Below are 576,716 nucleotides of genomic sequence, written 5' to 3'. Positions count from 1 at the left end.
TACATGTGAAAGGGATCTGAAAGTCTTAATAGACCACAAATTGAACATGAGTGTGATGAAGTAGCCAAGGAAGCGAATGTAATTCTTGACTCTGGCTGGGGAGCAAGTTGGGGCCGCTCGCACAATAGTGTTTGAACGGCCTCTGAGCCTCCACTGGCACAATTCATGGAGGTTGGAGGGCAGCATGGGCAGGTCCCTGCAGCCCTCCAGAGTGATGCTGGACAGGAAGGTAAGTGGAGGGGGCCGACCCAGAGGAATAAGAAATATTCACTCATCTCTTGCAACAAGCACAGAGCCCGCCACTGGGTTGGAGGATCTGAGACATATGTTAGAAAGAGGTGTGATGCGTTTATTGAAATTATACAGATGTAGTAATTTTTAAATTCATTAACTGCAATATCTACATTTCAAGGTTCATCAGACAATATAATTAAATATTTCTCTACAAGTGTTAATTAAACTAGTCAATTAAAGTACAAATTAATATACTGCAGTAACACATTGCCTATTATTACAAGAAAAACACATAAAATAAGAATTGATCACATTAGCTACATTTTGGAAGTTATCACTTTTGTAATGTTCCTTTTAGATCTGAATGTAAATCAGCATTGCCACTGCAAAGCAGAAAGCATACACACATAAAGCTCCTCAGATCAGCACCATCAATTTTAATACACTTGTTATGCAAAAGGTCAATCCATTATGTAACGTTATGTATGATATAAATACAGTGTTACTTGCCAGTACAGTCTCCAACATTCCTTAGAGGACCTTGCCTCCTCTTGAACATTTTGCCCTATCTTACTCATGTTGTTCAACCTCCCGTCTGTATGCGGTTTCATGGTCTCATTCGAGACAACGATGAAACCGCATACAGACGGGAGGTTGAACAACTAGCCTCGTGGTGCCACTGGAACAATCTAGAACTGAACACACTTAAAACCGTAGAAATGGTGGTAGATTTCAGGAGAAACCCTCCCATCCTACCTCCTCTCACAATACTAGACAACACAGTATCAATAGTAGAGACCTTTAAATTTCTAGGCTCCATCATATCTCATGACCTAAAATGGTCACCTAATATCAAAAATGTCATCAAAAAAGCACAACAAAGAATGTTCTTTCTGCGCCAACTCAGGAAGCTCAAACTGCCCAAGGAGCTGCTGATACAGTTCTACAGAGGAATCATTGAGTCTGTCATCTGCACCTCTATAACTGTGTGGTTTGGTTCTGCAACCCAACAAGATCGACACAGACTTCAGAGAATAATCAGAACTGCAGAAAAAACAATTGCTGCTAACCTGCCTTCCATTGAGGACCTGTATACTGCACGGGTCAAAAAAAGGGCTGTGGAAATATTTACTGACCCCTCGCATCCTGGACATAAACTGTTTCAACTCTTACCCTCTAAACGTCGCTACAAAGCACTGCACACCAAGACAACTAGACATAAGAACAGTTTTTTCCCGAATGCCATCACTCTGTTAAACAAATAATTCCCTCGATAATGTTAAACTATTTATTATATACTTATTATATAATTACTGCACTACTTTTTTTATCATTCCTATTACCCATCTCCTCCCACTTATGACTGTATGACTATAGCCTGTGCTGACATTTTATTTTATTTTATTTTATTTTATGATTTTACATTTTATGTTTTCATTACTACTGATTGTTTCCTGATTGCTTACTAGACCTATATGACAATCATTAAGTGCTGTACCTTATGATTCTTGACAAATGTATTTTTCTTTTATGTACACTGAGAGCATATGCACCGGAGACAAATTCCTTGTGTGTCCAATCACACTTGGCCAATAAAGATTCTATTCTATTCTATTCTATTCTCTAAAAGTAGATTGAATCAAGTTGCCTGTTATTCTCAAATGTATGACTTCCATTTGAGCGCATCGGCTATTCTTTCATATCCAATTTGAGATGCTCATACAGAGTTCACTTTTATTGAATTCCTCTGCAGACTGTGTAGTCCTAAGCAGAGCTGCACTCTTCTAAGTCATTTATTTCAATGGTGTTTGAATGGTATAACTCTACTTAGGGCTGCACAGTTTGACTTTCAGTATCTTGGCTATTATCATATCAAGCAGTATGGGTTATGCTCAGTCACCTGAGCATCCAAGCAAACTAGCAAATGTCATGGTGAACATATATCATTTCAGTAAACTAAATTTCAAAACCATTTTTTAGAAAAAAAAATCAAGTTCCTGTTAATTTTTTAAATGACAAAGTAAATTAAGGACTTGGCTTTGAAGGTAAGCTATCAAATTTGAAAACAATACAAAAACTTTGGGGCTGTTTCCACACGGGTGGAAAACAGCACCCTAGGGACAGTAAAAACACATCCCTGGGGTGCTGTTCGCACAGCAGGAGCTGCTGCATCACAGCAGCGCCATGCTGGGCCCACCCAAAGACGCTACTTCCAAACCACACTCCCCGAGCAAGGTTTTTCAAAAGTAGCGTCTTCATGCCAGCATGAGGGTCGGAGGACAGCATGGGTGTGTCTTTCCAGCCACTCAGAGCTGCACAGGAAGGCAAGGTAAGTCCCTCGCACACACCCTGGGCGGCTCCATGTGGAGTCATCCCTGCAGGCAGCGTCAGTGTTGGGACTGCCCACACAAGATCATGCGAATGGTCTTGACGCTCCACCATTTTTATGTAAGCAGGTGGGAAGCCACTGCCTCTGGCCATGGAGAAATGGCCTGTATGTAAGATAAAAGCAAGGCATGACTGCCTGCTTCCTTGAGTGTTTCAGAGAAGGTTAAACATTTTTAATCCCTTAGTCACTTTGTTCTCTTCCCCCAGGCTTTTAGCTTTGTTTATTTGAGAGAATGCTCCTTATTTGTCCTGCTATGAATACAGATGAAAGATCATTGTAAAGTTTTTCATAGTGCAAGCAAGAGAATGAACATGAATTTAGGAAAGGAATAATCAAGGATTTAAACTAAAATGAAAAAAAAAACTATTGTTAACTGTGGGTGTAACCTGCATTATAACAGAACAATATAAATTTAAATGCAAAATCAATTAAGGAAAAGCTGAAAACAACACTGCCCCTTCTCCTGTGAAAGTTGCCTATGCAGTTCAATGGGCTGTGCCACTGATTTTGCTGGGGGAAAGTCTATGTCTGCAAATGGGAGCCTTCCTGGGCCAAAAGGGTTCAGGTAGTTAACTAAAGCTGGTCCCACCCTTGGAAATGTCCCCTTTGGTGCTGGTGAGAGCTCCTGTGTCAGACAAGTGCCAGCGCTGCAGCGTTGCTGGTGCCTGGGCATCTTGCTGCCATCCCCACTATTGGCATAATTGCCTCTGAACCAGGAAAATTGCCCCTTACACCAATGCAAGTGGCATTTGTGCTCAGGCTCACTGCCTTTTGAACAGTTTTGCTCCCATCCTCAGGATTGCACTGTTAGAGGCCCCTATAAAGGCATGAAGTGATGGTGTCTTCAACATCTAATCTAGTAGGCTATTTTAGGAGAATGAACCTACTTCAGAAAAAGCTTGGGACCAAACTATTCAGTCTTACCACGAGAAGGTTGTCTGAAGAGCAGAATAGGTCCTTATACTATTTCAATACGTGGTTTAAGTATGCAATTTGATGATGGAACTTTCTTATAACTAAGACAAAGCAGAGTTATACCATTGTAATGGACTTTGAAGCATGTAACTGTGTTTAGGTCACAACATATTAGACATACTCTGGTGCATGAAAAATAATTGTAACCCATACTTGAAAACTGGTTCTGGAGGGTTTTCCAGGCTGTGTGGCCGTGGTCTGGTGGATTGTGTTCCTAACGTTTCACCTGCATCTGTGGCTGGCATCTTCAGAGGTGTATCACAGAGAAAAGGTGTATCACAGTGAAAAGACTTTTCTCTGTGATACACCTCTGAAGATGCCAGCCACAGATGCAGGTGAAACGTTAGGAACAAAATCCACCAGATCATGGCCACACAGCCCAGAAAACCCTCCAGAACCAGTTGAATCCAGCCATGAAAGCCTTTGACAATACATCATACTTGAAAAGTCAGCATGGTGCTGTGGTTAAGAACAGCAGGCTGCAAGACGGAGAACTGGGTTCAATTTCCCACTCCTTAACAAGCCTGCTGGGTTTCTTGGGCCAGTCAAAGTTCTCTTAGCACTCCCTGAGCCCATGCTGAGGCAGGCAATGGCAGAACACATCTGAACATCTCTTGCCTTGAAAGCCTTATGGGATTGCCATAATTCAGCTGTGACTTAGTGGCACATGCACACATCTTTTGAAAGCACACAGAACACACACATAAATAAGTCCAGAATATAATAGGAACCAAAAAAATTTTTTTTCAGGATTTATTTGCCTTCATTGGCTGCAAAAAGCTGAATGGGATGAAAAAAATAATAGAGACCTATGATGGCTTTCATAGGCTTTCATAGCAGGAATCAACTGAATGCTGTGTGTCTTTCGAGCTGTGTGGCCATGGTCTGGTAGTTTTTGCTCTTAATCTTTTGCTTACATCTATAATTGGCATCTTCAGAGACATGTCACTGTGAGATGTGCCATGGAGAGAAACAAATCTCACCACGACATGTCTCTGAAGATGCAAGCTGTAGATGTGGGCAAACTTTAGGAGCAAAAAAATCAGACCATGGCCATACAGCCCAGAAAACCCACAACAGTATGATGTTTGATTTAGTCATTGAGGTGTAACACAACTTCACTGTATGTCATATGCCTACAAAACAAACCAGTCTGGAATTTAGTGTTCATGACATAACTCAACTTTATCCAAGTATATATCATGTGCATAAATTATTAGGGAAAACACCATAATGTCAGATTATAAATATTCATAATTAATTTGTACATAGCATATGGATCCACTTCTTGTCATTTTGCTTCTAAGTTCTGGTGCTTCATCTTTATCTTTGCCTAGAGAGTACAGAAAAAGGACAGATTTGGCATTCAAACACAGGAGTAATGTTGAGGAGATATGAATGTTGCCCCCCCCCCAAAAAAATGCATATCACTCCCTGAATCTTCCTATGATTTTATAATCCTTTCAGACTATTCAAAGAGGGGATGGGGGCAGGAATTTTAACAATAAAATGGTGGCAAATGCACAAAATACATTGATGAAACATGTCTATCTTAAATTTTACAGAGTTTTCAAAACAGACTCCCTCTCCCCTTTCTGCATCTAAAATAGTATTCTGGTTTCTTAGTTATTGAGATTGTTTATATTTGCCCATCTTTTTTTTCCTCTTGAAGACTCTTGCTTTTACAATAATCTCCGCTCATATGTTACATGTAATTCTTCAGAAGGAGTTCAGGCCACCTAAAAGGAAGGTCCAGGCAAAAGAAGCCTTTGACAGACAGGTTGGGTTCCACCTCTCTCTAAAAGCAGCCAATGCAGCTAATGGAATGTTAGTGAGAAAACATTTGAAAACAGCAGTTAAGAGAATTGAAGAGAGTAGTTACGGAGTTGACAGTGTGTCTGGTTGAGTGAAGCTGTGGCAAAGAACAGCTAGAAGCTGTCTGAAAAAGGTCAATTAGTAACAGAAGATCCCAATTGCTGGAATAAGAAAACAGTTCAAAAGTTCATTGGAAAAAAAGGTAACCTCTGTCTTTCTTCAGTGCTATGTTCAAACCATAAATAAAAGTTGATTCTTTATTTAACCTTGTGGACTGGTAGCCTCAGAGAAAGAAATACATGTATACATAGAAACAGTATTTTGAGTTTCCAGCCCCAATAGTACAGTGTCTGAGTAAAGGGGAATTAGTAAACAGTGATGAGCTACTCTGACTGGTGATGTCTGTGAGTGCAAGAGAAAACTTGGGATGTGAAAGGTCATGGCTTTCTCCCTATATTTTAAGAGGCAAGAAGTGTAATGACATGTGACAGCCTGACCTACTTGTAACCCTGAACTTTTGGAAGATAATTTGTGAAGGGTGGTTGTGTGAGGGAAGAATGTGAGAATCACAGCTCTGTAGCTTCAAAAAACACTTCATTGGGGGAAAAAAAGGAAAAGATGACATGTGTGCATCATTAGTACAGAAAACTAAGTTTATTAATGTGCTTTACAAGCTGAAATAGTGACTGCCTGCAATGCAAGTAGGGGAAATAGTCCTGAGAACAATTCAGCTAATGGCAAAAAGCATGGTGAATCCCTGGAGCAGCAGAAAATGGTGGGCGTGAGCTGCGTAGAAACCAAAAGAGAACTTTAAACTTGAGAAGCAATTTCCTGCTTTCTGGTGGGCCAGCTCTATGCTTCTATTTGTTCCATAGTGACAACTCACACTTCCTGAAGATGCACATTCAAGTATAAAAGATTGATTGGCATGGAATCAATCTACACAAGGAGGTAAGTGTGAGCAGAAGCATAGGGGGGAATGGTGCCCAGGATAAAATGATGACCACCCCCTGCCCCCCACGAGACCCCCACCCACTTACCTTAGTTCAGCTGGCTGAAAAGCTTCTGCTGGGCCTGATGGGGTGGGAGGAGGGGAAGGGGTGTGGGGAGCACCCTCCCCTGTGGCATCCCGCCCCCTGTCCCCCACCTATTTATCTTAGTTCAGGCGGCTGCTCTTTGCAGACGGCTGTAAAGCCTCCAGTGGGCCTGGCAGGATGGGGGAGGAGTGTGGGGTGATTTTCCTCCCCATGTGACTCACCGGGGGGGCACCCGGGACATTTGTCCCCAGATGTTTCCATTATAATTACACCACTGAGTGTGAGGACAAAGAGGCAAGCAATAAAAATGAAAGTGAAACCTTTTTAGCAGAATACCTCAGAAGTTTTGGGATCTTTCTGTGTGTGACCTGAGGTTTAACATATTCTTTCCTTGAAGGGGAAAAATCTATAATGACAGCAGGCTATAAATGAGACACAATTTGAGTATATGAAGTTCTTCTACCTATGGTGTGTGTGCAAAATGCAACAGAGGTGTGTGTGTAAAATGCAAACACTGCAGCAAAGAAATGCAAGAATGAAACTGGAGGTAGTTAACCACACAATAATTTCAAAACTGAAACCAGTATAAAATGCAGCCACAAAGCTCCTTGTTGGGGCATCAGTGAGGGAGCATATCACCCGCATCCTCCGCGAACTGCATTGGTTACCAGTAGAATTCCAGATCAGGTTCAAGGTATTGGTTTTGACCTTTAAGGCCATGAGTCTGCATACCTCCGAAGTCACATTACCCCATATTTCCCGCAGAGAAGTTTGAGATCAGCAGATGCAAACTTCCTGGTGGTTCTCAGCCCTTCTACTGTTAGATTTGCCTCAACCAGGGCTTTTTTGGCCCTGGCCCCTTCCTGGTGGAATGCTCTAACATCAAGGCTCTGTGGGATTTGATACAACTCTGTGGGGTCTATACGGCAGAGTTTTTCCTCCAGGCTTTTGGTCGAGGCCTATACAATTACATCTGTTGCTGACCCAATCCTGATGTTTAAGCTTTAAGTTTTAAGTAGATTCTAATTTTAGTTGTATCTTAACTAGTTTTGTATTTGATTTTAATTATTAACAGTAGTTTTAGTTGCTTATTAAACTGAGTTTTATTATGTTATGTTTTATTACTGTAACCTACCCTGAGACCTTTCGGGAAGGGCAGCATATAAATTGAATCTAATAAATAAATAATATCTATGTATTTCTAATAATTTAACTAGATTTAACTAAGGGCTTGGGATGGGACCGAACACATGTGGTACCCTTGCCAGAATTTTGTAGTTTCCATCTACCATGGAATGCAGACATTTCTCTATGCTTTCAGATACTCCTAAACTAGAAATGTAAGTGGGATGAGAGTTATGATTGGGTAGGCTGAGAAGGAGTTGTAATGAATCTATCTATAGTCATGCGAACCTCTGAAAGAATATGTGTGAGTGTTCAATTTGTTCAGAGAGTGCCCTGAACATATTTTGGTTTTGGAGGCATATTACACTTGTGGGAAGATTGAATGAGTTTGACAGAAAAGAGCATAACCCTCTGTAGAAGTGGCTGGACAGTTTTTTAAAAAATCAGAAAACTCTCTTCCTTCAGGCACTTTTCTAATTGGTACTAACCTTCTGCCCCCCTTTCAAGGAACAAAATGCAGAAACCTCAACCATGCGTTTAGGCAGTGGAGTTTCCCTTTTTAAAATAAAAACTTTCCTGCTTTTTTCCTTTTTTAAAACAAGAAGCAAATAGGTGAAAATATTTTTAGATAAGAAGAACCATCTCAAAGAAAAGAATGAAGGAGCACAGCTAGTAAAGTTGTTCTTATGATGTATTGTCAGTATCAGGAATATGAGGAACAGACAGCACCAACACCACCATATGTGTAACAAGCCTTTCTTTCTCTCTTCAATGGTTTGTTTTTGGAAGGTGAACCAACCATTCCTGTTTTTGGATAGGTGATCTCCATTATAGCACTTTTTGTGCTGGTGGAATGGGTGACTAACAAAGAGAAACTCATTTTTCTTCAAGGTACATTAGTGAAGAACTAGAAACAGTTTGTTACTGAAATTAGTCTGGTCTGTTCCCCTTTAGTTTGGGGAATTAGCAGGAAACACACCAGGGAACAGGATGTAAGGTATTTGCATGTTCTTTGTGAGATCAAGGGCAGGTGTGCCCACTGAAGACTATGTTGTTGTTATCCAGATTCAAGTTGCTGAGCTTTTAGGGAAGGTATTATCTACTGCTATGCATACTTGAGATGTCAGGCAGCAATCTTACACCAATTTATATGGAGTCTCCAGATCCCCTTAGAAATCTTCACAAGAATCAGAATTTAGAAGATTTCCATTTTTTATTAAAGAATCAAAAAATAATAAAAATACACATGCACTTCCACAAAACACACGCATAAAGAGTTTTAAGGATCCTGGGATGTAGAAAGAGGTGAAGAATAGATGGGAAATGGAAGAGGGTGTTGAGGGAAGGTGATATGTACCATTCCAGAAGTGAAGAGGTCTAAGGAGAATGAGAGACAGTTGCCAGCACTGCTTATGGGCACAAGGTGGACATTCAAGTACAAAGATACGAGGATTTGGGGGGGGGGTCTATGTAGGAAAAGTTAACCCTCTGGCTATGATAAGAGGGGCTACTTTCCAGAAATAAATCAGGGTTCCATTCCCAGGCAGTAGCAAGGCTGTGGAAAAAGGCTTGATTGTGTTAAAACCTGGGTGCACCCACTTCTGGTTAGATCTAGCCAGCATGGATGATATTGGAACCAGGAGCATTCTAACTCAGAATGAGCCTGGAAGGCTAAACAAATAAACTTTTATGGAACACTGATGGTTCTTTGATAGTTGGACAGGAAGTTTAAGATTAAATTAATGCTGGGAAAGAAGGGTTCAGGATGAGCTAACTGAAATCAAGATGTGAGGCATTTGCATTCTCTTTGTGAGATCAAGGGCAGGTGTGCCCACTCAAGGCGATGCTGTTATCCAGATTCAAGTTGCTGAGCCTCTAGGGAAGGTATTGTCTACTGCTATGCATACTTGATTGGGGGGGGGGGAAATATATGTCAAGCTAGCCTCTCTTAGTATCAAAGTCCATGAGTCAAGATAGGTCTCCATCTTAATCTGGATTGGCTATGATACCAAGACATAATTGGTAGGGCATTTTAAAATGCCCTCCCCCCTTGCTATGGGCCTGCATGACAATAAATTAGGATAATTTATTTATTTATAAGTTTGCACTTCTCACTGAGCCTCAAGTCAGATTACATGGTGTAAATCAGTGCCATCAACAGAATAAGACATCTAATGAGCATAGTAATCTGACTAGGATTGCAGAAATCCAGAAACAGTAATTAGCAATGAAATTGCAGATTAGCAAAAGGCATATTGTTGTACTGTTCATTAAAAAATTGTTCAATTGGAAATATGGAAACATGCACAACTCAGTTGAATATTGGAATATATAGACGATGAAAACCAAGGCTTTGTGTTACCAATAATACTCCACATAGTCAGAATACTGGCCATGTATTTAGACATTGCTATTATATTCCACAAATAACCAAACCATGTTTCCTGTGTTGTGTTCTAAGGTAGTTTTTTTAGTTATAAAATTATAATAATAAAATAGAAGCGTGAGTATATGAAATGGTTGATGCTGATGATTCGGGAGAATTAATATATTGCTAATATACAAGTTAAAAATATTAGACAGGAGAAAAAAGAAAATAGTAAATCTATTTAGTATAAATGGCAGGGAGCCAAGGCTAGCCTTAGGAATAGTGTGTTGGTAATTCACTAGTCCCATCAGGCTTCATTAAAACTCCTGGAGAGATATTTAATTTTACTCATATGTAGCATAGCTGTCATGGAGAACCAATAAAATATATCTACTGACTTGTCACAAGAAACATGTCATCAATTTCAATCTGAAGTTAAGCCCAAAAGCAGAGAAAACATCTATAAAATATATGCTTGCTTACCATTAAGTCTATTCATTAACTTGCTAGGGGTAACAGAATGTTTCTTTGGTCTTAAATTTAAAATATATTGTAACTCTGAGGTTTCTGTAATGAACAGATTGTTTCCTCGGATTTCGATTGCCTGGAATCAGGAAGAAGTAGAAAGAGAATGAGCACTGCCTACCCCCAAAAAACCCCCACCATGACTAGGAGGAATATTTTATTCCTAATGAATATTGGTTACATGACAACTTCCCTGCTTTAATTTAATCAGGAAATGTCAACAAAATACAATGAAAATCCATGGCTGATATAATGGCTGATATAGTGGTTCAGGTCCCACTGCTGAGGAACATGTCAGGGATAGGGGGATAGGGTGTCCAGCCAGAGGGTGTCCAAAGGTGCCAGAACCACAGCTATGACACTATGCAAATGTGCAGTGATTGAATGAATAGCAGAATATGGCAGGGCCACAGGTGATGACATTGCTTGCCAAATGCTTCTGTCCATTCAGTAGCTGTGCAACAACACACCGCTACAGCTTGTAACTCCACTGCCATCCCCTGATGTAGCCCAGTAAGCAAGCCACTTATCTCTCCCTATGCAATGGTTATATAATCCCCTTTGCAATCCACCACATGAATCACGGCTTGGGTTAGGGTTGTTAATTCTCTTTATCCCTTTTTGATCAGTTTCTCTGTAAAATTCAACTACGGTTGCATTCATCCACTGGAGGCAGGAGATCTTCTGCCCCCAGCACGGCCTTTCCACTGCTGCTCAACTGGATGATGGCAGAAAAATAGGATGGGAGAAATGATCAAAATCCCAATGCACTGACATCACTTCCAGTCATGTCATAAGTAACGTCAGCAAGTTGCCAGTGACATCACTGATTAGCTCCTCACCCCACCCCATCCATGTTTGTTTCCTGCCGGTTACCAGTCTTATGCCGGCAGTCCTAGATCTTTTCATCTTTTTGGTATTTTGGAGTCAGTTTCTAATCAGTTCTGTTGATTAGAACAGAGATATTTGAGAAGAGGAAGATTTCACTCTAGATGCTCAGAGGCAGGTAATATCTTCCCAGTCCTTCTTGCACTTCTATAAGAGCACCACTCCTCAGCAAGGGGTGAAGTTATAAGAGGGCACTGATTTCTCTTTAAGGAGAAATAAATAAAGGTTTCTTTAGAAAAAAAGGTTTCTTAAAAAGGGGGGGGGGTCGTTTAAAAAAGTTAATATGAAGAATCAGTGGTTGTATCTAAAACCATAGATTTCAGAGGAAGAAATTCCCTTCACCATTACAGTGTTACTTTTAGTGAGCAAGTAGCTTTGCTGAGATGGAAGTTACCCAGTTCTAGAGAAAGGAACATAACTCCAGTTGAAACCATTTGGTCTGTTAGAGGAAAGCTCTTTTACCCAACCCCCTAGACAGATTATTCCATCAACTGATCACTGTTAATAATTTATTATCATTTAATTTTGGTTAATCTCACAGCTGCCAGTTCTTTAGCTGGTTGTTGTCCTTCATTACAATTAGAGCCTACAATTTCATTGGCTTCTTTGCCCAATCTATACTTTGTATCATCTGTCTGTACTAGATGATTCTTGTTTCATATCTTTCGGTTTATCTTGCTCTGGCTGTTTTTTTAAAAAAATTGTTCGTTTATATGGCAATTTAGTAAAATTTGGATTTATTCGGGCATAACATTATTTATATGCCCAAATAAGATAAATTACATATTTGGATATACCCGAATATTCGGGTCCATTGGAAAAATTTGGGTCCATTTTAATTCTTTTGTATTTTTTGGTGTTTTTTAATGTTCTGTCCTGCAGGGGCGCTTTTTTAATGCTAACACCACCAAAATGTCAGGATATGATTCAGGGACAGTCCTGATGATGCCCTCTGAGTTTGGTGAAATTTGGTTCAGGGGGGCCAAGGTTATGGACCCCCAAAGTGGGTGCCTCATCCCCCATTGTCACCAATGGGAGCTAACAGAAGAGAGGGGCTACCCCTTTGGCCTCCCTGAGCCAAACTTCACCAAACTTGGGGGATATTATAAGGACAGTCTCTGGATGAGACCCTGAAATTTTGGTGTTAGAAAGGCAGTGAAAGAGGGTGAAGATTTTTTTTAATGAAAGCTTGGAATTCATAAAAACTGATACAAAGGTTGTTATATTGATGCACCAACTATGTGGCTCTTCAAAGTGGGTAGCACTGTATTTTTTAAAATGTTGATTCCAAGCTTACAGTGGGTATACACATATGTAGCCTTCCCCCAGCCCTAAAGACTTTGCTTCTGCTGCGCTCAGTCTAAGCATCAGTAACCCATGTAGCTTTGGATCGCTTCTAATGCCGCCACCACAACATATCTAACTGCATTTGAAATAAATGCAATTTCAGTGTATGCTGCTGACCATTTAAAATAGCATTCTTTCTCTGCCGTCTGGAGTCCCTCATTTGGTTACTGCACAGATGGTACATAAAAAGAATATGATGACACCTTTGCTATTTGTTAAAAAGTGAAGCTAAAGAGTTCCCTGTTTCATTCAATCACATATGTAATTGTGATCTTAGGGCAAATTCAAAAGACAGAGTATTTTGGATCTGCAATGAGTATTAATAGACATTCTAAATTCTGAGCTTTCATTTCACTAACTATGGCCTAAGGCAGAAAGAAATCATTTTCAAAGAGGGCTCTGAATAAAAGATAAGTACAAATATCACCAGGATCAATAGCCTGGAGTTTTATCATTGTACTATAATTACCAACATAATTTAGCTCTAATGTTATCTAAAATTGAGTTTAATTACCTAAAGGGAACTGAACAATGGGATAGAGTACATAAGCTAAAAGGGTGTGTGTGTTTTTGACAAAATAGACCCACAGCTGGAAATATTTGCTAACTAGTTTAGGCATTTCAATAGCCACTTGAACACTTAGTGCCATTTTGCAAAGCACAGATGCCACGAAAGGGAAGTAATTGGTCTTTTCACTTCTAAATATTTGTAGAAAAATAATATTTGTCATGCCTATTAATGTCTCTTCCTTCTGCAATTGTCTCATTTTAATGCTAGCTATTCAGGGTATAAAAATCCACAATGAATTTTGTTAGCCAAGAGGGGAAAGGGTAGGGGAGAGAAGCAACACTTCAATTATTCCATTAGATCTGCCTTGTTCTGCATCATCGCACCACAATCCAGATTTGAAAAGACTATCTTTTTGAGGAATAACCAAGTGATAGAGTCCCTATATTCCTCTAGGCAAGGAAAGAAGACTGTGCCAAGGAGAGGGGGGAATGTTGATCCATATACTACATGCAGAAATGGCAAAGGAGTCCTTACTGCTTCGTTCAAAATTTTACACAAGCGGAGTGCTTTTAAAACAATGGCATCAGACTTGTTCTTTTCAGTGGTTGTTAAAAAAAACCCTGAGATTTTCCTACAATGCACATCATATTTTTTATAACAGAAGTTGCTCTATGTATTACTTTAGCAGCATATTCAGTGCTTTGCATAAAATCTATATTCCCTTTGTACAATTACTTCTCTTTGTACAATTTTCAGCAGATGTGCTTTTATGCAGAGAATCACATCAGTCTCAGCATGAGGAAAGTTATTGTGTTCTTGGATACTCAACTTCTGAATCATTGCACTGTGGTTTTGCTATTATTATATGGTTTAATATAGTAGGAATGAAAGCACTGGAGCACATCCTGTTTTACATTAGGGTAAGTTTTGCCTGAACTTTAATGCAGCTGTGCTTTAGAGAGCAACTTGGACTGTTGGGTTTAAGATTTGTTTCCATTACAGTGAGTGCATGTTAAGTTGTCTCGGGGCCAAATTAGCCATAAGGAAAGAGACCAATAATAACGTTCACCTACATTTTTTAAAATTAACAGCTTTATGCAACTGGTTTGGAAATAAAATACATTGCATGGGCAGGTGCTTAACCCTCTCCTTCCATGTCATTTCTGAAATGCCTATAGACTTGTCCATTTCAAAGTTGTGTAAAAAGATAACAAGAATGGCACCTTTCATTGTTCCTTGTAGGGCTAATTGTAGCTTGGTATTTACATACCAGAAATAGCTGGGAAATAGTTAAATTACTCCTGCCTCTTACCATTCTTCTGTTTTCAAAGAAAGTGCAACTGGTTGCTAACTACTAAAAAAGCTACCCCAAAAAAGCAGAGAGTTCTAATTATAGATATGCAGTGTCACACCTAAATAATTTATTATTTCCAACCTTGGAGTAAAGCCTAAGCTAAATTAACTTTATAAATTAACTTCCAGGAATTTAACTTTAAATTAACTTTATAAATTAACTTCCAGGAATTTCCTAACCTACAACTGGTAATATTTTCATGGATATTTTTTTCTACAGGGGCAGTTGCTTCTATTTTATTACACATGCTTAGCTGCGGTTACTGTTGCATCATTTGCTTCCAAGACAGTTATCTCTGTGAATGAAAATAAATAATAAATACTATGCCAATAATAAATACTGGAAATCTCTTTCAAGAACAACAGAATTTGACATTTTAGAAAGTAGCATAGTACCGATTCTTCTATATTTTAAACTTCACATCATATTCTTTGAAACCTAAGTCCATTTCATGAAAGATATTACATGTACTGTATATACTCGAGTATAAGCCGACTTTTTTCAGCACATTTTTAATGCTGAAAAAGTCTCCCTCGGCGTATACTCGTATATTTGGTAATTCCAAGATGGCGGCCAGAGCTGGGCCTGCTGTAAGCATGTTGGGTAAGCATGTTGCTGCTTTTTTCTAACTCATCAGAGAACCATAAAAACAAGCTGTAAGGACAGCCTGCATAGCATTACAACTAGGGTGTGTGTGTGTGTGTGTGTGTGTGTGTGTGTGTGTGTGTGTGTGTGTGTGTGTGTGTGTGTGTGTGTGTGTGTGTGTGAAAAGAAACCGAGGCATTTCTCGCCTAAGGGTTATTGGTGCATTGCATTCTAGATGAATACAATTCTTCATACAGTATTTACTGCCAAGTACTGATGTTTCTGAAGACAAAGCTTTCTTTGGAGCAAAGGCTATGAATCCCAGAATTATTCTACATTTGGAGGAAAACAGTGGTTCATTTGTGTTCCTAAAGTGCTGGAAAGCTGCTTATCCCTAATGCAAACTCCGTTAAGCAACTCTATTTCATCTTGTTCCCAAATCTTCTGTTTTTAGCTGCTACTGAGTCAAGTTTGAAGGCTTATACTCAAGTCAATAAGTTTCCCAGTTTTTTGTGGTAAAATTAGGAGTGTGGGCTTATATTAGGGTCATTTTATACTCAAGTATATACGGTAATAAATGTTTCTATTCTGGTATAAATCTGATTGTTGAGTTGAACTTGTGTACAACCTTACATATCCTTGTGAGAGCGCTTTCCAACAATGCCTCGATATTTCTGCTGCTAAAAGTGCAATCTGGAGGGGTATGTGTGTGTGGCTCAGGATGCAATGTGATCCCTGAACCTGTATAGATGCCACTTGCAGTGCAGTCACAGAAATTTAAGAGGGTTTTTTTTTGCTCCCCATGCAATTTGAATCCTTTTTAGAGACAGCAGAGCTGCATCGTGGCCAGTTGCCATCCATCTACCCCTCTTCAGGAATGCCTATTACTAAAATTTATAAGGGTAGGATACCATCCAGGAGACTTTGTGAAGGCGCTCAGCTTCAACATAAAGAGTAGTAATAGCAGTCATCTACATATATTCTCTTAAAAAAACCTACATGGTTCCTACCAGTATTACTATGTCACCTATAGTTAAAGGAAGAAAATGGCTTCAGGCAATGTACATAGCAGACAAAGATTTTTTACTGGAGCATACCATGTCAAACTGCTGCTGATCAGCAAGATCACAGGGAGAATGCTGTCCTGCACTGATTGAATTTAGAGTCATTACGATCACATGGCCTCAGTTTAGGCATAAAGTCTGCTTTTTGTAGTTCCTAAAAGTTCTTTTAAACCATTGCTCATTTAAGTAGTATCACTTTATAGACTCCAAAAGGTTACATTTCTCATATTAGACAGAGATATTTGCACACAGAAAAATAGCTTGTCAATGAGAAGGTTATGCTAGAATGCTTCTTCCTAAAGCAGCTGTTTTCATTTTTAAAAAACATTTTTAAAAAACAAGATTTATTCATTTGATTCTCCCATTTGCCATTTGAAGTGGAATAATCCATAAACTTTTATTATATAACCTTTTAGTACAGATTATGACAGTTCTAGTGTATAATTTAAAACACCTTCTGAGACTTTCTTCCACTTAGGGGTGCCATGTCCCACCTGGCTATTGGCAAGAAGGGGCTGGTTGGAGGAATCTTATCAGGCTTAAAATGAGGCTTAGGCCTTGAGATCAGATGTATGAAGAGAATCCTTAGACTACAGATACCCTCAGCCTCTGGGTCAACAGGGGCAGAATTGTGAACAGAATAAGTTCTAAAAAGTAATGAAATATAAGAGATGTAGTTTGTGACATTTCTTTGCAAGCCTTGAAAGTATTCAAGATAAACACAGTAACTGTTCACACCAGGTGTAACAAGTTAAAATAAAATTTTCCTAGATATGTTAAGTACTTTAAAATCAGTAGAGGATGAGATATGTGTGGTCTCTGTTGAAGTGCTAATTAATAAAATTATGTCTATCAATAAATTGTAGTCCAATGTATGCTATGGTAAATCTGTTATGGGTTGTGGTACATATGGTACAGATGTAGCCTGACCTCAGCTGATCTTGGAAGCTAAGCAGGATTGGAGCTGGCACTTGGATGGGAGACTTTGTAGATGAAGGCAATGGCAAATGACCTCTGCTTTATCTCTTCCCTTGAAAACCCTGTGGGGTCTACATAAGTCAATTGCACCTTGATTGCATTTTATTGTTACCAGACAGACCTGAGGTAGAAGGGGGAGGCTGTTTTTAGGAAGCAATGTCTCCACCTGTCCTTGGAGGGTGCTCTAGCAGTACAGCCCAAAGATGGAAGTCATTTCCTTATTGGCATAGGTACCAATAGGGAAAAAATCTGCCTGGACAAGTCTGCCTGCCACTCATTGGAATGTGCACCTTTCCTGAAGGCACTGTTATGCTAGCTTAACGGTATGAGAACTTTTAAACATTTAGCACTGGGGGAAATAACTCGACTTGGCAGCAAGAGGTAGGCTAGCGGTGGGATCTTTTTTACAGCTATACCAGAAACGGCTTTTGAAAGGCTCTACAGAGAATACAAAGGATATCATAAGAACATAAGAACATAAGAACTAGCCTGCTGGATCAGACCAGAGTCCATCTAGTCCAGCATTCTGCTACTCGCAGTGGCCCACCAGGTGCCTATGGGAGCTCACATGCAGGATATGAAAGCAATGGCCTTCTGCTGCTGCTGCTCCTGAGCACCTGGTCTGCTAAGGCATTAGCAATCTGAGATCAAGGAGGATCAAGATTGGTAGCCATAGATTGACTTCTCCTCCATAAATCTGTCCAAGCCCTTTTTAAAGCTATCCAGGTTAGTGGCCATCACCACCTCCTGTGGCAGCATATTCCAAACACCAATCACACGTTGCGTGAAGAAGTGTTTCCTTTTATTAGTCCTAATTCTTCCCCCCAGCATTTTCAATGAATGCCCCCTTGTTCTAGTATTGTGAGAGAGAGAAAAATTTCTCTCTGTCAACATTTTCTACCCCATGCATAATTTTGTAGACTTCAATCATATCCCCCCTCAGCTGTCTCCTCTCCAAACTAAAGAGTCCCAAACGCTGCAGCCTCTCCTCATAAGGAAGGTGCTCCAATCCTTCAATCATCCTCGTTGCCCTTTTCTGCACTTTTTCTATCTCTTCGATATCCTTTTTGAGATGTGGCGACCAGAACTGAACACAGTACTCCAAGTGCGGTCGCACCACGGCTTTATATAAGGGCATGACAATCTTTGCAGTTTTATTCTCAATTCCTTTCCTAATTATCCCCAGCATAGAGTTTGCCTTTTTCACAGCTGCCATGCATTGAGTTGACATTCCCATGGAACTATCAACTAAGACGCCCAAATCCCTCTTCCTGGTCTGTGACTGATAAAGCACTGACCCCTGTAGCGCAGGTATGTGAAGTTTGGATTTTTTGCCCCTACGCAGCATCACTTTTTACATTTCGCTACATTGAACTGTGCATTTGCCATTTCTTAGCCCACTCACCTAATTCTATCAAGGCTGGTCCGCCTTTGGAGCTCTTCGCAATCCTTTGTGGCTCTTTACCACCCTATGCATAATTTGGTATCATCTGCAAACTTGGCCACCACACTCACACCCACCTCCCTACTTCCAGGTCATTTATGAATCAAGTTAAAGAGCACTGGGTCCCAAAACGGATCCTTGGGGACACCTCACTCCCCTACATCTCTCCATTGTGAGAACTTCCCATTTACACCCACTCTTTGTTTCCTGTTCCTCAACCAGTTTTTAATCCATAGGAGGACTTCCCCTCTTATTCCTCTTCATTGCTGAGTTTTCTCTAACAGTCTCTGGTGAGGAACTTTGTCAAAAAAGCCTTTTGGAAATCCAAGTAGACAATGTCCACTGGTTCCCCCCTTTATCCACATGTCCTGTTTACACCCCTCAAAGAACTCTCTAGTAAGTTTGTAAGACAGGATTCTGTGCTCTGGCTTTACAAAAGCCATGCTGACTCTTTCCTCAGCAGGTCTTGCTTTTCTACATGTTTAATAATTTTATCTTTTAATGATAGATTCTACTAATTTACCAGGAACAGATGTGTCAAACTGACTGGCCTCTGTAATTTCCCTCGGGTCCCCCCCTAGACCCTCTTTCTTAAAAGATTGGTGTGACATTGGCCATCTTCCAGTCTTCAGGGATGGAGCCTGATATCAGGGATAAGTTGCATATTAATGTGGAGAAACATCAGCAATTTCCCATGCTTGAGCTCTTTAAGAACTCTTGGATGAATGCAATCTGGGCCAGGGGATTTGGTAGCATTTAGTTTATCAATGGCTGCCATAGAACTTCTTCCTTGTCTACCACTTAACTTATGTCTAGTTCCTCGGATTCACCTCCTAAGAAGCTTGGTTCAGGTGCAGGAATGTTCCTCACTCCTCCTTCTTTGGGGTGAAGACAGATGCAAAGAATTCATTCAGCTTCTCTGCAATCTCCCTGTCACCTTTTAGCACACCTTTTGTTCCTTCATCATCTAACTGGACTCTACCGCTTCCCTTAGCTGGCTTTCCTGCTTTCTTTGATGTAATTTGAAGAAACTGTTTGTTGCTAGTCTTGATGTTCTGCAGCCATAGGCTCCTCATAATCCTTTTTTGCCTCCCTTACAGCTAACTTGCTTCTCTTTTGCCACCATTTGTGTTCTCTCTGGTATCTCTTCATCAGTTAAGTTGGACTTCCATTTTCTAAAAGACATCTTTTTACTAATAATTACCTCAACCTCCCTTTGTTAACCATGGTGGCTTTCTTTGACTGGGCTGCCTTTCCTAACCTGCGGAACACATTCCAGCTGAGCTTTTAAGACTGTGTTTTTAAATAACCTCCAAGCACCTTGGACATTTTGACTCTCTTTGATTTTCCCTTTCAGCTTCCCAAGACTATCCCCCTCATCTTTGAGAAATTTCCCCTTCTGAAGGCAAATGTAATTACATTAGTAGTTGTCACTTGTTCGCATGCAGAGATACCGAATCTGGCTGCATTGTAGTCTCTGTTCCCTATCAGCTCAACAACACTGACTTCCCATACCAGGTCCTGGGTCCCACATAGAATTAGATCTAGGATCACATCTCCCCTGGTTGGTTCTACAACCATCTGCTCTAAGCCACAGTCATTTAGCATATCCAGGAATGTTCTCTCCTTACTATGACCTGAACATGCATTTTTCCAGTTTATGTGGGGATAGTTAAAATCGCCCATTACTACTATGTTTGCTTTTGTTGGCCTCTCTAATTTCTTTTTCCATCTCAAAATCCTCTTGTGCACTTTGGTCAGGGGGACGATAATATATTCCTAATGTTAAACTTTGCTTCACCCCTGGTATTGATATCCACAGTGCTTCTGTAGAGGAATCAGCTCCCCCTGCATTGTCTATTTTATGTGACACTATGCTCTCTTTGATGTAGAGGGCCACCCCACCCCCCAATACGCCCTGTCCTATCCTTCCTGTAGAGCCTGTAACCTGGGATAACAGCATCCCACTGGTTCTCCTCATTCCACCATGTCTCTGTGATGCCCACTATATCAATGTCCTCCTTCAAAACTCTGTACTCCAGCTCCCCCATTTTAGGTCGAATGCTTCTACTATTAGCATAGAGACACTTGTATACTCTGTCTCTGTCCTTAACCTGGGATTTATGTGTTTTGCCCTCTAGCCTTTGTAGACACTATCACTTATCACATTGCTATGCTCCTCGCTTGTATGTGGTTGATTTAGAAAAACCTCTCTCTGTGTCTGCATCCCCATGGACTCTGTATTCCTCGAACCAGAAGTCACCTCAGCTTCTGTCGGCTTTCCCCCAAGGATCAGTTTAAAAGCTGTTCTGCCACCTTTTTTAACGCTGGGCGCCAGCAGCCTCGTTCCGCTTTGGTTAAGATGAAGCCCGTCCCTTTGTACAGGCCTGCCTTATCCCAAAAGGTTCCCCAGTTCCTGACAAAGCTGAAACCCTCTGCCTTACACCACCTTCTCATCCACGCATTGAGACCCTGTATCTCCGCTTGCCTAGCTCTCCCTCTGCGGTGGAACAGGTAGCATTTCTCGAGAATGCCACCTTGGGGGTCCTGGATTTTAACCTTTTTCCTAGCAGCCTAAATTTCGCTTCCAGAACCTCCCCGGCTACATTTCCCAATGTCATTGGTACCAATGTGGACCACAACTGCTGACTCCACCCCAGCACTGTCTAACAGCCTATCTAGGATGAAGCGTGACATCCAAGCAACCTTCGCACTTCAGGCAGGCAAGTCACCATGCGGTCATCACGCCTGTCACAACCACAACTCCCTATATTCCTAATGATCGAATCACCCACTACAAGGGAGCCCCCCCCCTCCCCGAGGGTATCCTCAGTGCGAGAGGATATCTGACCACCAGCTAAGGAAGGGGTCCCATCTAAGGGAGCATCTTCCACCACCTCAGACTGGCACCCTCCGGGCTCACCCAGACTCTCATTCTCCATGAAATCTGAAGAGATGTCACCTTGGGAGTGGGACCTCGGCTGCTAGGTCCCCGAAAGCCTCGCTTTGTTGCCCTCTCTGCCTCTCTCAGCTTCTCCAGGTCTGCCACCTTGGCTTCAAGAGAACGCACATGTTCCTTGAGTGCCAGGAACTCATTGCAGCGAGGGCACACCCACGACTTCTGCCCTAGTGGCAGATAGTCATACATGCGACACTCAGTGCAAAACACTGGAAAGCCCCCATCCCCCCTGCTGGCTTCCTGTCTTCATATCTAATTTTGTTTAGATATTCAAATACTAATTTTAATTAGTGCCTCCCTCTTAAGGTTTCTATACCTTCTACTATCCCTTAAAATATGTTTTTATTTAGTAAAAGCCCTCTGTCAAGCTCCTCAGCCCTTTCTGGCCCACTGCTGTTCTCCACTGCTCCTCTTCTCTGCTGGTTCCAGAGACTAACTGAAAAAGATTTAAAATGTGAGAAGCCCCACCCCTTCAGCACTAACTGAAAAGATTTACAAATGTGAGAAGCTCCCACCCTTCAGCAGCTTCCCACCAATCAGCAGCCCTAGGACAAGGAGAAAAAGAGAAACCCCTGTTTAAAAATACACTGTTTAAAAGATGTGGCTTTGAGAAAAGCCCTCTGTCAAGCTCCTCAGCCCTTTCTGGCCCACTGCTGTTCTCCACTGCTCCTCTTCTCTGCTGGTTCCAGAGACTAACTGAAAAGATTTAAAAATGTGAGAAGCCCCACCCCTTCAGCACTAACTGAAAAGATTTCACAAATGTGAGAAGCCCCACCCTTCAGCAGCTTCCACCAATCAGCAGCCCTAGGACAAGGAGAAAAAAAGAGAAACCCCCTGTTTAAAATACACTGTCTCACTGCCGTGCTATTGAGAAAAGCCCTCTGTCAAGCTCCTCAGCCCTTTCTGGCCCACTGCTGTCCTCCACTGCTCCTCTTCTCTGCTGGTTCCAGAGACTAACTGAAAAGATTTGTATTTTAAATATTTTATAAGTTTTGGCTGTAAACATACATACAGTGAGACATAAGGAAGCATACACACAGTTCCTATGAGATATAAAAAGGGTGGAAAGTAGGTTTGGATGATAGATAGGGAAGGGAAGCAGAGGACTTATATGTTACCTATGTTCTGCAGAGAAGTTCTTGGAGAAGGCAAGGATTCAAATGGCCAGCATGTGAATCCAAGCGAAGGACGATATCGTGTCTCAAACCAACTTGGCCAAGAGAGGTTCAAGCTAGTAAAGAGTGCTGAGTCTGGGGTGAACGGTACTGTTATATATACCCCATTACACAGTTTGGGGCGGGAGAAAGTCGGTTTCGTTTCCTGAATCTTTTGGGATTACCATGCTGGGATCGCTGGGCTGAGCTAATCAATAGCTCATCTATTATTTCTAAGTGTTGGGACAGTAGAGTCAATTGTTTCTTGATAGTATCAGGGGAGTCTTTAATGACTTATGCTGAGTTACTTTTTGAAGTCTTTGCCCATGTATTCAAATTTGGCTGAGGCTTCAATAGATCAGGGAGGGAACAATTGTTAAGGAAATGGTTATAAAAGGCAGAGGAAATGCATGATCTGGTATCAGGGAGTTCTCTAGGTTCTTTGTGTTAGTGAACTTCTTTGGAGGGGTGTGGTAATCAAGATGCATGTCCATGGGGCTTCCAGTCTCAGCTGACTGCATTAACCCTTTTTAATGATCTCATTTTGCTAACAGACCTTTTTGCACATTTGGGCCTGTATTAATATCTGTACATTCTGCTACACACACACACGTATATGGCAGTTGGCATTTGCCAGTACATATTGCAGGAAAATCATGTGAAATCTATATTTCAACAATGTCAGGGTATGAAGTGTAGGGCAACGGCATGTTGAAGTTCTGTTATAATGAACTATAAAACAAAGAGGCTTCATGACAACGTGTGATCCAAATGTAAGCAAGCTTAAGTCTCTGCTGAGTATTTCATACAACATTAAAATAGGCTCATCACCAAAGTACGTCTACATGTTTCATCTGAGCAAAAAGACAACATGCAATATCTGTGATACGATAGATTAATAGTTTATAAGGATTTTTTTAAATCCACCAAATGATATATTCTTAGAAGAACCATTTTTTAAACTGGATAAATTTTACCAAGGGAAGACAACAAACTCATATTCAAATGTGGTTCTGTGTGCAGCTCCCTTGTGAAAAATACCCATTTACTGCATTCCTCCTGAGGGGGAAAAAGATTCCTGTGGCTGAAAGTTTTATGTATATCGCTAAACACACACTAAAGCCTAGTTAATGGTCTGTGTCAGGAGATTTGGAGCTGTCAGATGCTACAATGCCATAATAACTTTCCAGTCATAGATGATAACAGTTGCATACAGAAATGTACCTAGATTGAAGATGGTACAGTTGCCAGCTGTATCTTGTTCCCGTTCCCATTCTGTGTTGCCTGCCGTCGCACTGAAATGTAGTGGGAGGAAAATGGGGAGGAACTTTGCTGCTGACATTTTTATGTCATTTTCAAGTGAAGACCCAGAAAGCTTCATTGCCTCTTCCCCCTCCCTGTGATGCTATAGAAACTGAATAAATCTTTGTGTTATTTAACAGAGATTTGGGGATTTGTAGGTGTAATGTGTGTGTGGTGGGAGGGGGTCACATTGGTTCCCAGAGAACATGACATGGGCTTAGCACTCTTAATTGACTGTCATATTGCTTCCACAGAACCAATAACTGTGGCTCATATTGACGGAAAGTAACTTTCAGATTATGTAGAAGCTTTTCTCAGGCTGGATAATTACTGAAAATGAACCAAAGATTTGCATGCCAAATTGTGGCTGTATATCCAGTTCTGTTTTCCAAAATCGAGAAATGAGTTGAAGCAATACAGCAGCTTGTCAGCACAGTCTGTTTTTAACTTGCCAAAGGCTTGGTTAATATACATGGCTTATGGCTATTTCAACCACAGTATTCAGAAGATGAGGTGCCTACAGTTGTGCATTATTCATAGTTAAATTATTGTGGGGGAAGCTACTGGGATACATATAAGTATGCATCAATCCGCTAGGGTCTGGAGATTGTTCAGAATTGTTATTGATCTCTGAACTACAGAGATCAATTCCTCTGGAAAAAAATTCTATTTTGGAGGTATACAGTATGGCATTCCACCCTACTGAGGTCGTTCCCCTCCCCTCCTCCAAACCCCACCTTTTCCAGGCTCAACTCCCAGATCTCCAGGAATGTCTCAGTCCTAAGTTGGCAGTCCTCGAATCAGACCACATTTGCTGGTTCGTGGGTTAAAGTCTGCTATCATAGTAAAATATATGGAAATGCCTATAACTTAGCAACATATCTTAGGATATGAGATATATTATACATAAGAACAGTTTTTTCCCGAATGCCATCACTCTGTTAAACAAATAATTCCCTCGATAATGTTAAACTATTTATTATATACTTATTATATAATTACTGCACTACTTTTTTCATCATTCCTATTACCCATCTCCTCCCACTTATGACTGTATGACTATAGCCTGTGCTGACATTTTATTTTATTTTATTTTATTTTATGATTTTACATTTTATGTTTTCATTACTACTGATTGTTTCCTGATTGCTTACTAGACCTATATGACAATCATTAAGTGCTGTACCTTATGATTAAGTGCTGTACCTTATGATTCTTGACAAATGTATTTTTCTTTTATGTACACTGAGAGCATATGCACCGGAGACAAATTCCTTGTGTGTCCAATCACACTTGGCCAATAAAGATTCTATTCTATTCTATTCTATTCTATTCTATTCTAGGAGGAATTCATCTTCATGGAAGCAAGAATGTGTACCTTCTCTGGACCTAAATGAAAATATAGTGGCCAGATACAATATACCCTCTAGTATGAAAATTACTTGCAATTGTTGATTTTTAATGTGCTGTGCTTTCGGTTGTCACTAATCTGTCTTGTTGTTTTTTAATTACTGTGTTGACCTTTCTCCTTTTACCTTTTAAAAAGACTTACAGTATCAGGTTTCTAATCATTAACTTACATCCTTCAAAGAAGAACTTTGTCTTTTAGAAGAATTATTTCTGTGCAAAAGTCAGGTGATTTGTTGATGTCATAGATCATCTTCTTTCTGGCCGCTAACTAGTTACTTTTTTGCCTGTCTTGGATTCATAAAGTAGCATTTTAAAAGGTTTCCATTTAGCTTTGGATTTTTGATGACCTTTTCCATTATGTGCTTCATATTGGTACTCTAAATGATGTCTCAGTTTTTCCTGCAGAGGCATTGTTATTACTTTAAAATAATGGGTGTATTGTTAACAAAGTCATGCTTTTTAACAAGTTGATTATTGGGTCAGTAGTAACTACATTCTATCCTGATGTGATGTCACTCCATGGCTCAGTAATGCCATAGGGCTTGCATGGGAGGGACTATCTTTAACTACATTATGTACATATTAATTAAATTCAATGTACATAATGGCCTTTTCTGCACAAATTGCTTACAATGAAACTTGCCATCAATTACTATGGGTTTTTTTCTTTAAATCCTGTAAGTTTTCCCCTCCATTTGCTTTCAGAAACATTCCCCCTTTATTTTTCCTCCATGGCTTTCCTAAGCATTTTAACTACATTTTTTCCGAAGGCTTTCATGGCTGAATTTAACTGGTTCTGGTGGGTTTTCCGGGCTGTGTGGCTGTGGTCTGGTGGATCTTGTTCCTAACGTTTCACCTGCATCTGTGGCTGGCATCTTCAGAGGTGTATCACAGAGGGAAGTCTGTTACACACTGTGTCCAGAGAGAAGGAAATGTTTGGGGTATATATTGTCCATGTCCCAGGGTAGGGAACCAATCAGTAAGTGTTTGGGTGGAACTTGTTATGCAAATATGTGGTTGATAATATGAAACTGATGAAGAAACATAACCTACAAACCATCTTCAAACCTACCAGGAAAATACAACAGATGCTACACTGAGCAAAGGACACTTCTGCAGGAGTCTATCGCATACCCTACAGCTGTAGAAAGGTCTTCATGGGAACCACAAAATGTAGCATTCAAACTCGAATTAAGGAGCACGAAAGACACTGTCGGCTTAACCATCCTGAAAAATCTGCAGTTGGGTTTACTGTATTTAAGTTCATAATCTGTATTTTACCACTCTTTATATGCCATTAAAGGTTTTGTATTTGTATTTGTATTTGTTGTATTTAAGTTGGAATGTATTTTATTGTGGGTTTTGATGTATGCTGCCCTGAGCCCCTTTGGGAATTGGCAGCATAGAAATCAAAAATAAATAAATAAATAAAATATAGAAATGTAGCATATAGCTTGGCAATTTTTGAGAGAATGCAAATGGGGCGGAAGTTGGCTGGGTCATTGTGGGTCCCCTTTTTATATATAGGGACCACAGTGGCTTTCCACCACATTTCTGGAACAATGTTTGTACTATTTATTTGGGTGAACAGAGTTGAGCCCACCAATCTGGGTTTACTTTGAGAATTTCTGCGATATTAATATTTGGGCCCAGGACCTTTCTAGATTTTAGACACCCAGTCAAATCAGCAATTTCCTGATGCATGACTGGTGGCCAAGATGGCCATTTGGATATGTTCCTTGGAGGCTCAGTTCTGTCAGCTATGCTCCCATGATAGAAATTTAAGAAATATGAGAACCAGTTATTTGCTGGAATGACTGACATAGTGGGATTACAGGAATGACATGTTCTATTTACTAAGACCATAACTGTTTGGCATTATTGGAGATTGTTGCTTGATAGAGAAGCTCCCATTCAGTCTCAATATACTTCTGGTGTTTTTGTCTCTTGAGGGTGTGGAAAGGTTTTTTTTCAAATCAAGAAGTTTAGAAAGAGTAAGATTGTTTCTTAGTTGATGGTGGATCCTGGAAAGAGTCCAGATTTGATTGTTGAACTTGATGCACTCTCTATCAAACCATCCACTGGTCTTTGGACTTTTGTTATTCCTAGCATCAGCATCATTACTAAGGGTGTTTACAATTAAAGTTAGTAGACTTTCAAAGAGGGGTATTCCCTCCTCTGGTGCCTTTGTATTGATTATCAGATTTTTAAGTTCAACTACTGGTGCTGACTCCAACAAAGCAATGGTGGCCCGCTCCAAGCACGGGACCATCTTATTTTAGGTAAAAGGTCTTGTTTAAAGGTTGTCTCTGTGTTGTCCCCATGTAGATCATTAGAATTCAGTCTGAACATAAGGGGAAGATGGTCACACAAAAATAATCATCAATATTGAAAGTTTCTAAAAAAATCCATAGGTAAGGGGAAATCAAAATGTAGTCGATCACACTTCTGCCATATGCAGATACAAATATGTAATACTAGCATTTTTAAAAAGATACAATCTGTTTAGCCAAAACTTATTAAACTGGATTATAAACTTAATTAGCAAGGTGCCAGCATAGTTTAAAACTGAATCTTTAGATTCACGTTGGGGTGGGGTAAAAGTTGAATGATGGTGGAAAAAGAAGCAACGGGTGAGAAATATCCAGAAAAACAACAAAGGATTGGCCAAATCCAAAAACTCGCCACACAACAAGGAAATAGTATAGTGCTATGTGATTATTAGATAACTACAAATTAGGCAGAATATCTTAAAGTCATTAATACAAACGTCCATTCATAAATACATCAACATCCATTAGTGACAGTATCATATCAACAGCATGGATTTACTATCACTTCATAATCATACAGGTAAATCAGGTCGGATGGAATATATTGAAAATACAGTCCTTTTAACACAAACACCACAGCAACACGGAAGCAACGCGGAAGCCTGCGTGCTGAGAGTACGTTTTCGAGCCGTGAATCTTCTTCAGTGCGTGTGTTCATTCATTGTAATCACTGTTATGCAAATGCTTATTTCCAAAATTCTCATTCAAATATTGTTATACTGCCTGTGATATATAAAATCATAAAATTAATAGTGCTTGCTATTTTATCAACATAGGTCATTAACTTTATACATACTTTGATAGACAATAAATATTGCAATAATAAATATTCTATAAATATTATCAATAAATAAATCATCAATAAATAGTACATCGTTCTAAAAACACCAGGAATTATACATTACATGTAAATACAAATGATAGTAGACAATGTCTTCTTATCAGACTGTAATAGAGGTAATTCACAAGATGACCCTTCTCTAATTCTTTATAGCTGAATGAATGTGTGAAACATGAGTTGCAGTTATAATTGCAAGTATAAATTGGTCACAACTGAGGATAATCATATCACCTGTGAGCATCTAAAGATAGCAACTATAATCGATGTCCCTATTCAAACCTTTTTTCAAGCTGTTAAGTAAATATGTCCAGCATGATTCCTGCTGTAATAAAATTCTTTTGACATTCACTTTTTCATATTCTCAAAACTGTGCAACATATAGGACTACAAATTTAAATTCCCTAGGAGAATGATTGTGTGTTAAAAAAATGCTCTGTTAAAGGGGCCTCAACGCGCCGAGTCTTAATTGAGCTGATATGCTCAGACAGTCTTTCCCTCAATGAGCAAGTGGTCATGCCCATGTATGCCATCTGGCACAGGCACTCCAACATATAGACACATTGTCTCGTGTTACATGAAGAGAAATGACGAATTTCCCAACTGCGAAGTCTATCAGATGGATTGACTATTCTTCTAGTGTTATAAGTTAAGCTGTAAAACTTACAACGACCACATTTAAAGTGTCCCTTAATGGAACCAGATGGATCAGTCCGTGGTCTAATGTCTGTTCTCACTAATTGATTTCTAATATTTTCAGTCCGTTTAAAGGCTATTCTCGGTGGTAAACTACAATCTGAGGTATGGGACACTATATGCCAGTGCCGTAAAACTATAGACTTAATAGCTGTCACATTAGGGGAAATGTTGAGAGCCCAGTGGATCCTATTATCCCTATTTTTCTCTTTATACTGCAACAACTGTTGTCGCGGTATATTATCGGCTCTTTTAATTATACTATTGTAAGGAACCTCAAAGGACTCGAAACAAAGTAACTGAGTTCAGTTCGTTTATTTCATAAACTTCAACGATCGCAATACACGGAATGCGGATTCTGGCTTTCCCGGGCTTAAGGTGTCGCTTTTACGGACAATCCAGGCCCCTCCCCAAACTCCCAAGCAGAATTCCCATGACAGGGTGAAAACAAGCTTCAAACACACAAGATAAACGTAGCAATGCTAAGGCAGAAACCATTCCGGGCACGAAGCCCAGACTGTGGAATGCGCCAAGGACAAGACGAAGGAACCGAAACTAACCCCCAACCTTACACTCCGCCTCTCCTACGAACGCCCCCTCCCCACCCGGCTTATGAGGGAAAGCCTTATGAAAAGCAGAAATCAGGGGGGCATCAATATTTTCCACATACACCCATTGATTATAGCCCGAGGGGTAGCCCACCCAGGAAACCAAATATTGCAAACGTTTGCGAATGTAACGAGAGTCCAAAATAGCATTGATCTCGTAACGTTTGTGGCCATCAACAATCACCGGCGGGGGAACCTCCGTTGGGTCATGCCAGGCATCTGAATCTGGAGCCCGCTTGAGTAAGCTAGAATGAAACACAGGGTGAATGTTACTGAGTGAATTGGGCAATTCCAAACGAGCCGTCACATTGTGAGTGATCCGAAATGGGCCTATGAATTTCTTGCCTAGCTTGGAATATTTATGCACATCTCTAAGGTTTTTGGTGGACAAGTAAACAAAAGCCCCCACTTGCAGGGGAAAATCCATTCTATGTTTGTCCGCTTGGGTTTTTTGAGCTTCCTGCGCTTGTGAAAGTGAAGAAGAAACGTTTTTCCAGCCTTCTGCCAGAGACTAGATCCAGTCACCAAAGTCAGGGAGTTGGAGCGCATGATCGGGGAGTTGGGGTAACGGGGGGAACGAATGACCCAACACCACCTCAAACGGAGTTTTTTTGGTACTACTATGAACTGCATTGTTATAGGCGTACTCAGCGAAGGGAAGAAGTTCCACCCAGTTATCTTGATGATAGTTGGTGTAGCAACGTAGATACTGCTCTACTGTTCTGTTGGTCCGTTCGGTCTGGCCGGCGCTTTGCACGTGGTACGGAGCAGCAACAGCCGAGGCTGTTCCCAACATCTCCAGGAATGCCTTCCAAAACTTAGATATGAACTGTGGCCCCCGGTCGGAGATCACTCTCTCCGGCGACGAGTGCAGATGGTAGACATGTTGGATAAATAATTTGGCTAACTTAGGCGCCAAGGGGATAGTGGGACACGGAACAAAGTGCGCCTGCTTGGAAAAAAGGTCTACCACCACCCATAAAACTGTATTCCCGTGGGGCTCGGGGAGATCTGTGATGAAATCCATAGAAATCACTTGCCAAGGTTTGGCAGCCAGGGGAATGGGGTGTAGCAGTCCGTGGGGCTTACCAGGGATGGCTTTAGCCGAATTCTGGCGCATGTCGGGCACCCTTCATGGTATGTATGGTTCTTAACGTCCTTGGCGCATGGTGCACCAATTACCTCAAAATTGCGCTCCCTGAGCAAGGGGAGTGTTTTCAAGAATCCAAAATGTCCCGCTTTGTCGAAAGGCTTCATAGTCAAGGCTTAAGAGAACCTGCTTTGCTAATACAGGGGTCAGCCGGGGAACGCATACCAGCAGTCACCCCGCCTCCAAACTCCCCTGCAAAATTGTAAGGGGGTCTGATTCCTCCTTCGGAACCTCCCTGTCGTCTCCGGCCTCCTCGGCAAAATTTCCGCGCACAGAAAGCGGGCGATACAAATGTCCGGGAAGATAACGTTCATAGGGGTGTCGGGGATGCAAGCTGGTTCTGGGATCGGGTTACCACCAAGTTTCCAATTGAGAGGGTGCTAGGGATGGTCTGCGGGCATGGCTGCGTAGAGGTATCCGCCTCTTTAGGCAGGCGGGACAAGGCGATCCGGCCAGCTTCTTGTTGCATGGCATTACCAGGGAAAAATGGACCATAAAAGTTAAATCTGGAGAAGAAAGTCAGCCCACCTTAATTGCTTGGTTTACCGGAGCATTTTGAGCGGAGTTATGACGAAAGCCGCCAGGTTTTTATCGGCGATCCGTGGAACCAAACTTGGAAGGCGTGCGGCGTAACCTTCCAACCAATGTTTCGGTAACGCCTTTCACGTGACTTAAGGGCTTCCTTTGATGGCTTGCTGTTTCTTTTTTTATCCCTCAAACTGTCCAGTTGAGTTCAGGGCCTGACAGTTTTTTCGACAAATAAGCACACGGCACAAGTTTGTTATCTTTATTTTTCTGCAAGAGAGCTGCCCCTCAAGGCTTTTATCCGGCGTCGACATTACGAACGATGGAATCCCAGGCAGAGTGGGGTCTGGGTGTTTCAAAATGGGCTCTGTGGTGAAAGCAGTTTTAAGAGCTTGAAACGAATTTTGGCATTCTGGGGACCAGGAGAGGGAAGCCCCGGGTTTTGATGCCTGGGGTCCCTTTCCCTTGGTGCGGAGTAAGTCTGTGAGTGGTAGGGCGAGTTTGGCAAACTGGGGAATAAAGTCTCGATAGAAGTTAGCAAAGCCTAAAAAGGATTGAAGTTCTTTGCGGGTGGTGGGAACCGGCCAATTCACCACTGCTGCCACTTTTGCCGGATGCATTGAGAAGGTCCTTAATTAGGGGTAAGGGATATTTATTCGAAAGAGAGACAGCGTTGAGACCACGATAATCAGTGCACAGATGAAGGGTCCCATCTTTCTTTTTCACAAACAAACTGGGGGCTGCGTGAGTGCTCTTGGTGGCCCGGCGAATAAAACCGCGAGCCAGATTCTTATCGAGGAAGGCACGAAGCTCCTTCTCCTCGAGTCGGAGCCATCTATCCTGTATATTCTACCACTTAAGTTAAGTTAAGCTCCGGGACCAAGAGAGGATTTTACAGTGTCTGTGTCCCTATGGGGAAGTTGGTCACACTCCTGTTCCTCTTTCAAAGACTTTGGCTAAATCCTAGGCAACTCGTTTGGGGAACCCCGGCCAGTTCCGGCTTGGGTTTAAGCGTAGTGTGTCACGAGAGCCATTGGCTGGAGCTCAATCAAGGGCGTTCTCCTTTGGAGTTCTGCTGCTGGTGGCTCACCCTCGCGTGCATGTGGATCCCCACAAGGGGATCCTTGTGAATTGGACTACATGCGCTTTGCCCCCAGAAGATGGTGGGTTCATGGGGAGCAGAAGCCAGGGCATCCCCAAAAAATATGTAAAGGGATTGTTTGGCGAATCGGAGCCAAAAATGAAACTACGTCTCTCCCAGTGTTCAGCTTATCGCAGGAAAGCACTGGTTGGAGTTTTGAAACTTGAGCCGGATTTCTTAATTTCCACGGTTTACCTAATGGGCTGTCGTCCACATTTTGAGTGAAGGGGATGGTTTTGGCCAGTGCTATAATGGGGTTCAAGCCCTAATTGCTCTGCCAAGCAATTTACAGGTCTCCATAAGGCAGTGGGAGCAACCTGGAATCCACGAAAGTGCCTTTCGTGCTTATAATATGAAGTATGCGCTTGGACGCATTGGTCAGAGTGGTCATTGATAGCCATGGTGCTTCCACTCAACGCGAGATCTGGTGCAAGGGATTCTCCTCCGCCGGGCACAGATGAAAAGGTCACTCCCTTCTGGTTCGGCAGGTCATCGAGGCATTCTTCGGCCTCGTCTTCGTGCAGGTGGCTTGGCAGCAGCTCGCCTTGGAGTCCCTTCCCAAGGCGGCCAGGAAGGTTTAAGCTTGAAGGGGTTCTGTGCAAGGTCGGTGTAATTCCGCGGGAGTGGGGACTGGCGCCTTTTGTTTTTTCGGGCAATTGGCCACCATGTGGCCCAGGCCCCCATTACAAATATGTGGGCGAGACATAAGCCGAGACGGGCAGCTCCGGAAGCGATCGGAGGTGGATTCGGTTGTAGTCGGTCCTGCACCCGCCTTCTTTGGCGGGGCGGCGGCCGCCGCTGCAGGTTTGGCAGGAGGTTTGGCGGCTGCGGGTTTTCCCGTCTTGGAACGGGTGAGTCGGGCCGCGATGAGGTTGCCGGTTGTGATCCATTCAGCAATGGTTTGTGGTTCCCGCACCATATCTGCCCAGGTGCAGATTTCCGAATCGATAGCGTCGTGGAAGTATTCGCATTTCATGCGTTTGGGCCAGTCTGGGAGTTTGCTCGCGGCCAACCGGAACTCTCAGGAAAATTCTGCAAAGGTTTTATTGCCCTGCTTGAGTGTTTTGATAGTTTTAATGGCTTTGTTCACCTCGGGGTCCTGAAAGCGTAGTCTCAGACCTTGGAGTAAGGCCGCTACGTTCTGAAGTTCAGGGGCCCCTTCCAGTTCGTGTAATTCCACAAACCATTACGCCGCATCCCCGTCCAGCACGGAGCCGATGTCTCGCACTTTCTCAGCCTCGGATCTATAGAGATCGTCAAATTCGAGCATGTGGGCGTCCAGTTGTAGGATGAAATATGGCAGTCTGGAAGCCGTCCCATCGAAACGTGCGGGAATGTGAGGGCGAGGATAGCCCCTTCCTGCTATCGGCACCCCTCGTGGAGCCGGGGCAGGAACCTGTTCAGGTGGTAGTTGTGCCACTGGAATCGGCGGCGGAGGTTGCACCGCGACCAGCGGCGGAGGTTGCACTGGGAGTAGGACTCTACGTTGCAACAATGGAGCCTCCGTTCGTGGAGCGGGGCGATTAGGGACACTGGGCGGGCGAGCCGCGCCGCCAGTGCTGGGTAGGGTCGCTTGCGGCGCTCCGAGATCCCTCTGGAGCAACGCTTCCCTTGCCGCCAACTCCCTCTCCCGACGCGTGAGAGCTTCCCGGTCGCGTTGCAGTCTATCGCGTTCCCTGCGTTGCAATGCCGCTTTGATTTCACCTTGACTCTCCAGTGCTTTAAGGCACTCGCGTTGGCGCTGGAGCTCGAGCCGGGAGTGTTCCAGGACATGGTCCCGGGAAGTGAGGTCTTTGAGGAATTGGTCTCTAAGAACACCCTTCTCCCGTGATAATTCCGCTTCCACGGCTCAACGCTGCTGTTCACGTTCCAGTTCGAAAGCAAGCCGCTCATTTTCGAAGGCTTCCCGCTCCTGCTCACGTTCCAGTTCTAGGGCCTCGCGCTCTCTCTCAAGGGCCTCCCGTTCCTGTTCCCAGTCACGTTTGGTCCTCTCAAGGGCTTCGAGCTGTTCCCAAAGATCCGAAACGGGGGGACGCCGCTCATCCGCGGTCGACAGGGTAATCGCCCCCCCAGGTTCATGCTGGTCCGAAGGATCCCGGCCCCGAGCACCCCCAAGAGGCATGGCAGTTGCCCCCTCAAGTTCTGCTAAGTCCGGGGGTTCGTGGGCGCGGGCATCCTCCGCGAATGTAAGCCTGACTCGGGAACGTGTAGGTAGTTCCAACACTTCACCCTCAGAGTCCCGGGATGTGAGAGGACGCGAACCCTTAGGGCGCGCTCCGGTGCTTTGCCAGTGATCTTCGGGAGGGGGGTCTTCGAGGTATTGATCCAGAAATCTTGCCAGGGATTCCTGGGTGTCCCCATGGATGGTCGACACCCCGATTTCCTCCTCCACCCTTCGCATCACTGGTTTGTAATCCATATGTTGCCGGGTGGTGAAGTGCCGCTCCAGGGGAGCACGATCCATCGACACCCCGCCACCAGGATCGTAGAAATCCTGACGCACTTCCAGGCGTCCGGTTGAGACCGTGCGCCGAGCCATCAGGGGGGCTTCTTCCACCTGCTCCTGCAGTTGGAGGAAGGAAGACAGGGAACCCTCTTTGGGGGCTACCACAGTCTTTTCGCCTTCCATTTGCGACGAAGTCTCGGGGTTCAATCCCTGCATGTTGGTAGACATCAGGAATCCACAAAACGGATGAAAGATGGTATTTGACCAAAATCAATCCGAAGATAGAATAGGGAGAATCCGCATAATGTAAGGAACCTCAAAGGACTCGAAACAAAGTAACTGAGTTCAGTTCATTTATTTCATAAACTTCAACGATCGCAATACACGGAATGCGGTTCTGGCTTTCCCGGGCTTAAGGTGCCGCTTTTACGGACAATCCAGGCCCCTCCCCAAACTCCCAAGCAGAATTCCCATGACAGGGTGAAAACAAGCTTCAAACACACAAGATAAACATAGCAATGCTAAGGCAGAAACCATTCCGGGCACGAAGCCCAGACTGTGGAATGCGCCAAGGACAAGACGAAGGAGCCGAAACTAACCCCCAACCTTACAACTATCTGGATAACCCCGTTTCTTGAATTTCTGCACAGTTCTACTAATTTCTTCATGAAAAGTTCCTTGTCTAGAAGAATTCTGTTTTTGACGTAACAAACGACTATAGGGTAAATTATTCACTAAATGGGAAGGATGATAAGAAGTGTAAAATAATGCTCTAGTCTTTTCTACTGGCTTATGGAAAGGGAAAAAACGATCTTATTATCTTCATCGAACTGTATATTTAAATCTAGGAAATTGATAGATGTTCCACTTACACTGTCCAGTGAAGGCTAAGGCAGGGTGCAAACCGTTCAGCCATTCTAAAAAAGTAGAAAATTCACATCCAGGTTTCATTAAGAATAAAAGATCGTCAATGTACATTTTGTAAAACAACATATATTGGCTGTATGGATTATTACAATAAATATGTTTAGTTTCAAAAAATTGCATATACAAATTTGCACAGCTAGGTCCTAATGGTGACCCCATGTTTAATCCGGATGTTTGTATATATAAGTCATTTTCAAAACGAAAGAAGCTATTTTCAAAAATGATATCAATAAGGGAAACCAAAAAGTGTGTAGGAGGGTTCAAATCAGCTCTCGTTTCCAGCATATCAAATAAGATTTTTCTAGTTTCGTCCAGTTTCGTCCAATGGAACATTGGTATAAAGGGCAGCAACATCCACTGTAATAAGGCAGGAACCAGAGGGGCAAGCCAAACCTTCCAACAATAAGGTGGACTGAATCTTGAATAAATGAATTCATATTTTTAACAAAAGGTTGCAGGTGAAAATCAATATATGTTCAAAAATAGAATATGAGGCAGAAACAATGGGTCATCCAGGAGGAGGAAAACCAGGCTTATGTACTTTGGGAAGCATATAAAAATGGGAATGCGTGGAAATTCATTAACTAAGTATGTGCCAACTTGTGGTGTGATCCATCCCATTTTCACATTGGGATGGGGTAAAAGTTGAATGACGTCATCTTCCAGACCTTTATTACTTAGAAATGCACTTAAATTGGAGCCTAACCTAGTGTTAAAAAACTCCCGCCAAAATAATTTCTGTGACCGGGTATTTATGCGCTAACTCCACTATAAACATAGATAGATTGGTCCAGACCATAGATAGGGATAAGTAGTCTAGCCCTGAGGGCATATAAATGTTAACTATCAGCTTCAGTGTCTCTATGCTCAGCAAAGTTGTCTGAGCTATCAGTGGGCAGCCCTGAAGGGCTTCTGATACTACTTTGGTAGACACCAGGGTGGCTAAACCACGAAGAAGTGGCCCAAGTTTTTGGATTTAACAACTGGGAGACAATATGAACAAAAACCATCCAAGATAACATCTGAATTGGCCCAGGTTTCTTGCAAAAATATTACTGTGAACCATGTGCTGCAGCAGCAGTAGTAAGCTCCTAGAAATGTCCTGAAAAAAGCATCCTTAAGATCCTTAGAGCAGGACTGAACACCATGGGTATAGCCTGGGATAGGCCAGCACCCCTGCTCCATTCGCACTCACCTTTTCACAGTGAAAAGTGCTCTGTAACTGAGGCTGATTCCGCATGGGCCAAAAACAGCAGTGTGAAAACGGTGTGAAAACAGTATAAACTCTTTTACACCGTTTTAAACCCTTTTACACCCTTTTCACACTGTTTTCACACTACTGTTTTTGGCCCATGCAGAATCAGCCTGAGGCTACATAGATGCAAAGCCCATTGGAGCAGGCAGTGGGCAGTGGGCTGTCCCTCTTCTGTCCTGGAGGGGAAGAAACCACCCCCACATTGCTTTCATACTGCTGGAAGCCACCAATAGGCCAAGGGCAGGCCCCTCTCCAGCTCCTGTAAAACTGAGCAGGAGCCTGGGCACTTTTGCCAGAGCTTTTCTGCTCAGTGTTGGGGTTGCCCTTTTTGACCCCACCACCACCCATGCTGTCAGACTTCGTCGAGAGCCCCCAGGCTGTGTCCCTGCACTCTCCACAAAGGCTGCCACTGCAGCTCCTCAAATAGACACTCCCTAGCAACTGGCTTTTTGCATTGCTGCCTAGCTACCTTCTTCTGGACCTTGGGAGGCATCCTTCCCCCAACCCAAGTCCCAAATTCCAGTGACACTTGCTGATGTAAGCCCTGAGAAAAGCCAGTCCTGGCCCAAATAGGCACCCAAGGCTGTATCCTTCCCACCACAGCTTGAAATGGCTGGCTGCCATGAAGCTGCAGCCCTATCACCACTATCTGCAGGGGCCTCAAGGGAGAGCAATGCCACCTCTGCTGCCTGCCCCTGGAAGGCTCAAAGTCACTGCCAAGGCCCAGCCACATGTTTGCAGCAAGCAAAAGCCCCATGAGCTCTGATAGCTGGCAATAGCCACACCAGAAGGGAAAAGGCATGCCTCACCTGGCCCTTTAAGGCTGCTGGTCTGCCCTCCAGCCACATCATGCAGCTGCACTGGCTGGGCCTCTGATAACCTTGTGCACAGAACAAGAAGCAGCCATAGCAGCCCTTGGCCTTCCACACCCCTGGATGACAATGGAGGGCCCTTAAGTAAGTTCTTGACCACTCCTTCTAGAAGATAATTTCTACTGCAAAAGAACTGGGATAATCTCTAGTTAGAATGCCTAATGTACAATTCTATGCAGGGCTATTCAAATTTAAGCCTATTGACTTCAATAAATTTAGACCGGAATAACTGCATAGTTTTCTTGGGAACAGGTTGCTCTACCTTTATGTCTTTGACTAAAAAGATTTTTGAGTACCGAAACAGGCTGTGATTTCAGCTGCCTAGTTTTAGCAAACTTCTAGGATAAAACAAAACACGTAACATCTGTTGAGGCCATGCACAACATAAAAATATATTCAAACTGTGCAAGCTTTTGCAATTGGCAACATTGCAAATGCTTGCATCTCTACATAGTATTGCTAAACTCCAGCAGGTATTTTATCTCCAACCTTTCCAATTCTCATTGACAACAGAAGTAGTAATTAAAAATGAAGAGGTAGCTTCTGTTCACAGCATAGTTTATTATTATGTGTGTGGGGGAGGGTGTTCACTCAAGTGTTGGAGAGCTGTACATCATAAAAGTTTTATAATATGCATGTAAAAATGTGAATTAGGTTGGTATGTATATTCTGCTACAATTCATATGGTTTAGAAAGAATCCTTTCCTTAATTTTACTTATCTGGAGGCGCCAATATCAAGTGTTCATTACTTCACACTGAAGTCCTGCTACTCACCCTGGCTCAACAGTACTTCCATTATTATTAGCTACCCGTCTCAGTTTCTCAAAACATTAAAGAGATGCTTTGTGATTTATTCCGTTGTTGCCAGGCACTTGGGCCCAAGTCACTAATTGGCTGATGTGTAAGTATGACCAGACACTTGGCTCTGGAAAGTTCCACTCAAATTTGGCTCTAATTGGTTAAATTAGATTCACCTGACCATGATTGATGAATCCTTACTAAAACTTACTATGGGGCTAGAGTTGCTATTCTATTTGGAACCTACCTGAAATGCTGTAACTTCTCTTTGACTTATGCTTGCTGGAAGAAATTAAGGCCGATGCTAAATGCACTTCAAGGACTGTGTTAATATTTGCATATTTGTGAGTGCCTTATCCTGGAGCCTCAGTGGCGAAGAGGTTAAGAGCTTGTGTATCTAATCTGTAGGAACCGGGTTTGATTCTCCACTCTGCCACCTGAGCTGTGGAGGCTTCTCTGGGGAATTCAGATTAGCCTTTACACTCCCACACATGCCAGCTGGGTGACCTTGGGCTAGTCACAGCTTCTTGGAGCTCTCTCAGCCCCACCTACCTCACAGGGTGTTTGTTGTGAGTGGGGAAGGGCAAGGAGATTGTAAGCCCCTTTGAGTCTCCTACAGAAGAGAAAGGGGGGATATAAATCCAAACTCTTCTTCTTCTTCCTCTTCTTCTTCTTCTTCCTCTTCCTCTTCCTCTTCCTCTTCCTCTTCTTCAGCTAACATTATGCTGTTTATGCAGATGCTATTATTCATGTTGAAGGAGTTTTCATGCTGACTTTTTAATTTTCTTTAAAAAAAAATAAAACTTAAAAAAATTATTTGGTCTGCTGTGTGTCCACTTACTCTCAAGGACCCATGTGAGCTGGGTGGCAAAAGCCTAGGCTGCTTTTTTTGACACTCAGATTCTTATAATGTTCTGGTTATGTGGATAGCAAATGACAATGAAGTAATCCTACAGTTAGCTGCAAATGACCATATAAATGTATTACAGAGTCTGCACAAACATGGATAGTTTTAATTAGACATGGTTTCAAGAACTGGTTTTAAATACATTTCCTTCTTTCCCTAAACACCTTGTTCATTATTTTTTCATTATGCAGTTCAAGTTCTCCTACACATAAACACTGAAATGTTGCATCTGTTTACCTCACTTTAGTTTTGCCAGCCTGGTATTTTTCAGTGTAAACTCACAAAGACCCAATTAAAGAAAAGAATGAGTATTAGAAAAGCTATTTCTTTTATTTCCATTACCAAATCTTGTAGCCAAGTACTTACAGAGACTGATAATAAAGGTATTTTGTATTTAACATTAATTACTGTAAAATACATTTATTATGTTTTACAATTCTGAAATTATGCACAATAACTATGTTAGTTAGAGTTGCCAAACTCCATGTGGGGCCTCAAGATTCCCTGGAATTACAATTTATTTCCAGATTACAGAACTACCCTGGAGAAAATGGATGGACTGCATAGTAAAATGAAGGTTTAAAGTGCCAGTCAGTCAGTGGAACAAGGTGCTATCACTTCCTAGGAATGGGAAAATACCCTGATTGAGTAAGCTGATCTGCACTCTGATTGGTGGAGCAACCAGCTGACTCAGAGAGGGAGGAGGTATCTCTCTGAGAGGAAAAGTTTTGTAAACTTTTGAATTTGGATACCTGCAAATTAGCATCAAGTCCCTTAACTGTGTGTGTTAAATATCTACTTTGAGGAAATTTCAGTCAGGAAGTGGACATGTCTTGAAATATACTGAGTTCAGTGTGTGCTGACAGCAGACAATGCACAGTCAAGAGAACTGGGAGTTTTATTTAATGGTTCTTCTAAAGTGTACTGTTACCAGTCCATTAGAGCCCAAAGTCATGTGAATCCATTAGCCAGTAACATCTAACTGAACCGTCTTAAAGAACCTCTCAAAACACCTAAGCAACTGTAAAACTTATAAAGCTTAAAGTGAAAAACTCTCATAACATCTAACCAACTGAAGAAACTTGAATTAAGAACTACAAAGCTTGAATTCAGAACTGTGCCTGTACCAAAATTATTTGTATATAGCCATCTCTTGCCTGATTTACATCCATTTGAAATATATCCCAGTTGGTTCAATAATTTTTACTTCTGTTTGGTGAACCTGCTTCAGTTCTCTGGTGCCCTGAAAAGGGGGATTTGTCATAGGGGAAAAAACTGGCTCCCTTTACCTTTCTGGAGTTCCAGACTGAGTTTTTAACACCTCATACACTACCATCAAAATAGTTCAGTCATAGAAAAGGTGTAAAAATCTGCCCAGTATAGGAGGCTGCCTGAACTTGCCACAAATAGTTAGGAGCATGAAAGGACCTGCCACATCATCATATTCATTATTTGAAGGACTAATACGTTTTTTATTCTTCTGTGGCATTCAGTTCTGGCTGCGGCATTCAGTTCTGACAAACCAATATGAACAGCCTCATCATGTCAGTACTTACTCCAGTGGAGGGTAGAAACACCAGTGCGTGGCCATTGCCCTGTCTTGTGGTGCCCAGTACCTCATCAGACTCCCACAGTGCTGCTAGCTACATTGGGACAGCAGAAGTGTGGCAGGAGTGGTCCCGGGGGTAGAGCTGATGTTAGTCAACTTCCACCCTGCATTTGTAGCAGTTACACTGGGGCCCCAGTTCTCATATTTACAGCACCCTTTTGAATGGTGTAAATCTATTAACCCCAGTGGAGGGTTCTCCAGCAGAGTGGGGAGGTTCTTCAGAGTGGACCAGAAAGTCCTCTTGGAGGCAGTGTGGCAGTGCTATTGCAGCACCACGAGGGTTTTGGAGAGGGCTGTAAGTGTAGCAAAAAAGACACATATGGGACAACAGCAGAGTCTGGGGTTACTTGTATAGCACAGATACATTTGGTGGAGTACCTGTCTGCAGCAGACTAGAAAGGCCACCTGACACTTCCAACATGTTCACATGATCAATTTTGTCTCTACAAATTGCGCTCTGTGTGTCCCTGGGTACCCATTCACCCTAAGAATTTGTCTTTTGATGAACTGAGCTCCCTGTGGCCATATTTATCATTCTTGAACAAGCTAATCCTATTATTGTTGCAGCAGCAATAATGGAAATTGCTCAGAAGCAGCAGCAGCTACAATACATGAATAAGTCCCTGAGGGTACTCATTGAACACTGAGTCAAGAGAAAATTGACTCTGTGAAGTCAAAAATAGATATTTTTGAGAGATCTCATTTTTTTAATTCATAAAGCAGGACAATGCTTTTAGAACCATCTTGTACTTATAAAGGTAATTTCTTACACTTAAAAGCAAATCTGGCATATGAAATCTATTCAGAGGTTTATTTACTGAATTTCTGGACCTGTCACAATGTCCACAGAAAGGGTAGAGGTTTCCTTTTATTGTGGTGCTTAAAGAAGAAGGCACTGGGGAAAAGGACAAGTTTCAGGCAGTATTGTATTTTTGCATGCAATGCAAACTCTGTCAAAAACATATTGTTATATAGTCAATATGAATTTTAGAATTCATAGAAGTCAGAAGAAAGTGAAAGCAAATGGTATGACTGATATGGAAATACCCGCGTTCATTACTTCATAGAACTAATTCTAGTGTTGGAGCATCATTAATCATTTCAGACCCCAAAGGACCAAATTGCCCAAAGTACATCAAGGCACCAGTTACTTAGGCTTGCACTGTTGGCCTCATCAGCAATATAGGGTTAATAATACTGAAATACTGAAGTAAACGTATTGAATACTCTAAACAGGAACACAAAAAAATGAAAAATATAAAATTACTCAGAGTTAAGTGATGTGAGACGCTTTTACTTAATGTTAGGGATAAGGAAAATCATGTAGGGTTACTTTGCAAGTAGGTCCTATAAAGTAAATATATTTAAGAAGAGAGTTCTACTTCAAATAGTTTGGGAACTACTGAGTTACAGCAAGTTGGAATTTTAACAGCGATGATTTTCTGCAGTTAATGTAGGGATGCAGCCCTTTTAAATTAATAAACACATTAACTGCAGCCTTGCTTTTCGGAATGAATCCCATAGCAATAACAGATAAACATTCAAAGTGGTAATGCCCTTTTAAAAATGGAATAGATAGTCTGGATAGTGGAATTCACAATGCAAAAAAGAAGACCGCTAATAAAGGAAATAAAATTTCCCACCAAATGCATACTGTTTTCAGTGCCCAGCAAATAGCCAGAATCTTAGAGGGAAGCTGCTCATTAAATAATAATCATCAAGTATGAGACTGAGCCACAATAGTAAAATGAGAGGATAAATATGAATCCAAGAAGTGTGCAGAGCAGGGAGTGAGAGATCATGAAAAATTTAAAGCCTGGTAAAGCTCACAAATGAGTACAATAAAAGCCTCTTTATTATTGTTTTCCATTTACAAAATAAAACCATGACAGATACACATAGAATAATCATATTTTTATCCCTAAACTTCAAACTATTAATGTTGATTTAATAGTAATTAACAGTAGTAGTAGTAGTAGTAGTAGTAGTAGTAGTAGTATCAATATAAATTATTTCTGACGTTTTTTGAAGCTTCCCAGATTTGTAAATTAGGAATTCATATTTGTTTTTACATAAACTCTATACTGTTTGCAAAGGCAAGGAGGCAAAAATACCAATGTATGAAATGGTGATTATGAAATGTTCAAAATATATTGCTTTAGTATGGTCTTCCTTATCCCTTGATGAAAATGCTTGGGGTGAGCAAGTATTTAACAACCCCAACTCATCTTGGGCTTTGATGAACCTAAAAAAGGAATCTCTAAAACCAAATTATTCCATATCCTGGAATAAAACAGTGAGATATAGAATTAGATTTAACAAAAAAAACCACAGTAATCAGGAGTATTCTTTCCACTAAAGCAAGAAGAGAAAAAAATAAGTTTCCTTCAGCGCACCTCGTTGGGACAATTCCATTCTAGCTGTACACATCATCATTCACATACCTGATAAGTACATAGAAGTGGTTTTGTCACTGTTGTTGATCCTGCTTGCAATCAATCTCCAATTGCCAATTTAGCACTAAGAGTAAAAAAAAATCCTGCTTAGCCTATTAGGCCAACTAATCCTGTGGGTGGATGGTGTTGATGCAACCAGGGCCAAGAATTCAGCTGCAGGAAAGGTTGTGGCCTGCTTAAATAAGCATCACGGAGTAGCAGGACACAGCATTAGGATCCTCCCCTGACACTGGCAGGGGTTGGGGAGAGTGTTGCCAGATTCATATTGGGAAACTCCAGGAGATTTGGGGAGGAATCCTGGGGAGGACAAGGGCTTCAGTGGGGTACAATGCCAGAGGCCACCCTCCAAAGAAGGGTACTCTGGACATGAACTGTAATTCTGAGGGATCCCCAGATCCTACCTGGAGGCTGGCATCCCTACACAACATGGTCATTCTTTCAAAAACTGGAGACAAATCTGTCCACACCCACATGGTTAGATGTTGTTGCCAAAAGAAACATGTGCCCCAGATACATCAAATATGAATATGATCCAGTTTTCATTTTGAGACCTTAATCCATACTGAAATCATAGTATGTATGTGGACAGACAAGGGCTTTCACTGCTTCTTGCTCTTGAACTAGAGGAATAGCAGGCTTAGATTGTAAACCTACTTTAAAACGTACCTCACTCTGTGCAGTAAGCTATCTTTGACCAAGCATCTTTGACCAAGTGATGAGATGCTTCCAGAAGCTTGAAATACTGAGACTTTCCAAACAGAGATAAAGTTAATTGAGGAGCATGCTACAGATGTTGATACTGAGAATCTCATCTAACAGTTGGTTACTCCAGACATCCAAACACTGCGAAAGTTACTCCACTGAAAAGAGGAAAGCAAAAGACCAAGGAGCTAAAGTGAGAGAGAAAACAGAGGGGGTTATAGTAACTTCTCTTGAAGGTCCAAAAAGAGGTCCAGACTTTGAAGCATGGATCCAAGCAGCTGGAGCAAAAGAATAATCCAAAAGGTAAAATCTATGTGATGTTGCAGTACAAGGAAACTTAAGCAGCTACAGACACATGTGCTATTGAACAAATCAAGAGGCCACACTGCTAAAATCTGAGGCAGTGGACGAAGTGGTAGTCCAAATAGAGATTTCAGATGAAAGGAAGGGGGATACATAATAAGTTTCAATAGTAAGCTTTTTATGAGATGAAACTAGCAGGAACTGTGAGGCAAATTTCAAGCTCCAGTTATATACATGTATGTGAAGATTAAAAACTAAAGATTAGTTTTTTCATAGAGTAGTCAATATTAAAGTTTGGTGATCATGCCTAATTTGACTGGTCAAAAGAAAGGAGTGGGTAGTTTAGTGTCCTGAGAAAATTGCCAGAAAAGTAAGGAGACAGGAAATATTTAGGATTTTTTGGTGGCAGACTTGGTCCAATTGGAAGATGGACATTTGCAGGAATTCAAAAAAGTTACACTGAATTATACAAAGTGTGAAAACCTTTTCTGTGTTTGTTTTGTTGTTGGCTAGCTTGGGGAAAGTTCTTTCTGTGGAAGTTGCTAATGTAGCAGGTTCTCTGTGTTGCTAAAGACACATTGATTAATAACTGAGAGATCTTGACTGACAAAACAGAAACTGGCAGGTGGTCCTGGCCTCCAGGTGGGAAGGGAAGATATAAATCAAAAGCAAATAAGGGGAAGATCCACAATCATCATCACCTTCCACTGATGGATCATTGAACACTATTCAGTGATCCATCAAACGAGTTGTCTAAACTATTCTTATATCTACCAGTGATTTAAAAAAAAACATTTTAAAATATGCATTAATGCCCTGATATCACAAAGTCAGTCTTGGACCAACGATAAAAATGATGGTACATCAAAGTTGTAAAGCACTGAACATTTTTAAAACTCTACCTTAAGAGTATCCTAGGAAGGTTTTAATCCTCTCATCCTTTGGAAGCTTAGCCTTTGAGTTCAGATTGAAAATGGCACCTTTGTCCCATCGCTCTTGAAAAAGTCTCTCTCTCTCTCTCTCCTCTCTCTCTCTCTCTCTCTCTCTCTCTCTCTCTCGTAAAGAACTAAATCAATGGCAAATTTCATCCACAAACCAAGAAAGAGCAAACCCTGGAGTGATGCAAATGAGCTGAACAGCTGGCAAGTACTTTATTATAACAATCCTAAAAGCCGTTGCATAGCTTGCTTTTCTCTGGGAAATTAGTATTTAAAGTACTGCAGGGAACAACTCAGAAATGCTCGATAGAAAATATCCTGATGCTGAAACATTCATAATTACCTGCAGTCTGGCTCTGTCAAAGAAAATGTGATGATGTTGTACATTATAACCAATGACCTTTCCTAACCACGAGGTCAGAGGAAAATGATACAACAAAGATATACATTATATAGTCAGTCAGTTTTATTACGGCCATTAGGCCAGCAAAGATATACATTATATAAAAAAGCAAAATAATTCAGCAGACTAAATAACTTCTGTCCATTAACTAATTTCCTATATGTGCCACCAGAAGCTCATCAGAAAAGTCACTCTTTCTGCATTAACTGTCCTGCACTATCCAGCAGCATTGTTTAAATAATAAATACATTTTGTCAGAACCAAATGCCTTTGTTTTTATTGAACAGGTAATAGCATCCACTATTTGCAGGGCACTATGGTCATTTCACAAATCCCTTTGCTCCAATCCAAATTTTTCCGTAAAATTATGGGCCTGCCAAATTGTGTACCGTATGCGGCCCTCTGTTTAGAACTGGGCCAAAATTCATTAGTTTATAGGGCTTGGTTGAGAGCTTTTAAATTTTGGCTTCCGGCCTCTTGCATTTCTCAAAAGCATGATGAGCACTTCAAGCTGGTTAGTTCATCTACTTCTTTTTGTCCTGATAATCACTCAGGCTAATCCAGCTGGATTTCTCTCCTGATCGAAAAGAAAAGATTGAATCACTTGGTATATCTCTCGACTCGCTTTTCCCGCTATCTAGTTCAGAATCCTACAACTTGTTAAAACAAAAATTGTTGGAAAGCGAATGGATTAATTTATTTAGGGCTGCTATGAAAACTTGTTCACTCCCTTGCTACATCTTTCTAATACCCCTATATCAAAACAGGATGGGTCCCTATTTGTATTTTTTGACTAATCCAATGCAGAGAAGAGCCCTCACACTTGCTCGCTTCAATGTTTTCCCCTCCGCTTTATTGCGTGGTAGATTTAACAACTTGGAAATGAGCGAAAGGGTATGCTCTTGTGGTGAACAACAAATTGAAACATTGGCACATCAACTGCTTTGCTGCCCTAAATCTGCTAATATCAGATCAAAATATTCCAATATTCTTTCTAGGATACCTAGTAGGGTTGGTCAATACTAAAAAAATTCGGTAAAATTCGGATTTGGGTATTTTGGGGCATAAAATGATTTGTATGCCCGAATCCGAATCATAGCCGATTCGGATATGCCCGAAAATTCTGGTAAATCCGAAAAATTCGGGTCCGTTGTATTATTTTTTTGAATTTTTGGTGTTTTTACGCGTTGTGGCCTGCAGGTGACGCAATTTTAAAGCTAGCAGCACTAAACTTTCAGGATATCGTCTGGAGACTGTCCTGATGATCCTCCCCAAGTTTGGTGCAGTTTGGTTCAGGGGGGGCAAAGTTATTGACCCTCAAAAGGGGTGACCCATCTCCCATTGTTTCCAATGGAAGCTAACAGGAGATGGGGGCTACACTTTTGAAGGTCCATAACTTTGGACCCCCTGAACCAAACTTCACCAAACTTGGGCCGTTTCCGCACGGGCGGAAAATGACAGCCTGGAGACGGTAAAAACGCCATCTCCAGGCTGCCATTCGCACGGGCGGCGCAGCTGCAGTGCCGCCGCGCTGCCGCCGTGCCGCCCGGCTGGCCCGCAGCCGGCGTATTCCGAGAACGCTAAGAAGCGTTCTTTTTGGAATACGCCGCCGTGAAGCTGCTGCCGAGCTAACGGCAGCAGCTTCACGGTGCCTCCCCGACCCGGCACTCACATTGTCCCTGGGCCTCCAGTGAGTCACTGAGGCCTGGGGACACGCCCCCCTGCCCTGCGCCACTCAAGCAGGCGTGCAAAATAACCCAAATTATTTCACTGACATCTTAAAACTAGTAAACTAACAACAACAAATCAAGTAATCAACCAATTGCCTCTAATCTGGCTAAATAGCTAAGTTCCAGAGAAAAGTCAGAAATGACTAAAAGAAACAACTTTTAAATAAGCACCAACGATCATCTCATCTCAGTGCTTTTTATGTGTATTTGTAGTCTTGTTGTTACATTGACTACAGTGTCTCCGACAAACAGTGAGAAAGTGGAAGGTAATTTGAGGGCTGTATTCGTACAGGATCTTTTAAGGTAAGTTATGTCTGTGAATCAATGTGAATCAAGAAGATGAGTCTAGCAACATGTTAGATAGCAACCAGTGCTGCTACGAGCAGCAATAACATAGATAACGGGAAGGCTCTTAGCACATAAACTGTTACATACTTAATATTCAACTAAGACATTAGGAATATAATTAACATAAAATAGAAAAGAGGAGCTGTCATGATGCAGCACAACAAAAGCAAGCTTTATGGCTCTTAAAGCTGAATAGACTTAATGTCTCATAAAATGCTTCAGAACAAGCATTCTTAGTTGGCAGAAAAAATTTGTGCCATAGTATTCTTGAAGCTTATTATGTATCATTGTAAAAATTGGACAATGAAGGCAGCTGGCAGAAAGAACATTGATTCATTTGAAATGTGGTTTTGGGGAAGAGTTTGATAGATACTGTGGACTTCCAAAAGTCAAATAAGTGCTAGGTCAATCATTACCGAATGTCTCTATGACCGAGGTTATCATAATGGAGTCACATTATGAGAATGTCACTGAAAAGACAATGATGCTAGAAAAGTTGAAGGAAGCCAAACCCCTCAATTTGCAAGACCTAAGAAAAGCAGGATTTGTATTAGCATCACTTGGTATTTTAGATGCCAATGAAGGCTTTGATTAGATTTCTTTGATCACTTGCATTTTGTAAAATAATACGTTCTGGGATCAGCAATGAATACCTTACATAAATGTATATAGTGTCTTCCTGTGCCATGCATATATATCTCAGGGTTGGGGTTGCCTATGATGTATCAACCCTGATCTGCTAATCAGAATAGTAAAAGAAATATGTGGGTTGTAATGAAACTTGTTGTGAAATATGGAAAGGAAAGAGAGTATTGATCATGTTTTGATGATGAAAAATAATCATATATCACCCTTTTATTTAGGAATGGCCATACTTGTATATAATTTGTTTTTTTACCCTGACCTGATAATCTAGAAGCAGCTAACTACATCAGATCTCAGAAACTAAGTGGCTGGCCCTAATAGTATTTGATGGGAGCTTACCATGGAAGTCCAGGGTGATCAGGCAGAACCATAATGCAAGCCACCTCTGAAGTTCCTTTGCCTTGAAAATCCTGTGGGGTCTCTACAAGTCAGCTGTGGCTTGACAGCAAAACAAAATGCAGATAAGGCAATGGCAAACCACTTCTATTAGTTTTTTGCGTTGATAACTCTGCTGGCTGCCATAGGGTCAAGTGTGTGACTCTGATGCAGCACTCTACACACCACATCTGACTTCTCAGATTTTGTGGCATCCCTTGTGCTTAAGCAGATGTTACAAGCTTCCTCTGCCTAACTTACACTGTAATTTAGATAAAATCTATCAAGTAAACATGATCATAATGAGACAGTGCTCATTTGCATCTCATAATTAGTGTTCATATGTTAAATATTGCTTTATGTCATTCTTTAATAAACTAGTTTTACTTGTAAATTATTTCTATGTATGCTAAATCCCACATGCATGCAGAAGTCTTTGTACTTGATAACAAAACATATTCCTCATAAATGAATCCCTCAGCACCACACATTTGGTGTCTTCATCAGTGATGGGAAATGCACAAAAACACAACTGAAGCAAGGTAACTGTGATTTGCAACACAGTTACTGTTGAATCTCGTTTGCAAGTCTCTCTGAATAGTGAAGACAGAGAAAAATTAATGTCTTCTACTCTGGAGTATCAAAGATATCTTAGAAAAATTGCTTTCATGTTAAAGGTTTCAATCAAATTTAATAATTACATTGCACTTTAACTTCATTCAATACTAATAGAGCAACTCTATCCAGAGCAATTTACACTCTTCTGAGCCCATTGAAGTCAATGTGATTTAACACTACTATACCAGAACTGTAAATGCATAATTGGTTGTTTATGTCATTATCAGAGTAATTCGTGAAAACAGTTCCAAAAACTATGCATGGCTATTTCACTAATATTTTTGTGATCACTTTGATACCGAATATATATAACGTGCTATCAAATCCTTCAACTGACCTCTGGGCCAAACCCCACAAGTGGCTTTCGCCATATTATCTCCATGTCCCTTTTGTTACTGAATATTACTGATTTTATACTTGCTTTTCATTGTAAAATGTTTCATACAGTGCTTTAGTTTGAATTCCTATACAGTAAGTTAGATTGCTTAGTTCTGCTGAAGTCAGGCAGCACTCTGTGGCTGCTAAGCTTGCTATTCACTCTGTCCCGCACTTGCTGGAGGAGCCCATTTGGGTGCTTTTTTGTCTTTAATACAGTATTCGCAATGGTTCTAAACATAGCTCTGTTAGACATAAACAACATTTGTTTTCTCCCATCCGTTTATGTTCAGTGCTCACTTTGTGTGCAGTTTTTTTAGGGTTTAGTCTGGAGAAAGGCTTTTTGGAGGATTGTTGGAGTCACACCAGTATCTAGTACCTGGATTTTATTTGCATAATATTATCTCCTCTTGACTTTCCGGTATGACTTGGTGGCGGGTGAACGTCCGAGAGCTCCCGAGTTTTCGAGTTCAACCTCCACCACCCTATTTCGTGGTGCCACACTCCTTTCTTCTGGCAGAGGAGTTTTATAACAAAGCTGTCGACTCACCTACTTCGCTTCATCAACCAGCTCTGTGAACAACGAACAGAGGCTCACAAAAGGTATTAGCCAGCTCTACTTTTAGCTGCGCTACCTACAAACAAAACTTAATTTAATTTAATAATAAAAGGTCCTTCAACTGAAACAAGAAAATAGCCAATAAAACAGTTAATTAAATCATTGGCAATTGGATTGGGACTTACAAAATTGGGCGAAAGATAGAAACGGAGAGAGGCTTGATAAAGACGGATTTCAAATAATTCTGTTTTAAAACCACAAAAGGCTCAGGAGGAGCAAGCCCAAACTGTTGTTAAGGCTAGACTTCAAAAAAGTCGGGAACAGTTGGTATAAAAAAAAGAAAAAGGGCGTAAAGCAGGGCAAGGTAAGAGAAGGTTTTGTGCAGAGATCTACAGACGCCTTTAAGTCCCCTCCCCTTGGTAACCCATACCCCATACAAGGAACTTAAAACTTAGTATACTAAAGACTCAAAAATACCCACCAACTTGCTTAGGGAATTGCTCCTTTTTAACTTTCTGCAATAGACCCAGAGTTGACGGGGAGCAAGGAGAGAAATAAACACAACGTAAAACATCACCCTAACACTTGGAGAACAGGAACGGAGGTTATGGCAACAAGAAGGAATGCGGCTGAGGGTAAAAACGCAAAACCAGGAATGAACCTGACAGCATCTACATCGGAGAAAGTCCAAAATGATTCAAAAATTGAGCAGATGTTAAACTCTGTCTTATCTTTACAGACTGAAACAAAGGATCAACTGAATAAATTTCAAATGGATACAAACAAAAAATTTGAGATAATTGAACAAGAGTTCCAATACATAAAGAAAGAACTGAAAGATAATTCAACACAATTTAAAAAGATAGAGGAGACACTCTCCCAAATGAACTTGGCTTTACATGAAAATGCTGAACATATTGAGGAATTGGAGGAAGCAGTAGGAAAAATCAAGGACCAACAAGGGAAGACACAGTCCAACTGGCTTTTATTGGAATTAAACAAAAGGAAACTTTTATTAGGAGCCAGGCCCTCTCTGAGGCAACCAATGAGAACCTTCTTAAAAGAATTCTCCCTCTTTTGAACGAAGCTTGGCAAATGGACAGTGATGGATCTGTAAAGGAAATAGACAGATTATATCATATTAATTCAAGGATTGCATGAGGTAAAAATATTCCAAGGGACATAGTTTTAATTGTGTCCTAAAAGAGCCTCGTATACCCTTTCGATATTGTCTCCACTAAACCACAATTGTATGCATGCTAACATTGATCCTCCTAAAGAGATTCTCCTTTTTAGGAAGAAGAGAAAGGACTACATTGAGCTTGCTGACATTTTAAGGACCAACGGAATTTCTTTTAGATGGAACATCCCAGAAGGCTTGGCTTTTCAATTTAATTCAAAAAATTATAACATAACATTTACGGCCAAAGCACAAGATTTTCTTGCAAAAAATAAGAAAAATCTGAGATTGAGCAAAGGCTAGGGGGTCAGATTTTATTAATGCAGTTCAGATCATGTTGAATGCTAATGGTTTAAATAACCCTGTTAAACAAAAAAAATGTCTTTAGCCAACTTAAAACAAAAAATTTAAATTTAATAGCTTTACAAACCTATATCATAACAGATGATGCTAAATATTTATTAAATCCTAAATTGGGTCACCTCTTCCATTCATCACTACAAAATAAAAAGAAATGTGGAGTGGCTTTATACATTCACGAAGAATTGAAACCTAAAGAAATATACATAGACACGGAAGTGAGGCTGATAGTGGCAGAGTTAGAATGGAATAACGAGAAAATCAATATAGTGGTGCTATATGCACCAAACACTGAAAAAGCAGGTTTTATGAAAAAGTTCATCAACAGCTACTCTCACTTAAACCTTACAAATGATAATTTGGGATATGAATGGGATTGTTGACCCAAGTAAAGATAGAAGCATTTCACAAAAGATTTCAAAACTCATAAGTTGGTTGAGACAATAAACTCCCTAACTCTTTAACATGATGAATGAATTTAACTTGATGGATATTTGGCGGAAAATCTGGGTCTTCTTTTAGAGTACTTTCTATTCAGGGACACTCAACCTAATAATTCAGAATAGATATGATATGGGCTCTCAAATCTGAGTTCTATACCATTAAGATAAATATAAGGAAAAATTTATCAGATCATAATCCTATCTGTTGGGAATTTGGAGGTGGTAGGAAAATTAAATTGGAATATTAAGGATTGATCCTTAGAAATTCCCAGGTGATGAAAAACCTAGAAAAAGAACTAAAACAATATTGGGACATAAATACTGACTCTATAAAAAATAACGGAACCATTTGGGATGCACATAAGGCCGTTATGAGAGGCTATATAAAATGGGAAGAAATAAGCTTCAAGAAAAAAACAAAAACAAAAAATGAATTTAGAACAGGAATTAAACAGTCTGGAAAAAGAACTGGAAGAAAAAGGGGACAATAAAAATTAAGAAAAAAGATACAACATGTAGAGATCAACTTATCTATTGAATAATTAGACGAACAACTAAAATAGAGATTTACATGAAGCAAAAATTCAATCTGCAGGGAAACAAACCGGGAAAATGGTTAGCTAAAAAGTTAAGAGATAGACAAGAACGCAACATCATAACACAACTCTCAAATAATTATCAAATCATAACTGATCCCTTTAAAATAAAGGAAGAGATAAGAACTTACTATAAAAAACTATACTCGGCTGAATCAAAATCATCTACTGAGATAGAGAATTATTTAAAAAACCAATCTCCCTTTGAAATTACGCAACAAGACTTGATAAGTCTAAATAAAGAAATAACACAAGAAGAAGTAGACAAAGCAATCGAGGGATAAAAACATAAATCACCTGGCCCTGACGGAACAAAATACTTTATATTATAAAAACATTAAAGACAGTCTTATAAAACCATTAATTTAATTTATTAAATGAAGTATTCACAACAAATTTGATCCCTGAATCTTGGACTAAAGCAACTATTTCTTTAATTCCTAAGTTGAAGGAGGGAATCCCCGACCCAAAAGATTTTAGACCGATTTCGGTATTAAATATAGATTATAAGATATACACCATAATATTAGCTAATAGACTAAAATTAAAATACACTATATAACTAATGATCAATCGATTCCTCTCCCGGCCTAAACATAACTAGAACATAATGCATTGTTTTAAATATTATTGAAATTCTAAACCACAAATTACATCTTCCTATGGCAATTATATGCCTTGATGCTGAGAACGCATTCGATAGAGTCGATTGGAAATTTTTAATACAGGCAATTAAGAAATCTGGGATTAATGGGAACTTTCTCAATGGAATATCAAATTTATATACAAAACAGGAGGCCCAATTAAAAAATAAATGAGTTAACTGAAAAATTTAAGATAGAAAGAGGGACGCCACAAGAATGTCCCCTCTCTCCCTTTTACTTTTTATTATGTCTGTCCCCTTTGCAAGATAATAAAGACACAACTATAGAAGGATTAAAACAAAAGGACTAATTACAGTTAAAAGCCTAATACTTATATTAGTCTGCTTTCTGGAAGAACCTTTTCGAAAATTCAAACACTTAATGAAATTAATTGAAGAATAATGCCTCCCCAGCAGGTTTAAAAAAAAATAAATAATAAAAAACAAAGATCTTAACAATTGTCATGTGAACTGCTGAGGAAAAGAAAATTAGAAGAATGCAATTCGATTTTAGTTAAAACCAAAAATATCTGGAAATCTGAACTTGAAATAACAGTACTATACAAAAATAATCATGAGAAATGCTGGAAAGACATAAGAAAGAAATTTAACAAATGGGAGAAACTGAATCTCTTTCTGTATGGTAAAAATTTCTACAATAAAAATGACAATCCTCCCAAAAATACTATTCTTGATGCAAAACCTACCAATAAGAAAATATTTAAAACTTGGGAGAAAGATATAAACAAATTCTTATGGGGGGGGGAACCCAGAGTAAAATTTAAATATCTAACAGAACATAAAAAAAAATAGAGGGTTTACCAGACCCTTCAAGTATATCATGATGCTGCATTGTGCTGGCTAAAAAATGGATTAATTCTAGTGGATTATGTATTTTCTTTTAATTCTAGAGGAGATTAATGATCAAGCAGGATGGCATAATTATTTATGGCCGCTAAAGAAGGAAGCAAAACCAGGATCTTAGACTTTGAATGCATTATTGTAAAAAAACTCTCTCCTAAGATCTGGATCAAAGAGCAAAAAGATTTTAGCAGCAGCACCTATGTGAAGACACGCATGGAGGATTTCATAACCAGATAAGAATGAAAAAAAGAACTGGTTAACATATAACGATCTTACGTATACATATCAAAATAGACGAATAATTAAACCCAGAGACCTAATCAAAATCCAAGGGAATAATTGCCAATGGTTTACTTACCTTCAACTTTAGAATAGCTGGTCATACGATGACAAAACTTGGGGAATAAATGACAAATATAATGAATTAGACAAAATACTCATAGGTGAAGATACAAGTTTGTGCTAAGTAAAGCATATCATTACTGGCCAACAGAAATTAGAAACAGAGGTAATCAAACCAAGTATGGTTAAATGGGCCGAAAACATAAATAGACCCATCATGTTGACTTCTTGGCAGAGATTCTGGACAGATATCTACAGATATACTCCCAACACAAATTACTGGGAACACTCTTTAAAACTTTTTAATAGGGATTATATAACACCACTAACCTTATCTAAAATCAACAACAAATACTCACCTGCATGCTGGAAGTGTGGCCAGGGAACAGGAACATTCTTTCACATTTGGTGGACCTGCTCAAAAATTTAAAAATATTGGTTATTTATACATATAGAAATTGAAAAAATAATGAAGTTGAAATTTAAAAAACCTTCAATAACATACTTGTTAGGTCCAAGCATGATGGAGAAACAAATAGGGAAATATCAAAAGCATTTATTGTTTCATCTTATCCTTGCAGCACGTCTAATCCTGGCCAAACTATGGCGAACAGACACAATACTCCCTCAGTAAAGACTGCGGTGAAAGTACAACAACTCTTTATTTTCACAAGGGTTTTCAATTAATCGAGGTTTCTTCCAGTGGAAACATATTTAGAGATCTGGCAGCCTTGGATATTATATTTAAAGGAAAACATTGATTTTTTTCCAATTGATTATTAATGATAAGTGGTTTATTTTCAAAAATTATAATAGGATTACCAAGGAATTAGTCATAATATAATTAATATTAGATAGTCTGATTAGACATAAAAACTGAACAATGGGTTCAGAGAATAACAATCTGCTAGCAATGTTACAATGTTCATTAAATAAATGTAATCTTTTGAAGGAGAAGTCGATCTTCATATAGTCAGATATTAGAATGAACTTATTCTATGTGTGCATCAATTTTTTGTATTTATTTAGATGTAAATTAGATTAAGTATCTTATTATATACGGTTTGTTGTTGATGCTATCACTTATGTATATATATATAAAAGGAAGACTAGGTTTTTAGGAAGACTAGAAGGCCTGAGACTGAATTTCATTTTATTGTTATTACAATGTAAAAAATGTCCGCTCAAATCTATGAAAAGAGCTGCTTTTGCCTCAGGGTTCCACCTATCCCTTTGAGGGTTTTTTTAAAAATAGAGACATCATAAGTATTTCATACCACTTGAGAGCTGCAGAGCCTCTTGCAAGAAGAGGTTTTTCTAACAGGAGAAGCTTCAAAGCTAGAAGAAAGTTCCCAACTTAGATGTGCATAGTGGTAGCACAGAACCAAGAATACATTCCTATCGCCAACTCAAGGAAGATGGTGCTTTGAACAAATGAGCCTTTGGGAGATCTCTGCCCCACATTACTGAAAGGAGCTACTGCTAGGCAATTGCTGGCATTACAGAGTCTGGTCCTAGCCTCTCACCAACAACTTTTGTAGACCTTAAATTCTACTGGTGAACTGGTTTGCAGAGGTGTAAGGCCTGACATGGGGGGGGGCGGGGCCGGGCATGCTTCATTATTATCAAACGGTGCTTCCAGCCACACACACTGCCGTCCTCCCACCCCCCCCCACCTTCCCTGTAGTGGCCATCTCCTCCCATCACCAGGCCTTGGGGACAGCAGAAGCCAGCCTGCAGGGAGGTGGGGGGTGGGACTCAGCAGTGGACGGCAATGGCACTCACCCAGGCCACCAGCTGCTGCCAAGTCCCTCACCCCACCCTCCATGCAGACCAGCTTTTGCCCTCCCAAGGCTCTGAGGATGTCAGGAGCCGGCTTGTATGGAGGCGGGAGCAGGACTCTGTGGCCTTGAGCCACACCCCCAAGTCCTGCCCCTGAGTGGGGGGGGGGCAGGGGGCACCCAGAGAATGTGTTGTCTTCTGTGGCACAACTCTCCATACTCTGCTGGTTTGATTCTTTTCTCTTTTTTTACCCACCATCTCTGGTACAAACCAGGATCAGTAACATGGGTATCACATGCCTTTCACTTTTTTGCTACTCCATTCTCCAAATTTATACTTTCACTTTTTCTGGATGCTCTTTTTCTTTGAGATTTCTGTATTATTCTCTTTCTTGTGTTCTTTTTCCCCCTTCTTTGTTGCTTTTTGTAAATCAAAATAAAAATACTGTTTTTGTAAATAAAATAAAAAATAGTGCTTTTGGTAAATGTACAAAAAATAGTAGTTTTAAAAAATTCAATGAAACAATCTGCTGATTATGTAGGTATTATTTCAGAGGTGAGCCTATGCATAATTACATTGGATCAAGTTTTCAGTGGGACTTATTTTAAGGATTGGGTACCATGAGCATTTCAAACTCCAAATCCTGAAAATATAATATGTAGTATTATGATTGTACACAAAGAGATATTCAAGTACTTTTTCAGGCCCACTTAAAATTTTCCTGCCAATAATAGCAAGACAGGATGGAAACAAACTGTGGCCCATTATCCATGGAACACTTACCTTGGGGTTCTTCACTGTGCAGTGTATTTGTAATAGGGTCTCCTCATATTTCTCCGTTTATTCATGAGGAGGCACTCACTAGTTGTTGCATAGTTTGTGTGCTGAACTCTCCCAGGTCTGCTTTTCCCAGTTCTCTTAGTTCTGTCCATCAATTCACTCTTAAAGGATTTAAAGGCCTTTAAATCACAGTTACATTGATACTGCTGTAATTGCAGCAATATTAATAATGTGGCGCCTTTCCAGAAGTAATCCCCCCAAATGAAAGAGGCAGCAATTCCTGGACCACATGGTGTGCTGAGGAATGGGACCATGTCCTAGAACTTATATTCTTCCCCATCCCTTCCACACACACTCACCTTCCTCTTCTGTTGCTGCCATTATATAGAATGTTATTTTGATATTCTGCATGATCTATACTTATTTCATAGATCTAGTATAGTTGAAGAGTTGAAGGAAATAAGTTTTTTAAAACTCTCCTGAGCATCGTGTGTGTGTGTGTGTGTGTGTGTGTGTGCTGGCAGTTCTGGCAGCTAAGAAAAAATTAAAGTCACACTAGAAGTGGTGTTGTTTACTGCAGAGAGAATGGAAAGAAAGCAGGACTCAAGGAAATACATCTGTATAAGAAATCTTTCAAGCACAGACATTTGCCCCTGCAGCACGGTAGACCTTCTGTGCATGATCAGCTCATGTCAAACCACACTGACTTCTGGTAATTCACCCAGAGTCTGTCTGCCTGTCTGTCTGTCTGTCTGTCTGTCTGTCTGTCTGTCTTTCTTTCTTCTTTCTTCTTTCTTTCTTTTCTTTCTCTTTCTTTCTTTCTTCTTTCTTCTTTTCTTTCTTTCTTTCTCTTTCTTTCTTTCTTCTTTCTTTCTTTCTTTCTTTCTTCTTTCTTCTTTCTTTCTCTTGCTTGCTTGCTGTTTGCTTCTTCTTTCTTTTTCTTTCTTTCTCTTATCTTCTTGTCTCACGCTCTTGTGAGTTATTCCATGTTCCATGTTTCTGAGGGAAAACTACGGCTGCATTTTTTTATGCATCTTCTTCATTTCTGATACAGGTTTCCTGAACTGTGCACAGGAAATCATTCAATCTGCTGTAACTTAAATCAATGAGAATTTGAGATCCCAGGGAGGAAAGGTTTTTTTTACCTAATCTGGGATGGGCACTAGTATATGGTTTTTCTGTATGTGTTGTAGACAATGTATCTTGCTATTAACTCATGGGTTTTTAACAAATTCAGCATGTTTTTTCTGTTTGGTTCCAGAACGCCTCTTCAGTTTTCCTCTGTTGTTTTCCCTGAATACTTTATTGTGATGTTTTAATCAGTTTCCAAACAGCTTCCTGAACATGATCATGTTGAAACAGTCTGTATTTCTCCACCTCATCAAGCACCTAGCCATTATCCACACCTCCGTGATAGTTGCCAACTTTACCCTTCAGCCATTTTCTCCTCTCCCTCATTCTCTGTTTTCAAAATGATTAAAACCTTTGTCATATCCTCATTAATGATCTATCGTTATATATCAGACAGCCAGGTTGATTGTCTCAGCTTTATCCATTTTATCTTGAATTAGTGAAGCAATGTTAAGGCAAGGATACAATGCATCCACAAAGTAGAGAGAATGAAATTGACAAGGAAATTGCTTTTTTGCTGGAAGAAATTGATAAGTGACTGTTGCAGTAATGTTTGTGTGTGTTTCATACCCTAATTTGGCCAAAAATGTGTGGTTCTTAGTTTGTGTGTGGTGACCGGACTGGCTGGATACTTATTTGTTCCTTTAGATAAACACACTTACCCAGTAGTGTTTTGACTTCCAGTTGGGGCAATCATCTGGGGCTTATCCACACACCCTCGTGTTGTTGCCTGATCTCCTCAGCCACTTTCTCCTTCTTCCCTCCCCTTCCATTTTCAAAAGGATTTAAAAAAATTCTCTATGCGTCATGTCAAACTAGTATAAATGTAATGTTGAGGCAGAGATACAAACTAGCATGGTCAATTGGATCAGATTTGTCAATTTAACGTAGAATCTTAACCTTTGAGGCAGAGATACAAATTAGATTACCTGATCAGTTTTGTCAATTTCATCCTGAAATACAAATGTAACGCTAGGGCAGAGAACAATTTTAGCTGAGGGTGACTGAAAAGAGTGCCAAGAATAATCGTTTGTATCCAGAGACTGCTGTAATTATTGTGCATTACTGCAGATAAAATTTGCTGGAAAATCGTGGCTCTTGTGGCTGCAGGCCATATTTCTGTTCCTCTGGTAATGGTGCCTACTCCAGGAGCCATTTTGGCCTCCACTCCAGGTTGGTAGAAGTTCTCTGTATTAAAAATGGAAGCCAATTCTTGAATTGTCATTTCATTTTTCAATTGCCATTTTATAATGTAACTGCAATAACACTAGAGTTTCTGCACACAAAAGAGGGGTCTTTGTTCTGCTACACAAAATGACATCACACCAATAATCAGGAATAATACATTTTCATATGTACATGTGGAATAAATGCAACTGAAGAGGTGGGGAGAGTGGACCCAAAATGAAAGGCAGGTAGGATGAGGAATGATTTCACAGAAACATTTCCAAGATACAGGGTTTGACCACTGGGAAAATCTGTGTATCATAGGAAAAGGCCTATATCTAGATGCATCCTAATAAGAGCACTCATATGATAGAATGTCTCCCCAGAGAGTTAGGATTAATTATTGGGAGAAAGCTGCATAGCTCAAATCAGGGAATAATTAACAAGAGATTTGTGTGGGGAGATGACTTGGGCAGGAAACTGCAGCATATGTAGACTGACTTCCCAGAAATCCATAAGGAATGGAAGAAATGGTTAGGACAGTATGAGTGCTACTTAAGTGTGCTTTTCTACACAACTCAAAGTAATGAACACCCTATCACTGGCAGACTCATATCATTGATTGCTTTGAGGAAACTGAATGGCAGACTTTCCAGTTTAAATCCCATTGATGTTCATTTTATAGCAGTAAATATATCATTCATGAAGAGGAGATTTTGTCCTGAAATAATTGGGAACATTGTGCGGAAATTCTCTGAGAATAGAATAGCTCCCTTCGCTATGTTCAAAGTGTCTGGATAATGTTGAAAATCAGCAAATCATTTTGAGAAACAGTGCAGGTTAGTTGGTTCTTCACATTTTAGCACTAACAGTACAATTCTAAAAAAACAGTTTTACCTCCTATATCAATTCAATGGACTGAAGAAGCTGCTTAGGATGGAAATCCGTAGAATTGTTGTACAGCATCAGGATTCTTAGACCTAAACATATTGAGGACAAGATCTTGAGTACTCAGTACCATTTTAATCCTATTTTTAGAACAGATATATATAGAATGTTAATTAGGAATGTTTTTTTGATATTTTTTCTTCAGCTTTATTCTAATGGTTGATACTTACAGTTCATGGCCCATATCACAATCAAATCCAGGTCTTGATTTAGCAGACAGAACAAAGAATTAAGAATAATCTTCAGCTTCTCGTGATTATGTAATGTATTTGATTTGGTTTCTGTGTTGGCTATCCATTGATGTCCATGAATACCGTTCGGTTGCCTGAAACGCAGGTTCACACTGAACAAAGTTGTCTTTACAGAATTTTATGACTTGCTCTCCTGCTTACTTCGCCTCAACCCACATTTCTTACAATGCTCTGGATTCTACTTTGTGTCCCATTTTTTGCATTTCCCAGTCACTTATGATTATTAGCACATCTTGTTTAGCATGTGATCAATTTTCAGGGCAGCCCAATCCAGAGGCCACCACGACTGGGAATGGTTTCTGCTGCTGTGTCACTACACTGCCTCCAGAGGGCTTTCAGATGCTGCAGAGGTGTAACCAAAGAAAAACTTGGCCGTCCAAAGCCCCCCCATAGGTTTGAGGATAGTGATCCCTGCCTCTAAAGGCTGGGTAGAAGTCACCCGCTGACTTATCCCCAGGAATAACACCTTCAGTCTGCCTCTACAGCTAATGGGGCTAGCTGTGGCGTGAGTACTGACACAGTAATTGGGGCCCTGTTTGGATCGCCCCAGAGAGCTGCAGTCTCCTTGCGTTCTATTCTCTGTTGAATAGTGTCAGGCAGAACGAACTACTGGCACAGTTCACACTGCATCCAGGAGGTGACTTGCACCCTCCTGGATTGGGCCATAGGACTTGCATCAAAGAATAGTGCAGTTTGTAGTTCCTCTCTTGGCCCCTACCCTACAGCTGGATTTCGAGTGCCATCTCTCATCTGGGGACCTGTCTGTCAGTGTATCAACAGAAAATGGTAGTCTGCTATGCAGTGAAATTGTGCCCTTCCAACATAATTGTGTAATTGGACAATTAGCAATAATTAACACCTCCCAAACAAGGACCAGTTAATAACCAATTTAGAATACCATCAGTTCAGTAAACAGCAAAACCCCAATTTAAGTAACAGAAGGTACGAATAAGAAAGGTAACAGTCTAATTTAAAGGAACCATCAACCTGCAGCTTCAATAAAGTTTTGATAGTCCCTATGTGTTTGGATTTATACCTCACTTTCTCTCCTTCCTGTAGTCATAGGTATAGACTCCTTTTCTCCATTGAGTCCCTTCTAACTGTTACTTGCTCAGTCTTCAGATATTCTATTAAACTGGGCTTGTTGAAGATCTCTAAGATATATTTCACTACTCCCACCTACTACTTTATCAAAGGCCATATTAGCACAAATATTTTGGTGCTGTTGAGTTGTGGTGGGGGTTGAAACACATTTTGTGTACATTTCATGCTGGAGAAAAATATCACGCTAACCCTCTGTGAGACAAATGGAAGGCTTCAGTTTTTATGGAGAAGATCTGTATTGTTTTAATGAGTTTACACTCATTCTGTTTGAATGAGCTTTCATTTTGGACATATAAGTGGATACTGATAATTTGGAAACTACTGCTATTCTTCTATGAGTTTCTTGCCTAATGTGGCATCATTCTTACTCAATTCTCTACGCGTTCATCTTTGCCAGTAGTTTTATTTAATTGTTGTTTTAGAGAAGTGCGCTTGGGTTTTATGACTGTACCTGGCCTAGGACCTTGGTATGTAAGTGATAACAAGTATATAATAAGTAACTAACAAACAAATAAAACATAACGGTAGTTAGAAAAAAAGATGCAATATTAATGAACTGTAAAGATGCATTTGGGGAACTGATAAACACACATGTTGAGGACATAAAATAAAAGGCTACCAGCTGCAAAATAAATAATAATGTATAACTAGTTGAGTTCTCCTCATGTACCTGCATAATTCTACTTTGTAGCCTGGATTTCTTAACATCAGAAACGGGTGTGGGGAGTATTTGTGTTTCTGGCACGGTTGTCACGATCTCGAGCTCTAGAGCACATTTCACCAGCAGACGAGTGAAAGCCAACTGAAGTGCTTTCACACCAAAGGTGGGGAAACAGCATTTAAAAAAAAAAACATTATCCAGGAAGAATAAAAGAGATCATGAAAAATATATAAACCAAGCTGCTTGAAAAGGAGTCACTAATAGAGTTCGTCACTGCACAAGCGCCAATTATAGAGAAAGAATGAGAATGCAGCTTCTTCCAGAATGTATGGTGTCTTCTTGACAACTCTCTCCTATAGAACTAAAGCGTGTTTATGTGATTTTGTTTTTATTGGTAGTAGACCGTACTCAAGCAATTCAAAAAAAGACTAAAAAGGGAAAGTTTATCCGAACTCCAAAGATCACGGTATTGGGGTCGAGTTTTCATTGCATCTTTTCCCAAGAGGGTGATCGGATTAAATTACTGCAAATTCAGCCCGAACAAGCCTCCCCTTTCTGACCCTCCCCTGCAGTATAAGGGGAAGGGAGCCCCCGCCAAGCAATTCAGGAGACAGCAAGGCACGGTACAAGAGGGAGGAGAAAAGGATCGACAGATTCAATGACGAGAAGGCAGCCAACTGGCTTCCAGGGTACTAGAGACAATTGATCTGCGGAGCTGGCGCTGGCTCCTGCTTCAACGTGATGCAGCCCCCAGCGCCTTAGCACTGCTACCGCCTTGCCAAGCCTCTTAAACAGTCTCGCTGTCGCCGCAGGAGTCGTGCTCGATTTCGGCCAGGCGAGCCTCAGTCCTCCGAGGTTTCTGCCCTTGCATGTTGGTTGCCTGAGAAGCAGACTGCTTCTGCAGTTCACAGTCGCTGTCGGGTCCCCACGTGGACTCGCGGGTGCTGGTCACATTGGCAGACTGGTGCTGCAGACTGAGAGTGGGGAGCACCCGCAAGCAGCCACGAGCAGCGGCAGCTGAGACCATCTTGCTCAACGCAGCTTCTTCGCGCCGCCGTGAGGCACCCCGGTTGCAGGCACAAGAAGAAGGCAGCCGTCCGCACTTTGCAGGGAAGCTCCGCGGCTGCTGCAGCAAAAGGATGCCGGCGGCTGCTGGCGACGTGCTCCTGAGCGAGCCCCCGGCGGCGAGCTTCGGCGGCAGTGGCGGGGAGCCCACCACGCCTCCCCTGGGCCCGAGGACTTCCTGGCGGCTCCGGGTCAACGCGGCGGCGTCCCGGAGCGGCTTCGCGAATTCCAGCAGCACATCAAGCGCGTCGGCAACCATCACCTGATCGGCAGGAAGTTGGGCGAAGGCCTTGCCAAAGTGCGCGGGAAGGGATGCATGTCGTGACCGGAGAAAAGGTAGTTATACCAACCCCCACCCCCGCCAGTATTTTTTCCTCCTAAAGTGAAACAGCTTCTGTGGCGCCCAGGCCGTCTTTCCATGAGGTGCGGGCTATCCTGACAACGTCTGATTTGCAGCCTTTGTCCCGCCAACAATCTCCGCAGTTTCTCGCCGCAGTCGGCGCTGCTGCAGCCCGGGACTAGCGCTCTCCTTCGCCGCTGGCTGTCGCCGTCCTCCCCGATGCAGCCGGTGGTCTGATCCGCAGGCCGCTGTTTACCGGCTTCCCACTCGTAAGACAACTTCTCCCGCATCAGCGCCAATTCTTTTCGCACCCGTTGCGACAGTTCTGACGGGCTGCAGCAGCGCGGACTTTTCGCCGCTGGGACAGCGTGCCGTCAACAACAACCCGCTTATGCCACAGGTTGGAAAGGAGGGTCGCATTAAAAAACAAAGTTGATACATCAGGCCATGCAGCCATGAAAATAAAGAACTTCAAGAAAGAGTACGTGTCGTCACCATGGCACATTAGATTCATAACTATTCGCTATGCCAGTCTGTACATTTTTTTTATCCAACCACCTCTGGCGAATGGTTGAGATGGGATACCTTAAGAGAGAGGAACTGACCAAGGTCACTTAATAAGGCTTGAGGGTTTTTGAACATGATGAATGGGGATTTGAACTCTGTCTCAGGCATATTTTCAAGTTTCGTTCCTGCTCCTCTCCCCTCTTAAATCCTTTAATTGGGGTACAATCAGCATTGTCCCCCAGGGTACAAACTTATTATATTTGTTATTTAATTTTGTTTAGCATCTCAGTTGCCAGTTCTTTAGCTGGTTATTGGCATTTCATTACAATTTGAGTCCCACCCAGAGGCCTAGGTCACTGTAATGTATCCAAGTGGTGGCTCATGCAGATCCCAACGGGCTGCCTTCTGAATCTGACAGATGTTGATTTTGTCAGTTTGAAGGTGTTCTGGCAGCCCTAGTGTTTTCAGAATTGCCCCTTGCAGGATGCTGGTTATCACGTGAGACCCTCAGGCCGGTTTTAGATTTTAATATCCCGGTTCCTTCCTTTGGACCCTGTTGAAATGCTGTGTAATGAATCACAAGTATTGAAATTGTGTGAATCCTTTGTTACAAAAGGTCAACAATTTACATTTAAAAACCTAACTGCTGCTCTTTGGGGAAGGCCTTTATTATGTTTGTACTGTACTGAGCATGCCTGAGTGAATAGCAAGGATGACTTATTTCTGCTTTTCCTTCCCATGCTTTTATTATTCTGTTTCAAAAAATGCAATGACAAATAATATATATCCAATAATTTTCAGCTGCTTTATTGTTTGACAACTGAAAATTGACTTTGTGTTTAGGAAGTTCTTGATAACAGCCAAAACAGAGTCTGTTTAGGCTTTGACATGGAACACTGAGGTATAAAATCTCTAGAATACTCTGTGAACTGATCTTTTTTCATTTTCACAACAGCAAGCACTAAAGTTTCACTCACCCCAAGCTAATATAGGTGTCTAAGGATAATGATGAAATAAGTGATTTTGTAGTCCAGTCCAGAGTGGTTTCGAGTGGCTGGGACAACACTCACTCTGGCTCTGCTGTGCCCTCCAAAGAGTTTCCCTGCAGGAAAGAAATGAAGTTCAAGACACTAACATGCACTTTCAAGCTGCTTTCACAACTGTTTTTGCCATTCAAGACAGCTTCAAAGAGCCCTGAGCAGCTTCTTGAGTGCATTGTTCTCAAGGTGCAGAATGAGCCCTAGAAAAGTAAAAAAAAGATCCAAAATTCCTCCCATGGGGTAGTGTGGTGATGGAATATCTCTGTAGCTGATGCCTACACCAGTGCATAGGACCTAGCTGGGTAGTGGAGGCCAATCCATATTCACCCTCCCCTGGCCATGCTGGCATTGTGCATTTTGTACCAGTGAGCCTGGGCACTGGCAGCTACTTCGGGAGGTCAGTGCTGTGGAGCTGCACAACACCCACCTGTCAAGGTAAGTGACACACACACACACACACACGTGTATTTGCCTTTGTTCTGGTGGGATGTAAGCACCCATGCCTGCTACAGTGCACCGACTTGGGGGATTCACCCTCCCTCTAGATTGGCTGTTGAAGATGACTAGTCTGAAACATTTTGCATAAACTGATTTCCGGCAGTTAGGGCATGTATGTTGTATATAAATGTGTTTTCCATCAAGTCACAGATGTGGTGGCTGAGACCCACACTCTGTCATCATTCTGTTGGAAAAAAGGATAAAGCTGCTTGTAATTGCCTTTAAATGAACTTATCACCAACATTGGTTGTTCTTTTGTGGCTTCAGTACAAATTCAGGGACTCTTTGGTTAACCAACTGAGTCACCTTTTAGGACTGGTTATTGCTTTATTTCCAGCTTTGGGGCAGAGCTGAGTTTTGGCAACTTAAGAGTTCCTGGAGCTTAGTAAAACCTCTGACGACACTGATTAGCATACTCAGGTTACAAGTGAACAGTTTAAGCTTTAGACTATACAAGTAAACAATTTTCTTAGTTTATTTCATTCTTGATTCTGAAATCTGAATCTTGGTTGTAGACAATGTGCTTTGGAAAAATGAGCCTTCATTATCATCAGTCCAGTTGTCAAAGTTTGTGTTTTAAGTGCTGTCATTGCCCGATTTTTTGAGTCGTATGAATTAATGACCTCCAGAATATCTGATTAATGACTTTTCTTGAAAGTTGAGGGCCTTGGCTTCCTGGATTAAACCAATTCAATTCACTTCTCTTTCCTGATACCCTCAACTTTTCTAGCATTATTGTCTTCTTTTCCATTGGAGTCTGGTCTTGTGTAATGTGACCAAAGTGTGATAACCTCAGCTGGTCATTTTAGCTATAGGAGAGTTCTAGATTGATTTGATCTAGAACCCAGTGATTTGGGATTTTTTTTGGCAGTCTATAGTACCTGTAAAACTTCTTTCTCCAACAGCACATTCCAAAAAAAAAATCTATCTTCTTCCTCTAGTCTGCTTTCTACACTGGTCCAACTTTCAAAACCCATACATGTTAATAGGGAAAACACTGTATTACGATTTATCTTGGTCTCCAAATGATATATACTACACTTAAGGATCTTCTACCTCCTCAATAATGGCTGCCCTTCCCAGTCATATTTTCTGCCAGTAATGTGGGACCATTGGCATATATCAAATAGTAAAAATTCCTTTCATAAATGCTTCATCTAAATTTAATCTAGCTTTCTTTATGATATGTTCTACATAGGATTGGCAAGATAGAGAAATAAATGCATCTTTTGTCTGACACTTTTTGCCCAATGGAAACCATTCTGTTTCTCAATTTTTTGGTCCTAGCAGTAGCCTTTTTGTCCAGAGCAATAAGTTGCCATCAAAACAATCCTCAGATGCTATGGCACATCCATTTTTAAAGACTAGATCACACAGTCAAAGCTTTACAGTTTCTATGAAATACAAGCTTAATTTTCTTGTATGTTCCAGTAACTCCATAAATTAGTATGATCTTTAATGCCCATTCCTTATCAGGTAGGGCGACCTGGCACTCCAGTTATAGGATCACACCTCTATCAGTCTGCCAGCATGGCCACCACATGCTAGTAAGGGCCGATGTGAGTTGTAGCACAATAACATCTGAGGCCAGTTCACACCGCTATTTTAATGCATAAGGAGAATATCTCATTTCTTTCATGTATGGTAATAGTGATTTACTTTTAAGATTTTTAGCCCCTCACTTTTACTTGTAATGTGATTCTTCATTTAATGTGATTCTTCATTTGTTGCTGCAATCTTGACACTTTTTTTGGGAATTAGAATGCCTGAGGTTTCAAGTCTGTTTTCTATTTGTTGGCATATTCTTTTGTTAAAGATTTTATTGGACAACATTTCTAGGCTTGAAATAGCTCTATTGGATATCCCATCAGTTCCTGATGATTTGTTTCTCCCAATTGTGCTGAGTGCAGCTTTCACATCACTTTCTAAAACTGGTGGTTCTTCAAAAGACTTTTCTTTTCATCTCTTCTGTACAGTTCTTCAGTATATTGTTCATATCTATTTCTCTATTTTGTCCTGTTTCACATTGATCTTCTAGTACCTAATCTTGCTTTTAAATTTTACCAGGATTTCTTGGATCTTTTGTAAACAGATCTCTGTGAGTGATCAAAAGTAGTTTACTATTGCTTTTCTTCACAGAAGAACCAGGGTTAGCCAAAGTGTTACAGCCATTGTCTGTGAGCAGATCCTCCATCAATGTCACCTTGACTACTTCAAGGATTCCTTTTGCCCATCACCATTCAGACAGTCTGTTATGTTGCTGTGTTGTTGATTCCTGAAGGGGTGGATGCATCTTAACTGCGCCTCCAAACTGTGGCCATTCCACCTTGAGTGACCCTACTGCTAAGCCTTGGACAATCTTAAACTCTACATTTACAGTTATTTATCTCAACTTTGTTGACACCTACACACATATCCTCACCTCATGTTAAATTGTACATCCAAGAGCTATCCAACTACTATATTAACGCGAAGCTAACTTCGTGAATGGTACTTTTAACAACTATATTGCTTTTGTTGTAGATTTTAACTTCAGACCATTTTTTAGACATTTACTTCATATCTGAGAATTTGCTTTAAGGGTTTGTGTAATCTGCAAGCATGCATTTTTTCAATTTTTAAAAAGCTAACAGCACAATTTTTACTGGAGGTGATGCACAATCAATAATTTATATTTTATCTTAAACCTTTGTATTTGTATACCTTTTATCTCAGGTTTTTTATTGTGTTATGATTATTGTTATGCCAAATAAAGGCTTATTATTATTATTATAAATCCCTTTGCAGATACAACCTCTCACATCCATCCTCTATATTACATCCTCACATCTACCTGGACTCTATATTAGTAGTGGGGTGATCAGATGGTCCCAGTGTGTCAATTTGTCCAATTGTATGGGATACCTTTCAGCTTGTTGTAGTAACACATTGCAGAAGATCGTTGTGAGATAGAGGAGTCAGTGGTGAACTACAGATTTCTCCATCTGTGCTGTGACAGAATCAGACCTGAAGATGCTACTGGTACTAATCATTTTTTCAAAAAAATATTTTTGTCTTCTCAATTACTTATTTTTTTAGCTAATGCACTTTATTTATTAGTTAGATTTACTGCCCATCCCCAGAGGGCTCTGGGCAGTGTAAAATACACATATTAAAACGTTACATATTAAAACCAATTACAAATAACATAAAATCATAAATAATACATTAATTAATAAGATGGCAAGAATAACATTCCATTTCATGTCATGAGGGTGATCAAGATGACATAACAGTATCAAAATTAAGAAACAGATTAAAATACAGGTTGGAATACAGGGATGGCATGCACTTTAGTGGCTATCCCACCCCAAAAGCCCGGTGGAATAATTCCATTTTGCAGGCCCCGTGGAATTGCTCAAAGTTCTGCAGGGCCCTAATGGATGATGGTAAAGAGTTCCACCAGGCAGGGGTCAAGACACTTAAGGCCCTGGCCTGGCTGGAGACTAGCTACATCACAGAGGTGCCAGGAACCACCAGTAAATTGGTGTCTGCAGAGCACAGAGGCCAAATGGGTAGAGGTGGTTCCTAAAGTATGAGGGCCCCAGGCCATGGAGTGCCTTACAGGTTGACACCAACCTGTGATTCAGGTGCATCTGGCGCAGCACAGGAGAGATATGGAATCTCCTGTGAGAAGCTGCACCACTGCATGCTGGACCAACTTCATAAAAGCCTTGCAGCTATGGGCCAATTGGATATTTTTGGAACCCTCATTCAATGAGGACAAGGACCAAATAATATGGAATAATTGTGCTGGGCGGGAGCTAGCAATGGGAGAGAAGACAAATTATTTGCTTTTCGCCTTCTTCATCACCACATAGGCTTTCATAAATAGGTCTCGGTGATGCATGCCAGGTCTACCCCTTGGGCTCTGAGATAATCTCGGAGCGTCGCAGTCTTCTTATTTATGGACCTGGCATTGATCAACACCAAGGATGAAGCAGAGTAAGCCCTGAGTCCACAGCCCTTATCCCTTTGGAGAGGACTGAGGTCAGACGAGGGCCGAGCATAGCAGTGGGATTGTTTGGGAGAGGATTGTTTATAGACTGGATTGTTTATAGACTGTTTTAGTATAAAATGTATCAATCCTTAGTAAACTGATTAAACAAGTGGTTTAACTGGACTGTTCTCATCTGGACAATTTCTGGGTTTCCTGAGTGAAGTGGACCATTTGGATCCACTCCAATCTGGTTTCAAGCTTGGTAATGGAACTGAAATGGACTTTGGTTGACCTGGTGGATGTCATGCACTGGGATATGTACAGGGGATGTGACCATGTTAATTCTCCTGGATATCTATATAATTTTGATGCTATCAATCATAGTATCCTTCTGGATTATCTTTCAGGACTGGGGCTAGGAGGCACTGTACACTGACAGTTGTGGTCCTACCTCAAATACATACTTCAGAGTATGGTGCTGGACAACTGCTGCTCTGCCCTTGGCTTCAGTCCTAGGAGGTTCTATGAGATTCCATCTTGTTCCCATTGCTTTTCCAATCTACATAAAGCTGCTGGGAGAGGTCTCCAGGGATCTGGCCTGAGTTATCACAGATATACAAATTACACATACTTACAGCAGATCCTAGGGAAGCTGTGGAAACCAAAAACTGGAGGCAGTTCTGGAACAGATGAGAACAGCGTCAACCTCTCATGAATATTTCTTCTTTGCCCTTTCTCATAGATTCACACAGATACTTGGCAACAAGAAGGCAAAATGAATACCTGCTGTTGAAAGCCATTTGGGAGGCTATAACCAATGAGGAATTCTCAGCATCAGGCAATCCAAGACAGAGGCACTGGTAACAGTGGCGGAGCGCCAAGGGGACAGGAGAGTGTGTTGTGCACTGGGTGCATGCCTGGGATGCAGAAAATCACCCCCTGGCCCCTCCCCCTTTCCCTGCACCCCCTGCAGCCCCCACATGATGCACTTACGCGGCACACACACACCCCGCCCCCCTTCCCACACTAACCTATGTTCCTTTTTTAAAAGTACTTTTTGCGACTGAAAAAAGCGGACTATTTACAGTTCGGGCTAAAAACTGCCTGAGGAACTACAGTTCCCAGGAAACCTTGGGGCTCACAGTTTGCCTCATGTATAGTTCGTCAGGCAGTTTTTCCCCTGAACTGTGAAGAGGCTGCTTTTTTCAGCCTTAAGAAGTACTAGAAATAGAATAGGTAAGTGAGGGAAGGGGTGGGGGGGGCGCTGTGGGGGGCCATGATGGGCGGAAAAAACACACTGCGAACCGGGCAGTTTGCCCCATCTACGCCTCTGACTGGTAAGGAGTAGTATGATATAAAGGTTAGCCTGAAGATCTACATAGCTGCAGTTCCTATGCTATGAGTGGAATTGGTAAGGGGAAGCTAATTTACCTACCACATTCCTGCAGCATTTCCCATCCTACTAATCATGAGTAGAAGGACTAGACATGAGGCAAACTGACTGGAAGAATCAATGCAGCAAAATTCTTGAGAGATTAATGGAACATTATGCAGGGGGGCAGTAGGAATTAGACTTTGATCTGAACTTTGAAAACCTGGCAAGATGTTTGCTCAACTCCGGGACTATGGTAGTGGAAAGCACAATCAAATTACAGTTGGCTTATAGTGACCTCATAGAATTTTCAAGGCAAGAAAGGGACAAATGCGGTTTGTCATTGCTTGCCTCATAGATGTACAATGTGTAAAATTCCTCAGCATTATTGCTAATAAATGCTGAGTTAATTAAAAAATATAGATATTTTGTTCAAAGACCTAATTGTTAAAGAATAAGCTGATTTGATGCAAATTTTATGAAAATTGTCTGGATGATGTACATGACAGTATTAAAGTAGTAGCCAGTGTGAATGGAATCTGGCATAGATCATGTATACATAATTCTGGCATCTAGAGAGAGAATGGGGATTGTGGATGACTCACAATTATACACAGTTCACCTTCCAGGTATATGCTCTGAGGTAATGTTTCTAATTTGTTCTCTTTCTACATACCTCTATGGTCTCCAATGCTCATGTCTGCAGCAGTTTCTATCCTTGTTTCTATCATCTAGCTATTGGAAAAGTGTAATCTATTTGTTCTGCTAGAAATGAAAGTAGACACCTATCAAACACTCCACAAATGGAACTTTGCCCCCGAGGCTTTCACTTCATTCTTTCAATCTGATTTTCCAGTAACTTGTACCAGTTTTAGTGCTGGTTTAATTTTCCATTGGACTGTGCAAATAACAGCCAGTGTTTAAATTGCAGGACTCCCATAAAATCATCAGCATTAGCCATCCTGCAACTATGTTTCACCTTTGCAAACAACCTGGTTCCTATTTCACACAAGCAATTGGTGTGTGTTGAATGAAACTTCACAAATGAAAGAAAAATCAAAGGTTGCTCTCCTCTGGACAGTGGAGAGTTGGGGGAAGGGTGAGCAGGAGAATGTGGTATTCATACTACTTCAGAAACAGCACATTCACAGAAAGAACATTTTAAAATGAAGCAGCTATGTGATTTACTATTTATTGCAAATATAATATAGATACATTATATTTTAATTAGAGTTTGAAATCTGACCAGTCAAAAAAGATTTGATCAGTTGAATGAATACATATTAGTCATGAACATTATTTAGAACAAAAGATTATTTAATGATTGATACATATCCTGATTTGATACATATCCTGATTACAAAACTAAATTAATTATTGTTCTGAGAAATAAAGTATCTTCAAAAATCATAATGCATTATAACTTCTTTTCCACATTAGGTAGGCTTTTTGTAAATGTGAAAAAAATATCCTTTTTGCCTCAAAAGAAGACTGGGTTTTTTTCACTTATCCTGGCAAGGAAAAAGAGGGTGCTGTCTTACATTTGCATGCAAGTTACAGTTTGGTACAGTGGTAAAAAGTGTCTTTTTGTGTGTGACTTTTAAAAGGAAGATTATTTATTAATTTATTTTATATTATGTTGCATTTCATGTCATCTTCTTTTCAGGTGAGAAATGCCAGCCTTCACGTAGCATCTGAGGATCCTCCAAAATTACAGCTCATCTCCAGACTACAGAGAACAGTTCCCTGGAAGAAAATGAATGCTTTGAAGGCATTGCATAAAATTCAAAGGAACCCTTCTTGTTCTTCACATCTAAAGTAATGCAAATTATCAGTGCTTGTTCCAGTCAGGTTGCCAATTGTATATGCCACCTCTGAACCAGCGTGGTGTAGTAGTTAAGATCAGGTCCACTCTGATCTGGAGAACTGGGTTTGACTCCCCACTCTGCCACTCAAGCTGTGGAGGCTTATCTGGTAAACCAGATTATCTTGTGCACTCCCAACACATGCCAGCTGGATGACCTTGGGCTAGTCACAGCTTCTTGGAGCTCTCTCAGCCCTACCCACTTCACAGGGAGTTTGTTGTCGGGGGAGGGTAGGAGCTTGTAAGTCCTTTCAGTCTCCTTACAGGAGAGAAAGGGGGGATATAAAATCATCATCTTCTTCTTCTTCTTCTTCTTCTTCTTCTTCTTCTTCTTCTTCTTCTTCTTCTTCTTCTTCTTCTTCTTCTTCTTCTTCTTCTTCTCCTTCTCCTTCTCCTCCTCCTCCTCCTCCGTCTTCTTCTTCTTCTTCTTCTTCTTCTTCTCCAGTCCATTCCTCTTCCACTGTATACCTCCTATGAGTTTTACTTTATTTTGTGTGGCAGCACTGTGTCTTAATCTTACCGACTCTTTTAATGTGACTATTCAGACCACAATTCTAACATTTTGCATTTTTGACTGTACAGATTGAGGAGGCATTGTAACACTGGTTTCTTTTCATTTTGGTTTTTTTTTTAATGTTTTTCAAAATATGTCCTGGTATCCCCTGCATGACATCCTTCTCCCCCGTAAAGCTGAAAATGCTGTACATTTTTACTTGCAGATTCCATAGCCGGAGCCAATATTAAAGCAGAATCAAACTATAAAGCAGATTCAGACAGTATTCACCTCTGTATTTTCCCATTGGTTATAGACTAACCAATCCCTTAACATCTGCATCATCAAAGTAGTAGCAAAACTGCAGTTCTTAGAGAGCTTTCTCTGTTTAGCTATGAACTCCCCTACAGACTTCATGACTTTCTGAATTGTGAATTAAATTTAAAATGCTCCATTATCTTACCTCGAATGGGGTTGAAATGATTCTGCAGTAGATTTACTAACTCTACAAGTTTACCACTGGGTTTTTTAGGTAGTAATCTCTATTAAACTTTAATTGGAAGGTCCTACACTGCTGGGCCAAATTGCTGAGTTTCTATCCTCAACTGTGACATCATTTGCAATGAAAAAAAGATGAGTGAGAATTTCATAGTATTCCTCATAAGTTGGGTTCTGAAACAGTCCCCGCACTGGCAGCCATTTTCTCCCAGCTTCCGGAATATGCACAAAGCAAAAGCACACTCTTCTGCATCTGCTTGTTAGCCAAGATGCCTTCAGTTTATCCTTGCTGCCGTATGTAGTATCATGAACAACAAGGCATGCCAGCTTCTATATAATTTAATAAGGATTTTTATTTATTTATTTAGCTCTCTGACTCTCTCTGTCTTGGCCTTCTTTAGTAGGCCTGTTGTTCAGCTACTTCAGTAACACATTTGCATGCAAGACACCTGAAGGACCAAGACTGAACAACATGCAAAGCTGAAACATGCCCTCTAGAGGCTTCTTGTGAAGATTACTACACTAACAAACACCATACTGAAGTAAAGAGGTAAGCTGTCAGATACTTTCCCTTTGTTCCATGGAATATTTGATTATTTTTGTTACCACAGTTTAATAGACATAGAGCCCCATCCAAATGGATGGGAACGGTGCACCCTCGCACTGGCACATTTACAAGGGCACTTACCCTGGTGGAGAGGTGAAACTGTGGGCATGTGACAACCTTCCCCCAGCACTGGAAAGGGATGCAGGATGTTGTGCCAGTGTCCCAGTGCCCTCGATGCTGCCATCCACAAAGGGGGGGGGCAGTCTGAGGTCATGACTAGGGAAGGAGTCTGCGTTAGTTAGCTTCCAGTCATTTGATGGCTACGCTGGCAGCATAAGTCTGTTCAGCCCCATAAAGGCTTCTTGGTGGTGGGAAGGCAGGTTTATTTTGCAAGTCTCCCCACACCACAGGGAAGCCTCTCAAAGAGTAAAGGGGTGCTGCAGTCATGCTGATCCATCACTTGGATGGGGCTGCCCAACAGTTGCTTGGTCAATTGGCAGTACACAGCCAGTAAACTAGAATGTCGTCCTAGTTTTAATATGATTTTAACCATGTTTTGATAACAGAAAATACACAATGAATGTATCATCCAATTTTATAGCACTGGCTAAAACCAAGACATTATTTGTTAGAATGAAATGAAAGAGATTGTTTCTTTAGTTTCTTTATGCAGCCTTCTTTTTTAATCTTTGAGGGTAGTAGTGATTGGTGTGAAGGTCATCCAGCTGGGAAAACTCATGCATGATTCTTTTTTTAAAACCATCTTAATTTAAATGTCACAAATGATAGCATTTGTGTTATAATGTGATTACATTTGTTTTAGGGGAAAAGCAGTAGGATGTTGTAATCATTTTTACCAACACTTTAAATAAAGTTAAAAGCAAAATATTCTCAGCCTGCACTTTATCCTCCTCATTGGCTACTCTAGTTCTGCTTTGCATTTAGGGTCTCAACAGAAATTTATTCAAAAGACCCACAGTTAGGATCCTCTGTGAGGTTTTTTCCAAGCCAATTAGTAACTATTGCAATTCTCTTTTTCTTCCCAAATGTATGAAATACATATAGATGTATTCTGACTCAGCCAAAGAGGCCGAGGATCTGAAAAAAAACTTGTTAATATATGTCTGAATATGGCACACAAGAAGCTGATTTGAATTCTCAACACATAAACTGTTTTATTTTTCACTTATGGTCAAGTCAGACTCAAGGAGGTTTCAAATTTAAACTTGGCAGGTGAAAAGGTAACAAGAATGAGGGAAACTATATATAATCTGTATGTAAAATAGATTTTTTTTGCAAAACTGTGATTTTTTTGTTTTATACACAAGTGTTTATAGCTGTTAAAGAGATAATTTTTCTGTCACTACTTAAATATACACAAAATTAGCTGACATGAAATGTCTCAAGCCTGTGGAGACAGGAATATCACTCTCTTTTCATTGGACCTATTTCCCTTAGGGAAGGACTACTGGCTTACTCAAGATCCATCTCTATCCTTTACTCTTCTCCTCCTTCTGCTACTTCTGCCAACATTTGACAGAAAGAGCAGTTAATGAATATTTGAAATAAATAAATAAAAATAAAATAAATGCTTTAGCTGCAAGGCTGAAAAAAATCACTGATAGCTTTCTGACATGCTTCTTTTGCACAGACCCAAGGAACTCATTCAAGCCAATTCTGATCTAAGCGACAGGTACAACCTTAAGAGCAACCCAATAGAATCATTAATCAAAAGCCAACACAGTCCCTTAAAATTGCCCAGAAATTGTTTTTTAAACAATCTTCTCATCTTGGGTACTTTTGCAATTACAGTGGGTCCTTTGACTGTACTCTTTTGCTGCATGTTTTAAAAACAGGAACTCAGGTTGGAACCAAGAAAATTTCAAACTGATGATCTCCAATTTGAACTACAAAGTGTTCAACATGTGCCCTATTATGGCACCTCAGACACCATGAAATGTTTGCTTTTAATGCCTAAAATATTTAAACTGCATCGTCAAGCAGTTAATATTAAACCTAAACAACTTCAAGTCATCCCTAGCATATAATTTAACCGGTGATGATAAATAATCCTGACTCTTATGACTGGAATGGAATGCAAAATAAAACAAAAACAACAAACAAGAGAATATAATAACTTCTTATGGAGAGAAAATACAAATCCATTAACTTGCTATGTTCAGATGGTGTTTTTTCCCTTATTAATGGATAATGAGTCCAGCTAGCTTCAAAAAACTGAATGATAAAAGCAGGTTGTCTGCAGCCTTCTTATAAAAATAAAACAGCTTCAATTGGTCATTTCTCAGAAATCAGAGAGCCATTTTCCACTAAGGATGTTCACTGTGCAGTATAGCTCAATGCAATTCCTTTTATAAATAACAAAAAGGGTCTGCAAGACCAATTTAACATCAATCATGAATGTGAAACTGCACTGAGAAAGGCAACCAGAAAGATTAAAGCAGTGTGTGCTTCAGAATACCAGAACACAAATTAAGGGTTTTATGCTTCTAGGAAATATCTACTAACATCCGTCCTTCATCACCTTTTGCTTTGTTTTTCCACCATGAAAATGAGGACTTAAAAAAAAAAACTTTGGAAATCATTTTGTCAAGCATTTCTAAAAGGCACAGCTTCTAGAAGAGAACATATAATAGCTAATAGGCTGTAGCAAGGCCAAACTTGGGGTGCTGTGTGATTTCCGGGCTGTATGGCCGTGTTCTAGCAGCATTCCCTCCTGACGTTTCACCTGCATTTGTGGCTGGCATCTTCAGAGGATCTGATAGTAGGAAACAAGTGGAGTATATATACCTGTTGGAGTATCCAGGGTGTGGGAAAGAACCATTGTCTGTTAACAAGTAAAGGGTGCAATTAGCAAGCTAAATTTACATTTGTTGAGTAGGATCCACCCATTAGCATGTGAGTAACAACTCCACTATCTATGAAAACTATTGCCCAGTTATGTGGTGATGGCTATTGGGCCAGGTGGCTAGGAACTTTCAAGGACTTGTAAAGAGTCACCTCAATTTGCCCTGCATCCTCTCTAGGTACTATTTCCTCTCCTCCAAGCTACTCCCATTTCTTTTCCCTGTTCCCTGCCTCATTCTTTTCTTCTCAGTCATTCACCAACATACCTTTTATCTGCCTCCCATCTTCAGTTATATTTATTATTTATGTACTTCATTTATTCCCCATCTTTCTCCATAATGGGGACCAAAGTAGCATATATTATTCTCCTCTCATCGTTTTTAGTCCTCACAACAACCCTGTGAAGTAGGTTAGGCTGAAAGTGTGTGACTAACCTAAAATCACCTAGTGACTTCCACAAGAAAATGGGAATTTAAACCTGGGTGTCCCAGACCCTACTCTGAAGCTCAAAGTGCTACACCACACTGGCTTTCACATGTTGACTGCTGTTAAACAGTAGCAAACCGCCAGACCTAGTTGAGTCGTACAAATTGGCTGGTTTCAAGGCACCTAGTGGTTGTCGCTGGAAGCCCAACCTTCCACGCAAAATATCCAAATGTTCTTGCCGGACATGAAACATGGTGACAAATGCTAATGAAAAGTCTTGCCGGCTAGGAGGTTTCCTGGCAGCGTGGAGAGGTTACAAACACAAAAAAGCCTCCCTGCCACCAGAAAGTCAGAATCTGGCTTAATGGGGGCAATGGCTAAGTGGAAACTATTGTCAGCTACTCTCTGGGCCATGCCTCCAGACTGCCCCAACTAAATCTGTCTGTTGAAGCTATAAGTACTCCTTTTATCATTTTGGAGTTTTTAACCCCCTTAGCGATTTTTTTAAAGATGTCACTTTTTTTCTGCAAACCTGGGACCCTTTTCATATACTATTCCTAAAGCTCCGACGAATCAGATTACCAAGTGGTCTCTGTGATCAATGGCCAACTTCATCACCGATTAGAAAGCGATATGACGGATTTCCGCTATTTAGTCTGTTCTTCTTCACTCGGAGTTTAATATGGGATTCATACGGAGCTGAGTATGAGACAACGCTTTTGCCACAAAGGAAGGGAAACGGTATGAAACCTATACGAATCGTCAATTGGACAGAATTATATTCCGAAGTTGGGCCTGATTCCATTATTCCTTTGCCGGAATTCCTGATCAGATGGAAGTAAAATTGCACCTATCATTCTGGAAGTCTTTTGTGGACTCAATGTAATCATAAAATACTTTTCTTTCTGGCACTTGGAAGAAACTTTTTTTGTCAGGAGGTGGGAAATAAGTTTCAAGTGGCTACTTATTCACTGGCAGATGTGTGGGGCCAGGCTAGTCTTTTTTTGTTTTTGTTTTGCTATGGTGAACACGTGAAGGTGTCTTATATTGAATTATATCAGACAGAAGTCTTTCACATCACCTTCTGCCTGATCATTTTAAATGGAGATGCTGATGGTTGAATATGAGAATTCCTGCATGTCAAGCTGATATTCTACCTCTGGACCATGACTCATCCTGTATCCAGGTCTCTTTTCCCCGATGCAATTTCGGAAGCATCCTGAGGATGCCTCTCAGCCGGTGGCAGTTTCCAGACTATCTTTTTTTCCTTTGCATTACCTCGAGGCAACGTAGTGGCGTGTCTGAATTCCCCAACCGGTCATGAATGAATTATCTTCATAGTGTGATGTCCCTAACATGTAGCAAATTGTACAAGATTTGAGCTTGATGGGTGTTCGATTGACAACCGATGCCATGCAGTCAGTGGTTCTCGGAAAGATGAGTACGTAAGTGGGAAATGTGGATTTCTTTTTAAAAATAATGGTACTGGAAAGCCAACACTTCGGAGACATGAAACTTTTTTCTTATTCCTGTGAATTCCGTGTCAAGTGCAGACACATATATTGCTCAAACAAGTTTGTGTGCACTGGTTGATCTCGGCGGGGATCGTGTAACCCACTTGTCTGTAATGTTCTGAAGCTGCCTTAGGTTGCCCGAACCTTGAAATGCAAATTTCAGGGTTATTGCATTTATTTGTTCTTACTACATGTGTTTGCCAGAATGAAATGCAATGCCTGACTAGGTGACCTTTACTTTCTTAACTCCAAATGAGTAAACAAACAGTCAGGAATTATTCATTGCTATTCCTGTTTAACCATCCAATCCATTTTGCATTACTTTTCAAAACAAAGGTCAAAAATAAATCAGGCACAGATTAAAGTAAAAAACCAATTCCTTCTCAGTTTTCCTTAGCTAGGCTGGAGAGAAGAAATTGCACTATTTGTATAGCTCTGTGAACATTTTATTGAGCCTAGCCTTGCTCCACTACCTTCTCTCCTGGGTAGATTTCCATCATTATTTGCACTAAACTCGTTAGGAGATCTATCTGGAGAGCACTATAGGTCATGCTCACCTAGGAGCAATATAAGTTACATTTAGGTCCAGAGGGTATAATGTTACTGATTAGATAAATCAAGCACAGCATGAACACTGTTAGGTCTGTATGTGAGTTGATTCAGACTTGGCTTTCCCCACCAAGCGTTCTGAGTCAAATCAGTGCTTTATAATGTGCCCTTTCCCTCTTTAATTGCTTTATAGACTGTTGTTTTTGTCCCAGGAAAGGTTGCAAGGAAAAAAAGTTCTTCTGATTGTTACACAAGCTGGGTTTCTTCTGATTGTGGCTTAATAGCATCATGACAGATTACTCTTCTTATTTATTATAAATATGCACAAGAACTTACATTTTGACAAATTTTGCAAACCCCTAAGAAATCCCTAAGCATCAACATATGCATGGATTTCTTCAGTTTTTTTGAGTTGGTACAGTGAATGCCCTTCCAGAAGTGTTTAAAGTCAGAATTACTCACTCATGTACTTTTTGGGAGTCAAAAGCAACCCAACAAGAATATAAAACCATGCCTATAGATCCTTTCTTTTAAAATGAAATTATCAGAATTTGAATTGTAAGCTTTTACAGAAAGGGCAGGATATAGATACGATTCTTTAAAAATTGATATATCACTTTACATAATCCTTTTGTTAAGCTGTCTAATAAAGTGATGGCCTTGGACTCATCCAGGGCCACTTTACAGCCCTGGGCAAGGGGGAGCATGGGAAGGCTGCTCACCTTTAGCTGTGCCATCAAACACCAAGCTCCTGTCCTGATAGGAGTTACTATGTAGGGAACCTTTTCAAGGAAGAGAGAGTGTGCTTCTGATGACAACCAGGCCATGGTATGGATGATCAACCATCAAGCCTCACCTTCTCAGAAGATCATGCATCTCATGTGCAGGTTTGTCCTTCTATGCTTGTCTACTAACATCTTTTCGGGGAAGAGAATGACCTGTGTCTGCCCCCACTGGGGCGGGGCACAGTTGAACAATGGCAAGCAGGGCTTGTCCCCATTTGCAGTCTCCATGTGGAGTGAGTGGGGCTCTCCCCATTCATAATCTCCATGCAGTGGCGTAACACCAATGGGAACATCCAGGGCTGATTGTCCCAGGCGCACCCATGCCAGGTCACGTGGGGGTGCAAAAACACCCCGCATGCATGGGCAGGAACCCCCCTCTGTCTGAGGGAGCAGGCTCCATTGGGCAGAGGGGGAATGGCGGCGGTGCCCTGCTCTGTGCAGCCGGCTCTCGCGCCGTGAGAAGTGGCACCTGGGGCTTGAGACACATTGCCAAAAACCAAGAAAAGCTCTATCAGAATATCTTGTTTTTGTTTGTTTTTTCATTTGTTTTCTAGATGAAAAAAGCTGAGAAAAACTGTAATTGCCTTTTCTGTTTTGTTTTCTTTTCTATTCTGGTTTACCCAAATGCTCAGCTCTAGTCAAAGGTCATACAAGGCACACATACCAAACAAAGAAGAAACTCTCTTTTAACTGCATGACCACAAGAAATATTTAAGCCATCATCATGAACTCATTCCCCATGACATGCAAGCCAAAACAAAAGAATGTATTTTCCAATGGACAATCAAATACCAACAGTAATATCTGTACATTCAAAATGCCACATTAAATGTAAGAGACCATAGTTTAGTGGTATAGCACATTCCATAATCAAAACGCTTCACATCACTCCATAGCATTTTCAGTTAAAAGAAGCTCAGGTTGAAGGAAAGACCTCTGCCTCAGAACTTGGCCACTACCAGAGTAGAAAAGGAGGAAAATTGAATAGAAAATACTGCACTAAATATTTGTACAAAGACCATCCTTGTACATATATGCATATATGGACTCTGCAGAAGCCCAAATTCTTGTAAACCCAAATGCAGAATTCCGATGAATGGAGCTAGTTGGAATCTAGTTGTTTCACCTGCAGAAAAAAGTAAAACTGTGATTTTGAAGTTTTTACAAATGTCTGAAAATGAGAAGAAGCATGCATAAAAAGTTTGGCTTTATACAGTCTATGCCCCCACTTTTGTTTATCAGATAAATAGCTGCTTCAAAGTGGCTCTTTGAAAATATTCTGTAGTGTGGAGATGGCTTTGTGCCAAATTCTTCTTCCTCACTGGATGCATCAAAATGTCAAAATACCTTGCCGGACAATTTCTTACAATTGCCAATCTGACCCCACAACTCCATACACGTACTTTGCCACATGATACTTTTGTTTTAGAGTTTTGAAGATTGAAAAGTTTGCCATCTCTATCATCACTCTAATTTAATCTGCCCTTTTGGCTCTTTGCATGAATTCTAATTTTTCAACAAGACAGAACAACAGTCTATTATAAAAGTTCTCAGTTGTACTGCAGTACTGGTCCCCCCTCCCCGCAGCTGCTACAAGTGTAAAGAGGTGGCAAACATTTATCAGTGAAGCATTAGTACCTTCCATTTGAAGACTGTGGATTTCATTATAACTTCTATATATAGTGGAACCTCAGTTATTGTTGACGTCAGTTTTCGTTGGCTTCGGTTTTTGTCGATTCTTTGGTCGGAAATTTTGTCTCGGTTTTCGTTGATCGCTTCGGGTTTTGTTGGTTTTCGTCAGTGTGCACACGCTAATTTTGCAATGAAAACCAGTGACCCCCTGCTGTTCCATTGCTTGCCAATGGGAGCCTCAGTTTTCATCAGTTTTGGTTTTCACCAAGGTTTCCCAGATGGATTACCAACAAAAACCAAGGTTCCATTAAACAAATATGGGAGCATATCTCCTGTTTCTGTTTCCATGTGTATAAATGAAAGAGTCAGAGATAGAAACGAGAAATTCCCATGCACCCCTTGTAGCCATGCAAACAGTTTTGATTCTATGGCACAAGAAATAATCTTTTTAACTTTCCACACTTCATCCTTGGCTTTTCAGAAAAAAAATTCAGAGACCAGCTTTACGAAACCTACATTAGAAGTGGAAAATTAAATGTAAATGTTGCTGTATTGATTGACTGTTAGCAAAAGAAAGGAAGGTTACAGGTACAGGCTTCTTTAAACTTTATGTGAAAACCCAAAGATTGCTCTGTTCCTATACTGGTTTTAATTTAGCTTAGCAGCTTGTTGTTTTTCCAAGCCAGACATTTGTACACTTGGTTTGGTCAGCCATAATTTATACTTCTCTGTGTTCAGAAAGTCCCAGAGCTTATAAAAGTTTAGATTCCTAGGTGACTAGCATCCTTGCATGTACTTGCATCTTTTAAATGTGATTTATTTTACCATATATACTCGTGTATAAGCTGACCCGCATATAAGCCGAGGCACCCAATTTTATCTCAAAAAACTGGGAATTTTTATTGACTCGTGTATAAGCTGAGGGTGGGAAAGATCCATCAGGAGGCAGGGTACTGAGCCGGCAAAAGAGCCACAGCTGGAGGAAAGGAGCACCCCAGAAGCCTTTAGGAGGCCTTTTAAGGAGGGGCGAGGCAGGCACGCACGGGTCTGGAGAGAGGGAAAGTGGCTGCAGGCAAAAGAAAGCGAAGCAGAGAATGCCTTGTCCCCCTCTCTAACTCACGCTTTCTTTGTTACAGGCTCTAAGTTTAAGGCGTGGTTTCAGGGAAGCTGCCGGCTTTCTTTCTTGCAGATTCTAAGTCTACAGGAAAGCTGTCGCTCGGGACAGCCTGTTCTATGGTTTTCTTAAAAGGGCAATGCAGCATGAGTTAGAGAGGGGGATGAGGCTTCGCGACTCATGAGTAAGCGCCGTGGCTCCACGCAGGGTGTGTGTGTGTGTGTGCTTGTGCGTGACTCTCGTATAAGCTGAGGGGGCATTTTTCAGCCTAAAAAAAGGCTGAAAAATTCAGCTTATATGTGAGTATATACGGTATATCAGTCAGCTATTATTAAACAATATCCTTTTTTAAAAAGGAAATATATTCTGTCATAATGAGGCATATCTAGGGCCCTTTCCCCACTTACCCTTTTCCGAGGGCAGTTCCCAGCGTGCGGCATCCCTGGCACGCGCCTGGGCGTCCCCACGACCCCGCGCTCTGCGCGGGGTCATCAAAAGGTGCCCTTTGAAAGAGTGCCAGGAATGCCTCGCGCTGAGGGGCGCGACAGCAGCAGCGTCGGGGCGGCTGTGCTGTCGCCGCCCCTCTCAGTGGGGAGTGCCGAGGGACCCCGCGCTACTCTTCCTCGAGTAGCGCGGGGCTTAAGGTAAGTGGGGAAAGGGCCTAGGGAAAATGTAGCCCAGTGCAAAATCTGAGTTTTCTGCCCCCTCTCCCCTGTATGGGTGGCTGCCTTCCCCCACCATGACCAAAAAAAACTTTTTTTGCATCAAGAGGAGGAGTGTGGGTGGTGATTTTCCATCGCCCACGTGACTAAATGGCCTCAGCCCAGGGACATTTGACCCCATATGTCTCCCAGCTGATATGTCCCTGCTTCAATGGCATATTTTCTAGGCAACAAGAAAAATATCAGCAGCTTTATGTTGTTAAACAGCATACATGGAGAACATTGCTATACAAGGATCCTATGGCCAGCATCAGTTTCTATGACTAGAAGCTGGGGAAATTGAAATTACCAGAGTAAAATTTCACTAATCTGTAATTGAGGATTCCCACTGAGCACGTAAGCATGCATGAACTGACTATCTGATAATCCCCCAATGTTCTATAATGGTTCTTTCAGATACCTGGCCCATTCATATGGGCATGCCCTACTGAAGTAGATGGGCAGTCACATCCAAGCAGCCAAATGGCCAGCAATGACACTGCAGCCATGCAGCCATGCCACTCCCAGAGAGGTTTCCTGGCAGAGTGAAGAGGCTTGCAAAGAGAAAAACCTCCCTACTGCCAAAAAGCTTCTATGGGACTCTTTATAGTTTTGATGTATAAGTCTAAACTAACCACCTCGGGAGTACATAAGAACATAAGAACATAAGAACTAGCCTGCTGGATCAGACCAGAGTCCATCTAGTCCAGCATTCTGCTACTCGCAGTGGCCCACCAGGTGCCTTTGGGAGCTCACATGCAGGATGTGAAAGCAATGGCCTTCTGCTGCTGCTGCTCCTGAGCACCTGGTCTGCTAAGGCATTAGCAATCTGAGATCAAGGAGGATCAAGATTGGTAGCCATAGATTGACTTCTCCTCCATAAATCTGTCCAAGCCCTTTTTAAAGCTATCCAGGTTAGTGGCCATCACCACCTCCTGTGGCAGCATATTCCAAACACCAATCACACGTTGCGTGAAGAGGTGTTTTCCCTTTTATTAGTCCTAATTCTTCCCCCCAGCATTTTCAATGAATGGGCCCTGGTTCTAAAGTATTGTGAGAAAGAGAGAAAAATTTCTCTCTGTCAACGTGCCTCTACCCCCATGCATAATTTTATAGACTTCAATCATATCCCCCCTCAGACGTCTCCTCTCCAAACTAAAGAGTCCCAAACGCTGCAGCCTCTCCTCATAAGGAAGGTGCTCCAATCCTTCAATCATCCTCGTTGCCCTTCTCTGCACTTTTTCTATCTCTTCGATATCCTTTTTGAGATGTGGCGACCAGAACTGAACACAGTACTCCAAGTGCGGTCGCACCACGGCTTTATATAAGGGCATGACAATCTTTGCAGTTTTATTCTCAATTCCTTTCCTAATTATCCCCAGCATAGAGTTTGCAAGAGTGAATGGTCAGGAGGGAGCTGACTAAAGTCAGCTTCTCTCCTAGTCTTGCCTCCAGACAACCCCTGCTGTGGCGGCACAGGGACACTGCCACAGCATCCTTCACCATGTCCCACCACTGGGTAGGCTGTACACTTGCAGATTTGCCCCTCTGCTGGGGTAAGTGCCCAGGGGAGTGCAAATCTGCCAGAATGGCTGCATGGCATTCCCACAGGCCATTTCCGCCCTCCTTTGGATGGAGTTGTAAGTCTGCTCTGAGTTTAATATGACTAATGATAGAAACTCACACCTATCACTAAAAAATGGCAATAGGGGCAAACTGGGATACTGAAACTACTCCAGGTTAATCTGAGGCAAGTAGTCCCTGCAAACCCAGGTCACAATGACACTAGTAGTTGTCAGGAAATCATCACCATAACCAAAGTCCAAGCTGAGCAGACCCTTTAGTGCTGCAAGACCCAATTGGCTCAGGATCTTCCTGGTTGTCTCAGCAACAGTTCACTGGGAACATTCCTGTAAGAGCCCATGACTTCAAACTATTGTCCAAAATTCCTGGTCTAAGAGAGTACTTCTAAGCAGGTTGGCTCAAAGTTTTACACAGTGAAGGTGTTCGTGGGGTTGCACTGTAAATTATTATAACTGCTGTTAACAGATCAAACTTTCACCTTGGCATTTGTAAAACCCCTGAAAATGCTTCAGTTTTTCCTCAAGTAACTCATGGATGTTTTAATAAATGCCTACACATGACTGCAATCTTTAGGACTCTATGTTTTGATTTATGGCAGCTTACATCTAATAAGGAATCATATTTTTTACATTTAGTTTAACTGCTTGTCACATCAAGACTCTCATCTTTTCCAATGGGTTAGAAGAGTATTTTCTGAAAGCTAAATATTATAGAATTGATCTGCAGTCCTAGCCATGGAATTAATTTGTTTCAGGCAAAGGAGAGGAGAACCTTACCCAAGTAGTCACAAAGCTGAGACTTTAACAGTTCTGAATTTATTAGCAAACAGCTTTAATTTTGGGTGCTGTGTGGTTTCCGGGCTGTATGGCCGTGTTCTAGCAGCATTTTCTCCTGACGTTTCGCCTGCGTCTGTGGCTGGCATCTTCAGAGGATCTGATGTTGGGAAAGCAAGTGGAGTATATATCTGTTGGAGTGTCCAGGGTGGGTGGGGAAACAGCATCTGTAATTAACAAAGAAGGCGGCAACCAGGTTAATGGTTGAGACATCCTGAATAGAAATTGCTTGAGTAACAATGAAGACTATAATATAGGAGTAACCCTGTAAATAGCAAGGTCACTGGTGGGAGCATCTGAATAGAAGTATCAGCTACTGTTTCTTTTGTCTATAGTCAGTCTGTGTTTTGTGTGGAGCTGGTTTGACACCAGTCTTGACCTAATTATTTTTTCAACACTGGCAGCCAAGTTCTGTTCATTTTCATAGTTTCTTCCTTCCTGTTAAAATTGTCCATGTGCTTATGGATTTCAATTGCTTCTCTGTGTAGTCTGACGTGGTGAAACTTTCAGAGTGGTCCAGAATTTCTGTTTTTTTCAAATAATATTCTATGTCCAGGTTGGTTTATCATGTGTTCTGCTATTTTGCTGATTTTTCTGGCTGAAATGATTCTGCAGTGCCTTTAAATTGTTCTTTGATACGTGTCATGCACTGTGTTTGAGTAGTTCCTATGTAGACTTGTCCACAGCTGCATGGTATCACGATAGACTCCTGCAGTAGCTAAAGGATCCCTCATCATCCTTTGCTGGGCGTAGCATCTGTTGAATTTTCTTAGTGGAGTCTATGGGTTGTTTATGGAGTTGTGCTTCTTCATCAGTTTTCCCTATCACGATCCAGTGGATTATGATGCTTATAGTAATAACACCTTCCCTCTAGATGGCTCTTTATCTTTGTTCATGTGGCTTGTTCTTGGTCTTTCAGCCCTTCTGATTTCTGTATTAGAGTAACCATTAGCCTGTAGAGCCCTGTTTGGAGTGATTCAATTCATCTTAGCAGGAGGTGAGGAGTTCACAGATTCTGTTTGCAATGCGATGTACCAAAGTTTTTATGGTAACCCTTTTTTGCCCTGGATGGTGATTGGAGTTTTATTGTAGATATCTGTCTGTGTGTAGGTAGGTTTTTCTGTATACTGTGTGTCCACAATTGCTGGTTTTGGTTTCTTGGGATGAGCTAAGACATCCCTAAAAATGGCAGTTTTTCCTTCATTTTCTTTCTCCACCAAGTAAATTGGATGTTTGGGTGGATCTTGTTGATATGGTCCAGGAACTTGTTGGTTCTTCTTCTCCGTGAAAGCTCCAAATTGTTGAATGCATTATTAAATACATACTTGAACCATATGGTGGGCTTTTTTAGCGAATTGCTGTTTTTCCAGGGCTAGTTTCTCAAAATATTTCCATACATAAAAATTTGCTATTACAGGGCTAAGAGGGGCTACCCACTGGCTGCCCCATCTTTCTGTTCATAGTAATTCATTATCCCACTGGAAGTAGCTGGTAGTGAGACTGATGTTTGGAAACAGGGCTGTGATGTCTTTTGGGAATTTCTGGTTAATGAGTGCCATGAATTGTCTGCTATAGGGACCTTGGTGAATAGGGACACCACATCAAAACTGATCGGTTTGCATGCATTGGGGTTTGAGTTTAGAGTTTAGATTTTTTTTTTCAAGTGAAGTAGGTTGAGTCCTTAATGTAATGTGCTTAGTAAGTCCAATTATGGGTTTTACAGTTGTGTGGCCAGAAACTTACCGCCAGGAAATCCATATGGCAAAGGAGAGATCCAATTACACTCTATTAATGGAGTCACAGGTGGAGTGGAGTCCCTTATTAGTTTTGGGGAGTCCATATAGGAGTCTAGGAGGGTGAGCTTTGAGTTGCAGAGGCGTTTGTTTGTTTTTTTCCTTCTTCACTATCGAGCCTAATTTTCACAAGGATATAGAGGCAAAAGTAAAATTTGGCTAAAATAACTATCCATTTTTATTCTGGTTTTTTTTCTCAAGAGTTCAGGGCAGTATACATGATTTCCCCCCATTTTGTCCTTGGTACAGCCCAGTGAAGTACATTAGGCTGTGTGGGACTGAGTAATTTGAAGTCATGCAATGAGCCTCATGAGGTGAGAACCTCTTTTTCCTAGTCCTAGCTGAATACTCTGGCTACTACATTGCACTGGATCTCTGTTTTTAGATGAAATCACCAATTTTTTCCCCATTCAAGAAGCCTGGGGAATACTAGCATTCCAAGGAACAGTAAAAAAAACAAACAAAAACCAGTGCACTGTATGGTTATTACTTCACTCGAAATAAAATGGATGACTGCTAACAGAGTACTGAATGCTCAGTTAATTTTTATTTACAGATTGAAAAATTTACAGATAGCCAAATGCCCTATGTTATTTATAGCTGAGTAACATAAAAATTTAATTGTGGAATTACAGCATATATAACACAACAATTCGAATAAGATCATCTTAGGAAAGAAGGAGAAGGAAAAATAAAAAGCCCAGTTTTGTTAAAATTCAGGAAGCTTTGTTGCTGGTTAAAATCTTTACATATTTAATCTTTCAGCTTCCTTTTCTCCTCCTTTCCTTAGACATTGTTCTTCAAGCTGTTGCACTATGTATGCCAATTTTGCACAATTAAAAGCTGAGGCCTGCTCAGCTATAAACAACCATTTGCTGTGGGTGCTAACTCAGAAATACTAACTTTCCCAAATACCAAATGGTAGATATCAGCTTTCCCAAAGATCCTCTATGTTGATCTGCAAGTAACGGCTAACGCCTAAACTTAGAAAAGGCACCAAGGTTTGGGGGATCTGATCCAAATAACTTCCACTACCACCCCACTAAGCATACCCCCCAATTGCACTCATGTGTGCACATGCTCAATATTCCTTCCTGAAGAAAGTAGCAGAGTATGACTTTTTATGGTCCTTTTATCATCAGCAGGGCCAAAAGGGCTAAAAGGAGTATCTCGTAAGTAAATAAATAAGGGCCTTTCAACATTCAGGAAATCTGTGACTAGTCTCAGCCAGCAACCTAGCTGCCATGTTGAATACTGGCTATTTCCTCACAAAACATCTAAAACATTTGTAAAAAGTTTTCAAACCCTCCCTTTACCACAATGCTAGTCAGCACTCACCCCCTTGAAAGGATGTATGGTTCCCATTAAGTGTCTCTCTCCCCCCCTCCCCACTTTTTAATGGAGTTAGGTGTTAACTCTATTTTATTGGAGTTAGGTGTTGACTCTGGCGCCTCAAAGCTTCTTGCTGCAATTCTCATAGCTGGTATAATAAACACTTTGAGGATTTAACCCCCCTTGAGGATTTAACCTCCCCAACCCCCTAAAAAACAAAGAGAAATGATTAAAATAAACAGGCGAGGAGAAATAAAGTTAGCTCGGAAAATGGTGCCAAGAAGGAAGTTCAGGGAAGCAGAGAGGCATGGAAAATGTAGTAAATAGATTGCAATGCAACTGAAGACATTTTGAAAATGTTTTACCCAGAGAATAATTTTTTAATGGGGGATTCATTTAAAATGTTTTGAGACTGGAAATAAAATGTATGTTAAACGCTGGTTGATTTGCTTTTGTTTACAGTATTTGTTTATGAACATACAACATTAATAAGTTTGGGGAGTTATCCTAACATATGGACTTTTTTGCCATTTTTTTAGTGGAAACCTGGGATTTTTTCAAGTTTGTAGAACCTTCAATCATAATTGTGGCTGGCCCTGTTGTTCACATTTTACTATCTGCATGGGATCGAGCCATTCAGACACAAATGTTTGTTCCAGCCAATGGTGCATAGAAACAAGCTGTCTAAACAGGGTATAACTCTACTTAATACTGTTCTCCTAGTCGCTGTATTATCCAATGGATATAAACTATATAGCTTTGCTTGCTATCATTAATACCCTAACTTCTACCATAAACAGCCGTAACTTATGTATTGTCGAAGGCTTTCACAGCCAGATTCAACTGGTTCTGGTGGGTTTTATAGACTGTATGGCCATGGTCTGGTAGATCTTATTCCTAACGTTTTGCCTGAATCTGTAGCTGGCATCTGCGTGTAACAGACTTCCCTCTGTGATATACCTCTGAAGATGCCAGCCACAGATGCAGGCAAAACGTTAGGAACAAGATCCACCAGACCACGGCCACACAGCCCTGAAAACCCACCAGAACCAGCCGTAACATAGATTGCATTGTTCCACTAATTCGTATGACATTTACATGTCTGGAGCTTTAAACCTGGATATCAAATAAAATCTTTTTTTTAAAAAGAACATGTTGGACAAGTTATGCCAAGAGAGAGCAAAGGCAAATATGTGCTAGGGAATAAAAGTATCTGCTTGAAGAAAGTGCTTTTGGGAAAAAAGGATTTTAGTTCTAATGAATCTTTGTCTTGCACAGAGCATGTCAGAAATAAAGCTCTCTTGTAGGATTATGATGTTGGTCCCTCATTCCCCAATCAGCAGGGGCCAGGACTGACAGCTCACTTAGCTTCTTAAGGAGACAAAATGCATCTTGACTGGTGCGAATAAAAGAAAGCCCTCTGGCTGAATATAGGATCTAACAGGAGGCCATCCTAGGCCATTCCTCCTGGTCTTTCTGTGATGCAAAACTTCAAAGGTGGCAAGATGAAAATAAGGAAAAGAAAAGACTGTCTGCAGAGCCTTTAACCCCAGTAGAATGGACCCCAAGTTAAATACAAACTTTGATCCAGGTTTCTTCCTCAATGTAAAACAATTCACCATTACTACATGACATGCCAGTCTAAGAAAACCCAACATTTAAATCTAGTCCATCTATAATTATTGACAATGTCTGCAAGAAGAAACCCCCAAGTCCCTATAACGAATTTCAACTGAAAGTAGAAAATCAGGTCAACGGCATTAACATATAAATCACTTTTTACTAATATCTTCTCAGTAATAGAGAGTCTGTTCTTTCATTACAACATGTCTCTTTACATCGAGCAAGATTAGGAAGATCCCCAGTGGCACACGAAGAGCATTAGGAACTTTTTTAAAAAAAAGCATCAAAATTGCCATTAAAATGATGAAAGGAAAATTTGCTGTTTTATAGAAACCATTAGGAAGAAATAATTGCCAAACAGAGTAGTTTGACTAGAAGATACTTTATAAAACACCTTTCAAATCTCACCTGAACTATTTAGTCAGACCATAGGTTTTTCAGTCTTCTGCATTAATCTTATTGTTGATTTAAACCTGATGTTGGTGAGGCATTCCCTGGGTGGACTCAGAGTCTCATTTCAAATGTGCTGCAACTGTGCTTTGTGTGTTGTTTGCACTGCAGACAGCTGTCACCTGGCAGATAACTGTATTGGCATGCACACTTTGCACGTGTTACCCAATCTGGACCCAGAGAAGGGGAAATTAATTTTAAAAAGAGTTCCAGAGAAAAATAATGCAAAATCTTGTTGTCTATATGTATCAGGGTGGATCTTAGTAGGAACACCTTAAATTATGAAATGAGAAAGTGAGACAGAAATTGTAAACACAAACTGTGCCATTGAGAGAAATATCTCTTACTTTGACATGCCTCTGAAGCTACCTGTGCTGCTAGCAGGCAGAGGTGTGACCGGATCTGACCTTGCAGGGCAAAGCAGGCAGAGGCGTAACACCTATGAAGACATGGGGACATCCATATCTCTGGGCGCATGCCTGTGGGTCACATGGGGGGGTGCCTGGCAGGCTCCTGGCCCCTGGCTGCTGCCACTCTCCCCCTCCATCAATGAAATGCAAAGTGAATATACAAAGAACAAAATGCACAATACAAAATATAAGCACAGCCACAATGTCTTTAAAGTTTGCTGGGCAGGCAAACAGCCCTGTGAAAGTTCTGCATGTAACAAAGCTAGACTCTTGTGAAGACTTCACATATTTCTTAAAGGATCAATTCTCCAAAGATTGCTTAAAGGGGAAAGGACTTCAAACTGAGTTTCAGTACTTTAAAAGCTGGCAACCAAGATTCTGAGTTTACCCAACCTCTTGCTAAGTCTTGCTAAGCAAAGGTCTGCTTTTGCTAATCCTTCAACTCTAAATGGGACATAATGCCACCACTTAGGGTATTAGGATCAAAAACACAGCCACATAGCTTGGAAAACCCACAACAGCCAACAAACAAAAAACTTCATTGTACCCAAAATAAAATAATTTTAAAAATGTAAACTGAGAACTGATTCCCTAAGTACTCACACAGCCACTCACACCAACCAGAGGACATTCTTTACTAGAGGTAAAAGTGAGGAAATTGAAGAGTTTAGGGAAGAGGTGTACAACCGTTAATCTGTGGTTTGACATCTGGAGAGGTCATGGGATTGATGCAGCAGAGTGAGGAGCTGGCAAAGCAAGAAGAAAAAGCCTGCAGAGTGCATCAGGAGTTCTTGGAAGGAAATGTCTGATCAGCAAAGATCTGAACCAGAAATAGAAGGAGCAATTTGCTAGAACTTGGGATCCTTATTTTATGGACAGAAGGACCTGGGGCCCAGTGGAAGTTTGGTCATCCTGACTTTAGATGGGACTAAGATAAAAGCTTTGCCTTACTGGCAGGTTTAAAGTTAACTGCTGTCAAACTTTATCTGGAAAAACTGGGAAAATTACCTTGATTATTCTATTTTGAGACATTTGCATGGGCGCAAAAACCTGGGTGATACAGAAATGACTAACGGAATTAAAGGTGGAAAACAACGCTCTATTGTCCTCTCTCACTGAACAATGACTGAAGTATCTTTCTGGGCTGAGATCAACTTTGGGCTGGGCAGAAACCTCAAGGGTTGTTAGCAGTGGTGGCATTCAGCAGGTTCGCACCACTTTGGCAGAACCGGTTGTTAAAATGGTGCTTGTAAACAACCAGTTATTAAATTATTTTAATCCCACCACCGGAACTGGTTGTTCAATCATTTGAATCCCACCACTGGTTGTACGGACATTGAGTAATGTATTTAGCATAGAAAGGTACTTTATTCTTGAAATTACGCTGACTCAGTTTTAATTTCAGCAACACCTTTTCTCTTGCCCTGGGACTTTCTAGTATCATAGCTGAACCCAGGTGCCTTTCTGAGACTCCCCAGGTTTCAGATCCCCTGGCACTTAGGCACTTAGAAGTTGCCTATTAAAGCAACGAAGTCAAAAATAGATGTAGAACCCTATTATCTAAAGGATCCTGGATGGAGAAGGGTGAGGGATTCTCACAGCAGGTAGCAGGCCAGTTATTATATGAGTGCAAGCCCCACAGATGAGATATTTTGCCATGTCAAAATCACAATGAAAACTCAGACATAAATTTGGAAGACTATCCTAAGGGCTTCTTCAGAACTTATTTATTAGTGAATCTTACCAGTAACTTATTTTGCATCTTTTTCTACCCTTCAACGTCAGGTCTCAACTCTGATTTCCAGTATAAAAATCATAGCTGGTATTTCTTTCACCAGCCTCTGCACAACTTAGCTGTACCACTCAAGCACCATTTATGTAATTATGAGAATGGAGCAGGATCACTTTATGTTTTTTTGTACCCCATCAAATGTCTTATTTGGTTATATTGATATTTGCAAGCTGCTGAACAAAAACTAGTAGTGAGGAAGAAGTGAGAAGAGAAGAGCCGTTCTCTACCCACGATACCATTACACAATGGTGCCTTGGTCAGTCCCTATCATTACCATTCCTAATTCAGCAACAGAGGGATCATTACTTACTGATAAAGTACATCATCTGCATGGAAAAGAAGCTATGTTCAATGCTTGGTATCTCCAGAAAATTATCTCAAGTTATCAGTGTGAGGCAAAAGTCTGCTTCAGATCCACGAATAGCTCCCCCAATAATATCTTCTTCAATGCACTGTGTGCCTTCTCTTTCAGAAATTAGGTAGGTGGCTCCTGATAAAAGACTTTTTGATGGTGGCTCCATGACTTTGGAACTCCCTTCCCATAGGCTGCCTGTCTATTTAACTTTAGGCACCAGATGATAACATTTTTTCCCAGTTGAGATTTGGTTAATGTTGTCCAATTTTCTATTTCTTCCATCACTGCTCAGCTTGTAAGGAGAGGATTGTGTGTGTGTGCATGCTGTTTGCTGTTTTTAATGGGTTTTGCTGTACAGCAGAACTAAAAATGCTTTTTTTTGGAACTGTGAAACAATTGTCAAAGTAATAGTTGGAAATGTTCTACTCATGAAAAAAAATAAGCACTGAGAGAAATTATCAAAGTGATAGTTGGAGGTATTCCACTTGCCAAGAAAAAAAGGTTTTGAAAGGAAGGTAAGTTTCTTTTTTTCTTTTTTTCCTTTTTTAATTTAGAAAACAAAGAAATTAATCAAACAATAAAAGACAGAGAGAAAAAATAAAAAAGAAAACTTTCATCTATGGCAATAATTCCACCTACATTCTATTTTATACAAATTATATCCAAATTACTATTGTCAAGATGGGTGCTCAATATATTAAAGATATTTTCATTTCAGGAAATTCCATTAAATATATCACAAGATTATTCCAGATCTTCTTGAAGTCATATTTTTTCTTCCTTGTATCTTTCTAATGTTATTAGTTACTTTTTAGTCCCACAAAATTTCTGATTTTAACCCACCATCTCTCAAATGAAATATTATCTACATTTTCCAGTTTGTAGCAATGACCATCCAGGCCAATAGTAATTAAAAATTGATGAGTGCTTTCTCCTTACACTGTGCATCCCCATTAGAAAATAAGTTTAATAGGGCTAACTTGATCGTCGGTTCTAACTAATTTCAGGAAAAATAACTTTCCAAAACTTTCTTATCATGGGACAGATCCACCACATATGTATAAAAGTACCCAATTGCCCACAGCCCATCCAACACGTTTTATTTTCAACCATCATTATAGAATACATTCTAATTGGGGTATAATTTTTGAAGTACACTTAGCCCATGTTCTTGTACATTCTTAAAAATGACTTAAATAGGACTGGCTTAAATATTTTATACCAATCATTATCACTTATGATTGTACTTAATTCTAATTCCCAATTCTTTTTAATCAACTGAGAAGGCATTTGTTCTTGATTCTTTCTTTTCTATATTAAAACTAATTTGGGCCGTTTCCACATGGGCCTCTATCGCTTCTCCCTTGCAAGAATTCTGCCGACGGCCTGGGGGGTGGAAGCACCGACCGCACGCATATGGCGTCGCGAGGCGGGCTAGCAGACGCCCCGCCCAGCATGGAAGAAGCTGGACTCCGCAAGGAGCCGCCTCTTCCCCCTTCCCTCTCCCACTTACCTCGTTAAATGTCGTCCAGAGTCCTGCTGGCCTCCTAAGCCCCGCCCATGCATGCCCTCCAGCCTCCACGGGGTCGGAGGGACAGCTTTGAGCGAGGAAACTTAGGAGAACCAACAGGATGACGACAGTAACAAGTAACAGTGGGAAAAAGAAGGAAACAAGCGTGTTCCTAAGCCGGTGCTGTTGCGCACAGCGCCGCATCGGGCGAGCCTGTTCCCTCAAAAAGCAACCCTTTAAAGGGTTGTTTTTTAGAGATAACCTGACGCCGCCCATGTGAGGGAGGAGAGAAGGGCAGCAGCCAGGTTGGCGCTGCTGCATTTCCAGCAAGCACTGCCATACCTGCAATGTGAAGCTTATGGCTTGGCCCATTGGACCCACCTGGGCGGCGTTTTTACCTCCCTCAGGCACCCGTTTTTTGGCTGGCCCATGGCAGAGCCGGCTTGACCTTTGTGGGAGGATTCCAAGTTCATTTGATCTCTAACCTCACTCTCTCTCTTTTTAGAAAAGTTGCAATTTGATGTCTCTGCACCCAATTTTATCCTCCTGGAATATAACTTCAAGACCTTATTTGGTCCCCTTTCTCCAAAATTATTTTTGCATTTTTTTTTTAGAAAAGGTGCTTTTTAGAGTATAAACCATCATTTTTAATTAAAGAAAAGGTAAAATTCCTGGATATAAAATTCCCCCTTTTCTCTATATCAGAATTGGACTATAAAAAGTTTAGAATAAATTTGACTTCAAATTTTTTAAATGATCCTTATATAATATTTGATGTCTTCTTACTACTTCCAAATTACACTATGTCCTTTAAAAGAAAGTAAAGTTTCAACATTTTTATTAAGTTCTCAGCATCCAGTCTTGAAACAGATTCCATGTCATGTGACTACTGTTCCACAGGGTTAGGATAAGATAGAGGATCATAGGCCCACTCCACACAGTCCAAAAACAGCATCCCAGGCACAGTAAAAATACCGTTCCTGGGGTGCAGTTCGCATGGCTGCCATCTCCAAAATGAGGCAGTGCTGTGCTTGTTCCCTGCAACCAGTGGGGTAACACTGTTTTCAAAACTCGCTAAATGAGGAGGTTTTTGACAACAGAGATTTGCATCTTGTGCCGTACAAACGGCACTGGGTCGGAGGCGCCACTTTTAGGTGCCTCCTGTTTTTAAAAATGTACCTTCTCTCCCTGCAAGCTCTGAAGGGATGGGAAGGCACACCCACTCTGTCACCCAATCCCTGGGGCAATACTATTGTGTCCCCTCATCCCTGTGGAGCTCCAGAGGGAGAGAAGATAAAGGTTTTTTTTAGCAACAGGAGGTGCCTCAGCAGCTCCAGGCTGCCCACATGGGAGCATACGAATTGTCCCCGGGCTCCACTGGCATCAAGTATGCCAGTGTGCATCTACCTCCCTGGCCCAAGTGGAATGGGCCATAGTGTGGTAGCCATGGTGATACAGCATTTTGTTTAGAATGAGTTGATCCAGCCACTATCACCCAATGTCACCCACTAAGATGGTCTTCTCAGTCAAAATGTGCAGTAAGTTGTTCAACCTGTAATTACGACCACACAGTGCAGCTGTTACTTTCTGGCTGTTCTCAGAAACTTTCACTTGGTAATAGTAACATGTACGTTCATTTTTTGATAAGTACTAGTTGGTTTTCCTGTGTAAAATATACTTTTGAAAGAGTATAATTCAGTTTTCTTAGCTGCCTTTTCTATCTGAATACAGTTCAAAAGCTGGCAGTTTCTTGACTGTAGATTTTGCTTCTTGCTGTTAAAGATGTGCTCTTTAATCAAAATTTTAAAAAGAGCAGAGCATATAACCCAAAAAAGCCACAAGAAATCTTTTGGAATTATTCATTCCATCTGGGAAATTGAAATATATGCTATAGTTGTTCCCTCTCTTTCATAGAATAAAAAAGAGACTATCAATATTCTGTGGAGGAGACTGAGTGAACATTTTTACCATGAAACCCTAAATAGTTTCAATAGGATATATTTCAATACCAGCTATTCAGACTCTTTCAAGGGAAGAAACAAAATGAAAAGAAACCCAGATCTCTTTCTTCTCTGATTCCTGGCTGGAGGCAAGCTATTTTAAAGGAGAATTTTTAGCGTTTGTGGGAAAATGTGCTGCATTTTTAGCCCAAATGATCACCAGTCAACAACAACATAACCATCTCCATGGCCAACAAAAATAATGGACAACATTGTTTTTTCACAATAGGGTTGGGAAAGGAATCAACTGCTCTGAAGGGCCTTGGTGTAAAAACAAAGTTTTGCTTAGAAACTTAGTGAGTAAAATGGATTTTGGGAACACTGTATCAGGGAGCTGCTTCAAACACATTTTCATTTTCCAGTATGAAGATACTTTTCCTAACAGTTGCTTCTGTAAACTTATCCAGATCTGCAAAACAGATTTCTATTTCAGAAATCACCCTTGATAAATCGTGGTCTCTGCCCTAGCAGGTATTATGTGGACTTTTTTAAAACAGAAACTTCTAAAACTTAGCATAAAGCTCCACTTCTTACAGTGGGACTCAGTAATGATGACATTCTTGTCAAGTAGGTGAAAGCATAGCCCTGCTTCTCCAAGGAATCAGAGGCCATTTCCACACGGCCACGATTGGGGTTGGGTCGGTGTATACAATGCCGACCCAACCCCCCTGGGACCGTTCACATGAACGGTCCCAGAAACAGCCGGGAAGATGGCACCACGGAGCGCCGTCACCCAGCTGACCTGCCGTTTCTGTGGCTGTCTGGCACGTTGCAGAGGCCTGGGGACACGCCCCCCCTGCCCTGTGCGAATGCTCCAGTGTCTCAGGGCAGGGGGGCATGTCCCCAAGCCTCGGCGTGCACTGGACGGCCACAGACACGGTAGGTGGAGGGTGAAAGGGGGGAGGGCACCTTCGAGCCGCTGCCGTGCAAACGGCAGCAGCTCGAAGCTGCTGTTTTCAGGCGTTGTATACACCTTGCTTGGGGAGCAAGGTAGGAAAATGGCAGCTTAGCGCTGCTAGGGCAGAGCGAGAGCGGCTGCGAAGCAGCTGCGCCCCCTGTGCAAACGACTCCCTGGGGACAACGTTTTTGCCGTCCCCAGGGCACCGTATATGGCCCGTGCGGAAAGGGCCAGACTGATGGAGAGCATAACGTGCCTTTAAATTACTTGTGAAACTGCTCCAAGTAATGTTCCATCTGTTGGTTACGAACTATTTTTATTTATTTGATTTCTGTTGGATTTTTACCCTGTCCTTTCTTGACAAGTCAGCTCCGGCTTCCAATAAAAATGCAATACAACAATAAGACAAATATATAAATACATCAAAACTCCAAATAATAAAACCTCAAATAGATGAAACCTCAAATAATAAAATATAGTGGTGTCAACCACAGTTGGGGGCCCAATCATAAGGAAAGGATGAAATTGAAAGAAATAAGGATACTACAATAATAAATAAGGGGAGAGGGTGGAGGGAGGAAGACAAGCTAGAAATTGTCACTGCTCTCAACCATAGACCTGGCAGAACAACTTACAGGCCATGCAGAATTGAATTTTTGAAAGCTCCACAGAGATTTCTATTAAAGCAAATATACTTTTTATTTTTTCAGCATTTGTGGTGAATTGAATAAACCTCAGGGTTGCATTAAAGTTTGGGACCTTTCCTGTAGACTCAATTTGATCATTGCTAAATCCCAGCTTGCCTGAACTTGTCCTTTATGCTGCATGAGCACTGTTATTACCTTGAGAGGATTCTGAGTTTATGATTTTGTTCCCCTTGTCCAAATGGCAGGAAATTCAGATTGGCCTTCACAAAAGGATGCTTCCTTTGCAGAACAAACCCTATTGTGTCTTACTTTTAAAAAGATCTGATTTTAAAACCATTTGAGGCCAATTCTCCCAGCATGGCTGCATTTGCAGTATCGGTATTTGCTGGCCAGCAGAAGCTTCTGGAAATCAGAGAAGTTGCCATCACAATCCAGGGTGTTTCATCACTGCATCCCTGATCATCTTCATGAAGGCTTTCAGTTTTTCTAGCCACCTTCTCCTCCATTTGGAATTTATTGAAAAAGGGAATTTCTTCCCAAAACACTCCCTAATAATACATTTCACATGGTTCATGGCACACATGTTTCAGGCACACTGTTGCCTGAAAGTATAGATGCATGGGTTGTTTAAGAGGGTGCTTTTTGGGTGTGGAAACTGGGAGTCATGAAACACTGACCTTGAGTGCAGCTGCTGCTCCTGCAAGCCATATAACTGATGACCTCTCTGTGTTCTGTCACTAAATTGCAAAGGTGCAAACCTGCTATGGAGTGGAATACCTAACTAGCAGTGAATCCTAAGCAGAGTGACTCTCTTTTCAGTCCACTGAAGTCAGTGATTTGCAAGCTAAAGGTCTCAGATCTGCTTTGAATACAGAAGATTCCAGATTCAATCGATGACATGTCAGATTAAAGGGATCAGGTAGTAAGTGATATGGTGTGAAAAATCTTGACCTGAGATGATAGAAAGCCTCCAGCAATCAGAATAGACAATATTGGCCTTGATAAACCAATGAACTGACTTAGCTCCAAGTAGTTTCCTGGGTTGGGTGCAATTGTTACATAGGTATCAAAATGCGCAGAGAAATTGCATCCCAGGCTTCAGCCTGGTGATGCCATTGCGGCGGGGGAAGAAGGAGTGCAATGCCTCTTCCCTGCCAGCCGGCTGAGGCAGTCATGTGGCATGGAACTGCCACGTGACGAGGGCCTGACAGCCTATAAGGGGCTGCGCTGGCAGTGATCGGCGCATCCATGTGGCATCTAGTAACTTCCTGTCCCAGTTCCCTTGGGGGATGTGCCAGACAGGGGCTCTATCCGAAGGACCTAAGGGGTCAGCTGGGGCTGCCCTATAACCAGGTTCAGCGGTTCGCTGCCTGGGGGCCAGGATGTGCTCTGTTATGCTCGCCCAGCTTCAAGGTTATTGTTATATGATTAAATAAATTGTGCTGCGGCCGACTTCTTTTCCAACAAATATATGTTGCTGTTTCATTAATGGAACGAGTCTCCACATATCTGCATGCAAATTGCGTCCCAGGCTTCAGCCTAGTGACGCCATTGCGGCGGGAGGAGGAAGGAGTGCAATGCCTCTTCCCTGCCAGCCAGCTGAGGCAGTCATGTGGCATGGAACTGCCATGTGATGAGGGCCTGGCAGCCTATAAAGGGCTGCACTGGCAGTGATTGGCCTCTTTCAAGGCCGGCTTCAGAGAAGGCTCTCCCTTCCCTCCCTGGTAGTATGGTTATTGGGTTTTACTGTTATGCTTTGTCGTAGTTCACTGGGCTGTTTTGGGTATAAGAGCACATCCTATTTGGGAAGGCAGTAGCTTGCATGCCGGACCTTCCCACATCGGGGGCCTCCATATGAGGTCCGAGGTGATGCTAGAGCTCGTAAGGGCAAACCTTGGGGCCGCGCTGAGAGCTTGCTGCCCGGCAGGAAGGGGTGTCACAAATTGGGTTTGCGTCCATGTGGCATCTAGTAACTTCCTGTTCCTATATGCCATTAAAGGTTTTGTATTTGTATTTGTTTGTAACTTCCTGTTCCAGTTTCTTTGAGGGATGTGCCGGACAGGGGTTCTGTCCAAAGGGCATAAGGGGTCAGCTGGGGCTGCCCTATAACCAGGTTCAGCGGTTTGCTGCCTAGGGGCCAGGATGTGCTCTGTTATACTTGCCCAGCTTCAAGGTTATTGTTACATGGTTAAATAAATTGGGCTGCGGCCAACTTCTTTTCCAACAAATATATGTTGTTGTTTCATTAATGGAATGAGTCTCCACACATCTGCACGCAATATACACACAGAGAGAAACAGGTAGGTCTGTTTCAATGTATCATGCTAGTATGTGAACTGGTCAAATCTAGAAGAGAAATTCAGTAGCAGAGAATGTTGAGCATACCAACTATTTGCTCACAAGAGAAGAGCTTAACCAATAGGCAACTCCAAGCCCAGGCAGGCCCCATAGTTCAGAGCAAATGATAACACATCCCAAATTACTTCTCTAGCCTCATAACAAATGAAATAATTATGGATTGTACCATATTAACACCATAAACTGGTTGTTCATCCAGAATGAAATTGGCAAATATCACATTACTGTCTTTAAGCCTACTGCAAAAACTCTGGAGTTCATTTTTCACTTTTCCACTTGTGCAGTTATGTAGAACATTGCTTCCAGCAGCCAAGCTAGTTATAGCCAACTTGAAGAGCTAGGCTTCTCATGTGTTTTCCCTGGGCAAGAGGCACTTTTCACTCTCTTCATAAAATTCACTGGCCTACAGCTAGTGCAAAAGAAACCCATTTTAAGGCAGATGGAGGGAAATGGAAATTAGGATTAGGGGGCCAAAAATAGACTGCTCAGAATAGGAGACTAAAGCTGTGCCTATGAATGAGGAGGGGAGGCTATTACAAATGTCAGTCAAACCTGTTGCTTGAGAGACAGAAGAATAATCAGGGGGACAGATTTATAGCTTGAAATTACCAAGAGGCTTCTGTAGCCTGATAAATGATGTGAAAGGTTGGCTCAGTGTTGTTGTTTTTTCTGGCATCCAATGTTCTTTGAGAACTCTGGCAGCTTCTGTAAACAGACTGCCTTATCAACAGCACTGCACTGCATTTCTTCACCAGGTTTCTTTATTTCTGAATGCTGAAGATACTTGTTTGTCTTCTACTACAGAAATAAGAAACCACTGATTCTGATGCACTAGAGGGAGAAAATCAATAAGCTGAACAACAAAGAATAATTTTACAAAGAATAATTTTACACCCCCTTTGGGGGCAAGGCAGTCTATAAATATAATCAATCAAATCAATCAATCAATCAATATACCAGTGTATTTTCCATTTCAGAGTCTTATAATTCCTCTAGGGCTTTTGTTTGAGAAAACAACAAGAGTTTGATATAGCAGCTTTACAAATGCTTAACCGAGGTTTTTTCTGCCCAACAATGTCCTGAGGACATCTGAAACAAACCTGTTTCCTCATTTTTTGTCCACACAGCATGGACAACAATAAAGCATTTGAGGAGACAGACCCCTTTCTCCCAGTGCATGTTATTTTCCCCACCTAACTTAAATTTTGTTATTTTAATTTTTCCCCACCAGCAATTTGCCACTTGTTTGCTCCATTGTGCCCCCCCCCCCAATTTTGTGAAGATCTCCTGGGATATTTTCTCTGCAGGCATCAGCTCTTATTACCAATGTTGGTAATGTATGCTTTTGTCATTTTAAAGAAATTTTAGAGGGTGTGTCTTCAAAGTTTCACAGACTTGATATGAGAATCATTTTGGATTTTCATATTGAGTTTGTGAAGCTTCAAGACACACCTATTTTTTTTTAAAAAAGGCAAAACTATATATTGCCAAAATTGGCAAGAAGAACTGAGTTCAATCATGTGCTTTATTTAGTTCAAGGATAGGCTGCCACAATGCCTGCCAAGCAAATGTCCTAGGAAATCTTCACAAAATGGCAGGCCCAATGGAGCAGGCAAGCAGCAAATTGCCAGCAGGAGAAAATGAAAGTAACAAGATTTAAGTCAGGTGGGAAAAATAAACCAGGCTGCTCTCCACACAATATTGGGGAAAGCATCTTCAACCTGCTTTTGGGGGAAAAGATAATTAGTTTAGCAATTTTTGAAAAACCAGGCTGAGAGAAAAAAACTTGGCCTCAAGGCATCTTGAGGGAGAAAGCTGTGCAAAGTTTCTCCCCAAAACTCTTTTTTATAATATCTTCAAAACATTATATTTGTGCTGTATGAAAAAGACCAGAGTCCTCTATCTTAGTGGATATTTTGGCATTAGAAATTATAATTCATTCTTCATCTCTTCTGACAAGACTTTAGCCCTGCACAACTTCTTCCTGGACTTCTATCATTCTGTAAGGAAGATTAAATTAGCTGACTAAACACCACACACTAATCCACTAATGATCTCATGGCTCGATACTACTTGTATATTCCATGCTAAATCAGACCAATTCTCCAAGTGGCCAGCCAGTTGCTTTGGAGTGTCAAATAGACAGGGAATAGTGACTTTCCACTGATGATACCTTCTAGAACTGGTATATAGATTTGCTTTCTATGTACATGGATGTTCCCTTTGTACACCATGGTTAGTAGACTTGGATGGACCTTTCATCCATGAATCTGTCCTTTAAAGTCACCTATATTTGTGGCCATCAATTTGTGCCATCAATTTGCAAATTGTATCCAGGCACTCCCAATGTTATTGGACTCTTGTTCACAGTGTAATGGTAGGACCCATTCATGAAAATCATTCACTCATTCAAACCTTTGATGAAAACTGAAAAGACAGACATTACTGTTAGTCCTTTGTGATGTTGTTTGGCCAGTGGTAACTTTCTGAAAAGAAGACCATAATGAGGGAAATACTCAGAGATTATTTTTCCTTATTTCTTATGAACTATGGCATTAAGTCTAAGGTATTAAGGCTTGCATTACTAAGGAGTATTTATCAGTGGAATTTGCATCTCCAAAACTCCAACTGTTATTTTGAGGACAGCAAATGTTATGAAGTAATTTATGACATTGCTGCATGGACTTCTAAAAAATGTCTGAGCAAATAATCTAAACCAGAATAACTTTCAACAGGTAATAATAGTTACCTGAACTCACAGGACTCAGATGCAGAACATGCTAATGCCAAGCACTCAGAAGTGGCTCCTCTTGAGAAAATTCTAGCAGGAGAGTCAGCTACCACCCCTTCCTCACCTGATGATACCATGCCTCTGAGAGAACTTGCACAGTCCTCAAGCAAGTCCTGTGATGAGCCAGCTGTGCAAAGGAAGCAGAGACAGCAGCAGCTACAGAGCCAAAGGAGGAGTGCTCATTTCTCTGCCAGGTATGGCAGAAGGCTCTGCAAGATGGAGGCATATGTATCTGAGTAGGACTGAGCTCTTGCAGGATCTCAGCCTTAGTAACCAGAGCTTCCTATATAAACCTTGTCTTGGGCCTGGGTGCAATGAGTGTACTTCCTGCTGGGTTTTCCTGTGCTTGCTACAGCTCCCAGTCTGCCTGCCTGCTTGAATTCCTGTTCTCTGGACCTGGTGCTGTCTGTCCACACCTGCCTTGACCTTTTGGACTGTGACCTGGCCACACTTGTGCTTACTGCCCACATTGCTTTGTGAGCCTGGCCTTGATCACACCCTGCCTACCGGTAGCACAGAATGTCCACCTGAGAACCCACCACAATCTGAGAGTCCCTTCATCTGCCTGCACAGCATGGCAGCCACCTATGAGAGTACCCACTCTAATGGCAGCCACCTGCCATTAGAGGAATCTACCACAATGGTGGATGGAAGATTGATGGAGGAAATTAATGCTTCCTGCTTGCTATAGTTCACTCAGGCAAGCAGAAAGTGTTTGCAATCTGGGTTAAAGAAAAAATGTCACTAATTTAGCAATTTTCATTCTGGCCACTAAAACAGATTAGAAATGTTTGGGGGTTGAGTTCTGTGGGAACTCCCCCCCCCCAGTGTTTTTTAAAAGGGCCTCAACCCATTTTACTTGGATTTACATATTACTGTAACAGGATCACTTACATTCAAGGCGAGGGAGAGATATGATCCCACCACTAGCCACCAATTGTAACAGGATGTGTGGCTTACAATCAAGGTTCCCACTAAACTGACCAGTGGCGTTTCCTTTGCCACCCCAAAATGTCCCAGGCTAGTGTTCAGGGATCTTCTTTTTATTCTGCTGCCACCATTAAAGAGAAGGAACTAGCAATCCCAAACTGCTGCTGGCTGCCAAATATATAAAGGATCCCACCTCACATTCGCTCTTGGTCTGAGGGGGATGTCCTTCAGAGTCCCATATACAAAAATGGAGGGAACTCAAAATTGACTGGGATTCTAGTCTCTCAGACAGGCACTCTTCAACCTCTCACACACAAACGCAGGCTGGCACGAGGGTAACGTGAACACAACGAATGAAATTTATTTTGAAAACAAAAGAAAGGCTTCTTAAACTGGCCCAGACAGGTACTAACGTTTGATGGTTTCAGAGAGGTTCTTTTCACTTAAAAGTTACAAAGCTTCCGATGTTATGTAGGTTTCACACACAGAGACACACGCAGGTGTCTCTTCAGGAATGATTTTGGTTTAGATCTACTAACTTTCTTCACAGACAGACACTAGTCCTTTCTGATCCACAACCCACACACAGTACTGAGAGATTCTGGCATACACAGCCTCCCTCTCTCACATTAATCCCAAACTGGCCTCACTGCCACTGGATTGGGCCTTTCCCAGACTGGTGTTGTACAAGGGCAGGACAGACTCCTAGGTCTGGTCAGTGTCTACTGACAAGCCTCTGGCCAGCACTTCACTCTGCACCAAAAAGCCAGTGCCTTCCTTCCTCTCACAAGCTTCCTTTGCTTGAGGAGAGTCACTAGAATCCTGCCAGCTATCTGAGCTGGACCAGAATTCCTTTACACCAGAGACAGAGCTGAGAGACATCACTCCACAGTCTGCTCTCAACTGAACACAAGCTGTTCTCTTCAGAACTCTCCACAAAGAACTGTCTGGCAGGTTCTCTCTGTCTTTCTGTTTATCTAGCAGTGTTTTAGTGCCCCCTTACATTGGCCAGGGGCAACAGTGCCTTCCATCGACCAATCACCTTGCTTTTATTTAAATTAGGGCCTGCTGCCTTACTTTTACTGTCACCCAGGCCTCTTTAAGCAGGCCTGCTCCACACCAGCCCTTCAGGATGAGGCAAGTCCGTTACATTTACCATTAAAATGGACTCTTATTTTTCATCCATTGTATGCCAGTGGTATGAAAATGAAGAGTGGCATATGTCAAACTGGCATTAAAGTGTATAAAATAGCAAAAATATGGGAAGTGTGTCAAATAAAATAGGAAAAATGAAAGTGGTCATCCTGGCCAAGCATAAACAAACAAATAAATAATTTAAATACACATGTCAAATTGTTTTTCTTCCTCTTAGAAAAAACCGTGAACAATGTCTTGTAAAGGGAAATGTATCTGTGCATTTTTTTAAAAAAAGAAAGAAAGAAAATTCATAACTATCAGACTGGAAAAGAACAGACCATAAAGGTAAAGGATGGTGATAATAAAAGTTAGAAATATTTCCCCTGCAACAGCTTCTGGGGACTATCTGCATAAAAGCTTCTTGACTGAGCATTCAAATCTGGAGGCTAATAATTCCATTTTGAGAAAGTCATAAACAGCAATCTTCAGTTGATGATGGCATCTAGCATTGTTTGAGAGTATTCAAATAGCAAATATTTTATTATGACACCAGTTGCCAGATGATTGATTTTCTTTATGGTGAAAGGCATGGGAGAGACATATTTGCATTCAACAAAATAGGTATAGTACTTCAGGTCATCGAAAATGATCTCTTCATCTTGTCATGTTCTAAAAATACTGATTTAAAAAACCCATTATGACTGTCATTTCTCAGGTGTTACCAAGGATTTTAAGTGCCCAAAATCATAATACATCCAATATACTATGGACTTTAAATGCCATAAGTTTGTTTACATACCAGAATTAAAAAATCTTAGCATAGTGGTAGGAATAGCCTATAAAGGCACAGCTAGTGTTGATTAAAGTACAAAAAACAAATATCACCCTTATGTGTTCTGGTTTTAAAGAACAAAACAGTGGCCTTTTCTGTACAAGTCAATGAAAATGTTTGCAGAATGTTTGCGATCTCCCCCCCTTTTTGCTCACACACACCACTCAAACTATTTCTGACTGCCATTTTGTGATTGCTCCATCTTCTTTTTTTATTCCTCCATGGATCCAGTGCTTTGGTGCTTCAAAGTGTCGTGCTGCAGTTCTTCATAGGTTGTGCACTTGAAGTGTCAAAGATATCGCCCCTCCCCCCAAAATTAAAAAAAACCCTGACAAAAATAAACCTGTGAAATAATGGAGCGAGCTCAGAAAATGTCACCAAGGAAGAAATCTGGGGACTGAAGAAAGGTGTGGGAAATGTTTTAAAGAAATATGCATAGCAAGCCAAAATGTTTTGAAAACATTTTAACAAAAGAATCACTAGAAAAAAGGATGCATTTAAAATGTTTTTAGGCTGGAAATAAAATGGGCTAAAAACATCATGGAGCTCCTCAGAGCAAATTTGTGTGTAGATTTTTTTCCCCTGCCTCAAAATGTTTTATTTTGATTGTGTGGAAAAGACCAGTCTGTCAGTATTAACAACATTTCATGATGAGTTAAATTGCAAATCCAAACTTGTTGGGAGTTATTGAAATTTGAAAGATTTGTACCATTGATAATATTCATGATCAGATGCTGTTACATAACAAAGCAATAACCAAGGTATACCGGGTAAGACTTCCTTTCTATGAATATTTTTTCAAATAAACCACAGTTAACCCATTACTTTAGAAACAAGTGTTGGAAGGACTAGACCAAGTGCTGAGAAGATTTTGTTTCATGAAAGATACTGAAGATCTTTTTAGAGTGAGCTGATGAAGCCAGATTTTTTGGCAATGCATCCATCATGCACTAAAAGAGATAGGGATTAGAATGTTTATCTCAGATGATAAAAAGAATGGGTTTCATATATTATTTCCTTGAAATTTATATGCATAATCCTGAAGGGGAAATTGCATACATTTCATTTCAATGGCATATGACACCACATAATTCCTAAAGATCTATAACTTAGACAGTGAAAAGTGCTGATTGTGGGTCTTTTAAAAGTCAGCAACTGTATGATAATATAGTAATATTAAGGAATATTCAAACAGGGAGAAGCTACAGAAATAACTGAATATGTATTCAAATGAGCTTTGCCAAAGAAACAAACAGACATATTGCAGACAGACATGAAATAAGTGGTGCCAACACCAATAGTTGGAATAACAAAGAGCCAACTTTATTTTTTTAAATGTCTGTTACAGATTTGCAGCATTCAAGGACAAAAATTCACTCCTATAATCAAAGTGTAAGCAACTGATGGAATGTAGAAGAGTCAGGCCTCCTCAGTCTAGATATCCCTGTATTCTTGACAAGGCCAAATCCTGAGCTTTCAAATTGTATTCTGGCTGAGCTCCTCCCAAAGCATTAATTGTTGCTTGGGGGATATGTGGCATGTCCCTTCTGCCTATCGGTCTTTGGGTCAAATATAGTAGCATTCCTCAATGATTTTCTGTCTCTATTCCCATGAAAACAGTGTAGGCCCAGCTTAGATTCTATGTTGAAATGTACCTTCATCATTTAAGTGGTGCTGCAAAATACTCACCTAAGCTTGATACATGCAATTAAACCAATTTTTCCCAATTTGATACATCATAGGAGGACCAGCTTGTCTTTGCCTGGCCTCCCCTCATGTCATGTATTTGCATACACTGGTCCTGCAATGACTACCAACTCCACTCTTCAGGCCACCAGCAGACCATACCCATCCCTGAAGAATGAATGGTCAGAGTGACATTTTTAATTTTATGAAGGTCAGAAATTTAATTTTCTGAAAGTCAACTTTAGCTTGGGAAATTCCTGGAGATTTGGGGACAGTACTTGGGAGGAAAGCAGAGTTTGCTAGAAAGAAAGAGCCCAGTGGTAATACAATGTCACTCTAGGGGCCCCACTGTTCCAGACTTTGTGCTACACTATACAGTCTGCCCTATGAAGCTGCCATTTCCTCTAAGGCAGTGGTTCTCAACCTGGGGATCGGGACCCCTTTGGGGGTCGAACGACCCTTTCACAGGGGTTGCCTAAGATTCTCTGCATCAGTGTTCTACATCTGTAAAATGGATAAATGTTAGGGTTGGGGGTCACCACAACATGAGGAACTGTATTAAAGGGTTGCGGCATTAGAAAGGTTGAGAACCACTGCTCTAAGGGATCTGATTTCTATAATCCAAAGAGCAGTGGTAATTTTAAGAGAAGCAAACCTAGCTGAAGAATGGGGTTAGAAACATGATGGAGAATGTGTTACTCATGAACTTCAAGATTTTTAAGAGAAGCGAACTAAAAGGATTCTTTAATGAATGAATTCCTTAAACATTGACCCAGGTAAAGTTGATAAGCTATCTTAAATTAGGAAAATAGACAGCAGCGGGTAAAGTGCACACTTTTATTTAATATTGGAATGACAAACTCAGCAATCCTGAGTTTGTGAAGCCTGGATATAAGGTTGAGTAAAGCTGAGTACTGATTAGAATCAGGAAGGTGTTGGCAGAAAAGAGAACATAATGTTTGCTGTTGCTGAAACAGTATAACATTACATTGCTAGGCTGAGGTTGAATATATTATGTCCAGACATAAAAACCACATGCATTTTTCATGAAAGATGTATGAGGAGGTTTCACAAGTTACAAGTATACTTGTATAGTTGACTTCGGTTGTATACTTTACTTTGTGTAGAAATCAGGGTTAAGAATCTGAAAGACCTCTGTGGAAGCAATTAAGATTCTCCTGGGTGATTTAAAGTGAGAGTTGGAAGAAGCACTGAGAAGCACTGCAGCACTGAGAAGTCCGAAGAAGCACTGAGAAATGAGGAAGAATCATGAAACCTTGTCAGGTAGTAGTGCTTGGATATTTGAAAAGTTGAATTGCAAGTTTAAGAGAAGATTAAATTGTATGTTAGACTTTGTATGTCAATCCATGAAGGCAATGGATTAGTATGTTTTCTTGAGATAATAGTATTTGAAAGCTGTAATGTAAATTTGGGGAAAGACTCAATTAAGGACTTTACATGTCAATCCATGAAGCTAATGGTTAAGTATTTTTATTTGTAATATGTAAAAACAGTTTGGATTTGTATAGCGGTATTTTGTTTGTTACTTTTATATACTTCGGTACCACCTACCACCACCACTCCGTTGTATATTATTTTTTGATAGTAACTAGGCAGCAGAGTTCTGGACCAACTGGAGTTTCATAGTTGTATTTAATGCTGGGGGGAAGAATAAGGACTAATAAAAGTAAACAATTCTTCATGCAATGTGTGATTGGTATTTGGAATATGCTGCCACGGGGGGCGGGGGCGGTGTGATGGCCACTAACCTGGATAGCTTTAAAAAGGGCTTGGACAGATTTATGGAGGAAAAGTTGATCTATGGCTACCAATCTTGATCCTCTTTGATCTGAGATTGCAAATGCCTTCGCATACCAGGTGCTCGGGAGCAGCAGCAGCAGAAGGCCATTGCTTTCACATCCTGCATGTGAGCTCCCAAAGGCACCTGGTGGGCCACTGTGAGTAGCAGAGTGCTGGACTAGATGGACTTTGGTCTGATCCAGCTGGCTCTTTCTTATGTTCTTATGTTTTTATATGTAGCCCTGTTTCCTTCTTGTTTTTTACGAATGTGTAGATAGAACCAGTGAGTTGGCCCTAGACAGGTGTTCCTGAGGAATTATTGCACTGTTTTAAACCACATGAGAACAGCTCTTTCTCCACTTCTCTAAAAGTCATTCTGATTATCAGCAGTAAAGTAGAAGAATATAGGTCAGCCAGCTGGCAAAGAACTACATCCTTTGAGACAGAGTTTTGTCTGTTTGCAAGATTTCCATTCATTAAGCTTAGTCCATTAAGATAGTAAAAGTCGTTATAAACACCTTATCTAAAATTCTTCCAATTTTACAAAACAGAAAACACTGAGTAGTGTATTCCTGCAGCTCATGTGGAATTAGATTTTCAGTGAAAACTGGACAGCATGAATGCTGCAAAGCTAAATAAGATTGTTTTCCTGCCTGTAGGGTTTTGTTTAATCGGTTGTTTTTCATTTTTTACAGTGATGAGTCAAAAAGGAGAAGTGACCACATACCTTGACAAGCTGATAGAACTGCCTTATAATTTAAAGCAAAGAAAACATGCCATTCTGTTGCTGTTGGCAAGAAAGCTAATGCAAGACAATAACAGTTCTACTTTCTTTCATTTTAAAAAAAACATTGAAAACAGAAGTGAAAAAAATTATTGATCCTTCATAAATGAACTGTTTCCCAAATATCAACCATTTTCAATCAGTCTAAATCCTGATCTGATTTTGAAAGCTTGGCATGCTTTATATATAAGTTTACTGTGATTAAACTTAATTGCCATTTGTTGTGCTTGCTGTGCTTGAATTATTTGCACTGATGACACTCTGAATTTCTATCACAGCACTACAGGGGCATACCACCCATGAGGTATATCCCTGGGCACAAGCTGTTTTGTCATCCCGGGGGGGGCACCAAGCACCAGATGGGTCCCCATGATTGGCCTCTACCACAGTGCGGTGACCTGGTCTGTGCTGGGTGGCTCCCCCTATTCCAGGGTGCCACTCACTAGCTGAAATATTTGCTGTGGCTGCAGGCCGACTCCTGTCTCCTCCAGGGAGGACAGGGAGGACAGGTGCTCCCCGCACACCTGCCCTCTCTGGCACCCGCCCACTGTGCCCATCTGAGCCACTCACCGCTGAGCCCTGCCCCTGGCCTCCTGCAGGCAAACTCCACTGGGAGGGCATAAGCTAGCCTGCAGGGAGGCTGGGGGATGGGGCTTGGCAGTGGACAGCCCAGGTAGGTGTCATGGTTGACCCAGGAGCTGGCCTGCCACCATGGCACCCACCCGAGTCACCCACCTGAACTGCCCACCACTGAGCCCCACCCTCAGCCTCCCTATCCCATAAGTGGGGCGTGGGGGGCATGGGGAGCCAGGGGGTGGGGGGAGCCACTCATGCCCCCAGATGTCATTTGGGCCTGGTATGCCACTGCAGCAGTATCTTTCTGCCTATTTCTGTTGAACATTTTTTGCAAGGAAAGGAAAATGTGCCCATCCCAATGTTCTATTTGTAATGCTAGAGGTTCAAACACAGAAAATAATCCTAAACCGGTGTACTTAGATTCCTACTAAGGTCCATGAAATGGGGCTTACCCCCATGAAAGTGTTTTTAGAATGGCATTGACTAGCAAGTTTGGGACTTTTCTTGCAACAGCCTAAACATTTCTCCCGTTTCTGGAAGAAGAAGAATTTTGGAGGAATTCACTATAGCAAACTTTCTCATTTTATTAAGAAGTCCAGCATTCAGGAAGCATAAGGATGTTGTTCAAGGGATCTTAGTTCTGTGGGTTCTGTCATCTGCAGTCTTTCCATTTTCACAACACTATTCATGTCTGTATGCCTAAAGCAATCCAACTCTTTTATGTGAAAAACCCCCAACAGAAATATAAGAAATGAAACTTTTCAAATAGGTCTGGGAAAGTTGCGTGACTGGCACTGTGTCAGGTCTCTCATCAGACATTTCGTGGTCAGGAGTTCAAACTCACAGCTTAAAAAAAGGAACATTATATTGAGGCTAATGTGAACCTCCCACCACCCCATACAAACCGTTCACTATGGGTTGATCAAAGTGGCCTGATTTATTATTCATAATTTTTATTGATCATCCTTAGCTGCAAAGTTTTAGATGGGTAAGCTGTGTTGAGGGGTGAGCACTGAGAAAAACAAAATTATTCCACTTTTGGATCTGGGCTTCAGATGTCAAAAATAGGTCAGTAGGGCTTTGTCAGTAGGGCTTTGCCAGTTTGAGTTCACATATGTTCAAATATGCTGTGTTTTAATGCTAGGTTCTAGGTTTTCTGGGCCATTTTCTCTGTATGCACAGTGCAGATTCAATTCTGTTCTATGCATAGTCCAAGATTTATCTCTGAGTGCTGAGAAATGATGATGAAGCAATATTCCTGTTTCCTGAGCAGCGAGGAGAGATAGACTTCAACCACTGCTGAGGTTCTAGGAAGCAGCAGCAGGTAGCTGGATGATTTTGCTTCACCATGGCAGATAACATTACCAAACTGCATGAAACACAGTCCTCCTCCTCCGCTGCAGGTTGCACAAATCTCAGCCACATGCAGCAACACCGATTTTTCTGGGCCACCTAAAAGAAGCTCATTTCTGCACATACTCACACACTTTTCTATAGACTGATATGGGGGAAATGATGGACCACCATTTGCCATTTAACTAGTCCATGAAGCAAGCACATGATGTGTGCATGCTCACTGCATTTGCTTTCTACAGCTTGTCTGCAAAAGTGATTGGTTGGTAGGGCTAGACCAGGGGTAGGGAACCTGCGGCTCTCCAGATGTTCAGGAACTACAATTCCCATCAGCCCCTACCAGCATGGCCAATTGGCCATGCTGGTAGGGGCTGATGGGAATTGTAGTTCCTGAACATCTGGAGAGCCGCAGGTTCCCTACCCCTGGGCTAGACTCTCATCAGGATTCAGTTGGCAGTTAGAATGCCAATGCCCAGGGGAGAGGGAGAAGCACACTAAAGAACAACACAATGAATGCAGGCACATGGACCTACTAGTTTGGTAAGTAGTAGCGCCTGAACTTGAACACAACACAGATTTTGGGGGATGGTATTTTGATTTCAGTAAAAATCCTGGATGCCTAATATTATTATTATTATTATTATTATTATTATTATTATTATTATTATTATTATTATTATTATTATTATTATTATTATTATTATTATTATTATTAATTTATTTATTTATTTATTTATTTATTTATTTATTTATTTATTTAATTTGTATACCGCCCGATCCCGAAGGAATCCGGTGGTGAACAACTATTCACTACAACATCAACAGAGGCTGAATGCATTTGACAAATATAAACACATAGGCTCCAAAATCACCATGAAAATCCAAGCTTAAAACTCCATAAAACAGCAAAACCATAATACATAATAAAAAAAAGGTGTCCGACCCCCAATTTTAAAAAACCTACCTCATGGAGTGGCGGAGAACCCCTCAATATGAGGGGGGGACCTGAGTGTAACTGCCACCCTAAAGGGGGCAGGGGGAGCAGTAAGTAGGCACCCATGTCAGCAGCTGGACACTCCAAAGGCCCGGGTGGAACAACTTGCTTACTTACAGTCTTTACAGGCCCTGGCAGGAGACTCACCCAGGTCCCGCAGGGCCCGGACCAGCTGGAGGAAGCGGGTGTTCCACCAGGCCGGGGCCAGTGCCGTAAAGGTCCTGGCCAGCGTGGAGAGCCAGCCACCGCATTCATAGAGGCCGGCCGGGGACCCACCAGTAGGGAAGATTGGCCTCCCTGCAGAGTGCAGAGGCCGAAGTTGGGACATATGGGGTGATGCGGTCCGGCGATGTCTGAGGAGTCCCTGGCCGCATAAAGCCTTAAAGAGTCAAAACCCACACCTTGAGAAGATGATTCGAATTCAACGGGGAGCCAATGCAGCTGTATCGCAACACAGGCTGGATGTGTTCTCTGAAGAAGCCTCCCTGTGAGGCAGAAGCGTAAGCTTTGCCGCATGTTGGACCAGTTTTAACTTCAGAATCAAGCGCCAAGGGAAGGCCGGGCGTACAGCCGAAGAGTTACAATGAGTCCAGCCTGGAGGTGACCCGTTGCATGGATCACAGTGGCCAGATCCGCCTCGGGAGGAGGAAGGGAGCCAACCGCCGGGCCTCGGCGAAGATGGAAAAAAATGCAGTCCGGGTTGTATGGGCCCACCTGGAGTCTCCATTGAGAGAAGGCGAATCCAGGTGGACCCCCCAGACTCACCGAACAGAGGGGTCAGCGCCCAATGAGACCCCTCTCCACACCGGGCGGCTGGAAATCCCTAACCTCACCCCCAGTGCGGTCCTAGCCAGAGGATCTCCGTCTCTCGATGGATTCGAAGTTGCAACCTGCTCTGCCATGCAATCCAACCGAAGCTACCGCCTCCAAACAATGCTGGAGAGCCGCGAGGGCGGCAACGCTCCCCCCCCTCCATCAAGCAGAATGAGGCTGAGGTGTCATCAGCATATTGATGACCAAGATCAGGCCCAAAGCTCTGCACCAACTGAGCCAAGTGGTCGATATAGATATGTTAAATAGCCATAGCCGCAGATCCAAGATGGCTTATTAATTGGGAAAGACGCTTAGCTGTGCCAAGCAATAAAAAAACGTGAAATTTATCTTGATTCTGCTGCTGTTATATATGGTTTTAAAATTTTGTTAATAATAGCCAAGCGGGGATAGCAGGCGCTCCCCTCGCGGTGCCTACCGCTAAACTGAAGCAGGGGCACCTCCGGGAGAGCTTTCATCCCCGCGACCACACTTGCTGACTCCGGTCCGGGCTTGAGGCAATCCACTGGAAGGACAGTGCCCGGTACCCCGGAAGGCGGCCAGAAGCGGTGGAGTCAAAAGGTGCGTGATGCGACCATATCAAAGCGCTTCGCGGTAAAGATCTAACAAAACCAGCAGCGCCGATCCTGCCCCGGTCGAAGTTGCATACGGAGGCGTGTCTGTGATGGCGACAAGAGCGGTCTCCGTCCCATGCCCAGCACGCGGAAGCCCGGACTGGAAGGGGTCGAAAAGCCCGATGCGTCATCCAGGAAAACCCTGAAGTTGCTCCAACACCACTCCTCTCAATTACCTTCCCCAGAAGCGGTAAAGATTCGAGACGGCAGGCGGTAATTGGCCAGGGATCACCTGGATCTAACGATAGGTCTTTTCAAGAGTGGGTTGGACCACTGCCTCCTTCCAACCCACATCCGGAAAGACCCTTGCTCAAAGGGCGGTTTTCATTGATGATAGTTCAACAGATGGGGAGTGCGTAGCTCCGCCCGGCAAGCTTTATAAAGCCAGGAGGGAGACACCCGGATCCAGAAGGACAGGTAGTAGGTCTAACAGCAGCCAAAGGCCCTGTCAGCAGCAACTTTGGAGAGCAGGGAGAACTGGGCCAAACTTGGGCCCGAAGACGGCAAGGGAGCCTCCAGTTCACGCTAATTGGCGAAGTGATAGCGTGGCCGGGAAAGGTCCCGGCGAAGCAACGTGACTTTATCTGCAAAAAAGCTCATGAGATGCCTCACAGCTAATATGCCAATCGATGATTTGCTTAGACCCTTCCGATAAAGGAAGGTCAAAGGAGCCAGAATTATACCTGAAATAATAGTGCGCCCGGGCGGGAGACTAGCAGGCGCAAGAGAGGAGGAGAAGAAAGCCCTCTTACGCCTCCTTGGGTTTTGCCATCTCATAGAGCCTTCATAAGCGTCCTATAAGAATGTTCGCCTTGGCGAAACTCCGTCGCGAGATTTCCACCACACTTTCGCTCCTGAGTACCGTCTAAGCATCCGTTTCATATGGGCGCAGCTCCTCGGTATACCAAGGCCAGGCCTGCCGAACACGGGAAGCCGAAGAGGACGCTCAAGGGAAGGCTAACAATCTTACTTGATGGCAGTGTCCGGAGAGCCGGAGTTTCCAGTCCTCCACCTGCTCATCGAAAGGTGTGTCAGCCGAGGTTCAGGAGTCCCGCCAGAGCATTCCAGGAAACCAATCCCGGATCCATAATAAGCAAGTCTCCAGCGGGCGGGCATACAAATCAGCCCCTGCGCCTAGAGCCGGGTTTGGCGTGGCAGGGGAGCCATCCGAACCTTCAAAGAAGCGTAATAAAGGTCGAGAACCATGGCATTCTCTATCAGTGATAGAGGAGATATGACCATATTAACCCCCAAACCAAAGACCAAATCCAAGCGTGGTGGCCGGGCCTCATGAGTGGGGCCAGGAACTTACCAAGAGGGAGAGGCCTAAAGTGCATCAGCCATGGATGACGGTACTACAGGTCCGCAGCCACTGTACATGCGAGGCGGTAAGTAAACGGCATAGACATTAAAAGTCCCCCCAGGAACAATAAGACTGGGGAACCGCGAATGCCCCAGTCCGGCTGCACTCACCTCCAGCTTCAGCCGCGAGCAGGCTGTCCCCTACAGTCGCGGCTAGGCGACCTTAATCGGGTACACCAGGAGGACCGCCATCCCTCTCCACGGCCAACCACTCTAGGCCGAGCACACGCTCCATGCCGGCCAAAATCTCTGGGATGGGGGCTGCGCCCTGAAGCTGGAATGGAGATCATCAGGATGAACATCGCCACACCTCCCCCCCCGGCCCTGTGTGTTGCGTGGCTGGGTGGAGGCACCTTGAGCGAACCCGGGTGGCCGTGACTTCGCCTAAGGCTGACGGTTTCACCCTCCGCGCACTCCAGGTTTCCAGTGATACAAGCCAGGAGTCCATCTGTTGGGCTTCGAGATTAATCACCGAGGAGACACAAGCCGGGTTTTATTGTTGATGGACCTGGCATTGATCAGCACCAGCTGACGAAGCAGAGTAACCCCTGAACTCTGCCACCGTAAGTCTCTTTGGGATCAGGAAATTCCAGGGAGAGGTCAAGAAGGCTGAGCAGAAAGCATGACCGTGATCTTGTTCGTGCTTCCTATCATATGGCCGCCGGCTTCACAAAGCTGCTATATCTACCCGTCCCATCAATACCGGGATCCCCTGCCCCAAAAGTAGGTGCTCCCCCCATTGTTCAGCCGCTCTCCCCTAGAAAACCTATAGCCTGCAGCTAACTACTCACCACACCTCAAAGCAGGCAGACCAACTTGGGAGGGTCTGTCCCAGGCAGGGAAGACTGAACAGACTGGCTGCCTTGGAGCTGCTGGTGGAACTCCTATTTGTAGCTGCCAGGCCCCACCTGCAGGTGTTCCCAATGGGGTGGGTGGGGAAGGACTCTCACTCCTTCCCAGTGGCAGCAGGCTGACGCTTTCACCCGGTGGACTTCTGCTTGGCAGGCAGGCGAGGCAGGCAGACCAACAGGAGGGAGTCTGTCCCAGGCAGGGCTGGAACAGGCTGGCTGCCTTGGGCTGCTGGTGGGAAGCTCCTGTTGGGCCGCTGCGGCCCCCACCCCGCAGGTACTCCTACTGGGGTGGGTGGGGAAGGACTCTCACCTTCCCCAGTGGCAGCAGGCTGCAGCTCACCCGGGTGGACTTCTGCTCTGGCAGGCAGGCAGGCAGGCAGACCAACAGAGGGTCTGTCCTGCAGGCTGAGCAGGCTGGCTGCCTTGGGCTGCTGGTGAACTCCCAGCCAGCTGCCAGGCCCCACCTGCATAGGTGTTCCCAAATGGGGTGGGTGGGGAAGGACTCTCACTCTCTTCCCAGTGGCAGCGAGGCTGCAGGCTTGGCTCAGCTCACCTCGGGTGGGACTTCTTGCTTGGCGGAGGCAAGGCAGGCAAGGCAGGGCCAACAGGGGAGGGTCTGTCCCAAGGCAGGCTAAGGCCGAGGCTGCCTTGGAGCTGCTAGGTGGAACTCCTTGTGCTTCTCCAGGCCCCTGGAGTGTTCCAATGGGGTGGGTGGGGAAGGACTCTCACTCCTTCCCAGTGGCAGCAGGCGGCAGCTCACCCGGTGGACTTCTGCTTGGCAGGCAGGCAGGCAGGCAGACCAACTGGAGGGTCTGTCCCAGGCAGGGCTGAGCATTCTGGGAACCTGAAGTAACAACTTGGGCAACAATTTGTGTGTATGTTTTTGGTTTGGGACCTCCATTATGCACAACCCTGGCCATATTAAACTGTAATAGCAGAACAACATTTCTGTCCAGGGTATAAACTTTCATGAGCCAAAGCTCACTTTGTCTAATACAAATTGAATCTGATGAAGTGACCTTTGACTCATGAAAGCTTATACCCTGGACAAATGTGTTGGTCTTTTAGATGTTGCAGGACTCAGATTTTGTTTTCCTTACCTATAAAGCAACCAAGGTAATGCATGAGATTGTAAACCACAGATTATATGTGGTAGATTCAGTACTGACAAAAGAAAATGCTTCTTTACTCAATAAGTGATTAAAAGGTGGGATTCACTGCCAGTGGATGTAATTATGGATGGTTTTAAAAGGGGACAGATTTATGGAGGAGAGATCTATCAGTAGCCCCTAGCTAAGGTGACTGAGGGGAATCTCCACATTCAGAGGCAGTAAACTTCTGCATACCTGTGCCAGAGGCTATATGAGAAGTAGGTTTCAGCCTTTAAGGCCTGTTGTGGTCCCTCCAGAATAACTAACTGGCCACTGCATGAGACAGGATGCTGCACTAGATAAACTGTTAGTCTAATCCATCAGGACTCTTCCTACGATTCTATATTATTACTAGATTAGAATCAAATATGGTAAAACCAAAAATAATTAGTGAAAAAAAGATTTGAATCCAGTACCACCACAGGCACAGCCATCCACATATGGAGGGTCCCATAAAGTCCATTTACCCTTACACACAGGCAGCATGTATGTGTGCAGATAGTGCTATTAAGGGTAACTGGTGCTCTGAGAACAGCTGTCATATCCTTGTCTACCTCTTTGTCTTAGCACAGTGTAACTTCCATTATGGAAGTTTTAGCAAATGGGCAGCTAACAAGAGATTTGGAAAGCCTGAACAGATTTCACAGTTTCTTGTAATGACTGTTTGCTCTACACAGAACATGGTAAAGAATTGGGTTGCCAGCTTCAACTTGGGAAATTCCTTAAGATCTGGGAGATGAGCCTTAGGAGGGTGAATTTTGGGAAGGACAGAAAGTACAGCAGACATGTGATCCCATCGAATGGACCCTCAGAGGCTGCCAATTTCTACAGGAGAACTGATCTTCACAATCAGTTGTGATTCTGTGAAGACTGCAGGCCCCACCTGGAGACTGGCAACCCTATGAAATGGGCATGAAATGGGACTGTTTTGCATATGGGTGCCAAACCTTTGATGGGAGACTGGATTGGCCCTGTTAAATAGTAAATAGGAAAGTCAAAGGTTTTTAAGAAATATTTTGGGGGAAAATGGAAGCTGAAAATTTGAGAAAGCTCCTCATTCTACTTTGGCTCCCATACATCCACAGAACAACTCCATTTGCTCAATTTCTCAGGAGAATCGAGCTTGTTCCTCTCTACCTCTCCTTCACCTAGGTCACCTGATATCATCTGCTCTGCAAACTTGGGGTAGTGACCTGACTGTTTCACTCCTGATCTCAGTTTGCAGAACATAGTGCTCAGGCTCCTATGTGCGTAGCTAAGAAGAGCTTATGTGTGAAGAGAAATCTTGCCTTGGAGCTAAATATTTCTTATGCCTTTTATGTTTGTCAGTTTCTTGGATTAAGGTAACAAGCCAGAGAGACACTTCAGGCATGCCCAAGGGCTTGTGCAAGACTGGTAGTGTCTTGCTTTCTCCTATTTCTTTGGACTGCTAAATCTCCTTCCAGAACACAAATGGTTCCAAATGCCTTCACTTTTCTGAAGTGTCTTACCAGCAGCTGCTGTTTGAGAAGCACAAGACCAGACTTAGGCTGGCTGAAGAAAGCTCAAAATGTGTTTGCCGCCTGAGGAGGGGAGAATGAGCTTGAGGGTGTGAGTACCACCACTCCTCCTTCCCAAAATATGTGAGGTCTCCAGCTCAAAGGAGCTGATTAATTAAAAAGGGGCTATAACACATTTAGAACATTCTTATTTGAGATTAGAATATCAGCATTTTAGATTATTAAAATAGTCCTTGGAAAGTGAAAGTTCTACACACATTACTGAAAAGATAGTTTAAAAAACTGGAAATAGTTCTATGAATAGACAACTGGAGAAACATTCCAAATCTATATATATATAAAGCTAACAGTGTTTTTGTTGATGATAGTATAACTCAGTAACTGCTGGGCCAATTCCTCTGAAAATTCCCAGCCACTATAGTCAGCCAGGCGAGAGTGTTTTTAGATGTTCACATACCTGAAATTTCACACCTGGCCCAGGTAAAACGCCTTTTTCCTGGCGCTCCCTGGTGAAGGACATGCAGCTGCCTGTGTGTAACTGTCACCCTTAGAATGTTCGTGCTGCTTAGAATGTTCGCTCAGATGGCCAGATATGAGCAGTGGAAACAGTACATAGGCAGTAACTCGAGTGGATGTGAAACACATACACACACATACACACGAGAGGGAGGGGTGGCATGCAAGGGAAGAGAGGGAGGGAGAAGAAAGGGACGGAGGGGAGGCATGCAAGGGAAGAGAAGTGAGAGAGGGGAGAGAGTGAGGGGTGGCATGCAAGGGAGGGGAGGCAGGGGGCCCAGCATCTTGATATGACCCACCCACCCTAGTGGAGGGAAAGAGAAGGGAGGGAGGGGGAGGGGTGGCATGCAAGGGAAGAGAAGGGAGGGAGGGAAGAGAGTGAGGGGTGTCATGCAAGGGATGGGAGGGAGGGGCCAGGCACCCTAGATTCCCTGAATACTGCAGTTACAGTTAAGAAAACCAGGCACACATTACTCAGGAGTAAGCTCGGTACAGCAACCGTGACATACTTTGAATGGCTGTGTCGCGCCCCTCAGAGGGTTTCCTCAGAAGCGACACCCATTGCCACCAACCAAACTTACTCCCAGGTAAAGGATCATGACCAGCCAGCCTAGATGTGTGGGAGGGGTGCCTTTCCATTCCCCCCCCCCCAAGGAATGTGGGCACACACATCAATGACATCGCACAGTATCAGGCTGCGTGTTTGCATGAGCACGTACTGCTGGCCTCTGCAGTTGATTTGCTGCTACTGTTCCTTTTCCATTTCACCACAATAAGCCACAGCAACTTGTGGCCGGGCCCCACTAGTCATATATATTCAGAGTGGTGTAGACAACTCACATGCATATTCATTGTTTGAACAGTGTTTTACTACCAGCATGTTGTTAAATTTTCAAACTGTTCTTGTGAGACAGGTAGATTAAGATGTAAATTGGGAAACTGAGCTGTTTTCTGAACCATGTAACACCTTGGTAAAGAAATTATCTGGATCCAAACATTCCATTTCAGTGCTCTGTATATGCTGATAGTAAATGCCTGAATAAAAAAAAAAAACCTCTTGGATTTTTCAGATGCCTAAGAATTCCAATTACTTCTCTTTAAAACTTATTTTAATCATTTGGATTAACCTCTATTTGGATAACTCCTATTAATGAGTCTATAGATTGTCCTCTCAGAGAGGACCTCTCTTCAGTTTTTATGGAGGCTGTTAAATGCTCCTCAGTGCATAGCTGATGTTGTCCTTTCCTCTGAGTTTGGCCAAATTTCTCTTGCAGCTACAGTCTGGGGGTTGAGAGCCTTTATGCTACAATTTAGGCTATTTTTTTTTTTGCACAGAGGGATATCTAGATTTTGAGTTTTTTCTTTTTAAAAAAAACATGACTTATATAGACCCTTATGGCAAAAAAATGATGAGAAATTGTCATTGAAGGTCATATCATGAGATATGAACGAGATCTTGGGAAATCAGAGCCTTTCTCTGATATAAAAAAGCATATTGAAGAGATTGATTATGTTAGCATGTTGCTTCATGCTTCTCACATTTACTTTTGTTGTTTCTATGAAATCCCCCCCCCCCAATTTGCTTGCCTGTTTCTACCTATTTCTTAAAAACCTAAGAGCTTTTTTTTTGCTAGACTAAATGCCAACCTTATTATGGTTATGAACCTACCATATTTAGAAAGGACCTACCTATGTTCTTCTGGTTCTATTGATTTTCTAGCACACATGCTCCTGCAATGTCATTTTCATGAGAATTCAGTTTTATTGTATTTCTCTTCTATCAGATTGGACTAGTAGCTATGTGCTAATACCTTGTTTATTAAGTGATGATGATCCTAAGTTTACTTTGGCAGTGCCAAAATTTATTTTGATTCTTATACTCCTTAAAATAATAATTTAGAATTATGCTGCTCAAAATTCTATGAATGGAGGAGCTTAAAATAATAGATTTAGAATTTTGCTGCTCAAAATTCTATGAATCAAGGAGTTTCTGAGGGAGAAAGGAAGGAATTACTTTTTCCCATGATCTCTGTTTCCCCTTTTTCATATTTGGCCGTCTATAATGATAAATATTGTGCTCTTCCGTATCCACCACCAAATCTTTACCACTCCTAGTCAATTTTATATTTGCAGTTATTCTAACCAAACAGCTTTACATATGGGTCCTAAACTTTAGCTCTGTGCATATTTTTCCCAGGCACTGTGGAGGTGTCTTCTATGTGCAGCCCATTCCTCTTGTACAATGCACCTGCAATCTACTTGACAAACGTGGTGTGCCAGTAACAGGAGTGCATAGCTCCATGAGGGGAATCCTTCATGACAGAAGGCTTCCTTTGCAATGCCTTGAAATAAATTCATGTAAAGCAAAGGTATAGAACACAAATAATGTTTTTTTTCTGGATTTTTAATGTTATGGCAGAGGACATTGCTTATATGTTGCACCTACGATTGCATGGAATGTACAAAGTCTTGGTTACAACTTCTGAGAGAATTTCTTAATGAGCTTCACTTTATAATGCATGGAAGAGCAACAGATTAATTTTTGACTAGAATTAGTGAACCTGGAAATGAATATTCATCAGTTTTCATAAAGCAATACTTTAGAAGAAACTAGCTTGCAAGCATTCTTGTTGGAATATTATCATCCAAACCTTTGGAGGATATTTGGTGTTTCATCTTTCACAACTGCTTTGTATACCAATAAATTCCTAGGCCAGAATATCCCTCCCTTTAGCCAGCAAACCAACAATATCTAATTAAGTGGTATGAGTTTTAACAGGCTAACACCAGAGGAGTTCTCTGTGCTGGCTGATTTGGACATGACTATTTTTTCAGTTCACTGCACTGCAGTTTTATTGTGCTCAAGTCATTGCACTTATTGCCTAAGATTACAGTTAATTCCCTTTTGGTGGAGCAATTGGATTTTCATTTTGTAAAAAAAAAAAAAACATTCGCTCTCAAGGACCTTAAACAGAGAAATACATGGCTTTCCATTACACATTCAGTAGGCATTTAATTAAAAGGTAAAAAAATACTTGGGATTTAATTATGAAGGAAGAATTTAAAAGGAAGTAGCACCAACAATGAGAGATCTCTAGCCCATTCAGGCACACTAAGATGGAAGGAAGATATGGCCATCAAGAAGATTAAAAAAAGAGAGTAATATTAACAACCTAAAAGAAAACTTTTTACCCTGTCATCAGGAAGATTAAAATAAGAATTATTTTAATATTCATGAAGAAGACATGATTCTTCACACTCTAATTCTAAATATACAAAGATAATCTCAGTTCACTTCAGTCTTCTGTTAAGAACGAATTTGTCAGGCACTGTCAAGTATAGCTCAGTTGGAGGTGTTCATATGAGCATAATTTCAACCTATTTTTAAAAGCACTGAAGCAGTCAGGAGTGAGTATGGGAAATTTTACTAGTTGTATAGGTACTTTCAAAATAATAGGTGCATAGGAAGAACTGACTATGAGGCTGTTTCCGCACGGGCGGAAAACAGCACCCTAGAGACAGTAAAAACATTGTCCCTGGATCACTGTTTGAACAGCTGGCACTGCTCTGCTCACACACACACACAAATTGGGGTGAAGATGAGGTTTTTCAGGGAGCAAGGTTTTTCAAAAGCGGCATTTTCCTGCCGGCGTGGTGCGAAGCGCACCGGGGTGAGGGTGCTGCTTTTGGCCTCTCCGGTTTCCCGTTTGCTTACCTCTCCTCCCTGTGCAACTCTGGATAGCTGGATGGACACGTCTACGTTGCCCTCTGAGCCCCGGATGTTGGAGGGCAGTGTGGGTGTGTCCCTCCAGCCATCCAGGGAGGAGAGATAAGTAAACGCGACGACCTGTGGGTGGCTCTGTGTGGAACTGCCTCTTGTAGGTGACAGCAGCTTGGGGGCCACCCGCATGTTACCATGTGAATGGTCCCGAAACTCCACTCGCATGAATTATGCCAGTGGAGAGCCGTTTCCTGCTGCTGTGCAGAAATGGCCTGAGTTTTGTATCAGTGATGTATTATGAATTGGGGAACATGTTTTGCTTTTCAGTTCTTTCTTTACTAAGTAACAGGCAAATAACAAGTACTACTTACTTAAAATACTTTAAAACATGGAGCAGCAACTGGGAGGCCATTAGAACCATCCTAACCAGAATCTCAGCCTCCTACATCCAATGGACTTAACAGGATGTAACTCTGCTTATTGTGGTACTCTAAAGGGCTTAATCTACCCTGCCCTGGAATAACATCTAGGCTAATAAACTCAGAGGTAAGAGAAGTATGTAGAGGAATTAGTGGCTGATACTAGCTAGCAGGCAACTTTGTAGAATAGAGGGGGGGGGCACTATCCTCAAAACAGCTTTCAAACTATTTGTTGACACTAAGGAATATGCCATCTGGTAATCCTCATGGCCACTATTCTATCATTGTCATATATTTATGTACTTATTCTGTACTTTCTCTAAAAAGAGCTTTTAACACAGAGCACCCAACATAAAAGTTCTGCTAGTTCAGATCAATGGTCCATTTAGTCCAGCATTCTCAGAACTCAGTGGCCATGGTAGTTGCCCATAAATGCCAAGGCCCATCTCTGATGCTGTCTCCTGGCACTGGTATTCCAAGGTTTGCTGTCTTTGTATTCACCATGGTTAGTAGCCACTGAAATCTATCCTCAATGGATCTGCCTAACCCCGTTTTTAAAGCCATCCATGCTAACTGCTATCACTGGATCCACTGTCAGTGAATTCTATAGTTTATTTACTATTTCTTTTGTATTTTCTAAACTTATTGCACACAACTTAACTGGGTGCCCCCATGTTGTAGTATTAGAGGAGTTGGAGAAAAACCTTCTATTTTATCCATCTCATGCAACTTTTTTCTTAGACAGCCATCTTCTTTCCTAGCAGAAATGTCCCAGTCTGGGGTGCTGTGTGGTTGCTGGGCTGTATGGCCGTGTTCTAGCAGCACTCTCCTGACGTTTCGCCTGCATCTGTGGCTGGCATCTTCAGAGGATCTGATAGCAGGAAAGGAAAGCAAGTGGAGTATATATACCTGTGAGTAAAGGTCAATAGGTGAGGGCATCTGAATAAGAGTGGCCTGGCAAGTGAGTAACAATGGAGATATCAAGGACATTAGGTGAGGCATCTGAATAGCAGTAGTCTGGCCTTTGTTCCCTTTGATTGTCTATAGTCATCCTGTGTTTGTGTGGAGCTGATTAGTCACTGTCTTGACTCTAGTGTTTTTCAAAACTGACAGCCAAATTCTGTTCATTTTCATGGTTTCTTCCTTTCTGTTGAAATTGTCCATGTGCTTATGGATTTCAATGGCTTCTCTGTGTAGTCTGACGTAGTGTTTGTCAGAATGGTCCATAATTTCTGTGTCTTCAAATAATATTCTGTGTCCAGGTTGGTTTATTATGTATTCTGCTATTGCTGATTTTTCTGGCTGAAATAGTCTGCAGTGCCTTTCGTGTTCTTTGATTCCCAGTTCCAGTCTCTTTAGGATTTCCTCACAGGAAAGGTGTACCATCCCTTTAAGCATTTTAGTTGTCCTTGAATTAGTTGTCTCTTGAATTAGTTGTCTCTTCCCACAAATATGCTTTTATGATGGCCAGATTGAATTCCTTTCCATCACCTGTTCTTTCTGGAAGATTTCATGTTCCATATTCCAAATGACTCTGCTTTGTGTGGGGGAAATATGCCAGACTCTATCTTCCATATACTGTTGGATTGCTAGCTTCATACTGATCTGTGAGATAAACTTTTTCAAGTTAAAACCATCCAAGTAAAAAGAAGCAACTTTTCTTACTCTTATCAGATAAGGACCCAGATTCTACCAGTACTATGACTAAATTTCTTTCACTGATATTAAAAACCTAGGCTTGTCAAAAACTAGAACAAAGTGGTTGAACTGTACACTATTAATCCTCCTTTTATAATTTATTTATTTCACCGTTTAACAAATTTTAATTTATTTTTGTATGCCAATAAAAGAATCTGAATTCTGAATTCTAAAAGAATTCCTTGGTGAAGCAAACTGTTAAACTCTCAACCTTGCATTTTGCTCTTGTTTGTCTTTTCCATCTCCTGCATATGCCACCATTATTCTAACTCATCCCAATTTCTGTTTGCCATTCCTCATGTTCTCAAAAACCCACCCCTACTTTTCTACTCATTTTTTGTTTCTCAGTCTCCAGATTCAGCCTCCAGTATTGCTTACTCCCAGTGTCTCAACTTTCTTTCCTCCAACTCCTCTCTTGACTCTAGGGCTGTTTCCGCATGGGCCCCAGGGACAGCAAAACAGTGCCCCAGGGACGGCAAAAATGCTGTCCCTGGGGAGGCATTCGCACAGCAGGCACTGCTGCAACACAGCAGTGCCGTGCTCATGCCGTCCAAGCGGTGTGAACCTTGCTCCACAAGTGAAGTTTTTCAAAAGTGGCGCTTCCCTTCCGCCTTCCCCAACCAGTTTACCTGCTCCTGCTGGCTCCCGTCATGTTGGGGAGGCCAGGGGACACGGCTCCTGGCCTCCGTCTCCAGAGCTGTCGCTCTGGCTGGGGGGCATGTCCCCTGGCCTCCCCAATGCAACGGGAGCCTGCAGGAGCAGGTAAGCCGGTCCGGGATGCCACAGCCTGTGCAAAGGCTGCGCCGTTGTCTGCGTCCCTACCGGGACCATCTATGTGAACAGTCCCAAGGGGGTGCATTGGCATAGTTTATGCCAATGCGCCCCCACTCACTGGCCCTGTGGAAAGGGCCTAGGTTCCACCTTCTGTATTCCATTCAGATTACCCTAGCCAAAATAAGTTCCAAATCCTATTGTCTCTTCACTGCCCACTTAAATTCTCTGTGGCCTTTGATACAATTATTCATTTGCTCCTGCTTGACTTCCCTTTATCTGAGTTGCCTTGAGACTCTTTTCAACTGGCCCTCTTCCTACCTTATATCACCACTAATTCGGTGTTTTCTCTAGGAATTATTTTTCTTTTTTTCTGTTGGGATTCTCTGGAATTTTGTTACTGGATCTCTTCTATTCTCCCTCTGCACACTGTTAGCTGACCTCATCAAATCTCTTGGCTTACCGTAGCAACTATACAATGGAGGCATCACACACTATTTCTCTACTGAAAATATTCTTTCAATTAGTTCCACAGCTTCACTTGCCCATAATATTCTTCAACTATGAGTTTCATTCTTTCAACCCGACAACTCTGTAGTATGTAAAGGTCTATAGCTTCCTGAAACCTCTGCTTTTGCCTTATGCCTGAAAGCACATCTCACCTTGGTGATGCCACTTCTTTCACTCCCTTACTGAAATCCACAGTTGCTATTAAGCTTTTGGCATAGGCCCCCTCTCACTGTCTGAAATTAATGGAACTGTATGTAACTGCACCACACATGTAATTGGACATATTCCACTCAGTTTCTTTCCATTGCTATTTTCTTCTTTCTCCCTTGAGGTTCCTCTTCTGTTAATTTTTAAACTCCCCAGGACAGGGCTTGTTTTCTTGTACTCTGAAAAATACTGTGAACATGTATGATACTATGTAAACAAACTAATATCAACAATTGTAAAGAAGAGATAATCATAATGAAGTCTCAACAATATTAGAATACTGGAACCATAACACTAGGACCAATTCCATTATCATTCTCCCTCCTTTCCTTGTCAGGTAGGAATCTGGTAGACATGATCCATGTAATTAGAACCATGCATTCTCTTCTTGCTTTTCAAACATGATGGTGGCTATCTGGGATGAAACCACCGAGGTAATATATGGATGCACCCTAATCTGAGACATATGCAATTTAACATCTACAAGAGAAATGTATGCAGAGAATGGAGGGTGTCTCTCTGATTGAAGAAATCATGATTTCTCTTTCATATGTCTGGTTAGAAATTCAATCAATGCTTTCAAAAATTTTGCAGTTAAACAGTAAATGTGAGCGAAACTAAAAGCTGACTGGATGGTTACCCAATCAAATTTGTAAAGAACTACTGATATCCCATTTTGGGCATAGCAGCAAACTGGCCCAAAAACAATCCATACATTTTTTCTTCTTCTTGGAATAATGTTTTCCTTCTCACCATTTATTTGAATCTCCTACTGATTAGTTCTATTGAATTCAATAATGACATCTTTTTACCTAAATATTTATTACTAACCACCCTCAAAAATGAATAATGAAAATCAATAAACAAAATTAAAAGAGAAGGGGTGGATCAATGCTAGCTGAGAGATTTCCTCAGGAAAATGTCAGGAATTTTATGTGAGAATAATTGTATGTAAAGTCAGTAATAACATATTCTTTATTGAAACTAAACATACCAAGTTACCTTATACTAATCATCTCATAGACTACTGTCTGTTCTGCCTGGCAGTGGCTTTCCAAAGTCTTTGACTAATACATTTTTACCCAATATCTGCTGATTGAGGCTGTCTGGAGATGTCAGTGACTAAACATGGCACCATGTGCATGCAAAGCATATACTATGTCTATCAATCATATCCATTTCCTCCCCCAAATACATGCAGCAGCCTTGTATAGTCAGACCATAAGTCTATCATGCCCAGTACTTCAATTGGCAGAAGCTCTTTGGCATCTCCAGCTGTTTTCCAACTTTATCATCTGAAATTCATTTATTCCAAAGTTTCCAGGCTACCTTTCTTATATCAAAATGAATAACCAGCCCACAACTGTTACCGAGATCAGTATCTGAATTGGAGCAGAAGCTCTCCACGCTTTGGATCATGATCTTCACCTTTCACTGGAAGCCTGCCAGTTGATACATTTGAGCCATATTCATTATTGAAAAATTATTATTCCTTGGCGAGTTGTTGAACCTTGTTTGACAGCATCTACAAGCCAGTGAATGCATTGTTTCATGCTACAAACTTTTACAAAATGTAATATTTTCTTCACTGTGCAATCATATTTACTATGTTGTTGCTATTTTTATTGGATTCACTTACTTGCTTATGTAAATAAGTTGTTAACCAGCATCCATTACATTGAACAAGAATATTGCCATATTGGAATTGAATTTGTAACTTTGGACTAACAAGTTATTATATTAGCTGCATATAGGTGAGTGGAAACATAGCAAGGTTAACTATATGTATTTAAATTCCCCAATTCTTCATCTTCTTTGCTTTGTTTTTGTTTTCAGTGTAATAGGATATGTAGTAATTGTATTAAATGCTTTTACAAATACACATTACAGATCAAGGAAAAGTGAGTTTCACTAAAGGGATGTTTAAGCTGTACTCTGTTTCTTGTAAATTATTCTATACCTTTAAAATAATTAATGGGACAAAGAAAGTAGTACAGCTTATCCAAACCATAATGAAATGCTATGGGGAGTTTCAACATTGAATTTTGATTTGACAGGTAATGAATGACTGAAACTGCTGTTGGATTGTTGACAGTTGGAAAATACATTTGGATCACAGAATAATGCAAAGAATTATTGAACCAACATAGACTAAAGGTTAATGAAATAAGAAGACACCTGAATCTGCTAGCAAGAAAGTCAAATGTATCACTGTGTCTGCCTCCTGTACAAATTATGAAAGGCTCAATCCTGGGTTACTCGCAGATAACATACAGTCATCATACTTGAAGACTCCCTACATAGCAGAAAAATATGATACTTTAAATTAACTAAATAAAAGGGTTCTCAAAACACAGTCTGATAAGCAGTAAATATACTCTAGTGATGGAACAATGAAAGCAGTTTAGTGTCTGTTTAAAGAAAAAAAATGGGGAGAGAAGTTAGATTGCTCAGGTCCCTAAGAGCTTGTGTAATTCTGGAGAGACTGGAGAATGGGAATGGATTTTCAAATTCTTCTTTCCTCATTTAAATTTCCCTTCCCTAAGTACTACACAGAACCCCACTTTGCATTTTCTTTATTCCTTTTTAAAATTGCCATTTATATAAGAAGTTCACAAGCAAGAGAATATTATAATGATTGCATTTGGAATCTAACATTAACCATGGCTCATTCCGCACATGCAGAATAATGCACTTTCAAACTGCTTTCAGTGCTCTTTGAAGCTGTGCGGAATGGCAAAATCCACTTGCAAACAGTTGTGAAAGTGGTTTGAAAATGCATTATTTTGCATGTGCGGAAGGAGCCCATGATTCTGATAAAAGCATAATGAGGGCCTTGAACCGAAGAGGACATCTTATTCTACCAGTAGCCATGTATAGCACATGGCTTAACCACCAAGAGGACTTTCAAAAGAAGTGTTTGTTATGGCACAGGGGACTGCTGTTTCGTGGGGAGAAACAAGATCCTGCCCATTACTTAGGTCCTTGGATCCCGGCCACTATCAACTAAAGAGCAAAATTTGACATGTAGCTTTGTCAAATCCTGCTTTTTTTCCTAGATCAGACATTGTGAAGTACCAGTCGTGTAGTATGTTCTTTACTGCTCTAAAGCAAAGGAAGTAGAATGTACTAATCTACTTTAAATGAGTGTTGTAAGGATTACCAGATAAAGGCTTATATCCAACCATACCATTAAGAAAAATTAAGCACCCTTCTCTTGAGAGGAGTCAGCAGCAAACCTTTCTACTGATGCAGCCTACTGAGCCTTCCAAAATGTTTTTGCAGCAGGTTAATGAACCTTCAGGGAAAAGCCTAGTGGGGATCTGCCAAGAGAGTGGGGAACTGGTGGAAATCAATTGAAGCTTATATATGAGTACTGGCACTTTGTCCCAAAATAAGCACTCATATTGCATGAGGATTTCTTCTGCAAAGACCATCTAACTAATTTTGGTTCCATCTGACAAAACAACCACCATCTTCACTAGAGCAGGAGAAATAATATTCCCAGGATGTAAACAGCAGTCTGAGAATCTGTGGCTTGTCTAAGGCAGTGAGTTCAAACCAGTGGTGAGAGTGGATCTAGGGATCTCTATCACTAGTTGAGTGGAGCAAGAGGGAGAATGAACATCAGGGCTTGGGAGAGCCTCAGTTTAGGTGGTAGTACTCAGTACCAGTGAGTACCATCTCTCTATATAAAAATCTATCAGTGCGTTTTTCTGCTGACAGGTGATCTCCCAGACTACTACATCGATTGCTTTGAAATTTTCACACAACGTCGCATTTGCGTGCAGTCAGGTTTCTGTACTGTTTCCACACCTCCTGTTGTGTACATGTCACAACTGTGCCAATTATTGTGTACATGCCACACCTGTGACAGTTGGAACCACAGTTCTGTTCCGCAACAGCACCATCTGCTGGCCGTAAAAGCAACACACTCTGATACAAGGGAACCATCCATGCCTTCCTTGAAAACTACTGCCTTATGGAGTGAAAGGGATGGGGCGGGCCATCTGCACATGGCCCACCCACCCTAGCGGAGGAAGGTGAAGGTGAGGGAGGGTCCAGGGGTTTGCTGGACCAAATGCTCTGAAATTTGAAAGCAACGTAGCTCATGCCTCCCAGTGTGTTTTATGCTAGATAATTCACCTGCAAGGGAAGGGAGTGAAAGGGACAGGATCAGCCACCTGCACATGGGCTACCCAGCCTAGCAGAGGAAGGGGAATGTTAGGGAGGGACAGGCCGGGTTGTCATGCAAGGGAACAGGAGAGAGGAAGGGGAGCGAGGAGCCCCTTGCCCCTCCCCTCCCTTGCAATCATTGTGCAATGACACATGTTCAAACCGTTCGCTTCCCCTTTTCTTTCTTTTCCACTTCACCAGACTCAGCCACAGCAACGCGTGGCCAGGCCTGCTAGTTACAAATAAAGTTTTGTCTGCTAATGTACTGGAGTTAAAATATGTGCTCTGCTGCTACAGTTCTACAGAATTCTAAACACCAAAATCCCCAAGCCAGCATGTTGTGAAGACTGCCATTCCCAAGTGGCAAACACTTTTCTTGCCAATGGGGAAGTGGGCGGATATGTTATCCATAATAGAGTCTTTGATGAAAAGTCAACCTTTTTCTGCTTTCAGACTTTCATTAAAATCTTCTCCTCCATATTTCATAATAAAAACATTATCTGCATTGGCATATCAACTGTAGGCAACAGCTTTTAAAATGTAAGGGGTTTATTCTCCTTTTGTCAAGCATTTTCTACATATAGAACATCCACATGGTGTAGGATAGGGAGAAAAGTGTCAAGGAGATGGACTACTGTAAATCATTGACAGACATTTTACATGGTTCTCTGCTCACAATGGGGAAAATTGTTAAAAAGATTCAGTTGCTAGAAATGCAAGTCAATTAGTTTGCTGACTTCAATCTATCTGCCAGTTCGCTTAAGCTAAAGAGCGTTCTACGGTATCACAGCGCAGGATGCTAATTACACACAAGAAAATACAATGCTAGAAAATTTCAAATTTCTAAGCAGCTTTACATATTGGATTAAAATTAGATTAACATTTCTGATTGCACTGAATAAACAGAGGTCAGTTTAAATGCCGGGGTTTTTAATTAAAGAGACACAAATAAAAACAATAAGCCAAACCACTGATATTGTTACTGGAAATTTGAAGAAAAGTTGCACTGGAGTGCAGACATATATTTTTTTGTTCTATTGGCTACAGTGATTCTAAATTTTAGAATCTTTATCTACCTGATATAAGCAATGCCCAAACCCACAGCAATAAATTGTTAAAAGAAAGAATATAGAAAGTCCTTGTGATAATCTAATCAGCAGAGTGGGATAGAAAAATTGGCTTATCAAAAGTACTGAGAAAAGCAGATTTTTGAGATACAGTGTACATATAGAGGCATCTATTAAAATAGGGTGTCTGTTAATCTGACCCAAAACATATTAACTTTAAAGTCAGTCCCATTGATCTCAATAGAACCTATTTTTATTAAGGGACATAGGAGCATGGCCCAAACATCCATCTTTTTAGTGCCATTGTTATACAGATTCCTTAATAACTCATATATAGTATGAAATTGTTTGTTTTAAAAATAACAGTTTTCTTGCCAGTCTAAATGAAGTTTGTTGGTACAGATTGGACAAATTGTGTTTGTTCCTAAGCTTATGCATATGATGTTTCTCCTTTGAAGAGCAGCCTTTTTAACTGGTGGGTTCAAAGTTGTCTAGCTCTGCTATGAAAAAAGGATCAAACCGCAACGAGCAGCTAACAGACCTTCAACTGAAACGTGCAATTAAAGTCTCAAATTGTGATTAAAACAAGAAAACAGTAGATGTTTCAAACAGATGTTTCCCTTTTTCTTAAAAACATTTTACAACTGGATGGAAATAATTTTAAAAAAATGTTGAGATATCAAAAGCTTCTTTTCAGGGAAAATGAAAGCCTACAGTCAGAAGGGGGACAAAATTACACATTTCCTAGGCTTCTCTTCCTTGTGAGAGATTTCTCTTCAAGGCACAAAAAGATTAAATAGTGGACTGGACAGGTCAAGGTAGGACAGAATATTTCAGTTTAAGAAATCTGAGGTTATACATAATAACCTAACAATCTGATGAATCTGACTGAGTCAATATTATTTACTTTAAAAAAGACTTTCATTATAAAATGTTGCATCATTTGAACGTGTTGTGGCTCATTGATTGAGGGGACTTATCAATTTAATCTTTCCACCAACTAGCCAATCTGTCCGCAGGAGATCAGAGTTAGGAAACTGAATGTTTAATCACAATTTCAGCTTCTTTTATATCACCAAAATTGTATCTCAGTCAACCACATCACTTGTACAGAAGGGTCTAACAATAAAAAAGTGACTATTTAGAGGATGAAGTTAAGTGCAATGTACTGTAAAACTATTCACTCAGATGTCATCTAATGTGGTTCTTTATGCTTCTCCAACCCAAATAACTGTGTTTCCTCTTTTAACTTCAGTAATTTCACAATTCAGCTTGTTCAATCGTCCATCGAGAATAAACAGTGATTCCTTGGAAGGTGTCATCAGGTACTGTCCAAAGAGCCCACTGCCCTCAATTAACCGGTTCTTACTGCTCCAAGGCCATTCTTCTGACTTAAGAGGCTCCTTAAGACTCTTCACCATTTTCACCTTGCCAGAGGACAATTCTACAAACAGCACATCAGTTTGTGTGCTAGAGCTACCAAAGACATTATATTGATGGGCTTCGGTAAATGATGGTTGAAAAGCCACATCAGATATGTGCAAGTTGGTATGAATGTCAAAGGCATCCTGTATTTCTCCTCTGATTGTAATGATTTGGACTCTCATGAGACCTTTTACATCATCAATGCTGACTAGATAGTGACCATCTGGAGAGATATAAGGAGTTCCTGTTACATCACCATTATATCCAATAATGGAATCGGTAACACTGTCCACTATTAACTGTGGTAGAACAGCCCCAGTAGTATCAGGCTTACAGTTGATAAAATAATATCCTCCAAGGTGTGTGTAAGCCACAGATCGTGGAACACAACTGTAATCCTTTAAACTAATTGTCTTGATGTATGACATAGTTTCAAGGTCAATTTTCTGGAGTACTGGTTCATCTTTATGAAGAATAAATCCAAACCTAGAAGAAACAAAAGACAAAAAAGGTCATAATACTGATTATATTTAATGCATGTATCTACCACACTTTTCAAGAAAATTTTGTCCTGTTTTTTAAAAAACCCACCTCATAATAAAACAATCTGCAAAAGCATGATAAGCAAAGAAAGCGAAGTAGAATTATTGAAAAATGTGAGCATCAAAATTCGTGTAAAACAACAGAAGAATTATAAAACAAACTTATTTTCCAGAGCTTGAGAAAATTGGTGTTTTAGCCTGGCATGAAAAATAACACAGATCACAAAGGACATTTGCCGTCCGAGGGTGGAACTCATATGGGGCGAAGTCCCTGCCCAATAATTATACCATACATTTTGGCAGGGGTAAATCAATTGGCCATAGCCATTCTTTGTTAATCACATAGAAGTGTGAGGATGCAGCATGCAGCATCTGATCATATAAGCATCACAGCGAAGCTCCCTTGGGTGGATGCTTGGTACTGGAACTTCGCTCCACTGTGGAGCTCTGCCGGGTGGACGCTCCTGGTAAGAGGTGCTCCTCAGACGCCCTGTTAGCAGGGCGGTAGTCCCTTGCCACTGTCAGCCATTCCCGAGGGGAAGGGTTAGCTCACTAGCTCCCTTTCCCTGGCCCTTCCAGATCAATACCCATGCACCAAACCGCCGATGGCTATAACAATCTAGCAGGCATTAACAAAGCCAAACAAAGTAAGGGTGAGGTGGGCAAGCAAATCACTAGCCGGCCCAAGCACATGGCCAGCACAAAGGATGGCTTGGCCCTTTAAAGTCTCGGGCTGCCCTCCCCTTTCCTGATGTGGCCAGTGGCTGCTGGTGCACTGGCACTTGCCCTGGCCCAACATGGTCAACCACCTGCTTCTGCCCTCGTTGAGGTCAGAACAGGGAAACTCCACCTTGCCCACCCCGCTCAGTAACTTCAGCCTGTGGTAATTCACAGCCTTCTTCTCACATATGAAGCATCACAACAGAAAGGTGCCATCCTTCACAGCCACCATTTCAGAAGGTGGGGACAAGGCATTTGATGAAGATTTCAAATGTTCATGTGGAAGCAGGCAGTTTCAGGTTATGCTAATCCAGGATGACCTGATATAGCATCAAGTTATACATAAGTATATTTATCTGGAACCAGACTGTCACATGCATGCTTTTTTCCCCTGTCAAGTCACATCTGACTTATGGTGATTCCTGGTGGGATTTTCAAGGCAAGAGACATTCAGAGATAGTCTGTCATTGCCTGTCATGACCCTGGTATTCCTTGGAAGTTTCCCATCCAAATACTTGTCAGAGCTTCTGAGATATGTCAAGATCAGGCTATCCAGGTCAAGCCCACATTCATGAATACCACCAGAATATATTAGATATATACACTCTGGAAGATTGGCAGCAATATACAAAATAGCTCCACTAAAGAATGCCAATTTTAAGACAACAAAAGAGGATGTGGAAGCACTTTATGTGAAGCTAGAAATATGCTTGCTTATTTCTGCATACAACTTAAGACTGAATGTTGCAATCAAGTGAAGAACATCTGAGTAAAACAGGCCCAGGTCACAATTGCTTCCAATTTCAATTTGCTGATAAAAGTTAGATTTCCTATCAGCAGCTTAATACTGGAAACATCTGAAAGTTTTTTACAAATATATTTCAGTTTGCATACAATAACGTATTTCAAAACTTTATGTTAAGTTTAACTGGGGCATATTTTGCTATGAGAAGTTGGCAAGGGGAAGCGGAAAATGGCACAGCATCTTGGTTATTGAGAGATTTTATTTATGCTGTTATAAAATAAAATAGCTGTGCCTAACCAGAAGGGATAAGCAGCTTCAATTGGACTATACACCACATCTCACAGATTTCAGTTCGGTTCATTTCTTTCTCTTATTACCCCATGAACTTCAAATTAATCCAATGTTCATTGTTATTTAGATAATTATTTCAATACATATTTTAATTCAGATGGAATGAATATCATTATGTATTCCAACTATTCAGGCATCATTTGTTGTATTTTCTAGGTGCAGTTATGCATAACAATCAAACAATTACTTTTTGAAATTAACTATCTGAAGGTAGTCAGAAAACATGGGCTTAAAGAGTCTGAGCATAAAGAGTCGATGTGCATAGACCACAGTCACTGAACCTGACTGTGAGAGGCACATAGAATCCTCCAATCCAAATAGTGCCCCTACATTCGTTCATCTAATGCTGAGAGAAAGGTGTTAATGGGCACTGTGGAAACATACAGGGATCCATTCCATTGTGAAACTTGAGATTTCCATTATTAACATTGCCATTCTAAGCACTGAAGAGTGTAGCTATTCTTAGGGCAACAACGTCAATCTTTATTATGGTCACAGTCTAGCATAAGGTAAGCATGACATTGTAAATGAAAATGCTTGCTCATTAATTTTAACTTGGCACTATTCACTTCATCCTCAGAGCAACAGCTTGGCTGATCAGATTATTTTATTGTATGTATAATGCCCTCAATATTTTCAACAAGTCCAGAATGATATTACTGTAGTATGTTTGTGTGGGATACATGTGCATACACACTCACACACATTTTCATTAACATCTACCTTCTTAACAGAGGATTGGACAGGAGCCAAAGCAATTGCCAGGATCAGGACAGAGGGGAGCCAGAAAATGGCAGGTCAGTTAACCTAACATCTGTTCAAAGTGAACTGATAGAAAGTGTAATTTAAAACAGAATTAAGCATACAGAGGAAAAAGTCGAAAAAAAGCTGAATACAGCCAACTTCAGTGACATTTGATTGGGAGATGCAAATGCTATGGGCACCCAACAGGAGAGCCATCCATCCAGCTACTGTGTAGTAGTTTTAGTACTATCAGAGTAGTGTTAATGTGTCAATATATTGTTGAACATACTGTATTAAATATATTGATTTATTGTAAGGGTATTGACTGTTTAAATATTAATTGTTCACGTGCTAATACATTGTTATTGTTTTTGTATTATTGTTTATATATTTGTTTATATATTGCTATAATCGGGATTCTATAGTGATGTATTGTTCTAGTGCTGCTGTTGCTGTTGTTTAAGTTGCCTGAATATTTTGATTCTTAACTCTAGTTCTTAATCTATTTATTATTGCTATTATTGTTTATTCTATTATAATGTTGATTGTTTTATTATGTTGTTAGCTGCCCTGAGCCCTTGGGAATAGGGCAGGGTATAAATTAAAATTGAAATGAAAATGATCCGTATTATGGAAGCAATTCGTAGTCATTTTGAAACAAGCAAATATAGCAAAGTCAAAGACTCATGGCATGCAGGAAGTACAAAGTAAAATGCAGATGATGGGAAATTAAAATCAAATTAAACATTTGGGAACAGCAAATACTGTGCAAAGGTGGCTTGAGGTGTTTTAAATAAAACAAAATAAAGAAAATAATCATGGAAAAACAGAGACAATTTCCTAATTATGCTAAACAAGCTAACACCTTGTCTTGCCCTTGATAGACCCAGGTTCGCTTGATCTTGTCAGATCTCAGAAGCTAAGCAGGATCAGCCCTAGCTGGTATTTGGATGGGACACCTCCAAAGGAATTGCAGGATCCAAATGTGGAGTCAGACAATGGCAAACCACCTCTGAACATCTCTTCCCTTGAAAACCCCAGGAAGTTGCCATAGGGTTGCCATAGGTTGGATGGCAAAATAAATAATTAAATAGTAACACCTTGGTTTCAAACTGTACTGCTTTTGGGTTGAATGTTTTTGTCTCACTATTGCTCCCTTAATGAAACATATGATTACATGTGTTAACTAGCTTAGTTTATGTTGTGAATGGTCTCTTTATTTTTCCTGATTATATTTGAATTTTATATTATACTTCATTCCAAACTTTTAACATTTAGTGGCATCTTGACCACCAAAACACACCACTGCATGGTGATAGTACACCCATGGCATCAGAAAAAATGGACTCAAATCTCCAAACTCTTATGCAGGAATAAAATTTCAATAAAGGGCCTCAAGGATCCTTAGTTAAATTAGTACAGCAGTGATAGAACCAGGAGACCTTTCACTGTCCTTCACTGTTGACATTAATTTTTCTTCAGACAAAGTAAATCATTCTTGCAGTTTCTTGAGAACCTCTGTCTGGGACCGTTTATGATTCACGCAATGGTTTAAACAGAAAACTTTAAATTTTCAGAGTTATTACTGAAAGAGGGAACCTGCAGTCATTCATAATTGTGTTATAAAATTATGTCAGTGGCTTATGTACGACATGCTTGTTTTAGGAGTAGGCCTCTAGTAGGACAAGTGAAACATCAGAGTACCTTCAGTTTTCTTCAATTGATTTATATGTAACAAGTTGCATGTTTAATGAAAACTTCCTTTTCATGCAGACTGATGTGCACAGGTCTCCCACTGTTATTGATTTCCAATTAATATTTATGAGAATCCTTACCCTAGCAATAATATCACGCTTGGAATCACCAACATAATTTTGGTCACAGCACATCTGGGCCATTCCAGCCAGTCAACACAGCATGACATGAGATCTTTTCTTTAAAATGTCTTTAAGCTATAGCCAGTTAAAAACTGTAGCTTCTAAGCATCTAAAACCTTAAACTATTCAGAGAAAGTAGCGTTATATGGCTTTCCCCCTATATTGCCTCCCAAAGATCAAACAAAAATGTTATATATCAAGCAGCTAATTTAGAATGCAATGCTAGCCTGCTTAGAGAACAAATGGTACATTTACATTAAGCAACAGGCTGCACTGGATTACTATCAGACCCCATGGTGAGATTTGGGAGCAAAGACTGAGGATCACTGTCAGCAGTTTCTAGACATAGTCTTGTTGGGGCGGGGGGGACCAATTACAGTGTTTACCCATTTTTTGTAGCTATACCCAAGGCTTGAAATGAGCAGCCTGGGATAGATCCTGCACATGACCACATATACATCAGCCCTTCATGAGGAATATGAAAAGCGCTTTCTCCACCAGTGCTTCTCAAGTACTAGTGGGGGACAGATCCTGAATGCAGGACTGATCTACATGTTTTTGTACTCATCTGGCACTGGCTGAGCTGTTCAGAAAATGTGTGGGGCCACTGTAAGGCACAGCTAGTAGCTGAAATAGCAGCAGCAACTGGAGGATCAGGAAAACTGATAAGCATCAGGCTTTCATTTATGTTTGGTTCCCTTCAGGTTTTCGTTCTTTTTATTCTTCCATCTCTTCCTCCCTTTCTCTCAAGCTTTCCTTCATTTCTGTTTATTCTCTAATCTCTTTGTCTCTCCCTTCTTCTGGCTTTTCTGCCTTTCTTTTTATTCCCATTCTGTGATTCTTTAGTGAGAGTGTGGTATTGAATGTGGCTCCACCTCCCATGACAACCATTTTGGGGGTGGCTCTGCCTCCTGCAGCAGCCATTTTGAGATAGTGCTCAGCCTCCCCCTTTAAAATTTAAAAGGTTGTCATAGGTTTTGAAAGATTGTGGACCTCTGGATTTCAGCTAACCTTGGGGCAGTGACTTTGTCTCAGCCTGACCTACCTCACAGAGATGTTGTAAGGACAAAATATTCTAAAAAATAGTTCCAGACCTTTAAGTGGAAGCTGTCATGTCACAAATAATATAATATACACACACAACTTTTAAAAAGGTGGAAAGATATATATTTGAGATAAACTGATTATTTATTTAGAAAATTTATATACAGTATCTTCAGAGTCCAATGGCCCAGCTGGGTCATAAATGTGCTCAAATGCAGTTAGACTGCATAATTTCAGAAGTAAAAATACAATTACCACACTGTGCTTACGCAGCACTGGAGGACTTTAGGGCTGTTTCCACACAGCCACACTGGGGATTGGGTCGGCGTACATGACGCCGACCCAACCCCCCGGGACCGTTAGCACGAATGGTCCTGGTTGCGGGGGAAGATGGTGCAGCCTCTGAGCAGGCTGTGTCATCCCCCAAATGCCTTACCGTGTCCTCTGGCCTCTGGTGCACCACACAGGCCAGGGGACACGCCCCCCACCCTGCACAACAGCTCAGAAGTCGCAGGGCAGGGGGGGCATGTCCCCTGGCCTGTGCGACGTGCTGGAGGCCGGAGGACACGGTAAGGCGTTTGGGAAAGGGAGGGGGAATGGCGCCTTTCAGCCACTGCCATTCACACGGCAGCAGTTGGAAGCCGCTGTTTCCCAAAAACCTCGGGCTTCGGGGAGGCGAGGCGTTTCGGGAAACAGCTTCAAGGGCCGCTGGGCCAAGGAGCGAGGCTGAGAATGCGGCCAAGCGATGCGCAGCTGTGCCCCCCCCTGATGTAAAGCAGCTCCCCCCTAGGGATCGCAAGTGTTTTTGCCGTCCCTAGGGCGCTGTTATTGGCCCGTGTGGAAAGGGCCTAGGTCTGGTATCACTTCCAATGCATTGTGACTAGTCAATATTTTCATTTCTCAAAAAAAATTGTCTCCTGTTAACCTCATCTGACAAAAACCCCTCTCTCATCCATACCCAGTCCTATGTTCAGTAATACATAGCTCTGGTTCTATTATTGCCTGTTGGCCCTTATAAAAAGAAAGACAGAGTACTGTCTCATCAGAAAATCCTAAAAAATAGCTTTTTAGTTCTATGTCATGTGAAAGCAGGGTCAAAATAGATCATTGTGCAAATAGTAGCCATGTTCAGTTCGCAAAATGTACCAGGAAGCTCAAATGGGCATATTCATTACAGCGCTACAGATTAAATTGTAGTCAGTTCAAAGCAAATGAAGGGACTAGACTTTCCTTGAAAAACTGACAAGTACTTCAGGACACATGCTATCACTAGTGATACCAGGAAAAGTGCTAACTAAAGAACATACTGTGTTTGAGGTTAGAAAGGCAGACTTTGGGAAGTAAAATAAGCTAACTAAGAAGGCATGTTGGACTAGGGAACTTATGACCTGAAATGAGAAACAGTTGGAAATTTCTTTTAGTCAGGACAGTCAATTAAGAATAAAAGAAGAGTTTGCGGCTTGCAATTTTTGTTGAAGACACCAGGTGAGACATGCTGAAATTTCTGAGAAATCAAGAGACAAAACTTGTCGCTCTTCTCTCAGTGTGAATTTCAGCAGGATAGCTGAATTCTGCCCACGGCCTGAGTTTTATGTATTTTTTTCAACATTCTTATTCTGTCAAAACTCTGCAGGAAAAAGCTTCAGTTCCAACCTAACAGAATAAGCAACTCTTGGTCAACACCATCCTATGCTGTTTTACCTATGGCAGTAGCTTGTCCTCCGCATGCTTCCCAATGAAGCTAAGGGTGGCAATATGCAAGTGTTAGAGACGTTTTTCCTAAATCAAATCCTTCTTATCCAGATTGCTGATTGGGAGTGGAGCATACTGACAGCATTCTAACATATTCATCAAGTCTTGTGCTTGTGGTAATTACTAGCATTTACTACCTTACTTTTCCTTTTAGTTTGTTATATCCCACCACATGCAAAATGACTTACAGTTTGCTTTGGCTGAGCTGAACAACCATTAACTCTGCAGTGGCTCACGCTTTGATTCACTTTTATGCCCCAGGGAGATGGATTTTAAACCATTGCCTCAGGGTTGATTCTTTTAACACTACTCTGGATTCTATAATTAACTAATAATTTTCTCCCAGAAATTCTTCAAAACTATCTCAAGGTGATTAAAGATATTTCATGGTGTTTCTTTCATGTCTGTCCTACCTGGGACATTTATAAGACTGAATAAACACCAGTGACAGTTCATTGTGGAAACAAATCCTACCCACAGTTATTTTAGCAAGGGTAGCAATGGTATTGACTGCACTAAAACCTGGAAAGATAACTTTACCAGTACATGAAACTTGTATAAATAACTTGGGTCATGGATCAACAGACCACATGGGTGGATTGTGTAGCACCCCCCATTTCACATTGCTTTTACCATGCATGTCCAATAATCGCCAGCATAGCCTTTTTGGTGGCCAAAGAAACACTCTTCTTTTTCATCAGTGGAAATGCTGGCTGGATCACACCTAAGGCATGTAACCAACAGGTAGCCATATAGGACTTAAATTTTATCTTCTTTATCCATGGTTATCATAGATGATGGGAAAATGGGAAGGACATTCTCTTTTGATCTTTGGGTTCTATTCCTTGATGTCTCTGAGGTTGGACTCAAGATTGATAGAGCAAAACCCCTGGATTAAAGATGAGTTGAAGTCTAATCAGAATAGAGCTGGAAGAGTCTGTTTATTTCTATTTAAAACCCAATTATAAATTTCCATTGCCAAGCTCATACCCATATTAGAAATTGACTGCTGATGTCAGCACAGAGCTCAGTAGTGAAGATACAACTAAATTAGCATTTCTCAGAGTTGTAATTGAGTCAATGGGTGAAGCCTTAGAATGATGGCTGTTAAGACTGCCATTCATTGGTAGTTCTCCTAATTGCAGACTATTCTGCTTCAATTATATGAGAAAATGTGTTGAGTTTCAAGTCATGGAGACCAGGGATGCACTTATCTTCCTATCCTTCCTGTTTCTTTCCAGGTCAATTCAGTTTCAATATAAGATCGGGTTGAAAAGTACTAATAAGAAACAATAAAAACTGCCGAAAACTATACAAGATCAACAACAAAAAAGGTTTGCCATTATAATCCAACATTTCAGAATTCTCACACACAATAGCAAAGGCCAGTAATTTGGAGACTCAACCATCTGCTTTCATATTGTGCAGGCCATTATACAATCTTTTGTTACATTATTATTTCTTTAGAGAAGTCTGAAAGGAGCAGGGAAATGTAGAGTTGATTTGATCTTCCCAGGGAATTTATTAAAATTGGTGAAATATATTGGAAACTATATCATTATAGTAGGGACATTATATAAATATGCGATCAATTGATTAAATCTTTCCCATTTGACAACAGCAATTTCCTTCCAGGTCAACATCTTCCCTTATCGATAGTTCTGCTTTCTTGATCCAGTCATTCTCTTTTGTCCTGCTACCTTGTAAATTCCCCATGCTCCACTCCATACATAAAGTCCTTGATCTTTACTTGCAGCAGCATTTGAAGAACCGGGCACTAGGTCATGTGTGCTAAGGCCTGGGCTCCAGAAGGTTTTCCTTTAAGAAACTATGTTATAATAATTAAGGAGTGCCTACCTAATCTTCCTAGCTCCCTTCAATCTATGGAAGATTATGAAACAACGCTCACAACTTTTAGAACTAGGTTTATCCTAACTTGCCTTTCTCATAATGCTGTGGATAGAGCACTGTCAACCTGAACAAAATGAATTTAGTAAAGCAGTTTAACTTAAAATGTATTTAAAATTAAAAAGATTAAGATTCCCATTTGATCCCATGCAATTTTTTTCTGTTTGCTAAAGATTAAAAACAGCTTTATGTCTGATTATCCACTAACTAATGCATATACAAATAAAGGAATGATGCAGTGAGCAACAACAGCAGAAGTGTTGACAGTGTGAATCTCTTTGCCAAAACTGCAACTGAATTTGTTTGGTAAAAAATACCGCATTAGTTTTGCAGGACAACTTCAACATTTTCATGGACATTCTGCGATATATATTCCCCGCAGTTATAGTAATTGCTGTTTGGACACTTGGCAACATATACACAGATAACAGGATATGGAAATTTCCATACCCTTACAGAAGCTTTATTTGTGATATATCTGACATATCTAAGATTAGTTAGAACAATATTAAATGCAAGACACCTGCTGATTATGGAGTATATGGGCAATGTGCTGCCTGGTAAGTGTTAGTTCTGTGCCACACGTGAATGCATTCTGAAACTTAGCACACTATATTATTATTCTGGCATAATGCTGCTTTCCCAAACATAAGGCTTCAATGCACTTACTGCTTGCTTTGTAATGGGGCTTTTCCATGGTTTTCTGTTTACACAAGAGTAAGCACATGTTTCTCAGGTCCATTCAGCAGAGACAAGCTGGTCCATAACAACAGATTTTATTTATTACAACCATCAGCATTAGCTAAGGGAGAACTAGAAACTGAAACCAAGAACTCCACCCAGTAGGACCAAACTAAATCACACAGATATTAGGGGAGGATCAGAGTCTTCTATTCTATACATACATGTACAATAAATCGCGTCCCAGGCTTCAGCCTGGCGATGCCGTTGCGGCGGGGGAGGAAGGAGTGCAATGCCTGCTCCCTGCTGGCTGGCTGAGGCAGTCATGTGGCATGAAACTGCCATGTGATGAGGGCCTGGCAGCCTACAAAGGGCTGCACCGGCAGTGATCGGCCTCTTTCAAGGCTGGCTTCAGAGAAGGCTCTCCCTTCCCTCCCTGGTAGTATGGTTATTGGGTTTTACTGTTATGCTTTGTGGCAGTTCACTGGGCGGTTTTGGGCATAAGAGCACATCCTATTTGGGAAGGCAGTAGCTTGCATGCCAGACCTTCCCACATCAGGGACCTCCATATGAGGTCCGAGGTGGTGATAGAGCACATGAGGGCAAGCCTTGGGGCCGCACCGAGAGCTCGCTGCCTGGCAGGAAAGGGTGTCACAAATTGGGTTTGCGTCCATGTGGCATCTAGTAACTTCCTGTTCCAGTTCTCTTGGGGGATGTGCCAGACACGGGTTCTGTCTGAAGAGCCTGAGGAGTCAGCTGGGGCTGCCCTATAACCAGGTTCAGCAGTTCGCTGTCTGGGGGCCAGGATGTGCTCTGTTATGCTCGCCCAGCTTCAAGGTTATTGTTATATGGTTAAATAAATTGGGCTGCGGTCGACTTCTTTTCCAACAAATATATGTTGTTGTTTCATTAATGGAATGAGTCTCCACACATCCGTTCGCCAATCACCACCCTAGAATAGCTCTTTTTGCCTACACTATTTGATTTTTTGAAGTCTTTTTTTCTTATCTAAAGTACTCCTACCAGTCCAACAGGGGCAAAAGTTTAAATCCTGCATGCCTTGTTGTTTTCCTGAAAACTTCTCCCTCTCACCCCCTGTGTTCCAGTGTTAGACCAGCAGCATTAGACCAGCAGCAGTGTTAGACCAGCAGTTTTCTTCTTTTAACATACACACACACACATACAATCAAAACTCTTCTTATTGTGACCAGAAAAACTGCTGTTGGGTGAAATGGAAAAGGAAGGCGCAACAAAAACTGGATAAAGAATAATGTTTCCTGTTTAGCTGTTTTGCTTTGCAGGAGAAAGCAAAGCAACAGGAAATATTGCATTTTACCAGTATTTGGAAACTGTGCAACTTCTCTGCAATGCCCCATGGTGGCCTCAGAAAGGAGAAAAAATACATAAAGGAAAGTTTTCAGTGAGTGAAAGGTAAGCTGGCTGAGAACCAGAATGCAAGTGCGCAAATGGCCATAGAGAATCAAGGCAGGTGATGCATTTATTGATTTTGAACAATTGTAAACAGTACAATGATAGTGCATAAACATCTTTATTATATTAAGCTAATACTGCCACCAAGGTATTCTCAGAAACAATAATTGTATGACAGCATCTCTACTACTGACCTATACCTTTGGGATTCAAATAACACTTGAATTGGCAAGAGTGGCATTTAATTTTTGCTGAGCCAGAAAATGGTTTGGGATCTTCCTGTTTAAATAACAATTACAACTAGCAATCAATCTGAGGAATTTCTATCTAAGAGTTAAGTTTAGGCTGCAAGTATGTTCAACGTAGATACCAGCTGCAGACCTGGCCTACTGAACTTCATCTTAGAACTAGAATGTGTAAAAATAGAATTACAGTCATTTTCAGGTTGTGACTTTCAAGAAATAAGGAGCAACGGAGACTAACTTCCCTTACCAGCCCTACTTTCCATACAGTTAGACATTAGAACAGAAACAAAACTGCAGCGTTGGATCTAGGGGGATGAGGGGGGCAGCTGCCTGGGATGCAGGAAATGAGGGGCCAGTAACAGAGAGGGGTTGGCCACGTGGCAACAGCACTCACCAGTCAGAGGTTGTGGGCAGCTGCCTGCCTGGCTGCTGTGCAACTTTCCCACAGACTGCATTCAAGAAATAACTGCAAGCTTTTTCAGAAATGCCTACATATGTAAAAATGTCATGTGCCTCCAGTCAATTGAGCAACCCTCCTTCATCTCTTTCCACCACACTTTCCCTGTCTTTTCCCCCTTTCCCTGGGGCAAAGTCCTGCCCCTTTCTCCCCCTCTCATCTGATATAATTGACAAGGAGGCCCATCAGACAGCTTTTTAAAGTCTTATTTCCCAAGCCACATTTGGCTTAGATATCAGTGTCCACTGGCGTACCTGCCTAGGGACAGGGGGTACCCTATGTCCCCGGGCGCCCCACATTTGGTCACGTGGGGGGGCACCACCATTTCAGGGTCGTTTGTGTGTTTTTAACATTTTTAGGGTTTTTTACGTTTTGGCATGCAAGGGGCGCTTTTTTAAGGCTAGTGGCACCTAAATTTCAGGGGACAATCCAGAGACTGTCCTGATGATACCACCCAAGTTTGGTGATGTTTGGTTCAGGGGGAGCAAAGTTATGGACCCCCAAAGGGGTGCCCCATCCCCATTGTTTTCAATGGGAGCTAACAGGAGATGGGGGCTACCCATTTGAGGGACCATAACTTTGGTCCCCCTGAACCTAACTTCACCAAACTTGGGTGGAATCATAAGAATAGTTACCAGATGATACCCTGAAATTTTGGTGGCACTAGCTTTAAAAATACACGCCTTCCTGGCACCCCAAGAAAGTTGCCCAAGATTCTTTGTTTTGCAGTGACTTTGCTCCATTGTAGCCAATGGGGAATTTCCAAGTGTGTAGGCAGTCTGCACATTTTTGAAGATAGAGGCACCAGACTTTTAAGGTGGCTCCAGGAAGCCCTCCTGGTAATAGTATCCAGGTTTGGAGACCGTTGCTTCTGGGGGTTCAATTTTATGGCCCCCAAAAGGCTTATTTTGTTTCCCTGCTTCTGCACATGAAAGCCTGCGGGCTGAGTTCTCTCAGAACTCTCTCAACTCACCCCCTCCCCCCCACTCCAGAATCAAAGCTCACCAAGCTTGGATGCTATTACCCAAGACCTCTTGGAGCCACCTTGAAAGTCTGGTGCCTCTATCTTCAAAAATGTGCAGCCTGCCTCAGAAATTCCCCATTGGCTACAATGGAGCAAAGTCACTGCAAAACAAAGAATCTTGGGCAAACTTCTTGGGGTGCCTGGAAGGGGTGTATTTTTAAAGCTAGTGAGACCAAATTTTCAGGGTATCTTCTGGTAACTATTCTTATGATGCCACCCAAGTTTGGTGGAGTTAGGTTCAGGAGGACCAGAGTTATGGTCCCTCAGATGGGCAGCCCCCATCTCCTGTTAGCTCCCATTGAAAACAATGGGGATGGGGCATTCCATTTGGGCGTCCATAACTTTGCTTCCCCTGAACCAAACATCACCAAACTTGGGTGGTATCATCAGGGCAGTCTCTTGATGATGCCCGGAAATCATGGTGCTGCTAGCTTTAAAAATGCCCTCCCTGCAGGCCGAAAAACACCAAAGATACCCCCCACCCAAGCCCAAATACCTTGCATTCGCATTTGTTCATATTTGGGCAGGACATAATCGGACACTTTTTGTCCAAATGTGCCCAAATTTGCCCAGATTCTGGCTGAATCTGGTATTTGTTTCATCTGAGTCTCCAACCCTCAAAGGTGATGCTGTTTCGGGGGGGGGGGGGGGAATCCACCCTCAAACAGCACCACTTTCAATTTTGTTTTAACCGGGGACCCCAGATTCTCCCTTTAAGGTGGATTTAAAAGAAGAACCTAGTTTAAGCACAATTGAAAGTGATGCTGTTTGTGGGTGGATTCCACTGGAGGTGTTTTGTGAGAGATGATGCTGACATTTGTTTGGTAAATGTTTTGCTGGGGGTGATTTGTGAGAGATTTACATGCTTAATACCAACTTGCACTGGCTTGGAGTTGTTTCTCAGGCTTACAACCTACCTCAAAGGGTTGTTGTGATTAGGAAATTAAGAAAAGAGTTGGTGGGGAGAGAGCCATGTATGTTTTGCTGGGAGTGGGAGGTGTTTTGTGAGCTGGTGCAAAAAATCATTGTTTGTTCATGGTGGGGGAGGGTGGCCGCCCATTCGCAGGGGGGGGGGCGCCAAACTCAGGTTTTGTCCCCAGGCTCCAGTTTGCCTAGGAACACCCCTGTCAGTGTCTCTGCTGGCCCAGGACAAAAGCCTGCCTCCAAGGCTTTTCTGGGTCCCAGGCAGTGTGTTCCTCTCCCAGGCAGCGGTGGGGCAACTTAGGGAATGCCTGACAGTCCCTGCAACACAATTTCCTTCCATGACTCCAGTCTTGCACCTTTCCCCCAGGTTCTCAGAAAGCTCTTTGTGCCCCAGCTTTGCTGATTGGTGAGTACAGAGATGGCATGCTGGGAAAGTCTGGCAGACAGAAATAGCCAAAGTCTGACAGGCTAAGAAGCAAAGCATGGAAATAGGATGAGGGAGATGCAGTCAGAGGGTGAGCAGAGATGGCACGAGTGTTGGTGTGACACCAGGAAATTGCCACCCACCCACCTACTCATACAGGCAGGCAAGTTGAAAGGCAGTGAATGGATGGAGCCTTCTCTTGCTATTCCTGTCAGCAGCATGAACTGTATGCACCTAGACTATACCTCTTCTGACAGTGAAGAGCTGGATGAGCCCATCAAAATGGAAAAGGAAAGTGCAGACAAGAATGGGTGAGGGGACAGAAGCACATTACCTATGGCTGGCAAAATGGTGGATTCACCTGACCAGTGTGTGGGTTTTGTTCTGAGTGTGCTCAGAATCAGGTATGATGTGACAACACTGCCTGACACTCAACTCAGTGGTTTGTAACTTGGTATGAGCCCCACTCCGCACCCTTTGCACTTCTACAAAAATATTTATTGGATTATAAAGCAAAATATGATATACTGCCATCTGCCATGACTGCCTTAATATGATATTAACTGTGGTAATGGTCAAACCTTTAAAAAACCAGGAATGAACAGGGTTTTTTTAGTTACAGCTTCCTTACATTCAGCTTTCATCAGGAATGACAGAATTATAATAGTAAATCACATGTGGGAAGAGAGGAGGAACATTCATTTGCAACAAATGCCACAAATACATATCTTTTAAATATTGTTATGGCTCTGCTCTTTAAGCTGCCACGTGTGATAGATTGCACTGGATAGTTTACAAGCTTTAAATCATCTTGTGATTTAAACAGAACAAATAACAAGTGAAAAGATGTTCAAACACATGTAAATAATCTTTCCCACCAGTTATTAAACTTCTGTAGCTGTGATCTAAAGAGAAACATTCTCTGGCATTAATACTTACAGAAATTCCTGTAGCTGAAATTGGAGCACAGAGATTCATATATGGGAGATTAGATCCACCATTTTATGTGTTGTCTGCAAAGATAAAGGCCAAGGTGCTAGGGCTGCCAACTCTGGCTTGGAATATATCTGGAGATTTGTGAATGATGCCTGGAGAAGGCAGAGTCTGGGAGGAGGTGGGAGCTCACATAGATGTATTGCCATAGAATCCACCCTCTTTAAAATTAATATTTCCTTCAGGGAAACTGATCTCTGTACTCTGGAGAACAGTTATGATTCTGAAAGAACTCCAAATATCATGTGGACAGGGTTGCCAAGCTGCACTTACATTTGATGAAAATTCTGTAATGGTTCTGGGCCTGGAACACTTTGCTGTCTTCATGTGAAAATTGTGCAGTGATGAAAATTACTCTACAGTGCGAATTAAAAATGGATGAAAATGACCTAAATAGAGAGCTGATCCTAAGAACAACAGAATGAATACTATATTCTTTTGAACAGACCAGATAGTGTGACTGCAGTTCTAAGAGACTTCCTCTGTAAGCCCTATCAGCAAGTGTCAAAAACGTGATTAATATTAATCATAGATAATAATGTAAAGGTGTACATAGATAATGAAAAGGTGTAATTATACATTCACAATGCATAAACGTCAACAGAATTTATTCTATTGTTTTAAAAAGTTGTTGGATATAATATATGTCGATCTAAAGAAAAAATATGTATATAGTATATGGGGCACAGAATTTTGTATTCTTGTCCCCCTTTAACAAAATGTAGATTTAGCCTTGCAAAATGGGTGCAGCTGTATGCATCTTTGCTCTCTTTTCTTTAGAACAACTTCTACAGCACATATCATCATACTGTATGTCTTTCTGTCCTTTCCCAGCCAAGAATATAGAGGCAGAGAAATATGCATAATGAATATTTAGTCTTGCTTATGTTAGCAAACTTTAGAAGATATGGCCACAACCTTGCAAAAGTGGAGTTAGTAGCATGAGGATTTTGGACACTGGTGTGGAAAGGCAAATAGATTTCTCACACAAATGATGGCAGAAAATACTATAATCTGACAGTGACAGTGAAGCAGCATGAAGAAACATGCATAAAAAGTCAGCATGTCATGGCAGGTATAAACAAGGAGCAGAGGGATAAACAAAGAACATTATATGCATTGCCTCCAATCTCATTATCATAAAAGACAGCAGCCAGAAAGCTATCAGAATGCTGTATGAGAGAGAGAGATGTAGCAGGGTATCTTCCCACAGACAAATATGAATGTCTCTCTCCCATAACTCTCGAGCCTGAGGGATACAGGAAAGAAAGTGTACTGTGCCATCCCAAGAGGCTCCCTTTCTCTTCTGAGCCTTCTCTGTCATCCCCTAAGGCACAGACCTCAAGAACAAGCACAGCAGTCAAAAATAAAGGCATAAAAAGTCTTTGGAATTTTTTTATTTTCTAAGTTTTTTTTTCTTCAAATTGTATGAGAGAGTAAAAGAAACTATACTCTTACTTGGGCGACACTATCTTTAGTATGCCCCTCAAGGGATTGGTACAGTGTAGAACCACAGGACTTCAGAAAACTATTGATTTCAGAAACTATGGAAGACTCAATGGTAATATCTCACAACCAAACTGCAAGTAGCATGCCCATTTGGCAATGGAAAATGTGAATCTGTTTGCTAAGCCAGGGCTGCCAAGAATCAGGGCTTTACCACTAGTGTGGCCTATTAGGGACCTGATATACTATTTCTGCCTCCCAATAATTGTTTGCAAACATTTTAAATTTGTGATATCAGAGTTTTGAAAAAGTGAAAGTTTATTTTTGAAGAAGGAAAAATTCTGGTTAAAAAGTTAAAATGTTGATTTAAGAAAGGAATTCAGAACATAAAGATTTCTGAATGTAAGATAAAAGTTTTGCTCCAATGTATAAATTTCTGATAATGGACAATTTGTATTCACTGAAATACTAAAAAAACATTTGGGGCTTGGCAATAAGATGATAGAATTCTTTGCTAGTGAGAAGGAATTTCTAGTTTTGTTTTCTTTTGTTTGAAGCCTCTACTGGAGATGGGGCAAACGCTCCCAGAGAAGAAGGAGATTATGGTCTTGCTGTGAATATCCATGATTTGCTGCAAGGCCACACTACATATTTAGATTGTAATGTATCTCAAAGGAAACAAGTTTTAAAAATGGTGATTGAGTAGTCATAAAGAGAAGGAAAGTGTGTGGCAAACTGTGCAGTCTGCTTGGCAATTAAGAGCCTCATCCAAATGGGAGGCAAATGTGCCTGTGGGAGCATTGTACAGCCACAATGTGGATTTGCCCTCCCCTGGGGCACTTATCCCAATAGAAGGGGCTGTGCCCCAGCTGCCACGGTACTCCCAAGTGCTGGGACACAGCACCAGATACTGACAACAGCATCCCAGCACCCTTGCCAGCACCACTAGCATAGCAGGGGTGTTGCCGGGAGAGGAGACAACACTAGTCAGCTTCCTCCGGATATTTGATGTATTTTGCCGGAAAGTAAGGTCTCAGACTTATGGCACCAAAAAGATTGGTGAAAGTCTGTTATGGCCAATGAGAGTTTCTTGGAGGCTTTTTTGCCCTTCCAGGATGCAGCATCCCCACACCACCAGGAAGCCTCTTTGGGAATGGCAGCCCAGTGTGGCTGTAATGCCATGACTGAGCACACAGCCTCATGGATGGGGCTGTAAACCTACTGCACAAAGTTGATACCCAATAGTTGGATATGACCTTTCACATGACAAGGATGAGCATAGGAAGATAACTAAACTGAGTAAGAAACAAAGATAATATTTATTTATTTATACATACCCTGTTTTTCTTTCTAGTGAGGATTTTAGAAATGTTGATTACTTCCTATCATTTTACGTCATTAAGGTTTGCATCTTCATGCAATCATGTTTTCTATTCTGCTATCAGTAGAAGATTATCTCTGTTGTGAAGGTTTTGTTTAAATACATGGAATTTATTAAAATTTTGATAATAATAATAATCATTGGATGAAACATACTCAGATTACATCATGTTGAATAGTTTACTGATAGAACTATATCTGTCAGTGGAGCATGATTTTCTTACCTCCTCCTGCTGCTGAAGCCCAAATCATTGCCTGTCTAGGATAAGTATGATGTAGGGGAAGGGTTGTTTTTTTTTTTTTAGCAAGAATGGACAATCAGAGGCCCCTTCCGCACACACAAAATAATGCGTTTTCAAACCACTTTCACAACTGTTTGCAAGTGGATTTTGCTGTTCCGCACAGCTTCAAAGAGCACTGAAAGCAGTTTGAAAGAGCATTATTCTGCATGTGCGGAATGAGCCAGAGAGAATCAATCCTCCTTTAATTAGTGGAAATTTATTCTAGAACCTAAGTTACATTTTTTTATTATTATGTAACTCTTTTAGAATTAAAGGGGCAAGTAAGTGGTTGAAGAGTGGTGGATACCCCTTTTCAAGAACCTGAAAACAGTTAAATAGTTTTTATTTAACAGCAAATAAACCAGAGGAAGAAATTCTGAAAGCACCCAACCCACAAAATAAACAAACAGAAAAAGTGACTGTGAACAGTACCAAAGTCAGGGTAGGGTGAGAAAGAACTTTCTGGATCCAACTCGCATCGCACTGAAAAGATCTAGAAAAGTTTCCCTCCTTCATAATCTAGGAACAGTTTTCTTTTCCTTCACAGCAGAAGTCCCATGAACATAGTGAATCTGATGCCCCGGCCAATCATAAGAACATAAGAACATAAGAACTAGCCTGCTGGATCAGACCAGAGTCCATCTAGTCCAGCATTCTGCTACTCGCAGTGGCCCACCAGGTGCCTTTGGGAGCTCACATGCACGATGTGAAAGCAATGCCTTCTGCTGCTGCTGCTGCTCCTGCGCACCTGGTCTGCTAAGGCATTTGCAATCTGAGATCAAGGAGGATCAAGATTGGTAGCCATAAATTGACTTCTCCTCCATAAATCTGTCCAAGCCCTTTTTAAAGCTATCCAGGATTTGAGTGGCCATCACCACCACCTCCTGTGGCAGCATATTCCAAACACCAATCACACGTTAGCGTGACAGAAGTGTTTCAGCTCTTGCCATTAGTCCCTAATTCTTCCCCAGCATTTTCAAATGAATGCCCCCTGGTTCTAGTATTGTGAGAAAGAGAGAAAAATTTCTCTCTGTCAACATTTTCTACCCCATGCATAATTTTATAGACTTCAATCATATCCCCCCTCAGACGTCTCCTCTCCAAACTAAAGAGTCCCAAACGCTGCAGCCTCTACCTCCTATAAGGAAGGTGCTCCAATCCTTTCAATCATCCTGTCTTGCCCTTCTCTCTGCACTTTTTTTTCTATCTCTTCGGGATATCCTTTTTGAGCAGGATGTGGCGACCAGTAACTGAACTACGGCCTCCAAGTGTGGGTCGCACCACTGCTTTATATAAGGGCATGACAATCCTTGCAGTTTTATTATCAACTCCTTTCCTAATGATCCCCAGCATAGAGTTTGCCTTTTTTACAACTGCCATGCATTGAGTTGACATTCCCATGGAACTATCAACTAAGACGCCCAAATCCCTTTCCTGGTCTATGACTGATAGCACTGACCCCTGTAGCGTGTATGTGAAGTTTGGATTTTTTTGCCCCTATGTGCATCACTTTACATTTAGCTACATTGAACTGCATTTGCCATTTCTTAGCCCACTCACCTAATTTATCAAGGTCCACTTGGAGCTCTTCACAATCCTTTGTGGTTCTTACCACCCTACATAATTTGGTATCATCTGCAAACTTGGCCACCATACTACCCACCCCTACTTCCAGGTCATTTATGAATAAGTTAAAGAGCACTGGTCCCAAAACGGATCCTTGGGGGACACCACTCCTTACATCTCTCCATTGTGAGAACTTCCCATTTATACCCACCCTTTGTTTCCTGTTCCTCAACCAGTTTTTAATCCATAGGAGGACTTCCCCTCTTATTCCTTCATTGCTGAGTTTTCTCAACAGTCTCTGGTGAGGAACTTTGTCAAAAGCCTTTTGGAAATCCAAGTAGACAATGTCCACTGGTTCCCCCTTATCCACATGTCTGTTTACACCCTCAAAGAACTCTAGTAAGTTTGTAAGACAGGACTTGTCTCTACAAAAGCCATGCTGACTCTTCCTCAGCAGGTCTTGCTTTTCTACATGTTTAATAATTTTATCTTTAATGATAGATTCTACTAATTTACCAGGAACAGATGTCAAACTGACTGGCCTGTAATTTCCTGGGTCCCCCCCTAGACCCTTTCTTAAAGATTGGTGTGACATTGGCCATCTTCCAGTCTTCAGGGATGGAGCCTGATTTCAGGGATAAGTTGCATATTAATGTGAGAACATCAGCAATTTCATGCTTGAGCTCTTTAAGAACTTTTGGATGAATGCAATCTGGGCCAGGGGATTTGGTAGCATTTAATTTATCAATGGCTGCCAGAACGTCTTCCTTGTCTACCACTATCTTCGCTAGTTCCTCGGATTCACCTCCTAAGAAGCTTGGTTCAGGTGCAGGAATGTTCCTCACCTCCTCTTGGGTGAAGACAGATGCAAAGAATTCATTCAGCTTCTCTGCAATCTCCCTGTCATCTTTTAGCACACCTTTTGTTCTTTCATCATCTAACGGGCCTACCGCTTCCCTAGCTGGCTTCCTGCTTTTGATGTACTTGAAGAACTGTTTGTTGCTAGTCTTGATGTTCGCAGCCATGCGTTCCTCATAATTCTTTTTTGCCTCCCTTACAGCTAACTTGCTTCTCTTTTGCCACCATTTGTGTTCTCTCTGGTATTCTTCATCAGTTAAGTTGGACTTCCATTTTCTAAAAGTCATCTTTTTTTTTTCCTAATAATTTCCTCAACCTCCCTTGTTAACCATGGTGGCTTTCTTTTGGACTGGGCGCTGCGGTTCCTAACCTCACGGAACACATTCCAGCTGAGCTTTTAAGACTGTGTTTTTAAATAACCTCCAAGCACCTTGGACATTTTTGACTCTCTTGATTTTCCCTTTCAGCTTCCTGCGCACTATCCCCCTCATCTTTGAGAAATTTCCCTTTCTGAAGGCGAATGTAACTACATTAGTAGTTGTCACTTGTTCGCATGCAGAGATACTGAATCTGACAGCATTGTGGTGGCTGTTCCCTATCGGCTCAACAACACTGACTTCCCGCACCAGGTCCTGGGTCCCACATAGAATTAGATCTAGGATCACCTCTCCCCTGGTTGGTTCTACAACCATCTGCTCTAAGCCACAGTCATTTAGCATATCCAGGAATGTTCTCTCCTTACTATGACCTGAACATGCATTTTTTCCAGTTTATGTGGGGATAGTTAAAATCGCCCATTACCACGACATTTTTGCTTTTGTTGGCCTCTCTAATTTCTTTTTCCATCTCAGAATCCTCTTGTGCACTTTGGTCAGGGGGACGATAATATATTCCTACTGTTAAACTATGCTTCACCCCTGGTATTGATATCCACAGTGCTTCTGTAGAGGAATCAGCTCCCCCTGCATTGTCTATTTTATGTGACACTATGCTCTCTTTGATGTAGAGGGCCACCCCACCCCCAATACGCCCTGTCCTATCCTTCCTATACAGCCTGTAACCTGGGATAACAGCATCCCACTGGTTCTCCTCATTCCACCATGTCTCTGTGATGCCCACTATATCAATGTCCTCCTTCAAAACTCTGTACTCCAGCTCCCCCATTTTAGGTCGAATGCTTCTACTATTAGCATAGAGACACTTGTATACTCTGTCTCTGTCCCTAACCTGGGATTTATGTGTTTTGCCCTCTAGCCTTTTGTAGACACTATCACTTACCACATTGCTATGCTCCTCGCTTGTATGTGGTTGATTTAGAAAAACCTCCCTCTCTGTCTGCATCCCCATGGACTCTGTATTCCGAACCGAAGTCACCTCAGCTCCTGTCGGCTTTCCCCCAAGGATCAGTTTAAAAGCTGTTCTGCCACCTTTTTAACGTTGAGAGCCAGCAGCCTGGTTCTTCTGTGGTTAAGATGAAGCCCGTCTCTTTTGTACAGGCCTGCCTTATCCAAAAAGGTTCCCCAGTTCCTGACAAAGCTGAAACCCTCTGCCTTACACCACCTTCTCATCCACGCATTGAGACCCTGTATCTCCGCTTGCCTAGCTCGCCCTGTGCGTGGAACAGGTAGCATTTCGGAGAACGCCACCTTGGGGGTCCTGGATTTTAACCTTTTTCCTAGCAGCCTAAATTTAGCTTCCAGAACCTCCCGGCTACATTTCCCAATGTCATTGGTACCAATGTGGACCACAACTGCTGACTCCACCCCAGCACTGTCTAACAGCCTATCTAGACGAAGCGTGACATCCGCAACCTTCGCACCAGGCAGGCAAGTCACCATGCGGTCATCACGCCTCTCACAAACCCAACTCTCTATATTCCTAATGATCGAATCACCCACTACAAGGAGCCTCCCACCTCCCTGAGGGGTATCCTCAGTGCGAGAGGATATCTGACCACCAGCTAAGGAAGGGGTCCCATCTAAGGGAGCATCTTCCACCACCTCAGACTGGCACCCTCTGTCACCCAGACTCTCATTCTCCATGACATCTGAAGAGATGTCACCTTGGGAGTGGGACCCGGCTGCTAGGTCCCTGAAAGCCTCGTTTGTCGCCCTCTCTGCCTCTCTCAGCTTCGCCAGGTCTGCCACCTTGGCTTCAAGAGAACGCACACGTTCCTTGAGTGCCAGGAGCTCATTGCAGCGAGGGCACACCCATGACTTCTGCCCTAGTGGCAGATAGTCATACATGTGACACTCAGTGCAAAACACTGGAAAGCCCCCATCCCCCTGCTGGCTTCCTGCCTTCATATCTAATTTTGTTTAGATATTCAAATATTGATTTTAATTAGTGCCTCCCTGTTAAGGTTTCTATACCTTCTACTATACCTTAAAATATGTTCTTATTTAGTAAAACACCTGCGCGCCGTTAGGCGCGTGCCGCTGGTTCCAGAGACTAACTGAAAAGATTTAAAAATGTGAGAAGCCCCACCCCTTCAGCACTAACTGAAAAGATTTACAAATGTGAGAAGCCCCACCCCTTCAGCAGCCTCTCCCAATCAGCAGCCCTAGGACAAGGAGAAAAAAAGAGAAACCCCCTGTTTAAAATACACTGTTTAAAAGATGTGGCTTTGAGAAAAGCCCTCTGTAAAGAAAAATCAGAGCTCCTCAGCCCTTTCTGGCCCACTTCTCAGCCCTTTCTGGCCCACTGCTGTTCTCCACTGCTCCTCTTCTCTGCTGGTTCCAGAGACTAACTGAAAAGATTTGAATCAAGGGGTCCTTCTCTGCCACTACTCCTCTCCTTCTTCCTTAGGCTTTTCCTACCCTGTAATGCCTTCTTTCACAAATTCTCTGCTGTCTTCTGAGTAAATATATTTATGTCAGTGACATTCCATTAAAAAGTTTTTTAAAATGGATTTAACTACAAGAGTTGGAGGCTGAATTGGTACCAGAAACCTTGGACTTGAGTTTTTGAAGGTACAAGCAGATGTTTGGAGAACAGGTCTATCTCCAATTAAGAGGCATTGGGTAGACCTAGTCTCCACAGAATGTCTTCGTGTGAAAATGGTGTAAAAGGGTTTATACTGTTTTCACATCGTTTTCACACTGCTGTTTTTGGCTCATACGGAGTCAGCATTAGTTTGAAGAGTTGGATTTATATACCCTCTTTCTCCTGTAGGAGACTCAAAGGGGCTTACAAACTCCTTTCCCTTCCCTCCTTACAACAAACACCCTGTGAAGTGGGAGGGGCTGAGAGAGCTCCGTAGAGCTGTGACTAGCCCAAGGTCAACCAGCTGGCATGTGTTGGAGTGTACCGGCTAATCTGAATTCCCCAGATAAGACTCCACAGCTCAAGTGGCAGAGCGGGATTCAAACCCAGTTCCTCCAGATTACAGTACACCTGTTCTTAACCATTACTCCACTGCTGGTCCTTTGACACTTTGACACCACTGCTGTTTGACACTCTCACCACATGGGCTGTCTGCCAGTTGCACAGTGTAGCTACCTGGGGGAGAAAATAAAAGATTGTGGGCCCCACTTTATGCAGAAATGCTTTCTTTGCTTTAAATATTGAAACATAATGATTTTAAATTTTACGGTTGCTTTCTGATGTCCTTTGCATGCTTGTGCCACTGTTGAATATTTTCACTAATGACTGATGATAGCTTAACTAAAATAGACAGTTGTGTTCCATACAGTTTTTAATTTGATGGATTTCTCAGCTGCAGTTAATTTAAAGGGTTTCCTGCTACATTACTCAGATTGCTCATTTTTATTTAAATCAATTCTCAATGTTCCTAAAAGCAAAACACATGCTGGGGTAAAATAATTTTTAAATCAGTGAACTGGTACAAAAAATAACTGTAGAGAAAATTTAAACCTATAGCTGTACTACACATGTTCAAAATTTAATTCCCAGTTTAATTTAATATACAGACAAATGCTAGTAATTTTTTTTTCATTTAACCTTTCTCCTTCCAAAATTCTGTGCTATGCTCAAATAAGTTATTAGAGAGCTGAAAGTTTTGTGTAAAGGTGAGACCAGGGCCAGAAAATATCTGATGGAAAAGAGAGCCAAGAACTCTTGCATTTGATCTATTAGAATGTGAACAATAACTTTCAAGACAGAAAACTAGAAAAGCACAGTTCTTCACAGAAATCTTCTTCTTGAAATTAGATCACTCTAGGTTAACCATTCTGGCAGAATCTTTGAGATCTAAGGAGTACAGTACCCTTCACCCTAACTATTACAAACAATACATCTAGTAACAAAGAATATCTAGGAACTGGCCACTTAGTGCAATCCTAAACAGAGTTTCACGGACTTGGAATGTAACTATACAACACTATTATGCACCCACAGAAGATTACAGGCTCGCAAGACAGATCTTGCGTTAGGTTAGTTAGGCTAGGCTAGTTATCTACTTCTACTCTAAAGAAATGGCAGATCAAATTTTGGAAATGCACAGGAAATCAACAATCATTATAGAAGTCAAGGACATAATTGTGATGAGGCAGACTCCTTTAAGAGTCTGCCAGAAAAGGAAAGATTATGCATTTTTGGTGGACATTTTAAGAAAAAAACCCAGATAAGATTCTTGTGGCTAAGATGGAAAGGAGTTTTCTTTATGCACAAGGGACAACAGCAAAGAATTACTTCAATAATGAGTGCCAAAGGAAGAAGGAATCACAGAGGAAATATCAAATAAAAACAAACAAACAAAAAGTCTTTGTGTATTGGCAGAAGATGGCAACCAAAAGGAACAGACACATCTCCATGGGGAGGGTATTCTAGAGGTTTGGTGTCATGATCAAGAAGGCTCTCTTTTGGATTGCCATCATCCTAATCTCACAAGCTGGGGACACCTGAAGCAAGACCTCAAAGATACAGTGGTTGGGTAGGTTCACAAGGGAGTAGATGGTCCTTTAGGTATGTTGGTTCTGACCCATATGGGGCTTTAAAAGTCAACACCAGGACCTTGAATGGTGCCCTGAAACAGATTGGAAATGCTACAACCTCTACTGGAGTGATAAGGCCTCTGCATTCCATTCTAGTCAACATCTTGGTTGAAGCATTGTGTTAGCCTGCTGAGGCTTCCTCAGTTGAAGAGGAAATGAAGAGGCAGATGAGCAGCAGCAGGCAGAAGTATTTGCGAGAAGACAGGAACAGCCACAGGCAGAGGAGGCCTTACTGTGTCTGCAGCCTTCCAGCTTAGTGGTCCAGCAGGACCTGAGGCTCAGCTGCAGTCACTATCACCAGAGGGTACACCAAAGCTGCAGGAGCAGAGGACCAGAAGGCTCCAACTGGAAATAAATGACAGACAATGGAGTGCCAGACTACAAGCCCAGCGGCAATCACTAACTGACAGCAGTAATGAGGCTGGTGCACTCCACTGGGCTTGGAATGCCAGACATCCTAATGAGCAACACCTGGCTTTGCTATCCTAACAAGATAACAGCCTATTTGAACAATCAATGAGATGGACCCATTGTGGGAGCAACTCATCTTGTCCCTTCTGTGTATCAGCTGTGTGTTCTTAATGTTTTCTGGATTCCTACTACCCTGACTTTGAAATTTAACCTGACTCTGTAGTTGGATTGCCCCCTCTTGTACTGATGTATTGGACTTCGAGAAATATTGTTTGACCTGGCTGTGCTTCCTCCTCTAGCCTCATATCTACTTGCATTAAGATACATTCTGTACTCTCCAGACTCATGTACAGAAGTGGGAAGTGATTTTCCTGAGGAAATTTCACTCAGACCTTAAGGGTAAGGACCTGGTGGTCAGTGACCTGAATTTTAGGTAAATGTTTCTTAAGACCAGATATCATGTGATTATGGACAAATGGAACAACAGGATCTGAGGAGAAATATTATATGTTATTGGTGCAGCAGTTGTGGTATAGAAGAGTGTTGAATGTGGATCAGGAAGAACTTGACTTAAACTTTGATTCAACCCTAAAATATAATGAGGACCTGTTAGCCTAATTTCCCTCACAACATTTGTTATGACAATAAAAATGAGATAAGTACATGCATACCACACAAAGTAAATACATGCTAAGGTGGTCATATCTTTAGTTGCACAGCAGTATATAGTTGTTTGTAATCACTTACCTTATGTGATTGATGAGGAGTGTTGTAGATGGAATGAAAAAGTCATCCACTCTGTCAAATTGCTTGCCCACAGGTTGAGTATGAATAGTATGGTGAGAAATACTCCCACTGGCCTGGGTAATTACCTGGTGATCACAACGCAATTACTTACTTTTTTGACTTCTAATAATTTGGCTGAATAAATTGCAATCAATTACATTATGTTAATTAAGAGCATAACATGGCCAACATATTCTGACACTCTTACTTCAACCAAAGGTAGTGTAATGCATACAAACCTCCTTGTTTGTTTGCTTCAATTTGTAAAATGGATTTCACATCTTGTTTTTGTTCCTCTACAGCAGAAAAGTGCAATAGATAGAAGAAAGCAAGAATGGAATGAGTTTGAAAACATTCTGGGAGATCAACACACCTTGAGCCAGTCATACAATCTCAGCTTAACCTAACTGAGAAGGGGAGAATATTGTTCGCCAATCTGAATCCTTATCGGGATAAATAAAGAGAGATATGTGAAGTGAGCATGTGGAGACTGCTCACATAGTTCCCCAGAGAGGAAATCCTCAATCAGGATATCTGTGGATATCATATGTGGAAAAGGCTCACAAAACCCTCCACAGAGAGGTGTAAGTCACTTTTAGAATAACTGAATCATGAAAAAGGAAGTAAAAATCCACTGCTACTGTGAGAAAGAATTAATGGACCAAGAAACCTAAAAGGTTCTTCTACCTTAAAGTCTCTTGTGAGAAAATATTCCAGTCAGTTTTTTTACATGGAGAACAGTAACTTACCTCAAAGGCAAAAATTGTAGGTGGTAGACAACCATGTTCGACTATTAATTCAGATTCAAAAGTAGCAGAAATACTTTTTATTAGGACCAACCCAGAATGTCACTGAGTAGTGAACAAACTTTCAAGTTCTCCAGAACTCTTCATCAGGCTGGATGTTAAGCAAAGCAAAACAGAGAAAGGGAGAGGAGAAGAAAAAGAGGTCATCACGATATGAGACATCACGATATGAGAATCGATTCTCATATCATGGCGTCGTAATGTCAAATATATCTCATTTAAAACAAAAAAAGAAGAAAAATGACATGGATGGGACTGCTAGGAAAACTAACTGTATTAATGCACTTTATGCACTGAAAGAATGCATGGATGAGCTGCAAGTGAGAAAAGTCTGTGAGGACATTCTGCAAATGGTGGTAGCATATAGCCTCATTACAAGGGAAGAAAATGGTGGGTGCAAGCGGCTGAGAAACTAAAAGAGAAACTAAAAGAGATATTAAAACTCGGGCAAGAAAATACTGTAAATGCTGAATGACACCCCTATCAAACACACATCAAGACACACTCTACCTTCACTGCCCCTCCTCTGCCTGGTGAAATGAGATGATACTATCAAGGGTCAGTTAAATTCAGAAATCCCTAGAACCAATTGCTGTAAAGAAGTCATGGCTGTTCTGACTTGAAAACTACAAAAAAATCATGCATAATTAGAATAATTATATGTGGTCCCTTGTAATATATAGTAGAAGAAAACAGTAGTTATTCTTTGGATAAAAAATATGTACTGCTTTCTTCATTTTTCTTGGTTTCTGTTTCCCACCATTTTGGGTAACATTTGCATGATCTGATTAGTGCTAATGAAGGATTTGAATTATACCTTGTTTTTATATTCTCAAAGTTACAGTAGAGTTGCTTCTTTATCCCAGCAGCCATTGGTGCTGCCTGAAAAATTATTTGTACCTGGAATGGCTTAACCTAATACAATTGTAAAAACATTTCCTCTGTTTAATTTGTCACTGTAGAAAATTATAGACTGAGAAGCTTTCCCATAATGCTTTTTACTATCTTCTCTGTACCTCCATCTCTTGTGTTGTTTTTGCTTAACATCTAACCAGATAAAGCATTCTAGAGAAATCAGAAACTTGATCACTAGTCCCAGACATTTTGAGTTGGTCGTAATATTGTTGTTGGATTACCTCAGAAGGTCACTGTGATAGTAAACAAATTTTATGCAAACAATCAAAGTGTTAATCAAAGTGCACACCCATAAAAAAATTAAACCCATCATTTCCTACTGAAATCAGCAATACATTTTATTAACATGTAAAGGTATGGAGACTGGACAAAATATCAATAAGAAGATCCCTACAGTGAAATAAATGCAGAACTCCTGTTTCAGTTTCCAGATCATGGAGATATAATTTAATTCAATATGACATGTGAAGTTTTGTCAATTAGCCAATTACAGTACGTAGATTCCTTTGCACACTTCTCCACATCCATCCTCAGCACATTCCCTGTTCACCTATTTCTTTGCCACCAAGATCTTTGCCTACCATTGCCACATTTAAAAATAGTGTCTAATGTTGCAGTTTTAGATTAATTCAAGATACTAGTACAACACACACATTTCTGATGTTGCAAGAACACTGTAGTCATTGTACTTCCTCTTGCCTCATCTTTGCAGAGCACCACCAGAAGGTGATTTGAAATAAATTATGTGCCATTTTGAAGCACTCCATTAGCCATTTTTTCCACAAAGTGGATATGAATATTTTGAAATGTAGTTCAATAACAAGTTATCCAGTGCATTTAATATTCATTGGAAACTTCCTCTCCTACTAAGCTGTAATCAATGGAAGTATATTACAGCCTGCATTCGAAATTATGCTTCTGTATCTTAACATGTTGCTCTTTTCAACTCTATCCTATCAGGCTGATAGTTATCTTACATTTAGAAACAAATACATTCATGAACAATCTAAACCATTTCTAAGATATGATAAGGATGTGATGCAAAGCTTAGCACAACTATATTGAGGGAAATATAAATTTGGTTATTTTGTTATAACACCTAGAGATAAACAGCAGTTCCTTGCCATCAGGAATCACGTTGCCTCAGTTGGTTCTATAGGCCTCTTGAAGATAAATTACTTTTAGTACAACCGATTTTCACATACTATTGCTTATAGTAAGCCACACATACAATTGGCCATCTATTTGAAATGGTCAGATTTGGGATGTTAGCTCTTTAGAATAAAGGTGCCCTTTAGATGTTTCAGCAGTAGCGGAATCACATTTGATGGGATCATTCCAAACACTACTGTGTCACATTTCATGGGATCATTCCAAACACTACTGTGAAGCAGCCATGTGGAGCCAATTGTATATGATTGTTACTTATGATCCCAGATGGAGAAAAATTGAAATGGTGAAGACCAGTGTCATTGACCACTGCCTGAAGTGGACAAATGTTCTGATGTTACAGCAGTGTGATTAGAGAGTATGCAGGAAAGGGGATACCATGCTACGGTGGCAATATCTAAATGGTATCTAATTTGGCTGTGATTCATCTTTACAAGACAGTTTTATTGGGTTGATAAAAATAAACATGTGAAGCTCTTTTTTTTCTTTGCATCAGAGAATCAAAACAAAAGAAGCTGAGAGCAGACATGCAAACCACTTACAGAGTATTTTGATCAAAATATATTTGGGGCTAATTTTTTTAAAGTGTTGGTATACATAGGAAAACTACAACAGAATAAACATAGAGGGAGGTTTCACATTTTAAAAATCTATGTTAAAAGTTTCTTCTGTCTTGAAGGTCTGTATATTCAGAAGAAAATTTCTAACAACCATCTTCCTAACTGGAATGCTTCTGTTGTTCATAGACCTTTCAGTGTTGGGACACTTTCAGTGTTGGGATACTCCTCTGATGAGTTCCAGGATTGTACAATGAAGCTGGATTCACCAAATACACAAACCTAAGAATACTGACCTGCAATGTAGGAGAATTCTTATCAAAGCTTCCCCAACTGAGCACCCACACTTGATCATGTGATCGGTCGTAGTGAAGTTTCACTGGTACTGGGTCTGTACTTACAGCCTGTAACAGGTGAACAAGCAAGAAAATAATTAGCCTCAACTTGATTTTGTAGTTGCATAAATATCACACAAGAACTGGGTGGAAATTATGCCTAAATGTACTCTTCTTGCTGCTTCTTAAATTAGGCTGTCAATTGCTGGAGTCATTCTCTGATTAATTTGAAGCTGAAGCACTTCTGCTTAAACAGTGAACTTTGCTTATTATTTGAGCAATTTGACATGGATATATGTTCATTCTGATCAATTACATTGTATGCCATAACACAGCTATTAAAACACTGGAAACAACAGTGGTGAGTGGCCAAGTGTTTGTTTACATTTCTTAACTCACCACACTTTATCTTTTGTGATTCATGTGAAAACTTTTTGTGTGTGTTTGGATTGTATATTAAGTAGAGAAACAACGGGCGTTTTCCCACTCACCCTGATCCCCCCTATGCCGCACGCTGCTCCCAGTGTGCTGCATCCCAGGCGCACGCCCGGACGTCCCCACAACCCCGTGCTCTACGCGGGGTCATCAAAAGGCGCCCTTTGCAATAGCACCAGGGATGCCGCGCGCTGAGGGGGCGCGACAGCGGCAGCGTCAAGGCGGCTGCACTGTCACCGCTCCTCTCGTGGGGAGTGCCCGGGGGACCACGCGCTACTCTCCTCAAGTAGCGCGGGGCTTACGGTAAGTGGGGAAAGGCCCAACGACTGGATTGACCATGGATAAATCTGAAAAGACATGCATTACTTTGAAGCAAGAAATGTATGTGTTTGCTAAATCCTCCAGCCAGCATCACATTTCTCTAATACTACCCTGCAGTGAATGAATTAAATTAAAATATTGCTATCAACTGTGAAAGAAACATACACAGCATAGCTCATATTTTATCTCCTTGTTCTACATGTAGTGGTTAACAGTAGGTGGGCTCTAATCTGGAGAACTGGGTTGGACTCCCGACTCCTCCACATGACTAGTGAACTCTTAACTGATGGAACTGGATTTGTTTCCCCCCTCTTCCACATGAAGCTTGCTGGTTGACTCTGGGCTAGTCACAGTTCTCTCAGAACTCTCTCAGCCCCACCTACCTCACAAGGTATCTGTTGTGGGGAGAGGAAGGGAAAGGAGTTTGTAAATTGCCTTGAAACTCCTCACAGAATAGAAAGGCAGGGTGTAAATTCTTTGTTGGTGGAGAATGTGATTTTAAAATTGCTTTGAAGTTTATTAAATTGGAGGAGAAATGGTTGTAGTTCTTCTATACGATATCCTATAGCACATTCTTTTATAAGATATCCTATAGCACATTATAAGATATCATATAACACATAGTGTATTTGTCATGCAAAAAAAATACACTAAGGGATTTCATAGAGATGATAAGGGTTAGGATAGGCTTCAGTATCTCTGAATGCTATTGCTTGAGTACAAAGGAAATCTGAACAAGGTAACAAGTGATGTGAGAGTATATTACATGGATTTTACACAGCACAAATATAACATCTTTAAGACATTATAAATAGTGTTTTGGGAAGAACTTTGCACAGCTCTCTTCCCCAAAAAGAGTTTAGATCAGCATATTTCTCTGAACCTGGGTTTTTTAAATATCACTAAATTCTGCCATGGATTGAAGATGATTCCTGCCTTCTGAGTGAATGCCAGCAGGTAGGAAATGCTTTATTTCTCCCGCCCAACCTCTTACTTTTGTTTCTGCTGTTGCATCTGCCATTTTGTGGGCTGCAGGAGATTCTCCATGGAAATTCCCCATGGAGGTTTTCTCTGCTTGCAGCTCATCTGTGTGCTATTTTGCTGTCAAAAGTAGATGAGTAAAGTTTGTTCAGCTTACTAATCCTGTACATGTTTTTTTCCCTTTGGGGAAGGGCTGTCTGCAAAGCTACAGCAACTCAACTAGAGAATCTGCAACATGCACATATTTATATTAATGTAGCTTCACAGACAGCCCTCTCAAAACAAAAAAGGAAAAAGACACATTCACAGGATTGCTAGGCTAAACAGACCTTATTCATCTACTTTTGACAGCAAAATAGCACACAGATGAGCTGCAGAGTAAACTTCTCCTTGGAGAATACCCTGCAATACACGAAATGGTGGGCACCACTGTGAAACTGTTAAGAGCTCTGCAAAGATCCATTTTGGCAACAATCCTTGTGTTCTCCCATGCTGTGGGAATACAAAATCCCAAAATGGATCTTTTTATAATGTCCTACGGACTTTATATTTATGCTGTGCAGAATCCAACTCAGTGCTTTCCACTATTCTTACTGTTTTTGTGTTGTTAGAAAGGAAGAATATTCCAGAATTTAACCTATTTTAATGAGTATCTACCAGAAGGAGAGATGACAGAACGTTCATTAGTGGTTTTGATTTGGGGCTTTTTTTCTTGTTATTTGTTAGTGTCCCCTTGTACTTCTCCTATTATTCTCAACGAAGTTATTTAAGTGAAATAACTCACAGGACTATTTTCCTATCTTCATTAAAAACACACACACAGTCCACCTGTAATTTTTGGTCTCATCATTATGGAACTGTGAAGCACAGCTTGTTTATCAGTTTGATGAGAAGAGTACCAGCTGGCTAATTAAGTGAATCTAATTTAAAGTAATGACGTAGATTCTCAAGATGATGCGCTAATGGCTGGCTGAGACCACCGGCAATACTTAACTGTACTCTTGAGGTGATACCAAAAAAGCTTTGCTTGCTCTAAAGCACAACCTGTTTTTCTTCTTAAGTAAACATAACTCAGTTGCTTACTATCAGTTTCTTTGTTTAAAAAAGGCTGTTAGATAACACCTGCAGGATTTTTTGTGCTCAAATCAATTGTTTTGCCATTGCAAATTGCACAACATTTGAAATAATCACTTTTTACTGGAACACATTAAGCCATAAAATAATATTCTCATGCTACTGTTGAGGTGTGGTTGCTTTTGACTAGATGTTACATCTTTCAAAACAGGTGCCTGTCTGAACTTGATGATATAGAAGAAAGGGATATCTTATCAACAGTGCTCTATTCGGCTCCAATGCACTGCAAAAGGGGTGCCATTTTTGTGATGGAGCCAGAGAAAAGGGAAAACAGCTTCCAGTGGTTGTTTATGCTGCAAACATGATGCAGGCAAGAAGCCAGAAATCCCTCCCCACTTGTAGTTTTCCAGAGCCTAATCAGATCAAAGTCAAGTCCTGAGTCATATCATGAGTTTAATTTTTTGTTTTGTCAAAAGGCTGTCATGAGAAGAATAATCAGACTTCAGTGAAGTCTTTTAAAAGTTTTCCTTTGATATGTTAACTTCCACTTAAATAAAACAATAGGAGAGAAAAAACAGTAAAATCCAGTTATCCTTGGAAAGTGAATTTTAATGTATTTCACTGTATTTCATATACATATTGAATAGTGACAAGAATGGTGATAGTATAATAGTAATTCCAAGTGCTTGTCGTCATCCTCTTTTAGACCAACTGGGCATAACAACTACAAATAAAACGAGGTGCCTCATGAAACATTCCCTTGAACAAGAGAAAATGTTTTATACAAGTTTGGAATTATCCAGTCTTTGCTGGTAATTCTCTTTGGTAAGAGATACCTTTGCATTACAAGCAGAGTGCATGGAGGCAAAGCACAGCAGAGCTTCCCCAGGCATACGTGTGTGTGCTGGCAACAAAGAAAACTTGGCGTCAATTCATAATTTCTAACTAATAAGAGGAGTCTTCATTAGCCATCTCCACTCTGGATAGAAAAGTGAAGAGATAGGTTCTATATTCTAATCTGTCTAGCTCAGGGGTAGGGAACCTTTAACACTCAAAGAGCCATTTGGACCCGTTTTCCACGGGAAAAGAAAACACTTGGAGCCGCAAATAATTTTTTGACATTTAAAATAAAGATAAGACTGTATATATTGGGCTTTTAAAACCTTTTTTACCTTTTTTACCTGCAGGGCAGGCAAGGATGGGGCCAGCAGCTCGGCCTTGCCGGCCGCCAGGAAAGCACCCACCCCGCTCGAACAAGGCGGGCGAGAGGGGAAGCCCGCGGCGTGGCCCAGCCAGCCGCGGGCAATTGGTGCGCCCGCCCTGCTGCCTGCCCGGATGAAGCCGGTGGCACTCGTGGAGCCGCAGTGCAAGGGCAGAAGAGCCACATGCGGCTCTCGAGCCGCAGGTTCCCTACCCCTGGTCTAGCTGGATGGTGAGAGGTGCTGTCTGCATCTCTTTGCACACATGGTGAAGATGGAAGGTGTGTGTAAGAAAGGTGGAGAGAGGAGGAGAAGAAGGAGAAGAAGCAATCTACACATCAAAGGTATAGTGTCAAAGTGGTAGAGAAAGGTGTCTAGAGTCTTGACCCCCTCTAGCTATCTGACTCACTGATAAGTCCTCCTCTGTCCCTGAGGCAGGAAACAGCATACAGACTTTCACTTCCAACAGTCTTTCTGTGGTTTTGGGGGGTATTAGTGAGAAAATGGTATTTCTCAACATCTGGAATCTGAGATCCCTTAAGGTGAGATGGAGGAAAGTGCCATCAAGTCACAGCTGACTATAGGGTTTTCTAGGCAAGAGATTCAGGGGTGGTTTGCCATTGTCTTCCTCCGAGTAGCAACCCTAGTATTCTTTGGAGGTCTCCCTTCCAAATACTAACCAAGACCAACCCAGCATTTTGAGATAGCCTGAGCCATCTGGGTCAGGGAAAGTGACCTGGTGATACCAGGACTGAATCTTAGACTCACATGACACATTCTGGTCCACTATGCAGAGCACAAATAAAATGTCCTAGGAACATCTTTTAAAAAGTCATCTCATGTTTTGTCTGGACAGCACAGCCAAAAAAGGCATCAGAGAAGAAAGAGGCTTTTTCCATCCCTGCAACTATTTGCTGAAGGTTTCCTCAGGGTATTTGTTCTGCATGCTCCACTGCTGGGACCTTTTAAGCCCAAAAAGTATATGGTTGTACTCAGGTTGTACTGCTGATGCCAGCAATATATAACTTTGAGGAGCTGTCTTTGAAGACACACTCACACAACATGAAAATCTGCATGCATTCTGAAATTGTGTCTGTGTGTCTTCCATGTCAGCTCTTCAAAAAAAAAGGTGGGACTATATACTGCAGGAATCAGCAGGATGAGCTCAGTACAACATATACTTTTTGCGCTAAAAAGGTATCCAGCAGCAGAGTCTGCAGAGGGGAAACCTTCAGCAGTGCCATACAATGTCAGGGGCAAGCAGCATAGGAAACTGACCAGGCGGCTTTAATGGTCAGGCATGAAAAATAAAATATTTCATCAGGTCGTGAACTCTGCACAGCAAGAGAAGATAACTCATAGACAACTTAAAAGGTCGGTAGTTTTGTGTCCTCAAAATAGGACCACTCGAGCTGAAATAAGGCATCCCGAGGACGTCTTTGGGAAAAAAGTTCTGCAGAGTTCCTCCCCAAGATGCTTCCCCCCAATACTCAAGATGTATTATTTGTGCTGTGCAGAATGGACCAATGTTTATCACTTGAGCCTTAGACATTGCAAAACATCATAAAGGTCTGTGGGGTATATAGAAAATGTTAATTTCCCCCCTACAAAGTAATTTGTACAAGGAAGCGTCTTCTTTTTTGTCCTTTCTCAGCCTGAATAATCTTATGCCTACATTTTGCCTACAATGGACATTTAGTTCTAGGATACTTTCTGTGATAGTTTTGCTTTTCAAAGGTTTGCAATATTGGGCTAAGAACAATGTGAACCTGAAGTGGAGCCTCAAACACTCAAATTAAAAGCTAATTAATATGCACTAGAAAAATACACATTACTCTTCAGATAAAATAGTCATGACAGTTGTCTACTGTACTAGAACTGATATCATATGTATATTTTTCCTTCCTTCTTTAAACAAACTCTCTTCTTCTGGCTTTAGTGGTACTTATAGCTATCTCCCACTGTTACAACATTTTCTAGAGGCCATATGCTAGGTCCTGAGTTGTACTTGTAGATGCCATTCTGTAAATTTCAAGATATCAAGATATTATTTTTATGTGTAAAGTACCAAACATTCATTGAAGCTTATACTAGTATGATAGATTTATTCCTATACATTATTTATGAAAATGTCAAGTGCCTCAATTTTTGTTTTTGCTTAAGTTAAAACAAGGGATGTGTTAGAACACAATGCAACTACTTAAAATGTGACATTAAAACCAAATTTGCACTTAAAGTTTGGCAAGATAATTTCTTATTTTCAAGGCAAAGATGCAGTTGTGGGGGGGGGGGTAACAGAAAATAAAAGACATCAACCTTCTGAATAATGTACATATTTGACTTTTCTCTGCAGAGGCATTTCATTGATGTGGAAAGCAAAAATAAATAGTTTTCATGGTACTGGACTGGTATAGAATCTAAATACTTCATATTTAAGGCATACATATTTGAAGATTTATGTCTAAAGGCAAGAAAAACTCCTAGTGCTTGCAAAAAAGAGAATACAATAGCATATTATTATATGATAAAGAAAGTAGGAATGTTTCTATGATATTCCACATAATGCTGAGCCAACTCTTCCAGTCAAAGTGCCAAAGTGCTTTAAATTAGTTCTACCTCAATTGTGAGATTTCATCTGTAAAATGGCAGTGACTGCTATTTCTTCCATGGCTAACAATGCTCTTTGTCAAACTGTTCTACTATCTTTCCTAGTTTTAGCAAGCTGACAAATTATATGTACTTAACTATTTTCTCTATTCATCAAGAAATGTCATGAGAATCAGTATCACAGAAATGGTGGTGATGGAGCACTTTAAATAACAAAGAAGATGGTATTATTGTAACTGCCATCCAAAATAATTGTGCATATGGAGGATTAAGTCTGAAAGAGGACTTTATGGAGAAGATCAGGACCATTAGGTAAATAATTTGTTTGTTACCAAAGCAAGCCTTATAAATACTCCAAGAGTTTCTAACCCAAAGGTTGTTTTCAGTACAATGTAAATAGGGAATAAGATATGCACAGTACTTTCAACAATGGAGCTAATCTAAGTTCTGGTTTTGGAAAAATGATGATCAACATTTGGGAAGGGGAAAGGCAATTTAAACTGCAAGTCGAATCAAGCTAGGGAAGGAGTGGAGAAGATCACATTAATATGATTAAACACTGAATTCCAGGTGTACCCATTGGCATAGTGAGGGGGAACAAGAACTGTGGCCTGGACCCGTTTGGGATTGGAGCACAGTTAAAGGCCATCTACTCCCAAACTCCACTTGGAGCTTGGGAGCGGGCCAGCTGGTCAGATCCCACCCTCAAACTCCAAGTGTTCGATTGTGGGGCCAGACACCCAGTCCCAATCTCCATGAGAAGTTTGAAGCAGCCTCAGCTGACTCAATTGTTACAAATTTAAAATCTCCAATGTTATAAGGAAGTTTGAGAAAACCGGGAACATGGGTCACTGTGATGGACAGGAAGCTGTCCTGTCCTTGAAGAAAAAAGTCAGCCACTCAGATGAGCCCGTTGGAATGTTGCTATAGCATCAAATCACCTTTGAGAAGTGGGATGAAATGTTGGAGGGAATAATAAAGGAGATTATAAAAAACTGAGTTCTGCCTTAGAGAGAGAGCACTGACAGCTCAGGGCTTGGCTTGGGAAAAAGAACAACAAAGTGAAAAGTAGCTGCCTGATAATGTGACAGAGTGGTTTAGCTGTATTTCTGGGAGAGAACAGGATGCTTGGTTGTTAGGCCTTTCTCTGGGATGAGTAGACCTTGTACAATTTAGGCCTTTTCCGCACAAATCACAGTGTTTCCAGGATGATAATAAAATATTTTCTTCATAGAGTTCTGCGCTTTTCTTCCCCTAGTTGGTTTTGAAAATGTTTCCAAGCAGCTTTTTCTCCATTGCTTCAGAAAACACTTTTACCACATTGTTTTTTTGCTGAAACATTTTCAAGCTAGTTTTTCTCACAGCACAAACATTTTTGAAATGTTCTTTTTGCCCACCAAAATGGCAGACCACTATCCATACCCCCTGTGTAATCGACCAATTCCCCCTTCAGCACTTTCTTCACCATTTTTTTTGTCCCTCACCTTGCTGCTTCACCCCTCTCCTCTTAATTTCTAGTTTCTTGGCTTTTCCCTTTTTCGATTTTTGGGACCATCGAATCAGCAATGCTATGAATCATCACTGCAGCACATGCGTAAAAAACACAAAAACAAATTGCCATCAGGAAACAATGTTTGGAGGAGGAGAGTGTGGATGTACTTTGTTGTAAACGATGGGATCAAAACATTTTGGAAATGGGCTAAGAGTAGTGTGCGGAAAAGGCCTTCATCTGGTTCTGAAGAAAAGGAAGGAAGCTGTGTGTGGAATCCTGTGTGTGAAAGAAGATCCAGCTTAGTGTGGCTAGTCAATAAAAGTCTGTGCCTGAAAGAATTGGAGAAAAGTCTAACTACTCTCTGAAGTCATAACCAGCTTAAAGTTTTGTGTCTCAGCCAGGTTTTTACTATGCCTACCTGGAAACATGTGCTGTTGTTGTTGTTTTTTCCTTTAAAACCACCTTCTTAGTTGTTTATATATTAATCCAGTCTCATTAGTCCAGCCTCAGTGATCTCAATAATTTCCTTGTGCACCACAAAACTTACCTCACAGCAACCAACCCAGAGCTTATGCAACCCAAAGCTTATATATGTAGAACACCAGGAAACTGAGGGAAAAGTTTAAAGTTCAAAACAAATCTATATTCCAAAAATCTTAGGCAAATGCATGCATCCCCTCAGTAGATTTTCTTTAAAAAAAAGATTATCACAGTGATGATTAAAATTTTAATAGCAGCCATGTCTTTCAGTTTCTGATTTTCCTTCATTTTGTGAAGATGACAGCAGAATTTTTAGCAGCTGTGTAATGCCTATTCATGAAATAGAAGCACAGCTGCATGCAGAAAAGTTACATTTGTATTTTAGAACATGAAAAATACTCATCCCAAAATGATCCTAAGATGGTTCTTTGTGTTCTGAAATGTAATGCTAATGTACTTTTGTTCTCTGGAGAATGGAGACAATTTTTATCTTCATATCTGCAATTGGTAGAACATGCTCACAAGTGACAGGCATCTAAACTTCCTGGTCTAAAGTTACAAAGGCTGAAAATTGTTTACAATGATACCAAAAGCAAACTTAGACCATGCTCATCTGCCTGTACATATCTAGGACCATACATATGTACATTGCATGCACACATACAGAAATTCATAGACTATGAAGTGTAGGATCAGAGAAAACTCTTTTTTCCCCAACATTTTTGAAATTTAATATTTGCTTCTCGCTGTTTAGTCTGCATCTTATGTCTGATGTAATGTTTAAATGTTTTAACTATTTACTACGTATATTATATTATAACTGAAGTTCGTGTTAGCTGTATTGTCGAAGGCTTTGTGTTAGCTGCCTTAAGTCAGCTTTGGTCAGGGAAGACAGCATATCAAATTCAATGAATAAAAAACAAATACATTTATATTAAATATATTCTTCAACTCATAATCCCACAATCTACGTTTTGAGTTTATAATATGCATACATATTTTTTTGGCCATGGTTCTGAGTCTGCAGTTGCTGTCATGAAAAACAAGGATGAATTGCCCTTGGAAGAATTTCTAGGGAGATATGATAGATATATGCACCTGGGTACATAGGACTTATTTCTGGAGTTCTACTTGAGCACATTAAAGGTCCATAAGAGAGTGAGTTTCATTCCTTATCAGCATGTACATTGTGAAATGCTAGAATATGTGCATAGTATTTTCTCTTAGGTGTCCTCTCATTTCATACTACAAGACACTGCATTATCAATACAACATTTTAGGGGACTGGGTCTGTATGAACTGTAATCCTCCAAGCCAAGCACAGCCATCAACAATGTTTTGGAGCATATCCAAACCACAGCACAGTTCTTGCTTTTCTTGCTTTCCAGAGATTAAAAAAAATAGAAGAGAGTCAGCCCTCCCCCCTTACAAACACGCTATAATATAGAGTTAGTGGGCCACATTCATCTTGGATGGTTATATGCCATGAAGGTTTGTTGCAGGTATTACCTTTCCCAGTCTCTTTTCCCATGTTATTTTATCTCAATTGGGCCTAGAGTAAATACAGAAAATACAGAAAATGCTCTGTCCATTACAACAGAGTGTGTTCAATTGGGCTAAGTGTATGTTCATTCAGCTGACATGAATGGATCCTGCAGCATAACTTTGTTTGTAGCTCACAATTGATACAATAAAAACAAACAATATTAATATAGCACCTATTGTGAAGTTCTAATTGCATAGCATGTCATACTGGTTGAATCAATAAGCAAAGTAGGTCAATAAGCAAAGTTCTGTGCCTCACAATAATTAACATCAGATGCTATAGAGAGAGTTAAAATGATAAAGGGAATTTATTGGGTGATCAGTAGTTCCTGTCTAGTCATTCGGTGCTGAAGAGTAAATTAAGTTGAAAATGTATTCTAATGTTCCTAATGTTAGGAACAAAATCCACCAGACCATGGCCACACAGCCCGGAAAACCCTCCAGAATAAGTTGAAAATGATTTCCTGGCATCTTATCAGTTGTTAACAACATCTAGTTTTAGCAGCCTGACAACACATTCTGTACCATATGCTGGCATTGCCAAAGTGTAGAGCTTGTAATTGTTATTATAGGGTAATGTGGACTTAGTCTGCCTACAAATAACTTTTAGTGGATTTATGTAAAGAACCAGTGGAAGCCATCTTGAAAGAAAAAATGCAGTGTTATTCTTGATATCAGTTTGTAGCTCTTGATGGCTAGTAGATGACTAGTAGCTGCTGAGATACTTAGCTGCCTTTATTTTTGGGGTTACTTGATTTTCCTCTTTCAAACTTCATGTACTACAGTTGAAGCAATACCTAAGTAATTTTTTCAGTGCATTTTGAATTCAGCAAATGTGTGCTTTTTGAGGAAAATACATTTCATAAACCATAGTGTGTTCTTAATTTAGGAAAAAGCTAATCAGCATTTTGTTCTCACTTGCTGGGATGGTTTCAAATACTTTGTCTAGCAGAAACTTACCTGCACAACCTTTTGGGATTGCACATCTACAATCAGCACTCTGTCCAAGGTGGGTTGAGTTACGTATATGAATCTGTCTTTCACATTAACAGCAGATGCCCAGACACATTGCTGGACTTCATCCTCCTCAGCTTTAGGGCAAACTTCATCCTGGAAGAGGAAAGGTGGGGGAGGGAGAAGTATGAAAGAATGCAAATAACTTCAGGAAACAATAATTGTGAAGGATGTTTGTTACAAATGTGCTTTGTTTCTTCAATTCTAAAATACAAAGGGAACGAGAATAGTTCTGTCAGAAGAAAGGCAAAATCCAAACTATTTTAGGAGCTAACTGTGCTAGTTTGAAATTTCAAGTACAGTCTCATTCAAGAGTATTCATCTTTTGGAAATCTGAAGAATAGTTTGTCTCTAGAAGCTATTTACCACTACTCAGCTGTTTCCTTCATGGCTGAATTATGTCTTTCTAACAGAATAGCTTGTATTATATTTTTAGTAGTTCTTTGGTGCCCTAGCAATTATCATTTTTTAAAAAGCCCTCAAAAAGTTCAGTGGTGAAAGCCACTGCAAGGGGCTAACTGCAGACAAGCATGCCGAAAAAAAAAAGAACAGTTCTCAAAGGCCACCCCAAGTAATGTGCATCAGAATTATGCAACCTGGGTACATTCAGAGCATGGATCACCATGGCTAGATCACCATAGTTGCCATCTCTGCCAAAACTGATAAAAGATTTTGAATGCCACAGAAAAGGCCTGAACCTCCAGCCTTAGGCCAGGACCCATCAGCATCCCCAAGTTACCAGTTTGTTCCTTCTGGGGCATGCAATCTTTTTCAGGACAGGCTTGGTTCAGAAATGAGTTCTTTATGCCAAGAATTCACTTCATCTTTTCTTAATTGAGACAGTTCATAAAAAATTAGCACACGTCTGTGACTTGTTCCTGACCTAATATCTTTTGTTTGACACTTCGTAGCAGGCAGCTGTACTAGCAATCCTTATGGAGTGTCAGAGAAGGATGACTTTAAGTGAAGAATAGGTTTCAGTGATTGATGAGCTCTTAACCAAATATCTTGCTTCCTTGCACAGGAAATTCTTTGAAATGATGGAGATGGGTGGTGGGAAAAGCTTGTGACATGCAGAAGAAATTAATACTTGGAAATGTTCTTTTAAGAAATGAAAGATACAGGTTATTCTAGCATTCTGTGGCATTTGTGTTTGATGGTTTTGCTTCAGTACACACTTCAGGCTAAGGCTCAACTCCCCACATCAAAGTGAGACATAAATCAATTTCCAAGACCTGCTTAGAATGCACTTGCTTTTAAAAACAGTTAGCAGTCATTACTTGTTGCTTGACATTTCTTGACTCCTTGTATTTTTTTTTAGAAATCACTCTACATGATCACCCTTTGGAATATATTTAAAGATTCCTTGTAGACTAATGTTAGCAAAATACAAATAAAACAAATACAAACCTTTGTCAGTATTGTAATCAAAGCTGGATTCCTTCCCTTCTCAAGCAGGAAGGTTTTGATGATGAACCCCACCACTCATTTTTACTTCCCACCTTTCATGACTCCAAGGATACTCAGTCCAATGCTGCTGGTAGGAAACTAATTCACTTGGCCATCAAGCTCAACAAACTTTGGCTTAACTGCTTAAAGTGCTATGCCCACACTCAAGATTTCACCTTTGTTTCTCCTCATGAGTGTAGTTTCATTGACTATCTCCTCACTTTCCCGAAGTTGAGATCATCTGTTCTATTTTTCCAGATTGGAGATCTTCTGCTGGGTGATCATCTTCCCCTTAGACTTGTTTTATCACATCAAGAGGGCAGAAATGCAGCTTCCTCACCACCTAGTGAACTGCCCCCCAGATTAGTTTGGACACCCAAGCTGGTCTTAGCCACCCAAAACTTACTCAGTTCCCCTAGCTTAGCTAGCCTTAAATCCTCTGTCCTCTCTGCAGATTCCCCCCAGGAGACAATTACTAGGTTTGAAGACCTTCTTAAACAAATTGTGTATGGTTTTTGATGTCCACTGAGGGGAAACCCAGCAAAAACAGAAAGAGAACATCTTGGTTTGACAGAGAGTGCCTGGAGCACAATAGTCGAATTCACTCCTTATATCGGAACTTTAGGGCTTCTGGAGACCAGGATCTCCTTGTCCTGCTCATAAATTGTAGGAACAACTTTCACCAATTAATTAGGAAGATCCAAATGGAACATGTCAACACTCAAAGGGAACATTTCAACTCTGCAGTAACTTCCAACAACTCCAAGCTACTCTGGGCTATCCTAAATAATTTTCATCGAAGTAAGTCTCCTACCCCTACCTGTATTACCCCCGATATTTGGCATCACCATTTTAGCAAAATTTTTAATGATGATATTTTAAGCAATGGATCTCCTTCACCTATTCCTTTAGATTTGCCTAGTTGGCCTTCTGTCTCATCTCAAGAAGTAGTTGAGCTGTTAGAGGACTTAAAAGGAAGGAAAGTCCCTGGCCCTGATTTTATAATCCCAGTGATTCTGAAATTTCATACCAATTGGTGGGTCCCTATCCTGGCCACTCTTTTTACCTGAGTAAACAGCTCAGGTATGCTCTCCAAATCTTGTCTGTCTGCAACTGTGTTTACCATTCATAAAAAGGGAAGTCATTCAGAGCCTGCCTTCCGCCCCATCAACCTTCTCTCAGTGATAGGGAAGATTTATGCTAAATTGTTACTGAAGAAACTTCAGTCATGGCTCTCCCAGTCCGGTGCAGTGGGAGCTGAACAAATAGGCTTTTGTAAAGGGAAGTCTTCTCTGGACCATGGCATGGTGCTATTACACCTCAATCAATGCAGATAGCAAACTCTACACTGCCTTTATTGATTTAAAGACTGCCTTTGACTCTGTGCCGAGAGCACTTCTCTGGGCAAAACTGGCTGCCCTCAACATTGATGCCAGACTCCTGTTCTTAATTAGGCAACTGCACACTAATACCAGTTGCCGGATTAAGTGTTCCCATGAAGGCCTTTTGACAGATAGTATTTCAATTTCCAAAAGAATAAAACAGGGCTGTGTCCTGGCTCCCACTCTTTTCAATATTTTTTAAGTTACCTCCCCTCTGCTCTTTCAGCAATGAACAGCCATGCCCCAAAACTGGCAACATCCCATGTATCAATTCTGCTCTATGCAGATGACCCTGTCCTCTCTCGATCCAGAGTTGGCCTCAGACACTTAATGAAGCGCTATGTGGACTACTGTGAATCCAATAGACTGACAGTTAATTATGAAAAAACCAAGGCTTTGGTTTTCTCTAGGTGCTTTAAGAAGCTCATATGAGCAATGAACAGCACCCAAATTTAACAGGTTAAGTGCTCTAAGTACCTAATTCACATCCAACAGTATTTCAGCGTTACTACGCTTCTTCTACAACTGTGGCCATTCCTTAATTCCTCCTGCCCTCAAATTTTTCAATGCCAAAGTCCTTTCGAGATTGCTTTACAGTCCCAATTTGGATTCAAGCTGTTAACCACTCTTTGAATTCCCTTCAAATTTTTTCATAAGATAACTGGACTCTCAAATTGAGTGCCTTATGCAGCCCTTTGCCTGGAGTTAGGTCAAAACTCCTTGGACTCAGCCACTTGGCTGAGGGCTTTTAGATTCTGGCTGTGAATTCATTTTCTCTCAGGCCGTTTCATACGACGCCCTTTACGTTTTATGGCGCCCTGGGTGACGGCAAAAAACGCTATTCCCCAGGGAGAGCCATTGGCACGAGGCGCTGCTGCAACGCAGCAGCAGCCATTACCTGGCTTCGCTCCCCCTCCCCAAAGAGAGGCGAGACATCGGGCCGCTGGCTAAAAAAACAACCCTTTAAAGGGTTGTTTTTGCCCAACTTTCGCGATGATGCCCTGTGGCAGCTGGTGCTAACGAAACCGCCCGGGGAATGCGGCTGTTTACTTCCCTTTCCCACTCACTGCTTGTCCCCGTCGTCAGCCATTGCTGGCCTGCGAAGCCCCCCTCCCACTCACTGTCCTCCGACCCGTGATTGGAGGAACGGCGAGGGCCTTGCAGGCTCGAGGACGGGCCAACTGATTCCTGCAGCTGAATGAACAGGCAGTTTGAAAGCGGAGATGGCCTCCGCCCCCACGCCGGACAGAATTGCTTGCTGGCGTGCTACAAGAACCCTGGGGAACCGCGTCGCGGAGCTTGACCTAAGACTGTAATTCCCTGGTCCACTGCCTGCTCTCTGACACCCATTCCAACCCCTGGTTTTCCATAATCAAAGAAAAAATGGCTTCTATTGGACTGTCAGTGGATTCACTCTGCCTTTGTCCTATTCAGAAGCTTATACAAAATTAAAAGGTCAACTATTGGATAGAGAGTTCTCAACCCTAATCACTGCAGCCAAGAAAACTTGCTCCTCCCTGTATTTTTCTATCCCATTTTAACAGGGTCACTTGGCACACTACCTGTATTGCTTAATAAACCCTGTTCAAAGGAAAGCCATAATGCTCACCAGGTTTAATGTTATATCTTCCGCCTTGTTACATGCCAGATTTAACAAGCAAGAAAAGTCTCAAAGATTGTGACCGTGACTATGCATAGACTTCCACATGTCAGTTTTTTGAAAAGAATCTTCTCAAATATGGTAAACTTGTTTTTTTTTCATATCATATGAATGCTATTTTTTCCACATGATATAATTAACGTTGCGTATCCGCTACAAAGCAGTCACTAACAATCTCCGCTAAATTATATCTTACTTCCTAGCAAATTATTACTCCTCACATTTTGAATTGTTTCCAGTTCCCTTAATTTGACTGTTGCTGATGCCCAAAAATCGATGATAATACAAAGTACAATCAAAAGGGTTTTTTTGTTTTAAAGGAATTTTTAAAACAATCTGATAAAGTTGAGCTGAACAATCTCTTCTTATCATAGTCTCAAATGTGAGGCTTCATTAAAATGTCACAAGTGATTAGATAATGGGATCAAATAAGGTTCTCTTAAAATAAAGGAATGAAATCTCTTTTTTAATTAAAAAGTAATTGATACACCTTTTTCTAATTTAGTTTCTTTGTAAAAATAATTTCTGATGCTATCTAATAAAATATTAATCTATTTTCACTGCTTCATGACACTTTTTTAATCCAAAATTTTTTCAAGCCTAATACAAATTAGCAGAATCAACAAAGCAAAATATTCAGCATTTCTAGATATTACTATCTGAAGTTGAGGGAGATCTGCAGAGAATTGATTTACTAGATTCAGCTGATATGAACACCTTGGCAAGATTGCCTGATAACTCAATAGACTCTGAGCTGATGCATATATTATGAATTAGCTTGGATTCTTGTAATAATTCTGCATGTGATTAATTTACTTCCATGAGCAGTACTTTCACTGGAAAAGCATGCTTCTTAATATGTTACACTTAGGTGGGTAAGACTGAGGCTCAACTGAGATGAGATGTTGGAAGTTCTGAATGCTGAATTGAAGCAGTACCTTCTCAAGCTACTTGCTAATCCTCTTGCAAGTTTCCCTCAGACATCTAGTGTGGACAAGTGGGTAGAATGTTGAATTAGGATCAGAGAGAACTCAGAGTTTTCCCTCTGCCATTGAAGTTCACTGGGTGATCTTGGCCCAGCCGCTCTCTCTCTCAATCTAACCCAGGGGTAGGGAACCTGCGGCTCTCCAGATGTTCAGGAACTACAATTCCCAATTGGCCATGCTGAAAGGGGCTGATGGGAATTGTAGTTCCTGAACATCTGGAGAGCCGCAGGTTCCCTACCCCTGGTCTAACCTATGCCACAGGGAAGAATAATGTATGCTGCTTGGGTCCCTATCAGGGAGAAAAGTGGGGTAGATCAAGACAGAGATAACAACAACAAGTAGAACTGCTGGGATGACAAGATGTTGTGAAAGCAGTTGGGATGGGGTGACGTTAAATCCATTCTGCTTTCATACCATGATTCTGATGCATGGTTCTAAAAAAAAAGAGCATTCATGGATCTTGAACTGTGCCATCTAGTAAATCCTAGCAAATTGGTTAGTAAGCTTCAAATTTGAAAAAAAGACTGGCACTTTCATTTCATATATATACTACATATAAATTCATTTTTAAACCTCAGTTCTACTGAGTATGCTTAAACCTAAGTGTGCACATCTGTGAGACTAGAAATTCCATTTCTTTTTGCTACGAAGATAGTGTTTTCTTAAATCAGAAAGTCAATGTTCTTTAACAGCCAAGAACCTTTTAAGCATGGGATGCTATAAATACACTAGAAAAATGAATCTATAAGAATTTGGGACTCTGTCCAGCTTGAAAGAAAGTGAAAGGGTGAATACCTCTTAGTACTTGCATCTGAAGAAACTATTTGCCACTTCAAAGCACTGCATATCTAATGTGCTGTGTAGTGGTAGATGCTTAACTCAGAAACAGCTTGAAATCTGTTCCCAAGATTCAGCCTATGCATCAGAAATGTATGTATTAAAACAATGCATAATTCAAATAGTTGCAAATATGTTTTCATCCTCTGTGAAGGCCCTCCCATGAGAAAGATGTTTTGAAACAACATAGCATGAGTTGCCTAAAGGTGCATTGTATTCAAAACAGTGAGTAGAAAAAAACAGTTTTCCCCGCTTGTTAAGGGCTTCATGTGATGGAGCCTCAGATTATTTATAGGACCTTAGCCATTTTAAAAAAATCTTACCCAATAAAGCTGCCTTACAAAAAAAAGAGAAGGAATACCAATGTGATTTTGTTTCCACTATAAGGAAACATCTCATGATATGTAGCTGTGCATATCTGTATTGTATACTTTACTGTCATGCATCTGGCAAGCTTCACATTTGGAATTTATTTACAAAATCTCTTTAGAAAGGTTATATGATGAACTCATTAATTTTTCATATGTTTCATATTTACCTCAGTTGGCTTCTCTAAAAATTGAAAACTGTCATGAAGACTAGCCTTGAAGTGGCCTTTCGTGAATGCCCCTGCAACTGGTTCGAAGGAAAGTCATGATACAAGATTTTTTTCATCATCAATCACAGCTGACTTATGATGATACCATGGGGTTGTCAAGGCAAGTTCAAATGTGGTTTACCATTCCCTGCCTCTGCATTGTAATTCTGGACATATTTGGCAGTCTTCCATCCAAATACTAACCATGGTTGACCCTGATTAACTTGAGAGATTTGATGTGATCAGGCTAGCTGCAGCCATCCAAATCAGGACACTATGAGAATACCAGATTTTAATGTTGAATAAATAGTTTTCCATTATGTTTGTGAAAAGTCAGAATGTTAAACAGGAAAAAAAAGTTTGATGTGTTAATACATTATGAATTCTACTCCAAATAATCTGGCGGTTAGCAAATCTTGCTGTGGTTCCAGTAACATTTATTAAGATAAACTTTTACTTGAACAAGTATTATGCAGTATTCAAGTCATCTTTATTCTTATGACTGAAGTTATAGGTGCAAAAAAATAGTTTTAACAGTTTCACATTTAGTTAGTATTGAACTTTGCACATGCATCTACTCAGTGGGGCAATTCCCTTTTCCTGGGGACAGCTTTAGGATGGGAAAATAGTATTGGTAGAAGACAGAGACCCCTCTTCCTGTACCATGATCTTGATCCAAATTGGGCTCCTATAGCATTTCAAAATGGAGTTTCCATGGAGAACCTGAAGATGCTGTCTGACTGTAAGTCCCCATAGTAGTCACATTTTAAAAGTAAAATCTACTTTGGATTTGAAAACTTTGGAAATGCCAGGGATTGAACTCTGTGACCTTATACATGTAAAAACTGGGTGCTCAGCTGTTGAACCGAAGCTGCACCCCTCAAATATACTGAGACATGAACTTTTCTGAATTTTCATATTAATGCAATTAAGCAGAGAAAAATAACAATTTCTTTTTACAACATACTCGCAAATAATGTGACAACTAGCACAATATTTTGTCACAATGAGGCCTTTCAATTGCAATGAATTTTTGACAATGCTGAAGGAACAAATCAAGTTGCCTTAAATTCAAAAAGTAGAAGGAAATGATGAAAAATAATTGTTGACATACATGCATAATACACCCACACACAAACTTCATTACATGAATGAATCTTTTCTCTCTTTTTCTCTTTACAGTCTTGGAGAAGGGGTTTAAAGGCGATATGGAAAGGAAAAGAAATAAAATATGGCTTATATAAAATGTACTAATCGCAATAGTCATCATTCATCCTATCATTAATTCTTAACATCTAGACTGGATACTTTCAAACTTCACACTGTTCTCATTTTCAGCTGAGAAAATTCTCAGATACTTCTTAAATAATCAGGTTTTAAATTAGCTATCCAGAAGAAGAAAGGTCTGTGACTTATTTTTAGCTATGTCGAAGTACTTTCACTTAAGCTGCATAAATCAAAGCTTGATTAGCTACTGAAAGTATAATTAGGCACAGTAAAAATTATCTTGCTACTGAGTACTGCATGTATATGTATATTTTTAACTTGGGCAATGTCACAGCAGTAGTAAATCCAGCAAGAGGGGTATACCTTTATCTAACTAAAAGTTGGTTACAAGATTGTTAATAAATTAATGAAATAACTGTTAAATCTGAGCAAGAATATAGATGAACATCACAAATGAAGTCCAAAAAGAGAGCTGTAATGTAATGAAAACAACTGAGAGCTCGGTAACACTTTAAGCATGATTAAATTCATCTTAGTATACATTTCGATGGATTTAGAGCTCCACTTCAACAGATGAATAAAGTGTAATGTTGTTATGAAGAAAGAAATTTCCTTTTCCAAAATTCACTGATTTAGTCTCCCTCTTCCTTTTTTAAAAAATGACAGGTTTTCCTTTCATTTCTCTTTGTTACTTCAGCAACTGCACTTCTACTTTAACAAGCCCACTATAGTGTTCTAGCAGGAGGCTAAAAAGGTTTCAGAAGACATTGTCTACTTCCACAGAGCTCCATCAAAATGTAGAACATTTCATTTTCAAAGAAGATTCTTTGCTTTTAGCAATGTCAAGCATGAGGTAGGGACTATAACTGAATATATCAGAATACTTGCCTGGAATCCAAGGAGCTTTTCACTTGGTTTAATGTGTCTCTGGAATTCACATTCTACAGGTTGTATCACCTTGATTCCATCTTCATAAAACACATAGAACATATTCCCAATCCCCAGACCTTAGGAACAAAAACATATTTAAAAGAACAAAATTAAACCATCTGAGGGGGGAAAATGAACAAAACAAATATGTTTGGCCAGAAGTGCTTTAATTAATGTTGGTGAGGTTCATAAAGATAACTTGATGGGAATTTTTTGAGGGGCAGAAATGAAACCACAGAGTGGTCCACATATTATCATCCACTGGAGAAACTCAATGGCTTCATGAACATCAATCTGGAAATACAAGGCAATCTTTGAAAGTAACAGTGTGGAATTCTTTGTAATCCTGGAATAAAGCTAAAGTAATCCCTTATGCTTTCTCATTGGGTTACATGTTAGGGCTAAAATGAGCAATGACACAAGGATCTTTCCCACAAGCTACTCCTGATTTCCTTAGACTTTGATCCATAGGGATTTGAATTGGTTTGGTAAGGGTTCTTCTGCATGTCTGTCCCATGTGTATTTTTACAGTTGTGAAATCAGTTTAATTTCTTCTGCATGTGGCTTACATAATGAGGATTTTCAATGGAGGGTGCTGTTGTTATTTGTGGCATCAGAGCATTCCCATGTATTTTTAAAACAGCTCTAAAATATCAATATAATGCTGTGGTGTTTTATTGATAGTTTTCTGACTCTTCAGCTTTCATTTTTTTAAAGTAAGTCTCTTATCCCTTTCACTCACTGAAATAGGTGTTTTCCCTCTACATCTCTAGGAGGAAAAAAGATAGAAACTTACTTTTTTTAAAAAAAGAAAGAAAGAAAGCTGAGAATTCAGAGGACTTGCTTCAACTCTCTATACAACACTATAGCAAAGTGGTGGCGAACCTTTTCGAGACCTAGTGCCCAAACTGCAACTCAAAATCCACTTATTTATCGCAAAGTGCTAACACGGCAATTTAACCTGAATAGTGAGGTTTTAGTTTAGAAAAAATGGTTGGCTCCGAGGTGCGCCTTACTCGTGAGTAAGCTTGGCAGTAGTCAGTGGCTTTGCTTTGAAGTAACTGTGCAACTCTTCCAACAGGTAAATCATGACCCTAGGAGGGTTTACTCAGAAGCAAGTCCCATTGCCAGCAATCGAGCTTACTCCCAGGTAAACAATCGCGCTTTAGTTCTTCACATGAAAATCAGTGGGGTTTAACAGCGCTTAACAGGGTTACTTACACTGCTTCCCCAAAACTAGGGCTGATTCCGCATGTGCCAAAAACAGCGGTGTGAAAACGGTGTGAAAACAGTATAAACCCTTTTACACCGTTTTAAACCCTTTTACACCGTTTTCACACTGTTTTCACACTGCTGTTTTTGGCCCATGCAGAATCAGCCTAGGTCTCAGGTTTAATGCTAATAATTGAGCCCAGCAGCCCAGGCCAGCCTAGATGTGTGTATGGGGGGGGGGCGACTCTGCATGTGCCCCCAGAGAGGACTTTGAGTGCCACCTCTGGCACCTGTGCCATAGGTTCGCCACTACTGCTATAGCATTATACCAATATTTTAAAGTTTTTTTTAAAAAGACCCTGAACGAAAATTTTGGAAGAAAGTGGTTTAACGATGACAACAGCCCAGCAGAAAACGGACAGAAACATTACATTGTATGAAAAGGCCAACTCAAAATTAGCTTCTATTTTAAAAAGTATGGTAAATATGTCTCCAAAAAACTGGAAAAGCAGTTATGGGGCCAGAACCAATTGGGGGTGTGGAAGAAAACCATGGTTCTGTAGAAAAATACGACTTTTTCTAGAATCAACTAGGCTGTAATTGCGACAGGGGGCAGAGCACATGGTGAGCTCCGGAATAGTGAGCATGCGTGCCCTGGGCCAGCTGGGCAGCCAAGCCACACCCAGCCTGATTACATGATGCACACGAGTTCAAAGGGTGGAGCATGCTCCCTATATATTAGGCAGCACGCAGTTTCTCCGGCCTTCTTCGACGCCTGGAGCAAACTGACCCACTCACCCTCCCTATTTAGGCAGGGTTTGCTGCTTAATTTGTCGCAACCTTGGCGGTTTGGGCAGAGGAGCGCATCCTTATGGGGAGGCCGAGCTTGCGTGCTAGACTTGGGGTCAGGCGGACTCATGGCGCAGGCCGCGGAGGCCTCTACAATCGAGCCTGACACCCCAGCAGGAAGGAGGCCACAACGGGCACCCAGGTGGTCTAGTACCTCTCTGTCCCCTTCAATATGGATTGGGGTTGGTGCCGGGACAGCCAGGGATGCTGACTGGTTGCTCAGATGTGCTCACTTGCCCAGTTTCTGCCTCAATAAAAGGCTGTGGTCCATTTTAATTCCAAGATGTGTCCTGTGGTTATTCACCAGATGGAACCTCTGCACATCTGGGCGCAAAGAATGATGTATTTTATGATTATAATACAGAGATCTCAAATTAAAATATTGCTCCTAAAATCACTCTACTATAGCCATTGTGTACCTTTTGATGTTTTCCTTATATTTTTGTAATAATACATAGACTCTCATAGGTGGATTCCACAGAACATAAATATTAACATATTTAGGAGTTTCCCCATGGAGGTTTCTTCTGCTTGCAGCTCATTTACTTGCTATTTCACTGCACAAAGTAGATGAATTAAGTTTGTTTAGGCCAGAGATCCCTTGCATGTGTCTTTTTTGTTTGTTTGCTTGTTTTGAGGGGGCTGACTATGAAGCTACAGTGACATGACTAGAGTAGCTGCAATATGCACATATTTGTGTTGTCATAGTTTTGCAGACAGCCCCCTTAAAACAAAAACAAAAAAAAATAAAAAATGATATATGCATGGGATTGCTGGGCTAAACAAACTTTATTCATCTACTTTGTATGGTGAAATAGAGAATGGATGAACTGCAAGCGGAGGAGAATTCCCTGCAGCATATGCAATGGTGGGTGCACTGTGAAATTGGCAAGGGCTCCAAACAGCAGGTGGGGAAAAAAGATCCATCTTGGCTTACCACGCTTGTTTTCTTTTGTACTGTGGGAACAAAAAATTCCAAAATGGATTTTTTTAATTTATACCTTGTGGAATTCACCACAGAAATGGAAGGAACTGTTGATGTGGTGTACCAAGACAATTAGCATGACTTCTGGGACCACTGGAAGTAATTCAGTGGAGACAGACAGCGTCTGCCTAGGGCAGGTATAATTCTTTTCTAGGAGTGCTGTTCCAGTTTATCTAAGAACCCAAACAGTAGTGCAATCCATAGAAAAAATGTACAAGAATCTCTGCATTCTCATTCACCAAAGCGATGGTTGGCATTGTGTTTGAACAGAGTGTACCAGAATGTAGAATTTGATCTAATCTTAAATCAGTATTAAGAGGGACACATAACTACCGGTAGCATGATCCAGGCAAAGTTGAGTTTTCCCACTGATTCAAGAAGGAAAGATTTAGGATACAACAAGATGTGACACTGATTGTGCTAAATCTCTGTAAATCAAAGACTGTGGTGGAAAATGTAAAACTCAATCGTATGCCCATTTACTCAACAGTAAAACTACACATTATTGGGGGCATCATGTGCCAGGATTGCAGTCCTCATCTAAAGGCAAGAGCAGGGTTCTCCATTGCCTTTGATTTCTTTATAAAAACAAACATTAAAAATTATTTTCTTCAGGAGGAGGTATGTTAATCATGACTGTAAAGGAAAAATAGCTTAAAATTCGCTTGCGGCATGTTAAAACACAGGTCAGGGAAAGTTAAGTTTCCCTCTACCACTAGGGTTGCCTGGCCTGGCAACCGATAGGCAACTAAGTGGAGTGGGAACATGGGGGCAGTCATCAGTAATGGTGTGACATCTCTTCCAGGAAAACCCAAAAGCAATGCCAGGCCTTTCTAGGAATTACTGGAAATGCTATGGTTTTACCACAGAGTTTTCTGGGCAATTCCTAGAAAAGTGTTATGACATTTCTAAATTTTTTAGGAATTGATGTCACACCATTGCTGATAGCATTCCTTTAATATTTTGTTCCCTGCTAGCTGCTGGAGTGTTAGCAGGCGTGTGGCAACCCTATCTCCCACCCAATTATGCCGTGCTTTGAAGTTTTTTCTCTTCCATTTTGTAAAAAAGCGGAGGGATGAAATGAATTGAATGGTCTGCCACAATGTACATCAGGTTTCTCCTTTTTCATTCACAGCAACCAGGGAAACTTAAGCTGTTTCTGCATAGGCAGAAAACAGTGCCCTAGGGATGGTAAAAATACCATCCCTGGGGCATTGTTTGCAAAGCTGCCGCTGCTGCAGTGCAACAGTGCCATGCTCACACCCCCAAATGGTGTGAAAATGCTGCTTTCAAAACTCGCTCAATGAGCAAGTTTTTTGGAAAGCAGCATCTTCCACCCAGTGTAAAGTGAACGGCACCGGGTGGAAGGCAGCATTTTTCCCTGCACCGCTTTCCCCCCACTCTTACCTCTTCTTGGCTGCCATCACTGTACAGAAGCCAGGGAACACGCCTCCTGGCTTTCATCCCTGGATACATCAGCATGGCCACTGGGGCATGTCCCCTGGCCTCTGTACAGTGACAGCAGCTGAGAGGAGGTGAGAGCAGAAAAAAAGTGGTGGCCCTGTGTGTAGGCTGCCCCCTGGGCTGCTGGGGCACTGGGGCCATTGGCAGAATAGTGTACGAACGGCCCCGGGGGTGCACCGACTGCAACTATGTCAGTGCACCCCTGCTTGTCCGCCCATGCAGAAGGGGTCATAGTGGCTAACTCATGATTTAAAAGTTGCAAACAGCTGTATTAGCCCCCACAAAATAAGGAATCAAATACCTGTACAACATTTACTCAAATGTGAGACTAGAATTCTTTCCCCCCAGTCTGCCACAAAAATTGGGGGCATCTTAACTTTTCATATAATTTACAGTTGAATCCAGTATAACGTTGGAGAAGCTTCTTCCTTTTGAAGTATATATGATAATATCTTTTATTGGGGGCAATCAAATCAATACAAAAAATGTGCAAGCTTTCAAGTGTGACTCAAAGTCAGCTTCTAGATCAAACCAAGATTTGGATTAAGTCTCTTCAGTAAAAATCCAGTTTTTAGCCCCTTTACTACAGCTTCCAAACATCTTCTCTGATCACCTTGCAAACTCACCATTGCTTTTATATGCTTCACATTGCTAGCAGTATATTGTACTATACAAGTAGTGGGTACTACCAGCTTCTTTCTCCCACATAAATTTATTTATCGCTCCAAGTAATTAAACAGCCACAATTCTATGTTATTTTGGGAGTGACACAAGTCAACCCTGTTTGTAAACAGGAAGGGTCAATATTTCGGTCAATATTCTGACTGAAATTAAGCTGGTTGGCTGAATGATTCACAGCTACAGGCCAAGTTAACAGTGCTGGTCATTTGTTACACTGAACAAGAATACATCTGTTTGTAAGATGAAGCCCTGTGTTCACTTAATAATTCAAACCATTCCTATTCTTATGTACATTCATTGAATGTGACATGAGGAGTACTCAGCACTGTAACCACACAGTAGCCCTGTGCAGAAAATTTGTCCAAACACCCCTCCCTTTGATCAGCAACATTTGGAAAGCATTTGTCACAGGGAGGAGGCACACATGTGGACATTTCTTCTGTATGTCTGCACCATGCTTATGACTTGGCAATTACACAGAGACAGGGGCAGGGCACACTCTTCCAGCCTGTCAGTGAGACAATGTACTCATGGGCCATCTGCACTCAGCTAATATAAAGAAAAACAAATTACATGGTACACAGATTATACATAAGTGGTAATGGCAACTTGTAATAGAGGGTGCAAGGATAATAGTTCTTATATTTTGACAGTATATCTGAGCAGCATTTGGGCAGATACATTTGTAGAGCTTTTGTTAGGTAAAAGCAATAGGCAGGGGGGGAAGGGACCAAAATTTTAAAATCCTACAATCATGTTTTTTCCCCCACAAAATAAGGTTTTTGTTTTATTATTGACAACTGGTTATATGAGATAACTAGAAGTAAAAGGTTATTTACAAAGAATGGGAGAGAAAAAATACTATAATTCTCTAGTTATAGTCTGCTAGCTAGAGATTTAACATATACTATAGAACTATAATTCTCTAGTGATAGTCTGCTAGCTAGAGATTTAACATACACATACAAGACAATTATTACAGAATGGGAAAATATATATTAGTACCTTCCTCTCTCCACAGTATGTTTGCAACTGCAGCAGTAAAGAGAGAAAAGAAGACACAGATGAATATGAAAAAAATCACATGCAATGGCACATAAGTTTTTGCAGTAACAAATATGATACATTTGTCGTACAAAATAAATTCTAAAACTCATCATTTATTCAATCTAGTCAGACACAAGCTTGATATTCGCTATTTGAAATCAGCCATTTGGAGGCATTTTTCAAGGAGGAATATATTTTATGTAATTCAAAAAAATTACTTTCATTTACATTTTTTCCTAAAATATCAGCAATAGCTAGAGATGTTTGAGCTATGATTCTGATATCTATTGAGTGAACAACGGGATCCAAAGTATTTTAGCATTGAACAGAAGTACTTTAAAATACATCAGTTGTGCAATTAAATAACACCTGCATATTAGTACTGACCTAAATCGTTCCTTGGAAGCAATCCCTGGGTGTGCATCTTTTTAAATACATACGCATATATATTTGGAAAAACCTGAAAAAGGCTGAATTCTTCTGTTTTTTTATGTTTTTCAAAAATCTTTGAGTCTATTAAATCTGTGTATTTATTTATACTACCTCAAAACTTAACCTCATTTTTAAAAGTTGATTTGGCCTTTTTCTTTCCACATTGCTTCGTTTCTATATGAAAGCAAGAACTATTAAGTATATATGTTTTGTCAACATATGAGAAAGTGATAGAAACAGAGGTGAACCCAACCATATGGCCATGTAAATCAGATGTGTGCTGTAATTCTAACAAATTAGAACAAACTCCCAATTAGTTCAATGGAGCCTACTCATAACAAATTAGGAATATGCCATTGTGAAGTTGTTTCGAGATAAATGAGTGTCCAACGCAGCTGCATGACCTACAAGGATATGCCATAAAATGTTGTGAATGTCTTACGTGACCCATATGTCATACAACATTTAAATATTTATCCCAATAGTATTTCACAGGCTACAAAATTAGGCTGATCTATTGGCTTTGTGTTCTGTTTTGTACTGTGAATGAACAGATATCTGAACCAGGACATCAATGATAAGGCAGATCAAATGTATGATGCATTCTATTTAGGAAATGGGTTACTGTTCCAAACCATTCAGGAGTAATAAAACCCCTAACACTCAGCTCTGAGTTTTTAAAAGGGGAAATATTCATTCTTGAAGCTATTGTTACTGAGAGGGTGTGTGTAAATTCTTTTTTTTTTAATTATCTGGAAGTTTCTATAGACAGGTTTGTTACCTTAGGATAATAACTCTGAGATAAAATAAAATAATTCTGAATTATTTTGCACAAAGAAACCTGTGATAACCTACTGTGATATATAGGTCTAGGAACAAACACAGGGGACAAAGGTAAAATTAATATCCAGAAGTTGAGTATTTCTATCTGTGATATTTTCAAAATGTGTAACCTAGATTTACCAGGTTTCTACTAATGGCAGACAACTCTTGATAATTTTTTCTTATGCTCATTTGGTTAGCAGGTAGAAGCAAGCTGTTCAGAAGTGGTGACACTACACTGGGGCAACACTCTAGAGTGTTGACCCAGTGTTATGCCAGCTTCTGGGTCATGCCAGAACCGATGCTAACTTACAGCAATGACGATTGCTTGCCCCTCCCCCACCATACCACAGTAAACACCTGCCTCTGCTCATCTCCTGCTGGTTGTCCAGCCATGCCTAGCATTCTTTCCTTATGCCTATGCAGGTATAACTAAAAAAAAACAGCAAACTTAATTTCCGAAGAAATCAGGTAAACCAGTATTGTTGATTACAAGATGCAACAGAGAAGTTTAATTAAAGGTGCATATTGCCTTGTGGAAATAATTTAGATAATAAATCAGAATTACAAAAGATTTTGAATTTGTATTACATTCTATGAAAGTGTAGTTGCATATGGTGGCCATAAACCAGGAAAGTCAGTAGCATTCAGATCACATAACCCCTTCGAAGGTTGATAAGACTTTGACATGCAAAAAAGGCCCTGGTGTTAGAAATTGATCTGTTTAATGGTAAGGAAAAGGTACATTATTTTTTAAACACAGCCTCAAGACACATAATGCAGGAACCAGATAATTTTTAGCTTGCAGTGGGTGAACAGATGAAAGGATTTATAGAAGTCATTTCATAGAATGTGACAGCATAACAGCTGCTGAACTGTGTAACATGGAAAACTGTAACTGATGTTAAGGAATAAAAAATGCAGAATAAAATATTCATCAGGCATCAAATATTTAACTGATCTGAAAATTACTGAAAAATCATTGGGTGACAAACTTCTTTATCAGAAGATAAACAAGTAAATAATGAACTGAAGATCACCTGCAGTGGAACAAAGTATTCTGAAGGAAATTCTAATCTGGAGCAATCTCATAAATTAGATATTTACTGCTAAAGAAATAGGTTTTTGAACATTATCACACAAATACACATACATATAGATTTTTTTAAAAAAAAATGAAATGAATTACGTTTGTTTGTAAAACTGCTCTTTGCAATCTTTGAAAACAAGCCATGGGCCTGAGCCCTGATCGAGAACCAATTCTGCAACAGTGTTGACATTTCATCTTTGACCTGTAGATTGGCTGTGGATTGGATTGCCCACCTCTCTTGTGCCCTATTCAAGAAAGAGTTTTGGGTGGATCCCTCATCCATCAAATGTGGGGCATGAAAACAACAAGAGACAAAGTAAAATTGTCAGGCGTGATAGTGGTGGTTGGTGAGGAAAAATAACAAAAACGAGGAGCTCCATCATAGCAACACTCCAGTCAACATTCTAGGAATATCTGAAATCTCTACTGCAAAGAAAATAGAGATTTGGCAAATTAGAGCATTGCCTGGAAGTGGTATCATTTCCAGATTTGAATTAATTTCCCCCACTTTCTCTTGCTGCATGGGGGAAAGGGGAGCCAGCCAGCTGACACTGCTGCCTTAAGAACATGCGCGAGAACATGTGCACTCAAAATGTGAACTTGGGCCAAGGAGTTAAGAGTGCCAGAGGACAGTATTTTTAAAATTCCACAGAAGATTAAATATATAATATTTATGTCTAACATTTTCAGCATTGGAGACTCATCTGATCACACCACTGCTCTTCCATTACATAATTTGCAAGCTCAGGTGTCAAGATAATTCTTCGATTTTGGCTCTTGGAATCCACTAGAAAAATGACACTGTTTTTGTGAGCTATAATGGAATTTTAGTTTAAAACTAAATTTCCCTTCTGAATTAGTACCTATTCAAAACTGGATCATAACATCGAGGTTTCTTATGTGCAAAAATATATTGTTACTGAAACGATGCTAAAATATATAAAAACTAAATTTGTCTGCATTTGGGGGTATATCTGCTTCCTATTCTCATAAACTATATGTATACGGTAGACTGATAAATAAATATATTACAATGGAGATATATATATATATTCACTGTTCCATTCCTAACAGGAATGTCAAGAGGGCTTCTGATTATCATCTTTTTAAAAACTCTTACCAAGCTGTCAAAGAAGCTTAACTCATGACTTCACTGAGACATAAATGTAACAACTGCATGACAAAGTACTTTCACTGTGTTCTTCATTTACTTTAATCTTGAATTTCCATTTTGATGATGAATCATTATCATCTAGGAGTACTGGCTTCTCTTGGGAACAGGAATGTGCCAAGAGTGTGCTATCTGCAAGAAACTTTAAAATAAATTATTCCTTCCATTTTCTACCAAAGCTTCAACTCAGACTATTTATTTCCTTTTATTCTTGCCAACAGCAACAGGCATCACATGGCCCACTAAAGGTCTTATCCATCACTCTATTTTCTTGCCTGCTATGAAATGTGGTATATTAATCTCTCACATGAAACTCTGAAGGTTATTAAATCTCAGACATCTAATCTCAAATTTAAACTGTAAGTGTAACATAAATGCTTTGAAGATTTGTTTCATGTTAACAGTTTCATTCCAGTAAATTTCATCTTCTGGTTTTGTTGTTGGTGTAATTGAAGAAATCCAGGGAAAGAGAAATAGAACATACAGATCTTTTACTTCAGCACAGCTTTAGCAAGATATGAGAACCTTTATCATACTCAACAAAAACCTAGCCCTCCCAAGACCTTCTTTCAGGACAAATAAATGATTTATATGAAATAAACAGATACCTCTAGCTATCTGCTGGGAAGGTATGTCAATCCTGCAGTATTTGCTATAATAGCTTTTTCAGTGTGCATTGCTGTACATTTTGAAGTAGATGTAAGATTCTAAACACAGATGGTCAAAAATGGAATCACTGTAAGAATGAATTGCTAAAAGCTGTACAACTGTATGTCACAGCCTATAAAATAAACTTACCAAAGTATCCACATAGCATTCTGGTAAACTTCCTTTGACAGGCACAAGGTCCCCACCCCATTCAGCTCCAGACCTGAACCATAGCATGGACCTTTCCCCACTTACGGTTTGTGGCGCGCTACTCTCAGCACGAGCAATTTCCGCTGCGGGGCCATTTCTTCAGCGTCAGAAATGACACGCGCTGAGGGGACGTGAGAGCGCAGAGTCGGGGCGGCTGCATTGTCGCCACCTGGACTCGTGAGGAGCGCCGCTGGACCACGCGCTATTTTCTGGACCATGCGCTCTCACGTCCCCTCAGCACGTGTCATTTCTGACGCTGAAGAAATGGCCCCGCAGCGGAAATCGCTCGTGCTGAGAGTAGCGCGCAGCAAATGGTAAGTGGGAAAAGGGCCCATGTTTGCCACACAGAAGTGGAACAGGGGTAGCTGTAGAATTGGATGGAGCAGAAAAGCTAGGGGACTCATTGAGAAGCCAGTCAGGCACATTTGGCCCCACACCAACCATCCAGAGTGAGGTAGTTAGCAAAGGGAAACTTTCCAGGTGAAGACACTAATGGCATTGGGACAAAGCCACAGCTGAGGTAAGAAGGAGGTAAAAAAGTGCAAGAGGACTCACAGGGCATGCTGGGTTGGACTTAAGAAAATAAGGTGCAGTCTGGGACTGACAGATTGGAGACAGGGATACAGCTACTTCTCTCCCAGCTAAGATTCATGCAAGTTAGTTGCTGAAAGTGAAAATAAATAATCCTGTAGGGGAAAGTTCCTGCAACTGGCCAGGCTCATGTGTTTCATGCTTCAGCCTCTAAGATATGTACTAGTGTCTCTTCCCCAGACTGTTTTGGCCAGTCATGCTGATAATCAGTGGCCACTTTATGGGACTTGGTGACAGTGCTGGTTACAATCATCTTGAGAACCTTGATCCCCACCCCCCATACACACACACATTTTCTCCGCCTCAGCTAAAAGAAACCAGGGCATGAATATCCAATAAATATTTTGGGCACTGAGATATTGAGCATTCATAGTTGAGCATTTGACTAATGGAACTTGTTGACTAGGTATGTTGACTTAGGCCTCCTGTGCCCCCATCCAGACAATGCCTCCATAAATGGAACCAAGGGACTCAGAAGCTTTCTCTTGTTGCAAGAGAGAGAGAAGTTTATGTTGTTCCCTGAGACATGAGAATGAATCAAAGTTCAATGTTTTTAAGTTTCTTCATTTCATTTCAGCAGGGCAGAATTAAAAACATAATTATGCTTCCCGACGAAATAAATGGGAATGAGTTCAAAGTGTTTAACTTTGGCAGGACTGTATCCCATATATACAACAATATCCGAATGTCTGTTTTCTGGTTCAAAGAACACATTAGAGAAGTAGCTGTAGTGCTTGGCACATCTAACAGTCATGTTCTAGCACCTTTATGGTGGAGATCAATATAACTTTTAAGATTTACAAATCATGTTTTAATCTGTTTCCATGACCATCATTTCAGTTCTTGCTTCTGCAGGGCAAACCCCAGAAATCAACCAAATGTAAGGTTCGTGACAAGTGTCTGCTTGTTTCTTTTATGAACTGAAACACAGCTACAAGGGAAAAAACGTTAGAATTACTGGGACTGTACTTTATAGTAAAAGAGACCCACTCTGGGAGGTCCTTACAGGTGATTTATGTTCTTATGTGCTGGCTGTTGATGTTCTAAATTAGCTTGATATATAGAAAGGGACTGAGAGACGGAAGGATTTTTTTTCTGGTGTCTTGTCTGTCTTCTTTTGGCTTGGGCAAAAACAATGCTGTGGTTGCCTGATTTCTTACAGCATGTACTTGTTGAACACGTGCTAAATTCAGTTTTAATGCATATTTTCAAATAAACAAAACTGATTCAATCATATCACTTCTACTAGATTGTTCATTACCATCCAGACAGTTTCTGGAATTTGTTTCTAAAAGAACAATACTTTCTATTCCAATCATAAACATTACAAACACAATCACAGCACTCTTTACTTGTCTTTGTGATGGGACAATGCTTCAAAATGTTTGATTCTTCAGCCAAAATGACCAGATGAGACAGGTCAGGATCATTCTCATTTTGAATTTGAGATTATGATTATTTGTGCAAATGAGAGTAGCACGTGTCTTTCCAGTCTACCCAACTTTTTGCTTGCCAAAGAATATTTCACTGGATCACACAGACTGACTTTCAAGAGAACAGATTTTGAGTGACGATGCAAAAGGTCATATGCTTTGTCACTTTCACTTATTCTTTCATAAAGAAATAGGAAGAAATGGAGAGGAAGGGATCACAAAGCAAGAGATAAGGCTTCCACCCAGAGGTGGGATCCAACCAGTTCTCACCACTTCTCTAGAAGTGGTTACTAATTTTTTCTGAGTGCCGAGAAGGGGTTACTAAAGCAACCTCCCTGCCCAATAGGGACTGGAGATGCGTGTGTGCAGCGGCGCCACTGTTTGAATCCCACCACAATCGGAACCTGTTATTAAAATTTTTGGATCCCACCACTGCTTCCACCTAAGTTGTAAGGTGTGACAGGTAGCAAACATTTGGGGTGAAATGTTTAACAGATAATTCTTCCAGTTTGGGTTCTGATGAAGCCAGTCACTCCAGGTACCCGAACAAGCACATATCCCTGATAAAATAGATTATCAGGGCAAAAAAGCCTCGACTCTCCCTAGAAATGAGGAGAGGATGATGTAAGTTGTGGTCACCTGAAGACCGTTTAAAGTTAAGTAAAGTTTCCCCTTCAGTCGTGTTGGACCCTGGGGTACCACTGCAAGCAGTGATTTCATAGGCAAGCCGTTTTTGTGGGGTAGTTTGCCATTGCTTTCCCTGGCTACCCCTGTGGAATTAATTCCATTGCTTACCCCTTTTACCCCAGTGGAATTAATTCTCTGTGGGATGGTGAAGAGCTTGAAGAGGAAGCTGCTCATCTACTTCGAGTGACATGGCGGCAGTGGCTGTCTGGCAGAGAAACCCAAACTGCTTCCTAGAGTAAGATTACTTAGAAAAATAATTTTGAAACAAGAGTTACAGAACTGTCTTGGTGGATTTCTTGAAAGGTATTTTTTAGTCTCTATGGGTGATGTTAGAACAGAGACATAGATGCAACAGGGACATCTGGGGCGGCTCACCTCGGGTGTCGCCATTGCAGCCACATGGCAGGGCCAGGGCATTTTGAGGTAGGGGTGGGAGGGGGCATGAGGGCAGTTTATGCCCCGGGCACAGTTCTCCCTCCCTTAATCACTGTTTTAGAGATTGTAACTAACTGGAATTAAGAATGTGATGAATGTAGAAGCTTACCTAACTTGAAACAGGGAAATGGAGAGCTTCACTTTTTGAAGTTTTTGAATTCAAAAACAAGGAAAAAATAAACTTAGAGGGATAAGTGGAAATTGGAAGGAGAAACTTGGAGCGGAGCCTGCAGACCATAGATTTTGCTTACTAGATGGACTCAACCTAATCTGGAAGGAGAACGGAGACATGGAGCCAGACTCCATAGGAAAAAGGGAAACAGTCCTTTCTGATGGTATGTAAAAGCACTAAAATTAATGGAAGTGTAGACCTCCAGCAGGATAGGGCAGCAGAGTTGTGACTTGCCGAGAGCCTGACTGTGCTGGAGATAAAAACTCCAGACAAAAATGGTATAGACACCAATGTAAAGCTGGAGCAACCTTTAGAATTGATGACTTCATTACATGAAGAAAATAAAGATATTTATATATTTTAAAAATATATGTTCTGCCCTATCTCCTTGAACTCAAGGATAAATAATAAGGCAAAATCCTGTAAGAGAGGTAATAGAGATATTGGACAGAATATTGATACATAGGATAAGAGCTGTTGTAGAATTTCTGGATTTGGGCAGAGTGGGGTCAACATCAATTTATTTTTATTTATTAGAAGGTATGTTAATAAAGTATTGTTCTTGTGTAAAGCTTACAGTTACTGGGTAGCAATCCCCTTCATCAGGAACTATTAATGTCATTTCAACTTTGCTAACTGCATATTCTTGCCATTCAATGCCCAGATAACATGACAGAAAGACTGTCATCCAAAGAGAGATGGCAGCTATGATATCTAACTGGAGGAGGTTACTAAATATATAAAGTGGTATTTTATTCATCAACCTGATGTCATTTGTGATTATTTACTAGTATCCTATGTCATTAGAATCAATGCATCAGGAGATACTACTAATGTAACTGCCAGTCATCATGTTATATATATATATATAATGCATGACAAAGATAGCATGAACCTAGTAAACTTCATTTTTCCCTAGAAAAGGAAGAAAATATTTGACAGAAGGGAGAAGACGATAAATGATGTCTTAACCCAATGGTAAATAACTTGCTCAGTTTTGGGAATATCATAAATGTCCTCATATCTTTGAATTTATCTCTGTAGTCATCAAAGCTGAAAAAAACCCCTTCAGTTTAAAATGTTCTTGTCAAAGTGCAGATAAGAACCATTAGCCAAAGCCAATGGTAAAGGAAAGTTAATTTATACTAGTAGACAGCTATGATGTGACATCTACAAAGATGTACAGAGATTTCTAGGATTGGATGCATTTAATCATGTGACTTGAATAAATGCAATACTATTTCTGCTGTTTTTGAGAACTTTGACATAATCCTATTATTGTTTCTGCTTCAGTTAAAACTATCGAAGGCTCTCAAACATTTATAATTACTCCCTGCTATTGTTATTTGCTTGGTAAGAATGCTAGGAGAGGTTGGAGGCAGCAGGAAAAGAAGAAGACCCAAATGATATGGTTTGACTCTATAAAGGAAGCCATGGCTCACAGTTTGCTAGATATGAGCAAGACTGTGAAAAACAGGATTTGGAGGAAATATACTAATAGGGCTGCCATTAGTCACAAGTGATTTGACAGCATTTAACACACACCAACACATATAATTATTTGCAAATTCATTGTGTATTATCTGATTAATATTTATCTGGACTAGGATAACTAGTGATCCTTTCCTGGAAAATCTCTATTGATTTTTATCCAGTAACAAGTGGGGATTCACAAGAACCTTGAAGAAGCAGGTATTCCATTCCCCCTACATTTGCTTTCACGCCTCTCCCCCTTCTTCTCTTAGGTCTCTTGCTCTTTCTCTCACCTGCCACCAGTTTTATTACTTGTTCTCTCTTCTATGCCTGTCACTTTATCCTTCTGCTGTCCATCACAATTTCATCCTTCCGCATGCTTTCTCTCCCCATTCCACAGGAGCAACCAGAATACACATAATAATCTGGAAGACCAAGATGTCCACTTCCCTGCCACAAGAAGTTGGAGTGCTAAACATTTCCCCAAAGTAAATGACAAAATGCTTCTTATACAATAATCTACTACAATTTATTCAATTATCCTAGTTTTTTCTCCTTTAGCTGTAAATGACATAAAAAAATGCTACATACGGGTCTTACGAGCGGAATCCTCCACAAAAAGTGAAGAGATGTCTTCATCCACTCCTGCTTCATTCTTCGCAATGCAGGTATAAGCTCCTGTATCTTCATAACGCACATTGCTAATGTGAACTTCACTGCCATTGGCTGCCCACAGAAAAAGAAAGTAATACGTGAATGACTGTATTAATTTCATTCTTGTGCTTTTAAGATTACACATGTAGGCATCTGACTTAATTAACCAATTTAAACCATTTAGTATTTCTGGCAGTGTGTACTGGAGCATATCAAACTTGTCCACAGATATTTGGTTATTGGTGTAATATGTCACTTTTTCTGGTTTTATGATCCTCATAGCAATGCAATATTGCCTTCATTGCCAGCATAAGCATTGCACAACAGACCAGCATAAGCATTGCACAACTAGTACATCTCTGATCTCTGAGACAAAGTATTCACACATGGTGAGTGTTCTTTTGTGATGCAATCTATGAGAATGCTATTAAAGACATAGTGATTTGAAGCCTATAAAACTAGCAACTGAAACTTGCTGAGCAGAACCATTCACTTCCAGCCCAATCAGACGCACCACAAAATGTAGTTCTAGGAAGTGGCATAGCTGCCATGGGGACATCTGGGTACAAATCCTCCAGGCGCCCCCATGGGAGTCATGTGGGGGGCAGAAAATCACCCCCACACTGCTGCCCGAAAGGCAGGTCTCGGCCCACCCCTCAGGCAGCAGACAACCCAACTGTGGCTGCTCCACCAGGCACAGGGGTGGCCGTGGCACTGAGCAAGGCCACACCCCCTCTGCCTGACAAAGCAGCTGCAGCTGGCCAGAGGGGATGGCTGCACCAAGCAAGGCCACACACCCTCTGCCCAATTGAGCAGCTGCGACTGAGTAGAGGGGATGGCTGTACGGCGCAGCCAGCTCTTGCGCTGTGATAACCGGCTGTGTCGAGCGAGGCCACACAAACCACCTCTGCCCAATGGTGCAACTGCAGCTGGGCAGAGGGAATGCCCATGCAGTCGGCTCATTTTCCACTTCAACATAGGTCCCCACACCGCAGCCATCCCCATGCTGTGGCCACATTAGGTAAGTGGTGGCACAGGGAGGTGGGGGATGTGGCACGGGGGCCAATGGGGGCAGTAAAATATACAGAGTCCACCCCGGGTGCAGCTTTCCCCAGCTACGTCTCTGGTTCTAGGGGTCACAGACACTCATGAACAAGATAAGTGGTAAACCAAGGTCTGTTCTACAAAGCTGAAATAAGATATCATGAGGACAAAAAAAGGGGTCTTGAGAAGACACTCCACACAGCCTTTTTCCCAAAATGCCTTAGGATGTCTTATTTCTGCTCAAGATGTCTCTTTTTTTAAAAAAAAATGCTTCAAATTGCACTTTTTTCACCTAAGCCACCTGCAAGACATCTCCTGCCTAGCTGTGAGGAATGAAGAGCTCAGAAGGCATATTATGTTTCATGCCTGACCATTTTGCTCTCTGGTCAGTTTCACCCTCCACTTGTACCCAACATTTTGTGTGCAACTGAAGGGATTCTTCCTGCCTCCATTGGCTGAAGGTTGTCCAGAACATTTGCTTGGTTGGCTCCAGTCCTGGGTGCCTTTTTAGCCAAAAAGTGGATAGCTGTACGCAGCTGATCCTGCCGATTCCGGCAATATATAGTTTCCCTACCTCTATTGCAACACAGACACACAGAAAAGAATCTCAGAAGATGGGTCTGCTGCCCATTGAAAAGCATTGGGTTGACCTGCCTTCCACAGACCGACTTCTTTCTTACTGCACAGAAGTTGTTTTATGTTCTTTGCAGTCAGGAGAGTTATTGTATTGTGCTCCTGGTGATTTCAGTTGTTGGTTTGATTGTTGAGATTCTGGTCAGATTTTAAGTAGAAGATACTTTTAATAAGAATGTTAGGAACTGGTTAAAAAAGGCTTAACGTAAATTTTAACGTAGTCCTTCTGTTCCTCCCTAATTAGGCTATTGCTATGCAATTAAGAAGAGGCAGGTTTGTTTGTCAAACAGCAATTAGCATGGATTAATTGCAAAAAAATTAGTTGAAACCAGGCGATTTTAGAAAAAAAAATGCGCTTTAGGCTGTCCTATAGCTTCAGTTTTCACAAGGGAGCTGCTCATTCCAGGAGAGTAAGGAAAAGTTTAATACTGTTCATTTAAACTCTTTAAAAAGTTTTCTAATTCCATTTTAAGCATAGTTTCTTTGTCTATTTATCAAATTTTAATCTGGTCCTCAGACAATTGCAAATACATTATAAGAGGTTTGATAGCCAGTCTCCAATGTCCTAGAAATGCAGGTGCACCTTCTGCTTTAACAGCTCACTAAAGATAGTTAAGGCTGTCACCTGTAATTTGGTCTAGCCGCTATCACCTAAAAGTGGTGAAGGTCCCAAAAATTATTAAATGGGCTAAATTAATGATTATATGAGAGAATGTTTTCATTAGTGATATCAGTCAAGTAAGACCCTTTTGTCATTTAGCATTTAAGCTACATGCACTTCTAGATAAATGGTGATGTGTTTGAAGCCACTATATGGTGGATCTTGTCAGTTTGCTATTATGGCACTCATTTGCACATACACACAAGCACAGAATCCGAGATGCAGTCTACACCCTGCATGTTAAAATGACCATGCTTGTCTTGTATGAAGAATGAAGAATAACACTTGTATGAAGAATGAAGAATAAAAACAAAAGCCAAAAAGATGGATCATCATAAGGCCTAATCAAATTAGGCTAGCCTCCAGGTGTGGTTGTCCTGAAGTTGTCCTGGAATTACAACTGATCTCCAGACTAAAATGATCAGTTGACCTTCCCACATTCTGTATGGACCCAGGCACTGGCCCCAACTGTCCGTGAATTTCTGAAAAGCGGAGTTGACATCCCTAAAATTAAATAAACTACCATTTAGGATTTCAGATTATGAGAAATACCAAATTCCTATTTATATGATAATGATATGGGGCCTCTAAAATTTGATTTAGGACCTCATCATATTTTAATATTGCCCTGGCCAAATAAGAATTCCAGCTACACCTTGAGGAAATGCTATGAAAGTACCATAAAGAAGAAATAATTTAGGCTGATTTTTCATGGTCAAAATGCCCTGTGGTAGATTCAGGAGCATACCTATCGCAGCACCTTTTGCCCCGCTTTTGACTCTTCACTGTTCCCTGGTTCTTGCTAGGATTTGAGGCAGGGCTGGCGTGTTATGCCCCAACTGTTTCTTCATGAGCCCAGTGCTTCTCCATTTGCACATCAAGCTCTTCCGCAACGTCTTCCATGCATGTGCAGGAATCTCCGTTTCCTGCATTCTGATTGGCAGAATCTTCCCCTGTTCCCCCCACTCAGTTTTACTATTTTAATTTTAAATGACTCTGAACACAAAATGGGTACTGAGGATCGGCGCCCTCTCCCCCCTGTCTGCCTGTCTAAAATCCTTGTGTGTGTGAGGGAATCGCTGCCCTCCACACCCCCATCTAAAATCCTTCCATGTGCAAGGGAATCACCATCCTTCACCCCCTGTCTAAAATCCTTGCATGTGTGAGGGAATAGCCATCCTCCACCACCACCACCCCATCTAAAATCCTTGCTTGTGCAAGAGAATCGCCATCCTCCCGTTTGCAGTGCCTGCGCAAGCCACTTTTCTGCCCACAAACCAAGTTTTTTTTCTGTCTAAAAACAGTGGGGTTTTTTCCACTGCAAGGGGTGGCGGGGAGGGCACCAATTCTCAGTGCATGTTCATTGGAGAAGTGAGCCAGAGTGGCGAGGTGGGAAAAATGGCCCCGGTTTTGCTGCTGAGGAGTTTTTCATGGCAGAGGAAGCCACCAGGGCAATAAAGGGGCATTTCAAAAGAACTTCAACTTTGGCGGGTTTTGAAATTCACGGAGCAAAGCCAATGCTGCGGGGCGATGCTGGGGCAACAGCGTGACAGACACGCTGCAGGACCGGGAGCCATGAAGAATTCCCGGCTGCACTGGACTATTCTCCATGCTAACAACGGGGCATTATTATCATGAAAAATCAGCCTTAGTTGCCTCATGGTTTACAAAAAAATATTGTTTGTCATTGTGCACCATTTTAAGAGCATGAGGTTTTTTACTGCTTCAAATGTAAGATTCCAATATGAAGTCAGTTCCCAAGAGGGTATTTGTATACAGAGCATGCTAAGAGGAGACTTATGGCCAGGGAAACAAACAAAATAATTATATCAAAGTGTTGTAGACACCAACACTGCTAGATTGGCTTTCAAGATTGTGGAGCTAACATATCACACTTATTGCTTGAGTCTCTGCCTGAATCCATGATAAATAAATTATACCAGTTTAAAAGTTCACATTACTCTTTGAAGCATTTGTAGTGTAGATAAAAAGACAAGCCATACCTACAAAAATTATAAAAAAATTTTTACCTTGAAGAGTTAATTGTTTGGACAGCTTTGGAGTAATATCAATTCCATTCTTCAACCAGCCAAGCTGTGGGCTGGGAATACCTTCAGCATAGCATCGAAGGCTTGCAGTAACACCAGGCTCTCTGGCTTGGCTTTCGGGGAAGACTCTTATAACTGGGGGAACTGAAGACACAAAAGCATCATAAATCAACTGGAATGAAAACTGTTATAAATATGAACACCTTTCAAGGTCACAAATGGCACAACAAAAGAGAAAGGCTATATTTTACCTGTTTGTTTATTGAGGTATGACCTTAAACTCTGTTACACAATTTATGGAATACAACAATGTTATGGGAAGGGTGAGTATGTGCATTTGCTGATGGGTTGTTGCATGACCCTTCAGCCCAAGATGCTACAGACATCTCACAAACATAATTTGAAAGCACTATACATCAAGATCAATAAACAAATACTCTACAATCAAAGACCAGGAAAAAGCATATAACCTTTTCACTCCAATTGGTAAGATTTCACCATGCCATCAAGACATTTATAAAACACTGGGGATGACACATATGTTAGAAACTCAAGGAGAAAAAAATGAAGGTTTTTTTTGGGGGGGGGCAGGGAGTATTACCACACTAGAACAGCCACTAAGAAATCTTTTGTCACAGCTAAGTATATTTTGCCTTCCAAGTAATGCAAACTCAGGCATTGTTCCTTGTCCTATGCAAACTATGTGGAACTGATCCTGCCATAAAGTTTTTAACATTTAAAGCTGGACACACTGAAGATGGATTCCTCTGATCCACTAGAAATGTCCATTCAAAGGTGTAGCTACACATGTATTGTCGAAGGCTTTCACGGCCGGAATTACTTGGGTGCTGTGTGGTTTCCGGGCTGTATGGCTGTGTTCTAGCAGCATTCTCTCCTGACGTTTCACCTGCATCTGTGGCTGGCATCTTCAGAAGGATTGGATCCTCTGAAGATGCCAGCCACAGATGCAGGCGAAATGTCAGGAGAGAATGCTGCTAGAACACGGCCATACAGCCCGGAAACCACACAGCACCCATGTAGCTACACATTTTGAATACCAAATAATTTTTTTAAAAGAAAACAATTGTGAATGTGTTCCTGTACAAACATGGGTGAAATGGCACTCACAATCGCTGCCACATGATGAGCCCATGCTAGGGGACATTTAAGTACAATGGCAGGCTGTGAGAGAGTTCTTCACATCATTAATGGCAGCCAGTATTGCCTAGCAGTAGAAACAAAAACTTGAAATGATGGGGAGAGAAGGTGGGGAAACAGGTATGGAGAAAAAAAATAAAGTGTTTTACGCCCATGCTATTTCACTTTCGAGTGGGGTTTAACCCACGTTTGGATTCTTTAAAATTGCTAGGTCTAGCTATTTCTTTTTGAAACAAACCTTGGAATTGAGGGACATATAACAGAGCCTGAAATTTCAAAATGGGATATTTTCCTTCCTCAGCCCGTTATATTTCTATTCTGCGGAATCCACCAGAACTGTTTTACTCGTTCTCACAATTGTTAATTGTTGAGGGCTAGGGTGTCTATATCCCCAGATCTCTATTTAAGTTCTAGGTATGTGTGTGTGAGTGCTGTGTAAAGATCACGCTGAGGGAGTCGCTCTGATAACTCCGCAAGTAAGCGCTGTTTTAATTCTATGCAGTTTTTTCTTTGTTTGGTCAGGCATGTGGAGTTTGCTTTGCTCACTGTTGGGAATTTACAGTCAGACTGTTCTACCATTTATTTTAAGGATTACTTCACATATTTTGTTAACAATGTTAACGGACTCCCCCACCTGGGCTAATGGGACTTTTTTGGAGCTCAGCTGTACCCTTAGGCCCCTAAAGGGATTAGAGGGAGGGTAAATGTAGTTTCTTCCCTTTCTATGGAAGAGTGATTTTAAAAATTATTTATTACAAAGCTAAAGAGGTGAAGTTACCAAGAACCAATACTTAGCAGAAGCCAGGAGCTGATAGCAACGTCTTTGGCGGTATACATGTTTGGTCTACAGATATTCTTTTAGAAGTGAAAACTGGAAACTGCAAAGTTCTACTTGCTATGTTTTGGCATCAAAATCTAATTGAGCTCTGGAGTTTTTACACCTCAATTTGTTAGTGGGAAAGTGTAATAGCGACCCAAAGGGACCTCTGTAATATTATTTATATATATTTCTGCTTTAAAATCATATTGGCAAAAGCCAGTTGCCAAAAGCACTCCTATGGGTGTAGGTAGCCAGCATGATCACCTGACCACAAACCCAAAGGTCAAAACTTCACTTTTAACAGTGCTAAGATAATGAGTTACTCCAGCATAACCTGAGGTCTCATTTTGAGTCACTAGAAATGCTTGGATTACCCTCACCTTGCAAAGATACTCGTTAAAGACAAAGAATATCATGGAAAGCCAACTTGCTTTATCAGATACCTGTCATTTCCCTATCTCTCTCTGGGAAACCAAGTTAGCAACAAAGGGTTGCTTCTCTGCATCTCCTCTTTGTCATGACTCTCCTCAAATCACTCACCTTATCCCGATCTAAATGTCTCAGCTAAATCTGAATATCCTGGGCAAGTGTAAGCTCTCAAGAGCTTAACCCTGCAATGGAAGTCTTCAGCATTTCCCTCGCTTAGCCTAACAAAGCAATTTTGGCCCCATTGTCCCTGGTTTAGCAGTAGATGAGCTGACTAATTACCTCAGCACCCCCAAACCCAGCACAGGTGTGAAACTTAGTGAATGATTGGTTTCCCTTCCCATCAAGGAACGACCCACCTTTATAAAAGTTTCTAGTTCACCTGCAACAATTCTGCTCCATTGCCACATGTTCTCTCTGCTGTGTGGTGTTGAGACATGGATTCGCTCTTCATTTGGGTTTCTGTGCTGGCATGGAATCCCCTGCCTTCTACTTCTACATTCTTCTAAGAATCTAAAGCTTTAGGTAAACGACATTACCCCACAAGCAACCCCATTCCCTTTCTCTATCATCCAATCTATCTTTCAAACCTGTTTTATATCCTAGGGAAACTTGGAATGTATGTGTACCCTATGTCTCACTGTGTGTTTGTATTTTTTGAACAAATCTCTATATAAAACATTTTAAATTCAATTTGGACTCTTGGCTTCCTCTGTGGAATATCCATTGCCAGGAATTCCCTTCCTCGTATTATACAGTCTAAAAGATCTCCTCTTGGCCCCTCTCCTGATCTGTCAATGTGAGTTCATTCCCCTTTGCTACTTTTAATAACTATATGTGTGCTGTTACACTTTTAGAGGCTGGTGGAGAATCCCTTTAATAAAACCCTTGCCTCTGTTAAGGCCATAACAAAAGGCTACTCATATCGGTGGAAAAATTTGCTTTTAACCATAAATTAAAATTCCCCACAATAATTTACTTGGTTGCAGACCACTAATTTGGGTAACAGATGAAACTCAATGAAAATAAGGAAATGTTTGTCTTCTGCTGGTTTTAGAAGTGATTTTATAGTGATTTTACAGCAACACTGTACAGCATGTCTGTACAACTAAATTAAAACTAGAAGGCTCAAATTAGCAAGGAGAAAGGTTATATTTCCAGAGTGACTGGCAATCAGAGACTTATATTTAGTCATTTAAAATTCTGCTGTTATATCATCTGGGATTTATACAGTAAAACAAAGCTATTGTTTGATGTAACTGTGAAATGTATCTCTGAATTAATAGTAAAACCCTCTAATTAAATCCCTTTAATTAAAATGGATCACTTACTCCCATCTCTTTAAATTATTCACTCCCACTGTATCCTAATTAATTAAATTTTAATACTTGGATCATCTGATATTGTGCACACTTTCCATACAGAAAAAGATATAATGAGAGAACACAACTGCTATTCTAAGGCTGCATGCAACCATTAAAGTAAAATTTAGTTACCTTCAGTGCTACAGCTCATAATCTCGGGATTTCAGTTATCTTGTGCACAGAAGCTTTGCACACATGTGCAAGCCTCTACACTCATGGAATGCAGCCTAGCGATATGGAGTTAGCAAGAGGGAATCTCACATGCAGAAGAATAAGTGGGAAAAGGGAAGAATGCCGAAGGATTGAATCAAATTGTATCAGTACAATTGTTAAAAACGAATAAGAAAGATGTCAGAATATGTTCACCAAAAGCTGGCTGGGTAACCAAGAGGATCAAGGCATAGGCATCTTGGAAGTGGGTGGTGGGGGAAGGGGGCCTTTCCAGTCAGGTAAGGGGAAGTTGTGCCCCTGACAGAAGCCAGCAAGCAACAGGTAGGAGGGCACAATGTTTGTACAACTCAGCAGGAACAGGTGCTGGACTCTTCCAAGGACAGGACTGACATTAAGTCATTTTCCCACTTCATGAAGAGCTGGGAGAGAACTGTGACAAAAGCTTCACTCAGCCTAAAGATCACTGGATAATCTTCAGCTCATCCACTCCCTCTCTTAATTTAACCTACCCCACAAGGCTGTTGTGAAGCTCCTTGAAGGGTATTATTTAGGTAGTTGTATGGCACCCCTGCTCGTTTACACCCAGACTATCCTCCTATGGAGGAGTCCGGCTACTCCCTAGGGGAGAGTGGTTTTTAAGAGGCAAGGATTTTACCGGCAACCTTTATTATGACGCCACTTGCCGCTGTTTTACCAAAAATTTAGTATGTTTTAGTATGTTTTAAATGATGGAGCTCCTATGGTTTGTTGGTTGTTTTAGAATTATTGTAAACTCCCGCCTGGAATTCATTTGTATTAGTTCTGTTGTACACTGCCCAGAGCCCCTGGGGATGGGGCGGCATAAAAATTCAAATAATAAATAAATAAATAAATAAAATTGGACTGTGAAATTACTTTTAGCTTGGAAGGGTAAACTTTATTTTTTATTATGTACTCTTTAATCCATTGCAGTTTATAAAATATGTATTTTCATAAAAACTAAAGAAACATAAATATGTATAATATAAAGAAAATAATACATATACAAGAATTAGTGAAATAAATGTCCCAGTGTTCAATAAGCAACATCCAATTTACACAAATGTATTTGATCTTCCATCTTTTTGTAATAAGTTAATTTAGTTAGAACAGGCCACGTCACTGTATCGTCTTGCGCCAATCCAAAAGTCATCCATTGTACTGTTATACAAATTTGCATATGTATTTGCTATATATTTTTATAGTTTCTGTTTGCAGAAACAGCTTGTTTAGTTAGAAATGGTTCATTTCCCAAAGCTAATTTCAATCTGACTAAGGCGCGCTTCAGGAGATTGCAGCACGTTCTTACATAAGATGAGTGCTGCTTTACCTGCCTTGAAAGAGATGAATTGTATAAGGTATACCCCAAAAAAAAACACTACCATAATTGGATTCAGATGGGAATTGGCAACTTCCACACTGTTCCGTTAATGAGCATGTGGTGGTGATATAGCCTCTCCTGGATGATAGCTCAATCAATTGGGTTTTAAGTCCAAGTTTAGTATGGCGAATGCTTCTGAAGACAGATAGAAGAAGTATGAGTCTCTCCATAGCTTTTAATTCTATCAAGGTAGCTTTCTGAATCACTTTCCAAATTGGGGAGTTGAGTTTAACTTTCTGAAATGATTTTTGCTTGTTCCTACTTGATGGGTGGATTCCAGAAAAGAATTTCTGCTCCATTCCACAGCAACTACAATGTGGCATGTTACAAAGTTCTATTGCATCCTCAGCAGTGTGATGTTTTCAGAGGACTTGGAGTGAGGTGTTTAGAGTTGCCAACTCCATTGTGGGAAACTCCTGAAGATTTGGGCACACAGCAGAATATGGGAAGGAGAGGGAGCTTGGTGGGAATGTGAAGTCACTCTGAAATTTCTGTTTCTTGTAGACTCTTACTGGTGTTGTTTGGTTTTTAACATCGGCCATTTCCGGCATCGGCAGCCCCGTGAAAACGGCTGGGCTGGCTGCCCGCGTTACCGCGACTGAAGACGCTTCGGAGACCGCCCCGCATGGACGGTCCCGGGAAGAGGCGAGCAGCGGAAGGTGCCACGGAGCTACCGTGTTACTCAAGCGATAACCCGACACTTATCTTGAACAGAATGCCGGGCCTCCCGACGCGTGGCGGGGGCTGGGGACACCGCGCCCCTGGTCCCTGTGTGCCTGCTCAAGGGCTTAGGCAGGTAAGCGAGTGATGTCCCCAGGCCTCGGCGACGCGTTCAATAGAGGCCCAGGGACAAGGTGAGTGTGTAGGAAAGCGGCAGCTTTGCCGTTTAAACGCTCGGCAGCGGCTTCACCGACAGCGTATTTCCTCGCGAAAAGAACGGCTTCCACTGGCGCTGCTCTGGGAATACTGCGCTTCGGACTGGCTTGGGCCAGCCGGGCGGCGCGCGAGGGCAGCGCTAAGGCTAGCGCTAGCCAAGTACTGCGCCCATGCATAAGATCGATTTAGGGAATGGCGGCTTGGAGACGGTGTTTTTACCGTCTCCAGGCTGTCATTTTCTGCCCGTGCGGAAACGGCCAATGATTTGTTGATGATACCATGGTACCTGTTTTCTGTTATTAACTACAGATAGTGCTTTTAGTTTCTATTTTATCTGAAACTGCAAATTCTGTTTTTAGTCCCTTTTTTATGACTTTTTAGGATTATTCAGTATTTCTGCTTTTGTATTTTTTCCTATGTTACGATCATTGTATTTTAAAAAAGTTTTACTCTATGCTGTTCATGCTAATGGCTGAAAGCGTGCAATAGAAAGGGGAAAAATGGCATTAACAGCCAAATCCGGGGGGGGGGGAGGGATTCTCTTGAGAAGATGGAATAGGGCTGCACTAGTGTGTTTGCTCTCTCCACCAGTGAAAGGAGCCTCTGCACTAGCAGAGGGGCAGAGCTCCAGTCACCGGTTGCCCTTAAGCTCCACAGCAGCAAAAGGCAGAAATCTGGGTCACTGTGGAGCTGCACTGGTATGATGTCCTGATACGACGCCTCTGTGTGTGTGTGTGTGTGGGGGGGTCCTGGAGTGGAACCAACTTCCATCCAGGGTTTGTGGCGAGTAGTACTATGGCCAGGGTCATGGACTCACACCATCCTGTTGTGGATGTGAGGGCGATCTGGCTGCGACATCTGTCACCCCATTGATCGCCAGGGTTGATTCGGCTGATCTGGCTGGCTAGGCGGGTGTCCCCTACCTCCCTCACCGCTCCATGTGCGTCCCTCCCGAAGCTGCGCGCTCGGTGGAAGAGGACGACCATCCCAGATAGAAGGAGTGTACCATCCTGTTGTGTGGAATACATCCATTAAGCCCTAGGGAGAGCTTTTTGGCTATGGGAGAGAGGTTACCTTTTTTCTCTCTCCATGCATTGCCAGGAAGCCCTCTGGAGATTATGGGGTGGGCTGCTATGGCACTATCTCTGGCCACCAGGGTCTCTTGTTTGTGCTGTAAATAACCCAGCACTTTCTTCCAGTATAAACAGATCAGCTCTTCCCACATGTAACCAAGATGTTACATCATCAAAGCTGTATCAAAGCTGTTTGATGTACATCATCAAAGCTGTATCAATCTTATGGCTGTGGTTGAGAAGAGGGGGAAATATGTCTTACAGCTGAGCAATGAAACTAACAGTGCAATACTAACGAGAGTTACTCTAGTCTAAACTAATTCATTTTTGATGGGCTTAGACTGGAGTGACTCTCTTTAGGCTTGCACTGTAACTTTTCTGCTATAATTCCTATCGTCTTACAACCTGGACTCTCCTTTTCCCTTCTTTTAACTCCTCTGATTCTAGAGAAAATTCAAAGTCCCCTCCACTTTCCATTGCATTCTACAAGAGATTCCATTCTTCTGCAAAAATATCATGACAAATTCATGATAAGCTTCTATTCTGTGACCAGAAGAGATTCAGAGCTTGATTCAGCACTTTCTCCCACCACTGTTCTTGGATTGTAGCATATTAAATTATGATTACTATGACTTCTGTGTACTGCCATCTCCTTAACAAAAAGAGTAAATGTGGGTAATGGAGTGGCCCTGCAGGATGGCTGAGTGGCGTGGAGATGGTACAGCTTATTTTAGACATGCCCAAAGTAAAACAAATTAATTTGGCTCTGATTGTAATTTAGGGTTGTCAGCTCTAAGTTGGGAAACGCCTGAAATTTGGGGATACCCTCCATAGCAGCCATTTTTCTCCAGGTTAACTGATATTTGTAGACATTAGTTATAATTCCATAAGATCTCTGGGCCCTACTTGGGGATTGGTAACCTTACTGTATGCATATTCAATCATTTGAACTGAGCCCAATTTACATGTTACCCCATCACTACTTTTTGGCTGCCCTAGAGAGAAATTTCTTGACTTTTCTAGAAATTTCAATATTTCTGGAAATTTCAAACTTTCCAAAAGCAGATAAAATTGCAGAGAAAATCTCACAGACACTAATCAACATTTGGATTCTTTCCACCCATGACTTCTGTTATAATTATGTCTTTATTACTGCCTTTATATTTTGCCTCTGTTCTGTTAAGGCTGCTACTTGTTGAATAAATAATTAAAAGAAAGTCAAGGGCATCTTAGTAACAACATTAAGTCATGAACAGCATGAAAATTTAGAGCTTATTTGCACCTTGTACTTATCAACAACAAAGTAGTGTCAAAATGAAAAAAATGGAGTGAGTTTAATAAATTATGTACAGGCAAGAAAAGTAGACAATACCTCTTTGTCCATGACATTATTAAAAGCATCCATTGCTCCCTGTCACTATTCCTTCTGAGACATTCTGTTTCTACGCTGTTTTACATCAGCTCAAAATTCAGCCCCTGCCTACATTAAAAAAAGAAGAGTATAATGGTGGACATTTCCAACCCAATTCATAACAGGTAGCCCCATCCAAGGAACAGGTGGCCATCCACACTGCATCACCACTCCCAAAGAGGCTTCCTGGCAGCATGGAGAGGTTGAAAAGCAAAAAAGCCTCCCCACCTTCAAGAAGCCCCCATTGGCCTTAATAGACTTACACCACCCCTTTGGTGACATAAGTCTAAAGCCCCACCTCCTGGCCTAACAGGGCTACATGCCAGGAGAAAGCTCACTAATGTCAGATCCTTCTCCGGCCACACTCCTGGCCTGCCTCCACTACACCAGTGATGGCAGGGGCCCCGGGAGGCTGGTGCAACATCTGGTGTGGAGTCCCAGCTCTGGGGAGGGCAACATTAGCCACATGCCAATGGAATAACCTCTCCACCAAGGAAAGTGCCCAGGGGTAGGAAAATCCATTGGAAGAATGGGAAGGAGAGTGACAGCTGGAAAGTAGGAAACATTCTGTTCCATGGACTAGTCAGGTGCCTGTTCTTATTAACTCCTTCACAGAGCACAAAATTGGACATCTATCAAGCATCTACTGAGCCATAAACTATGACTGATAGCCATGCACTGCTAGAGGAGCATGAGTCTGACTGCCATGATTCTGTCGATCTATGGCCCTTTACACACACGCAAAATAAATGCATTTTCAAATCACTTTCACAACTGTTTGCAAGTGGATTTTGCCATTCCGCACAGCTTCAAAGAGCACTGAAAGCAGTTTGAAAGTGCATTATTCTGCATGTGCGGAATGAGCCTAAGCTTCCATAGGACTGCTCCAGCTTATATTTCAGGACAGTAGTCCATCAGTGTTCTTGACGTGCCTCTTCAATGCATTCATATTTTTTCAGTCCTTCAGTTTACAGGGTTAACATATACATGGGCACAAAACTGTTCCACTAACACAAAGCCATATACTAGTATACATTTTTGTGTAAGTTCTAAAGACTCTACTTCTTTCATGGTTCCTGGTTTTTTGGGAGAGTCTACACACATTTGAGTGCATATGTAAGGCTCTGATTAGACCTTCCACTAAACGTACAAAAGTTAGAGAGAATAGCATGGCCATCCCACTCCTTTTTATAGACTTTTGAAGGAGATTAAGTGATGAAAAGAGGCTGTGATGAGGAGCAACCAACGCACAAAAAAATCCCTATTTCTTTATCAGTGAATTTGCAATTCAGTGTCTGAGGGACTCTGGGTACATATAGTTGTTGTGAATGCATTTCAGCAGAGTTAATACTATCATAAAAGTTACATTAAATTTCTGTTTATATTTGTTCATGATGTAATATATCCCATATACATACTTGCTAAATTGATCCAAATGGTTTGGTTCAGTGATAACATGAAACCACGGTTTAACTACGGCTAATTTGAGTAACCAGGATTAATCTCAATCACTCAAACTCTAGTTTGCCACAACAAATTTGTAAGAGTGTGTGGACGAAAGATTATATCAGGATTAAGCCTGGATGTCTGCATTCAGACAGAACATAAAACCATAATTGGAACTAACAAACTAAATTCAACTCCTGGTTTGATGGACCCTAACTAACTGCAGCATTCCAAGTTGCAGTAACCATAATTTGTTTAATTAAACCATACTTTCATGTGATGTCTGAATGTAGCCATTATGGTGATTTGTTCTTTAGATTTCTATCCTGCATTTGTTTCTGTAAGGAAGCCAATAAATCCTACCCTGGGACACAAAAGAATGTGGAGTTTAGTGCAAAGAGAAAACACGAGAAAACAAAGGAAATTATGCAGTGTTAAAAATGTTCAAAGGATTGAGAAAAGTATGATAAAAATCTCTGCTGAGTTCATTTGAATGAAAACCCACGTTATGGAAGTGCTTAAAATCCAATTAAACTATTTTCAAAGGACTCTCACATTAGATCTTAAAGATCAACTAAGTCTCATTATCTCATTAACCTTCTTTTGACTCGTCTGTTGTACAAGTGCTGTTACATTAATTAATCATTTTTTTCTGGACTATACACTGACTTTCTTGCCTATGTTTAAGAATATAATCGATTAACTTGTTGCTGAATATGACCAGTGTATTAAGCTTCAAATTTTAAACCAGTGAAGCTATGATGTATAATTCCTAACTGACCCATCAGTGCACAGTCTGGTTTGAGCAGAGACGGAAATGTAACTGCAGAAATTCTGTTAAATAATGCCATACTGTGTTGTGATATGAACTATACAAAACTATAACTGTGCCAGCATGGTAAGCACGTGACACATTTCTGAAGATCTCCATATCTTATTATGAATAATTTCTCACCTTTAACTGAGCAGCAGGTCCATAACCAGAAATGTTACTGTGAGAAGACTTCAATACACAGGTGGTTGGCTGAGGATTAGGAGAAGCTGTGACTAGCCCAAGGTCACCCAGCTGGCATGTGTGGGAGTGTACAGGCTAATCTGAATTCCCCAGATAAGCCTCCACAGCTCAGGCGGCAGAGCAGAGAATCAAACCCGGTTCCTCCAGATTAGATACACGAGCTCTTAACCTCCTACACCACTGTGATTAAGTTGAAGGCCATCATTTCTATAAATGCCTATTACTCTGCAGATAGAATACTAAGAACATATGATGTTTAACAGCATTAAGATCTAATTGTACAAAAACATGTAGCCTTTCTTATTCTTTTTATTAAAAATAATTATTTAGGATTGCTACATACTATGATTAAATTTAGTGTGATTTGCTATGATTAAATTTAGTGTGATTGCTTTTAAAGAGAAGAAAGTATTAACAAAAACTTGTTATGCCATGTTTGCATTCAATTCTGATAGAACAATTGCAAAATCAAAACAATCCACTAAATTATACTGAAAGACTACCCCATAACTTGCAGTTTACAAGTTCCTTACCATTCACTTGAAGAATATGAGTTTGATAGAGTTTGTCATATCCATCTGCATAGCAGCTATAATTCCCCATATGAGTTGTAGTAATCTTAGTAATGTATAGCGACCCATCATCACCAAAATCCTAAAGGGAAAGGACAAAACAATAACCATTACATGGGCAATACCAGACTCCACAATAAGGATATGAAAAATACTAAGGCATTCTAACAGTTTAATCTCTTTATCAAAATACCACAGGACCAGCAATATATTTACTTTTGAAACCATCCTGGAAATACCTTCAGACTATGAGAAGCACATCCGTAGCAGCAAACCAGCCAGTTATCCACAGGCATGAATGGTGTTACCCCATTTAGGTATTTGCCAGATGAGTTTTATAGCTATCTGCCCACCTGCCTGTACATTCACCTGCCTGCCTGTCTGTCTGATGGGGCGGGGTGTGTGTGTGTTACTTCAAAAGCAGTGTCCATATATACTGCAGCTACTGGCTGCTTAGCTTGTTTCCTTTTTCTCCTGATATATCTTAAATGAGGGGCATTCGATCTATATGACTACCAATCTTGATCCTCCTTGATCTGAGACTGCAAATGCCTTAGCAGAACAGGTGCTTGGGAGCAGCAGCAGCAGAAGGCCATTGCTTTCACATCCTGCATGTGAGCTCCCAAAGGCATCTGGTGGGCCACTGCAAGTAGCAGAGTGCTGGACTAGATGGACTCTGGTCTGATCCAGCAGGCTTGTTGTTATGTTCTTAATACACTGCATGACTATGAAAAAGCACCTCATTTTGCTTCATTCTTTTGTGCTATTCAGGAGGTAAAAATGCAGGATTAAAACAATAATAATAACAACATAAATCAGAGTTGCTACTGTTTCCAGTTAAAAAATCTCTCTCATACCCAGTGGCCAAGGAGCTTCAGCAATGTTCTGTCAATCACATGTATATTAACTGAGAAATAACTTCTATTGGCTTTAATGATGCTTACCTGTATACAAAAATGCTGATAAGATTTCAGCCTTCAGTGTATAAAGCTATCTTAAACTGAAACAGACAATTGGCTTACCTAGTCAGACATAGTATGCTCTAATTGGAGTGGATTTCAGATTGTTCCCAGCCAAAGCCAATTTCCACACAGCCATGCTGGGGGGTGCATCGGCGTATACAATGCCGACACCCCTCCCCCAAGACCGTTCGCACGAACGGTCCCGGTAAAGGCAGGGAAGACGGCGCAGCGCTGCGCCGTCACGCAATCAACGCACCTTCCCAGCGACTTTCCAGCTCATCGCCCAGGCCAGGGGACATGCCTCCCTGCCCTGTGCGACCGCTCTGGAGTTGCAGGGCAGGGGGGGTGTCCCCAGGCCTGGGCGACGCATCGGAAGGTCGCAGGGAAGGTAAATCTATCGGAAAAGGGGGGATGGCGCCTTCCAGTTGCTGCTGTTCACACGGCAGCGGCTGGAAGCCACTGTTTCTAGAAAACCTCGCTCGGGGGGAAAGGTTTGGAAATAGCGCCTTCACACTGCTGGGGGGGGAGCGAGGGCAGCGTGGCTGCGATGCAGCTGTGCCCCCCCATGTGAACGGCTCCCTAGGGACGGCGTTTTTGCCATCCCTAGGGCGCTGTAAATGGCCCGTGCAGAAAGGGCCTCTGATTCATTTACCTGGTATGCCAGTTTTTTTTAATGTTGGGGCTTTCTGAATGTGAAGCACTACACTGATTGCTGCTTTCCAATAACTAAATGCAGCTAATATCAAAATTAGTGGTACATGATTGAAGTACTAAGCATCAACATGGTGGATTCTGGGGAAAATGCTGCCTTAGCAAATGAATCTGGTCAGCTGAAGTGGCCAAGAGTTCTGGCATTGGAACCTAGACCTTGAGGAAGATGAAGCAGCCTTTATGACTGCTCCTGTAATTATGAAGCTATCTCCTTTCCCTGTTGCAAGGGTACATTTGCTTGCATGGACGAACAATGGCTGGAAAGACTGGGGCAAGCTTGGTTTATATACATGTTCAAAGTGGACTCAGATAAAAAAAACTTGGAACTTTTCCTGAGAATTGTTTGAGTAAGCTCACAAACACACAAACTTTCATGAGGAGGAGAGGAGAGATCACCCATCACAAGAAATATATAGTCAACACAAAAAATAGAAGCCACATAATGAAAGATACTCTGTGCTTTTGCTGCTAAAAAGTAAGTAGTGTTGCTTCATCCTTCTACATTTTGCTAAAAATCTTTTTAGGATTTTGCAATGCAGTAGGACTTTTCAGAATCATCCTGCAGATCTCAAAGCATTTTGATAGGATTCAAAGAAGGGAAGAAACTTCTATCTTTTCTCTCCAGCTGGGGAAATTGTTATGGCAAAAAAAAAACCTTAGCCTGGCTGTTTGTTCTTCTCTCTCCTGTGTGTGTTTGTATACCAGCTATTATGTTTAAATCCAGACAGTTAGTATCATTATCTACCATGATTTACTTTGGTCATAAAATTTGCTATTGCTGATTTCCTTTACTTTTTATTTTTTTAAAAAATCTGCTTTTATGGTACAACACAGTAATGTTATTATGCATCAAAGAGGGTGTTGCTTTGATATAGATGGGAGGTATGTTGTCATAAAAACTACAGTAAGTTATTTGAAACAACTGTCTAGCTAGTAGCATATGGAGTTTCTCAAAAAGTATATTATGATGTGAGGTAATTTCTGTTATACAATATTTAGTGCAGTGCCAGTTAGAAATGCAGCACAGAACAGGAAACGAAAGGATACAGGAATACAGCAAAGTACATATTTCTGTCTTAATAAGTGTGGACTGACTTTGAAGCCACTGAAGAGTTAAAGCTGCAAAGATTCATGATGAAAGTTCTCAGAGTTGCACAAAACTATTAAGTGGGCAGACGACATGCATAACAAAAGAATGTGGCCATTTCCATGCATTGGACTATTGACTAATGTTCTGTTTACTGCATTTATAATATGCCATTCTCATTAAAACACAAGGCAGAATACAACAATATAATTGTATAACAATGCAATACAACTGAATTATAAAATTAGAAAACAATCAGTAAGCACCAATCAGTAACTGTGTAGATGGAGTTCTGCCTCCACTTGCCAGCCAGGCAAGCCATTTGCAAGGCATTTAGCTCCTTGGCAGTTCTGCCACCTTCCATCCCATCCTCATCCTCCTTTCCCCCCCCCCCCCTTGGCTGGTGTTGGGCCAGCCACTTGCCAGCTAAGCAGCTCACCCAGCCTGTGCAGCTGCTACATTAAAGGCTCTCTTGCCTGCCTCACTCCTGCAGGGGGCAGGAGTGGAAGCTCTTCTCCAATGCACCTGGCTCAGATATACAACAGGAGGTGGTTTAAATGTTGGAGGTCACTCATGTAGGCCTTTTGGGTAACAATGAGTGAAGATAAGAATGCCAGCACCAGGAGGCAATGTGAGGGATGGACTGGGGAATGGTCAAGGGAAGGCTAAGGGAAACTGTCAATATAGAGAAATGTGTATTGTAGTTTAGAACTGTAAACCTTACCCAGGAAGGATCTCAAAGAACCACACCAACAAATGAGGTTCTATTAATTGCATAGACACCAAACATTCCTAACTAATTTGCTCAAAGTGTAACCCAGTACAATCCTTTGGGAAATATCTCATTCCAACAATATCTGTACATTACTGATACCAACATAAAGAATGGCAATATCACCTTTTTAAAAGCACTTGGTAATTTACAAATATACACATAACTCGTAATCTGCTTGTCTGTAGTATCCTGCTAAGTTGCTGAATTAATTTCCTCACATTTTCTGCTTCCTTCACTTTCTGATAAATTAGGATGTAATGAAAAAAATTCTTCTTGCAAAATTCTTCATAGTACTTGGGCAGAATAATACAGACTTTGAAAATCACCAAAATTACCTTGGGCCTTTTTTGCCCTCAAAGGTGTAGTGTGGCAAAGGGACAGAGGGAGAAAGTAGGTGAAGATATGTCACCCAACAACTCTCTTCATTTCTTAGAACATTAGTGAATCATATCCATAGAAGTGTTATAGGGAAAAGGAGGTATTACCATTGATGCAAGGAGGTTTCCTTGGCTGGTGCAGAAAGTCTGTCTAATTCATTTACCTGACAACTGAAGGAGGCAATATGCAAGTCAAAACCTTTCCCTATTTCTTCTTCTCCCTCTCATTCCCTCTCTTCTTTCACCAATTCAGAGTCTGCTGTAGATTCAATTTCTGCAAATTCTCAGCTCCCCGTGTTTCCCCAAAAATAAGACTGGGTCTTATATTAATTTTTGCTCCAAAAGATGCATTAGGGCTTATTTCCAGGGGATGTCTTATTTTTTTCCCATGATTTTGCGCCCCCACATAACCTGATCAGCTGTGTCAGGGAATCTGTAACTAGGGCTTATTTTTGAAGTTTTTGATGAAAACTATGTCACAAAGATATTTCAGCCCTCTTCAGAGGCTTAAACACAGTTTCTTGCTTTTGTGAGAAAAAAGGATGAACCATGGACGGAAGCACTCTTCATTTTATACACATCTTTGTCACATACGCCTAAAATCACCACATATTAAAAATTGTGAAAATTATCCATTTTGCAAACCCATGGGCAAAACTAGGGCCCTTTCCGCATGGGCATAATAAAGTGGTGTGAAGCCGCCCCTGTTAACCTTGCTTAACAAGTGAGGTTTTTCCAAAGCACCGTCTACCCGTAGGCGTGGTGTGAACAGCACTGGCAAAAGACACTGCTTTCCCCCTCCCCTCCACTCACTGTCCCGTCCAGTGTTTCTCTGGAGGACTGCAGAGCCCTGCCCATGTTGCCCTCCAGCCCCTGGAGGTCGGAGGGCAACGTGGGTGGGTTCCTGCAGCCCTCCAGAGCGACGCTGGATGGGACGGTGAGTGGAGGGGGGTGACCGAAGGCGGCCTCTCTGGCTGAGAGGAAAGATGGGGCCACTTGCACGCTAGCGTGCAAACGGTCCCCGAGCCTTCACCGGCATGAACATGAAAAATATGTGATCAGTCAGTAAGCCAGATCATTCCTGATCCATTCACTCAATTGTGAAGCTCATCTGAACAATCAGCACATTTGCTTGAGTCTTCCAGCTAGACTTATACGTCTTCTTAAGGTAGCTGAAATGTATTATACGTAGTCAAGTTATTGCACAAAAGGAATCTGGAGGATAAAGATCTTACTGAGTAATGCAAATGCATATCACTAACTTTAAAAGAGAGTACTGTCAGAGTTGGGTGTTCAGAGAGCTTTCCAGGATTTTAATGTGCTACTGAATACTATTCTGCAATGCTTGTTTATATGTTACTACTGTTACATTTAAAGCTGCTTTTAGAAATATTTTGGTTATTAATAGTTGCTTTTAGAAAATATTTACTAGAAGTCATATAAAAACCTGCATATCCTTCACATTTCCAACACAGAAACAGGTGTTCCCAACAAAGAAACATGAACTTTATGTACTGTCTGGAAGTGAAACACATTAGTTGTCCTTTCACCTGTTGCCCCAGAAGGACAAAAAGAAAATAACATTTTATGCTTTTTATGACACTGCCTGGATATGTTAATTTTATTTTGTCAAGTAAATCCTCAATCATATACATAAATCCAGAATCGTTTGGAACCTACTGGTTCACTACTATAAACTTCAGCCCCCTAGGCACCTGAGAAATTACTGGATAAGCAATTAGCTAAATTTATCACATTTGATAAGTAGGTGTGGGAACAGGCCAGAATGTGTATAAATTTGTTTAATCAAGAATTATGGGAAGTCATAGAACCAAGGATTTGCAATGAATCAAAATGGGAGCTTCTGTGTAAGTGACCAAGGCCTGCAGTTTTGCAACAGGTCAAAAAGGCATGTTACCAGCTTGCTAGCAGAGATGCAGGCAACTACAGATAACATCTTTGACATCTTGGCACTGAGGGCCTACGTGACAGAAGACAGATGCAATTTTATTACTTGGTTTTTGGGTTAGAAATGAATGTGATTAGTTAAATCAACAAAGTGTTTTTCTATATAGTTAAATGAACACATAAATGATAAATGATAAGTGATTCACATGTATTTGTATTTTACTATAATTCTATTGTGTTAGAATCATTGTATAAGTCTTAGAATCATGTTTTAACATTTCAAACTGGGGAATTGTTAGAAACATTTCATGTTGGGAGAGAAGGGAAGTTTTATGAGCCTATGGAATGCTGCATAGCCTGGGGACATAGCTCGCTCTCTGAGAGAAACCTACCAAAACAGGTTTTTCTTGAAGACAGTGAGCTACCTTTTATTACTGTTCTTTGTATATGCATAGAGGCCATAAACTAACAGCATGTAGCGTTTGAATGTGGATACGTAGGAATATGGGCTGTCTTCATGTGACCAGTTCTGACCAATTAGATTTTTAAGGTATATGAATCATCATACGTGGAACAAAAGGGGAGGACTGTGTGACGTCTTTGCATCTACAAAAACTAAGGTTTTCCTATACTGGGCGTGCCTCCTTCGAGAGCCACCCAGGAGAGGGCAATCTCCTGTAACATTCTAAACATTGTATTGGGGCGTGCCTCTCCTTAGGGAGAGGTCACCTTCTGTAACTTATCTGTATTCTGTAACGTTCTAAAATCTGTGTCTATCACTCGAGGGCACCAAGGGCGTGTCTCTTCCTTGGGAGAGTTCACATTCTGTAACTGATCTAAATTATGCTAAGTAAAACTGTTTGTTTGTTTTCTAATGTCAGATGTCTTTTGCTTTATTTCAAATTTTAAGTTTTTCTTAAAACTAACTCAGCTGTGTAGGACCAGAGAGCGTCCCTGGCCCCACATAGGACATAATTCTCTGAAGTACTCATCTTTTGATTTTTACAGAACTTTACAGAATTTTAAATCTACATAATATTGGTATATTTGGCTGCATAGTGCACAGAGTGAGCTGCCTTTTGGAAGTTTCAATTTCACTTTATTACAGTCAAAGACCAGCAAATTACAGTCCGGGACCGACAAATTCTATACAGCAAATTGCAGTCGAGGGTCAACAAATTCCATACACACTCTCAACCTTAATTCCCCGTGTAATTGTAATATATAAATACCCTAAAATCAACACTGAGGCCTAATTTGTTTCACTTGTCCCATACATACAGTAACTTCGCTGCATAGTGCACAGAGTGAGCTGCCTTTTGGAAGTTGTACAGTAGTGCCATTCGTACCCTCATCTCTTGTCCTGCCACTACAATTCTGTGCTGCACTTTAAAAAATTCTCCTGACCTGCTGAATAGAGTTGAAAAACTTGTTTAGAGTAGTTAAAACACGAGGCAGTAAAACTATGGCTTGCCATAAATATTGCCCCAGAGTGTTTCTTCAACTACAAAAAAAGGCTCCTAACATTATATCTATAAGTTTTAAACAAGCAGCAAAACTCTCTACTAAATCTGATTTTTTTTATTACGAGGACAAATGTTACCTATGGCACAGTGATGATACAAACTCATGACATTTTTTTCATACCAACCTATTGAGTGCAGATGCATCAAAATGTCATTTTCAAAGCAAAACTGTTAAGCTGATGTTGCCATTTAGGGTATTCTTATACTTTTGTCAGCAAACTAAGATACTATCCTAGCACCTGACATTTAGCGAAGCATTTGTATTTTAGCAATGGGATCCAGACAACAATAAAGATTGTGACGGACTGCACAGGAAAAGTGCATTTTAAAAGTGCAGATCTATCAGTAGCCATTGTTGTTTACAAGTTAGAGTGTAGAAAAAATCATTTAAAAACAGGAAAGCCACCTGATTGGACATGGCTTCTGCACTCTGATCTCAGCAACTTGATGACACAGAAAGGGAGGAGGATAACTCCCTGATACAAACAATTTGAAGAGCTTTTGAATTTTGGAGTTCCTTTAAAGAGCTATCTGCCTTAACTGAGCTTTAAACATCCTCTCTGAGGAGGGTAGTTTAGACAGTGACCTTTTCCCTGTTCACAGGGAAGATGGAACAAATGGCCCAGCATTATTCTTGGCTTTGGACTTTTTTGCTCTACCCTGCCCTCCCCCACTCTACTTCCTTCCTCCCCAACAATTGGGGATTGGGAGGGCTTTTTAAATTTTTATTTCAAGAAGGGATGACAATAGCAAAGTTTTCAGTGGGAAAATAATCAATTTTTATTGACAGCCTGCCTATAAGAGTAGGAAAATAGAGACAGTGGTTTTGTTTGCTTTAATGCTGAGACTGACCAGAACTCTCCATCTCAACTGCTGCCACACACAAGCCATGAATTGGTTTGTATTTTCAAGAAAATGACACTTCTGTTGTTTTATCAAAAGCTGCAAAATTCACTAACATCATCATTATAACTTTCTAGACTTTTGACACATGATAAGTAATTTAAGACATGCCACAAGTCAAATATCACAACAGGTCTCATTTCCCACGTTTTCTAAATTGCTTACAGAAACCTCATCAGCAGTGAATACAAAATTCTAAGGATTCTATTTTTTACTGATTTAAATAGTAAAATTAACAGTTAGGGAAACATGTGAATAAGAAAAAAATGCAATATTAAAGAAATACCCTTCATTTAGCATAATTACTACAATACTTTTTTTGTCAATGCCCTCCACAATTTCTAGGCTAGAAAAGAACTGCTATTTGCCACAGATATTTAACAAGATACATATTTCAGTAACTGAAATGCAGGTAGCAAAAAACTGAGGTACTGATGTATCAATATCTTATACTCACAGGGCAACAGCAGACATTCTTTTTAAAAAAAATCAGAATCCAGATGCTACTGACTAACCTCCAGTTTCAATTACATCTAACTCTAATTATACTCCTATCATCACAACTTTCTGACAGGTCATGTAACTCATCATAGCAACAAGACCTTTAGTAAAGTGAAATCGTACAGTAAGAAAATTGGTTTTAAGAGCCTAATCTCACACATTTTAAAACATTAGCTGAAATGCTAACCACATTTGGTTTTCTGCCCCAACAGACAAGTAAACACAAAGTCTTATGCGTATGTAAATCACTTTAGGACAAGAATTCGAAAGTTGAGCCAGTTATGTGAAAATTACACATAAGGCAATAGAGAAGGAAACACAAGGTTTGAGGAGCATGCCTGAAAGAAGATGACACTAGGATTGAAGAGGAGAATGAAAAAAAGGAAAGAAACAAAAAGTTATATGCAAAATCAGGTAAGAATAAACTGGATGTTGGGGGGGGAGGGGAGGAAATTCAGTACAGTTAACTACAGGCCACTGATAGCTATGAAGAAAAAGGAGGGACTTTGTTGACCAGAGAAACAAAAATGTACAAGGTTACTGAATCCTTAAATAAACATTCAACATAATTCTGGTATTTCCACAAAGACATACTGCAGAGGCAGACACAGGGGGACCTGATGTTAGGAAGAAGCACCTGTTACAATGTTGTGCCTTTTCTGAGGAGGGGAAATGACAAGGATTTTCATGCGAACTCATTATAGATACATAGGTAGAAATATGATGGAACATCCAGCATTAAAGAACATGCATTATTAAGACCATAGAGTCATAAGAATAAATAAGCAGCAGGATAATGCTGCCCATGGGCACCCCAATAGCAAGAACAAGAGAATGAGAAACAGCCCAAGAAATCCTACTGGACTTCCAAATCACAGAAGTGATAAGAATAAAAATGACAGGACCAGGAAATTTTAAGATGCATCTTATGCATATGGAGTGTGGGAACAAGCTCCAGAATGGAAAGGAAAGCAGATACATACTTCTTTGAGATATTCTTCTGTCATACAAAACCTATACACCTTTTGGAATAAGGCTCGATGGTGTACTTACACTATAAAATAGCAACTGAAAAGCTTCGCTGTGCAGAGAAATGGCTATTCAAATTCTCCCTAGAGTCACCAAGGAATTTGGATAGTAAAGAAGCCCTATTTTAATATACAAGTAAAATATTTATGAAATGTCCCTTTATCCCTTGGTAATAACTTATTTGTCCAAGGAAAGTGCTGCCTCCCAGCACTCAACAACCTAGCTTACCTTCTTCCCTGTGCAGATGACCGCCCAGGGACTGTGGGATACCCCACAACTGGCAGCCTCACCCTTAAACTTCCAGCAAGTGCCAGGACCTCTGGGAAGTCACTCAGAAGCCAGGAGAAACTACAGCAAACTAGAAGGAGGACCTGAGCAACAGCAGCAGGTCTCAGCAGTTCCATGGAGAAGAGCACAGCCAACTCACCCTCAACTATGCTGCAGTCAAGGGGGAGGGTTAGGAAAGCTGAAGGGTCCATTCCAGACTAGAAGGGCTTAACAGACAGCCCACTGCCTACAGCAGGGAGCTCCCAGGGGGGATGGACCCTGTTGAAAAGGATAAAAGGGAGGCAGAGACAATGACAGGGTTAAGAAGGGTGTGATTAAGCATGGGCTTAATATATCAGTAGAGATGTTAACTGTCTGACTGGAAGTAAAGAGTTTGTCAACCGAAGCCAGAGCTGTGTCCTCTTTGATCCTGACTCTGCAGGGGTGGTGGACAAAGGCTCTTGCACACTATTAAATTCAAAAAGGATAGTCTCCTGCTACATTTTTAAGGGTGTTATCTCACACACAGGTTCTGTCTGACACAGATATAATCAATATACTACATTGGCACCCTTCCACTTGGAGTTTCCTATCTTTTATTAGGCGTGGAATAGATTATTTTTAAATTGTAAATTCTTCAGAGTAAGCACTTTTATCTTTGCTTATGCATCTCTGCAAAGTTTCATGCATATTGACTGTACTGCATAAAAATAAAAAAGTACTAGAAAGAAACAGTTGCAATTGTATTTCTTAGGTAAGCATATGTGAATTTAAACACAAACGCACACATACACCCCCTCCCTACTGAGTACAGTTTTAAAGGCATCTGGTCACACTTTCAGGTTTTTCCTAATCATTGCAACCAACCACAAACACTCTTATTTTAATGAGATTCTTCCTCAGGCATAAAGTTGGTATCATTAGTTGAACTACTTGATTCTAAGGAAGATCCTTTGCAAGACCAATGTGAGAAAGGAAAACGATCATGACTTAATGGTCTGCATGCTGTAAACACTTTTTTTTAAAAAAAAATCAGTACCATTAAGAGTTCAGCTTAGGAAAGCTTATCTGACTTTTGAGTCATATGTGACTTTGGCAAAAAATCTTGACAGACCAATGTTGGACCTGCAATTAGACATGAATATAAAAAGGGGATGTGAATTAATATAATTATTTTGCAACTCCAAACTGTGCTGCACTGTTCTAATCCCACTAACCTCAATGAATTTTGGAGGGTTTAACTATGCCAGGTTTTTGCCCTCAATTCTGCCCTCAATTTTGCCCTCAATTTAGTAAAAAATCAGAACCAAATGTACTCATTCTTTAATAGTTACCATAATTATCCAAATTTGAAAATTAAAATAAAGTGGATACGTATCCAGCATTTTTGTCATTTTTTGATATTACATTTCCAGCCATGCTAAATATCTATCTGTGTATAAAGGTTCTCTGATTGTGGTCCTCAAAACTCTTCCTGGGAGTAACCCCACTGAATTAATTGGGTTTGACTTGTAAATAGGATTTAGGATTATTTTCTTTGTCATTTGTCAATTGTATGTGGGAGAAACCTGATATTTAATGTTTGCCTTCTTGGGATGCCAAATGCCTCATTGTATCTCCTCTGCAAGCAAGAATTTTAACTGGCTATAAAATAGAAATATATTCTCAAATCTGCCTGATGTTGCCAGTCTAAGTAGACAATATTGACATCAATGGACCAGTAGCCTGATTTAGTATAAAGCAGCTTCAGGAGTTTATTGACTGGTGACCCTGGTCATAACATAATTTCACAATCATGACAGAAATTTGGGCTACCACAGAAGATGCTCACTGATGGTGTCTGTGAAGGCATTTGTATAAAACATAATGGAAAAACTGAGGAAACTGTGGTATAAAACATGTACCTTCCACATCTTATCACCATGTAGTCAGCTGCTTTTGCCCAGAAAGGCTTCTCATCAGTCACTGGATATTTGACTGTTCAGATATTTAGAAATGTTGCTTCAGGAGCAGTTGCCACCATACCACAAGTGAAAAGGATCTTCACTGTGTAACTAAAGGTCAGCCATTTTGTGGTTGTGCCCATCATGCTATGTCAGAATTGCAAAGCTCCTTTAGGCTCAAAACGGTTGGAGGTCCCTGGAATAGGCTGTGTGGCTCCTCTGGGATGAGGAATTCCCAGCTGGTAATGGTGAAGGACAGAACCATGCAAATATTTCCCAGACTCTATCTACCACATCTACACAATGTGAATTGTAGCCTTCCACATGGCTGTATCAAATTACTATATAAGGACAGCCTGGAGATTGAAACAATGCCATGTGCCATGAGAGTCTTTTTTCAAATTTTAATTAATATATGAGGAGGGGGAACTTTACCCAGTTTCACTCATAAAGGACAAAAATCAAAGCAGTAAGAAAAAACACACTGTAAATGCTATGTTTTCTTGCCAGTTGGATTTGTAGGTCTTTTTTAAATGTATAGATTTGTATGCAGATCTGAACAAAATAAGAAGTCCTTACTTCTAGAAAGCATCAAATTATGCAGGCGCCCATGAAAGGTCTGTATCATGCAACAAGTACCATTTAGACACTGAACTAATGTGCTCAGAGTAAAAGAGGCACAAAGAATACAGAAATTGGCAATTCAAGTTGTAGATTAAACATATGTTTTATTCTGATCCTTCTTTCTTGATTTTTGTTGTTGTTGCATGATCTAATAACAAGGCGAACAGAGAGTCACAAGCTCATTTTACTGTATCAAACAAGTAAAATATGTATATAAATTATAATCACATTGCAAATATTTAAAAATCATGCAGAAAAATCAGGAATTCAAACATTAACAATAAACCTGAGTCACCTTTTCCCCATAGTTTACAATACATTATAAGAAAGTATTAAAATATGAAGTTGGTGAATAGGGTTTAATCTGAATACATATGGGAATGATATGGCTGTAAAATCAAACTCTGCTTATGAATGAAAACCATTCTGAATGCAAAGATGAGAAATGAGTGCTGTGGTATTGAGATGGAATTTTACTCAGCATAAAAATGACAACTAAGGAAGAATGAACAGGAAGTTGATAAAATTTACATATGCAGTGTAACTTGGAATAAAGCAAAGAAATCAGCAAATCTGAAGACCATCAATAAAGTTCAGAGTAACTGGGAAATACAGTATTAGCAGCATGGGTAAATAGATCAGTGAACAGTTTAACTTAGAGAAATGTCAAGTGATGTTTCTAGTAAAGTACAGCAGACATACAATTTTCAGCTGTAATCCTGTCAGAGTTCACAAATTAAACAGGGATTGATCTAGATAAGTAATTTGTCACATGACAGTCTTGCAAGCACTGGTACTGAGGATTTTATAGGTGTGATATTCTTTCTTTCTCAGTACTGAATTAATGCTTGGGTGGCGGGATGAAACATTTGTGTGACTGACCTACAGTGGCAGTTTAAGATTTCACAGAGGTTGTTAGACATGGACAGTGCTCTGTAACTCACTCCCACAAACACTGTAGTGGCACATCTTGCTCTAAATTGTTGCACTGCTCATTAAATGGTTGTGCCCATAGCAGTGGTGGGATTCAGAAGGTTCACACCACTTTGGCAGAACCGTTTGTTAAAATGCTGCTTGTAAACAACCAGTTGTTGTTAAAATGGTGCTTGTAAACAACCAGTTGTTAAATTATTTAAATTCTACCACAGGAACCTGTTGTTAAATTATCTGAATCTCACCACCGGCCCATAGGGCAGAATCACTACCGTTATCATTGCAAGACATGCATTACTACAGAAGTAAGATTAAATGGCAAAATAATATGTACAGTGATTACTTGATATGGGTATATGGAATGATTGCCCTTGCCATACCTTCCAGAATGGGATCCCGAGACAGAATGTGACAGGTGAGTCACCTCCTATGTAAAGAACTAGTATCTGGGGCCATTATACTGAATGCTTTGCCTGTGGCTGTGAAGTACACAATCAAAATGCAGCAATCTCTGAATTCAAGCAATACATAATTAAATATATAAATTATCATCCAGCTTCAAACATAATAGCCCTCTCCACACACCTCCTCAGTCAACACGGGGTGGGAGACTGAGCAATAGAGTACTGCCTTCCCCACAATTAAACAGTGAAAAAACACAGAGGAAACATCCTGCATGTATACTCCTTCTCCATGATCAGAGATGCTGCTACTTGGACATTCCTGATCAGGGGATGAGCATAAAAACAGATATTTTCCCAGAACATTGGCCCCACTACTCAAGAGCTTGTAATCATATGGAGATGGGATTTGGGACCAGTGTGCTTCTCCCTGCTCTCCCTTTCAATGTATTCAGTCAATGCATGAAGGGGTCCCATATACAGGACTAATGCTTTGCACATATTCAGCTCCCCAGTATTGTGGGACTCAGGCCGTTTCTGCATGGCCATGGTAGGGGTTGGGTCGGCGTATGTGACGCTGACCCAACCCCCCCGGGACCGTTTGCACGAATGGTCCCGGTTGCAATGGGAAAGATGGCACTGTGGAGCGCTGTCGCCCGGTCGACCTACAGTCTCTATGGCTGTCCGGCTCGTCACTGAGGCCAGGGGACATGCACCCCTGCCCTGCACGACCGCTCTGGCGTCGCAGGGCAGGGGGGCCTGTCCCCAGGCCTCGGCAATGCGCCGGACGGCCGCAGAGATGGTAGGTCGACCGGTCACAGGAGGGAGGGATGGCGCCTTCCAGCTGCTGCTGTTCGCACAGCAGTTGGAAGCCACCGTTTTCCATAAACCTTGCTCAGGAAGCAAGGGCGGAAAACAGTGGCTTCGCACCACTCAGGAGGTGCAAGGGCGGCGCAACTGCACAGCAGCTGCGTCCCCCATGCGAACAGCTCCCTGGGGACGGCGTTTTTGCTGTCCCAGGGCACTGTTTATGGCCCGTGCGGAAAGGGCCATAGCAATGAGAAAAAAAGTGATAAATACATATGTTACCTAGGAACATACACAGTTAGCCACTATAAAGTGTAACAGAAAGTACTGAAAATGAACCAGACATTTTTAAAATAGTAACTGAAAGTAGTTTGAAGCTTCAAAGTTTCTTTGAAATAAAGCCTCATATAAACATTATAGTCATAGACCCCAAAGAAGCTAGCCTGCACAAATGAGGTGCTGTAGAATCTCTAGGGAAAGGTACCAAAAATGTTACTGTGGTAATAGAAATAAATAATGAACAATATTTCCAAAGAATAATTTGGGGAAAGTGTTGCCCTGGGAATAAAAACTATGTTTCTGAAAGGAAGAAACAATCTTTGATAGGTTCCCTAGCTTCCTTTTTTCTTGAAATGCCACACAATTCTACTGAAGCAAGAACAGTCAATTGCTATTGGCCTTAGAGAACTTAAAAATAGAACAAAGGGAATAACCATCAAAGTAAGGCATAATTGTGTAGAAGATGATCAACAACAAGTATGATGTGCAGAATCAGCAGGCAGCTTTTTCTTTGTCTAGAAAAGGGACAAAATTAGTTTTATAATTGCCTACAGTATCAGAAACTATTTTTACAAAAAAACAAAGTGGGAAGGCAACATAGGAAAGATGAAAGAAAGACTGGCATTTCAGTACACTAAATTGTCTTAGAAATATATTGAGAAACCTCTGCACTTCATGGGAAAGTGTTGTCAAATCAGCAGAAACTCTGATGTTAGTTCAAATATTGGCTCAAGAATAGAGATGAGTACTGATAAAAATTATCGGCACATTTCAGATTTGAATAGTAAAAACACAGAAATTTTCAACTAAATTATTGGGGAGGTTTATTATGAAAAATTCCGCATGAATGTGAGAAAGCATGGTGGGGAGAACTGTAACTGAATGCTTCCCTTAGCTGCACCAAGAGCAGAATTCAGTTGCCTCTACATTTTCTCTTCCCCCCTTCCTGCCTCATGTTGCTGATTCCCAAGTGCTCTGGGGCTGTGCTGCGAGCAGCATTCATTTTTCTATTCTCCACTCACTGCCGCTCCCCAAGTTCTCCAGAACTTGGGAAGGGGCAATGGTGGAGAGAACAACTAAATGCTGTTACTGGTCACATATAGACAAAGTTGGCACAGGCCAAAAATAGCACCCCTGGAAAGGTAAAAACATTGTTCTAGGGGCGCTGTTCGGAGGGCTGCTGCCTCCATTATTTTGACTGTAGGGCCAGTTCCGCACACTCAAAATAATGTGTTTTCAAACCACTTTCACAACTGTTTGCAATGGATTTTGCCATTCCGCACAGCTTCGAAGAGCACTGAAAGCAGTTTGAAAGTGCATTATTCTGCATGTGCGGAATGAGACTATGTCACTTTGAATTTTAATTTAGTCCACATAATTTCTAAATTTAATTGTGGAATTAGAGCATATTTAGTAGCTTTCAGTTTATTTGTGTATGTGTTCCTTTCACATTCCTGATACACATGTGTACAGTGAGAAAACTCGATTAAAAAAGCAGCCTCTATGTGATCTTATGGATGTATAGTGCTTTACTGTTGTAAACGAATTACTAAACACTGTTAAAACACCACACACCAAAAAAGTATTTATACAAGATTCATGCACGAGGTCACCTCTGTATACATTCATGTACTGCATACATATTATACACACAATCAATTGTGACTTTATCGATGCATATATCAGCATCAATAAAACCATTAAAAATTAACTGTGATACAATCACATATGTGATATAGTTACATCAAGATGCTTTTCTGCATTTTTTTGTCAGTGTGCTTATGTGTGTGGCAGTATACAGGCAGGAAAATATAATAGAACCGAACTTCTATTTAATTAGTCCTGGTTAACTACCAGCATTTATTTACTGGCCTGTTGGTACTTGGAATTATTTACTGCTAGCCACCCTGGATGGAAAGTGTGATGGTTTTCCTAAAGTACCCTCTGCTCTGCTTCATAAAACCAATAATAATCATTTTACCCATAATAACAGAGGGAACAGAGAATGAACACAAGAAAAAGATTAATTGGGGATGAGGATAAACTGGGGATGTTAATTTAAGATGTGTATTTACAAGAGTCTTTGAATTCATTGAGAGATTCTCTGAAGGGGCAAATGCACATTGCAAACATTCATGTCCTTGATCACTTTTGTAGTGACAAACCTTATCTCAGCAAGCAATCAACATCTAGCTATTTTAATGGATCACAAATGCTTGCCAGTGGCATCACTGTGTTAAACCTCCAAACAAATTTCTGTCAAAAATGTTCTTATTTTAGGCTAAAAATGAATGCTTCTAATAGAATTCATGCAGTCTTTTGTTAGCTGCAGGTCGTTTCTCAACCTTGCCTGGCCATTTGTCACAAAAATAATGTCTAAAAAAGGAAAAATTGTATCTTTGACATTTTATTCTTGAATATGTAGGAGAACCTGTTAGGTTTTTGTTCTATATAATGGGATTTAAAGTCTGCTATCACTGCTAAATAAATATACAATAGTTCAAAATATACCATAGTTCATAATATAGCCAGAGGTGAGAACAAAGACCAGCACCTCTGGAGACAGAAGAAATTGTACCTATGCTGTGGCTTTGTGACTACTGAAATTGCCTCAGTAAGTACAACAAATGAATAGGTGTTTGAAGTGCTGCATAAACCATGGCACTTCACATTCTCTTGGAATGCGTTTATTTGACGGACTGAATCTTGCAGCGTTCCAGTCATGTTCCATGCAATTTAGAAACACAATTCTCCTCAGTGGACCCATCCAATTACACTGCTTCTCTCTTGGGCCTTAACTTCTGTTTAGGAAGGAAAAAAGGTAATGATTTCATCTCAGCTATGAGTGCAACAATTTAAAGTTATAAGTTTTAATAGGTGTCAGAAATTCAGAAGACTATTTAATTTACTACAAAGCAGCAGCCAGGTTTATCATCATATAACCAAAATCAACCCAGCTGCATTCCTCTCTGATAGCATCACACCTACAGGATATCCACACAATCACTCCTATTTTATTAGATCCAATCAAGAACCATCATTTTGTCTTGTGCTGCAAACATTAAAACAAACATTAATGTTCTCCCATAGCTAATCAGAGCACATTGAATGAAGATATGCACCCATAATGTGCAATCACCCCAGTGGTGAGATTCAAATAATTTAACAACTGGTTCTGGTGGTGGCATTCAAATAATTTAACAACTGGTTCTGGTGGTGGCATTCAAATAATTTAACAACTGGTTCTGGTGGTGGCATTCAAATAATTTAACAACTGGTTCTGGTGGTGGCATTCAAATAATTTAACAACTGGTTGTTTACATTTTAACAACCGGTTCTGCCAAAGTGGTGCAAACCTGCTGAACCCCACCACTGAATCACCCACTTAAAAATGTAAATGAATGACTAAAATGTGTTTACAAATCATTAATCTGTGTGAAATGAAACAACAAAACCAATGTCATACCTGAGAATCTGAGCAGATTTTTGTATGATTTTGCAGAACTACGGGCAATCACAGATGCCCAGCAGAACAATCTGAAGCACTGGGGGTGGGGGAGGGAGGGTACTTTTGCAAGTTCAGCAGAACCAAAGGCAACAAAAGTGGTCCCCTATGTAACTTAGAAGCAGAACAGAAGCCTTTCAACAAATAAAACCAGTAAAAAGCGAAGCCAAAGCAGTCAAAATGTATAAAACAATCAGATGAAGTAAACTAGAACAAAACCTCCCAGTCTGCTCCCCCACAAAAAAAAGAAAATGAAAAAAATCAAAGGATTGAAATGGTAATGGTGGCAACCAAAGTAAAATACCTTAAAAACAGACTCCCCATAAGCAAACACAAACAAACAAACACCACCAACCCTGCAAAAAACAAGTTTAACTACAGAATGGAACAAGCAATTCAAAAGTGAAATCCAACAACTTTGGAAAATGAAACAAATATTACAGCAAAAGCAAAGAACCGAACACAATGAAAAAAATAGACTGTTAGACCTTTCTAGGTCCTTTGGCCTCTCCCAGCCCCGACCCAACAATCTACTACCAGGCTCAAAAACAAATGCAAAGAGGAAACTTTAAATCTTTTAAAAATAAATCAGCTTCAGTTGCAGACTCACAATTCCAGAGGTTCACAAAAGCAGCTGAAGCTTAGCAGTACACATATCAAAAATCCCTTACTGTCATGGAATCTAGCTGCAACCAGGATTTGTTTTATGCCCATTTTCAGAAGAATTTGAAGAAAACCAGGCTATAAATAACTCCAGGGATTGCAAAAAAAAAAGCACTGCTCCACCTAACATGAAATATTATTTGCTTCCTCTGCCCTCCCTCCTCTTCCCTGGGAAATTTGTTAGAAGTTGTTGAATTTCACTTTTGAATCCAAACACCCCTGTAAAACAACTCCTGTGATTGGGCAAACTGTACAGCTCCTCTTATGTGCTATCTTATCCGACTATGAGAAATGCCTCATCCCCCCCCCCCCTTGTTGCTGGAACCCTCGAAAAGTGGGGAAAAGGCAACTTTTGAGGATTTTACCTGCCGCTATTCAGCATTTTTGAATAAAACAGGTTTTTTTTCCAGATTTTTTGGGCTCAGGACAAGCAGTTACAATGGGGAATACTAAAATGTGTATTCAGGTTAAAAACATGTTTTGGAAAAATACTGATTTTTTGGGATACACATTCACACACATAATTTTATATTTTTTTAAGAAGAATTACATATTTTAAGAAGAATAACATAATAATTATAGATATAACAAATTTTAAATAAACAGACCTTCATGGATAAAAATGACAAAAAGTCACACACATCTGTATCTATCTCTGGGCATTTAAAAATGAATCTTAACTTTTACCATATTCTGAATTATATAGAGCAATTCTTATCTGTCAGTATTCAAGTAATATAACTCTGTTAAGATTATTATTCTTTTAAAGGTCAGAATAGATGTGCTACACATTAATTTTATTAACTACAAATCAAACAATGAACAGCCTTAGTATTAAACTAGCAATAACCAGTATTGTATTTGCCTCCCCAACATCAATCCTGATTTAGATATTCTCGCTCCTGATAATACTAGAATTGGGATTTCTGTGAAGACGCCAAGAGATGATAGGAAGAAGGGAGAACCTTTTGGTGCCACACTTGACTGTTACACTTTAAAGGGTCATTATTTTCAATGGGAAAGACAGCTGCTGCACTGAAAATAAAAGACAGATGTACTATCAAGTGCTGAGGTTGTGTGCTCAAAATAATGGCTGGTAGATCTGACTTTCACAGTGCAGAGACCAGATCTATTGTCCATTTTTTCCAGTCAGCACTCACCAGCTGATCTGGAGTTCCAAGGACAGGTCTACCTCTTAGAAAATGACAACTCTTCAAAATTTAAAAGGCTGATGAGGGCCTTTTCTTTTCCCCTCGGTTTTAATTCTGCTTGAGGAAACTGGGAAAAGGATGATCAGGTTTAACAATATTGGAAATATTGTTTTGATATTTTTCAGAACAACTTTCTGGATCTATAACAAATACTCCCAATATTTCATTAAAACAATACTCATACCTTTCTTGATTTTTTTAAAATTAAAATATTTTCATGTGCATACCTCTAACCATGACTGTGCATCTTGCACACTGAAAATTCTATCCAAAGGAAAAGAAGCACAGACAAGCTACAGGAACTGTAACTTTTACCATTGATTTTCATATAAAGGGAATAGTAACCAATGATTTTTCAGATACAGCAGCTCAGTCAAAACATACCACATTATTTCATCTGCTGCTGGCATTTAAAAACTATTTGTTAAAAGATTTCAGTTCATTTCAGTTCATAGAGAAAGAATGGAATTTAAGAGTTATGCAATACAGCATAAACATAATATATGGGAACATCGTGGGTTGGATTGAACCAACCTTTCTACTGGTGAAAAGGAAGACAAGATTGCAGTCTGTTCATCCAACCCCCCCCCCCCCCCCCAAAAAAAAAAAACTGTGCTGGGGATCCCGGGACCTACATGTGAACAAAAGCCTTGTGGGATGGGGTGAGAATAAACAGGGGAACTGGACAAAAAATGAATGAGAATGATGGCTGTATCCAACTCTCTTCCACCTTATTTTGCAAATAAATATAAACAATCAAGTGAGTCACTGTTCCAAATAGCATAGAGATCCCACATCATTTGGGGGTGGCTAGGCTTAGAAACCCTCCCTGATGAGAAGTAAGACAGAAGGAATATGTTCCATAAGGACAAGCATAATGTGAGACAAATACATAACATTACAAAAATGCAACCCCCCTCAAAATAAAACCCTAATAACATGGTAGCAGTGAAACATGATCTACCATTCAGACCTATCAAGAACCTCCCTCCCCAGATGAACTGTAAATACTGGAACCCCTACTGATAAATGAGAACAGTAAGATTAGAGGGTGTTGGAAGTGTTATTTATTAACTTCCAATGATTACACCAAAATAATTCATTCAATCATTCAAGAAATTAATAAAAGAACAATTATGAGGAAAAAAATACTTATTGCTGGATGATTTTACACCTGAAATGCATTTGGCCTGCTTCTTCACTTGCCAGGAAGTCAGGAAAAAGGAGAATCCTATACCAAAACAAAGCAAGCTAATACAAAGCTGCTGAGACAGTTCTCAGGTGTCAAAAGTTGCTTTGTTCATTTTTTCTTTTTTCTTTTTATTAACTCTTGATCCCTCTTGCATTCGTTTGCAACAAAAGCACAGCATACCCACTGACAAAGGGCTAGGAGTTAGATTTCACACTGTTATGCTAAATCTGCATGTTGGTGACTTCTCAGTTCAAGACGCATTCCAATATGACCCTTTGGATACAAACAAGATGCTTACACCGATCTCATAAAGGGAGAGAGAGAGAGAGAGAGAGAGAGAGAGAGAGAGAGAAGAGCTATTGTCACCTTGACAAATGCTACTATATAGCAAACATTTTATATAATGAGTCTACAAAGTAGCTTGAGAGTTCTTTATCACTCACATTGATGTCTTCCAGATCTAAGCTGTTCAGAACAACATTGTTTCGCTTCCAGATGATGGGAGGTCTCAAAGTCCCCTGAATGGCGCAGTTTAGAACTGCGCTTTGTCCTACTGTTGCTGCAGTGATGCTTACTTTCTGATCTTCCGGTAAACTCAGTTGAATTACTTCTGTAAAAGACAGATTGCATTTAATGTTAATTAGTAGGCAGGGTTTCTACATTGGTAGCTTTAATGTTGTCAGTTAAAACCAAAAGCAAATATAATTTCCAAATGAAGACAGGAAACCAAACTGTTTCAAATAAAAGATCACCATGACATTTTAATTACACTGACTATTGCCTGGACTCCCTTTTAGATAATGTCTGGGACAACTACGTTTTCTGTCATCAAAAGGGATGTGTGGATAAAGAAAGGTGAACCCTTCCCCACTGACCGACAGGACCCATTGGCCCAAGCACTTTTCTCCTAGCCTGGATCACTTTCAATCATGGGAGCCACACTAAGAAAGAGGAGAAAAGGAGTAGATTACAAGGAAGTAAGATGGTCTCTCCTCAACCAGAGTCCCTTTTGATGTTAATACTTGGACCTATCCCCTCTACATACATGTGATGAATACCTGATATTGCCATATCTAGATTGTTTCACAGATAAAACACTCATGCAGCAACAACACATTATTCAACTTTCTGTCAGCTATTTGTTTTATAATCTTTGTCACTTAATGCATTGACAAGTGACATAATTTCTAAATACATTGTTGGCCCTTAATATCAAGGGAAATTGCTTCCAAGCAGGTGAGTTTAGGTGGGGCTGGGATTCCATTTAGCTCTAAACAATTGTAAAGGATATGGGGGGAGGGGGGAGGAATTCTCCAGTCACAAAATATAGGTCATTTGCATTAGAGATTCCTGAGGGGCACCTGTGCCAATCTACTGCTGTCAAAGTGTAAGATTTTTGTGGCAGAGTCCACTTCAGCCATGCATGCATCTGACATTAAAAAAAACACCTCTGACTCCTGGCAGCTTATGACATCATGTACTTGTAAGTCTAGAGTGCTGAAAGACGCTTATTATCACATAATAAGTTCAAACCTAAGTTTACAGACATTTAATATTCCCCACTGAATCTATTCTGAAATAACTTGACCTTATGCATTCATGCTTTAGCCTCTTGACACTTCAAGCTAACTTCATTGTTCAGAGGAGCAGGCTGTAAAGTCCTCTTAGGGAACTGTACCATCTCAAAATGCATTTCCCTTTCAGAATTGGCATCCCCTCCCTTGGTATTATGGTGGGGAAAATTTTGAGAGACTCCTTGATTTTGTGAAGCCCACTACTTGCACACAGGATCTTTCCCATCCTGGTGGCTAAAATTATGTTAGGACCACATTAATAACATCTACTGTTAATAAATTACTAACTCCTCAAATTAAACAATGTGCCAAATTATCTTCCAGTCTCTAATCTTCTTTCCCTTCCCAAGTGTTAGATTTCTATATAATGGAATAGGGTGGATGACTATAAAAATATAGCTCTTTAGAATGTTGAACTGGATCCATTCTTGACCATCCTGCATACTTTAATGTTTTCCTCAAAAAAATATGTTTGCAGATACCCATATTTGGACTTATTTTTTATTTGGCTGGAGTTAACTGTCAATCAAGTGTACCCTGAGTCTCATTCTCTCTTTTTGCACCCCTGTCTTTCCCCCCAGGAAACAGAAATGAAAAGATAGCAAAGGGAAATAAAACTGAAGATAAAAGAAGAGGTTGTCCGAAAAACAGCCACAACTGTTCTGGTCAGATTGGGTCTGAAAACCTGAGGAAGTTTTATTTAGTTCAGTGTTCTTCCAAGATCACCCACAATGTGTGTGTGGCTCAGATTTAGATTAATTACTAGCAGTACCCGGCCACGCATTGCTGTGGCTTATTGTGGTGAAATGGGAAAGGAACAGTAGTAGCAAATCAATTGCAGAGGCCAGCAGTACGTGCTCATGGAAACGCGCAGGCTGATATTGTGCAATGTCATTGATGTGTGTGACTGCATTTCTTGGGGGGGGGGATGGAAAGGCACCCCTTCCACACATCTAGGCTGGCTGGTTACGATCCTTTACCTGGAAGTAAGTTGGGTTGGTGGCAATGGGTATCGCTTCAGAGTAAACCCTCTGAGGAGCGCAACTCAGCCATTCAAAGTATGTTATGGTTGCTTTACTGAGCTTACTCCTGAGTAACATGTGCCTCGGAGGCAACCTGGTTTTCTGAACTGTAACCTCAGTATTCAGGGAATCTAGGCTGGCTGGCCCCTCCCTTGCATGCCACCCCTCACTCTCTCCCCTCCCTCACTTCTCTTCCCTTGCATGCCATCCCTCCCCCTCCCTTCCTTCCCTCTCCCTCTGTAAGGTGGGTGAGTCATGTCCTGATGCTGGGCCTCCTCCCTCCCCTCCCTTGCATGCCACCCCTCACTCTCTTCCCTCCCTAACTTCTCTATCCTTGCATGCCTCCCCCTCCATCCCTTCCCTCTCCCACCCTCTCTTCCCTTGCATGCCACCCCTCCCCCTCCACCCCTCCCCTCTCCCACCCTCTCTTCCATTGCATGCCACCCCTCCCCCTCCCTCCCTTCCATCTCCCTTCACTAGGGTGAGTGGGTCATATCCAGATGCTGGGCCCCCTTCCTCCCCTCCCTTGCATGCCACCCCTCACTCTCTGTCCCCTCCCTCACTTCTCTTCCCTTGCATGCCTCTCCCTCCATCCCTTCCCTCTTCCTCTGCTGAATGTGTATGAGAGTAGGAGTGTTGTGTGGTAGTAGTGGATGAGGCACAGAGAGTGAAAGGTACCTGCATGTGAGGAGGGGAACCCCACCTGACATCTCACATGGCAACGTGTGGATATGGTTCACTTCCACTCGAGTTATTACCTATGTACTGTTTTCACTGCTCATATCTGGCCATCTGAGCGAGCATTCTAAGGGCACAAACATTCTAAGGGTGACCATTAAACACAGGCAGCTGCATGTCCTTCACCATGGAGCACCAGGAAAAAGGTGTTTTACCTGAGCCAGGTGTGAAATTTCAGGTATGTGAACATCTAAAAACACTCTCGCCTGGCTGACTACAGTGGCTGGGAATTTTCAGAGGAATTGGCCCAGCAGTTCAGGAACAAACTCACGTTTTGCTTTATATATATATTAAGGTAACCTTAAAAGCATGTTAATATATGTTACTGGCCTGATGCTGAGGCCATCTATGGTTAAAATAAACTTGCAATATTCTTTTGTAAACCCATTTCAGACCACAGATATCCTGGTTAGCTTTAGTCATTCTGGTACTGATAATGATGTAACACCAAACTGTGGCTAAAGCAAACCATGGAAGCCAGAGGGAATTCCTGCAGAAAAAAAAGGGAAATGGTGTGAGATTGTGGTTTGTGAGGTTTGTAGTTTGTGGGAGCATTTGCACAGAGTCTTCTATCCACTGAAATGATTGGACTGAAAGATATTGTCCAGTTGCTTTCAGAGTAGTTTATAAGTAACAAAGGATGTCATCCAAATTACAATTGTCCTATTATACTTGAGAGCAACGTTGAACAGTAAATGTTTGCGAATAGTGGCCTGAAGGAATCACAGTGAACTCTGAGTTCCTTCATTACTGCTGAAATAACAAATTACCCTCAAGTAAGGCAAACATTAATCTTTCAATTGAGATTGAACATCTATCTACGAGCATACAGAGATCTTTAACTGGCACTTTTTAGGCAAATTAAGAAAGCACTTCGTAATTAGTACAATTAAATAGATAGCACATTTGTCTAATGTGTTTCCAGAAGAAAGCATCAAACATACATTTCAGTTGTATTGTCGAAGGCTTTCACAGCCGGATTCAACTGGTTATTCTGGGTTTTCCAGGCTGTGTGGCTGTGGCCTGGTAGATCTACCAGACCATAGCCACACAGCCCAGAAAACCCACAGCAACTAAATATTTCAACTGTTCCTGAAATAAAGCTTTGTTGCAGCACTAGTGAAGTTTAACCACTGATTTTTTGAAGCACAGTTTTCACAAGGCCAAAAGGACAAGTGTTTTCTTTTTTTATCAAGAAGATACACCTGTATGATGCACTTAAGTACTATTTATTTTTTTCAGAATTCATCACCTTTTAGAAGCAGTAAACCTTCATTTAGAATAAATATTGATTGATTGATTGATTGATTGATTGATTGATTGATTGATTGTATTTGTATACCGCCCTCCCCGAAGGCTCAGGGCGGTTTCCAACAAAATAAAAAGTTAAAACATCATATATATAAATTAATTAAAATACATAAAATATTAGACTAAAGATGGCTTCAGCTATTCTATTCCCCCTTTTATGAACCCACGGGAGGCCAGATGTTTGCTTTTTGTTGCAGTTGATATCATCCCGGCTGGCCAAACGCCTGGCGGAACAGGTCTGTTTTACAGGCCCTGCGGAAACTTTGTAAATCCTGCAGGGCCCTGATCTCACCTGGAAGCCTGTTCCACCAGGTAGGGGCCAGAGCCGTAAAAGCCCTGGCCCTTGTAGAGGCCAGCCGACCCAATATTACATCAGCCATCAGGATACTACCAAAATCAGTCTCCCAGTAGTGAATATTGACCAGATCAGGTAGAAGTTATGAATTACATATCCTGTCAACTTTACTGTCCAGATCTAGTGGTCAGAAAACCTCAGTCTTTTCACTGAATACAGAACGTCAAGAAACTGCTAGCTTAGACATTCAAATTACGTCTGGAAATATTATCTCGAGTTCCATATTAGTTTATCACACATAATGATAATTGGCAGTCTTGGGGGCTTACTAAAATCTCAGTGGTTTGTGAGTAAACATGAATCAGACCACTCACAAGACCCTCGTGGAATTTTCAACAAACCTCTGTCCTGAATTTACAGTCAGTATTTTTCAATATGTGAATTACATAAAATTGACAACAGGAAAAACACTAACATAACAACATGCAAGTTCTTCTTAAAGAATTCAAAATAAGCATTGGGCAAAAACAAGAGGAAGAAAAAAAGAGTGGACATTTGTCTATTTGTGTTGTATACTTCCATCGGTGAAATACCTTAAAACAATTACATATTCAACAAAATATATGATGGCAAATATATTTCTTTTAATTAACTCAATTTTGAGCCTACTCAAATGCATTTCATTTATTTATTCATTGCAATCACAAAACAACCCTCTGCATCTGAACTAACGAACATTACCCAGATTGGAGCTTGCTAGACAGAATTAAGACTGCATTAAGCTTGTATTCATTTTGTTTGCCTATTTAGAATGTAATTTAAAAGCAATCACCTCCTCAAACCACACCAGAATGGTCCTTTGTATATAATCTACAACAAGTTTCAAAAGCTTAATGGGAAAGCCATAAAACTCTGAAATAAAAACACAGAGTGTTGTGATGGGATAATTTTACCTTTTGCTCTTATACAGTTTTAGTGTCATTTTATGTATTTGTGATAAAGGTACTGTGTTATTGCATATGATTTTTATTTCCCTTTATTATTCTTCCAGTAGAGAATAACATCAGTTTCACTTTCATCTCCCATTTTGTACAGATTCCATTAAAGCAAAAGAAAAAAACCTTAACAGATTTTTAAACACATATGGAACAGAACAGATGAAGCACAATTTTCAGCAATCAATTAAACCCAATATAAGTCAAAGGATTTAAGAGAATAAAAATGTAACAACTATGTTTAAAATACATTCCTTAATAATTCTTTGGTGTCAAACAATAATACTGTTAAAATGGAACAAAATTTAACAAATTTAAATCAGCTTGAAAAACTTTGCTGTGCTGCAAGATGATCCTGTACTATTTAACTTTTAAGGCACTTCTCTTTATAAATCTGAAGAAGCAAAACTCCATTACTTCTATAGATGCCAAGATCTTTCAGATCTCTTGACGCACAAATAGCTATTGAGCCCAAAGCTTGTATCCTGCAAGCTTGCACGACCCATCTCAGTAGATTCCAACAAAGCCCAGGATCTGGCTTATTGTACCCTCTCATTATTTATTTAAATTGTATTTCTGTATTTTGTTCACTGCTTTGGATGTCCACAAGGGAGATGAGAGGGGTTAAAATGTCTAAATAGATACATTGTGAATTTATCTTATCTTTAATGGACCTTAGTCTACATATACCAGTGACATCACTTTGTCAGGAAAGTGCCCTCAACAATCCATTACATCAAAATGAAAAAGTGGCACAGGAGGGCCAAGTACAAGGACATCTTTCCATGAGGACAGAAGTATCATCAATCGCAACAGATGGGATGGAGACAGATGAGAAACCTACATTTAGAAGTCTCTTCCATCTCTTCTTATAGTACATGGAAAAGACAGTTCGATTCCTAATACAAAATCAGTGTATCTTGTCCGTATCTGTTCATTGGGGGCGGGGGGAGATTTGCTGGTGATTCCTAGCCCTAGACAGGTCCAGCTGGCCACTACTAGGACCAGGGCTTTTTCGGCCATCCCTGTGATTAGGGCCCTGTGGGACATTGGTGAGTTCCGCAGGGTTTGTAAGACTGAGCTCTTCCACTAGGCTTTTATATCTTGTCAGCCGGCCTGACCGGAACATCATGACCTCCCATGGGTGTCTTTTTATGGGTTTTATCGCCATCTGTGTATTTATTGCTCTGCTGTTTTAAGTTTTTGGTATGGCTGTTTATAATGTTGATTTTATTGTTTTATTGTAGTGTTTTATTGATTACATTGATGTTTGCTTTCCCTAAGCCCTATTGGGAAGGTCAGGCTATAAATTAAATGACTGAATGAATGAATGAATGAATGAATGAATGAATGAATGAATGAATGAATGAATGATAGATAGATAGATAGATAGATAGATAGATAGATAGATAGATAGATAGATAGATAGATAGATAGATAGATAGATAGATAGATAGATAGATAGATAGATAGATAGATAGATAGATAGATAGATAGATAGATAGATAGATAGATAGATAGATAGATAGATGATATTGAAGGGAGGGGATCTCATTTATCAATACTTTGCTGACCAGGAAGATCACTGCTCCATCAACAGACAGCAATATGAAAAGGAATCCACCAGGGCAGGAGTAGGGAACTTTAACACTCAAAGAGCCATTTGGACCTGTTTTCCACAGGAAAAGAAAACACTTGGAGCCGCAAATAATTGTTGACATTTGAAATAAAGATAACACTGTATATATTGGGTTTTTTTTTACCTTTTACTCCGCTCATTCTGAGAAGCACATGGATGCATCCACCCTGCTGCCTGCAGGGCGGGCAAGGATGGGGCCAGCGGCTCGGCCTTGCCGCTCCAACGGGGTGGGCGAGAGGGGAAGCCGGGCAATTGGTGCACCCACCCTGCTGCCTGCAGGGCAGGCAAGGATGAAGCCGGCAGCTTGGCCTTGCCAGCCGCCGGGAAAGCGACCACCCTGCTCCAACGGGGCGGGCAAGAGGGGAAGCCGGGCAATTGGTGCGCCCGCCCTGCTGCCTGCAGGGTGGGCAAGGATGAAGCCAGCGGCTCGGCCTTGCCGGCCGCCGGGAAAGCACCCGGCCCGCTCGAACGGGGCGGGCGAGAGGGGAAGCACGTGGCGCAACCTCACCAACCACTGGGAAAATCCTACCCCGCTTGAATAGGGCGGGCAAGAGGGGAAGCCCACAGCGTGGCCCAGCCGGCCGCGGGCAATTGGTGCGCTTGCGGCTCAGCTCATGAAGCCGCAGTGCAAGGGCAGAAGAGCCGCATGCGGCTCTCGAGCCGCAGGTTCCCTACCCCTGCACCAGGGGAACATCCCAAAACTTTCAATTGTGCAAAAATAGAGGCGGCATCAGAGGGAAGTGGGCAATGGGATGGGAATAACTGCTGTGGTGTGGGCAGGGGAAGGCAGGGAGGAGCAAGAAAACCTGACGAAATCTTAACACATAGGGATCTCCTTTGCTTTCCCTGCAAAAAAATATATTGTGTTTACAAAGCAGTCAGAAAACAAGGAGATTCTCAGATCTGACAGCGTGATGAGTGCCAAAGAGTGGAAAATATGCATAAATAAAAATCAAACCCAAAGAGAATGCACACTGAAAGCAAAGGAGACCAAACATGCCTAATGACCTATGAGTAGTCAGATGCTAGCTGAATCCTGCTTTCACAGATAAGCCAGATTTCATATTATGTCTGAACCAAGCTAAAACCAGTTTATGGTATTGTTGCTGAATATTAGGATTTGTACATGTATACCCCTTGGGACAAACAATGTATGAGCTGAGGTATACCAACTTATATCAAATGGCCTATGCACTACACCTTCTCATTTACAATGTTTCTTGGAAGTAACTTCTGCTAAAACTCACTGGAGATTCAGACATGGAGGCTGATGGACAAAACTATTTGTTTTTCGAGTTCCTTTATATATGAAAAGCTAACAGTGGGGAAAGTGGCACTTAAATACTACAGTAACCTTATGAAGAAAATATCAAGCTCTCAGGTACTATCTTTTGTCTTCTTTCTCACTACATATGACAAAGATGGCTGATTGAGCCCTGGAAACATGAATTAATATTCTTGACTATCCCTGACCTCCTTCTCCCTTAGAAAAACAGTAAGCCATCGCTCTATTGACAATTCTAAACTGTTCTTTACCTGGATACATTTAATTTGTGGCCTATTTTCCTGCCGTTTTCACTGTGTCATTCTTGATTTGGGGAGAAGTATCTACTTGCAGGTTTCTCTCTCCTTAGTTTTCTCTTCTTACTCCTTTTAACCATGAATCACTTCTCTTTACTTGTTTTGCCATGCTGACAGCCTTCTTGCACAAAACTTTCACTTTGTTCTACACTAACTCATTCCTTCCTCCCCACTGGTTCACATTTCAGTCCTCCCTCTGCCAGCACCTGACCATCAACTTTCATCCCCTTCCAATTCTCTACTTTCTAAAATCATACCTTCACAAAGGATTTTTTTTTAGTTTTCTTTTGAAGCTATGCCTAGAAGATTTCCCATGTGCTTTCACAGGATGGACACATAATATGTTGGCAAAGTATCATGCTATAATCTTATGTTGCTTTGCTTCAATAAATTATCTTTATTCAATAAATCTTCCTTAGTCTTTATTTGGACTTCAAATTACTAAAGAATTCATCATCAAGAAAAGGATAGACCCTGTTCCCTGCACTTTAAACTTGCTTATTAATTTCAACTTCTGTCACCCCTAAAACATGATGAAATAATGCACGTGTTCACAAGATTAGGCATGCCCCTTTAAGCATGCTTTAAGCATAAATTTAGGAATGGGATTACCCTACAACTTGCATAATTATGGAGCATGAGTGTATTATCATGAGCTTTAACTTAAAATGACATTTTTGAGTCTGTAATTCAATTTAGCAACTACTCTTACTTCTCTCTATCCATTCATGAATGCCTGTTCTTATAGATCTGTGGTGGCAAACCTTTGGCACTCCAGATGTTATGGACTACAATTCCCATCAGCCCCTGCCAGCATGGCCAATTGGCCGTGGACACAAAGGTTCGCCACCACTGTTATAGATAGATTGATAGCACTGGAGGAAAGATTTTTACTCTTCAGGAACCACTAAGAGCAGGCTACTGTTATTTATTAATACAGTTGTTTATTAATGAAACAACCAGGGTTGATAATTTGGCCATTTAGGTAGTAAATTACCCGTATGCTCAATGTAGCCAGAAAACTGGGAGGTCTGACTAGGAGAGCAGTAACTTTCTAGGCCTTAAGCCAGAAAAGCTACTCATTTCTGAAAGTTTAACTCTTGTTGGAACAGTAGACACTTCTGTAACAGCTGTCTGGAGAAAAGAACCAACAACACTGATTGCAGTTAGATATTGACGCTCTTCAATCTAGTAGGAGTGATAAAATTGGGCGAACACAGAAGAGGGTAAGAGTAACACTTCTTCGGATTCAACTTACAGTAGAGGGTTTTTTTTTTCAACAACTCTCATGGGAGGGAAATAGACATTTTTTCCCCTAATCAGTGTTTTAACCAACAAGATATAGACAATTTTTCTGCAGCTACACAGCATATCAGTGGCAACGCTAGGAGTCAAAATGAAGAATTCCTACTTGGTATGAACAGAAATCGAACTTCAGAATGATTTTTATCGTTCAGCGTTTTTAGCTTTCCGGCATAAAGGGAGGACTCTTATATATTTATGTCATGCCTTTGTTCAGTTGTTTTCCTGAAAATACATATCAAGTTGTTCAAATATTGCCTTCCCAACACAATTAAAGTGTGGAATTTGCCCCCTGACTTATTTTTCATCTAACTAAAATCCTTCTATAGACTGCTAGCTCTCAAGTGACATAATTGACTTCTTTTGAGATGCACATGTTTGGAAAAGTCACTGGAAAAGCCCAAGTTAAAGCCATTGCTAAACGTGCCTCAGAGAAGGGGTAAATAGAAAATAGATCTTCCTGGGAGGAAAAAAGTGCCACATGGAAGGGGTAGATGGTCCTTCATGCATCTGGCTAGACGGGCTTTAGAGAGTGAGCATCAACAGTTTGAATTAGTCCTGTAAATTAATTGGGAGCCAGCAGAGGGAAATCAGAATAAAAATGACATGGTTGCAGCAGCTAGTTCTCGGTAAACAAATGGGCTGCCACATTTTTCACCAACTGCAGATTCCCAATCATCTTTAAGGGCAGCTCCATGTAGAGCATGTTACAATAATCCTGCCGCAAGGCTACTGAAGCATGAATCAACATGTTAAGCCGGACATCTGAAAACAGGGAACCAGTTTCCTAACTGGGTATAGATGGAAAAAAAAAGGGAACAACATGCTTATCAATGACAGTTGTCGTTTTATTATTTATTTAGGAGAGTTTATGCCATGTTTGATTTCGCACAGAAAATGTATAATGGGTTGCATTTGTTATAAATGAGCTCTTTTTCCTTTTTCCCATTCACATGTGTGCCATGCAGGCAGCTGCTGAAACCTATGGAAACAATCTAGATTGCTCTGGCGCCTTCACACTGAGATACTTCCCTCTTTTTTTTTACATCCTGCAACACATGTGCAGCTGCACAGACATACAGAAATGAACCCACACAGCCATGCTGATGGTCCCACAATCAACTGCACCTACATAGCTAGGTATGTGCAACACTCAAAATTTAAAAAGAAAAAAAGGGGGCCTCCCTGCAATGGCAGGGCAACGGCAGGCAGATTCTCCCTGACTGTGGATGGTGTGGTGGGAAGGATATAAAGCATCTCCTGCCTGGCCGTTCACATGGGAATGGCTCCAACATGGGAAATAAAATGGGGCAGGCTCATTTTGGGGGAAGGACCTGTGCAAAATCCCCATTCAAGAAAAGGTTTGAATTGCATCCTACACCTGTTATATTTGCTCTGTGCAGAATCCACCAGTATAAAACAACAGGCAGTTGTTTATCTTGCCCATTTGCAGGGTGGCAACGTAGAAGACCATGCTCAAGTGAGCAAAGTTGTTGTGGCAGAATATAACTGGAGAGGCAGATAAGAAGATCCAAGTTGCTCATCTTGAGGTTTAGGGCTTAGTATGTGATAGCCAATATCTTGAATTGGGCTTGGTAAATTGATGGGCAGCCAATGGAGTAACTCCAGTAAGGTGTAATACATACATTCCTCCCAGCTCCTTAAAATAATCGAGCTGCATCATTCTGCACCAGCTGGGATCATTACATTGTTTTCAAGGGTAGACATATATACAGTGCATTATATCAGTCTAGTCTTGATACTATCATGGCATGGATTCAGCTGGCCAATTCAGCTGTTCTGGAATAAGCTAAGATTGTACAAAGGTGGGGTTTTTGTTTTGTTTTAAAGCTGCGTAACTCATAGCAGTCACCTAGGGTCACTTAACACCATCAAAAGTGGGATACATTATGTTATTCAAGACCTAAGGTTTCCCAACCAGCATTGCCACAGCAAGTAATGAAGACCTGGTGGTGGTCTGCTACTTCTGTCTCAACCACTTTTCCCAGAAAGGGTAAATTATAAACTAGGAGGTAACTGGTCACATGTTTAAAATGTTTCCTTTGAACCTCAAAGAGGGGGAGCCTTTCTTCACAAATATAATAAATACAAATATAATATTAATAAAAGTGACAATCTGCCCAGTCCCCTCACAAATGCCCTGTCATGGCTACCCTCATGCACAACATTGTAGCTTTGCATGTTTGACAAACTTAAAAAAAAGAGCACTTTCATTAAACAGGCATGCTATAATGATTGTATTGAAGAAGGCTTTCACGGCCAGAATCACTGGGGTGTTGTGTGGTTTCTGGGCTGTATGGCTGTGTTCTAGTAGCATTTTCTCCCGACGTTTCACCTGTATTTGTGGCTGGCATCTTCAGAGGATCCTCTGAAGATGACAGCCACAGATGCAGGCAAAATGTCAGGAAAAAATGCTACTAGAACACAGCCATACAGCCCAGAAACCACACAACACCCTATAATGATTGTGTCATCGTACTTCAATGAAGGCAACAAAGGGCAGAATTGCTGTCAGGGGAGAAAATGTGATTGGGGAGCTTCACAAAATGGGGTGTGGGCAGAGAAGCTACTTAAAATAGCAGGCAGCAATAAAACCAGAAGTAGTGTGGTGAAAGAGCTGGACAAATCATATGGGAGAAAAAAGACGTTTCTTGCCTACTTTGTTTGCACAGTCTTCAAACCAGCTTGGAGAAAAAAAGATCGCTTGTTTAGCGATTTTTGAAAAACCCAGGTTGAGAAAAATAAAACATGAAAACATTTTGGGGGAGAAAGCTGTGTGAACATCCTCCCCAAAACATATTTTATAACATCTTCAAGACATTATAATTGTGCTGTGCAGAAAAGCTGTGATGCTCTTTCATTTTATCTTTCCATTTTTCCCATTTTTTCTTTCCATTGCATGTTCATGAGCAGAAAAGAAAGCACATTAGGTTTATTAAGCCTGATTTTGTTGATAAAGGGTATTTCCACCTAATCCTATAAACATTTCTACAAGTATACAGAGTTTGCTGTGTTGCATGAGGAGGGACACCAAGAGATAGATATTAATTTTAAGAAAGAATCTTCCTCCACATCCCCAGTCAGGGAATCTTACAACAAAAGGTTATTAAAGTGTAGCTACTTTTAATCAGGTCATTCTAGAGCATGAGGTATAGTAAATCCATAGCACAATGATAGTTTTTTTGTCAACACACAATGGATAGCTAAATACTTTACAATATTAACAGGATTTCTCCACTAAGTTTTGCATTTCAATTGAAACAAGAATAATCCTGAAACAATAGTAAGACTTCCATTATAGGATGTTCTTTAATCAGCAACATGGACTCTTTGATTACTGTTCTTCTTAAAGCTTCTGTTCTTGCTCTTTTGAAAGATAGGAATTGCCATGGAGGCAATACATTTCTGCTGCCAGTGAGACAAGAACTATTTTCCATCAGTCAATAGTGAACTCCTGACTTATTATACAGCTACAAAGATAGGCCTTTAAAAGAGGCTGCCCCAGACAAAAGGCTGATGGTAAAATGGCAGTTCTTTCAGCAAGGTGTCAATAGTGAGAAGATAGAAAACTCAGGGTCCTGTCAGAGATGCAGCAAATCTAGCTGGGGAGAAATAGATGTGTGTAATATGTACAAGGAAGGACACAACCCAGTGTAGTTTGTCAGTCTCAGAACTTATTACAGCAAAATCCTTCCCCTATGAGCAGTTCAATTTAGATAAAACTGAGAAATCTCAGTGTATTTTGATAATACAAATTGCAATATTATAGAACAATTGGTGTATTTCAGGTTGAATTCCATTCTGGACTTTCTTCTGGGACTGATAGCTTCATAATGTTGTCTAGATGGGGAGCACCAGGCCTGGTGTCATGAGGAAATCATGTGAACAATATAACATCCTGTCACCTTGGCTTTTCCAGTACAATGGAACAAAAGAGCAAAGAGCAATCTAACATCAAGATATACTATGAAAAAATGGTCACCATCATGGTATCAGGTTTTGTAACCCAGGTTAGTCATGTTTCTCATAACCTCTTCCGTATTGACATCTATAATTGAAGAGTTTGTAAATAAAGAATTGATGGAATTTTACCACAGAAAATCATTTCCTGACAGTGTACATAACAGGTTCCTTCAGGGGAATCTATGACCATTTAATGGGAGACAGGCAGAAAGACACACAGACAGACAGATGCACACACACTCATGTGGGGGCTTTGGGGATTTCTAGAAAGGGAGAGTGGGCAGGAGAAATGAGATGACTCCTGAAATTTCTTGCTGGTTGCTTCTTGTAATGAGTCTGATCTGGAAGTGTATTTATTTTTGCAATAGGTTGTTTCACCTGTGTGTAGACCTCTTTTACTTTCATCAACCCTTTCCCCTGGGTGTTTTTTCTTCCAGTACCTATCAACAACAAATCTGGCTGCAGTAATCGTATATAAAGCTACCATGGGAACATTTTTAGGCAGGTCAACCGCAAATTTAACAGTAAGATTTTTTACAAGGGATTCTCAAACACCCCCCCACCCCATCCTTTCTGTGCAGCTCTAGTATTGAAGGTTTCCTGGTTCACAACAAACCACTGCTTAAGTTTGATTTATAGATAAAAAAGTAACTATAGGGTTGGATTCAAGCTAGCATTTCTTGGGATGGTAAAAGGGGTGATGCATCAGGTCTTACTGTGTATCATGAAATACTCAGCATTCAAGCATTTTGATTTGATTCCAGTAACACCTTAGAGACCAAAAAGGTCTTCAAGTTTAAGCTTTTGAGAGTCAAAAATTCCTTCATCAGATGTGTGTGTCTGATGAAGATAGCTTTGAGTTTCAAAAGCTTAGCTTGAAAATCTTGTTGGTCTCTAAGGTACTACTGGCATCAAATTGAATTGTTCTACTACAGACAAACATGGCTACCATCTGAAAGAATATTCAAGCAGTGTAAGAGGAGAGGAGGATAAAGGAGTGTATACACTTAAAGGACTTTCCAGACTTCCTATAACAAATTACATTATTTATTTTATTTTATTTATTTATTTATTAAACTTTTATACCGCCCCATCCTCTAGGGGCTCTGCACTCTCCAACATTTGACAGATGAAAATAGGTTCGCCTTGTAGTACCAAATATGTGGATGTGGAATGGAATCATACCCTGATCTCATCAGATCTTGGAAGATAACCAGGATTGGCACTTGGATGGGAGACCATCAGGAAAGACTTTATAGAGGAAGACAATGGCAAACCACCTCGGCCAAACACCTGTTTTGAAAAACCTATGGTGTCACCATAAGTGGACTGTGACTTGAGGGCACTTTACAAAAATCATAAAATGTAAGTTTGAATTTATCTCATGGAGGATGACTACCTAAAATATTAAAGTTTTCCTTTTTCTGGCATTAATGAACAGTGACAATTCCTTCAAAATGTTAAATGCAGTGTTTATTCCCACAGTACATCTGGTCGTACTTATAAAGTAACTGCAAAGTCAATGTACCAAAAGGAATGTGTAAGAGAAGATTAATCCAGTTCTACCATGCTCCTAAAGACAGTTAACTTTCAGGGATCCAGAAAATAGGAAAAGAGGTCTCAAAGCCAAAAAACTTCAGTAGATATATGTGCATAAAATTAATCTTTTAATAGGTATTCCCAACAAATTTTCAAAAAATAGAGACAAAGATTTGAGGAACAGGTACCAGAAATATGGACATCTGGATAATGTAAAGATATACAATCACTTAACTACAAATATAACATCTTTGTCACTTCTGACTAAGCTACGGGTACACAACTTAAAATACAGCAGAGTCTCTTGGAATAAGTCTCATTTTAGCAACAGTCACATTTAGCCTTGTAAAAATTTAAACATCCTACTTTGCAAGATATTAAACACATTTGTCTAAACCTGTCTCACATTTGTCTCACACAAATTATCCCCATTTCAATCTGTTTGTAAAAGTAAAACCTAAAATTGTTGGTTCTATGTTAGTTACTTCAGATTGATAAAGAAAAAGTAACAACCTTATCCACAGGGAGACAGTAGGATACACCAATGTGCCGCCCCCCCCCCCCGCTGCTCCGAAAGAGACTACTCAGCATTGTGGGGAGGCTCACAAATTGCAACAGTCTCCCTGTCACCAAGAAGCCTCAAAGGGCTGCAACTTATGCCAGTCAAAAGGCTGACTTAAATCAGGATTGCAGCTCGATGGTGCAATACCAGCAAAAGCTGGGTGGGAGCCAACTAATGGTGGCTGCTCCCCAGGCCCTGACTCCACCTTGCACCTGCTATGCCCATGGTGGTGGAGGTGAAGGGATGCTGCAGCAGCATCCTAAGTCATGTCCCACAACTGGGGGAAGGCAACGAGAGCTGCATGGTAGAGGTTTCACCCCTCTGCCAGGACAGATGCCCTAAAGCAGATGAATCTACCAACACAGCAACCCCGCTGCTCCCATGGGCAGACTTGTTTCTCCGTTTTGATGGGGCTCAACATAATTAAATTGACATGCATCACACGTGGGGTAATTTGTAGTCAAGTAGTCATGAGTTAACAAATGAGAGGGTTGTACTCGGTCCTATTATATACAGGGAGGGAAATATCTTTCCAAATGTCTTTTAACTTTATAATGTTAAATTCAGGGATCAGGTATTTTTGAAGTTATCTATATTTAATGAGAATACATGAACAAGTAGTTCAACTTTTTGGTCACTCATAATCTCCAAAGTCTTACTGAATTATCATAAGTATAAAAGTAACTCCCCAATGGATCTGCTACCAACATCGTAGATTGGTTCGTTAATGGACTTATTTATTTATTTACAGAATGAACTGATTTTTATACCCCCGCCCTTAAATTGGTTTATATTTTGCGAACACAGAAAAGGATTTTCCCACAAGGAATTGGATTGGGACCTCTTCCTTATTTTCCTATTACATGTTATCTACTCTTTCACCAAGTTGTCAGGGCAATGCTCATATTTCCCAATTTTTCCTTTAAAAAAAAGCACATCACAATCTGTGTGGTAATTTAAGCTGAGGGAGGGAGAGGGAGAGGGAGAGAAAGTATGTGACTGGTTACCTAGAAAGTTTCATGGCAGAATGGTGATTTGAACTTGGACCAATCAGATATGAGTCCAGTAACAAATGTGCCTCCATTCCTCATTCCACTTGCTTTTCCTCATCATTATTGTTCGCCTTGGTATCCAGCTATAGCAATGCAATTTAGTGTCTGAAACTTCACACTACAATCTTGCAAATCTTCAGATGCCATTTTTTGGCATCTGGGTGCCACTCACTGAAAATTATCTTGTCTTTTCCCTCATCTCCATCTGTGGGATGTCTAAGCACTGAGAGCATCAGAGAGGGAGTGGGCAGGCAAGCTGATAGCTGTAGCCTCTGTCCTTTTCCTTCTGCAGAGTATCTGGAATCAGTGGGATCTATGAGGCAGGAACTAAGTGACAATCAATTTATAAGCAGTTCTTAGTATGATATCAAAGTCAAATTGAGCTCCACGTAAAGTCACACAAGTCCCAGCATTGTTCAGCAGTTAAGAGTCTTGAACTAGGACCTGGAAACACAGATGTAAATTCCTGTTCAGGCTTGAAGCTTACTGTGTGTTCCTGATATATTGTGTCTCTTTCAGTCTAATCTGCTGCACAGTGTTGTTAAAACATTAAAAAGGAAGAGGAGAAACTCTTTCTGTTGCCCTGAACTTCATGAAGGGATGAAAGAAAAATGACTGATCATAATAGATTACTGACTTTCATTAACTGAACTTACTTTTCATTTTTAGTTATCATACTGAGGTAACAAGAGATAGCAAGTGATGTTAAGTGATAACTAATAATGCTGCTCAGATTACAAAAACTGGGAAAATTATGCAAATAACATGAGCTATGAACCCAACACATATGCCATCCAACAGTTAATGGAAATATTAAATGCTTGTAGAAAAAATAGTGTACTGACATTAAATTTAACTCTGTTAATTACGTTAAACAAAATTAAACAAAAGGGAAAAGAGAACATAGACTGAATGCCAAATTAGCATATGCGACTGACGACCTTGAGGCATAATTTGGTTGGCACAAGTCTGTGACATTTAAAGTTTTAATACATAATATTCTTGTATTATTTTAGTATGACAAGCACAAAGAGCATTATGGGGGAAAAGGTTGTACAACAATAATATCCATGTCACTTTTAATTAACAAAACAAAGCTCAATTGCAAATGGCTTGGTGCTAGCAATAAAAAAGAACTTCAGATAATGTTGCTATAATATCTCTTGACAGTGATAGTGCCATGTTAAATTAATGTTTCATATTTGAATTTGGATGAAAAAAATTAAATTGTGTTATCTTATGGTAACGCTGGTCCAATTATAAACAGAACTAATATTAGCAAACGTGTGTGTGTGTTTTTTCTGACTAAATGGGGTTGTAAAGGTGGTTTACAGTATATTAAAATATATTATATACCAAAGTCTACAATGACATTAGACAGTGATAAAAATGGTAACAATGAAGATATCAGCAAAACAAAAAATAATAAAATATACAAGACTAGGGGAGAAAAACCCAATCCTAAAGGCTGTGAGTACAGACTACCCAGCATCTAACCAATGAGAAAGAGGTGTCTGACAAAGATCCTTCAGAGTGGAGTGCCATAGGTGTACACGACCACAGAAAAGACATAACTTCCAAAGGCAGGGGCTGTTGGCAGAAGCTGACTGGCTGCTTTGGTTTTTAAAGATCATTATTAACAATTTTAATTGTGACCAGAAACAGACTGGAACTAATGAAACGGAGTACTCAGAAATGGATTTTTTTTTAAAAAAAGGAAAACTATATATTGCTGGAATTGGCAGGACCAGCTGAGTACAACTCTATATTCAGTGCGTCCAGAACCTAATGTAGTTACTAGGAGTTTTCCATTGAATTCCCTAATTTTAAGGAGTCCCTCTTCTCTATTATAAGCATTAGTGACTTTCTCTTGGGATGATAGCGAACTCATTCTACCATAGTTCTCTCATTATTTATGTCAAACATCACTGACTCAAACCTTTGAGTCATAATTAAATCTTTATTGGAGAAGTTACTAACAAACACAGACTTAAAGCACTGTGACACACAGAAGTTTGCAGCACAGTGACACAAGAAAATAACAAAATCTAATCTCTACATAACATAGTAAAATCTTAAAAGCAGAAGGGACTTTAGTGGTTTTAAGGCTTGTGCAGAGTTTCAACAGCCATTAAGGTGTGGAGGGAAAAGGACAGTGGAATTGGAGTGCATGTTACAACACAGACACTACTTTATGGCTTTTGCTGACTGCAACAGAGATTAATCAGCAACCAGTCAGCACACATTTTGATCAGAACCTTTGAGACCATCTAGGCGTAAAATTCTCACTCCCTCACAGAGGCTGGCACTTTCTCAGGCTGGCACATCCAGATGTTCCCAATTAACACTGATGACATATCAAAGACTCAGAGACTACATGATGGCTTTGAATAGATAAGGGAGGCCTGCAAGTGGGCTAGCACCTGTGAACTGCTCACACATAAGATGGGATTTTGCAGATGTTCAGCTCTCAAGATGGGTACTTGCTTGATAATCTATTTTCTCTATTTATACTTGTGTAAGAGAACAGGGGATGAAGGGACAGCTGAGAGAGAGCAGCTGAAGGGACAGATGAGAGGTCTGCTATAATCACTGTAACAATTGCTTCTGGAGAAGGGGGGATTTGCCCATGGCTTGGTCCATGTGAGAATGACTCAGCAGATGGAACCAATTTTGCCAAGGCTTTAGTCCACTGTTTCAGTAATATATGAGGAAGTCCTAAGTGACTGGATAATAGGATGTTTTTAGGAAACAAAGATGGATTTTAGAAAATGGAAACACACATTAATATTACAATAAAAATTAAGTTGCTGCTTTTTCTGTATAAAAGAATAAACACATAGTCCATTCAAAGAATACAGCTCTACATTTATACGATCTTTATATGTCAGCTCACATTGTAAATAGCAATACTTGGTTCTGAAAGTTAACAAACTCCAACCAAAGTTAACATAATGCATATTTTCCATGCATTTATTCAAGTGGAAAGGTACATTTATGCAAAAATCAATGTCAGTATATGCTTGTTGTGTTTGCTTAGGGCTAGCTGAGACAAAATCATTTCATTTAAAATGTCAGGAGTTTACCATGGCTACCCTTTTCCAGCTTCTTTAAATGCCTGCATAGATCCAGAGTTAATGGCTATGTTTACAAAAAAATATCAAAGCAAAACATCAATATTGCATGCTTGCACTTACCACACATGAAACATTTAAAAGGCAGCCATATAGAGACTACAAGGTGCTTCTGGGATTAATCGATAATGAAATGGGAATTTTAAGACCACAGTTGACATTACTAGTAACTCATGGTTTTAAAGAGGGGACTTCAATTATAATATGGTTTCTGTCAATATATGTATGGCTCAGCATAGCATAACTTTGGTCATCAAAGTTTCATCACTATAACTATTTACTATCTCAGCATTCAAGACCACCACTTCTAAAAAGAACTACCCAATATTAAGCACATAATTTTCAAGACTTACCTCAGAGGAATACCTGAAGGAATACTTGAAAACTACAGTTTATACCTACTGCTAGACCAGCTATAGAAAGATTTCCTGAGCAGAGGTGTTTGTATTTTAAATAAAAGTGGCAGTCTACAGTTCTCTTGGGGATTGAACAGGAAAATTCAACATGATTTTTTAAAAGGAAAAGACACAGCAGAAAGTCCAGCATGAATACTGCACAGACGTCCATCTGAACAAGGCTTATCTTCTTAACTGGTAGTTCAGAGGCAGAATTTTCTACTTAACCAACTTGGATCCATCCAGAAGGTCAAATTTTGCAAGGAGGAATTCAAATCACAAGTCAACAAACAGTAAATTGCAAGTTCCATGCAGAGAAACATCTCAGTTACTGTGCTGGACGACATGATTTGAAATATCTGCTGCTTCAGATATTTCAGGGCCATGATTTCCCTATCTAATTACAGACATTCCAGAAATATTCACAAGCTAATAGGCAAATGAAGTTAGTTAGCCAAATATTATGTAGTGCTTGGTATAAAGCAACAAGGGCAATTTAGTTGCCATTTATTTGTTTGTTTGTTTGTTTGTTTTGCAGTTAAGTCAGACCTGATTCATGGTGACCCCAAGATACATTGGAGCTGGTTTGCTATTTATCGCAGGTCTGAGTCACGACCTGAAATTTCTTGGAGGTTTTCCATCCAAATACTATCCTATAAGGGAGGGAGGGAGATCGAAGTAATTATACTTTTGTGTCCTTTCAAAGCAACCACTGAAAGCTTGATGGAAGATTTCGGTGGAAATGCCAAATTACTGTCTTCTCAGGGAAGTTCAGGTAGCAACTTTCTTGCTTTTTGGAATACAGATTAACACTTTCAGTTTCAGAATGCTTTTACATCTGACTAATTGGGATGCCTATCCAGACTGGAATTTCTGACGTTTTTAATGGATTATAGTTTTTATACTGTCATATTATTTTTTCTGTCAGACACTTCACACAGAGTAAAATTAATATCAACAACTGTAACGGTATAAATAAAAAACAGTTTTCTGTGAATATGAAGATGAACTGTATTTTAAATTTTAGTTTTAGGATGGGAACTTATTAAATATTTAGCAATTCTGAACCGAAATACAAAAGACAAGGGGGATCACACCATTTCCATGCTGCTGCAGTGCCTCCAGAAGGGTTTCATGTGCTGTGGGAAGGAATAATAAATTCCTGAGCTATGAAAAAGTCATTTTTAAAAAGACCCTGGTGGTGTAAGCCTATGGCTGGAGAGGGCAGTGTTCCCAGACTGAAAGCTCAGTGGAAACTGCCTAAAGTTTCCCCCAGGAATGCTCCCAGCCTGCCCTCAGTCATGCTGGCACAGCTCTGGGGGAGGCAGCCTCTTCTGGTTCAGGAGCCACAGAGCTGTGTGTGTGGTTCAGGAGCCACAGAGCCACACAGCTGTGGTTCAGGAGCCACAGACCTCCACCCTGTTTACCTTCCCTATTGGTGTAGCTTCCACTTACACAGGCAGGGTGGGCAAATGCATTAGCCTGAGCCCATGCCACTTCCGCCCTTTCCCCCTGAATTGGGCTGAAAGACTCACGTCTTTCAGCACAACAGTTTGACATATCTGACTTTGTAAACAGTCACTGGGAACACACTGGGAACATTTTTCAAAAGGTTGGAATGCCAAAGCACGCAAATATGGGTGGCAAAAAGCTATGCCTATTTTTTTTAAAAAAAAATAGCTAACATTTTCTAACACATATTGAAGGAATCAGATTTTAAGGTGAATCAAGAGACCTATTTGCAATTCTTAACAGCTCTCAAGGTACAGTCAATAAAAGGTGTGTTTCACTTTCATAACACACAGGATTGCAGAAAATGATTTTTCATTCTTAGCCAAGGCTTCCTAAAATCTATCAATGACCCAGAAGTAATCAACTGTCACAATGGAAGCTTTTTAGCCCAGCATCTTGTGAACATGTATTGAATTGATGGACATACTCGCATATAGCTATTGGCAACTATCACTGGTATACGTTGCTTTTCTGAGATTGCTGGATACTCTGGAGGGAGAGAGAAAACTCTCTCTTTAAGTAAGGGTTTCCATCTAATATTTCTTCTAGATGGTGGGTTTTCCAGTACTAATTTTTAGCCTGTATTATCAAAGGCTGCCAAACTATCAGGACATGTGTGGCTGGAACCAGGATCATGTTTATATATGATTCAGTATCCTACTAAAAATCATGAGGAACATTTAACAACCTCCTAAACAAACCATACAATGCTTAAATACCAAAGGAGTATTTGTGATTTATATAGGATCTGCACTAGTTATCAGTAGCCTTTGCAAAAAACCAGTAAACCCAGCATCTTATTCCCAATATTGCAGAGGAAGACTGAGGCAGAGAGATAACTGATTTGGAACCTGAAGGAATTCATAACTGAGACAAAATTTTAAGTGGAAATGTTCAGCCCATTTTCTTAGTACTCAGGTTACTCTCAGTTTATCTCAGAACACACCAGCTATAATAAACCAGGAAACCATATACATGCATATAGTATATTTCTATATTCTTTGTCAAGAAAAAAAAATTATGTAAATGCATTAAAAGCTGATGATCGTATCTATGACGTAGTTAGGTATCCTTAATTAAAGTCATTGCTAGATGGCCACTTCATGTGGATCACAAAGTTCTCCTCACCAAAGTTGTTCTTTTTTAAAAAGAAAAGAAAAAAGATAGAGAAATAGCATTTGTAATATGACATATTCCACTTAAATGAAGAAATTTTGTTTTTAGAACTAAAAAAGAAACACCAACAACTTTTAGTTGAAACAATCAATGACTAGTTTCCACTCCCCAAACTATAGTGGTCAAATTGCCATCCACTCAATCAATGTATTCCATCCTACTCAAGACTGTACTTAGGCTCAGTACTGATTTCTCAAGATCACTTTCGCCCTAACAAATTATAACAGAAACTGTTCAAATTAAAACTTCATAATTTAAAATTTAAAAACAAAATCTATAGATATGTTTCTGCCTCTAATAACTGACAAACACTTCCATATTAATTTCTAGAAATTTTTGTTGGTTAGAAGGATATTTTAGATTTTCTCATTCTTTTCTTTAAAGTCTCTCCTGGAAACAGGGCAATCCATCTGGCATATATGGCTTACTTCAACCCTGACCTTAAATGAAAAGTTACTGTAAGAGACCTCTGAGTAGGCCAAGCCAAGTACAAATATCTGGAGCTTAGCCATTTTTTTCCAGTATGGAAATGTTCTGTCCTCAAGACCAAGACCACATATTGTTTGAAGAAGATGAAGAAGAATTTGGATTTATACTTTCTGTGAAGAGTATCAAAGCAGCTTACAAACTTCTTATGTTCCTCTCCCCACAACCTTGTGAATTACATGGGGTTGAGAGAATTCTGAGAGAACTGTGACTAAGCCAAGGTTGCCAAGCAGGCTTCATATGTAGGAGCAAGAAAGCAAATCCAGTTCACCAGAGAAGAGCCCAGCATTCATGTGGAGGAGTGGAGAATCAAGCCAAGTTCTCCAGATTAGAGTCCACTGCTCTTAATCACTATACCTACTTACCTTTGCAGATAAGAACATATTGACAAGGACTGGGAGGAATATCTATGCTCACTTTGCATATTCCTCCCAGCTATCTTGTACTCTGCCTCACGTTGGTTTATTCTATTGGTCAGCTGTGTTTCAAAATGTATACTATCTCTGGGCTGACCATTAATACTTTGTCCATTCTGATGTTCATAATTGTCATCCAGTGTTATTCTTTAATAAACAAAGTAAAAATCCAGGACTGGCTTCCAGGGAGTTTTGACCGCAAATAGTAAATAGATGTTATGTTTGTTTTTAATCCATCACCAGATATGATTTTTTATTAGGTCTGCTATAAATAAACAGTGGCTTTGATTTACAACATTGTGTACTACAAATAAAATAAAGATAGATTACTGATATCATATATTGACCTCTCATGAAATTTTACTGCATTTTCCTGGGCTGGAAGTTAAACATCATTTAAGTTTAGCAGCTTAGACATGCCATCTGCAAATTATTTTATACAAGCCCATTCAAAAATTAAATATGCAAGTGTAAGGCATTTTTGGAGACTGCTTAAAATGGGTGTCTCTTTGGTATGTCACCCGGTATTACCAGTGCTACTATAGACTCATGTGAAGTTGTGACGCTCCCTTTCATCCATATAGTTTCCCTGAAGACTTTTCTAAATTCCCACATTACATTTCTATTTTACTTGGTCATCAACCCTATCTTTTTGAGGTCTTTGAAGTAGATGAAAAAATGAACCAGGCAAACTGGAACACAATAGAAAGCACATTATAGGAAGCCAACATGAAAGACAAAATAAAGTGTTGGTGTCAGGACTCAGGAGTTATTACAGGGTAGCACTATATTGGTACTTGATGTTTTTGCTACTTCGGAAATTAATTTTACAGTAGACATCTGAAACTCAAACATTTTTCCACACAATAATATTCTCTAGATTACTGAATAAAACAACCTTAAGTTATTTCTTTCAAGAAGGTGCCAAAAAAGAATGACATGTTTGTAGGGATGCACAGTATTAATTTGCATTATATCCATTTAATATACATTAGATTAAATGGCAAAGTGAAAGATTGATCCTTATCAGGTTCTTTCCTGGTTTTAATGAGAAAACTTATCAGCAAAGGAAACCCACTATTTTGATAGTCATTTCATGTAATAACCTTTATTGGCATAAGAAACAACAGAACAATAATACTGGTAGGAGCAAATAGTTAAGAGCGTTTAGAAATAACAATACATAGAAATTTTGCTACAGCCTCCAGCGTCGCATTGTTCTCGTTATTAAGTAGAAATACAGTTTTTTGTGCGTTGCTTGCCTCAACTTGGTGTAAGGTATATTCTCCCTTTCGGCAGTTGTGCCCCCGGAACCAAGAGGATCTTGCAATCCGTGTCTCTATGGGGGGGGGGAAGCTGATCGCATTCCTGTTCTTCAAAAACCCTAGCCAGATCCCAGTATTGCTTCGGGATCCCAGCCAGCTCAGGGCTCGGAACAAGTTCAAGGGCAAGCGAATGTTGTGAAGTTGGAGATTCTAGGGTTTAGATCCAGGTTGGTTCCCTCCTCATGCATATGACCCCCCCCCCACAAGGCGGATCCATGAATCGAACAATGCGTTGCCCCCAGAAAATGGTGGGTTCATGGGACAAGAGCCAAGGCATACCCAAAACGATGGGGTGTTTGGCGACCAGAGCCAATATGAAGCTACGCCTCTCCCAGTGTTCGGCACAACGTAAAAGCACTGGTTGGGTCTTGAACCGAGCCGGACCCTCAGTCTCCAAGGGGCTGCCATCCATCTGAGTAAAGGGGATGGGTTTGGCTAGTGCTATCCGTTCGAGTCCTAACTGTTCGGCTACCTGAGGTTTCATTAGACAGTGGGGAGCAGCCTGGAGTCCACTAAAGCCGGGCCAAAAATATGGGTGTGCTTACAGCCCAGAATTGGTTTAAAAGTGGTCATAATGGTTATGGGCCCCCCCCTTCACCTCACCGCGTCGGCATACTGGTCTTCTCGTCAGCTGGGCCTGATGAAAGGCTTATTCCTACCAAAATCCCGCATCCTCTTCGCTGCAATCTTCTTGCGAAATTTGCGATCCATCAGCCAGGCTTCGGACCCGGTTTACGGGGGGGGGGGGGGGGTCCTGAACAGCTGAGGATCTTAAAATGGCTGAGGGGACGGTATGCCTTTGGGTTTTTTCGGACAGTTGGCTGCCAGGTGGCCTGGGTCCCCACAATACAAGCATAAAGCCAAGGCGAAGCGGCTGACGATGCGGATGTGGACTCTGTAGAGGGGGGGTCCCGTTATATAGTCTTTTGCTTTATGCGCGGAGCAGCGGCGGGCGGCTGCTGCGGGTCTTCTCCCGTTGGCTTGGTTGGTGGGGCTTTTCCTGTCTTGGATCGAATTAAGGCGGGATGCAATAGAAGTTACCTGTTGCGTAATCCATTCAGCGAGGGTTTGGGGCTGGCTGCGCACCATGTCTGCCCCAGGTGCAGATTTCAGGATCAATTACGTATCGTGATAGTATTCGCATTTCATGCAGCTCAGGCCATGTCCAGGAAAAGCTTATTTTAATGCGGCTAAAGCGGAACTCTGCGGGCGAATTCGAAGCCAAAGGGTCTGTTCCCTTTGTTTGATGGTTTTAATAGTACTTTACTGGCCTTGTTTTCTTCCTCTCAGGGTCCTGAAAAGCGTGTAGTCTAAGTCCTTGGAGTTAAAGGCGGCTACAGTTTGAAGTTCAGGGGCTCCCTCCAATTTCATGGAGTTCCACAAACCATTCTAGCAGCATCTCCATCCAATACCCGCATCCGATGTCCCGCTTTACTTCTCTTTTCTGCCTCAGGAGCGGTAAAAGGTCATCACAGCATCAAACGTAATGTGCGCATCAATTGCAGTATAAAATAGGGCAATCGAGGAAGCAGTGCCATCGAAAGCGATGCGGAATATGGGGTCGAGGGGATGGCCTCTACCAGCGATCGGGGCTGCTTGGGGCATGCAGGGAACCCGGGGCTGGTCCGGGAGGCGGATTGGAGGCTGAAACGCTGGCGGCGGAGCCTGGCGGCGGGGGAAGGATTCTTTAAGCTGTGGCTTGCGGGAGCTCCCCGTTGTGGCCCAGCTGGGAGGTCGAGGAAGGGGTGAGCCGCTGGCCAGCAGCAGCTCCGTCCCGGTCCTGGTAGCCGGTTGCCGGGCTGGTCCGGCATCACGTCGAGTAAATGCGTCTTCCCTGTCCATGCCAAATCTCTCTCTCTCGGCGTGCAAGAATTTCCCCATTCTTGCCGAAGCCTCAGCGTTCCTGTCGTTGCAAGGGCGCCCGACAATTTCCCCTGGGTCTTAAGTGCCTTTACGCATTCTCCAAGCTGTTGGTCAAAGGTCTTGTTTGGTTATTGGTCCAAAACTATGCGGGAGCGTTCAAAGATCTTTCAGGAATTGTTCTCGGAGACACATCTCTTTCTCCTGGGCAATTTCGAAAGCGTCGCTGCTTAAGCGGCCGAAACTGTTCCCGTTCCAATTCCAGAGCCTCACGGCTCCCTTCAGAGAGTCTCATGTCTCCAGCTCCCAGTCCCGCTTTTGGCTCTGAGCTAGGGCTGCAGCGCTGTTCCTCCCAATCGATCTGGGTCTACATCATCGAACCCCGCTCGCGTAATCCTCGGTGGAGTAACCGGGCGGTTGCCCCAAGAAGTCCACGTAGGTCGGGGGGGGTCGTGGGCATGGGCATCCTCCGCAAAAGTTAGTCTGCATTGGGACCCTCCGGGTAGATCCAAGATACTCTCTACGGACTGTCGGGGCCCCGATGTGGACTTTGGACGCGCACCCGTACTTTGCCAGTGGTGCGTAGGTGGGGGGTCCTCGAAGTATTGGTCCATATATTTCTCCAACGATTCTTGGGTGTCTCCGTGGATGGCTGATACTCCGATCTCCTCCCTAACGGTACACATTACTGGTTTGTAATCCACATGGTGACGGGTGGTGATGTGCCTCTCTATGGGGGCACGATCCATCGACACTCCTCCACCAGGATCGAAGAATTCCTGACGCACCTCGAGACGTTCGGCCGAAACCGTGTGTCGAGCCATCAGTGGGGCTTCCTCCATCTGCTCTTGTAGTTGGAGAAAGGCTACGCTTCGGCTGAGCCGAGGCCTGGCGAGGGTCACCAGGGAAACTGGTTCTGTTGGCTCCTCCACGGGGACCGTTGAGTGGATGGCAGAGAGGGAGCCCTCTATGGGGGCTACCGCAATCTCTTCGTATTCATCGTTCAACGGACCCTTGAATGGCAATCTCTGCATGTTGAAGGACACCAGAGATTCACAGAGTGGTTGAGTATGGAGGCTCAAACTCATACCAAACTTAAGTGGTGATTAGAGAGTTCTCGCATAATGTAAGGAACTTCAGAAGGACTTGAAACAAAGCAACTTAAATCAGTTCATTTATTCCATAAACTTCAACGGTCTCAATACACGCAATGCGAGAACTGACCCCCCTCGGCTAGAGCTGTCGTTTTTACAGACGAAGTCACTGCCCCTCCCCCTTGCACAGACCCAAGCAAAGGTTCACACAGGAAAGCAAAAGTAAGCAAAAGTAAGCTTCAAACATAGATGATAAGCATAGCAAGGTCAGTACTCCGGGCAGTAAGCCCAGTACGAGGAATCTGCCAAGGTTGAGAAGACGGCTGGGTGAGCGCACTAGCCCCCACCCTTACACTTGGTCTACCAACAAGGGGGATAGGTACTTGGCTCTAATAGACGCATACAAGGGGCACTGTAATAAAACATGCCAATATTTTGATACTAATAGTTTAATTTGAAAAACAAAATCTAGAAATGCATATTTTTCCAGTCTTTTGCTAAGCAGCTGGCTTTGAAGAAAGGTGGCATGGTATAGCAGTCTAACAAATCTTGGATACTAAACAGGGTTGGTACTGCATGGAAAATCACTGAGGAAGGCTCTTCAGAGGAAGACAATGGCAAACCACCTATTCAGAGGAAGACAATGGCAAACCAGACAATGGTTCCCCACTTACCTCAAAAGCCCCTTCACCATAAGTCCATCGTGATTTGTTGACACCTTCATAACCAAACAGCTGTATCATGGTTGCCTTTTAGAGATATTGACAATGGTTCTGCTGATTGCACCATGTCTGCTGTTCTATCCCTTATCCTGCAGTAATAGTATGTGATAACTATCAAATGTAATGGTGTGGTGGGAGGGTCTGAGCTGGAGTGAACACACTTTTCTTTCCTTTGAATCATTCAGTTAGAGATCTAAAAAGTAACCAGCTTTATAAAATAAAGGCAGAGTTGGGGAATTACTCCATATCTGAGTACAGTCAAACTGTTAATACTGGAAGGGGAAAGTTATTTAAACTGCAGGAGCTCATCTGCATTTCAGATAGAACAGCAGTTGGTGAAACTCAATAGATCTCAATACAGTTTGATAAATATAAAAGAAGTGCTTTAGGATTATTTATATGTTTCCCTTAGTTATGGGTCTTGGAAATATGGGACTTCATTAAGCTTTTCACCTTGCACCTGCAATCAGTTTCCATTTAAAAAAAGCAAAAAGATCTCCAGAATAATACTAATCACTGCCGCCAGTCTAGGTGCACATTAAATCAATCATATTTTAAAAGCAATATTTTTCTAATTGCCTTCTAGACATTTGTAGGTTCCTCAGTTCTCTCATTGCAAACTCTGTCTATCTATTTGCCATAACAAGAGATGCAACTAAAGCAGTTTAAGCACACAATCAGAATCAGAAATTAAATGCATAGACATTCATGGAATAAAATGGGGAAAACACAGATTTAATGTAAGGAATTCAGAAACAAATGGTATTCAAACATGATAGAGAAGAAGGCACTTCAACTTCTGTGTAATAACAAGTGCCTTCATTCCATGGTTCTATACTAGGAGTTTAAAAAATCAGTTTTTCAAATTATATCCAAGGCTTACCAGCCTGTGTCTTACCCAAATACATATTCTATAACAGAAGACAGAATGCAAAAGTTACTGCATGGCAGAACATTCCAGAAATTCCTGTATTTGAATGCTTCAGGAATGAGAGTCTCACCTTTTAATGCTTTGTACCCATACACCATACAATACAAAACAGCAAGATGCAAAGGCATATGACAAGCAAATCAGAATAAGGTAATGTTGTGCTGGCAAGCTGAGCCAGGCAACTGAATTTAGTAAGAATGGTTAGCAGCTCTTGAGTAGGAGAAAACTCCCCTCCCCATCCAGTCCCTCCCTTGCATACCACCCTCCCTCCGCCAATCTCTTGCATGCCACCCTTCCCCCTCTCTCCCCTCCCCTTCCCTCCGCTAGGATGGGTGGGCCATGTCCAGGAAGACTAGGAAAAAAAATTGTGGTAGGACCAACTATTCCCATAAAACAGACTAGAATAATGACTCCTCAAAGTAGAATACTTTTAACAGATGCTAAAATGTCAGTAAAAGAGCCATTTTACAGGCAAATCTGTGGATCTGCTCAGTTTTACATAATTAAGGGTGTCTATATAAACATTTTCCATTTAATTTAAAAACTGTGGTTGAAATACAGACAGGTCTTTGCAGGATGCACTTTTTTCTAGGATAACATGTATGGGAGCAACTGTAAACTCATGGATTTAATACCATGTAGTCTTAATCTCCCTCAGTTTCTATTGAAGTGTTTTCTAAAATGTGCTAAAAACCAAGTGCTTCATTCTGTTCTCTGCCTTTCCGATAAGCAGTCTTCCATACATTTCAGACAATGGGAAGAAAGTAGAGCATGTGAATCAAAGAAGAGGTTAAAATGTAAGAGAATTTCTGAAAGGAAGTGAGAACAAGTAAGTATCAAGTGGAAAGGGAAATGGTATGATAAAACTCATGGAAAAAATCACCAAAGAGAGCACAAAGACTACCAAGCATATCCCAGAGATCCACAGGAAAATTGATAAACATGGGGTACTAATCCTGATGTAAGGTGACCGTATAAAGTGATTCAGTTTAATATAAACTGGTTCCTTATAATGAATTCAAAGCATTTTCTCCCCCTTTCGTTGTAGTCCTAGTAACTTTTCCAGACTAGGGTTGCCAACCCCCAGGTGGCAAATGGAGATCTCCTAGAATTATAATTGTTCTCCAGACTATAGACATCAGTTTCGCCAGAGAAAATGGATACTTTGGAGAGTAGACTCTCTGCCATGAAGTCCCTCCCCAAATCTTCTCTCCCTAAGTTTCGTCCCCCCCCCCCAAATATCTGGGATTTACCAACGCAGAGTTGGCAACCCTAATTCAAGCTGAAAAAAGAGATAATGCATTTTCACAAAGGTCAAGTTGGACAACAACCTTTGACTCCCCCTCTCTCACACACCTTTTTCCTTGTTGAAAGTGCAGACAAGCTTTCTTACGATAGCCATCCAGATTGCTTATTTATCCAAAGGGCTTTGATTTACTCCTGCATTTTCTCTGTGGCACAAACTAATAAGAACAGTGCTGTTTAATCAGCAAGTTTTTGTGGGCAAATGAGATTAAATGGACAGATGGACACTCTTTCAGGGCATGACATTTAACTAGAACTTTACTTGCAGCCTTGACACTCTATGCCATGAATAAGGATACAGTGTTAAGGCTACATATGTATTTGCACAGGTAATTCTAGAGAATGTCTTTTAAATATACTGTGGTATTTAGGAATCAAGTAACTATCAGCTATTTGTTAGAATAAATATGCTTTTACTTCACACGGTGTTCACAAAACACTTATGTCATTTCTGATGGATGACTCACAGCTCAAATAATGTTAATGATTTCCCTCCACTTTACCCATGTGGAATGTTACTTAAATTACATTATTTATGATAAAGCCTTGATATTTGCATTCAGCATATTCAATCAGTTCTGTTCATATTGGCTTTCTTTTCTCTACATATGCATTTCCGTCTGTTTCTTTAATTTAAAAAAGTTATTACAATTATTTTGTTGTGGTAACAAGCATGTAAATTTGGTGTATTAGTGAGGAGAGCTACCTGATATAATTGTCTTCATATTTATTTCGCAAAGGCACACTACTGAGGAAGTCTATCAACTTTCATTTCAACCCCACAAATTACAGTTTTGCAATAAACACAGAATTGTAGCTGCCATAGGGGATGATGGTTGTAGGCATATGCATTGACTTCTTCATGCATCATTAGTAGCACTGGAGCATGTCAAACCATGGCAGCACAGAAGCACTGTGCTGTCCCAGGTTGATGTTCTACTCAAGATTCTATTTACATGCAAAAAGCGCACCCGGACTCACCTGGGGCGCCATTGTGGCAGGGGAGGATGGAGCAGCTGCTCTCCTTCCCCTTATGCCTCAGAGGGTGGTCATGTGATGGTTGGAACCATCACGTGACAAGGGAGCTGGGCAGGCTATACAAGCCGGTGCCTGGCTCGGCTCAGCCTCTTCACGAGGCTGCGAGCAAGCAGACCCACCCTGCCTCCCTAAGTGATGTGGCAGTGATATGTATGTTATTTAATGTTATGCTTTTTGTTGCAGTCTGGGCGGTTTTTTGGGGCATAGGGGCACATCCTTATTGGGTAGGCAGGCTTGCAAGCCAGACCTTCCCTTGGTGGGGGCCTCAATAAGAGGTTTGGGGGTAGTGAAGGGCTTGAGGGTGCAGGCCTTGGTCCTGTCTCGAGCTCGCTACTCCCGGCAGGAGGGGGTGTCACAAATGGGTAGGCACCCAAGTGGCATCTGGAAACCTCCTGTCCCAATCCCATGACCAGGGTTCAGTGGTACGCTGCCTGGTGGGGTGCCGCGTTCAGTGGTTAGCTACCCAAAGGGCCAGGGGTCAGCCGTGGAGCTGACCATGACCAGGGTTCAGCGGTTCACTGCCTGGTGGCCAGGATGTGTCCTGTTTATGCTCGCCTAGCTTCCTACAGTTATTGTTATTAATAAACCGGGCTGCGGCAGTTCTATTCCAACAAATAAGAGTTATCTTGTCATTACTAGGCAAAGCGAAGTCCACACATCTGCACGCAACTACTTTTCCTTAAAAGATCCATCTGGGAAATGAATCACTCAGATACAGGTAACATGAATTTAGGCCAGAGAAAGTGACAAGTTAACTATTATGCATTTTTTATTAATTTCATGCCAGTCCTTTAGAATAAAATTAACTTGTCAATAATGACAACTTTTTTTTCATTATTGCTTATATTCTGCTGGATAACAAGTACTGGGATCACTAGGAATGATTTTACTGTCATTAAAAAAGATTTTCATTTGTCATGTAACATGCAGTTTATTGTCTACACCAGGGGTCGGGAACCTTTCACATTCAAAGAGCCATTTGGACCCATTTTCCAAGGGAAAGAAAACGCATGGAGCCGCAAATACTTTTTGACATTTAAAATGAAGATAACACTGCGTATTTTGTTTTTTTACCTTTACGCTTTGTATCAAACAACTATAGTGTGTTGCTTGAAGAATCCATGAGCCATGAGCCAGCTTCACTTTTCTCTCCACTCCAACCTATGTGCTCCCCGTTGGCAAGGGGAGCGCGCGCAGCGACCCAGCCTGAGCCGGGTGCCTCTTTTCTCTCCCCTCCCCTGCAGGGGAGGGGATCCCTCAAGCTCCCCATTGGCACGGGGAGCGCGCGCAGAGACCCGGCCTGAGCCGGGCGCCTCTTTTCTCTCCCCTCCCCTGCAGGGGAGGGGATCCCTCAAGCTCCCCATTGGCACGGGGAGCGCGCACAGCGACCCGGCCTGAGCCGGGCGCCTCTTTTCTCTCCCCTCCCCTGCAGGGGAGGGGATCCCTCAAGCTTCCCGTTGGCACGGGGAGCGCGCACAGCGACCCGGCCTGAGCCGGGCGCCTCTTTTCTCTCCCCTCCCCTGCAGGGGAGGGATCCCTCAAAGCTCCCCCCATTGGCACGGGGTAGCTGCAGATGTGACCCGGCCTGAGCCGGGCACCTCTTTTCTCTCCCCTCCCCTGCAGGGAAGCGAGCAGCAGCAACCCAGCCTGAGCTGGGCGCCGCTTTTCTCCCTGTAGGGAGGGGAGGCCCAGCTCAGGCAGTGCGCTGCTCGCCTCTGCAGGGGAGGGAAAATCCCCACTACGCTCCCCACAGTGGCCCGGCCTGAGCTGGGCGCCGCGGAGGGAATCCCACGCACTCCCCGTTGGAACGGGGAGCACGCAGCAGCAGCCCGGCCTGAGCCAGGCGCCGCTTTTCTCTCCTCTCCCCTACAGAAAGGGGCAGCCATGCCGGGAGCCGCACCTCAAGTGGTAAAGAGCCGTTTGCGGCTCGCGAGCCGTGGGTTCCCGACCTCTGGTCTACACAGTGTCAAAGTGGCAGTTACAAAGGGATATTGCATGTCCTGCCAATTCAATAAAACCAACACACTGCATGAATAGTGTATAAAATGTAAATAAACAATTGGAAGGAAGAGAAAAGAAAAGGAGTTGTAACTTCTGTTCCACCTTTAAAACCACTAGGGCAGGTTAACGTTCCATCAACATTCATGTAAAGTGTGAAGGGAAAAACATCCTTTTATTGCTTTAAATATCATAGTAAAATATCATATGAACTCAAATTGCTGCCATATTACAACTGAGTACATTCTAAGTAGCAAAATATGATAGTGATGAGAAGGAACTGAGACCAAGGATGGAAAATGAAGGGGAAATACACAGGAAGGGAGAAAATGAAGATGGTTCATGATAGGAAGAGAACTGAATAGAGAAGAAAAGTGTGGAAAAGATAAAAAGTAATTAAGTATTAGAGAGATTATTATATTTTGCTTTAACATACTAACAGGCCTACCCCTTTGCAAGAAGACTACGAAGCTCAGGGGGACAGAAGGGAAACAGAAACCATATTTTTATTTATTTATTTATTTATGGGATTTCTATACCGCCCAATCCCCAAAGGGCTCTGGGTGGTGTACAGCATGAGTTCCACATACAATATATAAACAAAACCCCATTAAATTAAAAGTAAGTTTAAAAGTTTAAATATACTGCTGGAATCAACAACCTTGATGGCAGGCTGCATCCTGGTATTTACTGCAGCTTCAGTTGTACGGAATGGTCTTGTGTTTCTCTGATATCGGCTTAGTCAATATGCTTTGTAGTATCTTGTGATGGGTTCAGCCTTGTCGTAGTAAAATGTACAGAACAGTCAGAACTATACTCTGTCCCACCAAAAGATAAAAATGCAGTTCTACATTGTTTGATGGAAGTGAAAGTGAGAACATAAGAACATAAGGAGTAGTGTGCTTCCACTGCAGAAAGGAGTCCCAATATTAAAATAGCCACTGTGGATATAACCACATGTGTTTCTGAAATCTCTTGGGCTACCAAAGTAGTTTTAACAGCATTCTGCTCAATGGTCCCTGAGGAGTCACTGTTTTTTTAAAGGGATCCGCTCAATTTTTCCAAAATGGCCACCATGGGTAAAAATGACTGTATCTTTGGAATGCCTTGGACTATTAGTGGTTTTAACTGCATTCTGCTTGAGGTCACGTGGGGATTCTTCTGCACCCATCAGTTTTCTCAAAACTCAGACCTTCCAATTTCATCTTTTCTTGGTCCTCGAAGATACAAAAAAGGTCCAGGATGGCTATGAATGAATTCAACATTGAGGTTCTATCTCTCTGTAAAACAAGGTGTAGTGCTGTTTGATTTATCTTCCCTGCTCCCCAGTGGCTGCAGTGTAGAACTGCAGTAAAAGTCAAACAATTTAAAATGCAGTTGTTAAATACAGAATGACTCTGGATTCTCAGGCTGTGGAATATATTTACTTGCCTATTAAAAAGCAGGCCTATTGTGTAACTAATGTGCACTTCTTAAATATTCATTAGAAAAATCTAAAATTCAGCAAAGAGACAGTAGCATGGATGGCATATAAGGACAGACTTAAATCTAAAGGTCTAATTCATGGTTTATAATGGTTGAACAAAGCTTTGGCATTAGCTATAATAGGTAATCAGAAGTTCACAAAAATGGAAAAACTTATTTATTTATTTTGCTGGAGACACCATTTTAAACACTTCTTGCTGGAGACACCATTTTAAACACATGTCAGTTGGTAAGAGCAGAATTCCACCAAGAGCCTCTCCTGATTAGTATGATTTTAACATACTCTGCATTCCAAAAACTGTTCATTTTCCAAATAACAGTTGGATTTGGGTAACTAAAATGTTGTCCAAGGGAAATGATGATACTACAGAGTCAAGAAGTAAATATTGACTAGGCATTTCCTTCATTCTGAACTAACTGCCTCTGTTGACCATGACATCAGCTATGATCCAAGGAACTTCCTTGTGAGATAGGCCCATTAAATAGCATGTCATTTACTAATGAGCAGACTTGCCTATGTTGCTCTATTCAGCATCCAACTGGCTACTAGGAAAAGTTACCCAGCTTTCACAAGTTGTGATCTTATTTCTAAGGAATCTCCATCAGCTGCTAAGAGTGTAACAGCACACAACTATTTTAAGTAGCAATGGGGAAAATAACTCAGCTTGGCAATGCGAGAGGCAGGCTGGGTAGGGATCTTTTAAGACTATGTATACCAGAAACAGCTTGAAACATATCTGCAGAGAATTCACAAAAGACCAATTGTAGTTTAAATATTTTTATATAAATTTTGGTTGCGAACAATCACACAGTGAGACATTAAGGCACATACACACAGTTCCTAGTATATAGATAGGTAGGAAAGATAGGTGGAATGATAGAGGAGTTTTGGGGAGGCAGGGGACTTATACGTTAACTAAATCAGCTGAAGAAGATCTTGTAGAAGGCAAGAATTCAAATGACCAGCATCTGAATCCAGGGGAATGACGATATCGTGTCTCAACACAACTAGACCAAGAGAGGTGCAAGCCAGCATTGAGCACTGGAGTTGGGGTGCACAGTATTTTTATACCCTTTTGCGCAGGTAGGGGCGGGAACAGGTAAGTTTCAGTTTCGTTTTCCTAAATTCTCTGGAATTTTCCATGCTGGACTTGCTGGCTTGAGCTAATCACAAGCTCATCTATTGTTCTAAGTACCCGGGACAATGGAGTCAATTGCTCTTAGATTAAATCAGGAAGCACAGAATGGCTTTATGCAGAGTAACTCTTTGGAGCCTCCACTTAGGTTATTCAAATTTGGCTGAGGCATCAGATTAGGAAGGGTTTGATTGGTTTTAGGGAAAGTGTATCAATAGGTTGAGGAAATGCAAGGAGAAAGCAATGGTTTGGAGAAAGGTTTTCTCAAATGCACAGTATCAGGGAGCTTCCAAAAGCAGCTTAGCGAGGTGTGGCATTCAGGAGATGTGCAGATTCCATTATATCACTGAAGTACTCTGGTAGGGTAAGATAATCAAAGATGCATGTCCTTGTTATGAGACGTCCAGATAATTGCCTGGAGTAACTCATAGATTAACTTTCTGAAAACAGGCTGTTTTGCCTTAGGCTTGCTGTTGGCTGGGACACTCTGCTATCCACCCATACAAACATGGAAAACTGACATTTTGCAGCACATAGTATGAGAAATAATATGAACGTCAATATTTTATAAGGCAGAGGATGAAGGCCAGGGTTACAGAAGACAGACAACTATTTCCCAATACTTAGTGCTGCAGCTCGGATGCAAATAGTGGTGAGTCACTGTTGGAAAAGTGAGATTTTGGATTTCTTTTGGGAGCCCAACACTTTTTTACATGCTGAAAATGTTTACTTAATATGATTTAGCTCAGTTCTGTGAGTCTTTTTAAATGAAAGTTAATTTTTCAATAGCATAATCAAAATCCCTACTGGCTTAAGGATGCCAAATCATAAAGCTCCCAAAGTAATTTTCAGTCATGTTTGATTCTGAACTTACTATCTTCAGATGACAGTCAGGGATCTAATTAACTACACTGCTTAAAAAAATCTTCTACTAGAAAATCCTAATGAAACAATAGTGATAATTAATCACTCCTGTCCTTTCTGCATGTTTAAACAGAATTTAATTGCCTAAGACTTTTGAAAGGGGATCTAAAATTGAACTCCTAGAGATCCTAAACGTAAAAGGCATATATTGATTTTAAATATTTTCTTTAGCCCCATTGCTAGCCCCATTCAATTTTTTATTTTTATATATCACTTCTTTATCAGTTTGTTTTTCAAGATTCATCACCATTTGGCAGGAATTTTCAACCTCTGACGTGCTGCACCTCCCCAATGCAAGGGAAAAACAAAACTAAAACATGGCCTTGCTAAACTCAAGATCATTTAACACATAGATAAAAAACAACAACAGGTTAACCAGAATAATTAAAAGGTATTTATACCCTCTTAATGCATACTTAGGAGTAACCTGGAGATATCAATAATGAACTACTGTTTGGGAGTGTGAAAACAGGGTATTCTAATTACTTCTCATCAATTAAAGTAATTAAGATATTTCTGTATATCTACAAGAAAGCCAAAAAGGTGCCAGGATGTTCACAAAAGTTAAGGATAAGAAAGACATATGCATGCAAAGAGTGGGGGGGGGGGGGGGAACTTGCATCAAAGACATTAACAAGTTCTCCAAAACATAGAGAAGTCAAGGGGGTTAATAAAATCATGGAAAACATTTATGGTTGGAGTGAATTCTTTCCTTCCGCTAAACTTCCTTCCAGTGAAGAAAAACTTTTTCTGGCAGAGAAAAAAGTCATTTGACAAAAGGTTTTCTCTTTCAAAGGAAGGCTTAGCCGAAGAGATTCTGTTGGTGAGTATCCATTGGTTAGATGCAACTATCCCAAATCAGCAGATGGTAGGAAATTAACCCTTGTTCACAGCCATTCCCATGAACAATAACAGTGATGTGTGAAGAAACTTGCTTCTGCATGAACTGGAAGCCAGTTCTGTCACAAGGGTACATGGAATATGCAGAAGAGATCAGATTGTAGTCTCCTGATTTTTGATTTTATGGTTTTATTACCACTGTTAAATTGCCCTGAGAAGGCAATATAAACATGTTTTACATAAACAAGAAGGCAATATAAACATGTTTTAACATAAACAAGAAGGCAATATAAACATGTTTTACATAAACAAATAAAATGCATATATGTAACAAAGCAGATGTTCTAAAAATGTGCTATTTTCTTAAGTTTAAGAAAAAAAATTCTGAACTAAAACTCTTATGTACTTCTTTGGCAAACATGTCAACATAAAAACATCAAAAGAGCTCTGCTGGATCAGATTAGTAGTCCCCCTAGTCCAGTATCCTGCATCAAGTTGAACAGATAATTTAAAATCAAATGTTCCATTTCAAATATCACATCAGGAAATTTATATTGGTTGGATCAAAAACAGAAATGAGCTTTGGCAAAAGAAAATACAGAAATGTACTTATGAAATGTTCTAAAGAATTCTTCCAGGCTTAGGTGCTTGTCACCATTATAATCATCATATTTCAACAGAATAAATAGAGATCAGTCAGACAGATCTTTACCAGACTCATCCTGTCCAATGGACCTTCCCCCAACCCTGGCATGAACAAACTTTCTGAACTTTTTTAGACAGGAAACCACTCACTGACTTGTCTTGTCAGATTTTTCCACCTTTTCCACCTCAGGAACTGAGCTGCTTCAGAGATGGTAATATTAGGTAGAACAGAAACGCTTTTCCTCAGTTCTGTAACTAACCCAGAAATTGAAGGATGCCCCCTGTTTTTAAAACCTTTCTAGGCAAACCTCTTATTAATGCACACAAAATAAATACTGAAGCAGATTTTGAACTTAAACAGAATAAAAGGTTTATTAAGAGAGAGGAGATGGGAAAGGGAGATAAGTAAGAGAGAAAGAATGGAGCAGGCAGGAGAAATATTTATACACAGGAGCTAAAACCAGGGGTCTGCAACCTGCGGCTCTCCAGATGTTCATGAACTACAATTCCCATCAGCCCCTGTCAGCATGGCCAATGGAGATTTAGTACTTGCTTTTTCATGCAGGGCACATACTGTTTTAGTTCCTTTAGTTACAGTTCTCAGTTAGCTTCGATAGTATAGAGATGTGTCATAGATGGTACAGTTTACTATATATTTCAGATGGTACTGTCTAATGGATTATACATCTACAGTCTAACACAAGCTGACACTATACTCAGTACCCTCAAAAGCCTCCCTTAGGCTGATTCCACACAGGCAGCAACAGGTTCATGGAACCCTTTTCTGCTGCCTATGCTGCCATTTGCATGGCAGCTGCAGGGGTCAGCTGGGATTGCTGGGATTCCAGAGGAAGGAGGCAGCATGCTTTGCACAGAAACACTGTGTTTTCATGAGAACCATGCAGCTGAGAATCCCTCCCCCTGAGAATCCCCCCACCTACTTGAGTGGCATGGTGGCCGCCTATTAGAGTATTTCCTCTAATGGTAGCTGCCTGGGGCATCCACTATAACAGCAGATGGAAGAGGGTGGGGATTAACCTGAGTTGCAAACTTTTCTGCTTGTCATAGTTCACACAGGCAAGCAGGAAGCATTTGCAACCCAGGTTAATGGGGGGAAAGTCTCTAAATTAGTGATTTTCATTTAACCCAGGTTCTGGCCACTAAAATAGGTTAACAGCATTGGGGGGAGGGTTAAGTTCTGTGGGAGCACAATCCCAATGCTTTTAAAAGGGGCCTCAATCCATTTTATTGGCCAAAGCAGAATCACCTTTAGTTAGGATCCCCCAAATGAAAACAAAAACTGTATCTTGAGAAAAACAAGCAAAACCCCCTAATACACCACACTAACTGGTACAAAAAAATTCTTCCCTCACAAGAAGATATTCCTCACTGTTTTATATATGTGGTCCTTCAGCTTGGCTACTCAATAAACCCTACCACCAGTTCTCTTAATATGTGTATGTTATTGCTTTCACACAGCTCACAGGCTTTCACACAGCTCACACAGCTCAATACAAGCAGTCATACACTCTGACTGAACTACTCTCTTCAGATATGTTTTGTTTTAAAGACAGTTAATACAGCTCAACTCCAAAAACTCTAAAGTCCAAAAGCCTCTCAACTTCTTATTCTCAGGAGATATTCTCTTCCCTCACTGTGTCATCATCAAGCCATTAAGCCAATCAGAGAGCAGGATGTCACAGCCAATCAGGTGACTTTTCCTGTTCCTAAAGCTTCTTCCCCAGTGTGAAAAGTAAACAATAAATGGCTGCAGACAGATCTGCACTTTTAAAATCAACTTATTCTCTGAACTGAAACTCTTATGGACTACTTTGGCAAACATGTCAACCTGGAGCTCTGCTGGATCAGATTAATAGTCTCCAAAGTCCAGCATCTTGTTTTAAATTGAACAGAAAATTTCAGATCAAGTGTTCTATTTCAAATATCACATCAGCAAATTTATATTAATTGGAACAAAAACAAAAAAGGACTCTGGCAAAAGAAAACACAGAAATGTACTCACGAAATGCTCTATAGAATTCTTCAAGTCCTAGGTGCTTGTCACCATTATAATCATCATATTTCAACAGATCGAATAGAGAGCAGTCAGATAGATCCTTGCCAAGCTCATCCTGTTTTATTACCTGACAAGAAAATTATAACCATGAAATTACACTAGAGCTCTATGAGTTGCACAGTATAATTAAGTATTTCTAATAATTATTTAATAGATCGTTTTAGGGATGTTGCAGGGCAGTGAACTAGAACTGTAAAATCAGAGATTTCCAGTTGCTTTGTAATTGTATATTGTCAACCATGGGAAAAAAAGTTAATACATTTCATCTGACTGAATATTTAGCTGTGGAATTCTACAGATATAAATATACAATTAAAGACAAAGCAGGCATTATGAATCATTGACAGACATGACAGTTTAACCAGCTTCATCGTTGTTTATTGATACTGCTCCAAAAACTGAGATACATGAAAAAGTATAACATATTCTGTTTATTTTAGGCAACCATGTGCCACTGGTAATGTAAGTTTCAAATGCCTGAGACCTGTAAAATAAGTTTAATCAACAATAATAAAAATGAAATACAAATATTATAGCATGAGGAAGCTACTAAATTGACTAGCTGAGTCATGGCTGGGGGAAAACGGTTCTAAGAATAAAACTACTCAAAAGGAAAATTGCACTGGCTGTTGTGGAATTTCCAGGCTGTATGGCTATGGTCTGGTTGTTTTTGCTCCTAACATTTTGCCAACATCTATAAGTGGCATCATCAAAGGCAATAATGCCTCTGAAGATGCCAGCCATAGATGTGGGCAAAATGTTAGGAGTAAAAAGCTACCAGACCACAGCTGACCACACAGCTGACCGAAAAACCACAACAGCCAGTTGATTATTGCCATGAAAGCCTTTGACAATAATTCTTCAAAATGAAAACAGACAGCAATTCCTCACTTCTGAGGGGCAGTTATTCTGCATACTTGAAGCCACCACTATAAAGGTACTGCTTCTAGGGGCAGAAGTACAATTAATGATTAGTGCCATTCTTAGTATAATTACATCCCTCTACGTTTGATGAAATCAGTGGGCTGAGTAGTGTGTAACTCTGTTTTGGATACCACTATAAAACAAGGCACAATTTCCTCCTGTGCATACAAATATAGCAAAAGCTTCTCCTATCACTATTATTCAAACCCAAAAGAAACTGCTTAGGTGATAGGACCATGTATAATCAAAGTGGAAATTTTAACTACTTTTCTAAAGGTTTAAAATACCTATCACCTTTGGTGAAAAAAACCATCGTTGTCAACATGAAAATAATTACCATTGTGTCAAAATTAAGAATAAACCAAAAGCAACTAAATCAACTGTAACAAAAATCTGTTTCAAAAGGTGACACCATTTTTAGGTCACAAGCTATTTACGTAATCTCAAGAAATCATACCTTGACACCATACATTTGGATCTGTATAAACTAAGACAGGCTTTCAAAAACAGCAACATATATAACACCCAAATGGAATTGTATCATGGGCCAACCCCTGGGGAGTGAGGAGTCCTCAGGGGAATAGATAGACAAAGAGGGTTCAGTCAAGTCAGAACCCCAACAGAGGGTGAGGTCAGAGTAGCCAGACCCTCAGCAGGGTGGGCTTGAGTAGTAGGCTATCATGGCCTCAAAGTCCAAAGTGCCTGCAGGAGCATCCTGTTTCCTTGACCCAATGCCAGCTTAGGTTCCTTAAGCACTTAGCTCATCTGAGCCAGCTGATCAATGCAGATGACAATGCAGAAGGGAACTGCAGAAATAAAAGGCAAAGAACTCAGTTGCTGGCTCGGTGGAGGTATCTGCTTGTTCAGGAAGGGAGTTTGTCCTCAAAGGATGACAGTAAGTCTCTGTGGGATGTTTGTGAGGCACACTGGCCTGAATGCAACTGGGCTATTTGACTGCTGGCTTGCTTCCACTTACTCTGTCAAACTCTGTGACTTCTGGACAGGACCCCTTGGATTCTGATCTTGTGTGACAGACTCTTGGGCCCCTTCCGCACATGCAAAATAATGTGTTTTCAAACCACTTTCACAACTGTTTGCAAGTGGATTTTGCCATTCCGCACAGCTTCAAAGAGCATTGAAAGCAGTTTGAAAGTGCATTATTCTGCATGTGCGGAATGAGCCTTGGTTTGTTGTTCTGGTAACCTGGGAGGGGGTCTAGCATCTTGATTTGGTTTCACAGTTTGTTGACACTTTTTCTGACTTCAAGTTCTCTGTTGCTTGGCTGACAGTCTCACACCACTCAAGACTACACATTGTAACTTGACACTCAGGCCCACTTTGCACAGGCCAAAAACAGCGCCCCAGGCATGGTAAAAACACCATTCCAAGGGAGCACTTCACACGGCTGCTGCCTTCCCCATATATGCTTCTCAAAAAATGTAATCAGCGAAAGAAATGTGATTGGATGCCATTATTATCTAAAGCAAGTTTACCCACTACTAAATCATACCTTTTTTGGTAGTGGCACACTATTGTATTTTTTCCTTTCAAAGCTATGTTAAAGATTAAGACCTTTCAATTTTATAATCACAATAAATTTGATGCAAATAGATAGTTGCTGAAATTTCATCTGAATGCACAATTGTGATAAGTTGCCTTGGTTTTTAAAACCTTTTTTAAACTGACTTTTTTTCATGTTCATTTGTCACGTTATATTTTGTTGTAAATCTCTTGGCTCCATGGCTGCCAACTTTGGAAAGTTCCTGAAGATCTGGGTGTGAAGTTTGGGAAAGGCTAGGTTTGAGAAGGGTTGGGAAACCATTTTCTTTGGGGGAACTGATCTTTGAGTTCTGAAGATCTGTTGTAATTCTAGATCTCCACCGACCTCTCCTCAGAAGTTGGCATTCTTACACGGAAAACCCCCAGGTTGAAAAGACCATATTTAGCTTTCAATACAAAATAAAATCAGATGCTTTTGACTCCAACTTTTAAAAAAGCACTATCCAGTTATCTGCAGTGTTCCACATCTGCACTTTAAATTAATATGCCTTATTGTTTTCATTATAGTGTTCCATCTATATTTTGTCCATGCTTGGAAAACCTAGTAATTAATTACTGCTTGCTGTTTATTTCCCTGTAATGAGACACTTTTTAGGTACCACAATGTAATGCTGACAATAATAATTACATAGCTGCTCCCACCATGTGCTGCACTTCACATTCATTTCTCCAGAAATCCTTTTTAGAAAAACAGGTTAAGAACAAAATGATCAGAATTCTTTCCCACTTGGGAAAAAATGGATTACCCTAAAGCCTTTAAGAGAGTTCATGGACCGGAGTCTGCATTCTGGTGAAACTGAGTCAAAATATACCCAAAACCACCTCATTGGCATTTCAGGTATGATCAGCTCTCCCAAATATTTCCAGTATTTAAAAGGAAATATTCAGCATTTTCAAGAAGATGAGAGCCAGTGTTTGTAGGCTGTAGGACGGTTTTGTTCTTTTCCTCCTTGTCTTGTGTGATGAATTCCAACACTCAGCCATATTTACTGCAGTTGGAAACAGTTAAGTGAGGACTGCTTATGATTGGCTGTCTAGTAGAACAGGAGTTCTTGCTGATATATATGTAAGTTTCAATCAGTTGCTGCCTTGTTGCCAATTTTTTGTTTGCTTGTTTCATCTTATGCATATGTATCAAATGAGATTTAACACAGTGAAGTCAATAAGAACAAATTGGTCCATCCAGAGCAAATGCAATGCCTCTTTGGCCATTTCCACATGGCCAAAATATTTCAGGGTGAACAAGAAAAATATCCTTGTGCAGCCAAGAATTCTGCATGGTTCCCAGTGTTAATGCAGGCCTGCTTCAGTGTTGCCCTGCAATATTTACCTTAGCCCTGGATTTTCAAAAATTGCCAGTTTGGAGGTTCTTTTAAAAAATCCTGATGTGACCCTGCTTGTGATCTCCCTGCCTGATGTTCATTCAAGCTGCCTTCAAAAACAACAGTCAATCAGAACATGGGACATTGGGCACACTCAGAGAAGTTTTCAAAGTAAATACAGAAGTCCTGTGCTAATGCGGAACGAACAGGAGCATTTCCTTCCGGTCCTAACTCTGTTCCTGGGAAGAAGCAGAAGTTCTGTTCAGAGTGAGCTAGTGAATAGATGTGTGGAATGAGCTTAGTCCTCTGGTGGTTTTAATATACTCTGATTGTAGAACTGGAAAATCAGATAAAAAGAATCTGTACTGAATCCCTGGTATAAACAAAACAGTCACACTGAAGAAACTTACAGGTTGCTATTTTGAAGGGAATCTACACTCAGATACTAAGCAAGAAAGCTTATGAGAATTGTGTGGTTTTAAATAAGGAGAGAAAATTTACTTTCTGAAATATAGAAGTAAATCCTGCTCTGGAAAGCTACATGTGGGCAAGACATATCTAGAAAAGAAGCACAGTGTTTCAAAGCTACTTTTGTATGTATCTGTATATAACAGTCTGATTGTAACAACTGGAAAAGAATTAAGTTAGATAATTGAACTAATAGTAACAAAATAAGAAGAGAGGTCCAGGTTGTCATTATTAGGATCCTTACTTACCTGCTTTATGTTTCCTTAAATTTAGTACTCTGCCAAAACTACTTTTGTTCTTGTAAATAAAAACTTCATTTTTCATCTTTTTAAAGTTAGAAAGCCTCTGGTTTGGTTTCTGGCAAAATTTGTGTTTCCTAAGCATATATCTCTGTCTGGCTGAGAGGTGTCCACACTGAACAGATGAAGAGCATTTTTATTCTTATTTTATTATAAAGGTGGAAAAGCACAAAGTGAAAAATGTAAAGAAAAATCACCACATTCACGCTACCTATTCATTATAAAAGTTAAAAATGGGACTGCTCAGTAACAGATGAAAAGGACAGTTGGAATTTTGGAGGGAAAAGCTCCAAAGGGGCAGAAAAGGGGCAGGGAGTACATCTCATCTTCCCTTTGAGTTTCATCTCCAGGGAGTTCAATAGACTGATCTGTCAGCATCATGTATCTGTGTCAGTTTCAGGAGTTTTTTTCTCTTTGCAAATATTTTGGGTTTCCTTCACTGTATTAATATTGTTGTTTTTCTCTGAATTCACATTAGTTCTATTGAGCTTGAATGTTGTTCTATTTGTCATGAAACATCAGCTTGTGGTAACATCAGGATTACTGGGTTCTGCAATGGTTCTGTTGTTTTTGTGTTGGTTCTCGTGTTGGTTCTTCCTTTGGAGGCATAGTTTGACTAGTAATGCTACTTCCAGGCATGATTTTTGCCTGGAAGCAGATTGGAAGGTAAAGCATGAGCAAGCATGATAAAAATCATGGGTCTCCATCTGTCTCTAAAGGCAGATTGCACCTGCTTTTGGATCAGTTCACAGAAGAAGTGAGGTGATTTAACCCTTCAATTTCTGCTCAGTTTGGTTCATCAGTACAAGGCTCCTGGTGCTATTGATTGTACTTTTCATTGTATTTCTGATAAATGTCACATTATATCATCTATATACATATATCCATAAGAGAAAAATATTAAGTGTCCATCTTTCAAGCAATGACATTTTTACAAATACATTCTAATCAGCATGCATCTTGCATTGAAAAGATATGTTTTAAACATGCAATAATAGAATTTAACTTTCTCCAGCCAATCTTTTTTCTTCTCTTCCATACCCCAACCCCCCAAGGTAGACAGAATACATGACTAAGAAGCAACACTTTTCAATGTAAGGAATTAATAAACCTAAACCAGCTGTCAATAACAACCAAGTCCCAAAAACATATACCCCAGAGGCAAGAGCACAATACAAGATAACAATCAGCATCCTTATGAGCACAATACCGACATTATCCTTCTTGATTTTGATACATTCTCATCTATCTTAATGGCAATAAGTGCCATGTCATTTATTATGTGGTTGCTATTTTAAAGGGGAAAATCTATAGTTTCCCCTTTAAAACACTGACAGCAGAACAGGCAACCAAGGGTTAAATCTGCATAACCCCAACCTTAACTGAGGTGATTCATAAATGTAATTTGCTGCGTACAGACAGGAAGAAACCTCTGAACATTGTAATATCTTCTGGTGCCCTCATTCCCTTAAAATTAGAGGGTTTTGATAAAGGCTTCTATTCTATATCTAGAAAAATTAGAGACTATAAAGCTACAATTCAAAATGTACAGAAAATTAATGATCAAGAAAATTCAACAGTGGATTTACAATGTGGTACAATTTAATTATTTTCTTAAACAGCCAGAGAACAAAAGTTTGTTTGTTTTTTTCTGTATTTCTTTCTTTCTTACCAACATTTAAAAGACTTATAAGGCTGCTGAAAAATTCACTATGCATCATAAAGAGTGGCTGCAAATCACTGTGGCCAGCCATTCCCAGCTGGGAAGGGCACGGCTAATAGGCCCTGCCACTCCTGCCCTTAGTAGGGTAGAATGCAGATGGCAGCCATGCCCATTATTGTTTACAATGCCGGCGTGGCATCATGATGTCATGGGGGGGGGGGGTGACCGGGAACCTTTATAAGACTTTCCTGGCCCTTGGCCCATCCTGCTGAGCGACAGCGAGTTTCCCACCCATCTCTCCCCTTTGATCAATGCTAATGCATATGTTTGCTATTATAGCCAAGCCAGTGGGTGTGCATGGGAACTGATCTGATGGTGAGGGGAGCTAACCCTCTTTGGCGGAACCTCCTTAAGAGGTTTGGGGTGGACAAGTCATGGGTCAGGATGCCCAGCCGGGTATTACTGAGGCTTGCGCCCCTTAGCGGTAAATTGGATCTTCAGACAGGGGCTTGAGTTCCACTACTGCTGTGCTGCGCAAAATGGATCCCTAGACCAGGGGTCTGCAACCTGCAGCTCTCCAGATGTTCATGGACTACAATTCCCATCAGCACGTCCTGTAGTAGTGCACTGCCGACCCAGCAGTGCCGTAGTAGAAACGTTATTAGGGACATGCTTGCTTAACGGACTCCGCGCTCTAATGCGGTCGCGATCGCACTCCCCACCTCATCCCCATGAGTCACTTGGTGCGTAAACCTGTCTGGTCTAACCATCAACCGGTAGGGACAATGGTCTTGCCCCCTCAGGTGAGGATTAGAGGCTCCAGACAGCTGCATCGGCTCCTCTCTCGCGATCGTGAAGCCAGATGAGATCATGCATCACATGATGATCTCTCCCCTGACCTCCCGCCTCCGAACTCCCCGCCCAGTCCTCCCTCCTACACCCCCGATAGAGTAACAATAAAAGGTGCCAGGCACCGGCAGACGGGGAGACTCGCTAGGGAACACGGACCTCCGGTCTCCGCTGCTAGCAATCTCCACCAGATGTTATCTCGGCGTCTCGTCTACCGCTCTTACGCTGACCGCGTGCGGTCGCACTACAAGTTGGTGTCGTAAAACCCGAGAATCCTCGAACCTCCACCCCAATTTCATCGTGCGCCTGGGAAGGGTCAGCGATACTCCAGGGGAGTCCACTGGACTCGAGCGCATCCAGGGGACCACCCGCTCGGTATGCAGCCTGTCCCTCTGGATCGGCGCGATCCAGAGACACGCCAGCGTCCTAGGACACTCTCGTCCGACGGAACACCGGGTGGAGTATGGGAGCTTGCAAAGCAGGGCTTATGACAAGCACGCTGGATCTAACTGAAAGCTGCTAATCTAACGCGGCAGGAGTCCCCGTGAAGAGAAGGGAGCTGCGCCAAATTGGTTGAGGAGATTGAAGCTCAGTGTCATAATGGTACCCAGAGGGACATTGGAATCTTAAGCGACTGGGAAAGAGCATCGGGCTTGCACTCTTCAAGACAGAGCCTCCGGCTACCGATGTCGCTGCCTACTGACGCGGGCCGCAATGTTTGTCGGCCATCAGCCTGCACTGACCTATGGCTCCCTTGCTGTAGGTCACCCTCCTTCGACCTTTCACCTTCAATTTCAACCCGGAGATTTTCTCTATCCACTTCAAATTGACGCCTGGTCCTCCCTTCTGCCCCCCCCTCGGCTCCTTCACCCAATTCAAACTCTCCGCTGCTCAGCCTCCCGCTCCGCCTTCCTTTCAAAGTTAATTCTGCACTCCGCCAGCGCCATGCGAATTAAGGCGCTGGTTTCGAACTCTCCCAGGAACGTATTAGCCACGCACGATCTGCAGAAGAAAGAAACCCTGACGGAAGAGCGGCGTCGATATTCTTGCATTGTGCCCCATCCACTTTACAGATACTGAGGAGGATGGTATAGTTCGCTGGTTGTCGAAAATTGCAGCCCTGAGCTTTTCATAATATCCTTACCGAAGCCCGCGATAAAGTTAGTCGCGATCGAAGTCACTAGCCCCTCACGCGAGAGGTAATGTTGGAAGTTTCAACGCAAAGGAACCACTCTAATGGTTCCAGATGACTGGAAAACCACCTTTCTGGGCTGATGCTCCTGAGCTCCCCGCGAGTTTGTGGTCTGGGGGGAAAGTGAGTTCCGCCAGCCAGTACGTTTCAACAGAGCGGCAGTTACCTCTGGCGGGCGCTTCTTACACCGCCAAGGCCAGCTTTTACAGGCTCTCGGGATGCTTTTTGCCAATCCTAACGTATCAGATTGTACTGTCTGAGGCCAATCCCCACGGTCGCGATTCTGGAGTGCTCTGAGTGCCTCTATAAGGCATTTGTCAAAGTCCCCAATGCCGATAGCCCAGCCAACCCAGAGTTTCTCCTCCATCCGGCAAAACCCCAAGAGCCCTATGCTGAATTTGGCGGAACAGGCTCCAGGAAGTGCTCAAGAGGCAGGTAGATAGCGAGGGAGGCCTCCAAAAGCGAGCTCCCTCAGCGCGCCTCTAAAAGTAGAGAACGCTTCCACGGAGTGCCGTAGGGCATCCACGGGCCTGGGCAAAAAATCCTGAACTGGCCGACATGCTTAAGGCTTGCCAGCCAGGACATCGGATCCTCCCGCCCACCAAGCTAGCCTCCTACGCCGCAGCACTCTCCACCGGGCGGGGAGACAGTCTCAGGATGACTGCTTCAAGCGGTGCGACGAAGACCCGACACGTCCGGGAAGGAGTGTAAAGGCAGTCTAGCCGGTGGGGGCTCTACAACCCCGACATGGAGAGGAGGGTCCTCCCCAGGAGGAGAAGGCCACCTAAAACCCGGGTGCCCACGCTGCCAGAAGGGCTTCCATTGAGAAAGCGACTGCCCGCCGGGAAAACTCCTCGGCCCGGGCGCCTCCCCAAGCCCAGGACCAAAGAGGAGAGTACCTAGAGCAGACCCAAAACGCCAAGGCCCCTGCCAGCAAACCACCCTCCCTGCGGCATCTCGCCTGCATGCACCCAGTCTGCCGTCTCCTTTAAGTTCCTCTAATGTAGGTTCTTGTCGCCTCCCAACCCAGAATGAATGACGAGCCTATCCCTACCGGGACAATTGGGCTAGTGTTGCCAAAGGCCTTCTGCCGCTGAACAGGGACTGTTCATCGTCCCCCTGAGTGATCGACTCCACGCATCTAAGGACCCAATTCCACCTCCCCAGGTCTCAACACAAACATCCCACAGGAGCGTCTGGGCTGGAGCTCGCTGGCGCCAGCTGATTCTCTCTTGCCCCATGCGCTGCCCGGCTGTCGGACTCCAATAAAGGCTACTGAGCCCCAGCAGCCAACATGGCGCGTAGCCACCTACACCACCACCGCAGAGCGGTGGAGACACTCTTATCGAGGAGCTCCTGTCCATATCTGGAGTTTCGGGCCATAGAAGGGATGCTTAAGTTCAAGGGGCCTGTCTGGTGGACACCGGCGCTTGGGATGTTACTGGGCTATCAGAGCAGCCGAGGGTCTCGACCAGTGGCTTCACCGGGAGGCTTGCCCGCACATCTGGGTGAGGGAACAAACCAAGGACGGGAGACATCCGGGCATCCACGGCTTTTCAACAGCTCCAGGACTTCGAAAGCGGCAGCTCACCGCCCGCCCCATCCTTCTAGACATCCATGTCAATCTCTTCTGGAAGAAGAGACACCATGAGTCAGGGTTAAAGCGACTCTGGTCTGGGATGGAGTAAAGCCGCCACGGATCATTGATTCCTCAATCGCGTCTTCCGAAGTTGCCTCCTAATTTCCACAGGAAATCTGTTTCTCTCCCTCCCCTTTTCCTTCTGTTTTTTCGACTAGGAAGGCGGGAGGGCCACTGCATGGCTGACTGGCCTCTCCCTGGATTAGTGTACCCAAATCTATGGGCCGTCCCTGATACCGCAGTAATCAAGCTGTGGACAGGACAGGCCCCAGTTTAGTAAGGGGCTGCCGCCATTATAGCTCCTAATACCCAAAACCCTGCTTAAGCTATGGAGCTGCCCAGCGCCTGGCAACTCTTTATCCAGTAAATTCACATTAAGGCCAGGCTCGTAGCCATTTCAAAACCTACTCTTTAAGGAGCTGCTGTCTCGTGACGGGCTGCAATTCCTCAAGATAATTCGGATCACAAAAATTCTAGCACCATCCAGCTTCCTTGCATTAGCCACCAAAGGTCACGGTAAGTGCAACTCCCCTTGCAAAGAGACCCCCCTCTCCTTTCTCCCTTTTATTATTGGTGTAAAGGAAATTTGCCTCAATTGCCTTGATTGCTGGTCATTCCTGGATGCACCTCCCATCCCCCCCCAAAAGGTGCTTCCAAAGCCCCTTTGTGTTGGGTTGATTAAGCATGCATACCCACAATCCCCCCCAGGACTTCGGGCCTGTTCCCTTCCCCTCGAGGCTACCGGACCCCGCACTCTGACGTTATTCTGATGACGCCTCCTGAAGCCCGAATTCTCACTCAGGGTCAGCCTACCTCCTGCCACTCCCCTGTCAAACAACAAAGAAAGAGGAGTGTAGGGCGTGTCTCCCCTGGTAGGTGGGAGGGTTGCATTGCAAGCAATAACCTTCACAGGCTGCAAAACAAGCCTTCTTCCCTTCCCATATTAAATCCTAAACACCTAACTTCGATCCCAATCTCCCATGCCATCCGGGCCTCTAGAACTGAGTCTTAAGCGGGACCTGCCCCTCTGCAACCTGGGAAAGGGGTGTGTGTTTCAGTCCCTCTTCCTACAGGTTCCCTGTGGACTCCTCGGGAGCCCAGCCATGACAGTGGCCAACCCATGGAATGAAGCCAGGAGGGAAACCAACCCCATCCCGGAGATGGAACGCGCGCTGTCTCTCTCTAGAGGATCCCGCCCCAGCGATCCTTAGCATGGAACGCACAAGCTCAACGCGCCAAAGCATTGGCCGAATGACCTGGGAGACGTCAAAGGCGCACTCACCAGCCAGGCTCCCTAAGCTACTTTCAAGCAGCCAGCAAGCACCACCCTCCCCGAGACACCCGAGGAACCTCTAAAGTGCAGCTTTCGCTGTATCATCACCCACCAACTCTAGCTGACCTCCATCACCATCCTTTGCCTGCTCTGCTGCCTCCCGCCCGATGAAGATGCATCGCCACCCCTGGCTTGAAGCTTTCACCAGACCAATGGCATCTGGGAGCAGTTTGCCGTCAGCTGCCAACGCGATCTCATCTTTTCTGCCTGGGCCAGTACCTAGGAGGTCGGGGAGCCTGCTGAGTTCTTTCTGCCTGCTCCCCTCGCTCTGCAAAGCACCCGGAGACTTCCTAAGCGGAGTCTGGGCTGAGCTCCCTTCATGAATGCCTCATCCATCCAGGGGATATTCTATGAGCTACCACTGGGGACCCGCTGCCTCAAACCTCTCCGGCTGGCTCTTTCCCTTTTGTCACTCAAGACGGCTAAGCTAACTACGAGTCCAACATCAAGTTTTATCACCGGGCAGCAGAGTTCTAACGTGGGGAACCGACCTGGCCCATTCGATCGCCGCATTTCGGCTAGTTGGAACTGCACACAGCTGGAGGGGACGATTCCCCCCTGTTCGAAAACATCCTGCTCCCCCTCAGGGGCTGGTTCTGGGTCACCTGCGGGAGAGGACGCCAACTACATCCCCGCCTGACTCCCTGCCGGAACTCTTTGCTGCCTTCAGTCGCCTCACCATTGTCCTACCCTAGGCTCCACTCCCTGAGCCCGTTGACGCTGGGCCCGCCTCTGCTCTCGACTTCTCCCATAATGGGTCGGAGCTATCGCTGGGTCGCCTCTCTCCGGAAGCGGAGTTCATCTCCCTCAAGAACTTCCTAGTGGGAGTCCCCCCGGACTCGCTTCCACCACAATGTTAAGACTATTGGCTTGCTGTGGCCTGCAATTGCCCTTCGCTAAGTCCATCAACTTCTACTCTCCACCGCTCTGGGATGCCCTGGCCTCCGAAAGGGCAGCAGGAACTTTTCGTCAGCTGCTTACCCTAGACAATGCGTGCGCTATTGGATTATTATTTGTTGTTGTTACATCAACAAGGTTGTGAGGAGATGTACATAATATGTGTTGTTTTAATCTTTCTGATAATTCCCCTAGTTGATCCACATGAAAGTGCGTGAGCTGCAAGTAAGTTGTTATCTAATCTGAAGTTATGATGTTTTGCCTCATTGGTGGTTTCCAGCCCTCTGGAGTTGGCAATGTCGGGAGGATGATGGTTGAGTGCTATTGTACGCAGCTCTTTGCATTGGTTTAATTGTGTTGCCTTGTTGGCTTCGGATCTTGTTTCGGGTTTCCAATGTGTGTCCTAATAATATTGCCTGTAACGTGCGTAAGAAACCCTCAGATTTCCCTTTACCCTCGCGCAACCAGAGTTCTACAATGTTGCACAAGCAGCTTGGCCAGTTTTTGACCAAACGGGCGGAGGAGAGACAAGGCGTCCCTTTAAATCATATGGCCTCTTACGCTGCCCCCCGCTTTCTAAAATGTGTGCGAGGGAGATGTAGTAGTGCACTGCCGCACTCCAGCAGTGCTCGTAGTAGGAACGTTGGGACGCCAACGGACTCTGCAAGCGCCTTGCCGGGTCGACATTGCACCCCCACTCCTCATCCCCCCATGAGTCACGAATTAGGTCGAACTGTCTGGCTCACCACCGGGCGCAGGGACAATGGTCTTGCCCTGTGGTGAGGATTATTAGGCTCTAGATCAGCTGTGACGCTTCTTCTCCTCAAGACGTGAGCCAGGATGTAGATCATGCATCACATGGGTGATGATCTCTCCTGACTCTCCCACAGCTCTCCCGGAACTCCCCCCTAGTCCCTCCTCCCTCCCTACTGCCCCGATACGCCCGAGGGGTCACAATAAGGTGTTAGGAACCGGGGTAGACGGGAGACTGCTCAAGTAGGAACATCGGGACCTCTCTCCGGTGCTCCAGCCGCTAAGCTGGCGATCTCCACTCAGATGTTATTCTCCAGCTGCCTCGCCTCAAGCTTCTTCACGGCGCTGACGGCATGCGGCTCAATTTCACAACGCCCTCGCGTCAGCATGGCCAACACTGTTTCACAGTTGCTGTGCATGGTTAATGATTCCCTCCAACAGGTGGGTTGGAGGAACACTTCACTGGGGGACAGCGCTCAGGCTGCCCAGTGTACAGATCAGATCCCATGCTGCGCCTCACACTTCTTTGCATCCTTTGTCAATAAAACAGTTTGGCTATGGCCAAAATTTTACCCCACAGATAAGAGTGTTGTGTTGTTATTTTGGTTGGGGACTCTAGCAGTACCAGTCCCACCCTCGGGTGGCAAATGTTAATTGTTTTAGAAATAACAAAAAAATGGTGCCTGAAAAAGAAATCTCAGGCTTCTTATTTGCCAGAAGCTAACTATAGCTAACTATAACTGGTTATTTTGAAGGGGGAGGGGGTGGATGACCTGAAATAAATGAGTCCCAGGTTAAATAATACACATTTCATATAGAGAGTCCTTGACTGAATCTATAATTGTTTGTTTTTATGCAGGTGAAACTATGTGGCATTGCTAACTTTTTTTAGAGCACCAATATTTACACAGTAGAGTGGAATGAAAAACTTTCCCCTGTAGGGCAAGCAGCAGCTTTAAGGGGAAAATGTTTATTATTATGCCCCTGGTTTACAAGAATACTGTACGCATTGTCAGGGGACTTGGCTTTTCAAAAATATTGATTCAGGCTTCAGGCCTACAAAATCATAGACACTTTTCTCTCTCCAGGGTCATGTTGACCACAGTTTCAGGCAGCGAGATAAGAGATGGGAGTCTGGTACTGAACTCATGAGGCTTTGAAATTTCAACATCAGGATCCAGGAGAGAATTTTGCCTACACATTTCATCTCATTAGCACAAGGACCATGTGTTAGGAAAACTGGTTTGCTTAATTGGGCCTGTGTAAAGCTTCAGAGTGTGTGGTCTCATGCTAGCTGCAAGTGGTGTCAAACCTATGGCACTCCAGATGTTCATGGACTACAATTCCCATCAGCCCCTGCCAATATGGCAAATTGGCCATGCTGGCAGGGGCTGATGGGAATTGTAGTCCATGAACATCTGGAGTGCCATAGGTTCGCCACCACAGCTAGCACAACAAACCTGATTGGTTAAGATCCCTGCTATCAGCACACCTTATTGATTAAGATCACCTGCTTAGCAATATGAATGGTCACCTAGAATCATGCAGAAAGTTTGACATAAAGGGAGATCTTATATTCTAGTCTTATATTCTAGAGATCTTATATTCTAAGCCATTTGCTTAGATTTTATCTGCCTTTGGGTCACCTCTAAACTGGGATGGGGCCTTGCTGGCCATCTGACTTGGAGACCCATCCACAACTGACTAAGAGATCCATCCATAAGGCGAGGTAGCCAACTGCGGCACTGTTCTCATGTCACCCACCCACTCCCAAAAGTGCTCCCTGGAAGTACAGGGCAGCTTTACAAGCATGACAGCCTCCTCGCTGGCAAGAAGCCCCCATTAGGCTTCATAGACATACACTAACCAAAGGAGTAGCATAAGTATTAACCTTTCCTATAGACTCTAATGCAGGGGTCAGGAACCTTTTCCCCTCAAAGAGCCATTTGGCTCACCCTCCCCCGCTCACCCCCCACCCACTCGCACGCCCCCCCTCCGCTCCCCTGCACACTTGCTCACTCGCGCCCCCTCCCCCCGGGCCTGCATGGCAGGCAAAGATGGGCCTGGCGGCTTGGCCTGGCCGGCCGCCGGAAGAGCGCCCGCCTCGCAACCAGCGGGGAGGGCAGGAGGCTGGGCCCGCGGCACGGCCTAGCCGGCCGCGGGCAAGGGATGCGCCCACCCTGCTGCTTGCAGGGCGGGCGAAGACGGGTCCGGCGGCTCGGCCTGGCCGGCTGCCGGGAAAGCGCCCACCTCGTGAGCCGCGGGTTCCCGACCCCTGCTCTAATGTCAAGTTCATATTATTCTGATCAGAAGCAGGGTTATGAGGCAGACTATGCACTTGATAGCAGGGATATTCACAGCAGTTGGAGGTTGGGTCTGATCTCCAGAGCAGAATTGAGGTCAAGGGTGCTATCTGGGTTTAACTGGGTTCAAATGGTGGAACAGAAACATATTGGGCATGAGAACTAGTTGAACAAACAATGTTTTAAATATCTGAGAAGCAAGAGTCCCCACCTATTTCAGGGCTTTATTCAGATAGGGCTTGATTTAATTCCAATCCCATGAAAAAGAGTCTAGTCCTAGGTCAGAGTCTCACCCAAGAGGTGTCCTGACAGTGACTGGGAGTCTCTGACAGTCTAGGAGAAGATACTGAAAATGTTTCTATTTATTTTTATCCAAACTAGTAGATGGTTCATTGGGTTGCATGGTAACACTACATGAAAAATAAACAGTGGCATTTTCCAGTGTCTTATTTAGCAATATTATCTTAATATAAAGTTTAAACAATAATATAAGTGTTCATAATGAAGAAGGATGAAAGGATGGCAAAGGACACTGCCTTTCCTTTTCACAGCTATAATCAACTTTACCTCCAGCATTCAGCAAATATTGCTTACTCTTAATTTACAGTGCTACTCTGCTAAACTGATTCCTCTTGCACAAAAGCTGTCATTCATATAAAATAATATGTTGGATTTCTAGTGTACACACATGAACTAGACTGAAATGAAAAGCTTATGTTTGCTTTAGAAACAAAGATTAATTTATATTCCATGTACAAATAGACTTCATTACGATTAAGTATCTACAGGACCTTTTGTTTCTAATGTTAAGAGAATATTTGTACAGGTGATATTTGCTTCAATCAAAGATATAAAAACTCTGATCAAACTCCCATAAGGCAATAACTCTAGAAGTCTTTTAGAAAATGCAATAATTTTGGGATAGGCTGAGCAATTTCCTTCTCCTCCCCCCCCCCTCCAATTTTCCAGAATTTTTTAAAAAATAGCATAAACAGAACTTTTGGTTGGAAAGTAAAGCATCATATCCTACTATCATTTTGCCTTGACAGTGGGGCTGGTGGGGGTGGAAAGAGAATTAAATTTAATTGGAAGTCAAGATAAGGACCCCACTGTACCAGGTGCATTGCGAGATGTTGATATGGAAAGATGGGGAGCAATATATCTAGCTGCAGTCTCATCTTAACTTTTGGCCAGGTAAATTTAGCACAAGTTTTTCAGAGACTGTTTTATTGAATACATTTGCATTCTGTATTTCTACCCATATGCGTCTCATATGATTTCCACCCGAATGATTTACAATAAATAATAAGACAACAATATACGTTAACCATCCTCTTCATTGAAGGTTATTCCAAGTATACCTACCAACATTCCTCTGACATCCTTCTCTGAAAAATGAATTCAAAGATGGCACGAAGCCCCATTGGTGACTAGGATCTTGGGCAGTCAATAGGGAGATGCAGCTGAGTGGCTTATAGCTGCATCTCCTTGGGGCAGGTTTTGCTTGTACCTGGAATGATTCCAAGTAATAGCAAGGGCTTGAAAAACAACAACCAATTCTAGATGTTCTGGTCTATTATCATAAGGACACAAGGGCTTCAATCATGCCTTCCTATTTAACCATTCATGATACTGTGAGTTATACACCTCTGTTTCAATATGGACATGAACATGGCATGAAGAGATTTTTTTCATAGAGCACTAGATTAGCAATTATGACCTGTATTTGCCATGTATCTCAGTGATTCTGGTTTTTTTTACTGCTGATGCTGCTATGCTATGAGGTGGCTTCAACTTTTTTCAGGTCTCCTGCCTTCCCATCATAGTACTGGGACCAGCCTTTCTTCTATGCAGGCAAGTAAACTTGTATACAGCCAAACAAAAGGCAGATAGATTGGACTGAGCCCAATCCAATCACACTAATAGGAAATTAATAGGTATCCCATGTAGGCATGAGCACTAATAGAAATTATCGGTAATATTTCCTGCTTGGGTTTTTTAACCCATAAATTTTCAGTAAAGTTGAATAAAGCCAATAATAATTGGCTGAAGGGCTTAAAAAGCATTGGCAGGGGACAGATCTCCATGCCCCGCTGAGCTGGCTGTCTCTCACTGTTGCTAATGCTTTTCAAGCCCTGTAGGGCTTGGAAAGAATTGGCAAGGGACAGATCCTCCATGACACACTGAGTTTGTTCAGGGCGCCATGGAGGATCTTGCTGTCTCTCATCCCCACTGATACTTTCCAAGGCCCATCTGCTCAGTATGCCATGGAGGATTTGGCTGTCCCTTCCCCCACCAGAGCTTTACAAGCCTCACAATGCTTGGAAAACATCAGCCAGGACAGAACGTACATGGGATGTTGAGTTTGCTATGCATGCCATGGAGGATTTGGCTGTCCCTACCCCTGCCAGTGCTTTCCAAGTCCTGGAGAGCTTGGAACACATTGGCAGGGGATAGTTTTTAGTTTTTCAAATACACGGGAGGGGGGGAGGTTGTCAGTAAAAGAAAAACCTAAAAATAGCTGGTATGGCTTTTGGGGGGATTTTCCCATGATTTGGGTTTACCAAATCACCACGCCTAATCTCATACAATCACCAGAAAAAAAGTCTGCCATGCACTAGTGACTGCACTCAGTTCATTTAACAAAGATCCACAATGATTGATCAGTGCACCTGAATCTATTAGCAGAACCTCTAGATATTTGTATTTCTATTATATAGCCCCAAGATCCAGGTTCATATTTACAATAGAAGAAAAACCAAACAGTCTTAACTGATGCAGCAACGTCCCTGCATACGCTGTTTGTGTTCCTTAAAAAAGCAAATAGAACTAGCAGAACCTACTTAAAACGATTTTTTCTCTTCACTTTGTGCATGGGTCAGATTACTTGTGCATGGGTCAATGTCTGGATTTGAGCGTTTCTCTTAGCTGAATGTAAGTTAGTTGCACCATAAGCACAGGGTGGCAGGTTTGCATGCTAAATGGAAAGTGGGACATAAACCCATGTTAAATGATCAAAGTGAGACATCTACTATGGGAACAATGTAATATTTATTGCAAAAGAATGACTAGACTCAATCAGGGCACCACTATTTATTCAATATTACTATCGATGGAAACTGAAGTGGTTTTTATTCAATCATTCAGCCCACAATCCAGACAATTGTCCATACTGTCAGAGAACTCAGCAACCTATATCTAGTGCACAGAAGCACTTCAAATAAACCCCAGAAAGCCAACAGTGTTAAAATGAGACAAAATATTTGTTCATTGTTTCATCATTGTTTCATCTTTGCATAGTGGCATAAAAATTGTATACTACAGCTCAGTTAATCTATCAAGTGTTATATGACATAAATAGAGCTGAAAGTTAGTTTGGGGCAGAGAAAACTGGAGAGACAGATGTAGAATGAGCTGTTTTGTTCTCTGTGTGTGAAAGTTTTCTTTTTGTGACAAGGGTGGTCTGCTCTCAACTTCCAATGTAGCAGTGTAACACTAAAACACACTGGATATTGATATTTCTCTGGGGAAATACGCTGAAAAAAATAAGCTAGGAGGCTTATAGTTCAGTTTGTTTTCACAGAGAGGTAGAAGATTTATTCTGAAGGGAATCAGAAAGGAAAATCCTACTCAAACAGTGTATGAAGGGACAGATCTGAGGACAGATTTTCCTTAGTAAGTGTGTGCTATATATCTGCTGGAATATTTTTTAACCTGAGGATAAAAAGAGATCTCTCATAAGAGAGGGAAAAGAGATCTGGAAAATAGTGTATGAAAAGTCTGTCAAATGTGACTTATATAGACTATAAGAAAGTCATCTGTTGGGAATAACAGAATTAATAATTAATTTGTAACCTCTTTCAAAAGCCTGAACAGTTGATTAGCACTTGAAACAGTGTCAAGCTATATTAATAATATCTTAATTGGAAATACTGTCTGTTTATAAACTTGCCTATTTTGTTTATGTTAGTTACTTTGCCAAATCAAATAGTTATTGTAAATAAATTTCAGACCAGTTCATCTTGGGGTTTTTTATTTGTTAAAAAGCCTCTCATGCCTGATTTATTTTTCTGACCAGGAAAGATGAATTAAGAAAATTTCAGGGGCAACAAACCAGAGGGCCAGCTACTGCAGGAACAAACCACAGGGGACAAACACCTCGGGTGGGTTACCAGAGGAGGTCAATGCGTGAGGGAGGAAAATTGCCCCTCACACCTCTCCTCCTTCCCCCCTTTGCTGGCCCCGCCCCGCCAGAATGCTCCTTCAGCTGGCAGAGCAGGCGGCTGAAAGAGGTATCAGGCTCCGCCGCCAGGCAGTGCCCCTCAGCCCTGCCAAGCCTGGTTCCACCAGGCTGCCCAAGACTGCCACTGTGCCACCTAAGGTAAGTGGGGCAAGGGGATGGGGACACAGCCCAAACCCACAGGGGCCTGGCAGAGGCCTTCCCTTCAAGGAACCAGTGAGCCAGGCAGAGGAGAGCAGGTGGCAGGGGAAGCAGCTGTGACTAATCCATCCCCAAGAACTTTTGGATCCACCTTGACAGATTGGCAGTCCCAGACAGCCACAATCCTCCAAGGCACCAAGCAAGTGAGAGTGGGCATTTGGGAATGGAGCCTTGGGGCAGGAGGTGTCTGCCAACCAGAGTGGAGCAAAGAGGAACCAAGCCGCCAGATGGCACTCACTCCCTGCAACTTTGGGCAAAGGAATTCTGCAGTCTTGCCACTCCAGATTATTTTCTCTGGCCACCTGGGGCTCTCTGGTCTGGAGCCAGGGGACAGCTTCTAGGGGAGCCAGGAAGGCAAGAGAAGAGTACTGGTAACCCTTCGCTTTCTTTTTCATGCCTCCTCGTTTTACTCTCTCGCACCTTTTCTTCCTCCACCCCTTTGAAACCCTCTCCAATCCCTAACCAACCCTTGATACCTTCTCCAACCCCTAGCCACCCCTTCCCATCTTTCCCACCTCTTGCAAACCCTTTCCACCTTCTCCTATCCCTACCCACCCTTTCCCACCCTCCACCATGCTTTCCCACCCTGAGCTATGATTTGATGGTGATTTTGGGGTGACTCATGAGGATCCACGAGGATCTATGTTTTCCAAGCAGGTTTTTGCACCACTGGAGCACCATGGAGAGTAGGATGCGTGATTGTTATGTTCAGACATGTGGTTAGGGGCTTGGGCTATGTTTGGGCTATAATCCATCCCCAAGTGATGGTGATTTGGGGGTGACTTAGTGAAAAAATAAAGAGGATCCATGAGGATCTGTGTGTTTTAACCATGTTTGTGCCACTATGGTGCCACAGAGCATGGGATGCAAAAATATTGTGTTCAGACATGTGTCTAGGGGTATGAGCTATGATGTGCAGGGTTAGGGATTAGTGGAAAAACCATGAGGATCCACAGGGATCCATGTTTTTCAAGCAGGTTTTTTGCCACAACCACAGCTATGGGATGTCAACATGGATTGTTGTGTGTTCAGGTATTCTCATAAGAAGCTTCAACAAACTGTATTGGCCAGTTGTGATGTGCTGGTGATTTTGGGATTACTTAGTGCAAAAATCATGAGGATACGTGTTTTTCAAGCAGGTTTTTGCTCCACTACAGCGCCGCAGAGCATGGAATGAATCATTGTTTTGGTGCTGCCTGTAGACTAAGACATGTTCTATATTTTCATGTGGTTTCATTTCATTCCAATGCAAAAATCATATGAATTCTTGAGGATCTGTTTAAAAATCCCTTCTGGGATCTGGCACTTTCTTCAGATTTTGGTGAAGGTTGGGTACGTTGTATAATGTGATGGTGACTTTTTGAGATGACCTGGTGCAAAAAAACTTTGGCTCATTCCGCACACACAGAATAATGCACTTTCAAGCTGCTTTCAGGGCTCTTTGAAGCTGTGCGGAATGGCAAAAACAGTTGTGAAAGCAGCTTGAAAGTGCATTATTTTGCGTGTGCGGAATGAGCCTTTGTTTGATCAGGGTGGGGGGAAGGGCAAAAAACTCAGATTTTGCCCCAGCCTCCATTTTCCCTAGCTACACCTTTGGTATAAACAGTCAAAAGTCCATGAAATGAAAGACGTCTGAGACTTTTATACATGCAGAAACAAATCTCGACCACACCAGTTGATAGCAACACAATCTTCCTACCTTTCCTGAGCTTGTTCACCACATTTTAGGTAAAAGAAATTTATTGTTCCAATTAAGTCCTAAATTTACAGAAATCTAATTTGCTAATTTATTACAATACAGTTATTGCACACAAAAATCTCTCCTGGAAGCCTTTTGTTGTTGAATGTTTCTAGAAACTCCTTATGTTCAGGGTTTACTGCCCAGAAAATGTACTCTCATAAATTGGGAAACAGCTGCTACTTCCAGTACTTAGCCATGTTGATGAACACCCAACTTTTCCAGGCTTTGTGGTGGCAGGGACATTGCTTTTCTTGTTCTGCATTTCCTTCTATTGTGCTGTAACTGTTATTAAAAATAAATGAGGCTGGTGAAATCCTATCACATTGTCACAGTTTGCTAAGATTGAACCAACTTAGTCAAATACACATTTGCAAAGGCACATTTTGTAATGAAAATGAAAGCAAGGGGCTTACCTGTGTTAGTTCATTACTGTCCACAAGGCCATTGTTGTCTGAATCATAATAGTTAAATATCTGATCCACCAGTAATTTCTTCAGAGCCAGCTTATCTTCAACATTTCTTTCTCTTGATTGCAAAAGGTATCTTCTATTTTGTAGATCCAGTAGAAAAATTTTCATCTTGTTGTAGTCAATGGACTTACAATTGTCCCCTGCCAAGTTAACACCATATTTAAGATTAGTTGAATTAGCATGAGGAGAAAACATTTTCTACAGATGACAGCGTCAGAGTCCCTTTAAATAGATACATTACCAATGACATCTTTTCTTTAAGCATGTCTGAATATGCCCAGATCAATCAAAAACTCAATTAGATGCAGAAGAGAAAATAGCTGCTTTGACCAATTTTGAATTTTTTTCCTGGGATTTCTAGAACAGCCCTGTGAAGATTATAATGCACTCATACAAGAGGACCATCTGCCTAGTCAGCAACTGAACACATGCCCAGATTAGCAGTGGCTTTCTAGAAGAGTTCTGGAACTGTTCTAGAACATAAATGGTAATATCATATAGAAATGCTAATCAGAAGCTTGACAATAATTTCATACTGAATATCTTCAAACTAAACACTTTCAAATTCTGTTTGGAAGAAAACTAAAAGTTCCATTGAGTTCAAATACTAACTTGAAAATGTCAATACGATTATCTAAGTAATGGTTAAGCATGCAAGCTTTGTTCACAGAATTCAATCACTTCCTAATGATGACATTTCTCATGCGTCTGACAATCATTTCAGTTCTCAAGTATGAAGAATGGGTCAATTACTAGAGCTTAGACTCACTAAACGGAGGTAGAAATGGGAGCTAAAAAGCTGTCATTATCAGCATGTCAAATTTCTTTCACATAAATTATGATATATGGTAGAAAAAAATCATAATTAAAAGCCATCAGCTACTTCCATTGTCTATCTAAAAGTAACAATTAAGTACTATCATATGCTAAAATATATGGCAAATGAGTTCAGATATAGCAGACATCACTCTTTAAACTGCTTACAATGATTATGAATTAAGCTGGAAGTAACTTCACTGAGTAGACATGCAACAGAAATGTGGGCTGGCCTCCACTAGGTAGACACACACCTGAAACTCAGATCTGCTCCTGGAAGGAATGCAAAATGATATGGGGATGGCACATACATGGCAAAGTTATCATGCCACTAAATGGTTCGTGGTATCATAGTTTCATTTCTAGAGTATTCAGCCCAGTTCTTGCACTATCAATTTTAAAGCATGTAACACCAATCAAGGTTGGCCCCATCCCTCCATATTGAGCCACTTTTTTTGTGTTCCTGGGAGCAGACCAACTCTTGTCCAGTTGGCAAATCAAAAAGATTGATGGATTGGATTTTCCAAATCATTCCAGAAACCAAGGGATATGTGTTACCCTAGTATTCTCACTTTTTACATTCAACCCTGTCCTTAATTTTAAAGTAATTTCTCATTGATGGTAGTCATCAATATGTCTGGACATTAGGACCTTCTCTTTGCTTGATTCCCCAGTGGAAAAATGAATGTAGATACTAACCAGTTTGGGAAAAACTGGAACCTTTTGAGCACGATTTCAGTGTCCCCGCTGCAGCTTCTGCCCCACAAACAATCCTTGTTCTCAGAAATGCAGCAGCAATGAAGGATTCCCCACTGAGCTGGATTGAACACGCGATCCGCTCAGGGGATATCCTGATTGGCTGTTCCGTTGTGTTGGGGCAGGATTTTTTTTTATTTTTAACTTGCGGATCCATGTTTGAACGAGCATGCGCAGAACAACTCTACACAGAGAAGAAGAAATGGGCGATTAAAGTGAAGCCCTGTTTCCACGCACCTCCATGTAGTCGGATCCACGTGGATATGACCTCTAGCACTGCTTTGTATTGCCTTCTACTCAGTCAATACCGGCCCCATGTTACTTCATATCCACGTGGATCTCCGGTCCGCAAAATAGAAAAAAGGTTGTGCGTGCATCGCGCACAGCCCACTGCGTTCTTATTGGATGGGAGGCTCCACGTCACTATCAGCAGCAGGAAAAATGAATCTGGATTCACCCCCACAACTTCCCCACTGCTCCAGATTGCCCACACAGTTTTTTGAAAAGGTCTACTTTCTTGCAGGTTCTAAAATAACAGTGCTGGGGGCGGGGGGGGATGCCAGAAATGGGATGAAAGCGTGTTCGGCGCTGATGCAGTGGGGAGTTCTACTGGAAACCTGGATATTTTGTGTGATGAGCATGCATCTAATCCTCAGTGGAGAATCTACCTTTAACTACTACCTGCTCTAGCGGTTATTTGTCTTTGAGCCACAATGCTACAGGGAATTTTCAAGCATATCATCAACTCTATGTCCATGTCTAGTCAACAATATGACAACTCACTCTTTCATAGGATTTTACCCACATTTGGCCAGTAAAATGAACGAGTGAAACCACACTATTCCTAACCTTTTCTTCTCAAGGAGAATGTGTGGTCCCTAGGTGGTAAAATCTACCATGTGTAAGGTAACAACAATGAAAATGCTTAGCATCAAAACTTAAATGCCTTTCTGTTGTTGCAGAGCTTTAAAATAATCATTTTGCTTTCTCTAAAGAACCAAGAAACTAGAGAAAAAATAAAATACAAACATGAATGTCCCATAGTACCTTTTTATCAAGACCAGCCAAAACAACAAGACACAGTTGCTAGGTTGTATTATTTCATCTTAATAGTATTAAGGGCCTTTTGTTTTGGGATTTTACTATGGACTAACATGGCTACCTACATCTTTGGACAAAAAAATTGGATTTGACCCAATGAGTAGGGTTGTTAAATGCCTCTGACAAGAAAAAAAATCAATGTACAGAGATCCAATAATGACAAACCCATCCCCTTTCCCCCAAATCTATCTAGGTTTTAGAAGAACACCAGTATAATTCAGATTCCCTTTTGCTGCACTGCTTTGAAAAAGATTGAATTCTCCACTCCCTAAAAGTAGAAAGCAAACTTCTGAAGGCTAAAAGGGTGGAAGAAGTCTCATGCCTTTAAGGGTGTGTGACTGCCAGACACCCAATATTTACAACTGTTTTCCATTAGGGTGACAGAATTGCAGTCTTTTCAGAATCATTTTCAAGGAAGTTTTCAAGAAAAATGCTTTCTTTCTGAATATTTCATTGCCACACCTAAGCAAACAGTACCTTCAAAGAAAGAGCTTTCATGGCTGCATGTCAGGTTTGTTTTTTTTTAAAGCAGTAGACTTGAGTCATGGATATTCCATTTATTAGTTTGACACTTAGGCTCATGATAGTTATTTGTCTAATTCAGGTCTCATAGAAAAAATAATGGAAAAATCTCAGATCTAGCATGCAATTAACATCTTAGCTTTAGTGTCTTATAGTGCCATCTTAAACAGTGTTATACTTTTCTAAATCCATTGAAATCTATAAGTTTAGAGTAGAATATTTGTGCTTAGAATTATACTATTAAAGGAAAGATCCACTGGCCAGAAAATGAAAAATGACTTCCTCCCCATTCAACTGTAGAATTTCTTGATCCTGTCTTTCTGGCAAATTAGCATCTAAATTCTGCCAACTGGGCTACAATATCTAGATTAAAGAGGAAGGAGAATCAAGTTCCCAAACTGCTTATTCTTCTGGTTTATTTTTTGCAAAGAAAACATATTAATTTCATATGCTAACTGCTGCTTTAAAGCTTCTACAACATATGTGTTCTTTCCTCTCACACTTATCAATAGTCCAGTTACTTTCCCCCGTCTTGTTTTAAAAACCCCAGGGCTCTACTCCAACCCCCAATGAGGAAGCAGACTACTCCAGTGAGCAATAGACATGAAAAGAGCATATAAACTAAGGGGCTTGAGAAGCACAATTTACCTATTCTCTCCCCCCACCCTTTATCTTCTTATTAGCTCCAAAGTCTATGCTGCCTGGTGTTTTGGGTTTTTTACATAATCATATTCTTCTTCATTCCAGGGGATTACCCTGTACAGGTAGAAACCTTTGCCTCCTCTATAATGAGCCTAGTTTAGTTGTTTTTGTGACTGGCACGAGTCACCCACTTTATTATAACATACAGAGAATATTTCAAATTGCTGCAAGAAAAAAGAAACCTCTGGGTTTTAATAGGATTGCCAACCTCCAGGTGAGACCTGGAAATCTTCTGGGATTATAACTTGTAGTCGAGTGGAAACCCAGCGGTCAAGCGTGAAAGGAAACGAAGACGAGACGCGGGAGATAACATCTGGGTGGAGATCAGCCAGCAGCTGGAGAACCCCGAGGAGGGTCCGGGGTGGTTCTGAAGCGAATCCCCGATCTCTGCCGGGTTCCTGGCTAACTCTTTATTGTTATCCCATTGGGCGTAGGGAGGGAGGGACCGGGGAGTCTCGGGAGAAGCTGGAGAGTCGGGAGATCATCATGTGATGCATGATCTCATCTGGCTACGTCTGCATGGAGAGAGGAGTCGTGACACGCGTCTGAGGCTCCAATCCTCACCTGGAGGGGCAAGATCATTTGTCCCTGCAGCCCGGTGATTGAGTCAGGCAGTTCATGACCCGTGACTCATGGGGGGGATGAGAGTGGGGAGTGCGATCGCGACCGGCAAGGTCACAGAGTCCCCCGCCATTCCAGCGTTTTACCACGGCACTGCTGGGGATTGCGGCAGTGCACTACTACTAGCATCTCCCTTTTACATTTTGTAGTAAAGAGGGCAAATAAGGGGGGCGACAGCTAAGGGGCGATTTAAAGGGGCGGCTTTTGTCTCCCTCCAGCCGTTTGATCGAGTTGACCAAGCCAAGCTTGTGTAACATTAGGAGAACTTGGTTTAGCGGGGTAAGGGAAATTCAGGGGGCTTCTTACACACGTTCCAGGCAATATTAGACACTGCATTGAGCGTAAACAAGATCCGATAATAAGGCAAGTACCACAATTGAAACCAATGCAGAGCTGTACAATAGCTTACTCAACCATCCTCCTGGCAGTCAGCTCCAGAGGGCTGACCACTAATGGGAGCAAAAAAACATCATACTTTCAGATTAGATACAACTTCTTGCAGCTCACGACCTTTCATGTGAATTAACTGGGAATTATCCAGAAAGATTAAAACAACACATATTATGTACATTCTCACAACGCTTGGTGATGCTAGGCAACAACAAGTAATGTCCAATAGCGTGCATCGACAGCGATTGTCTAGGGTAAGCTTGAGCGAAAGTTCCCTGCTGCTCGGAGGCCAGGGCAATCTTAGAGCGGTGGAGGTAGAAGGATTGATGGACTTCGCATAAGGAGCACAGGCCAGCCGGGCCAATAGTCTTAGTATCAGGAAGCTGGTCCGGGGACTCCCACTAGGGAAGTCGGCGAGGGAGACCTAACTCCACGCCTGGAGAGAGAGAAGCGACACGGCCGTACTCCGGCTAACAGGAGGGGTCGAAGGCAGAGCCCGGAGCTGGGCGGCGGCGGTAGCGTCCGGCTCCCGAGAGTGGAGAGCCTGGGTAGTAGGACAAATGGTGAGGCGCACTGGAGGCAGCAAAGGAGGGATTCCGGCACTTGGGGAAGTCGGGCGGGGAATGGCAGTTAACGCGTCCTCTCCCGCGGGTCAGGTCCAGAACCAGCCTGGGGAGCAGGATGTTTCGAGCGGAACACGGGGAATAGTCGCATCCATGTGTGTGCAGGTTCCAACTGGCTTCAGCCGACTCTAGATGGGCCCGGTTACGGTTCCCGGCTTCCCAGCTACCGGTGATGCGAGGCGCCCAGGTGTTAGATTCGTGGTTAAGCTGTGACAGTCTTGAGCGTGACAAAGGGGAGAGAGCGCCAGCCGGGAGGGTTTGAAGCACTTGACGGTCCCCAGTCATGTAGCTCATAGAGTATATATCTGGATGGATGAGAGGCATTCATGAAGGGGAGGGCTCAGCCCAGACTCCCGCCAGGAAGTCTCTCTCGGGTGCTTTGCAGGCGGGGGGAGCAGGCAGGAGCTTAGCAGGCCCTCGACTCCCTAGGTACTGGGCCCAGGCAGAAAGATGGCGTTGGCAGCCGGCAGCAAACTGCTCCTGTGATGTTGGCCGGTCTGGTGAAAGCCCGCCAGGGGTGGCTGATCGCCATGCGGCAGGAGGCAGCAAGAGCAGGCAAAGGACGGGTGGTCGCTGAGCTGCCAAGTTGGTGATGATCGAAGCTTAGAGCGCGAGGCATGGTTCTCGGCAGTGTCTCCGAGGGTGGTCTTGCTGAGCAGTACAGCTTAGGGCTCTAGGAGCACAGCTGGCTGAGTCAGCCTCTTTGGACGTCTCCCCCCCTGGTGGCCATTGCCCGGGTCTTTGGGCATCAAGCTGACGGCAGCGTTCCTGCTGGAGATCGCTAAGGCGGGATCCTCCTAGAGAGATGCTGCCTCCATCTCCGGATGGGGCTGGTTTCCTCACAGAAGCGCGCTATTCCATGGGTTGGCCCTGTCATGGCAGCAATGTCGGGAGGTCCACGGGGAACCTGTAGGAAGAAGGGACTGAAACATACCCCTTCCTTTCGCCAATGGGTCACCTCCGAGGGGGGGGCTGGTCCATCAGGCTCAGTTCTAGAGCCGGGATGGTGCTGGAGATTGGGACTCGAAAGGATTAGTGTTTAGGATTTAATATATGGGAAGGAAGAAGGCTTGTTTTGCACGGCCTGTGAAGGTTGCTTTAATGCAACCCTCCTGGGGGCATACACTCCCTCTTTTTCTTTAGTTGTTCTGACAGGGGAGGGGCAAGGAGGTAGAAGAAGCTGACCCTGGTGGGAATTGGCTTCCAGCAGAGCGTCATCAGGGTGCTGGTCAAAGGCTGAGGGTCCGGAGCCCTCGAGGGGAGGGAAACAGGCCCGTGGTCCTGGGGGGGATTGTGGGTATGCATGCTTAATCCAGCAACAATAAAGGGGGCTTCTGGAAGCACCTTTTGGGGGATGGAGGTGCATCCAGGGGAATGAAGCAATCCAAACAATTAGAGGCAAATTTCCTACACACACAAAGGAAAAAAGGAAGGGGGGGGGAAAGGTTTCCTTTGCAAAGGGAGGGTTGCACTTACCGTGACCTTGGTGGCTAAATGGCAGAGCTGGGATGGTGCTAAGTTTTGTGGATCGGATTATCCCGGGGGGTTGCAGCCCGCCCGAGACCGCTTCCTTAAGTAAGGCGGCCGAAGGCGTGTAAACACCACACCACCCAAATCATGAGTGTGGATCTGTAGGTTTGCAGCAACTCCTTAAGCTGGGGCCTGTCCTGACAGTGCTGGGCGGTATCAGGATCGGCCTAGATTTTAATCCAGGGGAGGGCCAGTCAGCTAATTGGCCCTCCCGCCTTTACTGGTCGAAAACAGAAGGAGGAAGCAGAAGAGGTGGTAGTGTTCCCGATTTAACTTATGGCGCCACGCCAATGTGGCGAGTGTAGGCTCAGATGGACTAAGGAAAAGGTTCCCTGGAGAGGAGGTTTGAAGAAAAGTTTCAGTTGAAGGTTTAAACTAAGATGGAGGCGTTTGAAGCAGGTCCCATCGGGTATCCTTGGGTAGCACTTGCACGGAAGCTGTGTCCCGTTTACTTAACGCTGGATGCTGTAATGGGCAGAAGTGGCCCTTCCTGCTGCATTGGCACACATAATCAGAATGGAGAAAAACTTTAATTGAAGCACACAAGAGCACTTAGCTTAGAAGCTAATGGAAGAAATCCCCTATGAGGGGAAAACTTTAGAGGGTCTCTTTGAAAGGGGCAAGAGACATACAGAGACATGCATAATGTAGGCATACAGAGCACATATAAAAGTAAACAGTAGCGGGGAGGATTGCAACTCTGATTTGAGATTTTGCTCTGTCTGGCCAGAGGTGCTGGACGACTTTGCTGCCACTGGGAGCCTTGGAGCTTAGAGGGCTTTGCACAGGCTCCAGAGTAGCTATGTGAGATCCTGGTTTGAACCTTACAGCTGGAGAGGGGCCAAGGGGCTTCTTCTTCACGAGAAAGGACTTTTGGCTTAAAGGCCATTTATTCGCAGAGCATCTTCCCCTTTCCATGGCCTCTCATTGTCCTGTAAAGGATTGGCTATGGGAGCCATTCTCTGAGGAGGGCTCCAAACGGCAGTCCTCTTCCATCAGCATTCCCTTTTCTGCTGCAATTCAGTGACTGTAATGGACTCTGCAGGTGAGATTTTTGAAATGCGTAGTGCCCAGTCTGGGGCACTGGCCCGGGAGGGAGGCATGGGTAGTAACTTTGGAAGTAGAAGGGGCTAGTGCAGAGGCAGGAGGTATAGACGAGAGGGGGAGCGAGCAACGAGATTTAAGATTATTGAACTTAGACAGATTGAGACTCCAGAGTGAGAGCATAGAGAGGCAGAAGGGTGTTCCGGTGAACTTGGCAAGGTTTCTGCAGGGATGTTTGTCCCATACTCTGGATGTGGATGGCTCCCTGGTGCATTGGGGTCGATGACCCCTGGGATGATGAAATAACCCTGTTCAGCTGACGGGAAGCTTTTGGCAAGAACCAGCCTAATGGTCTCCGGTGGGGATGGGATCACTATACTGAGCTGGAGCAGCCGAAGATCTCATGGGGGAAGCTCAGGGAAGGGGGGGGGTTTGAGAGTGTCGGAGTCTTGGTTTCCGGGCTGGGAGAGACGTCTGTAGCGCGGAGCCTCCCTTAGCGAAGCATTAGGAGGCGCCTGGCCCTAGATCTCTTCCTGGGGGTCTCACGCCCTCCTGAGGAGAGACCCTCCCTCCCGCCAGGAGGTTGCTTAGAAGCCCTCCGCTGGCAGCCTACAATTCCTCGGAGAAATGTCCTGGCTTGCCGCACTGAGTGTGAAACACTCCCTTTCGTCTCTCAGGGCTGCCTCATGGCAGCGGAGAGGGCGGGCGGTCAGGAAGGCTGGCTTGATGGGCTTAAAGCATCTCATATCCTGGCAAGCTTTGAGCATGTCGTGGCCAGCTCTGGGTTCCTCTTCCAGGGCCTGCAGGGACGCTTGCGGCACTCAGCTGGAGGCGCTCCTTGGCAAAGGCGCTTAAGGAGTTCGCCTCTGGAGCCTCCCTCGCTGTCAACCTGCCTCTTGAGGGCCCCCCTGGAGCCTGTTCACAAACTCAGCATAGGGCTCTTTGGGGTTTCACGGATGGAGGAGAAACTCTAATAATTGGCTGGCGGCATTGGGGACTTTGATAAATGCCTTATAGAAGCGCACCTGTGAGGCTACCGTAAGGAGTGGCCCTGTAGGCAGGAACTTTAATCTGATCGCTGGGATTGGCAAAAAGCATCGAACCATAAAGCTGAGCGGCGGTGTAGGGCGCCAGCCAGAGGTGGCATGCTCTGTTGAAGCACTGCTGGCGGAACTCACTTTCCCCAGACCACAAGTGCCGGTGCAGGGCTCCTAGAGCATCGCTAAAGGTGGTCTTCTCCAGTCATCTGGAACCATTAGGTGGTTCCCTTGCGATGGCCTCCAGCATGCCTCCTCAGGCGTAGGGCTAGTGACTCCCTACCGCCCCGCATTGCTTTAAGGAGTCGTAAGGATGTTATAGCTTAGGGCGGTACTCGACAACCCGCCCGGATGACGCCATCCCTCCTCCTGCATTCTGTGAAGTGGACCGAAGGGCACAATGCAAGAATATCGGCGTATCGCCCTCCTCCGGCCAGGGTTTTCAGCTCTTCTGCAGATCGCGGGCTACTACGCTCTGGCGAGAGTTTGAAACCAGCGCCATTACGCTAATGGCGCTGACGGGAGGTGCAGTGGCTTCGAAAATGAAGAAGCGGAGTAGGGGAGAGGGGCGGCCGCAGCCTTGCTTGAAGAGAGTTTGGAATTGGGTGAAGGAGCTTAGGGCAGAAGGGAGGACAGGCGCCCAATTTAGTGGATATGAGAAAATTCCTCGGGGTTTGAAATTGAAGGTGAAAGATCGAAAGGAGGGCGCCCACCGCAAGGGAGCCACATGGGTCTCTGCAGGCTGATGGCGACAAAACATTGGTTCCACGCCAGTAATACGATCGAGCGCCAGGCCTTGAGAATCTGTGCTGAAGAGTCGCTCGATGTTTCCCAGTCCTCCAGATTCCAATGTCCCCCCTCTGGGCACCATGGACACTGAGCTTCACCTCTCAACCAATTTGCGCAGCTCCCTTCTCTTTAATACGGGACCCCAGTCGCATTTCGCTAACGCTTGCTCGGCTGAACCGGTGTTTGTCATAAGCCCTGCTTTTGCAAGCTCCCATAATTTCACCGGTGTCCGGCTGGACGAGAGTGTCCTAGACAGCGTGTCCTCTGACGTCGCCGATCCAGGAGGACAGGACGATACCGAACGGGTGGTCCCCTGGATGCGCTCATCCAGCTGGACTTCGGTATCGCTGCCCTTCCCCAGGCGACCGGTGAGCAGGGGGGTGAGGTTCGAGGATTCCCGGTTTCGGCACCAGCTTGTGGGTCGCACCGCACGCTGTCAAGCGTAAGAACCGAAGACGAAGGCAGCTGGAGATAACATCTGGTGAGATCGCCAGCAGCGGGAGACCGGAGGTCCGTGTTCCTAGCGACCTCCGCCTGCCGGTTCCTGGCACCTTATTGTTATCCCATTGGGGCGCAGTAGGGAGGGAGGGACCGGGGAGTTCCGAGAGCTGGGAGGTCGTGGGAGATCACTGCGTGATGCAAGCGATCTCATCTGGCTTCACTGCATGGAGAGGAGTCTGCGACGCTGCCTGAGCTTCCACCTCACCTGGGGGCAAGATCATTGTCCCTGCGCCCGGTGATTGAGTCAGGCAGTTCATGACCCGTGACTCATGGGGGGATGAGGAGTGGGGGTGCGATGCGACCGGCAAGGCCGCAGGTCCGTTGGCGTCCCGACGTTCTACTATGGCACTGCTGGGTCGGCAGTGCACTACTACAATAACTGATCTCCAGACTTCAGAGATCAGTTCCCTAGATGAAAATGGCTGCTTGGAGGGTGAGCTCTATTGCATTGTATTCTATTGAGGTTCCTTCCTTTCCCAGACTGCTTCTTCCACAGTTTCCATCACCAAATATCCAAAAATTTCCCAACCTGGAGTTGGTAACCCTAGACCCTGAGTGTTGTACTTAAATGTTTTTACTAATTCTAACATAGAAAGCCAGCATAGTGAATTGGTTAAGGTGTTGGATTAGGTTCAAATCCCCACTCTCACCATAGAAGCATGCTAGGTGTTCATGGGCTGGTCGCACACTCTTAGCCCTGACCCTGGCTAGTATTTGGATAAGAGACCTCCACAGAATACCAGGGTCATGAGGCTGAGAGAGGCAAACCACTTCTGAAGGACTCTTGCCATGCCAGGTGTGACTTGACAGCAAAAAAATTAAAAAGCTAATGTACTTCAACACTGTTGAAATGGACAACAGAAGTGAAAAGTACTCTAATCAGAAGAACCACTTGTTTTGTGGCAAATATGCAAGGCAATTCTCAGTCAGTATTCTGCAGAGTCTGCTGTTTCGTGATAAATAATGAGGATTGCATTCAGATTGGAAATGAATTTATTACTACCGTCAGGTTGTATTTGTGCTGATGTTGTTTACTCATGTTTTATGATTTCTCATATTCTAGCATTTTATTAGCTGCTTTAAGCCTGAGGAGAATAGTGAGATACACATATTTTAAGAAATAAAATTAATTAAACAACAAAAAACACACATAGATTTTTAAAACCTTGTTTCTACAGATGAAAATATGTTTGTTTAAGTCTTCAGTGTTTGAAAATTAGGTCACGAAAAAATAAAAATTAAATAAAATGAAAATCAGGAATTATATAGCTGGCAGCCATGAGGATGCATTCACAAAACTCATCAACATTCTAACATTCCTATTTTTTGTTGGAAGCCAACCGCAGCAAATCTCAGAACAAAACTATAGGTTAATAACGGAAAACCTGGCAGTCCCAAGGTCTCCAGTCTTTCAGCACATAGGCCCCTTCCGCTAATGCAGAATAATCCACTTTCAATCCACTTTCAATGCACTTTGCAGCTGGATTTTACTGTGCGGAATAGCAAAATCCACTTGCAAGCAATTGTGAGAGTGGATTAAAAGTGCATTATTCTGCATGTGTGGAAGGGGCCATAGTGATAGACAATCTGTTATTAATGGAGAAATGTTGTTACTGAGTCCTACCAGAAAGCTAAAAATAATTATTTTAAATTGAAACTAGAAAAAAAATTAAATGAGCTCACAAAACAAAACCCGAAGAAGGTGGTTGTCATGGTTGGTTTGTTTTTTAAATATACAAGGTCAAATTTCAGGTTTGTGCTTTGTGGAGAGACCTTTTGCTTCCCCATTCTTCCCTGACACAAAAAACATGCTTGCACAAAGCTGAGTGAACTATTAGATCACACTATTTGATGCTGACAGAAAAGATACTAGAAATATTTTAACTTATGAACCACTGCTTAAAGTGTTTTCTTCCCCAAACCAAAACAGCAGTAAGGTAAATATAAAACATTATCTTTGAAAAGTCCACTTATTAATAAATTTGCTAGACTAAAAAGCAACATCTAAGTATACAACTTCAGTGGAACTGTTTGCAGCATTCCAACATGATAATAGCAGCAATTTCTTTCAACATGTAGACCCATCACCTTGCTTTTGAATTATATTTTCAGTCATGTTAGTAAAGAAGCCATCCAGAACACTTTCCATCTCAGTCAAAAATCCATACCAATAAGTCAATAGTTAACCAACCTGCCTGAAAGACTATCATTATGCTCATAATGCACAATAATGGTGATAGTTTAGTACAAAGGGTGAGAAGGGGAAAAAATGACTACATCATTTGCAATTTACACACATCCGGTTTAATTTTCCATTTTCAATAGTCACACAGCTTTCATAATAATGAAACAGACCCAGGAAAGACTTCAGTTCTGATACTGACTGTGGTGATGCTGCCTCTGTAATAGCACATACTTTCTCTTCTACAGACTGTGAGCATGCTGCATCAGTCTTCAGGGGCCTGAACAGTACATTTCTTCTTGAGGCTCATGCCTTCTAATGGAAGTCTGGGCAAAAGAGTGTCCAGGTTTTGCAAGTGCTCTGCCTCAGTTTCTCCTGTGATTAGGATGCCATCAAAATATACAGATACATGTGGCATGCCCTATAACAGGAGGTTCACTGTCCTTTGAAAAATTCCAGGAGCCACTGATACCTCAAAAGGCAGTTGATTATTATTGGACAGCCCTTTTGTAATATTTACTGCAAAATCAGGTTTTAAACTACCCTTAGGAGAATTTTTTGTGAACATTCTTTCACCCTACCCCCCCCCCCCAAAAAAAAAAATAGTTTAACATAGTATGCCAAGTTCTTCTCTAAACAGTTCTGGGTGTTTCTTAAGAATCATTTCTATGATGTAGGAGTGGACATAGTTGATGTTCATCCAGTCCAGTTTTAACAATGTTGTCCAGTCTTGGTCTGTCAAACACAGACTCTTCCTGATCTGCATTTTTCACTTCCACGCGAGTGATGCGCCCACCCTGCTCCTTGCAGGGCGGGTTGAAGAGGGGCCCCGCGGCTCGGCCTGGCCGGCCGCCGGGCAAGTGATGCGCCCACCCTGCTCCTTGCAGGGCGGGTGAAGCGGGGCCCCGCGGCTCGGCTCATGGAGCCACAGAACAGCGGCGGAAGAGCCGCATGCAGCTCGCGAGCCGCGGGTTCCCGACCCTGGTCTGAGGGAATATATTGAATGGGGAGATAGGTAGGGTGGTGAAAAATAAGCTGACTGATAGATTTAAAAAGTGTTGAAGTGGAATGCAGGTTTTATAGGTAATAGTGTAAGGCAGTCGAGGAGGTATAGAGGCAGCTGAGGGATTTAAAACAAAGAGGAATTAAAGAGGAATGGATAAGGAAAGATGTGCTATGGGAAGGCAAGAGAATAAATAGGGAAATAGGTATTTGAGGAAGGGAAATGTGTAAAGGGAGTATGTGGAGACAAGAAGAGTGGAAAGCTTTGCAGAAGGGAAAATAGGGAATGCAGTAGCAGAAAGACTATTAAGTGATAGGAAGGAAACAGTGATTAGATTTCCTTTAGCTATAATGCAGCAACTGCTGAAAAAAAATCTTATTTATCTACATATTGTCCTGCCCTTCCTCCAGGAAGCTCAGAGTGGTATACAGGGTTCTTCATTAATTGCTGTTATATCGTACTAACTGTCACTTCTTGCTGTTGTCTCAGATGAGGGACCCTTTACACTTGTGCATAAGGTCTGCCCTCTCAGGTTCCTCCCTGGGCAGTTGCATTACATCAGCACATTTAAATCATTCATCAAATGCTCAGCCCTGCGGCCACTCCTAAACCAATGTGCCTTCCCAAAATGAGAGGTCTTTTCCCTGCCTCATCTCCCTGCTCCCACTGGTCTTCTGCCAGTTCTTCAGTCAGTTCTTCCCTGGGCATTCTGGAGACAGAAAGTGACTGCTAACTGGCTTCCTATCTGCACTCAGTTTCTCCTCCTTTGGTGGTTTTTTCCCCTTTGGTGACTGATTGGCTTTGCTGGAGTTTCAGGTCTCTTCCAGTCTTGTATGATGCTGCTGGGCTCACCACAGTCTTTGATTTGCAGTCCCTTGTCCCAGGTTTTTTATAGCTTCTGGAACCACTCCATGTCCCCTGCAGACATTGGCCTCCTTGGCCTACCTCTCCGCCATTGGTCCTCCCCTCTCTTCTTATTACCATTGCACTTTAAATCCTGTGGCTAGCCAGTCAAACCTTGCTCTTCCTGTGGCAACAACACATAAACCTTCTCATTTTATTTCTGACAGGGCCATTTTATTTCTGACAGAGAAAGCATCCTGCCACTGCTCACCCCTGGGGAAAAGGGGTCAGCTTTCCATTCAGCACTAGCATCTAAAATATATGGCATAGTTAAATAAACACATTTTCCCTCTAAATCAACAATTTGATAGGAAATGACATGCAGTTTTCTAACATTTGACATGAAAGCAGTCTACTTTTATCACTTCATACCAACATCTCTAAATCTGGATTAACATAAACCTTCTCCTACATGAGAGTTCAATGTTTTAATTAAGGATCAACCTGATGCACTTTGCTATGTCTTCTACTGCCTATTTGGAGTCAAATTTCCAATGCCTTAAAATTATTTTTACTTAAATGATAGTGAGCCAATAAAAGCAAACATTATCAGGAAGGACTGGATTAAGTTGACATGAAAATTTCAAAACAGTTACTTCGTTTATGCTCTTATCAGGATTTGTTCCTACTTCATGCCTTTTTGAACAATGAAATTCAAATACCACTCAAAAGTTGTCACATTATCAAAAAAAAAAAAAAAAAACCAGGAAGGCAGCCTTGAGAAACTAATAGCTACAAGATGATGTCCTTTTGTAATAGCAGTCATTCTATGAATGAAAGACTTTGTAGTTTAAGTAGTATAGAATATCATTGGCAGAGTATTTCTACAGCAAGCATTTAAAGGGTTTTTCCACATGGTCAATTATGATTTAGTAAACAGCTCAGTTGGTTAAAAAAAATCTCAACATACCATATATTGCACTTTTTAAGAACTTAGAGAAGAATATACATTTATATATATTTACGGAGCTGAACTAAGGATTATATCACTATATAGCCTATGTAAGAGACCACAGAGTCCAGTCTTATGTAGGTATAATTAGAATGCAATTTGAAGGCACGATGAAGCAGTTTAGTCAAACCTTTACCTGCAAATATGGATGTACTTGGGCGAATGCCAAAGTAATGCTTCACAAAACCATTATGTTATAAAGCTAGCACCAGCACAGCTGTTGGTATGTCAGGAAAAAAAGAGATATCATCTGTACCTACAATCCATCACAATGCCAGTGTAAAGTTACACTAGCAACAAAGATGATACAAATATAAACACTTCCATTTAACTAAATGAAAAACAGCTAAACCTCACAATCTTCTAACCATGCATAGAACTAAAACACAGTTTAGGGTGCTGTTGACAACTCCAGGTGAGGCCTGGAGATCTCCTGGAATTACAACTCATCTCTAAACTACAGACATAAGTTCACCTAGAAAAAAATGGCTGATTGTAGGGGAACTCTATTGCATTACATCCTACTGAGGTCTCTTTCCTCCCCAAACCCTGCCCTCTCAAAGCAGCACTCCAAATTGTCATGAATTCCCAATCCTGAGTTGGCAAGACTAATTTAGGATACCAGGTCCTAAGGACTACAGAACTGTGTACTCTATAGTTAGTACGGATGTGTCATCAGCATACCACCCAATGATTAGTGGATGAGAGCAATTTCATTATATGTTACCATTCTCCCGGTGTCTTGGGGTTAGAGCTTTTAGGCAGTGTTTTTGTCTGACAGGATGCCAGCTAAGCAGCACCACTGACACCAGCAACATGCTTGATTGAGCTGTCCAAAACTTATGTGGCCTCCAAAAGATAAGAGTTTCCTAACAGATTATGTGCATGTACATCTAGGCTTGGTAAATACCCTAAAAATTCAGTAAAATTTGGATTTGGATTTATTTGGGCATAAAATTATCTGTATCCCTGAATAAGAGAAATATCATATTTGTATATACCCGAATATTCGGGTATATACCCGAATATTCGGGCATATACGAAAAAATTTGGGTCTGTTTGACATTTTTTGTATTTTAGGTGTTTTTTCACGTTTGGCCTTCAGGGGGTGCACTTTTAAAGATAGTGGCATCAAATTTTCTGGGTATCTTCCAGAGACTGTTCTGATTATACCACCTGAGTTTGGTGAAGTTTACTTCAGTGGGGGGGGAGGTATGGACCTCCAAAGAGGGTGCCCCATTCCGCATTGTTTCCAATGGGAGCTAACAAAAGATGGAGTTACCCCTTTGAGGGTCCATAACTTTGCCCAAGATTCTCTGCTCTGCAGTGCCTTGGCACCATTGTACCAAATGGGGAATTTTTGTGCAGGCTACACATTTTTGAAGATAGAGACACCAGACTTTCAAGGTGGCTCCAGGAGGCCCTCCTGTTAGTAGCATCCAGGCTTGGTGAATTTTGCTTTTGAGGGTTCGATTTTATGGGCCCCAAAAAGACTTATTTTGTTTCCCTGCTCCTACACATGAAGCCTGCTGTGTGAGTTTTCTCAGAAATCTATCAAACACCCCCCCCCCCGCCCCAGAAGCAACGTTCACCAAGACTGGACACATGCTATTTATCACTGAACTACCCTACAGCTCATCTAATTATTGGTGGAGATTTTAATGCAAAAATAGGACAGAATGATGAACAGCTGTTAGCTAGATTTGGGGCATGCTTAGAAGACAATGACACACCATATATTTATAATCAGAGAAACAATCTTGATATAGCAATTAATTATGCGGGAATGTGTTTATACCAAAAAGCAATTAAATTTAATTTAGTTATTCTGAATGGGAGTCAGCCAGGAGATTACCCAGGGCAATACACTTTCTGGTCTGGAACTAAAGCATCAACTATTGATTACCTGTTGGGTTCTCAGGAAATCATAAATAGAACCAGACATTTTACAGTAGTTCCACAGGTAGAAAGTGACCACTTTCCCCTCGTGCTGGATTTGACAATTGAGCGTTTTGAGGTCTCTTATAGTCTCACACTTGGGACTCTCAGTAGAGTCAAACAGATTGAGAATAAAATGGAATACTAACATTGAACAACAGTTCATTTAGCTGGTTCAATTCAGACATAGGTAGGTTGACAAAAATTGAACTCTTAAAACAGGTTAACAAAGGGTCAATACTAAAGAGGTATGAGGAACTTGTACAAACCCTCAAACCCCTCCTTTCAAAGAACAGCAGAGGTATCTCTCATTCAGGAACATTCCATAAACAGTGGTTTGACCATGATTGTGTATTAGCTAAGGAAAATCTTATAAAACTATTCCACAGCTTTCAAGCTGGTGTGATCCCACAATCTCAAGTACTTGAAGGGAAAAGATCCTACAAATCCCTAATAAAATATAAGAAAAAGATGGACAGTCATGCTAAATTGCAAGCCTTAATTAGGGCGGCAAAAACCAATGATTCCAGAACCTTTTGGAGACTAATAGCACAGAATAACAATTTTTACAACTTTACCATGGCAAACACAATCTCAGCAGAAGTCTGGGAGAGTTATTTCTCTGACCTCTACAAAGACCAGCAGGCTCTAACGTGGCATCACTCTGTCTTGTCTGATATCCCACTATGGCCTCCAGTGACCATGGAGGAAATTAAAATCATGATCTTGCAAGTAAGGCCCCAAGAAATGACTTTATACCACCAGAATTATTGAAAACTAATGTAGAATGGTAGAACCCAGTTTTGGCTGAGCTTTTTATTCATATCAATAGCACCGCCTGTATTCCATCTGATTGGAGTGCTGCAATTATAGTCCCTATTTTTAAAAAAGGCTTATCCTCAAATCCAGCTAATCACAGACCAATTAGCTTACTTAGTGTTGCAAGCAAACTATATAGAGATTCTCAAAAACTTATGCCCCCCAAATCTTGTTGGTCTTTAAGGTGCTGCTGGATTTGAATATAGCACTGGAGATCAATATGGTTACACTCCTGAAACATTTAAATGAGACACATTGTGTGAATTGTAAATGCCTACAGAGTACACAGGCATTCTGTAATGCTACTGATTGCCTGAAATTTAACAAAAAACCATACTACCCATTTGGAGTCAAGAAAACCTTCCCTTGTTTCATTTCTTCCAACAGAGATTTGGTTTCACAGGGGTCTTCTCAGCACTTCCCGAAGTTTCCAGTTTCTACACTGAAAAAATGGTGGTGATGGGGAGACACACCTTTTAATATAAGTTTTCTCCCCAGACCTTCAAATCTCTAATTATTATAAATCAAAACAAAACTTGTGTGGAAAAATCAGAAACTCGGAAGATATGACATGTGTGCTTTTGACCGCTCCCAGAGACATCATGGCAATCTGATACACTATTCTGCAGACATCCATGACAGTGATACACACATCTACAGCAGCAGTCCAGACAGAGGAAAGAGGGAATCAAGTTTATACAGACACTACAATTGGTAGTTTTTTTCTAGCACTGTGGAAAAAAGCTATTTGCATTCCCAGGGAATACAAGTGTTATAGAGGTGCCTTTACTTTTTAGGGAAAAAAGAAAGAAAATTATATCTGTATACAGACCTGCAGATCTCATTTACAATGGCCTTATTGCAAATTACCTGAAGAGCCCTTCATTTCCACTTTGAAAAATTTAAAGCAACAGCCATAAGCAACAACAAAAATTGCCTTCCAAAAGCCTAACACTGAATTGCCCTCTGGAACTTCAATTACACATAAAGGACGACATGCATGAATAAATTGCAGGTGCAGAATGAGTTATGTAAACCCCTGATTTCAAGCTGTCTCATAATGGCAGGATTATTAATAAGCATGTAGATGGCAAAGCCTATCTCACATTATCATACCTAGACATCCATTTCATGCCAATCAAGTCACATACACACCAACCTAGCCAATCCGTTTGGCTTGATGAAGATTAAATTAAGTCCATTAATTCCTAACGATCACATTAATCAGTAATGAGGTTGCGTTCACTTTGAGGTTGCACTCACTGTTAGAATATGGAAAACAAACAAATTTGAATGGGATAACTTAACTTGACATTCTCCATCATTTCCAGTTAGGGAATTCATTAAGATATGATGAAATGAGAAAGATAACAGGCAGCCTTTCCCTAAGGACTTTCCCTAAGGCTGGAAGTGAAGGTCAAGACAAGAGTTCAGAGTGGTTCTGCATTTTCTTTTGCAGTGGAGGCAGCCCTGTCATCACTGTCAGATCTTCTCTCTTAAGGCATGGACAATTTTTAACTGTCACTGTTTATTCAAAAAGGCATTGGTGGTGGTGGAGGAACAGGTTTTATCTTTCAAGAAATTGAATGGTTAAATAAAATCAGCGTTCTAGAGAGACAGAGTTTATGATAGCCTTTTGTCAGAATCTGGAAGAGTCCACATTAGTTTTTGGCATCTATAGGTCTCAAGCACACATTAAAAAGCTGGACTGGTAGAAAATTTCTGGGAAGGGAAAATGTGAATGATCATCTTATTGCAATCTCACTTAATCTTTATGTGAATGCCTAAGCATGTCTTAGTCTTACAAAGGGCACAGGTAACGAAGTATTACACTTCTGTCAGTATATACTGACACTACTGAGATAATCATTACTTGCCTACTGCCTCAGTTTTATTTTGTCATATTTATATTCTATGTTTTCTGGTAAAAGGTCCAAGCAACATTCATAGATGTAATCTGTGTGGAGCTGTGGAGGCTTATCTGGGGAATTCAGATTAGCCTGTACACTGCCACACAAAACAGCTGGGTGACCTTGGGCTAGTCACAGCTTCTCGGAGCTCTCTCAGCCCCACCTACCTCACAGGGTGTTTGTTGTGAGGGGGGAAGGGCAAGGAGATTGTAAGCCCCCTTGAGTCTCCTGCAGAAGAGAAAGGGGGGATATAAATCCAAACTCTTCTTCTTCTTCTTCTTCTTCTTCTTCTTCTTCTTCTTCTTCTTCTTCTTCTTCTTCTTCTTCTTCTTCTTCTTCTTCTTCTTCTTCTTCTTCTTCTTCTTCTAATCACATTTTGTCTCATAGTAACCTTGCAGGGTAAAAAACAAGTGACTGACCCAAACCTAGACAGTCAGCTTCATGGCTCAGCAAGAACTGAAAGATATCCCTGGTCAAAGTACAGTACTCTATCTGCCATGCTTCTCTGATTTCAGCTACCAATGAAGATGGGAGTAGGCCAGGGCACCGTTCCATTATTAATGATTATTTTACATTAATTGATAGATTTTTCCCCTTCTGATGTCACAACAAAAGCGAAGAAATTCAAGTGCCCCCCCCCCCCCGCAAAAGCTGCAGTACTGGAGAAAAGGTTTATTCAGCAATTAAACAATCCATTTTGGTTTGTTGTTTCATGTATGTGCAATTAGAAATCTTCACAGAACAAAGCATAATCATTTTTATTGATTCAGTTATAATACAATAATACTATTTTGTGCAATCCTCCATCACAAAGAATTCAATGGAAAATCTGCAGTCACTTGGTGTCTTACTGTTAGATAGTTTTCACATTTAATTGTAAATATTACATATTATTATTAAATGCTAAATGGTATAATAAAGCATATTTTCTTGTGACTCAATCAAAGGGGAGGAAAATCATTCCTAAGTCATAGTTCAGTCATATTTTAATTCATGCCACATAGTAAGACTCTCAAAAGAGGGGTTAGGGGAGGCCTTGTAGAAACAAATTGTATATTACCCTTTCTTTAATACAGAACTTCATATTTTCCTTAGTGTAATTTAACTATTTATTCCACTCTTGCTTCCAATGAACAAACAGTGAAATACTAAGTAGAGTTACCATGTCCATCCTGCACCCAGCACCCAGCCAAACTTCACCACTCCCACCAATGCACCATTGCCAAACCCAAACCCCTGATGTGCCCTGCCAAATTAACTTACTTTCTTTTGTCTGAGCTGCACCAAGGCCAGCAACATACTGGGAATGGGAACAAGGCCAGGGAGGGTGAGCTCTTTCCCTGGCCTTATCTCTGCCCCCAGTGTGTTGCTGGCTTGGTGTCACTCACATGGAGGAATCTGAGGAAACTTGAGGTGAATTCTAAAAGAATAGCACCTTTAAAATTCACCTTACTTTTTTCCATCTGAGTGGCTTTGTTCCCACCCCCAGTGTGTTGTCGGCGTCAGTGCTTCCTGGACAAATGAAAGTAAGTTATTTATTTTTTTGCAGGGGAAATTTGGTGGGGGTTTTGTGGGGGTGTGATGAGTTTGGCTGGGTGCTGGAGATGGGAGGTAGTGGGAGGGGTGGGAGGGGTGGGAGGCGAAAATAGGCCCCCACATGACCTAGGTGAATGGTGCCTGGTTGTATGCTCCCTCTTCCCCCCCTAGATCCACCATTGCTCAAAGTCCATTAATGTCAATAGATTTGGAAGGGCATAATTCTGTTTAGCATTTTAGTAGCACACTGTGAATCTTCCAGATAAAATTTTGTCCGCAACAACTACAAAGGTAGCTGCTGATCTAGTAGCCTGGATTCTACAGGTTGCCTCTTCACACACTGATATGTTCTTCATCTATGGTTTGATTCAGTAGTATCTGATTAAAAGGAGTTTAATCTATAACCAGTCTGAGGAAAGAAAGATGTGTAAAAACTGGTTGCTTCTCAGTATTACTCTCCTCAAAATTTGAGTCCTGTCTAATCTAATCACCCTTTTCCAGAACCGCTGCTATTTTATAAAGACAATCTCCCTTGCAGCCATAATTTTATTCATATACCCAGCTCAAATGCTCAAATGGTTCATGTGCACTTGGGACCATTGAACACAATACCAGCAGCCCTGCTGGATCACAGAAATGGCCGCATCATCTTATGCCATGATGCCTAAGCCTATTCAGGAGCTTTTGTGATTTCACTAAGGTGAAATAGCATGACTAGTGTCTCTACAAGGACCCAACACATGCAGTCTCTTCAATTTGTAATAATGCTCTGTCCTTTTTTGAGACGGTATAGTCATTAAAGCCTCAAATTATCTGAGTGAAGTACATCTAATGGGTTAACCAAAACCTTTTATTACTAGTTGTTTTGAGACGCAGCAATGAACACCATTGCAATTTCCCATATGTCAATGCAAGAAAACTTTGACACTGCTGCCAACGAAAGAATTATTTTATATTTCTGACAGATAAACCTGTCCTATAATATACACCTTACCTTCATTGTTTGCATTACAGTCAATCAAATTATATTCTAACTCGAAAGAAAGACACATGTAAGTATATATTTTCACACATAATTAAAAGTATTCAACATCACCCCAGCCTTTCCTCTAACTCTCCCCAGAGACCACATGCTTCTGTCAAGCAGATGGGTGGATTTACTTCAAACCTTCCAATAAGAACTAATGAAAATATAAACTAGGATTTATTGAATGGTGGCAGATAGCTGAAGGATTTTGTACAGGTGTGACTTGTCTAATTTGCAGCAAGAATGAGTTCAACCTCTTGCTATGGACAAAAGGTTCATTCTGCATTGCACTAGGAACTTTCTGCTTGATTACATGTCATGACAGAAGCATAGATTTCACTTTATCTTCTATTATATTAACACAACCACTGACAATTGGATTATGATAAAGCCTTAGAGCAGAACAATTTTTGATCCTTTTGTGCCGTGATTCCCAATCTTTTTTCACTTCCATTGGCAACCCATTTCCCTAAAACTGTACATCCAGATTAGCAAAACGTTTGTAATTTGCTGTTGTTGTTATATGTTGTTACTTCAAATAAATGGCCCAAATAATGGGATTAAAAGCAATGGAATTATTAAGTAAACAGTGTTGATGCATACACACTCACACATACACATTTCAAACTCAAACTCAAAAGATAAAATGAGCTCAAGTTAATACTTAGTTAACATAAAAATTACATTGCATATACATTATTTTTACATTTAATTTATTAAAACATGAAATCTTTAATATGTTTTGATATTTATTAAAAATGCACAATAATGTCCCCATCTGGGAGGGGGCGGAAGCTACCAGTGGAAGCGGCATGGTTTTCTCTCCCCAAGGCACTTGCCCATGTGGAGAGGTGAATCCACTGGCATGCAGCCACCACCGCCCACCCCAGTGGTGGTACATGGTGCAGGATGCTGTGCCAGCATCCCTGTGTCCCTATCACCACCACCAGCACACCAGCATGAGTCCAGGGGCATAGCTGGGTGAAGAGCCAATTTTAGTTGGCTCCCTCCCAACCATTCACCTTGTTACACCAGTGGCCAGGACTGCTGATTTACACTGTCAAAAAAGTGGCATAAGTCGATGCAGCCCAATAAGGGCTGCCTGGTGGCAGGGAGACTTTTCAGCATTTTAAGCCTTCCTATGCCACTGGGAAGTCTCTTTGGGGTGGGTCCAGCATGGCTGTTGTGCCGCAGCTGGGCACCCAACCCTTTGGATGGGGCTGTAAATGTTCAATGCCTCTTTTAAACTGATTCTGAGGCACTTCATTTTTTGAAATCAGGTTCAACTGATGCAATATTAAATCTGGAACTGCGTTAAACTACATTGCAAATGAATTTATCACATTTTTACATTTAATTTATTAATAATTGAAAACTTTAATATGCTTTATATTTATAAAACAGACAACAAATGTGCAGTGTAATCCTTGGACTTGTTTTGTTTCCAGGCTGTGTGGCCATGGTCTGGTAGATCTTTTTCCTCACGTTTCATTTGCATCTGTGGTTGGCATCTTCACTCTGAAGATGCCAGCCACAGATGCAGATGAAACGTGAGGAACAAGATCTACCAGGCCATGGCCACACAGCCTGGAAAGCCCACAACAACCAATTGAGTCCAGCCGTGAAAGCCTTCGACAATACGTTCATCCTTTACATTTGTGCAATTGTTCATCTATCCATAGCTTCAATTTTTTTTAGCTTCCATTAACTTTAACTTGCCACTATAATCAATTGGATAAGTTCTGCCTTGAAGACATTATTAATCAGTGAAGCACGTTGAAATTTTGGTGACAGCTTCTCCTAAAATCTTTAATTCAGATATGAAATTAAGAACAGAATCTTCTTCTAAAATTTTCAGTGCAGGGAATAAATTAAGATCAGTCCAAAAAATATAAGATTTTTAAAGTACTTCAGATTTTGCTTAAAGTACCTCAGAGTTCACTGTACTATATTTTTACATTAAGATCAAGACAGTCACCCTTGCCACATCACTGCTACAAACCCATGGCAAATTAGTTATTTTAAAGTATTCCTATTTTCGTGAGTTCTGTAGCAATCGAAATCACAGTCAGCATGGCATTTATTTCAATACCATATGTCAAGCTTTTGCCAATAGCAAAGTCTTATGCAGTATCTCCTTAACTCAAATTAACCCCCAGAGTGTTCTTCATAGGTACAGCATATGCTTGTTAATTGACAACTGTGTTGCCATATGAGATACAAGTCACACATTTCCACACTATTGGGCAATTCTGAAAACACAAATATAGATCACTTTATATTATGAAACATAAGTTTCATGATGGAATATTTTTTAAAAAATGAATGTAACACAGTCTTTGTCTTTGTCAATGGAAAACCAGAAATGTGAAACATTTCAAAACAAAAGATACCCCCTGTTCCATGAAATTACATTCAAGTATACAAGGGGGAAATAATCTTCCAAGGTTTTTGGTTCCATAAAAGGTTTTGATGTTGACATGAAGTCTTGGTTTTGAGGAACTTACACATCATAGTTTGCTAGTTCAGATGTAACAGTCAACTATGGTTTGAACTACATTTGGGAATAACCAACTACAGTGCTTGAAGGTAATATGATGAGGCATGTGGGAGCTCAGGATGTAATTTCGATAGGACACAAGCATGGATTGGCATTAAATGCTGACTGATCCATTTTCTAGTAGAAAATAAGTGGAAACCAAGAACATAAGAACTAGGCTGCTGGATCAGACCAGAGTCCATCTAGTCCAGCACTCTGCTACTCGCAGTGACACCAGGTGCCTTTGGGAGCTCCCATGCAGGATGTGAAAGCAATGGCCTTCTGCTGCTGCTGCTCCTGAGCACCTGGTCTGCTAAGACATTTGCAATCTGAGATCAAGGAGGATCAAGATTGGACAACTTGTCTTTGGAAAACTGAACAACTTGTCTTTGGAATTGAGGTTTTCAGAATACAAAGATTGTTGGATAATCTTCTCGTAGTGGAGATTATGCCAGTTCGCATTGAGCAGAGTGCACTTGAGGCTGGAGTGCAGCAAAGCCTTACCATACATGCACACGTGTGCATATTCCAACATGCGTGTAAGCTTTCAGCACAAAAGAAAGTCGGGGTCAGTTGTAGTTTCTAATCTAATAAAAAGAGTATTTATTAGTGAACTCCATTCTGGATAGAAAGGTAGGTAGATAATCTATACTAATCTAGCTGGGTGGAGACAGATGAACGGAACGCCCATCCTCCCTCTAGGCATGGTGAAGTAAGTTGGAGAAGTGTGCAAGAAGAAGGCGGAAGGAAGGAGGTGTCCCTAAGAGTATCAGTCTAACATCAAATGGATAGAGCCAGCATGATAGAGTAAAGGTGTCAATCCCTAGGTTCCTATCTAACCACTGGCTATCTAGTAAAATCCCCTCTGTGGGTTGAGACAGGAAACAGCGTAAAGTCCTTCTCTTCCAAGAAAGATAACGTCAAATTCTACCACATATTACCAACATTAGGCTATATGGGAGACACAAAATGTATTTTTGTCAAAGGATAAAATAATATTTCTTGTGATGACTACTTATTAGTAACTTGAAATACACTTCTCAATTAATGCTATTTTCCATTTATTTCTGCTATTTCTGTTGCAGTAGAACTATCTGACAGGAGCTATATTTGGACTACTATTATTTGCATATTCCAAATATCTCTTGCCATAGTGAAGACAAGTGATTCAAAAATTATTAAGACTAGACCTAATAACTGTACTAGAACTTATTTTATTTATAAAATCATCTGATGCTAAAGGTAAGTAATTAGATAAACAATAATGCAGAGGGAATGAAAGTATTTACAACAGTAAAATGCTAAGCAGACTATGAAGAAAACCAAAAGGATTATCTCCAAATTGTGTGAATGGATAACAGAATGGATAACAGAGTCAATATAAATAAATTCAGGGTTGTGCAGCAAGACAAAAACAATAATCTTTCATCCATGCACATACGCACGCGCGCGCAAACACCCAAATTCTAGTGGGATTTTGATTGGCTAAAACCATAAAGAAACATCACGAGGGTATAGGAAAAAATCTTACTGAAAACATCAACTGTAATAAGATTAAGGAATCTAACTGCCCCATCTAACTGCTCTGGCAGCCAGAAATCGTGTTGCTGCCATGTTACTGCATCACTTCCAGAGGGCTCTTAGACAGTGCGGGGGGGGGGGGGGTTCGTAGCCTCTTGAAAAGTCCTCCAATTACCTGAAACAGTTACACCATCAAAAAATCCGCAAAGTCCAGGTGAACACCGATTGAAGTCAGCTCCACTCCTGGGAATGCCCCAGCCCAATCAAATGCCAGCAAAGCTCTGCAGCAACTCTCATTTCTCTGTTTCCCTGCTGCACAGCTGTGGAGTGGCTGGACACTGGTGTCCTTGCTCTCTCTGCCAGCAGGGGTGGCCCTTATGCTGGCAGAGGTAGCAAAGGTGCCAGCATGAGCCTGTGTCGCATCCAAATGGTGATTCCCACCCACCCCAGATTGAGCTCTCTAAATAAAGGGAAAGGGAGACTTTGACTGACAATGCTGCCAATTATTTGGTCAGCCAAGGGAAAGAAAGAATGTGAGAATAATGAAGTATTGTTTTATCATAGGGGGCCTCTTAAACTGACAGTAGTTAAGAGCCTCATGCTTATCATAATCTAGCCCTAGTAGTAACAAACACGTGGAACTAATTATAGCTGTAGTAATTTGCTTTCAAGCTTGCCTCTTGACAGTGCTGATAACTAAGGGATAGACTGGCTACATTTTTGCCCTGATCAAACAAAACCATCTATATATCTAATTACCAAATATGATCCCTATCTGCAGATACCTAAACCCATAGATACGGGACATACTTACCCCAACAGAGTTTTCTTCAAACTTGGGAGGCTAAAGCATCCCCTAATAAATTTGAGTTGTTTGGCCACACATAACACACCTACTTGGGTTTAATGGAGCTGATTGGGCTAGCCCAGGGCAGTGGAGGACATTGGGGGCCACTCCTCCAGGCTGGCTGCAGAGGCAGTGATGGTGGACACTGGCAGGAATTCCCCCCATGAGGTGGTTACCCCTGTGAGCATGAGGTCATGTATAATCAACTGACAACACTTGGGTGGCAATAGGAACAAGAACAGTCATAAAATGTTTCCTACAATGCCAACATAGGTGGTTTGTCTAAGGTCAGTATTGTTACTATGATTGCCAACCTCCAGGTGGGCCTATAGATCTCCGTACCACTGATACCAGTTGTCCTAGACCAGTGATGGTGAACCTTTTCGAGACCAAGTGCCCAAATTGCAACCCAAAACCCACTTATTTATCGCAAACTGCCAACACGGTTTTAGTTTAGAAAAAACAGTTGGCTTCGAGGCGTGCGTTACTCAGGAGTAAGCTTGGTGGTAGTTGGTGGCTTTGCTTTGAAGCAACTGTGCAACTCTTCCAACAGGTGAATCACGACTCAGAAGTAAGCCCCATTGCCAGCAACCAAGCTTACTCCTAGGTAAAGGATTGCGCTTTAGTTCTTGACATGAAAACCAGTGGAGTTTAACAGCGCTTAACAGGGTTACCTACACTGCTTCCCCAAAACTAGGTCTTAGGTTTAATGCTAATAATCGAGCCCAGTGGCCCAGGCCAGCCTAGATGGGGGGGGGGACTCTTGTGTGTGCCCACATAGAGGGCTCTGAGTGCCACCTCTGGCACTCATGCCATAGTTTCACCACCAGTGTCCTACCTAGTTAAGGGAAAAATCAACGCTCTTGGCTTTTCATTAGAGTCGTTAGTCCCTCTTTCCCTATCAGAAGCATATAGCTGCTTGAAAACTAAGCTATTAGAACAAGAGTATCGGGATATGATAACAGCTGAGAGGAAAACGTGTTCCCCGCTGACCCTGCTTATTCCAACTGAACAAGGACACATGGCCAATTATTTACATTGGATCACCAACCCTAAATTAAGAAGAGCCTTAACACTGGCCAGATTCAATCTAATGCCTTCTATGCTGCTCTATGGCAGATATCAACAAATTGATAAACAGAGGAGGCTATGTCCATGCAACATGGGTCAGGTGGAGACACTCGATCATACCCTCTTTCATTGTGTAAGGTTTGCAAAAATCAGAATGTCGCAATCTGCACTTATCCCATTTTTGTATAACAATCTAACCGATGCTCTTAAGATACCTATGCTTTTGAACAACATGGATCCCACAGTGTGTGAGAATGTAGCAAAATTTCTGCTAACGATAATAGACGTAAGTCTAGATGAATACCAATCAATGTCTATGGATTATGACCACATATAGCCAGCAGTAATTTTTCTAGCTTCTGTCAGTATCCGATGACGTTTAAGTGAGTCAACTTAGCTGAAAGAATGTCCTATAGTTACAGAAGGACCATGTATATATTTTAGTACCAGTGTCTATGACTGTGAGCAATGGTGGGCAGGTTTTGTATGCTTGTTTTGTATGTTTATTTTATGCCAATAAAGGCTTGTTACTTACCAGTGTCCTAGACAAAATGACTGCTTTGAAGGGTGTCCTCTATGGCATTTTACTCTGTTGAGGTTTCTTCCCTCTCCAAATCCAGTTCACCACAGGGTCCATCTCAAATCTCCAGGAATTTCCCAATCAGGAGTTTGCAACTGTTATTAGTGGTATGCTGAGGACATAATATTTTTCTTGAAGAGTTTCAGCTTGTTTTCTATTTCAGCCACAAGGTTAACTGGAATGGATGAGACCAGAAGACCCCAGGCTTCTTGTTTCATAACAAAGTTTAGTCAACAAAATAAAGCTTTCTATATCATCTACTTCAGTATTTTGGGAGGGATCCTAATTACATTTTCAACTTACAGGATGACAAGGATTTCCACTGTTTTCCACTTTCCTGCTGCACACCCTCAATTTGTACCTCATAATGTTCTTGAAGGGTGCCTCATGTCCCAGGAACAGGACTGAGGGCAGATCTGTGGGTTGCAAAGTAACTCATTGTAGCCTAACCTCCAAAGGCTGACAGATGTCCAGCCAACAGTATTACAATCTACCCATATTGTTAGGCATAAACTGTAGAAAGCTTTGTTCTATTCAGATTGTACTCAAAGAGACAAAGCAGGATGTGACCTTAAACCCAAAGTTCAGTGCTACTTTTCACAAAACTGCTGTTGTGTAACATTTTGTTCAAGAACATTATCACAGCTGAAGTAGCATCACACTTCAACAGGGTGCTAAATACAAGTAGCTGAAACAGCACATACAGCCTAATTGGTATGGTTCTTCCATTCTTTCATGCACAATTGTTCCCTAATTTCTATTTTGACTTTCATATCCATCAGAGCTTTCTTCTGAATCTGTATTTTTGCAACTACTTTAACTAATATCTAATGCAATATTTTTTTTCTTCCTACCTAACTGTGAGGAAAACTATTCCCCCAAACTTTTTGTACTGATAGAGTAAATAGAGAATAAATCAAATAAAATATGCTGAAATCCATATATAGCATCACATGAAAAGCTGACAACGAGCCTCAAAAATATTCTCTTTCAACTTTCAGTCTTCCAGAATTTCCAAACTTTTGTGGTGGTGTAAGTCTGTGCCCCTGGGAGAGGGCATCCCAGACTGAAAGTACACTGGCCTCCAGGAATGCCCTCAGAATACCACCCCCCCCCCCCGAGGCCAGTGCAGGCATTTGAGGTGAAGGTTCACTACACTGGCCAGCTTCCGGGTAAGTGGCACAATGCCAGTGTCTGTGCCACTTTGTGCTGTGTTGTGAACATCAGAGTAGGGGTCCTGCTGCTTCAGATGCAGCTTCACACACGCACACACCATCACCCATTGAACAATTTATATTGTAGAGCTGATTGTTTAATTTGTGTTTTAATTTTATTATTAACAAGGTATCCTTAGAAATTTTTTTGGTGATTCTTCAACTGATCTTGAACATTCTATTAATTAAAGTTTAGGAAAAGATCTGTAGAAAGCTCTTTGATGACCAGTTTTGAAAGTTTCAGGAATGCTTCCAGTTCTTGGCAATAAAGGAAGTGTATAGTCCTTAAGTTTGAGTTCACCAGTTGTCCCAAGTGACCTTAAAGTTAGCCAGAATCCCTTCATATGCTCTCTCTAAACCTCTGCCTCAGGAAGGGTGCCAAGGTTTGAGAATACACTATTTTGTGTTGAAATGGTGCTTGCACCATGATTTCCTCACATTTGAGACAAAACTGCTGCTCTCTTATTTTCTAGCCATCCTTACAAAATTTATGCAGAAGATTTTTAACATGCCCTGCCTCCAAGGGTCTTACAGCATCATATATTTGTGTACATCTTCACGTTTGTCTTCACAAGAAACCTGCAGTGTGTAAAATTGCCATAAAAGAAACAAGCAAATCAGAAACATTGCCAATGAACAATGGGCAACTCAAAAGTATATGAAAAACAAACAGAACTTTTAGGAAACAAGAGATCCTGTTCTGAGCAAAAAAGATCGTAATGCCCAGGCTCATCCCCAATTAAGCCAAGAGGTGCTCACTAATCACTACTGATTTCATGACATGACCAGTCTCAACAGCTTCTCACATGACTTCCATTGAAGAATATTTATTTAGGGCATTTTTACTCATTCTCTAACAAAAGCCTCAAGATTTCCATTCCATTGGAAATTTAAAAAATGACTTTGAACATGAATACAAAAGAGCATTAAGTAATTAAACAAGGTGATCTCAGTCATCTCAACTGAAGGATAAATTCTGTGCAAGTGTTGTCATTGGCTCCCCAAGTGCTGTACTAAATAAACTGCAATGAAGTCTGGTAAATTCAGTGTACACCACCTTTGAGTGGAAGCATAACAATTACAGAGGATAATATAACTATGTGTCAGAATAAAAAAAGGGGTATTAATCTACTATATGTTTTTATTGTTTAGTAGCTCCCCTAGACGATTATAGTTTGTTCTTTGGGAGAGTTGTCACTTGCCATTTAGCCTTCTACCAATCTCTTTTTTATTTTATCTAATATTATCCTTTGTCTTCATCAATATGCTATCAGTCTTACTGAAATCCTCAATCTTCCTAATAAGGTCTGGGTTATTTAAATACACACTATCAGTAGTCAACCATACACTATTAATATTCAATCAACCACAACAGTTACAGCTATTAATGTACTACACATAATTTTGCATTTATGTAATAATACTCTGCAGCATCAATTAAGCACACTTCATATAGCCAGAGCAGAATGGTGACCATTCCAACTACATATAGATGTCAGCTGATCAACGTAATGGGCTAGTTGTGCCTACGGAAGTAACTTAGTTCCCCACAGCCATACCACTGCAAACATAAAACCCACAGGTGTTGTAGTAGCATGGAGATACACTATATAGCAGTACTGGTAAACTTAGTGTCTGACAGCTCATCAGTGGTTCATGGCACGAATCAACAAATATAGAACATTAAGGTGTATCATTTGTAATGTGGGGACATCTGCATACTGACAGTTTTAGTTCCTGTTTTCAGTCTATGACACATATGCTTCTGCATTGCCATGACACTATCAAGGTACCTTCAGCAGAACCAGTTGTTAAAATGGTGTTAAAATGGTGCTTGTAAACAACCAGTTGTTAAATCATTTGAATCCCACCACTGCCTCAGACCATCTTTCCTTCCTCTACCAACAGTCCCACCCACTGATACATAATACTGTTCTTACTCCTACTGATGAAATTTGGGAAGGGACAGTCATCAGAATGGCTATGAAAGCGGCCCACATAGGCCTTTGGTTTGAGTTGTCATTTTTTAAAAATTCTTCAAGAAAAAAAAATATTTATGCCTCCTGTACTTGCATTCTTTGCCAGCAGGTCATTGAAGTACAGTCTCTCAAAAAACAGACAAAAAATTTAACTCTGCACTTTAAAAATGCTATAAGTGACCATTTTATTCTACAAGTGCCTCTTACACTTTACACTTCATATTTTGAATAAAGTATATTCCTAAATGTCTAGATTGCATCTAGGGGCTAAGCAATTTGTGGCTGTCAACCTTCTGTAAGCTATTGCAAAATATCAAGGGTCTGTTCCACACAACTCAAATAAAATGTCCCGAGGACACAAAAAAGGCATCCTGGGAAGGGACTCTGCACAGCCTTTTTTCCAAGACATCTTCAGTTTGCCTTATTTCTGCTCATCTAAAAAAAAAGCTTCAAGTGCACCTTTTCCTCCTACACCACCTGCAAAACATCTCTTGCCTGGTTGTACGGAATACAGAGTTAAAGAGACATCATGTTTCCTGCACAACTATTTTTCTCTCTGGTCAGTTTCACCCTCCGCTTGCATCCAACATTCCATGCTGCCATTTGCTGAAGGTTGCCCCAGGACATTTGCTTTGCACGCTCTGATCCTAGACGCCTTTTCAGTTGTACTCAGCTGGTCCTGCTGATTCCAGTAATATATAGTTTTCCTTTTTTTAAAAAATTAAAGAGCAATCTTCATAGCTGTAAAGCCACACAGAAGAGAATTTTAGCTTTCTTTATCTTTATTAACCTTTAATAGGCATAAATAGATCAGAATTTACACAGACACATTCTTCAGTCTCAAGTATAGTTCAGTAGCAAGGAAAGAGAATTTTAGCTGCTCAGAAGACAAACCTGATGCCACTGAAAAAAAAAATTAAGTTGTCCTGCCCTCCACTAACTGATGGTTGTTGTTTTTTTGTGGAGCTGGTGCATGGAAGAAAATGGACAAGTTAGCCTAAGAGCAGCCATGTTTGATAGATTGGTTCTCAAAACAATATACTGCTTTCTGGCCTTTTCCAGCCTTCCCAAGCTGTAGCTGATTAAACTCATTAGTTGTCAAGGAGTCAAGGAGGCCCCAGCAGCAGTTGTTGATGTAACGGCCACATTCTATCAGGCATTTGGAGCTATCTCCACCTGATAACTATGATGAGATAATTGTACTGGTTACTGTTAATTGCCAGAATGATGTGATTGGTCCATACATGTCATCTGACCTTATGATTCCACTGTAATCATTGTCCAATATTCTTACTAACAACCCTTTTTCTCCCACTGCTATGGGGTATCACGATGCCATCATGCTAGCTTGCTCACACCTTAGGTAATTTTTTTCTCTTCTGCTTGCTTCTATTGAAACAAAGACTACACTGTATTGTCGAAGGCTTTCACGGCCGGAATCACTTGGGTGCTGTGTGGTTTCCAGGCTGTATGGCCGTGTTCTAGCAGCATTCTCTCCTGACGTTTCGCCTGCATCTGTGGCTGGCATCAGATCCTCTGAAGATGCCAGCCACAGATGCAGGCAAAACGTCAGGAGAAGAATATACTGCTAGAACATTCGCCATACAACTGGCTCGAAAACCACACAGCACAATTCGACGTCTTTCACCGATTTCCTTCGGCCACATTGAGCAGCATCTCTATGGGGAGAAATTGTTCCAAGACGGATCCTCTGAAGATGCCAGCCACAGATGCAGGCGAAACGTCAGGAGAGAATGCTGCTAGAACACGGCCATACAGCCCGGAAACCACACAGCACCCAAAAGACTACACTATTACCATGGATCATTTTAACATTATTATTTTATTATCAGATTTTGTTTTGATGCAGTTGGCATTATTTCAGCTGACCCTTTGATCCTATTGTACATGTCATTTTGTTTGTTGAGGAGAGGTCATCTCACAATAAACTAAAATATTTTTTATACTGAGTTACTGGCTCTGAGTGTCTTTGTGTTAATCAAAACTCCACTCCCAGCCTCAGTGCTTATAAAAGCAGTTCTCAGAGGCTGAGGATGGCAGTCTCTTCTGGCCTCCCTGGAGGGGAGGCCAGAAGGGACTGCTAGCTGCTGGCTAGAAGCTGGGAGCAAGGGGGAGGCAGCAACAGTGACAGTGGGTGGGGTTGAGGGCGCTGGAAGATGGCAATGCAGCAGGAAGTCCTTGCTGTCTTCCTGGTCATGTAGGGGGCCGATTTCACGTCCCCCAAATGACCAGATTACTGGTGCCCAGGCAAATACACCACTGCTAATCAGTGAGGCCACAAACTGCATAATGTGGAGTTCCTAATTGTGCAAGCCATTTCGGGGTAAAGATAACCCATTTTTGTGCTTTACCACTACATGAATGCTGCATTCTGCTTTCATTATGTTGTATGTTTTGGTTGGCCCTTCTTGATATACATTCTGTAAATATATAGATATATGTTCAATGATTGTTCAAGCACACAAACAGAATTACAAATGACCCATAATGACTTCCATGTCTTTGAAAATCCATCAGCAAATATACCCAATAACTGATCATGTGTTTTTAGATGAAACACATTCCACATCCTATGAGTATTCTTACCCATAAATATTTAAACTTCCATATTGAAAAGTGATGTGTGATTATATAAACATTAGCTACAGTTTGTTTAATTGTAGTTCCCCTCCAACATGATGGAAGACTGCTTTTCTCAACCCAGGCACTGGAAACTGAATAAATGAACTTCTTTTCGGTTTTGTAATACATGGTTAAATAAGTGGCATTGCTAAATGACTCTACATGGTATTTCTACAATTCATTTTCTGCCCAAATGAATCTAGGTTGTTTAAGTTCTATTAATACTGCATTCCTAAATAATTCAGCCAGGAGAAAGAGTAAAAAAATCCCACGTTTATTAAACTTTTAATGAACACTACAATGTTTTGTGTAGTTTCAAAGGCCATGTGTGAACCCTTTTGAAAGTTAGGTATCCAGGTCCAGTTTGCTCATGCCTCATCTGGACTCCAGTGAAAGCATGAAACCTTGCTTCCTTTGCAGTTGCATAGCTACCACAAGGACATCCAGGGACAACCACCCAGGTGGCCCCTGTTGAGTCACATGGGGGTGTGTGGAAAATTGCCCACCACACTTCAGGTCTTGCTGGGCCTGACAGTGATGTGTGTGCACTGCCCGGGCAGGCCTCAGCCCATCGGCCAGCCTGGTGGGCTGTGGGCATGCTCCGACTGCTGCCTGAGTGCTGGGCCGAACCTCCAGGTCCTGTCCTATGCCATGGCAGAGCATACTACACCATCCCTTCTGGCTTGGCCCACCCCTTGGGCAGCAGCTGAAGTATGCCCATGGCCCACCAGGCCAGCTGATGGGCCGAGGCCTGCCCAGGCAGCGCATGCACATCACGCCCAGCTTTGGCTGCAGGCTGGCTGGCTAATGAGGAGATGGAGCAGCCAGGTGCCACCCCGGCATGTCTTAAGTGAGTGCCAGGAGGCTCGGGGGTGGGGGGGGTGGGGGTGTGCCATTTTGCCCTGGGTGCCATTTTCCTCCCTATGTCCCTGTTATGTGCATTCTTCTGTGATACAAACCTCTACAAAGAGGCGGGGGGAGGTGTTGTTTTTAAACTGGAAATACAGCTAATGCATTAGATCTGGACTGAGCTGCTGTGCAAACAAAAAACTAAGAACATAACCACTTGCACTGTCAAACTCATCATAACCCCACTTGTGTTTCTGCTTGTCCATCATTTTGTGCAATCAATTTGCAAGGACTATACTATATAGTGAGAAAGCATTAAGGTGTCGCACAAAATTTTGTGCAAGTGGAACTGAAGTAAGTCCACTCATGCTTCCCCTTGTGCATCACTAGATTCAAGCCAGTATCTTGCCATCTTGTTTGTCCATGCAAGAAAATATTGTGATATTCTTTAGAGTTGTCTCAATTTTTTGTCAAGGCTGCATTATAACAGATGTAAAAGCAGAATTCACCAAAACATTTTCTAACATAATGTGACTCCTTTTCACTTTCATAATGTAAATTGATTTTCAAAAATATTGAGGACTTCCATGACTTTCTTCTTATTAGTTTCTTATTTTTTCACTCAATTTGGGTTGATAACTAAGGTTTTGTAACCATTCTTCAGGCTCCAAATATATGAAGTATTGAAATAAAAGGTTGCTCATGCCAACCTGTGCATCATTAAGGTTCCCAGGTGCCCATTAATGACAAGCAACCTCCTTGGGATTCCTACTGCTGCCCATCAACACTCAGTTGTTTGGTGGGCTGAGGGAGACCAACTGAAAGTGGAGCGAGGGAGTGATCTGCATCTGTACGAGATGACAACACTTCCAGAATAATGCAGACATGCTGGCCTTACTTTGGGAGGACCCTCTAGTAGTCTCTACAAAATTTTATGGAAAGCATAGAGTTTGGGAGCAAGTGATACAGTGCCCCTTTGGTGTGATGCTGGCACTTGTGCATCATGCTGGAAATGGTGTAATCAAACGAGGATGCAGATAACTGCTCCTGTACCTGCCTCCTCCCCCCCAATATCCCCCATCAGTTGATAGGGAGGCACCTAGTATATGAATAATACTGGCTAAGAGAATAAGCTGTGACCTGGGAAGACTCCCAATTCAAATTTCATATCTGATTTATTAGGTAACCTTACCCAAGCCATAATCCCTGCCTCAGGTTTCCTCCTCTTAGGCAATATGGAAATTCTAGTACTGGCTTACCTAATAGTGATGTTGTATGGATCAAAACAAAAGAACATGTGTGACATGCTGTGAACAGGGAAAGTGCTATACAACTGCTAAGAGTTATTATTAACCTGTCATGAAAACAAAGCCTTGAATGGTGTTATTTCAATGTAAATTATATGTTATTAGACACATTGGTGTACTGCTGAAAACAGCAGCAAGTTTCACTTCTCTTTCTGCACCATGTAATTCAACTTGTGTGTATGTGTAAAGGCTGTCACGTTGCAGTCGATTTATGGTGACCCTATATAGTTTTCAACGCAAGAGACTAACAGAGCATCAGTCCCGGTTAGTATTTGGATGGGGAATCACCAAGGCAGACCCCTCGGGGACGGGGCGGTATAAAGCTGAAAGTATAAATAAATAAATAAATAAATAAAATTCCCAAGTTTCTATGCAGATCAAGGCAACAGTAGTGACCTTGGAATTCCTTGGTGGTCTCCCATCCAAATACTAATCAGATCTTCAATAGTATCCAAGATCTGATGAGATCGTTGCCTTAGCTTAATTGAGTATTATGCTAAGCATTTTCCCAAACCCATCATTGGAACAATTATAATAGCAACCCTGTTCACAAGTTGAAGTGAATGGGCACACAACCATGCCTGTGCACACTATCATATTTCTGTAGACATGTTGAGTAATTCTCATGTTACATTAAATGCATGTATAGCTGAACATGTGATTGAAATCCCATTTTATCCAGGTCCTCATCTCTGGTTTCATTTGGAAGGTGAACAAGCATTTGCTCTTTCTTACAAATGGATATGCAGGGTGAATGGGAGCCCGCTGTAATATATGAACAGGGCTATATCAATTTATTATATCCCCAGAGAAGAATGTATTATATCCCCAGAGAAGAAATTCATTGAGTTCTGCCATTACTACAACCATGTTGATGAACAACCATCCAATTAAAAAACTGAACTAATTATACTGCTTGAAACAAAATAGAATTATGAACTGATTGTGGCTATACCCAGCAATTAGAGTGAGAAACAAAAAGAAGAAGAAGAAGAAGAAGAAGAAGAAGAAGAAGAAGAAGAAGAAGAAGAAGAAGAGGAGGAGGAGGAGGAGGAGGAGGAGGTGGAGGAGTTTGGATTTATATCCCCCCTTTCTCTCCTGTAGGAGACTCAAAGGGGCTTACAATCTCCTTGCCCTTCCCCCCTCACAACAAACACCCTGTGAGGTAGGTGGGGCTGAGAGAGCTCCGAGAAGCTGTGACTAGCCCAAGGTCACCCAGCTGGCATGTGTGGGAGTGTACAGGCTAATCTGAATTCCCCAGATAAGCCTCCACAGCTCAGGCGGCAGAGCTGGAAATCAAACCCAGCTCCTCCAGATTAGATACACAAGCTCTTAACCTCCTACGCCACTGCTGCGGAATACAAATGTAAGAAATTGACTCTTCTTGGTATGATGTTAATGTGGTATACTGGTTTTTTATGAAATTTGTTATGAATTTTAGCATTACGTTTATTTATTTATTTGACATATAGGCTGCTTTTCTCCTTGTCACTCAGTTTTGAATGACTAACAGTTATTTTTAAAAGCACATATCCAAAGTACTTAGATTGTAGCCTACAAATAATAAATTTTCAAGAATCCATTCTCTGAGAAGCTGAGAAACTGTTCTCAGGAAATAAGAGATCAGAACCTAACTGTAATTATTAGTTTCAATCACATTGCACATTAGCCAAACTAAATAAGAAAGGAGGTTGGAGTTACGGAGGATATAGTGGATATTACATTGCTTAAAAAGTTACTTTGTATTTTAGGTTTCAATATACTGTAATTAATAACATAAACAAAGAGGCATTCAACACAGAAGCTACATCCAGGGGTCAGTCTTCAAAAAATTTGCTTCAATGTACTATGAAAGACAAGAACATAAGAACATAAGAACAAGCCAGCTGGATCAGACCAGAGTCCATCTAGTCCAGCTCTCTGCTACTTGCAGTGGCCCACCAGGTGCCTTTGGGAGCTCACATGCAGGAGCTGAAAGCAATGGCCTTCTGCTGCTGTTGCTCCCGAGCACCTGGACTATTAAGGCATTTGCAATCTCAGATCAAAGAGGATCAAGATTGGTAGCCATAAATCGACTTCTCCTCCATAAATCTGTCCAAGCCCCTTTTAAAGCTATCCAGGTTAGTGGCCATCACCACCTCCTGTGGCAGCATATTCCAAACACCAATCACACATTGCGTGAAGAAGTGTTTCCTTTTATTAGTCCTAATTCTTCCCCAGCATTTTCAATGTATGCCCCTGGTTCTAGTATTGTGAGAAAGAAAAATTTCTCTCTGTCAATATTTTCTACCCCATGCATAATTTTATAGACTTCAATCCACATATCCCCCCCTCAGGCCGTCTCCTCTCCAAACTAAGAGTCCCAAAGCGCTACAGCCTCTCCTCATAAAGGAAGGTGCTCCAGTCCCTCAATCATCGTTGCTTATCTCTGCACTTTTTTTAATCTCTTCAATATCCTTTTTGAGATGTGGCAACCAGAACTGAACACAGTACTCCAAGTGCGGTCGCACCACTGCTTTATATAAGGGCATGACAATCTTTGCAGGTTTGTTCTCAATTCCTTTCCTAATTATCCCCAGCATAGAGTTTGCCTATTTCACAGCTGCCATGCATTGAGTTGACATTCCCATGGAACTATCAACTAAGACGCCCAAATTCCTTTCCTGGTCTGTGACTGATAGCACTGACCCCTGTAGCGTGTATGTGAAGTTTGGATTTTTTGCCCCTATGTGCATCACTTTGCATTTTGCTACACTGAACTGCATTTGCCATTCCTTAGCCCACTCACCTAATTTATCAAGGTCCGCTTGGAGCTCTTCGCAATCCTTTGCGGTTCTCACCGCCCTACATAATTTGGTATTATCTGCAAACTTGGCCAAATCGCTACCCACCCCTACTTCCAGAAAAAGCAACATGATCCTGACAAGAAATCTTATTTTGTCCTTGCCAAATAACTTGTCTAGCAGACAAAAGGAAACTTACCAAGCATCAAGGTCACTTTTCCTATTTTTAGGATGTACTCTTTAAAAATACTAAGGATTTTACTTCTGAATTGCTAGTAATCCTGAAGTTAGACCATTTTTTCTAACAGCCTCACAGAATTAATAAGCTGCTTTATGCATTACGTTGCACTTCATCCAGTCTTTTAAAAGATATTATACATTTATAAAGTAAATTATTTGCATTTGATGTAGACATGCTGATATTTTTGAAATGTTAGCAGAACAGGGACTTTAATTTCCCTTCAGACCATTACAACTGATGGTTCTACTTGTTTAGTGGGAGTGACACAGTGACACTATGCAAGCAGCAATAAATTCAGAGGTGATTTTCTTCCAGTTTGATCAGCTTTTACCAAAAAAACCCCAGAAATCACATTATCCTTGGAAAATGAAGGATAAAAGTTATGCTTCGGAAAATTGCTGTGGCTGTTTATCATATTGACTATGGTTGTGTAACTGAAGAATGATTTTAACTTGATACACTTCTCTGAGATGCTGTGTTGGCAAGAAGGGCAAAAAAGGGATCATTTCCCATGTCAAACACAAAAATGGTTTCCATCCCCTTTAGGCCATTCAGCATGTCTAAAACAGGGGTAGGGAACCTGCGGCTCTCCAGATGTTCAGGAACTACAATTCCCATCAGCCCCTACCAGCATGGCCAATTGGCCATGCTGACCAAGCGACGTTATGGACTAATTTATCTGAAGCTGCACAAATTCCTGATCCTAAACTATTCCATAGGAACTGCTAAATGTACATTTCCACCAGTATGCTGAGCTTCTAAGAATGACTCTTAAAATTCTTTGTAAATCAGAAGAAACTATCCTTGTTCTTTGAGTATAGAAGGTGGGAACTATTTCTTTTTGTTCTCAGTTCATGCATACTGATGAAAAGGATGGGCAGCCAGATCCATCCCATCTGAAAATGTTTCCAGCTCACAGTTCATTTCACCTCTTCAGAGCACTCAATAACAATAGGGGGGACGGAAGCTCAGAATAACCATGTGAACTTTAAAGAAATCTATTTTTTTGCAAAGTTTTAAATAGAGAACTAGGTAAATACTTATTGAGAGTAATATAGGTCTAGGCAACCTGCTTAACTTTCCATGCAAGAAAACCTACTTCAATGTACATATTTATAAAGAGATATAAAATGTATTCATAGTAATTGCCCCTTAACTCTAAATACAACCACTGATGTTAGCAAACATAAACAGGCTTTCCCTCTCCCACGTATGTTAGGACCAGCCATTCATGCAGACCAAGATAGGTGCCAGTTAGCATAAACATACTAAAAAGCAATCTTAACAGAAACACTCAATGAAAAATGCACAGAACTTGATTTTCACACTAATTCAGTATGAGCATCTAAATGCAAAATATACAGAAGGCCGTTCTATATCAGAACCGTTCTATATACCGTTCTATATCAGAAAGTTGGGAAACATTCCACATGTTTTTCTGGGATAGTGGGTCTTATAATCAGATCAGTGGAATATGAACAAATTGTCATATATTTAACATCTGTGCTTTTTATATGGCAAAGCAACTGAACATAATACCTATTGCTCTGGATGAAGATTTTGCCACCTGTTTTTTTTCTCTCAGAATCTAACAGTGAAGCCAAATATACATACAATTCTAACCTTTTGGCTTCTCTTAACTATCCATAAATGATTCACATGAGCAGCATCAAGAGATATTTAGAGGTGAGATTGTATAAATTGTAGGGCTAACAAAATCTGACAGATTGCATTAAAATAAAGCTAAGAACCAAGTACACTGCCACATAGGCCCTTTCTGCATGGGCCATTTAACCAGGGACAGAGCCAGGATTTACAGCATTTTGGGCAGGAACTTCACACCCTGCCCCAGGTTAAATGGCTAATTCGGCCCCACCTCAGGATAAATGGCTAAACCCAGGATATTCAAGAATCACACTATCCACAATTCTTTTACAATATCCTGGGTTGCATCCTTGCCTGTGCGAAGGCCCCCAGGTGGAGGCACCACTTTTGGGCAGGCATATTTTTAAAAAACCTCACCTTCTCTTCTGCGCAGCTACCCAGGAGAGGATGACCAACCATCTGACCCCCAAGGCATCACCATGGTTGTGGGGGTCTGTCTCCTCATCCATACAGGTTAGGGTTAGGGATAAGGCAAGGGCAGGGGCTCTGGCTTTCCTTAGTGTTATGTTGAGTTCTAGGGTGCAATCGAATAATATCGTGATGGTCAGTTTTAGGTTTCAGGTTTTTGTTATATATTTGGGAACAATTTATGACTGAATAAATTAAATAAAAATAAAAAGTTAAGGTTGCGGTTCAAGCAAGGGCAAGGGTTTAGGCCAGGGGTAGGGAACCTGCGGCTCTCCAGATGTTCAGGAACTACAATTCCCATCAGCCCCTACCAGCATGGCCAATTGGCCATGCTGGTAGGGGCTGATGGGAATTGTTGTTCCTGAACATCTGGAGAGCCGCAGGTTCCCTACCCCTGGTTTAGGCAAAACTCCGAATCCAGAAATTGACCATTGCCCTGTTCATGGACTGCGCCCTAGAACTCAAAGTAACACTAAGGTGAGCCTGAGCCCCTGCTCTTGCATGAACCCTAACCCTAACTTACTATTTTTGTTTAATTTTTTTCAGTCATAAATTGTTCCTAATATTGTAAAAAAAAATCCGAAACCTGAAACTGACCATAGCCTTATCCATGGACTACACCCTAGAACTCAATATAACACTAAGGCAAACCCGAGCCTCTGCTGTTGCCTTAACCCTAACCCTAACCCTAACCCTAACCCTAACCTATTATTTTTATTTAATTTATTCAATCATAAATTGTTCCCAAATTGTAACAAAACCCCAAAACCTGAAACTGATCATAGCCCTATTCATGGACTGCGCCCAAGAACTCAATGTAACACTAAGGCAGGCCTGAGCCCCTGCTCTTGCCTTAACCCTAACCCTAGCTAATTATTTTTATTAAATACATTCAGTCATAAATTGTTCCCAAAATTGTAACAAAAAATAAATTAAATAAAAATAATAGGTTAGGGTTAGGGATAAGGCAAGGGCAGGGGCTCAGGCTTGCCTTAGTGTTACATTGAGTTCTAGGGCACAGTCCGTGAATAGGGCTATGATCAGTTTTAGGTTTTGGGTTTTTGTTACAATTTTAGCTGGCATCTGAAGGTGCACGTGAAACGTCAGGAGAAAATGCTACTAGAACATGGCCATACAGCCCAGAAACCACACAACACCCCTGTGATTCTGGCCATAAAAGTCTTCAACAATATATAGAACATTTGCAGGTGGATGTATGGCCCTTCCCGCTCAGTTACCCTTTCCAAAATAACACACCAATACAATTTAAGTGGATAAGAAAACTGGCCATAGCCAAAGAACTTTATTCACAGAAAACATAGGATAAACTAGATGGTGCAGCATGGGGGGTGATCCAAGCATCTGGGCAGCATTAGTGCTGTTCCCCAGAGCAAACCAATTCCTCAGCCCAGAAGCTGGAGGAATAAACCAAGCAAAAGATTGGAGTGAGACAAAGACCAGACCAGCAAAGTGCCCATGACTGGAGGCCCCATCCAACTCATGCTAGGGGTGCAAGCTTCTTAGCCCCACACAGGGCATTCCTACTGAGAGCTTGCCACACCCCCACCTCCTAATGAGGTGTGCTAAACAGGGGGTAATCCACCATGCACAACCCCCCCCCAATGGCTATGACAAGAAGATCATTCAAATATTCAAAATAGCAGGGATCGGGTGGGCGGGAAAAGCGTGTCGCTTTGGCTCCGAATGGGGCTGGTCCACAAGGCAGGGCTTTAAATAAGCCCCTGGCCCAGCCCCATTCCAACGGTGTGCTCTCGTGCCTCGTGAGAGCCCACCAACCTCAATTCATGTCAATCTTGCCCTTCTCTGGGCAACTCTCTAGAACTCTCTAGAACTTGACCTTCTCTGGGCAAGATGACTTCCTGGTGGCCGACTGTGCATGCGCCAGAACTAGCACGCATGCACAAAAAGAGCCGCAACGTTGACCCTTTGATCCAGGGCCGAGCAGATGGCTTCTCTGCTGGGCCTCTCCTCCTGCAATGGCGGCCGCGTGTGAGGCGCGGCCGCGCTTTCTTGTTTTAAACATTTCCTTTTCTTTCAACTGAGAGAAATTTGTAGGAAAAGGAACAACACAGGATCAGGAACATTCTGTAGATGAATAACATGAACCCTTGCCACCTAACTGTGGGTTTAACAGGGTTGGAATACATTTGTTTTTTACCTGACAACTAGTCAAGCATCAGTTGGCTGGAATGTATAACTATCAAAGATAAATAGAAGCTTTATTATGCATAAGATTCTGATCTTGGTAAAGGCCGAACGTGCACTTTAACTTCTTATTCACCTGCTCAGAAATATCCCTGAACTGGCAGCAATGACTCCATGAGCAACATATACACAAATCAAAATTTTCACATCACTCAGTCATTATCTAATGTAATGGAAGTTAATGTGGCTTCACACTCCAATCAACAACTCTTTTTTTCTTATACTGGGGTACTTGCTCACATTCCTGTCAGCAGATTCCTGTCAGATCACTACCCACTGTAAAAAAAGAAATCATGGATGTTGTAAACAATAGGAAATGTAGATTATTTTTTTGCTTTGGAAGTAAATAGCCACAGAAGAGTGTTTTGCCAGGTGTTTTGCCTTGCCCTCAGCAATATTATACTCTGTTACACATAAAGAGTTATGTAAAATTGTAACTTCATCCATCATTTCCTCCATTCCCCCTTCCACATGCTCCATGGCCCTGACTTGTCTAGTCAAGACAGGCTGTGATGAATAGGGGGCAGGGAGCACATGGGGGTGGGCAGGAGGAAATAGGGATGAAGTTACGATTTTACTTAGGTGTTCATGTGAAACAGGGGATAGAGAGAATTAAAAAACAACAACAACCACCCCCTTGGGTATGGTTTACCAAGAACTATATGTGTACCTTTCTTGCCATGGTGTTTCAAATTATTATTCAAATCACATGTAAGTAGGCAAAAAACAAACAAACAAACATATTACAAGCTCAAGTTTATGGCTACTAGTCACCAGTTACAAAACACTAAATTTAGGGACTCTCTTATAAGCATTTTTCTAAAATATCATTGGAAGACAACCATGGCGGTATCTTGGCTTGCTTAAGCAGATTTGCATCCTTCCAAATCCAGAGCAGTCTGTTGGGTTAGAAGGGTGAAACTGTTTAGAAACACACTGACACCTGAATAGCTTAGATTATATTAACAGGAAAAAGAGGATGAAGTTCTGAGATAGCCTTTCTGAAAGGATGCAAATTAACATTAGCCTTACACAGATATTCATTATCTCATTAATACAGCTCAGATTTATTCAAGGTTAAAGAAAAGAAGTGGTAGGAGGCTTCTCTATTATAAAAGCTCCTGCCACACTAACATTTTTCCTATTAGACTCTTTCATTTTTATGTTGGTAACCCACACAAAAGATTAGTCAGCCTTCCCTGTCTTGTAGAGCAACAAGTCTATAACCATGTATAGCTGAATACTATAGCGAAGAACACTTGCTTCACTTTTAAGGGGGGGGAAAAGCATGATGGTCCAGTGTCACACTGGAGGGGGAGAGGGAGTTCCATTAGTCGAGTTGTATTAATTTCTATATTCTGTGCATATTCTGAAAATGTAAAGAACTACTTGAAAGTCAGGCACTACCATTACTGCACTTCAAAAAGATTACTGCTCTTAAAATTCTTACACTGGACAATTATAGCCTCTGAAGGACTCCCAGGATTATATTATAGGTTTTGCCAGCAGTAGCACTTACTTCAGGTTGAAAAAAATATTCATCATTTTGACTCCATTTTCATTTGCTTCACAAAGTTTTCTTTCTAACTGACAGCCACTCGGGGCAAAGTTTTCAGTGAACTCCTTGATCTGAAAATCTCAAATGAACCAGTATGACAACTGGAACAATTTCTATTCCCTTTAGTGAATACATCTGGCATATAGGGACATAAAGTGTGCTGCTGGCAGGTAGGGCGTGGAATGCTGTGAGGGTGTGGTCAGGTTCAGCCCTGCAGGACAACACAGGAGGCAGGCAAAAGTGTAGTTAGAAGACAGTCCAAGGGGTCAATGCAGGTGGCTGGCAAAGGCGTAATCCAGAGTCAAATCACAGGTCATGGTGCAAGAGATCCGATATGCAGGCTGGGAGTGGGCAGTCGACTAGGCACACTGAAGTGACAGGTAACACACTCATTGCACCCAGGCAGAAACAAGCTCAAGGCAAGGCTTATATACAGAGCCTTGCTCATGGAGCTGAGATTCCACAAGGACTTAATCTTCATCAGTTGCGGACACTTCTATCTTTCCATATCATGCTGCAACACAGAAGGGGCTATTCTAGAGCGAGACTCAATGTAGTACCTTCTGCCATGTTTTTATGGCAGATTTAAAGGGGTTCCTTGTGATAAAAGACTATGCTCCTGTAATCTAGCCCAAGATGAAATAATATTACATCTCTTACTTTATTGCTCAAGATTTTGTGAAGCAAGGATTAAATATTTATCTTCTTGGTTATTACATTACCAAAATTTAACAGATATGCAAAAAACTTCTTTCCTGCTGAATTGCAATAACTTCAGTTGTTGTGTAGTGGTAGCTAATTTCTTCTTAGAAGTGATAATGGTTAATCAATGGCTAAGGTTATACTTGTTGCTATTATTGGTAAAAGTGCTCACTCCTGTTATTTTATTGTATTTTTCTCTTATTTTTTGATATCTGATATAGCACGGAACAGTATGAAATTTTCTCTCTTTTTTTCTTATGCCAATAAAGACTTTCTAACTAATTTTCATTCCCATTATTACTCAGCAAAGCACCTTAATTTTGGCTGGAAGGTTAGTGTGAATGCGGTCCACTTTCCAAGTTGACCCAAATAAACACTAGGACAGCCTAAAGGTAAAGAGAGGACTCCTTGTAGTATTTCTCATTCATGAGAGATGATGGCTTTGTTTTACACCCAGTTTATAGGAATGTGTCCAATCTAGGCAGTGATATTCACAAACGACTATAAAGGAAACCGCAGAGAAGTGGCAAAACACCTAGAACAAGCTAAAAAGAAATTCTGCATATTTTTAGACAAAAATTAGAAACAGGTTTAATCAGGGAATCGTTAACAAATTGAAGCAGTCAAAATAATATTAAGCTTAACAGCAATTAAATTTTATGTATTTACAAAACTTCTATCTCACCTTTGAGGGCTACCAAGGTGAACTTGCTACAACATCCACTTGGCAGAATGAATTCTTAACAATATGAAACCATCTTTGAGATCCAGCTATTCCAACAACAATATGCTGTCCAATATACTCCAGAAGTAATAGAATCAAGTAGATGTGCCATAGCTACCTATTCAATCCCATTTCAGACTGAAGTTCAATTTTCTGGGTGGAGGCTTAAACATCTAGACAGCATAATAAACCTAAGGAGGTGGGAAGAGGGAAAGAAGGGCACGGGAGAACCTAAATCGTACTGCAATTCAAAAGGGAGATAGTTGACAAATGACAATTGAGAAGTCTCTGTAGCAACAAAAGGAATGAAACAGACATCAGCACCTAGACCATGTACCAAAGCTGAATAAGACGACTCAGGTCACTCAGGGCATACAAGCAGGGCACAACCTGATTTGGAGACAAATTCTGGGACCAATCAGAAGATTATTCTTTTTTCTTCTGGACCTGGATATCAGGGAGAGGAGCAAATAAGCTAAATGCTGTGATATTACAGGCCAACAGGAGCAAATGGGGATATCCTGGGGTCCTGTGAAAACTCTCAAATAAGAAACAAGAAGGGATATCTCTGGTCAGAAAAGAAGTGTGTTGAAGACAGTCTTTATTACCTCACTGCACTGAATTTTGACATTAAAGTTAAATACACTTAATAAAAACTGGGACTATCTGGCATCTGTGAAAAATGCTAATGTGCACTTTAATTTTTTCAAAGGTTTAAGTACTATGGTGACCAGGTCCTTTGTACTAAATGTACTTTAATTAACTACTAAGAAGTCCTGATTGATTGTCTGATAGATGGCTAAGGAAAGGGCCTCTCTGAAGCTGCTATTACCATTACAAGGTCAATGCAGTCTTACTCATCCTCCTAGCTTCCTGTTTTTTCAGGTGATAATGACCACAAATATCTGTTTCTTGGTTCCATGTGGACTAGTAGACAGAAGATGGTCCCGTATCCTCAACATAGCAGCAAGAAGAGATATCCCAAAATGAAGTTTAATTTCCTGTGATGACACAGGTTTTCATGGAGGGAAAAGGCACACTGCTTCCTCACTGCTCATTGGTTTCAGAGCTTGAGGTTGACAACTGTGAGAAACAAGACGCTGGGCTAGATTGACCACTGCCTTGGCCCAACAAGACCCTTATCTTTTCTCCTTTGATATCTTTGGGTAAAAGAAATGCCTATGGGCAAATAGCTATTCTTCTGAAATCTATAATTAACTGTTTCTAAAATGAATAGTAAAGTATCTAAGACAAATGCAGGTGTGGTGAAGTTCTTGATGCATAGACATGTGGTAAATAATACAGCTGATCATAGTAGAACGCAATACATCCTTGATATGTATCAGACATCTTGGTGTCCATCTTTTATGATGCTCCATTACAGATCAATACAACTGTATACACACAAATATTAAACAGTATACAATTTACAGAACACAAAATTAAACACGAGTTCTTGCACATAAACTTTCTGTTAATATATAATTGCAAAGGGAGATGGGAAATATATGACATGGTTAATGTCTGCTGAGTGTTATAAATCCTACTTTACAAAACAGCAGTCTAAATGAATGCCTCCCCAGGCCACTATATCAGTTTACTCTGTACATAGGAAACTCCCTAAGGAAATGTTATGAATATTAAAGAATTAGCATATATCATCTTTCAGGTGATATAACCCAAGAGCAAGTATATTTTTCCTACTCTGTTTCCCAAATGAGATGAGTTTGAAATTCTAAAGCAAATAAATACAGTTAGAATATTCAAGAATGAAACTAAAAAACACTCTAATGGATAGACTAGCTTAGACATTGCATACCTAAAAAGATATCTTTATTGCACTGAAACAGGCCAAAGATACTCTCTTAATAGTAGGAGGGCAAGCCTACCTGTTTTGATTTGAAAAGGATATTTCAGAGCCTTTTTGAAGAGCTATGCCTCTCATAAAGCTGTACAAAAATGTTTATGTGCAAAATAAGCTTGATAACACAGATTCAAATGAAAAGCAAATGGTAAGGTTGACAGAGATCAGTTCACTGGGAGAAAATGACCAATTTGGAAGGTGGAATCTATGTGGCATCATACTCCCATTGAAGTCCCTCCTCTCCCCAAACCCTGCCCTTCTCAGGCTCCACCCCCCAAAAAAAATCTCCAGGTATTCCCCAAACCATATGTGGCAACACTACCAATTACTTTATTCACAATGTATTTATATAATTGATTTCCAATAGCATGCAATACGTCCAGGCAGTGAGGGAAGGGAACAAGGGAGTAGATCATGTTCGTATTCTACCACACCACTGAACAAAGTCCGAAGTCTCCCTCAGCCTAAGGATACTTTCTTCAACGTAAGTGGCTCTTCCAAGGACCTTATACTGGGGGGGGGGGAAGCGCCTTGGAAGATGGTTGAATGAACCCCCAAAACTCTTGCCAGGCTTTATGAAATACTGCTTGCGGGTGGAGGAGTGGCCCTTCCTGCTCGGTAACCTAACTCCCAAATAAAACACCAGACAATATATGTAGTGTGGGTAATAAAATCGGCCATAGCCAAAGAATTTATTGACAGAAAAACATAGGAAAGCAAATTGGCGCAGCATGGGAGGTGATCCAAGCATCTGGGCAGCCCGAGTGCTGTCCCCAGAGGAAAACAATTCTTCCAGCCCGCCTGCTGGAGGAATGTAACCAAGCGGAAGGTTGGAGTGAGACATACCAGACCGGCGAAGTGCCCATGACTGGAGCCCCCTCTCCATCCCCCACTAGGGGCGCAAGTTTCTTAGATCCCCCGCGGGGCATTCCAACTGTGGACTTGCTCCACCCCAGCCTCTTAAGGAGGTGTAATAACAGAGGAGCTACCCCAGCTCCCCTTGCCAGCGGATCACCCCCCATGCGCAACCCGCAAATGGCTATGACAATAATATCACATTTAAACATTTCCAAAATACAGGGATCGGGTGGGTGGGGAAATCCCGCATCGTCCAGATGAAGAGTGGGCCGGGAAACATGAGGCAGGGCCCTTTATAGGCCCTGCCCCCCGGCCCACCCTGATGACGTGCTCTCGCCATCGCGAGAACATGCCACCAATCGCACCCGGCCCCCCGTGCGCAAGCAGAACGGACCAGGTCCGCCGGGCCCTCTGCACATGCGCGGATCGGCCGCGCATGCGCAGAGCAGGCCCTGAAGCTCTCGCCGAGCCCCTCGTCCCTTCCGCAATGGCGGCCGCGTCTTAGGCGCGGCCGCGGTTTGCGGGTGGAGGAGTGGCCCTTCCTGCTCGGTAACCTAACTCCCAAATAATACACCAGACAATATATGTAGTGTGGGTAATAAAATCGGCCATAGCCAAATAATTTATTGACAGAAAAACATAGGAAAGCAAATTGGCGCAGCATGGGAGGTGATCCAAGCATCTGGGCAGCCCAAGTGCTGTCCCCAGAGGAAGACAATTCTTCCAGCCCGCCTACTGGAGGAATGTAACCAAGCGGAAGGTTGGAGTGAGACATACCAGACCGGCGAAGTGCCCATGACTGGAGCCCCCTCTCCATCCCCCACTAGGGGTGAAAGTTTCTTAGCCCCCCGCGGGGCACAACTGTTTAATTAAGCTTCAGCATTGTTTACTGCAAACCATTTTGAAAGCTTTTTCTGCATAACAGCAAATAAGTTTTAAATTAAAAATAATAAACAAGACACTCATGAATGTGCGTCATAATGGTTTATGTATGATGCAAGTGCCACAAAATGGGCAGGAGGGAGACAAAAAATATATTGATCCAGTCCTTCATCGTACTTTGAATTCACTAGAAGGACAGGAAAAAAGTTACTTTAAGTTGTGAACTGATGAGATAATTAATGTTGACAGGCATCTTCAGAACTACCTTGTTGTCTTCTTTCTCTTGAGGGACAGTAATGTGACTGGCTGTTCAGTGCATTATCTGTTGCTTCTGTGCCCTATTCTGTGCCTATGGCAAGTCCCAACTCTGGGAATTAAGTAATTTAGTTCTAACTGGAAAATCTAATGTGTTAGCCCTTAAGGTTTCCAGTTCAATCTTAGTCAAAAATTAGACAGCAGCTGACAAAGAAAAAATGTCTCACTAGATTACCAGGGTACTTCTGCTTGGGGACATCTATATTGAATTAAGACACACAAGGGATGAATATGTTCCTTTGGGTAGTTCACAAAAATGGAATGCCTGGGAAGTTGAACTTCCATTTTGAAACACTATTTTTATGAACACTAAGGAATTAGCATATCACTGTCTTGGTTTTTCCCTACAAATGTTACTGCTTCATGAAGAATTGTGAAATAATAATTCAGCTGGGGTATTCTTTATACCCCAAAACCCCAGAGAAGTGTTCACCTCCTGGCAGAAAGCAGTGATAGAAAGGGGAAATGGCTCTCCTTGGAGAAATAATTCAACTATTTCACTGCAGCAGCCAAAGAGGCACGTTTTCAGGTTGTCCTGTCCAGTTTCAGATGGTGCAGGTACCTGAAGCAGGGGCTTGAGTAGATTCATATGGGAACAGGTGTTTTTAAAGGTATGCTGGTATGATGGAATGAGGCTATATTCATAAATAGGAGGAAGAAGGCATATGTTAAGACATTATTAAAACAAGAAACATTGGAGAAAGAGCAGGAACAAAGCAATCTCCAAAGCAATGCTTAAGAATGCTTTTTTTTGTTTATACACTGCTTTTCTTCCTAATCAGGAGTCAAAGTAACTCATCACATCATTCTCCTCTTTATCAATCTCCCTGCACAACAACTACCTTGAAGGGTAGGTTAAGCTGACAGGTTGTGGCAGACCAACATTTCAAATGCATTGTCTCAGCAATCATCACAACCATAATCTCAGTGTAATTAGATGAACAGTTCTATGACATCAACAAATGTATTGTAACATACGTTGCATTTTCCTTTACTCAAATTGTACTAAGAACATTTGTGATCATCTGTAAAACATTATCAGTGAACACTAAGAACAAAAGTTATATTCAATCTTGTTTTCTTTTTTTCTTCTAATAGTCACTTGGACAACCTCCTACCCAAACATTTAGACTCATGAGCTGATTAAAAAAAACCTGTCAAGTTTACGTTACAAATGTTCTATGAGGAAGTTTAGTGTCTATGTGGGTTTCTGAAAAAAAGTTTCAGGGAGATTTAACTGCTGGAATCACGTCAGGGGAATTATTTTGTAACCCTTCCCCCTTTTAAAATAAAAAGTCATAGTCATTTCCAGAATTCAAAACAGTTTCATGAAAAAGTAAAGAATTAAGGAATCAACTTCTATCCATGAAATTTAGCTATGAGCTCTGGCTATTTATTCTGAATGCTGATCACAAATAGATATCTACTCGTAAGTCAATTTTAATCAGAAAAGACAAAATTATGATCAAAGAAGATAACCTTGCAAACTGGAAAAATTCTCATTTTGAGCTCCTCATTCTTGAACTCCAGTGATACCAGTAGTGAAGATGGAATAATATAAATAAGTGAGAGAAAGTGGCTAAAATGAGATTTGAACTGCATTGTTAGCTATCACACTACACCAGTTCTCTCATTATTTGAAAAGGTGCACTTATAAGTGAAACATTGTTATCATAGCAAGGATAGATGACAAAAGGAGAATCTGACCAGTTCTGAACACAGGAAGCAGTCGCCGAGTCTTTGTGATGCTACCTGCATTCAGCTTGTCTCCTCCTCTCCCCCCTCCCCAGGAATCCTTATTTATTTATTTCAGAAATTCTTATGGAAAAGAAACTATGCACCACAGCTGCAAAAAGAAACTTTTATTTAATATATACCAAGTGTGGTTATAGTCTAATAAAATAGTGATAATATTCTGACAGATATATTGTATTATTTTTCTTTAACATGTTTTCCTCATTTTGGAACTCTTCAGGTGGCACTGTTACTTGTACTGTCAAATTTAGAGAAGGGAGATGGAATCACACATTTTTATTACCTGAAGGTGCTGTTTTGTCATGTTAAAAACAAGCTAACAAATGGGATGTCTCAGGGAGTGCCATAGGATTTCCGCCACATTGAGCTTTCTGTGTGGGTGGAAAAAGATGTGAGTAGCTGGAATTATTTTAAATGTTTTTCAATTACTTTTCATCACACCCAAGTTTAAAAGGATTTAAGAGGGAAAGCATGTTTCTCCCCCACCCACACATATGGTTGTCTAGAACTGCTGTCTAAAACAGCATATTTTAACATGTCAAACTGAAGGTTCAATACCCAACCAGCACTACCACAATGACTTGTCTTTTCAACTCATTGTGGTCTATAAACATGTCTCCGGCAGATGGTGTTGTAAACACACATACTAAATTAGCCTGAAGCTGCTACTTTTAGAGAAGCCCATAGCCTCCCAAAGTAACTGGTGTGGATTATACAAATACCTGACTTTCCCCCCTTGTTAAATCCTTTGTTAGTCTCTCAACTAGGTTTAGCAGCAGTTGTAATAGCAGTGTTTTTCTTTTCCTAGGCAGCGGTCCAATGAAATCTAAAACCCACTTTATTGCTTTGGATTACCAATTACAGTATTTTATTTCAACCTCCAATTAAGGCAGTACTATAGGATTTGATATTTCCAGATGGGTACTATTGTATTTTACATAAAGCTGGAAGGGGCTTCTTCAGTCATCTAGTTCAACCCCCTGAACAACTACCCCACACTCCCCAGTGACCCCTGCTCTATGCCCAGGAAAAGGCAAAACACCTCCAGTATCCTTGCCAGTCTGGCCTGGAGGAAAATTCCTTCCTGACTCCAAATAGCAATCAGCATTACACTGGTCATGTAAGGTAGGATCATGAGAGTCAAGAACTGACTCATCCCTCCTGCCCTCGCTCTCATGATCTGCCCAAGTTCACAGAATCATCATTGCTGCCAGCCTCTACTAAAAAATCTCCAAAGAGGAGAGCCCATAACTTCCCATGCTCCATCAAGGAACCACTTTAATTATCAGGAAGTTCTTATCCCAAAACTCTTTCAAACCATTGGTTCTAGTCTAGTCTAATCTTTAGGGGCAACAGAAAATAACTCTGCTACATCCTCTATATACAGCCCTTCAAATACTTGAGGATAGTTATCATGTCATCTCTCAGTCATCTCCTCTCCTGGCAAAATATACCCAACTCCTTCAACCTTTCCTCATAGGTCTTGCTCCATAGAGTCCTCATCATTTTCATTCCCATCAATGGGACATGTCTCAGCTCATCAACATCCTTCATAAACTGTGGTGCCCAAAACTCCAAGTGAGGCTAACCAGAGTAAAGTGATACAATCACTGCATGATCTGGTCACTGTACTTCTGTTGATGCACCCAAAAATCACATTTGCCTTTTTAGCTACTGCATCGCAGTTCTGTCGCATGTTCAGTGTATGGTCTACTAATACTCATTGATCCTTTTTGCGCATAATACTGCTAAGACATCTCCTCCACCCTATAAATAAAAATCCAGAACTTTACTTTTATCTCTGTTGAAATCTGTTTTAGGCCAGTTTTCCAGCTTGTCAAAATTATCCTGAATTTTGACTGTCTTCTGCTGTTTGTGCTACCCTCCAAATTTAGTATCATTTACAAATGTAATTAGCAATCCATCTATTTTTTCTATCCAATTCATTTATAAAGATGCTGGAGAACATTGTGAGGTCCTTCACTTGTCACTCAGCAGCAGTGGCGTAGGAGGTTAAGAGCTCGTGTATCTAATCTGGAGGAACCAGGTTTGATTCCCAGCTCTGACGCCTGAGCTGTGGAGGCTTTTCTGGGGAATTCAGATTAGCCTGTACACTCCCACACATGCCAGCTGGGTGACCTTGGGCTAGTCACAGCTGCTCTGAGCTCTCTCAGCCCCACCTACCTCACAGGGTGTTTGTTGTGAGGGGGGAAGGGCAAGGAGATTGTCAGCCCCTTTGAGTCTCCTACAGGAGAGAAAGGGGGGATATAAATCCAAACTCCTCCTCCACTCCTCCTCCTCTCCAAGAGGATTAGAAACCATTAATGATCACTGTTATCTGTCAACCAGTTACAAATTCTCCTAACAAGCCAAACCACATTTTACCAATTTGTCAACAAATATATAATGTGAAGTTTTATCAAAAGCCTTACTAAAGTCAAATATTGAAGTCAAACATTCCTCTGATCCTACAAGGTAGTAACTCTCAAAAAAGGAGGCAAGGTTATTCTTACATGACTTGTTCTTACAAAACCCATACATGCTCTTAGTAATCACAATCATCCTTCCTAAATGCTCAAGGATGGACTGATAATGGACAGGGAGAATGTGAGGTCCACAGTTTAAACATTGAAAGTGATGCTGTTTCAGGGTGGGGGAGAATCCACCCCAGAACAGAATCATTTTCAATGTTGTTTTAACTGGGGAACCCAGAGTCTCCTTTAAGGTGGATTTAAAAGAAGAATCTGGACTCCCTAGTTTAAACACCATTAAAAGTTTGGGGTGGATTCCACTGGAGGTGTTTTGTGAGAGATGATGCTGACATTTGTTTGGTAAATGCTTTGCTGGGAGTGATTTGTGAGAGATTTACATGCTTAATACCCACTTGCATTGGCTTGGAGCTGTTTCTCAGGCTAACAATCTACACCATAGGTTTGGTGTGAGGACAAAATTAGGAAAGAGAGTTGGTGGGGAGAGAGCCATGTATGTTTTGCTGGGGGAGGGAAGTGTTTTTTGTGAGCTGGTGTAAAAATCATTGTTTGGTCATGGTGGGGGACGGTGGCCGCCCATACAGGGGGGGCAAACTCAGGTTTTATCCCCGGGTTCCGGTTTGCCTAGATACGCCTCTGACCTTATGTTAAGGGGACCCACCTTAATCCTTATGTTAAGGGGACCCCCCCACATCCCATATATAGCTCTTCACTTCCTCCTTCCAAAAATTAGCTTCAGGTGAGGTATACTTTTTTAATTTGAAAGGGAAGGATGATAAATATAATGGCTCCAGTGACATTACACAATTCAATTTCAATTTCAACCTTTAATGGCATACAAAACTGCAAATACACTTACAATTCAAATCATTTAAATATTGGTATTTAAAATGTTTTCCAAGAACTTAGCCACTGCCAAGGTAATCGATGGACTACAATCACTTAACAAAAAGCGAGTGGTATGGAATTTAGAGTGATTAAGCCTTGGAAGCAACAAAGGGTGGATTAAAATCATGCGCAGGTTACTATGAAGATGACATTCCAGGAGGATATGAGATATGGTTTCAGGAGATCCACATCCACAACGGTGTTTGGGAATTTGGAGGTATTTCCCAGAAGTATCCGCTGATGGGAAGCTGTTGAGGCGTGCTTACATAAATGCGTGGCGTTGCTTAATAGATGACAGAGATGTGAAACATTTAGCACTTGCTCTGCAGCTTGGCTTTCTTCCAAGGGAGTGGGGGGGGGAGCATACAGCTGCCTTTGTGGGATAAAAAAGGTGATGCTCAGAATCCCTCAGTCGTTCCCAAATTTGGTTAATGATATACAGTTCGCTGTCAGTCCCAACATTATCCAAATCGATCCCTATGGTTCTGATTTTTTCCTCAATGACTTTAAACCAGCAAAGTTGAAACTTATCTTTAAAAAGGTTTATGTCACCTGCAGAAGATCTAAAATGTAATTTAAGCCAATATATGGTGGCAATCCAGGCTTCTGTCTCGACAAGTGAGAGACCAACTTCAAGACATAAGGTTGGATAGGTGACACTATTTGGTACTCCCAAGGTCCTTCTCAGATATTGTACTTGGATTTGTTCGATATCAGATTGAAAGTCATTGACCCAAATTGGGATGCCATATAGATTTTTTGGAGATTTTTAGAGCGGCTGTTACTGATTGGTTTCCTTTTCTGTAATAGAATTGAATTATACCAGACATGGTACGTCTGATTGATGAAATTAAGCAGGATCTATGAAGGGACCATTTAAGACATTACACAAAACACTCCATGGAGAAACATTATTTGGTTTATGAAGATAATATTTATTTCTAAAAGTGTATTTCATTAGGGGACCTACTGACATTTCTTTATGTGTGAGATACATATTTTGCTGCAGAGTATGTGCATCACATAGTAAAAATAATTTGCTGAATTTTAAGAGACTCCATTTAATTTTCCTATAATCTGTTTGCTCTTGGATATGAGTCAATAATCCTCCTTTCTCCATCTCAATCCCTAGCAAATCCTTTCTCTAGACTCATTTAATAATCCCCTAATACTGCCAGCCAACTCCTGTTCTTCAGAGATGTCCAATGATTTTTCCACCACAGAAACATTTTAGGTAGAATGCAAAGTTTTCTGGTGAAGATTTCAGTACCTCTCAGCTAGCTGAATATTTGGTCAAGAAACACATTCAGATAATATTAGTGGTACTGCATGTCAATGAATTTTATTGGGGAGGGGTGTCTATTCATGATTACAGCTTGTTTCACACATACACATTACCGTATCTCAGCACAGTTAATTCAGTTACTAAATTGTGTGAACTAAATGATGACAGCGGACAGGTAATAAAAATTGAAGTTCTGTGGTGTTATATCAGCGACTACCTAGTTACCCATGAATTTGTTACTTAATGTTGCAGTTATCTCCATGTGTGAATCAGTTCTTTGGTATGCACACTATTTTTGAAACTGTAATACTGCCCATTATGAATGCAAGCATATGTTCAATGGAGCTTAGTCAATCAATCCCACAAAACTTTTCCCCTTAAAATTACAAAAATATGTATGAGTACAAACTCAACTTAAATTCACCATACTCAACTTAAATTCACCTTAAATTCACCATACAAACTCAACAAATTCACCATACTCAATGACTCTGAGGGAACAGTGACCAGATGAAAGATACTTGCTTTTCTATAACAGCATCCCTGGTGTTAGATTATTCATGATATTCGTGATTATATGAAACAAAATTTCAACAGAAAACATTTTAAAGGAGTATAAAATGGATAAAATGTACCGGTAATCTATAACACAGGAGAGAAAATATGTGTAGCTAATTATAAACAATGAAACAATCAATACAATTATTTAAAAATAAGATATTTCAAACATATTGTTGTAAGTTTTGCTTTATAAAATGAAGCTACCTTGGACTGAATCAGATATCTGATCTATCAAGATTAGCATTGTCTACTCTGTCAGCAACTGTGCAAAGTCTCTCACACAGAGATCTTTCCAGCGTGGTGTAGTGGTTAAGAGCAGGTGGATTTTTATCTGGAGAACCAGGTTTGATTCCCCACTCCTCCACCTCAGTGGCAGAGGCTTATCTGGTGAACCAGATGTGTTTCCGCACTCCTACATTCCTGCTGGGTGATCTTGGGCTAGTCACAGTTCTTTGGAACTCTCTCAGCCCATCTACCTCACAAAGTGTCTGTTGTGAGGAGAGAAAAGGAAAGGAGCTTGTAAGCTCCCTTGAGTCTCCTTACAGGAGAAAAAGATGGGGTATAAATCCAAACTCTTCTTCTTCCTACACATCACCTACTACATTGCCAGGAGAGGGAAGTTTACAGATCGAATAAACTAAACAAAACAACCTGATATTTTTAGATGGAGATGCTGAGGTGTGAACCAGAGACTTCCTACATGCACAGCAGATGTTCTACCACTGCCCCTTTCCCCAAATTACATGCAAATAAATATGGGTACGTGTATATTCAAATATAGATGTCCAAATGTATTTATCTTCTTATGTTCAAAGTTGCTATAGATCAATAAACATGTAAATCTTGAATCAGATCGCTCAGGATAAAATGATCCCTTGAAAAATACACTAAGCCAAATTCTAATTTGGAATACTTGTGGAGTTGCTCTCAACAATTTATAGTAGAATAATAACAAATAATGTGGTATTTACTATTCACTGTAATAGTGCACAGTACTTTGTTAATTCAGTACTATAAAAACCCACAAGTATTGAAAACATTTTAATGAACAACTCTAAAACCACATTTGAATATTTTCATAGCTTGCATTATTTTACTTTTATTTTCTCTTGACTGTAACAAAACAAGTCTTATGGCCATACTAACAAGTTTCACAGAAGCTGCACTCCACTTCTCTTGCAAGTTTAATTCAAGATTCAAGTACTGGCCTTTAAAGCTCTTCATGGACCCACATACTTCACATAAAACAGTGATTGACAAATACTTGGGATGATATCTTTTTCACCATCAGCAATAGTGATGCTCAAACTCCTGCGGGGTTGCCTTCTGACCTGTTTGTCACTTCCAGTCAGGCAGCTGATTAATTGACTGGCAGCTTGAATGTCTGTGTTTTCTGGTGCCAAGGGCTAGTTGCTGAAGATTCAGCTTGTGACTTTCTGCTGGGAAAACTTTACAGGATTCCAAGGAAGTTAAGAGAGGGGGAGGTCAGAAGACAATTTCTAGCAAACTGAAAGGGTCAGCTAAGAATGTACTTCTTGTCTCCAAATCCTAGCATATTTTTTTACTATTGGCCTGCTGCGAGAATCAGAAGCCAACTCCCAGCTGAGCTGAAAGGGGGCGGGGATCTGATCCAATCTCCTGTGTCTGGATAAGGCTTGATTGGGTAAGCTGTGTCTGGGTAAAGCTTGTGATCTCCATCTTGCTGAGTCCCATACAGCCTGAGATTCAGCTACTGGCAATGGAGTGGATCAAAGGCAGCTCCTGATTTTCGTCCCCATGAACAGATACACAAAAATATTCCAACAGCAGACTGCTAAGCAGCAAGATTTCCAGGTCCAGGAGATCAGAAGTTTACTGTCAGTTGATGGAAGAATTGGTACTCTAGCTCTGCCCAAAGTACTGCAAGACAATGGGTAGCACCCATCCTAGCTAAGTCCCTGGTGTTGCAAGGCACATGATGGTACCCAGCTCAGATTTGTCAAGGCCTGTGCAAGGTGAGGGAGGCATCCAACTGAGAAGAGAGAGGTAGTACCTGCCCACCCCCCAACCTGCCTGAAGTGAGGAAAACATCACCTGGCCAATTGGTTAGGAAAATGCAAAGACAGCAGGACAGCAGGACCCCTTCCACACAGACACTAAAAAAACCATTGGGGGGGGGACTTCGAACACATTCTGCCCCCCAAATGAGTCCTTCTCCTGTTATTTCCCCCATCCCGGATTTTTCAAAAATTGCTAAACAATCAAGTTTTTTGGGTTGCAGCTGCTCATGAGCAAACAGCCAGGCAGAAGGCACTTTATTTGCCTTGCTTTTCCTTTTGAATTTTTTTTGTGGCTTGCATCTGAAGATAGTCATATTGTGAGACATCAGCATGGCTGCAGGGGTTCATTTGTGCATGCCTAAGTAATATACATGGGTGGGAAAAAATTAAAAAAATAGATGCATTGCCGTGTGAAGGCATGACAGCAACCCAGATTGTTTCTGTGGGCTCCAATCACTGCCTGCAAGGATGCATGAGAATGCAAAAACATGAAAATGGGTTTCTCTATCCCAACTGCAGCCTTTATCCCCTTATCCCAACTGCAACCTGTTAGAAATTTGCTGTGCGGAAGAGGCCTAAGAAAATCCAGGACTCTGACTTGACCAAAGTTAGCCATAAGGCTGCCACTATCTGCAGTACCATACGACACATGTATGCATTTCCACTTCTGAGTTTGCTAGCCTGTAGAAACAATGATTAAATGGGTCACACTGTATTCTAAGTGTAGGAGAACATTCCAGCTTGGGTAGATGCTAGACAATACCAAAATTCTACAGAGATAATGTAATAGTAGCAAAAATACCATCTGTTGCAAGGATTTTATGAAATACTGGCAGCAACACCTTTTGCTATGCTTATGAAATTTGAAGTACAGTAAACTCCTCCTCCAGTCACCTGAAGTGACGTAGATATAGATTTTTTATGGGGTGGGTTCGGTGACTGAGGGCTTTCTAGCTGTTCCATTCTATGCGTTGTTTCAAGCAAGCTGGATGTGTAATGGGAGGGGTTTGAACCCAAGAACACCCGCCCCTTACCTACGTCCAGTGGTGGGATTCAGCAGGTTCGCACCACTTTGGCAGAACCGGTTGTTAAACTGATGCTCGTAAACAACCAGTTGTTAAATTATTTGAATCCCACCAATGGAACCGGTTGTTAAATTATTTGAATCCCACCACTACCTACGTCCCTGAACAACCATAGTGGAATTGACTTCTCCTTGTATATTGATACACACTAAATGTCTTAAGGCTATTTTGCGTAACTGTTTTTGGTCTTCTGACTGTCTGTCTTTTGGGAATGGAGCTATGATGGGGTGGGAAAGGATACCTTTGCCAGGGTTTTTCACTCCCAGTGGGTACCTTCTGACAGGGTTATTCTGAGGATAAAAAGAGGGAGAGGAAAATCAAAGGAGGTGCTTTAAGTCTCCATCTACATATATATAAAAAGCTAACCATCCATTTGTTGGTGACTCCCTAACGCCGAAACGGCTAGACGGATCACCCCCGAATTTTCACATGATGTCCCTCCCTGTTGCGGGCAGTTAATTGGCCCTTCAAATCGTCCAAAGTCTACACCTGAGCCAGGTAAAACATCTTTTTCCTGGCACACCAGGCCATGAAGCTGGCTGTGTTTAACAGTCACCCTTAGAATGTTCGTGCAGCCTGTCTGTCTGTGGCCTGAGGGATTGGTATGAGGAATTGGTATTAGAATGTTCATGCAGATGGGAAGAGATGAGCAGTGAAAACAGTAAATAGGTAATACTGTTAGGTAATACGAGTGGAAGTGAAACACATACACACTTGGCCATGTGAGACGTCAGGTGGTGTTCCCCCCTCACACACATGCAGGTAACTTTCACTTTCTGTGCCTCACCCACTACTACCACACAACATACATACTCTCATCCACATCCAGCTCATCCTCACACACCTCACTCTGTCCTCCCTCACATCCAACCACCACTTATCCACTTACTCACCCATATTCCCCACAGCTCTCTTTAACTAAAAGCAAGCTGGAGTTTGCCTTTTTCTTCTAAGAAAATCCGCAGGGTGGGGGCGAACCAACACTACTGCCTCTGGTTCTTTTGCACGTGGCCCTTTAAAAACCCAGGGAGCTGGACTCGATCTGAGCGCCTCACCACCCTGCCTCTGCTGCCTGACTGGGATAGCCTCCTTGCCCCAGTTCTGCCTTACCCAAGCCAGGACTGTGCGTTTCAACCAGCCTCGTGGACAGCGGGATTCACACTCTGGACAGTTCCGTTGTGGAATGGAAAGGGTTACCTTATACTAAAAACCAAGACAGCACCATATAATACTGTGAATTGAAAAGGGAAAGAGGGATTCCATTTGACCACCCCAAAAGAAGAAGAAGAAGGAGGAGGAGGAGGAGGAGGAGGAGGAGAGGAAGAGGAAGAGGAAGAGGAAGAGGAAAAGAGGAAGAGGAAGAAGAAGAAGAAGAAACACCCTGTGTGGTGGGTGGGGCTGAGAGAGCTCCGAAAATCTGTGACTATCCCAAGGTCACACAGCTGGTGTGTGTGGGAGTGCACAGGCTAATCTGAATTCCCCAGATAAGCCTCCACAACTCAAGCTGCAGAGCTGGAAATTAAAACTAGTTCCTCCAGATCAGAGTGTACCTGCTCTTAGTCACTATGCCACTGCTGCTCCCAAAAGGCTATGCTGGGGATCATTGGACCTGCATGGACATCTGTGGGTTGCAGACTGTGATGAGAAGGACAATTGCCACAGCAACGCTTGGCCAGGCCCCGCTAGTTGTGAATAAAAATGGCTGTAAATGAAATAAATAAGTAATAAATTTAGCTGAACATGGAGAGGTAAGTAAAATATGGGTGGGTGAGGAGGAGAGAAGGAAGCAGAGAAAAGTCAGGATATGGGAGTTGTTAGGTCAAAGGGAAAAGGAATTGGGGCAATTGTGACAGGGGCAATTGTGGGGCAACTGTGACAGGGAGAAATGGCTTTCATAAAAGAGTTACCAAAAGTGAGAGCTAGCAAAATATTCTCGAATCTCAGCGAACTGAAGAGGCTGAAGTGTCTGAACTGAATTGCTCAGGAAGTCATCCACCTGTAGGCTATGAAAATGGTGAGAAAAAATAAAAGAGAGACATCTTTTGCACTTACAAATATGAACTGAAAGAAGAGATAAAGCCTATCTGTGAGCATAAGGGCAATAGTATTTAAGATCAAAGCCTCTTTTAAAATTCAGCAGCAACCAAAATTCTTGCTCTAAGCTGTGTGTTTTCATACCAAAGGGAAAGCAGTTTGCTAAGAGCCCACCATAACATTACAATCTAAGAGGTATCCATTGTAAGTAACTGACAGTATGCTCAGCTTACCAAAGTAGTGTAAAATGTAAACTGATATGTGACCTGGAGGCTTTAGAAACCATTTTTTCTTATTGCCTTAGCTCTTATAAACAGAAAGCAAATACTCCTCTTTTTGCTAACACCTTTCTAGAAATGCCTCCTGCAAATGCAGAGAACACTTCTTCATGTGCGTGAGAGTGTGTGTGTGTGGATCATGGCAACATGTGTTACATTTCAGTGCATCAATTAAACAAATAATTGAAAAAGTTGACTCATTATTACCTCTCTCATCTATTTTTTTCACATTATAATTTAATGTTCCAAAAAAACCAATAAACCATACATGTTTTTAAAAAGTATACTTGGTATTTAACACACACCCCCAACTTCATTCCTTTGATTTTAAGTGCTTGCATGCAGTTTTATTGATTAGGACCCAGAGAGATTGAGGTGAAACAGAGGCCATGGATGGCTTCCTCATTCATTTCCATGGAGAACCATGGCCTTAACATATATTTGTTTGCACATGCAGATTTCCTCCCCCTTAAAAAAATAAAAGATCTTCACATGCAATTTGGGCATCAAGGTGCACTTATTTACATTTTAGGTTTTTTTATAAGAACTTCTTAGAAAGCAGAAACATTTAAGTGAATTACTGGCAAGTAAACCAAAGAAACAGACACACAAATTACTTAGCAACTATTAACTGCTTTAAGCCAGTTTCACAAAATCTAATTACTTCCTTTGCTTTATTAAATGGGGTTTCTGTATGTGGTATTAACCCAGGCATGTGTGTGCAAAAAAAGAATATAGCTATCAAGGAAATAACATTAGCTTCTAAATGGATGAAACTTTACACTACAACTCCAAGACAAATGTATATTGATCTTCTACCTCTACAGTATTAGTGGTGTTAAATCTAATGTAAGTCCTTTTCTTTCAAAGTTTATTACACAAATCTGTGTTTTCTTTCCACCATCATGAAAACTTCTGCTTTAAAACTTCATCATACAGTAAAGAAGATGGATGGAGTCATTCACCATCTGCTTAAGCAAATACACTTAAAGATGCTTCCACAAGTGTGATTAAGTGACAGCAGATCTAGAAGCAAAGTGTACTCAGATTTCAAAATGATGATTGTACAGCTGTAGCCTTCATCATTAGGGAGCCATAAAATTTTATGTTCCATTTGGAGGCAAGGACCTTTGTTGAAGATTCACCAGAATGGGCAAATCAAGAAACGATCCATTTAGCAGTTACTGTAAATTGAGAACGGCTAATGAAACAAAGATCCAAAGCTATAACTATCATTTAACAGCACAAAAGGCTATGCTAGCAGCACAATCTGAGCAGAGTTCCACTAACAGACCAATCTACAGCCCCAGGCAGCTGGGGATGGTATTGCTGGCATCCCACCATGCTGTCTCCATAGGGATTTCTAGTAGTGCAGGGAAGCAGAAAAAAACCCAGAAAGTTTTCCATAGGGCTTAATGGACTTATGCTTCCTGAAAGGATAATGTAAGTCCAAGCCCTGGGCCATGGCACAACTGCCCACAAAGCCAGGTGAAAGGCAACTAACAACTGTCTCTTCCTCCTTTGCACAGCTGGTTCATGACAGGGCTTGGTGGAGGATTGTGCAAGTTATCTCAGCTGCGTAGTATCAGGTGAGGAAGGCCTGGTAGCTGACTCTGCTGCTGGAATGTCCTCATGAGGAGCCGCTTCTGAGGGCCCAGCATTAGCAGTTTCTGCATCCGAGTCCTCTGAATCCAGGTAACTGCACACAGGCTGGCCAATTACAATAGCATTTGGAACCATAGAGTTTTTCTCTAACACTAAAACATCCTCAGCAACACTTTGACATCATTTCCAGGTGACATTAGTATGCCAGGATGCTCCTCACATCTCTCCTTGTTCTGCTGCCATTTTTATTTATTTATTAATTTTTTAAAATTTAGTGTACCACCCACCCTCGAAGGGCTCTGGGCGGTGGGCAGAATAATCAAACATTAAAATCACAACAACTATAAAGCCATAATTAGACATAAAAACAGAACAAGATTACAGATGGCAACAAAAATCCTATCAAAGTAAAAAACAATTGAATTTAGCTCCTTATCATGGGGGTGGTCCAATGATGGAAAAATATGAGTGGCAATCAATAGTTACTCTCCTCCAAATGCTTGGCAGCTCAGTCTTTAGAGCCCCTCAGAACTGGCCAAGGTCCCGCAGGGCTCTAATAGTCAATGGAAGAGTGTTCCATCACATTGAGCCCAAACACTGAAGACCCTGGCCCAGGTGGAAGCTCGCCAAATCATAGAAAGGGCAGGGACCACCAGCAAATTGGTCTCTGCATAACGCAGAGGCTGAGTGGGGACATAAGGGGAAAGACGGTCCCTGAGGTATGAGGGCCCCAGGCTGCGGAATGCATTAAAGGTCATCTCCAACACCTTGAAGATGATTCAGTACTCAATTGGGAGCCAGTGCAGTTGGCGCAGCACAGGAGAGATGTGTTCCCACATAAAAGTCCAGGTGAACCCCCAAGCTATGAGCATGGGAGACCACTGACAAGGGGACTCCCTCCAGCACCAGCAGACAGACCCTTTCACCCCCTGTCACCACCTACCTAAGGACCTGCATCTTTGATGGATTCAGTTTTAACCTGTTATGCCTCAACCAACCAGGAACCGCCTCTAAACAGTGGTGCAGAGCCACAGGGACAGTAACTGTCCTTCCCTCCATCAACAGAATGAGCTGAGTGTCATCCGCATACTGATGACAGATCAGCCCAAAGCTCCGCACCAGTTGAGCAAAGGGTCGAATGTAGATGTTAAATAAAAATGGGGACAAAAGAGCCTCCTGCAGCATCCCATGTCCCCACACCTCACTTGCTGAGTTCAGTCCTGGAGGAACGAGTTGAGCCAATCTAAGCCAACACCACGAACCTCGGAAATGGCCAGGTGGTGGGCCAAAAGGTCATGATCAACTGTATCAAACACTGCAGTCAGGTCTAACGATACCAACAGCGCTGATCCACCTCGGTCCAGCTGAATGCAGAGCGTATCTGTGATGGCTGTTAGGACAGTCTCCATCCCATGACCAGCACTGAAGCCGCACTGGAAGGGATCAAGTGTGGCTGTGTCACCCAGAAACCCCTAAAGCTGCTCCAACACCACTCTCTCAATTACCTTCCCCAGAAATGATAGGTTCGAAAAGGGTGGTAATTGCCAGATTAGTAGGATCTAAGGATGGTCTTTTCAAGAGTGGGTGAACTTGAAAAGACTCCGCCTTTTCCAACCCATCTAGAAACACTCTTTGCTTAATGGAGTAATTCAACAGATGGGGTCCTAGGTCTCCCAGGCACGCTCTAATCAGCCAGGAAGGGCACAGATCCAGAGGGCAGGTAGTAGGTCTAACAGCAGCTAGGACCCTGTCAACATCTAGCAGGTAAAAACTTGTCCAACAATGGACCTGAAGATGGCAAGGGAGCCTCCAGTTCATGCATTGTCTCAAGGGTGGCAGAAGGGTCATGGCAAAGCAATGTGATCTTATCTGCAAGAAAGCTCATAAAGTTCATAGCCGCACAGCTATGGGTCAATTGGAGATTTTTAAAGCCGTCCGGCAATGAGGACAAGGACCAAATTATCTGAAATAATTGCGCTGGGCGAGAGCTAGCAGACGCGAGAGAGGACGAGAAGTAATCCCTTTACTGTGCCCTCATCACCATTTCATAGGCTTTCATAAACATCCTATAAGACGTTCGTGCAGCTTCATCATGAGACTTTCTCCACACTCGCTCTAGACTAAAACTAAAAACAAACAGCTCAATACCAGAGAAAAAAGAGAATGTGAAAGGCAGAGGAGGTAAGGAGCCTCAAAGCATCAGGGCCACATTAGGCTACCTTCCTGAATCAAGGTTTTTAGTCTGTCCTCAAGATCTCAAAACCAGAGATCTACTGTCTTTCTCACTGCCAACAGATACCCACACAGAGTGTCAATATTGGTGTTGTTGTTGCCTCGCCCTCCTTGCAGCTTCCCAATCAGACAGTGTCTGAATGTAAATGGTAGGGACTGGTGCCGTCAGTCCTTGATAATTCTTAAAGGAAATGCTCCATAAGTCAGCTGCAGAGAAGCCTCTCTCATGGGCTCTCTTCAAAAATGTTCCCCCTGGCCAGTTGAGTGGCTGTCGGAAGTGTCTGTGGGGGCAGGGGATGTCCCCTAATGGGGAACTAGCAACCCTATCCATAACATTATGGATAACTGATGAGTTTCTGAGGTATTTTTGAAATTACCAGACAATGACGGATTACAAACATGTTGATTTTTCTGTGCGCAACACAAAGTGTTATCAAATACTATAATTTTCAGAATTCTAAACATTGCATTAAGACTGTTAGAATTCACGCAAACAAGAAAATTGAACTTCTGCAGTTTTAATAGGTATCATCTTAACTATATTTTCATGATGTACATCAGTTATGATTTATGTTAACACCCATGACAACGGTTACAAAGAGAGAGGATAAAAACTGTTATTTGTTACATTTATAGAATAAAGAAATATGTCATCTGTACTTCACAATACAGTATTTTGTGCTTATTTGCCTGTTAGGAATTTTCACCAACAAATTTACTATTTAAATAGAAAAGAACACAATATAAGCCTTAACAAATCAGTAAAAAGTACTTCGCTGCTTTAGGCTGACATCAGCAGGTTTTCACACAGTAACTGCGTGCTTACTCTTTGCTTTTACTCTTAAATAATCAAGAATTCTGGACTCTAAATATTTCAGCCACCTGCTCCAGCCTTTAGGGAAACAAACATTTTAGAAAATGTACAGTTCAAAATTTAATTGCAAGTTAGTTAATAAAGATGAATAAAAATATGTCTATGCTATGAATAAAGATTTTTACAAGGTCCAGTTTGCCACAGTTGGATTTCTTGAGACACATTTTTATTTATTTATTTATTTGTCAAACCTGGTTATGGTGCATTTTTATTGGTTTCTCTTAAGTACTTCCAACAGTTTTAAATTAAATCAATGCTATCATTCTAGAAGAACAGAAAGTATGTGGATTTGATTAGTTCTCCTAATTTTTTATCCATTTCATTTAACAGAAACATCAAGAGAAAAGCTGAGATCCATTTCCAAGGAGCATTACTTTGAGAAATGCTTTCCTGAGTTTAAGAAATAGCTGAACTTGAAATGGAAAGATTACCAAAAGAGAAGGAAGACTTTGCTGCAGTCAAGTGGCAGTTCTTTTCTATTCCTCAAATAGGGCAAAGGGCTCTAACTTCTCAAAAGATGCTAACTTGTTGCCATTTTATAGTTACAGTATTATTAACTCTTCATTCAACCTCCATTTAAAGTCCAAGTTAGTTATTGAATGCTGATAGACCCTAAAAGGGTCTCAGGTTCTCATATTTTCACTATTCTACAATATGAAAGTTCTCTTCAAAGCCCAAAACTGTTGATGGCATTAGTTACACAATATAGTTATATTACATGATACAGTCTACGGGGGCATTGTGTTGGTATATGGAATATTCCTATAAGTTCAAAAGAACCTTAATTTCCCCAATCCACCCTTACATGGATTGTTAAAGGGGATGAAGCACTCTGTGCATGCTCCCCAAATCCCCCTTCAGCCTTCTCCTTGTGCTTTCTCCAAACTTGCAAAAAAAAAAAAAAAGCTAGAAGGATTAGTCTGGATACCCAAACAAATCGTGCAGATTTAAAAGGGCTGGATTCACAGAAACTACTGTGTATAGAAATAGTCCTTACACACAAAATATCCTGGCATAAAAAGGTGAAACATCCTGGTTCGGGCATGGCTTCTGGGCCTAATTCAGGGCCACCCTGTGAGATTTCCCTTATTCAATGTCTTTCAAAAACAATGAAATTGGTGGTTCTTTTGAAAAAGCCCGCACTGCTCCCACTCCCAAGCAAACACTGCAGGAGATGGGCCAGTTTATTTTTCTGGCTTCACTGCCTGCTCTCACTCCCTTAGCTGTAGCCAATTAGAACATCAGAAAAACTGAATCTACATAAACTACGTATGCAAACTACGTAAATGACGTAAACATAAATGTTCATGTAGAAAATGAAAATAATTCATTGGAGTTCTTCCTCCCGGCCTGAATGCACTGACGGGCAGCCATGCGAAGGAAGAAACCAGGATAAAAACACCCTGGGATATATGATCCCAGGCCTATTCCAGGACATTTTGTCCATGGGGAAAACACTGTAGTCTCCTAGCAGAAAGCTCAATTCATAATCAAGGAATTATGGTAGCTTGATGTAATTGGAGGCAACTATTATATTTTGATTGTGAAATATAATAATGACCTATTTCCAGATTTTCTAGCATTCACGGTATGTTGGACTTCAGGATACCCAATTTCACTTTTTTCTGCTCTAGGGTGAAATCATCCTAAGTATTCTGATACTCCTGTTGAACAAGGGGCCCATGCATCTTTCTTTATAATTTGGTTGGATCCTATATTAATCCAATACCACTGACATAATTTCTTCCTCGGGTACAAGAAGCCTTACTCTGGGAATGTGGCAAATTCTACCAGTGTAAGATTCACCCTCCTCCTCCAGCACTGAAACATGGCGCTGAACACATAGCGGGAACAGGCTGGGCTCCATCCTGGCAATTTGTGGCAGCTGGGAATCCAGACTTATGCTGCCCTTTTGGGTGGCATAAGTCTATTGAGCCCCAAAGAGGCTTCTCAGCAGTCGGGAGGTTTTTTCACCTTTGGAGCCTCCCCATGCCTGGCACCCGGCAGTTGGATGGGGCTATAAGTCTCTTTGCAGAAGAGGAAGGTTTCACCACTAGCAAAACTGATTCATAGAAGCTAACAAACAAAATGCAGGATGTGTAATAAGATCATGCTTATTACCACACTGAGAACCATCAGCCCAATCTTTTTATTATATCATAATTCTGATTCGGTCAGGACTCCTATTCCATATTCCTTTTGTTTTGCACTGACCTCAGCATCCACTGACATCTTCCAAATTTGCCATAATATCCTCCACTTATTTTGTCCTCATTCATGATATCTTTATGCAAATTAATCCTCAGTTACACAGAAAATGCAGTTTGGGCTCTTTGATATTGAAATATAAAAGACTGAAATGCTGCCATTTCCTGTCTTATCTATAATGGTTGTATTCTTTAGTGTACTGAACTACGCTGAGTATGTTAGCTATTTATTTTTGTATAAATATGTCTTTAAAATGACAGTTACTTTTTGAAGTATCCAGATTTCTATATGGATGTTGGCCACTTCCCATTCATAATATTTGAAACAATCTGACCTTGTGTGTTATCTCTTGCACCTTTTTGGTGGTGTAAGTTCCAAGCCCAGGCTACCAGCATTAAAGACTGCAATGGCTGGGAGGGAGCTATCTAACTCTAGCTCCTCCCCTGACCACGCCCCTGGACTGCCCTCACTACGCCAGCGGCAGCCACAGGAGTGCAGGGATACTGGCATCCCATCCTGCTGCCAGGGAGGGTTTCAGTGGCTGCACGCCTCTCGCTTGAAGCAAAATTAAAATAAAAGTGTCCTTATCCCTTGTTGGTATTTAACACAACATTTTAGGCTAAAAGGGGAAGAGGAGAAATAGATAAATAAGGTACCAAATGTACATGCAGCTATAATGATGTAGAATTAGAATTATTTAATGAAACTCTACTATTACAAATAAAATTATTTAAGCTATAGGTCTTCGTTTCATTATTCAACAAAATATTTCACAAATATATGTTTCCAGTATGCTTAGTGAAATATTTTACTGTGCAAAACTCATACACTGAGACTTGCCTGATCTTACGACAGATACTGTGCCACTCTGATCACAGTGCCACCCTCTGTCCTGTTGGCCTATTACCCACTGTTTAGTACAGGTGGAAGTTGCCACTCTTCTCTGTCACCTGCCTGCTCTGAACTTCAATGCTTGAACACTTCCTACATAGGAAACCTTGTCAAGCTGCATGAAAACCCTTGAGACAATCCAATGAAAATATTGTGGTTGCATTGAAAGATTTCATTTGCCATGTTAGGCAAGACAGCAAAAAAATGGCAGAGAGAGAAAAAGAGAAAATTCCCAGTCTCAGTCTTAGATCTCAGTCTATTTTTATCACCATTTCCAATTCTCTCTACTTTGCCTTTTGAGTCTAGGATGAAGACAAAAATACATTGGGTAGGATAAGAACTTGGGAAAAAGAAAGAGGGAATGTGGCCAATCAGGAGAGAGGCAGTCAAAGCAGGGAGTCCTAACAGACTTTTGGAACTTAGGTACAATGACAACCCACACATGGAGCTGTGTTGTTCAATACACACCCAAGCATGTATGCATCTACCCATTCCCCTAACCCAGTGGTGGGATCCAAAATTTTAATAACAGGTTCCGATGGTGGTAGGATTCAAACGGTGGCGTAGCGCCAATGGGGCTATTGGGCAGGGAGGTTGCTTTAGTAACCCCTTCTTGGCACTCAGAAAAAAATAGCAACCACTTCTAGAGAAGTGGTGAGAACTGGTTGGATCCCACCTCTGCCCTACATTAGCCCGGTCTCTGAGTATCTAGACTAGCTGTACGTGTATAAACATCATGAATTCAGTTGACCATGTGAGGTTTGTGTCCAATTAAGCTTTCATGTGGATGTGGGAGAGGTGCAATGAATATAAGAGATATTACACACATACACACGTTATTGGTAAATATAGTCTCATCTAGTCCATGGACGAAGAAGGTAAAAACAGAATTAAAGTGATTAGCTTAAAAATCGTTAAACAAGTCCTTAAAATGCATGCAAATACTTTGGCATGTATATATTTGCTGTGAATGCAGCTGCACTTCTTTGAAGAACTGTCCAGGAAAGAGAACTCCTTCACTGTTATTAAAATATTTAAGCCCACTCTCAAAGAGCCTTATAAACCACCCATCAAACTTTATATTATTTCAAAGTGCCAGGAGATTAATTTCAGAAACAGTCGTGTTTGCAATTAGAATTATGAAAATGAACAAACATAATATTCATATTTTATTTTAAAAATTCACTTCATTTACTGAGGCTTGTTCCCAGTAAAAGAGAGCGTGTTTCAGAAGTGGCAAATGAATATTCTGTGATTAGCTGAAGATCTTGCCAGGGTCTATACACTACACATCTTTCTATAATTTAACTTATTATTTCTAATTCCTATTGCCATTCTAAAGTCATGGAACACGGCGAGAGTTTCACTGGCAGAGTTCAAGACGGAAGCTGCATGCAGCAGGCCAGGGGAGGTTTGCAGAGGCAGAAGGTTCAAGACGGAGGCCGCTTGCCTTCCTTCATTTTATCAATGCCAGCCGCTTCATGGAGGGCAGTTCGGCCATCGCCGTCCGGACCAGGAGGCCTTGAGGACAGGTGGGCGGGCTGCGACGCCCAGACCTACTCAGAAGGACACGGCAAGGGAGGGAACAGCTGCTTCCGCGGCGCTGGTTCGCGACCGCCAGAGAAGACGCTTCCTTCCCCAACAACAACCCTTAAAGGGTTGTTTAGGGCGCTCGAGGTCACTTCATGGGAGGGAAGCTGCCTGCTCCCGCCGCTTGCTGGGCGCAAGCAGCAGCAGCGGCGCTTTGTGTGTAACGCGCCTGGGGGCGCGCTACCGCTTCCCAGGTCGTCGATTTGGCTGCATAAACGGCCTGGGTAAAATTACATCTCATTCAGGAGGACTGACAATTTTTAACACCAAATATCAGATGCAAAAGATAAATGGATTAAGGTTATGATGTGTGGCACAGCAATTTATTCATTCCACCCTTGCCCAGCTTCTATAAAGGACAGCATTACTGTTGTTTCATCACGAGTAACAGAATCTTCCGGTGAGAACTATTGTCAAGTAAATTTTTGTTCAAGACAATGACACTGAAGAGAATGTTAATCCTAACTCTACTTTCAACTCTGAAATAAAACGTTGGCATATACTACGATGGATGGGCAAGAACCTGCTCCCTTTTGTCAATCAGCAATCTCATGTATGTCCCTTTGGTTTGCTGACACATCAGGTAATTACCAGTCAGGACCTATGAATGATTGAAAAATCTAGATGCGAAGATGGAGGGAGAGAGAAAATCAGTTACATTGCCAGTTCAGATCAGATAGGGTCTCAGCCCTCAGAGACTGAGACTGGAGGATCCTTTCATCAGAGTCTGTCTTGTGTCTTTAGTACACTAAAACAGTGAATATCTAAAGAGATGGCCTGTGCTCACAAAAAGATAGGCTGGAAATCCTGAGACTTTGGATGTCTCAAACTTTTTTGCTTTCACATCCTGCATGTGAGCTCCCAAAGGCACCTGGTGGGCCACTGCGAGTAGCAGAGAGCTGGACTAGATGGACTCTGGTCTGATTCAGCTGGCTTGTTCTTATGTTCTTATGTGAGAAAGCAGGCTAGCCCAGTGAATGCTAGAGACTGCAGGTGTCTCAAGGCTAAATTTTATGAGGGAAATTAGTTGAAGATTTGTAGTTTCTGGAACTCACATTTATACTATGAGAAATTACTGTTTGTTTGTTTAAATCATGTTTCCTTGATGTCTGCATTTAGAAGGCTACTTGGATTTAGATTGTCAGTAGAATGCTGGGATAAAGACTCCTCTGGTCTCTAGAGACCACAGCCCTACATATTCTTATATTACATTTAAACTTTATCACAGGCACTTAACCACAGTTTTAATCACAAATATGTCAAGTAAAACATAATTTGGTTTTTATTATACAGGAAAGATCCTTGATTCATCTAACCCATTACTTTCTTTGGAAGAGTAAGATGTACCCCCCCCCAAAAAAAAACACCCCAGAATATACCTCCTATAGTATCTATGGATTAATATTATCACCATGTTTTTGAAGGTCAGTTGTTATGATTTTATCTTTGGAGGTGGTGAAGAGGATAGAAAAAAGTATATTTCTGAACAAAATTAATTTAAAGGAAATAAAAAACACATAAAGGTCACAAACACATGACTTGTATTTCATCCACATGCCACATCTATTCAATGCTATTTGTGTTCTATTCCATGTCCACCCTTCCCTAAATTGTCGCTCGGCCTCCATTCCAAGCTTATATATGAAGATGTACAGGGCAAGTATCTCTTTTTAATTTCAAAACTCATGCTACTATAACTGAAATTTTTGACAGGAACCAAAGACAGTTACTTACCTTCTAGCACTATTTGAGAGGCAAGACATATGTGGAAGAAAGGATGTAAGATTTCTACTCAAAACAAAGGCATATGCAAGGCTAGCTGCAGCACAAATAGTGAGGCTTAAGAGGCAATACAACAAAGACTCCTATGTTGCCAACTCTGGATTTCCTTCTCATTACAGCCTATATTGTATGGACTGCCGGGCTTGCTGACATCACTACTTAGTTTCACGCTTTAGTGTTACACAGAAAAAGGGAGTTCAGTCTCCAAATAAAGGAGAACTGCAGGCTTCAAAACATGGAAGGCAGCCATCAGCTCAGGCTAACAGAACATACCGTTAAGGACAGAATCAGAGTGGAACATTTTCTAAATGATTTGCTATCGCCGCACACAGTGGGTTGTTAATGGCATATTGGCACTGATCTGCTGTGCCTTGTTTATTATTGTCATCATCAAACACGTCTCTGTTCTCCCAGTGACAGCACTGGGCACAAGTACATGGCTGAAAACCAGCTGAGGTAACCTTCAGGGTGGCTTCTCAATACACTGAAAGATCAGTTTAGTCAGTCAATGACATTTAACAGAATTACAGCAACTTTGCACTAATTCTGTAGCCCTGCTGAACTATATTTTAGGTAGTAGTACATATTTCATGACTGCCTGCTAAACTCCATACTAAAACAGAAAAAAATGAAAAAAAACAGTCACAGACACAGGCAGCTACAAGATTTCTAAATGGGGTTCCATAATCCATCAAAAGATCTATTCTCTCTAGATTTGCTTGACTTTGAGGATGAGAACAACACAAACACATATATCTACAGACACACAGATGATTGGTGTACTCGTCTGCCTAACTATTCCGAACTTCACAAAAACTTGTTCCTGCAATCATGGGACTCATATTGACTAACAGCTGCATGGGTCAGGAGGCTGCAGTGGAAAGACTTTATTTAGTTTTTTATCCAGCCCTACCAAGGCTGGGCTCAAAGACGCTTTTACACACAGCCAATATAAATCACCTCATCCAACAAATACAATCAGTAATCAACTTATAATACAAAAAGACAATTTAGATAATTTAAATTTAAAGAATCAAATAATTAAAATTTTACAAAATACACAGAAGTTTGTTGCCATTCTTTTCTCCATTTCAATCTCCAATAGGGGGAAAAATCATCTAACTAAATCAGCATAAGCTGGGGAAAAAAGGAAAGAAAGGAAGGAGAAGGGAGAGGATGAGAAGAGGAAAAGAAAGGGAAGAGGGAGAGGAAAGAAGGAAAAGAGAGGGGAAAGGAAGGGAAGCCAAGCAAGATGCAAAGACTGCCTCAATCATAGACCTGGCAGAACATTTCTACCTTGCAGGCCCTATGAAATCATACCACATCCCTCAGGGTCCTGATCTCAGATGGCAGAGAGTTCTGCTAGTGTTGAAAAAGGATCCAAACAAACAAAATCATCCTCTTCTACCTCTTCTGCCTGCTAAAAATTTGCACTGATGAAAAAGATTTTTAGAAAGGTTATTTTGTCTTCTTCCATCTCTAACTGTAGTCTCCTGATTCATGTGGCTATTAGTCCACATGGGTTACACATCCCAAGGTTGGAAAGAACAGTTAAAGGATGATTGATATATCCCACGGCTCTCCATCAGAAGAGCAGATCCTACCTCTGCCAGCAACCTTTGGGTTCACGGTCACGGTCACCCAAAGTCAAATGTGGGTGATTCATTGAGGGATGTCGTAGTTTTGCTATTGATTGCTAGATGGAGTGAGTGACAACTGAAGGCGGTGGCAACCTATGGGAGTCAATTCAATTGTTTGTCCATTTCCTCGCCCCCTATCCCTTGTTCTGTGTTAGGTGCCACTCTAACAAACTCTGTGTTTTATAGTGGAGTGTTGATACTGTATGCTGTTGTGATGCCTGGGCTCTGTTGCTGGGTTTTCAGTCAGGTCTATGGAGAGGTGTATAGGAATGGCACTTTTGATGAGTCCATTTGGACTAAACTATTGATAAGACTCTGAATGGCTGTTGTATCTATCTGTCTTTCATGGACAATTGTTTTATTGTTTTATTGTTTTATTGTATTTATTGTATTTTGGAATGCCAATAAAGGCTATCATGTCTAAAGAAGAGCAGATCACACAAAAGATCTACAACAATCAGCTCCTTTCATGAACTTTGTTATGACTCTTAAATTACTGGATGCTAGCTAATCCCCACAACCACCCCAAATCTGGTTCACTAACCTATATTTATCCTTTGATAATATCAGGTAGTTATTCACATGCAAAAAGAAACTATTACAAATCAAACACCAGAAATACTATTTTAATATCAATGTCAATATAATGTTCTTAACTCATTTTGATCCATACATTCAGCGGTGACTGCTGATGTTATCCAGTATGCACTTGTGCATCAGCCATCACAGTAAACATTCTGTTTCTACAGTTTCTACAGCTCTGTTTCTACAGTTATGCAAACACATTCTCAATATTCTTCCTTCATTTTCTGGAATTTTTGGGGGGGCAACAGGTATCCCCAAAGGCTCGCTTAGTGACTGTATCACTGTTGGTAATGGCCTTCTGCATCTGAGTTAATCTAAATAACCCAGCAGCAAGGCACCCAGACTAGGTTGTCTGTTTTATCACACTTACTGGCTATTCTTTCTGGCCTTTACGGATGAAATTCATGATGGTCCCTTACTGGAGCTTGAGCAAGAAAAAATCAAGCCAGCTAGCAGTCAAGTCATGAATCCTGTCCCTTATTTCAGACATGTAATTCTCCTGCTTTACAAGTGAAGGTGAGAGTCTCAAAACTTTCTTCACTTTTGGATAGAAAATCATTCAGGAAACTAGATTCAAGATGAGTTACCCTATGGCCAAATCAGTATACTTTTTATCAACAGAACACACACAGAAGTCCAAACATTTCCTTCTCTGCTTTCGTTTATTTTGTTAAGCCTGACTGAAACCCTGCCATGAGGCAAATGCAAATGTCTTAAACAGCATGTTTGAACTTTGTCAAATAGTGTCCCCGTATGGCAGGAAATATGCAAAACAGGTACATTGGTACATAGACTTACTTATTAGGCACACTAGGAATCCTGGAACAAATGTTTGCATTCTGGCTAAACTGCAAAACTACAATTATTCAAATGTTGAATGATTAAATCATGGAGAGTTTTATACCTCATATAAACCACCATTTTGACATTCTGTTGATTTCTACAACATCATCCCAAAAATCATTTTTTCAAACTCTATTTAAAAACAAATGTCTTTTGACATAACGCATTTTTAAACAAAAACAAAAAATAACCCAAGAGCTATAAACAGATAATCTGCTCCAGAGATACTTTATTCACTAATTAGGAAGAGATAGTATTCCCAGATATGTTTCCCATAATAAATGTTTGGGGGATTTAATTTTTTTAACATGACGGTTGAAACATAAAGGTCACTGATTGGACCTCCATATAGTCATTTCTAAGATACAGAACCAACAGTAGTTTTGAAAGAAGACTGTTGCTGGTTTGAAGCAAAAAATTCAGGGCAGAGTCAGAAAGTACTGGTATGCACTAGTAGAAAAAAACCTGGCATTGTTCAGGTTCAGATTTTGGGAACAGTCACATAGCAGTATTCCAAAGTATTAGAGGGTCTCAATTGCATTGCAGAATTCTGATTCACTTTTCTTTTTAAACCCAGGAAGTTCAAAATTGCAGGGAACCGAGTGCTGCCTGCCTACTAAAGACCCTCCAGGTTTCAACTTAATTGGATCAAGGGGTCCAATTCTAAAGGCTTCTGAATAAGGTACCCAGTCATCCTATTTGTATCCATTGTTTCCTGCTGAGAAAAATATCTATGGTTTCTCCACGCCAAAAAAGCCAATAGCCAAAAACAACATGAGCAACCAATAACCAAAAGCATCCAAATACAAATAGAACCAATAAGCCTAACAGAACGGTCAAACCAGAGAATTCAAGTCAAACCTACTGAAACAAGCGACACCATTGCAAGCCCAGCAGAACCAGTGGGAAACCATAGAAGCCATGCAGAACCTAAGGCCAATGTGGCAAGACCAACAGAACCAATGTCAAACCAGAGAATCCAAACAAAATCAACCTGACAAACCAGTAACTAGGCAGCCAGCCAGACCTGACAAGCCAGTAACTAGACAGCCAGCCAGACAAACACACTAATGTTGCTTCCCCAAAGGAGATCTCAGAAAGCAAGACAGAAGGGGTTTGGGACACCCAAAGTAATCTCAGGGAATCACCACTATCAGGGTATCACTACTATCAGAAACCAATTCCAAGAGATTTTGGCTAAGTGCAAGAGTTTGCACTCAGGCCTCTCTCCATTAGTCTTTTACTGAGCCCACAAAGGGACAGGTGGCATACAAATTTAATAAATAAAATACAAGTACCTAGCACCACTTTTGGGTCTCTCTCTTTCACTCACTCTCTCTGTTCCTTGTAATTGTGGATCCAGTAGAGCTTAATGTACTTCAAAGTGGTCTGATTGACAATATTTAAAACAAACAGTTTAATAAGAAAATTAATAGCAAGCACTGCATAGAAACAAAACAAACACAATGTAAGTAATTATATCTGCATTTACTTCACTATTTTTTAGAAATGGAATTTGGTTTAAAATATTTGCTAAGATTTTAAAGCTTTCTGGTTTTGGAGTTTAATGATGTGACTCTAGACTGATCGCAGCTAAAATAAATGGGAATAAACACAAATCCTCTATCCTTGGCACATAATTACTTCCCATGATGGCAGTAAGAGGTAGTCTATCTAATTCTTTAAGATGCTGTTATTTAAGCACATTCATTATCTTGGTTTCAGTATTCAGGGGTCACCTTTTGCCCTCTCAGCACATTGTGTTCATGGCACTAGCAATAAGGAGCAGTAGTGGTGTAGTGGTTAAGAAGAGCAGGTCCATTCTAAACTGCAGGAACCGGGTTTGATTTCCCGCTCTGCCGCTTGAGCTGTGGAGGCTTATCTGGGGAATTCAGATTAGCCTGTGCACTCCCACACACAGCAGCTGGGTGACCTTGGGCTAGTCACAGCTTTTCAGAGTTCTCTCAGCCCCACCCACAGGGTGTTTGTTGTGAGGGGGGAAGGGCAAGGAGATTGTAAACCCCTTTGAGTCTTCTACAGGAGAGAAAAGGGGGATATAAATCCAAACTTTTCTTTTTTTTCTTTTTCTTCTTCTATGAAGCTAATCCTTGAAGCTAACATGGACTCCTTCCTTCTGAATGTAAGTAATAATGTCTTTCTTCTTCAACAAGCTGTATTCTTTGCCTTTCACCTCAACCCCCTTCTCTTCCTGTTCACTGGAATGTCCACATTGTTCTCCTGAGGCTTAGGCTGCCCACTGTCTTCCTCTAGTCAGAGCCACTTGCATTTCTTTGGCATTGAATTACTTTGCACTAGAGACGCGAATCATCCCCACTTCCCTTTTTCAACTCTCCATCTTCGAACCAGAGAACAGTCTCTTATGGCCTTTGAAACTGCACAGAGTGAAAACCCAAGAATTATGTTACGGATAGCAAACTTTGACATTAATCCTAGGATGGAAGGCATTTCACCACAGTAAACATGTAGAGTGCCTTGAATCTTGAAATGAATATCCAAGTATTTGGTACTAATGTATATGCCTAACATTATCATGCCTGAGTGCTTTATTCCCTCTCAATAAAATTATCTTTGGTGTTTTTTGGAGCTTGCTTAGGAGCATCACCACATCAGTGATAAACTTATTATTTTGAGTGTCATGTTCTTGTGCTGAATGTAAAATCTAAGCTACAGGTCCTTTAGAATAGGCCTGAGAAGAAACAAGAGTATTTCTCATATTGAAGCTTCCTCAGCAAGAATTTGGTCAGATCTCATGTGGACACATATATAGTATGCAGAAGGAATGGAGGGAGAGGGAGCTGCATGTGTCCCCGCCCTGCCCCACAACCTGCCCTCCCACACCCACACCCCATCCCTGGGAGGGGGATCTGAGGGGCTATTTTCCATTCCCTCATGATGCAAATAACCCATGCCTGGGGCACGACACCACCCCGCCCCGTATACAGGTGTTTTCCCAAAAATTAACACTTGCTTTTTTTTCAATATAGAATGCTTATCAGCCAACCAGCCTCACATTTCGTCATCATTAGGTGTATCATACCTCTGCACTCAGCATGAAAGGGTTCCCAAAAATCACTTAGAAATTACAGTTTGTGCCCTATAGATAGACACAAAAATCTGAACTATCTTGACATGAAAGTGAAGGGAAGAATCTTGTTTGCAAAGCCGTATTTCATTGTGCTTCCTGGCTAACAGAAACATGTCTCTTAACAGATCGATTGAGACTGAGATGCCACTTCCAGAATGACAACAAGCACAGAAAGAAATAGCTAGTGGATTGCCAATTGACTGTTTGTGGCACATGGCAAAATGTGACCTTTCACCCAGTAAAGATCTGATGTAATTGTAAGTTTTAAGGTCACAAAGCTAATTTACATATGATGTTTGTAATGTGGCTCTCCATTACTGGCATCAGTAACATCTAAAGTTCCACTTTCCATCTGTTGCTTGGATCTCATTAGTGCTTCTCAAGCCACCATAAGTGATACTGGTGCAGTATTTAAGTCAGCAGCAACCATGTGTTCCAAGCAATCCATAACTGCTGATGCGAAGTAAAAGCCAACGGTGGGAAAGAAGCAGTCACTGAAAAGGTTTTGTGTATATTACACCTCAAACACTTATCCAAGATAGAAACACAACCAGTTAAAAAGTAGTTGGGAGTAAATGAAGTGAGATCTGATCATCTTTAAGTTGGAATTAACTATTTCAGGACTATAGGCTATTAGAAATCTGATGCAACATATATTTGATCCTGCAAATACAGAAAGAATATAAAACTAATAAATATAAAAACCACATATGTATTGATTACAAATTGAAATAATCTACACTTCAGACTGTAGTAAACAGTGGGGGATAAATCTAAATAAAAAAATGGCCCATAATAGCCTACCTTATACATACAAGTAGTTAAGATTCTCTTATGCATGTCTACGTTTATTTGAAGATAGTTCCTCCAAAATATACATTTTAAAAAGGGCTGCTATATATTGTTGGAATCAAGAGGACCAGCTGAGCACAACTATGTGCTTGCTGGGCTGAAAAGGCACCCAGGATTGAAGCCTGAGAGCAAACATCCTGGAGGCAGGGAGAATCACTTCACTTTACACAGAATGTCAGGTGCAAGCAAAGGGTGAAACTGACCAGAGAGCAAAACAGTCAGGTGGGAAAAAGAAGACACCACCTGAGCTCTGCATTCTGCACAGCCAGGCAGGGGATGTTTTGCAGATGCCTTAAGGAAAAAAGGTGAACTTTGAAGCATTTTTTTTTAAAAAAATATCTTGAGTTGAAATAAGGCACCCTGAGGTAATCTTGAGAAAATGTGTATGAACATAGAGGCTTTCAGGTTAACTGGAAGTGTAGGGTATTGCTACCTGCCTTGCCTTGCCTCTTTCTTTCAACAATCAAATGAGTAGTGGTAGACGACAGAATTATACCAAACCTGTATACATGTTGTAGAAATTGCACATATGTTCTGCATGTACATGCATGCATCTGTTTGTAAGAAAGAGCCAATAGGTATTCACTTTGCAATTGAAACCAGGGACCTATAAGTGTGAAGTTTGTATCATATGTTCAGCTGCAGATGTGTCAAACATAATGAAAATTAATTAATGTTCATATATAAAAATTAAGGGTACAATCATGGATTGTACATAGACTCACTGTTGCTTGTGAACAGGTCTACTATACTGTAGGAGACAGTACCAGTGTAATACACTACTGCTGACCTAGCACTAGCATCAGGTTCTACCATTACTGGGATGGGGCTAACAGCAACTAGGTTTAAGACTGCCTTTCACATCCTATAAACTACTATGTTTCAGCACTGGCTCACTGGCTCAGGCCATGATATTACTACTCCCTGAAGCCATAGCATTAAATTTATATGATATCTCCAGCAACTGCAGAACAGCAACTGCTGCAATGAGAACGCACATTTCTATGTCTAAGTTCATTCATTATGGTCATTGGTCACCTGTTCTAGTGAACATCATGGGACATGGAGTTGTACTGTTTCCAAAGTCAAGGTTTTTTAGAAGGTGTTGAGGCGTAGCTGAGAGGGCCCTCTAGGGAGAGAGTTTTGTCTGATTAAATTTCCTCAGCAGCTCTTCACAAGACATTTGGTAGCCTTCCCCAATACTGCTAAACTAACTTCCAACTATGTGGCTGATAAAAAAGTATTTGAAGTATTGCCCAACAATGCTTACCTTTAAAAAAGCAGTCTTCATTGTGAACAATGGTAATCTTTTGCTTTTTCAAGCAGGCAGCACGGTGCACTTCACAGTGGTTTTCATAGAATTCACCATCAGATCCGCACACAGGTTTGTAGTGAGGTTTGCAGTGCTCCATGCAGACACACTCAGCTTGTCCTGTTCTTCTGTTAATAACACAGTGCCTACCCAATCCACAGTACTTATTTTCACATGATCCAACAGGGCCATCATGACCTGCATAACCTGAGGAAAAATGAAAAAGAAGAAAAGATTGTCAAGATGTATATAATCACCTCATGATACTGCCATACACTGTGTTTCTTTAAAAAAAAAGAGAGTGAGAAAATAAAAAGCTCATTCTCTTCTGTAAATTGAGACATTCCAGTGTGAGAAGAGTAATCTTGCAAGTGACATTCTTTGCTAGACAGATATCACAGATGGAATCAAATAGTGGATGCTGGATTTTTGCAATAAATTGTATCAGAAGGTACAGGCAATCAGCAGGTGATGTATTAAATGATTCTCCTTGTTCTATGGATGTAAATATTTTTTGATAAACTCTTGAGAATTCCCATTTCTTTATCCAAGATTCTGGTTTCACAAATGACAAAGTTACAGTGTTTTGTAAAGAAAACTCCGCCCCACTTACTTTCATTTTTGGAGCAGATCACGCCTGCCATTTTCTGGTCTAACCTCAGTTGAAAGTAATGGGTAGGCCTGCCCTTCATGGCGGACAGGCCTACCCACTGCGTCTTAATGGGAGGTAGACCAGCTTTCAAAGTGGCTGCGATTCTCAGATGGTGTCATCATAGCTCTGAAGACACTCCCCTCAAAGCAAACAGCAACAAAAAAAATGACATATGTACAGGATTGCCAGGGAAAACAAACTTTATTGCTGAACTTTTAAGATGGAAATAGCAAATGAATGAGCTACTAGCAGAGGAAACCTCCATAAGGACAGTCTGCAAATGGCGGTAGCAGCACAGAGGCTCCTGAAGCCTGCAGAAAACGATGGGCACAATCTGCTGCAAAAATGAAAGTAAGAGCTTGAGCAGCATGGGGTCAGCTGGAAAAGAACTGTTTTGGCTGGCAACACATTTTTGTCCATGCTGTGCAGACAAAAAAAGCCAAAGCTTCTTTAAAAATGTCTGCAAGACATTTTACTTGTGCTGTGCAGAAAGGACCAATGAGAATGGCTCACAGAAATAGAAGTCTGGTGTCAGTCCCAGAGAACCCGAACTCTCCCTCACTGTTAAAATTTTTTGCACTGGAAAGGACAATGAAAACTAGTTCAATTTTATGCTGGAATAAAGTATGATTATTGTACGAGGACCTACTTCCCATTTGTTCACATTTCTAGAAAAATTAGAGTGGTTCGTTTTTATGGTAACTGGATGGCACAAAAAACTTTGTCATCCTCTGGAGTATCCTTGGGAATCCACAGAAGTACCAAAACACCAGATGCAGAAATACCGTTCTAAGTAATGCTTCACTATGCACTTCTGAATTTTTATTCCTGATTTTGGAAAGGGTAGTTCTTTATTCCCTCTGAATCAATGACTACAAGGAATTAAAAATAAAACAACCTAAAACTCCCAGACTTAATGGGGACAATGGAGGACAGAAACATGTGTCTAAAAGTGCCATCAGGTCACATCCCCAGTGAGGGGCTTTCAAGGCAAGTGATTAAGGAGAGGTAGGTTGTCATTGCCTTCCTCTGCAGAGGCTTCCTTGGAGGTCTCTCTTCCAAATACCAAACTGCTTAGCTCTGACAAGATATGACAAGATTGTGCTGTAGCATACCACATACCCTCTCATGCATTCATTATAGCTAAGTAAATGTCCAATTTTATCTTTCATTTTTTTCTAGTTGCTTTTTCCCCTTATGACTTCCTCTTTGTTTCTCAGTAAAGTAGGAAAACAGGGGGAGCAGAGAGCTGCTAAAATGAAAAGTTTCCATGGGATTGGCCTTTTCAAATTGTACAGAATTCTTAGGAAAAAAGCCTAAAATTTTAAGAGTTTTAAATAAAGGCTCAAAAAGCCCTACAATCGATTAAATAAAGGCTCAAAAAGCCCTACAATCGATTATAAGATTTTCCATCAAATCCTTAAAGCACATTTTCAGAAGCTGTAGACTAAAACAGTTCTCATTCATATTTCATAACAGAAAGTCTGTGGGTTCTGTTCAATTCAAGAGCTTCCTAAAGCTAACAATCAAATGGCAGCAGCCATTCTCATATCAAAGGGGAGAAGGGCATCCTTACACTCACAGATAGTTGAGAGATTTCAAGACAAATATTATATGTGCCAGATAATTGCAGAAAAATATCCAAAATGGACAGCAGGTTAATAAAATTAGGAAACTAACTATTTGTCAATATTTAATCATGTCATTTAGTCCACATGCAAATATGCCTGATAAGTACCTTTAATGCAATTAGACAAAGTATAATTCATCTGTACAAGGTCCAACAAGGGCCCTGTGCTATATAAACAAACAGTACGGGCATGTTCATTTTGATAGAAATTTTCTATGACTAATGCTGAACTGCATTCAGGCAGAAATTAAATCAATTGTGTCTAGTAATCATGGCTGCAGCTACATTCCCTTATGCTAAATGCTGGATGATTTCTAATCAGTGGTTTACAGCAACTGAACAATTTAATCTTGCAACAATATCTGTTTTAAAATCTAAAATATGCAGAGCATATGAAATGGCTGGTGATATACTATTTTGAATGCCTAGAGATGTCCCAAACTAGAAATCCATAGACAATTTACAAAAAGGTGTGGGACAGTTAAATATCTCTCAGCTCCTCACTGTTACCCGACATGGTGGGAGTCTGTCCCTTTTAGAGTGGGGGAATTTGTGAAAGTAGACTCTTGCCTAGCAAAAGGTTGGACAAACTTGAGATCTTTGTTGCCTATGTCTATCAATATCAATTGTTACAAGAAACTCTGCAGAAGACCAAAATAAAGTTTAACCATTATATTTAGGAATAATAGGGGTACACAAGCACACAATAATCAAAGCAGAAGGGCACAGTGCCATGACATAGACAGTGTTGAGAGGATAGGTTTGAAATAGATGAAGGGAATTGGGGGGATAGTCATCTGATCCTGGAGCAGAATAGTCCAATGAACAGAGCTGAGTGGCCTGTACTTAGCTCTGGTAAAACAAAGGATATCTTGTTGTGGGACAATATCAACAGACAGAGGAGTGTCCAGAGATACTGAAAACTGGAAGGGGGGCTTCTTATGGAGAAAAAGGGGGCTCTCCAGGTTATGCAAAGTGGCCCTTAACTTCATAGGACAAAGAAGAGTCCTGCCTTTCTGGGGAAAGACAAGAAGCAGACATAAACCATAAGTGTTATGTCATTAATCTAATGGTTGAGGTATTACCTTGATGGGCTAAGCTTGGGAGTGTCTGAAAAGGGGGAAGGTAGCTGATTAAATTATAGCTTTTATACAATGACAATGTAAACAAGGTGGTTGTCAGAAAGATTAGTCAGAAGGAGAAGTTCCTGGGTTAATACAATATTGACAGAACTACATGGGGCAAACACAATAAAAGTCCTTTGCTTTTGCAGGGTGTATAGTCCATGGCTGGAGATTGAAATTCTCTCCAATGCAGAGGCATTTTGTTTTCCTTTAGAAAGGATGAGGCAGCTATTTGAAAGGCAGATGAGGGCAAGGGCAAGTCCAGACAGGATTTTGCTGTGAGTACACTAGCCAATGCAGAGAATGGGCTCCCCATTTTGTCACTGCACTGCTTGGCACTCTGAGGGTTGTCAGGATAGGAAAAGGAACCACTGTCTTAAAACAGAGCCCCCCCCCCCATACACTGGGTTGGTCTGGTAATACTCATGGCTGTTGATAAATTTATGCAGTTGCTCTGAAACATGTAACCGACGCCACCTTATTTTCTCTATGCCCACAAGGCACTTGACAGAACACCAAAGTGTGCAAGGTGATCACATCAAATCTGTAATCAGATCCCCAACATATAGTGTAACTCCAAAAAGTAGCCAGAGTCAGGACTGAGGCACTGGAGGGGTGGATTAGCCCTCCCCCTCACAAAATTTCCTGATTGAAAACCTACCCAGGCTGTTTTTATAACCAGCAGAAAAAACAATAGACACAATATGTCTATCAGCCATCAGCCTTTCTCCCTTTTTTGTTACTTAAACCAGTTTGGGAAGCTGTTTTCAACTAGGAAAACAGCACATAGGAAGAGACAACTCCCCATTGCCACTGCTTTTGCCATGATGCATATTATCCTTCCCACATAAGCAGCAGAGTAAGGACTTCTTGTCAACACAATGCATTGTAGTATAAATGCTTCTAGAGTCCTTTCTTGTTTTTCTTTCTTTTCCTTTTTTCTTTTAACAAGAAGACCAAAGAAATATAGCTTTCAGAACATAAGAAAAACCCTTTTGTATCAGAGCAGTGGTCCATCTAGTCTAGCATCCTGTCTTGCATAGTAATCAACCAGATACTTTGGAGGGCCAATGATATAGAGCCAATAGCCTTCTTCTGACATTGCCTCCTGGCAATGGTATTCCACTGGCATAATGCCCATTGGGCAAGGTGGGCAGCTGCCCAGGGCATCACCTTGTGGGGGGCATCAAAATGCTGGGTTTGTTTTTGGGTATTTTAGTGGTTTTCCATTTTTGGCCTGTAGGGGCGCTGTTTTTAGGCTAGTGGCACCAAATTTTCAGTGTATCATCAGGAGACTGTCCTTATGCTACCCCCCCCCCAAGTTTGGTGAGGTTCAGTTCAGGGAGTCCAAAGTTATGGATTCCCAAAGGGAGTGCCCCTATCCCCCATTGTTTCCAATGGGAGCTAATAGGAGATGGGGGCTACAGTTTTGAGGGTCCATAACTTTGGCCCTCCTGAACCAAACTGCACCAAACTTGGGGGGTATCAATAGGGCAGTCTCCTGATGAGACCCTGAAAGTTTTGAGACTGTGCCTTCAGAAATGTGCCCCCCACAGCCTGCAACCCCCATCGACAGCAATGCAGAAAACTCAATGCAGAACAAAGATTATTGGGCAAATTTCTGGGTCCATGCCACCAAGTCTCCTGACGATACACTGAAATATTGGTGCTGATGTGTCTAAAAATGCACCCCCTGCAGGCACCAATGTCCTGGTGCAAAAAAATTTGGTCGTGGTGGAGTGGCCGCCCATGGGGGGGGGGGGGCATCCAACTCAGGTTTTGCCCAGGGCTACAGTTTGCCCAGGGCTGCCTCGTTACACCCCTGTGGTATTCAGAAGTTTACTGCTTCAGAATTGCATCCGGATGTGTGGAGACTTGTTCCATTAATGAAACAACATATATTTGTTGAAAAAGAAGTCAGCCGCAGCCCAATTTATTTAATCATATAACAATAACCTTGAAGCTGGGTGAGCATAACAGAGCACATCCTAGCCCCCAGAAGCCAGCCTTGAAAAAGGCCGATCACTGCGGGCGCAGCCCTTTATAGGCCACCAGGCCCTCATCACATGACAGTTCCATGCCATATGACTGCATCAGCCAGCCGGCAGGGAAGAGGCATTGCACTCCTTCCTCCCCCGCCGCAACGGCGTCGCCAGGCTGAAGCCTGGGATGTGATTTATCACTATGGCTAGTAGCCACTGTTAAATCTCTTTTCCATGCTAATTTAATCCATATCAGGACTTCTGATTAGAAGGGTCATCATTCAAGGGTCTTCAACCACTCTCTCTAGTCTGGAACTATATAGATCTAATTAACAGGCTATATTTAGATGCTATGCAAAACAGAGGGCTCAAATATAGTCCTTTGCTGTGCTCGTACACTAATACCCCAAATCAGATAGAGCAAAACTGAATACTTTTGGTAGGGAGGTTGCTATTAGTCACAACATCTAAACACAGCAAATAAGAGTCCTGCCACCAATAAATCAGGACTCCAAACCTTAGGCCAGTCAATTTCAAATCCAAGTTTGTTGGAAGAAACAAACACAAATTTACGCAGATCTCTGTACCCAGATACTGGCCACAAAGAGTCCTCTTTTAAAGGCCAAAAATGCCCTAGAAAGATTTGTATTACCTGTCCATGATCATAAACTACAGATTTAAGTGTCCACAGATAGGACCACATTGAGAATTATTATAGTGGTAGCCATACTTTTTTCATAAGAACATAAGAACATAAGAACAAGGCAGCTGGATCAGACCAAAGTCCATCTAGTCCAGCTCTCTGCTACTCGCAGTGGCCCACCAGGTGCCTTTGGGAGCTCACATTTTCCCATTTGCTGTCTTTTTGGTATAATCCAATAATATTTTTACAGTAGTACACAATGTTTTGTTTATATTGCTAATACATTCCAACAGTTTCCAAGGAAACTATGCTTTACATACGTAGAACTTTCAGGGTGCTAAAATCAATGACCTAAGTCTCATCACCCCAGTGTTAACCAGGATAATGTTTTTCATTAAGTCAAACATCTGAATTCCTTTAATTCCATTATTCCAGGGTACCCTAAGTGATATCTACCATGATCTACCACAATCAAAAGTTTAAATTTCAGTTTGTGTAATCTGCCACATCTGAGGCCTTTTCTGCACGAGCCTAATACAGCGTCCTGGAGATGGCAAAAAACGCCGGGCCCCCAGGAGTTGTTCGAGCATGGGGCTTAGCTGCTCTCACAGCCAAGCTGCCACCCCTCGCGGCCTCCCCCAGAGGCTGAAGTGGCTGCTGTTTCCCAACCTCGCTCCCCAAGCAAGGTTTTTGGGAAACAGCAGCTTCCAATCGCTGCTTCGCGGTGAACGGTGCAGCGGCTGGAAGGCTTATCATCCTCCCCCCCCTGCGTCCCAATCGACCTTCGTCCTTCTTTCAGCGCTGTTGCCTCCGAGGCCTGGGGGACGTCTCCCACTGCCCCTGCAACTCCGAGAGCGGGTCCGTGCAGGGCAGGGGGCGTGGTCCTCTGGCTCCTCGGGCGCGTGCCGGACCGTCGCAGGGAAGGTAAGTCGATCGGGCGACGGTGCAGAGTGGTGCCATCGTCCCGGTAGTTTCTGGGACCGTTCGTGTGAATGGTCCCAGCGGGGATGGGTCGGCGTCATGTACCCCCACCATGGCCATGTGGAAACAGCCTAACATTCGCAAGCTATGTTCTGATCAGTTTCACTGCTCCTAAAAACACATTGATGATGAAATTCTTGGAAACTTATAAAGAGAATGGGCCACAAATGGTCTATGAATCTCCTCCCTAGTGACTTTATTTCAGTCCTACTCTTTAGAATAAATAATGTTTGAAGTCCCTGAGTTCATGAACCTATTTGTAGAAGGCATTTTCTTTTTTAATTGAATGCTAGCTTTGTAAATGAAGGATACTAACATAGTGACATAGTGATCAGATATTATTTTTATTCTTTCCTTTTTTTAATTGCTTGACCAGATGCTCCCTTATACAAAATGACAAGAAAGGAGAAAAACAAAAACATGTCAATTTTAAGCAGATTTCCAAAAGAATAAATAATATTAGGGAGGTTTGCCAGCAGGTGGAGATGGTACAAATCACAGTGAAATAGATCACAGACAACAAATGCACAACTGACAACAGGTAACCACAGTAGTTAATTCTTCTTGGATAGGGTTTTCCCCTTTAGAGCAGAGATAGTGATAGAAGATATCTATATATTATTTTGAAGTGCCATTTTTAACATTTTGATGTTGTCAGTAAGAATAGTTTATCTGGCACAAATGTGGATTCCAAGTGTTCCTTGGTAGTCTAGATAACACAACCATGGAAATACAAGGTCCTTAATGAAATGCACCTATTTCATTTAACCTTTTCTCTACAATTGGGAGTTCTTTTTGGAAGGAATTATATATAAATACTACACATTATGAAGGAGAAAAGTCTGAAACCAAATCATTACAGTTTCTGCTTCTAATCTGGAAGATAAAAGATCAGAGGCAGCCAATTGTTCAAAATTACTGCACCGTTTGCAGGGGCATAACAATGTATTGTATTGTGAATTTCCGGGCTGCTGTTCAGAATTCATTTTACTATTGTAATTGTTCTGGTATCTGAAAGGAACAAAGCTAACCTAGGAAAGAAAATAATTGAACTGCTGAATATTTGATATGGGCTAACTTGTGTGGTAACATTTCTGCTGTGGGGATGTATATACAAAGCTTTGCTCCAGAAGAGAGTGTAATTAGCTTGTTATAACAGCAATAGAAGCTGAAAGGCTAAAAACTGTCTGGAAATTTAGCTTCTGCCTATGAAGGTAACAAATATATGGTATCAATACAAAGCTTAAAGATGGTACATGTGTAGAAAAACCAGCATACAGGGTCAACTGAACAGGCAACCTTCAGGTTATATGTGGGATACAGAATATGCTATTCAGGCCCCTTTGTGTTTTATTTTACACACATTTAAACATTATATCATTTGTATAAATTCATACTTTCAAAATTGACTGTTGAGTAAGACAGAAAAGTATGGGTGAGGAAAGAAGCAATCACATCCTTCTCCTTACTTGAACACACGACAAGATGGGCAAATCATGCAAACTAGACCTCCAATTTGACTTCCAGGAACATGTCTCACAACATTGTTCATCTATTTAGTTCATACTCCACGATCAATTCCACACAGGGCAAATATAACGGGTGCAGGATGGGGAGGGGGTGTCTTTGCACAGGTCCTGCCCCTAAAATGAGCCTGCCCCATTTTATTTCCCCCAACCTGGGTTTCTCAAAAATCGCTAAACCAGCAATCCTTCTGAAAAACCCCGGGTTAGACCACTGTGTAGACAACTGGGAGTCAGTCAATGGGTGCTTCATTTTCCTCCCTTCCACCTCACGGTCCACAGTCAGGGAGAATCAGCCTGCCATTGCCCAGCCATTTGCAGGGAGGTCCCTTTTTGCTGGTTGCTTCTACAGTAAGAGCAAGCAATATACCCCAGCTGCCCTGAAAGTCTTCAGTGCTAGGATTGGCTCGCAGTTGTACAGATCCCCAATTTGGATTTCTGCAATAAACAATTCTTTCAATCTTTCAATTCTTTCAATCATTTTATTCGGAAACTAATGAGGCTCCCTAGATATGTGCTCTATGCTGTGTTGTATATGAGTCAAACTACACTTAAAACCCTGGCTTGGATAAAGGTCATTAAATTCTGCCTGTATATTCATTTTCTGGCAGGCTCTGATGACTACACATCCTTACTGTTATTTGACTCCTTCATTTCTGATGGGTATTCTCTGATTATTAAGAAGTTACAAGCTATTGGTTTGCCTCTGAATTAATTCTATATGCTCACCTACACAGAAGCAATTAAACTAGTTAGGAGCTAGTTAGGAGCTAGTTAGGACTCCTGGAGCTAGATTTTCATAAACTGATGCTGGCAGCTAAGACAACCTGTTCTCCAACTACCTTGCTAATTCCATGTGAGTGTGGAGTTATGACAACATATCTTTGCTTATTAATTAACCCCAATCAGAGGAGAGCCTTGGCAATTGCAAAACATGATGTGTTACCCTCAGTGCTATTGGAGGGGAGATTTAAAAAAATGGAACATTCTAAAAGGTCACTCTTGTGACTTGACTATTGTTGAAACACTTGCCCACTCTTTATTTGAATGTGCTAAACATGACAAAATCAGGTCGAAATATGTGGATTCCATTTTCTCTACATGCTCACAATGACTAGAGTGTTATAAAAATTCCTTATCTTTTGAACAATACTGATGTGTTGTTTTGTGAATCTGTTGCTAATTTTATTCTTGAAATCGTGAATTCGTAAATCTGTGTTTATATTTAAAATTGATTTTTATTGATTTTAACTTGTTTTGTTTGTATTGTATGCAAATAAATTATTTTGTACAACTGTTATCTCTAAACCACTTCTGAATTTTTTTTTGGGATAACCTTGGACCAGTCATTCTCAATCAGCATAAACTATCTCACTGGATTATTCTGAAGGTCAGATGGAAGAGCAGATACCCCAGTGGTAGGATTCAAATAATTTAACAACCAGTTCCAGTGGTGGGATTCAAATAATTTAACAACTGGTTGTTTACAAGCACCATTTTAACAATCGGTTCTGCCGAAGTGGTGCGAACCTGCTGAATCCCACCACTGGATACATTTCACATTCCTTGGGACAAGGAGAAAATAAAATGATATAGCAAATGATTAAAAAAAATGCATGTAAATTGAAGGGAAACCATGTGTCTTCCACCATTCCACTAAGCTTGCTATTACTCAACAAAAACAGTGCATATGGTCACAGGGCCACTTCCAGGATAATTTCTGTCTAATTATTGTGTGGTTGTACCACAGTTCTTATACTTCAGATGACTCACGTTAAAGACCAGTGTTCTCAAGTTGTCACCTTTATATACAGTTTTTGCATACAGGTCTTTAAAAAGGTTTTACTTTGAATCTGATAAACTGACAGCATAGTCAAAAGGTTCAATTCTCACATGGCACATAGTAACCTGCAGAACTGCTGTCGGAAGCTCTGTTCATAACCTGAGTTTGATCCCAGTTTGAAACCAGAAGTCGGTTTCAGTAGCTAGCTGGATTCAGCCTTCAATTCTTTCATGGTCAATAAAATGAGTACCCAGCTTGAGGGTAGACAACTGGGAGAAGGTTGTCTAGACAACTGGGAGAAGGTAAACATAGTCTGTCTAATAAACGTCGTGATGTGATGCCAACGTATGGGTTAGTAATGATGTGGTGCTTGCACAGGGGACTACCTTTACCTAACTGCACAAATAATTGCTCTTTTGAGAATGGGAAACAACACTACATTTCACAGGTTGTGTTGCTCTCAAAAATAGTCTAACACAAAGTTGTGTTTTAAATTAGTAAAACATGCACTACTCAAATCATGCACTACTCAAATTAGTAAAACATGCACTACTCAAATCACAAATTGAACTTTGATGAGTACATAAAGTGACCTACTCTGGGACGCCTAGAAACTTTGCAGTTGGTCTCTATAACAGTGCACAGATGCCAGGTGAGGTGGAGAGATGGTAATGGAACAAGACAAAGTATCAATTCATTAAAAATATTCAGCACTAATTTTAACACTGAAAATGGCAATCCATTTTTAAAAGACACCTAAACAATTCTAAAGCAAATACCAATGTAAAATTGCCCCTTCTTACTTCCCTTTTTACAAACACCATGTGATAGAAATTTAATTCAGACCCTACAAACTATTTGACATAATTGAGACCCATAAATTCTCCAACAACCTCTTCCGCAGTTAAGTAGAAATACAACATTATGGTTTGCAGCTAGGCAAGCTATGCAGCTAGGCAATCTGAAGGAGGCACTGGAAAGTGTCCGAGGTGGTAATGAGTTTGTGGGGAAAAATCTTACAGAATGTCATCTTCTGGTGGATCCTACAGTGGGACCACCTATGGTCAGCTGTGCCACAATAACCTCAAGTCTAGATTGTTGTAATGTTCTTTACATGGGGCTACCCTTGAAAACAATCCAGACCTGTTGCTAGCCATAACACACATATTATGCTTGCACTTAGAATATTTCACTAACTGCCAGTATGGTTTGGGGTTCAATTCTAGGTACTAGTGCTCACCTTTAAAGCCATTCACAGTTTAGACCCCACATGCTTGAAAAACCATCTCCCTTAATATGGCCATTACCACACGGCCACACTTGGGAGGCGCATCGGCATATACGACACCGATGCACCCCCGGGACCGTTCGTACGAATGGAGTCGCGACAGCTCTGGAGTCGCAGGGCAGAGGGGCGTGTCCCCATGCCTGGACAACACGCCGGAAGGTTGGAGGGAAGGCGTTCAAGAAAGGGGGGATGGCGCCTTCCAGCAGCTGCCATTCGCATGGAAGCATTGGAAGCCACTGTTTCCGAAATACCTCATCCAGGGAGCGAGGTTTGGAAACAGCGGCTTCGCACCGCTCGTGCAAACCCCTCCCTAAGGACGCCGTTTTTTGCGTCCCTGGGTCACTGTATTTCGCCTGTGCGGAAACAGCCTAAGAATCCATACAGCAAATTTCTGTAAGGTTATATATTCTCCTCTGATCAGAGCTTGTTGGTTGTTCTTTAGACAGGCAAGTGTGATTAGCATCTCTCTACTCACAGGTCTTTTCTGTGATATAACCTTACAGAAAGTCTGTGGAGGTATTTTGCTTTTATGCAGATAGGTAGGTAATAAAGAAGGCAATAAAGCTGGGTAATAAGAGAGGCTTGCCTATGCTATTTATGTCTGATGTAGATTCTTATTTGAGGTGCTGGTTTAAATTTTAACAAACAATCTTGGCTTCATTTGGAAAAATGGGAAAGGATAGAAATAGTTTAAATAAATAAATGAAAGCATGATGCTTGTCACTCCACAGTGACTTCACAGTGGGGTCTCTTTGTATTTCCTTGTTTTCCCATGAGGAGGTGCCCCACAACTTGCTGTGTGGCTTGCCTGCCCCCACTTCCAGTTCACTCTCCTGTCCAACACAAGATTGAAGATTTTCAGTTTTTTGAGCCCTTTAAACATAATATCAATATTTCTTAAATAGATAAGGTGCAGGCTGGGGATTGAAGGGATTAACAGCCAACATTTCCCTAAAACCCCCAAAAACAATGATAGCAGCTTGAACCATATCAATTTAAGGAATATTAATATTACATTTAGAGGGCTCCAAAAAAAACCAAGTCATTTTCAGTCTTGAACTGGATGGGGGAGTGACCCAGAAGGAGCAAAATCCCAAAGCGAGCGGGGAAACATAAGGATTTTCCTGCTCTTGCTAACTGTGGGGCATCTGGAATCTTTGTCACCACAAGTGGGATTGTGTCAGTTCAGAAATCTCTGCCCTGGAGGAAATTTGCCCTCGCTGTGAGACAGAGAATCAGTGAATAACTGACCCAAGTATTATGCTGCTTCGTATGAGTCTGAAAATTAATAAGTAATTGAAATGTCCAAAGAAGAGCTTGAACCAATAATAAAAACTCTAAAGCTACAGAAAGCAGTCATGTACTTGACAGTTTTGTTAGGGTTGAAAATTAGAGTCCATAATCTATTTAAAATGCCTTGCCATGATAAATTTATGTTTCACAAGTAATACTTCAGATCATCAAATATGCAATGGCTCTCTGCATTCACTCAAAAACAATACTTTAGCCCACCAATTAGTCTCAGTTCTACAGACAACAGAGCATAGTACGCTCGGAAAATATAGTGATGTTTACTATGGCATATAAATGTATTTGGTATTTATAGATCAATCATGATGATTTTACATTCAATACACAAGGTTTCCTCATTAAGTTCAGTGGGTTTGAGCAACACATTACACATACTTATATCCAGTGATGGGATTCAAATAATTTAACAACTGGCTCTGGTGGTGGGATTCAAATAATTTAACAACTGGTTGTTTACAAGCACCATTTTAACAGCCGGTTCTGCCGAAGTGGCGCAAACCTGCTGAATCCCACCACTGCTTATATCACCATAAAACCAAATGCTAACTAGACTAAACACTGCAATCATAGTTCTTGTATGTGAAACCAGGACCAGAAGAAGTAATAATGATTAGAGGCATGCAGTTCAGCACAGTCAAACTCAAAAAAACACTGGGTTTCTTTTCTCCTGAAAAAAACATGGTGGCAATGTAAAGGCAGCCACACAGCAGATCCCAAAATCATGCCATTTTGTGATCATGATTCAGGCTGTCACTTTGGCTTACTGCCATTTTAGTTAAGAAGGCTGGGGGGGACCACCTCTGCCCTCTCCCTCTCATTCCTCACTTCCCTCTCTCCACATCTTACTTACCTGCTAGCTGAGGCCGGCACAGAACCTCCCTGCCACTACCGGATCCAGGCTCTAGGCTCCACATGAAACTCAGAAGTGGTGTGTGGCACAGGCTGCTGCCATCACTGCTTGAGCTCTTCGGGGGAAGGCGGGATACAAATTGAATAAACTAAAGTAAACTATGGGCTCCATGTGGAGCTTGGAGGCAGCTTGTGCCCATTGGAACCAGTGGTGAAGTCCAAATGGGAGGAGATGGGAAAGGGGAGATGGATGGACAGTAAGATTTGGATTTGAGTCTAATTGGCCATATTTTTTCTAGGAATCTAGATACCATGAATATCCAGATTTCAAAAAAAATGTAGGTCAATGGAATATCCTACTGTTTCCAATTATCACTGAATGCATGTTAGTAAGGCTAACCTACCTTTAGCATTTCAAGTCAAATGAAACCTCCTTTTGTGACTAAAGGATATTTAAATAAACCTGCTTTACTGCCAGTAGTGTTTAATGATATATACAGATGAGGCCTGAAGGTACATGGTTGGATCCAGCCAGCTCTGTCACTCAGCAGATTTTTCTTATTATTATAGCCTCCATCTTATATGGCTTTTATTTGTGCACGTCTCATAGCCTTTTTGATGATCAATTTTTTCTCCTTCCTTCACCAGTGGAAAAACTGGCTGGAGACAACCCACAGTTCTCCATAGGACGAGGCACTAATAAACCTCATTAATTAAAAAAGAGATATTAGCTTTTATCTTGTTCTTCAAATTTGTTTCAAGTTTGTTTGTTCAGCAAACTTAAGAACAATTAGAAACAAAGAAATAAACCTTCAATTCTTTGCCAAGGATTGTTTACCACTCCTTAAAGCTGTCGTTGTTCCATTTCCTCATATTTCTGCTGTTTCAAAATATATTTGGTGGTGTCTAAGTAAACTGTTATGTTTCTAGCCCTTGGATTTTCTCTGGCTTTATAAAACCAGTACATAATGAGGTCAAAAACTATATCTAAAGCTCTGCTAGTCTAACTAACTTCTAACTAGTTCCAAGTGTGCCAGTTCCTTGTCTATTTAAACAAAAAAAGAGCTCAAACAATTATATGAAAATACTTGCTCCCTAAATGACATACTATTCCAACATAAAACATCTCAACATGTTTCACAGGAAACCCTGTTATTGTGGATTGCTCAGTTTAGATGAACAGCAGAAGCTCAACTCTTGTAGGCATACCAAAGCATATCCTTCTCATTATGCTGGAGAGAGCTATGAATTCCCATTACTTTTCAGACAAAATATGTTTCCTGCAGCATGCTGAGATAAAATTAATCTCTGCTCTTCAGAGAAGAAATGATATGGGAAGTATGGATTGATATTAAGTGAAGGACCAGATTAGAGCAGGCTTGCAAGTAAACTGACCGAAGTTACTCACCCCAAAACTACTATACTAATTCCCTAAACATAATTCTTAAATTAGATATCTGACCAGTATTGATGAATTGCGAAGGAAATAAAGAACCATCTTCCTCTGGATTAAAAAAAAAAGCTTCCCTACATGGAGATAAATTTTATACATCATGGACAACAAAAATGAATTGTTACTTACTTGTCCGAACTAAAATAGGAAGTCATTCATTATCTAGTCCCAGATGCTTAGGACCACACTATAGGAGGAACCTTTCAATCGTCCAACAGCAGCTCAATAATTCCACAATAGAATACCTAGTGTCAGCAATTACATTCTATTGTCCATCCATCACCAAGTAACAAGAGTAAACATGAGTCATATTTAGGGAATATGATGAATTTCTCCCATCTGAAATTCTCTGTAGATGGTGGTGTTCTAATTACTTGGTCCTACCTGTAGACTGGCACAGATACATTAGCAATACAGATAATTCCAGAATTTGAAGAGATCACTGTACATATACAGTTTGCCATAATTTAGAGGTTGTTTTCCACCACACTCTTTTTTTAATCCCATTCAGGTTACCATTGTGCATAACTGCCTGAAGAAAATTCACTCATTGGTTTGGGAAAGAACTGAATGTGATAGATGTATATAAACTTTGGCCGTTTCCGCATGGCCACGCTTGGGGGTGCATCGGCATATACAACGCTGACGCACACCCCCGGGACTGTTCGCACCCCCGGTAGGGGCAGGGAAGATGGCGCAGCGCTGCGCCGTTGCCCAAATGACGTACCTTCCCTATGACCTTCATGAATCATGACCAAAATGCGCCAGAAGGTCTCAGGGAAGGTAAGTTGTTCGGGAAAGGGGGGGATGGCGCCTTCCAGCCGCTGCTGTTCCCACGACAGCAGCTGAAAGCTGCTGTTTGCAGAAAACCTAGCTCGGGGAGCGAGGTTGGGAAACAGTGGCTTTGCGCCGCTGGGGGGGAGCAGGGGCAGCAGTGCTGCAATGCAGCTGTGCCCCCCATGCTGTTCACATGAATGGCGTTTTTGCCGTCCCTAGGGCGCTGTTATTGGCCCGTGCGGAAAGGGCCTTTGAGTCTCTGGAACCAGCAGAAAGGAGCAGCAGTGGACAAGGCAACTGGGCCAGGAAGAGCAGAGTGACTCTGGTGTTCATTTTGGAGGGCTTTTCTCAAAGCCACATCTTTTAAAACAGTGTATTTTTAACAGGGGTTTGCAGGGGTTATCTCTTTTTCTCCTTGTAAGGTTGCTAAGAGCTGAGACTGCTGGAAGTGGGGCTTAACAGGGGTTAACAGAGGTTACTCTTTGTCCTGGGCTGCTAAAGGTGGGGCTCCTGAGGTGAGTCATTCAGTTTTTAGTTCAGTCTCTGGAACCATCAGCGCGCGCCTAGTGGCGCGCGCAATTTCTTTTCTTTTTTAAAAAAATAAGGACACTTCTTGAGGGATAGTAGGTACAGATAGCTCCAAGGGGCACTGACTAAAAGTTTAATATCTAAATATCTAAACAAAATCAGATATGAAGGCAGGAAGCCAGCAGGGGGATGGGGGCTTTCCAGTGTTTTGCACTGAGTGTCACATGTATGACTATCTGCCACTAGGAGAGAAGTCGTGGGTGTGCCCTCGCTGCAATGAGCTCCTGGCACTCAAGGAACGTGTCCGTTCTCTTGAAGCCAAGGTGGCAGACCTGGAGAAGCTGAGAGAGGCAGAGAGGGCAACAAACAAGGCTTTCAGGGACCTAGCATCCGGGTCCCACTCCCAAGGTGACATCTCTTCAGATGTCATGGAGAATGAGAGTCTGGGTGACAGAGGGTGCCAGTCTGAGGTGGGGGAAGATGTTCCCTTAGATGGGACCCCTTCCTTAGCTAGTGATCAGATATCCTCTCGCACTGAGGATACCCCTCGGGGAGGTGGGGGGCTCCTTGTAGTGGGTGATTCGATCATCAGGAACATAGAGAGTTGGGCTTGTGACAGGCGTGATGACCGCATGGTGACTTGCCTGCCTGGTGCGAAGGTTGCGGATGTCACGCTTCGTCTAGATAGGCTGTTAGACAGTGCTGGGGTGGAGTCAGCAGTTGTGGTCCACATTGGTACCAATGACATTGGGAAATGTAGCCGGGAGGTTCTGGAAGCTAAATTTAGGCTGCTAGGAAACAGGTTAAAATCCAGGACCCCCAAGGTGGCATTCTCTGAAATGCTACCTGTTCCACCCGTAGGGTGAGCTAGGCAAGTGGAGATACAGGGTCTCAATGCGTGGATGAGAAGGTGGTGCAAGGCAGAGGGTTTCAGATTTGTCAGGAACTGGGGAACCTTTTGGGATAAGGCAGGCCTGTACAAAAGGGACGGGCTTCATCTTAACCAAAGAGGAACCAGGCTGCTGGCACTCAACATTAAAAAGGTGGCAGAACAGCTTTTAAACTGATCCCTGGGGGAAAGCCGACAGGAGCTGAGGTGACTTCGGTTCGGAATACAGAGTCCATGGGGATGCAGACAGAGAGGGAGGTTTTTCTAAATCAACCACATACAAGTGAGGAGCACAGCAATATGATAAGTGATAGTGTCTACAAAAGGCTAGAGGGCAAAACACATAAATCCCAGGTTAGGGACAGAGACAGAGTATACAGGTGTCTCTATGCTAATAGTAGAAGCATTCAACCTAAAATGGGGGAGCTGGAGTACAGAGTTTTGAAGGAGGACATTGATATAGTGGGCATCACAGAGACATGGTGGAATGAGGAGAACCAGTGGGATGCTGTTATCCCAGGTTACAGGCTCTACAGGAAGGATAGGACAGGGCGTATTGTGGGTGGGGTGGCCCTCTACATCAAAGAGAGCATAGTGTCACATAAAATAGACAATGCAGGGGGAGCTGATTCCTCTACAGAAGCACTGTGGATATCAATACCAGGGGTGAAGCATAGTTTAACAGTAGGAATATATTATCGTCCCCCTGACCAAAGCTCAAGAGGATTCTGAGATGGAAAAGAAATTAGAGAGGCCAACAAAAGCAAATATGTCTTGGTAATGGGCGTTTTTAACTATCCGCATATAAACTGGGAAAATGCATGTTCAGGTCATAGTAAGGAGAGAACATTCCTGGATATGCTAAATGACTGTGGCTTAGAGCAGATGGTTGTAGAACCAACCAGGGGAGATGTGATCCTAGATCTAATTCTATGTGGGACCCAGGACCTGGTGCGGGAAGTCAGTGTTGTTGAGCCGATAGGGAACAGCGACCACAATGCTGTCAGATTCAGTATCTCTGCATGCTTAACAAGTGACAACTACTAATGTAGTTACATTCGCCTTCAGAAAGGGAAATTTCTCAAAGATGAGGGGATAGTGTAGGGAAGCTGAAAGGGAAAATCAAGAGAGTCAAAAATGTCCAAGATGCTTGGAGGTTATTTAAAAACACAGTCTTAAAAGCTCAGCTGGAATGTGTTCCACAGGTTAGGAAAGGCAGCGCCCAGTCCAAAAGAAAGCCACCATGGTTAACAAGGGACGTTGAGGAAATTATTAGGAAAAAAAGATGTCTTTTAGAAAATGGAAGTCCAACTTAACTGATGAAGAATACCAGACAGAACACAAATGGTGGCAAAAGAGTAGCAAGTTAGCTGTAAGGGAGGCAAAAAAGGATTATGAGGAACGCATGGCTGCGAACATCAAGACTAGCAACAAACAGTTCTTCGAGTACATCAAAAGCAGGAAGCCAGCAAGGGAAGCGGTAGGCCCGTTAGATGACAAAGGAACAAAGGGTGTGCTAAAAGATGACAGGGTGATTGCAGAAAAGCTGAATGAATTCTTTGCATCTGTCTTCACCCAAGAGGAGGTGAGGAAAATTCCTGCACCTGAACCAAGCTTCTTAGGAGGCTTAACCGAGGAACTAATGAAGATAGTGGTAGACAAGGAAGAAGTTCTGGCAGCCATTGATAAACTAAATGCTACCAAATCCCCTGGCCCAGATTGCATTCACCCAAGAGTTCTTAAAGAGCTCAAGCATGAAATTGCTGATGTTCTCACTTTAATATGCAACTTATCCTTGAAATCAGGCTCCATCCCTGAAGACTGGAAGATGGCCAATGTCACACCAATCTTTAAGAAAGGAACTAGGGGGGACCCGGGAAATTACAGGCCAGTCAGTTTGACATCTGTTCCTGGTAAATTAGTAGAATCTGTCATTAAAGATAAAATTATAAAACATGTAGAAAAGCAAGACCTGCTGAGAAAGAGTCAGGATGGCTTTTGCAGAGGCAAATCCTGTCTTACAAACTTACTAGAATTCTTTGAGGATGTAAACAGGCATGTGGATAAGGGGGAACCAGTGGACATTGTCTACTTGGATTTCCAAAAGGCTTTTGACAAAGTTCCTCACCAGAGACTATTGAGAAAACTCAGCAATGAAGGAATAAGAGGGGAAGTCCTCCTATGGATTAAAAACTGGTTGAGAAACAGGAAGCAAAGAGTGGGTGTAAATGGGAAATTCTCACAATGGAGAGATGTAGGGAGTGGTGTCCCCCAAGGATCCGTATTGGGACCAGTGCTCTTTAACCTATTCATAAATGACCTGGAAGTAGGGGTGGGTAGCGTGGTGGCCAAGTTTGCAGATGATACCAAATTATGTAGGGTGGTGAGAACCACAAAGGATTGCGAGGAGCTCCAAGCAGACCTTGATAAATTAGGTGAGTGGGCTAAGAAATGGCAAATGCAGTTCAATGTAGCAAAATGCAAAGTGATGCACATAGGGGCAAAAAAATCCAAACTTCACATACACGCTACAGGGGTCAGTGCTATCAGTCACAGACCAGGAAAGGGATTTGGGCGTTTTAGTTGATAGTTCCATGGGAATGTCAACTCAATGTATGGCAGCTGTGAAAAAGGCAAACTCTATGCTGGGGATAATTAGGAAAGGAATTGAGAATAAAACTGCAAAGATTGTCATGCCCTTATATAAAGCCGTGGTGCGACGGCACTTGGAGTACTGTGTTCAGTTCTGGTCGCCACATCTCAAAAAGGATATTGAAGAGATAGAAAAAGTGCAGAGAAGGGCAACAAGGATGATTGAGGGACTGGAGCACCTTCCTTATGAGGAAAGGCTGCAGCGTTTGGGACTCTTTAGTTTGGAGAGGAGACGTCTGAGGGGGGATATGATTGAAGTCTATAAAATTATGCATGGGGTAGAAAATGTTGACAGAGAGAAATTTTTCTCTCTTTCTCACAATACTAGAACCAGGGGGCATTCATTGAAAATGCTGGGGGGAAGAATTAGAACTAATAAAAGGAAACACTTCTTCATGCAACGTGTGATTGGTGTTTGGAATATGCTGCCACAGGAGGTGGTGATGGCCACTAACCTGGATAGCTTTAAAAGGGGCTTGGACAGATTTATGGAGGAGAAGTCGATTTATGGCTACCAATCTTGATCCTCTTTGATCTGAGATTGCAAATGCCTTAACAGTCCAGGTGCTCGGGAGCAACAGCCGCAGAAGGCCATTGCTTTCACATCCTACATGTGAACTCCCAAAGGCACCTGGTGGGCCACTGCGAGTAGCAGAGAGCTGGACTAGATGGACTCTGGTCTGATCCAGCTGGCTTGTTCTTATGTTCTTATGTTCTTATGACACATTTTCTAACGTAACGCCCACATAAAACCTTTTGGCACAAAAGTTTCCTAAAAAATTCTACAAATAGATGGTGAGATGGACCCCCACACCTTCCTATTATCACCAAGGCAGGGAAACCACTTTCTGACCCGTCTCTTCAGATTTTCTTGCCTTTTTCCAGTCAAGGACAGAGTGGCTTCAGATTCTGTAGCATATGATATAACAAAAGCACTTTCCCTCAGCCCTGATAAGCTCCCCAGAAGGTGGAGGGTGGTTTCTAGATGGACCCCTTTATAAGGCACACAAAGTAATACTGAGGCAGATTTCAAACTTAAAAAAAATAAAAGATTTATTTAACAAAGTGGAGATGTAAATAGGAAATAAATAACTTGAAGGCAGGAATAGAGGCAGAAGAAATATATATTTACATACAAAGAGCTTTGGCAGAGAATCCGTTTTTGTTTTTTTCAGGCACAGGCTTAACATGTTTGTGCAGTTTAAATGATCTTAGATAGTGTAAAGATGTTTCCTAGATGGTACAGTTACTTCAAGTTGTTCTGGCTAGTGGATTATACACACTGGGTCCTATCAGGCTTGGTACAATACTCAGTACCCCCACACAGCCCTCACAGTTATAAAAAAACTAAAACATAAATCAATATCTTGAGGAAAATAAAGTAAAATCCAGTGCTCCAGACTAACTGGTCTTAGGGATTCTTCTTCCCTCTTCCTGGAAGATCTATCCCTTCTTGGTTATATCTACGGCCCCTTAGCCTAGGTCCCTTAATAACTCCACCACCAGTACACCAGTCTGTGTATTATTTGCTTCCACAAACAACTCACAGGGCTGTCACCAGTAGAGCAAGCCAAATATTCACACTCTGACTGCCACTACTCTCCTTAGAGATGTTATGTTCACACAGCAAATTCAGACAGCTGTTCACACAAGGAATTTCAAAATCCAAAAGCTCTTCATATTGTTCTTCACAGGGAGATATGCTCCTCCCTCTCTGTGACATCAAATACTTCACCAAATTAAAGTGCAGGGTAACTACAACCAGTCAGGTAGCTTCACTGTTCTTAAAGCCTTCAATTCCTCACTCTGAATATAAACAATAATGCCTCTGACAGACATGTACTTATAAATTAACTTTTTCTTTGCAGTCCATCACAGCTGGAAATATCCATAGCAATATTAATGGCTGGTATTTTAAGACTCCTGGGACTGCTTTTCTTCTGTTTTATAAGTTTTCAGGGTAATGAGAGGAAGGGGAAAGGGAGGCAGCTGTTCCAGGCAAAGGGATCATATTTTAGGAAGAGTACAGCGCCAAAAATGTCATTATTGCCACTATCATAAAGAAAACACGCACAAGTATAATTGGGACAGGAGATATTAAGAAAGTATAAAAGTTTCTCAATTTAAAACAAGAACAGGTGGATAACTGAATATGCATGTTGTACTGCTATTGCGTTTTTTCTTTACAAGGATGGAAGGGAACAGGAGCACCAGTGGTGAAGGGCTCTTAGTTCTTTTAGGCTTGCCACACTGACCCTAGATGCTACTCAGATTCTCTGGTTTGATGTTGGTTTTGATGAGTTGATTGGTTTTGTATGCATTTGGAAGCTTCTGGCCCATGGTTGCTTTTATCCTTTAGGTTATTGGCTTATTTGAATCCTTCCACCCCTCATCCCTGCTATGAAATTTACTTGCTCAGTTTCATTACTATCATAGATTGTAGGAAACAAAACAGACAGGTGGGATAGCTGGGGCAATTTGTTCAGGGTCATGTAGAATTGGACTCTTCAGTACAGTTTGCTTGAAACATGAAGGGGTTTTTTTTGGTGGACTGGCATCATTAGGTTTCTTGTAATTCTGATGTCATCTAGTCAAAAAAAAGTTATTTGAATCCCTGAAAAAAAATTCCATAGGGAATAACAGAGCCTAAATAATTCTGGATTTTTTAAAAGTTAGGCCCAAAACTGTATCAGAGGACTCTAATACACCCCAAATACCAATAGTTCAACCCTTTCTGAACTCAGAAAGATAGGAACCAAAAAAAGTGTGTATCCCAAGGACTAACAATATTATTAGCAATAGTCTAAGAACCAGTGTTTTTCAACTATGTTTTCATTATTTGAGTAGGGAAATGAATATAGACAAAATCTGACACATACTGGAGTACCTGTCATACAAGCGATGCTAAATGCTGACATTCTGGTGCCAAAAATGCATTCTAAAATCAGTGTTAACTTGTATATGCATAATAGCTGGGCATAAAAGAGCACTTTTATAAGAAAATTAGTTAGTCCTGATCATCCCTCACTAACATAATGAAACATGATGCATTTTGCTCTAATTCCCAAGTGCAGTTCAATCTTTATAATTTTCTGTAAACTGATACAAGTAAATGACTTAAGGCCCAGCGTTCTCATATTTCATTTTACATAGACATTGTAATGAGTTTCAAGGCTGCAACATAGTCATAGAAAACCTTCCCTATCTCTGCTATATCCCTCACTGTTCCAGTTTGTAAGTTTTTGAGAGCAGGGATCTGTTATAAAATTTAGCACTAAATACTCTGTGGGAGCTAAATTATTGTCATTATCACTATTATGTTTCTAACACAAGGGTACCAGGGGGTATCTTTTACTGTTGCTGTTCAAAGATTAACCTCTTTACATTCTATAGATTGTTTGGCAGAAAGAAAGGAATAGGCTATAAGGTTGGATCCAACTAACTTCTATGTTTGTGAAAAAAGAAGATGTAGTACCACCTGACTATCCAACAAGGATTTGCTGGGGATCATGGACACTGCATGTACAAAAGCCAATATGGGATAGGGCTACAGTAAGAAGGAGAATTGGGCAAGATGGAGTGAAAAAGTTGGTCAGATACAATCTATAATTATTCTCTGTTCCAAGAAAACTGGTTAGGACAAACTTTGTGTAGTCACAACAGATATTTCATGTCCTATTATGACTCATTTTCTGCCATCAATGAATCAACTACAGAAGACTGTAATCTATCATGGTGATACCCATGCTGAATTCCTACAAGAATGTGCATTACAATAGGCAGCTCAAAAGTTTCAGCTGCTGCTAAATCAATGTGTTCAGTTATTTCCAATTAATCACTCAAAAGGCTCAAACTGCATCAGTCTGTTGCCAACCCATTTTAGACACAAGTACCAATTGCTAAGAAAAGAATAGATGGAAATATGAGTGAGATGTTGATGGAGTCATGTGGATAGTAAGAAAACACAGAGCCCTTAAACTGTATTATGCTCTGCAGCCAGTAGAATTGTGAAGGGAAATTGATTTTGGAAAACTGCAAAAGCAAACCTAGGACACACAAACATGGCAATAATATCCCAAATAAAGCTGTCATATAGCAATATCTCAGCACCAGAGAAAGCATACTGTATCTTCTGTCTGCCAAAACAAAATTCAAACAGCCCACATCTAGTCCGGAGGCTGCATGAATAGCTCGTGCAAACACCAATGTGCATGTGGATCTGAATCAGTGTTGTAGTGCTCATCCAGAAATTGACTCGATGGCTATATCTAGGGCACCATGTGTTATGTATCTGAAGCCCCTTCCGCACATGTAACCTCAGCTTGTGGGTTCTGTGGGGCAGTACTTGGAAGGAGTTGCAAAGAACCAAATTTAAACAAAACAGTTTACTTTACTTAACAAATAACACTTTTAAAACATTTAACATTTACACTTTGCAGTCCTGTTAAGTTTGCATTTTCAAGTCCTTATTTACAGTCTACTGATATTGCCAAGTCCAATTCTTCTTTGCTGGTGGTTGGTTTTGAAGACTTCTGAGGCTTGGTGAATGGGCTTCAAGATGATGAAGGTTCCCAGAAAACTCTCACCATTTACATACACAAAAACCCTGAAACAATAAATTCTAACATTTACAATATAGCAAAAAAATAAACTCCCTTCCCACTAGTTCCCCACAACATTGCAGTTACCTTAAACAAGGTGTTAAGGGCTTAATAAAATCAATCAAGGTCCCAGCCTGGTAGTCTCACTTCCTCCAACCTCATGAGTTCTGCAGCATTCTACTTCATTTCAGACTCCACCCCTTTCTGGGTCATCCCATTCTGACACAGGGGTTACACACACGCAAAATAATGCTTTTTCAAACCACTTTTGCAACTGTTTGTAAGTGGATTTTGCTATTCCGCACAGCTTCAAAGAGCACTGAAAGCAGTTTGAAAGTGCATTATTCTGTATGTGCGGAATGAGCCTGACTGTTTACTGAACTGTATTGTTGGAAGCTAGCTTGAACCTGTATGGGAAAGGGCAGCCTATAAATCAAATTGTAAATAAATAAAGTAGCCTAAATAAAATAAAATAAAATAAATGTAAATAAAATAAAACAGTCTTTTCCCCATAAGCTTTATGGTAGTGCTGAGATTTGATTCCACACCTCCTCTATCCTAACCCCACATTTTAGCCACTATAACATATTGTAAGCTCTCTTTAACATCCCTTTGAGACCTCTAAGGAATGTTAAAGCTCAAGAAAAGAAAGTACACATAGATTGGCTTTTTAATCTGTTGACAAAACTGAATGCCCTGTCCAAACTATTCCCAGAAGCAATTAAAAATATTATTTTTGCCTGTTGCCTATTGATCAAAACAGTTCTGTTCTACCATGAAGCCAACCTCTTGGAAGAAACAAATCCAAATTTAGAAGTACTCAGTACAACTGACCTACTTGTGTTTTATTAGGAACAGACATAGATTCCCAAAAGATACTCTGGCATTCTTGGTGCACTCATATGTCATGACATTTTAGAAGAATTGTCTTCTGAACTTAAGTGTGATGTCTAAACTTTGCAAAGAAAACATTTTGAAAAACCAACTGCCAAACTTGGATTTTTTTCAAAAAAAAGTTATAGTATTTTCCCAACAGATAATAAATTCTACAATAATGAATTTTGTTTCTTTTTTTAAAAAGCATTTCATAATATATCTATCTTTAACATATGATTTTAGAATCATATATTGATTTTGTAGTTTTTATAGATCCTAATACCACCACATTATAGACTATTGAATCCTTAGCTTCCGTCCTTATTGTTAGAGGATATATTAAAAATCAGGACTGTGCAATGTGGCTTAACATTTGAAAGTCAAACAACAATTTAAAAAGACATTAATAAGGAATTAGGCTAAGTGTGTATGTACATGAAATAATATCTGTAGGTGTCATATTGCTGTAACATTTATCAAGATGAAAAAAGCTGCTATACATCTTCTAACTCAAACTGTATTTGCATAATCATTTAAGGGCTCCCCGTCTATCTTGTGTGCTATCCCTGCATGCATATCTCCATCCCAATACCCTGACATTCAATAATGGATAAGTGAACAACATCACAAAGTTGAACGTAGGCATGCAAGCTCTGGGTTTGGAAATACCTGGAGATATGGGTGGGGGGTAGACACTGGGCAGAGTGGAGTTTGGTGGGAGGAGGGACTTCAGTACAGTATAATGCCATAGAGCATGGCTTAGTGGTTAAGAGGAGGTGCACTCTAATCTAGGCTGATTCCGCATGGGCCAAAAACAGCGGTGTGAAAATGGTGTGAAAATGATGTAAAAGGGTTTAAAACGGTGTAAAAGGGTTTATACCGTTTTCACACTGCTGTTTTTGGCCCATACGGAATCATCCCTAGAGAACCGGATTTGATTCTCCGCTCTGCCTCTTGAGTTGTGGAGGCTTATCTGGTGAACCAGATTAGCTTGTGAACTCCAACGCATGCCAGCTGGGTGACCTTGGGCTAGTCACAGCTCTTCAGAGCTCTCTTAGCCCCACCAACCTCACAGGGTGTTCGTTGTGAGGGGGGAAGATAAAGGAGATTGTAAGCCCCTTTGAGTCTCCTTGCAGGAGAGAAAGGGGGGATACAAATCTTCATTCCAAGTATTTTATTATTTATTTATTCATTCATTTTTGTCAAATTTTTATCCTGCGCTATCCAGAAAGGCTCAGGGTGGGTTACAACAATTAGACACAATAAAACATTTAAATGCAGCAATAATATTAAAATTATAAAAATTATAAAAATAACAAATGATATATAAAGCAGCCCATTTCTCCATGGGGAACTTATTGTAGATGTCTGTAGATCAACTGTACTAGGTAACACCTGGATGATAGCAATCCTAGTTGGAATCCAGCCATGGTATTGAATGCAACATTGCTGTTCTGTTCATGGGAAGGATGTTCAATTCACACAAACAGTCCTTCCATGAGCACAGGAGCTCTTTTAGATAAACGAACAATATGGTTGCCATATTGTCTGGCAACCTGACATTAGCTGGATTCAAGTCTTTCCACACAATGCTTGGAATCATTGCAGACATCCTCTTTTCCACACTCCTCCACAGTTCAGTTAATGTGATTATTCTTGATGAACAACTATATAGAAATTTAGTTTGCTGTATAAACAACTATTTGGTTCTTTGTATTAGGTATACATGTCAAAAACATGAAAAGATCCCTTTCTGTATGAATCTGATAGCTTTAACAAGGAAAAAATAATTGTAACAAATTATCTTTTTTATTTTTTAATGTTTGGACATATTCAACAACAAAACTTTGAACCTGGTATCATATATTTGGCCATTTCAACTAACATCTGCATAGTTCCCTTAGTAAAGCACAATTTGGGCCAGATTACAAGTTTTTGTTTTACAAAGTTCCAATATTTTACTAAGACCAATACATTCTCTTGCATTTCTTCTTATTTGGGATTAATATGGATCAGTTAAAAAGAATGAACAAAATGTTAACTGCTTTATTCCAATCCTGGGTATATTTAAACCAGGAATTATGCTCCATTGCCCTGATCACAATGGACTGATCTCATCAGATCTCAGAAGCTCAACAGGGTCAGTCCTTTGATAAGAGTCTGCTAAGAAAGTCAGGGTGGCTACACAGAGGAAGGCTATAGCACCTCTATAGCACCTCCATACCACCTCTATATCTTGCCTGGAAAACCCAATGGGATCACCATAAATTGGCTGTTACTTTGTACCATCAAGCTTCATTAAAATCACTGGTGAAAAACGCTATTGCCATCCCAAGGTAGGGGTGTGTGCTTGGATATTTCTCAACTGAAATTATACACATAATTTACCATTTCATTGCAGCTCAGGAATATCTGAAACAGAAAAAAAATTATTCCCAAATTGATGGGATTCCTAAAATTTATTATTTCACCTTCTATGGGAATCAGTAGGAGATGGACATGACATTTGAATCCAGATGCCATATCGGCTGCCACTGTTTTCAATGGACACTAGACCTATCGATTGGAGCCCAAATGCCAGGTCAACTACCCATTGAAAAAAGTGGCAGTAGACTGGAACTCAGGAGTTTGGCTATCAGGTCTACTCACCAACTGAAAACACTGGTAGGCAGTTTCTGCACAGCAGCAGGAAATGGCTCTCCACCGGCATAATTCATGCTGGTGGACACATGAGACCATTTGCATGGTCTTGTATGGGCAGCGCTGAGGCTGCTGCAACCTGCATAGGCAGCTCATACTATTCACCTACCTCTCCTCCCTGTGCAGCTCTGGATGGCTGGAGGGACACACCCATGCTGCCCTCCAACCTCCAGGGGTCAGAGGGCAGTGTAGGCGTGTCCCTCCAGCCATCCAGGGAGGAGAGGTAGGTGACTGGGAAACCAGAGGGGCCAAAAGCAGCACTCTCCCAACAGTGTGCTTTGTACTGCGCCAGTGGGAAGACACCGCTTTTGAAAAACCTCGCTTATGGAGGCAAGCACGGTGCTACTGCAAACCAGCTGGGAGAACAGCGCTCCAGGGATGATGTTTTTACCATCCTTAGGGTGCTGTTTTCAGCCCGTGCGGAAACAGCCATAGAGTCTGGAAGAGGCCAGGTATACCAGTACCAGATATTCTCAAACCAAAAAATATTAACCCAAAATGGATTCCTGAAACATTATCAATATTCATGAATGTGGAAATAGTGGTCATCATTCAATTTTTGAAATATCATAATGAAACTAAAATTGATTTTTTAAAAATGCACCCCCTCACTATTGGGATAGCCTTAAGATTCTGCCCCTGCTTTGAGAGGCATTTTACTTAACAAGCTCACAGAATGGGACAGGTTTGGAAAATTAACAGTTTCACTATGTAACAACAATTGCTTTCAAAAATGCACATAATAGCTAGTGAACAACTAAATACCAGTAACATATTTTATTTTCCCTTGCAGGTAAATGAAAAATGAGATAAATGTTTACAAAATATAAACTTTCAAAGGTGTTTTTCTTGTTTTGACAAATTGTTTGCAGTAACAAAGCTTTTTGAAAAGCATTTGTGTTGAAAGATTATAAGTTCTATTTGCTGTGCAAAAACAGATGCTGCTTCCTTGATGAAAAAATAGGAAAACATCATCTTAGCATCACATTAACAGAGCTGTGCATAAATGTAGTTGACATTCTTGGTTCAAAGGTTTTTTTTCTGGATTAAAACAATATATTTTCTGCTTCTTCCTATATTTCCTGAATAGATGGAATACCAAAGGGTTTTTTTTCTTCCAAAAATATTGAGTACAAGAGAAAAATATTCTGATGTATTTTGGCTGTTTTTCATTTCTGTACCACCTTTCTGCTCACGAGGAGCCCTCAGGCAGTGTTTGTGCTCAGTGAGAATTTAAAAATCAATCTAGCCTTGCCAAAGACATTTGTGTTGCACTTCTCTTAAATTGGAATAATATCAGAGTAAATATTATATGGCACAGCAATTTAATGAGACAGTGACAGTACAATGATATCCCACGGAGACCTAGATATTTAATCATCTATAATTTAATTATTTATTATGCCTATTTTCAGGCCATTTCTACATAGCACAATTATAACGGGTTACAGTTGGCATCTTACAATCTGGGTCTATTTTATCCTGGTTTCTCCCATCACATGGCTGCCCATTTCTGTGAAGGAATTGAGTGAAGACTGGGAGGAAATACTGCAGTTTGTTTTGCATGAGCCTGGGTCTTTTGTATTTACACTGCGAGTGTATTCGTGCATGTGCAAACTGTCCTGCATTCTGATTGGCTGTTGTTTTTGAATAAACACCTCTGCCCGTCTTTTGAATTTGAATTGCTGGCACCTGCTTTTATACCTGCTCTGCGATTTTTGGGTAGAAGCACGTTTTGTCAGCCGGGAGATTCTCTGTTGAACCTATTGAATATGGATCCAGATGTGGCACTGTTGCTGGGTGTGTTTATGGCACTGGGGGCACACCTCCTCAACCTCATGCAAGGTGCCCTCACTGCATGTGCTGACTACCGGGAAGAGATGACCAGAACATCTCTTCAGTCTGCTGCAATAGGAGATATCGCAGGTGGGCATGCAATCACCCCCTGTCGACACCCCCCCGCCTCGCGCCCTTTGCTACTGGGTTTATCCACACAGGAGCAAGAGCTGGTGGCACACCTATGTCATGGCTTGTTGGGATGATAAGAAATGGCTGAGAAACTTCTGCAGAAATGCAACCACATAATCACAAAGTCTGCTTTTTGTTCCCACTAACTTACCAGACCCAAAATGTCTAAACTGAAGGAGATGGTCCATATATATGTGTGTAGCCACTGTATATTGTAGTGGTTGCAGTGTGTGTGTGTGTGTGTGTGTGTGTGTGTGTGTGCGTTTGTGTAACTCAAAAATGAAGATCAGACTACATGCAATTAAGACAGTTACAAGAGGAATTAGCATCAGAACTCTAGGAAATCCTAATCAAATGCAATATTATATGCTCTTCTGGAAATCATCACCTTTCTGGTTGTGGTGATTAACAACCAGAGCTGTGCTCAGTGGTAGAGCATCTGCTGTGTACAGCAGGTAAAACTGATTTTCTCCCAGTCATGGATCACTTGGTCTTTTAAGTTTTTTTAAAGATATCTAGATTCCACTTTTCTTTACAATGCAGACTAAAAACAACTTACAATATTCTCCTTTTCATTTTATTGTCACAGCAATATTGCCAGATAAGAGTGAGTGATCCAAGATCACCTATCAAACTTTCATGGCACGGTGAATATCTGAATCTGGGTGTCCAAATGAAAGTACAGCACTTTAACCGCTACAATACAATGGCTCTACATCCCAGGAGAGAAGGAAAACTACAATTTACATAGGTATGTATGAAACTGTACATGTGCAAATTGCAGCAGATCCAGACAGTCAGGAAGCTATTAACATTGATCAGACAAAGGAAACCAAATGATAAAGACTGGTTTTTGTTATTGTTTTTAATGGAGTAAATATATGACACACCAGTTTTCTTTGAATTATTTGCTGACATAGTACAGTAGGGCAGTGGTGAGATTCAAACATTTTAGTAACAGGTTCCGATGGTGGTGGGATTCAAACAGTGGTGTAGTGCCAATAGGGCTGGGCGGGGCATGATGAGGGTGTGGCCAGGCATTTTGGGGGCGGGGCATTCTTGGGCAGGGCTGTGGCAAGGACGCAGGGCGCGTGCGCCCCAGGTGCAGTTCCCCTTTACCCCGCCTCTAGATTCAAATAATGACTGTTTAAAGTATTAAAAAGCAATATACAGAAAGGTAGTGTATTATTTCTTTTTTATATAATTATATTGATTGATTTTAAATAATAACATAAGTAAGGAGAGAAACCAAAAACTGTTTACAATTGTTAACATATTACAAAAATATCTAATTGTCTATCTCTCTCAACCCCCTCCCACTAAAACATCCTATATTGCCTTTTTCCTTCCCATATTTCCCTCCCTCCCTACTTTCTACTTCCCCTTCAGATTCCTATGACTACTTTATCTATTCCACTTGAAAGAAAACTAACAGAGGGAGAGATCCAAAATCCTTAATCTAAAAGTATAGTCTTTCCGATATAAATTTCAAGGGAAAAAAGGAAAATGAAAAATCTTTACCTATAATACTTTCCCAACCTTTATACCAATGAACAAAAAAAAATAGAATTACTATATATTGTATTATTTCATACAGTTCATACACACGTGGGGGGGTGCCATGGGGGGCAGGAGGGCCACAGGGGACCCTGGGGAGCGATTTTGCATCTCCTACTTGACGAGATTTGTTGTACCCAGGGACAGAGATTACCCCCTTGTCCCTAGTGGAGTTAATAATTAATAACCGGATCTCCGAACTGAGAAAATTTTAGTAACCCGTTCTACCGAATAGAGTGCAGGATTCCAGAGCTTTGGCATCCCACCCTTCCTTTGTAGGTGGAGGGGCACCCTTAATCTAACTTAAAAATTGAATTGGCACCCTGCCTGGTAATAACTAAGGTACTTTAATTAAATCTTCTTAAACATATAATTATTACCAACAATCACATTACTGGGTCCCTCGAAAAAGCAAGTGTCTATGAATAGGCAAAAAATAATAGGAGAGTCATACTGTAGAGCCACTGTTGTCCCAATTCCCACCCATGTAAATTTTTAGGGAAAAATCATTCATGACAGTATACAGCAGGTTAACTGAAAGACATCAACCTTTTCCAGTTGTTAAAGCCTACTGCATATAATATACAGAAGGATACTTCCAATTTTATATAACAAAAAATCGTGGATTTTCATGACATTCTAAAATACACTTTTATTTTCATTTTCAATTTCTATACCTGCTTTTGCTGAGAAGGAGTCCCAAGGCAATGCTTGTGCTTGCTGAGTATTTAGAAATCGATCAAGACTTACTGAAGAGTCACAGTGGCTTTCTCCATCGACTGAAGCAGATGAACCAATTTTATGAGCACAGCTTTTGTTATTGTACAACTTCTAATGAGACAACCTACACTCAGAATTGGAATTCAAAGAAGTGAATATTGTTCCTATAGAGACAAATTCCTATAGAGGTGCCATAATTTTTTTCTGAATAAATTTTCCAACTAAAATCTAAAATGCACACCAACTTTATTTGGTGTGAAATTAACCTTTGGTGAATAATTCGACCTGGTGAATTGAATTTTAAATTGGAATTTCTAAAATTACTTCATCTCCACTGAATTGACATTGTCCCAGATACAAATAGAGCTGTAAGCAGAAGCACAAAGAATTCAAGAATGTAGAATCCGAAAGGGGGTACTGCCTTACCAGAAGAATAGCAGACTTTATCCTATAGGTCAGAACCCAGATTCTCACACTCTGGGTCGCAAGTCTCAGCATAAAGCTATATTTTGGGTATGCTTTTTGCGGGGAGGGGCTGCTGCCTTCTGCATCTATCATCACAAATACTAAGAGCAACTCTGGGCAGTGGGGTGGATTCCTTTTTAACACAGACAGGTTCACAGATTGGATCTGTATCCTATAATGCAACCTATATCATGTGGCTTCCTGCCATTTGTTTGCACTAGGCTGGGCCCCCTGCTATCACCTGAGGCTTAATAGTCAGCTCAGGAAAGTCTGAAGATTACTAAACTAGACACTGTTTCATGCCACCACAGAAATCTTTTTAAAAGTCTACCTAAGCCAAATGGCCAGCATCATATTTATATGCTAGTATAAGTACATTCAAGAAAAGACCAATTCCCTATTAGAAAAATGAAACCAACGCTACAGAGTCCCCGGAAAACTCATTTATGCTGTGCAACCAATTACTAAGACTATGCAGAAAACCTGAAACTGAAAGGGAACCCAACTGGAACTAGATGCAAGGACTCAGAATGTGATGTACGTTCATCCTGTTCAATACACTGTTCCTGAAACAGGCATCAGATAGAGGGCTATAATCCATATCCCTTCTCAAGTGGCTATGCAATTCACTTTATGAGGAATGATAAACTGTGGGAAGAATACTGCTCTTGCTGCTGCCAGAATTATATTCAGACCATCACATAGACCATTAAATGTCATGCTTCCATTAGAAAAACTATTACAAGTACTGCTGAGCAAGCATTCTATTTCTTACAGGCTGCCCAATGATTTTAGCCTACAACAGTGTGGATAATCTAAACTGCCACTAATTGAGCCAAAGTAGGTTTTTTTAAGGAGAGTTTTTCCCTGCCATTTTTCATTGCATTGAACTATGCTCATGTCAGAAAGTTCACTCTGCTTGCCATGCTGCTTCTACAATTACAGCGAAACAAAAATATGCACAAATATTCTCCTACCAACAGCTGGAACTTATGCTAATAATGCAGCTTTGTTGCCTAGATAAAATGAAAATCTCCCAGTATGGACCCAAAGTCATGCTGGGTCAAAAAAGTAAAGTTACCCACAGAAGTTCTCTCTCTCTGGCCCTTTCTGCACTGCAGTGGTACAGGGGTGTGTCAGCATAAACAATGCCGACGCACTCTCCTGGGACCGTTCGCATGGACGGTCCAAGGAGGGCGGCAGGCGGCGGTGCAGCCTTTGCACAGGCTGCGCCGTCGCCGAACGCCTACCTTGTCTCCTGGCTTCCAGCTTGTTGCAGAAGCCAGGGGACACACCCCCGCAGCCTGGAGCGATGGCTCTGGAGTCGCAGGCCAGGGAGGCGTGTCCCCTGGCCTCTGCAACAAGCTGGAAGCCAGGAGACAAGGTAGGCGTTCGGGAAAGGGGGGGAAATTGCGCCTTCCAGCCGCTACCGTTCGCACGGCAGAGTTTGGAAGCCGCTGTTTCTGAAATACCTTGCTCAGGGAGTGAGGTTCGCACAGCTCGGGGGTTGCGAGGCCGCCGCCGCTGCGATGCGGCGGCAGTGGCTGTGTGAACCCCTCCCCAGGGACGCTGTTTTTAGCGTCCCTGGGTCACTGTATTCCACCCGTGCGGAAACAGCCCCCCCCCTCTCTCTCTCTCTCTCTCTCTCTCTCTCACACACACACACACACACACACACGCGCACGCACGCGCGCACACACACATGCACACACACACCACACAACTCAGATGTGCAGGGAAGAAGGCATGAAATACTTAAAACTCTATCAGGCTGGTTTCGGTGAGAAGAGAACTCCAAAGTCAATACCAGTTCCAGGATCAGCAGTGGGCAAAATGGGGCAGATGGTAACGCTCACCACTGCTGTGAAAGAACTGGGTCTTTTTTCTGACATTGCAAACTTCATACTACAATATAGTGGAAAATAGCAACGTTATTATTTTATAGTGAAGGATGCTAATCTTCCATCAACATACCAAGGAACAGTTTGCTCACTCTATTCACACAAATTCCCCCTGTTTGTTAACAGCAAATCAGTGGGCAAGAAGAAGTGGGCAAGAATAATTCTTTGGAACTACAATTTTCCCAGGATAAAATACAGCAGCAGGTAACAGTGTATCACACCCTGAGCTACTTACAGAAAGGGTGGCATAAAATCATACTTTATTAACTAAAGCTAGATGTGCTTAGCTAATACCACCCATTGGACAGTACTTCTGCCCAATGTATCTGTCAACAGAAAATACATATAAAATATAGGAAGCTAGAGGAGTATAATGGATAGTATTGGCACTGAATATAGGGGAGGCTGATTCAAATCTGTAGCATGTTATTGTATTTACTGGGTACCTTTTGAAAAACCACTGTGTTTCAGTTCAACATATCACACAGGATTCCTGTGAAATTAATTATAATAACAAATGTACATTCTGCATTAAGTGATAAAGAACGTATTCACTTTATCTCCACTACACAGTGAATGCAAACTTCTGGCAACATCTGCTTTTCACTTAAAAACTTCTGTAGTTCCTCTGAAGACACAGTTGCAAATGTCAACAAAGATATTCTATTTAGAATTAATACATTCTTTCTTCTCTCAGAAATTCAGAAATGTAGAAAACCAATTAAAATCAACAAGTTTTTATAAACCCACATAAAAAGCCACTGATAAAACATCAAAACATTTTAGTCTACCTTACTCCCTCTGGTATTTCTTTTACTAATAATGTTTCAGATAGTATGAAGCAGTCTTTGGAGCAGAACTTTCCATTCAGTGCAAATCAAAGATTTTAGATTTTAAAAAAAGACAGCAATGCAAAATACACAATGTAGTATATGCCACAAGCCAGTGAAATGGAGATCCATTTCTCAAACTGGGCTTTAGAGAGCCTGAGAGACTGCAAAGATACTCCAGGAGTTCACAAATCCTTTGTAAGAATAAAGGATGACCTCTTCTCATGCTTACCCTGTTTCCCCGAAAATAAGACAGTGTCTTATATTAATTTTTGCTCCCAAAGATGCGCTATGTCTTATTTTCAGGGGATGTCTTATTTTTCCACTCCACAGCTGCATGCTCTGGTGTTCTGTTCGATGGGCATGCTTCCAAAAAACTTTGCTACATCTTACTTTCGGGGGATGTTTTATATTTAGCCCTTCAGCAAAACCTCTACTACGTCTTATTTTCAGGGGATGTCTTATTTTCGGGGAAACAGGAGACTAATGTGAAAATGAAGTTTTTTCTATTCTCTGTGAATGTGGATAGGAACTCTCTGCCTACAAGAAAGGGGCTGGAATTTTCATTCCTCTTTTAAGGGCAGAACTTATGGAACTGCCATCCCTGCGGAACCTGAATGAGTTCCGAAGGGCCTGTAAGGCGGAGCTTTTCCACCAGGCGTTTCCATCTTGCCAGCCGGCTTGACCGTTGTCATCATTGGCCTCCCATGGGTGTAGTTGGTTTTTTTAAGTGTCATCTGTTACTTGTTTTAATGTTTTAATATTTGATTGTTGTTTTATGGCTGTTTTAATCTGTATTTTTTTGATGTTTGCCATCCTGAGCCCAGCTGGGAAAGGGCGGGGTATGTATAAATAAATAAGTAAACAAACAAACAAACAACTCTAATAGAACTGGCATTACCAACTCTCATTTGGAAATTCTAGGAGATTTGGGATGATACCTGAGAAAGTAGTTCAGTTTACATTATGGTTCATTATGCAGGTCACTTTCTCCAATACAGATATCAATTGTAATTCTGGGGTGGGGAAGGGATTCCAACCCCAACCTGTAGGTTGGCAACCATACCACCCACAGTCCTCAGATTATCAACCTCCATGTGGAGCCTAGAGATCTCCCAGAATAATAACTGTGCAGAGTAGATATTTCAGTTCCCCTGGAGGAAATGGCTCTCTTGGAAGGTGGACTGTATGGCATTATACCCTGCTGAGGTCCCTCTCTTGTTCAAGCCCAGCTCTCCCAGGCTCCATCCCAGACACGTAGCAGCAATGGGGACATCCTGGGCAGCTTGTCCTGGGCACCACCATTGCCATCACGTGTCAAGACTGGGAGCATTTCAGGAGCGGAGCGTGCTGGGGGCATTTTGGGGGCAGGGCAGGGGCACGGGGACAGCTCATACTCTGGGCGCAGTTCCCCCTCCCTTCATCACTGCTCCATCCCTCACTTCTTCAGAAATTTCCAAATCTGAATTTGGCAAACCTATACAGTCACCAGATTACTAGGGAGAACTAGACAGTAAAAATGCTGACTGGTTGCTAATAGTGCCAGACTAGGTTAAGAGCCACAAAGGAGGTAAATTCAAATGCAGTCTTCATAGCTATTTCTGATACGTTTTCGTATTCACTATATTTTCCAATGCAGAAAGTTTCATCAGAAAAAAGGAGATAGAGATACATGCTAATCTGTATTCATAAATAATAATAGTCAACGGTGATGTTGAATACTGAAAGTTCAGATTTTCTGTAACTTATGCTAGCTTTGTCCTATTTCTGTTAGCAAGTCACAAAGGGGTTTTTTTTACAGGTCTCTCACCACTAATGTCCAGCTTGCCTTTGGCTAGAATTGGAAATTTCCCACTGTCCCTTCCAATCAAGGAATAAGACTGATCAGAACTTGAGTGTGGCCATTCGAGCTGTGGAACTATAACTTGCCCTTGCGGAACATGTACAAACTTGCCTTTAGCAAATTTAGAATAATATAATCAGATTTGTTTCAGGTTCCTAAAATCAGTTTGCAGCTGGAAATAATGATTTTAAAAACAAAAGAAAGAAGGGGTAATCTAAAAATATTGAAAATGTAAGATATTTGTATTCATAAATGTGCAGGGTGTTGAACTGAACCACACTAAACTACAATTTCTTTTCAGTAGAGTTTTCAATCCATTAGAAACTCCAACACATGACGTTATCTGTACCCAAACAAGCTAAGGGAGAGCCAAAAACCTCTACTACATGTGCAGTTTTTCATACATACATTCCATTCTGTGCCATTCATTTATTCAGAAATTTGCATAAGTGATGCACTGTATACCATTAAGCAGCAAGTCCACTAAATGTCATACATTTAACTTCAAAATGAACCAATTTTTAAAAGAGATTCAAGAATGTATTTCCTTATGTATGGAATTATAGGCTTTTGCTTGTGACATATTTTGCAGGGGGAAGAATGTGAGATGGTTGGCAAGTGCATGATACTTTAGAATATAAAATAAAATGGATACATAAAACAAGGTCAAAGAAGAATGTGTGCCGATCATTTTTTCTGTAGCCTGCTTCCTTCAGGAATGCTTGCAAATTTCTTCAGAGATCATAACCGAGTGAGTTGTGCCAATAAACCTGCAACCGCATCTGGACTCCAGCAGCAGTTTGGAAAAAAATACAGAAGGGCTGCTGACCTTCGTAAGTCTTAGACACCATAGTTGAAAGAATGATGAATGATCTGCTGGTGATTAAAATTAAGGACAGCTGTCCTCTTTGGCCATGCTGGACCTCACAGCAGCATTCCATGCAAATGACTATGGGCTGCTGCTTTATCATCTGGATAATAACTGATTGTTAGAGGATGTCAATTATTAATCATCAGCACCATCAACTAACATCATGTCATTCCTCCTATTTATCTAGAGGGAATGCTTTATTCTATAATTGACCACCTGGCCAAGAGGTACAGACCATTCTGGAGCAAGGTGCTGTTCAAGGGGAGGACACATATGAAAGTTCAAATCCAAATAACAATATCACATTGACAGTTGCTTGGTTACTACCCAACATGGCTTCTACTGAAACATATGCCCACTGGAGCTGAAAAGACAGCATATGAGAAGCCAAAGCCCCTGTGACATTACAAGAGCATAAACACTGGTAACATCAATTTCTCATTGTACAAAAAAGGAACTGTTTTGTATTTATTAAATCTGTATTAATGAAATCTTGTATGATGCACCATAGCATAAATACCCTAAAATCCATGGCAATAGCAGAGCAAACAATAAAATAAAGAATAAATTGAGCATTACACAATGGTAGATTCTGCACAACAAATGTATAATGGGTTGCAGTCGTTATAAAGGCCTGTTCACAAGCATTCTGTGCAGACAGTGATTGGAGCCGATGGAAACATTCTAGATTGCTTTTGCACCTTCTTCTGAAGACACTTCTCTTTTTTATTTCCTTCAACACATGTGTAGCTGTGCATGAATATCAAAATGAACCCCTGCAGCTATCCTGATCTTTCCACAATATGATCTTTCTCTGCTTGGAGATTTTGACAGAGAAGTCATTACAGTGGTACCTCGGTTTTCATTGCCTGCGGTAATTGTCGGTTTTAGTTTTCGTCAACTTTTTTCGTGAACATTTTGTCTCAGTTGGTTGCCTCTGATTTCATCAGATTTTGCTGCTTTCGCCACTTTCATCATCGTAGATCATTGCTAATTTTCCTGTGGAACTGTCCTATGGAAATCATTGCCTCAGTTTTCATCAGTTTTTGGATTTTGCCAATTGTTTTCGGACAGATTACCAACGAAAGCCAAGGTTCCACTGTATATCTCCAAGTTCCCTTCCTACATTCCTCTTCTTAATATACAGAAACCAACTACAGTGTTCTTTGGACAAATATTTGTGATTAAATCATGACTACAAAAATTTATTTTAGAACATATTTTAATGATTCATGGGCCTTTTCTACATGCATAGCTCACCACAGATTTTTCCAGTAGTAAAATCTTGTGTCTTGGAAATGTTTTTCTGTGAAATCATTTTGCACATTGCCTTTCCCCTTGCTGTTTTGCAGTTTTTCCCACTTTTCAATTGCCTTTATTCACATGCTATTGCTAAAAACATATTATTTCTGATGGAAGTGGGAAGTCATCTGTGATGCAGAAAAAAAACATTCCTTTTTATTTTGCACAGGTATTCTAGAATTACTGCACATCAGGAACATAGATGCAATGGGGACATCTGGGGCGGCTTGCCCTGGGTGCCACCGCTGCAGTCATGTGTTGGTGCAGGCCCGGGGGGGGGTGTCAGGGTGTTTCACAAGTGGAATGGGAAGGGGAGGGGGCGGGAGGGGGCACGTGAGCAGTTCACGCCCTGGGTACAGTTTCCCCTCCCTTCCTCACTGCTGCACAGTTACATTTTGATGCTGAAAATCAAAATATCTCAGCCTCCATTTTTACTAGTGAGAACTTCCAACTCAAAGTGGAAGCCAAAACAACTCCTGGAGCAGGTAGCATTATAAGAAGAAATATAAATATGTAGCCCACCCACACAAAGAAGCCCATTTTCCAGCAAAATTTGATCTGCAGCAATGCACAATTGTTACTGCAGCAGTCACCAATAACATGTAGTGATTATTCTTACCCCCCGCTTCAAAATCACTTTCTGCCCTAATATTATATTGGTGGTTTGATATGAAATTGACATAGCTGATCCAACCAACAATCCTAGTTCATATCTCTGCCAGTCGCCTGTGGGGCCACGTTCGCATGGGCACCCCAGCACAGATCTCTCTTACCTTGTCACCCAGCTGCAATCACACTGGAGAGGCAAGGGGACACGTCCCTGTGGTGTGTCCTGAGGGCTGAAAACCAGGAGGCATGTCCCGTGGCCTCTCCAGAGCAATGGCAGCTGGGCAGGGGCATAACAAGGCAAACTGGAGCCCTGGGCAAAACCTGAGTTTGACGCCCCCTCATGTGCGGCCCCCATCTCCTTAGCTTCCATTGGAAACAATGGGGGATAGGGGCTACCCCTTTGGGGGTCCATATCTTTGGACCCCCTGAACCAAACTGCACCAAACTTGGGGAGTGTCATCAGGATAGTCTCCTGATGATACCCTGAAATTTTGGTGTCACTAGCTTAACAATTGCTCCCCTGATAGGCACTCCCAGAAATTTGGCCAAGAATCTTACTTCTGCATTGATTTTTTTCCATTGATGTCAATGGGGAATTTCTGGTGCAGCCTGTGGGGTGCACATTTCTGAACGCACAGTCACAAAACTTTCAGGGTATCTTTAGGAGGCTGTCCTAATAACACCCCCCAAGTTTGGTGAAGGGGGGCTAAAGTTATGGACCTTCCAAGGGGCAGCCCATGTCTTCTATTAGCTTCCATTGGAAACAATGGGGGATGGGGCACCCCTTTTGGGAGTCCATAACTTTGGACCCCCTGAACCAAACTGCACCAGAAGTGGAGAGTATCACCAGGACAGTCTCCTGATGATACACTGAAATGTTGGTGCCGATATCTCTAAAAATGCGCCCTCTGCAGGTCAAAATGTGAAAACACCCCAAAAATAAAAACTCAGGAGCATGCCCTGCAAAATCCCTGAGTCCTGGGCAGATGCCCACTTTGCCCAGTGGACATTATGCCACTGCAGCCAGGGGACAAGATAAAAGAGATTTGTGCCAGTGCGGGGAAAATGCCAGCGTCCACCCAGTGCCATTCACTTGCTGCCGTTTTCCAAATGACAATGCCGTTTTCCAAAAGACTCACTCATTGAGGAAGTCTGAAAAAAGGAATGCACCACTGCCATTGCACTCCAGCAGTGCAGTGGTGTGAAGTCCTCCCCCACAATGGCATTTTTACTGGCCCCATGCCGATCTATCTGGCCCATGCAGAATGGGCCTGTGCGTATCTTTGCCTTAACATTGCAGTGCTAACTGAAGATGAAAATGACAAAGCTGATACAATCAACCTGGCTTGTGTCTATGCCCTAATGTTACATTGCTAATGTGATATGACTAATTGGAAATAAAATGTAAAAATCCTTTAGAAAACAGAGTAGGGAAGAACATGGCTGAAGGGGAGCTTCAGTAACTACATAAGGGCATGGAGAAAGATCTAGTGTTTGGTGGTGTTGAAAAATAAAGACTATTTCAATACAATGACACTATTAAAGAAAGCTGGCTCAGAAACATAGTAAAGCTGCTTAGGAAAAGAATGGGGGGGAAATGAAAATGTTTCTGGAACATAAGAAAGGAAAAACTATGGAATTAAAAGAGAAAAAAGTAGCATTTGAGAGAAAGATATGTTGTAAACAATTCATGTGGAAAAGGCTACAGAATAACAATGAATGATATAAATGCACACTCAGTATTTCAGAGCTACATCTTTGGAAATAAACACCAAATCCCCTTGTGCTGCAAATTTAATAGTATTCTGTTAGGATTTAGAGACCTCTAAGAAATTACCTGACACAAACACCAATGAAGCATTCAGTTTGCAGATGTTTAGATCCCACATAAGGGAAACTAAACTTAATTGCCCATGCACTCACTGTACTCAGATGGTTTCTCTCCCCCAGATATTATTTTCTCCTAAACAAGAGTACTATAGTGATTCAGACGGCACATATGAAAATCCAATCATTCCAATTCCGTTCTGATGATGTAAAACTAGCATTTATTTATGACTAGTTATGACTTCTGAATAATGAAAAGTATCCCGATCCTCTCCCCCAGGCATATTAGCATGTTTTATTCTGTCCCAGAAACTGAACTTGAACAAAGAAGAGATTCAGAAATGAAGCCAAGTAAAGCAAAGAAAAATCCTATGCCATCATGGTTGATTTCACAGCCGCCAGTTCTTTAGCTGGTTGTTGGCTTTTCATTACTATTTGAGCCTCACCCAGAGGCCTAGGAAGTTGTAATGTATCGGTGTAGTATTCATACGGATTCCAGCAGGGCTGCCTTATGAATCTGACAGATGTTAATTTTGTCGATTTGAGCAGTGGCGTTCCCAGGCAAACTGGAGCCCTGGGCAAAAGCTGCGTTTGATGCCCCCCCCATGGGCGGCCACCCTCCCCCACTGTGACCAAACAAAGATTTTTTTCCACCAGTTCGTTTCAAAGTCACCATCACATTATAGAACATGCCCCAACTCACAAATATGAACACAGTAGAGATATTTTTGAAAACATTTTCAAAATGCTTTCAAAATGTTTTATTACTGCTATGAAAACTTTTTATGGTGTTGTATCCAGTTCCCACAATTGGGTGAAACAGCATTACTTTCAATGTTATTTAAACTGGGGACCCCAGATTCTCCCTTTAAGGTGGATTTTAAAGGAGAATCTGGGCTCCCTAGTTTAAGCAAGTGATGCTGGAATCCACCCCCAAACAGCATCATTTTCAATGGTGTTTAAACTAGGGAGCCCAGATTCTCCTTTTAAATCCACCTTAAAGAGAGAATCGGGGGTCCCCAAACAACATTGAAAGTGATGGTGTTTTGGGGTGGATTATCCCCCACCCTGAAACGGCATCACTTTCAATGTTTAAACTGGAGACCTCAGATTCTCCCTTTAAATCCATGCCGAAGGGGGAGGATTTAATAATAATAATAATAACAACAACAACAACAACAACAACAACAACAACAACAACAACAACCTATATTAGTGCATGTTTCTCCTCTTCCACTGTTTGCTTTACTTGCCGTAAACCTCTGCCACCAGATCTCTGGGGAAGGTATAATCTATCAGTATCACTGAATGGGTTTAAGGCATGGTTCATTGTCATAAGCTTCTGAGTTTTTTCTATCCAACGTATCCAACTCTTCCTGTGTCCAGTTGATGATTCCCGCAGTGTACCTGATGACGGGTATGGCCCAGGTGTTAATGGCCTTGATGGCATTCCTGCCATTTAATTTAGATTTCAGTCTGTGATTTGGACAATGCAGGTATAAAGCTGGGGGGAACCTCCTATCAAAAGACTCATAGAATGTCTGGGTAACATACTAACAATTAAAATTTAACATTTCTTATTTAAGGGGTTGTGTTTTAATATTCTTTTGAGAACACTAATTAAATTCCCAAATGAACATGCTTTAACCCTTATTAACTTCATTGGCATTTATCTAGTAATTGATAAGGAAGAAATAGAGCCTAAAATACTGATACTAAAGAAATTTCATGTAAATAATTTAATACTTTAAAACAGTCAGATTGATGTTACAGCTGTGGTTTTAAAAATAAAGAAAGTAGCTTCTGTCTTCTGCAAACTACGCTATGAATCTGGACCAAAGTCAGTGTGACTGTGATCCCCAAATACTGGCTTATAAACCATAAGTAGGAGGCACTTGAGAAAAGCTGTGAAACTTTGAGGAGTCTATGAGGTATACAGTATGTTACATAAACCCTTGCAGAGCACATCATGGCAGAAGAGACTTGTTGTTGAAATATTTCATGCAAGTCCTGTGACAATCCCTGGACAATCCCTGGCCATGACTTATGAGTGCCTGGGGAGCCAAACAGCTGGAGATGTAGCTGCTTCTTTTGCCTGCCTCCACATTCCCTAGACCTTGGACTGGTCAGGCCCCTTACCCGTAACTTCACCAGTGTTTTAAAACATATGTTCCATAGCCTAGAAGCAGCTGGCAGGACAGACTGTATGAAACCATAAGGCTGTAGCTATAATAAATAGCCTGAGGGTTGATTCCAGAGCCCCGCCCACCAATTCCCAAGGTAAGTCCAGGCCATTTCCACTACCAATAAGGACCAGGCATATCCATTAATGAACAAATATGGGACTAGAAAAACTTCAGAATCACAAAATGACATGTTCTGGTGTGTTCTGAATAACACAAAGGCCAGATTTTAAGACATGCAAACCCTGAACCAGATTCTTCTTCCTGAACCAGCAAGGCAGGAACAAACCTGCCAGAAATCACCACAGCAGTCTTTATTTTATACAGATCCCTTCATGAACAAGTTCAGACAAATCCTGCAACTTGAAATCCAGAGGAGAGCATCATGATTTATGTATTCACTCAAAGAATAAAGCCACATAAATAAAGTAAGAGTTTGTTGTGAATAATTTCTACTGCTGGAGAGCTCTGGGTGGGATTCTTTTGCTTATATTACATGATTGCCCAACAAGAACAAAATCCCAGAAGCCCTTGCACAGGAACTACAAATGTTTGATATATAATTCAGTGGTTTGCAGGTCACTAAATGCACAATAAATGCATATTGATGCTAAGGTGCATAAGCTAATGGCCAGAAGTTTGACGGAAAACTGGCAAGAAAATAATGTTCTTATTGTTACTCTACTACATAACTCTATCAAAGACAGCCTACTCAGAAAAGGGCCAAGTCTCTTATATAAATCTTTGTGGTTCAAAGGACACTATATATTATGGTGTATAAAATACAGCTGCTTGGAATAGGCAAACATCAAATTCTTTTCACAAAAACAAGTCTGTAAGTGAATTCCATGTGTCTTTAAGCCACCTTATTTGATAATATTTTGTGCTTGGTTTTGCTTTGATAAGTATTTATGCCACAATACAAAAAGCACTTATGACTGCTTAAAAACCCAGTGAAATAAACTGAATTTAAGCACATGTAATTCTGTGCTGAGTCATGGTCGCAATGAAAATGGGTTCAGGCTGACAGCTACATCTTATTCATGGGCAACAAAAGTAGTTCAAATCCATCAAGGGTATGTATTGCGGAACCTCCTTACAGAGACCCCTCAAGAGAACTGAGATTTGCAACTATTCTTAAAAACAAAATGTGCTCAAGGAGAGCAGTTTTGACTAACATGTGAGTAGGGTGATGGCAAGCAAATAATTGCATGCCCTTTTCTTCGTTGCATTGGAAAAAGTACTTAGCTTCTCAATAAAATCTCCAAGAAAGCTGTTGTCAGCCAGTTTTCCACATTTGAAGGTCTATGTAAAAAGGGAAAACCCAGATATATTATCAAAAAGGGTGTAATATAGTATACATGAGCAGGTGTCATAGATGGAGAGAGCGGCTTGTTTTGCATCAGCAAATGACTGAGAAATCTAACTGATTTTCATACTATGTCTTTCAACTGTGAATACTGAAAAGATACAGCAAAACATGAGGCTAGATCCAGACTCACTTTGCAATTTCTATCAGCTACCCTCACTGTTGCAGATATACCTCATATTCCCCAGAAGCAACATTACACGGAGATCAGTGGACTGCAGTTGAATGGAGTATGCTCTAAGGTTCCATTCTGCCACTTTCGTCTAGATCTAATCTATGTGGTTGAACATTGAGCCATAGCCATAAAGAATGTATGAAGATGCCTTATTCTAAACTATAGCATTTCCCCATCCAGGTCAATCCCATCGTTTGACAGGCAGCAGCAGTTATCCACAGTCACAAGCAAAGAAACCCAACATTTGCTGAGATCCTTGGAGATGCCATCTTCTACACATAGGAACTTCTTCATGCAAAGCATGTATTCTACCACTGAGCAAAAACTCTCTCCCTATTCCCCAGGCATATTATGTTGTAAACCACATGTCCAGTCTCAGAAGTGGACAGGATCTGATCACAATTTTTGCAACTATAGTGTAACTCCAAAAGATGTCATCATGCAATGCACTCCAGTGCTTTAAGTCAAACATGATGGCAGAGAAATAGGTTAAATACAATGTTGATCTCAATATGAATGGATTTGGCTTCAGCATATTAGCTGGATGTGACATTCCAAATTTAAAATGTTATGTGATTAATGTCAACAGAGGGCACTCAGGAGAATCAAAATAATTTTTTTCAACTTCCTACTATATTTAGGGATATTGAAACACACAACAACCAGCCGAACAACCTTCATATGGCATGTTTCTAATCTTTTGGAAGATGCATCTGTTCATAAAATACAGCTGGCTGAATTCAAATAGAGTATTTTTGAATTCATATGTTGTTAGTCAGTGTCTTAGATGCTCCAAAGATATCAGTCTTTCCAATGCCAAACACAGATATTCTGACTTTTCCCCTTGAGGTCATATTAACCTATTTGAAAAGTTGCCCCCCCCCCAACACTTTATAGGCTATAATCCAGCTGGCACTATATGGTGGGCATACTGCAGGCATCCTGCTTAAGACCAGCTCCTGATTAAATAAAAGTCCTGCTGTTTGTTTGCTTGTATAAGTCTTCTGGGTAAACAAAGTAATTTTTCTTACTACGAACACAAAAGTATCAGAAACTGTTGATTAAATCTAGTATGATATCAGCCCTCGGCTGGTCTAAATCTGTGCAATTTCAGTGGTTCTCTACATAACTTGAAGGTCTGTACAATCTCCTTAGTTGCTACTTTGTACATTTAAATTTAAATGACAAAAATCTATGCCCTGAATCAATATAGTGTTATTTTAGCAACCACCATGTTAAAGAACCTCATGCTTCTGATTCCTTGCTTCCAGTGGGTGTTTCCCTGCTGCCACTCAGCTGACTGGCAGGGAAAAATAGACAGGAATTGGAGAGAAATGTTAGCAGAGTCCCAATGTACTGAAATCACTTCACTTGCACCCAGAAATGACATTAGTGCATTCCTGGGGAGTGCTGAGGATGTCATGGCTTTTGGGTAAAACTCAGAGTTTTGTCCAAATGCCACAGCATTCTCAGTGTCCCCAAGCAACATGTTAGTGTCCCCTAGCAACAGAGCCCTTCGAGGATAGGGCGGGATATAAATCCAAAATAAATAAAATATAAAATAAAATGTCAACGTTGCTTCCAGGAGTGCAGGGAATTATGTCAATACATTGCTGAAGACATTATTACATTGCCAACAACATTACATTGCCTCCGGGGATTGGGCGGTATATAAATTGAAGAAATAAATAAATAAATAAATAAAAACAACAGCCCCAGTTGGCTTAATTGTCCCTGTAGAATCTTGGGCCCCTTCTGCGCGGACTAATAAACACAGGAGTCAGATGGTAAAAAACTGTTTTGGGGGAGAACTTCACATAGATCCTGCCCCTGAAATGAGTCTGCCCCATGTTATTTTCCCCAAACTGGTTTTTTTGAGAATTGTGCTATTAGTGAGCCTTTTCAAAAATCCCAGGTTGCAGCCACTCGCAAGCTAACGGCTGGGCAGGAGGCTCTTTATTTGCCTCCATTTTCCTTTTTAAAAAATGTCATGCCTTACATCTGCATAGCTATGCAGGTGCAGATGGTCATATCATGAGACATCAGCATGGTTGTGGAGGTTCATTTGTGCTTGCTTAGCTGCGAATTGGTGGGAAGTAAATTTTAAAAAATAGATGCACCTCCGTGCAAAGGTGTGAAAGCAATCCGGATTGTTTCCATGGGCTCCAGTCACTGCCTGCATGGTTGCACGTGAATGCACAAAAAGGAAAATAGGTTGCTTTATCCCAACTGCAACCCACTATACGTTTGCTGTGTGGAAGGGGCCTTAGAGTTGCATTTCAACTGTAACAGTGTGCATTTTAAACCAGAAGCGATCTGCAAGGTCAATTGTACTATGTCATGCCAGAGGATCTTTTTTTCAAAAAGTTCAGACTTCCATGGGGTGAACAAAAGCTCTTGAATTATGCTAGAATAAAGCTGTAGACCCTGGATTATTCATTGGCTGATTCCGCATGGGCCAAAAACAGCAGTGTGAAAATGGTGTGAAACTGGTGTAAAAGGGTTTAAAATGGTGTAAAAGGTTTTATACTGTTTTCACACCATTTTCACATTGCTGTTTTTGGCCCATGTGGAATCAGCCATTGTTTCCTTCTGATGAGGTACAGTAAAAATAGTTGGTAAAATACAAAACTATTTTTTAGAGTTGAATTTATATTTCATTGGGAACTTGTTCTGAACTCCCTGACGTTTTAAGTCTTGTTGATTTTAAAGTGCCTGTTTGGATGTACCCACCATATTTTACAAATGATTACCCAACAAAAACAATTTTGCCTTATTGTCGAAAGCTTTCACGGCTGGAATCACTGGGATGCTGTGTGGTTTCCGGGCTGTATGGCTGTGTTCTAGCAGCATTCTCTCCTAACGTGTCCGGGGGTCGCCGCGACTGCCGCGTCGGCTTGCCCCGGACTCGCCCGGCCGGGAGGCGGGGCCAGCGGGAGGCCGGCAGCGGGACCCGGCAGCGGCCGGCCCGCCGAGGAGAGTGCGGGCAAGGAGGCCAGCCGGACGGGAGCTGCGGCTGGTTGAGCCGGCAACGACCGGCGAGACCGCAGCGCAGCTGCGGCTGGAGAGGCGGACGGGAGACGACGGACGGGCCGAAGACGAGGCCGGGAACAGCCCCAATCAGAGGGGGAACCTATTTAAGAGAGGAGGAGTGGGAAGGGCGCGGCTGATCGCAACGGGTCGAGGGAGGGAGTTGCGGAGGCTGGGAGAAGGGGAGACAGACGTGGGACAGAGACAGAGAGAGGGAGAGGTGGAAAGGAGGCGAGGGAACAGAGACGTCAGGGAGAGAAGGGAGAGTGAGAGCGGAGGAGGGAGAGAGGCGCGAAAGGGAGTGAAGGAGGGAAGGGAGGCTGCTCCAGGGGAGAGTGGGCTCTGCACTCGCAGGGCAGCTGGCCCCAACCGGGTGTAGGCGGGGCGCAGGAGAGCGGGAGGAGGACCCTTCTTCCTCCTCCCTTGGCAGCCACCCTGTGGTTTCGGCAGCTGGCAGTGAAGACCCCAAAGACCGGGGCCACTGACGAGGGGCCCATCACCTCGGTTAGGGACGGAGGGACGGTTTGCCAGCCCGGGCTGCAGGCGGGGCAGGGGGAACGCCACATAACGTTTCACCTGCATCTGTGGCATCCTCTGAAAATGCCAGCCACAGATGCAGGTGAAACGTCAGGAGACAATGCTGCTAGAAATAGTGGCCCCAGACTCACCGGGAGTTGCTGTTGCAGAGGTGGGGAGGCTCAATGGGTAGCCCATCGATCGAAGGATCGACATGGTGCTCGGAGGCTAGTTTGTTTTCGTGAGCACGAGTTGAAACACAGTCACATGCAGGGGGAAAGGGGTGTGCTCACCTTATAAGCTGGCTCGCGGGCTTGCCTCGGTCTCTTCCAATGGCCGAGGCAACAGCAACACCCACCCTCCCCGCCCTATTGTAGGAACAGTTCAATTTGCACAGTTGATGTCCGTTTTGTGTTTCAGTTGTTCTTAATGTATTTTATTGTCGCAGCCTGGCGGGTTAGGGCAGGGGATCACATCGTTTGGGGAGAAAATCTAGCTTGGGAGCTGGATTTCTCCATGGTTGGGGTCCTCTGTAAGAGGCTTGGGGTGGGGGGGCTCATGCGCAAGCCATGGAGGCTATGCAATCGAGCCCGCTACCCCAGCTGGGGGTGGGTGTCACAAATAGGGCTTGCACCCAGGTGGCACCTGCTAGCTCCCTGTCCTATGCCCCAATTGGGATTGGGGACAGTTTTAGGGGGCCAGCAAGGGTGCTGGCCCAAGGCTCCGATGTGATCCCTTCTGCTCGCCCTAGCTTCTCATTATAATAAATTGGGCTGCGGCCCAATTTTATTCCACAAGTGGTATTGGTGTGATTTTTGGAACCCAGGTGCAAACTCTCCCCATCCGCCCGCAACACAGCCATACAGCCCGGAAACCACACAGCACCCCAGTTTTGCCTTATACCTATGTGATATGCATTTAAACATCAAGCTCATATTTTCATTACTGGACTAATAATCATTTTTAAAATAATGCTGTATTTCTAGTACTTTCTTTTGGCAAACTTTTCATCATATGGGGGGTGGCGCAGCGACCCAGACCTGGGGAGGGCTGAAGCCGGCCTGCAGGGAAACCGGGGGGGGGGGGGTCTCAGCGGCAGATTGGCCCAGGAACCGGCCTGCTGCTGTGGCACCCCCACGCTGCCCTCTCGGGCCCCAGCACAGAACCTTGGCCTCTCCTGGTCTTCCTGATAGCTCCCATAAGTGGGGCGTGGGGGCGCATGGGGAACAGGGCAGGGTGGGGGCATGGAGAGCAAACACATGCCCGTGGGCACCATTAGGCCCACTACGCCACTGGTACCAACTCAGCCTTCTGCTTCAACCTATCAACATTTCAGATACTACAGCAACTTGCAGCTCTTTAAAGGTGAGCTCTTCTGCAGCAGCTGTTGCCCCATTTGCAACAGTCACAATTCAGGGACTTTTTCCATGATACATTTGCTTTTCCACACAAAACTGTTTTGGCTCTCACCCTCTACTATGGTGTTTGTTTGTTTTTGAGTAAACAAGAAAATGAAAAGGTTGGGGGAAAAGGTGTAAGGTGAGGGGCACAAACAAAATGGTGAACGAGGCTTTGAAGGGGGAGTTGAAAAATGACACAGGAGCAAGGAAAATGGCCCTACCTTCTGGCAGGAAATTTAAAACATTCCAAGTATGTCTGCAATGCAAGGTAATCATTCTCAAAAATATTTCAGGGAGAAGATCATTGTAAAAGACATTTCATTAAAAGGTAAGTGAAACATTTCTGGCACCAGTGGGGAAACTAAAATGCAGAAGTTTGAGAAGGAAATATTTCATTATTGTTCCAAAAACATTCTGAACAACTTGTACAGAGAAGGCTTTTGTGGTAATTGAAATAATTCAAGCACCTGAAATGATGATGGTTGATCAGATTCCCTCTGATGTTTCTTACCAATGTTTACTGTTGATTACTGGTTTTATTGCTTTTACAAGTATACTTTTATGTATTTATGTATTTATGTATTTATTTTTGTCTGCTATGTTTGTGGGTGTTTTATGCTGTTGTTAGGGTTTCAGTCTTTTTTTAATCTGCTTTTAAATATTGTCAACCACTTTGGATGCCTGTTTTAATAGAAAAACAGGAAACCAGTCTTTAACAGTCATTTTCAGCACTGATATTGATCTTAGTCTAACTTTAGATTTCTACATAGCTAATAAATGGGTGCCAAGCTTCAGTCTGATCAGAGGCGGAGCAGCAATGGGGACATCAGGGGTGACTCACCCTGGGTGCCGCCATTGCAGTCATGTGTCAGGGCAGGGGCGAAGTGGAGCATTTCAGGGGCATTTGGGGGCATGTTGTGGCAGGGTGGGGCAGGGCAGGAGGGGGTACATGGGCGGTTCATGCCCTGGGCGCAGTTCCCCCTCCCTTTGTCACTCAGTCTGATACATACCTAGATCAAAATTCTTTCTATTCTCTTGTACATATGAAGTACAGTGTAACAATAACAATTATTTTCCTGGTTAATCTCTGGCAGTGGTTGCAAAGTTCCATTAAATTGGATATTGCAATCAGATGGAAAACTCCTGAGCCTCCTTTCACACATTTATTAAATCCCAATACATGGGACTTCTAATCAGCAGTCTGACCAAGTTGTGGTTTTGTTAACCCATTTCTCCCTATTTCTGCAAAGAGCCAAACTAGGACAAAGTTTTTAAACTTTTGGGGCACACACATGTGTACCAGTGTAATTTAGTGATGACAGCAAATGTGCTTGCAAGGCTTCTATAGGAGTTTCCAGCTTCCGAAGTACCTTAGAATCATACAGTGGAAATAGGATTGCACTGTGCATCATGTTATGGGAAAAACAGTGCTGCAGACATCAGTTAACAAGGCCAGTAAATTCAAAATGCATACAAGCTTGTCATCTTCCTTCCAAAAATGAAACGTAATTATCTCTTCCAAAATATCTTCCTCTGATGGGTTGGAAATTGCCCAGCAGCCAGGTTGTTGATATAATAGATGTCTGGGCGAACCACAAAAATAGCTCCAAATATGATTCAAGGGTTTAAGGGGTTTAGCTTTTTATTCTTCTAGTTCAGGGGTTTGCAACCTGCAACTGTTCAGATGTTCATGGACTACAAATCCCATCAGCCCCTGTTCTAGTTCCTTGCTTTTCTAAACCAGGATTTTATGTTTTCACACAAAATGTGAAATTCCAGACTTCACAGTGAAAATTTCCAATGACAGATAATAAAAAACTGGAATCAGGGGTGCAAGCAGATGGGGCTACAACACAAGACTCAATGACAGCATCTCTAGACCTATGATTGAATTTGTAATTCTTATATTTCTATACAGACATCTGTGCAGCAACTCTGCAGTACTAAAAGAATCCCTATATATATTTTTATATTGTCAGAAACTGCACTGCTCTGTACTGCAGTGATTTTCCTTGTTTACATAATACTGGGTATTGGTAGGTTAGCTTTGAAACAGATAACAATTATTGCTTCCATCAGTGAACTAAAATGGCAACATCCTTTATCGTACACTTAACCATGATTTTCAAAATAATTGCCTGATGTTTATGCTGCTCTGTGCTATGAAAGCACAATGAGCATGTTAAATGTATGATACAGAAATAATTTAAAACAAGAAGCGGAAACAGGCTAACATTCACTAGAAAATCTTAGTGTATATTTCACTAAGTATTTTTTACTATCAAAAAGTAGGATGAAAATAGTAATACAAATTGGTTTTCTAGATCATAGAGCCCATCGATGTGGTCTTTTCAACCGCTTTTCTTACCAGCCTTAATGCAGTGAGTTGTTAATATTCTACAGATTCTGAATGTCAGGACACAGATAGGACTTAACTCAAAAGTAATGTAGCATTCAAGCTTGACTGCATAAGCTTGGAGAGTATTCCCTGATGACATCCAAGGAGGAGTACAGTTTATGAGTTCCTAAGCCTGGGACTGGCTGAGATCTCTTTACCAGGATGAAATCCCTACTACAGTAATTTATCAAAGACCATCAGTAAGACATCACCGACTGAGAAGGCAATAGTGCCAATCAGAAGGTGTCAAAAGACACCACAGCCTGAAGTAAATTCACCATTTAGTTTAGGGAGGGCCTGAAAGTTTGATACGGACATAGTAATATTATTATATGACCCCAAGAAGAAGGGAGAGTCCACAAAAGATTATTCCTTTCATAAAGTGTATTTCTCTATGTACCTCAAACATCCTCTGTCATCTTTCAAAGTATCTGCATATTTCATGATGACATAACAGATAAATGCAACATAATCCAGACTACAAATTACCTCAGATTGTCTGATATATCAATTAAGCAATCATCTTGTCTGCCGAGGATAGGTGTGGGCAATTCCCAGCGATGCACAATGTGGTGCATGGGGGAAACAAAGTTTGGGAGTGAAAATGGCTTTATGTGGATGTCATACCATAGTCAGCACTCCAATGATGCCATTTTCTGCAGGAGAACTGATCTTTGTATCTTGAGGTCTCAGAGGTCTCCAGTTTAAACATGGAAAGTGATGCTGTTTCACGGTGGGGGATAATCCACCCCAAAACAGCATCACTTTCAATGTTGTTTTAACTGGGGACTCCAGATTCTCCCTTTAAAGTGGATTTAAAAGAAGAATCTGGGTTTCCTAAACACCATTGAAAGTGATGCTGTTTTGGGGGTGGAATCCAGCATCACAGTGGCTGCCCATGGGGGGCCCTCCCGCAAAACTCAGATTTTGCACCAGGCTCCATTTTACCTAGCCACGCCTCTGCCCGAACAGGAGGGCAGAAGGGGCTGCCGGCTGCCGGCTGGGAGGCCAGCTGGTGGGGGTGTGGGCGGGGGCGGGGGCAGGTGGGGCAAGGGAATCTGCCATCCCTGGCCTCAAATAGCTGCTTTTATAAGCACTGTGGCCAGGGGCGGGGCTTGGGAAGGCATGGCCATGCCCCCAGGGGTGGGTGGGGGCAGGGCCCTGCCCCCAAACTTCCCCATAAAAAATCTAAACCTACATCACTGAGAATAGAGCTGTTCTCTAGATTCGAATCTGCCTCTTAATCACTACGCCACACTGGCACAACACTCCTCAATACGACTCCTGTTGACTGACCTTGGGCCAGTCACAGTTCTCTCAGCAGTGGTGTAGGAGGTTAAGAGCTCGTGTATCCAATCTGGAGGAACTGGGTTTGATTCCCAGCTCTGCCGCCTGAGCTGTGGAGGCTTATTTGGGGAATTCAGATTAGCCTGTACACTCCCACACATGCCAGCTGAGTGACCTTGGGCTAGTCACAGCTTCTTGGAGCTCTCTCAGCCCCACCTACCTCACAGGGGGTTTGTTGTGAGAGGGGAAGGGCAAGGAGATTGTAAGTCTCCTGAGTCTCCTGCAGGAGAGAAAGGGGGGATATAAATCCAAACTCCTCCTCCTCCTCCTCCTCCTCCTCCTCCTCCTCCCCCTCTTCTTCTTCTTCTTCTTCTTCTTCTTCTTCTTCTTCTTCTTCTTCTTCTTCTTCTTCTTCTTCATGAACTCTTTCAGGAAGAAGGGCAATGGTACAAACCACATCTGAACATATCTTGCTTTGAAAACCCGATGGTTGCCACAAGTTAGCTGCAACTTTATGGCTCTTTCCACCACCACATTGAATAGAATGGAGATGATTTCTCCTGTTTGCTGAAACCTCAACCACTATATCATGCTGGTTCTATAAATGAAGAATAGTCAAATCTGTATACACATATGGAAGGTTTACAAAGAATAGTTCTGTGTGCTATTAGGCTGAAAGAAGTAGGTACTTAAAAATTAACTGAAGGAGCTGCAAGACTGGTGAATGGATTTAAACACAGAGGTCAATATAGGTCAAGCACTGCTGTGGATTCTGTGAGATGGCATTTCAATGATAATCATCTATTGCATCAGATAAAAGGTACAATGCCTTATTCCTTGCTGCTGAGTAACAGGACCATCTTTTTCTAAATTCTTTACATTTTCCTCAGGGGGAGGGGAAAAAACACATGGATATCTTAACCTTTCCCCTTTGAACAAAACTGCCCTACCAGTTACCTTAATAAAATTCAGAAACATCTGATCCTTTTTCAAACCATTTAATTTTCACAATGAAACAACCTGATACACAGTTGTCTTTGGCTCATTAGGGGATTTGCAGACAGTATCTCATGAATACAAACAAGATAATAGTACAAGTGCTGATATCAAGTAGTCCATTCACAGTCTCCACCAAAACAGGGGTGGGCACATGTATATTCAACAGAATGCAAATATTGAATGTTCTGGGAAGAACCTGATCAGATCACTAACATGGCTGATGAGAGAATGTGGTCCCTTGGTGTGTGGGGCTGACCTTGTTGTCCTATACAGCTAGATTGAAGTCTGCTCGCATTTATGAATCGCCTAACCTTTAAACAGTTGCCACAGTTGGAAAAATGAACTAGACATCTGGAAAAGGGCAGCCTCTGTCAGTACAGGAAAGGCTCAGAAGAAAGTAAACAGATTTCATGTCTCATAATGTCTCTCCTGAGATGCAAAGCCAGGGAGAGCGGCAGGTCATAACTGACTGTTTGGAACAGAGAAGCCAGAACAGGAGAACTTTCTTAATGATGATTAAAAGGTCATTAGAGTGTATATTCACTGATCAATACTGACAGCAAACAGGCAGGCTCATGCAAATGTATTCAAGGATATAACATTTTTGAACAGTTACTAACTGGGTTTGCATGCATCAGCACTTGTTTCCTCTTTTTAGAGTGTGTTTTGCCAAAGTGGAAGCAGAGCTATTAGGACATGGAAGATTTCAAAGGTGTCAACAGTAAATCTGGAGGAATACAATTCATCTCAGAAGCGCAGTTTCTGTACACCTCCAAAGCTGGTCTTCTCCAATATTCACAAACAGAAATAGTCAAGGATAAATATTTGGAAGGCTTTACATAAACATCAGTGTTTAGAGAAGAAAATGTTTGTCTGAAATATGAGCAGGAATATATTCCTGGGATTTCTAATATTTTTGAATATATTCCTGCTTCTTAAATCTTGCCCTCCCTCCAAGGAGCTCAGAGAAGTTCACATAGTCGTGCCATTTCATCTTCACTGGAAGATTTCATCTTCACTTATCCATTTCATCTTCATTGGATCTTTATGAGATTGTTTAGGCTGAGAGAGGACACAGAGATCCAAAATATCCAGTAAAATCGCATCTTTGTAGGGATATGAACATACGTTGAAAAGTAAAGGCAGTTCCCTGTGCAAGCACCAGAACATTACTGACCCATGGGGTGACGTCACATCATGACATTCACTAGGCAGACTTGATTTACAGGGTGGTTTGCCATTGCCTTACCGTCATCTACACTTTACTCCCAGCAAGCTGGGTGCTCAGTTTATGACCTCAGAAGGATTGACAGCTGAATCAACCTTGAGCTGGCTTCCTGAAACCAACTTCTGCTGAATCGAACTCGGGTCTTGAGCAGAGCTTTGACTATAGTACTGTGGCTTACCACTTTATGCCATGGGACTCCTGAACTTGTGTTACCCTAGTCATCCAACTTTCTAGTAGTCTAACCACTAGATCAGAAGAAGAGTTTGGATTTATACGCCACTTTTCTCTCCTGTAAGGAGTCTCAAAATGACTTACAAATTCCTTCCTTTCCTCGCCTCCCAAGAGGCACCTTGTCAGGTAGGTGGGGCCCAGAGATCTGAGAGAGCTGTGACTATTCCAAGGTCACCCAGAAGGCTTCATGTGTAGGAGAAGGGAAACAATTCAGTTAACCAGATAAGAGTCTCCCACTCATGTGCAGGAGTGGGAAGTCAAACTTGATCTCCAGATTTGAGTCCACCATTCTAAACCACTACACCATGCCAGCTCTTATTCTAATTCAGAACCCTGTCTAAAGTCAATTTGGTGCTACAGTGTGTACAGTGAGCTCCTGGGCATACAGGCTTCCTCCCCATTCATTCCAAACAACTCCACTTGTGTTTCTCTCTGAGTCTGTAGTGTTCATTCCAACCAGTACAGTGAGTGAGGGAAGAATTCTATATACAATGAGATCTATGATGCTTAAAAGATATTGCTACACTGACTTTCACAAACTTCCCGCAGTATTTCAAATTTCTACATTTACAAACATTGAAACATTTAAAAGAGGCAGCTTCTGGTATGCTTTCCAGACAGCTTTCCAGACGGGGAAAGAGGCTGTTTCTGCCCAGCCATTTTGCTCTCTGGTCAATTTCACCCTCGTGAAATTGGGCTTGTGCCCAACATTTTGTGTGCAGCTGAAGGGATTCTCCCTGCCATCATTTGCTGAAGGTTGCTCCAGGATGTTCGCTCTAAGACTCTGATCCTGGGTCCCTTTTCAGCCCCAAAAGTACACAGTTATACTCAGCTGGTCCTGACGATTCTGGCAAAATACACTTTTCCTTTACAAAAATATATTTTGGAGGATCTATCTTTGAGGATATGCAGACATGCATAGGAGAATCATAGCTGCTCAAAGGACTTTCTCCATGATCCCAATGCTTTTCAGTGCCTTGCCCCACAGGGTCTTCCTCCACCGCTGCCTGCTGCCTTGTGTGCTCCTTGGGGCTTCCCTGGGTCAGGGCTGGAGTCCGGGGGCATGGAAAACTTCATTCTGAAGGATTACCTCATTCATGTTGATTAAGGCATCAAGTCCATCCACATCCATGCAGTCACATACATGTGCCTCCTCTGAAATGAACTGGAAGAGTCCCCATGGCAGACACAAGGAGTGGTTCTGCATCACAAAACCTATAACTGGCACTTAGATGCCAGACAGCTCTAAACTATCCATAATTGCCCAGTTCTTGAGGCTGCACATTATATGGCAAATACACAATCATTTTAAATTCAATTATTCAAGCAGCTTGCCCATGAAATCTTGCTGGAGTTACCATTGTAAAACTGAAATATCTTTCATGATAGTTTTGGATGTTTCTCTATTCACACAAATTATGTAGTGCTATATTAGCAATCTGCTGAAATAATTGAAGCTTGCAAGGAGAGGCACAGCCAAAATAAATCCCCCTAAAATACTGGATAATTTCAAGGATGTTTATTAATATTTTCACAGTTAAAGCAATGAAATTCATTTGTATTAAAACACCATAAAGCAAATATCTCACTGTTTATCATTTATAAAAGGAGTCTAATACCACATTCAATTTACTATCCTTTCCATCTACAGAAAACTATTAGAAGCTTTATTTCTGCAGTGGAATTAAATTGTGCTAAAAAAAAAGCTCTGGAGAATATGCTTAAGGAACATTTTATTAGAAACACTTAACCATATTCCCTTTGAGTTTTATCGTTCCATACCAGCTCTGTCAATTTTATTTACTTTCTTGTAATTTTAGCCATGGATACCTCTTTCTCTTTGAGGTGTTTGATGACTTAATTATAAGTAGTAGCAGGAATTCTTCATTGTTTGTGAGGGGAGAAGGTCAACAAATTGCTAATTAGATCATATTCAAGCTACATAAATGAACCTCCAGGGATCAAAATTATGATAGTAGAATATTATTTTTATAGGTTTTTCCCATTTGTAGTACATTTTAGTAGGCAATTATCCTTAAAGCTATGAAATCACAGCTTCTTATTAAATGGGGATGGATCAATGGGTATACTAATTAGGACTTCCTTAACGTATGTCATATGCAAGTATTTTTGTGCTTTTTTTGCTTTAAATGTATATGACCAGTCCTGTATTTTGTGGAATTTTATTTCAAATACATAGAATACCACATATAGAAACCACCAGAGCATCATAGTATAATGTAGGGTTGGTAGCTCTGTGCTGGGAAATATCTGGAGATTTTTATGTAGAGCCTGGGGAGGGTGGGGAAGGGTGTTGGGAGGGACCTCACTGGAGTATAATACTATAGAGTTCTCCTTCCAAAGTGACCATTTTCTCCAGGGCTACTGATCTATGTAACCTGTAGTCCAGGTGATTCCAGCAGATCTCCAGCTACCACATGAAGACTGAAGACAAGTGTGATAAAGCACAGTGCATGTTTCTGATACTACTCCTTTAGAACTACTTCTTTTGCTCCTGACTTTTCTTAGTCTGGAAACAGTTATGTCATGGAGAAACCCCCCTCCCCCCCCCCCCCCGCTGTGGTGCATGTAATGTTTTGTAGGATACAGAGAGTGCAGATAGCATAGCTGCCATACAGTTGGCCTATTACAAGGCTTGGGTCTGTAATCTTCAATGATCAGTCAAACTGCATCAGACATGTTGTTACTATTTATTCAAAGGATTTACATGCAATGAACCCACATGGGTTTACTAGATGGCTAAGTGTCACAGAAACATAGATAATAATAATAAGAAACTTCAAGAAACACTCTCTCACAAGGCCCTAAATACTTCCCAGAGAAGCTTGTTAGACTAGCCCAACTTCTATTTCCAGAAAATCAGAATGTTGCTATTTGATCAGGCATCCAGAGTGTGAGAAAACTTTACAAATAGTTGAAAGTTACTTTAAGTGGCAGACAGAGCCATAAGATTCTTGGGCAATGAACTGAAAACCTAAGAGCAACTGGACAAGGCAGCTCCAGTAACTGCAATGAAAATTGACTTGTAGACTATTAAGTGTAAGGTAGGTGGAGAAAATTCAATTACCCAACTTTCTCAAAGTTCTACTTAGGACAAAATAAAATTTGTAGATAGAGATGGAAAGTGGTCGCTGGTAAATATTATTTGACAGTGATACAGATTGTATGACAATTAACAGTGCTCCCCATGGCAGATGTACAGAGTAAGAAAATGGGGTCCTAACAGCTGTAGATTTTGGGTGCTATTTCTGGTCATTAGGTGACAGCCCAGGCCATTTGGCTGTAAGCTAGGTCTTCTGCAGTAACCTTCCTTCAGCTCACCAACTTGTATCACTATGGTTGTCAAGTCCAGGTTGGAAAATTCTTGGAGATCTGAGGGGAGATCTTGGGAAGGATAAGGTTTGGGAAGGGAAGGGACATCAGCTGGTAGAGTGTCATGAAGTCTGTCATCCAAAGTGCCCATTTTCTTTGTGAATCTTGGAGATTTCCAGCTCTCCGTTACAGGTTGGCAACTATGTGCACTCCAGAGGTCCATTGATCCTCCTATTCTATCCTCACACATTAACCTACACATTGATAATCCTATTCTACCCCCTGCATGTTAACCTTCAATATGAACTTTGTCTGACCCTTTGGTAGGTTCTGTTCACAAGACTGTAACAACTGAAAAGAGGTATTCTGGAAATGTGAAGGCACATAGGGGAGGAAGACTGGGGTTGCTGAGCAATTCTTGGCTACTGGTGAGAAGTTTGTAAAATTACCAAACAGTTTCTGGCAATTGCTAAAGCTTGTCACTTCTGGAAAGTTTTGGGAATTGTCAAGATAACTATGGTCTAAATTTCCAGTAAGTTCAAGAGCCATTATTTTTATTTTTAATTTCTCTCCCCAGGATCATCTTTTCCCCCAGCATACGCACAAAAACACTTTGGCCCCAATTCCACCTGGCAATGAGAAATTATAGCAAGGGCTATAATTGACTTGAGGGTTTCCACCATGAGCAGGCAAATGGGAATGTCAGGTAACAGTCCTGGTAGAAGCAAAGCAGCAGGACTGGAACCAAATAACCAGTAAAGAGACCCAACTGACTTACTACTTTTCCTGGCTAGCTTAACAAGAAGAAAAAATATTTTTAAAAAAAGTTTTGTAGAAATTCTTTCTAAACATTATTGGGCAAACCAGTTTTAATAATACATATAATCCTGGCTTGCAGTCAGTGGTTTAATCAAGAGAGCCACAGGTACCAGAGAGCTAACCTCAAAACAAAGATTATTTCTTTTCTTTCATTTAGAAGGAAATAAATGCCTCCTGTCATATCCTATATATTAAAAAGCCAAAAAGGATTTGATTGACAGTAGTCATCCAATCTGAGTCATTTCTAAAAAAAAGAGAAGCCTAAATAATTACTCACCTTTAAACTGCTAGTCAAAAAAAGGTGGAGGGGGGAAAATGCATTCAAACCTTGCAAGGTCTCTTTAGAAACCCCAAGCTTGAAGCATAATAAAAACAGACAGCTGGGTCCACCCTTTATGGTAATGTGCCATGAAGCTTTATTAATCTGACCTTTGCAAAGAAATGAGAAATATAATAGTGTTCTGCCATAATTGTTAGAGGCAGGCATTTTAGCAATCTTTAATTTGCACTTCACTGTAATATTAGCACCCTGTTCTGTTGTAAGCATTAATAAGACTTGACACTTTTTGTAGCATTCCAATGCAGCCATGTTAGACTGGTGATTTTGAAGTAAACAAGAACATGGCTTAAGTGGATAATGAAATGCATCAGGTGACCTGATATAAAGACTAAAAGCACCAAATGAAAACAGTAATAGTTCCAATTGGCATCTGTACAGTGTACATTGCCACAATTACAAAGTACAAAGAAAGGGAAAAGGACCACTTGAGCTCACATTCCAAGATAAAGAATATTTCAACATTTCCTTAAACAGCTTGAGGGTGTGAACAAAATATTGCAGGAGAGTGAACACAAGAAGGAATACAAGAAAGAACAAAAGAAAGAATCCAGAAAGTAAATAAAATTCATATACATTACATTGGAATATGCTGAATAGGAAATAATCAGGACAAAGTCCCATTGGGGCAACACAAATACTGTTAAGAAATAAATATGTGAGCAAATGGCTAGTTTGGAAACTCTGTTTTATTATACATTGCAATTATTAAACTCCTATCATGAAGCTGTATCTAATCACATGTTCAAAAAGTGACTGTCTCTGTTAACACAAGCTGCATCCATACATGATCTTTACTGACTGCCAGGGATAGCAGTTGTTATTGTGCAATCCTAGAGCTACACTCTTCTAAGCCCATAGTTTGAACTTCATTGGACTGCACCGTTACAATATTACATTAAAAATGAATAGGACTTCAGTGGTATTTTACAGACTAACACAAATTTTATTCCAGCGTAAATTTCTGTGGGCCAGATTATAGGATTTTCCATGTAATGTCATTTTTTTCCAAGCATGACCACCACATAACTACCAGAGGTTCTTCTTTAAAATGGAGCAAAGAAAAACTCCCTTGCTTCGACTTAAAGAGAAAATTATATGAAAACTGACTGTATGAAAGTTGTGTCCAGACCTGGTCTCTCGAGAAGTGAGTGCCATTGCAGAGCTATGATTAGAAACCAGGGTGGGGGGAGGGGTGGAGCAAAGGGGAACAGCACCTGGGGCATGCGCACGCCCTGCACCCCAGCTGTGGCACCACCCACCCCGCCCCAGAATGCCCCCACTATGACCCCTCCATGGCCCAGCCATGCCCTTGCTGCAGTGCCACCCAGGGCATCACACTTCCCACACCCCATTGGTGCTACACCACTGGATGGGGGGAGAAGTGGGGTGTTCCCAGGGTGGAGCCAGCTGTTTTCATGCTGTGAGCACTGCTGCTGGCACCCCAAACTTATGCCATCCAAAAGGTTAGTCCATTTAGCCTCATGGAGGACTTCCAGGCAGCTAGGGAGGTTTTTGTTTTATTCTCCCTCACCACAATGCCTGCAAGCCCTACGGAGGCAGCACAGCAGTGACACAGCAGTGACCCCCTGCCAGGGGCTCTGGATGGGGTCGTAAATCATGCCATTCAACATCCTTCCCATTTTTCACTTTATTGTCTAAAGCTTCTAAGAGATCTAAAGTGTTTCACAAGACTCTTACATAGCATATTTCCAGTTTTGTTTATATGATATGGCTAGTGCTCCTCAAACCATATCTGAGACATCCTAAAATATCCTATTCTGTCTTTGGGACTAAGTGACTGCAAAACAAGAATCGTTTGAAATATGATGGAAGCTGTACTATAGAAGTTGCCTGAGAGAGGGATCTTTTAAACCTGCCCCATCCTTTGGAAATCTCTTAAACCCTCTGAGGTTAATCAAGTAATCTTGTTTTGAAAGGCAGCATCCAAATTCTATCTGCTTCATTCATTAAGATATTTTGTGATTCTGTGAACAAAGAAAGGATCACAACTAAAAGTTTCTGTTGAGTTTTAGATGAATAATTACTATTTGCAAAGTAAATGTATGTAGTATGCATTACAATGTTTCCTTCTGAAACACTCCTAACAGCAAGTCTTACTCCTTTAAGTCTCATGCCTGAATAAGCAGCTTTCCCAGAGAGACATCTCTAATTGAAGATTAAGCAGGTGGCAGGATCCTCAGCTCCATCTTTATGTCACATGTTGATGATCAAGAGGCACACCTAACGGTACTGTGTAAGGTAACACTTCAGTCTTCAAAAATCCACAGAGGCGTCAGCAATTATCTCTCTCTAATTAGTATCTCTGATACCGCATTGTTATTGTTCAATGTCTGTGCAGCAGGATGGGAACCTTGTTGAAAAGCTCAGCATGCTAGGATTAAGCCTGTTCTTGTAAGAACCTCACACCTTTTGAGAAAAGGAAAATGTGAAGTTTCGAGCTTTCCATGAGGAAATGAGCTGGCTAATATATGAGAGCATCACTGCCATCTACTGGTGAGAAGCACAGCAGCTGTGCTGTTACATATAGAACATGTGACTTTGCTGTCAATTTCAGCGTTAAGGAAACAGCTTCTTGTTGCTTCATCGGAATGGAACTACCCTTTTTAATTAAAGTACAATCACTGGTAGTGGAGGCTTTAGTCATGAAACAGATGGGAAGGCATCCTCAGGTTTGGTTTGGTTTTTTGCAGAATTAGCGAGATAAGGGTGATGAAGAACTATTTCTATTTTTTGCATTGTAAGCAAACTATTTATCAAAGAATCTACCTTAGATATGTGATACTGTAACTTTCAGCTTCTTTGTTTTCTTGTCCAGACAGAAATATCAATAATGTGAGTAATGACAACAGTGCAACATAAAACAATACTGGATCCCCAAGTGGGAAGAGCTTTGGCTTCATGGTAAAGCGTTTGCTTTGCATGCAAAAAGTGCAAAACTCAACCCCTTGTATCTCCAGTTAAAACAATAAGGTAACTGGTGATGTGAAAGACATTGTCTTGATACCCTGGAAAGCTGCTGGCAATCAGAGCAGACAAGGCTGACCTTGAGAGACAAAAGGTGTAATCAAGACAAATTCATGTGTATACCTCTAACCTTATTTTCCTTGTAGCTTACATCCGTTAACACTTTTACTGGCAGACATCCTTTGCCTATTGCTCCTGTCTTTCTGACAACAAATCAGTCTCTGTCAGTCTGCTCAAAAAGTTATCTGTGATATTCTTATTTTTAAGGCTCAGGAAAGCAATGGTTAAATCAGCACATGACTACATATGAAAGACTGCCAGTTATGTGGCACCATGCTATTCAAGTATAAAATTCTAGATTTCTCTTCCACTGTACTATTTCTGTACTATTTTTACCATATTCTTATTCAAAATCAGTAAACAATGATTCCGCCAATCACATTTCTGGCTCACTTGTTTAGGGAGGGTATCTGTCCATTCATGTGTAAAGCTGAGATGAGTTGGTTGTTGGTTTATATGACAAAATCTGAACATGTAGGCAAGAGTGGTAAAGTGCAAATCTTCCTACACCTCATGTCATTATGCTCTATTGTTTGAAGCTTTTTTTACAGACAAGGAGCTTCTGGAAAATAAGTGGAATAGAAGGGAAAACAGTTCCCTCTCTCTACTTCTCGTGTCCTGCTTCTCACTTTGAACCAAATCCCTAAGAGTGAAAAGATATCAAACCCTGAACAGTATAGAACTGAGCAAATCCAGGCATCCCTACATTCTGATAGAAGGAAGGAATCTTTCTTCTCTCTGTGTGTGATTTGGCAAGAAGTAAATGTCATCCCAAACAGGTGGGAAGAGAGAACCTGCAGATGGGTATGTGCTTCCCTTTGAAACAAATAGAGATGTCACACAAATACAGCAATCCAAAAATCCTGAAAAACATGTTCATCCATCAAAACAAGCCAAAGACAAACACATGTGCTTTCCTCATGAAAAAGTGATTATTCTTCTTGACCACAGGTCTGGTTCATTCAGATATTATTTCATCTCACAAATTCTCCCACTTTTGTGCCCTCCTTCTCCATTCCTCCTACACTCTCCCTCACCATGGGGAGAAATATACAAACTGAAAGAGATCGTGTTGATTTGAACATATGGGTCACTCAGATTTCTCAGTTCAGGCATTCACTTTTCACTATGATGAGAAGAACAGGAGATAAGGAGAAGGTGGTGCACCAAAGCCAAGATTTCCCCTTATTCTTCAAGCAGGAATGATCACAAGAAATTAATAACTTTCAAATGAACCTGTATTCATCTTCAAAGCAGTATGCAGGCCATTTCTGTGCTGAAATGGGCAAGAATATTTGCCCTAAATAAGCATAATGGGAAAAATTGTCAACAAAACTGAGACCGCAGCTTTCTCGGCAGACAAAACACAAACACAAACCTACCCAATCAAACCAAAACAACACATGCAAAATCTGTTGCAAATTAAAATACTTTGGATCAGAGAACAGCCCCAGTCTTGTGAATAAAATTAAGATCAAAGGACAAAGCAATTAAAATAAACCTCTGAATAAAATGACATAATGTTTTCCCATTGTCTGAAAATAAGAAATGAATAAAGGCAAAAGTAGTGTCCAAAACTACATGGGCTTCAAAGCAAAAATGATATCTCAAGTGGCCAAGTTGTCTCAATATGCAAGCACTGCTAAATTTATGATAGGTTACACTTCATACAGTCCAGCTCGCCCCAGGCAAGATTTTCTAGCTGGCCTAAATTGGAACAGATCACTAACCTTTTTCTTCTCAGTGAGAGGTTGTGATGCAACAATTTAGTGTATCATTATTTAAGATCACAGTTGCACAGTAGGGCAGAGGTCATTAAAGAAGTCACTACCAATACCGGCTGGTTATTCTGAATGATGCAAAGGCTTCACGCTCATTGTATTGGATGTCAAGGTTTTTTAAATTACCTATTTACATGATGCCAAACAATAAACAAATTACCCTATGTGATGAAATAACCTATGATTTTATAATTCAACATACAGAGATACAATTTGTTTTACAAGGCAATGCAAAACCTTTTGTTCATTATCAAAGGAAATATCAAAAGATGCTATACTGCCTGCTGTTTAGAATATCATTACAATAGTAATTCATTCTCCAGCACTTTAAATCACATGAGGATTCTCTGGAAATTTCTAGCAAAGAGTCAGATTAAAGACCCTTTTACATCTCTCACTTGTGTTTATTAAAGGCAGCGTATTGTTCTGTTGATTCTTCTTTTTATTACTTTTGTGTTGTATGGAGGGGAGAAGAAAGATCAACTTTTGACAACTCCATCTAACCAAACTCCCTGGTAGGGCTGGTATATAGAACCTCTTGCATTGTGCAGGTGCACTGTATTGTTTGCTAAGAATTATGTGAATGACAGACGTGCAGTAAGTAATTCCCATATGGTCTCCTCTTTACTCCTGGTAGATAAAGATCAGTAAAAAGAACAGATGTTTGTTAATGAAATCAGAAAAGGCAGGCAATACGTTCATAATAATAGAGAATTACATTTGTACAATGGATCTGCATGACAACAGTCACTTTGTATTCTGATCGTTAAGGTACGCGTGAAAAGGAAAGGGATCAGTTGAAAAAAAGTCATTATATAATTAAAGAGCTGCGTGTCAATATTCTGCCGCTCTGTCTAGTTTTGCCTGAGGCTGGCAGAGGACATTCTGGTGAGCAACTGCACATCCCATAATCATACCCATTCAAGGGTTCACTACATGGTTGGAATAAAGGACAGGTTGAAAAGAAGAGGGCTAGATGATCCCACCAGAAATATAAACAGAATTGAAATCCAAAACATGCATTATTGTTGGCAAATGCAGTTATCCAAGCTCATAAATCAATGCATGTGTGTTTATTAGACACAAACTCCTCTGTTCACCATCACTGAAACAACACCTTCTTCATCTAGTCAGCAGAGGTTTTTGCCAAGCACTTTCCATTCCATTTATTTATTTATATTTGCTTACTGAATCTGGGGCATATAAGTCCACCTTTTGATGAATATCGGCACCAAAGTCACCTTACAAAATTTTATAAATAATTTTTTTTAAAAAAACAGAAATAAAGTAAAACCTCAGAGGAAAAGACAATTGAATTACCAGTGTGGTGTAATGGTTAAGAGTGGTGAACTCCAACCTGAAGAACTGCGTTTGATTCCCTACTCCTCCATATGAACGGCAGACTCTTTTCTGGGGAGCTGGACTTGTTTCCCTGCTCCTACACCTGAAGCCTGCTGAGTGACCTTGGGCTAGTCTCTCAGCCTCACCTACCTCATTAGGTGTCTGTTGCAAGACGAGAAACAGTCCCTCTAACTTCAGTAGGAAACTCTGCGTGGAACTGAGCCACCTGCAGGAGCTCCCTCTGGCCAGAGGTGTAGATAGGGAAAATGAAGCCCAGTGCAAAATTGGAGGGGTTTTGGGGGGGGGCATGTTCATTTGTGTTTTTAGTGTTTTTAGTGTTTTTTTCAGTTTGTGCCCTGCAGGGGGCACAGTTTTTAGGCTAGTGCAGGGGTAGGGAACCTGCAGCTCTCCAGATGTTCAGGAACTACAATTCCCATCAGCCTCTGTCAGCATGGCCAATTGGCCATGCTGGTGAAGCTGATGAAGACAGATTCGGGCTGAGCCTGATTCTACCCCCCTGAGATGGGCACCACAATTTCAGGGAATCCTTAGGAGGCTCTCCTGATGGTACCACCCAGGTTTGGTAAAATTTTGGTTCAGAGGGTCCAAAGTTATGACCTCAAAAGTGTAACCCCCGTGTCCTATTAGCTCCCTTTTGGGAGTCCATAACTTTGAACCCCCTGAACCAAACCTCACCAAAGCTCTGTGGTATCATCAAGATGCCGCTTTTGAAAAACCTCACTCGTTGAGTGAGGTTCAAAAGCAGTGTTTTCGCACAGCTGGGCTGGCATTAGCACGGCCTGCTGCAATGCAGCAGTGCCTGCTGTGTGAACAGCATTCCAGGGATTGTGTTTTTACCATCCCTAGGGCGCTGTTATTGGGCTGTGTGGAAACAGCCTCTGTTTGTGGCCACCCAAACTGTATGGTACCAAAATGGTGTCAGTGTGGCCATGCAGCTTACAGGAAACATTTAGGGAGAAGAAGGGAAGGAGTTGGTAAGCCACTTTGAGACTTCTTATGACTGAGAAAAGCAGGATATAAATCCAAACTCCTTCTCTTCTTCTACCTATCTCTTTTCTTCTCAGTGGCACAAACATTCCCACCTAAGCTTTCAGATAATCCTACAGTTGCTCTTTCCCTTTACATTTTTATGCTATTCTTCACACACATTTGGTCTAGGCACACATTCTCTTTTTAACAGAAAGCTAACTGAACACCACTTCATTTATTCTAGTTAAAACTTCATTAATATCACATTTTTTTCTCACTGATATGGATCCAAAGTGGCCTACTACAACATTCCCCTTTCCCTATTTATCCTTACAACAGCATTGTAAGGTAGATTAGACTGACAGAATGTGACTGAATTCAATGAAGTGTGGAATAGTAGGGAAGTTGTATCATTAAAATAATCCTCAATATCTTCCAATAGTGGTTATATCATTTGTGACACCTGCTTCTATTTTAAGATAACACATCATTTTCACTTACAATCCATAATAGGAACCAGAGGTTTTGACAGCTGTTTGAAAAAAGCAACTGTGATAGGGATACTGGCTCAGCACCCTCCCATAATCTCAATGATTCCATCATTTTACCAGTGATTTAAATCTAGACAAATAAAGGAAAAATGCCTGCTTACAGAATACAAATGAGAAAAAAAACTGCTTCAAGAATCAATAAATTTCCTTCCATAAGCTCAGAACTTGATGTACCACCTAAATTGAGATGAACAGATTTCTTCAACATCTTGCTCGATGTATGGATGGAAAGGTCAAAGGCTGATGTGAATGATGGTCTGTGAGCAGTTCAGGAGCTCAAAAAGGTACCTTTACTGCATCTTAATAGCTATTGTTTCCTCTTTCTGCTGGTGTTTCAGTGCCATTTTCCTCTGACTACTCTCTTTTTTTAAAAAAAAACAAATAATTATTTCCATGATAAATGGCACAGCTTTGCAATGCTATGTAGGTAAACACAACTGAATATCACGCATTACAGAGAAAAGGAAAAGCTTCCCGTCCTTACTCTACATGAGCACCTATGTCACCAGATTTGATTATGTGATGCAGTCTCAATTCAAAGGAACATGTTTTCTCCTATTTACAGTTTCTGAAAGGTTGGTGCTTTTCACAAAAGTCCAAACATTCCATTCCAGCATAATTCTTGTTCAAATATTGCAGAATATAGAAGGAAGCCAATACAGATAAACAATCACTTGAGCTGTGAATTACAGTCCCAGTCCCAAAGTACAGTCCCAGCCAAGAAGGTAGCCACACAGCATCACAGTACCACGTCATCCCGCCATTCCTAAGGGGGCTTTTTGGGGGTGCGGAAAGGCAAAGAACACAAAAAATCTTCCCTGCCACCAGAAAGCTCCCATTGGGCTTAATGGACTTACACCACCAAAAAGGTAGCAAAGGTTCAAAGACCCAGCCAATGGAGTAACAGGAGCAATGGACAGGTGAAAGCTGACTATTTATTTATTTATTTATTTATTTATTTATTTTTTCAATGTATATACCGCCCGATCCCCGGGGGGCTCCAGGCGGTGAACAACAGGAGCAATCATACAAATATAAATACATAGGCTCCATCCCATAAAATAGCTTAAAACTCATAAAAACAGCGAGTAACCATAATACATAATAAATAAATAGAAGGCGTCTGGCCCCAATTTAAAAACCTACCTCCCTGAGGGGGGGCCAGTGGGGCTCCCCATATGAGGGAGCTCCTCATATGAGGGGACCCTGATGTAACTGCCCCAGGCACAGAGCGATGAGGGGCACCCATATTAGCAGCTGGGACACTCCAAAGGCCGGTGGAACAACACGGTCCTTTACAGGCCCTGCGGAGACTTCACCCAGAGTCCCCATGGGAGGGTCCGGACAGCTGGAGGAAGGGTGTTCCCGCAGGCGGGGAGCCAGGTGCCAGTAAAGGCCCTGGCCCGTGTGGGAGGCCAACCGCATCGCGAGGGGCTGGGGACCACCAGCGATTGGTCCAGCTCTACACAGAAGCGCTTGAGAGAGGCGAGGAGTGAACATAGGGGTGATCGCGGTCGAAGGAATGCAGGGAGGGCCCCAGGCGGCATAAAGAGCCTTAAAAGGTCCAAGAACCCACACAGCCCAGAAGATGATTCGAGGTTCAGCAGGAAGCCTGCAATGCAGCTGCCGCGGCAGGCTGGATATGTGTTCTCTGAAGAGCTTCTCCTGGCGAGGCAGTGCTTGCGCATACATGTTGGACCAGTTTAACTTCTGAATCAAACGGCGCATAGGGAAGGCCGGCGTGACAGCGAAGTTACAATAGTCCAGCCTGCGGAGGTGACCGTTGCATGGATCACAGTGGCCAGATCCGCCTGCAGGAGAGGAAGGGAGCTAACGCCGGGCAGCCCCTGGCGAAGATGGAAAAAAATGCAGTCTGGGTTATATGGGCTGCACCTGGGTCCTCCATTGAAAGAGCGAATCCAGGTGGACCCCCAGGCTCTGGCTTGAATCGAGGAGGTTGGTGCCACGAGACCCCCCCCTCCCACACCGGCGGCTTCAAATCTCCAACCTCACACCCTGCGGCCTAGCCAGAGGATCTCCGTCTTCGATGGATTCAGTTGCAGCACAAACTGCTCTGCTGCAACCAACCAGCTTCCCCGCCCTCCCGAAACAATGCTGGAAACTGGCGAGAGCAACTGGCTCCCACCCATCAACACTGGAATGAGCTGAGTGTCATCCAGCATATTGATGATAACAGATCAGCCCAAAGCTCACGCACCAGCTGAGCAAGTGGTGCTTCGATATAGATGTTAAAACCTTCAATGGCGGGGATAGCAGCTGACTCCATGAGGTACTTTCCGCACTGAAGCGGGCACTTCGCGGGAGGCTTTCATCCCCGCACCACACTTGCTGACTCCGGGTCCCGGAGGAGCAGAAAGGCAATCCACTGAAGGACAGTGCCCGAACCCGGAAGCGGCCAGGCGGTGGGTCAAAGGTCATGGTCGACTCATATCAAGCGCTGCGGTAAGATCTAGCAAAAACCAGCGAAGAGCCTGATCCACGCTTTCGGTCAAGCTGGATCTGGAGGCGTATCACCAGTTGATGGCGACAAAGGCGCGTCTCGTCCCATGCCCACCTGCACGTGGAAGCCGGACTGGAAGCGGATGAAGAGCCTGATCGTCATCCAGGGAAACCCTGAAGCTGCTCCAACACCACTCTCTCAACCTTACAGCTTCACCAAACGAAAGATTGAGGCGCCAGGCGTCATGGTGGCCCAGATCTACCCTGGATCTAGCGATGTGGTCTTTTAAGAGTGGAAGTGGGACCACTGCCTCCTTCCAACCCATCCCGGAGAAGACCCTTGCTCAAAGGGAGCCATTGATGATGTTCAACAGATGGGGTCTTGGCTCCATGCCTCGCAAGCTTTTATAAGCCAGGAGGGCCGTAACGGATCCAGAGGACAGGTAGTAGGTCTAACAGCAGCCAAGGCCCTGTCAACAGCGGCTTCGAGAGGCAGGGAGAACTGGAGCCCAGAAGGCGGGCCCAGGCGGCAAGGGAGGCCTCCAAAGTTCACTAATTGTAGATAGCGTGGGCGGGAAAAGGTCCTGGGGCGAGGAGCTGACGCAACTTTATCTGCAAAAAAAGCTCATAAATGCCTTCACAGCTAACAGCCAATCGTTGGTTTGTGGACCCTTCCTCGATAAGGGAGGTCAAGCTTGCGAATTATCTGAGAAATAATTGTGTGCGAGGCGAGAGCTAGCAGGCGCTTAAGAGAGAAGGAGAAGAAAGCCCTCGCCAGCCTCGCTTCGTACCATCTCATAGGCCTTCGCCAGCGTCCTATAGGATGTTCGCTCACGTCTCGCGATTTGTGATTTCCGCCACACTGCGCTCTGGTTGTCTAAGGACCCACGTTTCATCTGCATGCGCGAGCTCCTCGGTATACCAGGGAGCCTGCTGAACCTGAGGCTTAAGGGGCAGCTAAGGGGAGCAACGGAGATCTCGATGGCATCCCGGAGAGCTAGGAATTCAGTCCTCCACCTGCTCGCCCGGAAGTGTGCAGGGTGGGTTCAGGGTCCCATAGAGCATTTCAGGAAACCAATTTGGATCCATAAGTCTCAGCTGAGCTGGCATAAATCAACCCCTAAGCCCTAGAAGGCGGGTTTAGTAGCTGGCAGGTCCATCCGAACCTTCAGGGCGTAATGAATTCGAACCATGGCACTCTGTCCATAGAGGATATGACCACATTAACCCCCCCAAACCCGAAGACCAAATCCAGCGTGTGACCCGGCCTCGCCAGGTGGGGCCCAGAGCTTACCAAGGAGAGGCTCCAGCTACGCATGCATGCGCCGTGATGACACCTAGGTCAGCGGCCATCGGTAGCATGGCCCGGTAGTCGGTTACATGGACGGTACATTGAAGTCCCCAGAACAATAAGTCTACGGGGAACCGCAATGCCCAGTCCGCCACCACCTCCAGCAGCACTTGGCAGCAGGCTGTCCCCGGTGAATTAAGCTAAATGGGCGGTACACCAGGAAGGACCGCCATCCTCTCCGCACGATGGCCCAGCCACTCTAGGCACGACTACACTCCATGCCGGGTGATCTCTCTGGGATGGGGGGCGCCTTCTGAAAAGGAATAGAATCCGCCGGATGAACATCGCCACACCTCCCCTGGCCCTGTGTTCATGGCTGGTGGAGACACTACGAACCGAGGTAAGCGCTGACCTACTTCTAAAGTGAGCGGTTAATGCCACCGCCTCGGCAGCACTCCACGTTTAGGTGATGCAGGCCAGGAGTCCATCTGCTGGAAGCTTCGAGATAATCTCCGGAGTACGAGTGGTTTTATTGTTGATTGATGGACCTGGCAAAGCTTAATCAACACCAGCGGCAATGCGTAGAGGTAACCCTGAACACCATACCATCAGTCCCTTTGGGATAGGTCGGAGGAGTCAGAAGGCTTAACCGAGAGCATGACCATATCTCGTTAGTCTTCTGCATCATATAACCAGCCACCTACGCCTACATATCTACCTCGCTTCCCATCAACACTGGGATCCCCTGCCCCAAGGTAGGTGCCCCCCATTGCTCAGCTGTTCTCCTCAAGACCTATAGCCTCACTAAACACTACCAGTACCACACTTCAAGTAGGCCCAATCCTACTACTGAACTAATACTAATCTAGCTATGTTAACTTAATTATCACATACAGGCTGGAGGCTACAAGCAGCAACTGTGCCCACTAGCAGACCTATATATGTAACTATATAGACCTATATATATAACTTCCTCTTGTGGCTGGCAGGCAGGCCAGACCAACAGAAGGATCTCTGTCCCAGGCAGGGCTGGAACAGGCTGGCTGCCTTGGGCTGCTGGTGGGAACTCCTGTTGTGAAGCTGCCAGGCCCCACCCCTGCAGGTGTTTCCAATGGGGTGGGTGGGGAAGCGGGACTCTCACTCCTTCCCAAAGTGGCAGCGGGGAGGCGGCAGCTCACCAGGTGGACTTCCAGGCTATTGGCTGGCGGGCGGGCAATGACAGACCAACAGGAGGGTCTGTCCCAGGCAGGGGCTAAACAGGTTGGCTGCGCTTGGGCTGCTGGGTGGGAACTCCTGTTGTAGTTGCCAGGCCCCACCCCTGCAGGTGTTTCCAATGGGGTGGGTGGGGAAGGACTCTCACTCCTTCCCAGTGGCAGCAGGCGGCAGCTCACCAGGTGGACTTCCGCTTGGCTGGCAGGCAGGCAGACCAACAGGAGGGTCTGTCCCAGGCAGGGCTAAACAGGCTGGCTGCCTTGGGCTGCTGGTGGAACTCCTGTTGTAGTTGCCAGGCCCCACCCCTGCAGGTGTTTCCAATGGGGTGGGTGGGGAAGGACTCTCACTCCTTCCCAGTGGCAGCAGGCGGCAGCTCACCAGGTGGACTTCCGCTTGGCTGGCAGGCAGGCAGACCAACAGGAGGGTCTGTCCCAGGCAGGGCTAAACAGGCTGGCTAAACAGGCTGACTAGCGTTGGCTCCTCCCCCAGCTATGCCCCCATTACACTGGTGTCAGGGGCATAGGGACCTTGGCATAGTGTTCAGCACCATGTCCCACTATTGTGGAGGGACAGGTGAATCCACTCTGTAACCCTGCCCTGTATACCCTGCCTTATGAAATATTGGATTTCATATTGTTTCTCATGCTATGTGCTGCAAAATGCCAGTTTCCATGTTTGTATGGGTGGATAACAGAGTGTCCAAGGTGAAAGCAAGCCTAAGGCAAAACAATCTGTGTGCAAATCTATGAGTTACTCCAGGCAATATTATCTGGATGTCTCATAACAAGGACATGCATCTTTGATTATCTCACCCTGCCAGAGTACTCTGTTAGCATAATGGAGTCTGTAGAACTCCTGAGCACCACACCTCGCTAAGCTGTTTCTTTGGAAGTCCCTGATACTGTACCTTTGAGAAAACATTTCTCAAACAATTGCTTCCTTGCATTTCCTGCACCTTTCAGATACAATCTCCCTAACAACCAGATCCCGTCCTAAATCACTCAAGCCTCAGCTAAATTTAAATACTTAAGGCAGAGACTTTAGGAAGCATCTCTGCATAAACCATTCATGGTATCACTGATGTAATCTAGGACCAATTGGCCCCATTGTCCCGGGAAGTAGATCAATAGATAGAGCTGCTAATTAGCTCAGCCCTGCAACCAGCATAGAGGCAAGAAACGAAACCTAATGCAAAAGGTCTCCTTTTCCCACCAAACTAGTGATCCACCCTACAAAAGTCCTACACACCTTAAGCTCATTGCTCACTGCTAACCTGAACCTCCCTTGGTCTTGTTGGTGTGAGAAACGAATTTGTCCTTCGCCTGGATTCAGATGCTGGTCATTTGAATCCTTGCCTTCTATAAGATCTTCTTCAGCTGATTTAGGTAACATATAAGTCCCCTGCCTTCCCACAACTCCTACTCTATCATCCCACCTATATTTCCTACCTATCTATATACTAGGAACTGTGTGTATGTGCCTTAATGTCTCACTGTGTGATTGTTTGCAACTAAAACTTATATAAAAATATTTAAACTGCAATTTGGTCTTTTGACAATTCTCTGCAGATACGTTTCAAGCCGTTTATGGTATACATAGTCTAAAAATATCCCTACCCAGCCTGCCTCTAGCATTGCCAAGCCGAGTTATTTTCCCCATTGCTACTTTAAGATATTTGTGTGTTGTTACACCCTTAGCAGCTGGTGGAGATTCCTTAGAAATAAGTTCACAACCTGTGAAAGCTGGGTAACAACTCCTCCACCAGGGCACGTGCCCCAGGGAGGGCAAGTCCACTGGCATGGCACGCCCCCAGTGGTAGATTCAGTCCTTTGGATGGGACTGTAAGCCTCCTAGGAAAGGCATAGATTTGACAATAATAAATTCCAAAACTCAACCATTTCACACCCAAAAAGTCAATAGATTTTTGAATGATAAACAGATGGATTTATCTCAACTTCATTAATGCCATTTGCCCATCGACTCCTGCTTCTCTAAAAATACCAAACGTAATTCAACCATACTAGCACATTTAGCAGTTACAAACTCAAAGACATTATTAATGGCATCATTTAGTTCATGAGGTAGGCAAATTAGGCTGGCATTTCAGGAGAACTATTCATAGTATACATAACCAGCCTCCCTTAGGATAAGGTTTTAAAAAAATGTTTTGCATATATGGAATTAATAGGTTCAGAAGCTACTTAAACTAAAGCATTGACTACAGCATGACTAAAAAAAGTTTATTGCTAAATTATGTTTTTATGTTTAATACAGAACAAGTAAGTAATCTATCTAATTAATCTAAATAATCTGCAAGACAAAGTACTGCTAAGCAACAGAGTCCAGTATAGAAGATTACTAAAAATAAAAGCATATATCAACCATTTTAATACAACATAACTGCAGCATTGGCCTCAACAATAATTCAAATGTGGAAATGGTGCTGCACCTCTTGAAACCATTCTAGGTGGCACAAAATGAGTGGGCAGCTTCAGCAATATTTCACCGCAATTAAGAACCAGAATTGGGACTTCAGACTTCCTTCTCCTTTTCTCATGCACAAATTTTACCTCCCATTTTAACTTAGGACTAGGCCAACACCAATATTAACCACTCTGAATCACAAGCAGTCTTCACCACCATGTTGGTCAAGACGTGAGCTTGATGAGGTACTGCACTGTGGGAATAGAATGTCTACTCTATACCATCTATGGTTACCATCCTCCAGGCAGGACCTGAAATTGCAACTGATCTCCAGACTATAAAGATCATCTTCTCTGGAGAAAATGTGTAGTTCAGTGGATAGACTCTCTAGTATCACATCTCTGCTGAGCTCCTTCCCCTCCTCAAACTCTACCCTTCCAAGGGTTCTCAGACCCCCATCGGGGGCGGGACTTACTTCCCTACTCCAATCATCTGGCTGGCAGGTGGACTTACCAGAAGCAAACTGAGGTCTAGGCCTCTGTTACCAGTGACATGACAAAGTCACTTCTGGTGCACGCTGGAAATGATCTCATCACATTACCAGCAATGTGGGAACATTTTGATATGTAGGCAAAATCTCTATAGTAAAAAAATGGCTTCTGGTGCAAACTGGAGTGGATGCTGCCATGTCCAGAAACAGGGGCCATGATTCTGTTTTCTGTCATTAAGTCCCTCCACTTTTCCATTGCCTACCAACTGCCAGGGGGAACCTGGCAATCCTAACACTTCCCAATCCCCGTATGAATTTCCCGTCATAAAGTTGGAAACCATGACCCCATTCCTCTTCAGCAACCTCCAACAAAACAGTGGTTAAAGTACTTTTAAAAAATAAAATGCAGATATTAAATTACAATTAATGAAAAATAGAAGCATTGTTGATGAATATCTTGCATTTTAGTATTTTGCCAACCTTTTTTTTTAAAAAAAATCCCATGACATTTCTGCTGAAGGGAAAAAGAGCAAGTAGGAAAAATACGGAGAAAAATCAGCTGCAGTTATGGGTATAAAGGTATGAAAATAGTGGCAGGAAAACACTACTTAGTTCTGTTGAACACAACAGCTTGGATATTGTGGATTCATCCCCTAAACAACTGTTGGCAGACTGAAATAGATAATGTTACTTAAAATATTTCACAAGTCCTAGACAACTGTATGCTCAGTTAGTCTGTTAAATTGAAGACCTGATGAACCTCTGAGCATGCTGGGTCTTGCCAACTTGCACAGTGTCAGTGACCTCCCTTAACATAATCTGTACATTGTGGAAGCAACAGGCTCGGAAATCATTCTTAAGAGATCGCTCAGCAGCTGCAGTTAGACTGAGAAATACTTTCTCGATCATTTAATGCAGCAAAAGAGGAGGATGACATGTGTGATATGGCTCTTGAAGAGACATACAATACAGGTATACTTAAGCATCAACAAATCTGCTCATTAGTAACCCTGTTCAGCAAATGAAAATTTTGGAGTAAGTTTCATACTTAGTTGTGAATGGCAGTATTTGCTGTGGAGCAGAGGTGTAACAAGGGGGAAAGTGCCTGGTGCACTGGTGCGTCCTCAGCCTCCGCCCCACCCCAGAACGCCCCTGTCCTGCCCAGTCCCGCCCCACTACGCCCACAAATGCCCTTGCCACACCTACACAGAGGCACACGCCCGGTGTGCCACGCCCCCCTGCCCCCTTGATGCTGCGCTTATGCTGTGGAGGAGTAGCAATAGCTGATGCAAAAAAAGTAGTAGGTAGTTATAGAATTTGTTACCTTTTTAAAAGCCTTTTATTTGATTTGTATATATTCCAGCACAAGTTTTCCCATTCAGTACTATGAAGGAAGGACTTTGTATCAGCAAACAGCTGACATACTGAGCTGCCCCCCTCCATTGAAGTTTATAGGGAAGATCTTGTATATGCAATCTAAGTGACTTGTCACATTTTCTCATCTCACTGGCCCCTCAGGCTTCCCGAGTTCCCAGTACTCTCCAGTACTTGAGCTAGGGATCTTATCTAATCTGTGACTATGCAGTCTCTCCTCAGTCACAGACCAGGAAAGGGATTTGGGCGTCTTAGTTGATAGTTCCATGGGAATGTCAACTCAATGCATGGCAGCTGTGAAAAAGGCAAACTCTATGCTGGGGATAATTAGGAAAGGAATTGAGAATAAAACTGCAAAGATTGTCATGCCCTTATATAAAGCAGTGGTGCGACCGCACTTGAAGTACTGTGTTCAGTTCTGGTCGCCACATCTCAAAAAGGATATCGAAGAGATAGAAAAAGTGTAGAGAAGGGCAATGAGGATGATTGAGGGACTGGAGCACCTTCGTTATGAGGAGAGGCTGCAGCGTTTGGAACTCTTTAGTTTGGAGAGGAGACGTCTGAGGGGGGGATATGATTGAAGTCTATAAAATTATGCATGGGATAGAAAATGTTGACAGAGATACATTTTTCTCTCTTTCTCACAATACTAGAACCAGGAGGCATACATTGAAAATGCTGGGGGGAAGAATTAGGACTAATAAAAGGAAACACTTCTTCACGCAACGTGTGATTGGTGTTTGGAATATGCTGCCACAGAAGGTGGTGATGGCCACTAACCTGGATAGCTTTAAAAGGGGCTTGGACAGATTTATGAAAATGAAGTAGATCTCTGGCTACCAATCTTGATCCTTCTTGATCTGAGGTTGCAAATGCCTTAGCAGACCAGGTGCTCTGCCGCCTGAGATGTGGAGGCTTATCTGGGGAGTTCAGATTAGCCTGTGCACTCCCACACACGCCAGCTGGGTGACCTTGGGCTAGTCACAGCTTCTCGGAGCTCTCTCAGCCCCACCTACCTCACAGGGTGTTTGTTGTGAGGGGGGAAGGGCAAGGAGATTGTCAGCCCCTTTGAGTCTCCTGCAGGAGAGAAAGGGGGGATAGAAATCCAAACTCTTCTTCTTCTTCGGGAACAGCAGCAGCAGAAGTCCATTACTCTCACCTCCTGCATGTGAGCTCCCAAAGGCACCTGGTGGAGCACTGTGAGTAGCAGAGTGCTGGACTAGATGGATTCTGGTCTGATCCAGAAGATAGTTCTTATGTTCTTATTTAGTTGGCCAATAAACAACCCACCACAGTATAGATTGCAAGGTAGCACTGTAAAATTGGAAAGAAAAGTCTATATTAGGAGCCTAATGTTTTGAAGCCATATGCGTATGTAGGCTTGTGGCAGGATATCTAGAGGGGTAGGGTTGCCATATCCAGGCTGGGACTTCTGGAGATTTGGCCATGGAACCTGGAGAACTGGAACTTTGGCAAGGTACAATGCCATAGATACAATGCCTTTTTAAAGCATCCACTTTCTCCAAGGGAACTAATTCCAATATGCATGCAAATACTGTGTCATGTTGAAAAATAAGTTTTTATTTTATTATGGAGGCACCATAATCCTTTCAGTTCTTAGGATCTCTTAATCCACCCAGCCTGTGGGAAATCAGTTTTTTACTGCACCTACCTGGAAGTGTTCTTTTGCTGCAGAAGTTCACTTCCTACGATTTCAAGTCAAGCAAAATATTCAAGTGAAGAGGCTTTTAGCAGTTGGTGAATTCAAAAATTCAGTTCAGACCAAATTCAGTTCAGACATGTTAGCCACTCCCAGCCTCTCTCAGGAAAACAAAATGAGGCAAGTCGGCTTTCTGGCCCTCAAAAGAAACCTGACCATGAGAAACTCTCACCACCCCTTCTTGGTAACTGTACATGGAGAACGTTATGATGACCTCCTGCATATTCTTTCACATGGTTCACTGGTGCTTTAACATCTCTTCTAATGTGCCTGAGAAACTTACACAAAGAGTGCTGTTCTGCAGTTTCCTAGTGCTCTTTGTACAAAGTAAACCAACCAAAGCATGCTGAAAGAACTGGAATTTCTCTTAGGCATTTCTCTGAAAGGCTCTGTGATTGTAAACATGGAAAATTAGACTTGATTTGACATTTCTTTAGTGACTGCAACAATTATGCTGCTGCTCAAGGAAAGCGGATCACATCATACATTCAAAAATAGACCCTGGGTCCAGAGGTGGAGATTGCAGCTAAATTGGTAGCTGCTGTTGATCCTCATGCGACTCTTGCAGGGATATTTGGTACTAATAATGATGTTTCACAATATAGGTAGATTTATAAAGGTATTATGGTTTTTTCCCCACCTTTGGTCTACAAGTATAAGTAAAGACATGCACAGGAGAGACATGCACAGGAATTTCAGAAGTACAGCACACTGCAATTGTCCAAGGAAAATTAAACTGAGGAATTGGTGGTGTTTACATTTGTAAATTAAAATGTGACTTCTTCTGTGCAATGAGTTATAATACTTTATAACTACATTTTTGCCATTGTTACAGATGTGGTCATTTATTCGATATCAAGTTGGGGGGGAAAAGACAGTACACGGGGGAACTTCGTTTGAATATGTAGTATACCAACTGGGTTTCAATTAAAGATAAACAATTTTTTAAAAAAGAAAAGAAATGCAATTGTAATTACATACCCTTGTTTCTTGAATTCTCCGGACCTTTTTCCTGCTGTAATAAAGAAAAAATAACTTGATCAACAGTTATTATGTCTAAATTCCATGAAAAATATTATTACAGCCAGATAAATTATTATAATCTTTTTTGTACAATCACTGTATACATGTCAGGCTACTGGTCATTCCTTTAAATTGGGGAAGTTCAACTGAATTCATGAGCAAATTAGCTCAATAAAGTGATTAAAAGCACATACTATTTTAAAAAATAAATTAATATTATCAGGAAAATACAGGATTCCAAATTCTGAATTTCATATATAATGAAAATATGGATCTGTACATACATATTTCAAGGAAAGAATTGGCAGGTTGAAGGGGACATCTGAGCTTCTTTTACATATTTGGGTTTTTTTAAAACATCTTTTGTCTCCATATTCTGTTCCAGGAACAATTCAACATGAAGTTTTTAATCTATAACTTTAATCTATTTTAATCTTCGTTAAAAAGAGGGGTAGGGGTGCCATGCAAGGGGAGGGGAGTGAGGGGTGGCATGCAAGGGAGGGGGAGGGGACATGGCTTCTGGACATGGCCCACCCTCCCTAGCGGAGTGGTGGCATGCAAGGGAGGGGAGTGAGTGAGAGGTGGCATGCAAGGGAGAGGAGGAGAGGGGGCCCAGCATCTGGACCTTGCCCCCCTACCCTAGTGGAGGGAGAGGGAAGGGAGTAAGGGGTGGCATGCAAAGGAGGGGAGTGAGTGAGGGGTGGCATGCATACAACTACTGTTGTATGAGGGAGTGAGGGGTGGCATTGAGGGGTGGCATACAACTACTGCCATGATAATTGAGGATCATTCTCCGTGTTCTGATGATCATGTCAGTGGCCACTCAGAATGCTTTGGGATGGGATGTGGCTCAGTGGGTGAGCATCTGCTGTGCATGCAGTAAATTCCAAGTTCAGTCTTGGCATCCCTAGTTTAAAAAGATCAGATAACAGGTGATGAAGGAGGGCAGGTGGCATGGGATAGCTTGATCTCATTTGATCTCAGAAGCTAAGCAGAGTCAGTACTTGGAAAAGAAACTAAAGAAGACTGCAGAAGAAGCCACTGACATACCACCTCTGCTTCTTATTTGCCTTGAAAGCCCCTTTCTGGGATTGCCATAAGTCAGGTGTAACTTGACAATGCTTTACACACATACAATAGTTAATGGACAAACCTCTACCTGAGATCCTGATGAACCACTGCCAATATGAGTAGACAATATTTAACTTGATAGAACAGTAATATCACTCACTAAAAGAACATAAGAACACAAGAACATAAGAACAAGCCAGCTGGATCAGACCAAAGTCCATCTAGTCCAGCTCTCTGCTACTCGCAGTGGCCCACCAGGTGCCTTTGGGAGCTCACATGTAGGATGTGAATGCAATGGCCTTCTGCGGCTGTTGCTCCCGATCACCTGGTCTGTTAAGGCATTTGCAATCTCAGATCAAAGAGGATCAAGATTGGTAGCCATAAATCGACTTCTCCTCCATAAATCTGTCCAAGCCCCTTTTAAAGCTATCCAGGTTAGTGGCCATCACCACCTCCTGTGGCAGCATATTCCAAACACCAATCACACATTGTGTGAAGAAGTGTTTCCTTTTATTAGTCCTAATTCTTCCCCCCAGCATTTTCAATGAATGCCCCCTGGTTCTAGTATTGTGAGAAAGAGAGAGAAATTTCTCTCTGTCAACATTTTCTACCCCATGCATAATTTTATAGACTTCAATCATATCCCCCCTTAGCCGCCTCCTCTCCAAACTAAAGAGTCCCAAACGCTGCAGCCTCTCCTCCTGGGGAAGGTGCTCCAGTCCCTCAATCATCCTTGTTGCCCTTCTCTGCACTTTTTCTATCTCCTCAATATCCTTTTTGAGATGTGGCGACCAGAACTGGACACAGTACTCCATAGTCTCGCAGTCGCACCACTGCTTTATATAAGAATGACAATCTTTGCAGTTTTATTATCAATTCCTTTCCTAATGATCCCCAGCATAGAGTTTGCCTTTTTTCACAGCTGCCATGCATTGAGTTGACATTCCCATGGAACTATCAACTAAGACGCATACAAATCCCTTTCCTGGTCTGTGGGCCGATGGCACTGACCCCTGTAAGCGTGTATGTGAAGTTTGGATTACAACCCTATGTGTGCACATCACTTTACATTTTGCTACATTGAACTGCATTTGCCATTTCTGAGCCCACTCACCTAATTTATCAAGGTCAGCTTGGAGCTCTTAAAATCCTTTGTGGTTCTCACCACCCTACATAATTTGGTATCATCTGCAAACTTGGCCTGTACGCTACCCACCCCTAAGCTTCCAGGTCATTTATGAATAGGTTAAAGAGCACTGGTCCCAAAGCGGATCATGGGGGGACACCACTCCATTATCTCTCCATTGTGAGAACTTCCCATTTACACCCACTCTTTGTTTCCTGTTTCTCAACCAGTTTTTAATCCATAGGAGGACTTCCCCTCTTATTCCTTCATTGCTGAGTTTTCTCAACAGTCTCTGGTGAGGAACTTTGTCAAAAGCCTTTTGGAAATCCAAGTAGACAATGTCCACCGGTTCACCCCTGTCCCACATACCTGTTTACACCCTCAAAAAAAAAGAACTCTAGTAAGTTTGTAAGACAGGATTTGCCTCTGCAAAAGCCATGCTGACTCTTTCTCAGCAGGTCTTGCTTTTCTACATGTTTTATAATTTTATATTTAATGATAGATTCTACTAATTTACCAGGAACAGATGTCAAACTGACTGGCCTGTAATTTCCCGGGTCCCCCCTAGATCCTTTCTTAAAGATTGGTGTGACATTGGCCATCTTCCAGTCTTCAGGGATGGAGCCTGATTCCAGGGATAAGTTGCATATTAAAGTGAGAAGATCAGCAATTTCATGCTTGAGCTCTTTAAGAACTCTGGGGTGAATGCAATCTGGGCCAGGGGATTGGGGAACATTTAGTGTCTCAATGGCTGCCAGAACTTCTTCCTTGTCTACCACTATGTTAGCTAGTTTTGCGTATTCAGCTCCTAAGAAGCTTGGTTCAGGTGCAGGAGTTTTCCTCACCTCCTCTTGGGTGAAGACAGATGCAAAGAATTCATTAAGCTTCTCTGCAATCTCCCTGCCATCTTTTAGCACACCCTTTGTTCCTTTGTCATCTACTTGGGCCCTGTCGCTTCCCTTGCTTCTTCCTGCTTTTGATGTACTTGAAGAATTGTTTTGTTGCTGGTCTTGATGTTAAGCAGCCATCGCGTTCCCTCATAATCCTTTTTTGCCTCCCTTACAGCTAACTTGCTTCTCTTTTGCCACCATTTGTGTTCCCTCACTTATTCTTCATCAGCCAAACTGGACTTCCATTTTTTCTAAAAGACATTTTCTTTTTTCTGATAATTTCCTCAACCTCTCTTGTTAACCATGGTGGCTTTCTTTTGGACTGGAGTGCTGCCTTTTCTAACCTGTGGAACACATTCCAGCTGAGCTTTTATTACTGTGTTTTTAAATAGCCTCCATGCATCCTGGACAGTTTTGGTCTGCCAGATTTTCCCTTTCAGCTTATAGCACTATCCCCCTCATCTTTGAGAAATTTCCCTTTCTGAAGGCAGAATGTAGCTACATTAGTAGTTGCCACTTGTTAAGCATGCTGAGATACTGAATCTGACAGCATTGTGGTGGCTGTTCCCTATCGGCTCCAACAACACTGACTTCCTGCACCAGGTCCTGGATTTGTAGAATTAGATCTAGGATCACCTCTCTTCTGGATGGTTCCACAACCATCTGCTCTAAGCCACAGTCATTTAGCATATCCAGGAATGCCCTCTCTTTACTATGTCCGGAACATGCATTTTTTTCCAGTTTATGTGGGGATAGGTGAAATCGCCCGTTACCACTACATTTTTTGTTTTGTTGGCCTCTCTAATTTCTTTTTCCATCTCAGAATCCTCTTGTGCACTTTGGTCAGGGGGACGATATTATATTCCCTAATGTCGTGTCCTTCACACCTGGTATTATTATCCACAGTGATTCTGTAGGGGAACCAACTCTCCTTGCATTGTCTATTTTATGTGATACTATGCTCTCTTTGATGTAAAGAGCAGCTCCACTTTAATGCGCCCCGTCCTATCCTCCCCATAGACCCTGTAGCCTGGTATAACAGCATCCCACTGGTTCTCCTCATTCCACCATGTCTCTGTAATGCCCACTATATCAAAGATCCTCCTTCAAAACTCTGTACTCTAGCTCCCCCATTTTAGGTCGAGATGCTTCTACTATTAGCATAGAGAGAGCGGTATACCCGGGCTCTGTCGTGAACCTGGGGGTTATGGGCTTTAGCCTCAAGTCTTTTGTAGACACTATACCTTGTCACATGCACATTCCTATGTTCCTCGCTTGTATGTAGTTTGGTTAGAAAAAACCTCCCTCTCTGTCTGCATCCCCATAGATACTGTATTCCGAACCCGAAGTCACCTCAGCTCCTGTCGGCTTTCCCCCAGTGATCAGTTTAAAAGCTGTTCTGCCACCTTTTTTAATGTTGAGCGCCAGCAACCTGGTTCCTCTTTGGTTAAGATGAAGCCCGTCCGTTTGTACAGGCCTGCCTTGTCCCAAAAGGTTCCCCAGTTCCTGACAAATCCTGAAACCCTCTGCCTTACACCACCTTCTCATGCGCGCATTGAGACCCTGTATCTCCGCTTGCCTAGCTTCGCCCTGCGGCGATGGAGGCTTGGTAGCATTTCTGAGGAATGCCACCTTGGAGGTCCTGGACTTCAACCTGTTTCCTAGCAGCCTAGAATTTAGCTTCAAGAACCTCCCGGCTACATTTCCCAATGTAGATTTGGTGCCAATGTGGACCACAACTGCTGACTCCACCCCAGCACTGTCTAAAAGCCTATCTAGGCGAAGCGTGACATCCACTTAACCAGCACCAGGCAGGCAAGTCACCATCACGGTCATCACGCCTCTCACAAACCCAACACTCTACATTTCTAGTGAACGAATCACGCACTACAAGGAGCCCCCCACCTCCCCGAGGGGTATCCTCAGTGCGAGAGAATAGCTGATCACCAGTTGAGGAAGGGATCACGTCTAAGGGAGCATCTTCCACAACATCCGACTGGCACCCTCCATCCCCAAGGTGCTTCATTCTCCATGACATCTGAAGAGATGTCACCTTGGGAAGTGGGACCTGGCTGTTAGGTCCCTGAAAGCCTCGTCTGTCACCCTCTCTGCCTCTTTCAGCTTCTCCCAGGTCTGCCACCTTGGCTTCAAGAGAACGCATACCGTTCCTTGAGGTGCCAGGGAGCTCATTACAGCGAGGGCACACCCATTACTTCTGTCCTAGTGGCAGATAGTCATACATGTGACACTCAGTGCAAAACACTGGAAAGCCCCCACCCCCCCTGCTGGCTTTCTGCCTTCATATCTGATTTGTTTAGATATTTAAATATTAAGCTTTTAGTCACTGCCCCCCTGGAGCTATCTGCACATACTATCTGTCAAATATGTCCTTATTAATTTAAAAAACAAAAAAATTAAATTAAAATTGCTGGTTCCAGAGACTGAACTAAAGCCCCACCTTTAAGGACAAAAGCCCCACCTCTCAGGACAAAGAGGAACAAGAGATGAACTCTGTTAACCCCTGTTAAGCCCCACCTTCCAGATTCAGCAGCCTTACAAGGAGAAAAAGAGATAACCCCTGTTAAAATACACTGTTTTAAAAGCTGTGGCTTTGAGAAAAGCCCTCCAAAATGAACACCAGCAGGTCACTCTGCTCTTCCTGGCCAAGTCTCTTCTGCTGCTACTCCTCTCTGCTGGTTCCAGAGACTGAACTAAAGCCCCACCTTTAAGGACAAAAGCCCCACCTCTCAGGACAAAGAGGAACAAGAGATGAACTCTGTTAACCCCTGTTAAGCCCCACCTTCCAGATTCAGCAGCCTAACAAGGAGAAAAAGAGATAACCCCTGTTAAAATACACTGTTTTAAAAGCTGTGGCTTTGAGAAAAGCCCTCCAAAATGAACACCAGCAGGTCACTCTGCTCTTCCTGGCCAAGTCTCTTCTGCTGCTACTCCTCTCTGCTGGTTCCAGAGACAGCTTTGTATGTCCATATATCTGTGTGCCTGTTTCTTCATATTGTGCCTATATTATGTAAAACTGTTCTTTGTTCAACGTAGGCATTTTGGGGTAGGGGTATGCTTTATTTAGCTTAGTATTTTATTTTCAGAGTATATTTTGTAAACAGCCCTAAGTGTTAAGAGATGCCCAGAAAAAATACAAAATAACACTGAAATTATTTTTTTTTAAAAAAACAAACCTTGACAAGCTGAGCAACTGGTCAAAGACATACAAAGTACATGGATTAATCTTGCAAGCCATCCATCTTACAAACACCCCCCTTCCCTTGTCCTTATCGCACTCTGAAGCTAAAGTTGACAACTCATTTGTTCATTCATTTACATTTGCCTTCCTATATGACACACATCTTATTTGTATCCAGGCAACCATGAGAGTATTATGTCTCATTCAAGCACTAACTGACATCATACTGCATTCTTCCAGTTTAATTTCAAAGCGTATTTCAATTTGATTGACAAGTAAATCTTACAAAAAATATTGATATTGTTACAATATAAGAGGCTGAAGTACAGATACAGCTCATGCAGTCTTCTTACAACAGCTTAGGTAGAGAGCTATTTAAGCATGCTGTCTCCCATCCACTATTGTTAGGTTCAAAGAGGAGGAGGAGAAAAGTGAATATGCAAACTTTGTTTTTTATTTATTTATTTATTTATTTATTTATTTATTTATTTATTTATTTATTTATTTATTTATTTATTTATTTATGCAAACTTTGACTTAATATCCCACCCTCCCTGGACAAGGCTGGCTCAAGGCAGCTAAAATACACGTTTAAAAACATAATATATTAATACAGCAGGTTAAAACTTACAATTAAAACATTCAAATCTATATATATAAAAAGCAAACAGTGACTTTGTTAGTCACTCCCTAACGCCGAAACGGCTGGACAGATTGCCCCCAAATTTTCACATGACATTCCTCCCTGTTGCGGGCAGGTAATCGGACCTTCAAATCGCCGAAAGTCCATACCTGAGCCAGGTAAAATGTCTTTTTCCTGGCGCACCAGGCCATGAAACTGCCTGTGTTTAACTGTCACCCTTAGAATGTTCATGCATCCTGTCTGTCTGTGGCCTGAGGGCTTGGTATGAGGGCTTAGAATGTTCTTGCAGATGGGCAGAGATGAGCATTGAAAACAGTACATAGGTAACACTGTTAGGTAATAGGACTGGAAGTGAAACACATACACACTTTGCCGTGTGAGACACCAGGTGGGATTCCCCCCCTCACACACAGGTAACTTTCACTCTCTGTGCCTCACCCACTGCTACCACATAACACACATACTTTCATACACATCCAGCTCATCCTCACACACCTCACTCTGCCCTCCTTCACATCCAACCACCACTTACCCACTTCCTCACCCATATTCGCCACAGTTCTCTTTTACTAAAAGCAAGCTGGAGTTTGCCTTTTTCTTCTAAGAAAATCCGCGGGGTGGGGGCGAACCAACACTACTGCCTCCACTTCTTTTGCTCATGGCCCTTTTGCACATGGCACACCAAGCCATGGAGCTGGCTGTGTTTAACTGTCACCCTTAGAATGTTTGTGCAGCCTGTCTGTCTGTGGCCTGAGGGCTTGGTACGAGGGCTTAGAATGTTCATGCAGATGGCCACAGATGAGCAGTGAAAACAGTAAATAGGTAATACTGTTAGGTAATACGAGTGGAAGTGAAACACATACACACTTTGCCGTGTGAGAAGTCAGGTGGTGTCCCCCCCCCACAGACAGGTAACTTTCACTTTCTGTGCCTCACCCACTGCTACCACACAATACACATCCAGCTCATCCTCACACACCTCACTCTGCCCTCCCTCACATCCAACTATCACTTACCCACTTCCTCACCCATATTCGTCACCGCTCTCCTTGCCCAGGGAAGGGCAAGGAGATTGTAAGCCCCTCCTACAGGGTGGGGGTGAACCAACATTACTGAACATTACTGAACCAACATTACTGGCTCTGCTTCTTTTGCACATGGGCCTTTAAGAACCCAGGGAGCTGGCCTCGATCTGAATGCCTCACCACCCTGCCTCTGCTGCCTGACTGGGATAGCCTCCTTGCCCCAGTTCTGCCTTCCCCAAGCCAGGACTGTCCGTGTCAACCAGCCTCATGGACAGCGGGATTCGTACTCTGGACAGTTCCGTTGTGGAATGGAAAGGGTTACCTTATACTAAAAAAACAAGACACCACAATATAACAATGTGAATTGAAAAGGGAAAGAGGAATTCCATTTGACCACCCCAAAAGTGTAAGGAACCTCGAAGGACCCGAAATTAAGCAACTTGGAATAGTTCTTTATTTCATAAACTTCTGGAGTCACATACACGGAATGCAGATTCTGACCTTCCCCGAATTAGGCGGCCTCTTTTACGGGCACAACGGCTCCTCCCCGAACCCCCCGATGCAATTCCCATGATAGAAAAAGACAAGCTTCAAACGTATATATGATAAGCGCAGACAGCAAGGTTAACTTCAGCAGCCATCCTGGGCACACAGCCCAGACCGTGGTATGTGCCAAGGCCAAGCTGGCTGAACAGAAACACACATCAAAACACATCCTTACACTATGCTGTGGATCATTGGACCTGCATGGACATCTGTGTGGGTTGCAGACTGTGATGAGAAGGACAATTGCCACAGCAACACGTGGCCGGGCCCCGCTAGTAATTAATAAATATAGAATTACCCAGATAGCAATCAACCCACTTTACACATATATAAATTTCAGTCTCATCCCAGTTCTAATTCGTTTGGGCAAGATAGGAGTGGTAGAATATTTTTTTCTTGTTTTCTTTTTTTGGGCCAAGAAGTTGCATTTGGGACTGATAGTTATATGCCTGGTGGAAGAGCTCAGTCTTACAGGCCCTGTGAAATTGAGTTAATTCCTGCAAGGCCCTAATGTCGACTACGCTTTCAGTGTGATAGATTCAGCACGCAGGTGCTGTTCAGTGGGACTATACTAGGGTTGCCAACTTCCAGTTGATTACTGATATCTCTTGCTATTACAACTGATCTCCAGGTGGCAGAGCTTAGTTTTCTTGAAGAAAATGATCACCTTGGAAGGTGGACTCTATGGCGTTACACCCCACTGAAGGCCTTCCAATCTCCAAATCACACCCTCCTTGGGCTCTGTCCCCAAAGTCTAGGTATTTCCCAACTTGGATCTCGTAACCCTAGATTGCATCTAAAAGGCATTCTGGAATTATTTGTTGCATGAGCGAAAGGGGGAATTATCCTTGACTTTTGACTAGGGCTTCAGAATCACTAAGGACCCCCCCCCCCCCACACACACACACACACACCGTGCAGTTCCTAACAATTTTTGCAGTCCCAGGAAATCAACACATGAGACCCTGCTAGGCACTTTGTAGCCTGGTGTTGTTGTGAAGCCTTGAGCTTCAATAATTACTCAAAAACTATTTAAATGAATGAAAGTCATCTACTTATCCCTGAGAGTGCTTGGATCAGTAAGGGTCAAACAACAAGGTGGTCAAATGTTTGATGCTAGCAGAATTCTTGCACTGTTAACCTCTCTATCCAGGCAGAGGTTTATCAAGTGACCATGGCATTAATGCTTCTTAGGCAGAATTAGTGTATCTTAGGTAGACCTTTCACTGACCTTTTGAAATAATATATATAACACAGCCATTGAAATGCAATTTAAAGGGTGGAGCAGAATGGGAGGAAAAGGAGATGGTGGCTTAATCCTTATCCTGTTTGCCTACTGAAGGTCATCACTCTGAGGACATTTTTGCCCCCACAGTGAAAAATTTGCATGTACTCAAAAGCAGTTTGAAGGGAAGATATTTGCAGCAAGAAAAAAGACAAGGAGATAGGGTTAAATACCCCACACACATATGCACACACACACATCTTCTTCCTTGAAAGACAGTTTCAGTGCCTGAAGTGTATGAACTATTTTCTAAATGGCAGTAGAAGAGATCATGGAACTGCAGCTTTAATTCCTGTTATTCAAACAGATCCCAGACAGAAAAAAGAATTATTGGCAGCCCAATTTCAGGAGTCACTCGTAAGTAAAGTGTACGTGTGAATAACATGGATATATCCTGTTCTGTGGGTATGGCAGTCCTTTCTGAGGGAATGGCAATCCTTTCAGAAGCATTTTAGCCATTTGCAGTTGTGTCAAACAGTAGAAATGACTGCACTCAAATCATGCCTGTGCCCAAATCTATGTAAAAATAATTGCAACCAGATCATGTCTGTGCAAGGTGTTTTGTGAATCCACATAAGGGACATGGGTTACTGATGGTTGAAAGTTATCTAAGTCCCTGAAGGTCACGGGCACCTTCCTCATTGAGCTGCCCAGGCCCTTATATGGGAAACATGTAGGGTTGCCAGCTCTGGGCTGGGAAATGTCAGGAGATTTTAGGGATGGAACCTAAGGAGGCAGCGGCATACCACTTATGGGGACATGGGGTATCCCATGTTCCAGGGCACACACCGTTTCATCATGTGGAGGGGTGCTGGGTTCCCTGGAGGCTGGCTTCTGCCCTCCCCAGGGCCAGGGACAGCAAGAGCCAGCCTGTAGGGATAAGGCAGGCAGGGCTCCACAGCCTGGGCTGCCCACCGCAGTGTTTCCCCCTCCTGGCCTCCCTGCAAACCAGCTTCTGCCCTTCCCTCTGAACCCCGCCCTTCCCATGGCTCCTTGCTGGCTCCCGTACGTAGGGTGCAGAGAGACAGGCAGGGAGGTGGGGCATGGGAAATCGGGCGGTGTGTGTGTGTGGGGTGGCGGTCATGCCCCCAGGTGCTATTTCGGCCTGGTACGCTACTAAGGGTGGGGTTCGGGGAGGAAAGGGACTACAGTAGTGTATAATGCCATAAAGTTCACCTTCCAAATTGACCATTTTCTCCAGGTGAACTGGAGTTCTGTCTTAATAATGGAAGAACTCCATCCATCTTTAGGTTGGGAATCCAAGGGATGGGAAAAAACATCTTTTGACTCAGCTGTATGACATTTCAGTTTTCATTCAAAAGGGGCAGGGATTGGAAACATCAGTCTGTGGTTGTAAAATCTTGTATTTGAGGTTCTGTTCCCCCCCTTCTCACAGGTAACTTTTTAAAAGCCTCAGCTGGCCCAAAGACAAAGACTAAAGGGCAAGAGACAAGGGGCTCTTAACCTGAGGGTGGAAGATCTGTGGCAGAGAAATCTGCCCTGGAATCAGAAGCCCCTCCCCATTCATTTATGTTGTAGTTTTGTATTGTAAACTGCTGCAGATATTCATTGGGAAGAAAAGTGGCAGATGCATACATAAATATATTTTATTACAAGAACTTGTTATCTGATTGTCAACCATGTCTAATGTCCCAGTGGTATTTCTGTAACTGAAGACAAAAGCAAGATAATTAAGGGAGGTATTTAATGTGTTTATTAGGTTACAGGGATATTGGTAGCCTATCTTAATAGATGGCCCTGCTATTTTATCAGACGGGGCTTCAAAGAAAAAGTGATTTCTGCCCAACTCATTATAAACTTCTTGCCAGGCACTGTATGTGAAAATACATAACTTGCTTTAGAGCTCAATCCACAGTTGAGGTAGATGGGGATGACGCCACTTGAGCACTGCTCTGCCTGCTCCACAGGGCTTTCCTTCAGCAGAGGAAGCCTGCGCTTTTTAAATAAAAAAAACCCTCCCCCATAGTGAAAAATAGAGAGATGCAGCAAAAATGACGGCATATCTTCGCCAGCAGTTCCACCAGCGTACAGGGCCCAAGAGAGGTCTAGAGGCACTCAGCCCTGCCACCAGAATGCCCCCAGAATGCTCCCAGAACACTGGTGTAGTGGGGGGGCAGCGTGCAAGCACCGGCACAAGCCCAGGCATTGCCACTGGGCATTGCAGTGGCTGGGCACTGGAGGATTTGCCCCTCCACTAGCTAAGTGCCCTAAAGAGGGCATTTATGCTGACAAGAGCCCATGCTGCATCCCGAGGGGAATTCCCGCCCCCCCAGATTGCACTACCCAGCTCATATCATTTCAAACACTTGGGATGAATACTTTCCTTTAAAAGAAACAGAATTTTCCTTAAGTTATATCTCCTCTATCACCCCATGAGCTTCAGCACAATCACCCTGGCATTCTTACTTCCATAGTAGTGCAAGGTGAATACTTTGCAAGAACACTAAGCAATTTGGGTGATAGTGAAAATTCATAGTTAGCCTGATCAGTCTACTAAATGGAATTATAAAATTACCACGGGAAGTGGAATGGTTATAGAACAGCTTGGATGGGAGACAACGACAGAAGGCCATGGCAGAGGCAGGCAAGGGCTGTTCACTTCTACTTAATTCAGTTCACTTCATCTTCAAAACCCTAAGAGGTCCCCAGAAATTAGCTGGAACTTGACAGCACTTTACACACACATACACACACAAAGTCACACAACATTACTACTGAAGGGGAAGAACCCACTATCTATTTTCAGCTGCCATTGCTTTTTTTTTTCAACATAATGTTCCCTTCTTTTACCGTGCTATATTGCTGAGGTGTCAGCTTTTTCCTCACTGAGCTCAGTATCTTTTAAAAGTATGTGGGTGATTGAAATTTTTTCTTGTTTTTCAGGGATATTGAAGACATGGAGACTACCAAGGGAGGGAGGAGGTCATTTTGCATCATCAGAATTAATTGAAGGTTTGATGCAGTATTAATGAAATCAGAAGAGGTCCATCAAGTACCAGATTAATGTTATATTACAGCTGCCTACATCCCTACCTAGCCCTGAAACATGCACTTGGCTATATTTCACTGGCATACACTTGAATCAGTAATCACTTTTGGTTAAGTTCTTATCAGGATTTAAACCAGTTGAAGCATGAGAGCAGATTAGAATATATTGCCAATCAAGCTCTGGGTACTGGAAGAAAATGCCTGGTATCAGACCTTGATAACACTGAGTATTCAGTAAATTTTCTCTTCTCTCTTTCCACAAAAAATCATAGACAAAGGGAACCCTGTATAAATTCTTTCCTTTACTGATCAAGTTGGTAAAGTTCAGTTAATCCAATCCCCAAAATGTGGTCAAACCAGAAGCAATACCTACAATAATTAATTATTACCCTACCCATCTTTCTTTGATACAAGAACTCTGAAAACAACAAAACAATAGTAAAATAAGGTGGCTGGCAGAAACAGTGGAACATACTTACCTGCTACCACTGCTGTCCGGAAGGCCAAGGGGAAGCAGAGGCAGCAACTTACACCAGCCACATGGTAGAGAGAAAGACTGAGGCCCCTACTACCTGACTGGTTTAACTGGGGATCTCCCTTGATACAGTCCACGGCATCTCCAGCCTCCGGTAGAAAAGCTCAACAAATTGAGAAACCTGTTATTGGGCCTTCAAGGCAGGGCAAAATGTATTCTGAAGAAGATTCAAACTTTTATGGCACCACAATACCAGTAAGATCAACAGAATTGCTAGTCTAACTCCGTTGACACTAAACTGTATTGCTTAAAAGACCAATCTTTACACTTGATTGTTGTTTAGATTTTCTCCCCAACCTGAATAGTTACAATAACAAATATTCCCTTTTAGCTTAGCCTCTTCAGAGTTATTCTGAGGATAAAATGATGGAGAGTAGAACAGAGTATGCCATTGTGAGCTCCTTGGACAAGGTCAGGATGAAAAAAGTGATAATGCTGATTAATTAAAAATATTAAGTTCTCCCAGAGAAAGACATGGATAGCATTTGAGTCTGAAACATCTATTTCCCTCCTGAGGAAAAAATGTAAGATGTTTGTTCTACATACAAATTAAATAGAAAAAAAATAGACTGAAGACAAAACAGTTCAATAATATTGAAACTTCCGGGCCATAAGAAGCTTTTTGTTCTGAGAAAACTTTTTTTGATAATACATAAGGAGTGGCAAAATGTGACGGTGTCCACCTAGGATGAGCAGCAGTGTGATCATTGTGAACTATCTGCAGCACTAAAGAGATGCATAATAAATTGGAGTGGCTCTTTAAGTCATTTCACTGATTATATGGAACTGGTTAGAGCAGTGATGGCGAACCTTTTAGAGATTGAGTGCCAGGGGCAGAGCAAGGGAAAACTGTGTGCAGGGCACATGTGCACCCTGCGCCCCTGCCTGCCCCCACCCTGCCCTGGGACGCCCCAAAACACCCCTGTCCAACCCCTGGAATGCCCTCGCCACACCCCTGCAGGGCCACGCACCCAGTGCATTGCGCACCCCTCATCCCCTTGACACTATGCCACTGTCGAGTGTCCAAACTGTGGTGATGGCACACGTGCCCACAAAGAGGGCTCTGAGTGCCACCTCTGGCACCTGTGCCACAGGTTCGCCACCACTGGGTTAGAGTACCCATTGACTTAATCATTATGCATGCTGAATATATAGAAAAACTAACCAGAGCCCCAAAAGCTTTAGTTAGTATTTGCACTTGGACTTTCTTGTTGAGCCCAATGCTGCTTTCTGTGAGAAACATAGGCCATTTCTCTCAATCTGTCTAGGACCTCTTTACCTTTGGAATGCTAATTATCACCTTCTCAAAACCCTAATCTATTCTTGCTATTGTTCATCCCTTTATTTCTTAGGTCTCATAATTCTCTGTGCATGTGCATTTTTAGTGTTTTGATTCCTTAGTACAATTGTTATCTCTTTTGCTGAAACGTCAGTTTTGAGTGATTCTTCTGGGGAACTGATCTTTGTATATCTCTAGTTAATTCCCCCAGTATTGGAAGAGGCAGACCTGACCAATTCAGATAACAGAGTAGTCTCCATTTCAAGTACTGACCCTGCTTAGCTTCCAAGAACTGATGAGATTGGGCTATATCATGCTGTCTTACCTCTTAATTTTGGATTGAAATTATTGCAAAAAATTCTTAATATTTATTCTTCTAAGTTTGAGTCATCATTAGATTTGTCAAAAGCATAGCAGGTTCAGAAACTGCCATCAGATCAGGACTAAGCAGTGACAGTCCTACAGTATTCAGATCATGCTAGCATACTGCCAGTGTTAAAAGGTAATTAAATAAGGTTAATGAGTAATGGAAATCTGAAGATCTCTGGCAATGTAATGTAGAATCAAGTGAAGCAAATCAAATGCCACATGCACATGCCAACATGTACTGTTCATTAGTGTGGGTTCTTTGTAAATAGGACAAATGTCTCTCCTACCGGAAATCCTAATTTTCTTTGTGCACCAAGCAAGTTTGAATCCAGCAAGTAACAACCAAACAAATACTGCAGTTGCACAGTATTGTATCATGTTATGTTTCATCCTTTTATGTCAACCCAACCCACTGAGGTGTAGCAATGCACAGTATAATGGAACTGAAAAGAAGCCTCTCTTTTGTGTCAGGCAGGCTGCATTCAATCTGGACTTTTCAATAGATGAAAAGGGGAGAAAATGTCACATTTTCCACTGGGTCTGTGATGAGAAGAGATTCTGGATGGCTGACCATACAAATTGCTACTCTAGCATATTACAAGCTTCAAGCAACTTGCAATATATCTAACCTGGCATTGTAAAAGGAACTGATTTAAGTGCATTGAAATGCTTTTTCTGGAGCAAAAATATAATCTTTCTTTATTCCAGATACAATCTGCTGCAATCCAGATCACACTTACTGGGAAATAAGTTACATTAAAATCAGAGAAGCTGACTTCCTAGGATACAGGCTGAGGGTCAGGATGTCTCTATACAAAGAGAAAGTCAATCTTGTTTAAGGATGAGCTCAAGATACTGATATTACCATCACGTGACAACAATGTGCTGAGTGAGTGTAACCTCAGCTTGTGAGTTCTGTGGGGCAGTACTTGGAATGAGTTGCAACAACAATTTTTAAACAACAATATGGTTTACTTCTCTTTACAATTAACATTAAACATCAACATTTAACGTTACAATTCAAGGTCCTGTTCAGGTTGCATTTCAAGTCCTTCTATTTACAGTCTACTGATATTGCCAAGTCCAATTTCTTCTTGCAAGTTGGCTGGCTCCTGAAGACTCCAAGGGCTTGATGAACAGGTTGCAACATGATGAAGGTTTCCAGGAGAACTCTCACCCATTACAACCACAAAAGAAAACCCTGAAACAATAAACTCCAACATTTACAACACAGCAAAACAACAACTACCTTCCCAGTAGCTCCCAACAATATTGAAATTACCTTAACAAGGTGTTAAGGGCTTATAGAAATCAAGGTCCGAGTCTGGTAGCCTTGCTTCTTCTGCAAAAGAGCTCTTGCAGCCTCTCTGCTGCTCCGAGTCTCCACCCCCTTACTGGGTCAACCCATTCTGGGCCAACCCATTCTGGGCATAGGGGTTACATGAGCACCACAGTCACTGCTTGAAAATGCTTTTTAAGGAAGGTCTGCCAATCATAACCTTGACATATAACAAAAAAAATACACAATGCATAGAAAATTACAGGACAAATGTTTTAAAAGTACTATATTGGATACCACATAATTGGCATAAAGGCATACTACAGAAGGGATACAGTTGTCTAAATCCCAGTGTCCACTAATCTCAGAATCAAGGCAAGATAGATTCTACCCTACTAGAAATTATAAAAATCAAACCATAAATTTTACTGGGTTTTGTTCGGCAACCTTCCAATGTAGACTGAGCCTGAATGAACTCCTCATGAGCAGTTGCAATTTCTGACTCTTTTATGGGAGCTTCATCTTGGCTTAGAGGAGCAAAACAGTTTCTTAATTCCAAATCATTTATGAGCTGCTCTATAACAGACTCCTCTACCACTTTTTTATCTCGGTAGTATTTGTCATTTTGAGTTGTTTGCTCAGTTTTTGCCCTTCAGAAGTTGGCAAAGATAACCTCCGCTTCCTCACATCCATTGTTAGCTCATAGTAGAATTGCTGGGTGGCACCTTTAAAGATAATTTATGTTGCTACTGCTTTACCCTATAAAAACAGAGTTAAAACAGTGTCTTCAGCAACAGCAAACAGATAAAAATAGCTAGTCTGACTCAAAAGACAGAAGGAATAAGAAGCACTCCTACTGCAGTGCCATCTTGGAGCTTTTCCAGCTTTTCCTCAAGGTGTGGATTGCCACCGTTAAACTATGGATGAAGGTTTTCCTCTTTACAAAGGAATCTGGTTTATTATTCTATCTAGCAACTGAGGAGCATGTTAGCCATTGGAGTAGGTTTGTTGAACACAAGGTAATCTCTCGTGGCCTTGCACCATCCCTTCTTACTTTGCTTGGCCTGAATATGGCTCTTAAGGACGTAAGCCTAGCAGAATTGTGGCTTGCATCTACCCCTACTGAATTTGGCCTAAATTATTTAAATCAATTTGGTATGGCTAATTACCTAACAAAATATAATGGTGGTAAGATATCGGAAGCTCTTTGATATGGCTAGGCTGAATGTGTTTCCATTTGAACTTCATAAGAACGCCTTATCTGGCCATAGTTTGTCCCTGCAATGGCACAGACATAAAATCTTTGGAACACATCCTTTTGTTCTGCAACTGGTACAATAATATGTGACAGGAGTTGATACTGCCTCTAATATCACATAGGAAAAATCTACCATTCGCATTACGAGTCAAATTGCTGCTAGAGGACAAGTATCCAAAAAATTACCCTCGCAGCTGCAAAATTCTTTTCTGAGGCAGTCAGGATGAGACTGAGTAAGTCCAGTGTTAACATGTGCTTTCTATATATTGCTGGATCATTTTAAAATGTTTTATAATGATGAGTATACTTTCTTACTGTTAATTTTTCTCTTTTTTATAATGTTTATGGGCTTTTTGTAAATTGAGTCTTTGGACTGCAAATAAAAATCAATCTCCCTTTGAAACTCTTTTGATGAAGCGCTGCAACCTTTAAATTTATTACTAAAATATCCAGGGAGGTTAAAATGCTGATTTCTGAATGTTCCCATTGCTAATTTCCAATTTATATTCACTTATTCTTAGGGTTGCCAGCTCTGGGTTGGGACATAACTGGAGATGTTGGAGCCTGAGGGGGATAGGGTTTGAGAAGGGAGTTCAATGGAATACTGTGCCATACAATCTGCCTTCCAAAGCAGCCATTTTCTCCAGGTGAATCAATCTCTGTTACCTGGAGATTCTCTATAATACCAGGGGATCTTCAGCTACCACCTGGAGCTTGGTAACCCTACTTAGAGACTATGGAGTTTGGCCAAAGTAAGTGGGTACATGGTTGGTTATTGACTGATGGTGAGTAGTAACTTCAGGTTTGAAATGTAGGCAGTCCATAAGCAAGAATGGTCCTAGTGTCTACTAGGCTTGAGATAAATTGTAAATGTTTAGTAATTTAGAAATAAAAAGAAACATTTGTTTGTATGTTGCCACTCCAGATCTGTTCAAGGTGGATCACAACTAAAAATATAACAAAGTGCAGCTGAAAGAGCAGTGATGCAGGCTTGCAGGCTTTCCTGGAGGACACACTGGTTCTAGATTCATTTTAATAGTTCCAGCCTGAATCCAGCCTGGCCATGGGACAGAGACCATGAAAGTCACCATTACAAATGATCAGAGAAGACAGCTGGATTGAGGTGGGTCTGTGTTGCTATTCTTGCTTAATCTTTCAACAGCATTTGACATGGCCAAACATGAGTTGTTGACACAACGTCTTGCAGGTGTTGGGTTGTGTGGGACAGTCCTCAATGGCTGATTTCATCTCTCCAAAGTCAGGGACAGAGTGTGGAACTTGAGGAAAAGATCTCATCACATTACCTGTGGTAGGTGGTGCCATCTCTGCCAAGCCTGGCTTTGGTATGTATTGTCATTTCTGCCTACCTGGTTCATATGAATCTAGCCATAGTGATTCATGCAATAGTCACCTCTAGACTAGCTCGCTCTATGTAGGGCTGCCTTTGAGATTGCTCAAAAATGGCAACTGGTCCAGAATGCAGGAGCCTGGGGCCTGATCATAACATCAGTGCTTTGCCAGCTGTACTTGCTCCAGACTCAGTTCTGGATCAGGTACAATATTTTGGTATTAACCCTTAACGCTCTAAATGATCTGGGACAAATATATTTTGGGACTGGAAATCCCTTTATATTAATCAGAGGGCATAGTACTCATCTAGTTCCAATATTCTAGTAGTTTTTGGACCTAAAACTGTCTACCTGCCTTCAACCAGAGCTGGGGCTTTTTTGCCCTGGCACCAACCTGGCAGAACTCTTGTCTAGTGAGACCCAGGTCCTGTGAGGCTTAGCTCAATTCCACAGGGTCTCCAAGACAGAGGTGTTCCACCAGACATATCGCTGAGGGCAGATACAGTTGAGCTCTAGTTTCCCCTCTTCTGGCGATTGTTCTTTCCTGTTAGATCATGGCAAATTGCCAAATGAAATCATCCTCCCTAGATTTTGAATATATATGTATATTGGTACCAACTGTATAGAACTATAATAGATTTTAATCATATACTGTGATTTTAACTTTTATATTGCATATTTATGTTGAAAGCCACCCCGAGTCCAGTTGCTGGGGGAGGGGAGGGTATAAATAAAATTTATTTTCTATTCTATCACAAATCAAGTAAATATTCACAAACAACATGACATCCTTTGGCCTGAAAAGCTGTGAAGGGCAGAGATATAATTCTTTCTACAAAGATCCTCTAGACCAGCAGTTCCCAAACAGTGCTCCGCGAAGCAATTGGTGCTCTGCCAAACATCCCTAAGTGGTCCTCAAAGAAACTGGAATAAATGTGACAAATTGTTTTGTGAAAATGATATTTAAAGTTCCAATTTTTAATGACTTTCAATGGGAAAAATTAAGTTTAGATTGAAATTTAAGCTATTCAGAATCCAAAAAATAATTTGTACTTTTGCTATATAAAAATGATGATAAAATACTAACAACTTGAAAAAAATATGATAGATAAAAATAGCCAAGAATGCACATACGTATCTTTAGCATAAGGGTGCTAAATTTCTCTCCTGAAAAGTGCTCTGCAACTCAAAAACTTTGGGAATATCTGTTCCAGACACAGCATCAATCAATAGTGATTATAACACTAGTCTAATGGCCTCCTGAAGCAACTAAAAAAAACTCCATTCCAAACATCTATGCAGAATCTCTTTGAAGGCACCACTCCAACTTTTCACCAGAAGCTTTCCCCAGAGATCACTGTCTGGACATGAAGAAGCAAGAAACATTAGATGGTTCAAATAAATCAATATTTGTTATAGGATTGTAAAATTTTTGTGTGGATAGAGGCAAAACCATTACACTGGGGACCTGGAACAAAGCTTTGAAGCAAATCAGAACTAGTAGAATCCAGGGCAGATAGACTGCAAACAAATCAGACATGTTTATGTAACCTCAGCTTGTGGGTTCTGTGGGGCAGTACTTGGAAGGAGTTGCAAAGAACCAAATTTAAACAAAACAGTTTACTTTACTTAACAAATAACACTATTAAAACATTTAACATTTACACTTTGCAGTCCTGTTAAGTTTGCATTTTCAAGTCCTTATTTACAGTCTACTGATATTGCCAAGTCCAATTCTTCTTTGCTGGTGGTTGGTTTTGAAGACTTCTGAGGCTTGGTGAATGGGCTTCAAGATGATGAAGGTTCCCAGAAAACTCTCACCATTTACATACACAAAAACCCTGAAACAATAAATTCTAACATTTACAATATAGCAAAAAAATAAACTCCCTTCCCACTAGTTCCCCACAACATTGCAGTTACCTTAAACAAGGTGTTAAGGGCTTAATAAAATCAATCAAGGTCCCAGCCTGGTAGTCTCGCTTCCTCCAACCTCATGAGTTCTGCAGCATTCTACTTCATTTCAGACTCCACCCCTTTCTGGGTCATCCCATTCTGACACAGGGGTTACATTTAGATATGGAGAATATAGCAAAGCAATACAAAATGAGATGATGATGAGCTTGCCAATCAGCTGAAATCAATCTTAGAGAAAATACACAGGCCTCAATATGTCTGAAAGTAGATTTACCAACTCTAGGTTGGAACATTTCTGGATATTTGGGGGTGGAGACTTGGAAGGGTTGGAGAGGGGAGAAAGCCTCAGCAGATACGATGTTTCTGCACAGCCAAGGGAGAGAGCCTGCATTGGCATTAATCATGCCGATGCAGGCTCGGGGCTGTTCGCACAAACGGCCCCATGGGATGTGCAGCTGTTGGAGCAAGCTCCGCACAGCCACGTATTACCTTCCCCGGCCCCAAATGCCTCCTTACCTTCTGCTGGCAGCCATCGCTCTGTCGTCACTCTGAGGAGGGAAGGGGACACGCCCCCATGGCCACAGCTATGGCTGAAGCACCGGAGGCCAGGGGGCATGTCCCCTTCCCTCCTCAGTCACAACAGAGCGATGGCTGCCAGCAGAATGTAAGGAGGTGTTTGGGGCTGAAGAAGGGAGGGGAAAACGCTGGCTTCCACCCGCTGCCATTCACATGGCAATGGAGGGAAGCCGGTGTTTGCAGGAAAACTCACTCCCCAAGCGAGTTTCGAAAACACCATTTTGGCGGGCACAGAGCGCTGCTGCATCGATTTGGCAGCGGCGCCTGTGCGAAGGGTCCCTGCCCAAACGGTGTTTTACTGGGCTGAAGCCGTTGCTTTCAGCCTGTGCAGAAACTGCCAAAGAGTCTACCCTCCAAAGCAGCCATTTTCTCCAGAAAACTGATATGTGCTGTCTGAAGGTCAGATGTAATTCTGGGTCCTATCAGGAGGTTGGCAACCATATCTGAAAGTCTCCAGAGCAGAACGGAAGTGTGTTTTCCAACAGAAACTATTTTTTAATTAAAATACTGATATCTTACTTTTCCTCTTGGTTCAGATGATCAGACTCTGGTCTATTCTGTACAGCACAAATAAGACATCCTGAGGACAGAAAAAAAGTGTCTGAAGAGGAACTCCATACATATTTTTCCCCAAGACATCCTCAGGACACCTTATTTCAGCTCAAGGTGTCTTTTTTTTGAAGTTGCTAAAATATGGACTTTTTTTCCTGAAGTCATTTTCAAGGCATCTCCTGCTTGCTGTGCAGAGATCAGGAACTGAGGAGACATCTTATTTTCCCTACCCAATAGTTAAAGCTCTCCTTTCAGTTTCTTCCATCAGTGGCATCCAACATTTTATAGTGCTGCAGTGATTCTCCATGCTTGCAGCCATTTATGAAGGTTCTCCCAGGACTTTTGTTCTGCAGGCTCCATGGCTGGGCACCTTTTCAGCCCAAAAAGTACATGGGTCCTTTCTGCACAGGCCAAGAAACGTGGGTGCAAACCAGGATATGTGATCCCGGTACAGCCAAAGGGCCATTCGCACAGCTCTGGGCAGGCGGCTCTGGAGCTAACACAACTGGCTGACATGCCTTTGCACAGGCTGTGTAGCAATACAGCTGGTCATGGATGACACCCACACTACACAGATAACTCTAGACATCCATGCTCTGCTATGTGGCCAAGCAGGAGAGAGGCAGGGAGGGCACAACAAATAAGATGGGACCGCATAACGTGCTTCCCATGCGGGGCCCTTCATTCGGCACCAGCTCTAACACGACCTTTTAAAAAAGAATCACTGTTAAAGTGATTGTTGTTTATGCCGGGTCGGGGTGGAAAAATTAGGACAGGCCATGTGAAGCTCCCGCCCACAGAAAGTTATGTCCTATGGTTATACCATGGTTAATGGCCCATGGGGAAAGGGCGATGGTTGTACTCAGCTCATCCTGCCAATCCCAGCAATACATAGTTTTCTCTTTTTTATTTTCGATTAACTGTCTTCAAAGACATGTAGAAACTATTTCAGAATCTATGCTGTTTTTCATATTGTGTCTATGTCTCTTTGAAGACAGTTCATCATTTTTTTTAAAAAAAGGAAAACTATATAGCGTTGAAATTAGCAGCACCAGCAGAGTTACAACCATGTACTTTTGGGACTGAAAAAGTGCCCAGCAGTGGAGCCTGCAGAGCAAATGTCCTGGGGGCAAATGGCTTCAGGCACAGAGAATCACTGCAGCACCATAAAATGTCAGATGTGAGAGCTTTAAATTTTGGCAGAGACATGGTAGGCCTCTTTCTTCTCTGACACCTTTTTTTGTCTGTGCTATCCAAACAAAAAAATGCGGGGGGGGGGGCTTTGTACTGTGCAATAAGTATCTCTATGATTCCACTTCTATAATTCTATAACCTACAGACTACAGGGCAAGAGAGAAGCATTGGCAGGTGGCAGAAACCAGACTGTATGGTGTTGAGCTACATAAGATGAAAGGGTAGTCCTGGCCTTCTCCCATTGTAACAAGTCTGTAATATGTACCTCTTAAAAATCTAACATATAAAATGATCCTAATATTGTCTACCCCCATTCAATTGCTGTAACAAAAACAAATAGGAGCCTCCTGTGCTTTAAAAACGAAGATTTTTTGCAGTTGATTAAACAAAAAACTTGTTAGCTTTTTAAGTGTCAAAAGCCTCCTCATTTGTCCTGTTTCTAATGTAAACTGAATAACTCATCAGCTCCAAATAGGAGGACTTTAGAGTCAATGGGGATGTTGCAATTAAGAATTAAAAAGACAAAGGCTGGAAGATCCAAGTTCAAATTGCCATGTAATTATGAAGCTCAATGGGTAACCTTGTCTAGTCACTTTCTCTCAGCCTACCTTATTTCTCACTGTTGTTCTGAGGAAACAGTGGATGAAGTGTGTAACCACACTGAGAGCTTTGGAGGAAGAGTGGGATAAAAGAGCAAATAGAAATCCTAGTATCTAGCATTCTTTTTCAGCAGAACCACGCAAATGCTTTTGTATCTCATGTGATGTGTTCCAGGTTAGCCCTGCTGCATTGTCACAGATTCTGAGGCTGATCCTCAGCTTCCTAATCAAAATAAATGTGGAGCTGCTCCAATGATAATTTAGCATGATTTGGAATGGAAAACAAGCAACAGGAGCTTACATGTATTTATTCTGAATCAAACTTACTACCATATAAGCATGCAGAAAACTGCAACCAGTAGAATTTATTCCATGTAAACCATCTTCCAAGAATTCTGAGTGCTGGGGGACAGGGAAGTAGTTCCTCAAAACTCTTTGTATAGGTGCTGTTATTAGTGTATTATTTCCTATTCAGAGAGCCAGTGTTTTAAATGTAATTTTCATTTTAAATCACATAATTTATGTGGTCTTTCTTTTTCCCACAAAGAGCAGACAGATTTTATCATGACAAATGTTTCAAAGTGTTCATAGCTCCCCGGAAAAAAAAATTGTACTGCTAAATAGGAAAAACTTCAAAAAAATGAGAACAATTAGAAATAGAAAATCCAGTCATATCAAAACTTCATTAGCAATTATGGTCTCACAAACTAGGCATGTTCATGCTATCTGAACTGCATTTTGACATAAGAGAATAAAATAATCAAGTCTATACACAATTGATTTTAAAAGGTATCTTGAAAATCTTTAAGCGACAAATTGTTGTTTACAGCGTTCATCTTAAAAGGGATGATAAGGCAGTATTGCGGTGGCAGGAAAAATGGAGACATGCATGCTATGAATCTTAATAAGTTCTACCTGCCCTTTGGTGAAGCACTGACAAAAATCTTAACAGGACATAGTCACATTCAAAGATGAGGTTTGATGAAAGATTATATTACAATGTTACAGTGTCCACTATGTGACATTTCAGAAACCAGAATACAAAATTAAGAGGGTATTTTTATGAAGCCTAAGCCTTCCAGATTTATATTTCATGTGTGAAGACTGCATACTAACTACTAGCCTGTCAAAAGAAAACTGTGTAGGTACACCAGGATCGTATAATCTAGCACAGAACTGCAGTTCCCAAACAAGTGGGGCTTTGTTTTAATTAGCAGGTTATGAACCAAGGCACAACTCACAACAGAGGGTTAACAATTCTGTACCCTGTACTAACTCCTTGGCCCCTTTCAAACTGATAATCCAGTTGAGCAGCAGGCTGCTAATGGATTTTCTGTGTCAATTCAGAAGCAACCAGTTTGGCTCCCAGCTGATAATGGATTTTTAACCTGTTCAGAAAAAGCTGCTTGCATCTCATTGGCATTGCAGGGTTCTGCCATTTTTACAAAAACTGTTTTCTCCTGTTTGCAGTTCTTCCTTCTCCTTCTGAATAGCGTCAGTGTGATGTTTGAACTGTCTGGAACACTTCCAAAAGATCACTATTGTTCCCTTATCTTTTTCTGTGTGGCATTCTTTTTTTTTCTTTTGAGCATTCCAAGATTTGCGCTATAGCACTACTATAGCACCACCATTGCCATGCCTGTCACTGTAGCCAGAAAAGAATGTACCATGAAAAAGGCGGGAAAACTATAGTGGTATTGTTTAAACTGGCCAAAGTGCTTTTGAAATGGCTTATAGATTAATTGAAATGAGCTATATGAATGCCCCTCTCTGGATTTCTTTACTCAGAAATGGACCGATAATGGATGATATCCAGTTTAGAACAATAATTTGAAAAGCCATTGTCATTCTTCTTCCCCTCCCCCGGTCGGCAATTTTTAGAACTGCAGCAATCAAGCATAAAAATACATCATCCATTCTAGTTGTCCAATTTTATGCTCCAGATCATGACCAATATAATCCAACCACCAGTTCATTATCTCACTCACTGTAAATTACAAGAAGGTCTTTCTGCCTGAATTGAAAGGTCCCAGTCCCAGTCTAAATAGGCCACAGGTGATGTGACCCGGTTCTGTTCCCTATACTGATGCACCAATGAAAATTTGTATTATTTTCCCAGCACTTAGTGGAGCTTTAGTGGCAAAGAATCTGCTATGTATGCAGAAGCTTCTAGGCAATATGAAAGACCTCCACCTGATGACCTATATAACTGCTGCCAGTCATAGCAGACAATACAGACCTTGATAGATCAAGGGTCTGATACAAGGCAAGACAGCTTCATGTATATAATTTACCCTAATGTCAAGCATCAGCAATTTATATCAACACCAGACTTGGTTTAAAAAGGCAAGAAAACAGAGGCATAGAACAAGCATTGTGATGATAAAATAGATCTCCATGACTCAAAGCTCCATAAAAGACATATGATAAACAATCAGTATGCACTTAACATATGCATTTCTATCCATCTGACGTGCTTATTTTCAGAAAATGTACACACATTGATATCATTCTTGAACATCTTCTGTGAGACTAGATTCAATAGTGGTTTTTGTGTGATAGCAGCAAAATGTGGAACTTCCTACCTGAAGAAATTAGTCCTACAACCTCCCTTTGGATTTTAAGGCAACAGGTGGGCAGCCCAATCCAGATGGAGGGGAGCTCCACACGGTCTGGGAACAGCACAGCAAAGGTAGCACTGTGCTACCTCCAAAAGGTTTTCAGGTAATATAGAAAGAAGGCAAAACCAAGAAACCTCCTGCCACCCAAGTAGCCACATTGGAGAAAAAGGGTCCAAAGCTATGGACTCCCAAAGGGTGGGGGGCAGGGGAGGGCAGGGGAGTCTGCTGTGCTGGCCTTGGAGAGCTGCTTTTATAAGCACTAGGCCAGGGGCGGGGCTTGGGGAGGCATGGCCATGCCCTAGGGGCGGGTAGGGATGTGGCCCCACCCCAAACCCTCCCCATAAAATATCTATACCAGGGGTAGGGAACCTGTGGCTCTCCAGATGTTCAGGAACTACAATTCCCATCAGCCCCTACCAGCATGGCCAATTGGCCATGCTGACAGAAAAACAGTTTACTTTACTTAAATTAAATAACACTATTAAAACATTTAACATTTACACTTTGCAGCAGTCCTGTTAGAGTTTGCATTTTCTAAGTCTCATTTACAGTCTACTGATATTGCCAAGTCTAATTCTTCTTTTGCTGGTGGTTGGTTTTGAAGACTTCTTGAGGCTTGGTGAATGGGCTTGGAGATGATGAAGGTTCCTAGAAAAAATCCTCAGCATTTATGGCATACATAAAACCTGAAACAATAAATTCTAACATTTACAATATAGCAAAAAAAATAAACTCCTTCCTGCCTAGTTCCCCACAACATTGCAGCACTTTAAACAAGGTGTTAAGGGCTTACTAAAAATCAATCAAGGTCCCAGCCTGGTAGTCTCGCTTCTTCCAACCTCATGAGTTCTGCAGCATTCTACTTCATTTCAGACTCCACCCCTTTCTGCCGTCATCCCATTCTGACACAGGGTTACATTTAGATATGGGTAGGCCATAGCAAAAGCAATACAAAATGAGATGATGATGAGCTTGCCAATCAGCTGGAAATCAATCTTAGAGAAAAAATACACAGGCCTCCAATATGTCTGAAAGTAGACTTACCAACTCTAGGCTGGAACATTTCTGGATATTTGGGGTGGGAGGACTTGGAAGGGTTGGAGAGGGGAAAAAGCCAGCAGAATAATGGCGTTTCTGCACAGCCATGGAGGAGAGCCTGCATTGGCATGACCATGCCGATGCAGGCTGCAGGGGCTATTCGTGACAAACGGCCCCATGGGATGTGCAGCTGTTGGAGCTGTAAGCTCCGCGACAGCCACGCGACATTACCTTCCCCGCCCAATGCCTTCTCATACCTTAGCTGGCAGCCATCAGCCTGCTGTCACCTGAGGAGGGGAAGGGACACGCCCCACATGGCCACAGCCATGGCTGGAAGCACTGGAGGCCAGGTATAGTCCTCTTCCCTCCCCAGTGACAAATAGAGCCCATGGGCTGCCAGCAGAATGTAAGGAAGGTGTTTGGGGCTGAAGAAGGAGGTTCTGGCTTCCACCACGGCCATTCAGCATAGCGGCAAATGGAGTGGAAGCCGTGTTTGCATGGAAAACTCACCTTTAAGCGAAGCTCTCAAAAACAATTCATTTTGGCGGGTACAGAGCCGCTGCATCATCGATTTGGCAGCGGCCTGTGCCGGCGTGGTCCCCTGCCCAAACGGTGGTTTTACTGGGCTGGAAGCCTGCTTGTTTTCAGCCCGTGCAGAAATCTGCCAAAGAGTCTACCTCTCCAAAGCAGCCATTTTCTCCAGAAAACTGATATGTGCTGTCTGGAAGGTCAGATGTAATTCTGGTCCTATCAGGGAGGTAAGTGGCAACCTATATCTGAAAGTCTCCAGAGCAGAACGGAAGTGTAGTTTTCCATAACAGAAACTATTTTTTTTAATTAAAATATAATTGGATATCTTTACTTTCCTCTTGGTTCAGATGATCAGACTCTGGTCTATTCTTGTACAGCACAAATAAGACATCCTGGAGGACAGAAAAAGCGTCTGAAGAGGAACTCCATACAATATTATTTTCCCCAAGACATCCTTCAGGACACCTTTATTTCAGCTCAAGCGTGTCTTTTTTTTTTTGAAGTTGGCTAAAATATGGACTTTTTTTCCTGAAGTCATTTTCAAGGGCATCTCCTGCTTGCTGTGCAGAGACTGTGAACCGAGGAGACATCTTATTTTCCTACCCAATAGTTGCCAAGCCTCCTTTCAGTTTCTTCCATCAGTGGCATCCCAACATCTTTATAGTAAAGCGCTGCAGTGATTCTCCATGCTTCAAAGTTTTTCATTTCATGAAGTTGGGTTCTCCCAGGACTTTTGTTCCCTGCAGGGCTCCATGGTCTGGAGCAACCTTTCAGCCCAAAAGCATTACGGGTCCTTTTCTGCACAGGCCAAGAACGCGGAGTGCAAATCCAGGATATGCGTGATCCCGGCATGCTTTGGGCAAAGGGCCATTCTGCACAGCCTGGGCAGGCAGCTCTGGAGCCAATACAATAACTGGCCGATACCCGCCTTTGCATAGGCTGTGTAGCAATACACAGCTGGTCAGTGGATGACACCCTACACTACGCAGATAACTCTAGACATCCATGCTCTGCTATAGCCAAGCAGTGAGAGAGGCAGGGAGGGCAATAACCAAATAAGATGGGACCAAGATAAACGCGGCTTCCCATGCAAGGGCCCTTTTCTCATCTCTGCAATTCCAGCAATTCTAACACGTACCTTTTAAAAAAGCAAACTCGCTGTTAAAGTGCTGGGATTGTTGTTTGCTGGCCCGAGGTCGGGGTGGAAAAATCTAGGACAGGCCATGTGGAAGCTTCCCGCTACCACAGAAAGTTATGTCCTATGGTTACAGCACTCATGGTTAATGGCACCATGGGGAAAGGGGCGATGGTTGTACTTAGTTCATCCTGCCAATCCCAGCAATACATAAGTCTTTTTTTATTTTCGATTAACTGTCTCTCAAACATTACGTAGAAACTATTTCAGAATCCATGCTGTTCTTTCATATATGTGTCTATGTTCGCGTTCTTTGAAGACAGTTCATCATTTTTTTAAAAAAAAGGAAAAGTTCTATATATGTGCTTGAAATTAAGGCAATCCAGCAGAGTTACAACCATGTACTCCCTTTGGGACTGAAAAAGTGCCCAGCAGTGGAGCCTGCAGAGCAAATGTCCTAAGTCAAAATGGCTTCAGGCACAGAGAATCACTGCAGCACCATAAAATGTCAGGGATGTGAGAGCTTTTAAATTTTGGCAGAGACATGGTAGGCCTCTTTCTTCTCTGACACCTTTTTTTTGTCTGTGCTTATCCAAAACAAAAAAAATGCGGGGCTTTGTACTGTGCAATAAGTATCTCTTAATGATTCCACTTTCTATAATCTCTATAACCTACAGACTACAGGGGTGCGGGGTGAGAGAGAGAGAAGCATTGGTGCAGGTGGCAGGGAAACCAGGACTGTATGGTGTTGGAGCTTGCCTACTAAGATGAAAAGGGTAGTCCTGGCCTCTCTCCCATTGTAACAAGTCTGTAATATGTACCTCCTTAAAAAATCTAACATATAAAATGATCCTAATATTGTTCTCACCCCCATTCAATCATTGTAACAATAAAACAAATAGGGAGCCTCCTTAGTGCTTTAAAAAACGAAGATTTTTTGCAGTTGATTAAACAAAAAACTTGTTAGCTTTTATGTGTCAAAAGCCTCCTCATTTGTCCTGTTTCTAATGTAAACTGAATAACTCATCAGGCTCCAAATAGAGGGACTTTAGAGTCAATGGGGATGTTGCAATTAAGAATTAAAAAAGACAAAGGCTGGAAGATCCAAGTCTCAAACTGCCATGTAATTATGAAGCCTCCAATGGGTAACCTTGTCTAGTCACTTTCTCTCAGCCTACCTTATTTCTCACTGTTGTTCTGAGGAAACAGTGGATGAAGCGTGTAAATCCACAATTGAGAGCTTTGGAGAAGAGTGGGAGTAAAAGAGCAAATAGGAAATCCTAGTATACCTGTGATCTTCTTTTCAGCAGAACCACGCAAATGCTTTTAGTATCTCATGTGATGTGTTCCCAGGTTAGCCCTGCTGCATTGTATCAATACAGATTCTGAGGCTGGATCCTCAGCTTCCTAACTAAAATAAATGTGGAGCTGCTCCAATGATAATTTAGCATGATTTGGAATGGAAAATAAGCAAGCAACAGGAGCTTACATGTGCATTTATTCTGAATCAAACTTACTACCATATAAGCATGCAGAAAAATCGCTGTAACCAGGTAGAATTTTATTCCATAAAAACCATCTTCCAAGAATCACCCTGAGTGTTGGGGACAGGGAAGTAGTTCCCTCAAACTTTTTGTATAGGTAAGCTGTTATTAGTGTATTATTTCCTATTCAGAGAGCCAGTGTTTTAAATGTAATTTTCATTTTAAATCACATAATTTATGTGGTCTTTCTTTTTCCCAGACAGATTTTCCCAGACAGATTTTATCATGACAAATGTTTCAAAGTGTTCATAGCTCCCCGGAAAAAAAAAATTGTACTGCTAAATAGGAAAAACTTCAAAAAAAATGAGAATTCAAATTAGAAATAGAGGTAATCCAGTCATATCAAAACTTCATTTAGCAATTATGGTCTCATTACAATAAACTAGGCATGGCGTTCATGCTATCTGAACTGCATTTTGACATAAGAGAATAAAATAAACAAAGTCTATACAATAAATTGATTTTAAAAAGGTATCTTGGAAATTCCTTAAAGCCGTAACAAATTGTTGTTTACAGTAAAGCTCATCTTAAAAGGCAAAGGGATGAGACAATGCAGTATTGCAAGGTGGAAACAGGAAAAAATGGAGACATGCATGCTATGAATTCTTATTAAGTTTCTACTCTGCTCCCTTTGGGTGAAAGCATTGACAAAATCTTAACAGGACATAGTCACATTCAAAGATACGAGGTTTCGATGGAAAGATTATCGAGGCTACAATGTTAAGCAGTGTCTGCAATTATGTGACATTTCTAGAAACCAGAATACCAAAAATGGTAAGAGGGTATTTTTTATGAAGCCTAAGCCTTCCAGGGATTTATATTTCATGTGTGAAGACTGCATACTAACTACTAGCCTGTCAAAAGAAAAAAACTGTGTAGGTACAGCCACCAGGATCGTGATAGATCTAGCACAGAACTGCAGTTCCTAAAACAAGTGGGGGCTTTGTTCTTTAATTGGCAGGTTATGAACCAAGGCACAACTCACAACAGAGGGTTAACAATTTCAGCAATTCCCCTGTATCTAACTCCTTGGCCTCCTTTCTCAAACTACTGATAATCCAGTTAAGAGAAAGTAGCAGCAGGCTGCTAATGGATTTCTCCTTTCTAGGCCAATTCAGAAGCAAAACCAGTTTGGCTCCCAGAAGCCTGATAATGGATTTTAACCTGTTCAGAAAAAGCTGCTTGCATCTCTATTGGCATTGCAGGGTTCTGCCATTTTTACAAAACTGTTTTCCCTGTTTGCAGTTCTTCCTTCTCCCTCCTTCTGAATAGCGTCAGTGTGTGATGTTTGAACTGTCTGGAACACTCCTGGCAAGGATTCCAATTTCTCTCTCTATTGTTCCCTTTATCTTTTTCTGTGTGGCATTCTTTTTTTTTTCTTTTGAGCATTCCAAGATTTGCGCTATAGCACTACTATAGCACCACCATTGCCATGCCTGTCACTGTAGCCAGAAAAGAATGTACCATGAAAAAGGCGGGAAAACTATAGTGGTATTGTTTAAACTGGCCAAAGAATAGAATAGAATAGAATAGAATCTTTATTGGCCAAGTGTGATTGGACACACAAGGAATTTGTCTCCGGTGCATATGCTCTCAGTGTACATAAAGAAAATATTGTACATAAAGAAAAGAAAAAGTGCTTTTGAAATGGCTTATAGATTAATTGAAATGAGCTATATGAATGCCCCTCTCTGGATTTCTTTACTCAGAAATGGACTGATAATGGATGATATCCAGTTTAGAACAATAATTTGAAAAGCCATTGTCATTCTTCTTCCCCTCCCCCGGTCGGCACTCTGAAATTTTAGAACTAGTAGCAATCAAGCATAAAAAATAAGCATCATCCATTCTAGCATTGTCCAATTCTTTATGCCCAGATCATGCACCAATATAATCCAACCACCAGTTCATTATCTCACCTAATGTAAATTACAAGAAGGTCTTTCAAGCCTGAATTCGAAAAGGTCTAGTCCCAACCCAAGTCTCAAAATAGGCCACAGGTGATGTGACCAAATGGTTCTGTTCCTAGTACTCGATGCAATCCAAATGAAAATTTGTATTATTTTCCCAGCACCCAGTGGGGAGCTTAGTGGCAAAAGAATCTGCCAGGCTAAGGCGCAGAAGCTTCATAGGCAATATGAAAAAGACCTCCACCTGATGACTCCTATATAACTGCTGCCAGTCATAGTAGATAAATACAGACCTTTGATAGAATCAAGGGTCTGATAAGCAAGAGCAAGCATTGTACTGTCATGTATATAATTTACCCTCAATGTCAAGCATCAAAGCAATTCTATATCAACACCTAGACTTGGTTTAAAAAAAGGCAAGAAAAACAGAGGCATAGAACAAGCAGTTTCAGATGATGATAAAATAGATCTCCATGACTCCAAAGCTCCATAAAAGACATATGATAAACAATCAGTATGCAATTCTCTAACATATAGCATTTCTATCCATCTTGACGTCGCTTATTTTCAGAAAAATGTACACACATTGATATCATTCTTTGAAACATCTTCTGTATGAGATCTAGATTCAATAGTGGTTTTGTGCTGGATAGCAGCAAAATGTGGAACTTCCTACCTGAGAAGAAATTAGTCCTACAACCTCCCCTTTGGATTTTAAGGTAACAGGTGGGCAGCCCAATCCAGATGGAGTGGGAAAGCTCCCACAGTCTGGGAACAGTGCACAGCAAAGGTAGCACTGTGCTACCTCCAAAAGGTTTTCAGGTGTAATTATAGAAAGAAGGCAAACCAAGAAACCTCCTGCTGCCACCCAAGTAGCCACATTGGCAGAAAAAAGGGTCCAAAGCTGTATGGACTCCTGTGCAAAGGGAGCCTCCAGCTGGTGGGGGGCAGGGGAGGGGCAGGGCAGGGGAGTCTGCTGTGCTGGCCTCCTGGAGAGCTGCTTTTATAAGCACTAGGCCAGGGGCAGGGGCTGGGGTTTGGGAGGCATGTGGCCATGCCTCCTGGGGCTGGGTAGAGGTGTGGACACCCCACCCCCCACCCAAAGGCACCCTCACCCCATGAAAATAGTTTATGCTACCAGGGGGGGTGGGGAACCTGTGGCTCTCCAGATGTTCCAGGAACTACAATTCCCATCAGCCCCACCAGTTAAGCATGTAGGCCACTGGGCACATGCTTTGGGACAGAGGCTGGGATGGGAATTGTAGATTCCTGAACATCTTGGAGAGTTTCCAAGGTTTCTGGACCCCTGATCTATACCCCCACGTCCCTGGCCTCCCAGATGACACCTTTTTTTCCTCCTTCCAGCTTCTGCTTGCTTTAAATGCAATCTCATGATGGTCAGATATACACTAATTTGTTTTATTGCTTTTAAAATTTATCTGTTCTACCTTATTATTTTGGGATAAATTTAGGGCAGGGACTTGAAGTAAAATGTGGGATTTTTATTTTACTAGAAGCATTTTAAAAGCAGTTCACTTTTTTTTAAAAAAAGATAGAACCATTAAAGAAATTGACAAGTGGAAAGAAGGGGGTCCATTTTTGGAGCAAGATCCAACCGTAATGAAGAGGTGTGTGCTTATTTTCTGCACATGACAGATATCAGCATGTCTATTTTTTTTCCAGAGGACATAAAACTTTAGCAAAAGAGACTACAATACATTCCAAGCAAATGCACCAGCTGCACTTCTTGCAATGATTAGTACCATATTGATTCTAGGTTCCTGACACACTCTCATTGTTTCCATGATGGTTTGTTTTGTTTTGTTGAGCTTCTGTCGTGTATTTTTTCATTCATGGTTTTATTTGTGCACTGGGAATTTTCTTGTACCTTGGAAACTTGTCTTACAGTTTTTAACCCTTCCAAATTGAGCCCCTGGGTATAGCCAGTGTGTATTTTTAGACGTTTTGAAAAACTCTACCAACAGTTATATCAAACAGTAAACATACAACATAACAAAAAGAAATATCTTTTGAAATTGCAGGACATATGAGAACATACTGGCTTAGAGCCAAAGGTTGTCTTCTGATGATGGATGGCATTTCATCACTGTAAAAGAGGAAGATTTTTGCTGATTTTTCACACATATTGCACACAGTCCACTTTACTCCCCTTTCTGTTCATGAGCACCCCTGATATACAGGAACAGCCATAGTGGAAGAAGCCCCTGACCTAATAGATATTTCAAGTGTCCCATATTATGAAGCCAGAATGCCCAAGTGAAATCTGATCTGCACTTACTTAAAAAAATGTATATGCTTTCTCTGTAGAGACCTAGTTCCTGTGTATAAATTTCTCAAAACAAATTATAAAAGGCAGTTACTGCAAAAACCAGGCCAAAAGCAACTTACTTTGGAGCACAACTATAAATTTCAGATACACAAATAGTTGGCCTGATATTAAATAGTTAATTTTTAAATGAGCACGTGCCTCCAAATGTCAAACATTTAAGATGATCCCACACTATTGATCTGGAAGAGAGCTCTACGGAAACTGCATGAATTCCAGAGTGAACTTATAACTCCGTTTTAGGAAATGGACATCGAAACTGTTTTATACAGGAGTCATAATGCAGCACTGTGACACAAAGATTTATTACAGACATTTAAAGCATTGACAAAATGCCAAGATTTATTTATAAAAATTACCACCTTCATTATGGATCATTTTTCCATAGTACATACACTGCTGTGACATTAATTCTTGTTGTTTAGATTGCTTGGGCACGGACATATCTTATTTTAATACATTTCATTATTATTTTATTTTAATAAGTAGAAAACATGAATTCACATTTAAGAATTATAGTTACCAGCTGAATTTAACCACAAGCATGTCATCATGCAGCAACGCTTTAGTATCAGCTAACATAACCATCATTTATTGCTATTATACTCTGTTAGCAATTATACCAAATATGTAGTCATCTATAAAAAAAATACATAGTGAGGATGGATTGTTCACTTCTGAGGCCATTTTTGGCCAGAACTCTGATGGAACCACTCAGTACACTTTTCTGTATACTCATTTCAATGGCAATTATCTCAGGGTTGTTGATCTAAGACCCGCCAATGGCAAAGAACTCGTTTCTGTAAGGGCTTTGAATCTAGTTGTAATATTTTTACAGCCAGCCCTCAACAAGTGTCTGGTGGCCTCTAGATCAACCTCAATGCAATCCTAAGCAGAATTACAGCCTTCTAATCCTATTGATTTTGATATACTTCTGTGTAACTCTGCTTAGAATAGCACTGTCATATCTGTACTATGTTCAGTGATATTCTGTTTCTTAAAATGACGGCCTGAACCATCCTACTTAAAAATTATTTTAATATTCCTGCAAGGGTTCAGAGCTGCTATTAAACTGTGGCCGTTTCCCCACTCGCCTTTGGTTGCGCGCTACTCGCTCCAAGTAATGCAGGGTCCAGCAGCACTCCCTACTACTGGAGTGGCGACAACGCAGCCGCCCCGATTCTGCCACCCTCGTGACCCTCAGCACGTCATTTCTGCCAGAATTTCTGTTCAGAATGGCGCCTTTTGCAAAACCCCGCGCAGAGCGCGAGCAGTGGGGAGCATGACTGCGCACTCAGAAACACCCACAGTTAACGAAGCCCGGTAAGCCTCGCTTTTCTTTTCAAAGTGGGGAAACAGCCTGTGAGAAGGCAGCCAACCACTAGGCATGATTCAAATGCCGCACGTTGTGTTGCAATATCTTTTAGCTTAGAAAATAATGGAAAACCTCATTCTTTGAACATATCTCTGGAGTAAGTCAACAAGAACATTAAGGCTGCAACTACAATATAATCATAGATATCTGCTGTCATAATTTACGATATGTGAAATAGACCACTGAGATATAGTGGTTATTGTACATCCTCTATATACTTCTCAACCACCTTGAAGAACTTTGGATAAAATGATGATCTAATATAATCCATTTCAGTTTTCAGAATACAAATCACAAAACTCTATGCACTATGTTCCTAGTTTTAAAAAGTCCTGCAAAGCTGTATTAGTTCTGCTCCTATAAATAATATTTATTGATGTTCTTGCATGGCTCCAGAAGGTTTTTTTTTTCCTTCTCACATGTTTTTGAAATAGAAGGCAGAAGTTTACTGAAGTTTTACCATGCACAAATCTGACTTTAGAGTATTTACAGTATTTTTGCATAGCTTCTCCTTGTTTCTCAAAGTTGGCCAATTATGCACAAGGGATCTGCTGCATGATGGGCGCAAATGTGCTTTGTTGCAAAATTTCTTGTATGGATGTATTTCCTCAAGCCGCACTTTCACTTTCTATTCTCCCTGCCACAAGTGAGGCCACTTCTAGCATGAATTTAATTTTGCTTTGCAGCCAGACATTTGAAAGTGAGCACAGTTTTACTTCATACCTCTTCCTTCCAATGGACCAATATCAATTTCAAAGTAATTTTAAAGGGCAGCCCCATGCAGAGCACATAACAATAATCTAGTTTATAGCAGTATAAATTATAGCAGTATAAATGGCCCAACACTGTTTATACAAAGTTTCATTCAAACCATAGGAGTGGATCCAATGAGACTTTCCTTATGCAGAAAGACTCCTTTAAATGGAAGACTGCTAGTGGTTATGGAAGTATACTTTTAGATCTAAGACAGAGTTCTTCCACTAGGCATATGGTTGAGGCAGCAGCAGTTACCATCTCGGCCTCCTTTTCTTCTTCTTTCCCCTTTCTTTCTGTTTTGTTTGGTTAATCTCAGCAGGAACTGAATTTTATTGCTATTAATGAAATTTAGACGTATAAGTATAGTAATACATGGTTTTTAGCTTTGCATTCTATTTTATGGTATTTATTGAACTGAATTTGTTTTATATTTATCTGTTGGAAACTGCCCTGAGCCCAGCAGGGGAGGGACAGTATAAAAATCTAATAAAATAAATAAATAAAAATAAATAATCCAATAATTTTTTCTACTGATCATTACACAGCTTTTAAAATAAGGCTAATCACTAAGCATTCCAAATGTGCAGCCTATGTGTAGGCCAGGGGCTGTGGCAAGACAAATAGCAATAATTCCAGGAAATTATACATAAAGCCAATTATATGTGAGAGACCCATCCTTCCCTTAATAAATTGCTTTTTTTCCTAATTCAGTACAAGCTTCAGGCAAGGGAAAGAAAAGAAACACTGATTGAGACAAGAACCCCATTTCTAGATTGCTTTGTGAATGCTTGCAAGAAGCTCTTACACACTACAATATTGTTAAAGTGGAAAAGACACTGTAAATAATATGGTTTGCACAGTTAAAGGGCAAGATTCTTTTTAAAACATTATTTTTACTATCTCCAACCAGAACAATACCTGTTTTGTAGTGAAATATAGTTGGTGCTAAATTTGATTCCATATCTAGATGTCATGGATGCTACTAAACAGGCAATTAGGATTTACTTTTGACATTAAAATCCCACTTGAATCTAAGAGCCCAGCTGCTAGTTCTGGATGGTGGAGAGTTTATGGAGCAAGGAATAAAAATAGCTAAACTTACTACAGGAGTATTAAAAGGAAGCAAAGAAAGCACATCACTCAACTCTAGACTGCTTATTTGGGAAACCAGTCACGCAATGAAAATGTACATTTGCTGAAGGTCCCCAGATGGCAAAGATAACAGAAGGCTTAATTGCATTTCTACATCAATTAATACCTGAGGCTCCTAAGATAAAGTCTGTGATAAAATATATACCGAAAAATGCTACCTGTGCCCAAAGAGGTCTGACAGTGGAAGATAAAAGAAGTTATCAAAATCTTTGTCTGACATCTATGAGAAACCAAAGAGTCTTACAGTAGTTGGTCCCATAGCAAAAAGAATAAATGAAGTACAAATATGATAAAGAAATACCTTTGCATCAAAATAGACATAAGCAATTTTTAACAGTTGCTGCAGGGCAACCTAATTTTATCTAGGCCCCTGACAAATAGTGATGAGAGGTTAAAAGAATAAAGTTCAGTGAAGTTAATCATAAATAGAAGAAGTATCTACATAATGTTATAATAAATACGTTATTAGATATAAAGGGATATTGAAAAGACAGATGTAATTGCAGACTCTAAGCTCCACAAAAACTGTAAGAATATGAAAGTTCATATTCTATGTATATGTCTATTTTATTATGTGTATTGAATTAAAATTTTAAATTAAAAAATAGAAGGGAAAAAAGGAGGTTGAGTTCCATTTTCTAGAGACAGCCGGCGCTGTGCGAAGTACACTGGCGTGAGAGCACCACTTTTGGCCCCTCCAGTGTTCCCATTCATCTACCTCTCCTCCCTGTGCAGCTCTGGATGGCTGGAGAGACATGTCCATGCTGCCCTTCGACCCCTGGAGGTCGGAGGGCAGCATGGGCATGTCCCTCCAGTTGTCCAGAGTTGTGCAGGGAGGAGAGGTAGGTGAACAGGATGACCTGCAAGCTGCTCTGTGTGGAGCCGGTGCTGCAGGTCGCAGCAGCCTCGGTGCTGCCCTCATGAGACCGAGCGAATGGTCTTGTGTGTCCACCGACATTAATTATGCCGATGGACAGCCGTTTCTGACGCCATGCCATTTCTGCCGTCATTTCTTGGGGTCCCCTACATTCCAAGAGATGCATGTAGTGGAGATCAATGGGCTGCAATGGGAGGAGAGTAGGATGAAAGTTCTATTCTGCTGTCAGAAAATTTAGTCTGGATTGAACACTTTAACAGCAAATAATGGGATATTTTTTATGAAGTCAAAGGTATCACAACATGATAAACTATATCATTTATTGGTCACTGAGAAGAAACTCAGGAGTGCTTCTTATGCAACTGTCTTTTAAATACAGCTTCGGTGAATAGCTTGTAGACAATACTTTATTTCTGAAAGTTTAGAAAAGTCGACTATGAGCCAATTTAGATTTTGTGGAGTGCTCTGTTGCATTGTAACTGTAAGGATGCATAATTCATTCTTATAAATGTTCACTTAGCATTAAATCCTTATGAACTGGACTACACACTTATTTTAATTAATATATTATGGAGAGTGACATGCCATAGTAGTGAGGGTAGCAAAGTGGCAGTTTCCTCGGGCAGAGTTCTACTTCAACTGCCTCATCCAGTCATAGCAGTTAATACCTTATTACTTTTGAGCACAACCAGTCTGGAATTAGCAATATTTACAGCCCACATATGGCAATACATTGTACTGTGGAACCTCGGTTTTTGTTGAAAATCTGTCCAAAAAGAGTCAATAAAAACCGAAACCGATGAAAACCGAGGCAAACTTTTCCACAGGAATCAATGTAAATCCAATTAATCTGTTCTAGGCACTCCAAAAAACATACCAAAAACACATTTTTTTGGTGAATAAACATGGTGTTTAATGCTGAAAACAGTAACAAACAATAATGATGGTGAAGAAAGTGGAAAAGCGAGTAGTAACAGAAGCTGTTGCAACCCAAATCCACTTCAGCCAGGCAGGAGGAAAGTTGGAGAATGAGAAGCAAGAGCTGCTACCTTCACCCCTAACTTGAGCCAGGTAAGGGGTGGGGCAACAAGATCCACCATAGAGCCACCCTGCCTCTGAATGAGCCAGGCAGGTGGAAAAAGTGGTTATGGAAGTGGTTATAGCTGAGAAGGCAGGCTGGCAAAAAACTGGTCCACTGAATGAGAAGTGACAAATGGGATTTTCCCTCACAAGTCTCATGGGTTCCCTACTCTTAAAATATATATAATTATCAATATGGACCCATCTAGAGATTGGAACTATTAACAGACAAGATATTTTTTTTCTGCAAACCTGAGAAAAGTTTTGCAGAAAAAATATTAAATCGGGGGGGGGGGGGGGGTTGAAGAAGTACATGCCGTCTAAGATTTCAGTCACCATTGTGGGGAGTGTTGGACAAACATAACAGTACTGTAGCCTTCAAATTTTGGTTTCTGTCAATAAATGACATAGGTAAGGGAGGGAACAGGGCACTTTCCAGGGCTATTTTGGCCTTTCAGTACACCCCTTATCTATTCTTTCCTGACCTACAGGAAGGACTAATTAGGGCCAGGGCCAGCAGCAACCACCAAGTAAACTGCTACCATACAATTTTCCTGATGTTTCACCTGCATCTGTGGCTGGCATCTTCAGATTCTCTGAAGATGCCAGCCATAGATGCAGGCGAAACGTCAGGAGAAAATGCTACTGAAACAGCCATATAGCCTGGAAGCCACACAACACCCCAGTAATTCTGGCCGTGAAAGCCTTCGACAATGCTACCATACAATGTGTGCAATTCACCCATATGTGCACAGTGGCTACAACTTGATGTCACTCTTACAGTGCCTGTTTCCACACTTCACAGACTTGGCTAAGCCAAGCCGCATAACTCACCTGAGCATTTTGCTACTTAGAATTGCCAGCTGTAGCTGGTATCCTGATAGGGCAATTTTGGGTTCAGGGTCAAGTTCCCACATGTGACATCACTTCCATTGCAAAATGGGAAATGACATCATTGCATGGGGGAGACACTTGGATTTACCCCAAAGTCTGAGCTTTGTGTGAATTCTAAAGTGTCATGCCAATACATCATGTCATTTCTGGTTTCATGCTGGAAGTGACATTGTGTTGGAATAATGCCAAATATCCCCCCACCACCATGTCTGCTCCACTGGCTTGTTGAAGGATTGAAACAATAACTATGTAAGGAACTTCTATGTATGCACATGTTGTATAGGTTCAATAATATTGTGCCTATATCTTTGATGCATGTCTCCATGTTGAAATATTGTATGAACAGTGAAATCTTTCTATTGATGCAGTTTCCATTTTTTGTGTGGGTGGATGGGTGTCAGTTGGATTTAGTCAATATTTCTCCACTTTCATTGTGTCTCCCTTTGTACCTGAGTACTTCTTTTGTTGGCACAATACAACCAGTCAGAACCTAAGGCATTTCTGTGAGCATTTGTGAATCGTTGCCAAAATCAGCACAGTTTCTGGCAGTATTCTTTTTGCAGTTCTCATCTCCTTACTTCCATCTTGAAGAAATGTGCAAAAAAGTGTTTTTTTAATGTACCAAAGTTTTAAATAGGAAAACTGCATGGTAACATGTCTAGAGTATAGCACACAATATTTTAGCGGGGGGAGGTGTGTGTGTGATTTTTTTATTTTTTATAAAACTACAAAACTACCAGATGGTGAACTAGCCACTCTACAAAGTCAATAAAAAGAAAAGAATAAAAATTAGAAAAATAAGAAAATAGAGATTGTCATCCTCAGTTCCCCCTACATTCAACACCAGTACATACAATGACCACAGAAAAAAGATTAAAAACCATACACAGATTTTTAGAGAAATATTAACTACATGACTCCAACAACACCTTCATCAAATACCCTACATTCTATATGAAATAATCACAATCTCTTATACCAGCTTTAGATTTCCTTAGAACAAGAAAAAATATCTGTAACTTTCATTTTATGACCTGATTACTGATATTTACATATATGATCTATTTCAAAATATTACTTCTTTATCCAGAGTTCTGCTATTATTAATCCATGTGTGTGTGTGTGTGTGAGTGTGTGTGTGTGTGTGTGTGTGTGTGTGTGTAACATATATGTATTTTTTGCTCTCCCAGACCTTTTAGTCTCTGATAATTTAAAGTATATTTTATGTGATTTCAGTAACTCCCCCTTGCCTTATTTATTCCAAACCTCTTTCAGGATATACTATACTTTAAAGGTCTTTTAAAGAAGAAGAAGAGGAGGAGGAGTTTGGATTTATATCCCCCCTTTCTCTCCTGTAGGAGTCTCAAAGGGGCTTACAATCTCCTTGCCCTTCCCCCCTCACAACAAACACCCTGTGAGGTAGGTGGGGCTGAGAGAGCTCCGAGAAGCTGTGACTAGCCCAAGGTCACCCAGCTGGCGTGTGTGGGAGTGCACAGGCTAATCTGAATTCCCCAGATAAGCCTCCACAGCTCAGGCGGCAGAGCGGGGAATCAAACCCGGTTCCTCCAGATTAGATACATGAGCTCTTAACCTCCTATGCCACTGCTGGCTTATTAGTTCTTGTTTCTTGTATGTGAAGGATTGTCTTCTGAGTTCCATTAAACGTAAAAACTAGTTCTTCTGGTAACCACCATCTAAAAAGAATGTTTTCCTTCTTCAGCGCCTTGGTAAAGAACCTTCATTCTTTCCTCTTCACCAATATCGCCCGTGGCAGGTCATCCATGATTATTAAGACCTATCCCAAATACTGAATTCTCTTTTTAAAATGCATGCAAAGTATGTCTTCTTTCATTGACCTTAATGTCAGATACATCACGCAGCCTTGGGACACCTTTTTCTTTTGCGCAGCAAGTGATCTCACATGGTATATTTTACCCACACTTGTTTGTATTTCTGGAACCAGGATAGACATATATTTTGCTCACTCTGGTAGAGAATTCTCATTCAAAACTCCATCTGATTCTGGTAAAGTGAGAATTCTCAATGCAAATTTCTTTCGTCTTAACTCCAGGCCAATTAATTCTTTAGCCTTGCATTGTATTTCTTTTTGATTAACTTTCATTTTGGTTTCCATTGTTTTAGAGTTATCTGAGACTTGTTGCAAATCTTTAGGCAGCCCTTTGGTCTCTTTTTTTTTTCAATTCTGCTAAATTGTGCATGTATATATCAACTTTATCAATCTTATTTTTTTTTCATTTCTAATATATCTTTCTGTACAGATGCAAGCATAGATTCAATTCCCTGCATTTGATCTGGTGAAACTGGGATAACTGGGTCTGAAATAGCTCTCATTTTACATTTTGAACCAGCCATTATTTCCTTATCCTCCCTTTCTCTTGATTTTTAGTTATATTAAAATCAAGTCTTTTTACTGTGGTTGGTTCATGAGTCTGGATTAATTATAACTCCTTTTTCAAACAAGTTTCTTAAGTTTTCATTTGTTTAAATTGGGGAGGAGCAATTCAGCATTAATAGATCTCTAAACAACGTCTCTCATTCCAACATAGCAAATTTATAAGTTCATAATACAGGCACATAACTCAATTGTATTTACCTGTTTGTAAGAAATACATTCTTGCTGGATGAAGTAAATGATGATAGATGAGACTCCCTTTTTTCATTTCTTATTTTGTTCAGAAAAAAATCAGCTTTACTTACAGCTTTAAGCAATTGTCCCATTGCCTAGAGGATGTAAAGTAGGCTTCAGTGGGTGAAAGAGCCGAGGCATCTGGTTTTCTTCCAGTACCCCTCAACCCTCCACTCCCATCTCTGCAGAGCACAGTGCCTTTTTCTTTAATAGCACCTTTTAATCCAAGGAGCTACAGTCTCTCAGAAACATCACCCGAGTGAAAAGGAGACAACAGGGTCATCTCTCCCACAAGTGAATAGCAACCATCATGGTGCCAGAAGCCAAAAGTTGTGAGTATAGCACACAACATTATCACGAAGTTCACTTTTAATGACTTTTTAGTACAAAGGATATAGACAATTAGTCAATAAAGTTAACAATATTGCAATATACAAGATAATGAAGGATGCTATATTCTACAGAAATCATTTTAACTGGTTTATAACATGCCATCATGGTTTATACATTACCTGTATAAAAATTAAATAGATTTTAGAAGCAGTAACTTTGATTCATTAGGTGAACAACAGCTATTCAGACAGTTAAACAGAACTGAAGCTATTATTGTTTTATTACTTTTGCACTCCTAAATTGGGAAAACTGAAACAGTGACTAAATCATCCTTTGAAACCTCTTTGGGGTTTTCTGTCTCTGCAAAGGCATCTTAAAAATACACCAGACACCTAGGCCCATTATGCATGTAACACTTACATTGGGACTCTTCTCTGCACAGTGGGCTTGTAGGGGCTCTCTTTGTGTTTCTCTGCTTACACATGAGGAAGCACTCACTCCTGCCATGGATCTTTTCTTCAGAGAACTCTCCCAGGCCTGGTTCTTTAATCTCAGGGAACTATAAGCCTGTGATAGCTCTAGATGAGGAATCCACAATTCCCATCAGCCTCTGTCAGCATGGCCAATTGGCCAATTGGCCATGCTGGTAGGGGCTGATGGGAATTGTAGTTCCTGAACATCTGGAGAGCCGCAGGTTCCCTACCCCTGCCTTAACTCCACCAATCAAGTAATCCTTAAAGGCACAGATCTCATTACACCTAGGTAGTCAAGACTGCTGGCTTAGTCCTTTAAACTGCATTTATATCAATATTATGATTCCAAAAATACACCCCCCTTAAAAGAGGCAAAGCAATTCCCTGAACCACTAAAGAAGGGTACCATCCTAGAGCTGATATTCTCTCCCCCTCCCCTTCTCTCCTCCCCACACATATACACATATACCCACACACACACACACACATACTTCCTGCTGCTGCTAGAGGACAGAGGGGCTTGTTATTTCCATGTACTCTCTGTTATTAGTATATTGATATCTCAATATATCAATATAAGAATTAGAGGTCAGTGTGTTTTGACTAAGCTCATGTAAATGAACTTCTTTTCTGTGACTTGAAGCAGGTGGCAACATGGAAGGGGGGAGGGAATGGGAAGGCTGGCTCTGGGCAGAGAGATGCTGGGGGCAAAGTTGTGCTCACTGGCAAATCTGTCCTTCTCTGGCAGCAAAGAAAATTAAAAACAAGCTAGAAGTGTTCTTGCTTGCCACAGAAAAAATGGAAAGTGAAAGTGGGGCTTGAGGAAAAACATTGGCATAAGAAACAAAATGCTGTGACAGACATTTGCCCACATCTCACAATGAATACCTTGTGCATAATTGGTCCTAGCTTGTGATGTAATAAATAGGTGGAACTATAGTGTTGGGTTCAAAGATAGAGTTTGTCTTGAGGGTTTCCTCCCTTTCCCCCTTGTCCACATAAGTCTCACCCCACCAAGCCACAAGGAGAGGTGAAATCCCAGATTAAAAATAACAATCATATTTACACCTCATGCCAATATCTCTTCCATTTTAAATTCATGACAATCCTGTGAGGAAATTTAGCCTGCGACAAAGTGATTGGTCCAAGGTCACCCAGTAAGTTTCATACAGAAGAGTGGAGATTTGAACTCGAGTCACCCAGATTAAAGTCCAGTGCTTTCATCACTTCCATGCTCTGTGCCAATGCTATGCTACACAATGGTGAATACTGAGTAGGAGGTTTGGTGGCTCTCAGCTTTGGTTAAGAAATCAGAAGCATTACAATTGGCCACAAGTCTTAGTGTTTTATTTAAATCCACACTCTGTTGTATAAGAAGTAAACTGGGCAGTGAAGCTAAATCATGGCATAATTTATTCCCCCTTTAAAGTTGTCTTTTCTTAATTTTCCTATGATCGCTTAGTTTATTTAGCTATTAAACCAGTGGCCCAGCAGCAAGAGAGATCCTCATGAGGCCATTTTTTATCTTTGAAACACTTGTCTCTAAATGAAAATAAGCTTATGAAAACAATCTGGCTTTTCCCTCTTGAAGGGATGTAGGCAAAGCATCTAGTTTGAAGATGGGGATTTTATCTCTTGAGGCTTCATTCAGATGTTAAAAGGGAAACCCGTCTTTCTGTACAGAGTTGTTTGTTTCTCTGGTAGAGAGAAAAGATTTTTATTGATTTTTTTCAAAAAGATTTTTTAAAGGAATGCATATATTTAAGGTAAAGTTAAAACTGAAGTACCACACAAAGCTTAGTTCTTTTTCTTCACAAGAGAGCAAAATCTTTCACATATCCTAACTAAATACTGTTCTCTCTTTGGTGTTTTATTTTGCCTCAGGACAACGGCATAGAGTATGTTGTTGTGTCATATTCCAAAGCAGTGTATGTTCTCCCTCATCTGCAATACAGCACTCTCCTAACTGCGGGAAAAAATTCCAAATATGTTGGACAACTCATTTTTAACTTTTACAGAAGGATGACAGTTTGTCAGAATAAGAAATCTACCACAGAATTACTGTTTGCATGCTGAAGTTGACTAGATTTGTATTTCTGATTTTTAAACAAAATATTTATACACTTCATTTTAAATTTGTCAGTCAATTAACTTATTTGTTCTGGATCAGGGCACAGCAGAGGTGTACCAGGGGTAAATGACGCACGGAGACAAATTGTCTCCAGGATGCCCCCCCAGGCTCTGCTCCGCTCCCCACCACACAGGCTCCGCCCCCACTGCCCTCGACCCCGCCCATGTCACCATGGACATGGGCATGGTCTAGGGTGCCTACCTACCCCCTTCAGGATTCTCTGGCCAGTTGGCTCCCAGCTGGCAGTTTCAGTTGTTTTCTGACCATTCTCCTCCGGGCAGGCCAGAAGAGACTGCAGTCCCGGCCCTCCCAGTGTGCCATTAAAAGAAGGTCTCCGAGGTGTTGATTCCGGGTCAAGGCCCTTCCTGGCCTGCCCAGAGGGGAGAGCTCAGAAGAGAAGCTGCAGGCTGGCCGGGCTGGGGAGCCCAGCCAGCAGGGGGGGGGAAGGGAAGGGATGGGGGAGTCCAGGATGGGTTTGAGGGCACTTGGGGGCAACAGGAAGTCCTGCTGTCTCTAATTAGTGCTTTTAAAAGTGCAGCTCGGGCTCGATGTGCATGTGAAAACGACTAAGACAGCAGGGACTTCTCTCGGGTCACGCAAGGCGATTTTGCATCCCCCCACGCGGACTCAGGAAGAGAGATTCTGGGGACAAGGGGTACCCTTGTCCCTAGGCAGATACGCCACTGGGGCACAGTCCCAAGTAAAAGTAAAACAGTGTTCACTAGTTTTGTGCAATTGAGGCACCCAAGGGAAAAAAGGGAAGAGAAGACTGAAGGAGATCATTTATCCTTCTCTTAGCAGATTAGCCAACCCTATTGCATAGTCAGGGCTATCTACCAGGAGCATAAGGCACCAATACTACACTGGCTACCAATCTGCTCCTGAGTCCAATTCAAAGTGTTGGTTTTATCTTGTAAAGCTCTACATGGCCAGGGGGCAAAGAATATGAAGGTCACTCTTCTCCCATATGTTCCTGCCCAGGAATTAAGACTGCAGAGAGAGGCCCTCCTGACTGTCCCACCAATCAAAGAAGGCCATCTGGTAGGCACATGCACAGTGGCATAGTGCCAAGGAGGCGGGTGGTGTGTGACGCACTGGGCGTGTGATGGTGGGGGAGCATGGCATGGGTATGGCAGAGGCATGGCTGAGGCATTCCGGGGGCATTCTGGGGCATGGCAGGGGCATTCCGGGGCGAGGCGGGGCACAGGGTGCATGCGTGCCCTGGCCGCAGTTACCCCTTGTTACAGCTCTGCATATGAGAGATGTAGTTTTCAGTATTAGCCCAATAATTATGGAGCAAGCTGCCTAGGGAGGTGCACCTGGCCTAGTGGGTAAGAGTGGCGTAGTGGTTAAGAGCAGGTGTATTCTAATCTGGAGGAACAGGGTTTGATTCCCAGCTCTGCTGCCTAAGCTGTGGAGGCTTATCTGGGGAATTCAGATTAGCCTGTACACTCCAACACATGCCATCTGGGTGACCTTGGGCTAGTCCAGTTCTTCTGAGCTCTCTCAGCCTCACCTACCTCACAGGGTGTTTGTTGTGAGGGGAGAAGGGCAAGGAGATTGTAAGCCCCTTTAAGTCTCCTGCAGGAGAGAAAGGGGATATGAATTCAAACTCCTCCTCCTCCTCCTCTTCTTCTCACCATTCATCTTCAAGAGGTAGTTGAATACAATTTTATTTAGGACTGCACTTGACTGCTTCAGTTCTTATTTATCAGCAGTCAGATTCAGTTTTGAATGTGAGCAATACAAACTGAGGAGGGTCTTATTCTAAGTTAAAGCAGTACAGTCTGGAACAGCATCTCTACTCATCTAAGTATCTAATTTCCACATGTGCCCCCTACCTGCAGAAGCCACAGATAGGGGACACAATTCCTTCCACCAGATATTCCTGAAGAATTTGGGGACCCCCTGGATCTGCAGAAAATCCAAAAAAATACAACACTTGATGGTTGGGACAAGACAGATCTCTCTAGGACCAGGGACCTCCAGCATCTGTCCATTTGCTGAATGCAGCTATCTCCAAGAGACATATCAGGAGAGGAGATCTTTTAGGTATGCAAGCTAAATATCATTTAGCACTTTGTATGTCTGTACTGAAACACTGAACTTGATCTGGGATTCCACCTGGAATCAGTGCAGCTGGCAGAACACCAGTTGAATATGGGTCTGGAACAATGTCCATGTAAGGATCTTCACTGCCACATTCTGGACCAGCTGGTGTTTCCATAACAAGCCCAAGTGCAATCCTGCAAAAAGTGAGTTGCAATAGTCCAGTCTAGAGGTGACCTTTGCATGGATCACTGTGGCCAGGTCAGTCTGGGACAGATAGGAGGCCAACTGCTTTGCTTGATGCAGAGGAAAAAAATCAAGTGAATTATGTATGCCACCTGAGTCACCATTATTAAAGATTAAAGAGCACACCTAAGCTCTTGATAGTGGGTGCAGCAGTCAACTGCATGCCATCAAGAGCTGGCAGTTGAATGCCCCATGCAGTTTCTACCAGTGGTGTACTGTTAATGGGGATATTTGATCACATGGGGAGGGCACTGGCTGGTGGCTCTCTCTGTGCTACTCAGGTGGGCCCCATGGCTGCAGGCCAGCTCCTGCACTCTCCATCCTCCCCGCTGACAGGCCAGCTCCTGCACTCCCTGACCTCCCAGCTCTCGGGCAGGAGCTGGCCTGCCACAGTGGCACCTGCCCGAGCTGCCTGCTGCTGAGCCCTGTCCCCCAGCCTCCCTGCAGTGAAACTGGGGAGGGCAGGGCCCAGTGGCAGGCAGCTCAGGTGGGAGGCTCAGGCAGGCGTCGTGATGGTAGGCTGGCCCCTGGAGGGCAGGAGCCAGCCTGTCACTGTGGGTCCCCCCCACCACTGTGGCGCCCTACTTCCCCCAGTTTTCCTGCAGGTTTGCAAAGGTAAGTGGGGCACAGGGGTAGCCAGAGCAGGTGTTGCCCCTGGGCGCCATTTTCCCCATTATACCTCTGGTCCCCACTCCCAGCCCAGCCACCTGATTTCTGTCTTAGTTGGATTCAGCTTCAACCAACTCTTTTATCTCTTCCACCACAGTTCCTAAACAGCTGGCCCTGTGGAGGCGGTATCTGGCTAACTCTCCATCATCAGATATATCTGAATGTCATCTGCATATTGAGAAGAACCAGTCCAAACCTCAGATGAACCAGGCAAGAGGGTGTGTATAGATGTTAAATAAGATCGGTGATAAAATTGCCCCTTGAGGGATTCCATACACCAACAACTGGTAGGTAGATGTTCTTTTACTGATTGCTATATGTTTTGCAAGTACTTGTAGGGTACTTGTGGTAGACTATTCTATATTACAGCTTCACATTGCCAGTCCAGTCAGTTTTGGAAAGAAAAGTTTTCTCTCAGAGGACAGCAACCAAGATTACAATTAATTCTAACATATGTATTCTTCTACAACTAGGGACTTTCATATTTTATGGCCTGTGGCACAAAGTAACTCAATATTCTTATCTGAGGCAATTCTGACCTCATTCCCTTAAATCTAGAAATGTCACAGTACATGCCTGTTTCTGTGAAGGAAAGCACACAATGAATGCAAATCTTAAGTGGCATCAACAGAAAATTCAGAAGGATGTCAAAAGTACTTTTTAGCTATTTCTTATGGGAGTAGTAGCCTTAATAAATGATCTGCAACCAGTCAGCAGCTATTCAAAAAGTCTCCCAAGTGGTTATGTCCTTACAAATACCTTCAGTGTTTCAACTACTGGAGAATCAAGAGCAGCATGCAAAAATCTAACAGGAACAGATCGCAGCTTTATGTCTTTCCTTGTTGCTACATGCATTTATTCAGTGCTGTTTGAAGTGAAACATGAACATTCCCAGATTCTGTGGCCAGTTATCTTTTTTCTAATGCTGTACCAATGAATTTCTGTCCTAGACTGTATGAATATTAGTACAACAACAACAAAAATGGTTGCCACTCCCTGCACCTCTTCCAGTGCTACAACAGCCTTTTTGAGATATGATCAGAAAAGACACAGTATTCCAAATAAAGCTGCACCATAGATCTAGTCATGGCCATTAACTATACTTGAAATTTTGTTTTCATTCTCTTTAGTGATAATCCACAGCACAGAATTTGTCTTTTTTATTACTGGTGCACAATGAACTCACATTTTCCACACACTTTTCAACCCAACCCTGAGATCTGTTTCCTGGGTAGTCAACACCAGGTCAGATCTCAGTAGTATATCTATCACGATTATATTTTATATCAGATCATAAACCCCAATGAATCTAAAGTCCCAGATATTTAACTGGATAATTTTTCCAGGGAATGGCACATTTTTTTGCCAATTCTCCCTTACTAGGTGCAGACGTATTCAGTTTTTGAAAATTTACCTTATTACCCAGGGACTATATGATAAAGGCTATCATATTAAATTTATATGGAATCCTTAACAGATTCCACTGGTGTAGCTGATGTGATAGCTGTATCATCTGCATGTAAACAGACTTTAGACTGCTGATTCTGTAACTTAACACCATTTGTCAGTCCTATTTACAGCTACAGGCCATTCAGAAGCAGAAAAAACCTGATTACAGAGTTAATAACGTATATGAAATCTCAGCATACATCGTTCATCCTAGTACATCTTACTGTTTAAGTGTTAGAGTAGAGCAGGATGTTAACTCTGCCTGCAGAGAACAAAAACTTGGCTACAGAAACTGTGGATTTTTTTTTACTAATCCAAATAACAATTGCCAGTAGTTTAATAGCAAGAGCAAATAATAGAACAGAAAGGGAGCACACGGATGTATACCATGGGACAGATAGAATGAATTTGAAATAAGACTGTTTCAGAAGTGCTACTTGATATTTTAACAAAGATTCATATATTACTGATACTGTTTAAATTTCCTACTGAGATTAAAACAATCCAGAACTTCGCATAGAAACTTATGCTGGACTCTATCAAAAGCCTTTTCGGCTTTGAGAAAAAGCAATATCTCCCTGGTCAGGCAGCCTGGGCTATCCAGGCCCTGCGGGCTTAACAGCAGCTAGGCCTTTTCACCCTGTAAAGATGGAGGGGAGGAGGAAGAAACAACAATGGAAAAGCCGGGCGGTCTGCCCAGCATCAGCCCTTGAACTTGCCTGCCCACTTGCTGTAATGGAGAGGGGCCTACCCTCTCAGGCCCCTCCCCCTTTCTGGGCTGTGCCCCAATCAGATCACAGCTATTACGCAGAGCAGGCCTCCAGCCTGTGTGGCACTCCCCCTCCAATGGCCCCACATGCTATACAACAAAGGCCCTGTGGGCCGCCCCACACTCTTTTACAGCGGCTGTGGCTAAAAGCTCCTTTTTATGGGCTTTGATCATGCAGCTTAATTCCCCTTGGAAGAGTCAGCGAAGGCCAGTGCATCCGCCCACTGGGTTATAGGCTTGAAAGAGGCTGGGACCAGCCGGGTGCTGCCTTATATAGGTGCACCTCAGCTCTCTCGTCACATGACATGACTCCATCACATGGATCTGGCCCGGGCATGCTCATTCACATGGACAGCATTGCCAGCCTATTAAGCTTTCCTGAGGAGAATGTCATAATATTGCTTAATATGAGATAGACATCTTTCAGCTTTTTAACTGGGTGCAATGTTACTCTCGCTGCCATTAATAAATACAAGCATAATCCTTCAAGGGTTTTTTTTTGGGGGGGGGGAGGGAATTTGTCAGAAAGGATACTTAATAATATTGTGTCTGCAGTGAATGGAAAAATTGAACTTCAATATTTTTGGCATTTACATCTAGTCAGTACTTTTTTACTTTTTTACAAGTCCGCTACATGAAGAAATGACCCATCTTCCTGACATTTCCAACAGAGACCACTGAATTTTTTTATCATCTTCACGGTAGGGCTCGGACTGTTTTAACTAATACCATATATAAATGTTTAATTTAAAAGGAATAAGCCAGGTATACCTGAAGTTTCTTTTTAAAATTCCTTTTAACATGTAATAAAAACTATGCGTCATATTTTCAGGTTTTATGATTCTATCTAAAATGAAAATCACATTCCAGCCTTCTCATCTGTATGCTCTGGTTGTTCAGAAACATAACATAGATCAGAATTCAGCCTACTGAGTCAGAATATGCTGATTTTTAAAAATCATTACTATGAATGGTACAGTGGATAGGGGAAAATATTCAGTCAATTGTGTGCTATACTACATTTTTAAGAGTCTGTGGCCTGACCTCTCAGGGGCAACTTTATAAACTGTTAAAAAAAAGAGTTCTCATTTGTTCACTGTAGGTTTTCATGGCAAACACCATAATATGTAGAGGTAAGATGCATGCCTGAAAAGAAAGTGCATGACAAATGAAAGTTACAAGTAATTGGAGCCCCTGGGCATTTCCACTGTTTTGAGATATATAGCTCTACCTTCCACTTATTACTTTGATTCAGATACATTTAGTGTCCAAACAAACATTTCTTGTACTATTTTGAGTGTGAGTAAGCCCTTATGAGTCATGTATCCTAAAATAATCAAGGCATTCCTGGTGTTAGGCAGCCTTCTAGCCAATGGCATGCCATCAATTCAAGATGATATAATGCAGGTGACAGAAGGCACTCTGGGTAGAGGAACTAGAAGGAGGATTTGGTTGTACTTGGTATGAGTCATTCAGCATTCCAGTCTCTTTTAGACTTTTCAGAATCAGCATTCAATGTTTGTTTTTTTCTAGATTCACAAATATATATCACTGGTGGGGGGAAAGGCAAAGAAGCACAGAACAAAAAACAAAAAAGCGGGTACCTTTTCACACCCTTTTCTAATTTGGTATGAAAAAGTGGCCACGTTAGAAAAAAGAACACTCTATTCCACAAACTACAGTTGGATCAAAAAGGCCATGAGGACTGAAACCACAGCTCCCAAAGATATCTGGTGGGCCACTGCAAATAGCAAAGTGCTGGACTAGATGGACTCTGGTCTGATCCAGCAGGTTCTTTCTTATGTTCTTAATTTGGGCTCAGTCAGACAGCAATAAGCAACACTTTCCTTCTCAATTGAGAGAGCTGCACAGCTGTTTATAGAAATTATATCTTTGTCTTTGCTATGCCAATTTACATACTATATTGCATTGTAGCTAAACTACACCTTACTACTAACACTTGAATAAATCAGGGGACACTCCTTTCTGAATGGGTGTTGTTGTTGTTGTTTTTGTCACTTATGTATTATGTAGTATGGATGATCTTATAGCCCTCCTGCCAAGCCTAGAGAATTTCCACATTAGTCACTAGTTTGAATTTTCTTCTTGAATTTTCTTCTTTGTCCCATGAGTCCTTCATGGGACAAAAGAAACCAGACAGCACTCAAGTGTTTCATTAAAAAGCTGGGCTACAGACAGTTTTAAGTTTCACCTGTTCAGAAATGCTTTGCCCAGAAACACAGTATACTCTTACACTACATAGGTATTTTATAACTCTAATTACATTTCTTTTTTTGGTCCTTGCTTTCCTGATATATGCAACTAGCAGTAAAGCCCATTGTTTGAACAAATACAATGGGCTCTAGAAAACTGCTGGTGGGTTAATCACAACCACCAAAGGGGCGAATCCCTCCTTCCTTTCCTCCCCATTTCCACCTGACAATTTACCACAGATAACAAAAAACTAGCTTAATTATTCAAAAAAGCTTACTTACATATCCCCCCACCTGCACTCACAGATAGGCTCCTCTAACTTTGCAAATGAGTGCTCCTTTCTCATATTCCACCCACAGAGAGAAAGGGGGGGGGGGCAGATTCCCTTAACTTTGCAAACAGGCTCTCCTTTCTCAAATTCCCAACACCACACAGAGAGATGGGGTTGCCTAAGTTTGCAAACAAGCTCTCCTTTCTCAGATCCCCCCATACACACACACACACACACACACACACACACACACACACACACACACACACAGAGAGAGAGAGAGAGCGACAGAGCGACAGAGAGAGAGAGAGAGGCTCCCTTAACTTTGCAAACAGGTTCATCATGCTCAGCTGTGACTTGACAGAGTTTGTTCTGTGTTCCCAAGAAGTTTGTCAAAGTCCTCATAGGGAGAAGCATACCACCAGGGTAGGGTAGGGTGGGGTGGGGTGGGGTGGGGTGGGGTGCGGCGGGCCAGGGGCGGGGAGAAGGGATTATTACTTCCTCCTTCACTTTCGTCCCTTTTCAAGGCTCACTGCCACCAGGGATAAGCACACCATGGGGGAGAGGAGAGGATTATTGCTTCCTACAGCAAGGGCTTCTGGGAAGTAGAGTCCTTGCTGCGCTAGAAGGAGTTGGAATCTGGGCCCACTTAGATGGCCAAAGAATACATTTCCTAGCAGCCCTCTGGTTTTTTGTCTTGAATTCACTGCTCAGTTATACAATAAGATTCAATTATGGAAATGCTTTTGTCTGTAGTATATTGGAACAGCTTTGAGCGATGACATGACTTCTTTAGTCTTGGTCTTTAACCTGTAATATTGCATATCTATTATTTCTAAGATTTCCATTTTACATGCCACAATATCAACGCATCAAGTCACTATTTCAAATTATATAGACAATGGAAAACTGTGTGGGTTCAAACACTACCTTGATCAAAGCAATACTTAAAATTCTAGGGAGTCAAACATATTATAAAAGCCAACAGAGCAGCAAAATAATCACTACCTTGTGACGTAATCGTATAAGGGGCTGGTAGGGTTTGAAGTTGAATCCTTCGTTCACTGGCCATCCTTGTGCTCCCAGTATAATGCATCCCACAAAAGAAACAACTGACCACCATGTAAACATCCTTTCAAGATTTGCGCCTAAAAAAGAAAACCATATAAAGTCTCAGCAACAGCATAAAATACAGTATTGATTTGTAAGTAGAAGAATACTTGGATTTGATTTCTATACTTAAACAACCATTGGCAAATTGACACAATCATATCCTGCCATCACTGAAAATATTGATTCCATTCCATTAATTGAGGAATGTTTCATTGGAAGAAGACCCCTTCTAGTGGAGGAAGAATTCAGCAGTTTTTCTACTTCTTTCATAAAGTGCAAATGTGCTTACAGGGAAACAATAGTGTGGGAAAGGGGGGGAGGGATTTCCACTTGCTAGGACAAGCTGGCCAATGCCCCCCCCCCCAGTAAGAACATAATGTTCACTACTTTATTCTTAATTCACTAGTATAACATAATGAGGGATAGCAGTAAAGGCTGTGAGTTAAGAGAATGCACAAGAATCCCCTTAATTTTGGTTCTGGTTCATTTGGTTCATAAATTCTAATTATTTTATCTTTATTTGCCTCAATATACTTTATTTGCCTCTTTATCACATTTGTTTGTTTTTAGTGACCTTAACAAGAAACTGTTGCAATTTTTCCCCTCACCCCTACTCAGTTGGCTAAAATTCTCAAAGACTGACAATTCCACAGCATTGACTTCACAAAGTTCAACCAAGAGGAAACATCCCTATTGTACACGTAATTTTAATTCCCACAAACAGGTGACATGAGGAGCTTTGGCTATGCTAGAAATTAGGTGGTATGTAATAATATATAAATACTATAGGGGAATCATACCTCATCATACCCACTGACATGCATAAGAAAATGGAGGTAAGCCCATCCACTAACATGCACAAAAACAAAACAGGATATTGACAAGTGTGATGTCGCAGCCAAGAAAGCCAATGAAATTCTGGGCTGCATCAATAGGAGTATAGTATCTAGACTGAGGGACGTAATAGTGCCACTCTATTCTGCATTGGCCAGACCTCACCTGGAGTACTGTGACCCGTTCTGGGCACCACAATTCAAGAAGAATATTGACAAGCTGGAACAGGTCCAAAGGAGGGTGACCAAAATGTTAAAAAGTCTGGATTCCATGTCCTATGAGGAGTGGCTTAGGGAGCTAGATAAGTTTAGTCTGAAGAAAAGGAGGTTAAGGGGTGACATGATAGCCATGTTTAAATATTTGAAAGGATGTCATGTTGAAGTGGGAGCAAGCTTGTTTTCCGGTGCTCCAGAGACTTGGACAAGGAGTAATGGATTAAAGTACAGGAAAAGAGGTTCCACTTAAACATTAGAAAGAACTTCCTGACGATAAGGGATGTTTGACAGTGGAATATGCTGCCTTGGAGTGTGATAGAGTCTCCTTCTTTTGAGGTTTTAAAACAGAGGTTGGATAACCAACTGTCAGGGGTGCTTTGATTGTGCTTTGCATGGCAAGGGGTTGGACTTGATGGCCCTCGTGGTCCTTCCAACTCAACAAATGTTGCTCTTGCTCAAGTTGCATCCCACTGTCCTCTGGCTTCTAAAACATTTCAATCCTATCCTTTCTTCAATTCTAAAATAAGATGGATGATGAGAAGACTTCTAAAAATCCAGAGAGTCAAGAAGTGGTTGATACTGCTCCATGTATGAAGTAGCAAACATTATGTTGCCATATTTTGGCATACCAGCAGGTAGTGCTGCCCAGCAGGAAGGCCTCACATGTGCACAGTGCACCAATGCACATAACAAGCCGCATAATTGATTCATGTGGTGTGATATTTTAAAGTAAGTAAAGCCTTTATTGACATATACAAGATGACACAATAATAATTATAAAATACAAAATGAGCTAAAACACATTACTTCAGCTTAAAAAGCTCTATTGGCACAGAAAATATCAATGACAATTGTATAATATTGCTAGCAATATTAATATAATATTGCTAACCATTTAAAAGTTAGTATCCATCTAGGCCAGGGGTAGGGAACCTTTAACACTCAAAGAGCCATTTGGACCCGTTTTCCACAGGAAAAGAAAACACTTGGAGCCGCAAATAATTTTTGACATTTAAAATAAAGATAACACTATATATATTGGGGGGTTTTCTACCTTTTACTCCGCTCATTCTGAGAAGCGCATGGATGTGTCCACCCTGCTGCCTGCAGGGCGGGCAGGGATGGGACCGGCGGCTCTGCTCGTGGAGCCGCAGTGCAAGGGCAGAAGAGCCGCATGCGGCTCTCGAGCTGCAGGTTCCCTACCCCTGATCTAGGCTTATATCTATGTGGTGTGATATAATGGAGAAAAATGTTGAATTTAGATGTGATGAGACATGGGTTCTAATTCCTATTTCACCACAAACTTTCTGAGTAGCCTTAGGCAAGCCCCAGCTCCTCGTCTGTACAATAGGAATATTAATTAATTACCTCCTTCACTGGATTGTTCTGAAGACGGATGATATCATTACTGTGACAGTTCTGCATATAAAAACATTCAATAGAAATGAACAGAAAAGCAGAACATATTTGCCTAGCACATAATGCTAATGTAGTTTGCTAGGTGTAAACCCTTTCATGCATAACTGCAGGATCAAGGTGTGAAATAGATTTTGAAGGCTACTAGATAGCTTGTTTTCTTGAATGTCAAAAATAAAATTTCATTTCAGCTAATGCCATTTAGCTAGTGTGTTTCATCTTGAGAAATAATTGAAAAAGTAAGGCAGGAAAGATGTTTTTTAAACTTAAAGTTCACTTACAACTGCTTCTTCATATGGTATTTATATAAAGAACATAGTAAACATCATCTGATATCATCTGAGAATAACTTCTCTGGCAAAAGTTTTATGGTAACTTGTTTTTCACTAAAATGCACATTAATGTGCTTATATAATAATGCAATTGGACAGCTTTGAATAAATAAATAATCTAAAAATACAATTCTGGGAAATCATACAAGTAACAAAAAAACCTCCTATCTACTGAAGACTATTTCCTCTACATTTTGATGTTACTGAAACCATTTATATTGTCACACAGTCTCTTTCCAAAAGCAAACAGTAATTAGGCTTTTTTCTCAGATTATGTAGTAATGAGAAGAACTATATTTTCCTAATCCAGAGCAACAATTAAATATTTTCCTATCTTAAACAGGCTGAAAGTTGCTTTCCTTTACCATTTTTCAGACTATATATCACTACAGCATTGACAAAGGCCTTCTATTTGATTATAACCAGTTTAAAAATAATGAGTTTCTGACTTACCAGAGGCCCTTGCAAGTCAGGAAAGATGTATTTTGTAAATTTGACCATGGTTGTGATAGGTGATTTGATCCACATCCAATGCTTTCTAGCCCATGCTATCAGGACTCAGCATAGCCCTTTTGTGGAGACCCATCCTTCTCCACAGCAGGAAGAGAAAAGGAGGTTCATTCCCCAACTCTGCCCCCTCATAATCAGCAACTAATTCTGGCTATCCAGCAGAATGTGGGTTTAGCCAGGCTCCCACACCTGTCTGCATTGAGACCTTGCATCCATTTGTTGGCCAGATACCCAAATATTGCAGTGGCTGCCTACCTTATGGAGGGTTTCCTGGAAATCCTGGCAAAGATCCATAATGCAGGAAGTATTGGACTTCTTTTACAGCATCTATATTGTGGGCCTACATGAATACAGCCTCTGAGTTCCTAGCCTTTGTAGCCAGAATCATGCATACAGGTCATTGGCAGGTGGTGATTCTCTATGGTTCACATGTACATCCATCCAAATCTGATCTCTAACCTGTTGTCTATCTAGTCATAGTGTCCCATCTGAAGTCCTTCCAGATCTGCAGCCATAGCATTGTGCAGTGGCCTGGAGTTATGCCATGTCAACTAACTGAGCAACACATGTTGGCCTGGAGGGCTTCCTGAACATCTCTTGAATTGGGCACTGCAGTAGAAACTGGAGTGAGTTGGTACTGGTGAGCTGAAACCTGCATCATGTCAAGCTGGTACTGGTTATCCTGCATCCTTGAGTTTAGAGAGAATGACTTCCTGGAAGAGCTGGGACCTGAACCTTACAATACAGGCAGATCTACATTCTCTACACCCAGATTCCCACTATATTGATCTTTTGGTCCAAACTGTTGAAGAGGCACACCTGGCATGGTGTCTACAATTCTGAGAAGGTTGATGTGGTCAGGAAGAAGATAATTAATATTGTGATTGAATCAGAAAGCCAGATGATCCATTAACTGGACATCTCACTGAAGCAGGATGGTGTGCACTAATCAGTAAGGGGGGCATGATGTGTGGCTCCATGGTTTCTAGGAGTGGCAGCATATGTAGCAGGTTTGGCTGGAATTGGGTGCCTCAAAGCACCTGCTTCTAGTGGCAGTTTTGGCATTGGGCTGTGTCCTTTTGGGGAAAGTGTGGCACATCATTCTAACTGGGGGCTCCATTGAGGGGCTTAAGTTAACAAGGCATGCCCCGTTTGAGGTCTGTTGGTCCCTGCAGGTGAAAGAGGCCTCCTCTACTCATATGTGGGCTTGTCTCTGTTATCTACCCAGCCACCCATTCACAACTGAGGGTGCAAAAAGGACAAAAAAATTGAACTGATATGAGGAAGACTACACATAATTTGCTTGAGTTTGTGCTCCATTGACTGTATCATTACTGTGTTGCTCAGGGAAGGATTTATTGTTCTGTTTACCCTTCAGATATAATTAAAGTTAAATCATTTTTTCCTCTTCTTTTTCCCATGTCCAGGCAAACTGGTAGCTTGGTTGATATCTTGGATGGAGGACAGTAAAGTCATGGCTTCCAGCCTGTCCCTTTATCAGAGGCTTAATGGAATGTTATTTACCAGGTAATGTTGTTCACCTTCATGCCATAAAAACTATCAATTTCCACACACTAAACCTTTGTTGAAAGACAGGGCATTTTCCTCCAGGCCTATTGGAGGAAAATGTCCAGGCCTATATTCAATGGACCCTCCCTCCAGCCTACAAAAAGGGGTATTGCTGACTCAGTTCAAGTTTCCGAGAGGCGGTATTACCTTCTCTCTTTTTTTGTAAAAATCTCAGCACTTCAGTTTCAAAACCAATTAAAATGGGAAAATCATATTTGCTGAAGAAGTACTGTATTTTGCAAGTGAATTCAACATTTGTGTCTTTCAATTTTCAAGACACGAAATCTTAACATCAGGCTATATTAAATTCTGGTGTCAGGTATAGATGTTCTTTTTAAAAGATTGCGTATATAAACACATAAACAGCCTCGGGGGAGAAAAATGATATTGAAACAGGGTGCAGAGAGAAAGAGACAAAAGAATTCAGATGAACAGTCCCCTCTCTAGCACTTGCAGATTCTTAAAAGGTTCTTAAAATAAGCAATACGGCTGCCTTACTGATAGAATGGGGGAGGGAGTTGCACATAAAGATCTGTATTACCGGTAACTCAAAAATGGGCTGAAAAGATGGTAGGCTGCACAAATTCTGCTGTAGGGTAACTTGTTTCTCTCTTTTTCATAGAGAATCTTATAACTGTGCTGGAATTCCAGCTGGAACAAGAACAAGGTGATGATTAAAGGAAGACAGACTAGAAGTGGGAATCTATAACAAAATAGCAGTAGGCACTAGGAGATTATTATTATTATTATTATTATTATTATTATTATTATTATTATTATTATTATTATTATTATTATTCATTAAACTTGTATACCGCCCTCTTCTGGAGGGCTCAGGGCGGTGCACAGCACAAATATCCATCCTGTCTCAATGGGATACAGTAGGTAGTTCTGGGCAGTACAATTCTAGGACCACAATTCCAAGGAAGTACACCTTCAGAGGGAGACACAACTCACTTTTGTATAGTTGTGTGTGTTTTTTCATTTGCCCCATGAAATAAAAAACAGAACAGTTCCATTCATTTGTATGGAACAGGAACTATATTTATATGGAAAAGGAACTACAAACTGGAAGATTTTAGGGAGAAAATTCAAGCACCTCTCCCAACCCCTACTGGTTGTATACTGTAAGGGGCACAGAAGCAGTAAACATATTTTGAAGTGCTGCTAGCATAGTAGGGGCACAGATTTTTTTCTTGTTAAAGTTTTTTTCTTGCTCAGCACCAGAATTTGGGAAAGGGTAGGAGACAGATCTGAAAGCAGACTATATCCTCAGACCCAAGTCCACCATAAGGCTGTGATATTATTTGCAGGATTCTTTGGAAAAGAAGCAAAGTTTCCTCACTGTTCTCTTCTCATTTTCCAAGCTAGCCCTTTACAGATTGTCAGAAGACAAGTGAAAAATAGCACTCACAGATAAATGTGGAGGATTTCTCATGCTCTTGTGTTTACCCTTTTTGACCTAATATAAAGGTTTTGAATTGGAGAAAGTAATAGTGTCCCCATGATTAGTGCAGTATTTTGTCTTCTCCTATAAGATGAATCAAATCAAATATGAACTTCCTCAATGACCATGTTAGAATACACAGACCAGAACTGATGCTTCCTCTCACAATGCAATCTTATGCAGAATTACTTCAGCCTAAACCCAGTGGGCTTACACTGGTATAAGTTTGCATTGTTGATACCCCAAACGAAAGCTCTACAAATGCACAAAAAGACTCCAGGCCTTCCAAAGAGGCAGTCATGATTTTCTCTGTAACCCTTGCATTTGAGATAACTTTGACTTGAAAAAAAATCAAGTTGACAGATTCATTGAAGAAAACAGAACACTGAAACATAGCTTTGAGAAAGCTGAAGATTATGCCCAAGGTCATTTTTCCTACATATAGTTTCTTGTAGTGACTTTCTGAAGATTGTAAGCATGGTTATCCCTATGCTTGGCAGAATGCCATCTTTTGTGAATTGCCCTGTTTCTAAATCATATTTGACATATTGCACAATTAAAGCAGATGCCATGAAATGTGGATTTAGACAGTCTGCGCCATAATAATCAATAACTGCCTTGTTTCTTGCTACTTAAGTGTGACACAGAAACAGATATACAGCCAAGAATGCAATTTGCATAAGGTTTCTTTAAAAATCTGTTTAGGTTCAGCTCATTTTTCTATCTATTCATTTCAGATACTTTATCTCTGCCACTCTCTCATAAGAATAGAAAATATCAAATGCAATCAAAAGGGCAAAAATTAGTAAAGAACAGCAGGTTTCAGTAGTGCTCAAAAGAATCCAGAGCTCTGCAACCGCAGAGCTGGAAATGCAATCAGCATCTCCTACATTGCATATTATATTAAATAAATGACTTTCTGTTAGATTAAAACACCTCAGTATTCTAAAAATATGTTTTCTAGTATAGTATTCTAATTTACAGTTTGTCTTATCCCCTATGAGGAACCTATAAATATGTTATAATAAACTTCATTTATACCCTTATTTATTTATTTATTTATTTATTTCATCAAATTTATATTCTGCCCTCCCCCGAAGGGCTCAGGGCGGTGTCCAACATCAGTTATATTCATTTGGGCCTTCCAAATTATTTTCACAGCAACCTTGTGAGATAGACTTGAGAGCCCCAGGTCATCCAGCTTGCTTACATGGCAGAGTGAGGATTCAAATCAGATTTTCCAGTCTTTGTTCAATACTTTGACCACCATGCTGGACACCCACCTTCCCACAAGGGTCTGAGATTGGCATGTAGGGAAGGGAATTGTGCCATTTCATTATGGTCACCTCATGAGCTTCATCATCATGTGGAAATAGAGACCCAGGTTTCTTCAGTCAAAATGCAACTTTTCAGACTAAATGAACAGAGCTCCTGGACAACTTTCACTACTAGTGAAAGCATTATGATGCACCTAATAAGTCACACATGTTTCTATCAAGACTATTGTTTATAAGCTTATCATTTTTCCTTCACATTTGGAAAAGGAATAAACCCATAAGCCGGAATTCATTTATCATTGTATATTGGTTTACTATGCAAGCAATGTTGCTACTATGAATGATTTCTATAACAATCCCACTTACTTATGAATTGTAGTCCCCAAGGAGTGCAAATCTACTATGAATCACACAAACTAGAGAGTTCAGCTGGGTGCTAACTGAGCAGCAGCAGGCATTGCCCCATTCATTGGTTCAGACCACATATGACTATATCTCAGGACAACTATTTCTGGCTAGCTCACTAGAGGATCTATATAAGAAGCAGCTGTTGACTATGCAGTGCACCCATGGATATGTATTTATTTTAGTTTCCAAAATTTATATCCTGTCTTTTTGCCCTCACAAGGGCTACCAAGGAGGCGAAGATATTAAACCATATACAATAACATTACATTTCAAAACCACTTTAAAATTCATTTTTAAAAATCAAAACAAAAACAAAAATATATACAAAGCAAAAAGAAAAGGAAATCTTGGGGCTGGGAGAGTGCGGGTGGGGGAATGGGGAGGCTCAGGCCAAGGGGGACAGTGGGACCTGTTTGGGAGTTGAAAGAGGGTGAGAGGGGAGTGGGAAGACTTAGACCAGGGCAGGGAGCAGTGAGGCAGCAGGCAGGAAAGTGTGCCTAATCCCTCTATTTGGAGGGTGTCCCACTATTTGGAGGGTGGGAGCGGGAGGGCAGGGGAATGGAGGGGGTTCTGCTGGGAGATGCAGAGCATCAGCGACTCACCACTGGTATGCAGCAGATCCCAGCTTGGTGTTTGCGGGTGGGGGATGGCAGGAGGGGAATGGGAGCTTCTGGGTGGGCTCCAGAGATTCAGTGACTTACTGCCAGTGCTCCGCAGGGCCCAGCTTGGTATTTGAGGTGAGGGAGATGGCAGGAAGGGAAATGGGAGGCTTCTGGTAGGCCCTGTGGTGGATAGGAAGCTTATCACAGGTGTTCATCAGGGCCATGCTTGAAATTTGGGATATGGGAGAAAGTGGGAAGAGGAAGGAAGAATTTCTGTCAGGCCCTGCAGATCACCAGCAGATTACCAGCACTGCTTGACAGGGCTCAGCTTGGTGTTTGGAAAGTAGGGGATAGCATTGGGGTGCATGGTTAGGTTTGGGAGGTGTCAAGCAGCAAGTGGTGTGGGAGAATTGGCCAATCACCATGCCAGACTCATAGGACTTTGCCGCACAGAACTAATTTCCAGTCAATTTGCTGGCGGTATGTCGTCAGTTTGAAAGCACAATTTTAGTTCAGGATAATCTTTGAGGGGGGAGTTATTCAGTCTTCCTCATTCCTCTCTAAAGGAAATGCATAATTGAATCATCTTAAGGAGCTGAAATAATCCCCCTTTCTCCCTGATGTGTTTGATCTTAGAGATTATCATACTAGAGGGTTTCAAAGTTCAATCATCAAAAATCAGAATTTTGTTAAATTCCTCTGGGGAATTGGAAAAGGGCAGGTAGAATTTTGGTGAAAAGAAAAGAAGCAGTCTTACGTACAAATATTAAGATGTTCTTAATAGTACAGCTAAGATGACATTTGGCTGTTTGACAAAATTTCAGCTTGTTACAGATTTCTGTATTATTTGAAATAAGTTTTTTCTGCTTATTATAGAGCTTTGACTCAGACTTGCACTCGGCAGTTTAAGTATAAACTTTGGTATCCAAAATTTAAAAGGAATTGTGGGAATACTTTTACCACACAAATTTTAAATTCTGTTCCTGGCTAGAGAGCGGCCTCTCTCCGACACCATCTTTCTCACTTAGTTTTTAGAATTCGGGATAGGCATTCTTCTTTTCTTAGAAGTTTATTCGCCTCTTGACCAGAGCAGTTTGTCTGTGCCAAGCATGATCACAATTCATATGTTATGCTCCTGTGTTACCCCTTCTTCCTTCTACCTACCCTGATCTCAAAATGTGTAGACTTGACTGAATACTTTCTTACATGTCCCAACTCCCGTTTGCTGAGACCTGTATACAAGCAACTCAGAAAACTGATTCTCCCACTCACCCTGGGTGGCTGGTTGCTGCTTTAGGTGAGCAGGCAGGAGGGTTCACTGAAATATCAACACATACACCACATGTGTGATGGTAAAAGTTGTTGGCTACAGCTTGTTTAATTGATAACAACAAAACATAGACGCAAAGGGGCCACATGGGGATTGATCCAAGCCCAGGTGACATGCCTGCTGATCCTCATCATCAATCCTGGTGTGGAGTGGCAAGTGCCTGGGAGGTCATGCAAACACTGGCATCTGCTTGGTTCTCCCCTTGCTACCACGAGGTGTAGGCTATCTACCTGCCCACTCCTGGGCCTGCAGCCCAGTGGCCACCCCCACCCCAAGCCCCTTATGGGAGCCCCAGATCATGTGGAGGCAGACACATTCCAGGCACACCCCTTGTAATAGAAACCAGATGAAGTAGTTTGAAACTCCAAAATCAAGAAAACATTTTTCAGAGGAGCATGTCTGAAGCTTCTCTACACAGTTCAAGGCATGAGGATTTGGGGGCTCTGGACTCTTAAAGTGGCATTCATGTAATCATCAGTTACTCGCTAATCAACATGAACCCCTCATATGCTGTAAAGAAATGTACCATGTGTACAGACAACAAAAGATGAAGAACAGTAACTTTATAAAATGAGCCACAGTCTACCCTCCATTTTCTAAACTGCTTACGTTTTAGTCTCAAGTATAAAACTATTAGATTTTTTAAAATTTGACCTTCAAGGGTTTTTTTCCTCCATTCTGGTCCAGGATAAAGGAAAATTATTACACACATACACTTCTGACTTCATTGCCTGTTACCTTGATGAGCACTTTAAATGTAAATTAAAGACCATTCCTTTTAGGACAGGGTCTATATAAAAATCCCAGAGGTATGGTTTCTACAGCTCCTATTTGTTGCTGTAGGAAAAGTATTTCATATTTTGTCAAAGTCATACAAAGTGTTTCTTAAATTTATTGCATAATTTGATTGCCAGAATGATTATTTCTGCTTTAAAAAGCAATTGAAAGGGAGTTCAGTTCTTCCTAAAACAATATCTGACTTTTATTACAGCTTTATTGTATATAACACAGTCGGCATATTAATGGTACTTCTCCTAAAGGACCATGTTTCTAAATAAGAGAATCAAACTGATTAGATTAGTTACAGTGAACTGCTAAAATAATTTCATCCAAAATTCAATTTGTGCAGTTTCTAGTCTGCCCTTGAAAATACCACAAATAATAAAAATTTGGAACCATTTGAAGCACCAGAATTCCCACCCCCCCTTCATAACCTAACTATACATAGCACCAAAATGCAGTAAAGGAGCATTCTAACTTGTAACAACTCTACAAACATTAGAACAGGGCATCGGATGCATTAATTAGACTAGGGCACAGGGTAAGTCAAACAGTAAATCTCCTGGTAAAGCGCCCTTATAAACTGTTCCTAAGCTATTCATTCTCAAATATATAAATCCCCTCAAATTATCTATGGGACAAACCAGATGTGATCATTTTAGAGGAATCTGGACCCAACTCACAATTTCCAATGGTTGATTCCCCACGGGGAAATTCTATCTAGATCAAACCAAGTTTGTAAAGAAACCGCACCTTTTAATCGGGGTTTCAACCTCTCCACTCCAGCATGCATTCAGCAAAGACATGTAGGCCTGTTTCGGATTCCAGAAATGTAACAGTCCCCACCACCACACAATCTCCTTTGCAGGTCTCTCCTGATTCACTGCTGCGCCGTGTTGGGGCAGGACCTTTTTGGGGCAGGAACCTGAGGTTCGCTCATTTGCAAGGATAAATGTTTAAGCGTTTAGGTGTTTAAGTGGGTTTTTGCTTGTTTGGAAGGGTGGATGGTTAATCGTGTAAGCGGTTTTTCATTATACTAACCGAAACCCGGAAGAGGCTGTGCGCGCATCGCTCAGTGCCCACCGAGAGCTGATTGGTTGCTAGACTTGCGTCACGCTCCATGGTGGGAATTTTAGACACAGATTGGACCCCCGTTCCTTCCCATGAAACTAAATCAAAAGCATGCTAAGGAGAAAAGTTGTACATGCAAGCAGGTTCTGCCAGGACGCTGGATAATGGGGAGAACAAGCGCCGGAAACGGGATTCAAGCAGTGGGGAGTTCCTCCTGAAACCTGGTTATTTTGCGTGAGTATCACGTGATTAATTGACCATGGGGAATCGACCATGGCCATACAGTAGCTGCATGAAATGGCATTTAAAAATTGTTTGTAATCCAATTCAACTGGGAGTTTTAGCACAGAGGGGGTTCCTGCCTTCACTTCTGTGCCATTTTTCCAGGATGAAACAGTCATCAGTGGGAATTATCTGTCCTTTTTGAAGCTACTCAGACAGAGGGCTTTTTCACATTTTCATTTTCCTAGCCTGTAAAATCCTGTTCCTTGGGTGGTTGAGTGGGTGGGGGAGGTCAGTTTCACATGTGTTTTTCTCCTTGTTGTGGTCAATTCAATATACACCAGTTTATGTTCAATATAATTCCATGCAGATTTATCAGCAGGTTTTAATGCTGAACATAAAACAACTTGTTACCCATAGCAATGCCCTTCCTACCATGGATGTATACTCTGGAATCAGAGCCAGAAACAAACTAAGATCCCAACTCTGTTCCCATATCCACTCTGACAACACAGTAACCAGACTTAACAACCAGCCATACCATCTCATATTCACTCAATTGTTCATCTTCCAATGTTATACATGCCATCAAATGTCGACAATACCCTTCCATTCTCTCCATCAGACAAACAAGTCAGTTCCTAAAAAAAAGAATAAATGGACTAAAATCCAACATTAAAATCACAACACTCAAAACTCAGTGAGAGAACATTTTAATTTTCCAAGTCATTCCACTGCTGCACTAAGAGAGGCAGTCTTCAAATGGGAGGGCTTCAGGGGGCTTATACAGGATTGTTGAACTTTAGTTCATTCACAAGTTCAGAACAATCTCCCAGGGCTAAACAGGGACATAGAATTCTTATCTCACTACCAGTGCTAATTTTCTGCCTTCAGATATTTCACCTCAGTGCTGATTATAATATGCATCGGGTCTTTGCATTGGTTACAAGCATTATTTGAGGACCCCTCCACTTCCTAACTGGGTTGGAAGGACTCATCCATTCCTGCTTGGATCTGATGGGGTTTGACTCTCAAGGACTTACCGGTATACCCTGAAAATCTTTTTTGTCTCTAAGGTGGTATACAATTTATATGATAAATAATTTTTTGCACTATGTACTTTGCAAAAATTATCGCAAAAATAGCGTTAAATGCATAAGTGATGAATAAATTGGAAATACCAGCAACAGAAACAGGCGTAGTAAAATGTCTCACGGTGAAATAGATGAGAAAAGAGCATTGACAACGATATATTTGTATGTAATTAGCTCTTACCAAATGCAGTTAGATCTCAAATAATCGAGAAATGTATGCACCAGTTATTGCACTCAATAGTAAGCAAATGCCACCCTAATCTGGATAGCACCAGGCTAGCCTGACCTCAACAAATGTCAGAAGCTAAGCAGGGTCAGACCTGGCTAGCTTTTGGATGAGAGACCTCCACAGAACACAGGGTCATGATGTGGAGCCAGACAATGGCAAACCACCTCTGAATGTCTACTGTCTTGAAAATCATATGGGATCAACCAAAGTCAGCTGTGAGTTGACCGCAAAAAACAAGGAAAACAAGGGCTAGAATTATAGTAACCTCTGCCTAGCTGAACAAACACTGAATATACAATCAGATGGCTGGGGGTGGTTACCTTTTTTTCTTGAATTTCAACTCTCCAAAGACAGTTAGGACTATGCCATGCTCCTTTGTTCACTGTCATCCGAGTACAATGATATACTAGCAATTAACTACTCAAGATTAATATTAATCCAATAAAGCAGAACTAAACTCCATATCTATCTTCCTGCAATAAAATTAAGAACAAAAACACTGACTAGTGCCAAGGCTAAAAACCCCTAGTGTATTGATTTTTATCTCATAATATCAATTGACTTAAATGGGGCAATGATTTCACCCCAGATTCTTTAGTTCCTGTGACACAGATTTAAATGGACTATGATGAAATAGAAAACAGTACAGACTTAACCCCTTCTCATTGCATTGTTGAGATTGTAATCTCACAGTCATTTCTGCAATGCTTTAGGGAAAGAGACATGATAAAGGTATTATCCTTCAGAGGTCTCAGAGGAGTCTTTTTAATAGAATTGACTCATGCCCGTTGATCTCGTTTTCCCATAAAGCTCCACAGCTCAATCTCACAAAACTGCTGTATTTACCAGAATTGATATTTGTTTATCAAGTCTAGAATGTAGAATTTATATAAGTTAAAGCCCACACAGCTCAGCTGTTCTAAACTGGGATTCTTATATCCTTAATTGCAATATCCTCTGGGATTTGTCTTTGTGATGATGGTACATAGGGGAAATCATTGTACCTTAAGGACATAATACAAATATTATGAAGGGATGATTATTTGACAAATTGCCACTTCTGAATGTTTTAATTGGCTGGTTTTGGGTAGCAGAGATGGTATTCGTGTGTGTGTGTGTGTGTGTGTGTGTGTGTGTGTGTGTGTGTGTGTGTGTGAGAGAGAGAGAGAGAGAGAGAGAGAGAGAGAGAGAGAGAGAGAGAGAGAGTAAATAAAGGAAGCTGCCATCCACTGAGAGATTATTTACCCACCTAGTTCAGTATTGTTAACAGATTGCTAGAAGCTTTCTAATACCAGAAAGAGAATTGGGAAGTGATGGTGGACAAGAACAAACTGAAAGCAAGCAAGCAAACATACAAGCAAGCAGGGATGGCATTTAGAAGTACAGCAATCGACCAAGTTTTGATATTATCACAAAGTCTAACCAAGGAAATGCCTCACAGGGGAAGCATTTATGAAAATGTCAGAAATGAAGAACCAATAATGAATTTGCTGGTGCATGTTCAACCTGGAAAATAAAACAGAATCTCTGAATCACAGAAACTAATAAGATATAGTTAAGGAAAGAAACTCACCAGTTTTTAACTTTTCTAGACTTGGGACACAATAAATCCAATGAGATGCAACCCAATGAAATGCAAGCACAGTATGGTAAGATATGACACCAGAGTCAAGCAGAAGGAATGGAGGATCCAAAATTATGACCTCACTGGCTTCAAGGCCAGGACCATGAGCAGCAGATCAAGAATACTGGGGATAAGAAAAACAACCTGAGCATCAGAAGAAAAACCATGGGGAGGAACAAGCCCATGGATTATTGTTCCCACTATTGAATGATCTTACCTAATTATCTTCTATTTGTCTCAGCAAGTGTACAGTGGAAGTCAGGAGACATGTCATCCTTGAGCTCAGTTCATGCTAGCAGAAGGTTCTTTCAAAAGGCAAGATGATAGCTGAAAAGATGCTGGCTCTATAGGAACTTTGAACGACATGAACATAAGAACATAAGAACAAGCCAGCTGGATCAGACCAGAGTCCATCTAGTCCAGCTCTCTGCTACTCGCAGTGGCCCACCAGGTGCCTTTGGGATCTCACATGCAGGAGGTGAACGCAATGGCCTTCTGCGGCTGTTGCTCCCGAGCACCTGGTCTGTTAAGGCATTTGCAATCTCAGATCAAAGAGGATCAAGATTGATAGCCATAAATCGACTTCTCTTCCATAAATCTGTCCAAGCCCCCTTTAAAGCTATCCAGGTTAGTGGCCATCACCACCTCCTGTGGCAGCATATTCCAAACACCAATCACACGTTGCATAGAGTTTGCCTTTTTCACAGCTGCCATGCATTGAGTTGACATTCCCATGGAACTATCAACTAAGACGCCCAAATCCCTTTCCTGGTCTGTGACTGATAGCACTGACCCTTGTAGCTTGTATGTGAAGTTTGGATTTTTTGCCCCTATGTGCATCACTTTGCATTTTGCTACATTGAACTGCATTTGCCATTTCTGAGCCCACTCACCTAATTTATCAAGGTCCGCTTGGAGCTCTTCGCAATCCTTTGTGGTTCTCACCACCCTACATAATTTGGTATCATCTGCAAACTTGACCACCACGATACCCACCCCTACTTCCAGGTCATTTATGAATAGGTTAAAGAGCACTGGTCCCAAAACGGATCCTTGGGGGACACCACTCCCTACATCTCTCCATTGTGAGAACTTCCCATTTACACCTACTCTTTGCTTCCTGTTTCTCAACCAGTTTTTAATCCATAGGAGGACTTCCCCTCTTATTCCTTGATTGCTGAGTTTTCTCAATAGTCTCTGGTGAGGAACTTTGTCAAAAGCCTTTTGGAAATCCAAGTAGACAATGTCCACTGGTTCCCCCTTATCCACATGCCTGTTTACACCCTCAAAGAACTCTAGTAAGTTTGTAAGACAGGACTTGTCTCTGCAAAAGCCATGCTGACTCTTTCTCAGCAGGTCTTGCTTTTCTACATGTTTAATAATTTTATCTTTAATAAAACTACTAATTTACCAGGAACAGATGTCAAACTGACTGGCCTGTAATTTCCCGGGTCCCCCCTAGATCCTTTCTTAAAGATTGGTGTGACATTGGCCATCTTCCAGTCTTCAGGGATAGAGCCTGATTTCAGGGATAAGTTGCATATTAAAGTCAGAAGATCAGCAATTTCATGCTTGAGCTCTTTAAGAACTCTTGGGTGAATGCAATCTGGGCCAGGGAATTTGGTAGCATTTAGTTTATCAATGGCTGCCAGAACTTCTTCCTTGTCTACCACTATCTTCACTAGTTCCTTAGATTCGCCTCCCAAGAAGCATGGTTCAGGTGCAGGAATTTTCCTCACCTCCTCTTGGGTGAAGACAGATGAAGGTTTTAACCTATGGGCTGAAGAACACTGTAGTACTGTATATCAAACCAATTATAGTTGATGTGAACATGTTCCCAAATGAGCAACTGCACCCATAATATGATGAGGATTCAATCCTCTGAACTTCAGTGATGGAATTCATTAACTGCTCTACAACTATTATTTCTACATACCCTTGTCACTTCAGGAACAGACTACTGTTAGATGCTTTTCTACTTAGTTATGCATACACATATTTATGAAACCAAAATCATCACTGAATCAAGATGCAAAATACAATAGTATATTACTACTAGCCTTCTACAGACATTAATGCATCTAGAGTGGGAGCAGGCATGAGGTGTGCTGACCCCACTCATGTTTATATGCAATCACTAGCTCATGAGCACAGAGTATGTTTCCCTAATGCTTTCAGTCATGGAGGCAGAGCTTGTATGCATGTACTTTCTATGTACATAGATGTAATACTTGTGGTATGGCATTGGCAACTGACAACATACTTTTTTCTCAGTCTTCCTCTACACATGTTAATTTTAATGCACAAAATGTCAGAGGAAAGCTAGAGATTATGTTTTTTTTCAATAAGGATTAAAGGCAGCACTCAGTAAAATATAAATACTGCTATTTGTGGGATTTTATCTTTTTAATTGCTTGCTTAAAAAAACACCCCTTTGAAGACAAGGTTTTACTTTGAAGTTACAAAGGTCAACTTTTTGAGAAGTCTGAATGTAGCACTGTTAGAAATAACTGCAGGAAATTGAACTTGTTCTGTCAAATCTTGCAAAAAACTGCAGCTGCTAGTATAATGTAATATATTCAATAGTGTCTTAGATCTGTCATCTGAAGAAGGACCAAGAACCTACCAGTAGGATTTCAATCTTTAGGAAAAAGCATGGGAAGACAGCTGGAAAGGTACAACAGAAAATCAAGCATATTCTTGTTTCTTTACTTCAAGTGGACGAGACATAATAAAAAGAATTGTATGGGATATATGGGATTGGGACTACAAACAGAAACTAGCATTTTATTGCATATGCAGACAAGCACGTGTTAAATGTCTATATAACACATAAGAGGACAGAACAGGTTGCTCTGATGCAAGTTCTAACACAAGACAAGTTTGATGAATTTATTGTGCGTGCACCAACTAGGGTGGGTGAACCATGTCCAGATGCTGGGTCCCCTCCCTTGCATGCCACCCCTCACTCACTCCCCTTCCCTTGCATGTCACCCCTCCCTCCCCTCCCTTGCATGCCACATTTGCTGCTTATGTGTTTATATCCTACCTTCTACTCAAATGTTAAAGGTATGAATTTATGTGATACAGATTATTCATGATAAACAACACGGATTCAGAATGCTAGATTAGGGTTGCCAACCTCCAGCTCATGGCTGGAGATCCCCAGGAATTACAACTGATCTTTACCTGGAGAAAATGGCCATTTTGAAAGGTGGATTTTATGTCATTATACCCCACCAAAGTTCCTCCCCTCCCAAAACCCTCCCCTTCTCAGGCTCTTCCCTCAAACTCTCCAGATATTTCCCAACCCAAAGCAGGCAACCCTATACTACATAGACAATGATCTACCATATCTACCATATCTCACTTTTGCCCTGTTCTGACTTCCTGCCTTCCCCCATTACTGGTGGTTCTGAGTTCGCAGTGTGAAGGTAGCTCTATGAAATAGGTTAATACTCATGTTTTTGCTGCAAAATATTTACACTACCTTCTAACCTGACACAATGTTAATTTTACTCATGGTTTCCTATTGAAGTATTCTACAGAATCAGGCTTTAATATTGTAAATACTAAACAAGCCTCTGCAGATGCAAAAAAATCATTGTCATTTTGACCATCTTCTAGGTAAAGAGATTTAAAATTGGGTTAAAAGACAGAAGGAATTTCTTCACCCTTGTGCTGCTCGCTTACTATTATAAATATAAAGTATCAAGACATTCCATGCTTTCATTTTATTATGCTACTGTAATTTCATTTTTGTTTTCTTTTACAAGGCCATTATTAGAACCATCTGAGGATTTATTTTCTGTCATTGACTGCTCTGAACCAATATAATCAGAAAATTCACAGCCAACCAATTTTTTGCACCAAGTTTTAAGTGCTGTGTAGCTAAGTCTAATAAGTTTTCAAATTACCAGTGATTTTGCCCTATAGATGGAGGCAACTACTTCAGTCCCAAGGTCCATGATAAGAACTCACTGTGAGCTGGAGGGCTAAAGATAATTGGTAAATTTACATAAAATGTGATATAAAATTTGATTACAGGTACAGGCACCAAGTCAATAGAGATAACATTTTTTTGTAATATTACTCTCTTTCAATTGTAATTTTGCTGGGGATAGTCTTTGAACTGATCCTTCCAAAAAAAATGAAGTCACAAATCCCTGAGATTTGAAAACAAATAATCTAGTCTTTATACTTACTTTGTCCTGATTGTTCTTTCCATATACAGTGTTCCTTTAATTCCCCACTGAAATGCTCTTAGGGTTCCTACTGCTCATAATAGATTCCCACAACTGTTATAACGTAACACTGCATTAGGAATTGTAGTGTTTCTGGACTACGGATGAAGGCTTTAAACGTTAACATAAAGGACACCAAACATTTTGTACAATAGTCTCCAAGATCTTTTTTCAAGTCACCCAGGAGCATGTGATAGCACAGAAAGTCTTCAGATTATCCATTCCTTAAGCTTCTTAAACTATATATAATATCAGTTTCATGAACTTTATCACTGCAGAAGTTTTGAAGACCTCATACTTTTTTGTTGTTGAACATGCAGTTTTTCACTCAATGGAATCAACATTCCTTGGCAGATTTTATTTTAGTTGATTTGATCTACTCGAGTGCACTGACCTTGTTGTGTTCAGAATGGAGTATGATAAATAGGCACCAAATGTTTTTTTTCACATATACAAACCAATTTAGTGCTCACACATGTTGCAGAAAGCTTTAAATCACTGTCTTTGAAGCTCAAGGCTGTGGGTTCCACCTGCTTAAAAGTTGTTATTGACCCATGGGGTAATGTCATACCATGACATTTACTAGGCAGACTTGTTTGAATTTGCCATTGCCTTGCACCTATACTTTACTCCCAGAAAGCTGAGTGCTCATTTTCACAACCCCAAAAAGACTGAAACATCCAGGAGCTGGCTACCTGAAACGGACTTCCATTGGGATTAAATTCAGTTCATAAACAGAGCTTTGACTGCAGTACTGCAGCTTACCACTCTGTGCCACAGGACTCCCAATTCTTTAGTGCACCTTTTCCCATTACTCATCCCTTCTTCATGAATAGATTTATATTCGGGTTGTGGCCATGGGCCATAACAACATACATATAACAAATAGCACATATAACAAAATATAACTGGATAAAATACAGCAATACTACAATATTAAACATAACAAACTATACATAAAACAGATTAAATATGACAATAAACCACAAAGCTAGACATAATCTTAAAATCCTATTTAAAATATGCTATTCTAAACTTGCTTTAACATATTTGAGAATTTTTCTCCCTTTATAACAAAGGAATTAAAAAAAAACAAAAGTGGCAACTTTAAAAATAACTAGAGGAAAAGAATCTTTCCACATAGGATTGCCAACTCTGGATTGAGAAGTACCTGGAGATTTGGGGGGGGGGGGTAGAATCTGAGGAAGGTGGGGTTTGAAGAGAGAAGAGACTTCAATGGGGTACAATGTCATGCAGTCCAACTTCCAAGGGGCCATTTTCTCCAGGTGAACTGCTCTCTGTTGCCTGGAGATCACTTGTAATCCTAGGAGGTTGGAACCCTACTTTCAAAGTTCTTATGATACTCTCTAATATTCTTAATAATAACAAAACACAAATGTTTCCTTGGGGGACCAGTTCTACAGCTTAAAAAATTGTCATTTTCACTTTCTCTGAGCATTTTCAATACAAATTATATCAAATGTGTAGACCCAGGAAATATTGTTGTGATTTCTGTACAGATAATGCATATTCAAATATTTATCCAAACACTTCAGAATTGATGGATATGGCTTACAGTCAAGGCGTCAGATCCCCCCCCCCCCTAAGGATTCTAAGGAAGGATGTGGCATATGCAGAACTTTCCATTCTTAATATCAAGTTAGTGCAATTAATCAGAGTTGAGAGTTATAGAAAACTGGTTGTAGTGGGTTTTCTGGACAGTGTGGCCGTGGTCTGGTGGATCTTGTTCCTAATGTTTCGCCTGCAACTGTGGCTGGCATCTTCAGAGGTGTATCACAGAGGGAAGTCTGTTAGAAAAGGCTGCAGCTCGTACAGGGAAATCCACGTTCAGAGCCCTGTGTACAAAGTTTATAATGACTGATCCAAAGATCACTTCTAGATCTCATCTTGCTGTAAACATAACAAGGCACAGAAACATGTATGCATATACCAGTTCATGGAGGAAGGAAAAGATAAATGTGCAATTAATGATAACAAATTTAGCAACACACACCCTTCCTTTTCCAAAAATGACTATCCCAGAAATTGATTAATTATGTAAAATATATTTGTGTTTTTGCCTCCTAGAGGCAAAGTTGCAAATGCTTACTGGCAAGATGGCGCCGACGAGGGCTGCCTCGGTGGGATGCTCTCAAATGGCTTCTACATTTTCTACTTTTTCCTGCAATTTACAACGAACTTCATACTCCAGAGACCATCTGCTAAGAATTAGGGAACGTTTCCTTAAGGAGTGGCTCTCTGTAACTTTACCCCTATCTGTCTTTACAACCACGGAGGAAACCACGGAACAAATTTCAGCACAGGAGGCAGCCATTTCCCGGCAACGACAGATCAGCAAAAACAAGCACAGGCGGCAGAGACGAAGAGGTAAAAGGGCGGGGATTTTAAATAGACTAAGGAATAAGGGAATCAAAAAAACCCCGCTCCCTTCAATCTTTCTTACCAATTTATGCTCACTTGCCAACAAGATAGATGAAATACTTCTTTTAAACAGATGCAATTCTGATTTTTATAGCGCATCTGCCCTATGCTTTACTGAAACCTGGCTAAATGAGAGCATTGATGATAATAGCATGTGCATACCGGGGTTTCAGATATTTCGTTCAGACAGGATTGCAGAATTATCAGGGAAGAAAAAAGGGGGAGGATTATGTATATACATCAACAAAGGCTGGTGTCAAGACATAACAATAATTCAAAAATTCTGTGATGAAAACTTGGAGTCCTTACTTATTAATTGCAAACCCTTTTATTCCCCTCGAGAGATAAATTCAATTCTGTTTTTTTTTTGGTTTATGTTCATCCACAAGCGTCTGTAAAAAAGGCATTAAGAACTCTAGCCGATCAGATTATGGAGGCTGAAGCCAAATACCCTGATTCACTGGTTATTATTTTGGGAGATTTAAACAAAGCAAACTTAAGGGAAGACCTACCAAAATACTTTCAGCATGTCAACTGTCCCACCAGAGGCAAGAATATCTTAGACCACTGCTATACAACACTGAAAGATGCTTATCGGTCTTTACCACGAGCAGCTGTAGGCCATTCTGATCATTGCATGATTCACCTTGTACCTGCTTACAAACAAAGATTTAAAGCCACAAAACCAATAACTAAATCAGTGAGAACTTGGACTGAAGAGGCAAAGTTAAAGCTGCAGGCTTGCTTTGACTGTACAGACTGGAACATTTTTAAAGACACCTCTGCAGATTTGGATGAACTCACTGATACTGTAACATCATATGTTAGCTTTTGTGAAGATCTTTGTATACCAACCAGGAACTTGCGTATATATAGTAACAACAAACCTTGGTTCACAGCTAAACTTAAGCAGTTACGCTGCTCCAAAGAAGAGGCCTACAGAAAAGGTGATAGAATGCTGTACAATCAGGCCAGAAATGTATTAACAAAGGAGATCAGAGCAGCAAAAAGAAACTACTCTGAAAAGCTAAAAAATCAGTTTTCACCAAACGAAACAGCAAACATGTGGAAAACTCTCAAAAATATCACCGGTTACAGCAAACCACCTTCCCAAGCTGAAGGAAATCAGCAATTGGCAGACGACCTGAATGTGTTCTACTGTAGGTTTGAAAATAATCTACAGTCACCTTTCTCCACAACCTCTATTTCAGATGCACCAACAATAGCCAAACTTCCTACAACTGCACCCATTTCATTGGGTTTACAACCCCTGGTGATCTCAGAAAAGGAAGTGCAAGATCTATTTCACAGACAGAAGCCTGGAAAAGCACCAGGCCCAGACAAGATAACACCTTCTTGCTTAAAAGTCTGTGCTGTCCAATTGGCCCCCATCTTCACCCAAATCTTCAACAAATCACTAGAGATGGGCTATGTTCCTTCCTGCTTCAAACACTCCACTATCGTCCCAGTGCCAAAGAAGCCTTCCATCAAGGAACTGAACGACTACAGACCAGTTGCTCTAACATCTGTAGTTATGAAAACTTTTGAAAGGCTAGTGATGTATCATTTGAAAACCATCACGGATCCACTGTTGGACCCCTTGCAATTTGCATACCGAGCAAATAGATCGACAGATGATGCTGTTAATATGGCTTTGCACTATATTCTACAGCATCTTGAATCGCCAAAGACCTATGCAAGGGTCCTCTTTGTTGACTTTAGTTCAGCATTCAATACTATCATACCGGACATTCTTCTAACCAAACTAAATCAGCTAGCAGTACCTGAGCATATTTGTAAGTGGATCGCAAGCTTCCTAACAGATAGGAAACAGCAGGTGAGGCTAGGAAAAATTACATCAGACACCTGTAAAATGAGCACAGGGGCCCCCCAAGGCTGTGTACTTTCACCACTTCTCTTCTCTCTGTATACCAATGACTGCATCTCAAACGATCCATCTGTTAAAATACTGAAGTTTGCAGATGATACAACAGTGATTGGTCTCATTCGAGACAACGATGAAACCACATACAGACGGGAGGTTGAACAACCAGCCTCGTGGTGCCACTGGAACAATCTAGAACTGAACACACTTAAAACCGTAGAAATGGTGATAGATTTCAGGAGAAACCCTCCCATCCTACCTCCTCTCACAATACTAGACAACACAGTATCAACAGTAGAGACCTTTAAATTTCTAGGCTCCATCATATCTCATGACCTAAAATGGTCACTTAACATCAAAAATGTCATCAAAAAAGCACAACAAAGAATGTTCTTTCTGCGCCAACTCAGGAAGCTCAAACTGCCCAAGGAGCTGCTGATACAGTTCTACAGAGGAATCATTGAGTCTGTCATCTGCACCTCTATAACTGTGTGGTTTGGTTCTGCAACCCAACAAGATCGACACAGACTTCAGAGAATAATCAGAACTGCAGAAAAAACAATTGCTGCTAACCTGCCTTCCATTGAGGACCTGTATACTGCACGGGTCAAAAAAGGGCTGTGAAAATATTTACTGACCCCTCGCATCCTGGTCATAAACTGTTTCAACTCTTACCCTCTAAACGTCGCTACAGAGCACTGCACACCAAGACAACTAGACATAAGAACAGTTTTTTCCCGAATGCCATCACTCTGTTAAACAAATAATTTCCTCGATAATGTTAAACTATTTATTATATATTTATTATATAATTACTGCACTACTTTTTTTCATCATTCTTATTACCCATCTCCTCCCGCTTATGACTGTATGACTATAGCCTGTGCTGACATTACATTTTATTTCATTTTATTTCATTTTATTTTATGATTTTACATTTTATGGTTTCGTTACTATTGATTGTTTCCTGATTGCTTACTAGACCTATATGACAATCATTAAGTGTTGTACCTTATGATTCTTGACAAATGTATTTTTCTTTTATGTACACTGAGAGCATATGCACCGGAGACAAATTCCTTGTGTGTCCAATCACACTTGGCCAATAAAGATTCTATTCTATTCTATTCTATTCTATTCTATTCTATTCTATTCTATTCTGCTTCTGTTTAGAAGGCATGCTCCAGAAGGTGGTGGGGATTGGTATGTTTCCAAAATGCATGCCTTATGAACTGTCATGCACATAATACAGAGTTCTACCCTTGTTTTGTTGCAGTGAATAAACATTACAATGTGCAGATCCCTATAGAAAGCTATAACTAATTCTCCAGTGCATGTTAATGGTGATTGAAACCGATGATGAGAATGCAGAATGGGGAACTAGAGGAGTGTTTATAAGCCTGAATGGTTTTAAATGGAAAAATAGGTGAACAGCTATCAAGCTGAGCAGCTGAAAGATCTGGCAAAATGAAAGATGCCAAGAAACGTTTATGCAACCATAAACTGCATATAACTGCATGTTCAGTGTTTTGAGATACATGATTGTTCAAGCATTTGGTTCAGCTAAAGAGTGGAACAAATATCAGTGGGAAGAAAGCTGCATATTCACCGACTCCAAAACTGTAGCAACTGGAGAAGAAATGGAACAAATCATTTAATTAAATGGAATACCATAACACCTGAGGAAGAATGTTGAGATTTTCTAGATATACGTCAAAATTTCAGATTTTCAGCATCATTGTTTCTGTTCAAACTAGGTACTTTGAACTATCACATTCTGACTACCACGATAATTTGATGTACAAATTGAATTATTCATTTAAACCTTACTGCAAATATTACTGGGTTACCCTGTCTTATGAATATGCCCCTATACTGTAAAACAGTGATAAAGTAGGTTAAAGAGTCCATATGAAAGGGCCCCTATATTAGATTTTTCAAAGTCAGCAGTTCCTTTTAAAATGAACTATTTCTTCTGTAGGGATACCTATCAGTTCGCTAGAACATCAGTTATTACTTCCACACAGTGAAGAAATTTAATTTCATGCATCATTCTACAAATGGAAAATCTGTGCTCTATATTTAAACAGAGAACAGTGTGTATATACAATTAATAGAACCAAATGTCCTACGCCAGATGGGAGAAAAGAGGTTACATTACAAACCAGGTCTGAATGTTAGTGACTTCTCTATACCTGATGGTTTGCTTTTTCTTTATTTCACAAACCTGGGCGCTTTGTAACACATAACAAAGAGGAATGCATTTATAACAAAACAAGTTTTTTAAAAAGTGAATGAGACACATTACACAGTGGCTAGCACACAGCACAGACTCTTCTATATAATGTATATTTTGAAATTACTATCTCTTGCCAATATTTTTGGCTTAATTTCAAGCGAAACATTTGTAATTTGGTCATGTTTTATGATATCTTGATAATTATGATGCTATAATGAACTGGATAGTTCTGGTAGATTTTCTTAATATCAGCTCAAATGCAATTTATATGGTTCCCAATTATGCTTGTCACCTATTCAGCAGTATGAAACATTTCTCTTTGTATTTGCAGAAGAGCAGCTTAGCATGTAGCCCAATCCAAAGAGCTGGTGGCCAGGGACAATGACACTGCTGTGTCACCAAGCCACCCCCAGAGGGCTTCCAGGCAGCAAGCTACAGAGGCTCCCCAGTCACCTGAAAGCCCACCATAGGCTTAAACAGATGTATGCCATGCTTTTGAATGGCACACATCCGAAACCTGCAGTGGGGTGTTCCCAGCTCCAAAGCCTGGTGGAAGCCAACTAAAGTTAACTCCCAGAAACACCCCTAATCCACCTCCAGTCATGCTGGTCTACAGCTTTAGGCTGGTGCAGCTCTGTGGGGGCACAGGATCTTCTGTGTTGGATGCCACAGAGCTCCACAGTATCTGCCTGCCTCACAGTTTGCTCTCCTTCTGGCGTAGCTGCCATCTACACCGGTGAGGTGGGCAAACATGACAGTTCCAAGAGGCCATTCATCCTCCCCTCTTTGGATTGAGCTGCCCACCAGTTTTTTTCTGAAACATTAGTTCTTTTGGCTTTTTACCAGAAAATGAACATAATACCCTGCCTAATATATACTGCTCCAGAGCTGACTAGTGTTTACATCTGTGGACTAACTGAGATGATGCTCCATATCCTGGGGCATCAAAGCAAAGAGTCACAATCTCTTGGGTTAAACCACCCTGTGAAAAACGTTATTTGTGTGAATCCTCCTGAGTATGGACAAATGTATCCTAATGCCATCAATAGTTCAGATTCTTTCCCCCTAACAAATTACTTCTATGCCTGTCCTAATTTGGGCACTATGGCTGCACTGGGACACCATTAACGAAACCCATTTATTTCTGATGAGAATGAAGCTGGAAAGCCTTGGACTTCTATCCTCTTTTGCTCCCTGGACATCTACCAGACTGCCATTCCTAACTTACAAAAAGACTACAGTTCATTGTTCCATTCAACTCAAGTGTTGTAATAAGTTGTAGTTAGTTTCTTGCTACAGATCCCGCTATGGCTTAATGCTTGTTCGTATACAAGAAGCAAATCACAATTACGTACAGTGCCTGAACGAAATATCATAACTCGTTACGGTATAAACAAAGCCCATGCCAATCTGTTGTTGTACCAGATACATTTTGAATAATATCCTTTATTGTTAATGATGCTGAAACATCTAAAAAAATGTTACTGCTGGGAAAGCATCCTAGAAACAAAACTCCAATTCTTATTTTCAAATGTGAAATCTCACCAGTTTTATACGAAACAGACTAAAACCAGGAATATTTTTTATTCTCATCATTTGTTTTATGCATTAACATGTGTTTAAATTAAGTGTTGTGCTTTGTTATTAAATGTGTGATCTAACTCTCAGAGCATCCTATGTGCCCTTATTTATAATGGTAATTGACTCACAAAAGACACTGACAAGAAAATGTTCTCATCTGTCAAAAATAACTTATTTACTACCATCCTTCTATCTCGCTCAAAAGTTGGACTTAGTCGACTGCTGAATAGATGTGGGCAGTACTGTACAGATAACGGACTAGTCATCAATTATCAAAAGACCAAGATTTTGATCTTTGCCAAACAATACAAAAAACATAACTGGGCGATTAATAAAGTGCCAGTGGAGCAGGTTAACCAATACAAATATCTTGGAATTACATTTTCTTATAACCTCTCCTGGTTACCCCACAAAAAAGCTGCTATTGCAGCTGCTACCATCAGTTATTCTGCCATTGCACGCTTCTTTTATGGAAAGGGCCACTCCCTTGTCCCAGCAGCACTAAAAATCTTTAACTCTAAGATAGAAGCGCAGTTACTTTATGGAGTACCTATCTGGCTCCAAGCAGTTGACGACTCCTTGAATACTGTCCAATCCAAATTTTTCCGTAAAATTATGGGCCTGCCAAATTGTGTACCGTATGCGGCCCTCTGTTTAGAACTGGGCCAAAATTCATTAGTTTATAGGGCTTGGTTGAGAGCTTTTAAATTTTGGCTTCGCCTGCATTTCTCGCATGATGAGCACTCGCTGACTCACCTACTTTTGTCTGATACTCAGGCTAATCCATGGTTCTCTCTGATCGAAAGAAAGATTGAATCACTTGGTATATCTCTCGACTCGCTTTTCCCGCTATCTAGTTCAGAATCCTACAACTTGTTAAAACAAAAAATTGTTGGAAAGCGAATGGTATTAATTTAATTAGGGCTGCTATGAAAACTTGTTCACCCTTACATCTTTCAATACCCCTATATCAAAACAGGATGGCTCCCTATTTGTATTTTTTGACTAATTCAATGCAGAGAAGAGCCCTCACACTTGCTCGCTTCAATGTTTTCCCATCCGCTTTATTGCGTGGTAGATTTAACAACTTGGAAATTAGCGAAAGGGTATGCTCTTGTGGTGAACAACAAATTGAAACATTGGCACATCAACTGCTTTGCTGCCCTAAATCTGCTAATATCAGATCAAAATATTCCAACATTCTTTCTAGGATACCTAGTGAAATGGAAGAATCAGGTAGACTTCCTTTCCTTCTGGACAATTCTGACAATGAAACTTGTGAATTGGTTGCACAATTTTTACTGGAGGTGATGCACAATCAATAATTTATATTTTATCTTAAACCTTTGTATTTGTATACCTTTTATCTTAAACCTTTGTATTTGTATACCTTTTATCTCAGGTTTTTTTATTGTGTTATGATTATTGTTATGCCAAATAAAGGCTTATTATTATTATTATTATTATAACTTATTTACTGACCTATTTTTATCCCACTTTACTTCCATTCTGGGAATGCCAAGTGATTTATTACAAATGTGCTCAGGTCCCCTGTAATAACTGAAAAAATTGATGATTCATAAGGATATCCTGGGATGGTCCTGATTCTACTATGACACCTCATACACAGCCACAAGCCAAGAGCTCATGTTCTTAATAAAGTCTAGGCCTCTTGTAGCACAATCCAGAGGGACTGTGCTGGCAGGGCCACAAATGAGTCTTCCTGGCAGCAGAGGCATATCTAGGCAAACTGGAGCCCAGGGACAAAACCTGAGCCTCCCCGTATAGGTGGCCACCCTCCCCCACAACGACCAAACAGTGATTGTTTGAACTAGCTCACAAAACACCTCACACCCCCAGCAAAACATACGCAAATCACCCCCAGCAAAACATTTACCAAACAAATGTCAGCATCATCTCCCACAAATCACCCATCTCCACCCCCAGCAAAACATTCATGGCTCTCTCCCCACCAACTCTTTTTTCCTAATTTTGTCCTCACACTAACCCTATGAGGTAGGTTGTTAGCCTGAGAAATAGCTCCAAGCCAGTGCAAGTGGGTATTAAGCGTGTAAATCTCTCACAAATCACCCCCAGCATAACATTTACCAAACAAATGTCAGCATCACCTCTCACAAAACACCTCCAGTGGAATCCACCCCCAAACAGCATCACTTTCAATGTTTAAGCTGGGAACCTCACATTCTCCCTTTAAGTCCATGCCAAAGGGGGTGGATTTAAAAGGAGAATCTGGGGAAATGTGGAGGGTGCCTACTGTCAGGGGTGCAATTGTTAAGCTAACAGCACCAAAATTTCAGGGTATCTTTTGGACACTCTCCTGATGATATCACCCAGGTTTGGTGAAGTTTGGTTCAGGGGGTCCGATGTTATGGATCTCAAAGGTGTAGCCCCCATCTCCTATTAGCTCCCATTGGAAACAATGGGGGATGGGGAACCCCTTTTGGGAGTCCATAACTTTGGACCCCCGGAACCAAACCTCACCTAACTTTGGTTGTATCATCATTATATTCAGTCATTAGATTTTAGAAGCTCAAAAAGAGCAAAATACAAATGAATTTCAGGCTTTCAATTTAACCAAATTATATGGAAGAGATACATATAGGCCTTTTCCACCCAAGTTGTTTACAACAAATCTTGTCACAAATTCTGTGGATATTTTTTTCCTTTGAATTCTGCTTCTTTTTTCCTTCATTTGATTCTGGAAATGTTTTCCTTTCATTTTTCCTCTGTTGTTTTCCCAGGCACTTGATTTTTTTTAATATATCAATTTTTGAGCCAGCTTCCCTTGGGCATGAAATCAAGTTGAAATAATCCTTAATTCTCTATTCCATCTGGTCCTTATCCACATCCCTGTGGATAAACCCACAAGCGGAGGAGGAGGAGGAGTTTGGATTTATATCCCACCTTTCTCTCCTGTAAGAGAGAGTGGTTTACAAGCTCCTTTCCCCTCCTCTCTCCACAACAGACACCTTGCGAGGTAGGTGGGGCTGAGAGAGTTCCAAAAAACTGAGACTAGCCCAAGGTTACCCAGCAGGAATGTAGGCATGTAGAAACACATCTGGTTCACCAGATAAGCCTCTGCCACTCAGGTGGAAGAGTGGACAATCAAACCTGGTTTCACCTGATCTTAATCACTGCACCACTCTGGCTCTTGTAACTGCATAGTAACTTTAGAATGTCTGTGCAGAAGAAAAAAAGGGGGAAAGAGGAGTTCTATGTTACAGATGATATCCCACTATTATATGTTTTCAGCACTACAATGTGGAATAAATGCAACTGAAGAGACAAAGGGGAAAATGGTAAGGGAAGGGGATGGAGGTGTGTGAAATCATTTTACATAAAATGATTCTAAGACCCAAAGTTTGACCACTGGAAAATTTGTGGCAAGCTGTGCATGCAGAAAAGGCCATACTTCAAATGTTAGGAAACCTGAGTAAAAGCTAATATATCTACACAAGCCTAGTTAGCCAGTGGTGTACAGTGGTGTACACACATAGAAAGGCAATGGGAGAGCACACCAGCCAGTCCCTGCCTATCTGCTTTTGCCATCAATGTGCTTGCACCTATGTTCTTGCAAGCTACATGCCTATATGCTTTGTCCCTTTGATAAAATGGCATCTACATGCACACAACCTGTGGCCATGATCAGTAAATGTACTTAATAGGGGGTTGGGGCCCATCAGTACATTTGTTCCTGTATGTTGAACCTGGTCATTAATATGTCATGCATGCAGAGCATATCTGTCTTTCGGTCTGAGTTGTTGGCATGTAAGCAAGACAGGTGGGGCAGTTTCTGAGAGAGATATAGATATGAGTGGTAGGTTGACCAGTACCCTTTTTATTGATATGCTGCGTATACAATGTTATAATTTTTACATCGGCAGTTGAAAGGAAATCAAAACCAAATCTGACTTCAAAACAGTGGAGGTATAGCAAACCTACAAATTGTACACACAACTGATTTCCTTAGATGTTTGTCAAAAGCCATAAAAACTCAAATATTTTAAAGAAGCAGTTTGCATAAAATACTATCCATGGACATCATGAGTAGAAGACAAGAAAGATCCTTCCATATCTCATTGATTTCCAAAAGAAAACTTAGCTTACATAATTCTATTTGTGGAAACTTGCCTTCCACCTTAGAGCTCATCAACATAACAGATATTGAGAATGTCCCTGAAACCTTGCTGCCCAGGAGATAAACCATCTCTTCCCTAGCTACAAGGATCTCAGTGATCACTTATGTAAATGGAACACACCAGACAGAAGGTTCATCATATAACATTTTTGTCATACCATGAGGACAAAGAGTGAGAGAAGCCAAAAATTAGATTGAGAGAACAAGAAACAAAATGCTGACCTACAGAGGGGTGGGCAAAGGGAGATTATAAATTTCCTGAGCATGAGACAGAAGGAGTCTTTAGCATAAAGCCCTGTCATTTTTGTTTGCATTAAGATGCATCTTGACCACATGTTGAGGAGTAATGGGGAAATGCTAGAACCCAGAGAACTGAAGCAATGGATCTAATGGAGATCCAAATCAGTCAAGCAGAGTGGGTATAACTATATTTATTGCTAATGCACAGTGGCTGATTGCATCATCCTGAAAAGGCACAAATGTAGTAGTTAGTCCCCAAGTTAACAACTGCAAGCAAGATGAGAGACATGGCAAGCAGGTGGAGCCTTTAATTGGCAACATGGTAAAGAGTGATGGAAGTACCAATCTTTTTTAGCAGGAGATACTCTTTCCAATTTGTTTGTGGCAGTTAGTGGTTAGTTGGTCTTGAATATTGGTTGATGCCTATACAAATATTGTTCTATCCAGTTTGACCTGGTTATGTGCTGCATATTTCATATATAGTGGTAGGATCAAAAGCCCTGGTTATAAATGCAGAGTTTTAGAATTCCCTTTACAACCAACTCAGTTACAAATCTACAGTATCTACTGTACATGAAATTTTCCTATGTATATATTCCTTCAAGTCTAGACTTCTGTAAAATCACAAAGCAAGCTTAGAGTTAGCCTTGTTTTTAAAGCACAGAGATACAAACCTGGGGTACTAGAATACAGTTTCTGGGAATTGTTGGGCACAATACCACAGCTTGAGGTAAATAAAGTTTTCACATCCAATTGAGTGAAAATTTTGGCTGCTCCGCTGCAGTGCATTTGCACAGACTGATTACAGTCTTATGATGGACAATTTCTTATACTGACTATCTGGCCAGAGATGACACTACATAGCAGATTGAGCCCACTGATACTGTGTGCTGTACCTCTTATATCTGCCAAAATGAGATTTCATCAGTTCATCCAGTACACTGCCATAACTCATTACTGAAACTTAGAAGCCACACTACCATCATAAGCATGGAGGAAAAAACTTCATTGCATCAATGTTTCTTTCAGAATTACTAAAACAGTCATATTTAAACCTGTTGCCTTACATAATGTTTTATACTATAATTTTTGATATGTTGTGAGCCACCCTGAGCCCATCAGGGAAAGGGCAGCATAGAAGTTCAATAAAATAAATAGAAGTTGGCCAATAATGCCAAGTTCAATAAATAAATATAATAAAATAAACTGTGAACATTACCTTGATTCAACAACTCTTAGCAAGCATGCAATAAAGCTCATCAAACTCCAGGGGAAGTCTGGAGTTTTCTTGGAATTACAAGAATTATTACAGAGTTCTATTCCACTGTAGGAAGCAACAGCTTTGGATGGTTGGTTATCTGGCATCACATTCCTGCTGAGCTCCTTCTGCTCTTCAAACTCTAAGGCACTACTGCCAAATCTGCAGGAATTTCCCAAGCTTGAGCTGGCCATCTTAGCATGGGAAATGATGCAGTGTGCACTTGTCTTCTCATACAAGATACAGTTTTGCACTGCCATGAAAGTGGCTGTAAGTGCATTCATATGGAAAGCCATTGTCTTCTTTGTAGGAGACCTCACCGGACTGCCACAGCAACTCCAGGTGAATACCTGGCCATGCAAGGTGTTTTGAATCAAGCACATGGCTTGTATAATCACGAGACATCTGGTGGGTCACTGTGAGTAGCAGAGTACTGGACTAGTTGGACGCTGGTCTGATCCAGCAGGCTCTTTCATAGGCTCCTTCTGCACATGCAGAATAATGCACTTTCAAACTGCTTTCAGTGCTCTTTGAGCTGTGCGGAATAGCAAAATCCACTTGCAAACAGTTGTGAAAGTGTTTTGAAAACGCATTATTCTGCATGTGCAGAAAGGGCCTTATGTTCTTATGCTCTTCTTATACATTTCAGGTTGATAAAATGGGTGCAGGTGAACACACAATAGAAATATGATTTGAAACTTTTGTTCAATTGTCTGTGAAGCACAGTTCTGATGACAGCTCCCTAGGGTTGCCATCATCTATGTGGGGCCTGAAGAATTACAGCTTATTTTCAGATGACTGAGATCAGTTTCGCTGCAGAAAATGGATGCTTCGTTGGTGGACTGTGTGGCATTATATCTTACTGAGGTCTCTGTCTTCCTCAAACTCTGACCTCTCCAGGCTTCACCTCCCCCCCAAAACAATCTTTAAGAATTTCCCAGCCTAGAGTTGGTAACCTTACTAGAACCCACAATTTACATTATCCTGTGCCTAAAAAGTAATTTGTGGTATCACAAGAAGCTGAATAGCAAAAACTGTCCTGTTCATGCAGTTGCAAAAGTTGTCATGTGCCTTACACAATCGGTCTGCACAATATTAAGATGTAGCAGGGTTTCAAAATAGAAGAATATCATGCTGTTGCAATAAAACTTTTCTTTTTAAAAATGTGCTCCATGAACCAAGCAGATGTGCATGTGGCTCCCCCCCCCCCCACAGGCCACCCAAATTTCCTTGTGTGAAAGGAAATTTACTAGCCAAGAGCCTGGAGCAGCAGGTAATACCAGAGCAAGCAGTAAAAATATGTAAAGGGCAAAAATAAATTAGTTCATGAACTTTCGGGCCTACAGGGGTGCCACTTTTTAATTTCTGCTGCATAAAGAACTCAGTTAACGTTTTAGATGAAAGTTATAAAGTGCCTATAATACTACCACTCATCCTTGCAGAAAGCAACAGGTTCATGAAAATATAAGCCATTCTATTATTTGACTTTAGCAATACGATAATACAGTATTCCAGGAGACACATTAGCAAACAATAAAATCCCTTGAGACAATGCTCCTAGCCTAGAAAGTCCCAGATGATGCGCTGATTAAGAGGGATGGAATTTAAACTGGAGAACCAGGTTTGAATCCCCACTCTTCCACATGCAGGCTGCTGGGTTACCTTGGGTAAGTCACAGTTCTGTAAAAACTCTCAGCCCAACCTACCTCACAAGGTGCTTGCTGTGATGGGTGAAGGGAAGATGATAGTAAGCTGCTTTGAGATTCCTTAAGTCAGAGAAAAGCAAGGTATAAAAAACAACTCTTCTTCTTCACTCTACACCACAAAGTCTATTATGCAGGTCCTCATATATCTCAGCTAAATAAATAAATCACAGAGTGTTCAAATGCATCAAATAGTTTCCTGGAATATATCACAACCACCTGTAATAAAATCATGAACAAGCAGCCAAAACTATCCATCCAAACTGCCAATAATAAAAAACCAAATATGAAAAAAAGCATTTTTATCATAAACCCCAGATTACCACTTGCAGAGCTGTTGAATGGATCAAGAATTCTAATGTAATGCTGATGGTTGAGAGTAGAAGTGGAAGACGAGAAGTTTAAGAATTAAAATTTCAGAACCCCATTGTTTGGAGTCAGCTCAGGGTTAAATGATTGGAAGTTTGAAGGGGAGTTGTTTGTTTTTTGCTGTTGAGTCAATATTTTTCATTGGCATTGTTTTTTTTAAAAAATGTAAGGATGAGGTTAATTATATCATCATAGTATACAGATGAGACCTGGCTGAGTGCTTACTCTCCATTGACTATAATGTTTGATCTTTGTGAATCTGTATGTTGAATTCTGGCCATTGATGGAAGATGGATCTTTAAATGCATTTGGTCTTTTCCTGCCTTGATTAAATTAAATATACATGTACTGTACATGTATATACATTTGAAAAAAATATAATGTGAGTGGTTTTTTCATTGTTGTGTTTGACTTTTTAAAAGAACTTTAAGGGTGTTTTAAAATTGTGTTTAGAGGCACATACATATTTGTTTTTCTGTAACTTTTTTGCTTTTCTTTTCAACATAAGAACATAATTCAATCCTATTTCATTTGTAAATACTTTGAGTTAAAATATCTCATTAAGCACAAGGAAAAGACAGGATCACTGAAATCCGTTTTGTATAATTAAGAATGGAAGCAGGGGGGAGGAAGTGAAGTTATCCTCTCACCATTTCTCATTTTGGGCACATTCTGAGCCCCATTTTTTTTATTTAGACTAGAAAGCTGGGATGCTAAAGAAAGAAATGAATCATGGTAGGATTCTTGGGGATTTGCAAAGCCTGAAATGTTAGTATTTTCTTATTCTCTCAAGCTATTCTATCAAAATTGAAAAGCAAACACTTCTGTTTTTCACTTCTAAATTGCCTTTGCTATGACTGGTTTCAATCTCTAGGGTTAAGGTTGCATCATCTTTCACCAAAACAAAATAATGACCTAAGAGCTGTTCCACAGAGATCTAGGGGAGTCTGTCTTCCTTGCTTAAGCAAAAGCCTTGCAAAGATTAGAAATAATTAAAAGACAGTCAATGAGAAATGAGAACAAGTGATATGATGTAAAAAAATTTTTGCAAAACTACAAAGCAGCCAAAGAGCTGGATCTGTCAATGAGGCTACCAATTGGTTTCAAACAGTTTCCTTTTTTTTAAAATTAAGAACATAATTCCCTGCTTTCACACATCTGGCAGTCTTATGCACAAAAGTAAATATTGGGAGTAGTAGTAGCATCCCCCTTGCCAGAGATATCATAATTCTTATTTCTGTTACAGGGCTTCAGTTTCTACATCTTCAGACACTGGCAGAAGATGAAAACAGAAGAGGACAGATAAATCTCCTTTGGGAGGGAATCCCAGAGCTTTGGTGTTATGAAAGACGAGGCACTCCCTAGGGTCGCCACCCACCTGACCTAGGAAGGCAAGGGCAGCCAAAGCAGGGCCTATAAAGATAACTACAGTGGTTGAACAGGTTCATAAAGGAGTAGGTGGTCCTTCAGATACGTTGGACTTACATCATATAGGGCTTTGAAAATCAACACCCGTATCTTGAATTATACCCAGAAACAAATTGGGATCCAAGGTAGATGAGCCAAGACAGAATGATATGAATCCTATGACCCATGCGAGTAAACATGCTGGCTGCAGCATTCTGTGCCCACTGAAATATCCAAACATTTCTCAGAGGCAGCCCCATGTAGAGCACATTGCAATAACCTAATTTAGATATAATCAGGGCAGAGTAGCTAGATCTTGTCTGTCTAGGAAAATCCACACCTGGCTAACCAGTTGAAAATGGTAAAAAACATTCCTTAGCCACAGCTGCCACTACTTATACAGCAGTAGCCCTGGGTCCAAGAGCAACCTAGGCTATGGGCACATTCCTTCAAGAATAGTCCAATTCCCTCCAAGACATGTGACACCTTAAACTCCCAATAGAACTTCCATCTTGTTGAGATTAAGTTTCAATTTATGAATCCATATCAACCCCAAAACTGCCTACAGGCATAGGTTTAAGGTTTTCAAAGCCTCCCTGGGATCAGCTGGATGTGCAAGATAGAGCTGAATATCATCCACATATTGGTAACAGCCTAGCCCAAGTCTCTGGATGACCTCACCCAGTGGTTTCATGTAGATGTTTGAACATAGGAGACAAGAGGGAACCTTGCAAAACACTATCCTGCTCTCCAACTCCCAGTGCAATTCAAGCAACATGGGTATAACCAGATCTAAAACCAGATTGGAAAAGATGCAATCAACCTCATTCATGAAATTTTAAAGCAGTAGCGAATCTAGGAGTATAGGTCAAGGGTGGAGCATCCACAGGGACATGTGGGGTCAAATATCCTCAGGAGAATGCCATCCTGTCATGTGAAGGGGGCACAAAATCACCCCCATACCTCTCCCACCTACGCCGACTCAGCTCATCCAAGTCAGCATGAGGGAGGAGGTGTGACACCCACAGGGAAGGGGTGCAAAATCACCCACACACACCTCCCCCTCCCCCTCTTGGCTGGGCCCAGCCCACCAGGCAGCTCCTTCAGCCAGCAGAGGCTGAAGGAGTTGCCTAGAGGTGCCCCCAACCAGCCCCCACCCCACCAGGCCTGGTGGAGGCCCCAGCTGAGCACCCCTTGGCCCCACCCTGCCAGGCTGCCCAAGACCACCACTGGCTCAAGTAAGTGGGGCGTGGTGGGGGCGCAGCTACCATGGGGTACAGGGGAGGAGTGCCATTTTGCCCAGGGTGCCATTTCCCCCCACTACACCTCTGGTATAGGGGGGGTCAGTGCATCAGCAAGAATGATTCAGCAAACTGAAGAAGAATATTTATTGTTCAGAAAGAGTAGGATAACTAATCTTAAGGGTACCCAGAAGGTTTCTTCCTAAAGGAGTTTTGGGACAGTCCTTGAGGTACATTTCCTTCCCTGGTTATACTTATTTTTTCCAGCAGAATACAAAGAAAAGTAGCTCTATAATGCCTTTTCCTCTATGGATATTGTCACCTGCGCAGCAATAAACAAGTATTTCCAGTTACCATTTACAGTTTTGTACTCTGTAAAAAAAAAACCTCCAAGGACAAAAAACAATTCAAAAATCTATGCATTTTGCCACTGAGTGGTTTTTACCCTAATCAATATAGGATGCAGGAAAAAAAACTTCAGGAGTTTATTAAAATAAAACAAAACAGGAAACTATTTTAAGTGCTCTGTCTATTTTAAGTAGTCTTTCATAACAACCTGAGGATTCTTTTTGACAACTGGGAGAACATTCCTATTTCACCATAGAGAAATATGCGTGTAGGGTAGGAAAAAACACCCCAGTAATACTGTAAATTAACCATACTGGTGTGAATTATTTAACTTTTATTTTATTTAAAACATTTTTATGCTGCCTTTCCACCCAAATAGGGTCCTTGAGGAATCCCCCAAGCAAAAGAGGAGGGGTGAATCTACACAAAAAAGAAACATTCTTCCAGAGGGCAAAGTAGGCTTTGAAGCTATGGAGAGTTCAGTATTGTGAAACATCTTTATATTTTCTTAAAAAATCAAGATATAATTAGAATTTGTCTTGAGGTAGAAATTATACCAAAATGCAATATATGAAAAAAAAAATTACAATGTTGTTAAATTGTTAAGTTAGATTATTATGACTGCATATGTCCTCTCAATAGACCAGGGCATTTGTATTGCCTGTAGCACTGGGCTGCCCAATGGGTCTCAGGATCTAAAACGTTTCCACTTTGCAGAAAGGGGATACTCCCTTGTTCTTTAGAGTTTGTCTTACTAAGAAGTACTGTGGTATAGTTAAGGGGGGGGGGTTTAAGTGCCCATATACACAAACACTCTCAGGAATAAATGACTACCTTTTTCAGCCTGTAAGTGCTTCTATTTTTACAGAAATGTTTTTAAATGTTTGAAACTATATCCTTGATTACTTTGTTCAAGATTCAGTCCTGGTACGTAATTATTTTCAATGGAAGCAAGTTGAAGTGAAGGCTCACACAGTTAATTATAGACTGTATAAAAAAGTACATTCTCAGTTTTAAACGTATTGCTTTTAAATTGAGTGGAATGTCTTTTTCAATGGGAGAAGGACAAATGGAAAGAAAGAAATCACACATTTTATGGCACTTGTCCTTTTGGCGGCATCTACTTGCTTGGAGTAGGGAGAGCAGGTTACACACCAGGTCAGGCCAATAGGACATCTTAAGTATATGCTGCACATTAATTAACTCACCAGGATATCAGATTTCAACTCCACAATTCCAAGATCTCATTCCGAGGTATTTCTCTGCCCAGCTACTTGATATTTCTTCACTGGAGATAAGCCCAATTCATAATAACATTAGGTATACTGTTCATTCATGAAATCTGTCTGCAGTTGATAAAACTATTGAACAAATACACTACTGTAAACTTGATATGGTTTTTGCATGTCATTATATGATACCTTAAAAGTTATCATTTAGAAAGATGTGGTTGTATCCTATAAACCATGATGGTCTGTTCTCAAATACAGATCTGCTCATTCTTCAGCAGCCTGTAAAACTAATATTTGCTTCACTTTCACTAGTGAAAAACAAAAGCAGATCACCTTTGCTAATCAAGTAGAGCGGGTGGCTAGTTTTAAATTTCTGGGTGTCATGATTAAAGAGGACTTGACCTGGGGCATTCAGACTGCCGTGGTGGTTAAGAAGGCCCAGCAAAGACTGTACTATCTGAGACTTTTAAGGAAACAACTGAATGGAAAACTCCTGGTGTCCTTTTACCGCTGTGCTATAGAGAGTGCCTTAACCTACTGTATGGTTCTCCAGTTGCACAGTGGCAGATATGAAAGCGCTCCAAAGGGTGATAACTACTGCACAGAGGATTATCGGCTGCCCTCTCCCCTCCTTGGAAGAACTCTATAATTCCTGAAGCCTAAAGAAAGCCCACAATATTCTGAGAGACCTGTCTCATCCAGCACACTCTCTTTTTGAACTGTTACCATCTGGCAGACGATACAGGTTCTATAAAAACTAGGACAAAGAGGCTTAGAAACAGCTTCTACTCTAGAGCTGAGGCTATGCTGAACTCCATGGCTTCGTGTTGATGTGTTTGGAGCTGTGTAGGGATGGGTGGAGGAAGAGGAAAGTGAGGATGGGGTATGAGTCTGAAATTATGTGCATCAAGGAATGCTGCTTTAATTTCGTTGTGCGTGCACAATGACAATAAAATGCTTATGCTTTATATTGTCCTGAAGGGTTCTTCAACACTCAATTTCCACTTTTCAGGGACCATAGGAGGTAGCTGGGAGAAGAGGACAATCCATTTCTATTACGCCCATAGGTTCCTTGCACAGAGGTGGAGCGAGGGGAAACTCCGCCCAGGGCATGTGTGTGCCCTATACCCTTGCCGTGGTGCAGCCTCCCCTGCCATGCCCCATCCATGGCCTGGTCATGCCTCTGCTGCAGCTCTGCTTGGAGTGTTGTGCCCCACCCTGCCCCATTGGCACTACACCTCTATCATTACAATTATGTAGAATCCAAAAACCCAAATCCTTGGTGTGTGGAAAGGTTTGCATCTACTGACTCACCAGAAGCAATGGATGATTTTCTCGTGAATTACCAAGAGGGCACTCCATGCCCAGTGATCATGACACTCAGCTACATATGCCTAAGTTGTGTTCTATTAAGCAAATGTGACTTCCTTTACACATTTTAATGTTTACACTGTAAAATTAAATAGTGAAATCTGAGCTACACAGCTAGCTAACTAACAGGAACATTTGCATTTTTCATTATGAATCAAGATGAGGTTCAGTGGAATCTGGTGAACTTTGTGTTGTTGCATTTATGGACTCATCAAAATTAAGTTATGGACTGAATCAACAAGAGCTACTTAATGAATAAGAATTTTCTTCTTTGATTATCAGTCTTGCCAAATAAAAAAATGCACCACTCAAAATTACCATGGTAAACATATTGTTCTGTATTCAGATTCAGTATATGAAGATAATGTATCTTGTGAACAAGACTGTTGAGAAACATGATCAAACACAGATGCATAGAATGTATATCATAACTTAGTAGAGGGTACGTAAAATTCAGTCCTGTATGCTAAGATACTTGCAGCCTATGGTTCATTTTACAGGTCCAGGGGATTCCAAAGAATTTCTCAATTTATAATGCTATTCCTAAAATTATAGTAGGAAGTGTATTAAAAGTGACAAGGAATACAGTTGAGAAGCAAATGATATGGCCTGAATTATAAGAATGCTGAGCATGTATCACACACAGTAATGGATTATAACAACTGAGGGAAATTCTACCCTTCCAAAGCAAACATGAATGATTGTAGCATATTCCTCTTTGTAACTCAGTGGTGTGAAAAGGTGCTAGTATGTCAGCTACAGTTGACAAGTGGTTCTAAAGGAAACTGGAAAACTAGGGTCAACAAAGTTAGGTTTGGGTTAGGAACAATTATTCCTGTTTGCCACCAATCCTTCCTTCTCCTGAGATCTCTGCATATGTCAGATGATGTGGGAGAGATGGGTCATCCCTTTCACAGGAAGCTTTTATGGAAGGCATAAAAAGCACAAGTTTCTCCTGCTTCTCCACATCCTCTCCAGCTCTCAGGGGGCGAAAAACTTCAGGAAGAAGTGTTACAAGATGATTATAGGATTTGTGGGTAAAACACAGATATACCTGAGGCAATTACATGTAAAATGTGGAGCTGCTCCAACAGTGCATATCAAATTAGTTCTGAAATAGTGTAACAAAACTGCAAAATAAAGCTATCAGGACACTGGTGTGGAGCCAATGGGTCAAAGTACAGTCAAGATCAGGCTGAGGGTCACAAATTAAAGCAAGCAGTCCTGAGTGGAAGACCAGAAGCAGAAAATAGACTTCCAAGATATCAGGCAGGAGCCCTAAGCTTAGTTTAGAACAGGCCCTCTCACAGGTAGGCAGGCAAACTGACCAGAATGAGGAATCACCATGCCGTCCAGACTTGGCAGCTACTCTGTGCACTATGGCCCAGTTAGGTGAAGCCAGACCAGGAAAGAATCCACAGACTGGGATGTGCTGTTACACAGACTGCAGATATCCAGGTTCAAGTCCCAACATGGGACTGCCTTGATCATTCAAAATGCTTACCAGATAGAAAAAAATATAGGCTTATGGGTAGGGTAGTGGAAGTGAAGCATGAAGATAATGATTTCATCATCCAAACAGTTCCTTAACAAAAACTTTATTTTAATGGGTCCCCCTAGAATCCAATTAAAAGGTAAAGGTAGTTCCCAACCCAACCCAACCCAATTAGCACTGCTTAAATTCTTTGTATTGTCTCAGCAGACACTGAACATTCAGTAATTGTGAACACACACATGCTGTGTCTTTGAAAATCTTACAATCTTTAACTAATAAATGTGTATTATAAAAATGCTTTTGCCCTGCTAAGAAGCAGTTTTGAACTACATATTCCAATACCTGTAATTTTTTTAACAATATACCAAAGCATTTGGAAGCTCCTTCTGTGAAGCCCTTCTGGACACTGGTCTCCATTAATTCAAATGCAAATACACTGAACTTTTATGCTTTTCAAGCAATCAATGAGCATTTTACCAAATGCAATTTAAACTCCACTCAGTAAGCCCATTTATTCAAACAAGAAGGTATGTTTCTAATATGACACAGTAAAATATGACTTGGAGAACAAAATTAAAAAGAATTATTTGTCCATTGTCTGTACCAATGAAATATTTTATTGTCCTTGTATGCAAGCCCAGAAATCCAAATTATATGGTTCCCCATGCAAGAATGGAATTTATCCCAGCAATGTCAAAAGCCTTATGCTCAGTGACATGAAATATGCACATAATAATTCATGGGAGATACACAATTCTATATTCCACTGGGAACATATAACTGTTACTTTAGGAATAGTGACAAGGGCCATATTCCTTAGCAAACTAGCTACAAGTGCTACAAAAAGTAATAAGATGTGATTCCAAATAAATGTGCTTCAAAAGAAGCAATGTGGGTGAAACAGAAGTTGTATTTGCAGTGTTGTGTGTGTGATGTAGATTATTTACATATTACAGTCATCACTTGACAGTGCAGCCATCAAGTGAAACAACTTGCATTGGTCAACCAGCACTAAGGCATCATGTTGACAGAAAAAAAATGGTTGTTAGACTTGAACAGTTCCTGATTTTTTTCTTTTCAGATAGCCCTAGAAAACTTAGTTTGCCAGCACTTTCTCTGAATCCCAAGAAACACAAAGATTTAAAGACAACTCCACTCTACGCTTGCATCATTGATGGAATGTCCATGTTTTTTATTTTGCAATATATGCATATGAATGTTAACTGGGGACATATTTTATTTGAGACTAACAATGTACTCTTTTATCATTTGAAATTCCTCAAGAACAATACGTTTGCTGTAACTTCTTAGCAGGCGCAACATCACAATGTGTGTCAGGACATGAATTTGGTATTGGGTTGATCAGACATTTGACTGGGTAAATATAATTTTCATTAGACTGTAGATATCTGTGTACTTTAGTGCCATGGCATGATTTAATTAATTACAACATACTCGTCTGTTGAGAGAGCACTTAGATTGTCTGAAAGTACACATTTCTTAATAAGATCAGAAGGGAGGAAAACAGGCAGTCTCTCTAGAAATACTTGCTTTTGCAGTAGTGTTAGAACAGCCATGCAGAAAAGGAAGGCTGTTTTTAAGTATTTACACAATACTGGAGATGAGTTCACACATGGAGGAGAACAGCATTTCCCTCCCCAAAATCACTTCCTAGATTATGTGGACCCACAGCAATGTAGAGATACTCCTTTGTGAATCTAATATATCCAGGGACATGACATCACAAAAGTCCAGTAATGCCAAGTCTTCCAAAATGCTGTTCTTCTGATGGTCACATAGTCTTAATCCTTTTATACCACCATGTCATTATGTACCATTTTATATATTATGCACCATTTGAATGTCATTCATGTGTAACTGATATAAAAGTAGAAACTGACTTTAATGGAAACATCCACAGGGGACAATCGCAGCCCACCTATCACCCACCACTCATCCTGAAGTATGAAGAAACCATACAAGAAACATATAATTTTGGTTTCCAACCAAAGTTGTCATAATATGAAGTAACTTTACCATGCATATGTTCCTTCCAAAGTCACAGCTGGTTCACACAGGCTTTGATCTAAGGCAGGGTTAGGTAGTTTGCCTCCAGCAGCAGATTTAAGAATATAATTAAAGAACAAAGTGCTGTGACTACTTTTGTTTATTATATGTTTATAAATAAGAGGGGCACTAGTTATTTTTTTATCTTAGACAACAAAATGCCTTGACCCACCTGTGCAGCTGGAACTAAGGAGAAAGACGCAGAGGGTATGTTCACTTTAATATCAGATTCAATAATTTTGAATCCAGACCAGATTGATATCTGCGCAAATTCCTCCCAAAATTAGCCCCCAGAATTATTCCATAAGTATTTTAAAAATAACAATGTCAGAATAGCGGAAGACAAAAAGAACAATTGTGCCATGGCGCTCTGAATTATTTAGTCCCCATTGTGGCATCATTTGCACCAGCTTTCTCAATGGCTGAACTTGAGGCAGAAAATGAAGAATAAATTTTTAATATAATTTTGTTGAAATATCTTCTGTTCATGTTATGAGTTGGACATGTACATGTCTGGAACTTAGAGCATAAAAAAAATCCAAGAGTCACAGTGTTTGAATGTATTCTGAGTTAACCATGACAGAAATCATGGGCCCTCTGTATGTCTGCATTTGTACTGCAAGATAAATATTTCCCATACTTCCCTTCATTTCTAATTATAGTTTTATCAGGTTCTTGACTACGAATATTCCTCCTTCACATCCATCCTGAGTAGGAAAGGTTTAGGGAGCAACTTAAACAGGTCTACTTGAAAATAAGTCCCATTTTAGATAATGCAGCTAACTCCCAAGTTTTTAGGAATTTATGATAACTAGTTTAACCTTTACCTGGAACCTGAAAACTGACTTGTTCCCTGAAGTTAGCCAATAAGAATTTATTTTAACATTTTCTCTTTATTTAGCACAGAAATAGGAAAAGGGAAAATTGTTACATGGGGAGATTTCCAAGATGAGATTTTAACATTACCAAAACATATGGCAGAAACTTCACATTCACAAACTTTTCCCACTGACTTAACCAGCTGTTAATTTGACTTCCAACTGTTTCCAAATTGCTGACAAATTCCATATTATTACTGAAGCAGATGTTTATGATTAACAACAACTTCAACTTTAGTTAAAGAGCATGATAGCAAAAAGTCATGTTGCTATGGAACTGAAGTCCCATGGATCTGTTCTAGTCTTTGTCAAACTTTTGCTGCTGATTAACATTTGTAAGGAAGCTGTTTGAACATGGACTCGGGCAGCTGCTCTCGGTATATTTTTTATCATACCTGGTCTATAAAGCATATTATAAAGCATATTCATCTTCCCTGAGATATTACTGAGTAGAAGCAAACCTAATTTATTTCCCTCTTCATTTTAATAAAGGTCCTCATAAAGTCACAAAAATCTACACAGCTGGAATTGGTGCTCAGCTCATTTAGAAATCATCTGTTTTTTTTTCTTTCAGCACAGAAATAAATCTGGCAACTCACCGAAGCTGCCTTCCTTCAATAGCAAACCCCTGAGAAGAGAAGAACATTCTGCACAGCTTGCAAAAGGTTAAATACTGATGAAAAAGTGACATGTTGAGTCTGTCCATGCTTCCCAGTTTCCTTCAATTACTGAAAATAGCATATAACACAATATCACATTACTAAGTCAGCATTCCGCATTTGCATCCACCACAAGCCGGGAGGAAGGCCTGCTGCTCAGCAGTCAGTATTGGAGCACACTGCTCTGAACTTTCACTCCTTCAAGCCGACCTTGGGAAAGCAGGGACAACCCCTGTAAACAACTGACTTCCACAAGTTTTATGTCAAGGGGATCTCTGCTATCATCTACATCATCATCGCCTGTAACCTCTAAGCCCGATGACTGATCTCTCCCTCGCTGACATTTGCACAAACCAACCAACCAGCAGGGCACACCACGCATTTCTTTTGCAAATCCTCTCTAATTCCTGCTTTGCTCACTGCTTCCCAGACTGACCTTAGGTACTCCCTCCCCACCCATCCCCTCTTTCTCGCCCACATGCTGGAATCAATTAGAGATTTACTCCCCCAAACAGTGTCCTTTATTTGGACTAAATTCTTTCATAGATGAGAATTAGAACCCGATTTTTTAAAAAAAACAACAACACCTGTCTGAACACTTTACACAAGGTAGCATTTTAGAAGACCAAGACCGAGGATTGTGTGTGTGGAACAAACACACCCCTCTTCAGTTCCCTCTTAGCTTTACACGACTCCCTCCCTCCCTCCCTCCCTGGCAGAGACTCTTCATTCTGCATTCATCTCTTGTTTACAAAGCCCATTATGAGCTTGAAAGCCGCGGAAATCTTTCCCAAGCGCTTCCGACGAATCCGAGCGGCTGGCGAGCTCACAACTTTCCGCTCCCCTTCCGCGGCAGTCCCCCAACTCCGTCCAGCACCTCTCAAGAAACACAACCCCGCCACATGGCCCCGATCCAAGCCCTTTCCGCCCTTACCTTATTTAACAGTCGCCAAAGTCCCCGAGGAGAAAGCGCAGAGCCTTCTTTATTCCGTATATATAAGAGGAAAAGCCTCCTCTGGTTCGAAAACGTTCGGCTCGACAGCAACGAAAAGACCCCAATAGAAAGTGTCGTAAAGGAAGGGGAGGCAGACAACAGTCCGGGCTCAAACTCCGAAGAAATCGGAGAGGTCTGCTCGGCGTCCGCTCGGCTCCTTCGCCAAGTTGCTTCTGGGTGGCGTGGAAAGAGGAGGCGAGGCGACGCGCTCCTGGAGGGCGAGGCCGAGGGGCGGGCGGGCGAGCGAGCGTCCCGGCTTCAGCACCAGCGGCGCAGCGGACAGCACCAGCTCCTCTCGCCTCCAGGTCGGCGCAGGCACTAAAGGCAGCCGGCTGCTGCGCCCGCCCTCCTCCGCCTCCGATGCCGCTGCTCAGCCCCAGCGAGCGCCTCCCGCCTCTCCCTACGCCCCCCCCCCCGCCCGCATCCGCGCCAGCCGTGCTCATTCCCACTCCTCGCGTCAGCCCGAGCGCTTCCGCGATTTGCATAGAAGCCGAGGGAACGAACGGGGGCAGCTGCTGCAGACAGCCCAGCGGGCATGGCAGAGCGCGGCTGCCGCCAGTTTTGGCCACTGGAGGCAAAAGAATAACGGGGCCCCGCTCGAGGCAGGAACGGCAGGCGGCAAAGGCTGAGCGGCCGGGCAAAAGCCGAAGCGGCGAACCGCATCCCATCCCATCCCCACTCGGAGTTAGTCGAGCAAAGCGCAATCCGTTTCGCGTGGCTGGTGCTGGGGGCAGTCCGACGCCTCCCGAAGTTGGTGTCAAAACGCCTTAGCCCCAAGGCTGGTTGGAGAAAACGAACCAGAGGCGGGATCGCGGAGTGGGGGGACGATTCAGAACAGAGTGGGGTTCGATCCCCAGTCCCTGCCTGGCGTGAGCAGAGGCGCTGCCTCTCTCACGAGCTGGCGGCGAAAGGGAGGCGGTTGCAGTCCCTTCCTTCCCTCTGGAGTCCTGCGGGGCACCCCGAGCTTTCTCCATGGGTTCCACCACACACACACACCACCACTCAGGATTGCCTGTGGGAGGAGAGGATACTGGGATAGGAAGGGGCAGTGGCAAAGACCATCCATTTTCCCAGCATAACTCCTTTAATGGGTTGACCACCCCCTCCCCCTTGTATCCACACATTTGGCTTGCTAAACTGTAGGGCTGCTATTGTGTGAGGCATTTCATACAGATCACTTTCTCACGTTAGCTTTAGGGAATGTGGGTGCCTTCAGGAGCTGCGCATTTGACATCAGAAGCTGCAAGCCTTGTGGGAGGAATCCTTAGTGTGGGTCACTAAACCACATTGGGAAAGCACAGACTCAAACTGTCTTATCCTGGGGAAAGGAACAGATGTGGAAAATACACTCACTGGGTAATGTGATTCTGCCATTTTCCCAGCATAGGAAGGTCCATGGCACATTTCAAAGAGAATGCAAGAAGAGGCCTACACTGTGCAGAAGTGGTACAAGTTTGGAGGCTGTTGCTGACCATGAATTGCTTTATTTAATGATTCTCTATACTTCCTGCATTCCTTCAAGTAGCACATCAAAGGATAAATACAGCCTTATCCCTATGGACCTGTTTATTTGGAGACTTCCAAAATATGATCCTACCTCACTGACAGTAAGATGTGGTACAGTCCAGAACTCTACCATCATAGCCTGCCTCCCCACTTTTTGTAATCAGAAAACTAGCCACATAGGTCAATGTAGAATGAAATATTTTTTGACAAAATAAAACTGTTCTTTCTTTATAGAAGTCTTTGGTGACCTAGGAAAGAACTGCCACTGACTGAAAGCCAGCAACTCACCACCTGGAAGATTATCATAGTGGTATTTGTTCAAAAGTGTGCCAAATAATACTTTGTTTTCTAAATAGTGATCAAGTAATTCATTGGTCTTACAGCACTCAATTCAGAGTCTGTTTACCTTTTCCTCATTCCTCTAAGAAATATGAATAGAACATTGCATGGAAATCATTATCAAAATCATCTCTCCCTTCACACGCACACGCACACGCACACGCACACGCACACGCACACGCACACGCACACAAATCCCTAAACTATCATCAGGGCTTATTGATGCAGAGAAGCATTACAGTACCCAGAATTTCCTCCACTGTGTGTGGACATTTATAGCATCATCACCTTTTGTATCCATTTGGAGGACTGTTGGATAAGGAAACCTACTTTAGAAATGGCTAGATGAATAAGGCTTACTGATCCACTTGCAGTGCAGACCTAAAGCAGAGTTGTAGCTTTCTAAGCCCACTGACTTCAAAGGACTTAGAAAGGTATAATTCTTTAGAACTGACCTGATTGGCATTTGAAATCCTTCCTTCTTCTGGCCATTACTTCCTTAGAATTCTAACCTAAATGAAAAGGCTACACTCCCCCCCACACCTGCAAAAAAACCCTCAATTTATGGTTGTGTGGCAATTATTTTAATGTACTACAACATTAAATTGCATTAGTTCCATTTGCTGACTGGAGAGGGGAGAGCAGCCTCCAGCCTGCCAATAAAGATGTGAGACATTTGTATGGTAATAAAACTGGCCACAGCTTTTTTATTGATAACAGGCTAGAGGCACAGCATAGGGAATGGATCCTGATCATTTGGGCAGCATACTTACTGAATCCAGTGCATGCCTTCCTTGAGGCCTGAGTGCTGGCGGGGGGGACCAGGAGCAGCAGGTTAGTGCGAGCCAAATGGGCATTGGCCCCTAAATGGATCTCATCCCAACCACCACTACCTGAGGATGCAGGCTAGCCAGCAGCCCTTGTCTAGGCATACACAGTGAGGCTCATCCCACCCCCATGGCCCCATGCAGGGCTCCCCAATAATGGGGAGAGGGGCCATGCAGGCTTTTCCTCCCCAAAAGGATCAGTTCTCATGTGTAATCCACCAAGCTGTGCCAAGAGAAAGAGTAACAAAACAGTTGACCATAACAACTGAGTGGGTTCACCCCTAGCAGAACTCAAAGCCTTGCACTGGCCAGCCTCTAATGGCCAGCCCCACCAGGCACATCACAAGAAGGAGGCCATCACAAGAAGGACGGGACAGCCCTCAGCTTCCCCCATTCCAGAGCAACAACGGTGACTTTGGTAAGTCATGTGCCATGTATTCAGAGGCGTATGGAGGGAAAATGGTGCCCATAGACAACTCAGTCTCCTGGCGCCCCCCACCCCACTCAGGCATGAGGCTCAGGGGGTGTGGTCCTGTCTAAAAACCCCACCCCCACCGGGCTCCCTGCAGCCTGGGGAGAGCAGTTGCCAGCCTCCATCTATGTGCTTTTAAAAGCACGAAGGCTGGGGGCAGAGCTCCCCTATGCATCCCTAGAAGCCAGCTTCTGCAGAAGCCGGCCTGAAGGGAGGCCGGGAGCGGGGTGGAGTGCCAGCTGTGGGCACATGTCTTTGGTCATGTGGGGGGCCCTCCGGCATCCCCCACGTGACTGAAAGGCGTGTGCCTGGGGACATGGGTATCCCTATGTCAGTACGTCTTTACATGTATTTGCTGATTGAGGAGGGGACAGCAGTCTCCCACCTGCTAAAAAAGATGCGAGACATTTGTATGGTAATAGAATTGATCAAAGAGGCAAAAGTCCACCTCCCACGCCCATATAGGTTGTGTGTCTGGCTCCACCTCTAGCTAAACTCACATCCCTGCACCAGCCAGCCTCTAATGGCCAGCCCTGCCAGGCACCATTCAGCCAGCGCAAGGAAGAAGGGGCAGCTCATGGCTTCCCCAGTTCCTGAGTAGCAACAACAGTATGGGTAAGTCCTGCACTGTGTATTCATCACTAAAAGATTAAATACACAGGTGTGAATCAGTTCTAGTTGACATCCTGAACAAGATATAAATGTTCTTGAACTAGTCTTCATTACTGGATCAGAAGATACTGGCAGCGCAATCCAGAGGTGGGGTGAATCGCCCTCTCAAGGTGGCGCAGACTTATACCAGCAGATTTGCCTTCTCCAGGGCACTTACGATGTCAGAGGGGCAAACTCATTGGCACTTGGCTGCAGCGAGGTCCTTGTATGTCTCCTGTGGCACCCAGCTCCCTGCCTCCACACCCACACTGCCCAAAGCTACATCGGAATTCTGAGGGCATTCCAGGGGATGTTCCAGGGGATGAAACTGAACTTCTAGGCCCCTGTACGCCAGCGGGGCTGCGATCAGAGATACACTAGGATTTTCACAGCATGTCTCTATTCTCCCCTATAGGGGAGTTTCAGGTAGGATGTTTTTGTTTACCTTTTTGGCCTTCCCACTTTGGGCTTCCCAAGGGCAGGAAAGCCCTTTGGAGTGAGTGGAGCTGTGCTTAAAGGGCACCATCCCCACCTACCTGACAGCTCTGGACTGAGCTGTTAAACTGATATTTTAATCTGACACTGGCTTTGTGTTCACATGGAACAATGCAAATTGTACCAAATCTCTTTATTGACTTACATGGTGATATTGTCAATACTTGAGTGATAT

General features: G+C 41.5%; 1 protein-coding gene across 4 annotated transcripts; it reads right to left on the bottom strand.

Annotated features, from left to right (window-relative positions):
• Nucleotides 1–134,388: 134,388 nt before the first annotated feature.
• On the bottom strand, nucleotides 134,389–572,600 carry FSTL5 (follistatin like 5). Of its 4 annotated transcripts, none has more exons than XM_048509210.1 (16): nucleotides 572,192–572,600; nucleotides 525,375–525,514; nucleotides 470,113–470,146; nucleotides 388,968–389,216; nucleotides 305,541–305,740; nucleotides 283,690–283,810; nucleotides 242,094–242,260; nucleotides 220,008–220,128; nucleotides 208,298–208,459; nucleotides 203,867–204,001; nucleotides 194,070–194,096; nucleotides 187,832–187,950; nucleotides 178,772–178,921; nucleotides 167,639–167,746; nucleotides 163,856–163,980; nucleotides 134,389–136,835 (listed from the first exon to the last, which is right to left on the bottom strand). In XM_048509210.1, the coding sequence occupies exons 2-16, from the start codon at nucleotides 525,495–525,497 to the stop codon at nucleotides 136,133–136,135; spliced, it is 2,544 nt and encodes an 847-aa protein (XP_048365167.1). In that variant the 5' UTR covers nucleotides 525,498–525,514; nucleotides 572,192–572,600; the 3' UTR covers nucleotides 134,389–136,132. The 4 variants fall into 4 exon arrangements, with proteins under 4 accessions (XP_048365167.1, XP_048365168.1, XP_048365169.1 ...); XM_048509211.1 differs by having other exon boundaries at nucleotides 305,541–305,737; XM_048509212.1 differs by lacking the exon at nucleotides 194,070–194,096.
• Nucleotides 572,601–576,716: the final 4,116 nt, after the last annotated feature.

The sequence above is a fragment of the Sphaerodactylus townsendi genome, linkage group LG10, assembly GCF_021028975.2.
Source record: "Sphaerodactylus townsendi isolate TG3544 linkage group LG10, MPM_Stown_v2.3, whole genome shotgun sequence".
NCBI lineage: Eukaryota > Metazoa > Chordata > Lepidosauria > Squamata > Sphaerodactylidae > Sphaerodactylus > Sphaerodactylus townsendi.
The sequence above is the reverse complement of the archived record's forward strand: the minus strand, read 5'-3'. Positions and strand labels throughout refer to the sequence as shown.

Bases quoted from the DNA above. Each gene is read 5' to 3' on its own strand.
- FSTL5 (XM_048509210.1), bottom strand. From the start codon at position 525,497: ATGTTTACATGGTGGTCAGTTGTTTCTTTTGTGGGATGCATTATACTG. The intron at 220,129-242,093 runs GTGAGTGATAAA...CTTTCCCTTTAG, and splicing joins TAGATCTGGAAGACATCAAT to GATTTTGGTGATGATGGGTC. The intron at 187,951-194,069 runs GTACTAATATAT...TTTGTTCCTAAG, and splicing joins CATACTGTGGAGAGAGGAAG to GTCTGGGGATTGGGAATATG.